At 40.7% G+C, this 576,716-nt stretch overlaps 6 protein-coding genes across 6 annotated transcripts in view; 2 read left to right on the plus strand and 4 right to left on the minus strand.

Annotated features, from left to right (window-relative positions):
• Window positions 1-20,100: 20,100 nt before the first annotated feature.
• On the minus strand, window positions 20,101-21,580 carry LOC128736303 (beta-galactoside alpha-2,6-sialyltransferase 2). Its single transcript, XM_053830779.1, has 5 exons — window positions 21,484-21,580; window positions 20,702-21,437; window positions 20,461-20,633; window positions 20,303-20,400; window positions 20,101-20,244 (listed from the first exon to the last, which is right to left on the minus strand). Exons 1-5 carry the CDS (start codon window positions 21,578-21,580, stop codon window positions 20,101-20,103), a joined length of 1,248 nt encoding a protein of 415 aa, XP_053686754.1.
• A 27,211-nt stretch (window positions 21,581-48,791) lies between these two features.
• On the minus strand, window positions 48,792-172,463 carry LOC128737741 (pneumococcal serine-rich repeat protein). Its single transcript, XM_053832440.1, has 6 exons — window positions 172,138-172,463; window positions 141,092-141,577; window positions 62,659-62,987; window positions 56,851-56,999; window positions 49,396-49,630; window positions 48,792-49,311 (listed from the first exon to the last, which is right to left on the minus strand). The coding sequence occupies exons 1-6, from the start codon at window positions 172,336-172,338 to the stop codon at window positions 48,792-48,794; spliced, it is 1,920 nt and encodes a 639-aa protein (XP_053688415.1). The 5' UTR covers window positions 172,339-172,463.
• Window positions 172,464-183,107: 10,644 nt separating this feature from the next.
• On the plus strand, window positions 183,108-378,337 carry LOC128738194 (PDZ and LIM domain protein Zasp). The gene is made up of 16 exons (XM_053833137.1): window positions 183,108-183,729; window positions 228,820-228,866; window positions 278,431-278,539; window positions 336,178-336,329; window positions 336,389-336,569; window positions 336,635-336,792; window positions 336,854-336,945; window positions 337,821-338,046; window positions 339,210-339,407; window positions 347,030-347,120; window positions 355,717-356,232; window positions 364,693-364,954; window positions 365,602-369,118; window positions 376,478-376,661; window positions 376,723-376,962; window positions 377,033-378,337. Exons 3-16 carry the CDS (start codon window positions 278,435-278,437, stop codon window positions 377,108-377,110), a joined length of 6,000 nt encoding a protein of 1,999 aa, XP_053689112.1. The 5' UTR covers window positions 183,108-183,729; window positions 228,820-228,866; window positions 278,431-278,434; the 3' UTR covers window positions 377,111-378,337.
• LOC128736304 (adult-specific cuticular protein ACP-20-like) lies at window positions 191,423-192,059 on the plus strand. Its single transcript, XM_053830780.1, has 2 exons — window positions 191,423-191,644; window positions 191,754-192,059. The coding sequence occupies exons 1-2, from the start codon at window positions 191,423-191,425 to the stop codon at window positions 192,057-192,059; spliced, it is 528 nt and encodes a 175-aa protein (XP_053686755.1).
• Window positions 378,338-399,582: 21,245 nt separating the features above from the next.
• The window catches only part of LOC128736305 (uncharacterized), a 337,844-nt gene continuing 160,710 nt past the window's right edge, over window positions 399,583-576,716 (minus strand). The window contains exons 3-6 of the mRNA XM_053830782.1: window positions 444,744-444,928; window positions 417,882-418,104; window positions 403,816-403,911; window positions 399,583-402,930 (exon numbers count right to left, since the gene is read on the minus strand). Coding sequence (XP_053686757.1) covers window positions 402,126-402,930; window positions 403,816-403,911; window positions 417,882-418,104; window positions 444,744-444,928 — 1,309 coding nt within the window. The 3' untranslated portion in view covers window positions 399,583-402,125. The remainder of the gene's footprint in view (window positions 402,931-403,815; window positions 403,912-417,881; window positions 418,105-444,743; window positions 444,929-576,716) is intronic.
• LOC128738981 (cuticle protein 19-like) lies at window positions 471,094-471,727 on the minus strand. Its single transcript, XM_053834506.1, has 2 exons — window positions 471,485-471,727; window positions 471,094-471,360 (listed from the first exon to the last, which is right to left on the minus strand). The coding sequence occupies exons 1-2, from the start codon at window positions 471,725-471,727 to the stop codon at window positions 471,094-471,096; spliced, it is 510 nt and encodes a 169-aa protein (XP_053690481.1).

Here is a 576,716-nt window from a genome sequence, read left to right on the forward strand (position 1 = left end):
CAGCAGAGGACCAGGAAGAGGCCGTAGACTCCGAGGCAGACCCGGCACCCGATGGGTGTGCACTGTCGAGCACGATGCACGTTCAGCTGGTGTTCGTGGGGATTGGAGAGCGGCAATCAGGACCGACAGTACTTCCGGATCGTAATTCTTTCGGCGCAGGATCGGGTACGGTCCGTTGCCACTAAAGTAAAGTAAGTAACGTATTTTAGACCCCATCAGCAGTTGTAAATAATTTGGACACTTAAAGCAAAATCAAACGGAAGTGTCCAAATTATATACAGCCTCTAGTACGGTTCAAAATAGGTTGAGCACCATACTTCTAGAGTTATGTCTGGAAAACTCGATTTTGCAAAATATTAATTTATTTCAAACATTCACATCTCAGTAACTACGACACGCATAGTTAATATTTTTTATGAAAATGTAAGTGAATTTTCTTAGCTATCCAGTATAAAAACTATTTGGAAAGGTTTTTTGCAAAATTCCAAAGAAAAATTTGAAAACCCATGTCCTAATTGTTGGAAATGTTAGTTAATACAGTAAATTTAAATAGAATTTCCTACTAACTGAACGTCAATCATGCTGGAATTTTACCAAGGCACTCGAAAATCATTTATAATTGTTCGTCCATTAGTAGTTAGAATCGCTAAATTAAACATTTTGAACAATCCTACTACATCCACAGATATCCAATATTCAAGAGAATATGCGAGATAAGTTTATCTGGTAAATATTGCTGTACAAAGTTAACATACCAGAGAATGGAAACAAAGAGTTTGACAACAAAGATACTCGCGTGATCAGCTGATGGTTATCGTTTGCCACTCTCTCGCCAGCTCTCACGAATTTGTTGAAAACACTCACGTTGTACGCTCTTACTCTTCTCTGTACGGGCAACCACGTTTGACATTATGGCGCTATAAAAATTTAGCTAACCGCTATTAGGCCTATTGCTTGGATATGCATTGAATTGATTGAAATCATTCATAGGCTGACTAAACCCGAAATCGAACCGTTCGGGTATTTTAGCGGTTTTGGTGAACGTGGGACATTTCCAATGCAATTTCGGCAAATTAATCATGCGTTATTGGCGATGAGACTCACAATGGAACGATCCTGTTTATAAATATCTATCATTATAAACATATAACCATCACGTTGTGCATACGGTTAAAATGGATAGCCGGTAGTCATCGGCTGCAGTCATAATAACTGCGCACGCTTCAAGTGGGGTTAAAATAATACACAGAACTTAATGCGGAAATGTCATCGGTTTCACAGTGCTTCGATGCGACTGTCGCCCACTCGATGCACTAAGAAGAAATCCTTTTAGTATGCAATGGAACGCACACGCAGCGTGCACCATATCAAGTTCTAAGGATCTTGAATTCATGATTCAAGTATCTCTTTCTATTGTAGTGTAAACAAAGGTTCAGTTGTAGGATTTTCCTTACGCCGTAGGTACGCAAGCCAAAGAATAAACAAAGCGCCGCGACCGCAAAAACATCCTTAGAATTCCAGACGATTCAACGAACTTCCAAAAGTCCGCCTATGAATGACTAGCGAGCGCCGAACGAGGCGCTGAATGAGTCATGCTTTCCTATAGTAAGCATATGCTTGGCTGGACTTTCTTTAGCCGCGCAAAATGGAGCGTTCGATTTGTGAACTTCGCAGGTACCTGCGGAATGAGATCGACTCTTTGTCCGCGGTGTAGCGCTTTTGGCAGTGCCATTAAAGTAATGAATCATGCATGAGGAATAATGATGCATCGTTAGTAATATTGGTACAGTTGTTTTATGTCTTGAAATTTGTTTTGAGTCTTTGTAAGGAGGAAAAATGAGAATTCATAGTCTTGAGTAGATAAAAGTTATTTGGTTTCTATACATTCAAAAAAAATATTAATATATATGTATGACCGCATTTCAAGGTCAAGACTAAAAACTTGAGATTAGTCTATTGATATTTTTTACTCAGGCAACATATTGTACTATAATTATAATATTATACTATTATAATACGTATTGATTATGAATTATGCGCACTAAAGTATTTTCGGAAAATACAAGGAAAAAAATCAGAAGCTAATCAATAAAAATTTGGATATCAAAAGGTAAGATAATAGGAAGCAAGAAAACCTAGCATTGAAAGAAGGTTTTTGCAAAAAAGCTGACATAACTCATTGTGAAAAATTGCAATTGGAAGGACCATCTTGGAATTATTTTATATTTTTCTAAAGCAAAAATTGCATTCTTTACCGTAGTAGCCAATCAATCTTACTCCGTTGGAGGCTCTTGTTCACCACTCAATAAAACTGAGCACGTGCTTTGCATATAGGCCTGCATTGGCAGGGCAAATAAAAAAAATTAAGAAATAATGCGATAAAGGTGCATGCCGGCAAAATGCGGCTTTACCCTGCCATAGAAGAAGCACCAAAGCATGTTGATTATTGTTACCCTCTAGCTGTATTTCCCAAGGATATCAGGATTCCTAGAACTTTCGACTCCTTCACTAACAGTCGATCAACTTCATCAGCTTCACGGTGCGTTAAAATTTAACGTCGACTACTATTTCCATTAACTTTCAATTACCACCTTTCACAACCGTCGTCTACATAAAGTATACTAATTGTCATATTTTAAAACTTAATAAATACTTTTACGTTACTAATCTGGATGCGAACTTTCATAAGCTTTTAAAACCGTCGCATCTTACACTACGGTACTGCATGCACCACCGGTCCAGTGCATCCTTGGGATAATTTATGTTCAGCGACATCGCCGGTTGCCCTCTGACCAGAATACCGAGAAGTTCACCGCCGATGATCGGCTCACAGATAGCATACGAAACAACGAAGAAGCCGAAGAAAACAATTGCAACTAGATTTACTACTGCACAGAACGATTCACTCGAATTTTAATGTCCGTCATGCAGTCGCATCATCTTACCGAGTGTTGGTTGCTGGTACCTACCTAGTGATCCGTTCGGCGTGCGTTTAATTGTCGTAAATTCATTTTTATCGTATGTTTAGGGGGGAAAATGTTATAAAATTGCAGGGGCAATTAAAGTAGTACGTGCAGAAAAACAACCGAGCACATATGGGTAACCGGCACAAGCGCATTCGACGGTGCAAACGGTGAACACGTGAGCGGTACCGGTGATACGGTTTTTACGATTAACAAATTATCTGTCGAATATAATGATTCTGGTGGTCACTAGCTGACAGTGGCATTGGTGTTGATGTTCACCCACTGAATTTCGACCCGGATGTCTGCGGCCATTGTCAATGCAACGTTCAGTCGTGAAAAAGACTTTTTTGTTTACTATTACGGCAGTTTAATTATGACTTTTATGTTTTAATTGAAACAAATTCCATTTGTTCACAAACCGCATACCCAAAATATCGCAGTATGGAAGTCATTTCATACATGTTTTGCTGTACGACACATAGAACAAAAAGATTAGCTTGCTGTATATTGACGACCTGAAAATTTTTCTGGTTGTTAGAAACATCTTTTTGTACGGTGATACAAACATAATCGTATCGTAATAAACGTCGAGAAATATTATGTTGTATCATTCACGCATAACAAAAATCCATTACTCCACGTCTATTAAACAGACCCCATTTTCGGTTTTTAGCTCAGTAGATGCTTATTTGACAACAGCGCGTTAGCGATACATAATTGGAAAAAGTAATATAATGGGCAATTCTAGAGTTAACTGTTAGCTACAATATTGTTGAAGAAAGTACAGTTTTATATTTTGTATTTACGGTACCATGGTGCTGCTACCCCGTTGGCAGCAAAAAAAGCGCTCATTATATCGAAGGAAGTCATTTGGCAAAAGGTCACGAAGTAAAAGACCTAGGCGTTATATTGGATAGTAAATTGACTTTTGATATGCATCGATCGATCATCGTATAGAAAGCAACTGGCAGTTTGCTGGCGTTTATCAAAAAGGTTTGTAACGAGTTCAGTAATCCATTGTGCTTTCGGTCGTTGTATTGCGCTTTGATACGAACTCGCCTAGAAACTGCATACATTATCTGGAGTTCGTATCAGTAGTACTGGAATGGCCGTGTAGAACAAATACAAAAGCGATTCGTTCGGTTTGCTCTACAGCGATTACCTTGGAGAGATGCCACCAATTTGCCCTCGTATCCAGATCGGTGTCAACTGATTAATGTAAGCAAGTAAAATTGCCCAAATCACATTTGCAACTAAAACTCTAAAAGGCGAAATAGACAGTCTCGCCTTGTTATCATGTTTTCATTTCAACACGCTCAAACGTCAGTTACGTCAACGTAACTGACTGACCATTTACCAAATCACCAGTAGCCAAAACAAACATTTACCGAGGTCGTCGAACTATTTTATGTTCATAAACATAAACATAAACATAAACATAAACATAAACATAAACATAAACATAAACATAAACATAAACATAAACATAAACATAAACATAAACATAAACATAAACATAAACATAAACATAAACATAAACATAAACATAAACATAAACATAAACATAAACATAAACATAAACATAAACATAAACATAAACATAAACATAAACATAAACATAAACATAAACATAAACATAAACATAAACATAAACATAAACATAAACATAAACATAAACATAAACATAAACATAAACATAAACATAAACATAAACATAAACATAAACATAAACATAAACATAAACATAAACATAAACATAAACATAAACATAAACATAAACATAAACATAAACATAAACATAAACATAAACATAAACATAAACATAAACATAAACATAAACATAAACATAAACATAAACATAAACATAAACATAAACATAAACATAAACATAAACATAAACATAAACATAAACATAAACATAAACATAAACATAAACATAAACATAAACATAAACATAAACATAAACATAAACATAAACATAAACATAAACATAAACATAAACATAAACATAAACATAAACATAAACATAAACATAAACATAAACATAAACATAAACATAAACATAAACATAAACATAAACATAAACATAAACATAAACATAAACATAAACATAAACATAAACATAAACATAAACATAAACATAAACATAAACATAAACATAAACATAAACATAAACATAAACATAAACATAAACATAAACATAAACATAAACATAAACATAAACATAAACATAAACATAAACATAAACATAAACATAAACATAAACATAAACATAAACATAAACATAAACATAAACATAAACATAAACATAAACATAAACATAAACATAAACATAAACATAAACATAAACATAAACATAAACATAAACATAAACATAAACATAAACATAAACATAAACATAAACATAAATATGATTCTGATGACATAGACGTTATCCGAAAAATCAAGAAGCATGCGAGACTTCGTGATGATAGTCCCGTTTATTTCCAAGTTTGTTCTTCGTATTGCTCCTTCCAAGGTAATGTAGAATAACAGGTTAGAGAATGCATCCCCTTGCTTCAGTTCATCTAATCAGTTATTCTAACCATCAGAATCTGATGGGTGATTTTGACCGAGCGTCGCACGAATCAGTTTAACTAGTTTCGTCAAAAACCCATATTCTAGCATTATCTACCACAGCTCATTTCGTTTGACTGAATCATACGCCGCCTTAAAGTCTCTCAAATAGATAATGAGTCTCCAAGTTGTATTTCCAAAACTCCAATAACTGACACTGATCCGTCATGGAGCAACCCTTATGAAAACCAGCTTCGTACTCGCTATCGGTCTCAGTGTACAGAACAGGTTGTGAGAGAGCTCGTTGTAGGCAGAACTCAGTAGTGTAATACCTCAATAGTTTTTACAGTTGAGTTGATGTCCGTTTTAAAAAAGTCAACAGAGGGTTGTGTATATGGCTGTCGGTATTGGGCGCTGTTGGTGAAAACCGGTATTTCGGTATTGGTGTACAAAATACCGGTAGTACCGGTATTGGCAGATTATTCGGAATCAATAAAAAAGTTAATGTAAATGTCTTCATTTTTCGAGTAGATTAAAAATTTTGGACTTTCAAGATTTTTGACGGTTACGAGATTTTTTTTACATTAAATTGTACAGGAAAGACGGAAAATGTACGCCAGCCTCGGTCCACTATGGGGACTGAAACTGAATTTGCAACTAAGCTAAAAATAGAACTGGACATTAGATTAGGACGTTAATTTGAATTCGGACTTCAACTTAACGTTTCATTTGAAATTGAGCTTAAAACTGAACTGGGAATGGCATTTGCAATTGGACGTGAAATAGGATTTGGATTGGAAATTTACAGGAACAATCCTACTGAAACTATCTAGCAGCACTGCCTACCCAAGATTCGAACATACGACGACTGGCTTGTTAGACCAGCATCTTACCTCGAAACCAATTAAGCGGTTGAAACAATGGATTTAAACTGAACCTAAAATTGCCTTTTAAACTAGACTTGAAATTTAAACTGAAGCAGGACTTAAAATTGTGAAATTCACATGAAGTTAGACTCATATTTAGGATGGATCAGTTCGCTTTACTTAGTTTTACTTCAAAATGAATTGGTGGGAATTGGACTTAAAATCGAGCATAAAATTGAAATTGTGGTTGGACATGAAAGCGGACTTGAATTTGGATTGGAAATCTCACATGAAAATGCACTTAAATTTGGCCTAATTACATTTGGATTTGGACTTGTTGCGGCACAAAGCCGAAGTATGACCGCGTTGACCTTCACATCTAGCAGAACAACAATCAGTGTACTCGGTCGAAGATGAGACAAAGCGCTATTGTTGTTCTGGCTAGATGTAGCAACAATAAGCTATTGTCGAAATATGTATAAATAGGACAATAAACGCGAGTTTTGTGGTTCAGTCCGTTCGCAGCCACCGCCGCTGGCGGTGGTCTGCAAAGCGCAACACTTTCGTCACATATTGCATAATAATATCACAGTCCCGTTGGTAACCGGCCCTCCTTACGACGATCACGGAACATTGGTGCCGTGACCAGGATTTGTCCTGGCACTGACAACGTTTTACCAACGGGACTTCAGTTTTATCGATCGTGTTATCGGTTCGCAGCACCAGGTGATATTTTCGGTAGTGGGATAGTGAGTTGTGGGTGCTCAGTTGCGGATAGAAATTTCATCTCGAGGATTCTGACCTAGGGCTACTGGATCAACTCGTTGATGCCCTCCTACTACATTTGCCAGATAAATCTCATAGTATCTCTCTGGTACATCATTGAGCTGCTGAATATCTCCATCACCGCCATCGAAACCATCAGGATCATCATCTCCTCCAGGTCCTCCTCCATGACCCCGTCCAGGTGCTGTGTTACTGCGACGAATAGGCTGGTTGCCATAACACCCTCTATCCCAAGCGGGATATATTAGATGCTTCTCTAACACAGGCGGTGACACATATGTGTCAGGAGGATCAACATGATCATAGCCGAGAGTTGCCATTGCTCTGATAATCTCCGGAGTCAATGGGGAATTAGGGCTTGGAACTGGACCTACACCATCCCAAACTAATAGAGGACGTTGTTCAGAAGCTAAATGAACCGCATTGCACAACGTTAGGAAAGCTGCATCTTTAGCAGATTGAGGAGTTTGTTCCCACAATTGTTCGATTGTGTAACCTGCTTGGCGGGGCACGACAGCTTGCGCATCTCTTCCACCTAATCGAGCAGCCTGGGGATCTACTCTCTCCGGGTTCAGCACCATCAGGGATAGCAACATCACGATGGTAAAACAGCCCGTCCGTTCGCAGTTCCACGTTCAAACCATATTTACCCTTCAGGATATTGTCCAATTTGAGTGATTCCCTTACACGAGCAGCCATGGATGACTTAATGGATTCCGCCAAGAGTTTTCCCAATTCTCTGACAACTAGGTTATTAGCACCTGGTTGCCCCTGGAAATCCTTCATTGTTCCAGCTTGCAACGCATTGCAAAGTTGAAACATAACCCCGAAATCCTTTGAGGGAACTGGTGTGCGCATAAGGCCACAATAGGGGTTCCTCAGCATGTTAGCATAACATTCACACAAGGCAACAAATTCTGAGTCTGTCACACCTACTGCTGCTAAAACTTCATAACGAAGTTTATAAACCCTGCACACATTAGCTATTGTGGTTGCTGCTGTGAAGTGAGCTAATGATGCTTGTTCGATCATCCAAGCTAGCGGCGCTAACTCAGTTAATCTACCTCGTCGATAAGCGGCCACAATGTAATTGTACATTCTGTCAGATGCTAAAACATCCTCACAAACAAATTCAGAGTACATTGTCTTTATTCGATCAGGGGCTAGATGAAGTGTGTTCAGGTGAAGACCATAGTCATTGGATAGAATTCCTAAGCGTCTATCGAGCCAGACTTGAGTAGCTTGTCCACCCTTGATGATAGCCATTACAACAAGCATGTGCGCTGTGTTTAAGTCACGAGATGTATTATCCTGATCAAGTTGTCCAAGCATTTCAAAGTACCTAATCATATCTACTAGAGTGAGTCTTGACCAAGCTAGTTGCCAATCCGCTTCGGGAAGTGCTTCCAGTTGGAATCCATCATTGAAATCAATATCATTATTATTGCGAAAATCACACTTGAATCGCAAAGGCTCATCACATTGTTGTGCAACCAATGAGGGGAGGATGTAATGCAGCTTTCGATGATGATATAAGCTTCGGTTGGGTTGGTTCTCTACTTCCCACTGTTGAGCTGCGAGGGCAACATACTCACGATTCCATTTAGTAACAGCTTGTGTATAAGTCCTATAAGACGGTGACTGTACTTTAAGAAGTCTTTCTAGGCCTTGATATGTAACTTCTGGATAATCTTCGACAGCTGCCTGATCTTGGAGCCAGGTTGCTGCAACAACAGCTTGTGCTGCGATATCTCGATGTGCTGCTTCCTTAACTGGCACACCTTTGAGCTTACAATGAGCGTAATGCACATCCAAATGATAAACACCTAAGTCCGTCATCCGATAATCTATGGAATGGCACCACGTGTCCCACTACGGTAGTGGGATAGTGAGTAACAGTTTACTAACGGGACATCAAATCCATCGACCGTGTTGCTGCATTGCTACAAGAGTGTTACATTTGGCATCCACGTAGTGGGACGATGCCGCTGAACCTTGCTGTGCTCGTCGTACCAGAGGAATTACGGCATATCGATAGTCGAAATAGGATTTCATTCACTACGCTTCAGCTAGGCCGGTGTGGGTGACTTCGCAGCCGCTTAGCAACAAATCCCCGAGCGGAGCTATGCCGGTGTGGGCGAATCACAGCCGCTTAGTAAAATACATTCAGCTTCTGAATCCCCGGTTTTGGATTCATCCAGTAGTAGGAGGGCTGTACAGCACCGAAGCTTGCAGCATCCGAGGGTGTATTCTTATCAGCAAGTGCTCAGTTACGGATAGAAATTTCATCTGGGTCGTTCGCCAGAAGGAAGCTAGCTCGCTGGCATTCTGTCGTTCATCCATTTCGTTTCATCGGTACATCGTAATGAGAATTCATGTGTGATAATCCGGCCACCAAGTGCCAATTTGTGTGGACACCAGATCCAGTTGTAACCTTCGGCCACTCTGCGCCAACTTGTGAGGACGCCAGGTCCAATCGTTATAATCCGGCCAATCAGCGCCAATTTGTGAGGACGCCAGGTCCAGTTGTAATAGTCCGGCCACGCAGCGCCATTTTGTGAGGACGCCAGGTCCATTTGTGATAACCCGGCCACCTAGCGCCAATTCGTTTTTGATGATCCAGCCACTCGGCTCCATGTGAGGACACCAGGTCCAGATTCGTTATTCAGGCCACTCCGCGCCATTGTGTAGGGACACACGGTCCAGTTACGTTATACCAGCCACTCTGCGCCAGTTCAAGTGATAGACTGAGAGACTTCGACTACATCTCACCAGTTAAATTTTTTGCCTTCCTGCTAAGGCCTAGAATCATTTTCGTTTTGTACATCGCAGTGTAAAACCTTCGGTTTTGGTGCGGGAGTATGTTGCGGCACAAAGCCGAAGTATGACCGCGTTGACCTTCACATCTAGCAGAACAACAATCAGTGTACTCGGTCGAAGATGAGACAAAGCGCTATTGTTGTTCTGGCTAGATGTAGCAACAATAAGCTATTGTCGAAATATGTATAAATAGGACAATAAACGCGAGTTTTGTGGTTCAGTCCGTTCGCAGCCACCGCCGCTGGCGGTGGTCTGCAAAGCGCAACACTTTCGTCACATATTGCATAATAATATCACAGTCCCGTTGGTAACCGGCCCTCCTTACGACGATCACGGAACAGGACTTGATACACTTAAATTTGGTCTAATTGCATTTGGATTTGGATTTGGGCTGACTGGATCTACTTTTACGCTATTAATTTACTTATTGCAAAATTAGCGGCTATTGAAATGATATCTCCATACTTTCGGATTACACATTTAGGAATTATTTTATTCTATAATAAATTTTAACGAAGGTCCCAGTGAGCAGATGTAAACGGTTAGCCATTTGTCTTTTTCGCTAGAACTGATTTTGTTTCCAACACTTCCAACAATTACAAAAACTTCCGCTTCCACCGCAGTTTGACGAAAGGTTCCAAGCGCATTAGGATTTTTTTTCATTTCTTCATATTTGTAGTAAGGAAACTTGCTTTCAAATATTTTCAAAAATCCTGGTATTTTAGCTTGCAGCATAATGAATGCCGCGGCATCACTCGAAATATTTGATAAATATTCTTTCTTTCCTAGCAGAGCTTTTAGTGGCAAGAATGCTCAAAATGCGCAAAGATCTCTGATATTATTTCTTAGATTCGTTATTTGAGAGCGTCAAATAATTTGGTGGCTCATACAATGAAACATTTTTACAATAAAGATGTTCTACTGTGACTCAAACGGGTACAAGACCTTTGATTATTTGACCCGCAGTTTCACTCTCTTTATTACTAGTAGTGGAAGAATCTCTTCAGCATTAACACTAAGTTGTTTTACAATCTTCTACCAAACCTAGTTCTGCTTCGATACCGGAGCGGACATATTTTCGAAGCAAAATTTTAAATGAGTTTGAAAATATACGACATTAGAAAATACCGGAAATACCGGTTTTTTTCCTTTCCAAAACCGGTATTTCGGTATTCAAAAATTGGTCGGTAATACCGATTTCGGTACTACCGGTACTACCGGTTAGACAGCCCTAGTTGTGTACAAGACACGACCGCAAATGTAGGTGTCGCAGGACTACGTAAGTCTCTTTGTAGTGATAGTAGCATGTATCCATGCATGTAATTATTCGATTCTTTATGTATACATGCTATATGCAGCATATATACATGCTGCATGCGTTGTATGTAACATTTATCAAAGTAGTAGCATTGTATACTTTCAATCCTCAAAAGATTTCAGAATTATTTATATATGCATTTGGAAACAATTTAACAAAATCAAGAACACAAACTATTACTTTCCTGCTACCTTACAGAAATTAAAGATTGTTTTTATTACCAGTGGTTCCCCCACGCGCCTCCTAGTTGGCTTCGAGGAATGACGCTGGCCTAATAAGCCTAATAAGCCAGTCGTCGGATGTTCGAATCTCGACTGGGAGAGGCTGTTAGAATCAATAGGATTGTAGCAACTGGCCCTGCAATTGTCCTGCACTCTAACAGCTGGCTGCGAAGTCTGTCGTATATAAACAGAAGGTCAAGTTTCGATGTAGAATGTACAGAATATAGCACCTAGGCTTTGCTATGGTTTCCCCACATTGAAGGGATTTTACCAATTAAATCCCATTTTATCAACAGCACATCTTTTCATTACACTTTCAATGGAACAGCAAACATACATATTGATACAGAATCATACTATAACCGAACACTGCAGCTGTAGCGCACTTTTTCAACGCAGATATTAAATTCGCCAAGGTTGAATCGTCTCGCCGAAAAAAATTGAATCTGTTGGGACAATGGACCTTAGTCATTTTTTGGCACACTTCCCTAACACAGATATCAAATTGGTATAGGTTTAGATCATCGTAAAGAATCTTCCAACCAATCTGGAAGCGAGGATTTCCAGTTGGACAATGCATCATTATTTTCAATTTTTCAATAGTACGTACTTTAAAATCAATAGATTTCATTATTGGCGTGGAAAGCGTGTAGGGCGCTATATCTCTGCATATTAGCGTTGATAAGAGGAAATGCTTATCAACTTAGGGACTATATTGGCTCGATTCATTATCCCTGCTTTCCCTGATCGCGGATAAGATCAAGTTGTTACGTGGGTTTTGAGCCGTAAATCTCGCATGTGCATAGTATTTTTCGATATAAATTAAATTATGGTTGTATATGAGCTCCATTAGCATTATATTAAATTTGTTAAAAAGGTATTTTTTATATCTTAATTTTCGTAGTTACTGGCTTTACAAGAAAATTTTCGAATATCCAGGTTAGTCTCATATGACTGATGCTTACATACTTACAATAGCGTGCTGTCCCAAGTATGCTTTTTCCAGCCATCATTTTGCAATTTTCATCGGTCCTGCTCAATAACGGAGTAGCAGCACACGGGCGGTATCCTATGCTTATGCTTATTTTTATGCTTAATAGGTTTTATTATTAGTGTGGATGCCTAGAAGATTATCCGATCGATTGGTGTAAAAATATTTAAAATCGACTTGGAAACCGCTATGCTATTAGCGCTCAAAATCTTCCATTTTTTCGTAACGCTCGAATTTTTTGGTTTTTTGGAATGACACCCTATCCCTATACCGTCGAAATCGAGACCAGTAATGATCCCCGAGCCCCCCAAAAGCGAGGGCGTTGCTCTAGAAAACAACTCCGCCAAATTCTAACACTACTGTTTGATTGCAGGGGCTTGCCGCTAGTGACTTTGCCAAAATGCGGGCGATAGCGTTAGTAAGAAGCAACACAGGTTGCTTCCCATACCGAAGAATAAGTGCTAGCGAAACGTCCAAGTAGCTGGAAAAGGCAAAAAGGCAAAAAGGTCGATGGATGAGTTATAGTCATTCAAGTCTAGTCAAGTCAAGATCTAATGTGTATTTGGATATAAAGATGCTATCGCTGAGCCTCCGCTTCACAATCATAGCTGCTGCTGATGCGGAAAAGCAGGAGCAGCTGAAACGGCGCAAAGTCGCCAAAGCTCTCGGTAACACCGCAAGTAGTAGCGTGGCTACGGTCACGCTAAGTCAGGTGCATACACCGCTTACCGCTAAGTGGAATGCGGTAACACCTAAGCTTGAAGCGAAGAGGTAACGGATCGATCGTAACTAGGTGACGGACAAGAGTCGAATGGCAGCAATGGCTGTCGTTCAAGAGGTCGTATCGACCGACCAAGAAGGGTACGTAATCGCTGTAGTCAATGGCGTCTACATCTGTTGCTGCTACGCTCCGCCCACGAGGATATCGGAGCAGTTTGATCGTATGCTAGATAAGCATACTGACAAACTCACGGACCGCTAACCAGTGGTCATTAGAGTCGACTTCAATGCCTGGGCAGTCGAGTGTAGGTATGCTACCATCGATCTGCTTGGCCCCGGGTTCCGTCGGGGGAGAAGTTTTATGCAGAGCGTCCGAACCGATGAGGATGTTTAAGAGTATTAATGGAAAAATGAAAGAAAACTGGCCATAGAAGCTTACTGTCATTGTGTAGGTTTATTCCCGCAGCACGATCTAATGACATGGTCTCCGACCCCAAACGGTCGAACGAATGACACCCTCACTTCATTCGTGAATGAGGGCTCCCCACGGTTGCCTGGGACCTAAAAACGAAGAAGGCGCCCGGTTTTTACGTGCTACCGAATGGGGCACCGAACGTCGTGAACCTAGCATACCCTGAAATTTTTAGAGAGACATTTCAGAACTGACTAGACGTTTGCGAATTTACAGACAAATAGCAAATACAAAGACTACTACCCAAACCCTCATCGTACAGGTCTATCCGCCTACTAAATTAGGGGAGTTAGGGAAGTTACTAGAGCGGGTAATCCTTTAGCGCTGCATAAGGTGAGGGTACCGGGCCATCTATGTAGATTGCTTGAAAACTACTTTAAGAACCGCACGCTAGTGCACAACACGGATGATGGCGCAAAGAAGGACAAAGTGACAGGGGTGACTAAAGGTGTTTCATAGAGCTTGGTCCTACACTCTGCAACGCTGTAATGATCAGCAGCCGAATTCCGGACGTAAAAGAAAAGAAATTTTTGAAGAGATTTTTAGAATTTTCTTATTTTGGAATTCCGGCAAAAAGCTTTAAGAGAATCTTTGACGTTTAAAAAAGGAAAAGAGATTGTTAATCTCTTCGAAATTTTTCGTGTAAGAGAATTACAATCATTTTTTTACTTGCATTAAGTGTGTTTTAAATCTATTGTAAAACAATAAAAATTTATACTTAGAGTAATGAAGACAGCGATTTTATCACATTTTAATCGAGATTTTAATTCTAAAAGAAGATATTACCGCAGACAAACAGTCGAGACACTCGTGTTAATTTCATCGTCTATTCAAGAACTACTCATTTTTCAAAAAAGCATGTTTCGCGACATGGCCACACCGCGGTACTCGAGTTTTTAGTATGAAACACCACAAATGTAAAAACTTTACGGTATAACACCATACAAGTAAAAGCTACTCCGTAACATGCATAACAGATGCAGTGTGCAGACCAAAAGTGTAGGACGATAGTTTTTAAAGCATTTTCTTCTATGTCATGTCAGTTCGTCAGTGATAGTCAGTGATCTTTGGAGTAGTTTATTAATCAAAAATAGTCTGTCTGTAGACGTGATAGATATCCACTCATTAGGGTGATAATAATCTAATCTTTGTTATGCTGCAAGTAATAAGCAATCGTTTGTAGATAATGCATCAATCACTATTTTTCTGTAACGGGAAATCACGGTAAAAATGGATATCAATAAGTGTCAATTTTTTCGTTTTTTTTAAATAGTAGCAATTTAATATTTAACAACAATAAACTAAGGATATAAGGATATTTATAGTCAATGCTAAAGCGTTGCAGTATTATCGAATCAACATCGGAACGAAAATTGGTCCGGTTAAAAATCGGAACGAGCTTTTTTAGTCCGGCTTTATTCCGGTCCAATTTGGCTCTGTTCCGGTTCCGGACAGGAACCCGGACTTCAATTTACGTTCCGATGTCGAACACTATTATCCATGTAAAGCTATTATCGATAGCGTTGATAAATTGCGGCAATAACCTCGACACAAAGTCTTCACAAAGTTGCAAAACATGCCAAAGTTATCAACTTTGTATACTGTTTAAAAATACGAGCGATTGTTTATTGAAATGTGTGTTTTTTAATATGTTATAATTTGTCTAATATACATTTTAACGATGACAAGCTTTCTTATAAAGTATATATTTCAGCATATTGAGAACATATGAAAGCACCGAAAACGGATATCTAAAATATGTTCTACAACTTTGTGACGCCATACTAAAGTGGGTAACTTTACATGCATTAAAAACAAAAACGAAACTTACATTGCCCTAATAGGTGGATACACTACTAGTTTTCAGAAAGATAGACTATTTTATAAACCTCACCAAGGTGGTGTCTCCGTGAAATCAGGTGTTTACACGCTGTGCACGGCTTAGATCCCCTGTGTGATGATTATATCTCCTTTTTGCATCAAAATGACAATAAAAATATAATAAAATTGCTATCTCCATTACTCGGAGCATACATTTTTATTGTTTTATATAGATTTGATACATTTTCAATGTAAGTAAAAATTTTCTTCGGTTTCTCTGACCCAAAAATCTCGAAGAGATTAAAAATCTCTTTTTCTTTTTTAAATGTCAAAGAGTTTTCTTAAGGCATTTCACCGGAATTCCAAAATAAGAAAATTAAAAAAATCTCTTCGCAAGTTTTTTGTTCGAAATTTGGCGGCAATACAATATGTTATGAAACATGTTGGTTATTATAAATGAATTCAAAAGCTGTAAAAAAGTAAGTTGGATGATTTTTTCAACGCATATTAGGGAGAAGTTAAAGAAAAGCTCTCGAAGCCATCTAGCGGAGAATAGAAAAAACTACATTTTCTCTTTCCGCAGACATCATAATTTTCTATCTCTTTAGTTGCTCGGAATACGGTTAAAAGAAAAGAGAATGATTGGAAGAGAAAGAGATTCTAAGAATTTCTTTTCGTAAAGAGATTTTTCGGAAATTTTCTTGAAGCACCGGAATTCGGCTGCTGGAAGCCAAAACTACCGTAGAAGAACAAATGATTGTTTCCAACCGTAATTTGAAATACTTGTATGTCATGGCAGACAATCGGTTGAACTTCACCGACCACCAGTCGATTATGCTTGTGGTAAGGCGTCAACGGCGGTTAGTGAGATGTACAAAATTATGCCAAATGGCTATGGACCTAGCAGCAATAGACGTCTGCTAGTCATGCTATGTCGGTGCTGAGATATGGAGCACCGGCTTGGCCCCAGCGCTGGGCAGCAAGCGCAATCGGGCATGTCTGAACAAAGTGTTCATACTGATGGCATTGCGGGTTGCGTGTGGGTATCGCACCATATCACTAGATGCAATAGGCGTCATTGCGGGTGCCCCGCCCACCGCGCTCCTTCCCTACAAATGTATGAGTCAGCGGCATTCTAGAGTGTTAAGCCGGGTTCTCTATAAGTAGCTGACAGAGGGCATGGGACAATGCCGAACACGGCAGATGGTCAGATGGACCCATAAGCTGATCCAAAACATCTCGTTTTAGATCGACAGAAGGCAAGGTTTCCTCTCGAACGCGGTAAGGGTGCGTATGTCCTGCATGAGCAGCTCCGCGGTTTCAAGTACATAAAAAGCTACGGGTCTAATAAGGATTGTGTATATTGTTAGCTTCGTACGGCGGCGTATGCTTCTTGATCGTAGCGTTTCGCGAAGAGCAAAGAAGGCCCGATTTCCTGCTTGAGTGCGCCGCTGGATCTTTTTACTTTTAGTGATGTTGTCTGCGATCACCAGCAGCGGTCCCAAATATATGAACTCGTCTACCGCTTCTAGTTCGTCGCCGTCGAGGGTTACCGTACGTGAGAGACACGTGTTTGATTCCTTTAAGACTCTTCCTTTCATGTGCAGCGTCAGTGCCCAGGACGGGTAACATTGACCACCGGTGGCCGCGACGGTTACCATTGACCGAAGCTGCGCGACAGTGAAAGTTTTTACCTTTCTGTACGGCTGTAAGGTTTATTTCTATGCCAGGCTCAGGGGCAAGTGTAAATGTTTGCACATGGAAAATAACAACCATTGTACGTCGAACGTGCGATGGGAGTTAGCTTAGTACATGTGTGAGAGGTTTCGCGCGCCAACTGAAACTCTCATAGAACTTAAGTTCCGCTCTACTCTCTCTTTGTTTTTCTCAGCAGCTGCTCTAGTACTTCTTGCTACGAGCAATTAAAAGCTTTTATAAATACGGGCGGCAACGCCACGAGCAGGGGTCAGATAAGAATGATAATTTAAAACCTCAAGTGGAGAGTGGATCCCCCGGTGGGGGATTCAGATTCAGTTGTTGCTTTTTGGAAGATTTTACCTCAAGTGAAAAGTGCAGAACGTTTATCCCCGGTGGGGCTAGAAAACGTTGTAGGGCTAGGATTGTAGATAGTGATTTTAGGAATAAATTTCTACATACTCATCTTGTGTTTTTTTTTTCATCTCCGTAGCGTTTAAGCTACATAGCTACACATGTATTTGATCATCGACGCATTTATTTTTAGCCGAATCCTCTTAGACTCCGCTTTCAGTCTGGCGTAGATTGCCGTCTGGCGTAGATTACCGTAAAGTGCTTAGCTATTATACCAAATTCTTCTGCAAAGTCTAGAAGTTGGGCAGGGAATGTTGAAAGAATGCCGGACAACTACCCTGCAAAGAAGGTGTTTATCTCAAACCCGGTAGGAACTAAACGACCAGCAGCGCAGCGAGCAAGATGGTTAGACCAGGTGGAGCGAGGCGGAGAGTACTCGGTGCCCTCCCAGTTAGCTCCGGGGTACGATGAAGGCTCAACAAGTCAGTCGTCATATGTTCGAATCTCGACTGGGCGGTGCTGCTATGCCGACTGCGAAGTCTGTCGATAAACCGATGGCTTTGCTTTTCCTCGGAGTCCAAGGAATTTAAAAACGATAGCCCACAGCCGAGTTGACTGAAGAAACCTTGTTTAACAGGCTTTGTCTTAGGACAGCAAGCCACTTAAGTAAGGAAGTAAATAAGCAGAAATTGGCTATTCTTGGTGAAAGTCGAGTCGCTCGTTTCGATGCTCGCTCTTCAGATCATCCCCTCAAGGGCGATGTTAAACTCGCCGCGTCTCGAAGGGACACGAGACTGTTCCTGAGATGCACAAGAAACACATCACTCGATCCAATGTAGTAGTGTCAGTTTATCCGGAGGACCGTTTTCGTGCATTATCTGCCATAGTTGGTTACGATCGACTGTATCATATGCTGCTTTGAAATTCATAACGGCGTGATACGTGGACACGTTGTACTCCGGACATTTCTGCAAGATCTTTCGGATGGTAAAAATTCGGTCCGGAGTTGCGCGAATCCCCTGAAGCCTACTTGGTAATTCCCTACGAAACCTTGTGTTATCGGTGACGGGCGGCCAAAAGCCTGGTACCTTGTAGAGTACCTTTCCTCTACCCTCGCCGTGTTCGAGTAGAAGGTGCTGCAGACCGGAAGGCTAGTCGACGGGTCCGGCACACTGTAGATTACTGATGTTCGTCGGCTGTGCGATGGAAATCTTTCCAAGCAGGGCCTCATAAGTTTGCACAAGATTGAATTAGTGAGCAACAGCAGTGAAGAAATCAAGAGAACGTGTTTGTTGAACGAAAATTAATGAAATGGCCTATACAAAGCTAGTAAAATACAATAAACGCCCCAATAGTTTATGATAAAACCCAGCCTCTGTCACTAATTTGCTTCTCAAGGCAAGGATTTGCTTCTCACTGATTTGCTTCTCAAGTCAAGGAAATTATCAGTTCTGTAAATAAAAGGAAATGCAGGGGTTTCATTCTCCGTAATTCTAATTTTAAATTAGTTTTTGTCATATGAAGTCCGTTAATTATGAATTATTATAGAAGATCTGAAATTATTTCAGTGTGGAATATTGTCTAGATGAGTTCTAAACTTTTTTGGGTCGCAAATTCTCTGGGGGAATTTCGTACACTATTTTTCTGTAAGCTAAATTTTTGGCTAACTCCATTCCGGAAACGTTGCCCTAGATATATAATGGAAAATAACCAGAAGCGTACAAAGCAGAAACTTAGGGCAAGCTGACGGCTGTTAACCACATGATTGCTCAGTATGTGTGAAGTTTTGGTGAGTAAACATAGAAAATCAAGTTCCGAACTCATTTGGCACTAAAGTTTGTGTCAACTTCATTACGTTCTTGTGGAATACGTTTACGTTTTAATGAAATTTGACTTATAATGCAATAAATAAATAATAAATAATTGCAATTAAATTTTTAAAATCAAACGGCATTCAAATAAACTGCATTCCATTTTATTTAATTAAGTTATATTACGTTAAGTTTATTCAATATAATGTAATAAAAATAACATGGTGCCCATGAAAAAAATAAATCTAGTGTATTGTGATCGACTGCAGAAGTTAAAATCTGAAACACCATGAAATCCTTTGTATCCGATCCCTAGTATATACTAACAATGATTTACAATCGCGAATGGAAAAATAAAGCTTAAACTGCCATGATAATACCATGATATAGAAAACTAAGATCTTTACATTAAACCTATGTTTGATTTGTTTAGACAATTACCGTTGCTTCTAAAATAATATTGAACATGTACATCAGCCATTAGGATCTTCAACATTTACGACTAGGCAGTTGCTCGTCGAGCTTCGACCGACTGTGTAGCAAACTATCGCATTCGCACCGAGACACTCACTCGCACTTGCTTCGAAAGCTGCATTAATAGGGAAATCACGCCTACCCTTGGCATTCTCGCGTATCAATTACTCGATCATGTATCCTCTGCGGCCAAGGCTCCAGACAGCCTTTGTACACTATATATTAGAATTTAACACCCATTGTCATCCGTCAGTTTGATCCGAACAATTCCCCGCTGGAAAGTGCTAAAGTCACTGGCTGAGTTCATCCGAAGAACGTACAATTTCTCTGCCGCCAATGGATGCCACGAGCCGAAAGTGCACACAGAATTAATCTAACAGAATGGAATTAAAATAGCAGTGTTTCTGACAGTTAATTTTATGACTACTAACCTCTGTATCGTAATAGTGGCAAAGGCCATTCATTCGACTGCTTGGGATGTACTCAATCATGTCTACGAAACGGCAGGCAGGCATCAGGAGACCAAGTCCTAAAGAAGAATTATGATAAACTGTTCAACGTTTCCAAATATTAAAATGAAAGTGATTACCAATAAAACCAGAAGTCGGAGGATTTCGCATAATTTTGACATCCATTTTGTCTTGCAGTGCAGTCCATGCCCGCCAAATGCTCCGCGGGTCAACAAGGTGAAAGTTTGCTCCTGGATATTTGTCATGATATTTTTTGAAGTTGTCGAACAAATTAAAGTCGGGTTCTTTTATCCTTAAATGTTTCAAATTTGAATCACGTTTAGTATTATTTTAGATATTTTTTTTTTCACATTTTCGTACCAATCCTTAAGACTTTGATCGAATTTTCCCGGATCCCACGCTGCTATCGAAATATTTCGAAACAATTTGGCAGTCAGCAATTTAAACTCCGGCTTAGTCACTACCTGAGAGTTCACGACCCGAACAGTAGTCTTCGTTCCGACATCGGTCTCGAACTTTTTCGTGGGTGCATGATTGAAGCGCATCACGATATCGTGTTGATCGATGAAGTTGCCAAGCCTGGAACCTTTCAGTGAGCCCGCACTGGCGATCACGGCACAAGAAGCATTTTTCTGACTAAACAACGGCTGCACCGGGATGTAACTTCCCAGTTCGTTCCAATCGAATGGCGGATCTCGCCAGGAAATGGTTCTAACCGAGGCTCGTCTCAAACGGCAAACCTCAGTTTCATCGCCTTTTATTCGCTCATAACGCACATTATAATAATGATTCTCTTCAAACGATTCCTTCAGTACCCGTCGAAATTCGGAAATAACTTTCGCCTTGAAAATTTGCGTTTTGTTGACGCAATCGGTAGTGTTAGACTCAGTGCAAATAAACTTTGTCGGATCGAAGGCGACATTCGCCTTCTTGGAGGTACTAAAGTGGGGCCGGGTCCGGGGTGCATCCTGTTCGTTGGTTGTAATCGAAGGTTTTTCCACACCCGCCTTCAGCTGTCGCTCGCTCGAGTTGTATTTGACGTAGAAAACACTTCGCTTATCGTACCGATGGGTGTCTGTTTCGGTATGATAAATGCCTGCATTAACGAATGTTAAGCTAACGTAAAGCTTTCTGGAGCTTACCTACTACATGCCAGACCGATGCGGCAAGTGCGAACAGAAATGTCAGAAGCAACAGAAAATTGTTCCAATAGTTGCGCGACATCAACGAATGCAACATCGTGGTTTGCGTCCCAACTGAGTACGCTATAATCGAAATGGCGATATAATCGTAGCTGCGCGCATGCTGAAATGAAATTGTATTGAATCGACCTATTCATATTTTAAGTTAAATAAAAATATAATTATGCGATATTAATGCTTGTATCACATGTGAACTATTAAATCATTTTTAAAAACATTTAGTGTACTCAATGTTGAACAACATATTGATTAATTAAAATGAGTGCGAGGTAGATCACAATTAGGAAAAATATACATTAAAAAAATGACTACTAAATATGGGGCAGGAATTATCTGAATTCCAAAAACTGGCAAAAGAGATAATATGCATACAAAGTCTTACAAACGTATCAGACCATTTACAGGAGTAATGGACCGTGCTTAGGAGCAATGGAAAGGTGTTGAAAGATAAAAGAATTTATCAATTCGATTACATTTTCGAATTATTTGCAAGCATAAACCCTCTACCGTAAATTCGTAAGTTCTCAAATTTACCAGCTATTTGTAAATGCTGGTAAAGGTAATTCAGTGAATTTACATTTTTTTATTTCATTTTCTAATTTTTTGTATACTACACTCAAGTCTTTTTTACGAAAATGTTGTAAGAAAACCGCGTTAGTTCAAATATCGTCTAAAATAAACCGTGTTAATTCAAAAATCGACGTAAAAAACCACGCAATAGCAATATGTGTAGTGCTAATTGAAAACATTCCAACAACTATATTCTGTCATGAAATGTTCACACAAACTATATTAAACGTAAATTTATAACGCGTCGTTGGTAAATGTACGTAGGTAACGTGTGAGGTTTTTATAGGGAAAGTTGCCTGGAAGAAGCCCCAAATGTAGCTCTGGCTCTCTCAAGCACCTACCTAGCAGATCTAAGTTAAAGGATGGCGATCGACAGCCATGTCTGAAGAAGCTTCAAGTACTGAAGCAGCTAAGCTAAGGGGTTTGAACTCGAGCGCCTGATCTTCAGGTGAGGGGCGGCTCAAACAGTGTCTGTCTCGGAGCAAAAAAGTGAAAATGAAATGTTTTGTCCAGTAAGCCATAGCTGAAATGGCAGACCCGTCAGCAAGATGGTTATTTACCGATATACTCAAATACAACGAACAACGAAAATGGAAATATGGAACGGATAAATCGGTATAGGATACAAAAGAAACGATTAATGAATAACGATTGGAAACTTAATACCCGGAATGTCTTAGGTCTTTATGAACCGGCACGTTTTGGCTTGCTTGCTCGAGAGCTACCCAGCAAACCAGATATCGTATATTCATGTCGAGATTTAATCTTATATAAATGGATATCACATCGGACTCGTATAAATGTACACATGTTGTAAGCACATTGTGTAAATTTCATCGTATGTAATGCACACGATGATTGATATACGAATTAATAGTAAAAATCGTAAATAGGTCGAAAGATAATCGGGTTATGCTTAGCGAATATCGCACATGACGATTTCTTAGATTTAGTTACCAACAATGGCTATCATGAAGATGTAATCGTATTTAATTACAGTTTTCATCGGATTATGTTTTGCAAAATGTCTTATATGACATCGTTTTAGATTTATATACAAGCAGTGATAATCATGAGATTTTAGGTGCTTTAAACTTGTGTGTAAGGGTGCATTGAACTTATTTTTATTGTGGCGGAATATTCAAAAAACTATTACCTGGTTTGAAAAACTTCAAATTCAAATAAGCCCGCCTAAATATTAAGCAGCAAGCATATAATGATTAAGTCATACTGACAAGACAATAAAAGATCTTTTTGAAAAAGCACTCTTTGAGGAGTTTGATTGTTTTTTGGCGTATTAAAATCACTTAACGTAACGTTTTAAAAATTAAAAATGTTAAAAATAGAAACTCATAATTTTTTAGATATTTCTCTGATAGGTAAGTGAACGAACGGAAATCTTAAAATTTACTAAAGAGAGTATTTCTCAGAACTGGGCAAGTCTAGATTATGATCCATTCCGCTAATCTAAATGCCTTAATATCAGTGCATCTTATGGCTTTTCAGAAGAAATGCAAATGTTAAGTGGAATTGGAAAAAGACATTCAGCATTAAACTGGTACAGTAAAAAATAATGTTTGATGCTTATTGTTGTAAGAAATTTTGAGCTGTCCTATAGCATCTAAATGTTCAGCATTCTATTTTAAATAACTTTTAATTTCTTTTTAAGAGCTTCTGAAATAACAGACAACATACAAAAATGTTTGAGCTTTAATAATATTATTTCTATGTAATCAAATATGAATATGCATATAACGTATTCTAATGTATATTTAGAACAATCTGTACCACGGAATGCTAACAAAGGTAGTGCATATCATTCCATGAAGTCAGCATTATCATTAAAATTTTACGACACTTTAATTCAGTCACAATTGACACAAACTCGTATGTCGGATGAGAATAAATCAAATCCGTACTTACATGTTCAATGCATCAGATAGGATCTCATTGCTTACATGTACGATGACTTCGGTTTAAGATGTGCAAAAATATCATTGAGGTACTGATGTACCAGTAGCTTAAAGGTAATGAACAAATACTGCGGTACGGGTGGTTCTTGGTTCTAAACCCAGGTGAGTACAGCTTTGTTTTAAATGATATAAACAAAAAAGTTAAATGTTGTGACAGGTCGATAATATCTGGAAGCTTATGAAAAAAAGCTTTCAGCAAAGCTTTTACTTTTTGTCTCATTGACTTTCAGGGCGAATATTTAGCTATAAATAGCCTGCTCTGTATGCAATTTTTGACACTTGCCATTTACCACATGGGGGAAGGCGAAGGGTAGAGTAGAAATATTATCGTAACTGTGTCGAAATGCAATCCAGTCAATCGGCTCAGTCGTATAAACTGTTTTGTTTTGTCGGCATTTCAATTATTCTGAAGAACTAAATCATGTATATCGCCTCCACTTTTGCATGTATATGCCGTTTCTGCGCATGATATATGATTTGATAAACCTTATATGCTGACGTTTATCTCATTTAGAATTAAGTTATACAGACCAAAATGTTTGCTGGGTACCTCGACTCGGAGTGGAGATCGCTGCTATTCAGGAAAATCGGTGGCCAAATTCCGAGGGAAGTACGTTCTTCTTCTCCTCTGTTGGGTACTCTTACTACTGCGTCCATTATTTTGAACTATTGTAGTATGCCCCGTTTTATTGTTTTACTATACGCTTCAAGCTTACCTATCACTTATTGAGGAAGTGACAGGCTGGTAGCCGGAGCGAGACATGTCCCAATCACGGATGACTAGGTTTATGAACCTGGTACTCTGATCAGCGACGCCAACCAGATCTCCCCTCTTTGAGATACTGCAGTCTGCGTACTATTTGTGCTCCACGATTGCAGAGCAAGGGTTCCAGGTTAAATATCATCTTGTACGAGACTGATATTTACTCGGACAATATCCTGTTACAGCCCAGTAACCTTGCTGAGATCTCTCTTATTGAGACTCAGCAACTTTTGAGTAACCTAGGAGTGGATACTCGACGTTATATATTTTTTAGATTGTTTGAGCGATTGTACAGCCATCCTACCGGCCATAACTGTCGGCTCTCCTTTTGTTTCAGCCCCCCTCCAGCACACAGTCAGAGATCAGGCAGAGTGAATCTCGACCCGTGAATAAAAAGTTTTGGAGCCACATCTTCGTTTGTCGACTCACAACGAGTCGGCGTGTTGAGGATAGACGAGGATCAGGACTGAACCCCTGCTAGTGCATCGTGCAAGTTTTGCTCCTCCCCTACTCTCCTCTCCACCTCATTCGTTTCTTTGTTTTTCGGCAGAGAGAGCTTGCACGGTAAGAAATCGTCCACTGCATCAGTGACCGGCTTGTTGCAGCAAGGGCAAATTGATGTGGAGGCCGCCCTGTTACTCCACAGGCTCCATTGCGGCGAGAGAATTTATAGAACCCCCTCCACCATTCATCCCTCGGCACGGGTCGCGTCACACTTTGGATTAGGGGTTTATCCATTCAAGTTTTTACATAATAGTCATGGATAACAGCTATTACAACCATCTCCTTTAGGGGCTTTGGACCCTCTGCTTTGGTTCCTGGGAGTCAAGAGAACCGTCCTGCAGGCGGAGAGTTTACACTTCAGTCTTCGCATGAGTGCCCCCTTCTCTGTCCGTATACGACTCTAGTTTCCACCGGTTATCCGATTTCCACTAAGGAACGTACCACGAGGAAATCGGATAGGAGTTGCTGAATAAGAGGCTGTGGAACCTCATGGTGGTTCTGGAGCGCATTATACGGAAAGGACGTTCCGTGCAGTAGACCCAGTTGTAGGTACATCTTTCAAGTGTCACAACTTCAGCTACTGCCTAATTCAACGTTTTCGCACCGACAAATCCGATGATGCACGAACAAAAGGAAGAAGATATAAGTGGGTAGTAGAGGAACATCAACGTGATGTGATTAAAACACCTGCAAGAGAGGTGGTAGGTACGACGCGTGGAAGACTGCGTAACAGCAAATTTGATGCCAAATGACAGAGAGTGATAGAAGAGAAGAATCAGACCGCGAGTCCCATGCTTAATGCGGTTACTCCTCAAAACAGAAAAAGGTATAGAGAGACTTAATAGACTGAATGGTAAAAAGAAACCAACATTCAAGCATATTCGGAGCGGAATATTCGGCATCGACCTAGGCGACGGAATAAGGACGACGAATGGAGACTCGGGACTTGGAACTGCAGATCGCTGAATTTCGCAGGTTGCGAGCGGGTGCTGATTGAACAGCTGGAACTCCGCAAACTCGGCATCGTAGCTCTGCAGGAAATCTGTCGCAAAGGAGAGAAGGTATGGAAGATACGTGGCGGAAAGGCCCAGTTTTACCAGAGCGGTGGCGCTACCAACGAACTGGGAACGGGCTTTGTAGTGCTGGGCGGAATGCAGGATCGCGTGATAGATTGGAAGGCGATCAACGAGAGAATGTGTGTTTTGAGGATATTGGGTATTGGGTATTGGGTATTGGGTATTGAGGGTCGTTTCTTCAATTATAGCATCATTAACGTGCACTGCCCGCACGAAGGTAGACCCGACGATGAGAAAGAAGCGTTCTACGCGAGGCTGGAGGCAACGTACGACAGCTGCTCATCACGGGACATCAAGATCGTCATCGGGGATATGAACGCCCAGGTCGGTAGGGAAGAAATGTATAGACCGGTGGTAGGACCCCATAGCCTGCGCACCGACACAAACGATAACGGCCAACGATGTATAAACTTCGCAGCTTCCCGAGGCCTGGTGATCCGAAGCACCTTTTTCCCGCGCAAGGATATCCACAAAGCCACCTGGAGATCACCTGACCAACGTACAATGAACCAAATTGACCACGTTCTCATAGAGGGCCGGTTCTTCTCTAACATCACGAACGTACGCTCCCGTCGGGGTGCTGATATTGATTCTGACCATTACCTAGTAGCAGTACATGTGCGCTCAAAGCTGTCCACCGTATACCGGACACGTCAAAGCCGCCCTCCTCGGCTGAACATCAGGCAGCTAGATAACCCACAAGCTGCCGAGAACTACGCGCGAGTACTGAATGAGGCACTGCCTTCTTCCGAGGAGTTAGGTGCTTCAAACCTTGAAGACGGTTGGGGTAGAATACGCTCGGCCATCGGAGAGGCCGCTACCGCGGCACTAGGTATTGAGCCTCGGAGTACACAAAATGATTGGTTTGATGGGGAATGCCAATAAGCGGTGAAGGAGAAAAAAAATGCTTGGAAAAATTATCTAAGTTTTGCCACTAGAGAGAACCTGGTCAAGTACCGACGAGCTAGGAACAAGTTGACCACGATCCTGAGGAGAAAAAAGCGCCAAAGGGAGGACAGAGATCGTGAAGAATTAGAGCAACTATTCCGAGCTAATGACACGCGCAAGTTTTATGAGAAGGTGAACCAAACTCGGAAGGGCTACACACCGAAACCTGACATGTGTAGGGACGAGGGAGGGAATCTAATTACAAACGAGCGCGAGGTGGTCGACAGGTGGAAGCAGTTCTTCGATGAACACCTCAATGGCGAAGTCGCAGAAGGAGGCGGAACGGAAATTAACCTAGGAGTGCCTATGGAAGATAGTGATGTCCTAGCACCTGATCTCCAAGAAGTCAAACGAGAAATCAGGTTGCTGAAGACCAATAAAGCCGCTGGGAAGGACCGCTTACCGGCAGAGCTTTATAAACATGGCGGAGAAACGCTAGCAAAGGCTCTACACTGGGTTATTTCGAGGATTTGGGAGGATGAAAAGCTACCGGAGGAATGGATGGAAGGAGTGGTTTGTCCCATCTACAAAAAGGGTGATCGGCTAGACTGCTGCAACTATCGCGGTATTACGCTGGTAATGCCGACTACAAGGTACCCTCCCAGATCCTGTTACGCCGGCTGTCACCGATAGCACAAGGTTTCGTAGGGAATTATCAGGCGGGTTTCATGGGGGCTCGCGCAACTACGGACCAAATTTTTACTATCCGACAGATCTTGCAGAAATGTCGGGAGTACAACGTGCCCACGCATCACATCTTTATTGATTTCAAAGCAGCATACGATACAGTCGATCGAGACAAGCTATGGCTGATAATGCACGAATACGGTTTTCCGGACAAACTGACGCGACTGATCAGAGCTACATTGGATCGAGTGATGTGTTTCGTACGCATCTCTGGGACACTCTCGAGTCCCTTCGAGACGCGACGAGGGTTGAGACAAGGTGACGGTCTATCTTGCATGCTGTTCAACATCGCTCTTGAGGGGGTGATCCGACGAGCGGGCATCGAAACGAGAGGCACGATTTTTACCAAGAGTAGCCAACTTCTAGGCTTTGCAGATGACTTCGATATCATTGCCAGGAACTTTGCGACGGCGGAGGCAATCTACGCCAGACTGAAAGCGGAGTCCAGGAGAATTGGGCTAAAAATAAATGCGTCGAAGACCAAATACATGAAAGGAAGAGGCTCAAAGGAAACAAATGTGCACCTCCCACGGACGGTCACCGTTGACGGCGACGAACTAGAAGTGGTAGAAGAGTTCGTGTATTTGGGATCGCTGGTGACCGCGGACAACAACACTAGTAAGGAGATCCAGCGGCGCATCCAAGCGGGAAATCGGGCCTACTTTGCCCTTCGTAAAACGCTACGATTAGGAAGCATACACCGCCGCACGAAGCTAACACTGTACAAAACCATTATTAGACCGGTAGTTCTTTATGGACTTGAAGCCGTGACGCTGCTTACGGAGGACATACGCGCCCTTGCCGTGTTTGAGCGGAAAGTGCTGCGGACGATATTTGGCGGAGTACAAACTGAAAGCGGAGAGTGGCGGAGGCGTATGAATCACGAGCTACAGGCACTGCTTGGGGAGACTCCCATCGTACATCTAGCGAAAGTTAGCAGGCTACGGTGGGCCGGACACGTCGTAAGGATGCCGGACGACTGTGCGACGAAAATAGTCCTCTTCAACAACCCCACCGGCACCAGGAATAGGGGGGCCCAACGTGCACGATGCCTCGACCAGGTCGAGAGCGATTTGCGACTTCTGAGACGACTAGGAAATTGGCGACGAGTGGCCCAAGACCGAGTTGAATGGAGACGAGTGCTTGAAACAGCACGAGCTACCCCGGCTCTATGCTGCTGAAGAAGAAGAAGGTAAAAAGAAACCACCATCTAAAAGACGACGAGCACGTGCTCGCCGATGCAAAGAAGACATTCGCTGGCACACGGAGTTTCCAGAAAGCGGTGAAGTGCAACAATTTGCCATGATGTGCAATAATAGGGCTGACAACCTGCTTACTGACAAAACGGCAGTAGCAATCAGGTAGAAGATGTACTTCCAGACGCTGAAAATTGACGAAGGAACTGTAAGGCTGCCGGGAAGGTCCGTATCACGGCTGAAGTTCTATAAACGGAGAGCGAACGGCGGTACGAGGCAATCCACTGGATCATTGTCAAGATCTAGGAAGAAGAACAAATGCCGGAAGTGTGGTTGACTACCCAAGTAACAATTTGGGTTTTATTATACTCTTATGGTGGAATTTAGGACCAAAATTGGTCATGAAGACCGCTATAAGAGTACAATAAAACTCACTTTGTTGCCTGGGTAGCCTAGTTTTGGGAAAGGACATCGACTCAAGTGTATTACATTGCTTCATTCTGCCTATAAGGCGCTCTCCCGCGTTCTGGTCTATAGACAGAGATCGCTAGCATAGTCCTTCATCGGCGAGTACCAAGCTGAGGGTCGCTCCACGACGGTTCAGATGTTTACCCTGTTTCAGTTACTAGAGAAGTTCTGGGAAGAAACGGGCGAACGATTCAGTCAAACGAAACGCTTAAGACTACCTGTATAGGTATACACAGTTGGTGTAAGTAAACTAATTCTATTGTAAACTAAATTCTATAGGTGAACTAATTCTATTGCAAGAGTCTGAAATCAAAAAAAAAATATTAAAATAAGGAAAACCTGAAAAGCCTAATGGGATTATGCGAATAATGTGTAATGTATTAGCAACCACAATAAATTTGCTTTATTAAAAGTTTTATTATGGTTTTATAGCTAGCTAAAAGTGTGTTTTTTTGGTCTTGTGTGTGTGTGTTTTGACTCGTATCCCCGTGGTATTGCATAATACCATAATAAAACCCTTATAAAATTCAAGTAAAACAAATTTAGAATTGTTACATGGGTAGACATTCAGACAGACCTCGCACTCGACGGATGTGCACTGTCGAGAACGATACGTGGCCAGTTGCTGTTCTGGGAGGACTGGAGAACGGCAGTCTAGGACCGACAGTATTGGAGGATTATAATTCGTTCGGCGCAGTATCGATAACAAACCATCGCTACTAAAGAAAAGTAAGCAAGCACAGCCTTTAATGATAATTTAGTAAACCCATTTGACAGTAGATAGAGCTGATGATATTAGTTTAACTCATAGAAAAGTGGTGACTAGCGAGAATGTTGACATGAAATTTTGTAGTTTTCAATGGCGGAAGGAAGTGGATCCTGAGTGAACCGAGAGGTCCCCACTGACGATAATATCTCGAGAATTGATGAAGACTAATAGATTCTCCAAAAAGGACCGCCTCCCGGTAGAACCAGAAGGAACCACTAGTAACGGCATTCCATTTGATAATTTTACGATTTCGATGAAGGAATAACTAAAAGGAGTGGTTTGTCCGATCAACGCAAAGGGTGTATCGCTGGATTACTCTAATTACCGTCGCATATTGCTAACCGACATCAAATTTTTCCCCTTAATTAAGTCTATAGCCAATAATAAGAAAACTCGTAGGCAGCACAAGGAAGGTTTTTTAGAAACCTACGCTAGTACCCATCAGATTTTCAGAGTCCTGTAGTTCCTGTGATTGGCTTGACGGTGAATTTCAACAAGCCATAGAGAGGAAAAAAGAGCTTAGGAAAACTATCTAAGCATATCCACGAGGGAGAATTTGGCCAAGTATCGACGAGCGCGGAACGAGTTGACCACGATCCTGAGGAGGAAAAAGCGCCAGAAGGAGGACAGAGATCGTGAGGAGCTGAAACAACTATTCCGGGCTAATGACACGCGCAAGTTTTAGGAGAAGGTGAACCAAACTCGTAAGGGCTACACATCCAAACCTGACATGTGTAGGGACGAGAGAGGGGATCTAATCACAAACGAACGTGAGGTGCTGGACAGGTGGAAGCGGTTTTTCGATGAGTACTTCAACGGCAATACAGCAGAAGGAGACGCAACGGATGTTAACAGTAGAATCAATATATATAGAATGCCAGTGTCGCTGTTTTTCTATAGGACTCATTGTGGTAAACATGATCACGGTGTTCAAAATACCGTTATTAAAAAATAAAATAGGCCATTCAAACAGAAAATGCCAGTTGATTTGTATTGCCATCCTACACCTCTGAGCCAATTTTTAAAAAAATCGATCGACGAATTTTTGGGTTACGCCCTTTTGAAGTTTTAAAGGGCAGATTACTCATATAAAGTAAATAAAAATCTTCAATGACACTTCCAAAACGAACGTAAATTATAACCGGTATTGATTGGTTTGGTAAAGTAGTAAGTAGTAGTAATTTCTACAGAGATGAGAAATACAATGTACCCGCGCATCACATTTCCATTGATTTCAAGTGTATAATGCAGGCGAATTGGAACAGCTATAGCAGATAAATGCGGTTTTCTGGATAAACTTGGCTGATCAAAGCTGCTGTGGTCATGGGGGTTTTCTTGAACTCTCTCATATTCCCTCAAAACGTTCAGAGATCCAATGCCACATTCAAACTCGAAATCGCGCCTAATTTATCCTTTGCAAGAAGTTTTGATTAGTTAACCACTCCATAAAGCTGACGATGTAGAGCGCGGCGGTTATACCGACATTTGAACCCGAGGTAGTTCTTTACGGACTTTATTGATTTGACTGATGTAAGGCTCTGCCCGTCCTCGTTATTTAAAATAATTACTACTACTGTTAGTTGCATGCAAACTGCGAAAAATTGTTGATTGTCGAGGTGGGATTTGAATCCACAACTCTCAATCTTGCCAATCTGACCACTGGTCAGTTTATTAACAGGGAGCCTGATATCCAGTTTTCTTTTCGCACTTCCAATTCGTACGCACTTTATACACATGTTACCCAGCGGAGAGTATTGTTTGAATGAGTTATTGTTACTACACCACGATGCAGTATGCTGGATGCCTACCCAAGTAGCAATTTCGGTTTTATTACACTCTTATGACGGCATTTAACACCAAAATTGGTCTTGAAGACCACCATAAGAGTACAATAAAACTCACATTGTTGCTTGGGTAGTGACCTTATTTAATTGCTTTTAATGATTTATTTAATTTCATATTTCAATTTAGTACCAACTGGAAAGACTCACTTTTGATAATATATCCGTTAAATTATTGAAATTCCCAATATATATTTAATTTTTTCATTAATTTCCATTCGAATTAAAGATTTTCATTGATTTATCACTACAATTTCAATTATAAATTAAGCAACTCGGAGTCAGACGCTTCAATACATTGGTTAAATTTTTCACGACCGAAAGGAAATGCAACAGGTAAATAGCTTTCTATTCATTATGTTCACGTTGGTGCACCAACAACGAGTGAACAACTCATGCTTCAAGAAAAAAGTAAAGAAATTCATCGATCAAGTATTCTGAAGACGGTATGGTATAGGTACTTTGCAAGCACCGATAAAAAAAATTGTGCTGGTTGAACCATAAAAAATAGTATTTGCTTTTCTAATTGTTATTCTTCACATGCTTGAATTCAGTTTAGGCAGTCTTGATACACTGAAATTGCTTACTTCTTCACGTCCTATTGCTATTTTGCGAAAATTAGATTCCCAGTGAGATAAACAAACTATCAATGAACCATTTTACCATTCATTTAAAACTTTTGAGACTCACTTTATCATACCTACTAGCAAATATTTAGATTTGTAAAGTTTGTTTTTCTGCTAAAGCACATTTTTTCGGCCCCTGTAGAGCCATCATGGGAGAAGTAGACTGACATTTCCCAGCACAGCACTTGTTTTAGTTCATAACTTTACTCTCTAGTTACTGTTCAAAACAATTATTCACTTTGGAAACTTTCTTCTAAACAACATCACGGATGGCAGACCGTTAAGGTCCCTAATTTTTCCATCGGATCGGATTGGACGTGAAAAAAAACTTTGTGACAAAGTTAAAAAAGAGGCAGACGTTCTAAACAGTACTTACTTGGCCAGCACAAATAATTAACAGGGATTTCGGTTGCCATGGTACTCGGAAGATGAATGAATTTTCTATCCAAATAGCTTGAACCGTGGGGATGCCGAGATGTTGCCCCGGGTATAGAGAGAAATGTAACAACGCAGCCGAAATTACACGAGGACCTTCGCATGGACCTGCGCAATGGGAGTCAACTGTTGTTTGACTCACTGGGTGGCAGTAGTTCAACCAATGGTTTTTGCGAAAACAATACCTACCGTATCTAAATATTTAACGAGAAAATTAGGAGAAAATTCCTCTGAATTCTACTATACTAATCAACCGATTTTAAACGTTCGCATATTTCGAGAACTGGACTGTGTGGATACATCTATACCTATAAAGAAGGATTTCTGTCTGTCCGTCTGTCTGTCTGTCTGTCTGTCTGTCCTGTGTTCCTTATAGAATCAAAAACTACTGAACCAATCGGCGTGAAAATTTGCATGTAGAGGTTTTTGGGGCCAGGAAAGGTTTTAGTGATGGTTAGAGACCCCTCCCCCCACTAAGAGGGGGGGCTCCCATCCATACAAATGAAACACAAATTTCTGCATAACTCGAGAACTAATCAAGCAAATAGAACCAAATTTGGCATGTGGGTGTTTTCGGTGACAAGAATTTATTCTAGGGTAATTTGAGACCCCTCCCCTCTTTATAAGGGGAATTATAACTCCTCTCCCCTTTAAGAGGGGGGGTTTCCATACAAATTTCCTCATAACTCGAGAACTAATCAAGCAAATGGAACCAAATTTGGCATGTGTGTGTTTTTGGAGACAAAATTTTTTTCTATGATGAATTGGGACCCCTCCCCAATTTAAGTGGGGGGGGGGGGCTTCTATACAAACGAAATACAAATTTCCTTATAACTCGAGAGCTAATCCAGCAAATGGAACCAAATTTGGCATGTAGGTGTTTTTGGAGGCAAGAATTTTTTCTATGATGAATAAGAACCTCTCCCCACTTTAGGAGGGGGGGCTCCTATACAAATGAAATACAAATTTCCTCATAACTCGAGAACTAATCAAGCAAATAGAACCAAATTTGGCATGTGGGTGTTTTCGGTGACAAGAATTTATTCTATGGTAAATTGAGACCCCTCCCTCTTTATAAGGGGAATTGTAACTCCTCTCCCCTTTAAGAGGGGGGGCTTCCATACAAATTTCCTCATAACTCGAGAACTAATCAAGCAAATGGAACCAAATTTGGCATGTGAAGGTTTTCGAGGGCAGGAAAATTTTCTACGGTGAATTAGGACCCCTCCCCACTCTAAGAGGGGGGGGCTCCTGTACAAATGAAATACAAATTTCCTCCTACCTCGAGAACTAATCAAGCAAATAGAACAACATTTGGCATGTGGGTGTTTTTTTTGGTGACAAGAATTTATTCTATGGTGAATTGAGACCCCTCCCCTCTTTATAAGAGGAATTATAACTCCTCTCCCCTTTAAGAGGGGGGGCTTCCATACAAATTTCCTCATAACTCGAGAACTAATCAAGCAAATGCAACCAAATTTGGCATGTGAAGGTTTTCGAGAGCAAGAAAATTTTCTATGGTGAATTAGGACCCCTCCCCACTTTAAGAGGAGGGGCTCCTGTACAAATGAAATACAAATTTCCTCATAACTCGAGAACTAATCAAGCGAATTGAACCAAATTTGGCATATGTGTGTTTTTGGAGACGATATTTTTTTCAATGATGAATTGGGACCCCTCCCCACTTTAGGAGGGGGGGTCCTATACAAACGAAATACAAATTTCCTCATAACTCGAGAACTAATCCAGCAAATGGAACCATATTTGGCATGTGGGTGTTTTTGGAGGCAACCATTTTTCCCATTATGAATTAGGACTTCTTACCTTTTTAGGAGGGAGGGGGGCTCCCATTCAAACGAAATACAAATTTGCTCATAACTTTAGAACTAATCAAGCAAATGGAACCAAATTTGGCATGTGAGAGTTTCAGATGGCAGAATTTTTTTTCTGTGGTGTATTACGACCCCTTTCCCTTTTAAAAGGGTGGGCTCCCATACAAATGAAATACAAATTTCCTTATAATTTGAGTACTAATCAAGCAAATGGAACCAAATTTAGCATGTAGGAGATTTTTGAGTCTTGAATTTATTTTATGATAGTTAGAGACCTCTCACCCCTGTGGTAGGGGGATATGGACTCTCATACAAATAAAACAGAAATTTTTGCGAAACTCAAAAACTAATCCAACTCGAGAAATTCGAGACTCTTCCATAAAACATTAATCAATAACAAGACCACAAAAACTATCTATAGTAACACTAGATCATTCAGGACGAGCCGGTCGCGAGTGTTGCCGGTGACCCGCCGTCGGAAGCGCAGCCCACTGGGGGGCTTGCAAAACTCGAGATAGTGACAAAGATCATCCGAGATTCATGATTTATGTACAACACAGGTTAATTTGTGGCAATACGAAGTTTGTCGGGTTAGCTAGTTGAAAAATAAAAATAAAGTGCAGCTTCATATATCTTTTGGATTTCTTGGATATGCATAACAATACATACTTTTGAAACTGACAAACACTGTCATTCAATTGTTTAGATTTAGAAAATGTGGCAAAATTTTGCGTGTAAAAGCGATTTGTTGTTACCAAGCACTAATTTCCAGAGTAGTAGTAGCTATACAGTAGTTAAATAAGAAAACTTTCATATAAAATGTTTCATGTATATTTGCTTCATATATTTGTTGAGAAAATGATACAGTTTACAAGCACAGACATCAACTTGATTATTTTCAGTGTATCTACGGTTTCCGAACATGCTTTGGAATATCATAAAAGCTTTACAGAGTTTTACGAATCAATGCCAGCTTCTGAAAAGTGTAAAACTGTTCTCCACTAATAATGCTAGCAATAAGCGTGTTACGTTCCCAAATTTGCGGAGTCCTCGTTTGGATTTGTTTCCTCAGCAGATTCCAGTTTAGGTAAATTTAGGTATGAGATTTCACAACGACCTTGTGAATACGATATCGACATTCATGATCCATATAACATAATGCATGTTATCTTTTCCGTCGAAGCAGTTTGTCCAAATGAATTTTGAAACGAATGTAATTAAATTAATTGCTGTTTTTTGTCTGGTGCAGCTGAATTACGTCCTACGTCGTACGGTTAGTCAAAAAAATCTAAACAAGACAAGAGGTCACGGTTTAAACGTTTAGACTTCCTTCACATTTTGATTACAATTTTTTAAGGCGAAAAATATGATTACTCAAAAGCATAATTCAGTCTGTGTAATTTTTAGAGCGAATAGGTTTGTTTCATTGGTTTGTAGAGTATTTTGGATGAAGTTCGAATAAGACGGCGAGTGGTGCTGTACGCCCACGGCGATTTCTTAGTCGCCCGTTAACCAATAAAGTTGATTTTGGTACCTACATTGTTAGTATCTGCTATGATCTAGTCAACTACCAAAAATCAACTTTATTGGTTATTCCACAGCTGAGATATCGCGTTGGGCATAGAGCACCACCCATCGCCTTATTCGGGGGATTCCTGTAATTGAGTTGTGTACGTCAGTTTGCACACGATGCCATGATCGCAAAGGACTTTCAAGAAAAAAAGCCGTAAAAAATAAAAAAAACCGTAAAAGTGTGAAAAGTTTTGGTTGGTTTTCGAAAATGAGCGAGTAGCTATCGAATTATCAAACCTGCGTGGTCAATGAAGATAAGTATGATATAATAAAAGTTCATATACTTAACGTTGCTTTGAACGGTATTCTAATTTGTAAGAGCCGCGACAAAGAAATCCGTTTTCAAACGTTTTTCTTATGTGAAACAAAAGATGAACTTCAAATCAGCTAGACTGTGTTGGTGCAATCAGATAAAAAGTCTTAGAAATTAATTTGCGTCTCGCATATGCCATTGCGGCAAAAGGCAAAGGAATAAAGCCAGCGACTTATTTTAGGAAATCATGAATTTAATCATGACCAACTTCAAAACAGATATTTCTAAAGGATACTTTTCCAATGCTATAGAAGATATTTATAGAGAATGCATGATGGAAGCTGTAGAGGAGGCTATGAAAGTAAATGATATTACTGTTAGCGATCTAATCAAAAACGAGACTACAGTTCTCTAAATGGTATTGTCTCAGCTAGAAGCGTTGACACAGGCAAAATTTTGGACTGTCACTATGTCCAAATTTGGCACATAATAAATCACAAATAAATTACAAAACATTCACGAGGAAATTCGCAAAACCAGTGCTCTAATACTCTAATTACGGTAGAGTGGGGATGGAGGTTCAAAGTGTTACAATACTTTTTCAAAAGTAATAAACAATTTTTTGCTTCATGCATGCAACCTAGTGTTATGTCCTGAAGGAAAAGATTTATAACCCAAGCAACAATGTGAGTCTTATTGTACTTTTATGGTGGTCCTCAAGACCAATTTTGGTCTTAAATGCCATCATAAGAGTGCAATAAAACCCAAATTGTTACTTGGGAGTGCATACATCACCAGACTCAAGCCACCAGAAGTATTGTGTAAGACCATGGAAAACATTTTCATTTGTATTCAAAGCTTTCAGCTGCAATAAACCTTATCTTTCATGACCTTGTTAAACTAGACCTGTTAAAGGAATGTTTACATGAACGTACACAAAATCTCACCCAAAGTCTTAACCCAAAGTCTTTGACAGGAGTGACTGAATATGCATTTGCTACTTTGAGTTGCATCGAAACGAGACGAACGGTCTTCAGCAAGAGTAGACGCAGACGACCTCGAGCGACATAATTACTAAAAACCGTGGGACGGCGGAGGCAATCTACGCCAGACTAAAAACGAAGGCTAGGAGGATAGGGTTACAAATCAATGCGTCGAAAACCAAATATATGGTAAGAAAAGCCTCCAGAGAAAATAACGTTTGTATCCCATGGACGGTGACTATTGACGGCGATGAACTGGAAGTGGTTCATGAGTTCGTATATTTGGGATCTCTGATCACTGCCGACAGTAATACGAGTAAGGAGATCCAACGACGCATTCAAGCTGGAGCCTGCTTTTCCCTCCGCAGGACGTTTCGATCTAGGAGCATACGCCGCCGCACAAAGCTGACGATGTACAAAACGCTAATAAGACCGGTAGTCCTCCACGTACTTGAAACAGTAACTTTGCTTACGGAAGACATACGTGCACTTGCCGTTTTTGAACGAAAGGTGTTACGGACTATTTTTGGCGGAGTGCAAACGGAAAGTGGAGAGTGGCGGAGACGTATGAACCACGAGCTACAGGCACTGCTTGGAACGATTCCCATAGTACTTCTGGCGAAAGTTGGGAGACTACGGTGAGCCGGTCACGTCGCAAGGATGTCGGACGACTGTGTAGTGAAATCCGTTCCCTTTAAGAACCCCACCGGCACCAGGAATATTGGGGGTTAACGTGCACGATGGCTCAACCTCAGGTTGAAGCCGACTTGCGTGTGTTGAAATGCGCAACGAATTGGCGACGAGTAGCCCAGGACCGAGTAAAATAGAGAGGAATTCTTGATACGGCAAGTGCCACCCCGGCTCTCGGCTGAATAAGTAAGTAAGTAACTTTGAATTGCAACGTGTATAAAGCAAAATAGTACAATTCAGTGATGGTAACACTACCCGCTGTAGTCTTGAAGAGAATAGGCATTAAACCGGAGTTTTTCGTTAAAATAATAAAAGAATAAGGGTTGTTCGCGACAAAATCTGGACACATCAGTTTTGCAATAAAACAAATTGGCTAGAAGTTTGATCCATGAAACAATTTTATCATTTAAGTGTGTATCGATAATAATTATCAAACAAATTAACATTACCTATTTGGTCTGCATGAAAAATTGGCGGACTTTGCCCAAGTAACACACAAAACAAGTTAGAAAATAATCTTCATGGAAAGTAGTCGTTTAAGAGTACTATTAGCGTTCTTTGAAAACATGTGTCGTTATTATTAAGGTTTTGAGATGTTTTGTGATAACATGAATTTATTTGACAGCTCATATCAAATGAATAATGTTTGTTTTTGTCAACATGTCAATACGAAGTTTTTATTATGTCTCCATTACTAAATTTAAACTACTGGAAGAACAAGTTGTAGCTTATGCTATAATAACGTTTTTAAATTGTATGAAATAACCTGATACATACTTCTTCCAATTATTGTTTCATTAGACTTCAATTTTTTGCGCTTTTCTGGTAATAAAGAAGTTCTGATGTATGTAATGTTATACTATTCTATAACAAGCTGTGTTGCTTGGGTGGTGTTTACCCTTGCATGAGGGTCAGTGCAGACTTGTTGGCAAACAATTTAACTGCGTTTGTCCAAGATTTTTGAAATGTATCTATAGTTGTTGCTTGTTGTTTGTGCTGGGACAGCTCTCTCTTCACCAAAGCCCAATACCGCTCGATGGGGTGTAACTCTGGACAGTTAGGTGGATTCGCCGCTTTCGGTACAATATGGACTCCATTAGCATCATACCATTCCAAAACATCTTTGGCGTAGTGACTGGATGCCAAATCAGGCCAAAGCAGCGAGGTTATGTAGAAACGGTAACGGTAAGGTAAGGTATATTTCCTTGTTAACCGTTCCCGTAGTGATGTAACTTTTGCTTGCTCGACCACAGCTGCATATGGCCTGCCATACAAAATATTTTTTGGGGAATTTGGCTTTCTTCTTCGTCCTAAAATGCCCTGCAACGTCATTCCGTTTCATGGCAGTGTAAAAAGACATACCAGGAAGCTCTTTAAAGTCTTCTAGGACCTACGTTTCATCGTTCGTTATAACGCATGGAAACTTCGTTAAATATTCGCGATAAAGCTTACGAGCGCGTGTTTTGGCCGTCGTATTTTGCTTATCATTACGGTGTGGCACAGTCCTCACCTTGAAAGACTTTATGCCTTGTCGTTGCTTAGAAATGTGCACGAATACGTACAGAAAGACCTGGTCTCCTCCGTAATATTTGTTTTACCATCGCATCCTTGTGGTGGTTCTTCAGATCCGTTTTTGTTCCACTGCCCTTCTTCCTAGCTGTTGTCAAGCGAGTATCGAACGATCTTAAAACACTGTGAATAGTGCTTGGAGGAAATCCAAGCTTTTTGGCAAGTTTTCTTAACGAGAGATCCGGATTTTCATTGCGACCGCACACAATTGCTTTTCGCACCTGCTCTTCTTTCGACGCCATTTTACGCTGAGCGCTTGTAATATAAACAAGTGCTTTGTTTTCAGAAAGAGCAGACATACGTCTACCACTCTGCAAAATATTTCACTCATTGTTAATGCATTTCCGAAGCTGTGTGTGTTTAGGGGTGTCCAAAATTTGTCGTGAACATGCCTTACAGCAAGCAAGCAGCAGATAAGAAAATGGGGATACTGGCCGAAAACGCGAAAAGGCGTCAAAAGAACCAGGAAAAGAATACGCTGGAAGAATTGTGTAGTGTGACCAGTGTACAATAAGCCTGAGCCGGGAAGAGCCCATGGTCAATGCATATTAACGTAAAACTGGGAGCAGTCCAAGGCCAACACTTATGAGAACAGAGCCGGTAGAATATCATGAAAATTGACTGCAGGGAGATTGATAGACATTTAATACTACTGACATGATATGATAAATATGATAGGTACTAGGACGCATAGCCGTGTTCCAACAAAGACTTTTGGATATTTACTCTTTCCTATTTAGGATGTCACATAACAGAAAGGAGAACTGCTATGCTTAAATAATCTATAATTAACCAGAAACAATATCATCTATTGAATTGTTTATTGTACGCGGGGGGAGGATGTGGTATCCCGAGGTTTGCAGCAAACTACAGTGTCTACCCAAAGTGCGTAATATGTAAATAATCGTTTACACGGAGTAGCCGGAGTAGCGCATCGAACAAGGGAGCCAGTTGACAGCTTCTCACGTAGATGGAGTAGAAGGGAGTTAGTACTGGATGGCTAAAGAAGCCAGATCATCACATAGTCCTATGTCAACAATCGTTTCAATTCCCAGCGTGCGTTTCTCTTACGAAAAAATAACAAGTCGCATTGTTTTGGTTTATTTTCTCTCATGTTATTCTCTTTATTCATAGTTTTTCCACCTCATTTCCCACACGGTTTCTTCTTCTTCTTCTTTTTTAGCGATTTTTTCTGTTTTTTTCTTGGTTTTCATTTCGGTTGGCATTGTTGTTGATTACCGTCCTAAGAATGATCTGTTTTGTTTTAAAAGTATACAGAAGCGGTGAAATTATATACAAATTAGCTTCAATTCGACGAAAAACGAAAGGATTCTGTAGTTTTCTTCTGCTTCTGCTTTTTGTTTGGTTTTCGTTTGTTTTATTTTCTCTAATTTGCTTTTGCTTAGTTGTTTGATCTTTCCAACTGCTCAGCTTGCTCAGCTTGCCTCTTTCGGTTGACTTTTTTCCCCTCACTAGTAGTAGTTCGTGCTTTTATTTACTTGCCACCTGTCACTTGTTTAATTTCCTAGTTTTTTTTCTCCAGATTAATGCTTAGATATAGATTCTTCTTCCTTTCCTTATGTATGTGTGGGTGAGTTTTGTCTCATTTATTTTGTTTCCTATTTGTTTAATATTAATCTACTCTTCCGTGTATCCGATTTGCAACAATTTCAATCAGAGTAAATTCCTACTAATACATCGTATATATACTTTTTTTCTTATTTTCTGCCTCTTATTCACTGAACATAGGTAACAAACAGTTCTACAAACTAAAAAGTTCATGACATACTGTGATTTTTAAATCTCATGTTTGTTTTGCTCTTGAACTCGATTACTTATTTTTTAAATTTTTGTTCTTTTTTTCATTTTTTTTTCTTCTGCTGATAAACGGTAATTCGTCTCGCCTTAATATTCTACAGTGTTATTAAATGTGTAGTACTTGTTACCAGTTTTCTTTATTTTTTTTTTCTTCTTTCAATGATTCGGCCCACATGTGAAAGGCATGTGCACCTTTCACCTTCCGTGTCTGCATGTGTGTGTGTATGTGCCTGTGTGTCCGTGTTTGTGTAAGTGTTTGTGTGTACGTTAATGTCTGTATTACAGTTTTTTACCATTAGTTATGTGCGTGCCTGTCGTTAGGCTTCGAGATTTCAACCCCCTCCGACGGTATGTTCCGATTCGTGTGTGTTTTCTTTCAACACCCGCCACGGTCGAAACGTACCATGCTGGCTGGGATTTAGCTTGAACTAGTTTTTTTTCACTATTTTACTCTGTTATTCGTTATAATTATGTGTTTTTTTTGGCTCTTATTCGATTCTGTGGCGGGGGCGATTGCTATTAAATGTTCATCCACTTTGTTTTATTTGTTTATTCATTTGTATCCTACGAAGATTATGTCGCTCTCATACTCTGTTTTGGATTTCTTTTTTTATTCCCGTTTTGCGTGTAGTAAGTGTATTCGGCAGACCGTTTAGTGGTTTAACGTTTACTGGAACCCATTAAACAGAACTGAACGTAAAGTCAACTGAATACATCCATACTTGAGTGTCTGTGATTTGGTGAACTCTGTTCATACCCAACCTTGCATTTATTACGTTCTCCTTTAATTTTTTCTAATACTTTCCTGTATAATTAGATAACTGTACTTAACAATTTTTTATTATTTTTTTCCTTTTTATAACTTTTCTCATCTACTACGGTACGATTTCATTTTTTTGGGGTTGGTTTTTGACTTTGTTTTCATTTGTTTTTGTTATGTAAATTTTTTATCATTTTTTTTTATTTTCTTCTATAAAACACATTAACGCTTGGATGTCCTCTTCCTTCATCTAATCTGCGTGTTCTGGTTGAATGCGGTTTTGCTCTAATTTTTACGGTTCCGTGTGAGTTTTCTATCAACTGGCAGATTGCATTTTCTACACGAATGGTTCTCGGCAATATTTTAAAAATTTAACTGGGAGAGATCTTTGTTCGACGATACTTATTTAGGATCGTCGGTTTGTTAAAATGTGTGAATGACTTTGGCATACGATTCCGTTCATTGGTTCGTGTTTGACTAGTGTTTTTTTGTTTAACATATTCAACCGATACGTGAAGACTGTTGAAAACCAAACTAAGCTGCAGTTAAAAGCTACTTTATAATCATCATTTACTGTGTAATAAGGCAATTAATTTATTGTTTCAAATCTACCATGAACCGACGGAAGGGGGAATTTGAACAGTTTGAATGTTCTTTCTAACGTAAATAAATCAGGTGGAAGGCAATCAACGCAAAAGTTTTATAGTTATCTTCAGCATCCCCAACAATTTTAGCTGCTTCAAAAAGCTAGGAAAAGTTAAGCTAAAGCTAAAAGCAGAAAATACAATATAACGATATCTCACGATAGATAGAATGTAAAAGCTGCAGGTAAATTGACATTTAGCGGTTTGATTTTTGAAGCTAGCTTGTTTTTTGTTAAAGACAAAATTCGAGTTTGAGAGGCCATTGACAATGTCCATTTTCGGTTTTTATTTTAGCTAATGAATATACGGTCAAACTCACGCGGAACTAATTTACTATTCGGGCATTTGGTTTTGTCACTCGAGCCCTCCTAGGAATAGGAACGGTAGAAATGGTCTTTCAAACACTCATCATTCAAAGAAACCCAAACCATTCAACAACAACAACAACAACAACCAATCAAACTGTAATCGATAGGACCGGATGAGGAATTGTTCGAAAACTAGGATTATGCAAATCGTTAGAGGTTTTATTTTCACGAGTGAAGAGTTGAAAGCAAAAACAAACTAGGATTGAAGCAGCAAATCAAGCTCGAATGTTGCTTGAAAATCGTTTTATTTTTAACCACCAAAACTGATTTTCTGCCCATTGTGCAATCTGCCTATAAATTCTAAAGAGTTAATTTTTTTTATTGATTTATTTTAGTCAATTATCCGTTCCTTGTTTATTGTTTGTTTCATAAATCCCCTGTAGAGCTTGTTTCGCAAATTTGTTCTACTGTTGTGATGATTTTGGGCTTCTTTTATGTCAGTATGCTAAATAAACTGCTCCTCCGTGAGTGAGTGAGTGAGTATGGTTGTGAGTGTGCGATAGTGTCTATTGGTTGTTGGTTCAAAAGCCATATTGCCTCCATCGTTCGTTCACTTGGTTCCCAATTGTTGTTTATGCTCCGCAAAAACGAAACAGTAAACTGACAGAACTGACAGTTAAAACAAGATCCTTTCTACAGTGATTACGTGAATGAGTAACTTCGTGGACTTCCGCGGGCGGTATATCTTCTTCATTTTTTTATTGGTGTGAGTGTGTGCCTATTTTTTATCGAATATTGTAATTCTCTAGTACAAGAAGCGAAAAGATTTGTGCTGGTTTTCGAGTTTTTCATTGTTTTGTTTGATTCGGACTATTTTGCAAAAAGCCAACTCCGGCGACCACTAGTTGATCGCTCGTTTTCTCGTTCATCGTTATTCACATTCGAGTTAGTGATAAGTTATAGTGTGTTCTTAGATACAGATATACTTGTCTATACGTAGTAGATTTGATTTCTTTTCGTTTTTTTTCTTTATGTGTACATAGCTTCTCCTCTGGGAGAGATGGTTTTATTTTTCATCGTATTTTTTAAATAGATAATTGGAATCAATTATTTTTTTTGTTTGTAATCTTCACACTGGAAGAATGTTTTTTCGTAGGTTTCTTCCAAATTAGTTTTTTTTCTGTGAGTGATGTAGTTCTAAATAGCGTGTAGAGTAGTTTCGAGGGAAAGTATGCTAGTGGTTGGTTGTGAGTGTATGATTTTGGTTTCACATTGTTCGAAAACAAGCAATTCCTCCAGCAGGGAAAGTCCATCAAACTAAACCGTCCTGCGAAGGCTGCTCTCTGCTTTCCGTACTGCGGCTCAAGATCTGAAATTTTTTGAAGCAATGTCGTGATTTCGATATCGTCTACTGTACAAACTAAGCGCTCCTGTGAACATGCCCTTCTTCTGCTGCTTCTGTTGCTGTGTGCGAGAGAGAGTGCTGTTTTCAATGTCATTATTGTTTACTCCTAAGTAATTTAGTACAAATTTTCAATCTATACACTCTAGGTTTGGTTTGTTTTTATTTTGTTTTTTCCTCCAAATCGTTTCTTTGTTTCACTAATAATTCTTAGCTTAACGTGTGTGTGTGTGTGTGTTTTTTTTTGTTATATTAACCGTTCTTTCACCGTCCATGGCATGGTTTGCATAAAATGTCGGCAATTTATTTTTGTCTAAATTTACCACTTGCTCTCACTATATAAAAATAAATTCTCGAAAATATATCTGTTAATAATCCAGTAAAAATAAATCAACAACACCGTACAGCTTTCCACTTTCTCAATAGTCTTGAACGAAATGTCGAAAAAACTTCGGGTGGGTTTCTGCTCTGCACGCGCGACTTCGCTGGCAACAGTTTTGCGTACATTTTTTTTGTTTCACTTACTATGTTTGGTTTACCACTCTATACGATTAACATTACAGCTTGATGACGTCACTAGTTTTTTTTTTGGTTTATTTTAATAATTTTTACGTTCTGTTCGATCGTACTTGCATCTCCGGTGTTCGTTAGATGTTCTAGTGTTTTTTTTATTTTTGTTTTATTGTGTTTCTAGGCTATTAAAATTTTTCCCTTCTTCCATTAGTGTAATATTTTGTTTTGTCTGTGTTTCCTTCATTAAATCTCACATTTATGTAACAAATACTGATTATAATTTCATTTGTTTAATGACTATTTAAATGCTAAAAATATGGCTTTCGAACGTTAACAATTTTGTTTTATTATTATTTTTAGGTTGACTTATACTTGTGGTTTGGCCACCGCGCGCTGTTGGCCTCGAGTTGTCTGTTGTTTTGCTACTGTTGGTGGATACTTTCGGGCCATTTGCATGCAGTTTACCCCACTAACATGCTGGTCCTGTACATTTATTCGTGCAGGTGGCCATCCTGTCTGCTTTTGCCGTGAGTGAAAGGCCATTCGACGGTCTTCCAGAGTCCACGACCAGGACGTTGACAGATAGTTGGAGAGAAATACATTGTTCAAATATGGTGGCCGTGTGGTGGTCGTTTTAGTTTCACTCGTCTGATCTAAGGTTACAATTTATGATAGGTTCCGGCTGTATATTCTCAGCGCACCGACGTGTGCTGACCTATGCGGGTGTGTATGTGTGTGTTGGTGTACTTCTAGCCGAGAAAATCATTTGCTCTTCGGTCTTTTTTTGTATTCAACAATCAGTATAAAAAGGTCAGAAACTGCTGGCTGCTAATTCCCACTAGTGCATTTAGCTTTCACAGTGAACTGAAAAGAGTGTCCTGGCAAACATCTATGCTAGCTTCTTCATCCAATTCGCCCAAATTACGTTCACCGACGGAGCTGGTGCGGGTCCTTCAGGGCTGCTAACGTGTGCAGGCCGTGGGTTCTCTTAATGCCACCTTCTCAAGGCGGCTTAAGCGTGTACAACTACAACGACAGTGTTAAAAATTGACGGATATAATAGTAGCGCCGCACAGTGGAAAATACTGGGACAAAACACCCAAAATGGAGTTGAAGTTTTTCATGAATTATTATTTTTCTATGAAAGTAGACAGACTAAATAACTATATTCCAAAATTTCAGAGCACTGGGAATGATACAGCTTTTTGGAGAATTTTTTGAATCTGAGGTTTGTGTGACAATTTCCCATATTTTTCAATTAACGCAAGTTTCGAAAAACTGTTTTTAATCGTATCCTGTTAGGTATTTGGATACAAAGAAAACGCGACTTGGTATTGAAATGGTTATAGATTAGCACCTTATTTTGCAGATTGACGAAAATCAAGTACACTCTAAAATATGTTTGTAACAAATCTCAAAATAGTAACACACATGTGACTTCGAATTTTCAAAGTTGAGCATCTTTTTTTGGGAACGGAAGGTAACCGTGATTTTTTCATATTTTATGTAGAATTTAGTTTACTTTCCAAAAATCATATCTGCATTTTGCGCAGATTTGCGCAGAGACTAAAAATATTGAATTTTATAGAACCATGTGTTTTTAGGCAATCCCGCTTTGTAATTACTTCTAACAATACTATTACAGATATTTTTAAAATAAATCTTTGAGCATTTAGCAGCTAAAGGTTAGTACCAGGTCAGCAGAGCAGAAATGACACTTTGATACTCAAATTTTAATGAATAAACATGGTTATTGGCTGGAGAAAGAGCTATTTTTAAAATTCGAAATTTATTCTTAAATGTGGCTCAACGTTATGGATTGCTGAGTGTTACAAGGTCATTACTACTTCTCCTAATTATCCCAATGCAAAAAAACACAAAATAAATATAATAGTTCAAGTAGTTATAAAACTTTTCTTAGAAAATAATTTTAGAGACACCCTAATTATTGATTTTTTAAATATTTGAAAACTTTAAGTTTTAGTAGTCAATTTGGTTCACAGTTATATACAAAATATGTATGTTCCATGCTACTTTACCAATTTTATTAGTTTTGTCTCAGTTTTGTTCTGACTGGCGCCACTGTGCGCCGCAAGACGTGTCCTCATTGCAATTTTGATCCGGTTCTCCGCGGCATTACCCGGCTTGTACTAGCTTATATCCAACTCCTATCCAACCGCAAGGACAGTCCAACGGTGGAAAAAACGCACCGCGTAAGTTCGAATAAAACAATCACATCCTTCACGATTCTCCGCTCTGTCCTTCGCAACCGGTGTTGTTTCCGTTCCTTCCCTGTTCCACTAAAACGCGCTCGAAAAAAGTCGAAACTTAACAACGGAAAAAATCGAACTCGAAAAATACTTGCTTGCTTGCTTACACGTGTGTTGTTTTATATTGTAAAAACAGTATTTTTGTTGAACCTTTTCATATCTTATCCTCGTCTACTGTTAGCTTTCGTTTACGTCTATTAGTTTTCTCACTTGACTTAACAATTAGTATATTTTTATATTTCACCTAAAACTGTCCACATTATTATTTTTCAATTGTGTTTTTATTTTTCCTTTTGTTTTCTCCTGTGAACTAATGTCCCCACGCACAGTTAATTCTGTGAAAAACCATCACGTCGTCCCCCCGCCGTTCAGACGAGAAAAATATGGCTCCTCAGTGCACGCACTTCCCATCGCGGAAATGCACCGCACCTTTTACGAATTATTCACCTTTCTAAATGTCCAACTCTTATCCTAACGCATCGTTCGTGACAGCTAAGCCCTCCTAAACTCAACGCAAAACCATTTCCGTTGGGTGGGGGGGTTGGCGGGTAATTTTGTGCTTTGTTCTGTTAAGCATTGGTTGTTAATGTTTTCACTATTCGTATTCAAAAATTGTTTCTGTTTTTTTTTATTTTCGTCTTCATATTTGCTTTTTTTTGCGTTGGCCTCATCATTATTTTGTTTCCTTTCGACACACACAAACTTTCGGGTCGGTGTTTGTGTGGCAATTCACGACACACGACTTAGCGGCTTAAGTGCCCCCGGTTTTTTACTTTAACTATAACCCCGCTAACTGGAGCAGGATTTTCGTCCATGCAACGAATTCGTCCAGACACCGCAGCCTCATCGTCCACGAGTTGTTGAAGAATACACCATAAACCGACTTTATGCTAGTTAGTCTAAGAAATGATGACGACGATGCGGTGGATGAGGCTGACGAAGACGCGGGTGTCAATGGGTTCGTCGACGGACTTGTAATGGCTGCTGGCGTCGCCGGCGACGCCATCGAGAGGGCAGCAGCAGCAGCAGCACCTTTACTGATAGTGCTGGAAGTGGGAGTAGAGACGGCGTTGGATGCTTGCTGTTGCTGTTGTAATTGTTGCTGTAGTAGCAGCTGCTGCGCTGATTTGCAATGCTCCGATTGTGTTGACGGGATTGTTGCGCTTGTTATACTCGGACACGTGGCTAATCGGGGCGGCAGCTCGCTGTGGAACCTTAGCTCGGCTAAGAGGTTACTTCTTCTACTGGTATCACTACTGCTACTGCTAAAACTACTACTACTGCTACTATCTAGAGAACTACCACTACCACTACCGCCGCTGCTGCTTCTGATGATGATGGCATTTGTGTTATTAGAGCTCGTGATGTTCGCGGCTGCCAGCTTCTCTTTGTTGGCCTTAGACATTTTGCCCAGGGCATTTTCGTCACGGACGACGGCGTTCTCGCTCTTGGTGTGGTTGCCGCCGTCGTCGTCGTCGTCTTCTTCCTCGTACAGCCAAGGATCGCATTGTGTGCAGACACCGGAACGCGGACTCAGCCCACAGTAGTCGTAGCAGCAGTCGATCGGGCCGCTGTTGGACTTTTGCCGCTGCTCTCCGGTTTCCTCGATGTTTAGATCTGCAATGAAATCAAACAAAATGGGTTTATTTGTGTTTTCAAGAATTGAAGCATTAATAGTAATATGTACTGTGTCAGGTAAATGTGGCCTATCGCAAATTATCCCACAAATTATTGAAGATACACTGCGCACAATTATTTTCGATTTTAGACTCAACAGTAAAGCATTGAGCATCGGCCACTTTGCTACATTACCTAAAATGTATTTTATATTTTTTTTTAATTTAATATAAATTAAAATGGCAAAGGCAAATTTCAGCCAGCAGTCCAGTTTGTATTCTGCCTTCTTCAAAATCTAGTATGAACTTGGTCTAGTATGGACACCCAATTTGATGAATGTTTCTTATAGCATTTTTTCTCAGCTTTCCAATGGTGGTCTTTTTGTATTGAGGGATTTGACTGCTTTGTTCTTTAATTTGAACTTTTGTAGTATAATGGTGGTCTTAAAATACAAATCGGTCGGGGGCTCATGGCGAAAATGGCGATTTTTTGATAAAATCCATGCAAAGCAAAGCCATGAGTATAAACGTCCTTCAGAACTTGACCCTTCTTTATCGAAAGACTTCGCAACCGGTTATTAGAGTACAGGAAAACTACGGGGCTAGTGCAAGATCCTATTGACTCTGTAGCGGCACCGCCTAGTCGAGGTTTGAATATATGACGACTGGCTTGTTAGACCAGCATCGTACCCCGGAGCTAACTGGGCGGTCCGGATTGATAGAATCCAATATGGCCGACAGAATTTGAAGCAGATGCGCAATTTTGTCTTGATACGCAACATACGAAAAAGAATCTTGTACGAATTTATGCTTTAAGATGTTCTTATTGTAAGCTACACTATTGCTTCAATGATACGCTAAAACATTGCGGTAGAAAGGTGTTGTAAAATGTGAGCTTCCTAGTACAAATTGTGGTGACAGCAGCGTAACGTAAACTCCGATTTATTACAAATACAATAGCGTATTGCGTAATATATTAAAAAAACCAATTGGTTTCCCCTTGTTTAGCATAACAATTTCATTTGTAGTTTCAATTCAGAACACGTGTACCGCAATTAACGAGAAGAAAAGTTTAATAACACTAAAATTAATAACATTTAAAGGATTTGAGAAGCGCTTGTTGTATGATCTAAACATCCTTTTTCAAACAATATCATTTTCTTTTTGATTTTTAACTCAAGTGTTCTGAATATTCACAATGTAATATGCACCTCCATTGAGTCACCTTTCCATACAAATTTCAAGTTAAGTTTTATCAAGAAAGTTCCATAGGCTACGCCTGTACGAACAGTGCAATGAAGTTCTTTTGACGTAGGACTACGTCTTACGGCAAGTTTTGAGATAGGGTGTCATTCCGAAAAATCGAAAAATGCGAGCGTCACGAAAAATGAAAGGTTTTGAACGCTAATAGCTCAACGGTTTTCCTATCGATTTTCAATATTCTTACACCAATCGATCGGAAAATCTTCTAAGAATTAACCCAAATGAAGAAAAGTGTGAATTCTTGATGTTGAACTATTGAAAAATTGAAAATAATGAACCTATGTAGTTTTACCAGAATTCTCGCTTCGTGGTTGGTTGGAAGATTCTTTGCGATGATCTAAACCTATACCAATTTGATATCTGTGCTTGGGAAGTAAGCCAAAACAAGTGACCAAGTTTCCTCATTTCAACAAGATTTCTTAACACCGCGGTTAAACCTAGACCATTTTGATGTCCTTGCTTGGGAAGTACGCCAGAAAGAGTGATAAAGCCCCCCCGCGTGCCAACAGATTTCTTACGAACGCGAATAAACCTAGTCCAATTTGATGTCTGTGTTAGGGAAGTGTGCCAGAAAAAATAACACGAGCTCGTTGTACCAACAGATCGCAAATTCTTTATTGCGAGACGATTAAACCTCGGCGAATTTGATATCTGTGTTGGAAATATGTGCTACAACTGTAGTGTTCCGTTATAATACGACTCTGTATGAATATGCATGCTTACCGTTTCATTAGAAGTGTAATGAAAAGATGTGCTGTTGATAAAATAGGATTGAATTCGTAAAATCCCTTCAACATGGGGAACCATGGGTAATAAAAACAATCTTTAATTTCAGTAAGGTGGCAGGAAAGCAATAGTTTGTGTTCTAGATTTTGTTAAATTGTTTTCAAATGCACAATCTTTTGAGAATTGAACGTATGCAATGTTACTACTTTGATAAATGTTACATACAACCCATGTAGCATGTATATATGTTGCATATAGCATGTATACATGAAGAATCGAATGATTACAAGCATGAATACATGCTACTATCACTACAAAGAGACTTACGTAGTCCTGCGTCACCTATATATGCGGTCGTGTCTTGTACACAACCCCTCTGATTTTTTTTATATTGTTTATGCCGAATAGGATTAGGTAGGTGCCAACATGCGCCTACCTACTAAAAACTCTACTGCTCCCCGTTTCCTGAACTCCTCCCGGATCTACCGTAAGGTTTTACTTCAGGAGGGAGGACGTGCATAAGCACTCCATCGTATCCGTTGCTGGTGTGGTTCAAATAACACCCTTGTCACTTCATACCGCCACTACCCTTCACCAGGGCATGGGCTGCCCACTTAGTCCTTTACTGACCCTAGCTAAGCTATGTCAGGCCCTGTCGTTGCAAACGTTCAAGCCGTTGCAACTCCGTTATCACGTCGGTTACCGCCCTATCGACGGCGCCCCATGCGCACTGTTTCGCGCACATTCTCTGCACGATGTTGTCGGCGTTGGTGTCTTCTCCAGCGACCGCAAGCATCTCCCGCCGAGTGGCCACGAAACACGGGCAGTGAAACATCACATGCTCCGCCGTTTCCTCGGCTACGGTGCAAACATGTCAAAAGGGTAAGCTTACCCGCCCACGCGTATGTAGATACTTGTTAAAGCATCCATGTCCCGACAGGAACTGGGTAAGAAAAAAGTTAACCGCCCCAAGTCTTCTACCGATCCAGGACGAGATGTAGAGTCCAGCCTAACTCTATCTCTAGTGCTTCTGACGTTCCTCTGCCTATGGCACTCGATGTCCTCACCTAGAAGTATACATATGCGAATCATGGCTGCAATGACCCCGATCGCACCAACGATATGGTACGGTAGCAGCACGCAACGCGTAATACCAACAGCCTGAACACCTTGTTCAGACATGCCTGTTTGCGCTTACTATCCAAATCCGGGGCCCATGGCGGTGCACCATATCTTAGCACCGACGTGGCAACGCTGGCCATCAGGCGTCTCTTACTGCGTCTAGGTCCATAGCCGTTCGGCATAATCTTGGACAGCGCAGTAACCGCTGTTGACGCTTTACCACAATAATCCATATGGCTGGTGAAGCTCAACCTGTTGTCAGCCATAACACCCAGGTACTTTACACTTCGTTTGGAGACAATCACTTGTCCTCCAACGATGATTTTAGCCTCTAAGGCCGACTTGCGGTTACTGGTCATCACCGCTTCCGTCTTATGATGGGTCAATCGTAGATTGACGCCCGCCATTCAACCGTCTATTATGGTTATGGCGTCCGATGCCAGCATTTCCACCTCCTCTAGAAACTCGCCTACCACTGTAAGGACGATATCATCGCCGAAGCCAGTGGTCTTGACCCCAGTTCGAGTCTCACCACCTCATCGTACATGGCATTCTAGAGCGTGGGGTCGAGAATCGAGCCCTGTGGAACACCCGCTGTCACTTTGTACTTCTTCGGCCCATCCACCGTGTCGTACACTAGCGTACGGTTCTCGAAGTAACTTTTAAACAACATGCACAGATGATCCCCAGATTGCACCCCAGCTAGCGCTGTTAAAGGCATTTTTGATATCGATTGTGGCTCTGGCACAATACCTGTCGCCTCGTCTTTTCCGTCTTATAGGCTTCTAGGTCCTGTCACTCACATCACTCTCCACCACAGGCGTCAGCCTGTTTAGGATTACCCGCAATAGCAATTTGCCTAATGTGTCCAATAGTCAAATTGGCCTGTGCGACGAGGGATCACCAGGTGGTTTCCCCGGCTTCGGCAGCAGTACCAATCTTTGGACTTTCCATTTGTCTGAAATTCGCATACCTCTAGGCAGTTCTGAAGCGTCTCTCTAAACATATCGGGATATGCTTGGATCGCCGCTTTGAGTGCCTCGTTCGGAATCCCGCCAGGACTTTCTTCGTTTTTAAATGTTGGTCAGCTCACGGGTACTCAGGTTCGAGCGATTGCTCTCTGCGCTGAGTGCTTCAACGAACAGGTCTTTGTCGAAGGCCTTCACTTTCTACCTCCTCCCAATCGACTTCAACCCGCGTGACCGTGGCATCCGCCAATCGTAAACCGTATAGCTTGATGGTCGCTATGCGTGTACTCATCGGACACCCTCCAACCCATATTGGCTAGTAACGTTGGCTACAGAAGGTGATATCGATGATCGATTGTAATACCCTCCTAAAAAGGTACTGACGGATCCTACGTTTGCCAGAGCTTCCAGTAAGCTTTGTCCCCTAGGTATAGTGCACCTGCTACCCCATTCGACAGCCCAAGCATTGAAGTCTCCTCCAATGACAACCGGCGTGCGGCCCTTGAGCTCGTCGGTAAGCACGTCTAGCACCCGGTCGAACTGCTCCGGCGACCATCTAGGAGGAGTGGACAGATGCAGACGTCAACGACCACAGCAATCGCGAACCCTTCTTGGTCGGACGAAACCACCTCCTGGATGGGGTATCTACCCATGACAGCAATCGCTGCCATCCGACCCTTATCGATTACCCAATTAGCGCGGCCCCGGGGGACCCGGTAGGGATCCACGATAATGGCAATATCGCACCCCGTTTCGGCTGTCGTTTGCTAAAGCAACTACTGAGCTAGCACCTGGGGGGTTTACTACACCCCTTGGAAAAGTGGCCATCTTCACCGCAACGCCTGCACAACTTGGATCGATCGAGTCAGCTGCCGTCGTAATCTCGTCGAGGTTTTTACACTCGACAAGAATACGCTGCGGCAGCGCCTTGACCTGGCCCGCTTCCCCCAGGGACTGCTCAACCAGTTCCCTGTAGTTCGAGCTTTGGACCGTTGGGTCCTTTTTGAGCTCGAAGAGCATATCCCCGGTCTGGGTTCGGCGGATCTTCACCACGTTGGCCCTAACCTTGCGAAGTAGGTCAGAAGAAGAAATGCAATAGTAGAAACGCAGAATTAGTCATACAATTGTCTTGCAAATTAACAGTCGGTGGACGGTCTGCTCAATAAAATTTAGATCAAATTTCGAAAAACGGAAAGTAGTGCCAGAATTTAACTATAACCCTCTAACGGACAACATCGTTAAAACGTTGTGATCAAGCAAATGACTACTTTATCATGAAAGTAGATACACTCAAAAGAAGCTCGAGTGTTGATTTTCATGGAAAAATATTTATCTGGAGGACCGCCAGGTAAATAGTCCAATTTCTCTTTTTCGTTTTTCATGCCTAACGATTTACCCAAAAAATTTTTTCAGTTCAAATCTACACCTATAAAAAAGGATTTCTGTCTGTCTGTCTGTCTGTCCGCGTGTACCTTATAGAATCGAAAACAACTGAACCAATCGGCGTGATAATTTGCATGTAGAGGTTTTTGGGGCCAGGAAAGGTTTTAGTGATGGTTAGAGACCCCTCGCCCCACTAAGAGGTGGGGCTCCCCTACAAATGAAACACAAATTTCTGCATAACTCGAGAACTAATCAAGCCAATGGAACCAAATTTAGCATGTAGGAGATTTTTGAGTCTTGAATTTATTTTATGATAGTTAGAGACCTCTTACCCCTGTGGTAGGGGGATATGGACTCTCATATAAATAAAACAGAAATTTTAGCGAAACTCAGAAACTAATCGAACTCGAGAAATTCGAGACTCTTCCATAAAACATTAGTCAATAACAAGACCACAAAAACTATCTATAATAACACTAGATCATTCAGGACGAGACGGCCGCGAGTGTTGCCGGCGACCCGCCGTCGGAAGCGCCGCCCACTGGCAACTCCCCGCAGAAATCACTACTGTCTAGGTTTATTTATTTTCCTAGGTCTACCTGGGTTTCCTGGAACGAGCGACAGCGAGTAAGGAGAGGATCGCGAAATGGTACTTTCCACAAAAAAGTTTTCCGTGAAATGGTACATTCCGCTTAAGGTTTTTTGCAAAATGATATTCGACGTAATGTTGTACAGTCATGGCGAATATTATTATCCGCTTTCTGGCTATGCAATGAGGGGACAGGGGAGTTGTTTTCTACTTTACTGTGGGGAAAAATTGCAAATTTGTATATTAAACTACCCATTCCAGGTAACTAATAAGCCTTAACGGAAGCAGCAAATCAGCGTATCGGGCATTTTATACTGCACGTTATTGTATGTTAGCTTTTTGACTGCATAGGTGTTGTAAATTGGCATCCAAAATTGTATTCAAATTCTTATGTGTCGGTAATTAGCTGTAAATTAGCATTGTCAGCACTATAAAAAGGTTATTAGTAAAGTAGCTGTATATTTTGCCAAAATAGCATTTAAGTAGCATTTAAGGCGACGTAAATGCTTATTGGCCTACATTTGAATAGCATTGGAGATGCTTATTGGTTACCTGGGATGCGTTCATAGTTGCGTAACTGCCAAAATGAATCATCTTAGGTTGAACTCCTCAGAAACTTGCAAAACTCGAGATTGTGACAAAGATCATCGGAGATTCATGATTTATGTACAACACAGGTTAATTTGTGGCAATACGAAATTTGTCGGGTCAGCTAGTATATTATAAAGTTGAAATAAAGCATGTCAGTTACTCACAGAAAAATTTTGAGGTCGAATATTTTGTTCTAGATGTCCTGTTTCTTAAAAAGTAAAAAAGGGAATATTCACACCATACTTTGCAACTATGCAATTTACAAAACGGGCCTACTGTATGCAGCCAAAATATTGTTCTTCAACTTTTGTCGAAGTCTGGACTGAGCACGCCGTCGGCTTGAGAAAAATAGTCTCTGAATCACCGGCGGCATCGTATGAGAAAATGCCGTCGGTTGAAGAGAACAGGTTCTAGGGAAATATACATCAGCTTGTACTTATGAAATGCATCAATATGTTTTTAAGCGTAATTAGATGGCATCAAAAATGTCCACAAGTAGAACACGAACATTTCGTTGGGGTCACAAACAAATACAGATGTTGTTTTAAATCCATCGAATAGAAAAACAGCTTGACTTACCTCGACATAGAAACGTGGGCTCGCCGGCATACTGGGTTGGATACGCCGGAGCTCGGTCTCCCGGCAGCATGTACGGACATTTTTGCTCTACGGTTTGACATACATCTAGACATGGTCGTATTCGTACTCGTTGCGTTTTTCGACGTGAACTGCAATGAAATTTATTATGAAAAGCAAACAATTAGCATAACGTTGAAATGATCTAAAACGTAAATAAGACATGAATTCAGTTATAGTAAATATTTTATAGCAATCCTAGTTCTAATTAGAGTACACACTACACACAGCTTCGAACTCCAGAGACGAACATGACAAACATATCAAAAATTGCGCCTCCAATCCCAATCATGGCGATTTATATCTTCCTTTGCGAGATGTTTACGGCTCACACCGAGTGCCGTCCCAACTCTATACGTTATCGCAGGACACCGCCAGAGAGCGGTTAGGCCAGCTTGTTATCGCTGGACGGCAACAAAGAACGCAAACAGACGGACAGCGCTCTAATTTATTCATTGATGTGAAATTGTCGGGAAAAACGATCCTGCTGCCAAGCGAACGACATATTCGTACCGGTAGCTCCTGGCACAAATAATCGTCCGTTGCCAGGGTAACTGGTCCGCTGTTGGGCTCGAAATGCCGAACAAATCCAACCGTAACCGACGCCCCCGGGGGAGGGCCGTACAGTCGGTCAACTTTGAAGGGTTGGTCGGTATCAGCTTGTCGAGGCTTAACAGTTTGAGTGCTTATTAATTTGCACTGATCCATTATTTATCAGCAAAACAGAAACCAGCACAAACACATCGCCCCTATGCATTTATCTAATCAATTAGGCTTCCACTTTCTTGGGTAATTTCGCAAGTTTCGGGAAGTGATAACAATGCTCTAGTTGGAAGCATGGGACATACATTATGCATTATGTCAGAAACGGCTGCTAGCTAGGATAAGGTCGGTCGGCTGCACGGAAGGATTGTGAGTGATATGAAGCGCATAACATAAATTTATGTCTCCGTGTGCCTTGGCCTGATCCAGTAGGAAGTGGGGAGCTATTAAAGCAGATCGGGCAGAGAAGACAGTTCCTGATGGTTTGGCCTCGAGGGATGTGGAAAGGACGAAGTCAAAAGATGACAAGCTACACATTGTAATTGCCAGTGAACCAGTCAGCTGCCTCCAGCTTTGTTTTCGAACAGAAGGAAGGTTCGTTCATTAGACGACTGGGCAAATTTAAGCTTTTACTAAGTGAATAATGCTAGAATAGCTCATCAACGGCAGAGATATTGATACGAATCTTATAAACAATTTTCTTGTAATGTAAATTAAAAGGCAACCCATCGTTTTGGAGTATCAAACCGACTGCCAGACTGGAATATCCGATTCCATTATGTAATCATTAGAAATCTTAATCCTGACAGTGAAATTTGCAAATTTGCTTGCAGTCGAGAGAAATTATATCATTATCGTACCGATTTCAACAATTGAAGAAGGCTTGAAGTAGTAAAGCAAATAAGAATTGACTCCAGCTCTTCGAGCGGCTGAGATTGTCATAACAAGAAATCCTACGATTCTGGTAGCTCTTCTTTCCACCCTGAGTGACTGCCTGCAGCCGTCATTGTCTCAGCACTTCTGGTGTATCGTCTCATCACCGTCGTCGTCGGTAGCCAATTCGTTTCGGCATGATGAATAGATAAAGAAACCCCCACTTTCCAGGCTCCTTCCGAGGCAACCGCCATAGGATTGCAGCTCACAGGCATCTCTACCCTTCATCAAATGAAGTGATGATGAATTATTTATTCATGTGCTGAATGGATGGATGGATAGATGGGTGGCTAGATGGAGCCTGCAAGATTTCCACTCGAAACAATATATCCGGTCGCATAGACACAAGTATGGGTATGGATTCCTTCGACCGACGTTCTTTCTCGTTGGGGAAGTGTAAAAGACCAACGATGTTCAATTGAATCCGGTACGATCTGGTGGGATTCAGCACAGTAGTGCTCGAATGGGAGGTCTCTTAAGATTGGATTCAAATGGGTTTAATTTTTGAAACGTCAACTAAAACAAATAACAATCTTGAATCCAGTTAGCACAACTTAAGAAACTGCACTAATAAAAATTGCAAATTTTTTATGACTCATACCCTATTATTATGTTTAGAACGTGAAATGGTTCTTACAATGTTTACTGTTGTATGATTATAAGAATTCAGTTAAGAAATCGGTTAGATCAAAGCCAATTTTGTTTTAAACTGTCCGACGTTTTATCTGTAACTAGCCTACCCGACAAACTTCGTATTGCCACAAATTAACCTGTGTTGTACATAAATCATGAATCTCGGATGATCTTTGTCACAATCTCGAGTTTTGCAAGCCCCCCAGTGGGCGGCGCTTCCGACGGCGGGTCACCGGCAACACTCGCGACCGTCTCGTCCTGAATGATCTAGTGTTACTATAGATAGTTTTTGTGGTCTTGTATTGACTAATGTTTTATGGAAGAGACTCGAATTTCTCGAGTTCGATTAGTTTTTGAGTTTCGCAAAAATTTCTGTTTTATTTGTATGAGAGTCCATATCCCCCTACCACAGGGGTGAGAGGTCTCTAACTATCGTAAAATAAATTCAAGACTCCAAAATCTCCCACATGCCAAATTTGGTTTCATTTGCTTGATTAGTTCTCAAGTTATAAGGAAATTTGAATTTCATTTGTATGGGAGCTCCCCTCTTAAAAGGGGAAGGGGTCGTAATTCACCATAGAAAGAAGAGAGGGGTCTAAATTCACCATAGAAAAAAATCTTGCGTCCAAAACCACTTACATGTCAAATTTGGTTCCATTTGCTTGATTAGTTCTCGAGTTATGAGGAAATTTGAATTTCATTTGTATAGGAGCCCCCCCTCCTAAAGTGGGTAGGGGTCCCAATTCATCATAGAAAAAATTTTTGTCTCTAAAAACACCCACGTGTCAAATTTGGTTCCATTTGCTTGATTGGTTCTCGAGTTATGAGGAAATTTGTATTTCGTTTGTATAGGAGCCCCCCCTCTTAAAGTGGGGAGGGGTTCTAATTCACCATAGAAAATATTCATACCCTAGAAAACTTTCACATGCCAAATTTGGTTCCATTTGCTTGATTCATTCTCGAGTTATGAGGAAATTTGCATTTCATTTGTATAGGAGCCCCCCTTCCTAAAGTGGGGAGGGCTCCCAATTCATCATAGAAAAAAATTTTGTCTCCAAAAACACCCACGTGCCAAATTTTGTTCCATTTGCTTGATTAGTTCTCGAGTTATGAGGAAATTTGTATTTCATTTGTATAGGAGCCCCCCCTCCTAAAGTGGGTAGGGGTCCCAATTCATCATAGAAAAAATTTTTGTCTCTAAAAACACCCACGTGTCAAATTTGGTTCCATTTGCTTGATTGGTTCTCGAGTTATGAGGAAATTTGTATTTCGTTTGTATAGGAGCCCCCCCTCTTAAAGTGGGGAGGGGTTCTAATTCACCATAGAAAATATTCATACCCTAGAAAACTTTCACATGCCAAATTTGGTTCCATTTGCTTGATTCATTCTCGAGTTATGAGGAAATTTGCATTTCATTTGTATAGGAGCCCCCCTTCCTAAAGTGGGGAGGGCTCCCAATTCATCATAGAAAAAAATTTTGTCTCCAAAAACACCCACGTGCCAAATTTTGTTCCATTTGCTTGATTAGTTCTCGAGTTATGAGGAAATTTGTATTTCGTTTGTATAGGAGCCCCCCCCCTCTTAAAGTGGAGAGGGGTTCTTATTCACCATAGAAAATATTCTTGCCCTCGAAAACTCACATGCCAAATTTTGTTCCATTTGCTTGATTAGTTCTTCAGTTATGAGGAAATTTGTATTTCATGTGTATAGGATCCCCCCCTCCTAAAACGGGGAGAGGTCCCAATTCATCATAGAAAAAATTTTTGTCTCGAAAAATACCCACATGCCAAATTTGGTTCCATTTGCTTAATTACTTCTCGAGTTATGAGGAAAATTGTGTTTCTTTGGTACAGGAGCCCCCCCTCTTAAAGTGGGGAGGGGTCCTAATTTACTATAGAAAATATTCTTGCCCTCGAAAACCTTCACATGCCAAATTTGGTTCCATTTGCTGGATTAGTTCTCGAGTTATGAGGAAATTTGTATGGAAGCCCCCCCTTTTAAAGAGGAGAGGAATTATAATTCCCCTTATAAAGAGGGGAGGGGTCTCAATTTACCATAGAATAAATTCTTGTCACCGAAAACACCCACATGCCAAATTTTGTTCTATTTGCTTGATTAGTTGTCGAGTTATGCAGAAATTTGTGTTTCATTTGTATGGGACCCCCCCCCCCCCCTTTTAGTGGGGCGAGGGGTTTCTAACCATCACTAAAACCTTTCCTGGCCCCAAAAAACCTCTACATGCATACTTTCATGCCGATTGGTTCAGTAGTTTTCGATTCTATAAGGAACATACGGACAGACAGACAGACAGACAGACAGACAGAAATCCTTCTTTATAGGTATAGATATAAAGGGGTTAGAAAAAGGATCACCCGCTTATGTTAAGGTTATAGAGTTTCTGCTTTAACAGTTCTCTGTGTTTAAAGGGTTACGCAATATCGGTGAATCACCGGCTGGGAAAATCTGAGTTCCAATCCGGTAATAATTGGCTCACTTTACAGCTTGGTTGAACCCGCGGATCATTCAGTTTGGTAAAAAGTAACGAGTGTTGGAAACAACGTTTCAACGCACTGTTGAAAACCACGGAGTCGTCAACAGGAACAGGATAGATATTGAGGATAATGGACAAACTGTGGCTCTGCTAAACTGCTAATAAACTTCAAATTGGTCTAGGTTGAGTTCGAAGACATTTTCTAAGAACGAGAGAGCTTTATCACTTTTTCTGGCGTACTTCCCAAGCACAGATATCAAATTGGTATAAGTCTAAACGTCCAAAAGTATCTTCGACCTGTTGGGACAACGGCTTTTTCACTTTTTTTCCAAAAAATACTTATATAATACAAATAAAGAAATAATTGACTATTTGAATTCAAAATTTTTCATATTGTCGTGACGGTAACTAGAATCCAAATTATTACGGAATGACACCCTGCGGTAAGCCGTAAATCCTACGTCAAAAATCTGTACGTGATGAAGTGGCATGGAAATCAGTTTTGGTTTCAGCAACTTAAAAAAACATAGAATTCATCTAAAATATCTCAAGCGTCTGGAAAAATTTTTTTGTTTGTGCAAACCTGTGTCAACTGTAATAATTTCTGGAACACCCCACACTGCACACCCAAACCAAAACTCAAATTGTATGCAAAGACTTTGTCCAACGTGCAAGTATGTACATGAGCTTCAATTGCACTTACAAATGCACGTATACAAAGTATAGGAAGCGGGAAATCGGGCATGAAAATTGATCAAAAACATTTATGCTAAATGCTGACTTTTTCTATGTTTCCAAAGAGAATAATTGAGCAGCTGTTGTTCAGATAGTGCCGATCCTAGGTACCAGCGTCAGCGGCTCTGACCTGAAGTCCTGTTGAATGAAGTGCAGAGTTGTTGCACGATTACGAAGAGCAGAGACTGTGCACTGTGTGTGCTCATCGAATATTCATTTGTGGTGGTAGGACCTACCGTACCTGGTAAGCCTGCTCAGTGTAAATTTATGAATCATTAATGCGGATGATCCAAGGGATCTTCTGCTCTATGCCCGGGCTGGCAAACTATTCGTTTGTACTACACCCACTGAGTGTACCGGTACTGTGGCACCTAATGGCTAGTGACATCTGTATTAGAAAACAGTCAAAGTCTTACCTTTTCACAGTGATTGATATATTTTCTACTAGTTGCTGCTTATTCGCATCGTTCAAGTTCGGTTCAGTCTGCTTGTTCGGGACGGCGCCACGGTAGTTGGAGTTCGATTTACCGCGACTCGTCCGGTTGCCGTTGATTCCGGTTTTATTGTTAACACTTGTGTGGCCGCTTTCACTGCCACTACCGCTCGACGTCGCACTTCCGGAGCTGCTTCCGCCGCTATTGCTACTGCCGTCGACACTTCCTATCATGGCGTCCACGCTTGCCACTTCCTCTCTTGTCGTAAAAAATGGCAATAGCATGCTGCAGCCCCACCGTCGATATGCCTCCTGGAAAAAGTAGAGCAAACAAACGAAATTGAGTTAGCTAATTGAAATTTCGTACATGTTTTCATTTGTGTAATTTAAGTTACTAGTAGAGTAAGGTTAAATGTATCAACATGAGTGTTCGTCTTGTGTCAATGCACAACAAACCTAGACTGCCACATTAAAGTGATATCCTAATCTGTTTCGGTCGAATCGGGAAGTTAATGAAAGTAATGACAGGGTGAGGCAAGGGACTGCCCGATGAATTAATTCCTCGTTATCGGGAAAGATCCCGGCGCATTGAAAATGCTGATAGTGAATGGATAGCTTGCCTGGGAGAGCGCGTGGTAAACGAAACAGAGGGTGGGCTCGTAGCAAAATATATGAAACGGTTCTTATCAGGTTGATCGACCAACTATGCTAGCCAAGAAGTGAGAAGGCACCGCGAGTGGAGTGCTTTATCACGATGACTGGATGCGATGAGACGCGATTTTCCGCATTCTTACGCCTAATTATGCTGTGGATCACAGCGGCAGTCGGTTTTCTCGGTTTCATTAGAGCTATAATGAACTAAATTTATTAAATTTTTGAAATATATGCTCTGACGTAGGATTCCATTCAGAGAATAAACACAAAAATTACACTAAAATGAAAGTTTACAAACCATTCTAACGGTTTTGCTATTACCATCTGGCAGCCACGTAGCCAGAAGGGGGGGCCCGGGGGCCCAATTTTGATTTTAACTGTTTTATGTGCATATTTTTTCGTTTAGAACCACAATACATTAAATGTATTATAATATATTATAGTTATAACCAATAAGTTATGCATATAATGTATTAGGAGCCAAGATAGGACTCCTGGCCCCCACCTCTGGCTACGTGGCTGCCATCTGGTGAATTACGAATTAGTATCTCGACGAAACAGGGCACTCAATTTTTGGTTCTTATGTTCAAAATGTAAAAACGAAAAGTGCAGTGTCTTATCTCGTTAAGATATTTACCAGTGCCTAGCTTTTTATAACCTCTTTAAAAGTAGGGTTATTAACACAAGTAGCCATGCTCTACTGAAAGAAGCAATTAAATTGATTTTTGTTGAATAAAAGAAAAGTCTAAGCTGTTTTCACAATTAAACTCCAAAATCCATACATGCAAAAGGCGTCTGTGACTGTGAAGCAAAACGATCAATCGGAAGATGTATGGTAATATTTAGCTATTCGGACAGTCGAGAAGAGGTCCAAACAGAAACGAAGATGAAATCCTTTTTGTGCCGTTATAACGATCGACGTTATAACAAAAAACGCGACGTTAAAAAAGACCACACAAAACGCTTTTAACGGTGCCAATCGCCAAGTCACACCGAGTGCATGTCCCGGAATATCTATACAGAATTCTGAGGAGTTGTTTCAAAAATCAAACGCTTGTTTATGAGACCGCTAATGGGCGTAAGACGTTGTGCATAACGTCGAGAGTTCCACAAGGCACCAGTCTTGGTCCAATAATTTGGAACAAGCGTTGGACGGTGTACTGTCTTTGAAGCTGCCTAGAGGTGTGATGATTGTCGGCTTTGCCGATGACATCGTGCTATCGGTGACAGGCGAGACACTGGAGGAGGTAGAAATGCTGGTGACAGAGGCGATTGGAACTATCGAGAAAACTGCAAATTGCCCACCATAAAACCGAGGTTCTGCTGGTTAGCAACATTATTACTTCAACGCGTGCTGTCAAGAATCTAGGAGTAATGATAGACGACCGGTTGAATTTCAGCTACCACGTCGACTACGCTTGCAAGAAGGCGGCGAAGGCTATCAATACGGTAGCCAGAATCATGCTGAATAGTTACGGGCCTAGTCGATACTGCGGTATGGAGGTCCAGCCTGGACCGTAACGGAATCGTGCGAAACTGAATAGTACCTTTCGATTCATGACTGTAAGAGTCGCCAGTACGTATAGAATAATATCGTCGGCAGTATGAGTTATTGCTGGAATGGTCCCCATCAGCACCATGTTTATGGAAGATAACGACTGTTACATATTTCAGCCGAAATTCGCAAAGCTGACCCATCTTTGTCAGCCCAGATGATGCATCAGCTTTTCAGCAATATATGGGAAACCGCAACTTTTCCGGTGGACTGGATGCAGGGCATATTGGTCAAGGTCCCTAAGATAGGAGACCCAACTGAATGCGGTAACTGGCGTGGCATCACGTTGCTCTATATTACTCTCAAAGTACTCTGTAAGGTAATCCTCAACCGGATCCAGGAGAAGATCGACGCTACTCTCCGGCGGCAGCAAGTTGGGTTCCGTACTGGCCGATCATGTGTAGAACATATCACAACGCTCCGCATTATATTGGAGCAGATCAACGAATTCCAAGACTCTCTTCTGTTGGTATTCGTTGACTTCAAAAAGGCGTTCGACCGACTCAACCACGAAAACATCTGAGGCGCACTTAGGCGTAGAGGAGTTCCAGATAATCTATGCCATCTCATCGAAGCTCAGTACGAAGCGTTCTCGTGCAAGGTTTTGCACGACGGCGTCTTGTCCGACCCCATAAGTGCTACTGCTGGTATGAGACAGGACTGCATTTTATCACCGCTTCTGTTTCTCATCGTTATGGATGAGATATTAGTTAGAGTAATTGATAGTAGACCAAATCGAGGATTGCCTTGGAATCCTCTAACGATGGAGCAGCTAAATGACCTCGACCTAGCCGAAGACATTGGCTTGGTCGCACAACGCCGAAACGATATGCAGAGCAAGTTAGACGACCTCTCCGAGAGCTCCCAGGCAGCAGGTCTCACAGTCAATGTAGCGAAAACTAAGTCTATGGTAGTGAACACTGACAATTCCACTGATTCTACTGAAGACTGATATAACCACACGGATCAGGAAGGTCAAGGGTGCCTTTGCAGGTCTGCGAAACATTTGGCGCTCAAACCAGATCACTCTACGTACGAAAATCCGAATCTTTAATTCAAACGTTAAATCCGTATTGCTGTATGCCTGCGAAACTTGGTGCGTCTCAGCGGAGACAACGCAAAAACTGCAGGTATTTATTAACCGGTGCCTGCAATACATCATTCCTGCCTGGTGACCTGATAACTGGATATCCAATGAGGAACTCCATCGTCGGTGTCATCAACGGCCGATAACCACAGAAATTCGTGAACGTAGGTGGAAGTGGATCGGACACACCTTGAAGAAAGGAGCGAAAGAGGTTTACAGAGAAGCACTCGACGGAATCCGCAAAGACAGCGTAGAAGAGGCAAACCCAGAGGCTCATGGCGATGCAGCCTAGCCAACGACATCCGGGCTGTAGACGGAGAACCTGTCCTGGCGATAGGTAAAAACCATGGCGGGTAACCGTCAGCAGTGGAGATCTCTGTTTTTATCCCTTTGTTCTGGCGGACCGGCGGACATGGACACATAAGTAAGTAAGTAAGTAAGTACGGATGAAGAAATACCCGAGGAGCCCGGAAGCTAGTGAGGGAAGAGTCGCTGATCAAATGACAGCAGGATTGGGATACGGCAGAGGACGGTAAATGGACGCACCGACCCATACCCATTCTGTCAACCTGGTTGAATAGGAAACATGGAGAAAACGGGTTCCACTTGACTTAGTGTCTCTCGGGTCACGGTTGTTTCGGACAATATCTGCACCGGTTTGGGCACGCCGCGACGCCAGTCTGTCCGGAATACAGAGAGATAGTAGAAGCACCACAGCACGTCGTTTTTGAATGTCTTCGATTTACCGCGATGCAAAAGGAGATGCCACCTCTGGAGAACATAGTTGCGAAATGTGTCTAAAGCAGAGCGTGAGGAATGCCGTGGAACTGCAACGAAAGTTGGGAAATGACTAGCAAAGTAGAAATCCTGAGTAGCATCATCACTACAGAGGTGGAATAACAAGCACGCGGAGCAAACCAAGCTTATACAGAAACACTGCGAGGATGGATGTTATATTAGCACGTCTCGATAGGTGCAGGGAAAGTGGACGGTCAAGGAACATAGAGTTACATCAAAGTTGACAGAACCCTGGGAACCCTAGGTGGCTGTGAAGAAATGGACGTTATGACGGTCGCCATCCCCGGATCGGTGTACATCTCGACAGGTACAAATACAGATACAGATACAGTGCACAGATACAGCCCCTCCCGAAGTCATACTTAACGATAGTTTCGGGGGGTTAAGGTCAGACGCCCGTAAGGTATTTAGTGGGTTAGAGTCCCACACTGCGCCACGTGATGAAGCATACATCATTAGTGTACCTGGCATTGAACGTTTCCTCACGAAAACACACACACACTCCTCAGTTCGTCGAACCCTATCTATGTCTATGTGACTCCCAAAATAGGAATTTTAAGGTGAAACGGTACTGAATCCAACATGGTCGGACATCCTATATCCTATATCCTCACAAAGACGCCATTTTTTCGGCCATGTTGGGATTCAGTACCGTATCACCTTAAAGCAGCTCGGTTTATTTTAGATTTTATAAAGGTTTTATTGCGGTGTGGCCCAACACGTATGATTTTTCATGGTGTGGCCTAATACCCAGATGAGATTATACCACGATAAAACTGATTGGCTGCGATACATCTTATAACTTTGCTATAATGTGGGCGTAGCAATACAATGTGGCGCACCAATCAAAGTTAATCTTACTGCTTGTCAAACCGCACTAAAACTATTAGTTTTATGGTACTATCAATATGTTAACACCCTTACCAAAAAGGTTATTGCTGCTATTATGAAGAATATTAGAAGTCAACAGCGAAATAATTTTTATGCAAGACCATATTTCCATTTTCTAGCATTTTTTGTGTTGGGCGCCAAGCAACAATTTAACAAAGTAAACAGTGAGCTCTGCAGAAATGAAGTTAGGCCATTGCAAATTATTTTTAAAGTTTTTGTCAACCCCCAATTTCACATCCAATTTCAACTCCGATTTCAAGTTCACTTTCAAACCTAATTTCAAGTTCAGGTTAATTCCAGTTTCCAGTTGTGGTCTATTTAACTTCTTAATTTTATATGTAGAATTATACTTTTGATTTGTGTTGGATATGATATTTTGTTTGTTTTTTTTTTAGTTTGCTTTATGAAATTAGATTTTTGAACTTCGACTTTTGCTTATTAACCTTGGACTTTGGACTCTCGCTTTTTGTTTTTTGCAGTTTTTGGCTTTTGAGTGAAACGCTACTTATACTTTTATACTACCGATTTTTGACTTTTGGCTTAAGAATTGACTCTGATTTTGATTTTACTTTTGGTTTTATTTTTGGTTATAAGCTTTTGAGTTTTGCCTTCAATCTTGCCTTCTAACTTTTGAATTTTTAATTTCGACTTTATTTTTGTTGTTTGCCCGTTAACTTCTGAATTTTCATTTTTGACTTTTAAATTTTTACATTTATCTTCTAATGTTTGATTTTTGATTGTGAGTGAAATTTTGATATGATTGTTGACCTTTGATTTACGACTTTTGAATTTTTCCTTTTATTTTTGGTATGTATTTGATTTTTAATTTAGGCTTTTGGTATTAGACGTTCCTTTTTTTCTCAATATTAAGCTCCCCAAATAACAATTCTAAGTTTTAGAATGTTCCTCTAGTGATTTTCATGACCTATTTCAGATAACCGCTAATAAAACATTAAGTTCCACTAGAACTTCCTGATGACCGCTATAAAATTGTCTTCCGACCAAGGGACCCACTCTTCAGCAGGCTTTATGAAACAGATCACAAACTTAAGTAGTCTTATCATACTCTGAGAAAGCAGCAATAAAACCGCAATTATACTTTTGGCTGCTTGCCAACTACCGCCATAATTTAATGAAGTTTTTCGCTGCAAAGCTATTAAGCGTACACCTTGCTCTGGTAAAAGGCTAAATCAGTCCGCCAGCTTTGTTAGCTAAAGTTAAAGTTTTACTGTCAGTTAATTCTGATTGATTTGGTTTATAGCGACCACAATAAAATATCCCATAGAATAATTAATAAATTTTCAGCAGTCTCCGTTGGTTTGCAGCATATGCGCATTAAATGTTATCGTGCATATTGATATGGCAGGTAGATAAAATGAACGCGCCATGAAATTTAGTAATGTTCGAAAACTGGTTGTTTTAACAAATTAAATATATTCAGGTAAATCTCAACTTCTAACAAAATAATTTTAGTTGCTTCCTGTGACATAAAGAACGATTGATAATAACTTTCTTTCTGCAAAACACTTCGTAAAGCTATACAATTTTGTGCTGAAAATCGTATGTATGTCAGTTATTATCATTATATTTTAATGAACTTCTTAGGAAAAAAAGTTAGATTGAAGTTCAAAGTTGCACGATCATTAAAACGCAACAACAATGCAAATATTCTTTTTTTGTGTCTGCATGGTGTGTACCAAATACCAAACAGATCGCCATTTTTTTATGTTTTCTTCGAAGCTGAGAATTTTTACATATCTAAAATTGGCACATGTAGATATCTAAGATTGACATATGTGACATTGAGAATGTAATGGCAGACGCATGCTGTTTTACATCTATCAGCAATCAAACAACGGATGTTTTTGGCAAAGACGAACCATTTTTGTTATAAATTACCGTTTTGTTGCCGGTAAAAATAAAACACCGCGCTTCTACGTTAGATTCCGTCATTATTATTCCATCTTATATATAAAAATGGATTTCTGTGTGTCGGGATGTTCCTTATAGAATCGAAAACTACTGAACCAATCGGTGTGAAAATTTGCATGTAGAGGTTTTTGAGGCCAGAAAAGGTTTTAGTGATGGTTAGAGACCCCTCCCCCCATTAAGAGGGGGGGGGGGCTCCCATACAAATGAAATAAAAATTTCTGCATAACTCGCCCAAGTAACAATTTCAATTTTAAGGTGCACTTGGAGAGGTTTCCAGCATTTGCTGCTTAAAACTGATCTCAAAACTTGTAATTCTACAAAACTGCGATAAAACAGTCATAAAATCCTTATAAGGCGAGAGAGGCCCACACTAAAGAAGGTTCTCAAGAAAATTTCCAAAGATCCTTTTAAAACTTGTAATTCTTATCGATATCTATTTATAATGACTTCCAAGAGTCGCTTGAAACAAAAAGAAAACCGCCACAAGTGTTGATGATTTTATGGTTGTCTCTTCAAAGAACACTTGCAAGCCATCATACACTTTTCACAGCCTTAAATGTTTTAAATTAACCAAGAGCTATAAGCTATAAGCATTCACAGATATTGCTATTTCGAAATGGGTATAAATGAAAATTGAAAATAAAAATGGTGATAAAAGCAGCTGCTTTGTTGCTCATAAATGAGAAATTTTTCATGCCACGCTCGGTTTGCCGATGTTTTGTGACATGAAAGTTAGAAAATTTTAACGCGCCAGTTATTTTTGCTAGATTATTGGAAAATTAAATTAATAAAAATGATTAATGATTTCATGAAGAAGTTGATTGCTACCAAATTTTTAACTAATTGTGGCAAAAAGGCTTTTATATGTCTAAACATTTATTTAAAAAGATAAGATCGTTAATGGTATTGCATAATAACATATTTATAAGCGCCCATATGCAATTGACTACAATTTCAAAAGTAATCAAAATAGCCTTGTTCGCCATTTTTTCAATTGTTTTATCCAAATCAACCCGAAAGCGCTTATTAGACTAACATTTCTTGCACAAGACAAAGAAAATTTTTCCAAGAGCGCGATAAGTTCATCAATACTTATTGTATTCTTGAAGAAGACAAGTTGCGCTTGAATAAGAATTGTTTGAATTACTTGAGGGCACCAAGTTTTTGCAAGATAACCATAGCCAATATCGACGTAACGTGTTGTTTGTGCTGTTTGGACTGCACGACAGTTCCAAGCGTTTAATTTACAATTGGTATCGGTACAACTGTTTTTAAAAATTATGCTTCAACTACTTCAGTGCCTTCAAACATTTTCCATACAAAGACATCTGACTTATGAACTCTATATTTAGTTTAAAAAAAAATACGAAAAGCTCTAGAGAAAACCCGCACCGCCTCTGGCAAATGCATCATTACCGGCACTGTCCTTCCCCAGTTCAGCTAGTCCTGAGATCTTTATTGTTTTGTGACTTCGCTGATTGTTCATATGAAAGAGTTTTCAAAATATTACACAGACTTTCGCTTAATTTTCGTTTAAAAGATCTGTATTCTTCAATTTTCTCCAGGTTCAGACGCCCATTTTGACAGATTAGTTGTTTACGTCAGAATGTTCTTATTCAAGATTATAATTGCTCTTTCAAGAATATACGATTTTAAGAGAGTTTTATGGCAGTATTGTTAAGATAAACCAATCTTGCAGAAGAGTGTCATAAGTTTTTGTCAAAACTATTGTTAAGTTTTAAGAAGCGTCGTTTTTAAACAAAAATGAAGTATCCTTTAAAACCCCTTATAAGGTGAATTACACTTACTGATAATTTAGTTTTATGGGTGATTCTTCAAGTCTCCTTCAGTCATACTTCAGAAATGTTAGTCAAATAAGATAAAATTCACTTGAGGAGAAACATTATAAAACCTAACAGACTTCGAAATGCTCTGATAAAACTACTATAAGAAATGAATAAGACCAATTTGCTATTAGATTGTTACTTAGGTCGAGAATTAATCAAGCAAATAGAACAAAATTTGGCATGTGGGTGTTTTTGGTGACAAAAATTTATTCTATGGTAAATTGGGACCCCTCCCCTCTTTAGCAGGGGAATTATGACTACGCTCCCCTTTAAGAGGGAGGGCTTCCATACAAATGAAATACAAATTTCCTCATAACTCGAGAACTAATCAAGCAAATGGAACCAAATTTGGCATCTGAAGGTTTTCGAGGGCAAGAATATTTTCTATAGTGGATTAGAATTGAAGAGGGGGGGCTCCTGTACCGAATAAATTCAAATTTTCTTATAACTCGAGAACTAATCAAGCAAATGGAACCAAATTTGGCATGTGGGTGTTTTTGGAGACAAAATTTTTTTCTATGATGAATTGGGACCCCTCCACACTTTAAAAGGGGGGGCTCCCTTACAAACGAAATACAAATTTCCTCATAACTCGAGAACTAATCAAGCAAATGGAACCAAATTTGACATGTAGGGGGATTAGGGGCATAATGAGCACACGGGGCGAAATGGGCACCCTCTTTTCTACGAAAGTACGCATTTTGTAATATCGTATGGCATGCCAAACACTGCTGTAGGTACTACAGTATCTATTGATCATAAAATGAGTGATCTCTCCTTTTAAAACACGGAGTTATATTAAAAAACTCAACTTGGTTCTCAGACGCTGAAAAAGTTATAATTTTGGTGCACTACCAAATAAGCTTTTACGTCCATTTAGATATTTTAAACTATCAAGTGCACACTGCAACATGATGTATATATTGTATCTCAAATTTCACCTTCATTGAAGTTTTGATTTTATACTATAATTAGTGTAAAAACCCATTTTTACTTTAACTACTTGACTGGGGGCGAAATGGGCATCCTCAGGCGGGGTGAAACGAGCACTATGTCGCATTAACTAACCTGTCAGTTTCTTTGTTTATCGCGTCAATGCATGTTTACAGTGATGGTATGAATATGCCAAAGGAATCCGGAAGATATAGTTGGTCAAAAAAGGTCTTGTAAGCGGCCTTGACCACTGTAAAGCGAGACGAAATATCCACAAAACAAGTCGCCAAGTACTACGGCATTCTGCGGCAGACGTTAGCTCGGTATGTGACGCGATACGAACGGCAATCTCGGGACAGGAGGTGGGCCCAATTGATTCCTTCAAAACTGTGTTCGCTCCCGCTGCAGAACAAGAGCTGGTGGACCATATTTTGCATATGGAGGTTCGATGCTACGGTATTACTACCCGTGAAATCAGAAGCCTCGCATACCAGCTGGCAGAGAGAAACGGAAAAGCTTATGTCTTCAACACCAAAACACAGCTAACCTAAGCGGCACCCGAAATATTCTTTGTGTGCTCCAGAGGCAACCTTCGCGACTGAATTGGCTTTAAGCGACTAGCGGTCGATAGTTTTTTCGACGTTTTGACATGTTCTGTATTTGTGTATGTATGGGTGTGTATGTGTATGAGTATATGTGTATGTATGTGTGTATGTATGTGTATATGTATGTGTGTGAGTGTGTGTATGTGTGTGTGTGTGTGGTTGTTGTAGTTGTATACACCTTCCAATCATGTGTTTATAAGGGTGCTCATTATGCCCCAGGGGGTGCTCATTGTGCTCCACACACTGAATAATTTTTAGTTTTTGAAGCATGAATTCAAATTGCAATTTTCGTTATCATGTGAATTATTTTTCAATTTGTTAACAGTATGCCTTTAATTATCGATAGTGAATGTATGTTTTGCAATGACGACACTTTAAAAATTCAGTCATTTTGGATGCTTAAATCAGCCAACAAGTTAGGGTGCTCATTATGCCCCTAATACCCCTAAGTGGTTTTGGAGGCAAGATTTTTTTCTATGGTGAATTGAGACCCCTCTCCTCTTTAGAAAGCGAGTTAGGGGCCATCTCCCTTTTGAGAGGGTGGGCTTCCATACAAATGAAATGCAAATTTCCTCTAATCTCGAGAACTAATCAATCAAATGGAACCAAATTTGGCATGTGTGAGTTTTAAATGGCAGAAATTTTATCTATGGTAAATTACGACCCCTTCTCCTTTTAAGAGGGGGGCTCCCATACAAATGAAATTCAAATTTCCTTTAACTTGAGATCTAATCAAGCAAATGGAACCAAATTTGGCATGTGGGAGATTTTGGAGTCTTGAATTTATTTTATGATAGTTAGAGACCTCTCACACCTGTGGTAGGGGGATATGGACTCTCATACAAATAAAACAGAAATTTTTGTGAAACTCAAAAACTAATCGAACTCGAGAAATTCAAGACTCTTCCATAAAACATTAGTCAATAACAAGACCACAAAAACTATTTATAGTAACACTAGATCATTCATGACGAGACGGTCACGAGTGTTGCCGGTGACCCGCCGTCGGAAGCGCCGCTCACTGGGGGGCTTGCAAAACTAGCGATTGTGACAAAGATCATCCGAGATTCATGATTTATGTACAACATAGGTTAATTTGTCGCAATACGAAGTTTGTCGGGTCAGCTAGTAAAAAATAAATATCCAAAAAGCCAAAAATTCACGACTTTTCATTGTTTGGAGCGTCAAATCAAAAACACAACAAATTTTGAATTACTCTTAGACGTTTCGCTTTTAAGTTAAAAGTTGAATGATTAAATCGATAAAAATCCTCCGCAAAACTCGATAAAGATGGCGTATTATATTTTGCTACCACTTGATATTATCGATGAAAGGGCACATCGCTTACCGTTTTCCTGATTTTATTCAGTTCATCTTCAATCTTGTGGTACCCTCAGAATCACTAACATTGCTAGTAAAGTATGTACGAATATACCATACTTTCTATTGATCAGATAAATTTCAAAGCCAAACATGCAAAGCATTTTTTTCTTTACTAAAATTAAAAACACTATCTGATCCACAAAAGTCGTCAGGTATATAGTTTTTCGGCAAAAAATATCTGTACGGTGCTTACGCCACATTTGCATTCTAGTATTTACGGTGCACGTGTCCTTCCAGCAAGCCGCTCTGCTGTTCTGCTGCAGCCTGAATCTGAGCGGCGGGCGCTAAAGGCTGAACTTCTGTTGTGCCGTATATCTTCCCGGCTCGACACATAATCAACTGAAACTTAGTAAAGTCAATGAAAGGAGAATTTCCACTTTTTTGCTCGTTCATTGGTATCCGGATGAATGTGGATACACCGAGATGGAAATTGGTCCTCGAAGGAATGCTCGGCGTTCTGCCATTCCACACTCTGTGCCGTCTCCTGGTACGGTGTCATCGCTGTCGTCGTCGTCGTCGTCGTTGTCGGTCTCATACAGAATTACTGCACATAGCGACTATCATGGAGGAGGCCGTGTCCGGGAGAGTATGTCTTTTAAGTAGCGACCCCCACTCGTTCAGATTCCTCTAAAGGAAAACTTTGTATCGCTTGAATAATAATGCACGCAAAAGAGAAACAGCTTTCACGTGATTAGGCACGTTTATGGCTCCTTTCTGTTCTGTTCTTCGCGCAGTTCCTTGTTTTTCATCAGTTCTCAGCATATTGCTTGCCGGGTGTGTCTTACGGCACTCTAGAATCGGAGCATTGGTTGATTGCTTGCTACTTTGTACCACTGCACTGCACTGGATTCCAGGTTTATTCCAGTTGCCTTAATTTGAAAAAAAAAATCAAGACACGTTGTTATAGATGACGCGTGATTTTGCTTATTTCGCAAGTTTTTTCATCGTTACGTAGATATAGTTGAGGCATTATGTCAAGCACTTACATCACCTTATCGTGCTAACTCTCACCGAGTAACTACTCTGCTTTCGCTTGCGAAGAATGGAGGATTTTTTCTGCTTTCTTACAATCGCTTGCCATCGTTTCCATTCCATAGAATTTGTCGAGAGAATCCTTACGTAGCGCCAAAGTGTGTTATTTTTTTCTGCAGGCCAACCATTGTCTCATATCCGGTATAGTACTGTGCTCGACCCATCACAGAGTCAAACTTAGGTACATTTTTGGCATGTTAACTTAATACTAATTTGCCATCCATTGGGTGTTATTCCTTACCCTATCGGTGGTTCATCTCCTGCATCTAAAATTTGGTTAACGAATAGATGACCACCCTAACCCAGCAACATATGTACAAGTGTATAAAATCACTCCCACGCCCATCCATTTCTGCTTCTTTCAGACTATACACTAGTAGCATTTTCGTATCCATCTCACTTAGTTTTCATTTCTAGACAGCCCACTAGCATTTCGAAAGGATATGGCTACCGTGGATAAGACAGGCACCCTGCTCGAAACATGCCGGGATATCGAACGCGTTGACTTACGGAGTGGCACTGACCGCCGAATGAAGAGCACCTTCCAAGATTTGGTGGAGCAAAAAGTGATTATGAGGTTGTTCTTTTCCGTCATGTAGGGATGTTTTTTTTTCTATGTGAGCTGTCGTTCGTCGTTCAGAGATTTGCGGCCACCGGCTCATGAATCATTTGTAATACGATGATTATGTAACTGACCGTGGTAAATACGGTCGGTCGGTTGGTGCAGAACCGGCCGCAGACAGGTTGAGATTCAGCAGATTAAGTTGGTGGTAATGTTTGATGCCTACGTTCCAAATTGTTTTCTCTTGCGGTCGAAATCATATCGGCTGAGTCTGGTTGAAAATTTTGTGTTTTATTATAAAGGGTGTTACGATTAAAATTTGGTCGACATATCTGAACAACCCTCATTTTATAGCCTATTTTATGTCTCATTTTAAAGCCTCTATTTTGAAGAGCAAAAGCAGCAACGCAACCAAATTTTACTTGCGCATCAAGAAAATCTGCCCTGCTCGCACATCAAGTTAGCGAAATCGTTGAAAGTGACCAATGTAGTAAAAGTGATCGAGAAACGCCTGTGGACAACCCCTTGTCGACATAAGCTCGCATCGGGAAGAAACCAAAAGTCCGTCGACCACAAAAAGCGGGGCCAGCCTTTTCGTCCGAGATGTCGCAAACATACTGAGAGATTCTTCTACAACCGTGCATCGAGCTATGAAACAAACCGGACGCGACGATAAACAAAACAAGATGGCCAAAACATGATCCTAGAAGCTGTATATGACTGATGGTGACGAAGCTCGATTCGTTCAGGCGAACTTCCTTGACAGAAGTTTTATACCGTATTCGGAAGGGGCAAAGTAGCAAACATTTTCAAGCATATGAAACTGTCGAGAAGTGCTAGTGGCTTGGAAAGCGATATTTTCATTGAAACCAGGATCATGAACTAAAAAGTTCGTGAACGATTGTCTATAAAAAATATCTGCTGCATTTCCTGAAGCAATACAATTGTTCCGTGCTGATTTGGCCAGGTTTGGCATCCTATCATTACAGAACAAAGGCTTTAATGTGGTATGCCTCCAACAGAAGCAGTTTAAAGCATTCTGTGATGAAGAAACTGGACGAAGTAACTGTATGAAGAGAATCTAATGGCATGAGTTGTCGATACAATTATTGCGTTACCATGAACAAGTAACAATTCATTCGCATTTGGTTGGAGGTTGGCCAATCGACTAGTATGAAGATGTTACACTCCAAGCTGTTGATTGGTCATGAACATATGAGGCTCTCGGTTTCAATGAAAATTCGGAAGCACGTTGGAGGCAGCCAATGGCTACCAAATGTAGACTCGGCTGGAACATTTACGGATAAGCTCAGCTCATTTCAGAACCCTTCACCATGGGTTCCGACGCGACCGCTCTGTTAGCTTCGATTACCTTTTATTTGTTACAATTTGTTAGATAAACAGGTTAAATGTCGAAATAAAAGCCTTGCACCAATTCTAACAGTCGCTGGTCATTTAATCCATTTGTGGCTCCCCATATGAGCGGAATATGGGAGCGGATGGTGCGTTCTGCAAAAACAGCAATCAGGACTACTGTCAAGATAGCACAAAACACAAACGATGAGCCGCTGGAGACAATGATCACCGAAGCCGAAGCCAGCGTCCAGCGTCCAGCGTCCAGCGTCCAGCGTCCAGCGTCCAGCGTCCAGCGTCCAGCGTCCAGCGTCCAGCGTCCAGCGTCCAGCGTCCAGCGTCCAGCGTCTAGCGTCCAGCGTCCAGCGTCCAGCGTCCAGCGTCCAGCGTCCAGCGTCCAGCGTCCAGCGTCCAGCGTCAAGCGTCCAGCGTCCAGCGTCCAGCGTCAAGCGTTCAGCGTCCAGGGTCCAGGGTCCAGCGTCCAGCGTCCAGCGTCCAGCGTCCAGTGTCCAGTGTCCAGTGTCCAGCGTCCAGCGTCCAGCGTCCAGCGTCCAGCGTTTAGCATCCAGCGTTTAGCATCCAGCGTCCAGCGTCCAGCGTCCAGCGTCCAGCGTGCAGCGTCCAGCGTCCAGCGTTCAGCGTCCAGCGTCCAGCGTTCAGCGTCCAGCGTTCAGCGTCCAGCGCTCAGTGTCCAGTGTACAGTGTTCATTGGTCAGTGCCCTGTGCCCATTGTCTAATAACCAGTGGCCAGTGTCCGGTAACCGGTGTCTAGTGTCCAGTGTTCAGTATCCAATGTCCAGCATCCAGTGTCCAGTGTCCAATATCCAGCATCTAGTGTCCAGTGGCCAGTGGCCAGTGTCCAGTGTCCAGTGTACAGCGTCCCGTGTCCACTGTCCAATATCCAGTGTACAGCATCCCGTGTCCACTGTCCGATATCCAGTGTCCACTGTCTGGTGGCCAGTGTCCAGTGCCAAGCGTTCAGTATCCAGCATGCGGCATCCAGCATCTAGCGTTCGGTGTCCAGCGTCAGTACCTAGTGTCCAGTGGCTAGTGTCCGGTGTCCAGTGTCCAGTATCCAGTGTTCACCGTCCAGCATCCAGCGTCCAACATACAGCATAAACGTTTAGTGTCCAGCGTCCAGTGTTCTTAGTGCCAGAGTCTAGTGTCCAGTGTCTAGTGTCCAGCGTCCACCGTGCTGTGGCCCAGAATGCGGACATTAGCAATTGAAAGTGCGTAATTTTTCAAGGGTGATGTCTTTGGAGAATTTAATTAAATATAGCGCATCTTTCTCCACTATCAGGGTGACCGTGAATTCACCTGTTAGGGTGATACAAAATTTGTTTTTTTTTAAATAATTTAAAAAAAATCCGCCAAAAAGTTGTGGCACATACTACAATAAGCAACATACTGCAATAAGCAACATACTGCAACTTTGCTGAATATTGTAACTATCTATCTTTTACTAGTAGCGAAATATAATGATGTGTTGAATGAAAAGAATACTTAAAAATCAATTATACTCAATAACAACACTAAATAAATATTTTCTCTAAAGACTGTTTGTCGCTGCGTGGATGCATATGAGTTATGATTTTTCTCAAAACCTTGCTTAGTGTAAAAGTGCAAAAGTGTTTAAAAAGTTCAAAATAGGGGAATATGAGCTACATGGAATACTTCCCGATGACAAAGTTCAGTTCGTACCACTCGATTCTCCAGAAAATTTTACATAAGATGAATCTTAAATGCGTCTGTTTTTTGGTTCGTTTTTGCCGGTTTGAAATAAGTTTTCTATTGAGTCATCATTTTTTTGAATATTTTCTCTCCATAGTGAAAGTAAAGACCAAATCAATTTAAGTGTTTTTTCGTCTCTATAAACGAATCAAAACTTGCACTTAACGGTAACGGTAAAACTTGTAGAAGAGTATGAAAAAAATTACTAGGGGATTGTCCCCTGTTGTGAAACGGCCCCGGTTGTGAAACACCCGTAATTTTTAACGTTTTTATTATCCTAGTGCAGTCAAGTTACTACCAGCGTCTAATCTCATAGTAATATAACTTTTAAGCAAACAACGGTCAAACTTCAACATTTACAATGCTTTGTAGGAAAAGTGTTTGAAAAAACACCCAAAAAAGTTTTTTCGCATATTTTGCAATTGATTATTTTGTGTACCAAATGGAATGAACAAACTCAGGTAAAGGTATGTAAGCTAAGTTTTGGACTTCTATTTCATCACACAGACAAATTTTAGGTGAAATAATTGACTCAAAAATTATAATATATTTTTTTGCAATATGGCCACCGACCCGGTTATGAAACAGTCGAGTTCCCGGTTGTGAAACATCTAGAAAATCAATTATTTTATACTTCAATGATCGTACATTACTTCAATTGGGGCATAATGAGTTTTTATGGCAGCAGGATTCATTTAGGTTTAGCAAAAATCAATTCCTTGTAACACATGTAACAGAGCAGTACATTTGAAATGCGCCAATAAGATTGCTTGCTTTTTTACATGCATTCATTGCGATTCAGATTCAGATGATGAAACGAAGAAATTGATTAATGATTTTGTATTTTTAGTATTTTCCATGAATAAATGATTTTAATTTTTGATTTTTCTTCGATATTTCTATATTTTCTTTGTTTTGGCCAAAAACCAAAACCTGTTTCATAACCGGGGACATTCCCCTAACTTGCAATCACACCATTTCTTTATACTATTTGTGCTGAGCATAGCCGTATAGCAGATTTATTGCTTCGTAATATAAAATAATGTTAGATTTTTCGCAATTGCTGCCTTCATAACTCCGGAAAATAATTTTCTTCATGCTGAAACAATTACAGAGGATTTCAGTTTTTCAATTTGGAACTGCGAAGAAGTTCGATGATAGAAACAACCATAAAGAACTCCCGGTAACTAATGTAACAAAACTAGTGAAATCTTTCGTTACACTTCTACTAATAGCCGTCGAAGCTTGCACAGAAACGACATTAAACCCAGACCGAAGCAAAACCTGATTTTAAATTCGAAGTTTAATTGTACTTCTTTCGTTCGAATTATTATTCGCACTGCTCTTCGGCAGCAGGAAACTTTCTCCTTTCCCATTAAGAGAACAGCACCGATGCAGCACCGTAAAACGAGAACACCATTACCTGCAGTCTCATGGCCTGTAACATTAAATGAACCGCAAACACACGGCAAACTTCAATAATTAACAACCGCAAACTAGTGCAGCGCAACCACCGCACCGCACCGCCATCGCCAACGCCATAGCCACTGCCGCCGGTGTCTGTTATGCGGCCAGATGCGGGGCAAAAGTTCCGAATTTCCACCCGGAAGGTCAGATGATGATTCTGCTCTAGCAGTTGGAAAACACCACAACTGCTGTCAGTTGTGCAATACTGACACTACACTGGCACTGGCACGGCTGGCCTGTTGTACAATCGTTTCGGAACACGCTAAATATTTAAATGAGTGCATTATCATTTTCACTTCCCTGGTTCCGGAAGTAGGTCAACCCAAGGGTTAAACACAACGATTGTGCGGTAGCACCCGTTTTTCTTCTTTCAGTTTCTTCTAGTTGGTCAAAGTTTTCCTCTCTTGTCTCTACGCGGAGAGTAACCGTGCCAATAGTGGCCAAAATGGACAGATACAACAACCATTTTGCTTATATGTAAGTATGTTTCAAGCAATCTTGGTCTCACACTAACAACGGTAGGGATTTGCTTTTGAATGTGGATAAATAAGCAACCACTTCCTGGAGGAGGGTGCGGAAAGTGTGTCAAACAGTAACGTGCCGCCACGAGAATTGGTGTACCACTTGGGTGCCACACGTCCGACGACGGTACACGGTCGGCGGTCGTAGCCGTCCGTGTTTGTCATCGCAACCGTACTTCCAGGAATCCGTTGCCGCTGCGACAATGGTAGGTATCACTGTTCTTCCGTTTCTCGTTTAAACACTGTGCGGATCAAGGTGCGCAGCAAGAAGTTTACATGTTTATTCGGCCAACGAAAATACCAGTGGGTGTTTAGTGGAGATGGATTAGAATTATGCTTTTTTGTGTAATTTTGAACTACGAGGCGAAATACCTTCTCCAATAAAGGTTCAGAAGGGCCAACCCCAACACGACAATACATCTAATATGTTTAAAACTGAATCGTTTGTTTGAGAAACCCCACAAGTCCACTCGACACTTTTGTGGGAAAACAACAAAAAACTGATTTTCTCAAAATTTTGAACCAATCCCTATATTTTTTGGTATGAGGTTCTATGCTAATATCTAAAATACATTATGTAGACTTATCTTTTGATCAAAATAATGATTCTAACTAAAATTAGAAGGCTTTAAAGTTAATGGATATTTGGGGTTTCTCAAACAAACGAGAAATTGATGGTGCACTTAAGTAGTTTTAGGCCGTTTCTAGTCAGACTTGTGATCTTTTCATGATCATAGTATGTAATTTGTTACCATATATCACTGAGGATGTTAAAAAAGTACGTACCGCTAAGAAGAAGAAGAGGGGAGGGGCGCGAAATATTATTTATAAAAAAATTTGAAGTAGAATAATACAAGTTTTAGAAAAAGTTTTGTACTTTTTTAATAGAAATTTTTATCATGGTTTTCATTTACCTATTAAAAAATAAAAGGTAAATGGGATAACAACTGTTTTTGAATTGCATAAATGGACCAGAGTAACACGAATTCACATCGAATAGAATACCTAGATACTTTGCTAGTAGTAATTAAAGATATAACCAGAAAATAAAATAATCTTGGAGAACAACCGTACTATGCTTATGGAACAAAATCTGAGAACAAGGGTCTGTTCTCAAATTACGTTATACCAAAAGGAAATGGAGATACGTGAACAGCACCTTAAATACTTCGTACGGATAAACTATTGATTTTACAGTTACTTAGGAGTGCTCGACGGATTACTCACATTAGGAAAAGCAACGAGTTAACAAAAAAGATTAACTATTATTAACATTGTATAGTAAATGGAGGGTTACTGCTTTTGTGAGAAACGCATGGATAGTTTAGTCTGTCGATTTCTGGAACGCGATTGCTACAGTTTTTACTGTATCTAGATTACAAGAACGGTTTATTTGCGTTTATCTTGTCGACCAACTAATCCTTGCTTATCTGCATTTGCAATCAGCTCTAACTTTTTCAGTTAAAACATCCTTTTCTTTTCGATTTTATACGCCGTTCTTATACGAAAGGCGAAAGTTATTGCCTTGTATTCTGTAGTCCGCCGAACACTATCTTTCTTCTTTTTGACTATGTCCAACTCGTAATTTTTCGATTCCGAAGACATTTTTATACTATTGAATTATGTTGCGAATACTACTTACAACATTGCACGTAAATATTGAATGATAATTTTATATCTATCGCAGCGCCGCTCTAGGTGATTATCGGAAACATGGATATTTGGGGTTTCTCAAACAAACGGATATTTGCAACCCCAATTAAAGGGGGTTCGTGGAACTAACTTTGTCTAGAATTTTGAGGGAAGGTGTAGATATCCTCAAGGATTCGAAAACTGTTAAAAAGTCAATTTTCATAAAAATGGCGTTTGTGGGGTTTCTCAAACAAACGATTCAACTATTCTGAGAACATAGTATTTGGTTTATCATTACGCGGAAATACGCCTCTCAGTTGGCCTCTAGATACCAAACTGGTCTAACAAACCAGTCGTCGTAGTTTCGAATCTCGATAGGGACAAGCTGTACGAGTCAATGGGATCGTACCGCTAGCCCCGCAATTGTCCCGTACCCTAGACGCTGGCTGCGAAGTCTGTAGAATAAAACAGAAGGTCAAGTTTCAATAGTGGTATATGAGCATCAAGGCTTTGCATTACTATCGCAGAACACAGAACATTATAATTAATATTTGAACAATCAAATTATACGTCTCTTCGCTTCCAATGCGTCTGTCGAGGCAGCATCATTACCTGCGCTACTACGCTGCTGAAGGCATTATAGTTGGCCAGCGCCTGAGCTGTCACGTCAGCACCCAAGTTCCTCTAGTGTTTCGATTCGCTTGCTACCATATTCCATGGAGCTATTGAAGCTCATCGAATCATTGATTATCAATCTCAGACGCTTGAGTAAGAGCGTTGAGGCAATGACGCGCCCTCCGACGGTGATATATGCCCTCTCCCCTGGCAGTGTATTTTCACCGCATTAGGGCTTATCCGGATTGGACGCCTTCTTAACTTAATTTCTTCATTCGGGCTATCTAGTTATTCCCGCTAGTTCGTCGTTAAATTCTAATTCAATACATGCTTCCTACTCACGGGCGCGAGTACGCATCTGGTAGTCAACCGACCTCTTCTCTCCATCCGCGTCGAAACAAATCGTGCTGAATTGGCCTCAACGCCACGTAGCGTTATTCAGTAACAGTTATGGTTAGCAGTTCTTCTGTTCACATGAATCTTTCCAAACGCAGTTCCTCGTCACGTCACGATGCAATTCGGCAAACCAAACCTGTAGAAACGTCCCTAAGAACCCAAAAAGGTTATATGTGCAAAAGTACAGCTGATCGGAGCTTATCCTTTCGGCCGTTTCCTGAGTATTTTTTTGTCGCTGTAGTTACGGTTTGCACACTCTGGCTTCTCCAGATGATGAGAAGTTGGCTTCTGTAGTAAAGGTAGTGAGGATTTACGTTGTAGTTTTCCAAGCTTCTCAAGCTGATATTTGTGTAGTTTTGGATCACCAAAATAATGAAGCTTATGGTAATCTGGGTCTCACGACTGCTGAATAGATCCTGTGAATTATCGTCGGCCTAAATTCCCGCTTTCTACCAAAAGTATTGCTGCAGACAATCACGAAAAACGTTAGAACTAATATTCAATTTAAACAAATAGTGAAATACCTTGGGCTTAAACAATTTTCCAAAACTCGATCCTTCTTTATCGACAAACTTCGCAACCGGCTGTTAGAGTACAGGACAATTACGGAGCCAGTGCAACGATCCTGCTTGACTCTATCTAGCAAGTACCGCTCAGCCAAGATTCGAACAAATAACAACTGGCCTTAATAGCAAACACATGTAGACTACGGTCAGATGGATTAAATAAATAAATAAAGAAATAAACATCTAAAGATTGGGCTCATTGTGTACGTTTTGTAGTCTTTTTTGTATGACTGAATTGTATTGTATTGTTTTATTAAAGGGATTATGGTACAGCATTCATATTTATTTTGGTGAGAATCCACGGCACGTCGATTTTCCGCAACACAACCTCGATTAGACTTTTTCAATTCTGTGGATCCAAATGCAGCGGAATGGATTCCAAACGATAGCTGTTGTTTCCAACACAGATCTCCATCACAGAGACTATAATGCTCCCGGAATGTTAGTTCTGATTGAATTGGGTTCTTTTTGCTCGGCAACATAATTACATAATAACATAAAACATAATTACAGAGATAATGTGATATTCCAGAAGATTTTGAGATCGTCAGCATATAACAGTTTGCAACCTTTCGGTAACACATGGCAAACCCCCACCCTCTCCCAGAAGAAAAACTGTTCTACACTTTCAAGCTTGAAATTTCGCTGAGAGCCTAGAGCAGGGCCCGACAATATCACTTTCAATTGCAAATTGTCACTCGGCAATGAAGCAATGAAGCTTCGGTTTCAACTGAAGCAGCACCGCTTCGCTTCAAAGCTGGTTTCAATCTGCGTCGGTGAAACAGGTTTCACATCAGCATGGCGATCGGTTTTGAAGTTTCATTTTCACTTTCCTATCAAACATTCAGTAGAAGGTCAGTTACTTTTAACGCAAATGAATTGAATTTGAGTACCATTTACTACAATATAACGCATATAATATTTAACCTAGTCAACTTCGACAAATCGTGTTCGTGCCAGATTTTCAGTTGTCGTCACTTGAAATAGTCACCAGCTTCAGCTGGCGCTTGCTTGAAACATTCTGTTCAACGAATGAGACCAGTCTCTTCATGTATTATGCGACTTTTATTTGTTTCGACTATGCCGGGTCTTGATTTAGAACACAAGAAAATTTGCGGGGCTGGTTGTACGTACAATCTTCGTCGTCGTCGCCAGCAGCTTAGAGCCGCGGTAGTTCGTGCTGTTCGAAGCTTCATTCAACTCGATCTTGGGTTATTCGTCGCCCATTTCCCAGGTGTTTTTGAAGTTGTAGTCCACCGTCCACAAGGGCGCATATGTCCTCAGTGCGCATTGTCAGTTTATACATTGTCACCTTTGTACGACGGCTTATGCCTCTTGATCGTGCTGTTTTACGAAGTAGGCTTGGTGTCCTGCTTGACGACGTTGCGGGATCTCCTCATTTGTGTTGCTGTCTGTGGCCACCAGCGATCCCACATACACAAGCTCATCTACCACTTCTGGTTCGTCGCTGCCAACAATTGCCGTCCGCGAAAAGCGCACGTTGCTCTCGTTTGAGCCTCCACCATACATGTATTTGGTCTTCGACGCATTTATTTTAAATCCAATTCTCCTAGCCTCCGCTTTCAGTCTAGCGCAAATGGCCTCCGCCGTGAAAAGTTTCTTCTTCTTCTTCTTCAGCAGCATAGAGCCGGGGTGGCTCGTGCTGTTTCAAGCACTCGTCTCCATTCAACTCGGTCTTGGGCCACTCGTCGCCAATTTCTTAGTCGTCTCAGAAGTCGCAAATCGCTTTCGACCTGGTCGAGCCATCGTGCACGTTGGGCCCCCCTGTTCCTGGTGCCGGTGGGGTTGTTGAAGAGGACCGTTTTCGTCGCACTGTCGTCCGGCATCCTTACGACGTGTCCGGCCCACCGTAGCCTGCTAACTTTCGCTAGATGTACGATGGGAGTCTCCCCAAGCAGTGCCTGTAGCTCGTGATTCATACGCCTCCGCCACTCTCCGCTTTCAGTTTGTACTCCGCCAAATATCGTCCGCAGCACTTTCCGCTCAAACACGGCAAGGGCGCGTATGTTCTCCGTAAGCAGCGTCACGGCTTCAAGTCCATAAAGAACTACCGGTCTAATAATGGTTTTGTACATTGTTAGCTTCGTGCGGCGGCGTATGCTTCCTGATCGTAGCGTTTTACGAAGGGCAAAGTAGGCCCGATTTCCCGCTTGGATGCGCCGCTGGATCTCCTTACTAGTGTTGTTGTCCGCGGTCACCGGCGATCCCAAATACACGAACTCCTCTACCACTTCTAGTTCGTCGCCGTCAACGGTTACCGTCCGTGGGAGGCACGCATTTGTTTCCTTTGAGCCTCTTCCTTTCATGTATTTGGTCTTCGACGCATTTATTTTTAGCCCAATTCTCCTAGACTCCGCTTTCAGTCTGGCGTAGATTGCCTCCGCCGTCGCAAAGTTCCTGGCAATGATATCGAAGTCATCTGCAAAGCCTAGCAGTTGGCTACTCTTGGTAAAAATCGTGCCTCTCGTTTCGATGCCCGCTCGTCGGATCACCCCCTCAAGAGCGATGTTGAACAGCATGCAGGATAGACCGTCACCTTGTCTCAACCCTCGTCGCGTCTCGAAGGGACTCGAGAGTGTTTGTCCGGAAAACCGTATTCGTGCATTAGCTGCCATAGCTTGTCTCGATCGACTGTTTCGTATGCTGCTTTGAAATCAATAAAGATGTGATGCGTGGGCACGTTGTATTCCCGACATTTCTGCAAGATCTGTCGGATAGTAAAAATTTGGTCCGTAGTTGCGCGAGCCCCCATGAAACCCGCCTGATAATTCCCTACGAAACCTTGTGCTATCGGTGACAGACGGCGTAACAGGATCTGGGAGAGTACCTTGTAGGCGGCGTTTACCAGCGTTATACCACGATAGTTGCAGCAGTCTAGCCGATCACCCTTTTTGTAGATGGGACAAACCACTCCCGGTAGCTTTTCCTCCTCCCAAATCCTAGAATTAACCCAGTGTAGAGCCTTTGCTAGCGTTTCTCCGCCATGTTTATAAAGCTCTACCGTTAGGCGGTTCTTCCTAGCGGCTTTATTGGTCTTCAGCAGCCTGATTTCTCGTTTGACTTCTTGGAGATCAGGTGCTAGGACACCACTATCTTCCATGGGCGCTCCTAGGTTAATTTCCGTTCCGCCTCCTTCTGCGACTTCGCCATTGAGGTGTTCATCGAAGAACTGCTTCCACCTGTCGACCACCTCGGGCTCGTTTGTAATTAGATTCCCTCCCTCGTCCCTACACATGTCAGGTTTCGGTATGTAGCCCTTTCGAGTTTGGTTCACCTTCTCATAAAACTTGCGCGTGTCATTAGCTCGGAATAGTTGCTCTAATTCTTCACGATCTCTATCCTCCTTTTGGCGCTTTTTTCTCCTCAGGATCGTGGTCAAGTGGTTCCTAGCTCGTCGGTACTTGGCCAGGTTCTCTCTAGTGGCAATACTTAGATAATTTCTCCAAGCATTTTTTTTCTCTTCCACCGCTTGTTGGTTTCTGGGTTTAATATTAAAACGCGTAGCCTGCGTAGTTTGCTACATTTACTGATAATCACTACTTTTTTCGATATCCGCTGGTCGAATTACCCCCTCAAGAGCGATCTTGAAAAGCATGCAGGATAAATTGTTAGCTTGTTTCGACCCTGACCGCGTCTCGAAGAGGCTCGATCCTATGGACTTTTACAGCCTCTCTCAGCCGAGATTCGGACACACAACATGCCTCGATGCCAACTGACAGGCAAAATTTTAACATTTGTCTGATTTTATTTCAAATCGATTTTTTTTTGTCAAATGAAGAACACTCAATTTCAACCTAAATAACTTTTAACTGAAAATAATTTCCCATTTCTTGAATAAACTGCTTAAGGTTAGGCTATGTCTGATTTTTTTGTAAAGCCAACCAACCTTCCTCCCAAGAAACTTTTCTGGCTACGCCCCTGACTAGAGAGAAGGCATCTTATCGAAACAATTAATTATCTGTTACAATTGAGGGGGTTAGAAGGAAAGGGGTGTAAGTGACAAATCGTAGATAATCGTAGGAAACGATACTTTGAGCATGGTTTTATGCATGCTAGAAAATTCACGTCAAAATTTTACCGTTTAATGTGGTTTTTAGAAACATGAAAAAATCAGCAAAATAAAATTTGGTTTTCGCTTGGAAGAAAAGGGGTGTAAGTGCATATATGCATATCACTATATGAGCTATTCCAGCTCAACTAACAAAACGGTTGATCTCGAATATTTTTTATTGGAGTGAAATTTTGTCACGCAACCATTCATTTTCCATGAAAAATAATTCTTTTCGTCAAGAGTAACTTTTGTGAATGTATTCAAATTGATCACGATCGGTGAAATATCAAAACTCATTTGATTACGTTTCGGCCTACTGTCTTTTATTCAGCCATCATCAGATAAAGGAAATAATCTTATCGCTAACTAAAACAAAACTTTTGTCGTCCACTGTAGTTTCATCTACGACGCTAAGTCCGTCCGCGTCGTTCCCTTTTGCTCTGTTCAAACCGAAGGTAGATGAAACTACAGTGGACGACAAAAGTTTTGTTTTAGTTAGCGATAAGATTATTTCCTTTATCTGGTGATGGCTGAATAAAAGACAGTAGGCCGAAACGTAATCAAATGAGTTTTGATATTTCACCGATCGTGATCAATTTGAATAAATTCACATAAGTGCACGGTGATTAAAACCAAATCATAGAGTAACTTTTCAAAAGGGCGTATTTATAAATGATTTTTACCTTTGTTATACTATAACAAAGGTTTAAAAATTGGTCGAAAAACACGAAATTGATCCGAGGCCCGGAGGGCCAAGTCACATATACCAATCGATAGGGTTCGTCGATTTGAGCAATGTCTGTGTGTGTGTGTGTGTGTGTATGTATGTAATGATTTTTTCTATCGCCTGTTTCTCAGAGATGGCTGAACCGAATCGTTCGCTATTACTTTTGTTTGAAAGGTATTATTGTCTAGTAGATCACTATTGAGTTGCTTCGTGACACGACGTTGCGTTTAAAAGTTATAAGCAAAAATGTGAAAAATACGTGACACGGGTTTCTCTAGAACTACATGACCGATTTCAGCGATCTTAGTATCAAATGAAAGCTCTTATTAAAGCTAAGTTATTCAGGAATTTTTAATTGAAAACAAACAAGTAGTTTAAAAGTTATGCTTAAAAAACCTGTTTTGACAAGGTAATAATTATCGCCTGTTTCTTAGAGATGGCCAAACCAATTTATGCGTTATTAGTCTCATTTGAAAGATAATATATCCTAATAGATCACTATTGAATGATTTTTTGATTGGACGTTTAATTTGAAAGTTATGAGCAACCGTATACACCACACCAAAATTAACAAAAATTTACAATGATTTTAACCAAGATAATTTACCTAATTTTAATTATTTTAATATCAAACGAGAGGTTTTGACACTACGAATATAGGGTAGATGATCCATTAGTTGCGCCACTAAGCACAATATACCTTCAGTTTGCTTGTTTATTGAGGTATATGCTTCAATTAATGCTTGTGGGATATAAATTTATCAAATACAAGGTATTTGTCACAAGGCAAGACAATTGCTTTCGTTGTACGAGAAGCTTTATAAAGAAAAAATGAATTTTCCTATTCAGTTATATTGTACCAACAGTTGCGCTAATGTTTCCTTAATTAAGTTTGATGTTCCTTTAATTGTGTTATTCCATATACATTGCTAGGTTGCTAAGTGAAAAACCCGATTTAATCCACCTAGTGGTGAAAGGAACCTTGTTATACGGTCTTACTTGCTATTTGAGATAGAAATCGACACGTCTTCGAAACATAATTCATCTATTGGTTAACGTTGCGTGGTGCGTTGGTTTTCATTAAATTTTTGGAAATTTAATAAGTTTACAAAATTTGAACAAAATAGCAGCACCTATAAATTTTGATAGATCCTTTTTTCATGAAATTACTGAGTAAGGGTAAGCTGGTTGTTTCTAATTTGAGTAAGTGCAAGTAAAAGCAAGTTATAAGAGGAAATATTATTCTTTAACATATACATTGCGTAGTAAAAGTCTAGTTCATAGGTTTTTGAACTACGCATAAATTTCTGTAACGCCATTATTTTTGATTGACATCAATGAAGTTTTCTTGAATAAATTTCATCAATTTCTATTAACCTTCGATTACTCACGCTGTTGCATTTTGTACAACACATGTAGGTTTTTGAATGCCATATTGTTATAAAGTTACAGATCTCTGCTTAACTAACGTTCTTGTTCTTCAATTACCTAAACGTAATGTTCTTCAATTACCTTGTTATGAGCAAAATGTCAGAATTATGCATTAATACTTTAAATTGTTGGGCAAATAGATCAGCATAAACTGACATCACAGAAACGAAGCAATCAGCATGTGAGTTGTACCGCGATTGGCCCTGGAAGTTTCTCTCGTTTCTTCATATGTAAAAATGGTGTCTGTATGCAGCAACACAATTAGCAAATATAAAATGTTTAAAATGTATCTGTTGGTAGTCGAGTCATTCGGGGTCAAAATTAAGGCTTTTTTTAATCAAAGTTCTACAGTACCTAAACAAACAAACATAGAGGTATACTATATTAATCAAAGTTGTGTATTTTTACTATTTATACAATTTTGTAATACATGAAAAAGGAATGCAACAATTACAAAAAGAGCTAAAATAGAAAAAACTGATCTTACAAATTCATATACAATGAATAAGATTTTTCTCTCTTCGCTTAATAGATAGAAGGTTACTGTATTCAACAAAATTTCTTGTAATATGTTCTAAAACTTTGCAGAACACATCAATGTGTTATATTGAAACTGAAGAAAAATAATTTTTTTATTTCACTTATAGGGGGATTAATCAAAATTTAAATTGCACCAGACGATAGAACTTTCAATTTCAAGAAATTCTTCCGAAGGTTCCATAAACCTAAAACCAAGTTTTCCCAGTCAAAATTCTAATGCGCATGTCTTTTTGGCTTTGGACCATTGTGCGCACGAGTAACCGTATTACAAAAGTCGGCGCGAGTGTTGGAGGGTTAATATCTTTTGATCGGCAAAACCGATACTTCTGAAATTTTGCAGATATATTTGTAGCATTAAAATCTCTAATTTGATGCCAAAATAATTCAAACTAGATAAATCATCTTAGATGAAATCGTTATTAATTATTGTAAATTTTAATGTGTTGTATTCAATTGATCATAACTCTCAAATTAAACGTCCAATCAAAAAACAAATCAATAGTGCTCTATTAGGTTATGTTACCTGTCAAATGAGACTAATAGCGTCTAAATCGCTTTAGTCATTTCTAAGAAACAGGCGATAATTATTACCTTGTCAAAACAGGTTTTTTAAGCATAACTTTTAAACTGATTGTTTGTTTTCAATAAAATTTATCCGAAAAATTTAGTGTTAACAAGAGCTTTCATTCGATACCAAGATCGTTGAAATCGGTCATTTGGGTACGGAGAAAATCGTGTCACGTAATTTTTACTTTTTTACTTATAACTTTTAAACGAAATGTCGGACCTCGAAACAATTCAATAGTGATATACTAGGCAATAATACCTTTCAAACAAAAGTAATAGCGAACAAATCGGTTCAGCCATCTCCGAGAAACAGGCGATAGAAAAGTTGCGCTCCGCACATACATACACACATACACACACACACACACACACAGACATTGCTCAGTTCGTCGAACCCTGTCGATTGGTATATGTGGCTCGGCCCTCCGGGCCTCGGATCAATTTCATGTTTTTCGACCAATTCCTAAACCTTTGTTATAGTATAACAAAGGTAAAAACATCGTAGCAAAACTATAGATGAGCGCCTATAGTTGTGCGCTCCAACTGCGCGTTAGATTTTGGAAAATTGGCATTTTAGCAAATAATGCTTTAATTTTAAATGGTGTAGTCTAACTACAAATACTTCTAAAAACCTGTTTTATATAATGAATGTAATTGTTTTATCTAAAATGCTACAGTGACGAAAATATGCATTAATAATGAATAGTAGCGCAACTATTGGTACTACCACAACTACTGGATCAACTACCCTATATGCAAAATTTCATAAGAATTGGTTGTAGCGGTCAAAAGATATTAACTCTCGAACACTCGCGCCAACTTTTGTAACACAGTTACTCGCGCGCACAATAGCCTCAAACCAAAGAAAACGTGCGTACTAGAGTTTTGACTGGGAAAACTTGGTTTTAGGTTTATCGAACCTCTAGAATAGTTTCTTAAAATTAAAAGCTCTATCGTCTGGTGGAATCTAAATTTTGATTAATCCCCCTAAAAGTGAATAAAAAAAAATATTTTTCTTCAGTGTCAATATAATACGTTGATGTGTTCTGCAAAGTTATAGAGCATATAATTACAAGAAATTTTGCTAAAGACAGTAACCTTCCATCTCTGCAGCTAAGATAGAAAAATCTTATTTATTGTATATGAATTTGTAAAATCAGGTTTTATATTTTTGCTCTTTTTGTAATTGTAGTATGACTTTTTCATGTATTACAAAGTTGTACAAATGATAAAAATACACAACTTTGCTGAATATAGTATACCTCTATATTTGCTTGTTTAGGAACTGTAAAACTTTGATTTTAAAAAATACCTTAATTTTGACTACGACTTACTTGACTACCAGCAGACGGATACATTTTAAACATTTTACATTGGGTAGTTTTGCTGCATACAGACACCATTTTTCCATATGGAGAAACGAGAGAAAATTCCACTTGGGGTCAATTGCGGTACACCTCGCTTGCTGATTGCTTCGTTTCTGTGATGGCGGTTTATGCTGATCTATTTTCCCAACAATTTAAATTATTAATGCATTGAATAATTATGACATTTTGCTCAGAATAAGTTTATTGAAGAATATACGTCAGTAAAACAACGATTTGTAACTTTATAACAATATGGCGTTGAAAAACCTACACGTGTTGTACAAAATACAACAGCGTGAGTAACCGAAGGTTAATAAAAATTGATGAAAATTATTCTAGAAAACTCTATTGATGTGAATCAAATAGAATGGCATTACAGGAAATTATGCATAGTTCAAAAACCTATAAGCTAGACCTTTACTATGCAATGTATATGTTAAAGAATAAGATTTTCTCTTACAACTTACTTTTACTTGCACTTACTCAAATTAATAACAACTTACTTACTCAGCAATTTCATGAAAAAAGGATCTATCAAAATTTAAAAGTGATTTTGTTCAAAATTTGTAAACTTATTCAATTTTCAAAAATTTCATGTAAACCAACGCATTACGCAACGTTGATTAATAGATGAATTATGCTCCGAAAACGTGTCGATTTCTATCTCAAATAGCAAGTAAGACCGTATAGCAAAGGTTCCTTTCACCACTAGGTGGATTAAATCGGGTTTTTTCTATACTATCGACCATACTAGTAATAATATCTGAGGTTACATGGATTATAAGCTACAGTAATTAAAACGAGGTCGCATATACACTAGCGCCGCACATTGAGAACATTCTTAACTATTTTTAGTGCCATCTTCGAGATGACTGTCATTTGAACAAGCTTCCCGAAGACTGCAACTTTCTAAATAGTCAGTAGCGTAAGATACAGACTATACAAGAATTTTACATATGCACTACCCAGTCAGCATTTTCATATGTATAATTTGATTGCAAATCAGAGTTACGTACTGATATGTATCCAACAAAATCGTATTCGATGCGCAAAAGCCGCTTACCCGTACCATTTTGGAGGGGATATACGCACTGAGAAATAATCTTGAGCGATAAACTTGTATAGGTATTTCAATACGATAAGATCCGATTAAGCGCGACAAGCTTCATACATCTATACGACTTAGTGCTGAAAATCGTATGTTTGTCAACTACTAGCATTATAAACGATAGAATATCAACTTGTGCGCACTTTATTAGGCTTTATTTACGTATCCGAGTTTGTTAAAAGATATTTACGATAATTTTCGTACATTGATATACGAGTTGGTGCTGGCTGGGTAGCGCCACGTAGCGAGAAAATCCTGAACTACTACTGCCTGCCCGCTAACCTACCTTTCAATAAAGATGATTGTTATATGATTCCAACATATGCACCTTTTTCACTCTAAGTAGTGATTACTTATAATCGCTTGGAATGAAAGGGGTACAAGTGCATAACTTATAAGGAAAAAGATGTAAGTGCAAATAACATTTTCAAAAATGGCTTATAAATCCCGAAAATCAAAGTGCTTTTCCAAGATTTCAGTAGAATTTAATAAAAAAATGTTAACACAACCATAGTGCGTCATTAGTTTTGTAATATATGACCTGACGAATTTTCTAGATGATGTTAACTTTGGATCTGATTTTCTCGAAATTTACTTTTTGTCACTTACACTCCTTTCCTTCTGACCCACTCAATTCTCATGTATAATGGTATATCTCGCTACAGAAAATTGTTTCATTTAGTTAATGCCACTGCACGTCTAATTCGATGAATGTTTCTTGTAGCATTCTTTCTCAGCTTTCCAATGGTCTTAAAATGAAAATCGGTTGGGGGGCTCATGGCGAAAACGGCGATTTATTGATAAAATCCAACAGGGCGACCAAATCCAAGGTGGCCGCCAAAAAAAATTTTACTCCATTTGAAAGCCCTGTTATTCTTCATTACAGAACTGGGCAGTTTGTTAATTGTTTCATTGCAAATTTAGGAAATATCACATAATATAGATCTAAAGCAAACGAGGGGCACGCTATTTCGAGGTACATATTAAAAGTGTGATTCTTATTTTTTAATATGAACCAATTAAGTACAAAAGTTCCAATATTTGAAGGCTCCGTTTCAATGAGAATTACTCATTTCCTTTTTGTTGTAAATGGTTTTATGGCTGGCTTAGAAAGGTTAACTCTTAGTCCCTCCAAGTTACACCACTTGAGTGTTTAGTTTAGAGCGGATTACATTCTATTGGGACTAGTACGCTTATATCTTCCTTTACTAAATTGGATATGTCGTCAGCGAATCCTTTGACTTCATAACTTTTGTCAGTCAATTTATATAGAAGAGTCCCCTTTGAAAGTAACCTCTAGCTGGTTATGTCGTTAAGCATGTATCCAATTGCAAATGCACCTGTCAAAACCCCTTTTTTCAAGTTTATTTATTGAATTGTGGGAGGCGTTGTTAACCGTTATGTGTGCGACAAAAAAAAAACACCTTTAGCAGGGCGACAAGGGTACCCGGGTACCCAAAATTGATATTGTTATAACATCAACAATTTTAAACCGATTTCGACGAAATAGGTGTCATTTCATTCGTTCATTTATCTAGTTTTGAATCATTTGGCCATTTGGCCACTAAAAGATATACGGGGCCCGAAAATCCGGAATTCCGACAGAGTGTCCGCTGTGAGGAAGAGAAATGATTGTATTGCAGGAAAATCAGTCACGCGGATATAAAAACTCTAAAAATTCATACAATGTACTATTTCATATTATGAGATGAATCAGGTTGGCCATTCCGGAGTAGGTTCCTGTGGGGTCATGGGTGGCCAGTCTAGGATTGGAGATAAAACCTAGCAATATGGGTATCAAAGTTCTTGGAATTAGTTCGGTAGGTGATATTTTTTACATTTCGATGTATTTTGATTGGTTATTTCGAAAATGGTTTCTACGGGGTCACAGATGATACCGCAGAATTCAAGATAATGCTTAGCATTATCAAAACCGTTCAAAACGTAGAACCATCCGTTATACATTTGGAACCAGTTCCGAAATTATCAATCAGTACTAAACTGACCATTTCAGCCCAAAACATCTAAAAGATCCGCTAAACCAATTCTAATATTGGATTAGGCACCCAACTCGCCATCTGTATCCCTACAGGAACCAAATTCTGGAGTGGCCAATGCGATCTAAAGTCACCAATTTATATAATTAGATGAAAAAAGGGTCCACAGTGTCAAGTTCAAAGCTAATAGGTTTACTGAAAGCTGATATTCTTTCAAAACATGCGGCTTCCCACGTTTTACCGGATGTTGCTCCGGAATTACCGATTCCCGGGAACTACTTGTCATTTGATGGCCAAATGCTTTATCTAATCAAAACTAGATAAATGTACGAATCAAATGCCACTGGTTCCATCCAAATCGGTTCAACATAACTAAAGTTATGAACATAGCAAATCATGGGTACCCGGGTACCCTTGTCGCCCTCCTACGTAATAAAAAAATTCAAGTGACTCTCATTGCTAAACCCCTTTATGGATATGCACCAAAAAAAACCTCAATTACTTAAGATCAACGAGTTTTACGATGTCGCAAAATTTCAATGACGTATGTTTTAAATTGAATGAGTTATAACTATTTTAAAACTGAAAAGGTACCCGGGTACCCTGTCGCACACATAACGGTTAACTGTCCCTCAATATCAAGAAAAGCTGCAAGTGAGATTTCTTTATTGTCAAAAGACTTCTCTATTTTTGAAATTGACGTATGGTCATCCACATTACGAAAGTCATGACAATTGTTTGGGAAAAGCTAAAATAAGAAGGTTTCTGACAATTAAAAAAGTATCAAGAATTGGATCACGTCAGTCAACAGATTCAAGCACTTATAATTCCTTCGATGTAATATCCGTACTTTGCTAGAGAAAAAAAACGAAAAGTAGCACGCCGGACGACTAACTTGTCTTTGCGTCGAATATATAGGATCACTTGTTTTTGTAACAGGATCCTATCTGGATTGGAGCTGATCGGATTCGACAACTTTAACGTGGATCATTTGCTAGGCAGGTTAAAACCCGCGATGCCAGCCGCATCGGTCAGTACCCTCAGTTTCACGAGCCATTTCGTTCAATGTGTTTTCAGGAAGATAGTCATTGCGCTTCCAGAATTGGTTTCAAGCCGTCAGCTAACGAAGTGTTACTGCAGATAACAAATGGTTTTCTCTGGGAATATTTGCATACTCCTTAGTAGCTCCTCTTCAAGCTTTGCATCAGCTGCTCCCAACTGCCACCCATGCGGGCACCAAAGATGATTCAAAGTTCTAATTTGTTCTTATTTGTCTATAGTTACAAAGTTTCTGACAACTTGGGGGTGCCCAACAGCGTCGTGCATTTTCTTAAAATAGCGGATTTGCGTGAAATCACACACGAATCGGTGCTTAGTGGATTAACCAAATCGGAGTGATTTAGAGCTAGTATGAATTCGACAACGCTCATTTTTCTTCCTTTCCATACTGAGAACGACCTCCACGGGGACCAGAATAGTCTATTCCCATTTGTGAGAAGGGTAATATGTGAGCAGGTGAATGCTTCATTCGAAGCCCGGCCATTTTAGCTACATTCACACTTTCAACCATTGACAACTTAAACCGTCATGACTAATTACAGAGTAACGGCAGTTATAATTATATTAAAGATCAAAGTCGTACATCGCTCGCGGACAGGTGAAACTCTGTACTTGACCTTTATTCAAGATTGTATTGATTGTGCTTCTCTGAAGCTTACCCGAGCAGGAGCGAAGAGCAAAATAATATAAAAACAATATCAAACTGTGTTATAATGCTATATTTTGTTATTGAATAGATATGGAGATACATTGATAATACATTTTGTTATTGAGTAGATATTTAAAACAGTGGTTGTGAGATGAGTTTAATAACTGATTTTGTTATCATGTCATGTTATGACCTTAAAATGACATTCGATATATTTCATAAAATTTTATTTTATTGATCAAAGAGATTTTAGATTATAAATATTATATAAAATGATTTTTTTTAATATCTCATATGCTACTGCATTTGATATTCAATACCTTAATAATACTAAAATATGTTGTTCCAAACTCTGAATACAGTCATGTTATTGCTTTGTTATTCAAATAACACAAGTAGTTATTCTTTTGCTCTTAAAGGAGCAAAATTTTGATATTATTTTTTGTTATTTTACTAACAATGTCAGCCAAAACAAGACCAAATTTAGATATGAGTTATTCGATTTGCATAACACATTTTGATATTATTTTACTCTTCGATCCTGCTCGGGTATTCATCATCGATCATCGAGACACATGCATTGCGTTTCGTCGCCACCCCGCCGCATAGCCCACGAGACCGGATTCTAGCCTTTGTTTATTATTTGAGGCTTCTGTTGGGCTCCCCACTTGCTCGGTAACACTTGTAGCCATTCCGAGACGGATTCGCCGTACAGTACAGCGGTTAGCATTCCGTTTTTTCGCCAAAGCACAACCCGTAATGCTGAGATCAGCCTTGACTTTCCGAGTGACCCTCAACCGCAATTGACGATCAAGAGTTCAACTCCAACGTCTGGTCTGCGCCTTGCGGACAGTCCTAAGAGTTTCCTTACACCCGTCAATTGCTCACATCACAGCTCCTTTAGGATAATCCGTCAATTCCGCCAGCTCCCGAGCCGACGCTAATGAATTCTGCAGGTGACCGCACACAATTACTTTCATTTCTCCTCCTGCATGATGAATACCTCGAAACCACGTTGCACGTTACCTTTAAACTGCGAAAAAAATATACCGAGCAGAACTTTTTCCGAATAACACAACGCTACCAAAAGCTAGCATCCACGGCCACTGCGAGCGCCGCTATCGCCAAAATGAAGTGCCCAATTTCTATATGATCCCATCTTTACTACCGAACCGATTTAGCAAATAAGCCATTCAGTATGCCTCGCATTTATCCAAAAAAATAATCAGGTCGTTTCACCTTAGCGAAGAGTTGCGAATTGCGAAGAGTTGCGAATTGCAAAGAGTTTTTCAATAAGAGCTCTTCTAACAAAGAATTGTCTAATCCAGTACATTCTGCTTAAAAATACAAGAAATTTTGTGTTTAATTCTTTCAAAATAAATTCATCATTGCCATCCAGATCCAACATATCACATTAATCTAGCAATAAACCAATCACTTTAGATTAGTAGCACGTATTAATTTTTGGCAAATTTAGCTTAAAGCATTTCACAGAAATACCGGATTTTTTACTACTAGTTGTTATGACTTATTAGTAATTAGCTCAGTAACTAGTAACATTTACGGAAATATTGTTTTTTTTTTGTTTTGGTTGTCTTAATCTATAAATCAACAATAATTGTTTGCTTCTTTGCATAATCTTCTAATAATTTCTTGAATTGAATTTGAAGAGCAAATTTCATTTAACTTTACTGTTTAGTGCATTAGTCATAAAAATTACTAGCTTTAGTCATAAAAATATTTTGGGAAACTTATTAATCCTAGTCGAAACAAGAATATTTGTCAGTTTGGTCGCCAAAATAATAATGTGCTAAACCAAACGTTATCAAAAGAAACCTTTTTGACACAAAACGGCACAGCAGCGGGAACCGATCAACTCTCTTTCTCGCAGTTTTTTCCCAATAAGATTCCCAATTTGATATCGATTCTTATTTACATTAGGGGAAAATTGAATGGTTTCCCGGTAAGGTGAGAGCGTTTTTTCCCATTCGATATCCCTCGGACCCATCGAAACTTATAGCCCACACAGTTTGACGCTGCTGTGCATCGTATCACTTAGAAACCCATATTTATGACCAATTTCAGCCATCCATGGTTTGTCCACTTCACCTTCTGTCAGAGAATGTGCGTGTGTGGCAGCAAAGTGATCCGGGAGAGCTGCCATAGAGAGAAAACCAGGTCCTGGTGCCACCAGCTAACCACATGTGAATGGCACCCTTTGCTGGCACCCGCCGTCGATGTTCCCACCCATCGACCCACGCCTGACGGGATGTGACATGCTAGGACAATCCAAAGGCATAGATAGGGTCGGTCATAGAGCGAGAGAGAGAAGAAGAGTAGCAGAGAATGAGTGAGCACTCTGAAAGCGAAACATGTGCACACACGGAACCGGACACTCACAGGCCACTCCACTATAACCAAGAGGGTGACCGAGGTGTGAAGCGCTTTTTCGCGAGAGGGAGTAAAGTTTGTTCTGTGTGGGTGGCGTTTTTCCTGTTTGTGATTTCTGAGAATTGAGAGCTCTTTAAGATGGTGTGAAGAGGATATCTGCTGTCAACGTTTTCCGTCCTGATTTGAAGCACCCAACACATACATCAGCAGGCGAATCCAAGCTGACTGACTGCTGGTGTGCTGAAATGTGACTAAATGCCAGCATTTCGCGAGATGGGGACATTCCAATGGACCTACTAACCAGCAGCAGCTGCAGCAGCATCATAGCGGAGAGAACAAGAGCGAAAGAGAAAGAGTATGATATGCGCAGATCTGAATTAAAGCTAATTGATATTTATCCTCACAACGCGACAACAGCATGTTCTCTCGCAGCAGAGTTTGTTGGTGCAGCCGCGGAAAACCACTGGAAAAGGGTGGAAAACATTTTCGCTTTTTCTAGCACGGCACGGATATCGTCAAACGCCAATCGCAACAGGGTTTAATGGTGGATGAAAGCTTTTATCAGTGGGCATCTAGAACATTTTCGGTTTCGTGAAATCGTGATACATCATAGAAAAGCACGAAAAAAAAATTCTAGCCTCCCGAGAGGTATTGATTGTTTTTCTTTTCCTTTTTCCTGAGTATAGCTGATTTCAACTGTAGTTGTTTCATTTATCAGCAGTAGGTTATTTGCTATCTGTATGCATAGATTATGGTTGGAGTAGTATGACAATGCAACAATTGCGATTTCCCTCGATAATTTTTATGTACTGTGCTGTAATCGAAATCATTTTTTCACTACCGATTCACTATTCTTGGTTGGACAGCTTTAGAAAATTTCGTTCGAGATTGCTCAAAATTTTACAAAAGTTAGAAAAAGGCGTCGATAAACTTTTAGCGATTTTGTAAGCGATAGCAAATTATAATATAATTCTGTAACATAATTTATTGGTACTAACAAAAGCAAAGTAGGAATTCCAGCTGCAGCAATTAACTACAAATACTGGTAATAAACCACTTTGAACATACTTTAAACACAACCAAGTAATGATTACAGCAAATCATATTTCATTCGTTTGTTAAATTTTATTGAATTCCTAAAATGAATACAACTGAAGACTCTATATTATATATATATTTTTAATATTTATATATTTTTAATCAACTCTTTCGTTCATAAAAGATAGTTCATTCATTCATAAAAGGTTTGCGGAGTAAAGTGAGAACTTAGTTACGGTTTAAATCAATTTTAAAACGGCATTGAACAGCGCCAATTTTTTTTCGGCTTACCGACCAGCTGACTAGCTGGCCAAGTAAAGGCGGAAAATACCCCGAACATCACATCCGCGATTAACTTGAAATGGTCAGTATGTCACGAACCAATTACGCTCCACGGATCATTTCCCAAGTTATTTCCCTCACACCATTTCACTCACTCACGCGCACAGGTCCGTACGTACTGCTATAGCACTTGCACGCCAAATCTGTCTCACGAAGCAATCAGTCGCATTTATTATTCATTCCAAGCTGCCACTACTCATCAGATCTTCATCAGAACCCGGCAACGGAACTACACTTGGGGGAGAAAGGGGCCAACAACGTAAGTTTTTCTACAAAACTCGTACCCTGTTTATGTGGGAATTAAAAATTTCCACTAATTTATTAACAAAATTTTTCCATTTGTGGCGATACAACTTTTACACTTAATTCAAGTAGTCTAACCCCAGTTTACCCTACCTGCGAAAAATCGCGTCAAAGTGCTAGAGCTATTTTGCTGAAGTAAAATCAAAAAGTCAAACAAACCTCAGCAGGTTCGTAAATCATTTTCGCGGAAATTTGGATTATTTCGCCACCACCAGCGGCAGTGCAGTGCAGCTCAGTACCAAACCGTCCGACGTGTCGCGTCGCGTCGTCGTCGGCGCTTTGGCCTGGCCGATCGGCCACATGGCAGCGTAGGACGATGCACCGCTGCGCTGGCTGCTGAAATCGGTGGTTGGTCAAGGCGTCATCAATCATTGTAACGTTTCGTAGCGCTTTTAGTGACTTGTTACCAAGACAATTACCGGTTGCGGTTTCGTAATTAGGTGGGTGACAATTAGCGAAAGGTGGTAATGGATTATAAGACAAACTTTAATAGGGCCCGAAAATTTGGCCATGAATTGAGAAGCAATAAAATTTATAAAATAATTTATTTCTTCTTTTATCAGATGAATTTTCGAATTCTGAAAGGTGCCGCATGTAACTTTTCGGTTCGAAAATTTTTAACTTTGTTTTTTTAAGTTTTCAATGACATATTTTAACAGCTATCATAAGGATTGATTGACCTTGAAATACTTAGTGATGGTGGTGAAGTTTGAAATTCATGAAGGCTATCCTATATCGTATAAAGCCATTTGGCATAATTTCATTTGGCATAACAGTCTTTTGGAATAATGCTCATTTGGCTTAACGAGGGTACCATTTCACAGAAAACCAGATCGTGGTTGACCACAAAGCGGAATATACTCTTTCACGGAAAACCACTTCGAGAAAGGTACTATTTAGCAAAGTAATATTACGCGGAACCTTCTTTTTTTCGGAACCTGTATATTCGCAGTAAACCAACGAATCAAGCCCGTGGTTTTCGATTTCCTCACAAAGAAAGTGTCATCTGTCCTTACTCGCTATCGCTCATTCGGACTCAACTGAAGGAAAATGATAGATGTCAGTAGACCTAGGAAAACAACTAAAACTAAACAGATGTGATTTCTGCCGAAGGGCTGCCCCCTCCCTGCACCGGCAAACAATCGGCACCTGCAGCCGTCTCGCCCTGAAACATCTTAGCAAAATGACCATTTGGTCACAAAATGATGTTTGAGGAATTATGTCAAATTACCGTTAGGTCAAATGGCGTTAGGCCAAATGGCATTATGTTAAATGCCCCCTTATGATTATACCAAGTGGCGTTATGCCAAATAGCATTATGCCAAATGACTCTATACCAAATAACTTTATGCCGAATGGACGAACCCCAAGTTCATGCGTGAAATGAATTTTTAAACCTAAGCCTAATATGTACTCTTTAAGTTAGGAATTTAAATTCAACACTTTCATGACCAGCTTTAATAGTCAATAGTCAATTCCTAATAGATTTCAAAGCTATTTACACTAATAGATCGGAAAATCGAACTATCGATTTTCAATGCGCGCCATTGAAAAATTGAAAATAACTCTAACTCGGTAGTTGGACAGCAGTTTGTTCAACTCTTCATCGAGGTATAAATTCCCGTTTCGTGATTGGTTAGAATAATTTACAAATATTTTCGAATAAGTTTTGATACAATTCAGGAACCAACGAGAAAGTTGATGGAAAATTCCATTGAATTCTACTATAACAAAGTTATAGGAGAATTAAGTGTAATCCTACCCTTTCTTGTTGATTGCTAATTGGCTTGATAATTCCTTATTGTGATGTACCACCAACGGCAACACGAGCGGGGCCGCAGCAATTTTAATTTCAATAATCATCACATTGAAAACTTATCCGCCATGAGCAAGTGATTGCAATTAAAACCAAGTTAACACCACATTAAACACAGCAACAAATGCGCAGGAGCACGCTTTAAAACTAAACCCAATGTTTTGTTGTAATAATTATTGCTGGCCCAATCAACTTTATTGTGATCAGCGGAGAACAACAATCTTTTATATCTTCATATAAGCAGTATTAGTATTGGCAGTTTTAGTGACATCTTTTTCATCTACATATAGGAATTTGTTCATTCTTAAAAGAACGGTTTTCGGTAATTGATGAAACTTAGGAAACTTGGAACTTAGTGCTTTTCACTAGGTTTTCTTTAGCAACACAAATTTATCCATCACTAATGCTACATTAATACGTAGCGTAATTTTTCTTTGGCAGCAAAAGGTGAACGGCTCACTGGTAACTTTGCTCTTTTGTTCAGACTGAAAATGAAATGCTCCATTTTCTTTAAGGTAGATGATGGAATGACGGACCACGAAAAATAGGCGGAACCGATTCTTGTCGCTTGCTCTGGTACATAACACGAGGTAAGCCAGCGAACAGCATTATTCAAACGCTAGCTGAGCTACTGTCAACATCTTACTGGCATGTCTGGACGCGGCAAAGGAGAAAGCATTAAGGGCAAGCGAAAGTCACGCTGGAGTCGTGCACGTCTGCAGTTCCCGGAGAGTCGCGTATTTATCGGCTGCTAAGAAAAGGAAACTATTGAAGCTGGAGCTGGCTGCCGTGATGCAATAATTAACAGCGGAAGTGCTGCTCATGACAACAAAAAGACCAGAATTATCCCACATCGCTTGCAGCTGGCCACCTGGACTGGTATTTCATCGGACTCATGACTTTACACGAACGGCTTCGTCGATCGCATAGAGCTGCTGTGGCTTTTCGGTTGGTTCGTTACAACAAGCGGTGCCTGGTTTGCGCGGTACGGTTATCGGTACTCCAATTTACCGAAAAGAAAATTACGTAAAGTGCGTTAGTGCAAGTTTATTGCAAGCTGGAATTATGATAATCAAACAATCGGTTCTTTTAAGGACCACGCAACAATTGAAGAGTTCATTATATTTTCTTGTCCAGTTAATACGATAATAACACAGGCAACGAAGGAAAAGTTGAATTTTTTGCCGTTGCGGACGACCAACAAATGGCGGGAATAAGTTTTCTGGTCACGGACGACATTTTTTACCACTTCCAAAACGTCTGCAGCTTGTAAATCAGTGCTCTTCTTTTGTAAGCCGCAGAGAAGCTTTGCGTAAAATTTTCAGCTTTTTGAAAACTATCGCGCACCGTGTACCGATTATCAGAGGCAAGGCACTCTTCAACGTAGAAACAGATCATGAAAATTGATTTACTGTTTGGTTTAGTGCGACTGATTCGTTTTAATAAAATAGATTCAATCAATTCATAGAAATAACTCCTAAATCTGTTGAGGATTGAACGTATACAATGTTCCTACTTTGATAAACGTTACGTACAACGCATGTAGCATGTGTACATGAAGAATCGTATTATTACATATATGGATACATCCTACTATCGCTACAAAGAGACTTACGTAGTCCTACGTCACCTATGCGGTCGTGTCTTGTGCACAACCCCTCTTGTTTTGTTATTTGTACTCTGTCGCTTTTATCATCTTGTCGTGTTCTGCTCTTTTTTTGTTAGTCGTTTTTCATTTTTTATCTGACTTTCTGGCACCTTTACATTGGCGTTTTGTCTCTTTTCGACGGTTTTTAGTTACTTTTTGCCGTCTTGTGTGACGTTGTTGGTTGCTTTTGATGGCGTCTTTTTGTCATTATTTATAGCCCTTTTAGTATTTCTTGTCGCTTATAGTCGCTCCGTCGCCTTTTCTGCTCTTTTCGTTGTTTTTTTATTGGCTTGTTGTGCATTTTCGTCGTTTCTTTGACGTTTTTCAGGGTCTTTTTGTTGTAGTTTGGTTGCCTTTCGTTTGTTATCGTCTTTTTGTCATCTACTTGCTGTCATTTTGTCGTCCTTTTCTAGCCTGTTTGTCATCTTATTGTGGTCACTTCGATGCCGTTTTCCCGTCTCTTTATCATCTATCTTTTGCCTTTTCTGCCTCCCAGTTGGCTCCGAGGTATGACGCTGGCCTAATAAGCCAGTCGTCGGATGTTCGAATCTCGACTGGGAGAGGCTGTTAGAGTCAATAGGATCGTAGCAACTGGCCCTGCAATTGTCCTGCGCTCTCACAGCTGACTGCGAAGTCTGTCGTATAAAAACAGAAGGTCAAGTTTCGATAACGGAATGTAGCATCTAGGCTTTGCTTTGCTTTGCTTTTGCCTTTTCTTAGTATTTGACTTAGTTTTTTAGTTACCTATCTGTTGTAGGTTTGTTGTTTTTTCATAGTGCGTCTTTCTGTCATTTTTTCGTCATATTTTTATAGTCTGTGCAATGATTTCTGACATTTGTTTTTGGTATTGTTCGACACTTTTTGGCGGCATTTCGTCGTTTTGTCATCGTTTTTGTTGCTGTCTTGGTATCTATTTGTCGTTTATCCGTCGCCTTTTCTGCATATTGTTTTAAATCGTCTTTTATCGTCATTTCACCACTTTTCCGTTGACTTTTCCTCACTTTGTTGCCATTTTTCGTCATACTGTTTGTCGTCAAGATAACAAAAATTTTGTCTTTTTATTATCTTTTCGTTGTTTCGTCATCTTTCTGTAGTATACTCAGCTGTTTCGTCGGCTTTTTGACGCTTTGTAACATTTTTTTGTCGCATTTGATGTTCTTTTTGACGCTGTTTTTGTATCTTTCAACTGTATTTTTATGTGGTTTTCGTCGTATTTTTGTCATCTGTCATCTTTTTTTCGCCACCTCTTCATCATTTTTCCGTTATTTTTTTATCGCATTTTCGTCATCATTATGTCAACATCTTTTTACCATACTACTACGATACTACGGGTAAGTCTATACACATAAGAATGAATTTCTGTCTGTCTGTCTGTTCCCTATAGAATCGAAAACTACAGAACCGATCGGCGTGAAACTTTGTATGTAGGGGTTTTTTGGGCCGAGAAAGATTCTTCTGATGATTAGGACCCTTCTACTCCCTAATAAGGGGGGGGGGAGTGGGGGCTCCCGTACAAATGAAACACAAATTTCTGCATAACTCGAGAACTAATCTCGCAAATGGGACCAAATTTGGCATGTGGGGGTTTTTGGAGGCAACATTTTTTTCTATGGCGAATTAGGACCCCTTCCCACTTTAGGAGGGGTGGGATCTCATTAAAAAGAAATACAAATTTCCTCATAACTTGAGAACTAATCCAGCAAATGGAACCAAATTTGGCATTTTAGAGGCAGTATTTTTTTTATGGTGTATTAAGACCCCGCCACTCTAAGAGGGGTGGTTCCCATACAAATGAAATACAAATTTCCTCACAACTCCAGAACTAATCATGCAAATGGAAGCAGATTTGGCACGTGGGGGATTTTGGAGGAATGAATTTATTTTATGATGGTTTGAGACCCTCACCCCTGTGGTAGGGGGATAAGAACCCCTGTAGAAATTACCTCTGTCTATTTATCTGTCTGTCTGTTTATTTGTTTTCCTAGGTCTACTGACCTCTATTACTTTTCTTCAGTTGGGTCTGAACGAGCGATAGCGAGTAAGGAGAGGATCACCCCTGCAAAATGGTATATTCCGAAAAAAGATTTTCCGTGAAATGGTACATTCCGTGTAAAGGTTTTTCGCGAAATGGTAGTCCGCGAAACACTATATTTGGCGTTATGGTAAACCGAGAATTGGTAAATGGTGTTCGACAAAATGTTATACAATCACGGCGAATATATAAATGCCATGCTTTATTTTATTTTGACTTACAAATGGGGGGATTTGTTTTCCACATTACTTTGTATAAAAATTTGTATATTAAACTACCCATGCTTTCATAGTTACGTAAGTGGCAAAATGAATCATCTAAAGTTGAACTCCTCAGAAGCTTGTAAAACTCGAGATTGTGACAAAGGTCAATCGAGATACACGATTTATGTACAGCACAGTTTCATTTGTGGCAATACCAAGTTTATCGGGTCAGCTAGTCTATATATATAAAAGTGAGCGTGAGTATGTTTGTATGTTCCATCATAACTCCAGAACGCCTTGACCGATCTCCAGCAAACTTGGCACACATGTTCCTTGATATAAGAGAATCAGCACTGGGGGTTCAACAAAAAGGGGAGGGGGAGGTTCCCTAGTAGATGGGGGAGGATCCCTAATAAGGGGAGTGGCCATATCTCCGAAACGCCTTGACCGTTTCTCATCAAACTTGACACACATATTCCTTGACATAAGAGAATCAGCACTGAAGGGGGACAACAGGGGAACCGAAATGTTTAGACGGTTCTCCCATAAGTGACTGTAGGACAAAAAGAGAAGCTGATGACCGGAGGTTGCTGACGAGAAGGCGGGAGTAACGCCCATATAACTGTAACAATTTATCCGTACAATAGAAAAAATCAGAATACGAAAAACTAAACTGCAATGCTCGCAGCTGCAGATTTGTAAAGTGTAATTATGCACCGAATCAAAGTGACCTATCTATTCGAGTCACAGGGGTAATCATTCAAACAGCGTGGAGTTCATCTAAGAACACCATGTTTTTCTCATGGTAAACTTTATGTGGCATGCTCCAGAGTGGGCTCAACCAATAATTTGTGCATTCTTGCTCGTGGTGGTGACACTAAAAACACAAACTTGTTTGTGTTTACAAACTGTTTACAAACAAGTTTTGTCTTGAAGTGAGATGAAAGGAATGACAGGTTTGTTGTACCCATGGAAGAAACACTGTTGCATCTTCTACTTTTTTATTAGGATAGCATGTAATACTAAACTAATAAATAAATAAAAAGCTGTGTTTAGAAAAGTACAATAACAAAACTATTCATTTCCTATGGGTGGGGTGGCCATTGTTAAAAGCGGAAGGTGCAGATAGGAAAAATGGCTTTGTTTTTCTTTCTTAATAGGGTTTTATAGGGATTTCCGTAAAGAAAACAGATGTGCAGGTGGCCGGGTAGACAAAAGAGGGGGAGCTGACAATTGGGGAGGTAAGTCCGAAAGACGAACAAGCGTTGTATTTTTGAATTATAAGCATTTCGGTTACAAGAACCGATGTACAAGTGGCTGTGAGACAAAGGCTTCCCGAGTAAGATCGGGCACCCAGCTAGTGATGAATAAAAACTGAAGTTTTGCTTAGAGTTAATTTGCCCAGTTAAGTTGCCCAGTACTGGAAACTCTCCCCCTACTTCAATTCTAATGAATTTCAGAGCCGTTTGTGCCGAAAGTCATTTAACAATTTATTTTTAAATTTTTTAGTTGAAGAAATTATGGCCAGACTTTACGCGAAAATCTGTACCAAATTAAATCACAATGTACGGGGGGAGCTGAGCAGATTTTATCGTCGCTTCCAAATTTCGAAATCAGCGACGTGTATTAGTTAGGAGAAGCGGTTCTTTCAGTGCATTTGAATGTAAATATTCGGTTTTGATCAGCGGTGCAGACATTATGCACCGGCCGGGTTGGAAACGCGCCTTGCCCACATTATCGTCGAGCCGGGGAAAAACACTTTCCAGCGTTAGCGCCGCACCGGCCGGGCCCGTTCGGTTTGTGGATGGATGGACGATCGTTTCATTTGGAAATCGTGCAAATAGTTTCACGAAGAGTGTTGCGAATGGTCGTCCGTCGTCGGTGGGTCGGTCGGTTGGTCGGTGCAAGCGTGCGGCTTTTTCGCCAAATGTTGGCATTCTCCGGTCATTCAATCCGGTCTGGGCCCATCCATGGGTAGCAGATTCATTAGTAATTATTCACGGTCAACTGGAATCACATAGTTCGAGCAGGAAGCACAACGCATTCTACAAATTCACCACGGCTAGCAGTAGTTAGCGGCCTGGTGGTTTGGTGGTGGGGAGTTTCTAAATGGTGTGTAGTTGGCTGCAGTTTTTACGTCCGAATCGTGCCACATGCCACAAGCCTGGACGCGTTCAAACGCACTTAGTGCTGACTCGTCCGAAATAACGGGGCGTAGATATGGGAGTTATTCTTCAGGAGGCGAAAAATTTATTCTTTCCTCGAAACTAATTCGACATTCTCTCGGATGTTTCCGTTGATTTGTTTTCCATGACCGACGAATTTTCCGGCCGAAGGATAAAAATAGAAACCGCATCTCACTGGCAGGCAGGCTACGAGAGCTGGCGGTTCAATGACACGTTTGTGCTGATCCACATCCAAACAGGACCGATAATGACTATGGCGGTACCATTTTATCCACATCTGAAATTCGGCACATCGACAGAACAAGGTTCGGAAGAACCACGCGAACATTGGATTTCCTTATGAATGGTGAGTTGTATCATCATTAATTTCGACGGAATAATTTATTATCGGCCAGCAAGAATGAAAGGAATCAATCTTCTGTTTTGTTTGAACCCGCCTCCTTCTGGCCAACCCGTACCTTTCGTTTTGCGGTGTGATTTGGTTGATATGAACGACAACCTAAAAGAAGCCGAGTTTTGCTATCAATTGATCAGCTGCGGCTTTTCCATTTAGTGATGGATGTTTGCAATACCTTATTATAAACAGGGCCTTTAAATACTGCACCAAATGGGATGGCCGGCAGTAAATATGCACAAATTGCATTTGTTTAATCACCTCTTCCAAATATCAATAAATTGATTTTAATTGTACACACAACGGGAAACTTATTGCAGCGACGTGCTCAACGCTCAGTATTTTACGAGCAATTATTTTCTGACAGATCCTTTCATGAGACGATTTATTACGGAAAAGGCGTTGTTTGAATATTTGTTGTTCAGTTTTGCTTAAATTTATCATCGCAAATTGCCACCCGTTTCGGTTGAATTAATGTTTGGATAAATTGGTGGAAAACAATCGCACGAAAATCAATTTATTTTCGTTGAACAATGCTTTTTATTTAGTTAAAAATTAGCGTCCAAATTGCTGCAAATTATTTCGCTCCTGGTTTTTGCGGCTTGGCTTGGTTCTATCCGATGCAGTTTTATATGGATACGGTTTTATCGGACTTCTATTAGTATCACTTTAGTTTTATCATAATTGTTTTGAAACCAAGAGAGTACAACAGGTCACCTCAGGCCTAATCAATTTAGAGTGCTAATTAGATGAAATAAAACATTACCTTAGTGGTTTTAATCACATATTTAAAGAATTTCGCTTCTCAGCTCGGTAGCAGCCAGAATCTGAATTTAAAATTTAAAATCAATTAATTACTAAAGTTTCCTTTGGCAAATCTAGAAGAAAAAAACGCTTGTAGAGAGTCACACACGTTCGATTCACGGGGACAGAATGGCTAAAGGACACGGCTTTCGGTCAATCAAACAACAGCGAACGGTCGCTGTTTTATTACCATGCACCGTACACACATCCGCGCAGCCTGTTAATTCTAGCTGGAAGTCATTCAAACTCCTTCGTAGTCAGCCAGCAACGAGCCATTGCGTCGTGTCCTTGAGCAAGTGCAAACCCGGTTAAAATGCGACGTTGGCGTTGTTGGCTGCTACGCCACCAGTTTACTGATAGTCATTGTTCCCGACTTGGTGCTTGACGCCGCCGTGCGCCTTCTAGCTGCCAAGAATCGTCGCTTTTCCTGGCCATTGCATTATTGTGTCTTGTGTGTGAGTAGGTGACTGAAGGTGGTCGTAACGGCGTTGATGATGATTATTGTGTTGATCATGATGATGGTGTCGACGAAGGTGGCGGTGGGGTGGTAATGGAGGTGGAGGTGGAGCTGGAGGTAGCCATGGTGGGATGGCAGATTTTATGTCGAGAAACTGCATCCCACGACTTGGTTTGTGGTTTGACCTAGATTTTTAGCCTTGTATGTGAAGCAGCTCCTCAGCAACAACGACGAGAATGATGAAGACGATGACTTGAATGCATAAAGACGGTGGTTGGCAGCGACAGGAATTGTTATCAAAAATATTTATTCAATGCACACCAAGAGGAAATCTCACGAAGGCTGCGGTGGGTGTTAGAATTCAATTGTGCCAGACGGTGCCTGTGTGTGGGTAAGTGAGAGAAATCCGATAGGGCACAAAAAAAGAAAGATGTATTTCACCAGCTAGACAAGAAAGCGTGAAAATCTTCAGCTGACAGAAAGAAAGGAGTTTTCGAATCCAAAACGAAATGCATTCCATTTCGGCAAAGACAACGCATCTGCTGTTTGCTACGTTGCTGGTAGATTTTTGTGTTACAAATTATGCAGCTGCTCACATGCACGTACATACAAATTTTAGTACAAAATTTCCTCGCATAATGGATTTTCTATATTTTCCCAGTACCAAACACAGAACGGTTCGTTTCTTTATTCCAATGCTCACAGTGTGTCATGCAGAGTGACAAAAATCTCAAGTGTTTTTGGATTCTCCCGTTTCCGGGCAGGCTAAAACTGAAAACTGTTGCGAAACTGCTTAAGGGAAACGGAAGTTTTCGGAAAGATTTTCACATCAAAGCACTGCTCTCGTTTCGGTCGTGCCGAAACGATTAACATGGCATCAAATATGCATTTTGATGCACGTGAGCAAGTTTTTCCGCTGTTGCCAGTATAATCCGATTGTAATATGCGCGAAGTTTCTTCAAATGGGCGCTTCTTCCCTGGCTCGATAGTGCTTGAGCGAATGCAGATGGTGGTGGAAAAGTTGGTTGGTTTCGCAGGAGCAAATGAAATTCAACTTATAATACTATTTGTAAAACTAACTCAATGCTACGGCGAGCGACGACGGAAAGTTTCATAAGGTAGGCAAATAAACAAAGCACTGTCCGCCTTTGACGAATTTGCTAATTGTGCTTGTTTTTAGTGGCGAGCTGCGAAACAAAATCTAATCTAGTTAATTAGTAGGAGTAGGAAATTAAATCGGTCGTGTTCAAACTTTTTTGAATGTCTTGAGCGGGGCTTGGTTTCGACACTGAAATCTTCATCTGTAAGAGCATTGTCGCGGATAACTAAACTCCTTAGCAAGCAATTTCTCTGCATTCCTCTGATTCCTCTACAAGACAGACCGTCATTGTTTTAACCTAGTCAGCGTCTTCACTCCATTTTCGGAACAGCTAACGACAGCGTCGGATACGGAGCGGATAGTCGAAAGAAGAAACGTACCTACCTAAATAAAACGACTTTAATTGAGCATCCAAAAAAGCGACTGGGAAGATTCACCTTAACTCCAGGTAACGTAAAAAGAATTGGAAGTTCACCACTGCAATAGATTTATCTGGAAGGCGAAAAGGAAGATCCGTGGTGGTAATGTCCAGTTTCATCAGAGCGGTGGTGCCTTCAATAAACTGGAGACGAGTTCTGTAGTGTTGGGCAGAATTTGGGTTCGCGCAATAGACTAGCAACGGTACTTCCCGAACGTACAAAAAAGATCCACACAGAAGCCCTGGAGTCTCTCGCAAAGGAATTGTGTGGAGGATTTCTGCAGAAGATTCGTACGGAATGCCTTGCTTATTGAATCAGCATTCTTGTATGAGAATCCAACAGTTGGAATTCTCGGGATACCTAAAACTCAAAGGAATCACTGGATAACTGCCAGGATTTGGGAGGAGAAGAAACTACCAGTGCAGTGGAATGGGTGTACTATGTCCCATCTACAAAAAGGGCGATCGGCTCGATTGCTTACGCTGATCAACGCCGCCTGCAAGGTACTAAGAAATGTTCTAGAGCATTACCAGACAGGCTCTGTGTGGACCCATGCTACAATGGACCAAATTTTCACACTCTGATAAATTCTTCAAAACTATCTGAAATACAACAAGGCAACGCAGCATACGATACAGTCGAGCGCGTAAAGCTATGGCAGATAATGTACTAGAACGCTTTTCCAGAAAAACTACCCCAAATCGAGCGACTACGTGCTTGTTTCGGAAACACTTTCGAATACATTCGAATCGTGCAGAAAGTTGTGGCAAGGGGATGGACTACAGTATAGTCACTTGATGTCGCAGGATGCCGGTAATGTCCCCGTTACACAGTTGCACAGATATTACTGAGGAACTAATGCAACATTTGCGTTGACAATACTATTCATTTCAGCTGTTGGGCAGTCAGTTGGTAGATAAATTAGGTAGTCAACATACTTCTCGAATGTCTTTACTTTATGAATGGACCCAACAGTGGCTTCGACCATCATCGACCAAATAAAATGTATTTATCTGGAATCGTATTATTGAGGTACAAAAGCTAGCCAAGGGTTGCCAATACGTTCCTTTGGTATTTTATCCAGCCAACAGATTTTCTCGTGGATTTAAGATAAATTGTGGACCAAAATTCCTTAAATAATCGGTAGATTGTTGTCGCGAAGTTTTACTTAATGTTGTATTTTTGCTAAAACACGTGTTGGACTAAAACAGGTACCAAGCGGTTGCTACTTCCCTGCTAACACTAAATCGTATATCAATGTACGAAAACTATCGAAATATTTTTTTTAAGAAATTCGGATTTGTAACACAAAAGCACACCCAAGCTCATAAATATACGATGTTTCAGCACAGAGTTGGATAGACGTATGAAGACCAGGCTTGGCGTGCACTTTTCGTTTCGATTTTGCTCTCTTGATTACTGCACCTCAGCCAAGCAAAATTTGAACAAGTAGTGTATGGGGCATTTATAGAATTAATTATTATCTGCAATATTGCTGAAGAAAGCACTGTTTTGTCTTTTGTATTTACGGCACTATAGGGCTGCAATGCCGTTAGCAGCAAAAAGAGCGCTCTATTTGCTTGCAACAGGGTAGCAGCCTTATAGTGGCGTAAATACAAAAGATATAACATTACTTTCTTCAGCAATATTGCAGATAATAATTAATTCTATAAATGCCCCATACACTACTTGTTCAAATTTTGCTTGGCTGAGGTGCAGTAAACAAAAGAGTAAAATCGAAGCGAAAAGTGCATACCAAGCCTGATGGAGACGTATGGTGGCTTGGTTTTTACAAGTTTCTAACAATGGTAGGACAAAGTCATTGGATCGCAACATGGGTTAAATTGATTATTTAAGTGCAACTGTGGTTCTTAGCCTCTTATCTATCAACCCCTATCCATAACTCCGCGGTAAGACAAGATTGGAATCCCAACCCAACGGAACCTAGTTCCCAACCCCAGTGGGAACCTGGTGTTATGCTAATACGAATGCTAATGCTAATGCTGTCTATGTTAGGAGCGGCGAAAAAGGCGTCTGACCTCCATATCAGATGACCGCCGATCATCTTCATTTTGTCAGTTTCTACAGTAAAGCGCCTTCTATACGATGGTCTTTCGGCGACAAAGGGAGTCACCATAAAAAAACCAATATACGTAGAATGAAAAACAAGGAAATCGGAATAAACTACCATTAGTGATGTCCGATTACTTCTCGATTAATCGAACTAATCGATTATCCGCTAAAATAATCGATTAATTTTTAATCGATTGCTTTATGTTCCGATTATTAGATAATCGATTAACTGGCCGATCGATTATGCCGGATTATTTAAAATTTTATTGTTTGACAATTTCTAACAAATTTAATTATTACAGTGGCACGCGCTTACCTCTAAATTAACCACACACAATCAACCAGTTCGTTGGTTTCGAGTTATGATGCTGATCTAAGAAACCAGTAGTCGTATGTTCAAATCTCAGCTAGGCGGTGCTCCTAGATAGAGTCAGTAGGATTGTTGCAATAGCCCCGTAACTGTCTTGTACTCTAATAGCGGGCAGTGAAGTCTGTCGATAAAGATTGGTCAAATCTTAGAAAGGATGTTTAACCCCAAGGCTTTGCTTTTAATCATCCAGTTTGCACGCAGTGGGTCGGTTTAAATACTACGCTGAAGCCTAAAAACCAAACTAAACTTGATCTAGATATTAACCGTGTCACCGTCAAAAGATAATTCGAAATTTGTCAGTCTGTCAGACACGGAATTTTGTAAGGAATTTTTAGAAAACTGGGTAATACCCTGCGTCTTTTTCTATACAAAAACCAAAAAATGCGGTCTTCTCGTTTTCTATGTAACTAGCCTAATTCTGACTGCACATTCCAAAACACTCGTGGACAGTACTACGGGACGCAAAGCTATTTTTTGGTGTCGGGGACGTAAAGGTTATAACCAATCGATTATTTCGATTAATCGATTATGCAGCGCCGATTAATCGATGTCGATTATGGGCCGCCTAAAAAGTAATCGATTATTAACTAATCGATTAACTGAAAAAATCGGACATCACTAACTACCATGACGAAAATAGACTATGCGGGGTGGCAACTCAATTTGTGATTTCAAATTCTTGTTGTTTCCCGGTCTTCCTGTTTTATTTAATTCCTGGTTTTTGAATATAGCTCGAACTTCTCTGATGCAAGACTTGCTGAGCGGCTAAGATAGCACGCCGTCAACGGTACACCAAGTTGGAGAGGGTGGTTAAAATACCTTGTAAATGGCACAAGAGAGTCAGGGTTAACTATCTAGCTGAGGAGGGAGAAAGGGCTCCTGCCAATGACCATACCCACTTATTGCAGATACTATATTTTTGTCACCTTAATGGTGTTACGATCAATGCAAAGATGACGCTCAAGGGCAGTAATAAGCGCTGAATATTTGAATAACCCTTCCGAGTCTCAAATATCGTAGATCCACCGAACCAGCAGCGCGTGAGGTATATGATACGTCGCATCAACTGCGTCAACTCCGAGTTGCAAAACAGAGCCTTGGGCTAAGATGTCTTTTTAGTTAAGACTTGACCCTTCTTTATCGACAGACTTCGCAACCGTCTGTTAGCGTACAGAACAATTACAGGGCTAGTGCAACAATCCTACTGACTCTATCTAGCAACACCGCCCAGCCCTGGCCTTTTCCTGGTCGAGTTGATACGCTGATTGTGGATTGCTTGGGATTGTGGCAGCCTGGTATTTATATGACATTAGAGAATTTGCCTGTAGTAATCGTGTAGGACGCTATATCTCTGCATATTAGCGTAGGTAAGAGGACATGCTTGTCAATTTAGGGACTATATTAGCTCACATCATTATGCCTGATTTTTAATTACAGGTATAAATAAATTCAAGTTTGTCACGTGGTTTTCGAGACTGTGCATTCTAGCAAAATAGTGTTTTTGATATAAGTTACTAAATTATGGCGGTTTAAGTACCATTTTCAGTATCAAGTACCATACCATATATTATCTTTATAAAAACATGTAAATTTTTGATCCTACTTTTTCGCCATTTCTGGCTTTTCAAGAAAATTTTCGAATAACCAGGTTAGTCTCATATAACCGGTGCTTACATACTAAATGTCGTTTCGTATCACAATTTGACATCGTTTGCTTTCGTGTCTCGCTCATTGCACTTTTTCGAAAGTTGTTATTTCTGAAGGTCATTTTGAATTTCTTGCGCACACTTAACAAAACCGCGTTTACAAACCAGGACTAATTTTAAAGCATCATAAATGAGGTATTTCGTGCATTCAAGTTGGGAAATCGGTTGCCTAGGAAAATCGTGTGCGTAATTTGCATTGTAGGATTGTCGAAAATCATAAGCTTGATGGCTTTCATACATATCTCTGATAAATTAGAAGGAATTCTGAGTATATTTTATGATCGAAAGAAGGCAAAAAGTATTTCGTGAAGCCATGGTTTTCGAGGTAATTGCCAAATAGACACGTTTGTCTCAGTGCGGCTTTGGCGCATAGCAACACATGTCTATCGGTATCTAAGAACCGCGCGCGACTTCGAATGGATCGAGTTGGATAGCACACAATCTTTGGTGTCAGCAAACTGACTTTTTCAGCTTATATCGATATTTTGGATTTCCATACCAGTTTCGTGATGGCCACGTAAAAAAACACATCTTCAAACCGTACGCCAGCTCGAATGACAGTGATCGCACCACCAGTCTCGATGGATCCAGATCAATATCTTTCCACTAACAACTCCTTCCTGTGATATTTGTGGATGATGCAGAGGATTCCTTGGTCTCTAGTAGCAGCAACATTCCTCGGACTAACATTCCTTTCCCCTCCAAATTGATCTGTTGACCAAATTGACTATGCTATGTTATGATATTGTACGATTTGCCTGTAGACATCATTTGGATAGTTTCCGGTAGTATGTAACCGGCATAGAAACAAAGTGTCGGAGTCAGTTGACAGCTTCCCAGCTTAGTAAATGAGACGAGTGTCCTTCAGTTGTGAGGTAAACAAGCAGGATATCACAAGGATGAGAAAGTGTCAATCTCTCAACCTGAAGGAAAGCATTCGAGTGCTCTCGGACTTATTGAAGAGCTTTGACGTCATAGCACAGGAAGAGTGCTGGAATGGTAAAACGGCATGTACGTTCAGAAAAAATCATACCATATAACAAAGGTGCGAAAACAAACACGAGTTGCGTGCAGCTTACATAGTGATGAGCAGATGCGGAAACGGGCGATTGAATAATGACCAATTAGTCCTCGAATGTGTAGGTTGAGAACCAAGAGCCGGTTTTCCAGGATAAGCTGCATCAACGTATACAGCCCTTATCTCAAAATTTTCGATAAGCTGGTCAATAAAATTGGTCTTCTCGACTTTGTCGCCTCCAACAACATGGCCGTACGTAGTATCTTCTTCCAGCACAAACTCACAAGTATATCTCGAGGTCACCAAATCAAACAGAAACACAGCTCCAAATCGTTTTGGCTGGTAATTCTCAGACATTACTGATGTCAGATTCTATCGACACGTTAACGTTAACTCGAAACACTATATGGTAATGTCCAAAACTCTCCGTTGTGAATAATATTCCGCGTAGTCGAAAGCGCATTAACTCGAAACTGCGCTGTCGGAACAGGATGAGCTGGACCATGTAACAGACAACATCCTCGGCCACAAGGTATGGTGATAAGGCCAAGCGGATGAAAATTCAGTGAATTCGAATCTACTACGTGAAAAAGTGTTACCTGGTGGAGGCGGAGAAAAGCAGTATTGGAACAGCTGGATAGTTCTCGGTAAACACAAAAATCCGCAAACTGACATGCGTTGAAAATAAGAGTAGCAGTATCTTGCCGTCCGTATGTAAGATGACCAAATGGTAAAAGCAGTACTTGGACGAAAGCCTGAATGCAGAACCGGCATGACTGGCCCTGTGCAACAGACCTACTAGACAAGACTGGACTTGTTGGACTAATCACGTCAAACTTTTTTGGTTCGCTTTAGACGATCTTCTGTGCAAGATCGTTCACCTTGGATGCAATGAGCACACCAGCGCCACAACTTGTTTTGAGATTGTGAGGTATGTTTCCTGTGCAGATCGGACAGTGAGGCAGGCCTTTCAAGGCGACTATCCTATCTTACGTTCGATCAGTTTTTCAAAGAATTTTCAAATGTTTTTGCAAAATATTCTATCTTTGAGATGATGATACGAGAATACGGTAAATATTGCAAAAATTGTTAAAGAAGCTACGTGCCCAAGCAGCACATTTTTCGCACTTATGGTTGCAGAAACGTAATTATGACTAAAATCAGTCGCAAATCGGTCGCCACAACTGAATTGTAATAACTGTGCTAGTAGGGTGGGACAGGATTTGAAAAAGCCACCTGACAGCACCAAATTATCAAATTGTGCTGGATATTGCCACAACGAATTTCAAAAAATGCCTTTAAATCTGAGTTCTCTTAGAATCTGTCCTAACGGAACGCACAGCAACCGACATTTGTGACCTTGGTGGCTGATATCAGAAGTATAGTACAGAATAATTGACCAATACTTATCAGTTTTCACAGGAGGTAGTATCTCTTTATATTCTGTTTCCGTGAGCAATTCAACAAATTTATTTTGGATTTATTTTTCTAATAAAATTTCTCATTTATAGTTACCAGCAAGCGCGATGTCCCCAAAGCCTTGGGCTCCATCATTCAGCTGAAGTATAGTAAATCTGCTGAGAAGGACGGCATCAGAGCGGGGTTTATTAGGATGAGTCTGGAAGAGCTGATTGTTTGTCTGTACTGGCTGATAATCCAAAGCTAGGTATATACTGGACTGCGAGAATTATTATCCAGTCGCATTACTGCCTACGAAATTATATCCCATATCAACTTTCGCCGACTTCCACTAGAACTGCAAACAGATTTGTTGGAAGTTATGTAAGTACGGGTTCACTTACGGCTAGACTCGAGCTTTTAGTCTTACCATTTAATCCCAGAGGGCCTGCCTAATCTATTAAAGATTACGCTTTTCCCTGGCGCCCTTCGGTTCCTTGGCCTGAATCGACACTTGACTTGCAGGGTGAGGCCATCGCGCACTTACTGTATCGTTGTCGTACGGGTTCCACTAGAGCCCGTGTACGGAAGGCACTACCAAGTGGTGTATAAATCGCACTGCTCCGGATTTACGCAAGGATATGCTACGGATATGATACAGACGGGGATGATACAGACGGGGATGATACAGACGGGGCTGGATTCCACTCACGACATACCGATTCCGTTGCTGCACTCAATCCGATCGCACCGATTTTGGCCGGAAATTCACTTTAAGACCTCTTCGTAAAAGATATGCACATCCGATAGCCCGGACACGTACACGATAAAACTTTTTTAGAACAACTTTCAATCAGATGACCACATGGGAACCCGGAATAGTACCGAACAGCGGAGACACGTCCGATCGCTTCGACTCTCACACCAAAAAGCCCCGACTCCTTTCCGATAGTCTAGCAACGCCCTCTCGCAGGCCTCGGCAGAACTCCCAAGCGTTACGCAACTTCTCTGCTCCCGGTCGGTCCGTGCGTTGTAGACATTGGTAACAGCGGCGTCTCGATAGGTAATTATATTTTAAAATTTAACAATCTTTTTCCTAACTCCTACCATGAAAACACAAGAAACATTTTTTTTACAATAACTTATTTACATTTACTATGGGACATGGTCACATGTTATAGTTATCAGGCCGGCTACGTTGAAGGAGAGCGGTAAACATTCTATAAACACCATGAATTTCTGCCGTCGAAATGCACCATCGGTTCGTCAACTTTAAAGCCGCATATGATACTATCAAGCGGCGGAGAACTGGTTACGATGGCTGGTATGCAGTGCTGTATGCGGATGTCAGATGGATTCTGGTGTTCATTTGAATCCCACAGAGAGCTTCATCAAGGGATGATCATGCCGGCTATTCAGCATATGAACCGAGCGAATATCAACACCCAGGGCACAACTTTCAACAACCCAAGTAACAATTTGAGTTTTATTCACTCTTTTTTCGGTGTTTATGACAATTTTTGGTCACCAGAACCGTCATAAGTGTGCAATAAACCCAGAATTGTTACTTGGGAAATATAATCAACTCGTATGCTTTGCCACGCTATGACATGGAGATTGTGGGCAGAACATCTGCGGCGGTGAATGAACTGAACAGTACCAGACTAAAGCGCGAGCAGAGAAAATTGGATTACAAGTACCTAAATACATTCAAAACAAATTACACGCTGGCCGGCAGAACTGAGGCCAACCGAAGCTACTTGGGCAGCAGTGTAACGATCGATGGCAATGAGATCGGGAGAGTTATGTAGTGGCTCGGTACAAGGCACTCATCAGGTCGGTTGTTTTTTACATGTATGACGTGGACATTGATCGAGATGGACTTGTGAGTGCGACTTTCCAGTAAGCGCCAAGAACATTCTTCGACAGCGTATAGAAGAACTTAACAAGAAGGCGGAGGATGAACCATGAGCTCGAGCAGCTTTCCGGAAACGCAGGCTAGACGTATACAGTGGGTAGGGTATGTAGCCAGAATGCCGGGCAATTACCCTGTGAAGACGGTCTTATAGCTTTAAATTTGGTAGGAAAAAGACCACCAAAAACAGCGAGCAACACCAGGCTGCAGGCTGCAGCCTACAACCAAGCTAATTAGAGGATTTTTTTTTCGCCAGGCATTGGACTGAAGACGGAAAACCAATCAAGTAAGTTCCTAAGATTCATACACCTATGAAGTATCTGTACAATTTACCAGCAAATCCGCGTAAGAAGCATTAGAACTGCTGCGATCTTGTTGTAAATTATTATTCTAATTTGAAAGTTTGGTCGATATAGTACAATAGAGTTAGGGTGGTTCAAAAAATCATCATTATTATTATTTCCGAAAATGATAACTTTACGACGATACCAAAATGGTTAACATTTCATTAGCAAATAAAGGGATTCGCAAAAAAATGTAGAAGTTTTCCTCAAAATAGGACGATAGGAATAAAGTGCGTTCACGTACAGGATTTTCAAGTTTCCATTATTATAGCCGAAAAATGCGGTGGTTTCAAGAAACAAAAAGAGAGACGCAATTATTGAAAAAGTAAAAACAAGTACAGTACAGCGCAATTGTCTACCAACAATATTCAAGTAAACTACAATAATTCTGGCACTAATACTAGGTACATTGACTATTCTACAAATGCAACTTTATCGCCCTCTGCATTTATTAACAAAAAGCAAGTAAATGGTGGGTTATGGTTTTCCTTTTGTGTATCATTCCCGCATTTGTCTGTGACTTCCATTCTAAACTTTTACAAGCGCTGGAAGTTATTCCAATGTCGTTTTCAGCCAGTTTTTAAACATGAAACCCCGATAACGAGATCCTTGGAAACAACAGCCACTGCCACGCCACCACCATCATGATCGTCGGCATCATCATCGTCATCATCATCATCATCCCAACGAAATTGCCAACTGCGCAGCACAATAGTGAAAGAAGCGCTTACCCGTGCGAATCGCCTTTGTGCGCTCGCCTTCTAATCACCGCCCGTCGCGACGCGTCGTCGTCCCCGGTTCCTCGGGGTCTGCCTGTTCCGCTGCTGCTGGTTGGAACCGGGGCTAGCTGCTGCTATTAATTAAGAGTAAGTGTTAACAACGCTTTGTGTGTTGTTTGCAATCTTTTTTACGACTATTTGCCCTCGGGTCGATTTTTATTGAAACACAGCTCAAATATTACATAGAGGAACGTCACTCTCTACATGTGCGACCACTATCAACACTGCAGCATCGCAGCGTGGTCAGGACATTTTTTTACTCCTATCGCGAGCTTCGTTGCATTTAGCTGGTCAGATCGTTAGGTGAAATCTATTTACCTGCAATTGTCCGCAAGGGGTCTGCTGCAGTGAAAATTGCGTGAAATTAAGCTGCAGTGATATTATTTTGCAGAATTTCATTCCGTTGAATTAGTTGCGGGAAATTGTTTTACACATCCTTGACCAACGGATATCGATTTTTGGTCCGATGGAGTGGATGGTTGAAAACTGCACGTCGTGCAGCAGCTGGACACGTTGGTTTGGCAGCTTGGCGTTCAATAGTTTGACTCATGCTGCCATCGTTCATCGTTCGTGACATACGCCGGTGTGCCGATTCGTGCGATGCACTTGTTGGGTAACCATTATTGCACCCTGGGTCGGGTGGGGCGGCATGCAGATAGGATCGTCAGTTTTCGCGTACGTGTGACAGTTTAATGTCATCAAGGTTTCCGTATTGCCATAAATCAAGCGAACATACCAAAATTGTATCCATCGGTTTGTCAATCAATCCTCATTCACAGGCTCATTAAATTGTCCCGTAAGGTCGGACGGGAAAGAAAGAGAGAGAGCGAGAACGAGAGGAACCTGATGTTGGCGCGTTGGTCCATAATGACAGCAGTTTATTTTTCTCAAATGTGGGTAATTGGTATGGAAACGCCGGATGAGCGAAGTAGGGACATTTCCATCAATCGGGTTGCAAATAACGGACTAACGGATATAGTTGTAGTAGTGCCAGTGCGAATAAATGTCTGTTTGAGTCATCACTGCGTGAGAAAATTTCTAGGAAACTCCTGAGTCACCGAAGCTTACGTGTATGAAATATCACTTCGTTATTATGGCGGATGAGATTTATTCTGCCTGCTTTAATGGATGATTTGTTGCAACGGAAATGTGACCTTCTTTGTGAAGGAAAATTATTGATCGCCTATTACGGTACCTACTCAGTATCCCATCGGTTTTACTCGGTCTTTAGTCAGAACTACATATATGGCATACGGCATACAACTTAATTCGATAATCCAATTTCACCTAACTATGGCGCATTCCGGGACGAAGCTAGGATTCATGAATCTCACCGATGACGACGGGGCATAATCCATTACATGACAATTAAATTGGATTTTTCATTTCACCCGCAATGCGCTAATTTTGCTCAGTGAAGCAGTGAAAACTTATACGAACAGCCTTTTTTGCCAACAAGCGTCCGACATTCTTTTTCCCACATGCATCCATAGAAGAGTGCCGGGCTTTTTTTCCCTTACCCGTTTGGCCCAGGCTAGGCCACAAGTTCCATCATCATCCATATATCCAGACTCTGCACTGGAGCTGGAGCTGGTGAAAATCGCATACCATAGTAGAGTGCCGTCGAAGCTCGAACCAGGCCACACGCATCAGAAAGCATTCACGAGAACTGCATGGTGGTGGTGATGCCAAGAGAGCTCACATGGTACGGCGCATCAAGGAACGTTATAACGGCACGAAGCATACAGGAACGCAAACCCCTTCAGTCGGAAATCGAACTGCATGGCGGCCATGGCACTACCAAGGGGAGGAGTGACACCCGGTGGGCAGCGCTGGTGGGTACTTAGTGCAACGATAACTGGAAAAGGTTTTCGGGATTTGGCCAACGGCAATTGTTCGCAGCTGAGCAAAGCCACCCGACTTCCGTGAACTATTTTAATGTTGGGATAATCAATAAAGCTGGACCAGTTTCGGAGTCTTCCCGATGTGTTTTTACCTTATTTTATTAACGCAAAGTGGATTATGAAAACATTCCCCTAGCGTGCTTTGAAGTAAAATCAGACCAACCAAGACTTGTTTATGAAAAAGCCTTTGTGGGAAATCAGAGCGTAACTAATCGTCTACTAACGCTGCCATGCTCAGGACATCAGGACAGTGGAACACGGATCCAAACTTTGGTTTTAAATTTGCTATTAAATTCTATGAAATCCGGACAATGACCCGAAACGTGAAGTTTTTCGCATGTAGTGTCTTTAGGAACATTTCTTGGTATAACAAGTCCCTTCTTGTGAGAGAAATCTTTGGGTGATTAATTCCCTTAAAAGTGAGATACGAACTTTATTTTCTCGCATATTCGAGATACAGGTTTGATACTTTCAGCGAAGTTGTAGTAAATATCAATACAAACAACTTTGTCAAAGACATCATACTTGTATCTCTTTGTGGAAATCATCTATGAAGCGTTATTCGTGGACAACCCTTTAAAACAGTTTTAAAACCCTGACTTATTCTGGTCAATTTTTACGTGTTCATAGTGTTCTAGAAAGTTGTTTATCTTGCTAAAATCAACGTTTCTGTAGAACATTATAATATGTTGTTTTCTAAAGTTTCGGAGATTTTGAGCTTTTTTGTGAAAAATAGTACTTTTTTTAGCTTAAATATTTCCCAAGGTGGCAAATGCTGGCAAATCAAACAATTCCTACCTAAAAGTATAACAAAAAACCTGTAAAAGCAAGTGTCAATTGACTGTATCTGTTTGTATCATCAAAAGTTATAGTTGTTTTAAAAATCCATCTCAGTCATGTTTACTGTACTCGGATGCAATAAACGCCATTTTGTTTATGTTGACAATCTCTTTCTAACAAGTTAAGTTACCAGCAATTTTTTTGCCTATTGTCGAGTCGAAAACGAATGTAGACTTAAAATTATTTGACGCAATTAATAAGAGAAAAGTTTACAAATAACTAACTTATGCCTATTTTGTTCAATTCCTTCGATTGATGTCTTTTCAAAAGAACACACTCATAATGGGCTGGTACCGAATGGCCGAAACACAAATGGTCGAATCACGAATGGCCGAAATCCAAATGGCCGAATTTCAACAACAGCCACAAAAGGCCGATTCATGAAAGACCGAATTTTCTCGGAATGACTAAGTAAGCAGTACGTCATATATAGTTAATTATGTTAAATAAAGGTGCAGGTAAGATGACTCATCGTCAAACGTTATTTTGGAAAAATGCGGAAGGAGAGAGCAACGCAAAATTGAACAAAATAAACTTAAGTTAGTTATTTGGAAGGTTTTTCTCCTATTATTTGCGTCAAATAATTTTAAGTTTACATTCAATTTTCGAATCGGAAATAGGCGAAAAAATTGTTGTTAACTTAACTTGTTAGAAAGCGATTGTCAACGTAAACAAAATGGCGTTTATTGCATACGAAGTACAGTTTAATTGTTCTGTAAACATGACTGAGATGGATTTTTAAAACAACTATAACTTTTGATGATACAAACAGATACAGTCAATTGACACTTGCTTTTACAGGTTTTTTGTTATACTTTTAGGTAGGAGTTGTTTGACTTGCCACCATTTGCCACCTTGGGAAATATTTAAGCTCAAAAAAGTACTATTTTTCACAAAAAAGCTCAAAATCTCCGAAACTTTAGAAAACAACATATTATAATGTTCTACAGAAACGTTGATTTTAGCAAGATAAACAACTTTCTAGAACACTATGAACACGTAAAAATTGACCAGAATAATTCAGGGTTTTAAAACTGTTTTAAAGGGTTGTCCACGAATAACGCTTCATAGATAATTTCCATAAAGAGATACAAGCATGGTGTCTTTGACAAAGTTGTTTGTATTGATATTTACTACAACTTTGCCCAAAAGTACCAGACCTGTATCTCGAATATACGAGAAAATAAATTTCGTATCTCACTTTTAAGGGAATTAATCACCCAAAGATTTCTCTCATAAGAAGGGGCTTGTTATACCAAGAAATGTTCATGAAGACAGTACATGCAAAAAACATCACGTTTCGGGGCAATATCACACGATCACGTATTTCGCTGTTTGGACCACTGTGTATAGGTAAGATCGCGGTGAAATTGACAGCTATTTTCTACAGAAGTAATTTCTAGTTAGTGGCAAATTAACACATCATATAGGTACTTTCTTATGAGCGAGTAAATGTGTTTTTTTGTGAAGAACGAACATTGGATGTACTGGGAAAATTATATGCAATCTGTAAAAATTAATTGACTGTCTAGGTGGTATTTGAACCCACAACTCACGTCGAGTGCGTTTCCAATTACACCACCGACCGGTCTTTATCCGACGAGGCCTTATTTCCACTACGCACACCTACTGTTGTCCTGCGGAATTCGCTTCAATAGCAACTATTCTTCCACTTTCGCAAATACAATCTCCGCGTACTCTACGGCTCTTGCCGCCTAATGTTACATAAAGGACTGTCCTGGTTTTAGAGCACCGATTTTACTTATTTAACTGCTCACCTCAACCAACTTAAATTTGAAAAAGTTATGTATAGGTCTAACCTGGGTCTAACGGGTAAGGGATCTCGGTTGGGCGGTGCTGCTAGAGTTACAATTGTCCCGTTACTCTAACAATCGGTTGCGAAGTTTGTAAAGAAGGGTCAGGTCTTAAAGACGTTTATTACCCAAGACTTTGCTTTTTTATGTATGGGATTCTTATAGAGTTTAAAATTATCTACAAAATTGTTGAATTAAGCATTGCTGTATCATTTATATTTACGATGTACTACCGGTTTATACTGATAGCTACGCAACAAGCGCTCTTTGTGCTCAACTCGGTGTAAACTGGGATTGCACCGTAAATACTTAAGATAAGGCAGTACTTAGTTTAGCAATTTTATAAATAATAATTAGCTCTATAAATACTCAACATTTTCGAATTTTACTTGGCTGAGGTGATACTGCAAAATCCGTGCACTAAGAGCAGGACAGCTCTAGTTACGTAGAATGGGAACTGTCACAGGAGTCGGATAGCGGTAGCCTGTGCCCCCTGCTGGCTGTGGGTAAGAACTCGACGGGTGATGTGCTGTTTCGCGTGCTGTTGTAGCAGTTTCGCATTAACCAGTAAAAACCGATTTTACTTTTTGAAGCAAAACAAACGAATAAAAAAATTGTAAAACCTTCATTCACATTTCGCTTTGCAATACAATCACTGGCAATATTTTGCCGATAAACTCTCTAATAGGCACAAACTTCACTGACTGTCCGTCTACTTGCATATACACTAGAATCTCTTTTTACGTCCATTCATTTTACGTGATTTCGTTATACGTCCACTTTTTTACGTACGAAATTTGAATTAACGTCCTCTCGTTTTACCTCCAAAATTTGAATTGACGTCCTCTGTTTTTACGACCGATTTTTTTTACGTTGGACAATAAAATACTACTACTGAAAATTTCGCGACTCGGTGCTTCTGGGAATTTTACGGAATGGCTCAGTTCCTATTTATGCGGCAGAGTTCTACATGTGTAGCTTGAATTCTGTTTGTCTTCCCGGTTTACTAACTTGCTGGGCGTTACTCAAGGCAGTAACGTTGGACCTCTTCTGTTTGTGTTCTCATTCAACGATATTACCCTGCTGATTAAAATTGAATGCAGGCTGATATATCCTGATGACTTGAAATTATATTCGCTAGGTCAATGATCTCGAAGTACTGGTCGATGCCGATAACTGCACAGGTACGCGAGAATTTTAAGTGTGCAACATCAAAAGTAGGGTTAAAAGAGAGGTGAATTGCTAAAAGAATGTTCATAAATATTATTTATAGATACGTGAATTAACTCTACTGCTTTCAGCAGGAATTTGTAACTCATATTGATGAAATATAGTTCTCGGATAATTTTTCAGAAAGACCTATGTGACAATGAGAGATTCTCTTCGTGCCTCCTCTCTTTTTTTACGGTCATACTAATGCATTTTAACACATCAGCTTTGCATGAATCTGTTGCCGGAGTCACTAGGTAGCTAAATGTTTTGAAAACTTTTTTTTCCATGCCTTTATATTGCAGGCTTTGCCAGCCGCCACCATGAAAACCACTAGAGCACTGAACGAAGAACAAGGAAATTCGGTCTGGAACAATCGACCCTCACGACCAAAGAGGACTATGGATTGGAAACTCGGGACGCGGGACTGCCGGTCTCTCAACTTCCAAGAGAACACTCGAGTGCTCTCCGACGTATTGAAGAACCGCAAGCTCGCGTCGTATCGCTGCAGGAGGTGTACTGGAAGAGCTCAGCGATACGTACGTTCAGAGATGGACATACCACCTACTAGAGCTGCGGCAACACACACGAACCGGGTTCAGCTTTCATGTTTATGGACGCGGAAACGAGTGATTGGATGGTGGCCAATCCTCGAATGTGCAGGTTGAGAATTAAAGGCCGGTTCTTCAACATAAGCCCTCACCTCAGAAGTACCGATAACGACAAGGATGAATTCTACGCACAGTTGAAGATTGAATGCCCAAAACATGACACCAAGATCAACATCGGGGATTTTAAGAACCTCCAGAAGCCTCCAAAAACATCGTCGTACATAGTACCTTCCTCCAGAATAGAGTCCTACACAAATACACCCGGAGGTCACTAAATCAGACAGAATCACAGATCGACCACGTTTTAATCGACTATCGGCACTTCTCAAATATTATCGATATCAGATCCTATCGAAGCGCTAACATTGACTCGGACCACTACCTAGTAATGGTTAAGGTACGCCCAAAATTCTCCGATGTGAACAACACTCAGTACCGACGCCAGCCTCGGTTAGATCTCGCGCGGCTGAAGCAGTCAGACGTTGTCGCAAATTACGCGCATTCACTCGAAGTTGTGCTGCCGGAAGAGGATGAGCTGGACGAAGCCCCTCTCGAGGACTGTTGGAATACTATCAAAACAGCCATCAGCAGTGTAGCGGAGAGCTCCATCGGGCATGTGGCACGGAATCTAGGAGGGTGATGGATGCCGAGAACGCTGCTCGGGCGGCCAAGATGCGCAGTGCCATACGTCAGAACCTGGAAAGATGCGAAACCAAATCTTCCGGGAGAAAAAGTGATACCTGGAAGAGCAGGAGTAAGCAGAGTTGGAGCGGCTACATCGTTCTCAGGTAACGCAAAAATTTTACCAGAAACTGGACGGATCCCACAAAGGCTTTGTGCCGCGAGCCGAAATGTGTCGGGATAAGAATGGAAGTATTCTGACGGACGATCGTAAGGTGACCGATAGGTGGAAGCAGAACTTCGAAGAACACCTGAATGGCCTCCAGATGTAGAACCATAGCGGCGGGGAAAACGATTTCGATGGTGCAACAAATGGGGAGGAGGTGCCAGCCCAACGATAGGCGAAGTTAAGGAAACCATCATACAGCCAAGGAACATTAAATTAGCTAAGAAAGATGGCATCGGAACAGTGTTTATTAAAATGGAGCCACGATAGCTGACCGTTTGTATGCATCAGCTAACAGTTAGAATTTGGGATACGAAATAGCTACCTGAGGAGTGGAAAGATAGTGTTCATCTCTCCGATTTACAAAAAGAGCGGCAAGTTGGACTGTAGGAACTATCGAGCGATCACCGTTCTCAATGCCGCCTATAAAGTGCTGTTATGCCAAATCATTTTCCGCCATCTATCACCAATTGCGAAGGGATTTGTGGGATCTTATCAAGCCGGCTTCGTCGAAGGTCGGTCTACTACGGATCAAATATTTACACTGCGGCAGATCGTCCAAAATGTCCGTCAGTACAGAGTTCTCACGCAACATTTGTTCGTTGACTTTAAAGCCACATATGATACCATCGACCGGAAAGAGCTATGGAAAATCATGGACGAAAGCTCATCAAACTGATTCAATCTGCGATGGATGGTACACAGTGCTGTGTTCGGATTTGGGGTGGATTGTTAAGTTCATTCGAATCGCACAGAGGGCATCATCAAAGTGATGGTCTCTCATGCCCGCTGTTCAACATAGCGCTACAAGGTGTTATGTACCAAGCCGATATCAACACGCGGGGCACGATCTTCAACAAATCTAGCCAATTCGTCTGCTTTGCCGATGGATATTATCAGCAGAACATCTGTGGCGGTGTTTGAACAGTACACCAGATTAAAGCGCGAAGCAGAAAAGATTGGGTTAAAGGTAAATACGTCTAAAACCAAGTATGTACCGGCTGGTCAGCGGAACCGAGACCGACCGACGCCGCTTGGGTAGTAGTTTAATGATCGACGGTAATGAGTTTGAGGCAGTCGACGAAATTGTCTAGCTTGGCTCATTGGTAACGGCGGACAAATTCGGCTGAGTATTATCGGCGGAAGTCGTACTTATGAGCTTGACAAGAAATTGCGGTCGAGTAGACTAAGCTCCCGTACAAAGTGTACCTTGTATAAGACACGTATTAGACCAGTTGTTCTCTATGGGCATGAAGCATGCTCGAGGAGGGCCTGCGAGTGCTCGGAGTTTTCGAACGACGAGTGCTATAAGAATGATCTTCGGCGGAGTACAGGAGAACGGAGTTTGGAGGCGGAGGATGAACCATGAACTCGCACAGCTCTATGGCGAACCAAGTATCCGAAAGGTGGCTAAAGCTGGACAGATATGATGGGCAGGGTATGTTGCAAGAATGCCGGACAACTACCCTGCAAAGATGGTGTTTGCCTCAAATTCGGCACGAACAAGACAACCATTATTTGCTGCATTCGGTATTGTGTCGCTGTAATGTGAGATTGACTTCCCAAGCAACAATGTGAGTTTTATTGTACTCTTACGGTGATCGTCAAGAGCAATTTTGGTCTTAAATGCCATCATAAGAGTGTAATAAAACCCAAATCGTTACTTGGGTTGTGACAGTATCTGCGTTCGGCATTGTGCTACTAGGGAAAAGGGTTGACACAGCGCTAATGATTGATTTTTTTTATCGAACCATTTTATTAGTATTATTATTATTTTATTAGTATTCGAATTGAAAACTGTATTTGGATTTATTGTGATATTGCTAGGGTTAGGCCGCTATTAGGTAAGTAATACGCACACTAGTTTGATTAGACTGATTAGTTATGCATGGTTATATACATAGAGGATTACCCAACTACCAAAACTTGCCCTAATCTAATTATGTATGCCAATGAATCACGTTTTTTAAATCCGTTTGGACCACCGGTTTCATTTCTTGCCGTTTGCAGTTTTGTATGTTGTTTGTTGTTGTTATTATTGGTTTATTAGGACTTTTTAAAAGCAAGGCGTTCATTCGAGACCTTAAGATTTGTATGTTCTTGTTTATTGTAGGTATATAAAACTATATTTACGTTGAATTAACAAAATAGTCGTCCACTACTGATACATATAAAACTTCAGTTCTTCAAGTCTTCAAATCTTCATAACTTCAAATTGTCAAATCTTTAAATCTTTATATTTTCAAATCTTCAAATCTTTCAATTCTTCGAATCTTGAAATTTTCAAATCTTCACCTCTTCCCTCATCTCGTTCAATTATTCAGGAAAACAATTTCTTTGCAACAATACTTAAACCTATCTCGCCTGTATCTTAAAATCCGAACAAAATTGTTCCGCAAGGAGCAAACTCGAAATCCTTCAATTTGTTCGTTCGTTTAGTCCGCCGCATTCCTCACGGTTTCTCCATGTTGGAGTCGAGTCTGATGGCCCATTTCATGAATAATGTACTTTATGGGCTAATGAAATTAAGTGACCCCATTTCAAGGTCCCATAATCCCTGTGCTCATCACCGATTCCAGCGCTCGTTTGTTTGCTAGGCTAAGAGGGAGGAACCGGATTGCTCATCATTCCACGGTGAAGCCTGAGCTGCAAACCTTCTTCGACTCTTGGCTAGGGCGTGTGTCGATCCATGTTCGCCCAATTGAGTTGGCCTCGTTCGTTTAATGTAGAAATTAACTTCACGCCGATTCCGGGTCTTACAAGTAGTTATCACAAAACGAAACAGATGGAATAACCCCGTGTCATCTGCCTGCTGGCAAAAGGCAATTCTTCTTTCGATTCACCCAGTCATATTATCCTATCCTATCCATCCCATTCGATTCAGTTTCTTCGTTACGTATCCTGCTTAACAAAGGGACGTATAAGATATAAAATCAATAAGTCTGCCTCCAGTTGGTGCTATCCACCAGCTTCGGCAGACGGTTCCCTACCGGAATAAGATGCTATTCCATTTCTGTTTCGCAATCCCTTCTTACGATTAAACTTTTTGCCAGGGAAACGTCACACATGCTCGTGTTGTAATGAGTTTTAAAAAAGTGCTAGCCAAGTGCTAGCAGGGCCAATAGGCCATTTGTATGTGCCATGTGGTCAATAAATTGAACGATAAAATTTTATCTATTCAAAGGAACTCTGTCCTCGTAATTTATAGCCAAATTTGGATGCAACGCCCAGAAGAATTGCAAAGCCCATAGCTAGACTTTATGGCAGCCATCAAGCTCTTCCTCCCGCATCAACTGGGAAAAGCAGGTTTTATTTCACTGGTAGTCAGACGCTATCACTGATTGCATGTGTTGTGTATGTATGCGTGCGTCAGCAAATAGTTTTCCATTTCCGTCTGCCGTTTGTCGGTTGCGCTCTCCGACGACGACGACAGTCGGTCAGATTTTCGTATCCTACATATTGTTCGGCGTCAGCAAAGGAAGGAAACGTTTTGCGGCACCGCGTCACGGATAATTTTTCCATGGTTTTATGCTATCTCCGTTCTCGGTTGCCGTCGCTGTTGTCTTTTGCGCTGAGCTTCCTGTTGGGAGTCTGGTAGAAAACAAGCGCGCGCGTGTGTGTATGTGTGCGTGTGTATGATTGCGAGGGGCGGAAGATGGCGAAAGTGCTGCGTTAGAGACTGTGAACCTCTCGCCTTCTCCGGAAGCGAACAAAAGGATCGGAACGAAAGCTTTATGTAGCATGCTTATAATATATTTATTGGAAGACAATTGAATGTTTCTTTCACAATTATGGGCACGAGATTTGAACGCTCCTCGGGGAATAGGAAAAGATTGCTGTTCTGGGCAGAAGATCAAAATAAATGTTTCGCGGATGAAACTGGTCCGGGCGTGCTGGTTGTGAACGAACGAAACTGCTACTGGCGGTTCAGCAAACGCCAGGCATTTGGCCGTTTGGTATTAATATTATATTATGTATCACGAAAGTGGTTAACGCTTGCTATAATGTGGAAATTACCACACTATTGAAACCTGAATTGGAGCAGTTAGGTAGGTATATCTTTTACTTTCGGAAAAATCTGTTAACTTAAGACTAAAACCAAATTCGAACATACACGAAATATTTTGTAAATCAGTCAGGAAAAAATAATGCTGAAAAAATTATGATATGTTAGTAGTCCTGCTCATGCCACTCGATTTGGTTTCCATGTTCGATGGTATGGTACTTTCGAGATCGTAATAATTCTACCTGATATGTCCAGAAAAACAAGAGAAATTATACACTCCACGTTTCGTAAATTTTAGGATAACCAGTAGCGGGACGGTAGAAGAAAGTAATGAAACAAAAATGTTTATAGGATCCAAACAGAATGGAACTAGGCATGAAGGGCAAAGAGCGGAAAAGGGTCATGGAAGCTTCCGCCAGAGTTTGAAATACGTCCGTAGGGGTTGTGGAGTCTTCCTTGTCTAGTTCGATAGTTGAAAGGTCCATCACTACCTGCGATCCACAAGACTTGAAACGAGAAGTTGATTCGAATCCGGTTATAATCGGCTCCGATTATAGCTTGGTTCGATCCCCTCCCGCTTGAATAAAAAAGAGGGATTCACAACTTCTTAAGCATTGCTTCAATTACCCTCCCTTAACTCATTTTTCCGCTCTTTCCCCTTCACCCATGGTCCCATTCTCTTTGGATCCTATCAACATCTTTGTTTCATAACCGTCCCATTTTTCGCGCAACTCCAATCGGGATAACGGAGTTCCATGATCTCGTTTATTCCCATGAAATTTCCATTAGCGTATGAGTGCAAATCTGTGTATTTTTATTTCTGTCTTTTGCACTCTTTAACAAATTCATATCCTTGCTTCACTTATATCGTAAATTTTTATAGGTGGCAATACCGTAACTCCGTCTACGTGAATTGCTTACGTAGCTGAACCTGCTCGTGACTTGTTGCTTTGGTATAGGCTATGATGCTATTTTTGTTACAGTGTACCGAAATTAAAAGACATCCAACATCCCTTACTAACACATACAGGATTGATCCCTGTGGAAACTAAGGTCGTATACCAACAGTGAAGGAAGTACAGTGTGTCTCGGCACTGCAAGACGGCAGCCCCATCACGAGACTCGGTAGCGTAGGCCTATGTACGGCTACCTACCTAAACCCTAAAAGCTAAAAAGAGTCGAAAATCTTACTCGGAACATTCGGCATAGACTAAGGCAACGAAATAAGGACATGGAATGGAAACTTGGTACCTGGAACTGCAGATTGCTAAATTTCGTTGATGGCGACAGGTTGCTGTTCGATCAGTTAAAACCCGGAAAGTTTGGCATCGTGGCACTGCAGGAGATCTGTGGCAAAGGCGAGAAGGTGTGGAGGGTCCGTGGAGGCAAAGCCCAATTTTTCCAGAGCGGTGGAGCGACCAACGCGCTGGGAATGGGCGTCCTAATGTTGGGCAAAATGCAAGATCGCGTAATGGACTGGAAAGCGATCAATGAAAGGATGTGCGTGTTGAGGATAAAAGGCCGTTTCTTCACACCATCATAAACGTGCATTGTCCACACGAAGGTAGACGCTACGGCAAGAAGGAAGCGTTCTATGCGCAGCCGGAGGCAACGTACGACCGCTGCTCACGACGGGACATCAAGGTCGTCATCGAGGATATGAACGCCCAGGTCGGCATGTATAGACCGGTGAACGGGACTCATAGCCTGCACACCGACACGAACGATAACAGCCAGCGATGCATCAGCTTCGCAGTTTCCCGAGGCTTGGTGATCAGAAGCACTTTCTTTTCCCACAAAGATATCCTCAAAGCCACCTGGAGATCACCTGACCAACGAACTTCGAACCAAAACGACCATATTCTCATCGAAGGCCGGTTTTTCTCGAACATCACCAACGAATGCTCCCTATCAACTCAAACATTACCTAGTAGCAGTACACGTGCGCTCAAAACTATCGACGGTTTATACCTCGCGACTAAGCCGCCCTACTCGGTTAAACATTCGGCAGCTAAACAACCCGCCAGTTGCCGAATACTACGCGCGCGTACTGGATGAAACTCTGTCTACCTCTGTGGAGCTAGATGCTTCAACTCTCGAAAATGGATGCAGTAGAATACGCTTGGCCGTCAACGAGGCCGTAACCGCGGTGCTAGGGGTGGAAACCTTGAGTGTACGAAATGATTGGTTTGACAGGGAATGCCAAGCGATAGAAAGGAAAAACAGAGCTTGGAAAAATTATCTAAGCATGTCGACGAGAGATAATTTGGCCAAGTTATGACGAACGCGGAATGATTTGACCACGATTCTGAGGAGGAAAAAGCGCCAGAAGGAGGACAGAGATCGAGAGGAGCTGGAACAACTATTCCGGGCTAATGACACGCGCAAGTTTTACGAGAAAGAGAACCAAACTCGTAAGGGCTACACACCTAAACCTGACATGTGTAGGAATGAGGCAGGGAATCTAACCACAAACGAGCGATAGATGGTCGACAGGCGGAAGCAGTATTTCGATGAGCACCTCAACGGCGATATAGCACCAGGAGACGCAACTAAAGTTAACCCCGGAGTGCCTACAAACGACAACAGCTTGCTGGCTCCCGATCTCGAAGACATCCGGCGAGAAATCCGTTAGCTGAAGAATAATAGAGCCGCCGGGAAGGACCAACCCCCAGCTGAGCTCTACAAAAATGGCCATGAACCGCTAGCAGCGGCACTTCTTTGGATAATTTCTAGGATTTGGGAGGACGAGAAACTACCGGAAGAGTGGATGGAAGGTGTAGTCTGACCCAACTACAAAAAGGGCGACCGGCTAGATTGTTGTAATTACCGCGGCATCACGTTGGTCAACGCCGCCTACAAGGTGCTCTCCCAGATTTTGTTGCGTCGTCTATCCCCAATATCAAGAGAATTCGTAGGGCAGTATCAGGCGGGCTTTATGGGTGCTCGTGATACTACGAATCAAATTTTTACTCTCCGACAAATCCTCCAGAAATGTCGAGAGTACAACGTGCCCACGCATCATATTTTCGTGGATTTCAGGGCAGCATACGATACAGTTGAACGAGAACAGCTATGGCAGATAATGCACGAGTACGGTTTTCCGGACAAACTGACGCGGCTGCTCAAAGCTACTCTGGAGCGATTGACTACGTGCGCGTTTCGGGGACACTTTTGAATTCTTTCGAAACGCGCAGAGGGTTGCGGCAAGGGAATGGACTATCCTGTATGCTATTCAATATCGCTATTAAAGGTGTGATCCGGCGAGCGGGCATCGAAACGAGAGGAACGATCTTCAGCAGGAGTAGTTAACTCCTAGCCCTCGCAGACTACCTCGACATCATTACTAGAAACCTTATGATGGCGAAGGTAATCTTCGCCAGACTAAATACGGAGGCTAGAAGGATAGGGTCACAAATCAGCGCGTCGAAAACCAAATATATGGTAGGAAGAGGCTCCAGAGAAACGTTTGCATCTCACGGACAGTGACTATTCATGGTGATGAACTGGAAATGGCTGATGAGTTCGTATATTGGAGATCTCTGGTCACCGCCGACAATAATACGAGTAAGGAGATCCAACGACGCATTCAAGCTGGAAATCGAGACTACTTTTCCCTCCGCATGATGCTTGGATCTGGAAGCATACACCACCGCACAAAGCTGACGATGTACAAAACGCTAATCAGACCGGTAGTCTTCTACGGACTTGAGACAGTAACTTTGCTTACGGAGAACATAGGTGCACTAGCCGTATTTGAACGAAAAGTGTTGCGGACTATTTTTGGCGGAGTACAAACGGGAAGCGGAAGGTGGCGGAGGTGTATGAATGGCGAACTACAGGCAGTGCTTGGAGAGATTCCCATCTCTCACCTGGCAAAAGTTGGGAGACTACGGTGGGCCTGCTACGTCGCAAGGATGCTGGACGACTGTGCAGTGAAATCCGTTCTCTTCAAGAACCCCACCAGCACCAGGAATAGAGGGGTCCAGCGTGTTAGATGGCTCGACCAGGTTGAAGTCGACATGCGTGTGTCGAGACGCGCAACAAATTGGTGACGAGTAGCTCAGGTGTACAATGGAGAGGAAGGCAAGAGCCACCCCGGCTCTCAGCTGCTAAAGTAAGTAAGTACAAGTGCACCCGTGGGCTTAGTGATAAAGCATTTGGATGCTGCTGGAGTTTTAAAACTGGCTGGTAATATAACTCGTGATCAAAGACCAGAGTCATCGCAAGTCATTTCTAGTTGTTCATCTGTAACGACGAAGGATTGAACAGACTTCTCTCTGGCTATGCCATTTCTCAAGCTAATGTATTGTCGAACATGCATTCTGTTCTATTCCCAAAGAAAACCGCTAAGGAAGCCTAAATTGCTAACCTTATCGATTAACAACGACCGTCCTTTTTTGGACGAACGAATTTCTAAATTAAGATTCAAAAAATTCAAAAATTGCAGTTTTTGCAATACAAAGTGCAGTGTCACACCACCAGAATCTTACGCTCAAAATAGATAGTTTTTCATTTTTCTCTTAGGGTATAAGTAGGGTATTGTCGTTATCGTCGGGCCACTGTTATGGTCGGGCCATCATGATTTTACAGTTTTAGTAACTCATGATATCTATAATACAACCATTGTAAAACTTCTTACTGTGATAGCTAACTTTTCACAATATTGTGAGTTTCAATCGTGTATTCAAAACACCCGTACTGAATTCAGTGACTAAATCTTACAAAAAAAATTTTCCAGGTGCAATGAACTTTTCTTCAAGAAATGATTCATGAAATGCAATTAACGAGATAATTTTTGAAAATGTATGAAGTGTGTTGTGCTGCACACTATAGACTATAGAAAAATCCCCTCCAGTAAGCTGTTTGGGAAGGCTAAGGTGAAATACTAGAAAAGCGCTATTTGTAAAGGTCGGGCCACTTGAGTAGTCATGGTTGGGCCACCATAATTTTAAACGCAGAAGTGCAATAATCACTAGAAAATGTCAGTCACGTAAAATGCGATGATTTAAGGCAAAATTAATACGATAAAAACCTAGATTTTTTTGTTTTGTCCATTATAGTTGTACACTTCAGAAAAAGCGTTTGTAGCAATAGTGATTTTACAAGATCGCCAAAATTTCGCAAAAATAGGGTATTTGTGCCTATATGAGCCGTTGTTGGGGAATTAATTTTTTTCATGTCTCTATATAGAATTTCAATACGTATGCCTTAGATTTTCTGCGGTGGCCCAACCTGTACAACATGGCCCGACTATGACAACATTTTTTGTCCTCACGTAAATGCCTATAACTTTTTTATTTTTCAAGCAATCAGTTCAAAACTCTCCGGAAATATACCTTATGCTTAGACCTTTGCAACGATGTATTTAGATTTCGAAAATTCCTTTTGACACGAAAGCTATGGGCGAATTCTAAAACGTAGCCCAACTACGACGACACTCCCCTATCAAATATGCTAGAGATATGTTTGAGTTAAGTGAATAACTAATCTTTATTTTCAGTGTACTTTCAAAAAATATTTTAAAATTGACCTGACAAAATGCAAAACAATACCAAAGTCGTAATTTTCCGTATTGAAAGTATTCGCATAACAGTTGCATAATTTGGCATTATGGTAACTTTGCCAATTTGTATCCAATTGACTCATGCTTGCTCAAATGTTGCTAGAGCAACTATTTCGGAATAACACTATGAAACTTCAAGAGGGCCATCTCTGAACCAATTCCACAATCTTTGATATTCATATTGCTAGACATTATTTTATATTAAATTCTGAAGGGCCGTCTTTTACCTCACAGGATGCGGATCCGGATCCACTCCAGAATCACCAAATCGCTTCATCTCTTTATACGAACGAACTCTACTCTTCACTGCATGCATTTCAAGAGTGTAATACCCACATTACTGATAGTTTTGCAATTTGCAATACAGCTAGGTCTCAATCTCATATCAGATATTCCTTCGGAATTTTGATTGTCCGGGCACCGTATGTTGTTTAATGGCCAAAGAGTTTAATGGATTAAAACAAGAAAACATCACGAATCAAATGTCATTGGTCTCGTGATAATTTATTCAGAATGGTAAAAGTTATAAACAATACTATATCATTATCCCGGTTATAGGACTGGTATATGAGTACATTTGAGGGATTCAACGCCAAGTGACGAAAAAATAACGTATTTTTTAATTTATCATTTTTGATTTAGCTGAAACTTTGCATAGCTGTTCTCCTTAAAAAATGGTGTCATTTTATCATAACAGGTATTTTTTGAAGATGTCGACTGCTTTTTCAAAAGGGCCTGACCAAAAATGGTGCTAATTCATTAAATATTTTATGTTGGAAAAATGGTTTATTTGATCGAAATAGTGTCTTCAGCAAAGTTAGGGGGGCTCCGTAGCCGCAAGGTTACCGAGTCTGCTTTGACAAGCGAGTGGTCGTGGGTTCGAATCTTAGTAGAATCAAGCCATTCTCGATGTCAAGTGACTTTAGCATGGGTTTATTCTCAGGCCCTCCATTTACCCTTGCTTCGTGCTGAATTCTATATTTACCCTCTGAAGCCTCTTAACAGTGCAAATGTCCCTCCTATAGTTAAGTGTACTGGTCAGAGGTACGAATGAGTCCTCGCCAGGGACGGCTATAATATGGGATAGTGCTGGCAGCGAGGAATAAGTGGGTAAAGTAGATTAAGCTTTGAAGGAAGGGTAAACCCCAATACACGCAAGCACGCATAAAATTTAATAAGCATATCGCTCACTCAATAGCGATTATAGCAAAAAGAAATGCAGTGCAGGTCATACAGCAAACACCCGGGCGATATTACAATAGATCAACTATGGTCGCAGTAATGAGTCCACACATGGAAAAAAAAGGGCAAATAAGTTATAATATTTTGAAAATTTATTTTTTTTATTTTCACCATAAATAATTTTTTACAGTGTATAACTTTTTCTAAAGTTGAGAATTATAATACTTATTACTTATTGAATCAGTTTATAGGAAAGCTAGTTCTTGCTTTAAAACATAGTTGAGAATTCAGAATAGCATGTTATGCCTGCTAAACCAATCTATTACCATAATTGATGCTACTACTTATTCGGTACATCTATGCTACTCATCATTTTTGATGATTGTTAGTTGAAAAATGAGGAAAATGTTCTTTTTCTAAAAAATGATAACATTCTTCCAGTAGAGATAGAGGGTATATTGTTTCTCGTATTCTCTAAAATAATTTCTGTATTACCAAAGAAAATTTTTAACTGGTTCATATTCAGCTAAAATTATTACGCGTTTCCCAATATTTTATCTCAAATTAATCGCGGTGGTATGAGCAGCACACAGGGACGTTTTTTTTTCGTTTTGTTTGAACTTACCTTGCAGTCCTCGCAATGGTGGATGATCGAGAACGGCTGTCCGCAGTCGTACCGCACTAGCACCTCGGTGAATTCGCAGGTGATCCGCGCGGCTAGTGCATCCGTTTCCAGCAGGTCACTCAGCATCCTAACACATTCTGAACCACCGCGCAGCACCCCGGCGTAGGCCGCGTTGTGCAGCGCGCTGCCAACAGTACGTTCACAACAATGTCTTAAACGTAACGTTTTCAACTTGGTCTCAATACTTTGTGACGATTTTTTACAAATTTGTGCTGGACTTAACTCTTCATTATCGCCCAAATAGTCAAGGCACTGTTGTTTATCATGTAACCGGTTCTCCATGTTATATTTAGTATTATCAATATTGTTTGGCTTATAATTACTATTTTTATTATTAGACTTAGCCTTGCATGGCGGTGGACACCGCGGTGGACCAGGACCTTCGTCTATCCAGGCCACAGGCAGTGTACCGGCTGAACATTGACCCTGAAAATAGAGCACAGAAAAGAAATGTGTAAGTTGAAATATTCAAACATAAAATTGAAAAAGTTGGGGTTTACAATGTGAAACAGTAAATCAAATGAGTCACATAAATAACCACGTCGTAGAGGCGGAGTATCTGCAATATTAATTGCTCCTTTTGAATTCAATTATTTTTATGCCGAAAGCAAAACCCGCAAATATTGAAACAGAAATCTTCACAATTTTACAATTAAAAAGAAATCTTCATCTTCAATTGCTGTTTCACAAATTTTCCTGTCACTGCGGAAAACCCGACCGAGTCATGAATGTAGGCCGGTTACAAGTACATAATGACGTAATTGACTTGTTTTCCTTTGCTCGATAGCTCACTTGTCCGCTCAACGTCGATGCTTGACGAAACCGCTCGCTGGCTGATGCTGTTCGAATGACCGTGGGCGTTTAAAGCAACGATCCCTCTCTTTCTCTTATTCTTCTTCTCGCGCGATGCGATGACGTAGATCCGATTCCGGTTCGTTGCTCAGAACGGGTAGTAGCAGCAGCAACCGTGCATCGGCCGTCCTAGGAAAATTTATACCGAAGATTGACGGTCTCCCCTCAATGGAGGGAGCACTACTGTTTCCATCCAATTGCGGTCGGAGGCTTTTGGTACGATTTGAGAATTTCGAACCGTCCCATCCCTGGGACGGTTTGGTACGAAACGACCGGCGACCATTGGGGAACATGGGAAATTGAAATTAACCATGACTTGACACATTTCGAAAATAGTTTTCGTTTCTTGCCAAACCCTCGGAATTGGATTCACCCATAGTGGATGTTTCTACCGGAAAAATAGACCAAATTGCCGAGATGAATAGAAAACCATTTATTTTCTATATTTATTTTATATATAAATAAGGAACTCAGAATTACAATTGCTTTTGTACATCGGGTGGAAACTGCGGAACGAAATTTACATGTAAACTGCCTCAACTAGAGGTGGAAAAATAAACTAACTGTCGCTAAATCAACCGCTGTCAAAGTTAACTGCCGGTTTGTTGCACTTTGATAGCAAAAAATTTAGCCGTTAAAAAGTGAAGCATTTCTTTAATGTAATGTTTCTTCTTTCCCTTTAAGAATGTTCAAATAAGTCTCCGATTAATTTTCGACAAATAAGGGAAAATGTGAGAATCAACGAATCGCATTAAACGGTAGCAGAATAAGCCCCAAACGATTTTTCAGACTTTTTCACGGGCTTCTACTTTTTTCCGAAATACCAATTTGGTGCAATCCGATATTTAAACATGCCGTATAATTTCAAAAATAGACTGTTTAGGAGAATAATGGGTAGATAAATTGGGAAGAACTTCAAGGGGCAATTTTCCGATTTTTTTTAAATCAAATGACTTTTATCAGCTGGTAGACTGTTTTGAATTGAGTTTGTTTCTCATCTGAATTTCTCAATTAGTTTTCGAATTTTTACCTCGGATATGGATTAGTTTGTAACACGTCATACCTCTTGACACGAACAATGTACACAATGCCCTTCGGCTTATAGGAATTTAGCACATAGACAGAAAACTGTGACCTAAATATAGGTTAGCTGATCCATAGCAGCCGAAAGTTCAGATGTATGGTATCACATCAAAAAGGTGGGACACGTGCCCTAATTAGATCCACGTGAGGCATGCCAAAGCCTACATGCATATAAAGAATAATTCATTTATTATCTTAATCTCAATTTTTCAATCTCTCCCGTTGAAGTTTCTTGACAGTGCAAAAGTCACTCTTTTAGTTAAATATACTAGTTAGAGGAATGCAATAAATCTTCGCCAGCAACGTGTATAATTGAAGATAGTACTGAGCGAGGAACCAGCGGCTGTAGTAAGCAATCCACTGCTTCATTGTCAGGATCTGAAAGGAAGAACGACTGCCGGAGCGGTAGTTGGATGGCCTCACTTGCCCTATTTTCAAAAAAAGGACATCGGCTCGAGTGTAAAAACTATTGAGATATTACATTGCTCAATTATGCCGTTTCCTGTTCTGTAGACTGAGACCGTTAGCGGAGTCCTTCGTCGGTGAGTACCAATCTGGTTTTCCTAGTGGTCGATCAACGATGGATCGGATGTTTATCTTGCGTTAATTACCAGACAATTTCCGGAAGTACAAGTCTGCGAAAGACTCATCATCTGTTTGTAGACTTTAAGGCGGTGTGCGATTCAGTAAAAAGAAATAAACTGTGGTTCATAATGCTAGAACATGTATTTCCAACAAAACTAATTACGCTGATTCGTGCAACGCTGGCTGGGTCATAATCGTGCGTCAAAATAACGGTTGAGATCTCGGTTGGTTTTGTGACTTTGGTTGGACTGAAGCAAGGAGATGAACTCTCTAACCTTGGAAGGTGCAATACGAAGAAAAAACATGGAAAGAAACGAGACTATCATCACGAAATCTCACATGTTTTTGGTTTTACGGATGACGTCGATATCATCGGAATTAACCGAAAAGTAGTGGAAGAGGCCTTTGGGCATTTCAAATGGGAAGCAGCGAGATTGGGACTTACCATTAACATTTATATACCTTGGTACGCTCACGACATGTGACAAGACAACGATGTAAGCCGCATAGTGAAACGATGATTTACAACCGCGAATCGGTCTTCATTGATTTATTTACTTATTTATTTATTTGTTTATTCATATCCACCCAAGCTGAATGGTCTTAATGGTTTGGACTGGATGGGGAAAAGCCCAATTCTCATGTGAGCATAAAAAACTCATCATATTTTTCGCAGAACATTCATAAATAAATTACAATAGTACAAATATCACGTCACAGAAATAATTTTTTGTTATATAAATAATTGTCATGAACTAAAATACATACTATACAACTAAAACTCATGGTCTGGTTATGAAATTCTTGAATTATAATTTTATGGTAAATTTTATGCGACGGTTTACCGAATTCGTACAGGTGCCCAACCGAAGTGAACGCACGAATATAGGCAGCAATTGGTCCGTTGAAGCCGAATGTTCTACGGTACAATTGAGATACGGTGCAATTACCGAATGTTGTACGGTGCAATTGAGAAGTAACTCAACGGAATGAAGCGAACATTGAGGAGCACGAAAGTTCAACAACGAAAGAATACTCGACGAATCGATTTCTCCATTCAGCGTCTTTGCAACAAACATGGCTTGCTGGATTTTCCTCCGACATTCAAGTGTATCGAGGCCCGTAAGCCTACACTGATCAGGATAAGGTGGTAAGTTCCCCAGCAACCACAAATCGTATAATAATGTGTGAAAATCATCTTAAATATCGCTAAACAAACTCGACATCGTACATAAAGCTTAATAAAGCGCACCCTAGATAACATTTATTCGTACAAAATGATAGTAACTGATTCACATACGATTGTCATCACAGAATTGTATAGCATTATGGAACTAATCATGTTGAGTCGGATTTCATCGTATACAAATAGTTATTAATGTGAAATGTGTTCATATAATTTGATGTACGTATATCGCCTCCAAAACAGTACGCATATGCTGGTTTCGTGCATCGAATGCGATTTTTCTAGATATATATCGGTACATAGGGTATGGGACCCTACTAGCACAGTTATTATAAACTAGTTGTGGTAACCGATTAATGACTGATTTCAGTCATAAATAGGTTGCAGCAACCAGAAATGACAAAAGTGTACTACTTGGGGAGGGTATTTACAGCAGGTTTCTAAATTCAGCCTATTTGCCTTTTCTTTCGCCAATAAAAATACTTTGCCGACATACAATTTGAATATGTTATAACTATTTTCAAGACTGTAAGTAATCTACTATTTCTTATTCAAAGAACGTCAAAACCATCTGTGCTTCCACTAGAGCTAGGCCATAGGCCGAAAAAATAGATGCCATCGCTTAATAGGCAGAAAATACCCTCCCGTGCCCTATATCATATTTGTTGCTTTGATGTACGTACGAAAATGTTTGCTGGGTCGCAGGATCACGCCAGGATAGGTCACGGAATACCAGTCGAATAAACCTCTTCTGTACTGTTCGATTCTCAAAGCCTAGACAAGTTGGTGAGGAATCCAAATCAGACATGCATTTTCTAACAGTTGTCTAACCAGAGAGCAGTATAGTGCTTTTAGACAGTATGTATCCTTCAAATCCCGTCTAATTTTGGAGACAAAACCTAGTTGTCAGGTTGCCTTCGAAGTAATAGAAGTGCGATTCATTTTGAAATTAAGCTTTGCATCAGGAACAACACCCAGATTGTTGACATTCTCGACTCTTTTGAGAACCTGGCCCTCAAAGTTGTATTCAAATCTGACATTTTGCAGTACTAGCGATGAGCCAGTTCTTGTAACATCAATTAACAAAGATTATCCAGTAGTTTTTGCAGACTACGACAGTCTTTAATTAATCGTACAGCCAGAAATAATGTCAGATCGTCCGCGTACACCAACTTACATCAATCACCCAGAAATAATACAACGTCGTTAAAGTACATGGAGAACACCAATGGCCTCATATAGCTGCCTTGTGGTACCCCCGATTTATTTGAGAATGGGGCGGAAAGGCAAGAACTGAGCTGTACGCGTTCTATGGATTACGTAGCCAACTAAACTCCTACCCAAGTAGCACACTTTTGTCATTTCTGGTTGCTGCTGCTTATTTATGACTGAAATTAGTCATTAATCGGTTACCACAACTAGTTTATAACAACTGTGCTAGTAGGGTACTTAGGTGCCTTGCCGTCCTGAAACAAAGCCTGTTGAACAAAGTTTCTCCATGTAACTCGGTTGAGGGCTACCGCTCTCCAATTCCTCGGACACCGAGTACTCTCCGCCAGATCTCGCTCCACCTGGTCTAACCATCTTGCTCGCTGCGCTCCTGGTCGTCTGGTTCCTACCGGATTTGAGACGAACACCATCTCTACAGGGTAGTTGTCCTGCATTCTTGCAACATGCCCTGCCCATCGTATCCGTTCAGCCAGTGTTACCAGTGAGCCAAGGTAGACAAATTCGTCGACTACCTCAAACTTATCGCCGTCGATACTACTGCCCAAGTGGCGTCGTTCGGTCTCGGTTCCGCTGGCCAGCATGTACTTTGTTTTAGACGTATTTACCTTTAACCCAATGTTTTCTGCTTCGCGCTTTAGTCTTGTATACTGTTCAGCCACCGCCACAGATAAAAGCAAAGCCTGGGTGCTAATTCCGTTATCGAAATTTCTTCGAAAGACTTCGCAACCAGCTGTTAGAATACAGGACAGTGCGGGGTCAGTGCTACGATCCTATTGACTCTAACAGCCTCTCCCAGCCGAGATTCGAACATACGACGTCTGGCTTATTAGACCAGCGTCTTACCTCGAGGTCAACTAGGGGGCCGCCACAGATGTTCTGCCGATAATATTCATGTCATCGGCAAAGCAGACGAATTGACTAGATTTGTTGAATATCGTACCCCGCGTGTTGATATCCGCTCGGTTCATAACACCTTGTAGCGCTATGTTGAGCAGCAGGCATGAAAGACCATCACCTTGACGAAGCCCTCTGTGCGATTCGAATGAACTTGACAATCCACCCGAAATCCGAATACAGCACTGTGTACCATCCACCGTAGATTTAATGTGTTTGCGCATCTTGGTCGCCCGCGCAGCGTTTTCCTTATCCATCACCCTCCTACATTCATCGTCAAACAAATCGTTCCACTGATTCTGGGCCACATGCCTGCTGGAGCTCTCCGCTACACTACTGATTGTTGTCTTGATTCAACAGTCCTCGAGAGGGGCTTCGTCCAGCTCGTCCTCTTCCGGCAGCGCAGCTTCAAGTAAATGCGCGTAGTTTACGGCGACGTCTGGCTGCTTCAGCCGCGCGATATCTAACCGAGGCTGGCGTCGGTACCGAATGTTGTTCACAACGGAGAGTCTTGAATGCATCTTAACCATCACTAGGCAGTGGTCCGAGTCAACGTTAGCGCTTCTATAGGATCTGACGTCGATAATGTCTGAGAAGTGCCGACTATCGATCAAAACGAGGTCGATCTGTGATTCCGTCTGATTTGGTGACCTCCAAGTGTACTTGTGATGGATTCTGTGCTGGAAAAAGGTACTACGTACGGCCATATTCTTGGAGGCGGCAAAGTCGATAGTCTAAGTCTTAGGCCCATTTCATTGGTTCGCTGGTGTGCACTGAACCTTCCAATCACCGGTTTGTATTCCTCCTCCTGGCCGACCTGAGCATTGATATCATGTTTTGGGCAGCGGTCGTATTCACTCTCCAACTGCGCCTAGAATTCATCCTTGTCGTCATCGGTAATTCTGAGGTGAGGGCTGTGCACGTTTATGATGCTTATATTGTAGAATCGGCTCTTGATTCCTGCACCTGCACAATCGAGGATTGATTGGCCACCACCCAATTACCCGTTTCCGCATCTCGTCCATTACTATAAGAGCTATACCCAGCTCGTGTGTGTTGCCCCAGCTCTGGTAGATAGTATGTCCAGATGAACACTAGTAGAGCCACCATAAAGGACCGACTCCCGGCCAAACTCTATACAAATGGTAAAAACCATTAGAAATTTCACTCAAGGAGGAGAACCATAAACTGCCGGACGATGGAATGTGTGGTTTGTCCTATCTACTAAAAGGGTGATCGACTCGATAACTGTAATAAACGCGGTATAACGCTGATCAACGCCGCACACAAAGTGCCTTGTTTCGCCGTCTAAAGGGTGTCCCACATCAAATTGCACCACCGAAGAAACGCTGTAGAAAATTAGCTAATTGACCGATCCTTTTCAAACTTTCAGGCAATAAAATATAAACCATTAGTAAGCTTTTGGCATATTTATTTCACTCAACTTCAATACCATAACCGTATGCTCGCACCTTACGCTTAACTCCACTCAAAAAGTTTTGTTCGACATCTGGCTGCAGCTTCTTCTGTACGGAAACCCACTTTTTCTTCATGTCATGGGGTGCATGACCTTGGGTACGAAAGTAACCCGTTCTCTTCGTATCAATACAGGACATCCTTTGAAAAGCGGCACGAAGCTTAATCCGCCCAGAAGATCGTAGGACCCTCGTGTTGCTTCAACAGAGGAAGCAGACGCTTCTGAAGACACTCCATGAAGTAGATCGGCCCGCTTAGAGTCCCGGTAGTCACGAACGGCGCACTCCGTTTGTCGCATAAGCAGATCGCTTGCCAAATCATGTGTTTTTTGACAAATTTTGAATATTTCTGCATCCTTACTTCCTCCGGAGTATCAAATTTGTGGTGGGCGATGAAGTACAGTAGCCCCGAAAGCGTCCTGAAGTCCACCTTGATGTAAGTCTCATCATCCATGATAAGAGAGTTGACGATTTCCCATGTGTTCCCGCAAAATAAATTCGCGATGTTGCCTTTCGGGTGACTCCATTTTTTCCAATTTTCGAAAAACTGACCGCGATAAAAATACAGTGTTAACAATACATTCTAAACTACTTCTACCTAAATTTTCAAAAGCAAACCCCCAATGGGTAATTTTCTATAGCGTTTCTTCCGTGGTGCAATTTGATGTGGGAAACACTTTATCATCAATGGATGGAGATCTCGTATGGCAGTATCGGGCGGATTTTAAAGGATCCTGTCCCATTACGGACGTCGCCCAGTTAGCTTCGAGGTACGATGCTGGTTTAATAAACCAGTCGTCATATGTTCGAATCTTGGCTGGGTGGTTTAGGTAGAGTCAGTAGGATCGTTGCACTCCGTAATTGTCCTGCACTCTAATAACCGGCTGCGAAGTCTATCGATAAAGAAGGGTCCAGTATTAAAGACGTTTATTACCCAAGGTTTTGCTTCTTTTCAATTATGGATCAAATTTTCACACTGCGGTAATTCCTTTAGAAATGTCGGGAGCACCACGAATGGGAGTAACGAAAGTAGTTTCGCGAAATTCTAAGCAGCATATGATACAGTCAAGGGCGTATGTCTATGGCAGATCGGGCCTACATTTTCCTCTGCAAGACATTTCGATCAAGAAGCATGGGCCGCCACACAAAGCTGACGATGTGTAAAACACCAAACAGCCTGGACTACCGGACTGACTACGGACTTGAGGCTGCCACTTGGTTACAGAAGATATGGGTGCATTTGCCGAATTTGAACGGAGGATGTAGCGAACTATCGGGAGGTTACGATGGGCACGTCGTAAGGATGCCGGGTGAGCGTGCAGCGAAATCTATTCACTTCATAGACCTCACCGGCACCAGGAATAGAAGGGCCCACCGTTCTAGATGACTTGACCCAAGATTCTAGATTCTTGATGAAGATTCTAGACCGTTCTAGATGAAGATGACCCAAGAGCCAGTACAATCCCAGCTAGCACCAACTCGTATATCAATGTACGAAAACTATCGTAAATATCTCCTAACAAACTCGAAATCATAACTAAAGCTGGATAAAGTGGGATCAAGTGGATTTTCTGTCGTATATAATGATAATGACTGACATACATACGATTTTCAGCACAATAAATCGTAGAGTAGTATGGAGCGACTCGCGCTTGATCGGATATTATCGTATATAAATACTTATATAGTCGTAACGCTCAAAATTATTCGTAATCACGTATATCGCCTCCAAAATAGTACGGATATGCCAATTTTGCGCATGAAATACGATTTATTTAGCATGTATATCTGTACGTAATGCTGATTTTTACCTTTTTTATACATATGAAAATGCCAGCTGGGATGTACCGAGTTCTTAATACAACACGACCCACCCTGGCTCTAAGCTGCTACAGCAGCAGAAGGATGTCCCCGGAAATTCTAACTTTAATTATCGCCGTATTTAATTGACACTCTACGAAGTACTCGTTTGTATTCTGCTATCATTTCAATAGTAAATAATTGTATAGTCGTCAGACAATAACCTATTTCCACGGTGGTCTATTCGCTACATTATCGAACAACTATAAACTGACATTACCCTGCGTTATGAAACAATTTATGTCGATAAGAAGCGAAAACGTTTGCTAAAAGTAATATTGCACAGTGGTTGGGTCACGTGGTCCAGTACGTGTACCGCTCCGTTTACTTGGATTCGTGATAGTGACTTTTTTATGCAGCAAAATATGCATTTGACACAAGAAATATGCTTTTTGCCCTGGTACTGCTTCTTGATTTGAAGTGTTTTTCTCCAAAATTAAAAATCAGGTCGTAAGCGTGAAAGTGTCTTTTTCTCGGGATAACGACCTTCCTTGTTTTATTGATGACATTAACAAATTGTGGTCCGAAATAATATTATAAATTGGACAACTATTGCTACGTTTAGTTATAGAAATGTATTATTCGTGTCATAAAGCAACTAGACAGTGTCTATAGCATACTTTCGTCAAACTAGGACCACCCCACGGTCCACGGTCTTACTGGTTTGAGCTCGCGCGCGGGTGTTCCTCCTTTCTGACTGATCAGCTGACTGATTACCGCAGGAAGTGACTGCGGCAATCTCGATCGAAAACTAGGGCAAAGGCGTCGCTGAATCTGTACGCTAGAGAAGCACAGCGCTGCACCGCGCGCCGCGGCAATACTCGATGATGCGATGGAAAGGTTCAATTTCTTCCGGTTCACCTCACTTGCGCCAACACGCAATCCTACACAGATGGTAAATGTATGTAGGTATAGACACCGATGATGCCGGGATGGCAACGGCAAAATGAGAAAATGCGAGTACGTGAAAAACATTGCATGATGTTTTTGCCGCTCCTGCATTCTCTCCTGCCACAACGCCGCCGCCGTCGCCGGCAGAGGATTCGCCACTGTTGCTGTTGTTATTGCAGGCCATGCATTGATTCCAACGAGCCGAGTATAATTTATTAGGGGGAAAATTGGAAAACCTTTGACGTTCTGACATGCGACATTATCTTTTCCTCTCAATCTTGTAGTGCTCCTCCCAGGCAGTGCAAGGACAGTGACTGAGTGCTGCTGAATGGGACCGTAGAGGAAGCTGTGTTAAACCGTTGAGGGTATGACGAGGCGTTTTTGAATGGGTGAAATTTTTTGGTTGAACGGTCTGGTCCCTGAATTATCTAGAATCTTGCAAAGTTTAACCTATTTTGGAATGGATGTTGCCTAGCGTGCTATTGTACGTTCACTAAAAATAAAACCTTAACAAACTGTAAATCGATGGACAACTGACTACTTACGTTACTAAATTGCTATCAAGTGTAACATCGCATTGTCAACTGCCTGATTTGAGCTAGCTACGTCGAGGATGTCACGGAAGGTTAAATAAGTTGCATCGACCAGCGGGTGGGCTGACCATTGCTTTTCGACCAAGCGATAGTTTAAAAATGTTTCCTCCAGCGCACACTGCCTGTCGATTGCTAAAACAAACAACCGTGTGTCTTCCGAAGGAAGTCTGCTCTGTTTCATTGATTTCCTTGACGGGCAGATAGTGGAACAGGGAAAGACTTCTGCACCCAGGAGATACTGGATGTAATGTAGAGTACAAAGTTTCTTTTCCTTCTTGAACCCAATGTTCCGAGTGTATCTTTGTGTCGTTGTCGTATATTGAATCAGCGCGGACAAAGATGCAATGACCGGAGTACGGTGGTGGGAGGGGCTACAGTGTGTTGTTCACTTTTCCATTTTACCGAGCTTCCTTGAGGTAAAGAAAGGAGTGGGCTGCCTCCCGCCCATTCCCGTACATTTTCTACCTTCTTGCTTGCTAGAAAACCCCAGCGTCCCTCTCTAATTGACCTTCATTTTTACTGGGAAGAAATTTATAGTGCACGTTGCTCTGACACAAAGTGTTAGACGCTTTATTGTTCACTGGCATCCCTGCCCGTGGGTGACAAAATACACACGCGCCTCCGTGGCACGAGGTGGAGCAGGGATAGCTAGGGGTGTGGCACAAGGATATAGTAATAAACTGCTTACCGCATACCATGTACCGCATTGGCCATAACCACTAGCACCAGCTCGATTGTATGTGGCAGCCCACCTACACCGAGCACTCGTTTGCTCGTTGTCTATATGACTGGCTGACTGGCTGGTTGGTTGGCAGGCTGGTTGAGACACGACATGTCCGGGAGTATAACATTTCATCAAATTGATTTTAGAACCTTGTTGGAATTTCGTGCCAACTGCCATTATCATTAACCCCTGCTAGCATGGCGTTGGTAAATATTTGGCAGCTAATAGAACGACTCATTTCCAGGGAGACATATCCGACCAATTTTATGTCTGTTGGCTGTCTCACAATCCCATCGTAATGAAAAGAATGACCCGATAAGCTACGGGTGACAGTCAAATTGTTACCCATTGCTGCAGCAATGCATGATTATTCAAGCCATCGAAAATCCAGCTTCAAATTTGCGTGCTTTCCGAACTCTATCTTTGCCATGCATGGAAAACGGTGCAACGGGTGAGCAATTTATCCCACATGCCAGTTTGTGGGAATAATCTTTCTGACTGACCCAGCGGCTGACCGAGCATTCGCGTGGAACGTGAACGTCCATGATCCGAACAAATTTTCACGTTTCGTGGCAAACAGGCTGCATGAGTTCGATATGGATCTGCAAGCAAGCTTCCGCTGCAGCTTCCCTGTATGCCAACCAGCACAACCATTGCCGAACGAAACATCAGAGTTTCACAGTTGCAACATGTATTTCACGTTTGCTGCTTGCTACTATCAATCACTCGTTCTGGGGATAGATAGGGCATGCAGGAGATCACTCTAGATTCTTTTCACTCTACCTTCGAACCTCTCCATTCCGGCAGACGGTCCACAAAATTGATGAGCGGAAGGAATCAACCCAGCTAGTGAAATTTCCGCGAAACAACGGTCGAACATCTGTACATCTATACATATATGTAACGAACAGAGGGCTTGAAGGGGAGGCAGCAGGCAAACGGATTCAGGAGATCAATCTTGATTTGGTGTGCAGTAGGTCCGACGGTTTCTGTACTGGCATGAAGCAGTAGTGGAATGCTTTTGAGTGCTCTACTTATGCTAAGGTTATTCGACAAAAAGTAATTCAGTGCAGAGAATAAACGTATGCCTAGTATTAGAAGACTGACAAATTCAATAGACATGTATATTTAAATAAAATAAAAATATCATTGAAAACTACAGTTCAAGAAATACAATTGAGATAAAGAAACCAAAATGTCTGAAAGCTGCTAGATAAAACTGAAAAACTACAAGGTATACAGCCCTAAGGGTTGTACGGGTGACGTACGACTATATCAGACCATGATTTGTTTTTCATTTGTATGGGAGCCCCCCTTCTTAGAAGGAGGTCTCAGTACACCATAGAAAGAATTCGTTTCTTCTAAAACCCTCACGTGCCAAATTTAACTCCAGTTGCTTGATTAGTTCTCGAATTTTGAGGAAATTTGTGTCATATGTGTTTCATTGTATAGAAGCCCCCCCCCCCTCTTACGCCCTCCTTAAAATTGCTCTCTAACCCACTCTATAGAATTGCCGGCCATTTTATCTATCCAACGACAAATTTATATGTCGTTAAGTTTCGTTCAGTAGTTTAGTAGTTATTACCATTTGAAATCTTTCTTTCAAACGTTACACTTCTATTTTCGTTTTCACAAAGTGCTACCCAGTCCCAGTATAATAAACAAAGACATAGTCCTACGTCAATATAATAAAAAATTGCATAAAAAACAAAATTGTGTAAATTAAAATATTAAAAGGTTATTAGGTAAGTTTGGGGCGGCGCATTCTTGGGCTACGGCCCTTATATTCTGTTTTTGTATCATACATAAGTCAACTTCCGATGGCTACGGGTCAGATGACCTGAATTCAAATGGCAGTTTTCTGTCTATGTGCTACATTCTTCTAAACTAGGGGATATTGTTTGTACTACTAAGGGGGCTACCCCATATGGTATAAAGTCATTTAGTTTAACACTGTTCGGCATAACACTATTTGGTATAAATCCATTTAGCATGACAGTCTTTTGATAGAACGATCATTTGGCATAACGGCTTTTTAGCATAATCGATAATTTAGCCAGACTTTACTGTTTAGAGCTTGCAAATAAAAATGTAGTAACAGACATATAACGTTTAACGAAATGGCCTCTTATGATTGTGCCAAATGCATAATCGCTCTACGTTATCAATTTGCTCTACGTTATCAATTTGTGAATAAAGTAAATAATCAGAAAATCCGAGTATTTCAGTCATAACTCAAGAGCAACAGCAAATGCTGCCATGCAAAATATTTCAATAAATTTCCATGTGACAGATCATAAAATTTCTGACTAACCAAGAGCATTAGGTATATATGAAAAACGAAAAAGAGAAATTGAACTTTTTCTAAGTTGGCCTCCTCCTTCCTGAGCTTCTTTTGAATGCAGTTTCACGAAAAAATAGTCATTAGCTTGGTCGCATCGTTTCTACGATGTAGCCTGTTAGAGGGTTTACAAAATGGTATGAGATCAAAAAATAGTGCAAAACAAGCGCCATAAACATGCTTGAGAATGGAAAATATGATCGATATGATTACTAGTGCTTGTCATTTTCGATTTATTTATTAAAACATTAGCTGACCCGACAAACTTCGTTTTGCCACAAATACAACTGTGTTGTACATAAATCGTGAATCGCCGATCGGTTCAGTAGTTTTCGATTATATAAGGAACATCCCGCTAGACAGACAGACAGACAGACAGACAGACAGACAGACAGACAGACAGACAGACAGACAGACAGACAGACAGACAGACAGACAGACAGACAGACAGACAGACAGACAGACAGACAGACAGACAGACAGACAGACAGACAGACAGACAGACAGACAGACAGACAGACAGACAGACAGACAGACAGACAGACAGACAGACAGACAGACAGACAGACAGACAGACAGACAGACAGACAGACAGACAGACAGACAGACAGACAGACAGACAGACAGACAGACAGACAGACAGACAGACAGACAGACAGACAGACAGACAGACAGACAGACAGACAGACAGACAGACAGACAGACAGACAGACAGACAGACAGACAGACAGACAGACAGACAGACAGACAGACAGACAGACAGACAGACAGACAGACAGACAGACAGACAGACAGACAGACAGACAGACAGACAGACAGACAGACAGACAGACAGACAGACAGACAGACAGACAGACAGACAGACAGACAGACAGACAGACAGACAGACAGACAGACAGACAGACAGACAGACAGACAGACAGACAGACAGACAGACAGACAGACAGACAGACAGACAGACAGACAGACAGACAGACAGACAGACAGACAGACAGACAGACAGACAGACAGACAGACAGACAGACAGACAGACAGACAGACAGACAGACAGACAGACAGACAGACAGACAGACAGACAGACAGACAGACAGACAGACAGACAGACAGACAGACAGACAGACAGACAGACAGACAGACAGACAGACAGACAGACAGACAGACAGACAGACAGACAGACAGACAGACAGACAGACAGACAGACAGACAGACAGACAGACAGACAGACAGACAGACAGACAGACAGACAGACAGACAGACAGACAGACAGACAGACAGACAGACAGACAGACAGACAGACAGACAGACAGACAGACAGACAGACAGACAGACAGACAGACAGACAGACAGACAGACAGACAGACAGACAGACAGACAGACAGACAGACAGACAGACAGACAGACAGACAGACAGACAGACAGACAGACAGACAGACAGACAGACAGACAGACAGACAGACAGACAGACAGACAGACAGACAGACAGACAGACAGACAGACAGACAGACAGACAGACAGACAGACAGACAGACAGACAGACAGACAGACAGACAGACAGACAGACAGACAGACAGACAGACAGACAGACAGACAGACAGACAGACAGACAGACAGACAGACAGACAGACAGACAGACAGACAGACAGACAGACAGACAGACAGACAGACAGACAGACAGACAGACAGACAGACAGACAGACAGACAGACAGACAGACAGACAGACAGACAGACAGACAGACAGACAGACAGACAGACAGACAGACAGACAGACAGACAGACAGACAGACAGACAGACAGACAGACAGACAGACAGACAGACAGACAGACAGACAGACAGACAGACAGACAGACAGACAGACAGACAGACAGACAGACAGACAGACAGACAGACAGACAGACAGACAGACAGACAGACAGACAGACAGACAGACAGACAGACAGACAGACAGACAGACAGACAGACAGACAGACAGACAGACAGACAGACAGACAGACAGACAGACAGACAGACAGACAGACAGACAGACAGACAGACAGACAGACAGACAGACAGACAGACAGACAGACAGACAGACAGACAGACAGACAGACAGACAGACAGACAGACAGACAGACAGACAGACAGACAGACAGACAGACAGACAGACAGACAGACAGACAGACAGACAGACAGACAGACAGACAGACAGACAGACAGACAGACAGACAGACAGACAGACAGACAGACAGACAGACAGACAGACAGACAGACAGACAGACAGACAGACAGACAGACAGACAGACAGACAGACAGACAGACAGACAGACAGACAGACAGACAGACAGACAGACAGACAGACAGACAGACAGACAGACAGACAGACAGACAGACAGACAGACAGACAGACAGACAGACAGACAGACAGACAGACAGACAGACAGACAGACAGACAGACAGACAGACAGACAGACAGACAGACAGACAGACAGACAGACAGACAGACAGACAGACAGACAGACAGACAGACAGACAGACAGACAGACAGACAGACAGACAGACAGACAGACAGACAGACAGACAGACAGACAGACAGACAGACAGACAGACAGACAGACAGACAGACAGACAGACAGACAGACAGACAGACAGACAGACAGACAGACAGACAGACAGACAGACAGACAGACAGACAGACAGACAGACAGACAGACAGACAGACAGACAGACAGACAGACAGACAGACAGACAGACAGACAGACAGACAGACAGACAGACAGACAGACAGACAGACAGACAGACAGACAGACAGACAGACAGACAGACAGACAGACAGACAGACAGACAGACAGACAGACAGACAGACAGACAGACAGACAGACAGACAGACAGACAGACAGACAGACAGACAGACAGACAGACAGACAGACAGACAGACAGACAGACAGACAGACAGACAGACAGACAGACAGACAGACAGACAGACAGACAGACAGACAGACAGACAGACAGACAGACAGACAGACAGACAGACAGACAGACAGACAGACAGACAGACAGACAGACAGACAGACAGACAGACAGACAGACAGACAGACAGACAGACAGACAGACAGACAGACAGACAGACAGACAGACAGACAGACAGACAGACAGACAGACAGACAGACAGACAGACAGACAGACAGACAGACAGACAGACAGACAGACAGACAGACAGACAGACAGACAGACAGACAGACAGACAGACAGACAGACAGACAGACAGACAGACAGACAGACAGACAGACAGACAGACAGACAGACAGACAGACAGACAGACAGACAGACAGACAGACAGACAGACAGACAGACAGACAGACAGACAGACAGACAGACAGACAGACAGACAGACAGACAGACAGACAGACAGACAGACAGACAGACAGACAGACAGACAGACAGACAGACAGACAGACAGACAGACAGACAGACAGACAGACAGATTTCTCTATATAACTTTTGAAATGAAATTCAATAGTGGCCTATGGGATAACTAGACCTGTCAATTGTCATTAAGACCAACAAAATTGGTCCAACCATCTCTGAGAAAAGTGAGTGAGATAAAAAGCGTTACACACACACACATGGCATATGACATTCGGGCCGCAGGACCTTCTTTCGTGACCGCTCCTAATTCTGCGCATTTTTCTTTATATAAGTATTTTTTGACATTGTGCATAACTATGATCATTGCGTTATTTTTTTAGAAATGTCTGTTGAAAATTACGCCATTATTCACAAATGGGCCATAATATTTGAGAGCGAAATAATTTAACGTGAAACTGAAAGTATTTTATATGACAGAAAACATCGTCGTTAGCACCAACGCTAAGATTGTCCTTCTAGAAAATTAACAAATTTATGATCTAAATTCTTTGCAATGATCAAATTAGCCAGCATAATTAGAAAGAACAGTTAGTTTTAATCATGTTTTAGACAAAAAGAGTGATTGCATGCATTGCTTTCCTTAGAAAAATGCGATGCAATAATGCGCAGATTTAGGCACAGATTTTTTATTCATGTTCCAAATTCTGCGCAGTAATGTATCCAACGAAGAAATCGCGAAAGAATACGCAACCTCACCCAAATGTCTGAGGTATAGAGGCATGAAAATTCAAGTAGAATCTTTAACTTGCATTGATTGGAATCCTGTGCTGTGTCTCGCGGTCCGAATCTACGAGCGCCCATTCATGAAACCATGTCCTCTATGTTTTTTAATGTCCAACCTCATGGAGTTGTCAGAGAGTGGGGAAGTGGTTTCTAAATGGAAACACAATTTTTAGTATTAGTTTACAGTGTAATGTTCAGTATGCAGAAACCCCAAATCAATTCACCCTTCACGTTATCGAGAATAAAATATTTAAAATGAGGCAATCAAAATGATAACAATATTCCTTTACCACCTGGACAGCACAAGGAGGCCGGATCATGGATTTAATTATGGTAATGGTTAATGTCGGATTTTTTGGTGTGCTTTCAGCGTATAAAGACATAAACAGCATGGCAGGAGTATTTATTTTCACTTTTTGAGTGCGCAGAATTAGGAACATGGGTAAGAAAGTGCGCAGAATTAGGCACCGTGGATAAGTTTACAAAACGAAAAATATACTCAATTGTTGGTCGACTTATAATTCCCATATTTTTTACCAGATATGATAGACCGTAGCATTACACGTTGCTGCTATCCACGTTGTTCATTTAAATCTAGAATACTTAGAATAGCGGAAGAATCATAAAAATGTCTTAACTGCGCAGAATATGGTACGTTCACGGTACTTACACCACTAATGACCCATTTTAGAACCGGACTCTAAAATTTCGTTCCCTATCGGACTTTACCCGGTCCGATGTCGATCACTATTCGTACCTAACACACCATAAGCTGAGTGTGAAGATCGACTCCGAGGTTTCTAACTCGTTCTGCAACATCTCTGGTGTACCACAGGGGAGCAACCTTGGACCACTGTTTTTTTTTCTTTTTATAAAAATCTTCAAGGTAATTAAAATCGACTACATTGATGCTCGAGTAACATGCTTGCTGTCAACATCTCAAAGTGCTTGGCCATCTCCTTTCACCGTAAAAATAAGCCTATAGCTTTTAACATGACAGGACATTTGTTACAACCCGTTTACTACTTTCGTTTACCACATAACGCATACATTGCGCATTTCCGCATACATTACAATGACATTATCTCCAGAGCCAATAAGCAGCTCGGATTTTTTTTTAAATCGCGAAGGAGGTCCATAATATACATCAACTGTACCAGAAATACAAAAGATATTTTCAAAACTGTCAGTAACGTTGTACAGAATCCGAATGATCAATTTATTCTTTATTTGAAACAAATGCAATTTATTTTCCTCGTGTACATTCCCTTTTCCGATGAAATTGATCGAACTTTGACCTTTCTATGGCCGAAACCGTACCGACTCCGTTTGACAGCCAATTAAACCAATTATCAAGGTCGGGGCTGAAATATTTAGCGCAATTCGACGCGGGCAGCTAAAAATAGATACTATTTTTACAAGCAATCACTAGCCAGCCAGTAAACGGCCCCTAAAAAAGATGTAAATGCTCAAACCGATGCCAAGCACATTCGTACCAGTCAGTGACTCTTCCTTATGCCTGCAAATTCGATTTCATAATTACGAAAATCGATGAAAAGGAAATACCTACATTTAGAATCGAGGAGCCAAGTGGAAACGTTAAACAGATCTCGGGAGAGGTTCAGTCAGTCTCAACCTGTTTCAAGCTCCGCACTTGAATCCAATTTATCATTGGATAGTACACGCGTCAAAACCGAAATAGCTAGCATGTTCGATTAATGTGAAACCACATCAGCCGGAAGGTAACGTTCTTTTTAATGGAGGCGGACGGTTTGACGTTCAACAAGCGTTTGACCCAGCTTCAGAACTTCTGAACAACTTTCGAATAAGCAAACTTCAAAATTACACGAAACATGCAATTAGAATTTTTCGTTCAAGTTGAGTAAAAATCTAGATTGTGCTGTAACCTAGAGCGGGTTTTTTTGCAATCAGACGTTCTGCGGTTTTTGGCATTTGTGGGTGACGGTTGTGAAACCGCCTGAATTGGCCTGCAATGTTCGCACACTCGAATCACACTAACGAACCGTTTCGGTCACTAGACACAAATCTACAACGCAATGGCAACAAAATGGCAGCAAATAGTTTGCTTTTGTGGTTAAATTCTAAAGAGACCTAGTTTAGGTTAAACGATTTTCGCTTGCAGGGAAAATCTCACGCACACTGAAGTATTGGAAGACCGATTCGAGAAATGGTGTTGCATCCGCAAAAAATAGGAATGTAACCGTTTATTTTTGTAGTCTAGGCTCCTGACGAAAACCCTATTTTGAACCACGTCAGTAACCGCACTGGGCGGACACTGAATTGAAGCAAACCGATACCACATAATTCATCTGTCATGTTTTCCGACACTGTTATTCCTTTCAGACGCCTTTCATTCGCCGCTTCTATCACAAGTTCCCTGGAACGCTTAGCAAACGAAAAAGATACATCGATCGAGCCGAAAACCTCTCGGCAGCGAAAACTGTTCCAATAAACTCTCCACATCTTTTGAATATCTTGAATAAATAAACATCGACACTCGCTGGTCGGCGCTGTACTGACTGCCACCATTTCGTGCTTCACTTCCGCCTCGTTTCGCGTCATGCTTCCCAGCGCACTCCTTTCCGGTTCGTAGGCCATTTTTCCATTGCGGTCATTATTCCCAACCATTGGGGCGAAAATTTTAATAGCCTCTTCGCAAACATTTCAAACAACCACACACTTACCAACAGTTTATGCTAGAGACTATCATTTCCGAACCACTCTACCACCAGCGCACCGCTTCGAATTCTCTACCACGGGCTAAGCAAATAGTTTGAAATGTTGTCCAGTTGAATAAAATAGTAATAATAAGTGATCATCTCAACGATTCAATAATATAAACGATACACGTCGATCATAGTGGGGCGGATTAAGATCGAATTCGTTCGATCCACATCCCATAATGAAGATCATCAGTATGAACTGAGCAAGTTCCGCTATGTATAGGTACAACTTGTAACACTGACTCATTGCTTGTACATTTGGTGGCATTGTCACGCCTAATACCGCTCACGGCTAGCATCAGTTTAGTTTAGATTAGCTTCCTGATGAAAGCCAGCTGAATTTAGTTTACTTTCAATTAGATCGAGGCACGACCGCCGGTCGATGCCGGTGTTGTTGAGCGCTGTGCCCACATTTCACATTCACCTACTCGCAATGCATATAGTGCAATGCAATCCCCGAACAGCACTAATTTTGTGTACACGAGTGCAAGGTTTATTTTGAATTGCAATCTACTTGCAGCATATTGCTGGTAAAGGAACTATTCGACCGAATGAAGATTAAATGATTATTTTTAGCAAAAAGGTAAACTATGATTTTGAACATTTATTTATTATTTTTTGTCGAATAAAATATTACGAATCGAATATAGTATAGTTGACGTTATTGGTACTGTTGTTAAATGTTTTGCAAAACTGAGTATACATCGGACGTTGCTGCCAAACAACAAAAATAACGCTTTTTTTACGACAAAGTTGAGATAAAATTAAAATAACCATGAGATAAGCTTGCTGTAACACTGAAAAAGCTCAGCAGTTAACATCAGCATCAGCAGTAACAGCTAAACAAAACCGTAATTGGCGTCCCATTTGTATGATCTACTTGTTTTTTATTTAGTTAATAGTTATATGCAGTAGCAAATGGAATCCAAGCAGTCAACGTGAGAAATGTTGCTACTTCCAGCATAACTATAAACTTATAACAAAAAGTTTCATGATTACGTAATTCAGACAACACACGCGAATTCTAGAATATTGTGGTTGAACCTTAGAAAAACTAATGGAGTCATTAAGTCATTAAAAAAGCCAATCACACGATTTGTCTTGTACTAAACTGCATTGGCTACTAGTTGTTGTTATTCAAGAGAGAGACGAAAGTAGAGCTTCAGATGGTCATCGTAAAGTATTTTATTACAATTCAAGATGAAGTTTACATCATTCATGTATAACAAGAAAAGAAACAACCCTAGATGGCTGCCTTGTGGAACTTCGGACTTAACTGAGAGCGTAGGTGAAACAAAATCTTCTATCTTAGCGAACATAAATCGTCCGGTCAGAAGGCGGCAGTTCCTAGATATTTGGAACGCTTCCATCACTTCTTGTGAACCGAAAAAACGTAGGAAATTTTCCAGGAGCTTGAGAAAACACTAGTACGCCAATAAGAAGTGTTTGCGCCGAACAACGATGCTTTAATCCAGAATTGTTCGATTGATGAATAACCTGGCGGATGGGCTTAACGCGAATTGTGTACTTGTCACTGTTGGCCAGGTACCGATTCTATCCGTACAAGACATGAGTGTAGGGATTATGGCAAATGATTAGAGATATCCCATTGAGTAAGCGAAATGCAAATAATAAATTTGCTGAAAATCCCACCTTTTGTAATAAACCATTTTAGCGTGCATTAACATATTGCTCACAACGCAGCAAATATTCGCTCAGCTCGTGTGGCGAAAAAGCACACGAAAAGGATGATGAGCAAATGGCACGGAAGAAGTGCAATGCCTTTGGGTTACATAGGAAGAAGAGAGAACGAAAGAAATAGACGCGGAAAAATTCGGTTCTTGCAAATGTATAGAGCGAGAGAGGGATTGATAGTGCATTCAGTTGAATATTGTTGAGAACGACAGACGTTTATTTAAGTTCGAATTAATTAGGGTCACGACAATGAGAATCCAATTTAAAGCTCTAGTATCGTTCTACAATTCGTTTTTTGACATGAAACGCCTACCTCTTTTAGTTTCGTTGCAATTTCATTTAAATCGTTTGGTTTTTCGGTGTTGCATTAGTATTTGAAAACTGCACGAACTCATAAATCACGCATAGCACACTAAATCACTGCGTCCGACGGACTCGATCTGATGCATATGGAATACAACAACGAGACTTCTCGGGACTCTCTGGGATGTTTCTAAAAACGATTGAACACTACGACAAATCCTACAAATATGTCGGGAGAATAATGTTCCCATGCATCATATTTTCATGGATTTCAGGACAGCGTATGGTACAGTCGAGCGCGAACAGCTATGGCAGATAATGCGTGAGAACGGTTTTCCAGACATACTGACGCGGCAGATCAAAGCTACCCCAGAGCGAGTGATGTGCTACATTCGTCTTTCGGGCACATTTTCGAGTCCTTTCGAATCGCGCAGGGGGTTGTACCGTCTTGTATATTGTTTACCATCGTTCGAAAAACAATTTTCGGCAACAGTAGCCAACTGCTAGTCTCACAGATGACCTTGACATCATTATTAGAAACCTAAGAACGGGGGAGGCTATCTTCGCCGGACTTTTTTTTTGTATGCCAGAAGGGCATTGGGTTAAAAGGTCACTGCGACAGTCTTAATGATCGTCTTTTGTGGCAGGCCCCGATTGCTGTACACAGTTTATGGATCGCTCATACCCATTGATGGAGTTGAGCGGAATAGTTGTAATCCTGTGCCCCAATTCGGTACTACATGGTTTATAAAGCCAATGACCGTTTTGGGATTTAGGCTCCATACCTGATATGGAGTAAGAAGGAAACTTCCTAAGAAGTTGTGCCTTGATAATGCAAGAGCTCCGCAATAGCAGAGCAAATGCGCTGAACTTTCAGGTTCAGAGTTACAAAAGCGGCAGGTGTCAGATGATACCTTGCCGATATTCTTTAAATGATAAAGAGCGGGGCTGTGTCCTGTTAGGAGTCCCGTGATCGTGCGTAGTTCACTACGAGTTAAATGGAGTAGTTTTTTAGCTACTGCAGGGTTTGGGTAGATAAACTGTTTAGCTTGTCTACAACCCTGTGTTTGATTCCAACGGGATGCTATTTCTAGCTTTTCCCATGTCATCAGTTCGCCTTTCACGGCGGATGTGGAGGTGCCCAGAAACGGTTCAGGACCAATAAATTGCTGAGCTCATAAGTCTTGCTAGGTTGTCAGCAAATTCATTGCCCTCGATTCCGCAGTGACCGGGCACCCAAAGTAATAAAACTTTGTTTTGGTGGGAGAGTTCCCTCAATGCTGTGCTGCACTCCCAAACTAATTTGGACACGCATTTGGCGGACTTGAGAGCCAGTAGTGCTGCTTGGCTGTCCGTGAAGATACCGATTTTCGCATGCCTGTACTTTCGTTTCAAGCATATTGTCGCACAGATGTATATGGCATATACTTCTGCTTGAAAAACGGTGGGCCACTTTCCTAATGAGATAGTTTCCCTGATGCCGGGTCCGTAGACCCCGGCCGCCGGACTTAAAACGTTTCCTCCTTTGAGTAGGGAGCAATTGACTACACAGGGTGCTCTGATATCATGCAAACTCCGTTCGACCTTGGGAAACTTTATTAGACCCCCCCTCCAAGCATTCATCCCTAGGCACGGGTCGCAATACACCGAGGATTATGGTCCTCTTCCGCATTTTGCTCAGAATGTAGCATGTTCCTAGACTGCTTACTACATTGAGAGCAAAAGATTTTTACAAAATTTGCCGCGGAAAAGACTCGATGTACAGTTCCGGATGGATCCACCACAAATCTGCCATGGAGCCATGCAGAGCTGTACGCTGAGCGATAAATCTTAACACTTCTCCTTTATCCTGGCTTGTGAGAGACACCTCAGGTCCCGATCTAATTTCCCTATTACTCTTTTAAGGGAGCCACACGTAACGGTTCATCAGCAAAGGTCCGTCGCTGGCGGAGTAGAATTATTAATAAATTTTCGGCAATCTTTGTTGGTTTGCAGCATATGCGCATTAAATTTTATCGTGCATATTGATATGATAGGTGGATAGAATCAACACGCCATTGAAATTATGCAATTTTCGAAAACTGGTTGTCTTCACAAAATAAATATATTCATTTGTTCAATCTCAAATACTAGCAAAATCATTTCAGTTTCTTCCTATGAGAGGAAAACTGATTGATAATAACTTTCTTTCTGCAAAATACTTTGTTTTGATGAATTTTTGTATGCGAGCTAAAACATAATACTAGAATATGGCAATACTATCTCGCATAAAAAATTATTTTGCTGTTGAACTGTAATACTCTTCATAATAGCAGCAACAAATCTGTTTGGTTAGGGTGTTACCGTTTTAAAAGTTCTATAAACTAACAGATTTATTACGATTTGACAAGCAACCGTACTAAGATCAATTTTGATTGGTGCGCCATATTGTATTACTACACCACACTTATGGTAAGCCGGACTGCGAGAAGAGGTATGAATTGACAATGACGAAAACTTCCATCAATAGTGTTTTGTCGGCAACTAATACCTAGACAAAAGAAGAGATATACCACAATAGATCAAACCAATGGTCGTAGTGGACAAACCTTCCGACAACAAAATACTTAGCCAGATAAAATAAAGCGGATAGCACTTAAATATTCGCCGTGATAACATATAACATTTCGCCGAATACCATTTCGCGAAAAATCTTACGCGGAATGTACCATCACGGAAAACCTTTTCGTGGAAAGTACCATTTCGATCCTCGGGCTGATCCTCTCCTTACTCGTTGTCACCCGTTCGGACCCAACTGAAGAAAAGTAATAGAGGTCAGTAGACCTAGGAAAACAAATAAACCTAGACAGAGGTGATTTCTGCGGGGGGTTGCAGATAGTTTTTGGTGGTTTTGTTCTTGTCTGTTATGTTTTATGGAAGAGTCTAAAATTTAAAATTTAAATGACCGGGTGCCAGCCAAGTTCGACGGGTGTCTTCTGATGGACGATGAAACCTACGTCAAGGCTGACTTCAGGCAAATGTCAAGTCAAAAATTTTTCTTGGCAACGGCTCGGGGAAATGTTCCAAGCAAATGGAAATTTGTTTTTGCCTATAAATTTGCACGAAAATTAATGATTTGACAGGGCATTTGCAGCTGTGGCAGAAAAACGAAAGTTTTCGTTACAAATAAGACAATGACGTCGGAACTGTACCAAAAGGAGTGTCTCCAAAAACGAAATTTGCCATTCATTCGATCCCACTACCATCCCGCGATGTTTTGGCCAGATTTGGCCATTTGTCATTACAGCAAAGTCGTTCAAGAATGGTATGCAGAGAAAGGGGTCCAGTTTGTTCCGAAAGGCCTTAACCCACCCAATTACCCCCAGTTTTGCCCTATTGAGAAATACTGGGAATCATGAAGACGAGACTTAAGGGGGCATAGTACTTTTTACACCATATTTTTTGCCTAATTTCAAATATTTTATTCTCGATAACGCGAAAAGCGAATCGATTCGGGTTTTTTGTATTCCAAACATTGCACTTTATACTAATATTTACAATTTTGTTTGCATATATGAACCTCTTCCCCTCTCCCCTACGGCTCCTTGAACATAATCATTCGAAAAAAACATGATTATCCGAATTGAAAAATTCCAAAGCGATATTAAAGTATATTAAATTATCTCGTGTTTGATCCATCCTGTTTTTAAAATTCGAACGCATAACAAAATGGCGGACATTCAAACATAAAAGTAAGGTTTTTAGTCGAAAAAGTTGACTTTAAACATTTCTAAAAAATACAAAAATTACAATATCAAGAAAAGGATGGGTCAAACACTAGATAATTTTGTTGGCTTTAAAACAAAAAAAGAATCATGAGAATTGCTTGAGCCGTTTTTGCGATATTTATGGTACCGACTTTCAAAACCTGGTTTCGAGAAAAACAACATTGAACTTTTTATTCGCCGTGTAATCGCTCCAGACATGCGCGGTACAAATAGCTGTAACTTTGTCAATTTTTGGAATTTATTGAAATGACATTGAAACACATATGGTCAAAATGTTAATCTTTCGAAATAAACAATAAAAAAAATTCGATTTTTTTAAGTTGAAAAAGTACTATGCCCCCTTAAGGCGAAGGGAAAAGTTGTCAAAGACATCAATCAGACGAAGACCTGAAGATGAAGATGAAGATAGCCAAAACGATGGACGTAGAAAATGTGCGCCGCCTAATGAGCCATATTACAGGAAAAGTTCGAGAATTCCTTCGAAACCGTAGCGAATAATTTTATCCGTATTTTTTCTTAAAAATATTAGGAAAATGCTACGTGCTGAAATACACGCAATTGTTTTTGTTCCAATACTATCTGAAGCAAGCTTTATTAGCATTGTAGCACTGTAACTATCAAATGATACAGCAAAACTTTATTCGGCAAAATTGCAGATAATAACTAGTTCTGCAAATGTCCCATACATAACTTTGTCGACTAAGACGGTACTGTCAAATGAATCAAAATTGATTTAAAGTGATCAAACCATCCCTTAATGTATATAACCCCTTAACATCCTGTCATTACAAAACAAATCTGCTGAACGTGAACTGAAAACAGAACGTGTTAGAGCTCTTCAACACCAATAATAGGACCAACCCGTACACGCAACGTGAATGTGTACTAGCAAGCATTGCTTATAAAAACTTGAAACATCAGCTATATTTTTCACACGTTTAGCGAATTCAAAATGATTTAAAACATAACCCCGAGCGTTTTTGGGCAGTTGTGAATGGGAAATGAAAAACACAAGGTATAGGGTAGCCTTCGCCCCTCCCCAATCTTTCGAACCCCAGGTAAAAGTAGCTATATCTCAACCTTTAGGCATTGTAAAAATATGTATGTCTCCTTATGTTTTGAAAGGAATGAAGACATACATTTTTTTACAATGCCTAAAGGTTGAGATCTTATATATAAAAATGGATTTCTGTCTGTCTGTCTGTCTGTCTGTCGGGATGTTCCTTATAGAATCGAAAACTACTGAACCAATCGGCGTGAAAATTTGCATGTAGAGATTTTTGGGGCCAGGGAAGGTTCTTATGATGGTTAGAGACCCCTTAGAGATTGTGACGAAGGTCATCCGAGATTCACGATTTATGAGCAACGCAGTTTAATTTATGTCAATACGAAGTTTGTCGGATCAGCTAGTATATAATAAAAGCAACTTTTACCTGGGGGCGAAAGATTAGAGAGGGGGCGAAGGCAAATGCATCTACCCTACCATCGGTAACGTCAAATGGTACTGATTTAGCACAGTTCTCCGAGTGATATTTGCGATAACTGTTTGCCAAACGCTTTGCCAGTGTATTCAAAATCGGAATTATTCCCGCACAGCAAGTCAACGAGGCTCTTCTTAATGTTCAAGAGGGCATTCTAGAAATGCGGAACGTTACGTTTTTCCAAGCAGACTTTGTGATGTTCTTTGTGCACCTCTCACTACTATCTGCAATAAGTCTATATCCCAATCGAAGGAATCCATCTAATACCTGATGATCTTGAAATGTTTGTGTCGGTCAAATGTATTGAAGACTGCTGTGGACTACAAAAGTTAATAAACGTTTTTGCGGACTGGTCGAAAGAATGAGCTCTCCATTGGCGTGCGGCAGTGTTCGGTCATCTCTTCTATTCGCAAGAAAGGACCTATTATGTGGAACTACCGCATCAGCAACGAAGTACTGTAAAGAGTATATGTTATTGAAGACTTGGGAGTGCTTCTTAATACAAACTTCTGTATTCAGGAACACTATCCATATATAATATCCAAAGCCAATCAACATTTGAGCTCATATGAATGAGTCATGGAGATTTCTCAAACGTTTAATATCGGACTTCTCCTAGTTTAACAAGATATTGATATTATTCAAAGTAAAATTTAGAGATTATTTGGACGAAGTGTCTAATCGTGTAACTTTCCAGCCCAATGGGATCAATCCCCAAATTTACGGTAAAAGGCTACAGAAAACCTAGTCTGTTTCCTTGATTCCATTGCGTAGCTCAGGAAAGTTAATACTTTTCCATCATATTCCTTCCCTACGGCTAACTGGTTCCAACCGCTCACATCTGCCCCAATTGCAATAATCATTCTGCCGCTGAATATTCCTTTGGTTTCCATCGGAGAAACAAGGGCGAATATTTCCACCAGTATCCGGCCCGCATCCGGACCAAACCTGTTAGGTTTGGCTGCACACAACCTATCACCACTCCAGCGGATCCCGAAGGCGAATATGGTGGCGAAAATCAAAATCAATACAGTAATTTATATAGATTAATTACACTCGCTCGTATCTCGCTTCCTCGCACACTCATCGGGCGGACCTTTTTCCTGCGTTTTCCTTCTCGGTCCGTGTCCTTCCGCCGCAGGCAGGCAGGCAGCCATCCTGCAGTAACCCCGACCGCGAAAGACTGACAGTCCAGGGTGTCAGTCAAACCAGTCAATTTAAACAGTCTTCCTTGCTTTGCCTTTGGCGGTCGACGTCATCATCGCCGTCCCGCACCTCATAATCGGCAGTCGTGAAAAGCAGCACCAGCAGCAGTTCGTGGTTTATCATATACAACCCCCTTTTCGCGCCACCCCTGTAACACCCTTTCACGACCAACAACGACTGGAAAAGATCTCTTAGTCTCTTAGTCCTCTCTCTCAGTCCGACAGTCTCGCGACATAGATAGAAGTCTGTTATCGCCCGTACTCTCCCGTTTTTTTCTATCTCGGTGTGTGTCACACATTTTTCAACTGCGGGATGCGTGCGTGCTGTGTGTTTTTCTTCGGACCGATTTTTTCCTCGCAACGGTAGGGGCAGGATATGGAAGGAACTTTTTTTTTGCTGTTGCTGGTCAGTCGTTCTGTGGAAGGATTTTTCTAAGACTTTTTGCGGACGTCTTTGAACATGTTTTTCCTGCTACAGGTAGTAAAGTAGATTCTAAGTTCTAAGCTCTTGGGAGGGCCAGGTCTCAACTTTGACAAAACCGATCCAATGGAGACAATCGGGGTGGATACAATGGGTAGAACTTTAGTCGATAGTTTAGGAGCTTGCCGATAAAAGAATCCATTTTAGGGGCTCTCGGATAAAACGCTGCAAGTTGCGGTCAACCGTTCGGTCCTAGAGTCCTAGAGGATGGTGAAGCAAGCGGAAAACTTCGTAAAAGTTTTCGCTCTGTTTGAACCACAGTAATAATCGAGCGCACGTGTGTGCCTTGCGACATGCTTGCAATAAGAATCGCAACGGAAAGGAAAGTTAGAAGAAAACTTACCGAGCAGGAAAATGACCCAGCTCGGTAAAGCGTAAATCAGGCATTGATTTTCCTGAAATCCTTGAATGGATGGTAGCCATGGCGACGTGCCTGCCCGTTGCAACTTCCTCTGCCCTGCTAGCAGTTATCGTGATTAGGATTAGTGTTTTTTAGAACGAAGTAGGGAAAAATGAATCAAATATCATTGAGGATTGTACGAACTCCCGTAGAGAGGTAGTTCGCAAGTGAGTTCGCATTTTGTTGGTTTTTTTCTCGTTTTTTATGTGAACCTTCATGCCACAAAGAATAGAATAACGGAATAATAATCACCAAGGGCAAGAAATATGCGCTCAAGTGTGTCCCACTTGAAAAGATTTATTTATCATCTTTGATTGGGGAAAATTTTCATTCGTTCCACCATAACTGTGCTGCAGCAGACAGCGGTAATTCTCAATCGAGCATTCAAAGTGGAGCTTCCAATTTTTCTTTCGGCGGAACAGCCAACTGCCACCTCGGTGGATTCCCGTCAATGATGTATTAGTGTGTCAAATCAGAATTTATCCTCCCACTCGTTATAGCTGTAATCTCAGATCTCAGCAAATGCGCTTCTTATGGACAGCCGAACAACAGACGGACGTGTGTTGGTCTCGGTTATCTGTCTGTCACGACACTCTCACTCTCGCGGGCAACAGGGGATTGCGCCAGTGACAAGGATATTGCTGGTCCCTGAGTCATTCACTCACTCATTTACTCACCGACCCATACACCAACACAGATATATATCCAAATAAAGTAAGCGGTCAGACAGCCCAAAGGACTCTCCGCTCTCCTACTTTAGAATCTTGAAAGATTTGAATTTTATTATTATATAATTGATGAATGAGATGTGTTTTTTCTCTAATTTTTCCATCCGACGCTTATTAAGACTCGACTAATCCCAGAGTCTGAGGCCAAAATTGGAATGAATATTTCCCACTGAATAGCGAACAAAATTTTGTCACGTTTCGCTTGGTGCGGTTAATCGAAGCAAATGGAAGAATTTAAAAACGGTTTTTCTGACACTCCTGGCATACCGACAAATTTCTGACCATGCCATGGATGGATGTGAAAGGAGGTATCAAGGGGGAAATGTATGTCGTTTAGGTACCTGGAGATCCGGTGCTGAGTTGGGTTGCGCCAGATCGCACGCTGACAACCACGGATTTATCCGTGATAGTGCTTCCGTATTGTCTTCCTCAAATTTGCCCAACTTGCTACCTTGACTGGCACTGCTCTGTTGACTGGTGCCTCGCCGAGCCCCCGAAATAAACGCAAGCGCCATCACGACCAGCCCGGGTCCTGGCCGCATATTGACCTCGGGTTCGGCGGCGCTAGCATGGTGCAGGCCCGCTTGAGACGCACTTGCGACTCTTGATGACCTCGGGGCTCGGGCTCATGGCCCCATCATCTCAATTTTCTAACGTCCTTGCGTATGCTTCTTAGTGGTGTCGCTGCACTGCTGCAACGGGACACGGTATTCTGCTGGCTATAACACTGTCTCTTCTCATCACTACTGGTACTGTACGTCGTCGTGGAACACTTGCGGCCATCTTGATCGCACACTGTTGTACTGCTGGATTTTTCACACACCACTCGCGACCGGAACGGTTCCGTCGACCGTTGGAATTCCTCCGAATAGAACACGAACCGCGATTCTGGGACGGGTATTGCTGGCAACGGTCCGTCAAACTTTTCGCTCATCCGCGGCAGGATGCCGATCCCTGCTTCTCGATGATGGCCCCAAACGGCATTACAACAGTACAGCTAGATGGCGCGGCGAGAGCAAAGGGTTTGCGTGCGCAATCAATCGATATTACAACTCATGCGTACTACGAGGTCACTGATTAAAGCACTACTTCACTGTCTGCTGCTAGTTGCTCTTTCTCTGTGCTTCTCTTGCTCTCTTGCTGTCTCTCTTTTCCTTTCTCTCTTCACATTAAATATGGGCGCTCACTTTATTTCCGTTCAAGGAAAAACAGGTGACTCAATCTCCCTTCTCATACTACACCAGTCGAACTTAACCGGAGATAGGGTTTTGGGGGAAAATCTTTTAGCACTCACTATCACTACCACTGCCAAAATTTCTGTACTTTTCTTCGTTTCGTTCTTCTCTCACAGCCACCCTTTTGCTTCTCGTCGCACTTCTGGCTATAATATTGTTCCACTTAGGCTACTAACAGCCGCCATACGCAGTACTCACCGAGGCTGTGTTGCTCTTCGAGCAGCAATAGGCCATCATCGGAACAAATAACACACAGACAAACTCGTTTCTAATCTGCTCCCACAATCCGAGATTGAAACAGATGTAAAAGTCCTCTTGTGTTGCTCTTTAGAGCTAGATTTGATTGAACACTGAATAGCCTACATTTTGCACACACACTCGCGCTAGGCCATCCAGCTAGCAGTCAGCAGCAGCGCCATCAGACGACAAAATCAGCAAGCGATTTATTATAAACACACCGAGAGTGAGAAGAAGAGCAGCAGCGAGGAACAATATCAAGAACACACGTCTGTCACGGTGGCTACAAAGACGACAACGATGATGACGATGAAGAAGAATCAGCACTAGCAGAATCCCTTGGAAAAAGGAAAACCGATCCCACTGCCCGAGATTTTTCTTCGCAAACTGGAAGCCCCAGCACCTACAGCACCTTCAATCCCTATACTGTCCTGGATCATCGATTTAAGCGTCCTCATTCGGGGTTAATATTCCGGATGGGTCTTTTTCACGGGGGGGCATTAGCAATACACTTCACTACATGGTCCAGCGAGGATTCCCGATAATAGAACTCGAGCGAAGTGACTAATTCGCCTAAACTCTTCCAAGCGGTTTTTTTTTCACAGCTTCAGCACAGTACCAGAACGCACTTGAATTTTCCTTCTTCGCATATCGTGCATCAAACCGAACACACGATGATGTCGACACAGGATATTCCGAAAAGAACAGAACCAACAAATAGCACAAGGAAAAAACGGATCCACTGGCTGAATCTAATGGATGGTGGTCACCTCACTCTCAACTACCGCACCAATTGCTGTGTGGCCTGATGTGGTTGCGCTGATGCTGTCGTCCGCATTCCTTTATCGGTGTACACTCACTGAACGACTGCTCCTGACCAGATGGTGGCTTTTCCCCATTGCTTGTTCGAGTCGTCCCGAAAAGCTCTCCTTCACCGGACGAACCGGAACTCATTCTCTCCTTCTCTGTCTGTCTCTCGCTCTTTGTCACCCCCTCTCTCTCTCTGCCCTTGTTTTTCTCACTAATTTTTCAGCTGGATCGTGTCACCAAAGTTTGGAAAAACTCACCACTTACAACACACATCAACCCTCCCGACCCGACGGAAACCGTCTGCATTCGAATCGACCGTTAAAGGTCGACCATGCACACGTCCGATTGATACCTAAAACAACTCAAGCGGCGATTTACGGTTATCGATTTCCATTAGCCAATCCACACAAAACACCGCCCGGTTTGTTTATATAAAATATTAAATCCACTGCACCAGCAGCACCCATCAACCCAGACCACTCATCGAAAATGTAAGTTAACTTTTCACAAAACCGGCCGTTCCACTTCAAACGGCACAACGGGACTGATCCGTAAGCGGCGGGCGCTAGAACACTCGTGCGCGCGCTATTCGCCGGACTGACAGACTGACGAAATCGCACTTCCAAACTAAACCAACATCAACAGCGCGGACCGACACGTCCACGGAAGGAACGAATCGATTTTCGCTGATATTTTAATATCCCCGTGTGGTAGGTCCGTGGTAGACTGGATAGAAAATTTTCTGCACACACAGCCACTAGCCCTTGCCAGACGCGCTGTTGAAGGTGGTTTTTATTCCGGTGTGGAATTCGGATGCATTCGTTTCGCACCACCACGGGGCAGTGCACACAAACAACCGTGTGACCGCATCTCGGTCAGCTGATGTTACATACCCTGGCGCGACGCAACTCAGTTGATGTCGCATCGCATTCGGGTTGACTGCGAAAGTTTTCGTTTTATGGATTCAAAGATAAACTTTTGTGGATGACATCTCATAACTTGTATGCAAGCTTTAATTTGTTTTACTCGGTGGCTAACGGAGGGCTTTTACAAGCCACAAGAAATTTTTCTCATGACAAGTTATGGCATCTTTTCGTAGCTACTTTTGCTTTTTGTATCGAGAAAAAGTTATCATTTTGCTTAAAAAATAAACAAGTCTCAAATTAAGGCTCGCAAATGCCATGTATACACGGTTTTACTGCTATTTATATTTTTCTAGAGTACCTACTCAGTCATGTTTTACTGAAGATTTTCTGAAGCGCTTCACTGTATGTCGCACATTTTTATTGTTTGTTTATTGTTTTCGTCAAATTCGCTATCATAGGTATTTCGAGAAAGGAAGTGGTAGATGAGTTTATGAATTTGGGAAGACTGGATACCGCGGACGACAACAGTAAGGAGATTCAGCGACGCATTTAAGCGGGAAATCGAGCCTTCGTAAAAAGCTACGATCGAGAAGCATACGCCGCCGGACGAAACTGAAAATGTACAAATCCCTTATTAGACCGGCAGTTCTTTATGGACAAGCTATGACGCTATTGACGGAGAACATACGCGCCCTTGCCGTGTTCGAGCAAAAGGTGCTGCGGACGATATTTGGTGGAGAACAAACAAAAAGCAATGGTTGGTAATGCGTAAAACAGACCCCATAGCTGATTAAGCGCTTGTTTACTGGAAATTAGCTGTATAATGGTTGAATAAACTGCTCTTCAAATAAAATGTTTGTTGGGTTAGCCTCTTATCCAGCAACTCCTATCCCTACCTTCACGTGGTACCAGCCGGAATAAGAGCAACCTTAGCGGAGATTGGGTAACCAACCTTGGTTGTAAACCTGATAGGGATAAATGCCTACAGTTGTAGAGGTAGTCAATCAAACTTTGATAGCTCACTGATACGACATGGCATAAAATAAAAGAGGACACACCACATCAAAATAATGGTCGCGGTGGTAAGTCCCCAACACGGGAAAAAAAACCTTGATTGTAACTTAGGTCGTATACTAACAGGAAAGGATGCATTGTGTTGTGTTGTCTCGACACTATAAGATAACAGCCCGATGACGAGACTATCTCCTATCTAAACCCTAAAAGCTAAAAAGATCGCTTAATTTCGTTTGTGGCGACAGAGTGCTGCTCGATCAGCTAGAACCCCGAAAGTTTGGCATCGTGGGACTGCAGGAGATCTGTCGCAAAGGCGAGAAAGTGTGGAGGATCCGTGGCGGAAAAGTCTATTTCTTCCAGAGCGATGCAGCGACCAACGAGCTAGGAACGAGTGTCGTAGTGTTGGGCAAAATGCAGGATCGCTTAATGGACTGGAAAGCGATCCAATGTTGCGAATCGAGCGAGAAGTCAACCATGCCTACTCACACGCGAAAGAGTATGAGGAAAATAGGATTCAACACTTACGCCGCACACGCAGGTGTAAAAGAAACAGCCGCCGGTGCAGTGCGAGATATTTTATTACCCACACACTCGCGCACGCTCATCCTCACATCGTTTTCATACATGGCGAGGTAATCGGTTTAGGTTTCCTACAATCGCGAGGTAAAAAACTCTCGGCGAATCAAATGCCCGTGAGGCTGTTGGCGCACTGGGATACAAATTTTGCATTACTTTTCCTTCTTCTTCTTCATCTTCGCCCTCGATTCTACTCACAGGCGGGAGCACGAGCTCTCACGAATCGGCATCAACAGATCGGGCTGCAATGACGAAGGACGAGCGACAACTATACCTGTTAGCTAAACACATACGCGCAAAACCTCGTTGCACTGCATGATGAAATAAGAGCCGTAGTTTAAATAGGGATACTCATGCCCACTTTGGAAGCTCCTGGTTCCTCTAGCCCAGTCGTACCGTCCCCTGCCAGTATCCAGCTAAGTCGTCCCGGACCTGTGGCTAGATGTGGATCAGGGGTCTTCCAACTTGCCTCCTCATGCAAGTATTTTCACGATATTGTTCATTCGCTGCCTGATGTTGATCCGATTCACAGTACTGTGGACTACGTTAATTTTCGCGAAAATGGTCCAGTTGCGCCATCTTTTGACAAGAGGATAGCCCAGCCCGCCGACGACGGCGAGAATCCTGTTTGCTTCAGCATCGAAAATGGACAACATCCACCTAACGTATTTGTCAGAGAAACGGATTGCTCCACTCCGAGCCGCAAGGAAGATATCATCGTCTTCTACCAAAACGCCGGTGGAATGAATTCTGATGTTGAAGAGTACCGACTAGTCAGATCGCTGCTATGATGTCATTGCCCTTTGCAAAACATGCCTCGATTCCCGAACAGTCTCCAGTCAAGCGTTCGGATCCGATTACGAGGTCTTTCGTTGCGATCGGAACCCGAATAATAGCCGCAAAGCTATCGGCGGTGGTGTTTTGATAGCTGTCCGTCGCGGGTTAGAAGCCAGGGCTATCGAGAACAATGCATGGAACTGTGTAGAGCAAATTTGGACGGCCATCAAGCTAAGTGATCGCACACTTTTTCTTTGCGCTTTATACATCGCACCTGATCGTGTCCGCGACAACGATCTTAATTTTCGTGGATTTGAAAGCAGCATACGATACAGATGAACGAGAACAGCTATGGCAGATAATGCACGAGTACGGCTTCCCGGACAAACTGACGTGGCTAATCAAAGCTGATCTGGAGCGAATGATGTGCTACGTGCGCGTTTCGGGGACACTCTGGAGTCCTTTCGAATCGCACAGAGGGTTGCGGCAAGGGGATGGACTGGCCTGTATGTTATTTAATATCGCTTTCGTTTCGGTTTCGTATTCTACTAAGACGCTCCAAAAACTAATATCAATATATCATTTTTGTTATTTTTGTATCGTTTTCTATCATTATATGTGCCAATTGCGATAGTTTTTGTAATTTTTTAAAATGTTGTTTTTGAATCATTTTTTATATTTTATTTCATTATTGTATTATTTATATCATACTAGCTGACCCGACAAACTTCGTATTGCCACAAATTAACCTGTGTTGTACATAAATCATGAATCTCGGATGATCTTTGTCACTATCTCGAGTTTTGCAAGCCCCCCAGTGGGCGGCGCTTCCGACGGCGGGTCACCGGCAACACTCGCGACCGGCTCGTCCTGAATGATCTAGTGTTACTATAGATACTTTTTGTGGTCTTGTTATTGGTTAATGTTTTATGGAAGAGTCTCGAATTTCTCGAGTTGGATTAGTTTTTGAGTTTCGCAAAAATTTCTGTTTTATTTGTATGAGAGTCCATATCCCCCTACCACAGGGGTGAGAGGTCTCTAACTATCATAAAATAAATTCAAGACTCAAAAATCTCCTACATGCTAAATTTGGTTCCATTTGCTTGATTAGTACTCATATTATAAGGAAATTTGTATTTCATTTGTATGGGAGCCCACCCTCTTAAAAGGGAAAGGGGTCGTAATACACCACAGAAAAAAAATTCTGCCATCTAAAACTCTCACATGCCAAATTTGGTTCCATTTGCTTGATTAGTTCTAAAGTTATGAGCAAATTTGTATTTCGTTTGAATGGGAGCCCCCCCCCCCCTCCTAAAAAGGTAAGAAGTCCTAATTCATAATGGGAAAAATGGTTGCCTCCAAAAACACCCACATGCCAAATATGGTTCCATTTGCTTGATTAGTTCTCGAATTATGAGGAAATTTGTATTTCATTTGTGTAGAAGCCCCCCCTCTTGAAGTGTGGAAGGATCCTAATTCACCGTCGAAAATATTTTTGCCTCCAAAAACCTCCACATGCCGAATTTGGTTCTATTTGCTTGATTAGTCCTCGAGTTATGGGGAAATTTGTATTTCATTTGTATTGGAGCCCCCCTCCTAATGTGGGAAGAGGTAATAATTCATCACAGAAAAAATTCTTGCCTCCAAAAACACTTACACGCCAAATTTGGTTCCATTTGCTGGATTAGTTCTCGAGTTATGAGGAAATTTGTATTTCGTTTGTATAGGACCCCCCCTCCTAAAGTGGGGAGGGGTCCCAATTCATCATTGAAAAAAAAATTGTCTCCAAAAACACACATATGCCAAATTTGGTTCAATTCGCTTGATTAGTTCTCGAGTTATGAGGAAATTTGTATTTCATTTGTACAGGAGCCCCTCCTCTTACAGTGGGGAGGGGTCCTTATTCACCATAGAAAATTTTCTTGCTCTCTAAAACCTTCACATGCCAAATTTGGTTGCATTTGCTTGATTAGTTCTCGAGTTATGAGGAAATTTGTATGGAAGCCCCCCCTCTTAAAGGGGAGAGGAGTTATAATTCCTCTTATAAAGAGGGGAGGGGTCTCAATTCACCATAGAATAAATTCTTGTCACCAAAAAAAACACCCACATGCCAAATGTTGTTCTATTTGCTTGATTAGTTCTCGAGTTAGGAGGAAATTTGTATTTCATTTGTACAGGAGCCCCCCCTCTTAGAGTGGGGAGGGGCCCTAATTCACCGTAGAAAATTTTCTTGCCCTCGAAAACCTTCACATGCCAAATTTGGTTCCATTTGCTTGATTAGTTCTCGAGTTATGAGGAAATTTGTATGGAAGCCCCCCCTCTTAAAGGGGAGAGGAGTTATAATTCCCCTTATAAAGAGGGAGGGGTCTCAAATTACCCTAGAATAAATTCTTGTCACCGAAAACACCCACATGCCAAATTTGGTTCTATTTGCTTGATTAGTTCTCGAGTTGTGCAGAAATTTGTGTTTCATTTGTATGGGAGCCCCCGCTCTTAGTGGGGGGAGGGGTCTCTAACCATCACTAAAACCTTTCCTGGCCCCAAAAACCTCTACATGCAAATTTTCACGCCGATTGGTTCAGTAGTTTTTGATTCTATAAGGAACACAGGACAGACAGACAGACAGACAGACAGACAGACAGAAATCCTTCTTTATAGGTATAGATTTCTAGTATCATTTTATCATTTTTGAATCAATTTTGTACCATATTTGTACTTATTTTTGTATCCTTTTGAACAATTTTGATATAAATTTTCAGTTAGGTTTTTTGCCATTTTCATGTTTTTTTAATTTATTTTATATTGTGCTAGCTGACCCGACAAACTTCGTATTACCACAAATTAACCTGTGTTGTACATAAATCGTGAATCTCGGATGATCTTTGTCTCAATCTCGAGTTTTGCAAGCCCCCCAGTGGGCGGCGCTTCCGTCGGCGGGTCACCGGCAACACTCGCGACCGTCTCGTCCTGAATGATCTAGTGTTACTATAGATAGTTTTTGTGGTCTTGTATTGACTAATGTTTTATGGAAGAGTCTCGAATTTCTCGAGTTCGATTAGTTTTTGAGTTTCGCAAAAATATCTGTTTTATTTGTATGAGAGTCCATATCTCCCTACCACAGGGGTGAGAGGTCTCTAACTATCGTAAAATAAATTCAAGACTCCAAAATCTCCCACATGCCAAATTTGGTTCCATTTGCTTGATTAGTTCTCAACTTATAAGGAAATTTTTAATTTCATTTGTATGGGAGCTCCCCTCTTAAAAGGGGAAGGGATCGTAATTCACCACAGAAAAAATTTCTGCCATCTAAAACTCCCACATGCCAAATTTGGTTCCATTTGATTGATTAGTTCTCGAGATATGAGGAAATTTACATTTCATTTGTATGGAAGCCCACCTTCTTAAAGGGGAGATGGGCCATAACTCGCTTTCTAAAGAAGAGAGGGGTCTCAATTCACCATAGAAAAAAATCTGGCATCCAAAACCACTTACATGTCAAATTTGGTTCCATTTGCTTGATTAGTTCTCGAATTATGAGGAAATTTGAATTTTATTTGTATAGGAGCCCCCCCTCCTAAAGTGGGTAGGAGTCCCAATTCATCATAGAAAAAATTTTTGTCTCCAAAAACACCCACGTGTCAAATTTGGTTCCATTTGCTTGATTATTTCTCGAGTTATGAGGAAATTTGTATTTCGTTTGTATAGGAGCCCCCCCCCCTCTTAAAGTGGGAAGGGGCTCTAATTCACCATAGAAAATATTCATGCCCTAGAAAACTTTCACATGCCAAATTTGGTTTCATTTGCTTGATTAATTCTTGAGTTATGAGGAAATTTGCATTTCATTTGTATAGAAGCCCCCCTTCCTAAAGTGGGGAGGGGTCTCAAGTCATCATAGAAAAAAAATTTGTCTCCGAAAACACCCACGTGCCAAATTTTGTTCCATTTGCTTAATTAGTTCTCGAGTTATGAGGAAATTTGTATTTCGTTTGTATAGGTGCCCCCCCCCCTCTTAAAGTGGGGAGGGGTCCTTATTCACTATAGAAAATATTCTTGCCCTCGAAAACTTTCACATGCCAAATTTTGTTCCATTTGCTTGATTAGTTCTTCAGTTATGAGGAAATTTGTATTTCATGTGTATAGGATCCCCCCTCCTAAAACGGGGAGGGGTCCCAATTCAGCATAGAAAAAATTTTTGTCTCCAAAAACACCCACATGCCAAATTTGGTTCCATTTGCTTAATTACTTCTCGAGTTTTGAGGAAAATTGTGTTTCTTTGGTACAGGAGCCCCCCTCTTACAGTGGGGAGGGGTCCTAATTTACTATAGAAAATATTCTTGCCCTCGAAAACCTTCACATGCCAAATTTGGTTCCATTTGCTTGATTAGTTCTCGAGTTATGAGGAAATTTGTATGGAAGCCCCCCCTTTTATAGAGGAGAGGAGTTATAATTCCCTTTATAAAGAGGGGAGGGGTCTCAATTTACCATAGAATAAATTCTTGTCACCGAAAACACCCACATGCCAAATTTTGTTCTATTTGCTTGATTAGTTGTCGAGTTATGCAGAAATTTGTGTTTCATTTGTATGGGAGCCCCCGCTCTTAGTGGGGGGAGGGGTTTCTAACCATCACTAAAACCTTTCCTGGCCCCAAAAAACCTCTACATGCACATTTTCATGCCGATTGGTTTAGTAGTTTTCGATTCTATAAGGAACATACGGACAGACAGACAGACAGACAGACAGACAGACAGACATACAGACAGACAGACAGACAGACAGAAATCCTTCTTTATAGGTATAGATATTTTGTTTAACTATTGTTCAATTCTTATTATTTCTTGCAATATTTTGTGTCATTTTTATATCATTTCTGAATTTTTCTGTTGTTTTTGCTTTAAATTTTTTTGCTTTTGAGTGCCAGCAAGAAAAATTACAAATTAATTTGGATTTAAACATACATATAGCTATTCTGAAAATCTCGATAATAAAGAAAAAAAAACATGCATATAGTTCCACGGGGAAAAGTTTTTTATTAGCTCATACTGGTCGGGATTCACTTTATATTTCCATTCACCTAAACCTACCAGTCAGTGTATGCATAGATCTAATACAAAAGAAGCCACAAACAGTATGCTGTTAGAAATATCTATCTTTTGTTTTGATCCTCTCATTCGCCTTCCACCATGATACGCAAGCTTTCCTCACAAATCGTTATCAGCGCAGTTTCAAAACAAATGGACTTAACTTTTCTCATTCCAGCGAGCAGTCTCTCTCAGCTGCGGTAAGAGAGTTATACTGGTTGGATATTTATCAGCACTGCGCTTTCAGCAGCAGCAGCTCAAAGGCAGTGTAACCGAAGGAATGCACACCAAACTACAGAATCATACGGAGAACGAAATGCAGAGAATTGACTAAACAAGAGAATTCTCTTTTTGGCTTAAGCCAATGCTAATTAGTACGGGGAGCTTTTACCAGAGTTGCAAGTTTGGTGCTTCATTCTACATATTAAAAGTGCAGAGTTCTCTTTTGTACGAGGGATAGATTAAAAATTCCGAATAAAAAAATTGAGAAACAAAAACATTAATAAAAGTGAATAATTGAGAAAGAGATTGTATTAAATTGGTTATATGAAAAACTAATCAAGATAATGGTTGTTTTCGGCAACACTGTTTCCACCTCTTTGAGCTGGTTCTTGTAAGAAAGCTCTCCTCTATGTATCGTTTGCGCTTTGGGCTCAACTCAAGGCACAACGGGCTCACCGGTTGCCGACAGATTTTAGTTTAGTTTGTGCACTCGCTTCGTAATCACGTGAAGTCGTTCAGCCGTTATTCGTTGTCTGTCTGTCTATCTGTCTGCGGTTAGATATCGGTTCTTTATTTTGCTACCGGTGCGTAATTTGTTAATGGGCAGGTGGTTCTAAGCTCTAAGATAAGCACAACACAAACTGTGGTGATAGTTCTGTTTCGTTCTACTTTCGACCCGAAATTGGGTGCAATCAATCAATCCGGTGGAAAATAATATCAAAGTGGAGAAACCGTAGGATATTGGTCTGACGCCCAGTAGATAGTGTGGCCGTTAGTTACAAAACAGTGCAGTGTAGAATTGCTTACTTGTTGGCGTAGAGAGTAAAGAAGTTCTTGTTTTGTTGATACAAAATACGAAAAGTGCTTAGTTTGTGTGTTTTTCAACAGTGTCATCTACAGTAACATATACCGGGAAAAGGGTTTATACTACTATGCGGTTTAACGTTTCGTAAAAAGTGCCTTGCGTGGTTTTATAGAGATGTGAAATGCGAATTTAGTGGTTGTTCGTTTAAAAACAACTTTGTGTATTCAAGATCTAGCAGCGGACGTAAACTTTACCTTTTCTAGCTATTCAAGAATTTCAATATTGGAAGGAGAACGATATTAGGCATAACAGGTATTTTCGGTTTCTTTAATTTTATAGTTTTGTGTTACTCAAAAATAATAACAAATACCTAATGGTAACTAGTGATAAAAGACAAAAAAAAAATATTGGACTAAAATATTGCGCTAATTAATGGTTGCAAGCTAATATTAAACACCCACACTTTTCGTGATGTTTTGTCATTTCCCTGGGGCTTTGCTGGATCTGACTGCAGCATAACTACTAACATGAATATAATTCTTGATGCAAGTGTCATCTTATTTTACGCAGTGATTGGTTCCTCAATCAATGGAATTATTACTCTACTGCTGTTACAGTACAATTTTGTATCTGAAATTAAGTTTAAAAATCGAACTAAGAAAAGAAACATAAATTTTGAAAACATAATATCGTAACAAGAAATATTTATACTAAACGATTATATGTATTCATCGGCTCTTGATTGAGGTCATATCCATGAATAATTATCTGTCTCTAACTTGTCTGCAACCTTAACAGAGTGGAGTCTTGTATAATCCGGAACTCTTCGGTAACTTCTCTGTATGATGAAAAAATAATAAAAATAATATAATTATAGTGATATGAAAACCATTGAATCTAATAATATAGGAGCATTATTCGGTCTGTAACTAAAACTATAGCACCCCAGTAGCAACAGACAATACCTTATCCGCTTAATGTTGGACGCGTGACAACACTCGCGGGTACAACCTGCTCTTTGTGCACCGATTTTATTTTGTTTTACTGTATCTGCCTTAGTCAAGCAAAATTTGCAAAAGTTATGTATGGGACATTTATAGAGCCAATTATTATCTACAAAATTGCTCCAGTAAGCATAGCTCTATCTTTTATATTTATGACGCACTCCCGGTCCACACCCGTTGGTATCACAAAGACCGCTCTTTGTGTATTACTCGGCGTAAACCGGGAGTGCGTCGTAAATAAAGTAATACTTAATTAAGCAATTTAGTAGAAAATAAAAAGCTCTAAGAGTACCACTTACATAACTATTTCAAATTTTGCAAAACATAAAGTGGCAGCACAAAGAGCATGGCCGCCCTATTTGGTTCAATATATACTATTATTTTAAGTTATTTCTGCATTGTAATACCAATATCAATTTAAAGAGGTGATCTATAAACTATACTATAAAACGGTACACATCAAAGTTAGTTTAAACACAAATTTCGAAATTTACGCGATTTTGGCTAAGCTTCGAATATAAAACTACATCAAAATATCAAAATGTATTCTATTCTTTATTCATTATATCATCGCTTATTAGCCATTTTTACCTTTGGAACTTGTTTTGAAGTGAAGCATGTAAAACACCAAATTACAACTCAGCAGTTTGACTTTTATAAAGGCCGCTCAACTACCTCAAATCTTTTGGAATTTATAATATTCACTCTGAATGCAATGGAAAACGGCAACCAAGTAGAAGTTCTTTACGCTAACTTCGGTAAGGCGTTTGACAACATTGCCACACTAATAAAAGTCACTTCTGGAGTTCCACAAGGTTCTCACCTGGGCCCTTTTCTCTTCATGCTGTACGTAAATGACATATCCTTTCTTCTTAATTCAATACGTGTTTTTGCATATCCAGACGACATGGCATCCAACACATCAGCAAATTTTCATTTCAATTAAAAATATTCGAAACAAAAATGGCTCTTTTTCCAGCGTTTTAAGCAGGAAGTGCTCAGAAACATTCAAACCATAATTTTCTTCTCTTACTGTTACCCGCAATCGGAAATGTTTGTGGTACTACTTTTGCAGTATTTCTTTCATTCCAGCTCGGTTTTTGAATTATTGATGTATTCATAATGTATTCAGTAGTTGCTCGCAGTAAGTTGAAGTTTAAAAATATGGCTATCTGAATTATAGATACATACTCACATACATGATTACATACATGATTTAGTAGAAAGGCCAGGTCACGCCGCTAGGTGCATTAATTCTGTTTTTTTTTTTAAGATCAACATACATTCTTTTTCTTCTACTAGCATAGAACTAGAGTGACTTTTGCTGTATCAAAAATTCCTCTCCACTGCAGCGCCTTTCTTCCTTAATTTGCCCACCTCTATTTAAAGTATAACCTGTGAGGTAGGGATGCATCATTGAAACAACAAGCTACTTGAAGGATCGGCTTTCTGGCGGGGAAAACCCCCATTCGCAATGTAAGGTTTATATGTGTTTTGCTTTGTTTATGGGCGCTCGCTATTTACACGCCAAATAAACTAAAGGGATATGTTTATCGTCTACTATGTAGGTACTACCTGCCGCATAACACGCTTTGCCCGTCATTCGATAGATACGATGTCCGCCTGTTTTCACACCGTCTGGATAAAGCATCAAAATAGGTGTACCTCACAATCTCGGGACTACGGACAATGTCTACCGACAGCATCTGTCGTTGAAGTCGACGCGTCGGAGATAGTTTTATCACCCAGATTTAAACTTTCTTTTTTGTAAATTTATATTTAGCTGACCCGACAAATTTCGTATTGCCACAAATTAAACTGTGTTGTACATAAATCGTGAATCTCGGATGACCTTTGTCACAATCTCGAGTTTTGCAAGTTTCTGAGGAGTTCAGGGGTGGTGAGAGTCCTCATCCACAGGTACCACAGGGGTGATGGGTCTCAAACCGTCTTAAAAAAAATTCCTGCCTCGAAAACCCTCCACCAGGGATCCTAAGCAACAATGTGAGTTTTATTGTACTCTTATGCGGTTTTCATGACCAATTTTGGTCTTAAATGTATAAAAGTGTAATAAAACCCAAATTGTTACCTGGGATATCACACATAATTCTGTGTTTTGTTGAAAAAATCTTTCCATCTGTGCAGCGAGGAAAAATATCTCTGCAAAAATCTGTCAAATGCAAAACAATGAGAAAGAAAGAGACGGAGAGTCATTTTGCTGATTATTTACGTCTTTTTCACTTTCATGTAAAATTTCAATAATTTGTTTAATTTGTGTAATTGACAAAAATCTGAATTTCATGCATACAGATTCTGTACAGGCGATTTCTTTCAAATATCTACTAAACACGGAATAATCTGCGCATGTGGCGGCAACCCTACCCCTCACATGCCAAATTTGGTTCCATTTGCTTGATTACTTCTCGAGTTATGAGGAAATTTGTATTTCATTTTTATGGGAGCCCTAAGGGGTCCTAATTCATCATACAAAAAATTCTTGCCTCCAAAAACACCCACATGCCAAATTTAGTTTCATTTGCTTGATAGGTTCTCGAGTTATGAGGAAATTTGTATTTCATTTGTATGGGCCCCCCTCCTAAAACGGAGAGGGGTCCTAATTCATCATAGAAAAAATTCTTTGCTCCAAAAACACCCGCATGGCAAATTTGGTTCCATTTACTTGATTGGTTCTCGAGTAATGCAGAAATTTGTGTTTTATTTGAATGGGAGCCCCCTCCCTTAGTGTGGGACAGACAGACAGACAGACAGACAGACAGACAGACAGACAGACAGACAGACAGACAGACAGACAGACAGACAGACAGACAGACAGACAGACAGACAGACAGACAGACAGACAGACAGACAGACAGACAGACAGACAGACAGACAGACAGACAGACAGACAGACAGACAGACAGACAGACAGACAGACAGACAGACAGACAGACAGACAGACAGACAGACAGACAGACAGACAGACAGACAGACAGACAGACAGACAGACAGACAGACAGACAGACAGACAGACAGACAGACAGACAGACAGACAGACAGACAGACAGACAGACAGACAGACAGACAGACAGACAGACAGACAGACAGACAGACAGACAGACAGACAGACAGACAGACAGACAGACAGACAGACAGACAGACAGACAGACAGACAGACAGACAGACAGACAGACAGACAGACAGACAGACAGACAGACAGACAGACAGACAGACAGACAGACAGACAGACAGACAGACAGACAGACAGACAGACAGACAGACAGACAGACAGACAGACAGACAGACAGACAGACAGACAGACAGACAGACAGACAGACAGACAGACAGACAGACAGACAGACAGACAGACAGACAGACAGACAGACAGACAGACAGACAGACAGACAGACAGACAGACAGACAGACAGACAGACAGACAGACAGACAGACAGACAGACAGACAGACAGACAGACAGACAGACAGACAGACAGACAGACAGACAGACAGACAGACAGACAGACAGACAGACAGACAGACAGACAGACAGACAGACAGACAGACAGACAGACAGACAGACAGACAGACAGACAGACAGACAGACAGACAGACAGACAGACAGACAGACAGACAGACAGACAGACAGACAGACAGACAGACAGACAGACAGACAGACAGACAGACAGACAGACAGACAGACAGACAGACAGACAGACAGACAGACAGACAGACAGACAGACAGACAGACAGACAGACAGACAGACAGACAGACAGACAGACAGACAGACAGACAGACAGACAGACAGACAGACAGACAGACAGACAGACAGACAGACAGACAGACAGACAGACAGACAGACAGACAGACAGACAGACAGACAGACAGACAGACAGACAGACAGACAGACAGACAGACAGACAGACAGACAGACAGACAGACAGACAGACAGACAGACAGACAGACAGACAGACAGACAGACAGACAGACAGACAGACAGACAGACAGACAGACAGACAGACAGACAGACAGACAGACAGACAGACAGACAGACAGACAGACAGACAGACAGACAGACAGACAGACAGACAGACAGACAGACAGACAGACAGACAGACAGACAGACAGACAGACAGACAGACAGACAGACAGACAGACAGACAGACAGACAGACAGACAGACAGACAGACAGACAGACAGACAGACAGACAGACAGACAGACAGACAGACAGACAGACAGACAGACAGACAGACAGACAGACAGACAGACAGACAGACAGACAGACAGACAGACAGACAGACAGACAGACAGACAGACAGACAGACAGACAGACAGACAGACAGACAGACAGACAGACAGACAGACAGACAGACAGACAGACAGACAGACAGACAGACAGACAGACAGACAGACAGACAGACAGACAGACAGACAGACAGACAGACAGACAGACAGACAGACAGACAGACAGACAGACAGACAGACAGACAGACAGACAGACAGACAGACAGACAGACAGACAGACAGACAGACAGACAGACAGACAGACAGACAGACAGACAGACAGACAGACAGACAGACAGACAGACAGACAGACAGACAGACAGACAGACAGACAGACAGACAGACAGACAGACAGACAGACAGACAGACAGACAGACAGACAGACAGACAGACAGACAGACAGACAGACAGACAGACAGACAGACAGACAGACAGACAGACAGACAGACAGACAGACAGACAGACAGACAGACAGACAGACAGACAGACAGACAGACAGACAGACAGACAGACAGACAGACAGACAGACAGACAGACAGACAGACAGACAGACAGACAGACAGACAGACAGACAGACAGACAGACAGACAGACAGACAGACAGACAGACAGACAGACAGACAGACAGACAGACAGACAGACAGACAGACAGACAGACAGACAGACAGACAGACAGACAGACAGACAGACAGACAGACAGACAGACAGACAGACAGACAGACAGACAGACAGACAGACAGACAGACAGACAGACAGACAGACAGACAGACAGACAGACAGACAGACAGACAGAAATCCATGTCTATAGCAATAGATAAGTCACTTGTTATCTAAGTTCTAGAATTAGCTTCTCGAATTGCCCTCTTCCAGGTGGATCCGTGGCAGTCCCGTAGTAAGGGGTCATACCACTGTACTCGGTTCTGGGCAACTTGTCGCCAATTCGTTGAGTGTCTCGACACACGCATGTCGGTTTCAACCTGGTCGAGCCAACTAGCACGTTGGGTCCCTTTATTCCTGGTTCCGGTGGGGTTCTTGAAGAGAACGCCATTCGCCGCATTCCGTTTGTACACCGCCCAAAAATAGTCCGCAACATCTTTCGTTCAAATATGGCAAGTGAAAGTGCATGTCTCCGGGAAGCAAAGTTGCTGTCTCAACTCCGTAGAGAACAACCTGTCCGATTAGTGTTTGGTACATCGTCAGTTTTTTGCAGCGGCGTATGCTTCTTGATCGAAGCGTCTTACGAAGGGAAAAGAAGGCCCGAGTTCCTGGTTGAAGGCGTCGTTCAATCTCCATACTCGTATTATTATCGGCGGTGACCATAAATCCTAAATGTATGAACTCATCGACCATTTCCAGTTCAACGTCTGCAATAGTCACTGTCCGTGGGAGCCTCTTCCTACCATACATTTGGTTTTCGATGCATTAATTTGTCACCCAATTCCACTAACTAGCCTCCATTTTTTCAGCCTCTGCGAAGGCTAGTAATTGGCTACTTTAGCTGAAGAACGTACCTCTCTTTTCGCTGCCCGCTCGCCGGCTCACACCTTCAATAGCGATGTTGAATAACATATAGAACAGTCCATTCCCTTGTCGCAACCCGCTGCACAAATCGAAGGGACTCGAATGTGCCTCCGAAACACGCACATAGCATATCATTCGCTCCACCAGGGTATCTTTGATCAGCTGCGTTGTCCGGAAAATAGTTCTGGTGCGTTATCTGCCATACAGATTTGCGCTCGACTATATCATATACTGCCCTGAAATCCACGAGTATATGATGCGTGGCCACGTTGTACTCCCGACGTGTCTGGAGGATTTGTCGGAGAGTAATGATTTGATCCGTAGTAGAACGGGCCCTTATTAAGACCACCACACATGTTTTGTTCAGCTGGTAGTCGTTCGGCACTGGCATTAGCTTTCTGAAATAAAGATTGCATCATACAGAACACGAGTCCCAAAAAACATCACTGTTGTTAAAGTAATTTCACTTTCTCTTGCAGTCGTTGCAGTCTACGAAACAGTACTAGACTAAATCTTGCCCATCTGCTAAAAGTACGCATAAAATATATAAGAGCAGTTCGAAGTTTATTATCAGCAAAAAGTTAAAATTATTAAAAATAGCGGAATTGGAAGTCGCGTACAACCAGTTAGCTGCGTTGCTGAAGCCTTTTTCCTTAGCTGGTCACTGTCTAACAAAAAGTGTTAAAGTTTATAATAACTACCAATTGGTGAAGCGTTTGAATGTGCTAGCCTTTCAATGCAATTGGTAATAAATTGTACGCTAACATCTTCGTGCATTGTAAACGCTTAACATTAAAAAAGTGCATCGCATTTTACGTCAATGTTTAATTACCTCGTTGATTTCGCAAACAAATAGCGATTAGATTTGGTCTGCAAATGAAACAATCTCGCTGCTTGTTTGCCGGACGGGCCGGTACAAGTGATACATAGCTTTGGGTGTAAAATGTGTTGAATTAATCAAAAGAATTATCGGCATTTGAACTATAGCTAAGGGATTGCATAGGCAATCTTTACAAGGGTGATGAAATTTTCAACTCAGTTGAAGTGTTCCGTTCTGAAGACCTTGTCAAATGCAAGGGAAAATTGTTCGAATTTTTACCTTAAATACGAAATTTTGAACAGAACAGACCACAGAAGCATTTTGGTTACGATTCTATCTGGAACTCAGGGTACCACAGTCAATCGGAAGACAAAAGTGCAAAAATGATTAAGTTTTCGGTAGTGACCCTTGCCCTGCTGGGTGTTGCTTTGGCTTCCAATTACAACGGCATCGGTGCTGGTTTGATTGGTGGTTACGGTGGCGGCTTGGTTAGAGGAATTGGTCCTGTTTATGGTGGTCTTGGGCTTGGTGGTCGGTGGATCGGAAACGGACTCGGTGGAGCTGTCATTGGCGGCTACGGCCCCGGAAGCTCGGTATATGGTCCTGCTTTGGGATATGATATTGGCATCTCTGGAGCCTACGATGGCGGCTTGGTAAGTTCAGATGGAATTCGTACTTGGGATCGGTGTGTGAATATTTGTTCCTAATTGGCAGGATTACTACTCATATCCGAGGTACAACTACGAATATGGAGTAAAAGACTACCTTACCGGAGATAACAAAGGTCAGTGGGAGGTACGCGATGGAGATGTTGTCAAGGGAGAATACACTCTCGATGAAGCCGATGGAACCAAACGCATCGTTCAGTATTATGCCGATGATACGAACGGATTTACAGCTAACGTGAAAAATGTCGGGCAAGGGGGAATACTAGGAATGCTTGGTGGTGGAGTACTGGGCGGACTAGGAGGTGGCCATTTAGGTGGCTACAGTTATAGTAATGTGAACAAATACCTCTGAACAGAAACCTTCTGATCTAATACTAGAAACATCTGATGCCAAGTTATGCGACTTAGAATATGCTGTATATAATAAATATTTAAAGATTTTGCAAGACTACAATTATTCACTTGTTACTTAGGGGAAAGAAAAATCACAATCACTAGTCTGAAAAACTTCTCCTATTTTAGAGAAAATTATTTGAACAAACCCAAATGACTAGTCCACCGTGCTCGCAACGGTTGACACCACGGCTTTATCTACACACATTATTAGCCATGAAAACTGAAGCGCGCGCGTGAGCTGGTACTCCCGCTTATTTTTCCGCCACAAACCTCACCGCTGTGCGCTGACTGATCTGGCATAGTTACAATTTCCACCACTAGTTGAATTCACACAGTCAGTGGTGCCGCGTGGTGAAAATGATTCACTAAACATACTCACACACATTCGTACTCGCACACAGTCACACCTCCTCAGAACCCGAGCGGTATCACAGCTCGTGGAAAACTCAGGACACCCACTTGTGGAACGCGCGCAAGGGGAAATCCGGCGGGCGGGAAAACTCGACCGAGAAGCGACCGAATTCTCGCGGTACCCGCGAATCGCGCGCATACCCGAGGCGACATTCGAAGTTTGACAGTCTAGCGAGCTGGTCGTGGAAAATCCAAATTGAACACCGAAATTATTTCGTTCGAGGTTTGTTGAGTCAGTCCTTTCTTCTTGTTCTAGTAGTGTGTGGCTTATTCTGACTCTTCGCCGGTGAACGACGACGACGACTTAGTTGGTTAGTTAGTTAGTTCGACCGTTGGCCGTGAGCGTTCGGGCAAACAGAGCAGCAAAAAGTCACTTTGTAACGTGTTTGTGACCGTGCCGAGTGATCGCAAAGTGAAGCGCGCAAAGTTACGTCACGCAGCCGCGAAACCGAGCGCACAGGAACAAGCGGACAAGCACGGAGCTTAGCTCAGGTTTCGTGGTTTTCGGTTTGCTAAAAATAAAAATTAGCAAATATATTCGACTTTTTTCGCCGTTCCTTTATCGATGTCGGGCAGCGATCAAGTGCGGTGAAAAGCGCGAAAATTCTACAATTTTCTTGAATTATTTGAATATTTTTCGGTCATGGATTACCAGTGATATTATTTCTCTCTATTCCTCCTTTCTTAGCAGCAGTGTCGTTTTTAAATACCGTTTGTGTTAAGTTTTAAGTGTTGATCCTGTAGTCTGGAATTGAAGTGTGTTTTCCTCTGGTCGTTCCGAAAATAAGGGATAAAAATTCCTTAAGTGTAATCTTGTGACTCTTGCAAAGCCAGTGCGAGAAATCCAGTTCTGGACGCAGTTCGAATTAAATGCTCTGTGTGTAGAGGAGCAGCGCGACTGAAACGAATCCGAGACATAAATTAGCACACTCAGCTCCGTTCCGAAGTAACCAACCCAACCGACGTTCGTCGCGGAGCACGAAGCTCTGTTTTCAAGGTGAGAATCAAAGTTATGCATGCAAATTTTGGCCGTCGCCTCTGCACCACCTAAGCCTGGTCTCTTGGTACGGTTTGAACTGAGCTTCAGGGCAACCGGGTCGATGGTGAGAGGAGGCTACTGCTGGTGAACTGCTCGGGGCGGGAGGAATGTTGTTCTTTGTCCACATGCTGCGGATTCAAACTGTACGGAGCATAAAATCGTGAGCCTCGCGATCCAATAACTTCTGCCGGGCTGCGTAGCCTGCGATGCACGGGTGAATAACCTTTTATTCGCGCAAAATCTTCAACCGAAACCCTACGTCGCGCTTGGTTGCATATTCAGGACCCTTTCGATACCCCGTTACTGGACTTTGGAACGATGCTGCTGCATGGTAGCATTCTCCACGTTTTTGTTGCATAATAACGTTTTGAAACCAGATACTGAACAACTAGCGAACTAATTTACTATCATTCTGAGCTTTCATTTGACGCTTTAGCGTTACAAGCCACTAACGTGTAATGATTTACAAATGCATTCAACCCAAAAAACCACAAATGGAAATGTGTGTTAGCACTGCTACATGCAGCGAAAAGAATCTTGTTCCTTTTGCTCGCGAAATTGGATACTGGACGGGCAGCTGCAAAAGGGGTACCTCATTATAAAGGCGCACGTGGTTTGCCGTGCCAAAGGTTGGCAGGCGGCTGTGGTAGGCAGACAGGCGGATTGGGCGGAAACAGAGAATACGAGAAGACGATTTAAGAATTGGGATCCAGAACCAGTTTAATGGTCTGTGGTCGTAAAAAAAATAATCGCCAGGGTTGTCGTCCACTAGTGAAGATGTAACATTTTTTTGTTTGACCTTGGTAATATTTATATGCTAAAATTAATGGGTTTATTCAAAAAGGTGGGGAAATATTCGAAATGGGTTGCAACCTGGAATTAATGTGTTCGATGTTGACTGAAGCTGACGTAATTTCTATTTATTTTTTAGTTTAATTAAGTATCGTTAAAACGCTACTGTAGATTGTCGTTGTTAATAATCATCTCACGTCGTAAATTTGAGATGATTCCTAGAAACGAAAGTCACAATTTATTAGGAATTGTGTACACTTCGATGGGCAAATGAATTACGAACTGCTGTGTAAATGCTTTATGCATCGATTAGATTTATGTCCAAGTAAATTTCTTCTGTTGCTTTAACAAGAGTCAAACTCGTTTTAAAATAGTGAATTTGCTCGAATTTAACACAGTCTTTTTTGAATACTAACAAAAAATGTTCAATTAGTCTTTCAATCAAGAATTTTGTTTGGCTTATTTTTAAAATCAACAAATTACTGATTTGGAGCCATGCTAATATACACGAAACTACGCTAATGAAGTGTCGAAAATAGATGGATCATCCTACCTCGAATAACAGCTGAATAAAAGAGAAAGGAAATTACTGTGTATGCATTTAGTGCTGTTCGTAAGCGTAGGCTGCCTAAGGTGTTGTCTACTCTACGGGAGACGCGATATTGATTTGTTTATTTTTTTAATTTTCGTGACTATTTGAATATGAATTAATACTACTCTCACTATGTGAGAGGATAAACTTGTATCAGCCCTCTTTCAGAGATGAAAATACGCAGGTTACTATTGAATTTACTGAGCAACCAAACAACAAGTGAGAATAAAGAAACAGTTACGTTTATGCATTTGGACCTTGTCATGGTTTCGACATAAACTGATAATTGCATTATACTTTCGCGTCAATATTGCCTACGGTTTTTATTTGTCTACAGGATCTTGCAGCCGGTCATACCGTTTTGAACGATTCCCTATAGATTCTGGTGTACACGGAAAAAAAATCCGATTCTGATACCATGAATAAAATCATGGAAATCATAAAGTCGTGATATCATGATTGTTATTCGTGGCGTATTTTCATAAAACCTAAGCTAGAAACCTGAAATCCCTAGTCAATGTGCAAAATCATTTTGGATATTTTATTTCTCCCCGTGCATGTAGTTTGTATGTAGAATAGTGTTCGACATCGGAACGAAAAATGAAGTCCGGGTTCCGGTCCGGTCCGGTCCAGTAAAAAGAAAATTTAGTCCGATCTAATCCCAGCCCGATTTCGCTCTATTCCGGTTCCGGAACCGTACAAAAAGGGAACAGAGCTAAATCGGACCGGAATGAGATCGGACTAAAAAAGTTAGTGCCGATTTTTAACCGGACCGGATCGGATCGGAACCAGAACTTCAATTTTCGTTCCGATATCGAACACTAATGACACATTCCAGCGTTACGGGACATTATCCCTACGATGTAGATCGGTTCCTGTTTCATCAAATCCCTGGTATTTTAGTAGAAGATAAAGTACTCTTTAAGCAACTACTTAATAAAGTATTTGCCAAAAAATTGGTGAAACAGGATGCGATTCACACAGTAACAATGTGTGCTGATTGTGTCCCGTAACGCTGGAATGTGTCTAATGTAGAATCAGTAGAATGAGATTTGGGCAGTAAAGATGTAGTTGATGCTTGTCTTCGTTGCGGAGACTGTATTATCAAATTGGCCCCTTTTCGGCAACAGCCATGCCAGATCTGTAGATTTTTGTGGTAATATACCCTATTTTTAGTGTTTATTGTTTTAAAATATCAGGTATCCAAGTACTTCGGATTTAAATTCTCGTTTGCCAATAAATACCGTCGTCCGGGGCGAGATTGTGCCAAAAAGCATATGTTTTTGTTCTTTAGCTCAGTATACACACAAATTAGGAACTAAGTTGATTTCAAACCTGTCAATATGCTCTAAATTGTTCAATTAACAACTACCGTAGAGATGATTTAGTTACAATGAAACCTAATTTTACTAGAAGTGCATGAACTTTGGCACAATCTCACCCCTTCTAGGGGGTGACATTGTGCCAAAAACTTAAAGTTAAGCTAAAAACCTAAACAGTGAATGTTAGCATGTTCATCAACAATACACATAAATATCAGTATAAAGTAGTTCATATGGGGCCGTCCATGCACTGAGTGGACTATCGGGGGCAGGGGGTCGACCAAAAACAAGGCATCATACAAAAAGTATGAAGGAAAATAACCCGGGGAGGTCTGAAATAACTAAAAATGAGTTCGTAGTCAATGGACAGCCTTTATATAGCCAGTAGCGTTTTTAGGGTTAACAAGGCGGAGATGTATGAAGGATGGTATCCTAAGGGGGCATACCTATTTGATCATTTAACAAAAGTAACCATTACTTCGTTCGAGAACCCGCGGCCGCAGAACATGTAGCCCATCCCACCCCCCTCCCCCGTCCTTAAAACTGACAGTTTATACACGGTATAATATATTCGTCTTATATTAGAGTGTTTATTCAAAGCATCTGAAATTTCCAGAGCAAAGGTAAAAATTAGTTTAAATTATTTAGCAGACCTATGCTCCAAAATGGATGATGCAATCTAAACTGTCAAAATAGTGTGCTCAATAGTAAAGAATGTGAGTGTACTGGTGTATACTGACGTATTTTTGTTGTGTATGTGAAATCCACAAATTGGATCGATCATTATGACTTGGCACAATCTCACCCCCGTGAAGCTCTAAAAGTACAAAGTTTCGACAAATATTATTTCCGTAATCAAAATTTATCCAACGTATAATAATCTTTCAATACATTGTAAATGATTAGTTTATATACCTTCAAAATAGCAAGTTGATGCGATTTCTTGTTTGGTTTGGTTAATGGGGGACATTTTTTACAAGCCTTATTTCCGAGTATTTTTGATCTCGAACTTTGTAACCCTGTTTAGGCTAAATAGTTTGCTAATATTATATGTGTTCCATTCTAAGTTATGAATAAATATGTTATGTTCATCATCATTTTGAATTTAGGTCACCAGTTTCTATAGATATAATAAATTTTCGCAAATAAACATTTTTGGTTTTTGGCCCAATCTCACCCCCGTGGCACAATCTCACCCCGGATGGCGGTACTTTTATCGCTCTCCCTAGTGTTTCCTCTATCTATAGTACTGCCTCTCTCTCACGTGCTCCCTCTCTCTCCATCTCACTTTCTGCTTCTCTCTCCCGGGCTCTCTCTATCTCCACACCTCCCTATCTGTCTACAATCTGTTTTTTTCTACCTCTCTGTTTCTCTCTCAATCTATCTCTCTGTTTTTCTCTCTATTTTTTCTCTCACTATCTCTCTCTCTCTGTTTCTCTTATCCCTTCTTATCTTACCTTTGTTATCAGTTGCGTGACGAAAAGAAAGAAAAAAGTTTTTCACTCACTTCACTTCACAAAGTCACTAAATGGCTCAGCTACAACTTCTGCAACAACTTAACTCCTGCTTCTCTCTAAGTTTACCAGCATGCTGACGATCTAAAATTAACAACGTTAACGGTACGCTGTTAACGCTGTTAATTTTAGATCGTCAGCATGCTGGTAAGCTGAATCTGAAATCGAGGTAAAAAAAAATTAAATATAATAGTTTTTGACATATACCGTGAATGGTGCATATTTTGCGCAGTTAAGGCATTTTTATGATTCTCCCGCTATAATAAGTATTCTAGATTTGTATTAACAGCATTGATAGCAGCAACGTGTAGAGCTACGGCCTACAGTATTTGAATTGGCACAGTATTTAATTTGGCAACAAATGCGTGTCACCTATATTGCCAAAATCGAAACCGTGCCAAAATCGAGACCCTTTTTTGATATGAACAAATTGAATGCAAATGCGTTAGAAATTAACCAGATATTATTAATCAACGATTTCAACAATTTTACGTTTTAAAAGTCCGCCAAGAACTATCCGTCCGGTGCAAATAAGTTTTTGGTAATCTGTGGTAACACGTAGTCGTACGGCAATAAAAATATTATTGATCGAAACATTCTATAACCGCAAACATTTTTTCATAAACACACTTAAGGCATAATTTTTTCGTCATTTAATGCATGTATGCGGAAACTGACAGATATTTGAGCATATTTTTGGCAATGAAATATTTTGTGTTGCCAAAAACGGATACTTTTGTTGCCAAAATCGAACCGTGCCAAATTCGAAATCCCACTGTATCTGGTAAAAAGTATGGGTATGGAAAGTCAACCAACAACTGAGTTTATTTTTCGCTTTGTACACATATCCAAAGCCTAGATGCAACATTCCGTTATCGAAACTTGACCTTCTGTTTTTATACGACAGACTTCGCAGCCAGCTGTTAGAGTACAGGACAATTGCAGGGCCAGTTGCTATGATCCTATTGACTCTAACATCCTCTCCCAGCCGAGATTCGAACATACGACGACTGGCTTATTAGGCCAGCGTAATACCTCGAAGCCAACTGGGAGGCTAACACATATCCACGGTATCTAATTTTACGCATTTTATTGTGCATGTTCCTAACTTAGCGCAAGTTTGTTCCTATTTCTGCGCTGCTAAAAAGTAACAATAGATACTTACGCCATGTTTTTTATGCCTTTAAACGCTAAAAGGTCACCAAAAATTCGGCGTTAGCTTTAAATACAATTAAATCCATGATCTGGCCTTCTTGTGTTATTCAGGTGACACAGGTGTATTATTATCATTTTGTTTGGCTCATTTTAAATATTTTCTTCTCAATAACGTGATTACTCAATAACGTGTGATTACTCTATAGTTGTTTAAATCTCGGTGTAGTGCTGACAATGCTTATTTATAGCTGACGACTGACTTACTTACTTATTTACTTACTTACTTACTTAGGTGGCTTGCCGTCCTAAGATAAAGCTTGTTGAACAAAGTTTCTCCATGTAACTCGGTTGAGGGCTATCGCTCTCCAATTCCTCGGACACCGAGTACTCTCCGCCAGATCTCGCTCCACCTGGTCTAACCATCTTGCTCGCTGCGCTCCTGGTCGTCTTGTTCCGACCGGATTTGAAGCGAACACCATATTTGCAGAGTAGTTGTCCGGCATTCTTGCAACATGTCCTGCCCATCGTATCCGTCCAGCTTTAGCCACCTTCTGGATACTGGGTTCGCCATAAAGCTGTGCGAGTTCATGGTTCATCCTCCGCCTCCATACTCCGTTCTCTTGTACACCGCCGAAGATCGTTTTTAGCACTCGTCGTTCCAAAACTCCGAGCACTCGCAGGTCCTCCTCGAGCATTGTCCATATTTCATGCCCGTAGAGAACAACCGGTCTAATAAGCGTTTTGTACAGGGTGCACTTTGTACGGGGACTTAGTCTGCTCGACCGTAATTGCTTGTGGAGCCCATAGTAAGCACGACTTCCGCTGATAATACGCCTCCGACTCTCACGACTGGTATCATTGTCCGCCGTTACCAATGAGCCAAGGTAGACAAATTCATCGACTACCTCAAACTCATAACCGTCGATCAATATACTACTGCCAAAGCGATGTCGTTCGGCCTCGGTTCTGCTGGCCAGCATGTACTATGTTTTAGACGTATTTACCTTTAACCCAATCTTTTCTGCTTCGCGCTTTAGTCTGGTGTACTGTTCAGTCACCGCTACAGATGTTCTGCCGATAATATCCATGTCATCGGCAAAGCAGACGAATTGACTAGATTTGTTGAATATCGTGCCCCACGTGTTGATATCCGCTCGGTTCATAACACCTTGTAGCGCTATGTTGAACAGTAGGCATGAAAGACCATCACCTTGACGAAGCCCTCTGTGAATGAACTTGACAATCCACCCGAAATCCGAACACAGCACTGTGTACCATCCATCGTAGATTTAATCAGTTTGATGAGCTTCCTGGGAAAGCTGTTCACGTCCATGATTTTCCATAGCTCTTTCCGGTCGATGGTATCATATGCGGCTTTGAAGTCAACGAATAAATGATGCGAGGGAACTCTGTATTCACGACCCTTTTGAAGGATTTGCCGCAGTGTAAATATTTGATCCGTTGTAGATCGACCTTCGACGAAGCCGGCTTGATAAGTTCTCACAAACCTGTTCGCAATTGGTGATAGTCGGCGGAAAAGGATTTGGGACAGCACTGTATAGGCGGCATCGCTCGATAGTTCTCACAGTCCAACTTGTCGCCCTTTTTATAGATTGGGCAGATAACCCCATCTTTCCACTCCTCCGGTAGCTGTTTCGAATCCCAAATTCTAACAATTAGTCGGTGTAGACAAACGGCCAGCTTTTCTGGTCCCATTTTAATAAGTTCCACTCCGATGCCATCTTTTCCAACTGACTTGTTGTTCTTTAGCTGCACGATGGCCTCCTTAACTTCGCCTTTCGTTGGGGCTGGCACTTCTTCCCCGTTTATTGCACCGTCGAAATCGCTTTCCCCGCCGCCATGGTTCTCCGCCTGGGCTCCATTCACCTGAAGTGCTGTCGAAGTGCTGCTTCCACCTATCGGTCACCTCACGATCGTCCGTCAGAATACTGCCAGTCTTATCCCGACACATTTCGGCTCGCGGCACAAAGCCTTTGCAGGATCCGTTCAGTTTCTGGTAGAACTTTCGCGTTTCCTGAGAACGATGCAGCTGCTCCAACTCTGCATATTCCTGCTCTTCCAGGAAGCGCTTTTTCTCCCGAAAGATTTGGTTTCGCTGCATCTTCTTTTGTTTGTGTCTTTTCACGTTCTGTCGTGTGGCACTGCGCATTTTAGCCGCCCGCGCAGCGTTCTCCTCATCCATCACCCTCCTACATTCATCGTCAAACCAATCGTTCCGCCGATTCCGGGCCACATGCCCGATCGAGCTCTCCGCTACACTGCTGATGACTGTTTTGATAGTGTTGCAATAGTTCTCGAGAGGGGCTTCGTCCTCTTCCGGTAGCGTAACTTCGAGTGAATGCGCGTAGTTTGCGGCGACGTCTAGCTGCTTCAGCCGCGCGAGATCTAACCGAGGCTGGCGTCGGTACCGAATGTTGTTCACAACGGAGAGTCTTGAATGCATCTTAATCATCACTAGGTAGTGGTCCGAGTCAACGTTCGCGATGACGACTGACAAGAAGAATTTGAATAGAATTTTGGATGCCAAGATTCAACAGCTAAGGTAGATGCTCCAGAAGTTATAGTAGTACCAGTAGTGGTGGAAGCTATTGAAATATTTCAATAATTTCAACGAGAATTCAAAGAAAAAACTCTAAAAATTAGTAATCATTTACGGCTCTGGCAAAAACCAATCTTACAACATGGCGACCGTGACAGGCTGCAGGATTCCAATCGACGAATTTCACATTGAATCATTATTTTTTTCAGGTCATCGTGTTGAGTTTTTTCTTCACTTGTCAAGTCCTTTTCTTGTTGTTTCTCATATGGACGAGGGTTACATGCTTCAGGTTTGCTAGAGATCTTGCTACTTTAAGTGCTTCAGCTTTTAGGTGATTTCTTACACAGGTGCAAACGTCACGATTACTATAATGTTTAGATTTATGCTGTTATCAGATAGCATCGACATGTGGGTTTCTTCAGACTGAATTGATTGTACATTGAGATTGTACATTTTCTAAACTCTTTCGGAAAGCGTCAGGTATTCAGACACTACGCACTTTACAGTTTTCCAGTCTACTTCTTATTGTTCTGATTGTTTATTTGGTTTGCCCTGTACTGTTTCTTCGTTGTTCATTTTGTTTTTGGCCACTGTAACTGATGTAGCTCGGTTTGGTGTAGTTATAAGGATTCACACTGCACGGTAATTTTTGACTTTACATTTTATCACTTGCACTCGCGATTAAAGAATGTTTTTTTTCGCACTATACTGTCTTCACATTTCGTATCCGAGCATTGCGCGCTCTTTGATTATGGTCGCCATCTTGTAAGAATGGTTTTTACCAGACCAGTAAATCATTACTAGTTATTATAGTCCCTTTTCGACAAAGAACTTTATCAAATCCCTTTATTCTTCTCAAAACAATTCGTTTTGTTCGATCAGCTTAATTCTTAGTGTTTGTATTTATTTTCGTGTCAAATTTCGAAATCAGCAAAATAAAAAATGAATTAGTATTTATTGAAAGGCAAAGTCACAAGTAAAAAACTACACTACATGGAGTTTCATACAGAAACTAAATTTAGGTTATAAGAAGGAGTTCGTCATTTCAGTTTTACACAAAAAAGAACGTTTAATTTTTATTTCGTTTCAACACTTTGATCTGCTGTGCCCGTCTAAGTGTCAGAAATAATTATTTATTAAACACTATAATTAGCTCAGCTTGGCCTAGGTAGACTGTCCGTAGTTGCACTCTGTGATTGACCAAACCATTAAAATTGCACAAAGGACCAAATTAATGGTGCTTGCGAGTAGCATGGCATTCCCATCGTGCAACTTCTACTACATCAATACTACCATTGAACACTATAATTGCGGTAAAACTAAATTTTTTGAACCAAACAAACAGAGAAAAATGTCAGCAAAAATATTTAACGAAACGCAGATGTCAAGTGTCTTAATCGATGTTATGTGCATTATCTAAAATATATATATTTAAATAGTTTTAAATAGAATCAATGACGGAGTTGACAAAGAAATTATGGTCACGATTGGAAAGATACATTTTAAAATTAATTTGCATCAGTGGAAGACAAGGAAAATGGTACACAAATTTTTACCTGGTTTTCCCAATACCAGTAACACAAAACAGAAGATCTTTCAACTTTGAAAGTCACCCCTGTGCTGGCTATAGCCGTAGCGCGCAAATCAAAATTAAATTCCGTTCTGTGCAAAACAAAACTTCTTCCTTTCGCGGAGGTGTCTGCCGGGGCTATCTTTTGCTTTTGCTCCGACGCAAATACGAGCCAAAGGCAGGGGCAAAAGCAACTGCGAAATGAGCTAAAACTCGTTTTTATTCCCCCAAACGACCAGTTTTTTACTGGACAACAGTGTGGAAAGGACATGATTAGACGAGGGGGAGCCTTGCCGTTGGAGCAACAAACAACAACAGCAGCAACAACAAGAAGAACCGCAACATAGAAATCGAAATCGGGAGGCGCAACTATGAAAGTGAGAACGGTTCTATTCTCGCTATATAGCGATAACGACGCTACGGCGAATGCATCGCCGGCCGTCGACGACGGCGACGGTCACTGCAGTCGAATGCCCCGAGCAATGAGACAGTCAGCCGCTCAGACCAGTGGCTAGAGAATCACCTTTGGGTGTAAATTGACTAAACGAACTTGAAACAACTGTGCAAACAACGACCCCGGCCAGGTACGTATAGGTACTACGCGTTTTGCATTCCCCAAGCGATAACGGCTGTGCGGGGCGAAATGATGAGTGATAAACTGACTAAAGATAAATTCGTTTACGACCACGACCACGACCGTTTGGCCGCAGAAGCCAGTTCCTTTTTCCTCCTTCTCCTCCTCCTGCTGCTTGAGATATGGTATCAGCTTCCTAGAAACTAGCAGATAAGAGCCAAAATGTTCGAATAGATTATATTGAATTAAGCATTTTATTACTGCGATTGGCTTGAAATGTTTTGTAAATTACTTTCGACGGTTTCTAGTCTCTGTTTGCTTCTGTTTAGGATACCCCTAGAATTGTAGGCTTAGGACGTCCACATTCTTACATATGTTGAGGTGTACGATTGGGATGACTATCAATAATAATAAACTCGTAATAGATTTCAATTCTACTTATATTTATTTTACTTATTTATCTCCCAAGTACTTCACATTGCAGTAAATTTTTTGTGACTAAAATTAGTCATATATCAGTTAACACAACTGGTCTGTATCAGCTATACTAGTAGATTTCTGATTTCTGGTTTCTGATTTCTGATTTTTGATTTATTGATACTAGTTATGGCTTCTTCAGTTTCTAAATTCATTTTTTATAGATTAACTTTTACTTTCTTGCATTGTTAGTTGTCTTAATGTTACTGCTCGTTCAGTGGATCTGATTTGAAGTGATTATCAGCAGTTTGATAAACTAAAGTTAGCCTGAAAATGGAAAATGGAAATCTTGTTCAACACTTGTTTACTGATTTTCCGAAAATTTTTAGACGCATATTTTTTTTATTCTGAGAGTGCCCCTTTTAAATCAGGGAGGTACCAACTACCATCATTTTTCTCATGTTTTCTTTAAATCATCTCTTGAAAATTTATAACTTTTGAAGCACTGAAGCGTTTTGAATGACTTTGGTAGCAAATGAAAGGTATTTTAATGGAAATTTCATGAAAAATATTGGGATGAAGTTCATTTACTTACTTCTATCAGCATAGAGCCGGATTGGCTCTTGGCGTTTCAAGAATTCCTCTTCACTGTACTCGGTCCTGGGCTGCTTGTCGCTAATTTGTTGAGCTTCTAGACACACGCATGTCGGTTTCAACATGATCGAGCCACCTATCACGTTAGAGCCCTCTATTCCTGGCATCCGCGAGGTTCTTGAATAGAACAGATTTCGCTGCATAGACGACCGGCATACTTGTGACGTGATTGGCCCACCGTGGTCTACCAACTCTCACTAAGTGTACGGCAAGATACGGCAAGTGCACGTATATGTTCCGTAAGCAAAGTTACCGTCTCTAGACCGTACAGGATTACCGGTTTGATTAGCGTGCACATCCTCAGCTTTGTACGGCGGCATATGCGCTATGATCGAAGCATCTTGCGAAGGGAAAAGTAGGCCCGACTTCTACCTTGAATGTGCCGTTGAATTTCCTTACTCGTATTATTGTCGGCGGTGACCAGAGATTCTAAATATATGAACTCATCAACCACTTCCAATTCAGGGGGAGATGCACGGCGTTGTTTTCTCTGGAGCCTCTCCCTACCATATATTTGGTTTTAGATGAACTGATTTGTAATCCAATCCTCCTAGCCCCCGTTTTCAGTCAAGCGTAGATCGCCTCTGCCGTTCCAAGATTTCTAGTATAATATCAAGGTCGTCTGCGAAGGCTGGGAGTTGGGTACTTTTGCTGAAGATCGTTTATCTTGTTTCGATGCCATCTTGTCGGATCACACCTTCTGTAGCGATGTTGAATAACCTACAGGAGAGTCTAGTTCCTTACCGCTATCCTCTACGCGATTCGAAGGGACTCGAGAGTGCCTCCGAAATACGCGCGTAGCCAATCACTCTCTCCAGCGTAGCTTTGTTCAGCTGCGTCAGTTTGTCAGAAAATCCGTTCTCTTGCATTATCGGTCATAGCTGTTCGCGCTCAAGTGTATCGCATGCTGCCTTGAAATCCACAAAAAATTAAGGCGCGGGCAAGTTGTATTCTGGTCATTTCTGGAGAACTTATCGGAGAGTGAAAATTTGATCCGTAGTAGCATGGGCCCCTATAAAGTCTGCCTGATACTGCCCTACGTATTATCTTGCTGTTAGGTTTAGATGATGTAACAAGAACAGGGAGAGCACCTTGTAGGTGGCATTGATCACTGTGAAGGCGCGGTAATTACAGCAATCGTGTCGATCGCCCTTTTTAGGACAAACCATCCATTTCATCCATTACTCCGGTAGTTTCTCCTCCTTCTTCCAAATCCATGAAATTATCCAGTAAGGTGACGTTGCTAGTGGTCCTTTGCCATTTTGATAGAGTTCTGCCGGGAGTCGATCCTTTTCGGCGACTTTGTTATTCTTCAGCTGCCCGATTTCTCGCCAGATCTTTTCTGGATCTGGAGCCGGTATATACTGTTATCGTATACATATTGAATCGTATACACACTTCTAGGTTAACTTTCGTTCCGTCTCCTTTTCTTATATCGCTATTGAGATGCTGCTCGAAGAACTGCTACCATTTGTCGACCACCTCGCGCTCGTGTGTGACCAAATTCTCCTCCTCGTTCCTATACATATCAAGAGAGAAGCTCTGTAGTTTTTATACTTGCAAAATGAAATCAATTGTTTTTTCGTGCTTTTATGGTGTAACCAGTGGATAAAAACAACAAAAACAAGTGATTTTATTGTTTACATAAATATCTAAAAAATTGTTTGTTCTGAATTAAGCTTAAATATGCGATAACTTTGTGGGGAAAGGTTCTAGAGATTTGCTGTTTTCTACGAAAACATGATTCTTGACTTTTTCAATAATTACTTAGAACGATGCATTCTTGTAAAAGGCAACTAACAAAAGTTAAGTATAAAAACTTCATTTCAAAAAAACATCTAATGAGAATGCTCTGCAACTCTGTACCCGGTGGAGATAGAAATTTTATTTCTTCAACAAAGTTGCTTGCTTTTACATTTTCTATAGAACTTTGCTGAAGAAACTATATGTCTATCGCCAAACACGAAAGAGTTAGATTTTTCGATTTTTATCATAGTAAGCAGTCTTGGCATTCCCCTCAGTGTATGCAAGAGGCGCGCGCAAAAATCACCACACACGTCCATTCCTAGCGACAGCAGAGCGTGCGATGGCGTATACACCACTGTCTAACGTCCCGCATGTGCACTGAAGTTTGGATTGCCTACTTTCAACACACACCCTTGCTTTGAATCACCAGTGTGCGGAATAACGAGAGAGAATAACTCTGCTGTGATCGCACCGCAGTGAGCACTTCTGCGAAATAAGCAAGCAAGCAAAAACTGCAATTTGATAGTCCTCTAAGCGTTGTTGAATGATATACCTTATTGATGCATTTAGTAATTAGTCGTGTTTTGTAGCAACATTTGACAATTTTAAATACGCAGAAAGCCAAATTTGAAACAAACTATGGATTTATAAAATGAATAGCCTACACATCAAATTTAACAATGCATGCATAAAGGTTATACAGTGGACTCTCAGAAAAGTCAATCGATTGGGGAATGGGTCGATTAACTTTTCCGAAATATTAACTTTTCTGAGTAGTCCACAACTAAGAGTCTTTGAAAATGATAAATACAAAAGCGAAAAATATATTCTCGGATACACATTTTTAAGTATCTGAAAGTTGTAATGTAAAGAGAGCAAGATATTATGAAATAATACTTAGTTCCTTTCAGTAAATTTAAAATCGTCGGTTATACTAGTTTACTTTTGATTTTTTGTAGTCTACGACAACGTTTTGCCAATGTTTGCTCTTATTTTTTGTTCCCTGCTGTTCATTTATTTTGCATTTAAAATTCAATTTGAGTTTGCGCTTTTCCAATATGTTATCAAAAATCCCGAAGCAACTATGTGCCCGTAACATTCCTGTATGAATAAACGCTTTAGACAACCAATAAATTCAAACTCTCAGAAAAGTTAAGCCAAAAATTAACTGTTTAGAGTGTTGCATGCGAGCTAATATTCGCTTAACTTTTCTGAACAATTAACTTTTTAGAGAGTTAACTTTTCCGAGAGTCCACTGTACAAGCAAATCATTCCAATGTTTCAGCTGAGAAAAATATACAAACGAATATCTCAGTTATAGTTCTCAAAGTTAGAAATAATTGTTGCATCATTTATTTCATTACTTTAATTTGATTATTACGGGACGGACTCGATTATTCGGATGAATTTTTTTTTATAATGTTAGTCACGTTCTGAACGTAAACACATTTCAAAAAACCCATTTAAATTTTTTTTTCACCCGAATAACCGAGTCCTAACTAACAGTTTATGCAATTTGTAATTTATTTCACTATACACTGTTATAACTGTTAAAAATATCAGTTATGTAAGTATCGGTGCAAGTTATTCCTTAAATGTAATAAAAATACTTTTATGATATTTTGGAAAGAAAGTACTGCCAACTGCAACTGAAAGTACTGCAAAATTAAATCAAATGCATATTAATGCATGGGATTTTATAACAATTCTGTGAATAAAAATGACTCAAGTTTTTATTATTAATAGTTATCTAAAAGTATAGTTTTTTTTAATTAAAAAAAATTGATTATTTTAAGAGTGCCAAATCTTTTTTTACAGATGGCTTAGCTTTCTGGTTATTATAGGTTATTACATGCCTTTCGAACGACAAGTTTCGTTCAGAAGTTAGTACAGAAATTTTTATTCAAACTTGAATCATTTTAGCACCCTACAAACAATAATTCAATTGATCGAGATACCATACCGATTCCATTGGGCTTAGTGTTGAGACTACGAGATCTCAAAGCTCCAAAAATTACTTTGTAACAGTCTCCTCTAGCTATGGTTCGAAAAAACGACGACTGGCTTGTTGTCATTCTTGTACGACTTGTACCTATATATCATCATATCAAGTATGCGTAGAAGATTGAATGATTTGTGAGTTGTTCTTATTTAATTATAAGATTTAAATTGAAACTATTTCTATAACTATTATTTATGAAATTCGTGGCATAATAAAAATTCTTACATTAGATGGATTAAATCAGAGTCTTCGTGTTTCTTTAACTCTCTATCTGGTGTTCCCCACCGCCTTTTGGTGGGCTCCGTACATATTCAATAACTTTGTACGACAATACAGTGGGATTTAGAATTTGACAACAAATGCGTGTCACCTATGCCTATGCCAAAGTTGACATCCATTTTTGATATGAAAAAATTGAATATAAATGCGTTAGAAATTGACTAAATATGAATAATCAACGATTTTTCTACGATTGTAACTATTCGAGAGCTAAGAGTAAGACGTAGTCCTACGGCAATAAAAATATTATTTGAGACACTCTATAACCACAAAATGTTTTCAAGAATATACTTAGGGCATCATTTTTTCGTTATTTCGAACATGTATGCGAAAACTGATAAATATTTCAGCATCTTTTTGGAAGTGCAAACCTATTGAAAAATTTAATAAAAGTGGGTCAAAACTAGTTAATACATAAATGATTTTTTACGATTGCAACCATTTTATACTAAAAAAATCCGACGAAAGCTATCAAGCCGACGCAAGCAAGTTTTTGACACCCTGCGGTAAGACGTAGTCCTACGTCCATAAGAATATTACCTTTCAAAACATTCCACAACTACAATTGTTTTTTCATGCATTTACTGATGTCATCATTGTGGGTCATTTTGAACATGCATGCGGAAATTGATTGATATTTAAGCATATCTTTGGAAGCGAAATACGTCTTGTTGCCAAAAACGAATACTTTTGTTGCCAAAATCGGTCCGTGCCAAAATCGAAATTCCACTGTATTTTATAGGCGCGCGAGAAAACTTTAAACTTACAAAAATCAGCATAACGTCATGCTTCTATCGACGATACAATTTGATTCACGCCCTGAATTAGAATAAAAATCTAGCAAAATATTAACGGGTTGTAAGTTTTTTATCGTCCTTAATTAATTGTTTATAAAGAAATCGTTATCGCGGTCGTGGCTCCTGGGTACAAAAAATATGCAAACAGTCTATTAAAATACCTTTGTAAGTTTTAACTGAGATATGGCAATTTGAATTTTGCGGTCAAATTGACCGCACACCATACAGACAACCTGATTTTTTTCTGCAGAGACAGAATGTGAATGCTCCGCTGCATCGAAAACGAAGCGCCAGTGAAAGCTCTGCAGAGTAGTGCACGCCAGTGCGATTTGTGGTGAGAGAACATACGGGCTCTTGAGTGGCGTATTTGTTGGGTGTGTGATTCTAAATTGCACCGCTGTTGTTTCACGCATACACAGCTATACACTTTGTTTGCTAATCCCTTTAAGCAAGCGTTCGTTTTTTGCGCGCCGGTGCGACTGTATCGATCTCCGCAGTGTAAGAAATACACTTACATATTGGTGTTGCAGCTCAGTGATATGCCAAGACTGATAGTAAGTCACTAACCTTTGATACCTTCAGATTATGGAAGACATTTATACGTTGGGTGAGTATATCGACTTCGGTGGCTAACGCTGCGAGGTTATATCTTACTTTACTTCTTCGGCAACAACCCGCTTATCGAAGTTATGCTGAATTCAGAAACCGTCTCCACATTTCTCGGTTTTGGGCTGCCGCTCTCCAGCCGCCCCTAATACCCGCTACTCTATCATCCACGTCAACAGCGCTCATCTAACGGGTACGGGTCTGCCTCGAAGTCGGCGGCGTCTGTCGGGTTCTCTACTGAATATTGTTTTCGCTGGTCTCTCATCCGGCATCCTTGCTTGTGTTTTAGTCGCATCTTTGTATACCTACTTGGTATATTTCATGATTCATGCGCCTGTGCCACACACCTTCATCTAATATGTTGCCAAGAAGTGATCGCAGGATCTTGCGCTCAAAAGTGCTCTCTTTCAACGTCCATGCTTCGTGGCCGTAGAGTAACATCAGGAGAGTTAGTGTCTTATAGAGCGCGAGTTTTGAACAGAGTTACTGGCTACGGGACCTCAGCTGGCTACGTAATCCGTAGAAGGCCGTGTTGGCAGCCACTATCCGCCTTTTTACTTCACGGCTCACATCCTTATCACATGTCCCTAACGTACCAAGGTAAACTAGTTTGTCGATCACTTCAAAAGTATCACCATTTGTCACCACCGCAGTACCCGAGGAGCTACCATGTTCTCTACCAGCCACCATATACTTTGTTTTGGTAGAATTTATGATAAGCGCAATCCTCGCAGCTTCCTCCTTAAGATGTGTGTACACTTCTTCCACAGACGGTTACCACCGATTATATCAATGTCGTCCGTAAACCCTAGGATCATTTCGTGATGATGGACCCGCTTTTAGCACGCCTGCCTTTCGAATAGCGCCTTCCAACGCATTGTTGAACAGCAAATTCGATAGTACGTCATCTTGCTTCAAACCATCTAACAACGAGTCCAATGCTCACTCGCTTCCTGACGCTTGATTTGGAACCATCAAGGGTAGCACGTATCAGCCTAGTCAGTTTTGTTGGAAAACCATGTTCAAGCATAATCTGCCACAGCTGATTTCACCCAGCTAGCACCAAGCCTGGGGGTGCCAATTCCGTTATCGAAATTTAACCTTCTGTTTTTATACGATTGACTTCGCAACCAGCTGTTAGAAACACAGGACAGTGCGGGGTCAGTGCTACCGATCCTATTGATTCTAACAGCCTCTCTTAGCCGAGATTCGAACATACGACGACTGGCTTGTTAGACCAGCGTCTTACCTCGAGGCCAACTGGGAGGCTAGCAGCAAATCGTATATCTATAACCAAAAATTATCGTAAATAACTCTTAACAAATTCGGAATCGTAACTAAAGCTTAATAAAGTCCTCCCAAGTTGATTTTCAGTCGTATATAACGATAATTGCTGACATTCATACGATATTCAGCACAAAATCGTATAGCAGTACAGAGCGGATCGGGTTTAATCGGATATTGTCGTATATAATTTTTTATATCGGTGAAATGCGTATGTTTATTCCTCATCACGTATATCGCCTCCAAAATATCACGAATATGCCAATTTTGCGCTTCAAATACGATTTATTAGCATGTATATATGTACGTAATGCTGAGTTTTAACTTTTATATACATATAAAAATGCTAGCTGGGCATTTATCTGAACCGTACGGCGCCTTGAAGTCTATAAACAAATGGTGAGTCAGCAAGTTTAATTCCCGGAATTTATCAAGGATTTGTTGCAAGGTGAACTTTTGGTCAGTCATGGAACGTCCTTCTCGAAAACCGCACTGGTATTCGCCAACACAGGTTACCTGTAACGACCTCAGTCGCAGAAACAGGATGCGGGATGACCGTTTTTGTACATAGGGCATATGAAACTTTCCAACTAGTCCGTAGGTAGTTGCTCCTCAGTATATACCTTTAGCACAGACAAACAGACATAACACTCGTTTTCCATTCTTCGTACCGATTAAACCGTCATTTCAAATTGGGCTTCGTTGGGAATGTCTCCGTTTTGGTCAAAGTGGCGCTTTTTGATGAAAGAAGGGAAATTCCCCATAAAAAATACTTGTTATTTCGAGGGATACTCCTGTTGCTATTTGATATTTGGGAATGTCGATCATAGATGGTGCTAGTGTTCAGGCTAAATGTGATAATTTTTGTTGATTTTTCTTCCAAGAGTTATGCCTGTTTGTCTGTGCCTTTAGTATAACCTGATGGACTGCGCTGTATTGCCCTTTCGCGTTCGCTCGTGATTTTCAAAAGTTCGGCGGGGATGCCGTCCTTTCCAGCTACTTTGCTATTTTTCAGCGCTCGCTGTTTTTCTAGCTTCGTCCAAAGTTGGTGGATCCACAGCGTGTCCATCATCCTCAATCGTTATCCTCTTTTTGTTAAATGCTCCATCTTCTTCACCATTCAATAATGCATCGAAATGTAGTTTTCAACGCCTAGCCACCTCTGATCTTTCGGTAATCAGGTTCTCTCCTTGTTGTTGCACATAACAGGAGTTGGCACGGTCCGGTGATTCCGTTAATCGTATTGAAGAAGCTTCTTGTATCGTGCCATTCGAAGCAATTCTCCGCCTTCGCAAGTACGCGATCCCAGTCCTAGCGCTTCCCAAGCAACCAAAAGTTTGAATTTTACTTAACACTAGATATATCAAACCAGTAATTTTGACTGGTCGTGCAATTTTAACTTAAAATTCCTGCAACATATTACATTCGCTTTCAGAAATAATGTTATGGCTTTGGTAGCTTTTAGTAGAGAGAACATTTTATATACCTAATGTTACTTTATATAGATTAAAAACAAATATATTTTTATGTTATTGACATTTGTACCGGTAGCAGTCAGAATGACTAAACAGCTGGTATATGTAGTGTTAAGGAATGAACCTGGAAGTTCATAGTTGGTTCAAAATTAGTTCCGCAGAACTTTCTTGCTGAACAACCAGACACTACATTTGTAAACCGAACTTCGTCCTCAATAAAGTCCCCTAATATCTGTAGCAACATGAAAGTTCAACACGCAGCTTAAAAATTCAACCTGCAACTTAAAAGTAACTAAGAGTTCGGATAATGGTCTCTAAGGAAGGTTAATAAGCTTTATGTCTATGGATCTATAGCTTGCTAAGCAGTTTTACCTGTGATTAATCGAACTTCAAAGTTACCTTGAGTTCGCTGCATAGAGCGCTAAACAGCTTCTAAAGAAACTTTGCAAAAGATTTATAAAATAGCTTAAAGTCTCTATTTTTATTCTTTTCTATTTTCTACTTCCGCCTCCTCATAACTTCTGTAAACTCGGTTCATGCGATTAAGATAGACCATATAATAATTCTAACTAACACCTACCGGTGCTGGATTTGAACCCGTGTGTTCCGCATTGCAAGCCTATCTTGATGCATTGCGCCATCTCTGACGCCGCAAACGAGCTCAGAGAGAAATGAGAGTACGTATGTGTTAGCTCTCAATCTCCTCTTTTTGTTAATATTTTTTGTTTTGTTTACTAAAAACGGCATCGAAACAAGAAGTATTCCGGAAGCGCGTTGTACACTTCAACGAACTGCAACAGAAATCTTGGCAAAAAGTATACGGTACAACATTTAAAAAGCAAATATGTTGCGACTTCGACTGTTTACCATATCCTAAGATGCCCAACAACTATTCGCAAGCAAGTTAGTGGAAGACCAGCCAAAATTATGGACGCAGAAGGACATCGTTCTCTTTCTCGTTTCTTCAACAACAAGCCCTCTGGGTTGGCTATCAATTAATATGCACCAGGCGAATGTTTGGAGAAAATTTTGATCCCGTGTCGTTCTCCGTTCTGGTCGTTTATGTTTCTTTACACGCCTATCCTATCTTCATTCAAAACTCTCTGTAATTTTCGGCTTTCACTATAGCCTTCTTTCTGATTTATTTTGCAGCTCAAATTAATTTTCTTATTTCGCTGCTCTACTGTTTTAAATTCAGTACTGCTATCTTTGTTCTATGTACTGTCTTATTTTCCATCCCTTGTCCAATCACCGTTATGCTTACTCGACGTTGACTTCACTATATAGGATGTTAGGTAGCTTAGTGCAGATATTTCAGGGGGTGATAGAGTATCACAAATGACGAAAAAGAATCCTTCTACACATATGGCCAAATCTCAATGGTTACAGAGTTATTAAACATTTTTAGTTTTCGGTTCGTTTTAACTTAAATTAATTCTGGTACAAAAACTATGCTAGCTCAATTCTGTTGCTTTCATTGGCAAGCTGAAATTTTGTACTAAAAATTGCTTTTAAACCTACTACTTCATGAGATTTAGTAACTTTTTAGAAACAAGAAGCATTGAAAGAAGTGTTTCTCAAGACGTTTTATAGAATTTCTCCTAAAAATGTGTGATTAAACTGATAAAAGCTATTTACGAATTAGAAGCTCTAGTACCGTTCTACAACTCGTTCTTTGACGTAAAACGTCTATCGCTTTTAGTTTCGTTGCAATTTCATTTTGAACGTGAGGTTTTGGATGTTGAATTAGTGTCTGAAAACTGCTCGAAGTCATACATCACGCATAGCGCACTTGATCACCGCGTGCGATGGACATGATTAGACGCATATGGAAAGCCGTTTCGAAACTGACTTCTCGACTGCCTCTGGGATGTTTCCGAAAGTATTAAAATGTATTTTTCGGAAGGACTCACGGACATTCACCTTTCGCTAATTGTGCAGCAATACGACAGCCCAGCAGGAGTAGATGGTTGTAGATTTTCTGATCATCGGCTACCTAATGCGAGTAAGTGAACACAAATCCAGAAGTGTTCGTTTTGTTGCACAATAATTTTAATTCAGGGACAACGCACCATGCGTCGCTTCCGAGAAGGAACGTTGTATTTAACGAGGCCTTAGTCTCATCAGTAAGTGGCGTCAGCGATTGGCCATCAAATTTTGCGGATTGTGGAAAATGATTTCAAGACAAGCAGAAGGCAAATTGCGGTACAATTCCTTGTCACCATGGAGGTGTAGAACGTGCTGAGCCGGGTAAAAATGCATCATTTCCACAATATAGATTCAAGGGCCAACTTTTGTTTCATATTTCATAGAACATATTTTATTTGTTTCTTTTTCGCGGTATTTTGAAAACCATTATGTGAAAGTCAACAATTAGCATGTAAATGTATATTTGACATTTACTTAAACAAAACAATCTGTGAAGTCACGTCATCCAATGTGCACATATTTATGAGTAATCATGTATCGAATGTTTAAGGTTACTATTCAATACACTCCTTATTTATATACGTATTCTACCAAATTTTATCTATTTTGATAACATTATATTTATCGATAAAATGCTGTAATATCTGTTTCTTGGTGTTTCCTGCAGATAAGAATGTCGACTTGATTTGTTGCAGCTACAAGTTTTCTGTAGCCGACTACCAAATATTAAATTTTTTTGGCCAGATTGCCAAAGCAGAATCGTCTATTGACCTTAACCCATTTCTTAATGTTGCTTTGTAGTAAACATTCATGATGCTAAACACTATTTATAGTTTAAAAGTAACTGTGTGTGCGTTCGAAAACTTCACTGCGATTTTACACGACTTGTAGCCCATTTCGTTTTGAAAGCGCCGGAACTGGAACGTTCCGCTCGATTATCCTATTAGTCAGACCTAAGACACAACTATTTACGTTGTCTATCCCATCACTGGAACAGTGTACTGCGGCACAGGTTGATCTTCATTTGTTTGACAGGTGGCGGCCACTGACACTTTTCATGATCATCGTTCCATATTGCCCGCTGCTCGCCCACATGACGCTGAAAACTACTTGTACCGAACGGTTGCGATTTTCCGGCACCGAAACACACTCGCACGTTTGTGTTAGTAAATTTTCCCATTCCTCTGCTCTGCTGGGTCATGCTTACGGACGATGGCGATGGGATAATCTGTTCGAACGTGAGGCGGAACTATTTTTAACCTACCAAACTGACAGCCACCGAGCGTGGTGGACTCGTTTTGTACCGCATCTTCACCGCGGTCGATTTTCATTTTCGTTGGGATGTGCAGACGATGGTGGTCTGCAGGAGGCTTGTATTTATTTCATTTTACACCAGTTACAAATACGACATATAAATTCTCTCGCGCACGGTACCACCGCCGTAGGAATGAAGGGCAAAAACGGTTGTTAGCGCAGAAAAGTTCGGGGTCGTTACGTTTATTAGTATAATGTTTTACTGCCAATCAATAACACTGATTACAATACTGACTCATTGCAATGGCATGAAAAGCACGTGGACTCGTTATTAGACATTGCATTAATTCAATATAATCAAAGTTACTTTTATGCTTAATTGCTGTAATATTTATTTTACCGACAATTTCCAACCGACAAATCAGAACCAAGTTCATTTGTGAGAGTCCAGGGCTTAGCATTGAAAGCACATTAGAATCATTTTATCACACGCTCCAGTCGGTTTTTATCTGCAACGTTTTACATTCGTTACTTTTCTTATCACATTTTTGTCCTAGTTGAGTGAGACCGACATCCACCGAGCCACTGTTTACTCCATCTTAGGAATTTATTAACGCTGAGTTGTTTTTTGCCCGTACAAACATATTTTTGCTAAAAGAATTTATAACCATCCCTTTGAAATTTTATAAGACCAAATATAATTCAAATGAACAATAAAATAACTTTAGCAACGAATTTAATCCAGCAGAAAAAGATACAACACTCCTCGAATGAGATCACCCCGGCCGGCAGTGCAGTGCAGCGAGTGCGATCGGATTTTTTTTTCGCACCCAGCTCATTTCACATTAACCTCGCAAGTCAAGCAGAGCGGGCGTAAGCGCAAAATAATGACACCCATAATCCTTCCATGTGCAAATATACCGCCGCCGCCACCACTCGGTCGTGTGTCACTTTTCGGATCGTTTATCAAACTGCTGCACAGTGATTGCCACTGCCGGCCTGCCGGTGCTGGTCGGTTGGTCGGTCGGTCGACCGAAAGGAAACATGCGGGGAAGACGGGTAGAATCGAATTAACCGATGGCCGCGATCGAATTAACACCATTAGCACTTTCACTGCGCTTGTTATCTTCGACTTGGCACGCTGCTGTTGTCCGAAGCCGACCAAGCAGTCTCAGCCGTGGACCCTGTGTTCGATGGTATTGCTGGAGGAGGGATGCGGGCGTTTAGCGGTGGGTAATGCACTCGCGAAAAATAAAAATCGTTGTGTAAATGAGTGGTACGATGTCACTAGAAAAACAGTTGTCGCTTTCAGGACGCAAGGAAATATTGCTGACGTTCAGAATGCATTGCGAACTGCTACGGCGTAGATGTACCTATCTCCAGCCGGTTGAAATATGATTCATGCCTGTCAATGGAACCTATCTGTTTATGGCGATCTACTATTGCATAGTGATATAGGTTTCTCTGTGCTATATTTTATTATCAGTTCTGGGTGGTATACAAACAAAATATGAGAAATTGGGGACACTGTGAACCACTGTACTAAGTACTGTTATAGTAATTGACTCAATAATTATTTTCGAGAGTCTTAGTAGAATCAATGAATCAACGAGAAATAATAATACAAGTTGTAGTAGAATTAAATGGAATTTTCTCTTAATTTTCTTGTTAACTAAATGGCACTCCTATCAAATATTGCAGTTGTAATGAGTAAAGCAATGTTTTACTTAATGTATTACCTAATTGAATCGTATATATCAGGTATCATCGTTTGTGGCTGGAAACTGGAAGGAAAGTGAAGGAACAGGAAGCGGTGGATATGAGAATTTGACAACACAAACACATACAATTCTGCTTTTCGGCTTCGCGCTTTTGTGTATTGGTGTACTGTTCAGCCACCGCTAGAGATGTTCTGCCGATAATATCCATGTCATCGGTAAAGCAGATGAATTGACTAGATTTGTTGAAGATCGTGCTCGCGTGTTGATATCCGCTAGGTTCATAATACCAGATAGCGCCATGTTGAACAGCAGGCATGAGAGATCATCACCTTGATGAATCTCTCTGTGTGATTCGAATAAACTTTACAATCCACCCACATCCGAACACAGCACTGTGTACCATCCATCGTAGATTGAATCAGTTTCATGGGCTCCCTGGGCAAGCTGTTCTCATCCATGATTTTCCATAGCTCTTTCCGGTCGATGGTATCATATGCCGTTTTGAAGCCAACGAACAACGAACGGTGCGTGAGAATTTTGTATTCACGGCCCATTTGGAGGATCTGCCGCAATGTAAACATTTGACCGATCTTCGACGAAGTCGGCTTGACAAGTTTCCATGAATCTGTTCACAATTGGTGATAGTCAGAGGAAAATGATTCGGGACAGCACTTTGTAGGCGACGTTGAGAACGGTGATCGCTCGATAGTTCTCACGGTCCAACTTGTAGCCCTTTTTGTAGATCGGGCAGATAACCCCATCTTTTCACTCTTCCGGTAGGTGTTTCGTATCCCAAATTCTAACAATTAACAGGTGCATACAAACGGCCAGCTCTTCTTGTTACCTTTTTAACAAGCTCCTCTTCGATGCCTTCTTTTCCAGCTGGTTTATTGTTCTTTAGCTGCAGGATGACCTCCCTAACTTCACCTATGGTTGGGGCTGACACCTCCTCCACGCCTGTAGCACCGACAAAATCGTTTTCCCGCCGCCGTGGTTCTCCGCTTGAGCGGTGTTCATCGAAGTGCTGCTTCCACCTATCGGTCAGCTCACGATTGTCCGTCAGAATAGTGCCATTCTTATTCCGATACATTTCTACTCGCGGCACAAAGTCTTTGCGGGATCTGTTCAGTTTTTGCAGTAGTTTTGCGTTCCCTGAGAACGATGCAGCCGGTCCATGCAGCATATTCCTACTCTTCCAGGTAGCGCTTTTTTCCCGGAAGATATCGTTGCATCTTCTTCTGTTTGTGTCTTTCCACGTTCTGACATATGGCACTGCGCATGTTGGTCGCCCACTCAGCGTTCTTTTCATCCATCACCCTTCTATCTTCATCGTCAAACCAATCGTTCCGCTAATTCCGTGCCATATACCCGAGATAACTCTCCGATACACTGCTGATAGCTGTTTTGCTGGTGTTCCAGTTACAGTTTTCGAGAGGGGCTTTGTCCAGCTCGTCCTCTTCCGGTAGCGCAGCTTCGAATGGATGCGCGTAATTTGCGGCGACGTCTGGTTCTTTCAGCTGCGCGAGACCTAACCAAGGCTGGCGTCGGTACCGTATGTTCTTTACAACGGAGAGTTTTGGGCGCATCATAACCATCACTAGGCAGCGGTCCGAGTCTACGTTAGTGCTGCGATAGGATCTGACGTCGATAATGTCTGAGAAGTACCGATAGTCGATCAAAACGTGACCGATCTGTGATTCTCTCTGATTTGGTGACCTCCTTGTGTACTTGTGTAGGAGTCCGTGCTGGAAGAAGATTTTACGTACCGCCCTGTTCTTGGAGGCGACAAAGTCGATAAGTCTTAGGTCCATTTCGTTGGTCAGCGGGCGTGCACTGAACCCTCCAATCACCAGTTTATGTTACTGCTTCTGGCCGACCTGAACATTGAAATCCCCGATGACGATCTTGATATCATGTTTTAGTCGTAGTCGGGTCGTATTCACGGGTTGTTAAACAAAAGGCGGCTACCAAGTAGTCCATAAAAGCCGTGGCTGTAAATCTGAAGAAGGCCCACAAGAACGGCGACGCGATCGTGATGAATCTGATAGGCAAACTGTCGTACGCTGTCCTACTTTGCAAGGTAAAGACGAACCCCATGCTACTAGAGCGCGGGCCTACGTCATAAAAATCCACACAACCCAAGTGGGAAAAATGCTTCTCAAGCATAAAAAGGACCGAACGCTCCAAAGTTTGAAGTACAAGGGACTTGTAGAAAACAGTGTATAGAACACTGTTTTAAGTGCATGGGCTTCGGCACCCAAGTAACATTTTTGTTGTATAATAGCTTATTAAACTGTTGTACAACTAATTACCGTAGAACAAGTGCTTAATAAGCTATTATACAACAAAAATGTTACTTGGGCAATTGGGTGAGTAAGTGCAAACTTCCCGATCACTCTAAGCTGAGTAGGTGCTGTGGTGAGGAGGGCTTATGTACTCGGCCTTCAAAAGGGCTATAAAGATTGACCTCTAGGGTAATCAACCTATTTTGGACCCCATCAGCAGCTGTACATAATTTGGAAGGGATCCAAAATACGTTGATTACCCTATCACTGTGATATGGCGTAGCAACTGCTTTGGCAACCGTGTCCTTTGGGGCAACGGTAACTGGGTGACGGACTAGGGTCGAATGGCAGCGATCGCTGTCATGGACAGATACTTCATTCAAGATGTGGTATTGACCGAACATAAAGAATACGTGAGCGCTGTAGTCAATAGCGTCTACATCTGCAGTTGCTATGCCCCATTCAGGTGATCACTAGAGCAGTTTGACAGGTTGTTAGATAAGCTTACTGACGAATTAACGGGTTGAAGGCCGAAAGCCGAAAGTTGTTATTGAAGCTGACTTTAATACCTGGACAGTCGAGTGGGATAGAAGCAATACTACCTCTAGGATGCAAAGCTTGCTGGAAGCATTGTCCAAGCTGGACGTAACTCTAGCAAACAAGGATTGCGTTAGTGCCTACTGTAGAGCGGTACAACAATCAAACATCACCTACTGCAGCCCAACGTTGTCGGCTAACACGGGCTGGAGAGTATCCAAGAGCGCATAACGACCATCAAGCTATACGGTACAATAATGATCGACGGAAGCTACTGTCGCGAGGGCCAATCCCGTTTCCAATAGCTACCCCGTGATGCGGATTCAAACCCCTGTAGAAGTACCTACTAGGTGATGATAAAAAAGGTGAAGGGTGCATCGACTCCGCAGAAAACCTGCCCACAAAAGCACAGAGACGTCGAAGAAGGTTTATTTCCGCAGCACGATTCAGTGACGTGGGCTCTGAACCAGTACGATTTAACAAATGACACCCTGAGGTGCCCGATCCGATACTGTAGGGTTTTTACATTTCCATGGTTTTATATTGAATACTTGAAGCAAAACTCAAGCGCCGCGGTGTGGCCGTGTTGCGAAGCAAGCTTTTTTGAAAAGAAAAGCGATTTTTGAAAGGATACTGGATTCAACGCGACTGTCCCATCTGTTTGTCTGTGGGTAAAGCTTCCCACACCTTAGGGTCTTGTGGAGTCCATAGTAAGTACGCCTTCCGGCAAGAATACATCTTCGTATTTCTCTGCTGCAGTTTTTATCTGACGTCATCAACGACCCATGGTATACAAATTCGAGCACTAATCCTCGAACTCGTCCCCGTCGACTACAACGCTATTGCCTATGCGAGCTCGGTCACGCTCGATGCCTTCTACTAACAAATGCTTGGTTTTAGACGTATTCACGTTCTTCCGACAATGCCCACGTCACCAGCGAAACAAATAAATTGGCCAGATCTATTGAAGATCGTGCCCTGCATGTTAAAACCCTTCTTCTTCTTCTTCTGCAGCAGCATAGAGCCGGGGTGGCTCGTGCTGTTTCAAGCACTCGTCTCCATTCAACTCGGTCTTAGGCCACTCGTCGCCAATTTCCTAATCGTCTCAGAAGTCGCAAATCGCCTTCGACCTGGTCGAGCCATCGTGCACGTTGGGCCCCCTGTTCCTGGTGCCGGTGGGGTTGTTGAAGAGGACTATTTTCGTCGCACTGTCGTCCGGCATCCTTACGACGTGTCGCTAGACTTTCGCTAGATGTACGATGGGAGTCTCCCCAAGCAGTGTCTGTAGCTCGTGATTCATACGCCTCCGCCACTCTCCGCTTTCAGTTTGTACTCCGCCAAATATCGTCCGCAGCACTTTCCGCTCAAACACGGCAAGGGCGCGTATGTCCTTCGAAAGCAGCGTCACACCTTCAAGTCCATAAAGAACTACCGGTCTAATAATGGTTTTGTACATTGTTAGCTTCGTGCGGCGGCGTATGCTTCCTGATCGTAGCGTTTTACGAAGGGCAAAGTAGGCCCGATTTCCCGCTTGGATGCGCCGCTGGATCTTCTTACTAGTGTTGTTGTCCGCGGTCACCAGCGATCCCAAATACACGAACTCCTCTACCACTTCTAGTCCGTCGCCGTCAACGGTTACCGTCCGTGGGAGGCGCGCATTTGTCGGCCTTGAAATGTATGAATATAGGAACTTGGTATTCGTGCCAGTTTTCTGGATCTGTCGCAGCACAACGATTTGGTCCTTTGTCGATCGCCACAAAACTAATTTAAGATGCCAAAAGATGATTTGAAAAAGCACTTAATTGGCGGCGTGGAGAATGGTGATCGCTCGATAGTTCTCATATTCCAACTTGTCGTCGTTCTTGATATTGGGCATTTTACTCCCAGACAGGTAGCCAATCGGGATAGGTCCATCTTAATAACCTCCGTTGTGATGCCATCTTTGTCTTCGATCACTTCACCTATTGTGGGGTGGGCATGTCATCATCATTCGCCGTATTGGTATGCCGTCTCCGCGCCATCCAGAAAATTGAGAAACTTGCAGATCCATGTTGCAAGCAGGGTTGCCACATGCACAGATTATTCTGTGTTTAACAGATATTTGAAATAAATCGCTTGTACAGAATCTGCATGCATAGAATACAGATTTTCACCAAATTACACAGATTAAACAGATTTTTGAGCTTTTACACGAGAGTGAAAGAGACGGAAATAGTTAGCAAAATGGTACTCCGTCTTTTTCACTCTCATTGTTTTGCATTGAACAGATTTTTGCACAGATATTTTTTCCTTGCTGTACAGATTGCCAGATTTTTCCAACAAAAAACACAGAATTATATGTGGCATCCCTGACCGTGGGCCATGTGCTGCCGTGTCTTCAATGATACTAGTGAAGTGTACGATTTCGACATTAGCAAAACTATTTATAAGCGTAGGATACAACTATTAGACTAAAACAAATTGTCTGTACAACTCAAAGTTGAAGATAATAATATAAATAAATAAATATCATTCCTTTTTTTCCTTTTTTTCGGGTTATCTAACTGGTCGCTTAATAGCGTATAAAACTCTGCGCTGGGCCCTTTTGTGATATCAACAAAGTATCAGGGAGACCTCAAACATCAGTTCTACCTGACGAGACAGGGAATGTCGCCCATTAAAACACAGGCAGAGCCCCAAGCATAGCCGTCACGCCTATGCCCGCAGGCGGAGGAGTTCCGGCCTTGCGTGGACTCCACGAACTGACTCTAAGATCTCTCTGCCAAAGGCCGGAATGTCATATTTTAAATATAATGATGATGATGAGAAGAAAAATAATAGATCGAATTTGTAAATGTGCTTTGGAGTTTTTGTACTACTTGAGTTGCAAAATGTAATATAGTGAAGAAGTGGAAGATTCGTCAGCCCCGGTCCTCAACCGCGCGCCCGCCATCAATTTTCCAACACTAGCAACCACAAATAAACTAATAGGAAAGACAAATTTCGGAGCAAATATAGACGCACCCGCCTTCCAACCCTCGAGACCGAAGAGCTAGTGCAGTAAAGCTGTGGCTTAAACGTCTCTCTAAGACTCGACCCCTCCCCATCGACAGACCCCGCGGCTATCAGAGCCAGGTCACGGGGCCAGTGCAAAAATCCTACTGACTCTATCTAGCAGCATCGCCCAGCTGAGACTCGAACACACGACACGAATTGACCTAATTTTCTCATCTACTACCTAAGCACTTCTATTATTACCCGTAATCATTATAGTGGTCCTTCGGCATACAATCGGATCTGGTATCCTGCTTACATCCCCTTACTACCCCCCTGACCGACTCAATCAATCCGACTTTTTCGGAAATATTTGTGACAGCTGTGATAAATAGGGATGAATCCCAGAAACATTCATATATTAATTATCAGAGATCTCCGTACTGGCCTTATTCTTAAATGGAATAAACGCACTTTCTGAACAACGCAACAATCACATTTGGTAAATTTTTACCCCGAGTCCCACTTGAAATCACAAAAGTATTTTGACATATACCCACATTCAGAAGTAAACCTGGCCGCTGTTCATTTACTGATTAGTTCACAACACATCACTCGATCTAATGCTGTTCTGATCAATCGCGTCAGTTTATCCGGAAAACCGTGTTCGTGCATTATCTACCCTTAGCTAATCTCGATCGATTGTATGGTATGCTGCTTTGAAATGAATGAAGATGTGATGCGTGGGTGCGCTTTATTTCCGACATTTTTGTTACATCCGTAGTGGTTCGAGCTCTCATAAAGCCCACTTGATAATCCCCTACGAACCCTTGTATACTATCGGTGTCAACCGGCGCAACAGAATCTGGAGAATATTTTATCAGGGCCATTTGAAAGCATTATACCGCAACTATATGCAGCAGTTGAGTTGATATTTCTATTCGTAAATGGGACAAACAACTGCTTCTTAATAACAATAAAATGGCGAACGTAATTCTTCTTCCCAAGTACCGTTTGGGCCTGGTTCATAAAGAATCTCATAGTTTTGTCATAGCACTCAAAATCACATTAATGGTTGTTAAATCTTGGCAGAAGATTTTGATCAAACATCAGCTGATCAGTAGCAGAGCGTGCATATGTACTAAGCGTTTAAGTTTAAGAATGTGTTACATGGTTGATCTGAAAGTGGGATTACCAGCTACATGCCGTTAGTTCTAAGTACCTAGTCTGCTGCAAATGATAAAACCAAACTCAAAAATCCTAGTTTTCGAAAGGACGCGGCTAACTGCGGCTTTCTAGTGAGAAATATTCCAATTAAAAATAAAACACGTAAAATAAACACTTGCTCTAAATTTAGTACCTCACTGGCGACGATGTTCACATTGCATATTTGTGAGAGAACAGTATGGCGATGATCACTTCGACGAGGGCCGTCACCGCGCCGGTGAGGAATTGTGGAAAATCAAGGTTTGGTTTATTGTCCTGAATCGAGCAGACATACAGAGTGCGATCAGCGAACCCTACGCATGAGGAGTTTTCCGTACGATTCTTGCCGAATAATAATAAGCTAAAGGGTTGACATGCCGATGCTCGTCACGCCCCGAAGAAAATATTTCTGAGGGCACGACACACGAAGCACACACATACTGTCGCGGTACGATAAAAATAGCACCTGATCTTGATCTCATTCGATACGGCAGGCGCCCTCTAATGGGGCGTGCGTTTGTCTCGGCATGTGGTCATACGCAACGGTGGCAGCAGATGGCATCGCCGTTGACCTAGAGAATACCTGGGACAGTTTGCGTAATGAGTGCGGAGTTAGTTAAATACATTTGTAGAAAACCGTATCTCTTGTTTCAATTTCCGCTCATCGGATCGCCTCCTCACTAAAAGTGATGTTAAATTTTTAAGTCCGCACTTGATGGGTGCGCTCTTCAAGGCGATATTAATTCTCTCTCACGATGGTGCACTCTGAACGGCATGGAAGTTAACGTCACGAAATGTTGCGTCATATCTTTTAGCCGTCTACGCGACCCCCTGCAAAACGATTACACTATCGGGCAAAACCATTTACGTCGAGTACAGGCTATCAAGGATTTGGGCGTTACTATTGATTGTAAAGCCAGGTTCAATGATCACATCTCTACAATAACAGCTAAGGCTTTCGCAATTCTAGGTTTCGTGAAAAGAAACACTAAAGCATTCCAGGATATATACGCACTTAAATCGTTGTACTGTGCACTTGTCCGCAGCATTCTGGAATACGCTGTTGTTGTATGGGCTCCATACCATGCTGTGCATATCAATAGATTAGAGGCTATCCAAAAAAATTTCCTGAGATACGCTCTGCGTTTTCTGCCCTGGGATGATCCTATAAATCTACCAGCCTATGGGGAACGCTGTAAACTGATCGACCTGCATTCGTTAGCTGCGAGACGGAAATTATTGCAAAGACTTTTTGTTTTCGGACTACTAAACGGAGATGTTGATTGCAGCTCTCTTTTAAACCAAGTGAACATCCGTGTCCCCCGAAGGCAACTCCGGAATCATTCCCTTCTGTGGCAGCCTTCTCATCGTACAAACTACGGGTACAACGAACCGTGGGCCATGTGCTGCCGTGTCTTCAATGATACTAGTGAAGTGTACGATTTCGACATTAGCAAAACTATTTATAAGCGTAGGATACAACTATTAGACTAAAACAAATTGTCTGTACAACTCAAAGTTGAAGATAATAATATAAATAAATAAATATCATTCCTTTTTTTCCTTTTTTTCGGGTTATCTAACTGGTCGCTTAATAGCGTATAAAACTCTGCGCTGGGCCCTTTTGTGATATCAACAAAGTATCAGGGAGACCTCAAACATCAGTTCTACCTGACGAGACAGGGAATGTCGCCCATTAAAACACAGGCAGAGCCCCAAGCATAGCCGTCACGCCTATGCCCGCAGGCGGAGGAGTTCCGGCCTTGCGTGGACTCCACGAACTGACTCTAAGATCTCTCTGCCAAAGGCCGGAATGTCATATTTTAAATATAATGATGATGATGAGAAGAAAAATAATAGATCGAATTTGTAAATGTGCTTTGGAGTTTTTGTACTACTTGAGTTGCAAAATGTAATATAGTGAAGAAGTGGAAGATTCGTCAGCCCCGGTCCTCAACCGCGCGCCCGCCATCAATTTTCCAACACTAGCAACCACAAATAAACTAATAGGAAAGACAAATTTCGGAGCAAATATAGACGCACCCGCCTTCCAACCCTCGAGACCGAAGAGCTAGTGCAGTAAAGCTGTGGCTTAAACGTCTCTCTAAGACTCGACCCCTCCCCATCGACAGACCCCGCGGCTATCAGAGCCAGGTCACGGGGCCAGTGCAAAAATCCTACTGACTCTATCTAGCAGCATCGCCCAGCTGAGACTCGAACACACGACACGAATTGACCTAATTTTCTCATCTACTACCTAAGCACTTCTATTATTACCCGTAATCATTATAGTGGTCCTTCGGCATACAATCGGATCTGGTATCCTGCTTACATCCCCTTACTACCCCCCTGACCGACTCAATCAATCCGACTTTTTCGGAAATATTTGTGACAGCTGTGATAAATAGGGATGAATCCCAGAAACATTCATATATTAATTATCAGAGATCTCCGTACTGGCCTTATTCTTAAATGGAATAAACGCACTTTCTGAACAACGCAACAATCACATTTGGTAAATTTTTACCCCGAGTCCCACTTGAAATCACAAAAGTATTTTGACATATACCCACATTCAGAAGTAAACCTGGCCGCTGTTCATTTACTGATTAGTTCACAACACATCACTCGATCTAATGCTGTTCTGATCAATCGCGTCAGTTTATCCGGAAAACCGTGTTCGTGCATTATCTACCCTTAGCTAATCTCGATCGATTGTATGGTATGCTGCTTTGAAATGAATGAAGATGTGATGCGTGGGTGCGCTTTATTTCCGACATTTTTGTTACATCCGTAGTGGTTCGAGCTCTCATAAAGCCCACTTGATAATCCCCTACGAACCCTTGTATACTATCGGTGTCAACCGGCGCAACAGAATCTGGAGAATATTTTATCAGGGCCATTTGAAAGCATTATACCGCAACTATATGCAGCAGTTGAGTTGATATTTCTATTCGTAAATGGGACAAACAACTGCTTCTTAATAACAATAAAATGGCGAACGTAATTCTTCTTCCCAAGTACCGTTTGGGCCTGGTTCATAAAGAATCTCATAGTTTTGTCATAGCACTCAAAATCACATTAATGGTTGTTAAATCTTGGCAGAAGATTTTGATCAAACATCAGCTGATCAGTAGCAGAGCGTGCATATGTACTAAGCGTTTAAGTTTAAGAATGTGTTACATGGTTGATCTGAAAGTGGGATTACCAGCTACATGCCGTTAGTTCTAAGTACCTAGTCTGCTGCAAATGATAAAACCAAACTCAAAAATCCTAGTTTTCGAAAGGACGCGGCTAACTGCGGCTTTCTAGTGAGAAATATTCCAATTAAAAATAAAACACGTAAAATAAACACTTGCTCTAAATTTAGTACCTCACTGGCGACGATGTTCACATTGCATATTTGTGAGAGAACAGTATGGCGATGATCACTTCGACGAGGGCCGTCACCGCGCCGGTGAGGAATTGTGGAAAATCAAGGTTTGGTTTATTGTCCTGAATCGAGCAGACATACAGAGTGCGATCAGCGAACCCTACGCATGAGGAGTTTTCCGTACGATTCTTGCCGAATAATAATAAGCTAAAGGGTTGACATGCCGATGCTCGTCACGCCCCGAAGAAAATATTTCTGAGGGCACGACACACGAAGCACACACATACTGTCGCGGTACGATAAAAATAGCACCTGATCTTGATCTCATTCGATACGGCAGGCGCCCTCTAATGGGGCGTGCGTTTGTCTCGGCATGTGGTCATACGCAACGGTGGCAGCAGATGGCATCGCCGTTGACCTAGAGAATACCTGGGACAGTTTGCGTAATGAGTGACACGACTCGTTGTTTATGTAGTAATCATTTGGGCTGAGAATTTCGTGACTAAAGCCAGAAACGTGCAACAGCAGCGGATGGTTTAAAAATAATTTCTTACATAGCAATGTTCAACTAACACTATTTAAAGTTTTCAACTACTATAAGCTAGCAAGTAACTGATCGGGCTTCTTATTTTTGTTCTCTTTATTGCAGATCTTCCCCATTGTACCATTATTGTAGCAGCATTTAAACAAACACAGGTAAGCTCCCAACCGGTTATCGATTCGAGTAACCTTAAATTACTTCCCCTCTGTAGAAGCCAAATTGATTGGTCATCGACATCACTCGATCGTTCTCGACGATCTGCAAAATTTCAATCGTCATCATTGCTTCAACCTTCATTATCATCATCATCATCGTTAAATTGGCATAAAAATAAAATCCCAATAAAGATTTGGCACTAAATTCGATCTAAAGGAGAAACATTGTTGCTCTGACTGCTGTTGTTGGCTGTCTTGCTCATCAACAGTATTACGTTTGTTTTCACTTTTATCACCCCGCATAATTTGCAGAACATGACGTGCCACTTCATATTCGAGTAGTGTAGTGATCAGGGATGCCACATATAATTCTGTGTTTTTTGTTGGAAAAATCTGGCCATCTGTACAGCGAGGAAAAATATCTGTGCAAAAATCTGCCCAATGCAAAACAATGAGAGTGAAAGAGACGGAGAGTCATTTTGCGGACTATATGCGTCTCTTTCACTCTTATTGTAAAAGCTCAAAAATCTGTTTAATCTGTGTAATTGGCGAAAATCTGTATTCTGTGCATACAGATTCTGTACAGGCGATTTCTTTCAAATATCTGTTAAACACAGAATAATCTGTGCATGTGGCAACCCTGGTAGTGATCTCATGCTGGTCGAGTTCCGTCCCCAGGGGGTGTTCAAAACGGCGGCTCCAAATCTATACCCTTCGTGTGACCATGTATGTGTGTATGTGTGCGGATGGTCCATATTTCCTTGTTCGATCGCGGCCCCGGCGTGATCGAACCTTTTCAATTCATTCATAATTTTCTGCCTAGCAGGCAGGCAGGCAAGCAAGCAGGCAGGAAAGCAAACATTTTGCCGAACAAAATTTATTGCCCTTTCTGTCTGTGTTTGCATTTTGGGCCGAAAAGTGTGGGCCTATACTGCCCATGGATGCATAGTCGACGTAACGACCAGCACCATGATTGTTGAGAAAACGCATTTTTATCGTGAAAAACGTTTAAAGCCATATAATCTTTGCTAAAAACTTTTTCAATCGAACAATCTGTCAATTTAGTAGAGTTTATTATTCAAAACAGGACTCATGGGGTTTTATGATTCATTTATCATTTATTGTGTTTAAAAAAATGCGAACGCCAGTTTATGCAAATAAACAGACTGTTTTTTTGAACGATTATTCACATAACTTGGCGTAAAGCTACAAAAACAAATAGGTTGCTATGCTGATTGATTATGCAGGGAATTACGTCAACCATTAGCATTACGTGAAACCAATAGCAGAGTAGCTCAATTTTCCTAAATTTCTCGAATATTTTCGAACAAACATATGTTGTTTGAGTATTGGGCATATGAACAACATAGTTAAGAGTGCGTAGGACCGAAAAAGTACATTTTGGTCATTTTGGTTTTTACGTCAACTATGCATCCATGGGCAGTATATGGGAAGTAGCTTCATCCTGATGGGTGTTGTGGTGTATTCTTGTTTTTTTTTTCGCTTGCTACTTTTTCCAATCTACTGACTCAATAGGTGTGGACTGTGGAAGTAACAATTGATTGTTATGACTATGGCAAGAGCACAAATTAAACAAATTGCTCCATGTAGATTGGAAGTTTATTTTCAGAATGGCATATGGGGTTTTTGATTTTTTTTTTTGGATTGTGTATTGATCAGGAAAACTCCTACTGAACTCCCACACTGTATGAAATTTTATCAGTAATAGGCAAAGGAAATGTTTACATGAAATCTGCCTTGAACTGCCATTTTATTTAGGAAACGAAAATTACAAAAAGTGTTTGAAACTTTCATTTGAACTGATAAATTGGTGTCTGCCATTTTCTTTTTGGACCGCGCATGGTCTATGCAAATTATTCAGTTTTGCCACACTTTTTCGGGCACTTTGGCTAGAATCTCAACAATAATGACCTGTGTTGCCGGAGATAATATTCCCACGAACGCTATCATTGCTGGCTTAACCGTAGGGGAATGTCGCCGTGGTTGGGCCGCCTTTTTGATATTCGCCCATAACTTCCGTTTTAAAAAGAATTTTTAAAATCTAAATAGATCGTTGGAAAGGTCTACGAATAAGCTACACTTCTGGAAAATTTTGAACTGATTGCTTAAAAAATAATAAAGTTATAGGCATTTACGTGAAGACAAAAAATGTTGTCATATTCGGGCCACGTTGTACAGGTTGGGCCACCACTCTTAATCCAAGAAATACGTATTGAAATTCTATGTAGAGACATCAAAAGAATGAATTTCGTGAGCAACGGCCCATATAAGTATAAATATCCTATTTTTAATAACATCTTTGCGAAATTTTTGGTAATCTTGTAAAATCAATTTTACTACAATCGCGTTTTCCGATGTGTACTACTGCAATGAAAAATCAACAACAATCTAGGTTTTTATTGTACTAATTAGGCTTTATTTCATCACATTTCCCGCGACTGACGTTCTCTAGCGAAAATTGCGCTTCTGTGCTTGAAATTATGGTGGCCCAACCATGGCTACAGAAGTGGCCCGACCTTTACAATAAGCGCTTTTGTAGCATTTACCCCCTTACCCTACCCAAACACCTAACTGGATGGGATTTTTCAATAGCCTTCGAATAGAGCACAACACACTTAATAAATTTTCAATATTTATCCCGATAATTGCATTTCATGAATCATTCCTTGAAGAAAAGTTAACTGCACCTGCAAAATTTTTTTTGTATTGTTTCAATCAGTGAATTCAGTACGGGTATTTTGAATACACGATTGAAACTCACAATATAGTGAAAAGTTAACTGTCACAGTAAGAAGTTTTTCAATGCTTGTACAAAGGTATCACGAGTTACTAAAACTGAAAAAATCGTGCTGGCCCGACCATAACAGTGGCCCGACGATAACGACATTACCCTACATATGAAGATGAGACTTCGTTAGGCATACAAACGCTAGACACAGTAAGCTTGTCAAATGGACACCAGTCCGAATGGACGCTAAGCCAAATGGACGGTAAACAGTTGTCTAGCCTCGACTAGAGTTGGCTGTCTAGATGCGAGGCCGAATTCATGTGACGTGAGGTCGAATTAGCACAATGCCAAATGGTTGCGAGGTCGAATGGACGTCAGGCCGAGTATATCCAAGACCGAATGGACACGAAGCCGAATGTATGCATGTCCAAAGAAACATGAGTGTGAACCAAAAGTAAAGTACGACAACAGAAGGCGGCGGGTCGTCGGTTACACACGTGGCTTGCTGCCGTCTCCCTCTGAATCATCTATGAAGCATTTGGTCTTGCTTGTAAGACGATGAGCCGCTTTTGATCTTCACCATTATTTATATGAGCAATGAACAGTGAATAGTAAGTAATAGTAGTGAGTCATTATGAGTTAGTGGTGAGAAGTGAGTGGTTAAAAATGAGTATTGAGAAGGGAAAACAGTATTTTTTATAACGGAAGTTTGTTACAATCGACGGAGGAAACCGTAGAAAAAAGTAATGAAACAAAAGTGTTTATAGTATATACACAGATTGGGACAAAATGTAAGGGGAAAGGGCGAAAAATTAAGTAAGAGAGCGTCATTGAAGCAATACTTATTATGTTAATTTTTATTTTTTGTCCGGCTTTTCAGTCTTTTCGACGTTCCGGTTTTGAATTTAAGCCTTTTCTGGGGGTATTTCGCTTTCCATCCGTTATGCTTGGCGTTTGTATGTCTTGCATATTATGTCTAGTCTGGTCTGGTCTAGTTCAGTCTAGTTTAGACTAGTCTAGTCTAGTCCAGTCGTGATCTTTAAATTTCATATGCTACATATTCATATGCTACATGATCTGTAAACTGTAACTGTAGAGCCGAAATGAAAGCTTCTGTTGGAGTTTCTCTCCTAAGTAAGTTGGAGTAAGAATAGAACAGAATAACAAAGCCAAAGAGAGTTCACTCTAATGAGTAGTGAATTCAAAAGGGCTTCCATGCTGTCAATTCGTACTTGTATTTTTAACTTTGACGTCAGATAGAATTCTTCACCGTTATATGATAGCATGGTATTCTTCACTTTCAGGCATATGCTTTTTGATTGTAATATCCACATTCATAGCAATACTGATATGTTTGTTGGAAGTATGGAAAAGAGGTGAAATGTTTTGGTTTGAACTATTTTGCACGTTTTGACATTTCCTAATATGATTTCTTTAGTGGGATGACCACGAGTGTGATGGACAATGTGAAAGTGATGGACAGCTGCTGAAAATAGGATGAAAAGTAGACTACGGAAGACGACAAAATATCATGGAAATAACGTAAAAATGTGATGAAAAGTCGACATCAACACAGCGACAAAAAACACAAAAAGACGTTTAAATGTACCAAGAAGGCGGTAAAACATGCAAAAAAGGCGACGAAAAGATGACGACGGAAATATAACGGAATTACGCCGAAAAGCAGTAAAAACAAACATTTTTGTTATTTTGCCAACAAACCGGATGAGACAAAATACGATGAAATAAAAAAATCACGACGAAAAATATTTAAGATAACAATCACGACGTCAAGTGTTCGAGGGTCATATTTTAAAGTTTGTACTTTTTCTCGGTCACTTGACGTGGTATGATCCAGAATAAACAGATTATATAGAAGATTGCCATTTGTCACGGCATAAATTTTTAAGCGTAATACTTTCAAACCTTCTGTAGGACAACAATGAGATCGGAATTTTATTATTTTTCTGTACTGCGCTGGTGAAAAAAAGCTTTTGGAAACAATTTTACAAAATCAAGGTCAAATCTACTAGATATTTACATAAAGAACCATATTCAAATTCAACCAAACAGTACAACTGTAACACACTTGCCCAACAGAGATATTAAATTGACCTAGATTAAATCGTCGTAAAGAATCTTCGACCTGGTGACTTGAGATGACGAGAACATTTTTTTCTGGCGTACTTCCCAAGCACAGATATCAAATCACAGTAAACACATGGTGTATTTACAAGTCGTCCCTGTTTGTGAGTTGAGAATTTTTTATTAATAACCACATTATTGCTATACCGATTATGAAGCGTCTTCGCCGCTAAAGCGATTCGTCGGAAAATTTTACATAAGATCACTTATATTTCATCAGTTGGTAGACCATTTCTGAATGTCGTTCGTTTTTAGACTAGTTTTTCCCATAGTGCAATAAAGTGTTAATAAAGCCATTTTCAAGTTTCGAAATTACTTCGAACTTTCGAATAATTACGGGAGTGAAATACCACATTAGTCGACATAACAATGCATTATATCGCTCAAATAACTAGCACACTTTAATAATAAAACTATAAAAATTTGTACGGATTTGTTACTTTTTTTAAATATATGTAAAAGTATCCAGAACAGCAAATAGTATTATGCTGATTCTATGTTGAAAATGCATTTTTTTCATTAAAATACGTTATTTAGCCTTTAGCCTTGAAAATGTAGGGAAGTTTCAGGTAGACGTGTTTAAACATACTTTCGCTAACAATTCAATTAAAATTACGCATGCACCAGATATTCAAAACGCCATATCTCCCAAACTACCAATATTGTTTTTTTAGTTAAGGTGAAATTATTAGTCATCGATTCTGCCAAATTCGAAAGCAGTTTTTTTGTTTGAAACAAAAATTCTGTTCATGAAAATATATTCGCTGTGTTCATATTTGCAAGAAGAATGCAGTATTTACATTTTTACAAACAGAACCCCGCTTTTGGGCCCAAGAACTGCTTCCGAAATTGAGCTGTCCGACGAAAAGTCAATTGCTGCTAGTTTCCCGTTAAGTGATTTTTATGTAGAATTTTCTGGTGAACATTTTGAGCATATTTATTTGAAAATAAAATTGCGGTATTTTGAGATATTCGAATTTTTCGTTTTAAATTGCACAAAAATGTTTGATTTTTACAAAGTATATTGTATAGAAAAAGTATATTGCCATGCCTTCACATCAAACTGTTTCAGAGATATTTGAACTCGAAAAATGACTTTTTTTTGAAAATCTGAAAAAAAGAAAGTAGCGCCACTGCTAGGGGAATTGATCAATCGGCATTAAACTTTGGGAAATTTGTTGTAGGGTCAGAATGAACAATTATGCCAACTTTGGTTGAAATCGCTGATGGTCGGATCAAATTTTTCCGATTTTTGTGTACGTTTGAGATGAAATGACTCATATATCATAGGGTTTTATGCTTCAGAAAATTTGTTGTATGTAGGATATAGATAGTGAAAGATGTTCGTTTTTTTGTGCTATCGGTCACGTAAGGTGGGAAAAGTTCTGACATTTGATAGTTTTATTTTTTACGAGGGGAACAACACGCTGCATTCGACATACTGCGCAGCATTAAATACATGCGTTGTCCCGTTTAAATTTTGTTTCAAAATTTGTTGTCTTCCTCTATTACCCCCACTATCGGAGGCGGCTTCAGCTGACAGCTGTCGTGACAGGGATTTGCATTTTTGCTGTCTTTACCAGGGTTTTTGTCGATCCTTTGTTTCTACAGTAGTCAGCTCCAACGTTCATCCGATTTCATAGCGTCTGTTTTGTGCTAGAGTTCGTACGCTATGCACAGTACCGCCACACTTCGTTCAGTCATACCTTTGATTGTACAGCATAACGAATGCGTTCTGATCTTTTTTACATTTTAGTTTCGATCAAGTTTTCTTTACCGTTTTGAGCAGCAAATGACTGACAAACAGTCAATTGATTGGCAGTCACCACACTAACGCAAAGCAACAAATCAGGCACAAATCTTCCACATGACTGTGAGAAACGTGCTGCTCGAGCCAAAGATGCTGAACGGAAAGCAACCGCGCTTTCGTATGATTCAATACTACAAAAACAACCACTCATGTGCATGGAAGAAGTCGGTCGGACACCGTCCGACACAAACGAACATTTGGCTTGCGTCGGAGTGACTCCGGATGACAAATTTGGCCGATTTGGAGACAAAAAAAGAAACGAAAAAATACGTCATCAGGAGCATACGATGTTCAGGAGTCAGTTTGCAGCTTACAATCTTCAATATGAATGCAAAGCAGGAGAACGACTGTTGGGCTCCCTTGAGAGACCACATATGGATTGTAGGCTGCAGCCTCGTAAGCGGCAGATTGACTACTTAAAAAAACAGTCAAAAGATCGTTTTGGCAGCTCACGTTGAAAGCAGAAAGCGTTCGCATTCACGAAGTCACAGTCAACTTGCGATCGCTCTTTAAACCCTGGTTTTGACAACAAATAGGATGATTAGGAAATGACAAAAAACGTTAGAAAACGGCGATACGATGATAAAGTACGATGAAAAACAAAAACACGAAGGAAAGACGACAAAATCACGGCAAAAATTGGCTGCTGTAAAAACTACTAAAAAAATAATCGAAAATGTTAAAAACAGAGATCAAAAAACGACAAAAACATAACAGATACGAAAAGGCGTCGGAAACACAACAATGATGAATGAACAAAAATGATGAAAAGTTGTCAAAAGAAAAGTCGAAAAGAAGCGCTTTTAGGTGCTTGAATTTTTGGCAATATCACGAACATAAAACGTAACATTTGATGTTGGAAGGTGAACTGTTATAAGCTTCGTTTTCCGGTCCGCTAATCCCTTCCTGCGTCGGGTTTTCGGTAACTCCTCTAAATACTTCTTTACGATTTTGGACGATTAGCTTCTCGAAGCACCCTTTTTGCAGAATTAATCTCCATGTCAAAATGCTAATTCGTCCCGTGCTCTTGAAATATGCACTTAATTTGGCATTTATCAGTTCGTTTTTAATTTTGAAATGAGATTATAACCCTTTTTTGGGCATTAAAATACAGATGATAAAACTAGCGGATTTTTCTTTAGCAACGTCCGGTAGTGCTGTCAATAATCCAACCAAAAATAGTCCAGAGATGTCAAATTATACGAACTAGGCGGCCAATTTACAAGTCAAAACGGAAGACCAATTTATCGTTAAGCTCCCTTCAAGTGCTCTATTGTTTCGCATGCTGTGTGGCATGTAGCGCCGTCTTGTTGAAACTATTTATTTGCCAAGTCAGGACCCCTTGATTTGGGGCAAATATGTCCGTAATTTTCAACCGATAGCAAGATTCATTGACGATAGCCTGGCGACCATTTTCATCTGTTAAAAAAAATCGACGCTGAGGCAGGTAACTCGGTTTCTTCCTGCGTCGGGTTTTTGGTAACTCCTCCTTAAGGAATTGGAGCACCGCAGACTTCTTAACTTTGAAATGAAATTACACTGAAGTCGCTTTTTACGCGATTTCTTTTACGCAATTTGTTTTTACGCGTCTATTTTCATGTGAATTTAGGAATTCATGCGGGTTTTATGCGATTTTCGGAGTTTACGTGGCTTTTTATGCGGTTTTGATTTACGCGGAACGCATCCTTTGCGTGACTTGAGTGTATAACCCTTGCTTGGTCAAACTTGGTACTTGGTAACTTGGTACAGATGGTCAAACTGGCAGATTTTTCTCCAGCAAAGTCTGGTAGCGCCGTCAGTAACCCAACCAAAAAGATCCAGAGATGTCGAATATTACAATCTAGGCGGCCAACTTACAAGTCGAAAACAAAAGACTAATTTCTCGCCTAGCTCCCTGCAAGTGCTCTATTGTTTCGCATGCTGTTTGGCATGTAGCGCCGTCTTGTTGAAACTATTTATCTGCCAAGTCAAATCCCGTGGTTTGGGGCAATTATGTCCGTAATTTTCAACCGATAGCTGGATTCATTGACAATAACCTGGCAACCATTTTCATCTGTAAAAAAATCGACGCTGAGGTGGTTACAACTCTTGAACGGGCTCTATTTTATATGGTTTTAAGCCAAAATTCTTGCATAAAGCATTCCGGGTGATCGAGTAACAAAATCTCAATCATTAAGAACAGCGGCGAATCGCGAATTCACGGTGCTCATCAATACTGGAGGTACATGGTACACATCAGTATTTGTGGCTAAAGTGGCACGTTCCTTACAATTTTAAGCAACGAATTCCGCGAACACGTGTCAATAGTTTAACATTCAAGTTTGATTCATGCGAAGTTTGTCAACTGTGACTTGAATGGTTCTGAATGACAAACATAAAATTGTCCAAGTTTGCAAAACAGATTTTTCACAGCCCAGGAATTTTGATATTAAAATATGCACTTTGTCATCTGGCATTGTAAAATGGCATATTTGTTTCCATTAACCGAGTAGCCTAGGATCTAGTACAATGCAGAGGAATCCTTGTTACGGCAAGAGCTCCCCCCGACTCTCAGCTGGTAAACATAAACATTGTGTTTCCATTACCTTTTCACATGGGGATATGCACCGTGTGCAAAAACTGCGTTATTTTAAAACTTGTCACGAATGACGATATCAAGATTCATAAAATAGCAGAAACGATGACGAAGACGATTAATTCAAATTTTTTGACGTCATATTAAGTTGGTGAAAACCTCATGAATATATTAAACACTCGTACCAAATTTTCTTGACCTCGAAGACAGAAAAAGAAAACCAATAAAAATTAAAAATAATACAGTTGTTGCAAGAGCTTCGACACTCGTAAAATTTTCTCTTAGCAGCATGATTATATCATCAAATATAAAAAAGACACCACTCTTTTAAGCCGCCGGCGGCTGTGAAAACCATTCGACGATATCATAGATTACTGGCCTATTTGCGTGGTGCGTCAAATTGCGATCGGTAGCAAATATGCTATGATAGCTCTGTGTGAAACAAGAAAATCGTTCACTACACATGACGAGTATTAATTTACGCTGCACCTTCAATTCCAGAAGTGCCAACACGGGCGCTGGATGGATTAGCATCGTTCCGAAGCCGCAAGCCGCAGATAGTAAACTCGATCGTTGCATTGCGTTTTGGATTGCACTGACTGTTACCTACGGAGAATTTTGTTAAAGTTCCGTCGTTCAATTGTAATTACAAATTTCCTAGCAATTGAAACCCTTGGCCCGGTCGGCGACGGCGACGTACGGCGGTTATGACCTTGATCGAGATCACATTGATCTTGGAAAACCGCAACCTGGTGCCAGCTCGAAACGTGATTCAATCTGTTTCATCAAGGTGCACTTGGCACATGGCACACGTTTACAGCTTGGTGGGTGACACTTCAAACTTCACGTGGAAGGTCGCAGCAGGTCCCTCTAGCTAGCTGGTATTTTCTCTCTGGGCCACATTTTTTTGTGATCGCTATCGACTCCCACTCACCCACACTAAATCTCATTCAACGATCGTTTTGTGTGGCGGGGTGATTTGTTTTTCTGAATCCCAGCAGCGAGATTTTATTTCGAAAAACACTGCCTGCCGGGTACTGCCACTGTACCGTACATTGATGCGACGTTGTTGGGTTTGGGTGAGTGAAGTGTGAGTTGAATGAGCCGAAAATAGAACACCTTCGTCTACATCCTTCGCCCCACCATGTATAGCACCATGTGCTGCTGCTGCTGCTGCTGTACCGTGTTTTCCGGAGTGGCAGGGAAAGAGGTGATTCAGAAAGAAAAATATTTGCGTTGCAACATCGGCTTAGACTTGGGCATTTGTTTAGAAATGTTATGTAAGTTTTAATTGTGCAGATGATCGCGTCTGCTGATCAAACGAATAGGGTGGTCAGCCAGCGAAATTAAACTAAACTTTGATCCGGAAACGCAAAATTCTTTTATATTGCACAAATTGATCTAACAAATTTCTTGAACAGGAACGGAGTGTTCTGCATGTTAATTTTAGTTTCTGTCGTTTCTGTCAAAGTGACAGAATTTTCTTTTGGACGAAATCTGAACCTCAAATCCTTTTGGACCAATTCTGTCACTTCTATCAGTAAGACTAATTGATTTGCTGTAAATTCAAATGTTTCTTCACTCCACCCCATCGCAGCACACGGATTGCCACTTTTTTGTCCACATATCTATCTCCAGCAGTTGCGAAATATTAGCCAAGAGACTACCTCAACCCATCGAAACCGGCAGATCAGTGATCAACCGGCCGTCCAAAACGAGCAAAAACTTAAAATTAACGACTCCAACGAATCATCGGTTGCTGCTGCACGTGGACTTAGGAGACGCGATCCGGTCCGACGCGCCGGCACTGGTAAATTATTAACTAGGTCAAGCTGTGCTTATGTTTTAATGCCACCGTGCATGCGGTGAGTCGTTCTACGGCAGGCTGCCCTACGGTTTGGCAAGCAAGTTCGAGAGCTTCACCAGCAGCGTTCCTCGCTGGCTGGATGCTGCCGAGTTGGGTAAACTAATAGCGCACGATTAGAAATTCGACGTCCGTCCTTGGCGCGGTCCGCCAGTTGATGAGATGCGGAAATCGGTGCAGTTTTAATCTCGAATCCAATAAACATCCTACCAATAATCGCACGGGCCAGAGCAGCTCGATGTGCGCTCGGTTGAATCAGAAATGATTTCATCAGTAGCGCTATTAACGGGTAATGTAAACATTTTATCGGTATCGATTCAGGGGCTGAAACAATATCGAATATTTCAGGTTGAATTTTTCTGATCGTTAAACACGTTCACATCACAAGGTTGTTTTAGAGTTGAGAAAAATGCACCTTTTGTTGTTTTGATTCTTTTGTTTGTCTTATTATTTTGGCAAACATTTGTTTTGCTTGCAGCTTGCTGGCTGCATGTCTGTTTCAAATACTATTCACTGTTTTTACTAAGACGTTCAAGAACGAATGATCTTTTAAAATCTATTGGGATAAAAATGTAAAGGTGAATTTATGCAGTCCTACGTGCAAAATCCTATAATTGCCGCCAGTTCTTTCGTGCTTTTATTCGTCTTGCAATCTTCTTTTTCATGACCAGTCTTTGAAATTTTACGGTATAAATTATAGGTGTCTTGAATTTTTAAATTGGCAATTGCATTCGTAAGAGTGAGTTAATTTCAAACATTGTTCATTTAAATTCTTTTTTAAATAGCACGGTGATGCACGTGGTGGTCCTTAGGATCGCCTCATTTTATATATTTTAATATTACCAAATTCTGACCACACTAATTTTTGACTAAGAAGCGAGTTTATTACGCGCCAGTTGTCAAGGAAAAAACCAGAGGCGCTCAGAGGCTAGATTTTGCTCATCTCATTATAAAGAGACAGAGAAATCTGCTTCTTACAGTGACTTAGTGCTTTTCCTTGCTGCACAAACGTTTGCTCTACCCCCGAATGATTTTCTTATCTTGCGCAGAAAAAAGCACAACCAGAGTACAATCAGAGCTAATCTTTTATTTATGCCCTAGACCTAGAGACTACACTCACCCCAGGCTGAAGAGAAAATCGGACAGCTTGACACGATTTGCTCTGTGCTTTTTGTGAGCATACATTCCGTAGTGCTCCGGCAGAAAAAAAAATGAACCAAAATTGATGCTCTTTTGGAGGCAGCGTAAAGCAGCAATAAGCAGTGCAGAAGAAAAACTCCTTTCGCTTTTCGGAGAAGATAACATTCGACACAGAGAAAGCAAGTCAATTCTTCTTCTGTGTTTTGAACTAAAACGCGGAAGATGAATCCCAAACTTCAAAATAATACTAAGATTCTTCACCTGGTCAAAACTTTGGATTACGGTAGCAGGTAGTTTGCTAAAAATGACAGCTTGACGAATAACGGGCGAAGGAATAATGGAGCATTTTTTTAGGATTTACAAGAATGCAGTTGAAGTTGCATCAATCCATAAAGGTATCAAGCTCTTGTTGAAGACAGCGCATTGGGTGCGGGGTCAATCCCGAAGTCTACGACCTCTTTCTGGTTCTCTGCAGAAAATAGTTTTGGCTACTCTTTCGTCAGACAATCTGGCCACGTGCCCAGCCCACCGCTACCTTGTACTACCGTCGCTATGTCAGCATATTTGTATACTTGGTACGTGGTACGTGGTTCATGAATCTGCGTCACACTCAAGTTTCCATTTCACCTCCAACTGCGATCCATACGCAGAATTTTACGCTCAAAACCCCTAAGTATTCAAGTCATGATTCAAGTCTGTAAAGCGCCACAGGAAGGGAAAGTATTCAAGACCCTATGGACTCCCAGCCAGCAATGAAGTATACTTCGTTTCGGCGTCAATAGTAAGTATCTAACCTCCTGCTTCCCATTTAAAAGGTCTAAAGGCCTCTTTCACTGTTCCGAATGGTTGATTCCGATGATACTGACGACATCCGCAAAACCAAGAAGCATGTGAGATTTCGCGATGATAGTCCCGTTTCTTTCCCCGTATGCTCTTCGTATTGCACATTTCAATGTAATGTTGAGTATCAGGTTAGAGAGTGTATACCTTTGTTTCAGTCCAGCTTACGTCGCGAAAGCGGCTGAGGTCTAACACGCTATTCTGACGCATGATTTTGACCCATCCAGCTTCACAAGAATCAGCGTAACTAGTTTCGTCAGAAAACCATGTTCTAGCATTATCTACCACAGCTGATGTGGTTTGACTGAATCGTACGCCGCCTTAAATCCACAAACAGATTATTAGATTACTGCAGGGTAAACATCTGATCCGTCGTAAAGCGACCCTCACGAAAGCCAGCTTGGTACTCGCCGACGAAGCACTTTGCTAACTATGGCATCCTGGTATTTATAGCATAAGATTTGCCTTGAATGCGTAATGTGTGTTAATGACCCATTATTTGGGAAGTTGCCGGTAGCGTGTAACTGGCACAGAGAGTGTCAGTTGACAGTTTCCCACGTAAATGGGATGAGTAAGTCAATTTCTGTTAGATCATGGACTGCAGGACATCACATACTGCCGATTTACTGCCAAATCGAACCTTCTGGGTGAGTCTATAGGAACAATATGAGGTAAGCAAAATGGAATATATTTTGTGCCGCATTCTGGTTGATCCTACTAGTAATATACGCTTGTCTCAAAGGTTAAGGCATGTATGTCTAAGTACAAACAAATTTAATGTGAAACTGCATAAGGCTCAGTATAACAGCTATAATTTACAAGATCATTTAACTAGTTACTTGGATAACTGTGGAAAATCTAGGAACCTCGCGGAACCTGTTCAATTATTAGTCAAACCAACCGTCCTCCGTGATGAGTTGAGTTGAAATCTGGATAATTTTGTTGATCGTATGGTCTCGCACCGATGAAAGATCTTTAAAATATCTACCCTATGAATTATTGATGGTAGTATAGAGGACTACCATGGTTTCAAACGGGTAACGGGGAATCAGGGTTCGATTTCGGAGAGGGAGCCTGAGAAATGGCTCTCAGGCTACAGAATAGGATACGGGAGAGCACCTTTCCCAGCTTTTTACGATCCATGGAGTAGGGTAGAGTAGGGCGGTATAGAATATTTCTTTTCTGCACATTCAATGCAGGAGCGGGCAGCTTGTTCTGGTGGGTCACTATGAAAACACGTATAATTGATTGCTCTTCGAGTGCGAAAAATTTAACATCAGTTAGTGTTCGTAGAGCAAAGGATAAAAAGTTAAGGGGGCATAGTACTTTTATCACCATATTGTTTGCCTAATTTCAAATATTTTTTTCTCGATAACGCGAAAAGCGAATCGATTCGGGTTTTTTACATTCTAAACATTGCATTTTATACTAATATTTACAATTTTGCTTGCATATGTGAACCTTCCCCTCTCCCCCGCGGCTCCTTGAACATGATCATTCGAAAAAAACATGATTTGCGGTACCATGGATTGGCGCTGGTGGGCTTATCCGAATTGAAAAACTCCAAAACGACATGAAAGTAAATTAAATTATCTCGTGTTTGACCCATCCTTTTCTTTAAATTCGAACACATAACAAAATGGCGGACATTCAAACATAAAAGTAAGGTTTTTAGTCGAAAAAATTGACTTTAAACATTTCTAAAAAATACAAAAATTGTAATATCGAAAAAAGGATGGGTCAAACACTAGATAATTTTGTTGGTTTTGAAACAAAAAAAGAATCATGAGAATTGCTTGAGCCGTTCTTGAGATATTTATGGTACCGACTTTCAAAACCTGGTTTCGAGAAAAACGACGTTGAAGTTTTTATTCGCTGTGTAATCGCTCCAGACATGCGCGGTATAGCTGTAACTTTGCCAATTTTTGGAATTCATCGAAATGACTTGAAACACATATGGTCAAAACGTTAATCTTTCGAAATAATCAATAAAAAAATTTCGATTTTTTTAAATTAAAAAAGTACTATGCCCCCTTAATATTTTAAACAGCAACACACATCGTGAAGATTTATAAATGTCAAACATGTTGTTCAAATATTACGAACACAGACTATACTGTCCGCCATTATCGATCGTAAAAAGCTGGATAGGCAGAATTTAGCAATGTAATGCCTCGACAGTTTTTACATTCAAGTCAATGCACTTTTTTAAAAAATAGGACAAATGAGGCCATCCAACAATTCCTCCGGCATTTGCTCCTCCTTTCAGATTCTGACAGTGATCCGGTGGATTGCTTTGACAGCCGCTCGCTTCCGATTTTAGAACTTCAGCTGCGATACCGTCCTTTCTAGCAGTATTGCCAAATTTTTTTTTCTTGCTGTTCTGCGATACGTTGATCGAGTTTTCTAGCGTATTCCACTGCCACGCCATCTACCGCTAACCGCTGGATGTTGCAACGTAGCGTCCTCTCAGGGCGAGGCGTCGTATTCGACTGCTTTGCGCAAATCTTACACACGCCGAGACCCTGGCAGCAATTTTAGTTTACTTTTCAAATTCATAAGACCGTTAATCACACTATGAGCTCCACTAGAGATTTGTGATGACCGTTATAAAACTGCCTTCCCATCATAATAGAACATTCGCTAAAATAAATAATAAATTTTCAGCAGTTGTGCAGTTGTTTCCGCAGTTGTGCAGTATGCGCGCTTTAAATTTTATCGTGCATTATAGTATAAAACTTGAATAATATTAACGCGCCATCGAAAATTTGTAATTTGGGAAAACCAGTTGTTTAACTTTTTACCATGTCGACTGTTGGATTCGTTATTTTTACTATGCTTTTTCAGACCTTTATAGTCTATTATGGAAATTAGAACTGTTTGACCAAACCTCGTGATTTTAGTCATGACCTAGAAATGCGGTCAGGCGTAAGGAGGGGTAAAAGTGCGATTCAATGATTTATCGGTGCACATTCCGAATAAATTTTCTACATTGGCATGGATGGATGGCTACTTTGACAGCTTGAATCTAACGTAAACTTTGGTTGCCTATGAAGCATAGTGGCTGAGTTATGTGCAAATGTTATTTTAGGGTGGTTTTGATGTAATTTACGTAACGTAACGACAAATACGATATCAACAGGAGGATTCTACTTGTTGAATATTTGTAGCAGCGTTTTACATTACTCACACATCTGTTTTGAATATACGGCGAAAATAATTTACAAAATATATTTCGCTTTTCCGTAATTTAATCTAACCCCGTCAAGCGCCTAGCGGGGTAAAAGTTCGATTCATGGACGGGGCAAAAATGTATAGCTAATTATATACAGCTTTAGGCACTATACTACAGATACTAGAAATGAAAGATTTGTTAGCTACTGCCGGGCTAATTTCGTGGATTCTAGCTTCGCACTTTTGCCCCGCTAGTGGGGTGTGGAAAGGAAGGGGGGGGGAGGTAATAGGTAACTACGCTTAACAAGTTGTCGTTGTGACTCCTACCTTTTGTCCAATGCTGGAAGGTGCATGGGTCGAACTAAGCTATAATCTGAGATTATAACCGGATTCGAACCCACAACATCCGCCAGAGCATGTGACTCGCTGGTACCCGTGTACCTATGAAATGGTCAAATTTTCACAGTAACGGGGCCTTCCCCCGAAACCCCGCGCTGAGAACCGCGGCTGACACGTTGGCAGACGAGCAGCGTTCACACGCAGTATCTTGTAAGTCGCAAGGTCTTACATAGTGTCGTCGTCCCGCCAGTAAACATAAAGTTAGATTAAACTTCTCGGTCGGTGGTTTCTACAGTAGGTGTAGGAAGAGGCACAATTTGTGTCTAAAAATAGCCCAACCCATGTCACTACATTAATAATGGGGCTTATGCAGACTCGTTTTGTCCAGCGCCTCTGTGGTTCATAGGTAAGTTTCTTTTTTCGCCAAAAGTTGCATCTTATTGAGCCTCAAAAGTCATCAGAAGAAGTGTTTTGCGAGAAATGCAAAATCAAAAAAGTTATGGAGAAAAAAATCGCAAAATAGCAGTCACCCTAACTTGATTCAGGAAAAACACCCTAATATGGAAACGGTTTGAGATAGAGGGATTTCGTCTTCTGCAATATTACTCAAAATACTTCAAGCTATAAAATTAATGAAGTGAGTCACGTTCTATCTTTCGTTTTGAAGATAATTTCTGGATCTTGGTTAATTTCAGGGTGACCCTAAAATAGCACATGCCAAAGAAAGGGGCATCTTAAATCAAAATTTTGTTGCTAACACGTGAATAGTCTAAAATCTACGACTACTGAGCAAACAATTTATTCCACCTAATTTGACTTTCTGGACCACAGTGCAATGATAGGATGGAAGAACTCCTCCCTCTCGATCTACGCATTTTATTCTCCTATGATGATTTTCATGCCTTGTTTTGGGCACTCTCCAGAGGTTCTCGTCCACAGGAATTCGTCCTAAGCATCATCATATATATCATTTGTCGGTACGTAAACGATGATTAGGCTGTAGTTGAGCAATTTGCCCTTAATTCTCAACACATATACATCCTAGAAATACAGTTGTTATAGAATAGTTCAAGTGATTGCTAGATGACTAATACAAGTCATAAATAAGTTATTTCAATTACAGTTGGTACAAGCGTATTACTTGGGTGGTCATTTACGAGCCTTCAACGGTTAACTCGTTGCTTTTGCTTTCCGAACATATTCATATTCGGCTGCTCGCTCCGAGACAGACGCTGTTTGAGCCGCTCCTCACCCGGAGAACAGGCGCTCAGGTACTGTTATGTTATGTTTTTTATGTAGCTTAGCTGCTCCAGTAGGTATACATGAGACATTTCCAGGTATAGCCGTCAATCGCTATCGTTTGATATAGATTTAAGAGGTGACGTTAGGTGGGGACTTGAGAAAGACAGAGCTATATTAGACGCTACTTCCATGTGATTCTCCTCATTTCATACCCATATTACGTAAAAATCTGGCTTTAGTTTTCAGATGGTGGCATCAGCCATGTAAAAGGGTTGATGCAACCTTCTGAAAACTAAAGTAAGAAATTACCGGTTGTACTTCTTGTATTGTGATATTAAAGGCTATTAAATTTTCATGCATAAATACTAAAATGGCTCAATTATGCTCGTATTAAGGTATTCATACGAGATACTATGCACTCATACGTGTACCATATTTGCATAACTTATTCAATTGTGACGTGGAAAGTCCCAAAATTAGTTTAATATTCTTCTTTACTTTACTCAGTTTTGTAATGTGCTTTTTTAATTGGGTAATCACCAACCAGCCTACATTCAGCGAATGCTGCATTACCATTTAAAGCTTAACGTGCATATTTTGAAACAGTAGACCGACCAACCGATCTTATCACCGGCTTAAAATCGCATTTATTCTGCTAGCATCAGTTACCAACCAGCGATATGTAACGATTCCAACGATTTCGTTCCCACCATGCTGGCCGACCATTTGTGCGTGACGCCAACGTCCGAGCAAATGCTCAACCACACGGAATTCGATCGGCCGTATCGGCACGTACCGAACGCATTGTTCCACATAATTAACAACCGGTGACAGCATGACCCACCCCACGGAGTGATCTCAGAAAAGAACAAAAAAAATCGCACAGCAAACGTGTCTCAAAGTAATTTTAGCACCAGGTTCTTGGCGTGTTCCTTTTCGAACGAGCCTTCGAACGAGTAGGCAGCGGAGACCGACGGTAGTTAACCCGATCTTGATCGGCCCTTATCCTCCTGGTGCGTTTTAGGGTCAACACAGACCTGAAAGCAGGGAATGACACGAAACTAAAAACAGAAGTGAACGTGATATTTAACTTGAACCGGATATCGAAAAAGGTACACAGGCAAGGTCGGGCTTTGCCAAAATGTATGTACCTACATAGTTCCGTTTCGTGGTTGTAATTTTCGTCCGGGACCAGCCAGCAGCAGGCTTCTCTCATGGGTAGAGTTCACTTTTCTTTCGTTTTTCGATTGTGATCATGACCGTTGTAGTACCGTGGAACTTTAATTTGGGTTTGACATGCCACGATGTTGGCTGCCACACTGCGTGTCGAAGATAACGAATTGTACACGTTCACCGCCAGCGGTGAAATTTTCGGGTGAGCAGCAGAGCCGCCAACGAAGAAGATGCAGATTACGATACGATTTCTGAGAAGTCAAGCAACGGTGGCAAATGAAAGTGAAACATACCTCGTAATCAAATGAAGGGTTTACCGCAAGGTTTGAAACCTCATAATCAAATAAAATGACCACATGCCATGGTACCAAGCCTAGTTCTAACTAACTTGGATAATAATGTATTTGAGCTCCGCATAAGCAAGTGAGTTATTCAAGAAAATCCGAGCTGCTGTAACTGCCCAGTAGTGCAGTGCCCAGCACCTGAACGTTTTATGCTTATGAAAGCATGAAAATTAATCTAGTAAATGCGGGTGTCCAATTTGACGCTTTCTTTTGAACCGTGAGAATCGTCGTATTTTGTCATTTATGTTCGAAGAAAGGAAAACATGTCTTACTGGAGCAAAATGAGCATTCGGTTGTTTATGGGACCGATTTTTCTCGCTGAGAATGATTTACAACCCGGATGAAATTGAAGACGTTGATGGCGCGCAGTTCGATGCCTTTCCTTGTCTTGCCTTGTCTTCGGGCGAGGTATTACCGTGATCCACACCGAGAAGGGCGACCTTTGGCCAACGTTCAATTACGTACGGGCCGGGACAGTCAGTGGAGAAAAAGGTGCACTGCAGTTGCTTAATGCTGTACAACACAGCCGGCCGAGGGAGGTCCAAAATTTCTCCTGACTGTTTATGCGTGCAAAAAGTTGATTACCCACCACTGGTATATTTATGGAACCCCAAACGAGCGACACGGTGGTGCTGGTGATTAAAGCTCGGACGTGCTGCTGGCCCGGTTGCTGATGAAAAGAACACGTCCGGACGATTTGTAGGTTGATGGCAAAGTGAAATGGTGGCGCAGCAGGCCCACAGTCGTCGTATGAATGAATAACAACTTGCATAACCGGAGCAATGTCGGCGGCGGTGCGGCACCGTACAGCTGTATGTACTTTGTTTACTTTCTTAGTACAACACTGAGAAAGAAACAACTTTGAGATATGATTCAATTGCGATCTAAATTGCTGTTAATTTTAGTTATTAAAATGAACAGCCGAAATGGTACCTACCAGGTATGTAATATGATTTTTCTTTTTGCAACACCAACTGTTGTGCTGGTGAAATGTCAACTCCCACCATGTTATTAGACTGACTGACTAACTGCGACGAGAGAATCTATTTCGGTAATCCGGCTGCTGGCCGGTACGTTTGTAACATCCGAAGTATAAAGTATAACAGTCACCACCGGATGCAGATGGGAAAATGTTGTTTGTTGAACAGCGAAAATAAAATAAACTCAACCATTTAATTTAAAGTATACTTTTACAACTGACTCCATTCCTTTCCGAGGCTAGACACCCTGTTATTGTTGTTTGTTTTTTCTTGGAGAAATTCCACAAGCGGCTTTAAAAGAATACCCACGGTAGAGCAAGAACTTTTCATTCTAAGTTTAATCTTGCTAAGCGAATTGCATCGTTGGTTGCAATGAATGCAACAATATACTTTCCCACTGCAAGCATAATTTTGCACGCCACTGTCTAGTAGTCTGCACTGGTTTTCAATCTTTCGCGATCTATTTTCTTTTTGTAGCATGTTTAGAGCGTTAACAGAGAGAAAATGATTAATATAAAATAATTTCGTGACGGCACCTGCATTTTAAATCCGGTCGTTGCTCATTTTCATTAGCTTTGAGTGCGATGTTTCAAATTTCGTGATTTGTTGAAACCCTGCTAGGGAAAAAATACAAATAATGTTTCATTGTGATAGTAATTTAATAGTAATAAGGCTTAGATCATTTAATAATGGGGCAGTTTCGAATGCGTACTGTTTGTTAACCGGTCTTTCAATCGAAGCGAACGATGAAACAAAGGTAATCATGTTAATGCTAAAACTGAAACAAACCATTTATCGATATTTCGAAGAAATTCTTTCACTTTACTGTTGTTGATACCACTTATCGGGCGGTACACAACTTTTTCAGTCACGGTCATGACCAACCGGTTCTTCGAATTCTTCATCCGACCAATTTTGCTGGTGACTACTCCCTTCATCCGCAGCTTCCGTTTCGTTATCACACAATACTTCTTTATTGAACAGATCTAGGAATAATTTAGTAGACTCAACTCTTTTGCGATGAACTGAATTGCATTATCGTTGTACCATTGTAGCACACCCTTACTGTAATGGCAATTGGCTAAATCTGCCCGAAACGTAACTGGACCGTCATGAGACTTAATCCTATGGGTTAAATCTGTTTGTTGTGACACTCACTTCTGTATACTTTCAAATGCATAATCTTATCCGTTACAAAATACATTGGTTGTCTTGCCAGCGCAACAGATCCCTTGCCCAATCATAACTTTCTTTCGCGAACTTATCTGCGAAAACAAAGCTTACAACGAGCAGAAGTCTGCAGAATGTGATCCCCGGGATTTGATTGAAATCGGCTTTCTCATCCTAAGTTTCATCGTCAGCAAGACACATCCATCGCGTTTCGTCAGCATCCGTTCGTACAGCTTACGAGACCGAAATCTAACCACTGTATGATGTTAGAGGTTTCGGCTGGGTTCTCTACACTTGTGGCCTTTCCAAAGACGAATTCGTTGCATAGTACAGTGCGCAGTGGTTCAAAAAGGTGAAAAGTGGAACTTTTTTCCCAGCGTTTTTTGCTTTCATTTTAGCATTTCGGGTCTTTAGCACTTTTGTTCGTATAAATACCATCCATAATCTGGAAGAGTTAAAAGTTAGTTACGGCTTACTGTGATAAAAATAAGTAAATAACCTTTTTGTGCTAGTAGTTAGAGACATGTTTTGTTCGGTAAAGTTGTAGTAAATGTAAAAGCAAGCAAAATTGCTGAAGAAACAATGATTCTATCTCTATTCGGTGCAAAATTATTGAGTATTTTCTTAAAAAGTAATTTAAAAATTGGTCTTTCATTCTTAACTTTTGTTGGTTGCATTTTACAAGAACACATTTTCTTCTTGTTGTTGGGCCCCCTGTTCCTGGTGCCGATGGGGTTGTTGAAGAGGACTATTTTCGTCCGGCATCCTTACGACGTGTACGGCCCACCGTAGCCTGCTAACTTTCGCTTGATGTACGACGGGAGTCTTCCCAAGCAGTGCCTGTAGCTGGTGATTCATACGCCTCCGCCACTCTCCGCTTTCAGTTTGTACTCCGCCAAATATCGTCCGCAGCACTTTCCGCTCGAACACGGCTAGGGCGCGTATGTCCTCCGTAAGCAGCGTCACGGCTTCCAGTCCATAAAGAACTACCGGTCTAATAAGGGTTTTGTACATTATTAGTTTTGTGCGGCGGCGTATGCATCCTGGTCGTAGCATTTTACGAAGGGCAAAGTAGGTCCGATTTCCCGCGTGGATGCGCCGCTGGGTCTCCTTACTAGTGTTGTTGTCCGCGGTCACCAACGATCCCAAATACACGAACTCCCCTACCGCTTGAGCCTCTTCCTTTCATGTATTTGGTCTTCGACGCATTTATTTTTAGCCCAATTCTCCTAGACTCCGCTTTCAATCTGTCGTAGATTGCCTCTGCCGTCGCAAAGTTCCTGGCTATGATATCGAAGTCATCTGCAAAGCCTAGAAGTTTCGATGCCCGCTCGTCGGATCCCCGATGTTGAAGCGATGTTGAACAGCATGCAGGATAAACCGTCACCTTGTCTCAACGCTCGTCGCGTCTCGAAGGGGCTTGAGAGTGTCCCAGAGATGCGTACGAAACACATCACTCGATCCAATATAGCTCTGATTAGTCGCGTCGGTTTGTCCAGAAAACCGTGTCTGTGCATTATCTGCCATAGCTTGTCTCGATCGACTGTATCGTATGCTGCTTTGAAATCAATAAAGACGTGATGCGTGGGCACGTTGTACTCTCGACATTTCTGCAAGATCTGTCGGATCAGAGATGCCAGGTGATTTTTTGAAAAGTCTTCACGAGTCAAGGAAAAATGTCTTCATTTGTCTGCTTTCGGCTTTCCGCCCATTTAAATTGCATGGTGAAGACATGTCTTCACATGTCTTCAAGTGAAGACATTTCACTTTTTTGTAACAAAAATGTCTTCAAAATGAAGACATGTCTTCACTTCTGGCATCTCTGTGTCGGATAGTAAAAATTTGGTCCGTAGTTGCGCGAGACCCCATGAAACCCGCCTGATAATTCCCTACGAAACCTTGTGCTATCGGTGACAACCGGCGTAACAGGATCTGGGAGAGTACCTTGAAGGCGGCGTTTACCAGCGTAATACCACGATAGTTGCAGCAGTCTAGCCGATCACCCTCTTTATAGATGGGACAAACCACTCCTTCCATCCATTCCTCCGGTAGCTTTTCCTCCTCCCAAATCTTCGAAATAACCCAGTGTAGAGCCTTTGCTAGCGTTTCTCCGCCATGTTTATAAAGCTCTGTCGGTAGGCGGTCCTTCCCAGCGGCTTTAGTGGTCTTCAGCAGCCCGATTTCTCATTTGACTTCTTGGAGATCACGTGCTATGACATAACTATTTTCCATGGGGGCTCCTAGGTTAATTTACGTTCCTCCTACTTCTGCGACTTCGCCATTGAGGTGTTCATCGAAGAACTGCTTCCACATTGCTCTAGGCAATTATTGAAGCACTCAAAATACACGTTTTTGCAGATACAGTGGTATTTCGAATTTGGCATTCCTTGATTTTGGCAACAAAAGTATACGTTTTTGGCAACACAAAATATTTCACTTCCAAATATATGCTAAAATATCAGTCAGTTTCCGCTTGCAATGATTCAATGACGCTTTAAATAATGAAAAAATCGATTTTGGCAATACAGTGGACCCCCGTTTGTTTGAACGATTCCTCATGCAAACTAACGGGGTTAGTTTTGAAATTGAACAACTGACAACTCTACATATGCTGGAACTTGTGTGATCTGGTCGCCCTACTCTTTGTTATTGTTTTGGTGGTTTGATTCAGTTGGAAGTTGGAAGCAGCGAATATTTCATTCTCCGATCGAATTTCTATCATAATCATTGGGAAAACGCAATGTGAAACAGATTAAACATGCTAGATCAGGACAAACAAATTGCGTTTATGAGCATTGTCTGCATAAGCAAATGATGTCATGTTGAGAATGACATTTGAACCATTTTTAATTTGCACATTGTGCAAACCAACGGGGTGCAAATTAAAAAGTGTTCAGATTAAAAGCGGTCAAACGAACGGGGATCCACGGTATAGGTGACACGCATTTGTTGTCAAATTCAAAACCCTACTGTAATTGCAAATCTGTAGGACATTTAATTGCTAGATTATCGCAGAATTAAGCTTTATTTTTTCTTAGCTTCACAAACCTATCAAATAAAATTGGGCAAGTGTATATACAAGATCAGTGCTTCACATTGAAGCTTATGTCACGTAGGGTGTCTAACATCAAATTGCACCACGGAAAAAACGCTGTAGAAAATTACCCATTGGGTAGTAGTTTAGAGTGTATTGTTTACACTCTATTTTTATCACGGTCAATTTTTCGACTCTTAAATACCTTTGGACACTTTACTTTTTGTTCTAACAACAAGTATAAAATTATCTTCGTGCCCACCGGTTTCGGGTAAGTACGTTAGCACGATTACGTAATTGAAGTCAATTTTTCGAAAATTGGAAAAAATGGCGTCACCCGAAAAGCACCTTCGCGAATTTATTTTGCGCAAGCACCTGAAAAATCCTCAACTCTCAATTAATGAAGAGACTTATGTCAAGGCGGACTTCCGGCAGCTTCCAGGGCTACTGTACTTCACCGCCCAACACAAGTTGGTGTTTCGGAGGAAGTAAGGATACAAGAAATGCATCATGTGGCAAACGATTATGTAGGCGATTATGAAGCAGGCACTACAGAAGCATCCCAAGGAGGTCAAGTCTGAGGAAGACATTTTTGTATTAGTAGATAGAGACATGGTTTCTTCGGTAAAGTTGTAGAAAATATTAAGCCAAACAGCTTTGCTGATAAAATGACATTTCTATCTCTATCCGATGCAGAGTTATAGAGCATTTTCTTAGAAAGTTCTTTAAAAATTACTTTTTCATACTTGATTTTTGTTGGGTGCACACATTGCTCTAGACAATTAACGGAGCACTTAAAACACATGTTTTTATAGACGATTTAATCTAATTTAATTTACAGAAAATCAAATCTCTACGACCTTTTCTTACAAAGTTATTGCTTATTTAAGTTCTATTTTTCGTAAACTGCATGAGTCAATAGGGTATAATGAAATCAGTTCTAAACTTTAAAGTAAGATCAAGTACTATAAACTTGTATAGAAGTTCCTTGTCCCCATCCATTCTTATTAAGGTACGGAAAGCATATGTTTTAATAGATTTTTAATTGCTTCAATGTTTATCCAGCTTTCTGTAAACGTATGGTGTTCCTTTCGTTTCAAAAGCTTACAGTTACAAAGTTTATGGAAGCTGTAAATTCACTTGCGTTTTGTGTTTTATAAAACGGTTTAACAGTGCATGCACGGAAAGAAATCTGATTCCGATGCCAAAAATAAAATCATGAAATCATAAAGTTTGAATTACTGTGAAATCATGACTGAACTACCATATCAGGCAGCTCAAAATTATGAATAATAATTCGTGATCTTATGTATTGTTGAACCACAAGAAGTTGGTGGTATCATGATTATTATTCATGGCGTATTTTCATAAAGCATAGGTTAGAATCCGGAAATCATGAATCATTTTACGCATTTTACTTCTGCAAAAACGTGTGTTTTGAGTGCTTCGATAATTGCTTAGAGCAATACCGCAATAAATTAAAACCCAATTGTTAAATAATTTCCAAAGAAAAGGCTTAACAGCTTTACACCTGATAGAGATAGAAAACTCATAACTTCAGCAAATTTGTTTGCCTTTACAGTTTTTAGAACTTTGCCGAAGAAACTATGTCTGTGTTTTCCAACACAAAAAAGTTATTTTTAGTAAGCCATGAGTAGCTTTTAACAGTCTCAGATTATGGGTGATATTCCAACGAACAAAAGTTCCAAAGTTACTGTATTAAGTTTAAGTTTTTCCACCAAATCGTAGTCCGTTGTATTGGGATCAACCTCGACGTCCCGAATAACACCCGACCGCAGTTTACGATCAAGAACTCAAGGGCTTTTAATATTTTTTGCGATCATTAACAATCTGTGAATATTCATTTTCAGTTCCAAATAACTTGAATTTATTGCCGAAAAAGTCAAAATAATTTCACTAATTTAACTTTATTGGCGATGATCCGTTATCGATCTTACTTCGAATTATTTATGGTCCTCCAATACTGTCGATCCCGGGCTGCCGTTCTCCTGGAATTTACCTGGAACACCAGCTGAACGTACATCATCTGCGGCCGCGCACATTCGGCCGTCGGGTTTCATATTTTCCAAACCCGAACCCGACCCGGGCCCGCAAGTTTTTTTTCTGTCACACCCGGACCCGTCCCGAATCCGAATTTTCATAAAACTCACACCTCGATCAAAATATTGCCAGTTTGTTTTCGTATTATCAACGTTCAAACTCTGAAGTTAACCTGAAATTTTAGGTTTTTATCACCCTTCTATTTCTATTTGACTTGCGAATATGTCTCAAGTTTTCTATGAAACCGTGTAAAAAGCGAAACTTGGATCTTGTTTCATAAAGTTATAACGATATCAAATAACTAAAAGACAGTTTTTAAAAATCTCTATAGTGACATCGAAAATTATGAGCTTTTCAATAATTCGACACAAAAGATAAAATTTGTTAGGTATATAACTTGTAGGTTAGGTTGTTAGGTTAAGTAACTTGACCATTTTCTCACTACACAAACCGACCAAACCCGAGCCCGATCCAAAACCGATACGCCCGAGCCCTAACCCAACTAGTTCGGATTTTTTCGGGTTTCGGGTCTGAAAACCCGAGACCCCACCAACTCTAGCGCACTCTACGGCACGTCAGCTGGTTACGTAATCCGTAAAAAGGATGTGTTTTACTTCGTAGCTTACATCGTTGACACATATTACGACCGTACCATAGTATACGAATTCCTCCACTACTTCATATCGTTCCCCATCCAGCTTCACCTCGGCAGCAATACCATTGGGATTTCCACGGCCCGTTTCAGTAACTGTGTGCTTTGTTTTGGCGGTGTTAATGATAAGCCCCAATCTCGCTGCTTCCAACTTAAAAGACTTAAAAGCCTGTTCCAATGTTCTACAGTTGAATCCGATGATATCGACGCCACTCGGAAAACCAAGACAATTTTCTGCCACAGCTCATTTCGTTTGACTGAATCGTACGCCGCCTTAAAGTCCACAAACAGTTGACGACTCTGCATGTTGTACTCCCGTAACTTGTCTACTAACTGACACATGGTGAACATCTGATCCATCGTGAAGCGGCCCTCATGAAAACCAGCTTGATACTCGCCGACGAAGTAAAGTCACACTTAGCGTCTTAGTCTACAGAATAGGATACGGGAGAGCATCTTATAGGCAGAATTGAGTAATGTCTCAATAGTTTCTATACTCGAGTTAGTGTCCTATTTTAAAAATGAGGTAATGAGGCCATCCAGCCAGACCAGTGCCAGATTTTGCCGAAGAAAAACCCGTAGTTTTACCATGTTATAATCACCGAAGCAAAGCAAAAAGCAAAGCCTAGAGACTACATTCCGTTATCGCAACTTGACCTTCTGTTTTTATACGACATACTTCGCAGCCAGCTGTTAGAGTACAGGACAATTGCAGGGCCAATTGCTACGATCCTATTGACTCTAGCAGCCTCTCCCAGTCGAGGTTTGGACATACGACGACTGGCTTATTAGGCCAGCATCATACCTCGAGGCCAACTTGGAGGCCGAAGCAAGACTTATAATTTTGTTACAAAACCAAAAAAGTTGTTTTTCTACCGTGTTTTGTGGCATTTTGCTTGCTCGTGAAAGGCTATTTTCTATAGCCATTTGCAGTCTATTTTGATTGCTGTTTTGCTGTGTTTTATCTTATCACCTTTTTTGACATTTGTGTTGCTTCTTTTGGCATTTTTTCAACGTACTTTTGTTGTCTTGCGTGTTTTCACCTACTTGTCATCTCTTTTCCGTCATCTGTCCATCGTTTTTTCGTTGTTTTTTGATCACATTTTCGTCATTATTTTTGTTCTCTTTTTGTCTTTGTATTCGTCGTCTTTCGTCGTATTTCTGTAACCATATCCTGGTCTGGTTACCATAGTTTCATAGTTTTTCGACCACTGTTTTTGACTGTTATTTTCTGTCGCTTTTTTCGGCGGCATCTTGTTCCTTTTGTCGTAGTTTTTATTGCAGTTTTTGCGTCTTTTAGCCAACGTCTTTTATCGTCATCTTTTCAACGTCTTTTACCATAGTTTCCCCTTCTTTTGTTTTTCTGTCACTTTCTTTTTCATCGAAATTATATGTGAGACTATTCAATATAGGGTGTCGTGTACTAGTAGTTTAACTGTCTAAACACTTGGGCGCAAACCGAGAGAGTGTGAGTTAGAGGCTCACTCAGCAATTGAACTACGCAACATATTTTTGGCCTTATATCGAGGTTCTGCAGTTTCATCCAGTCTACCATTCTTTCCACCAAGCGCTCCTCCAGCTTTAATAAAAATAGTTTATGTTGGACAGAGTCAAAGATACCTAAAAAAGACGAAAATATTTCACCGTTTTGTCGTACTCCGTGTTTACCTCTCCATTCAACCGTTTGGAAGTGCTTTGTCAGTAAGCAGATTGCCATCACTATCGTTACAGGTACGGTAAAATTCCTGCACCTCACCGCTTTCTAGCAACTCTGTATATCCGTATAACTACCGTATATTGCTCTTCTGCGCCGGTGAATACTTGCTCCTTGTACACGCGTTTCTCAAACAGTGGGTTCTTTTTTCCGCAGCTCTAGTCTCTCTGTGCCTATTTCTGTTCTGACGCGTAGCCGCGGTGAGTATGCAATTACTAGCTACTGGTGAGCATGCACTAGCTACACTCAAAAAAATCGGCACGTCAAGTTTACGTGAAAACACAGGTAATTCTCATCCATCACACTTTTCATGTAACATTCACGTGAATTGTTGGCAACTCGCACTCATACTAACTAGTTTACGTGCGGTCCCGGTAAATTTTATCAGCTTTTCCATTAACTAGTACATGAAGTTCATGTAAGTTGCTGTACAGAAGTTTACATGATTTTTCACGTGGATGTCACGACGTGTCATTTTTTTTTGAGTGTACTTCTACTGGTTCTTCTCATCTGTCACTCTCTGGCATTCGGCATCAAACGCTGTTGCATTATTTTCCACTCGCTGTGCTTATCACCTCTCTCGCAGTTGTTTCAATAACACCACCCATGCAACAATGTGAGTTTTATTGTACTCTTATGGTGGTCTTCAAGACCAATTTTGGTCTTAAATGCCATCATAAGAGTATAATAAAACCCATATTGTTGCTTGGGCATGGAGGTTTCTCAACAGCTCAGTTATATTTTCCTGCACGGAAGAGTCTTCCTGCTATTCTACAATTTGTTTATCAAGTTATCTGACGTATTCCGCTACTACGTCATCCGCCGTCAACCGCTGGATGTTGAATCGTAAAGTCATCTCAGGGCGAGCCTGCGCCGAGTTCGACAACCTTGTACGAATCTCACACATGACGAAATAGCGGTAAGAGTCGATATTTGGTTCTCGAAAAGACTGTACATCGATGACATCTGAAAAATGACGACCGTCAATCAGGATATGATCGATCAGGGAACTAGAGTCACCCTTATAGGGGGATTCACGGTCACCTTAATAGTGCAGAAAAATGCGCTATATTTTATTAATAAACTTCTCCAGAACACCACCCTTGAAAAATTACTTGTTTTTTACTCAGTTGCCAATGTCCGCTCTTTTGCGGTTTTGGACCACTGTGCCCTGGCAAGGCTCTCTAAATATTTACACCAAGCTGAAACTGATACATGTGCTTGTAAACTACAGCTGTTGCGAGCACCACACAAGCGCTCTTGTGGAGCCGGAAAAAGTGGCCAAAATCGGTGTTAAATATAGTATAACAAAGGTAAAACATAACAATATTCGTGATACAATTATGTACAGATGTCAGCATCCTAGCTAAAACTCCAGCGCAGCGCCACAGTAAACAGTAGCAAATTAGTACTAGTATTAGACTGCATTGAAGACAAGCATCAGTTATGATAGTTGCATCCCATAGAGTTACATAGCGTTAGAGGTACATTTAGGCGGTTAAGTCATAAATTCCGATTAGCTCTGTTATCCCTTTAAGCATGGAGGGGTTTACTTACGATATTTTTGGTTTTTGGATCAATATAAATTTTTTTTATCTCTCGAGATACCAAAACCAGTGCATTCTACACACTGCGATAAATGTTCGCTAAATTTAGCAACCTACACAATTGTGTGGGTTCAGCCTTATCTAATACCATTGCACTATGGGCAAAAACGAGTCGAAAAAACGGACGCAATTAAGATATGGCCTGCAGGCTGATAAAATGTAGGTGATCTTATGTAAAATTTTCCGGAGAATCGCATGGTGTCCACCGCTTTCCTGTTTGTCATCGGGAAGTGCCCTATTTTGCTCATTTTCCCCTATTTATAACATTTTTTACCCTTTTTGGACTATACCAAGCCAGGCTTTGAAAAAACAAAACATGAAAGCCTAATTATTTTGTGTAAAGAAGTCCACAGAATTCAACAGGGTTGGCCCCGTTTAGTTTAGAGCGAGATCATCGCTTCGAGGCTCATAGACTTCAGCTTCTGAAGCAGCGGAACGGTCGTTACGTAGCTATGGAAATACACGCAACTTTTTGTAAGTTAAGTTTTTACTAACCTTAATACAACAGATATACCAGAACGTCCAGATTGGCTTAAAAACATTCAAATGTTGTTCCAAAAATTTGTCTTAGAAAATCCCGTAGTTGAATACATCATTTGTCACACTTGTTTATTACTTTACAATTTATAAATGACCAGTTTTAGGTTCCGGTAGTACTCTAAACGGAAGTTCCGTAGTGTGGAGCATGAACGAGTGCTCTACAGTATAAGGTATTCATTCTTACTGACTCAAAATGAGATGGCAGCAGTAGATTTCGTTTTATTTCATCTGTTACTTATGACATGAAAAAATAATCCCACTGCGATCTGTAATATCTCCGGGAAAATGGATCCAAAATTTGCTTATATATTTTTTCATTGAAGGTCAATCTAAGGTGGTTCTTTGAAGACAAGTTGTATAAAAATCGGTCAAAAAATAGTAAAGATAGAGCAAAAAGTGTAACGGCACGTACACTAATTTTTGAAGTCCCGGCGGGAACGTAAAGGTAAAAGTAGGTATACAATAAGGCCGAACCTACACAATTGTGTAGGTATGAAAAGCAATGTGCATAAGTCAGTGGTAAAATTATTTTCCGTAAATTTTTAATTACATCAATTAGAAATACTTATTACCAATATTTTTTTATCTAAGCAATTTCGAAATACGGATCTAATAAGAAAATACGACAGATAAAACTTTTTGCTGTTTTCACAAGATTTTGAAGACTAGACAATAATTAATCCAAGCACAAAAGAAAACTTCTTTTCAGCTATTTTCTATTTTTTCTACGAATTACGATGTTTACACAAGAGATTGGTGCCATATATGTAAAAGTACGACGTTTAGAACGGACAGGAAAACTTTTTAAAAGTAGTCATGTCTCACCTACACAATTGTGTGGGCTCGGGCTTAAAGGGTTATAGTGAATCCAGATTATCACATCAAAAAAGTGTTTTTTCGCACAAAGAATTAAGAAACAATAGGTTTGGTAACCTTCGATTTACTCTCAATTAGACGCATGGTGACGCACGCGGACTACAGCTAGTTAAATAATAATTTAAGTTTTAGTTCTATGATTTTTCGTTAAATTCCTGTCATTGATAAAAAATGTTATTATTCTTCTGATTGGTTCCAGTAACGGAAGACGGCGAAGGACTTTGAAGTTTTCAATTTAAAAATTGGAAAAACTATCAACATTTCAGTTGAGCAACGCTGCTGTTTTCATCCATCACAGTCGTAAACCATTCTCACACAAGCAGAAGTTCACACAAAACACGTTCAAAAGAAAGGAAATATCTGCCATCGAATCGTGCCGAGCTGTGTCTGTATCTGCAGGAGCGCCTCTTTAATCGGTTTAATTTGCCGCAAAGTGGATTTGAAAAAGTGCATCCAAACAGGCGAGTGCGCATGGGTAGTAAAAAGAAAGACATCAAATGTTGCTTTTAACTGTTGGTAGTGGGGGGAGGGGGAGAAAGGAAGTTCCGAACCGGGAGATCATCGAAAGCACAATAGGACTCATTTAGAAAACATTTGCATAAGTTAATTCAAGTTTTGCAATTTCCACCATCCACACTCTAATGTGTTTTAAAAAGAGCTATATATTCGCGTCCAACTTCACTATCTTAAGTACTTTTCCCTTGCCAACATTATCCACGTACGTTCGGTTGAGTACACATCTTGAGTAATTATTTAAGCAGTTCACAGTTTGTTAGTTATATCCGAATGAGGCCACCAGCAATGGCTTAACTGAAGACATCCACTCCAGCTTGGTGCAACCACGAAAACGATTTTATTCAAGAAAAAAAAACAATCGATTACATAAGTTCGTTGTCCTCTCAAAAAGATTCAAATGCAAAACAGAAACGACTTACAGCCTTTTGTGCGCAAATTTAAATAAGTAATTTTCACCTAAATGCCATTCAACTATGACCACAGAAGGGTCCCCGTATTGGCACATTCCATACAGCACTTTCCGGCTGCGCAATTACCTAGCCAAATGAACATCAATATCGTTTGGCCCCATCGGTTTGGCCAGTCCCGAAGCTGTAAAAGGTTTCGTGCTAAGAAGCTCTTTCAGCGAGCGTATCAATTTGAATATTCGAAATAAACTCCCGGTGACCGGTGACCGGATTCGAAGGGTCGGCGGCACTTTCCATTTCCACCCGCGGCATTTGATTCTGTTCCTCGGCTCGGCTCGACGGCTCTCCCCCGCAAGGCACAGTCGATCACGGCTCACACCGCTCATACCGGGCGCAAGTTCCTTCGGCCAACCTGTGACCGAGACTTTGCGGGCTTTTCTCTCAAATGAACTTGCTTCTCCGGCCGCTGCCGGTTGTGGGATGTGAGGGTGCGCAGAATGCAAATTTTGCCTCGTTAAGCCGTGATTTTGCACCTCCTCGGATGAAACGAAAACGGCAAGATACCGGGTTCGAAGAATGTATGCAGAATTGTGCAGCAGCGTGCCTGAATGGCATCAATCTGCGGTGGCTATCCTGCGGTTATTAGGACGGGAAACATGCGGTGGATCGTTACGAGTGGCACAAAACCGTATAGTTTTGTTATGCCTATGTTTGCCGTGGTTGTGAAAGTTGAGGAGCTCGCGAAATACACTACCGGACGAGTGAAGTTCAAACTGTTCAACAAACATTAGAGACCGTAAATATACTGATCAGCAGTCCGGACAGCATCATCAATATAATATATTCGTTCATTGAAAAAAGACGAGTCTTTAATTAGGGCAAAACCAAATTAAAAGTCAGGCCTGTGCCAATAAGCTATGAAAAATAACAACAAATGTTAAAAAAAAGTGTCAGAAAAATTGGACTGTAAAAAATTATTATGTGTGGTAGCAAACAGTCCGTAAAATTTGGAGCACGTGCTAATTTGAAATTTCAGTTCATTTTATTGAATCATTTAAATCGACATCCGTTGTACAGAACAGCTGTGCTTTAGTAGGTATATTTTTCCACTAATATAAGCGATGATGAGCAGTGCGCGAAAAATGTACCGATCCTTCATAGCACCGAGCATATTTTCGCGTACGTGTGGTCTGCTTTCCCACATGTAGGAAAAATGCGAAGATGCACACAAATACCTAGCGTAGTGGAGCTTACCTTTCTCAACAAATGGCCTACTGATGAAGAGGAAACACGGCAGCAGGTGGACGGACGAGGACGTGTGAAGTGCTTTCCACATTAATAACTAACGAGACTCAGCTAGGAGAGCTTGCTTCGCTCCTTGTTCAATGTCCCCCCGTTCCCCCCGCCTCTCGTGCTTGATCCACGACTTCGAGGGTTTCGTGTGCCTAGATAGTTCATTATAACGCTAAATGAGATAAATATATGTGATCATCTTGTGCAACTTCACCGCTCGCCGTGACGATCAACATCATCATCGCATCGTCCACATTAGCATCCGAGCAGCCAGTCCATTGAAGGTGGAAGCGAAGTGAAAATACCTAATGTACTCGAAGAAGCATAAAGCTCTCCGAGAACACGCGAAAATAAACGTATACGGGAGCCTAAAAATAGCACTTCGCAGAAAGGAATACGAGGTGTGATGTTTTGGGAGCGGATGAAGCAGCAGGCAGCAAGTGGGTGGATTCGGATTACCGCCGACTCGGGCAGCGATGCAGGTTGAGCTGTCGCGTGGGGAATCGAGAGGGATAGTTTGAAAGTGAAAAAGAAGCAAATAGGTAAAATGTGACAAACGAATGCCAGAACGATGTATTGCTCGATGTGGGTGCCAGACTCAATGTCAATGCTAGGTGGGAGCGTACCAGAGCTATATAACAGCAACCCAGAGTATGATCCAACAGGTCTCAACGGTGCGCCCGTTTTCGTTCAATGTTTTTATATTTAAATATTCAGATCGCGGCTGGGTGCTGTTGATCGACAATTCTATAAATGACTATTTTTATTTTCTTGATAACATACCTGTTGCATGGAATCACAGCAAAATTCTAGAAAAGGTTCAACAACCTGGCGAGTCAGTCGGCGGCGTGGCCGGACAATTTAAATTGCTGAAATACCTTTCATCTGATTATCGCCCGTAATCTGTTTTCCCATGATGTAGGCATCTATTCCCACCTGGCGCTTCTAGCCGCATACACAAGAGTGCACAACGGCGGTATACACCACGGCAATCTGCGCACAATTGTCCGAGGATGGAGCAAAGTGACGCTAATTTCATCTTGGTAACATCAATTTAATTTGCACCAAACCGTGAAAATAGACACCATCCGGTGGAAAGAGTCCGAGTCCGTTTGCTTGCAAGACCGCGAACACAAAATCAACACAACAGAAATCGGTGTGCTCGCAGTGCCTACCTACCTGCCCGCGCGCCGCCCGAGGCCACCGGGGCTACAGACGAAGACTAAAAGGGTTGAACAATTGTTTCACATCCTGTCCGAGGAGCTGGCGAGAGTACCAGGGTACAGGAAGGGCACCGGGCAGAAATTACATTCACTCGTTTTTATTTTTGTTAGTTGCTATGCCCGGCGGCGGATTGCAGGCAGAACATTTTAATCGCTCCATTCAATCTTGCGCGTCGCTCTCCGGCGCTTTTTACCGTGTCCCGGAGAGATCGCCCATTAGATCGCGACTGGAAATTTTGCTGTTCGCCGGCCGGCCGGCAGTGATATTGCATTGTTTTAGTTGAAGGTAATTTTTACCAATCCTGTTCCATGGATTAGGAAAGTAGTTCTGGATGTTAGACATTGAAAATCCTGACTAGTTTCTGCAAATTGCAAACGTTCGTCAAGCGGTTTTTGTTTTGCCTTTCTACTATATAAATATATAGTATAAAGGTATAGAAATCACTTGGAAAACCGGAAATGGAAAGAAGGTCCTGCGGGCCGAATGTTATATACCATTCGACTCAGTTTCGAAAACTGAGCATTTTCTGTGTGTGTGTATGTATGTGTGTGTGTGTGTGTGTGTGTGTGTGTATGTGTGTGTGTGTGTGTATGTGTGTGTGTATGTGACGCTTTTAATCTCACTCACTTTTCTCGGAGATGGCTGGACCGATTTTAATGTTCTTAGTGTCAAATGAAAGGTCTAGGTGTCCCATTGGTCGCTATTGAATTTCATACTGATCGGACTTTTAGTTCAAAAGTTATGTATAAAAATACGAAAAATATGGGACTTCATTATCTCACAGGTCTCTTAACCGATTTGAACAAAATTGATTGCATATGAAAGAGGAGCCTTGCAAACCCTTAACTTCCAAATTTCATGACGATTGGACTTGTAGTTTGAAAGTTACATAAAGAAATGTGAAAAAATAGTATTTAAAACATATTTATGTAACATATAAGCATTAATTTAATGAAAAACATCACACATTTTATGATTATTTGAAAATTACTGCTGAGATCTATCAAACGAAACCAAGTTATTTAAAATCGGACGCTTCATTCAAAAGTTATTCAAACTTTAACACTTAAGCACCGTATATTAAACCGTTAAAACGTTTGAAATCAAAACATATCAATCAAATGTTGATTGTATTCAATGTATGAGATGTGTGTGATGCATGTATGTATATATGTATGTATGTATGTATGTATGTATGTATGCATGTATGTATGTATGTATGTGTGTATGTATGTATGTATGTATGTGATGACAATTTGCAATGAAATTCAAGAAAAGTGAGAAACATGTCAATTGTCTGAAGTTTTTGAAGCCTCTTAGTGGAATACGAACTCTGAAATTAAAGAAAAGAAAAAACTTTCACCGACTAAATTCCACTATTTAATATTTATTCGCGACAGATACGTATACGCTTTGAAATAAGACACTGATGAAGCCTGCACGTCGTAGGTGAACTACGTATCTGTTGCAAATAAATATTAAATAGTGGGATTCAATCGAAAAGTTTTTTCTTTTCTTTGATTTCAGATTTCAATTGTCATTTTCTTCACTTGCTGTTACTCACAATTGTACAAGAAAAGCAAAAAGCGAAGAAAAGCAGTTTATTTAAGCATGTAGGTATAGGGGTGTATAGAATCAAAAATACTAGTGAGTTGATTTTTCCAAATAAACTTGTACAAATTTCAAACAAATTCTGCGCATCAATAGATGCTCTTTTCAATCAATAGATACTAGAGCTTAGAAATGTTATATGAAAAATAGGAAGTAAACGTTGCACGGTAGACATTTGGTAAGATTTGTTTTCGTTAGTGATATTTTAAAGGACAGATGTCATGTTTTAATAAATAAATCAAAAAAAGACAAGCACTGGAAATCATATCGATCGTATTTCCCATTCTCAAGCATGTTTATGGCGCAGCTTTGGCACTATTTTTCGACCTCATTTTGTTTTCCTAACCCTCTAACATTGTAAAAACGATGCGATCAAGCTAATGACTATCTTTTCATGAAAGTACATTCAAAAGAAGGTTAAGTTTTGATTTTCAGGCAAAAATAATTATCTGAAGGAGCGCTAGCTAAGAAATAGTTCCATTTCTCGTTTTCATATCTAATGCTCTATTCAGTAATTTTTTTTAATTCAGATATATTGCAAAATTGAAGCCAAGCAAACCAATAGTAAAATTTTGAGATCAATCATTTTGTTGTAGATATCCTTTTTCTTCAAAAGCGAAATATAATAATAATTTTTCTGAACTCTTGTTTTTCAAAGATGCTAACATTTGAATGCATGGTATTAATATCAAAATATCAAAAAATCTGCTATGAACAAATACTTCATATTGTCAATTCAAAACAAGTTTCGTATGTGGCTCTGAAGCCCGAAAGTTAAGGCCGTCTGTAGACCCGTTAGAGGGTTAATTTCTAATTTTCTATATATATTCATTCAAGTCTGTAAAAAATATCTTTTGTGTTTACATTATTTTTCTATAAATATTATAAAACTAAATAAGGTGTTCATCAAGTAACATAAATGACGCTTACATGTATTTACGCACCCAAGGAAAGAAAATATAATTATTCTACACAATGCGTTGTGAATTTTACTGGCAAATAAGGATTTTGAGGAATACGGAACGGATATTTAAAAATATAGTCTAATATAACATCTATACATCTACAATTAAGTTCCTGAGAAATTAAATAATGATTATTGTGGCAGTAGAAAGGCTAGGTCACGCCGCTAGGTGGATTAATTCGGGTTTTTATTGACAAATTTTAAATTCAAATGATTCAGTGTCTGAAAAGTACAGAGTACAAAGTGGTCGCCGTGGACGTTCAAACGAACTATCAATTCGTCAACTTCATCAACTAGAGTCAATGTTTACCTTAACTCTATATATTTAGCATTGATTTGTTAGTTGATTTTTCCGTTGAATACTTTATATCAGGTTTTTCTAGGTGTTTTGACGTAGGATTACGTCTCTCAGGAAGATAGCTGGTACAGTAATTAAAAAAAAAAACAAAAAAATGCGATCGTCACAAAAAAATTAAAGATTTTGAACGCTAATAGCTCTGCCAATTATGAATAGATTATGGTGATTTAAATACCAATTGATTCATAATAGACGTAGCAACTGTGGGACATTTTTAATAAAATTTTCATTTTCAATCACTACGGAAGATGCTCCAGTAGTTGTGGAAACTCGAAAAATTAACGTTATTGTTGCAGATTTTGGTACAAGTTTGATACTTACCAAATGATACTGATACTGTTAGTTCAATGCTGATCAAAGTTGTACATAAATATGCAAAAATAATGGAATATTTCGAGTTTACTCCACTACAGGTACTACCACAACTACTAGAGCAGCGTTTCCCAAATGGGGGTTCGCGAACCCTCAGGGGTTCGCCAAATCTTTAGTTCGCTGCACAATAGTATAGGGAAATCCGTCAGGGGGTACGCGAACCGAAAAAGGTTGGGAACCGCTGTACTAGAGCATCTACCCTACATAGTGAAAATTGACGAAAAATTTCAATGTCAAATTTTCCCATACATTTTTTTCGTGATTACCTTGTTTCACAGGCAGGGATGACAGTTAAACACACCATCTACTTAGTGTGGGGGCTGTAGCCGTAATGTTACCGAGTTTGCCTTGACAAGCGAGCGGTCGTGGGTTCGAATTTCAGTAGAATCAGGCCATTCGATGTTAAGTGACTTTAGCATGGGTTTATGCTCAGGCCTCTCCACATCCTTTCTACTGAATAAATTCTGAATTTACTGTCAATGAAGCCTTTTGTCAGAGCAAGTTATAGGGGTGGTACTTGCTTGAGGTGCGAAAGAAGCCGCGCTCATTCTATAGCGATACTGCAAAAATAACGAACCGATTTTATCATTTGAACATTTAACCTAGTTCAATTTAAAATCCTAAAAGTAAAGAATTTTGTATAAAAAGTAAAACTGCTCCTCTCCTTCAACTGATTTTATCTTTAAACAAACATTGAATCTAGTCCAATTTTATGTTCTGAAAGCAATGTTGCAAATCGAGCGAGAAGCCACTCTCACGCGAGTGAGTATGAGAAGCATAGCATTCAACGCCTACGCCGAACACGCAAGCATGAAACAAAGAGCCACCGTTGCTGTGTGCAGACATTCTGCTACCTACACACTCGCGCACGCACATCCTCACATCGTCTTTCTGCATAGCTAATTTGCGAGTTAAATAACTCCTGAGCAATCAGCTGCCCGTGAGGCATGGTGGCCCACTGGGATACAGGTGTTGCATTTTCTTTGCTTCTTCATCTGCGATCTAGATTCTATTCACGGGTGGGAGTACGAGCCCTCGTGAGTAATCGGTATCAGCAGCTCGAACTGCAACGACGAACGAGAACGACGACCGTAGCTGTTAGCTAAATAGACACTCGCAAAAACTCGTCGCAGTGCATGAATAAATATGAGCGAGAGGCCAAAAAAGATCCTTATGCCGGCATGTTCGTTAGAATCAGTGCGCGTGTGTGAGAAAACTGTGTCACTTAGGTGGCTCCGCTCATCTGGTTGACTGTACAAATCAAATGGGGCCTGTAATGTGAGGTGAGGGTGACTGTAACAATAGGGTGAGAGAAGTGTGGCGAGTGAGGTGACTGTGACTAAAAGTACTACACATAGCACACATTTTAGTTTATGAAATTTTGACGGCATTTTATTATTAATGCTTTAAAATCCACAATTTCAACAAGTGAGGGTTCATTATATGGTTATCAATGCAAAAAATGTTGCTATTAGTGAACCCTCTCCATGCAAATTACACTAGAATTCGTAGATGGACCCGGTAGTTATCCTTTTGTGAACCACAAGAGTCCATAAAAGGAAAACGGACATTCCAACTAGTTTTGGAAAATATGTAAAATATACAGACTTGCAACACAAATTGATATTTTTTAGGTTTAATCGAAAGTTACTATTACTGCAAGTATCAACAGTTGAGTGTTTAGCATTACCAGTTCAAAATAATTATTATAAGAAAACAACTCAAGCTCTACAGGGTCCACTAATGATTAATTTACGCTACTTGCGAAAATGCTCGCGGCAACTCGATTTTCTCGATTCGTTGGTAGGTTGGCATCCAGAAATTTTACTATAGTTTTTCTGCCTTTTACATTGCTTATCTAATTTTATTTCAAATCTAGGAATCAAATATAAAGAAATTCTAGACTTAGTTGTTATATTTGGCTGTTTATTTTACTTTCCGAATATTTTTATCAATCTTTGTTTTCGACAAATCTTTAGTGTCCGGACTTGGATGCCGGAGACATAGACGACTTCTTCTTACGGCCCTGGAGTGTATTCCAGCTATATCTACGAATTCTATGAATCGATTTCAATGAAATTAGAAAGAGTTCGAAGTGGGATCGCAATACCTGGAATACAAATTACAGCAGTCCTCCAAATAAGGCGGTGGGTGCTGCTGTATGCCCACGGCGATTTGTTAATTGTCTAATAATCGATACAGTTGATTTTTGGTACATTGTTAGTATCCCAAGCAGCAGTGTGAGTTTTATTGTACTCTTCTGATAGTCTTTATGACCAATTTTGGTCTTAAATGCCATCATAAGAGTATAATAAAACCCAAATTGTTACTTGGGATTTTATATTACCTAGTAAACTACTGGAACTGGAACGCTGAGAGGTCGCGGTGGACGTGCAGCACTAGCCTTATTCGGGGGAATCCTGTATTTCTCATCGCACACATACATACACATTTACATACACATTTACATACACATTTACATACTCATTTACATACACATTTACATACACATAAACATTGTCTGATCTCGTCGAGCTAGATGAAACGATCTTCAGATGAGTCAACGGAATTAGCATTAGCAAATGAGGTTGCATACATCGTGGATGGTTATATAATCGAATTATATACCTGGCTACGTCCGCACAACCGCAGGGGAATTGGGTAGAAATATTTGTGTAGCATCTACTTTTGAAAGTTCAGGGAACCCATACTACCTTCATAGTTGTTACATGAAAACAGAGGATATTGTGTTAGTAGGGCAAAGTAAACAATAATGAGAAAGCTTTATTCAATACCCAGCCAGCACCAACTCGTATATCAATGTACGAAAATTGTCATAAACATCTCTTAACAAATTCGGACTAGTAAATAAAGCTTAATAAAGCGCGCATAAGTTGATATTCTATCGTTTATAATGCGAGTAGCTGACCAACATACGATTTTCAGCACAAAGTTGTATAGTTGTATGAAGCTGGTCGCGCTTAATCGGATCTTATCGTATTGCAATAAGTGTATCGCTCAAAATTATTCCTTAGTGCGTATATCGCCTTCAAAATGGGACGGATAAGCGGCTTTTGCACGTCGAATACGATTTTGTTGGATACAAATCAGTACGTAACTCTGATTTGCAATCTAATTATACATATGAAAATGCTGATTTCGTAATAAAGTATATATGGGTCATTCCACGGGAAATTTACAGTCAAAATTTTTTTTCTCTTCGGAATATTTTTTTACGTTCTTTGTGCAAAAAAAATCGACACGTATTTTTGTATTTCGATGTTGCTGTTGGAATTCGCAAGATATGATTTTTTAAAGTATTGTAATCCGAAAAAATCACTATTTTTTAAATACTGATTGTAAACATAGTTTGTAATATCAAAAAATGACTTTCTACCAGATGTGTTCACTATTCCACAAGCTTTCAAAATTGGTATACCATACCTCCTCTCGATTGTTTTTCAATAGTTAAATAGTGCATTTTTATAAACAATTGCAATTTTTTCAAAGTTGGAACTTTTTTTTCTCGATTTTTTTTACTTTAAAATATTTGTTAATCTTTCTCGAAGAAGCATACAAAATTTGGAAATGGAGAAATGAAAACTCTGGAAATTATGAGTTTTTATGTCTCATCGCGTGTGTTAATGTGAAGCGAGCGGTGATGCTCAATCGATGTTCTAACCCACGGGCAGCTTCATAACGAGGCCGCCTTTGATGCTATTAAGTGTAACGTGTCGTTGAAGCACACGCGTTCGTCAACTCGTTTGCATTAACGTGCGCGCTTCGATATAAAAAATCATAGCATCTAGAGTTTTCATTTCTCCATTTCCAAATTTTGCATGCTTCTTCGAGAAAGATTAACAAATATTTTAAGGTAAAAAAAATCGAGAAAAAAAAGTTCCAACTTTGAAAAAATTGCAATTGTTTATAAAAATGCACTATTTAACTATTGAAAAACAATCGAGAGGAGGTATGGTATACCAATTTTGAATGCTTGTGGAATAGTGAACACATCTGGTAGAAAGTCATTTTTTGATATTACAAACTTGTAAACATAGTTTTTCAGTATTTAAAAAATAGTGATTTTTTCGGATTACAATACTTTAAAAAATCATATCTTGCGAATTCCAACAGTAACATCGAAATACAAAAATACGTGTCGATTTTTTTTGCACAAAGAACGTAAAAAAATGTCCCGAAGAGAAAAAAAATTTTGACTGTAAATTTCCCGTGGAATGACCCATATAGTATATATGGAGTAAATATGGGCAAAAGTAGAACAATCTCACCAGTTTTCATTGTACAGTAGGAGGTGTTTGATGAGCTAAAACGAAACAAATCATTAGAATAACATATTAGGCTTACCTGCTACCAAGGCTGTGTGGCTCAGCCGTTTCAGTTTCGAGATCAGGGGAACCACGCAGAATCGCACCTCCTAGCTTAGCTACTCAATAGAGTATTACCGGGTATGGCCGTGTGAAGGCGCTAGGTAGAAGCTTGGGCTGGCAAAAGTTATGTTGGACGCTTTCTCGTTTGCCTTCTTCATTTCATACCCATCTTCAAATGAGTCTAGCTAGTCTAGGCTAGCGATATTTTGTTTAAATATTTTGTAATTTATCTATCGGGTTTCAGTTTTTTTGCTGATATCTGGTTTGTCAACCCTGATATTGACAATCACCAACAAATTCTCGATGGAGTTAAAGTCTGGACCGTATGGAGGTCACTTAGGCGGTTTGAAGCGACAAGACGAAAAGAAACGCTTGGTCTTCTTGGCAGCATGTTTTGGGTCGTTGTTCTGCTAAAATAAGAGCTGTTCTTCACCCAAGTAACAATTCTAAAGCCGCTGCTTATAGCTAGCTATAAAACCACAATAAAACTGTTAATAAAGCAAATTTATTGTGGTTGCTCATACTACTACTTACTGCTTTACCAGCCGAGAGTGGGGTTAACTCTTGCCGTATCAAGAATTGTTTTTCATTGCACTCGGTCCTGGGTTACTCGTCGCCAATTCGTTGGGTGTAACGACATACGCAAGTCGACTTCAACCTGGTCGAGCCATCTAGTACGTTGGGCCCTTCTATTTCTGGTTCTGGTTCCGGTGGGGTTTTTGAAGAGAACGGATTTCACTGCACAGTCGTCCGGCATCCTTGCGACGTGGCCGGCCCACCGTAGTCTCCCAACTTTCGCTAGGAGTACGAAGAGAAATTCTCCAAGTATAACCTGCAACTCGTGGTTCATACGCCTACGCCACTCTTCGCTTTCCGTTTGTACTTCGCCAAAAATAGTCCGTAACACCTTTCGTTCAAATACGGCAAGTGCATGTATGTTTTCCGTAAGCAAAGTTGCTGTCTCAAGGCTGTAGAGAGCTACCGATCTGATTAACGTTTTGTACAGCGTCAGCTTTGTACGGCGGTGTACGTTCCTTGATCGAAGCGTCTTGCAGAGAGAAAAGTAGGCTTGATTTTCAGCTTGAATGCGTCGTTGCATCTCCTTACTCGTATTATTGTCGGCTGTGACCAGGGATCTCAAATATACGAAATCATCAACCACTTCCAGTTCATCACCGTCAATAGTCACTGTCCGTGGGAGGCAAATGTTGCTTTCTCTGGAGCCTTTTCCCACCTTTTATTTGGTTGTCGATGCATTGATTTGTAACCCTATCCACCTAACCTCCGTTTTTAGTCTAATTTGAGTTGAGTCTTTGAGTTGGCTACACTTGACGAATATCGTAGCTCTCGTTTCAATGCCCGCTCGCCGGATCACACCCTCAACAACGATATTGAATAACAGACAGGACAGTCCATCCCCTTGCCGTAGCCCTCTGCGCGATTGGGAAGGTCTCGAGACTATCCCCGAAACGCGCACGTAGCACATCACTCACTCCAGAGTAACTTTGATCAGCCGCGTCAGTTTGTCTGGAAAACTGTACTCTTGCATTATCTGCCATAGCTGTTCACGTTGAACTGTATCGTATGCTGCTCTGAAATCCACGAAAATTTGACCATACACCGGGCCAAGCAATACAATATGGCGCACCAAACAAAATCGATCTTATTGCGGTTGCTTATAAAACCGCGATAAAGCTCTTAATTTTATAGAACTATTAAAACGGTAACACCATAGCCAATAAGTTTTATTGCTGCTATTATGAAAGAAATTAAAGTTCAACACCGAAATCACTTTTTATGCGAGGCCATATTGCCGCATGCTAGTATTTTTTAGCTCGCAAACGAAAATTTGTCAAAGCGAAGTATGTTGGAGAATGAAAGTTATCATCAATCGGTTTTCTTGTAGCTTGAAGCAACTGAAATGAGTTTCCTAGAAATTGAGATTTATTAATTGAAAACAAATATTGAATTGAATACAAAATAATTATTGTAATAACAACTAGTTTTCGAAAATTGCACAATTTTAATGGCGCATTGATTACATCCACGTATTATACCAATACGCACAATATAATCTAAACCGCATATGCCGCACAACTTCGGAGACTCTATGAGATATTTTATTATGGTTGCTATAAACCAAAGCGATTAGGATGATCTGATCGTAAAACTCCAACTTTTCTACTCACGTCTGTATTTTATTTAAAATTATTACTTGGGCAACGCCCGTTAGGATCAGCGAATCCGCAGATTTTCCTGCAGGATGTTAATGTAGAAATCTGGTGTCATTATTCAAACTCCACTCTACCAAAAGCACTACCAGACCAACACATTTTCCCCTCCATGCTTCATCATGTCTTGAATGTAGCGCTTCTGTAATTCTTAACCTATTCTGCGCCACACACCAATCCGCTGGCTTCGGTTAAACAACTTGAATTTTGATTTGTCCACCCAGAGAACCGTTCTCCAGAACTCTGGGGGCCTATGTAGGAACGGAGACGCCAGTTCGTCCGGTAACTGAAGTGTGTTTGCTGGATCTCGTGGACAGCTATATTCGTGTTTCATAGGCACATAATCTGGATGTCCGTTCTCGCATTCATTCTGCGCTACCCGCCTCCGCCAGGGTGATCTACCACTGAAATGAACGTTTTTAGTTTCAGAAGAATTATCCCAACCGCTGTACATAGAAGTATTTGTGCCGAAAAGTTGACCACAAGTAGGGTAAGGAACCGATTTTAGGCAGCCTGGTCGTTTCGCTGATTGTTTCACCTTATACCAATATTCTTGTTAACTTTAATTCTTTAAACTATTACCACTGAGAGTCACTATTATAAAGTTGAACTACGTTACATTGAAAATTGATGTGCTGGCACTGCGGGAATTGCTTTCAAAATCACTGCGTTCTCCATTTCATTTTTCAACCGAATCAAGGGCGATCACTTGTAATGTCGAGCTGTTTACTTCAAAACATGTCAATATATCGAAACCTCAACAATCGCTGGGTCCTTCGATGCAAACCTATCGCAAATTGTTCAATGTAAACGTCTTTAAGACTTGACCCTTCTTTATCGATAGAATTAGCAGTCGGCTGTTAGAGACTAACTTAGAGTAGGGGAAGGGCGGTAAAGACGGACACCTTAAGGTACTGACTCAATATCTACTCAAATATAACTGTATTGATCGCAATTTTCGCACAAACTGAACCTTTAAGTCTCTGTCTAATAAAGTTACAACGTGCGCTGGAAAATTTCTTACAAAATTTATGCTCTTTTTAATATTATAAACCTCATGTATAAATCAGAGTTTCTGCGTAAGGGCGGGAAAGACGGACACTTGATATGGGAAAGACGGACACTCGCAAAAAGGTGTCACGCGTCGTCGAATTATCAGTATTAAGAAAGATTAACATATTTCATCATGTATTTAGGAAAGAATTGGTTTGGGAAAACCCCCTTCCTGATCCCCCCTTTGAGCGAGAAAATAAAATGGTTCCCTTCAATATTTTAATTGATGACGAATTAATCGTTTCTAAAAGTTGGCCTATTCCAACTGCTATATGACTTCTAGTTACTTTTACATATAAAATATGTAAGTATTTGCAATGTTAAATAGTTGTTGGGCAAAATGGGTTCAAAATCTGTGTATCCGCCTTTCCCTACCTTTGGGTGTCCGTCTTTCCCGACTTGGTTACCATTTTTTCAAACTTCAATAACTTTTTACTGAATATTCAAAAATTTACTAGGTTTCCAATGGATATTCAGTGAAGGATCAAACTAACGGAATGTCGTCTGTTTAGCATGATTATGTTATTTTTTAACGATTTACTAGCTATTTTCTTCACACACAAAATTACATTGATTAGCGTATATGCGTATTTTTTCTTTGTTTTGCTTATAAATTTGACAGCTGCGCTGCTAAAAATCAGCAGTTTAATTCAAAAGTGTTAATTCAGTCTATAGAAATATTGCCCATCAATTATTTGCTTTAAACTTTAAACTTTAAACTTTAAACAATCACTAATGTTTCGTCCGCAAAGAAAAATATTGAACCTTTTTTCACCTTTCATCACCTTTATCCGGAAGTTTTGGCCAATGTGTCCAACAACCATTCTTCTCCGGTGATGTTATCTGAACTTTTCAATCATCAATAATCATCAGACCAATCTCTTCAACACTAACACCGATTGCTGGTTGACCACACTTCTTCGGAACCATGCATCATTGAATTTTTCGCCATTAATCATACAATCGAACCGCTTTCAGCGCTGCCCCGTGGCAGCATAATTTGCATAGAGCCCCCCATCAAGTTGTGGCACACCACCATCCATCGGTAAACTGCGGGCTATTATTCCCTGTCAGTGCTGGTCCTTCTTGGCGCTGCGCTGGACTTCTTTCAACGGCTTTCATCGCTGGGACCTCGAGACACTTCGAAAGGTGTTGAAAGTAAGTGCGTCCCAGTGACTCACGAACGACTCAAGAGGCTGTGTCTGCGGCTGACGTTGCGCGTGCTCATTAGTCCAATGAACATGCAAAATATTTAGATACACATCGCGATTAAATTGAATTAATAGTTGCGTTCAGCGGAGGCACACTCTTTCGCATCATCTTTCTCTCTCCTACTTTATCTAATACGACTGACGACACTGGCGATTGCTGGCGTTGAAAGGGATGAATATGACAAAGTGTTTTTTCCAAGCGTTGACACTTCCTTGTCACCTCGTCCAGCTTCAGCTGGAGTTGCTGGTGAACTATGATGATGCCAGGCTGGTGAGTTTGTGGTGAAGATCAGGAGGGAGTACCACCCTCCACAAGGAAGCAGCACCTTTTGGCGTTGCAACCTACGGTGTTTGATAAAACGGCTCGCTTGATTGGCACAGCTGGAAAGCCGGAACACTCCAATAGGGGCAGTAAAATGCGATCGTAATGAGCAAGTTTAGAATAGGATGCTTCGACGGGTAAGCACCAAGGAGCCAATACAGTTGATTAATGATCCAGAAAGAAACGCATCCCGTAATGTTACCGAATCGAATGCAATGGAATGTTCATTGTTCAATGGTGTGCAGTGGAGAGAAATTCCTGTCATTTGTACTGTCAGTGACTTCGCTGGGTCGTCATTCGTGTAACAAACCTATAATATTTCTAATTTGCAGAAAAAAGGAACACAAAAAGTAGTTCTAGCTCAGAGAAAAACAAAGAGACTCAACTTCAACTTCAACTTAGAGAATATTGAAAAAATGTCTATACAATTTAGCAAATTACAGATGAAATGCGTACCTGTCAGAATAAAACTAGTAGAATTTAATCGAAAAAAGTTTCATCTTTTTTTTTCTTTATTAAAAATTGTGAAATACTCTGCGCACAATTAAACGACTCCTCCTCGTTTAACCTGCAAGACAAAAAAACTGTCATCTCGTCAGCCGGCCATTGAACGCATCGATTTTCCAAAGCAGCCGGCAAGCCAGCCATTCCGGTATTGATTGCAGCTCAGTTCAAAACTGATAAAGTGATCAATTGCCGTGGCTAAACTTTGCCGCGATATGCTGCGCGATTGTGCCGCAGGACCGCCCTGCTGGGCAGAGCTGCGGCCACTTCAAAGTACTGGACATAGGACGCTTCCTTCATTTACTGCCCCGATGGTTAACCCCTAATCAGATTTATTGTAATAGTAGCGGCTTGAGTAAGCATGATTGAGTAAATTGAAAAGTAAATATAAATATATAAATAATAATCGGTACAAGGGACCGAACGATGCGGTTGCAAATAATAAAACACCTCTCATTACCGGACTTTAGACTGCACCGCGTGCCGAACACAATGCAATGCAGTTGGTGTCGAAGAGACTGAGACTGCAGCTGTAGCCGTGGAAGGAAGAGAAATGGAACTGATGGGCGTAGGAACAAAACGTGCGACTCGTTGCGGTTGTTGTTCAAGGGCCATCCTCCGGCGCCTGTCCCGCTGCGGAGATGAATTTGCATATTCCCTCATGGCAATGTAATGTGTGTTGTGTTGCATCGACGACGTCGTCCACCGACTGGCGAGCACGAGAAAGCAATAATTGCGGAAAGTTTTCAACGCCACCCGTTCAAGGTTAGGTTCGTCCGTCTACGACAACATGTCTGCGAAGTTTGTAAGGAGAACTCGGGGTTAAGGTGTCTGGATGGGCGCAAGAGTCTCACTTTTTACCGAGCCGTCATAGGGTTTACCTTTCAATTCTACGGTGTGTTTTTGTTTCGAATGATCTTCGAAGCTCAAGACCATCGACAGTCGACACTTAAGAAAAAATATTTCCCATGGAAGCCACCTCTATTGAATCATTCATCTAAGAACCCTCCCGTTTAATGGTTTCTCCAGTGTACATTTATCATTAATTTTCTCATGTTTTCCTCGTTCCTCTATTTCGCAGAGATATGGCAAATTTGATCACAGTTCGTCTGCAGCGCGGAGAGGGACAAGCGTGGGGATTCCGTCTCCAGGGTGGCAAGGATTTCTCGTCTCCACTGGTGCTGCAACGGGTAAGTACGGCAAACTTTGTCTTTCTGTCTGGTGTGTTTACGAGAAGCGGAATCGGTGAACTTTGAAGGCTAAAACTCTTCGGCTTGAAAAGAAAGGTTCCAACTGGACAATTTGGCTGCCTCGATTGAACCAAAAGTGAGTGGGATCGTGATTCAGAACATTCGTAATCATGGCAGAACCTTGAACGGTTTAAAGTCGTCAATTTTTTATTACAGTATTTAGTGTTACTTTCAACCGAAAATGACAATTTATGGAGGGAAGGTCTTGAAACCTTTAGCTTACCTATCAGCAGCGTGACACCGTAAATACAAAAGATGCAGCAAAATTGCAGATAATAACTAGTTCTACAAATGTCCCATATATAACTTACATATAAATTACAATAAATCGAAATCGAATCAAGAGGATCGAACCATCCCTAGTAATAAACGACTGCGACCTTTGATAAAAAAGGGACAAGTGTTAGAAAGACATTTAAGGCCTAGGAGAAACGAAACAAAATTTAACTAATAGCTTTATTAGTAGAATGAAACTAACTCAATAACCTTCATCAGAGGTTGCCTTCCAGCCGGGAAAAGGCAATTTACTTTGCAGAGTTTAGGGCTTTACCTTGAATGGTTATCTTGAGTTGCGCGCATGTGGAGCATTTTCATCTACAATGTGCACATTTTATTAAAAAAATTAGTCGCAAACACAATAAAATATTATTACACGTTTCGAAGGGTTATTTGTTTGGTCATAGGAAACTTATTTTATCCATGCATGGATTTCATATGGATGGAATACTCCATACTTGAACTTGAATGACTGAACTTGTAGCGTATGGTTTTTTAATGCTTGTTTATTACTTGGCCAACGGCCACATGGCCAACAAAATTGATAAATTGAAAGTCAGGTGTTCCGAACTCCGAATATAAGTGGAACGGTTTAATGCGACCATAGCTAAATTAAAAGAAATGGTTCAGTACGACCGTTAGTAATCAAAATATTTCTGTATGGTCATAAACTGAAATAATTCGGTATGATCATTGATTAGTAAAATGATTCGGTACGACTATTGTCCAATGAAGTATATGGTTCGGTACGACCATAGATGCATGAAATGATTCGGTACGATCATTGGTAAATAAAATTGTTCTGTATAGCACAGAATTGAATGGTCCGGATCGACCATAGACACATGCAATGTTCCGGTACGTTTATTGTTGAATAAAGTATATGGTTCAGTACAACCATTGATAGGAAACTGATTCAGTACGATCATTGTTCAATTAAGTTTGCATCGGTCCTCATAGACTGGTAGATTTAGAAGATCGCTCCAAAGCAGAAAACACAGAGCGTATCTCACAATTTTTTTTTGATAGCCTCCATTCTATTGATACACACAGCTTGACATGGTATCCATACCACAACAGCGTATTCCAGAATGCTACAAACACGCGCACAGTACAGCGCTTTAAGCGCGTGTATATCCTGAAATGCTTTGGTGTTTCTTTTCAAGAAGCCTAGAATTTCGAAAGCCTTAGCTATTACTGTAGAGATGTGTTCGTTAAACCAGGCTTTAAAATCAACAGCAACGCCCACAGCGCGGCTGTATAGCTCGTTACCAAAAAGAACAAATATCAAGGGTCCTCGATGACTGCCTTGTCTCGAAACAAACCGAAACAAGGTTATTGGAAAGTTCAGCGCGCCTGCTTATGAACGAAAACGGCCATTCACTCATTGGCTTCGCCGCCTCGAAAAATATGCCCATACGAAGTACCTTCTTCCGGCACAGCCTCCCAAATCGGTACAACTGGAGTTCACCACAACAGACGGACTCACAAATCGACCACGATTGATGCAAGGAACTTTTCGGATATCTTCGACGTTGAAACCTATCATGGCACAGGCATCCATTCTGACCACTACCTTTTGATGGTTAAAATGCGCCAAAGGCTTTCCGCTGTTACCAAAAGTCGGTACCGTCGCCCGCCACGGTACGATCTGGAACGACTAATATTACCTGAGGTCGCTACTGAGTACGCGCAACGCCTTAAGACTACGTTGCCGGGTGAGGGTGACCTAACCGAAGCCCCTCTCGAGTACTGCTAGGATAGCGTTTAACCAGCCATCCACGGCGCAGCGAATGGTGCCGTTGGGTTCGCTGAGAGGAGTCGACGTAGCGACTGACTGGTTCGACGAGGAATGCCAAAAGATGTTAGACGAGAAGAATGCAGCACGTGCGTCGCTGAAGGAGTGGAAGGAGGGAGTAATATGCCAAACATATAAGAAGGGCGATAAGTTGGAATGTGAGAACTATCGAGTGATTACCATTCTCAATGCTGCCTATAAAGTACTTTCTCAGACCATCTTTAGCCGTCTATCGCTGCTAGCATGTAGATTCGTGGGAAGTTGTCAAGCCGGTTTTATATCCAGGCGATCGACAACAGACCAAATCTTTATCCTGCGACAAATCCTCCAAAAGGGTCGCGAATAACAGGTCCCTATATGTCACCTATTCATAGATTTCAAGGCCGCCTACGATACTATCAACCGTGACGAGCTATGGAAAACTATGGACTAATTGAGGTGTTCGGTGCTGTGTGAGGACTTCGGGCGCGTTATCAAACCCGTTTGAAATATGTAGGGGACTTCGACAAGGCGATGGTATTTCATGTTCCCTGTTCAACATCGCGTTAGAAGGTGTTATGAAACGTGCGGGTTTTAACATGCGGGGCACGATCTTCAACAAATCTAGCCAATTTATCTGTTTCGTTGACAACGTGGATATTGTCTGAAAGACGTTCCAGATGGTTGCCGAGCAGTATACCAAACTGAAACGTGAAGCAGTACAGGTTGGGTTAGTAGTGGATACGTTCAAAACCAAATATCTGTTAGCAGGAGGAACCGTGCGCGATCGAGCTCGCATTGGCAATAGTGTGGTAGTCGACGGGGACGAGTTCGGAATGGTGGACGAATTTGTATACCTCGGGTCGTTGATGACGTCGGATAACAGTTGCAGCAGAGAAATACGCAGACGTATTCTTACCGGAAGTCGTACTTACTACGGACTCCACAGGACCCTAGGGTCTGGTAAGCTTCTCCTCCGTACCAAATGTACCATGTAATAAGAACAGTAGTCCTCTACGAGCACGAAACGTGTACAACGCTCGACGGTGACTTTAAAGTACTTGCTGTTTTTGAACGCCTTGTGCTTAGGACCATCTTTGGCGGTATATGTGAGAACGATGTATGGAGGAGAAGGAAGAGCCACGAACTAGCGCAGCTCTTCGGCGAACGCAGTATTCAGAAAGTACCTAAGGCTGAAAGGGTATAATGGGCGGGACATGTTGTGAGAATGCCGCACAACAACCCCTCAAAAATGGTTTTCGCATCGAATCCGGTTGGTACCAGATGCAAAGGTGCGCAGCGTGCTTGATGGTTAGACCAAGTGGAGCATGGCCTTGAAAGTGAGGGACAGTAGAGAAATTGTAGACGCACTACCATGGACCGAGTTAACTTGTGGAACATTTTATTGCAGGTCACACAGCTAGCCAGGATAAGTAAGTAAGTAGGTAAGTAAGCATGCGGAACATTGTCGAATGCATTGCTGAAGTTGATACATATCGCATCAATCTGTCTTCTCTTTTCAATGCTTTTGATCGACGATCAGGTTCTGTATGGCAGATAATTAAAATGGTTCAGTCCACCCATATGTGAATTAAATGGTTCGGCACGATCATTGATAAGTGAAATTATTTCGTACGATCATTGTACAATGAAGTATATTGTTCAGTATGACCATAGATGGATGAAATGGTTCGGTACGACCATTGGCGAATAAAATGATTCTGTATGGCATAGAATGGAATGGTCCGTTTCAACCTTAGGCAAATTGAATTTTTCAGTACGTTTATTATTGCATAAAGTAAAGTAAGTTTTATAATTTTGTTTTTGAAAATATGTAAAATGGAAATCGTTTTATTCCTGTTAAGGGGACATAAACGACCAAAAATTTTGAAAAAATCATTATCGGGTTATAGGGCTTTTGCTACACACACATGCAAGACATCTGTTGGGCACACATTGCATATTTTCCTATTCGATGCAGCAAAAACGTGCTGGATAAAATTATCATTTTTTCTAAAATTGTTCATCATTTTGAAGCAACTAATAGTCAAAATAACCGACAAATGTTCCCTGAAATATATGCTGACTTTTGGTAACTAGGGTTTCGGTGAATTCGCGTTAAATCGGTGTCCCAAATATACTGATTTTTGAAGCAGTATACGGCATAGGCCAAGTTGAAAGTAACGGAATATAAAATTGATTTTAGCATAATAAATTGCTTTCTTAGCCGAAAGCAACTACTGGCTATTGATATTTGTTTAGTTTTATCCCGCTAACATAGGTCATAGTTACATTTTTGATCATTGCTACCGCGTCTTACCTGATTTGTTGAAAATAATTTTTTTATTTAGTAAACAGATATATTACCTTGCCATATGTATGAAGCAATTTGTAATTTCTGTTTTAAATAAAGAAAATAAATCATTTAAAAAATTTTACTCTTCCCAGCCCGTGTGTTTTATATGGAGCTGTCACTTTTGCCTGCCCAACAGATCTACAATACATATGCACTCTGCAAACACCCTATTCGTGACTTCTGCGTGACGATTGGTGAACATTAATCGAAACCAATTTGAACGCATGCACATAAATATGGGGTCAGTCCCGTTGTAGTGTTTAGCATTTACGCCTCTCACGTCGAAGGTTCAAATCAAAACCCCGCAGAAGTCACGAATAACCCAAGCTGTTAAGGTGAGATTAGTCGTCATCGATTCTGCCGATTTCAAAAGCAGTTTTTTCGTTTGAAACCAAAATTCTGTTCATGAAAATGTATTCGCTGTGTTCAGATTGGCAAGAAGAAGGCAGTATTTACATTTTAACAAACAGAACCCCGCTTTTGGACCCAAAAATCTGCTTCCAACGGCTCTCCGACGAAAAGTTAATGATTGCTAATTTCCCGTTAAAGTGACTATAATCTATCAAAAAAAAAAACATTCACATAAAAGCGCGCTGACTAAAACCAAATCACTGTTGAATAAAGCATATGGTTCGGTACGACCATAGATGGATTAAATAGTTCGGCGCTACCATTGATAAGTGAAGTGACTCAGTGCGATAATTGTTAAATAAGGAATATGGTTTAGTATGACAATAGTTCATATGAATCGGTAAAATCATTGCTAAATGAAATGGTTTTATAAATGAAGTGGTGAGAGTAAAAACGAATCTCGCAGTTGCTAAGAATTGAAACAATGCATGTGCAGGTAATTACCCTAAACTGCTGTACCATCTGGGCGATTGGTTACAGGGATTAGCCTCCGCCAGAAACTCTGTCCCAGTTTCGTCAGGAAGAGCCATCTTCATAATTTCATTCGTTCGGGAGGTATCAATTGTATGCGATTACCTACGAATGGCCGAAACACAAATGGCCGAATCACGAATGGCCGAAACACACATAACCGAAATAACAAATGGCATAATATATCTAATGACCGAAACACGAAAGGCCGAATCACAAATGGCTGAATTACAAAAGACCGAATCACAAAAGGCTGAAACACGAATGGCCGAACATCATATTCGGCTGAAAATAATCACGGCCTTCAGCCTGCACAAATGTTGGGTAGATGCTGTCCTTACTCGTTATCGCTCGTTCGGACTTAACTAAGGGTAATCCCTACTAGTCAGTAAACCTAAGAAAATGCATGCACCTCAATAGTAGTGGTTTCTGCGCGGGGGCTGCCCCCTCCCCCGCAGTGACCGGCGCTTTCGACGGTGGGTCACCGGCGCACAGTCGCGGCCTGGGGCCGTCTCGCTCTGAATCATCTAGGAAACATTTACTACTAACACGATCAATAGGCTTCACACCCTTTAATAAACGTAAATCATTCGCGCTTAGGCAGAGGAAAAACTATCAATCATCTATACTCTATCTACCAAAATAAAAAATAAGACGCAGAGTATGTCTTGTTTTTCTGAAACTAAGGTACAGAATTTTACCAAATTTTTTTTTTCTCCACCTATCAATGACGCGGATCATCACAGAGCTGCGAGTGGAACAAAAAGCAATAGAGGGACAAATTTTAAAGGTTTTTCAGGGGGATGTTTCGCGGAGAGAAATAGATAAAAAAAAATTATTCAAAATATGTAAGGTCTTCCAAAATGAGCAATAAAATTTTTTGTTGATTTAGACATTCCGGGAAAATTCAGCCGTTCGTGGTTCGGTCTTTCGTGATTCGACCATTCGTGATTAGGCCTTCTGTGACTGTTGTTGGAACTCAGCCATTCGTGATTCGGCCATTTGTGTTTCGGCCATTCGGTACCAGCCCGTTATATGTAAGACAAGGCCAGCTTTTATCCCCAAATTAATATAACAAATGGCAATCGTTGGCAAATTGTTTCGAAGCGTGAAAGTTAGACATCTTTTTTAAGCTTTATCGAGAGGCGAACCAGCCGCAGGCTGAAAACTTCTTAAATAAAGAATAATAATAATTTTTTTTTTTTTTTTTTGAGTGGTTTTAACCCAAAGGGTCATTCACCAATTATAATAATAATTTTATGCTTTAATATTAAGTAGTTATTTTTAATCAAACTGAATCTTGTAAGAAAAGATGTGGGGGTTGAATGCCCCTCACGTAGCATATTGCTTATCCCAGCACAAGAACATGTCTCGCGCCATGCACCTTCTCGGCAGTGTTACGTTGCCCTACTGTCGCGATAAACGATATGTACAGTTTGGTGCATCATCGTATCCGCAATCATCGGTATTGTATAGCTTCCGACCACGTTCAACGACCGAACTGCTGATCTCAGCCAGTCGTCTGCAGTTGGTTAACAAGTAAGACATGGGCGAAACGGGAAAAACGCAGGTTACTTACATTCTTGAGAAAATAGTTAAAAGCAATGCCTAGGTGCTACATTCCGTTATCGAAACTTGAAATTGAGAAAATGATTTTTTTTTTGTATCTGCGCAGGGAACCCCTAATGCTTAAATATTTTACTTTTACAAGAAAGTGATTTTGAAATGGAGAAACCTTTCTGTATCATGACATCTCTTAAGGTTTAGATTCAATTGCTTATGTATTATTTTTACTTAGTGCGTCCCACTGTACGCCAGTACTTAAAATAGTGCATTCAAAGCTTGGTTACGTTATTTTAATTCTAAGTCATGTTGATGTACGTGACGTAATTTGATTAGGTCACTGCCTTTTACTGACAAACGATATTCCAACCAATCAAATATCTTATTAATAGTTTAAGTGAATTCGATATTTCTTTCATTGCATTTTTCTAATTACGGGATGAACGTAACAACATGTTTTCATTACTGCTAGTTGTCATACATCGATTACCACAAATCCCGATCGATCTAAGTGACGAGCCATAAAAAACGTTTTAATAAGACTTTACCTATTAACCGGCGAAATGTATCACGCTCTTTCTCTAGTTCTGAAAACATTTTTCGATTAATTTGTACTCACTTTATTACGGCTACATTATGAAACAGACAGTTGTTTCGTCAGTTTCATCCATTTGCATGTCTCAGCTCGTAAAAAAGGTACAATCAATGTTTTGCCACACTTTCACGCTTACCGAGCAGCACTAAAATCTGCAATTATGGCCGATTGCCATGCAAAATGGTTAGTGATCTTTATTAACCAATAAATAGAATTAGCAACTCGGTCTATACTATATTCCGTGTCTACGAGCGCCAATTGCTGTCCACGGGCGAGACCCGTGGACCCACTAACCTGAGTGCTGGTGAATATATAATACTGAGCACTGACGTAGTTGCTGCTGCTGCTGCTGCTGCTGCTACTGCAGCTAAGTCTCGCTGGACTGCACCGCATGGAACGATCCGAGGGAGTCCTAGATTGGACGCGCTTTCGATTTTTCGCCAAACGCCGAACGGCTGACTAAGCTGCCTGCCTGCTGCCCAGGCAGTAGTCTAACGCTTGGAGGTCCTCGCCGTCAAAGATCACCTGGTGGAAAGCAGGAAAACGGGCGAGGTTAAAGAATATTAATTATCACCGGTGATAAATACAAGTATCAACCCGCTCGGCGGTTTGTGGAATTTTACATACCCGTAGAGAGGCCGTAACGGGGCACTTGATTGGTTCTGGCGGTACGACTAATGCAGGATACTTTTATTAGTAATTAAAATTTATTGCCCTTAATTTACTTCTTATATTGTCACGTTAAATTATTCCTGAGCATTCGGAGATGTTGGACACTATTTTATTCAGCAAAACTATTTTAAATCAATTCAAATATTGATACGCAATATGCAAACGTTTCAGGTTTCGCCATAAGCCCTCCAAATCTACCGCCGTCTTAACTAGCGATAGATATCGAGGGCTTGCAGTCTTGATTAAAACACTGATTTGCGGGCGTGCGTGTGGTATACCGATTTGTCTCCACACGTTAATATCCAAGGGGCAAAATTTCCCAACCCACACGCACACAGACTGGCACAGACACAGTGACATTCAGGCGGGCGAAACAGGTAAATGACCAACGCCGGTGATCCGTGACGGCTCGATGAATAAATAATCCTTTGCCATCAAATAGTGTTGACAAATATTTGAGAGTATTTAACTGATTACTTAATTTATTGCAACGGATCCTCAACCGGTTCGGTGATTCTGGACAGCCGTGGAATTTGAAATTTATGAGGATCAGTGTGCTCCGGTGCGGTGGTGTTGCAGCACGACGACGACGGCGACGACGACGACGACGTCGCTCGCATGTGCAGATCGAAAATAGTTCAAATCGCAGCAATTAGGAGGTAACCGGCTTTGCACGAAATTGCATCATTGCTAACACCGAGCGTATTTTAATATTACTCGGTGCCGGGCAGCACCGCTCGGGTTTCCTTAAGAGCGCCTCCTAGGAGATGTGAAGTGGACGAGAATTAGATCCGACAGCAGATTAACTTGCCGCTCTGTCGCCATTCGCTACCTGGCAGGCGCAGCGCGGCGCGGCGTAATGCTCGCTTGCTCGCTCGCGTGGTGACTGAATCTGAATCAACTAACTTCGTAACCGATCCGGGCTGGCTTGCTGACTGGCAGGCTGGCTGGCTGGCGGTAATTATGATTGATGAATGCCGGCAAGCGGTGATCTTTGCCGCTCTGTTTAATGGTGTTGTTGTCCGCTAATGCAAGGTGATTTGTTGTACCGGGAGCATAAGGCGCCAGGTTAGCGAGAAAAGCAACATTTTAGCACCTGTTGGTATAGAAGCTATGATGTTAAACTTTTTAGATGTGTCTAAATGCTCATTTAACGCTTGAGATATATCTCTTTAGATGTATATCTATTCTTTTGCATCTACAACTAGGACTTCATAGTTTATATATTGAGATGAAGCTATCCAACTATATTTAGGCCATACAAACAATACATGTATTATTATTTTATTTTGCCTGACTGACTTCCTTATTTCAGACAGAACTGAGATTTTCGACTTGGACAGTAAATCAACACTAATTGTTTGTACTAAACTGCTAGGAGTTAAGATGACTTAGAAGTGGTTATTTACTGCTATTACCGTCAGCCGAAATTTTAGAATTTCATTCCCCTGTTATCTACATAATTCCTGTCAAAGTTAATCATTTTGAATTACGTTTCGTGCTTAAAAATGCTTCTCTCAAACTATGCTTTGCTCAAATTGCTTTGCTAGTGCATAGACCATCGATTCGAGCGCCGTCATCCCCTATCGGATACATGTTGACTATTCTTGTGACTATTTCACAGAAGCAAGGCATCCGTCGACGATTACTACCATTCTACTCGGTTGAAAAGCTCAAGAGATTAGCGCAATATACTCGTTGTCTTTTTGCTAAAACTACTGAAAATATTTAATCTTCTACTAATGGCAAATTTCTTCGACTCCTTTTCAACTGAACTTGACTGATTGAACAAGTGTTGAAGTTAGGACGGAAAAACGGAGCGTGATTCTCTTATCTGAAGATGTGCTGAAGTTAGGACCGAGCGATCACTGGAGTATTCCTTAAATACCGTTGAAAACCAGGAGTTCATTAGCACGGTTGTAGTATCTTCAAAGGACAGTATTGCATGTTCAAGTTGTCATACTGTAGGTACCTTTTTACAATCGTTAAACTCCAGTCTCCCATAGCTCACCGAAAGGGGAAGCTTTTGGAGGGCTCATATGCCAAGTCCTTTGTATACACAAATTTCGTTGACTAGCTGGACCAAATACTCAACGTGCAGTTGTTGAGTGTGAAGCTCGTTGTTAGCGCCTTCAAGGTTTATACCGTTATCCTTCGGCCAACAATGAATCTTCGTAATGGAGCTTAAAATATTGTGTATGGCTTTCGTCACAAAACATATAAAACTTTAGAGATATGCTTTCGATGCTGCTGCGCATGTGTTTGCCGTCTTCAAGTAGGCTGCCCAAGTAGCACACCTAGTGTCCATTTAGTTGAAGCAACCGAATTACAACTAAAATTAGTCATATTTCAGTTACCACAACAAATTTTGTAACAGCCGTGCTAGTAGGGTGGTCCTCGAAAATCCACTCCAGTGGTAGTAAACTGGAGAGTAGGAGGAATCCATTATAAACATTAGCAACCGTCCGGTCTTCTGCTTAGCGACAACGGGAAAAGCTTTGAGCTCTGAAGCATTTTCTAGTGACTCTAGCTGACTGTTTGGTAATGTATACATGTGTATTGTATATTGTATTAGAAAATAACGGGTGGCAACTAAAATTTTGGAATTTTTTTAACAAGCTGCCTAAAAAAGACAAAGATACATGAAGAAGATCTGATTTACCGAAATTAAAGAAAAATTATCCATTGTTGGAAAAATATTAGTGTTCATTTGAAAACGGTCCGTATTCGGCTGTTCAGTGAAGCTTTCGTTTGACGTCGAAACAGGAGCGTTGTACGGCCGTCAGGTCAACTTTGCAAATGCATCTCTTGATTCTACCAATTAACTGTTTGCAATCCGTGGCTCTCCAGTTATTTTTGTACGACAAGGAACTCAAAATCCCGAAGAAATCTTCGATTGGGCGCACTGAGACAGATTTTTCGGGTCGTGGTTTCCGGGTAAAAATGGGATTGAATGGGTATTTAGGAACGGTTGTGTATTTTTGGCGTAATGCGATGATGCTCTATTCGACCAAAACACGTATTGTCCATCTGCATAATATTTTTGTAAAAACAGGATCAAAATTTTCTTCAAACATTCGTCTGGTGCATCTTAATTGATAGCTAAACTAAAGGGCTTGTTGTTAAAGAAACGAGAAAGAGAGCGATGTCCTTCTGCGTCCATAATTTTGGAAGTGGAAGACCACTACCTTGCTTGCGAATAGTTGTTCGGCATCTTAGGATATGGTAAACAGTCGAAGGCGCAACATATTTGCTTTTTAAATGTTGTACCGTAAACTTTTTGCCGAGATTTCTGTTGCAATTCGTAGAAGTGTACAACGCGCTCCCGAAATGCTTCTTGTTTCGACGCCATTTTTAGCAAAACTGAGCAAACATAAACAAAACAAAAAATATTAACAAAAAGAGAAGAGAGAGAGCTAACACATACATACTCTCATTTTTCTCTGAGCTCATTTCTCGGGAACTTTTTCATTTCGACGTATCTGCAAATGAGAGATTCTCTTCGTGTCTGCTCTCTTCCGCTGTTTACGGCGATACTAATGCATTTTGGCACATCAGCTTTGCATGAATCGGTTGCCGGAGTCACCAGCTAGCCAAATGTTTTGAAAATTTTCGTTTCAATGCATTAGTATCGCCGTAAAAAGCGGAAGAGAGGAGACACGAAGAGAATCTCTCATTTGCAGATACGTCGTAATGAAAAAGTACCCGAGATTTGTTGTTTAGCATAAGGGCCGCAAAAAAATTCCAAAATTTTAGTTGCCACCCGTTATTTGATAATGTGTTTCTCTTCATAAGAAATACTAAAACAAGGGTGCATATACCAGATTAGAATTGCATGTCTTCAATCAGCCGCTCACACTCTTAATTGACTTCCGTATTGATTTCCGAAATCGAACGCTGACTCCACCGTAGAGAATTCACAAACCATTTCTGTCACTGGATTATAGTACCCGGTTCGATAAACTTTTTGCTGCAGTAGAACTGATTGCTGCCGAGTCTTTTGAGCAACACGGAAGTAAAGTTGTGCAAGTAACTGGGAGTAGTCCTCTTCGAGTAATCGAGGATCGCTAAGAATACGAGCCGGTGTATTTTGCTTCTGCCTTCCACCGTGCTAATCTCTGTCTGTTCTTGACACACTAAATCCGATATTTCCAAATTAACGCCTTTGAAGGCCAAACGATAACACATTTTCGAGGATAGGACGGTATACGAGCAATATAGCACTTTAGACAGTGTAGTACAGGTCTTTGAAATCAAGAACGATTTTAAAAATGAAACTCAGTAGTCAATTTGCTTTGAAGATGATCGAAGAGTTATAAGGATTTGAAGTTCACCTTGGGGTCTAGAACACCAAGATCTGGCACACGATCTTTTCTACGAACATTGTCAATGTTTGGTGGAATGTCTTCACCGCACAGTTTGAAACACTTATAATGAGTATATTGCGATATCCATCGAAGCTTGAAGACGATGGTAGGTCAAGGAAAATGCAACATACAGTTTAAGGTCATCTGCTAACCGAGCCTCCATCCACCACCCATTCACCAGCAAAGCTACCACACGGTTGAAAAACAACATGAACAGACGTGGGCCCAGATAGCTTCCCTTTGGCACTCAGGAAGTACCGCTAAACGTGAAATAAACACTCAGAAAGCGCACTTCCAATCGATATGAAGCTACTTCGAAGTCGTTGGCTCTATCGGGTGCTCTGTTGAATATTGCTTTTGCTGTTTGCTTATTCGGCATTCTCGTTACGTGGGCAGCCTACTATAGTTTGCCGTATTTTAGTCGCTTAATAAAATCCGCATCTTTAGGCACCTTGCACATTTCGAGAATCCTGAGCGTGCGTCAGATTCCTTTTGATTTGCCACCAAGAATTGATCCCAGGATCTTACGCTCAACTACATCTAGAGCCCGTCGGTCGATCTCCTTCAACATCCACGCTTCATAACCGTGGACTGCAACTGGAGAATTTGCGTCTTATAAAGGGCGTAACGTGACCTCCGCTGGCTACGCCATCCATAGCATCCTATTTACTTCTCGGCTCATATCGTTGTCACATATCACTTACGTACCAAGGTAAATGAATTTATCGACAACTTACAAGTATGTCCATCTATCACCATTACAGTTTCAATACTCGAAAGATTACCACGCTCTTTACTGGCTACAATATACGTCGTTTTGGCAGAGTTTATGATAATCCCCATCTTCGCCCCTTCCTTCATAAGATGTGTATAGGCCTCTCTAACAGCTCTGCGATTAACAGCTCTGCGATTAACACCGACCGATCATATCGATGTTATTCGTGAATCCTAGGAGTATGTGAGTATTTGTAACGCTTCTTTTCTTCGAAGGGTAGCTTCGAATGCAATGTTGAACAGCAAATTCAATTGGAAAACTTGATATTAGACTACCCAATATAAGAGTGTGGCAGAAGTTTGAGTAGTTTAGTCGGTAAAACATTCGACCGGAAACCGAAACAGCGTGGGTGCGCTCCCAATATATTTTTAGTCTTACACTTACTTTAGTGGCAACGGTCCGTTACCGATCCTGCGCAGAACGAATTATGGTCCTCCAGTACCATCGGTCCTGAGCTGCCGTTCTCCAATCCCCACGAACACCAGCTGAACATGCATCGTCTTCGACAGCACACACCCACCGGGTGCGGTGTCTTCCTGGTTCCCTGCTGAAAATAGTTTTGGCTACTCTTTCATCGGGCATTCTGGCCACGTGTCCAGACCACCGCAGCCTGCCACATTGCACTACCTTCACTATATCAGCATATTTGTATACTTGGTACAGCTCGTGATTCATGCGTCTGCACCACACTCCATTTTCCATTTTGCCTCCAAGTATAGATCGCAGAATTTTACGCTCAAAAACCCCAAGCACTCGCCGATCAGCTTCCATTAGCGTCCATGATTCGTGTCCGTAAAGGGCCACCGGGAGGATTAGTGTTCTGTAGAGCGCCAGTTATGTGCGAATTTGCAAACTACGGGACTTCAGCTGGCTACGTAATCCGTAGAAAGCCCGATTCGCGGCTGCAACTCGTCGTTTTACTTCGCGGCTTACATCGTTGTCACATGTCACGAGTGTACCACGGTATATAAATTCTTCCAGTACTTCATATCGTTCCCCATCTAACTCCACCTCGGCACCAACACCACTTGGTCTCCCACGTTCCCTACCAGCAACCATATACTTCGTTTTGGCGGTATTAATGGTAAGTCCCAATCTAGCAGCTTCCCTTTTAAAGGGTCTGAAGGCCTCTTCCACTGCTCTACCGTTGATTCCGATGATATCGACGTCATCCGCAAAACTAAGAAGCATGTGGGATTTCGTGATGATAGCTCAATTCCGCAAACGTGGAAAGCCCTTCGTAATGCACCTTCAAAGGCAATGTTGAATAGCAGGTTAGAGAGTGCATCCCCTTGCTTCAGTCCATCCAACGTCACGAAAGCAGCTGAGGTCTCACCCGCTATTCTAACGCATGATTTGGATCCGTCCAACGTCGCACGAATCAGCGTAACTAGTTTCGTCGGAAAACCATGTTCTAGCATTATCTGCCAGAGCTCATTTCGTTTGACTGAATCGTACGCCGCTTTAAAGTCCACAAACAGCTGGTGCGTCTGCAAGTTGTACTCCCGGAACTTGTCTAGCAACTGACGCAGGGTAAACATCTGATCCGTCGTGGAGCGACCCTCACGAAAACCAGCTTGGTACTCGCCGCCGAAGGACTCCGCTAACGGTCTCGGTCTGCAGAACAGGATACGGGAAAGCACATTGTAGGCAGATTTGAGCAATGTAATCCCTCGATAGTTTTTACACTCTATTCAATGTCCCTTTTTGAAAATTGGGCAAATGAGGCCAACCAACCACTCCTCCGGCATTTGTTCTTCCTCCCAGATCCTGACAATTAACCGGTGGATTGCTTCGTACAGCCGCTCACTCCCCGCTTTTAGAAGTTCAGCCGGGATACCGTCCTTCCTAGCAGCCTTACCGTATTTCAGCTCACTGATTGCCTTCTTAACCTCCTCCTGTGTTGGTGACTCCACAGCTTGACCATCGCTTACAATTTCTATCCTGTCCCTGCTGATCTCCGCATTTACCTCTCCATTCAATAGTGTCTGAAAGTGCTCCTTCCACCTGGCTGCTACCGCCGTTCTGTCGGTAAGCAGGTTGCCAGCACTATCATTGCACATCACAGACATGGCAAAATTCCTGCATCTCACCGTTTTTTATAAACACCGTGTGTCGTTGCTGGCGTATCGCTCCTCTGCGCCGGTGAGCACGTGCTCCTCGTACTCGCGTTTCTTTAGACGATGGATTCTTTTTTCCGCAGCTCTAGTCTCTCTGTATCTCTCTCTGTTTTGACGCGTTGCCGCAGTGAGCATGCGACTTTTGGCCTGGTTCTTTTCATCTGTCACTCTCTGGCATTCGGCGTCAAACCAGCTGTTACGCTGTCTTCCACGCGTCGTGCCTACCAGCTCTCTCGCTGCTGTTTGAATCACACCATGGATGTTCCTCCACAGCCCATTTATATCTTCTTCTTCTACCTGCTGTTCGGTTCGATTCGCTGGTCAAGCTTCCTGGCGTACTCCACTGCTACGCCGTCTGCCGTTAACCGATGGATATTGAAACGCAGCGTCCTCGTCCACGAAAAGATTGTACATCGATAACATCCGAAAAGTGTCGACCGTCAAGACATGATCGATCTGAGAGCTAGAGTCTTCATTTGGATGCCTCCAGGTGTATTTCCGAATATTCAAACGTGGAAAGTAGGTGCTACAGATGGCCATCCCTCTGGCCGCGGCAAAATTTATGAGCCTCAGACCGTTATCATTGGTCGACAGATGCAGGCTATGGCTTCCAATAACTGGAAGGAAGAATTCCTCCCTCCTGATCTGCGCGTTTGCATCTCCGATGATGATTTTCACGTCGTGTTTTGGGCACTCTCCATGGGTCCTCTCAAACCTGTCGTAAAACTCGTCTTTAGCATCATCGGATTTATCATTTGTCGGTGCATATAAGTTGAAGAATTTGCTTTTAATCCTCAACACGCATATACGGTCATCCACCGGATAACTCGTTCCTTTTGTTTTCCCAACACTACGAAACCGACTCCATGTTCTGCTTTCTTACCGCCACTGTAGTAGATGTGGTACTTGAAAGAAGTGCCTGCAATAGGGTCTACTGCACGGAACTCCCTTTCTCCGGAATTTGGCCACCGAACTTCCTGAATAGCAGCGATCTCCACTCCGAGTTGATGCTGCTCTCGAGCAAGCAAGCCAGCCCGTGCTGGTTCATGGAGAGTTCGGACATTCCAGGTACCAAGTTTCCAATCGTTATCCCTAAATCGTTCCCTTATTATCCCTTGCCGTGTCCTATACCGATTGTGCCGTCCTGAATTTCTTTGTTCGTTGTTCGTGCTAATTGAGTTTTCGGTATACTACCTCACCGGGGTTGCGATACCTACATCCCGCTGATGGGTCTGCCATCTTACGTATAGCTTGCGGGATACAGCATTTCATATTCAGCCGCCTGTTACGAGACAGACACTGTGTGAGCCACCCCTCACCTGGAGAACAGACGCTCTTGTTCGCATCCCCAAGCTTAGCTGCTTCAGTAAGTACATGAAGCATTTCCGGGTAAGGCCATCGACCGTCATCATTTGACTTTGATCTGCGTGGAGGCGCCAGGTGGGAGCTTGAGAGAGCCAGAGTTTGACGCTCCTTCCAGGTAACTTTCTCCATTTCATACCCAAATGCCATCATAACAGTGTAATAAAACTCAAATTGTTACTTCTTTATCGATAGACTTCGCAGCCGGCTGTTAGAGTACAGGAAAATTACGGGTCCAGTGTAACGATCCTACTGACCCTATCTAGACCCAATCTGTTGAGAACTTGTCCCTTCTTTATCGTCAGACTTCGCAGCTGGTTATTATAGTACAGGATAATTATGAAACTAGTGCAACGATCCTACTGACCTATTGAGCAGCATTTCCCATTTCTAGTCTATGTTTCGAACCGCCACTGGTACTTTAAGGTGAAATTAGTCGCCATTGATTCTGTAAATTTAAAAAGCAGTTTTGTTGTTTGAAACAAAAGTTCTGTTCATGAAAATTTATTCTTTGTGTTCTGATTGGTGAGAAGAATGCGGTGAATACACCTTTAAAAACAGAACCCCTGTTCTGAGCCCAAAAACTGCTTCCGAAATTGGACTTTCCAACGAAAAATCTATGACTGCTCATCACTTTCCCTTAATACAGCATGACATAATACACGAATGAATAATAAAATACTTATCTCAGGCTCCTAGAGAATCCTGAATCAATCATTTTTCTTGTCAACGGCCAGGCCATCTGCGCAGCATGCACCGCAGAGAGAATTCCAAGAAATCAAGCGGAACCAGAAATAAAACCTAATTCCATTAAACTCCTTGAAATCAATGGGAAGGAAGAAAGCGTGGACCTCCCGTACCAAACGCTTTCCATATAAATAATGATTTATTTGCAGACGTTGGATGTATCTTTGCTAATAAAGGTTAAGTGAAACTCCGAACTCTCGGGGATGAACTAATGGCATTTAGACCAGAAGTTTGGCTGCAATTGGACAATGATATTGCACCTTATTTCGCTTTCTGAAAATAGATTAGTCTACCAAAAATATTATTTTAAAATGATGTAGCACCTGGAAATAAAGTTGTGTGGTTCAATGGTTGCCTAAAACTACAATTACAAGATTAGGAACAGAAAACCACACGACCCCACACCTCTTAGCTTGGCTACTCAATTCCCTACAATTTGATTTATTTCCAGGCTTGGGATGGCTAAAGCAATTTTGGGTGCTTTTTCCTAGTTGCCTTCCCCATTTCATAACCCCCTTAAGCAAAGCCTTGTATTTCTAGTGAATGAAAACTGAAAACAAATTGATGTTCTCATCATTTAGGTAGTTTTATTTTTTTTTTTTTGAAGGCAAATGGATTCAGTTTGACGAAAAATATTGTACAAACTAAATGATAAAACTCTCATCAATGTAGAATCCAGAAGTATTGCGAACTATTCGTAGAAATTTTGACATTCTCTTCTCCAAAAGCTTCATCGAAAACATAAGTAATTTAAGGAGATGACCTTAGCTTACAATTTCACTGCAATTTAAGCTATTTATTACCTTTAAAAAAGGCCACTTCCGACCGGAAAACGGGACCACCACCGATTTAAAATTTCCATTTCGTCTGGCTGGCGCGTCTTGCGTTGCGCCGTTCGTGGTGCTGCCGTTGTTGAGCGACAAACGATAATGGTGCAATAAAAGACCCTAACCGCACCATAAAATGGTTTTGTGTTGTTTATTTTCCATTTCGTGTCTATGGGTATGTTTTGTGTTTTTTTCCTTTATCACCACCACCGCAGACCTTTCCCACTGTTGTGGCAACTCATTCGACCGACCGCCACGGGAGGTATACCTGGTCCGCTAAAAAATAGCATTCCTTCCATCTCAGCAGGTCCACTTGCCCGGTGCGCAAGGCGTCGTCTCCGTTGTCGTTGTCGTTGTCGTCGTCGGCGGTGGCGTCGGTGGCGGTGGTAGCAGCGAAACGAGCTCTACTGATGAGCTGCGAGTTACGGTGCCGTTCTGCCGAGTCGAGGCCAGCCAGGGTAGCCAAGGAAAAGAAATATCGTGTTTGGATAGGTGAACTTCGGACGGACCTACACGTGTTAACTTGCACAATTATTTTTCTTTGTTTGACTGACTCTGGTTAAGCGGCGCGGTCACCGGGTCAGGTGTAAGCGTAATGAAACATAAATATTCGACTAATTTATGGTAAACATCAGCCATGTGCGAAGTGCAAACAATGCTGCTGTTTTGACAGCACATTCACTAATATAAGATAAGTGGTTGAAATGATATAAAGACGTACCTTTTCCTGTTGAACATCATTAAAGTTTGTTGCATTTCATCGTTGCATTGGAGTCCCACTTGAATCACGTCACCAATTGGCAAATCTCATAACAAGTTACATGTCCAAGCGACAGCATTTCCCTGCAACCAACCGTTTGAGTAAGATGTATAACATTGTATAACAACGGAAAGTAAAAAAAAGTTTGCAGTTTTTCGATGACCAAGCAAAGTGCGTGACGAAACCGAAAACAAATTGAGCTATGCAATCCGGTTGAGTCATTTGGCGAAACAGGAATCGGTTTCAGTCATATCCGCTGCACATAAAAACCTATACAGTCTTTCTGAGTAGCACAATTTCGCTGTCGATCACTCCAGTATTCCGGTGTGCGCAAGCCAAGTTCCTTGAGCCCCTCGTCGCACCCACAACATGCACCGGTATGCAACCGAAGAATGCAACATGATTCATTGATCGAATTCTTTTCCCTTTCTTTTATAGCCTCATTTTTATCAATCATTATGTCTTCATGCTTCCATTCTCGCTCACATTCCAGCGTCATCGATGCCAAAGCCTTGCTACGAAGGAATGTCGGTGTGTTACAAATTACTATCGACGCGTCAACAATCGCGTATAGGAGAATCTCCTTGCAGTCGAGGCTTATGCGCGAAAGATTTCGAGAGTTTTCCGGATGATATTCACCGCAGGCACTCGACTGCCATTCATATCGGCTCGATCGTATGCAAACACAAAAGATGAACGCAGGGTCGGTCGATGCCGACGATAATTGGCTTAAGGCAATCAAACATTCACTTAATAGGCTTGATGGCAATAAACGGCTGACACCTCAGCCGCGGAGCCGACCTGACCTCGCGTTTTTTTTTCGCGCGCCTATTTTTCCACCTCAACTCTTTTATAGTCAGTCAGTCAGTCAGTCATTACCCTACACAGCACTGCGACGTGAAATGCAAAATTACATCATCCTGACCGCACAGCACAGTGGAAGGATATTCGTGGGATCGTAACTGACCATGCCGCACCACACCAACTTACTTCTACGATTGACTGCGGTGAATCAATACAGCAGATAAAGCAGATCTGAATCATTGGAAATTCGAAAAAGGTGAACCCGAATTGTGTGGTAATATATGGAAAGTTTTAGTCATCGTTTGTGCTTTGTCCAAACCGATACGTCAATATTTGCCTATAATTTGCATTCATCCACTCGTAATTTTGGCGTGATGAGTCGTACTGATCTTATTAGCGAACTGAGGACGAATGTTCGAGTTTTATTTAATTTAAGACGGAATTCATATCAAAATAACCATATTTCGAGCATGAGGCCGAAGGGAATTTCTTAGTAGCGTTAAAAAGTCTTTTGAGAAAATACATATTTTTATATACATAGGGTTCACGTGGGTATTTTCGTCCCATTAAGCGGTAGCCTTAACAATATTCAGGAATTACGTTGAAACTATATTTATTTGAGACAAGATTTTTATACCAATTGATAGAATAACATTTACGGAATATCGGAGTGCATTTTGGTGCATGAAACGGTGCTGAATTCAAATTATAGCCGCAAGAAATGATGAAGTTGCTACGGTGGCCCGTTTTTATAGTGGTGTCTGTGTTGTTTAAATATCCGGCAGGACGAAAAAGCCTCTATGGTACAAACCATAACAGTTATACAGCAATCCACCGAACAACTCAATAGGTGGAGGCACTGCGAGTGCGCCCACCATAATTTCTTAGTTGCGCAATTAACACTCAAGGCTTATCGTCTGCCACAAACCAGCTATATCTATTTAAAGAAGCCTGAGAAATTACAATGAGCAAATAGCACTACGCAGGGGCCTATTCGGTGGATTACTGTCCTTCAAAAGCAGAGCAAAAGAGAGTCAGATGGAAAACATGTCGGTTTTGCCTACATACCGGCTCATTGAAGATAACTGAAGTTTTGCAGTGACAACAGCTTGCTTCTGGCGCTAGTGTACATTAAATCGTTCATATACACTAGCACCAGAAACAAGAATATCCTGATCCGATGATTATCAATTGACCAGTATCATGTTACACTCGGTCTATTGATTACTACCAACTTTTGAAGAAATTGCTTTGTTTTCCACATCGTTTACATTTTAGCGTGGGTTTCAAAGGTAGATTTGCGGTTGTATGGAGGTAGAAAGTGCGGTTGTAGTCGCGAGTGCTCTGAATTAAATCACGTTCTAATCAGTCAAATTCAGTGCAGTGCTGTGTAGATACAGATGTAACCACGAATAGAGTGTCATTGTTGTCCATTGATGGTCAAATATCGTGATTTCCAACTCAAATGGTGTCAGATTGTAGTGTTTTAGGTTGAACAATACAGTACGGTTTACCAAGAAAAGTGCGTTAGTTTGTATATGTGTAAGTGCAGTCGATTGAAGCGCTGTTTCACACTGGCTGTGTTTCATTCTTGTTGGAACGAAGAATTGAAAAAAAAACAAGTTCGCAAAATACACTAGAATCTCTTTTTATGTCCATTTATTCTACGTGATTTCGTTTTACGTCCACTTTTTTTTTGAAAATTTGAATCAACGTCCTCTCGTTTTATGTTCAAAATTTGAATTAACGTCCTCTTTTTTTACGGCCGATTTTTTTACGTCCCCTCAATAATGGACGTAAAACGAGATTTGACCTACTGACCCGACATCAGTATTAAAATCTGTTAGGAGCCGAAGGCCACGACCTTAAAAGGCAAAACTATTATCTTTGCGAAAACGTGTACTAAAAATTATACGCATTTACTGTAGTTTTGTCAGTGCAAAAGTCGGGACGCGCCAAAATAGAAATCACTGCTCCCACTGTATTTACTGTTTTTAATTGCTTTAAAAATAGGTATAAGAAGAATAAATTTGAATACTAAAATAAATTAGTGGCAATAATAAAAGCCAAATTAAGCTTTACAAAAGTTATAATAAATTTGCATCAACCCAGAATTGCCCCGTATAATCAGTTCAATTTTCAATTTGGAGATGCTATTGCATCAATATGCGAAGCTCAAACATTTAATGTGATATTTTCCGTCAACTGAATTCATTTATCTTCAAAAAAAGGGTATATATTTTTTAGCTAGAGGTATAAAATGTGTACAACGAGTAAGCTCGGTGTTTTGATGTTATCCAATCTTCTTCTGTTCCGTCCAAACGTGTTCTGTGCTACATACTTCCTTATTTCTGAACTGTCCAATGTCAAGAAATGAAAATTGACTGGCACTGTTGTTACAAACCAGTTGAGGTAACCGATTAATAACTAATTTCGATCATAAATAAGTTGCTGCAAGCAGAAATGCCAAACAAATTGAAATAAACCATTCAACCAGACACCAGAGTACCTTATATGATATAAACGCATGAGTTTCTGATTGTCAATGGTTGTAGTAAGAGAATGTGCACGGTGTAAGCTCTTACTGTGGCATTTCGCGATACTAAAGGGGAACCCATTTAACACTACCTTATGAATTTTACCAGTAACTCTGACAAGCAACGCCAATCAACAATGGTTTTATGATTAGATATTGCCAATTGACAAGGTTTAAAAACGAATCTAAATAGCAAAGGTCCCAAATTACACCTTGAGGAACACCTGGATTTTGTTGTAAAATGTAAAAAAGAAGGAGTTTAGCTTCACAGGCAGAATTTCACTACATCGCTGCTAACTCTACCATAAAGTAAGACGCAAATCTTCCGATTAAGAGGAACTAGCCGCAAATAAGTGCTCATTCATAATGCGACCATTTAAAATTCGATTCGATTGCGCCAAAAATTTGCCGCTTTGAAAATGTGCCGTAATAGGTGAAATCTTGTGACGAAGAACGCTTTTCCCCAAATAAGTAACGAATATAGGGCTTATAACCGATATCTGTATCCATGCTACGTACAATATCCAAACCACATGCGTTTGCTAGTCAACCTTAGCCTTATGCTCTCAAATTGATGCAGCGATGCGCAACATCCTCGATAACATTTTTGACCTTGGCTCTCTTCTGTTTGCTGTAGCTGGTATTGAAACTGGCTTTTCGAAATTGAAAACGTATTTTTCCGTGGGTCCTGATGGAATCGCGTCACCGGTACTTAAGAGATGTGCTGGAGCTTTACGTAAACTGTTGCAAAAGATTTGTAATATATCACTAGAAGAGAACCGGTTTCCGAAGTGTTGAAAAAGGTCCCATGTTTTTCCAATCTATAAGAAATGAGATGAACGTGATATAACAACCTACCGAGATATCACCTCTTTATGTCCCGGGTCGAAACTGTTGGAGATTCTGTTGGAAAGCTTCCATTTAGCAAAATGAAATCGAAGACGCCATTATTAACAAGACTGGCATCTCTATTATTTTTCCATATAAACGTCATGCGTCACCTTCAGCGACGCTTCTTTTAACGAAGGTAGTAAATTTTGCATGAACGTTAGTAACCTTTCCAAAATTCTGTTTTGGTGTTTGTTCGACTATATTGACATTGCGGTATGAATATTAACACTCATCTAGGGACGCGTCTAGGGACCACCTTGGCCAACAGAGTGAGCTACCATCAGCGTCTCCCGAATGTTGGCAGAGCTGCCAGTCTTTTTGTTACGGTCTTCGGTGAAATCTTATATCTTTATAGAACAACATGGCTTTTTCCCCAAACGCTCAATCAACACCATTGTTTCTTCGTCAGATTGAAGACGCTGCTCCAGTTGCTGCCAATGTTGCGAAACGAGCGAGAAGTCAACCATGCCTACTCACACGCGAAAGAGTATGAGAAACATAGCATTCAATGCATACGCCGCATACGCTGGCGTAAAAGAAACAGCCGCCAGTGCTGTGTGCAGACATTCTGCTACCCACACACTCGCGCACGCACGTCCTCACATCGTCTTCCTGCATAGCTTATTCCCGAGTCACAAAATTCGTGGGAAATCAGCTGCCCGTTAGGCTGGTGGTGCGCTGGGATACAAATTTTGCATTACATTTTCTTCTTCTTCTTCTTTTTTATCTTCACTCTCGATTCTTCTCACGGGCGGGAGTACGAGCCGTCGTGAGTAATCGGTATCAGCAGATCGCGACAAGCGACAAACGACGACTGTAGCTGTCAGCTAAACACACACTCGCAAAAACCCGTTGCAGTACATGAAGAAATAAGAGCAGGAGTTTTAAAGGGATGCTTATGCCGGCGTGTTCGTTAGAATGAGTACGCGTGTGTGAAAAAATTAGACCACACGAGTGCCGGCTTCGCAACAATGGTTGATGCCATTTACGCGGATCTTAAAGCTGTTTTTAACCGTATTGCTTACTGATTAAATTTTGCTTCGAAAACTAAATCGCCTAGCAGCTTCTGATGGCTTTGTCTGCTGGCTTAAGAGTTACCTAACAATTCTAAAACTTTCAGTAAAGTTATACTCTACTGAATCGTACAGTCTTTGTAATCGATCAGGAGTACCACACGGAAGTAACTTAGGACCGTTACTAATCTTTACTTATAATCTTTAACGATGTTTGCTTTGTGACACCTCGTGGCTTTTTTACGAGTAGGGAAATCTACTAAGCACCTGAGAAGATACGGTACTATCAGACACCTGAGAAGACAACTCAGGGTGTGGGGTTGGGTATCCCGACCCCCCTAATGGGGCGTGAGGATCCCGACCCACTAAACCCTACTCGAGTCTCCAGCCTCAATCCTCCCTGGCATCACCTTATCGGTATTACTTTAGAGAGAATATACCTCGTAGCTGCACGCAGTTGTATGCCGATAATTTAAAAATGTTCCTTACAGCAGAGCAGAAATCCACTCATTTTACAGAGTGGTAAAGCAAAGCCTGGGTGCTACATTTCGTTATCGAAACTTGACCTTTTGTTTTCATACGACAGACTTCACAGCCAGCTGTTATAGTACAGGACAATTACAGGGCCAGTTGCTACGATCCTATTGACTCTAAAACAGCCTCTCCCAGCAGAGATTCGAACATACGAGGACTGGCTTATTAGGCCAGCATCATACCTAGAGGCCAACTGCGAGGTCCAGTGTGGTACAGGGTACTGAGTGGTGCCGCTTGAATAATCTTACCATCAGTGTGTCGAAATGCTCAACCATCAACGGTAGTCGAAGGAAGATTCCAATCGTGTACGCTTACGAGATCGAAGGGTACCACCTTGAACGTGTCTGTGTTGTTAAAGCTCTAGGGGTTGAAATGGACTCTAGAATGATCTTTCAAAACCACCACTCAACATCATTTGTGAAGAGAATCGCAATTTAGGTTTTATAATGCACATAGCCAACAATTTTCGTGATCCATATTGCTTGAGAGCCTTATACTTTTCGCTCGTGCGATCGATTCGTAAAATGCTTTCTGTGGTCTGGTGTCCGTTGACAAATATTTGGGCAGCCAGAGTCGAAGCTGTGCAACGCAGATTCGTCACATACACGCTGAAATATCTTCCGTGGTCGGACCCTCGAAATCTCGCAGCTATGGCCCCGCAATCGTCCTGTGCACTTACAGTGGAGACTGCCAAACAAAAAAGTAGAAGCTCAAATTCCATTCAAATTTTTCTGAAGTTTTATGCGCTTTACGCGTTATTTGTAGTTTTCTTTAAGGAGTTATTTTCAATGTTTCGATTGATAAGAAAACAAAACAGGAAAGCTATCGTTATTACCGTCTCGACACGATATCATGACGTTTGTAACTGAGGGTACGGACAGAACGGAACTGAATTGAACAGTATCAGAATGACGAAATTGCTGTTTGATCGTTGGCGGCATAGGCGATCGGACGGAATATGATTCATTAATATCAAAACGATTAGCTTGCTTTTTGATCATTGTCGATGCAGATAAACGCACGCTTGATGATGAGCTGTTTGGATTTTTTGTTTTGATCATTTATTTGAAATTCTTTTGTCCTACGTAGTCCTGACCAGTGCTGGAAACCCCCAACCATTGATAAACCAAACCGCTGAGTTTCGATATTGTTGTGTATTCGTTTCGAAAAATTCATAATGCATTACACAGAAGCCAGAGCTGAATATCATTTTCAGTTCCGTGGCAGTGAATATGAATATCAGTTTCAGAGCCTTGCACTGATTATTTATATTCTTGTGGATTGGAACGCAACAGATTGCAGAGGGCTTTGTGATGACAATTTATTTTAAAATTGAAATAATTGGTAAAAACAACGTATAGTAAAAATATCAGCACCTTGAGATGTAACTGACATTTTTGGTTTTGAGTATCATTTTTCTTTTCGAACTCGTTGATACTGATAGCTGATATTCAGTTTTAGAGATGATATAATGATTATCTGTTCCATTAATATCATTTGTCATTTATTTAAAAATTCATTGGACACAGTGAGGTTTTAATGAATACTAATAGCAATACTAATAATAACTCAATGACAATGACTCAATATTGAAATTGATTTTCATGTTGATAAATATCAGCTACATTGGAAGCGAGTTGATATTCTATTTTGTGAGTCTCAACTGATAATTTTAAGCACTGGTCGTGACATCATAAATCTGAATACCACATTTAAAAGTAATTGGTAGGACCTAGAGATCATAGTTTAAGATAAAATGATAGAAACAATCTATCAGTAGCTCAATACAGTCAGTCCATGTTGTAATATTGATAATTTGAGAAACAAATAAACAATCTACGAGGTTACTGAAAAGCAAAGTAAATATTAACGACCCGATATTGATACCTTGGAGAACGTATGAGGCGCTTCAAAAGTTGGGTTCTTGAATAGACTGATCCCCGCTAGCATCCTAAGCTCAATTGGATGCATATAAAGATTACACTTTGGTCAAACTTTGCCAAAGAAACTGTTTTTGAAATGTAATATTTCTTGTTTGGTGCATGAGATTTATTTTACAAAGTTCTGTTTTTTTCCAATTTTCACAGTAATTTTTTCCGTTATACCCTTTGGACCCCACTTAAAGGAAAAAAAGTAAAACTAGTTTTAACATTAGTGCGTTAACAAAGCTGTTACACTTGTTTTCCTATTTTTGTATTGTTTTAATCTATATAGTACATCACTGACATCATTTTTTTTATTTCACTGCCTTTTTTATTTCACTTAATAATGCAAAACTGCACAGTTTCTGCAAACATAAACAAAGCCACACAACGGCACACTCGCCGTTTATACCCTCTGTGTCATCGCAAATGTTTAGAAAGATGTGTAATTTCCAAGAAACGACCTTCCAGTCTGGTCTCGGCCGAGCTGACCGTGAACCTGAGCTTAGACCAAACAGTGCAAATAGAGCCTTGATTGAATCGGCAAAGTACCCGACGAATGCACGCGGCACTGACTGTTGTGGTTGCCCGGGTGTATGATTTACAGGGCGGCACCGCCACGATCTAACAAGTGATTGCTGCCGCAACAGTCCTCCTGCCGCTGCGCGCCGCGACCAAGAAGTGTGCGGCACGATTCCTATCAAATCGTTCAGTTATGCAGAAGTGCCGAGTCGATTTTAAACAATGAAACCATAATCCACCGGTGGGTCGAGACAATCAACTGGAAAGGCATTCATCCGATAACAATCTAGCCGATCGGTGAGGCGCACCATTCAAAACATCCTTTTGCAATCGGCCGGCACGGTTGGAAGGTTAAAGTCGTCGACACACGAGGCTATTGGGCTCTGTTACGAGGAAATAATTTCAGCAACTATTTTTTACATATTTTATCAAGGGCATGAAATAGAGCAATAGAGCATGGTTTTTACATAAAAACAATTACAACCTTCATTGAAAATAGTTTTGTGCGTTAACGTCTGAAAGGTGCTTAAACAAAGTCACTATCTGTTTTGATCACTGTCACCGACCGTGCACTCTACCGATCGAAAGCCTTACATGCACGACATTGGTAAAGGCTTAACCTCATCCGGGTGAGAAATCTTACATTGATCAATTATCATTGATTTGCACAGTAAATGCAGAACCTTGCTGACTTCCTTATTTTCAAGGATAAAAGAATCTGAATTCGATTTCATGAATCATTATTGTTCTGACGTCTAATGCTCAGTTGCAGTTTTAGCCTGTTTTTCACTTGAAAATCAGCACTACTCAACGGAATGTGCCCTAGCAGGTTTACCCTTCTATTTCTACATACGCACGCGCGGTGATAGATTAGATGTGAATCAAATACGCACTCCTCCGAAAGGACTTCTCCCATTTCAAAGCCTATTTACCACCTGGGGCGAGGGGTTCTGCACAAACGTGATCAGCAGCCAGGCCAGTACACAGCAAGCCGCCAGCCAGCAGCGACACAAGTCTCAAATGACTCTCCGTCCGTTCGTCCGTATCAAACAGATTCCGACCAGTCATAAATAATCTACCGGTTGCTCCGGCAGGAACATCCCCTGCAATGCAACCCAAAGCGATGTCATTTTTAATAGCGATATGGTTCGCCTGTACCTCCTCCTTTCCACCGCCTGCTCCTCTCCTGGATCCTGGTCGATCGGTTCGCTCGCTTAGTCCTTGTCACATGCACCGAAGAAAGTGACTTTATCTTATCTGCTGGATATTTTTTGCCGCTCGATCTAATGCTCAAGCGCACCGCGCTGTGGTCAAGCCTTTGTGGTTTAGCCGCTGCCGTAGCCCTCAGCCGTCGCTACCACGGCCAGGATCCGCGAGTTTTACTGTCCATTTGACGGCTTATCCTTGTTGCATAAAGAGAGGAGGATGTTACGCTCACTGCGCAAAAAAAAAGAAACAGTTTCTAGAATACTGTCGTTTTACGATCCGGACATGCGTTTGGGTGCCACGGGAAGAGTTAATGGACAACCCCAGTGGCGACAGCTATTTAAGTGGCGAGATTCTTCGTCGTTGTAAAATATTGCAAGAATGCTCGTTCCTATGATTGCACGTTTCCCATTTATGATTGGCTTTTTACTGGTTCGATTAGTTTCAGGTTTGTGTTCCTTTTTGCGACTGAGGGAGCCCAGTGACCAAGCGAGTGAATAATAAATTCTTGCTTTTAGAGGGTTGATTTCATTGCATGCTAATCATAAATGATTTGTTCTTTGCATGATAATATAATAGGACATAAAGGTGGCAGTAAATGACTAAAAATGAATGCGGTTTCATATTCGATGTTCGATGAATGCGAAGTTGCAAAATGTGGCGAGAATGCAGTTAACCTAGGAATGCTCAAGAAAGCTGGCAATGGCTCTACACTAGGTTATTTACAAGGAGGAGTTGGAAGGAGGTGAAGGTACTGGAGGCATGGATGGTATGTGTTGTTTGTCTCATCTACCAAAAGGCTGATCAACTTGACTGCTCAAAGTATTGCGTTGATAAACGCCGCCAATCCCTGATTCTGTTACGTCGACTGTCGCCGATAGCACATGGTTTCGCAGAGAATTATCAAGCGGATTTCATGACGGCTCGCACCACTACGGAACAAATTTTCACTATCCGACAAATCTTGCAGTCGAAAATATAATGTATCCACGCATCATATATTTATTGATTTAAATGCAGCGTACGATACTGTCGATCGAGACTAATTCTGGCATATAATGCACGAACACGAGCTTCCGGACAAATAGACGCAACTAATCAATACAACTTTGGGTAATCGGGCATACGACCTAGCGAACGCCGTTAGGTTACTGTATGCCGAATGCGTAGCAAGGATACCGGACGATAGTGAGGCGAAAATGGTTCTTTTTAACAGCCCCACCGCCACCAGGAACGGAAGGTCCGAACGTCCGAGATTGCTTGACCAGGTCTAAAGCAAGAAACGACTTCCGACCCAACTAAAAAACTGGCGATGAGTGGCCCAAATTAAATGGAGATGACTGCTTGAAACAGCACTAGCCACCTATGCCTATGCTAACAGCGACGTTTTATTTTTCAGTTTTGTTCAAAAAGTTGTTTTCTTAACTCAAATCTCAACTAAAGACAAGACTAAAGACTAAAGAATAAAGACTAAAGACTAAAGACTAAAGACTAAAGACTAAAGACTAAAGACTAAAGACTAAAGACTAAAGACTAAAGACTAAAGACTAAAGACTAAAGACTAAAGACTAAAGACTAAAGACTAAAGACTAAAGACTAAAGACTAAAGACTAAAGACTAAAGACTAAAGACTAAAGACTAAAGACTAAAGACTAAAGACTAAAGACTAAAGACTAAAGACTAAAGACTAAAGACTAAAGACTAAAGACTAAAGACTAAAGACTAAAGACTAAAGACTAAAGACTAAAGACTAAAGACTAAAGACTAAAGACTAAAGACTAAAGACTAAAGACTAAAGACTAAAGACTAAAGACTAAAGACTAAAGACTAAAGACTAAAGACTAAAGACTAAAGACTAAAGACTAAAGACTAAAGACTAAAGACTAAAGACTAAAGACTAAAGACTAAAGACTAAAGACTAAAGACTAAAGACTAAAGACTAAAGACTAAAGACTAAAGACTAAAGACTAAAGACTAAAGACTAAAGACTAAAGACTAAAGACTAAAGACTAAAGACTAAAGACTAAAGACTAAAGACTAAAGACTAAAGACTAAAGACTAAAGACTAAAGACTAAAGACTAAAGACTAAAGACTAAAGACTAAAGACTAAAGACTAAAGACTAAAGACTAAAGACTAAAGACTAAAGACTAAAGACTAAAGACTAAAGACTAAAGTCTAAAGACTAAAGACTAAAGACTAAAGACTAAAGACTAAAGACTAAAGACTAAAGACTAAAGACTAAAGACTAAAGACTAAAGACTAAAGACTAAAGACTAAAGACTAAAGTAAAGACTAAAGACTAAAGACTAAAGACTAAAGACTAAAGACTAAAGACTAAAGACTAAAGACTAAAGACTAAAGACTAAAGACTAAAGACTAAAGACTAAAGACTAAAGACTAAAGACTAAAGACTAAAGACTAAAGACTAAAGACTAAAGACTAAAGACTAAAGACTAAAGACTAAAGACTAAAGACTAAAGACTAAAGACTAAAGACTAAAGACTAAAGTCTAAAGACTAAAGACTAAAGACTAAAGACTAAAGACTAAAGACTAAAGACTAAAGACTAAAGACTAAAGACTAAAGACTAAAGACTAAAGACTAAAGACTAAAGACTAAAGACTAAAGACTAAAGACTAAAGACTAAAGACTAAAGACTAAAGACTAAAGACTAAAGACTAAAGACTAAAGACTAAAGACTAAAGACTAAAGACTAAAGACTAAAGACTAAAGACTAAAGACTAAAGACTAAAGACTAAAGACTAAAGACTAAAGACTGTAGGCAAAAGTTCCTTTGACACTGAAGTTTTTGTAAAAAGTTCCTTTGTTGCGTTTCTCAGTAGAATTTAAAAATAGAGAAAATTAGGAACCTTTTCTGATTTGAATGCTTATTATTTATTTTATTTTTATTATAAATAGTTAGAGGAGAAAATTTCTAGCTTTTCGTTTTATAGAAAAGCAAAAGCAAAAGCAAAAAGCAAAAGATGCAAAACAAAATGCAAAAATCTGGAAGCAAAAGTAAAAACAAAACTAAAGGCAAAAAGCAAGGGTGAAAGGCAGGGGACAAAAAGTAAAATGCGAAAGCGAGAGATAAAAGGCAACGTATTTGGACAAAAAGCAGCAAAAGGAAAAAGCTAGAAGGCATAAATCAAACGTCAAGGGCGAAAGGAAAAATACAAAAAATACTAAACAAGCTAAAAATCAAAATTCAAAATGCAAATAGCAAGAGCAAATGGCGAATGGCAAAAGGTAAGAACCAAAAGGGAAAGTTTAAGATGCACAGGACAAATGGCAAATTGCAGAAGTCAAGACGTAATTGATAACAACAAAATACAAATGATAAATGCAAAAACCAAAAGTTGAAAAGGAAAGGTTAAAAACGGATTATAGCTAAATGGAAAAACGCACATGGCAAGACCGAAAGGCAAAAGTCAATAAGCTAGAAGCAAAAAGGACAGGCTAGAGGTAAAAGACAAAAGCCAAAAAACAAGGACGAAAGGCAAAGGGCAATAGGTGAAAAACAAGACGTGAAAGACATAAGGCAAATGGCAAAAATCAAAACGCGTGTGGTATTTGCGATAAGCGACCGGCAAAGGTAAAAGCCAAAGGGCAAATGCCACAAGCAAACGGGAAAAGCTAAAAAGTACAAGATAAATGGCAAATGGCAAAAGCCAAAACGCAAATGGCAAAAGCCAAAACGCAATTGGCAAAAGCAAAAGGGGACAGACAATGGCAAATAGTAAAAGATAAAAAACTAAAGGCAAAAGGAAAAAGTTGAAATGCGCAAAATGTAAATGGCAAGAGTGATAGGTACATGACAAATGCTAAAGCTAAACGACGAAAATGTTAAAAAGCATAGGACTATAGGCAAAAGGCAAAATACAAAAGGGAAAAAAAGGTACAGGATAAAAGGTACAAGCTAAAAGACAAAAGACAAAAAGCAAGGATGAAAGGGCCGAAGTTATATAGCAAAACGTAAATGATGACAGGCAAATAATAAACTAAGTCACAAAAAAAAACAAATGTCAAAAGTGAAAACGCAAATGGTAACAGCGAAAACAAACGGGCAAAAGTCAAAACGCAAATGACAAGAGCGAAAGGCGAAAAGCAAATGGTAAACGGTAAAAACCAAAAGGCAAAAGGGATAGACTGAAAAGCATACAACAAAAAACTAACGGTAAAAGTCAAAGCGCAAATGGTATGAGTGAAAAGCGAAAAGCAAGGACAAAAGGCAAAAGCCAAAGGCAAACGGAAAAGACTAAGAAGTACATGATGGTTGATAAATAGTAAAAGCCAAAACGCAGTTGGCAAAAGCGAAAGGCAAATGACAAATGCGAAAGCCCAAATGTGAAAAGAAAAAGTTCAAAAGCATAGGATTATAGGCAAATGGCAAAAGTCAAAACGTCAAACGCTAAAACCAAAAACCAAGGCGATAAGTAAAGGACAAAAGTCAAAAAGTAAAAAGCAAAAGGGGCAGGATAAAGGTACTCGACAAAAGGCAAAGAGCAAAGACGACAGGTAAAGGGCAAAAGGTAAAAAATAAGATGTAAATATCAGCAGGCTAAAAGGCACAAAACAAAAAGTTAATGTCATAGGTCAAAACGCAAATAGCAAAAGCAAAATGCCAAAAGGGAAAGACTAAATAGCACAAAACAAAAGTAGATGGTAAAAGTCTAATTGCAAATGGTATGAGCGTTAAACAAAAAGTAAGAGTAAAAGGCAAAAGGCAGAAGCAAACGGGAAAGACTTAAAAGTACCTGGCAAAAGTCAAAACACATACGGCAAGACCGAAAGGCAAAGTTGAAAAGCATAGGGCAAGGGGCAAAGAACAAAGTCAAAGAAAGTCAAAAAGTTAGAAGCAAAAAGGACAGGTTGAAGTTACAAGACAAAAAGCAAAGACAAAAGGCAAAGGGCAAAAGGTAAAAAACAAAACGCAAAAAACAAAAGGCGAATGGCAAAAGTCAAAACGAAAGTGGTGATTGCGATAAGTAAAAGGCAAGAGTGAAAGGCAAAGAGTAAAAGCCAAAAGTAAGTGGAAAAAGCTGAAAAGTACAAGACAAAAGGCAAATGGCAAAAGTCAAAATGCGAAAGGCGGCGAAAGGCGAAAGTTACAAAGTAAAACGTCAATTTCAACAGGCAAAAGAAAAGGATAAAACGCACAAAACAAAAAGCAAATGCCAACAATCAAATGTCCAATGACAAGAGTTGCATTTCAATGACAAAAGAAAAAAAACAATAAGCTAAAAGGAAAGACTAAGAAGCACAAAACAAACAGTAAATGGTAAAAGTCAAAACGAAAATGGTAAAAGCGAAAAACAACGGTAAAAGAAAAAGGCAAAAGCAAACACTAAGCGGAAAAAACTAAAAAGTACATGACAAAAGAAAAAAGGCGAAAGCCAAAACGCAATAGAGTTAAAGGCGAAAAGCAAAAGGCAAGAGACGAAAGGTAAAAAAGAAAAGTTAAAATGCACAGGACAAAAGGCAAATGGCTAATGTCAAATGGCGTAAATGGTCAGAGTGAAAGGCAAACGGCAAATGCAAAAGCTAAAAAGTGAAAGAGAAAGATTAAAAAGTAAAAATAAAATGCACATGGCAAGATCGACAGGCAAGGCCAAAAGCGAAGGGACAGGCAAAAGATAAAAAATAAAAGATAAAAAACAAGGACAAAAGATAAAAAACAAAACGTAAATGTCAGTAGGCAAAAAGAAAAGCACAAATCAAAAGGCAAATTGCAAAAGTCAAAACACAAATGACAAGAACTAAAAACATTGACGAAAGGCAAACGGTAAAGACTAAAATGCACAGACATAACGCAAATGGAATAAGTGAAAACGCGCATCGCAAGACCAAAAGGTAAGGGTTTACAGCAAAGGGCAAAATGATGAAGCAAAAGAGACAGGCTAAAAGGTACAAGACAAAAAGCAAAAAGTAAGGACAAAAGGCAAAGAGTAGAAGGCAAACGGTAGAAAGCTAAATACAAATGTCAGCAGGCAAAAGAAAAGCCCAATAGGCACAAAACAAAAGGCAAATGTCCAAACTCAAAACTCAAATGGCAAGAGCGGAAGACGAAAGGCGAGTGGCAAAAGGTAAATCCCAAAAGGGAAAGACTAAGCAGCACAAGACAAAAGGCAAATGGCAAAAATCAAATCGCAAGTTGTAAGAGTGATGCGAACGGCAAGAGTAAAAGACAAAAGACTAAAGCAAACGCGAAAGGCTAAAAAGTACAAGGCAAAAGTCGACTGGCAAAATCAAAATGCAATTGGTAAGAGTGGAAAACAAAAAGCAATGGCAACAGGCAAAAAGCAGATGACAAGAGCGAAAGACAAGGGCCTTTTCGCCTTTGCCTAAAAAGTAAAAAGTAGAAATGAAAAGGCTAAAAGATAAAAGGAAAAAAGCAAACGGAGAAAGTCTGTAGGAACAAGACAACGCAAAAATTAAGGGCAAAAGAAAAGGCTAAAAGACACAAAACATAAGGCAAATGGGACAAGTCCAAAAGCAAATGGCGGATACCAAATACCAGAGGTGACATAAACCGCAGCGCAGACCAAAAGACACACATTCTTAAACAACACAACACTCGCCATGCGGTGTGTGTTCGCCCACAAATTCCCTTCAGTGTCTCTTTTGCTAAACACGCTCTTTCGTGTTTTACGCGCACCAAGAAAAGGCAGCCGCAAACGCAGAGTGATAAATTTGCTGCGTGCTTTACCACACCAAGAGCCGCACTCTGCGCGACTGGATTGTACACCCTGCGCTGGGTCAGTTGAAGTGGTGTGATTAAAAAAAGCATTTTTACTGTTGCGGTGCCTGATCCGTACTAACTTAACATAGACCATATTAGTTGTTCAGTGCAGCGTGTATTTTCACTTTTAAAAGGGCAGAAAATTTGTAAATACAAAACAATTTTTTTGCGCAATTCCTCACGGAGTGTGGCAAAGGGCAGCACCAAGTGCTGTTTGTCACTCACTGGGCGATTTTCACCGAGTGCTGTTGTTCGCTCCCACTCCGCTTTCGCTCGTACACTGTGTGCATATTAGCTGTAGAGGTGTGTTGCCGAATCGCTCTGTGCGACAAGGCATAATATTGGAACATTGGGCGCATAGTGTGAGCGAATGACAGCCCTGCCAAATACCAAATGTGAGAGCCAAAAAAACGCTTAAAACTATAAGACAAATGGTAAAAGTAATAATGCAGGATAAAAGGATATTGCGGAATGTCACTTCGCAAATAACAAAAGCGACAGACAAAATACAATGGCGAAAAGTAAAGGGCAAAAGACAACAGGCAAAAGGAAAAAGCACAGGACAAAACGTAAATGACAGAAGGAAAAAAGTAAAAGGTATTAAGCAAAACACAAAGATCAGCAGACAAAAGGAAAAACTAAAATATACGAAATTAAAAGCAAGTGGCAAGAGCAAGAAGCAAAAGGCAAGGGAAACGGAAGTCAAATGGCGAAAAGCAAAAACACAAAAGCACAAGACAAAATTCAAGACACCAATGGCATAACGTAATAGACAAAGGTAAAATACAGCGACAAAACCTAGAACGCAGAAATTGAAAGGCACACAGGTAAAAGTAAATCAACAAGCGCAAGACAAAAAGTGAAACGCAAAAGGCAAAAAACAGGCAAAAGCGAAACGGAAAAACGCCAAGAGATTTCAGATTTCTAGCTTTCGACCTTTGATTTTCGACATCAGGCTAAGGATCGTAATCTAAGAGGTTCGACTAGGACTCAAAGTGAACGACGAGAGATGTGAAAAATGGAAGGAGAAATACGAAAGGAGACATACGAAAGAAGAACTATCAAAGAAGAAGTAATAAAGCAGAAATACGAAAACAGAAATATGAAAGATGAAAGATGAAAGATGAAAGATGAAAGATGAAAGATGAAAGATGAAAGATGAAAGATGAAAGATGAAAGATGAAAGATGAAAGATGAAAGATGAAAGATGAAAGATGAAAGATGAAAGATGAAAGATGAAAGATGAATGATTGAAAAATTTCAGAATTTTCCCTTTGAATAAATATTCGCTAGTAAAATATACAACGGAATCTGTATAGCATTTCGTGTATTACATGTTTGGCTTGTTCAGGATTATTACATTTGAAGAAGTTCAAAGACGTCGATTCAACCGATTTTTGTACTCTGTTGAATCTCGGAAAAAACTAGTATTAGACTTCATTGTATGAAACAGATCTGGGATTTCAATAATTGTACAACAACTTTATAACACTTTATTAATAATAATTTATGCTGAGATAGTTAAATTGTATACATGCAATCAACATTCGGAACATTTCCGCTAGACAAAGCAATAAACATGTACAATTCATTTTAGTGGCACTGTGGTAGGAGCTTAGTTCTCCTTTTGCCCATACAAACTTACACGATCCCCTCGTCGGTAATCGAAATGGACATCGCAGGAAAAGAAGTCAATTTACTGGCGGTTTTTTTCCACCTTCACATTCTACACAGGTTGATTGCTGATTGCACACCTCAAGGTTGTAAATGCTGACGCCTTTCGACGCGCTAGGTAGCGATTGGCATTCCTTCCACAATCGAAGCGAAAAAAAACGATCTTCCCAGCAAAAAGGGGTTTTGCTTGTCGCTGACTTAATGTTACGATTCCGGTCGTAACATTTTATGTTGAACATAAAAATTTATCCTCAAACCCCGATCCCGAGCGGTTAATTGATAAGCAGATTTTGGACTAAAATTTTTTTCCGAAAGATGATTGACGAGCGACTCACCGAAAGTAACATTTGATGTCCGGTATCGTTTTAAGTCCCAACTCCATTTTCGGTGAACGAGGTGAAGCTTGAACGATGAATGATAATCTTCACTTAAGAGCAAAACATCTTACAGATAAACCGCTTTCCAGAAACAAACTGATAATTTACCACTAATTTGACCAATCATCACCTCTAATACTAAACCGTAGATGGAGCCGAGACAAAAACAAAATCCCGCCCGAGTGACGCGAGCTGGAATATTGGTTGGAAAAGGCCAAATGCTCTCCGCTCCAGTTGGCATGCTCGTAGTCCGATGACGTATGGTATGGCATGATAGTGGGTCCCACCGTCGTTTACATATGTATGTCTGCCGGCTTTGCCTGTATCAGAAGCGTGAATTCCATTTGTACAATGTCTGACAGACTGACGAAATATGGGTATAAGAAAATCTGGCGAACAGTCGGATCGGATTTGGTTGAATGGGCCACGCGTGTTTACGCGGTGATTCATATCATGTTGATGCTCTTTGGTCAGCAACAGCAGCAGCAGCAGCAGCAGATGGGGGAAGCCTCAGGAATGTGTGGCACCATAAAAAACTGAAGCAGATGTGGGATGGTCTCAAGCGGAGCTTGAATCGAAAAAGGTTGGTAATTATCATAAAAATTATTTGGACTTCATTTTATAAAATGTGTAAATTTATCGGGACCTTGAAATACATTAAACCTGGCATATGGCTGATAATTATGCAATAGAGGGTTACTTTCTCATTAAAACTTGCTATTAAAATACGCTTGATAAAAGGATACATAGGCACGGTAGAACCACACAATTATTTATACTTCCAATAACCACTATCTGTGACACCCAAAGAAAAAAAAATAATTCAAAACTTGTTCAGTCACACATTTTCATGAAATACAGCGAATTACTGTTCTTTATACTAAATCGCACTAAAATACCGCGATGGTGCAAACAAATGTGTATCCCACAGATTTAATTATCATTGCTATTAGTGTATATTCCGACTCAACTAAGCGAATCGACCGCAGGAAGACATAAAAACTTATATCGAATGCAAAAGTTTGCAAAGAAGCAGCACGCAGTAATTTATGACCTAGAATAAAATAGCGCGATAAAACACGCATTCAGCAGTTTCAAGTCCCGTCCCCCGTGTACTTACCGTACTTACTGTGGAATAACAATAGACGATTGAGATGGAGGATATAGGCAGGCACTTGTAGCAACCAGAAACGATTCAACCAGCCTACCTGCAATTGTGTATTATTTGTTACCTGTAGTACTGTCAGACCGTAGCAGGAATAGTTGGTTCGCCGACGGCCATAACTCGGCCACAAGTTGTTGCGTTCTGCTGGTTCTGGACACCGTCCGTTGGTCGCCGGTACAGTCGGGCGGTTCGACTCATAAAAACATGATCGGAAGGTAGTGCAGCGAAACAAAACGAACGTGAAGGAAGAAAAAAAATCATAAGCAAGATAAATGAAATTTCAGACAATCAGCTGCAACGAAACGGAACATAAATCAAACTTGCAAATAGACGCATTCCGGGGAAGGGCTGTCATTATCGGGATGTCTCCAGTCTCAGGAACCGGAACATATCAATGCTTTTTTTTGTCTGTGCTGGCGCATCGCCGTTTTGCGATGATCATATTTAACTTTTTTTTTTTTCAAAGTTATTTTTAGCCTATGCTGTCACGTTTCTCGTAATGATTTGAATCGATCGCACTGCTCACCTTGACCCAACACACTCCCTGCGAATTTTGTTCAACTATGAGTACAAGCAATCTTGTAGGTATCTTAAAATAACTCAAAATAAAATAAAATTGAGTGGGTGGAACATTCGCAGATTTTTAGAAGAGGTGACTTTTCTTCACGTAGACTTCCACACTGTCGTGTCACGGCTGGTTCACATTAGAATAGGTGCCCAACTTCTTCTGTAAAATTAATTGTAAAACAAAATGATTTCTGTAACCAAGGAGTCCGCAGTTTTAATTTAATCGGCCACTATTTTTGCGATACTTATCTTGATTTAGTACGGATCTGAATCGTCAAATGAAACATCAGTTCGTGTGGAAATTGACATTTGCTGTACCTGGCCTTTGACCAACTAGAACTAGAACAATTTCAAGTTCAATTTCAATTCTAATTTTGTGCCTAATTTTAACACCGCTTTTAAGTTCATTTCAAAGATTTCAAGTTTCAAGTACAATTGCAAACACAGTTTCAACAATGTTGCAAATTTTCATCACGATGAAGGCTCTTCACCTGCTCATCAGCGATTTAAATCTTATCAACTGGAAACTCTATCGTATCCTGATTGCTCGCGATGAATCGCCGACGCAAAAACTGGTGAGCAAAATATGAATTGATTACGCTCGAAAATACTCGCTCGGTATCTCTGTCTCACACTCATCGCTAATCATCGTTAATCGCTGTCATCCAACCGAGAATGTATTTTGCGATGAAACGTAAACAAGCATAGTTTTTGGCAAATTATAAAAAAAATATTGCTCGTTCAAATGTAAAACGTTATCACATATAATATTTATGAACTTGTCAAACGTCAACATATACTTGCGACGCCATACACAACCAGTAACTTCAAGTGGCACACGGACAAACAAAATGGTTTCAATGAAATGCAAACCTGGTGCATTATTATTATTATTGATTGCTGTCTCGAAGGTTCGAAGCTATGAAAAATAATACGTCTTCTTCTTGTGTGACTAACGATGAAGGCTGACAATAAAAATATCGTCGGCTACTGTTCAAAATTTGATCCTGGTACTTGTCATTGTCACGATGTTATGTATTATGTCGCAAAAATGTATATTCCAAGTTTCTCCGGTGCTAATAGTCGAATTTAAAAACCAACATAAGTGTTAGGTACAAGTTTTTTTGACGGTATAATTCAATATCCGATAGCGCTTTTGCCTGTTTTCCAAAATTGATAAATCATCGCTACTCATCGCGATGAGTCAAAATGCGAGGTATTCGTTTTTGATTGGCATCACTAGCGATCAAATCATTGCATGAAAAAGAGTGAGTGGTAATTCGCTTTTCTCTCACTCTCATTAAATAATTTTCAGCTAGAAAAGCATTGCCAGAGAATTTGACGTTATGGAATCATCTTTGAGTGTGTTTCGAACCGAATCAGTACTTTTATCGATGAATAGCAACATTGTTTCAAGTACAAATTAAGTCCAGTTTATATTAAACTTAAATTCCTACTTTAAGTTTAATTTCATGTCCATTTTCAAGTGTAATTTCAACTTCGACTTGAAGTCAGTATAAGTTCAACTCTGATTTAAAACCTATTTAATTCGGGTTTCAAACCCAATTTTAATTTAAATGATGGAGAGAAAAGTTAAAAAATTATGTTTTCACACATGAATGTCACCTTCTTTAAAATATTTTTGACGTAGAACTACGTCTTACCGCAGGCAGTCAAACCAAAGTTTAGTTTCAGGCTAGTGTCACGAATGAATAAAAGATTTTGAACGTTATTATCCGTTCCGATTCAGAACGGATTTTAATGATTCGCATTAAACCGTTCGATTCATAAGAAATGCATCAATTGCGTTGTTTCATAGAAAAGATTAGGGATGGGAAAACTATCATTAACTACTGATAGTTATCAGTAAGCAATAATATCACTAAGTATCAGTAAGGTTTCACTGTTATTGATATTTACTGATACATTTACGTCGTCTCGTTAGAAAAATCTTTTAGGTTAAACTCGCTAGTTGCGTACGATAGAAGAGCATGACACAATATATCGTCGTCATCATCAGCAGCCTAGAGCCCCAGGGAGGTTCGTGCTGTTTTAAGCAGCCGTCTCCATTTAACTCGAACTTCGGTCACTTGATGCCAGATTTCCCAGTTGTCTCAGAAGTCATGGTCGAGCCATCTTTCACGTTGAGCCTCCCTGTTTCTGGTACCGGTGGGTTTATCGAAGAGAACTGTTTTCGAACGCACTGTCGTCCGGCATCTTTACGTCCGGCCCACCGTAGCCTACCGGCATTCGCTAGATATACCATGGGAATCTCTCCAAGCAATGCCTGTAGCTCGTGACTCATACACCTCCGCCACTCTTCACTTTCGGGTTGCACTCCGCCGAATATCGTCCGCAGTACCTTCCACTCAAAGACGGCAAGAACGCGTATTTCCTCCGTGGGCAGCCTCGCGGCTTCAAATCTGTAAAGAACTACTGACCTAATAAGAGTTTTGTTACATTATCAGCTTCGTACGATGGCGTATGCTTCTTGATCCTTGCATTTTCCAAAGGGCAAATTAAACCTAATTTCCCACTTGAATACGCTGCTAGATCTCCTTTCTAGTGTTGTTCCCGCGATCCTAGCGATCCCAAATACACGAACTCGTCCACCACTTCTAGTTCATCGCTGTCAATAGTTACCATCCGTGAGAGGGACGCATTTGCTTCCTTTGAGCCTCTCTCTTTCATGTATTTGGTTTTCAACGCATTTATTTTTAACGTGATCGTCCTAGACTCCACTTTCAATCTGGTGTAGATTGTCTTCGCCGTTGCAAGGTTCCTGGCTATGATAGTCACCTCATCTCGACCCTCGCCGTGTCTCGAAGGGACTCAAATGTGTTCCCGAGTTGCGCACGAAATACATCACTCGATCCAATGTAGCTCTGATCAGTCGTGTCAGATAATCTGGGAAACCGTGTTCCTGCGTTATGTGCCATAGGTGGTCTAGATCAACTGTATCGTATGCTGCTTTGAATTCAATAAAGATGTGATGTGTGTGTGTACGTTGTACTCTCAACACTTCTGCCGGGTGGTGGGGATGGTGAAGCCCGCTTGGTAAAGTATAAAGTAAACTTACAATGAATAATGCAGTTTCAATATTACAATTTCCTATGTTTTTGCTTCAATGCCATGATAGGTAAAATTACTGATATTTACTGATTGCTGTCAGTAATGTACTGGCAACTACTGATAGTTATCAGTAACGATTTTTAATGATAGTTCCCATCCTAAGAAAAGATTGTTTTTTAATCGCTAACTAATGAAAATTAACTTCCAAGGTCAAATTTCCCATTCCAGTCGGACAATGCTCCGTTATTTTCAATATTTCAAGAGTACATACTTCGAAATCAACAGGATTCATTATTGGTGTGCACGCGCAGAAGATTTTCCGATCGATTGGCGTAAAAATATTTAAAATCGGTCTGGAAACCGCTAAGCTATTAGCGGTCAAAATCTTTCATTTATCGATTTTTTGGAATGACATCCTATCCCAAACCTTGCCGTAAGACGTAGTCCTACGTCAAAAGAAACAGAGCCCGTAGAAAAATGGGTCAAATATGATTCATAAAAAGAGGAAAAATATGCAAGACACAAATATAAAGAAAAAAACGGCAAAAAAAGAAAAAACGTGACAGAATGGGAGGGAAAACGAAACATGAAAACAAAAAAAAAAGAAAAGAAGAAAACGAAAGAGGGAAATCAAGGCAAAAAACGAGTTGATTGGACATAAACATTAATAACGGGAGGGAAAAAACGAGAGAAAAGAACAAGAAAATAAGAGAGAAAAATCCTAAGGAAAAGAGGAAGAAAATGAGCATGCACTGGGCAGAAAAAGTCAAAAAACGAGACAAAAAAGGAAAAAGATGAGAGAGAAAAGGAAGAAAATAAAGCGAGAAAATGGGGGGCTGAAGAATGGAGAAAGAAGAACAAAACAAAGAGAACAAACGAGGCGGAAAGAAAATAAAATGGAGAGAAAAAAATTGAGAACAGAAAATAAAAGGGATAAACCAGAAAGGCAGAACAGAACGTGACAGAAAAGGAGGAAAACGGAACAGACGAACAATAAAACGAATGACGAACCAACGAAAAACGGGGTACAATCCTTTCACATGACAGGCTGCTAGAACCACAAATGCTGCAGAACAAAAAACGAAGCGAACAAAGACGAAAACCTGGACCTGGAAAATAAAAAAAGCAAGGAACAAGACAGGAAAAGAGGAAATTTGGGACTGACAGTGAAGAGTGAAAAATGGGACAGGAAAAGAAGAGAAAAATAACAGAGAAAGACGAAACAGCTGGTAAAAAATAAAAAAAAGGAAAAAAAAGAGAAAACGCGATAAAAATGAGAAAACCGAACAGAAAACAAAAAAATCAGAAGGGAAAAGAAAAATAGCGGGAGAGAAAAACAGAAAACCGGTAGAGGAAACAAGGAAAACGGGAAAAAGATATCAAACGGAATATAAAACAAGAGAGGTGCAACCAAAAACGAGATAATGAGACACTAACAGAAGAAAAGAAAAATAGGAATGATGTACTAAAGAAAAAGGTAAAACGATAGAGAAAAAGATGAAACACGGGAGATAAAAAAGAGAACCGTAGAGAAAAGAGACAAAATGGCGCGAAAAACAGAATGAAACGACAGGAAAAAAAACGAAAAAAAAACAGACATCAAAGAGATTTTCTTTTTTTTTTAATGTTGTTTTAACCATTTGGTCATTCACCACACACATCAAAAAGAGGAAAATGTCACAGACGAAGACTAAACACGAGAAGGAGATGAGATAAAAAATTGGAAAACTACGAAATCTGTAAACGAAAAACAAGAGAGAAGAGAAAAAAACTAAAACTAAGAATGAAAATGACGAAAAACCATTAGACTAATCTCAAGTTTTTAGTCTTGACCTTGAAATGCGGTCATACATATATATTAATAATTTTTGAAACGATGGTTCTACAATTGATGAAGGAACGGTAGGGGAAAGAAATGAAAATTTTTGGTGAAGGAGGGGAAGAGCGAAAAGGAGGGGGGGGGATATTGGTAGCTACGCTTGACAAGTAGTCATTTTGACTCCTACCTTTTGTCCAATGCTGGAAGGTGCATGAGTCGATATAATCTCAGATTATAGCTTGGTTCGACTCATGCACTCATAACCGAAAATTTTCATTTCTTTCCCCTACCGTCCCTTCATCAATTGTAGAACCATCGTTTCAAAAAATATTGAAAAACCATTGATGAAAACGAGGACTGCAAATAAGAAAAACAGGAACAGCAAACGAAAAAAACGGAAACGAGAATTAAACAGAAAACACGGGACAGAAAGAAAGGAAAACGTGGAAAAAGAGGAAAAAGAGGAATTAACGGATGGAAAGTGAGTGCATAAGCCAAGAAAACGGTATAAGAATGGAAATAAATGGAACAAAAAGTGGAAAAATGGGACTAGAAAACAGAAAAGACAAAACAAAACACTTCTTCTACCAGGATAGACCCGGGGTGGCTCTTGACGTATCAAGAATTCCTCTCCACTGTACTCGGTCCTGGACAAAAAAAGCAAAGCAAAGCCTAGGTGTTACATTCCGTTAACGAAACTTGTCCTTCTGTTTTTATACGACAGACAGGACCAGATCCTACGATCCTATTGACTCTAACAGCTTCTTCGAGCCGAGATTCGAACACACGACGACTGGCTTATTAGGCCAGCATCATACCCTGAGGCAGACTGGGAGCGAACTCGGTCCTGGGTCACTCGTCGTCAATTCATTGAGCGTCTCGACACACGGAAGTCAGCTTCAACCTGGGCGAACCTTCAAGCACGTTGTTCCCCTCTATTGCTTGTGTCGATGGGGTTCTTGAACAGGACGGGTTTCACCGCAAAGTCGTTCACCATCGTTGCGAGGTAGCCGGCCCACCGTAGTCGCCCAACTTTCGTCAGGTGTACGATGAGAATCTCTCCAAGTAGTGCCTGCAACTTGTGGTTCATACGCCTACGCCACTCTCCGCTATCCGTTTCTACCAAAAATAATCCGCTACACCTTTCATTCAGATACGGCTAGAGCACGTATGTCTTCCGCAAGCAAGGCTACTGTCTCAAATCCGTAGAGAACTACCGGTCAAATTTACATTTTGTACAATGTCAGCTTTGTTCGGCGGTGTTTGCTCCTTGAACTAAGCGTCTTGCGGTAGCAAAAATAGGATCGACTTCCAGCTTGATAGCGTATAGGTTGCGTATAGATTCATTGTTGTCGGCGGTGACCAGAGACCCCAAATATATGAACTCATTAACCACTTCCAGTTCATCACCTTCAATAGTCACTGTTTGTGGGAGGCAAATGTTGTTTTCTCTAGAGCCTCTTCCTACCATGTAGAGTAAGGAGGGGTAAAAGTGCGATGCAGGTAAAAGTGCGATTCAATGATTTATCGGTGTAGATTTCGAGTAAATTTTCTACGTTGGCATGGATGGGTGACTACTTTGACAACTTGAATCTAACGTAAACTTTGGTTGCTTACGAAGCATAGTTGCTGAGTTATATGCAAATGTTATTTTAGGACGGTTTTGATGTAATTTTTCGTTATTCGGCAAATACGATATCAACAGGAGGATATTAATTGTTGAAATTTTGTAGCAGCGTTTTACATCACTCACATATCTGTTTTGAAAATACGGCGAAAACAATTTACAAAATATATTTCGCTTTTCCGTAATTTAATCTAACCCCGTCAAGCGCCTAGCGGGGTAAAAGTTCGATTCACGGACGGGGCAAAAGTGCGATTTATGGACGAGGCAAAAATGTATAGCTAATTATTTACAGCTTTAGGCAATATGTCACAGATACTAGAAATGAAAGATCTGCAGAAAACTGTGTGCTCTTCAGATATTGGCCGAAGAAAAACAATATGCTTCCGCTGATGAAACAAAAAACAAACGTTTGGAAAAGTTTCGATCTAACGGAGGCTGCAATACATCAGCGCAAAATAGAAAAGGTGCGAATTGAGAATATTCCTTACCGAAACATAACGCAGATTGAAGATAATATGGTTTTGATAGCTACTGCTGGGCTAATTTCATGGATTCTAGCTTCGAACTTTTGCCCCGCGGTATTCGCACTTTTGCCCCGCTAGTGGGGTAAAAGTGCGAATCTGCACTTGATCAGAAGAAAAAAGAATTTATTTTGCAAAACACTATTACCGCAGATGATTTATAGTTGAATGTGAAGACATTGAGTTACTGCATCACTATATAATATATTATGTTGTTGTCCTTCTTTATATCTCACGAAAATTGATGACAACTTCAAACATCGCACTTATGCCCCGCCCTACTCTATTTGATTTTCTATGCACTGATTTGTAACCCAATCCTTCTAGCCTTCGTTTTTAGCCTGGCGTAGATTGACTCTGCTGTCTCTAGGTTTTTAGTAATGATATCGAGCTAGTCTGCGGCGGCTAGGAGTTAGGTACTCTTGCTAAAGATCGTTCCTCTCGTTTCGATGCCCGCTTGCCAGATTGCACCTTCAATAGCGATGTTGAACAACATACAGGACAGTCCACCACATTGTCGCAACCCTCTGTGCGTTTCTTAGCGATCTGTAGTTCCAGGTGCCAAGCATCCATTCCATATCCTTATTGCGTCACCTTTGCCCATGCCCAGTGTTCCTAGTCGAATTCTCTTTAACCACCAATCAGTTGCGCCCCAAAGTCCAGGAGTTTTGAACTCCGCTGGTATTTGTATGCTATACAGTAACAACTCCAGTAACAACAACTGCCTCTCAGTTGCCCTCGAGGTATGATTCTGGCCCAATAAGCCAGTCGTTGTATGTTCGATTCTCGGCTTGGAGAGGCTGTTGGAATCAATAGGATCGTAGCAACTAGCCCTGCAATTGTCATGTATTCTAACAGCTGGCTGCGAAGTCTGTCGTATAATAACGAAAGGTCAAGTTTCGATAATGGAATGTAGCATCTAGGCTTAGCGTTGCTTTACAGTAACAACTCATACGCCATCCTAAGATTATTCCGTTTTTTCAGGCCAAAACATTCTTATGAAAGGTTGGTTGCACCACCTTTTGTTTATGGCTGGGTACGCTAGTGTCTAGTTAGTATTGATCAATTTCTATTCCGTCTGTAATACGATTCAGTGTTAAATAGAAAATTAAAATGGCCACTCTATTATAATAAACCTGCCTTATAAATAGAATGATCGCTTTTTTTCTAATTATTCCGCTTGATCTAATTCAAGCCTTGTTCTTACCAAGTGTTTTTTTTTCTAAAACTCACTAAAAATAAATTAAATTTATAATGGCATTGCAAAAGCATTCGTACAATACAATATTCAAAACGAGCAGCTTTACAGAAAGGAAAGTTGCTCACACAGAGATGTTTCATCCACTCTTCATCCAGGAAACAAATTACGATAAACTATTTTCCTGTCATCGAATAACTACTGCAATACCTGTTTCGAATAACAAACCAGATTCCTTCCCCAAATCACATTCAGCTCAGATTCAGACACACCTCAGATTTTTTCTCTCTCGTTGACCGAGCAGACAGAGGAAAAACAATACCGCTCAATTGAAAGCACCAATAAATCTATCAAACTTCACTCAATGTGGTCGTCAATTATTCCAACAGATCATTTCTACGGGGTTTCCTTCACCTATCGGGACCCTGCCTGGAAAACGCAGTGCCATGCTCGTGCCCAGAATCGAGGCATGCATGGGTGAAACACTTTCAACAAATCACACCACCGGCTTCGCATGCAAGTGCCACACTAACCCAGAACCGCCCGCGTACCGCGCGTGCACTGCTGCAGTATATATGTCTCCAAGCAATGCAACTTGTAATGAAATTATTGTTCAACCAATAGCCTGCCGTGCGTTCATACGGACAAAAGTGGTAAGGTGTGTTAGACAGCGGATTTATAGTTTGCATTCTGTCATTTGATGTGTTGATTGTTTTCTAAGAAGCAAGCAAAGGGCCTTTACCCCGTCGTCCCCGTCGCTGCGCTGTTGGTCAATCCGGATCAATGAGTGACAATCACTGCATCGAAAGTGAAAAAGCAATCGAAATCCAATAGGACTTGTTATTATGTCACATTGCTCGTCTATATGAATCGCGCACTCCCGTCGACCGACTGACGTCGACAAACTGTCCAAAACAACTTTTCAGCTGCAACAACACTTCGAGAGCTAGTGTACTTAGGATCAACAACCGGTCACGTTGCACATTTATTTTCTCAGAACATTCTAGTTTGAGAGTTTTTTCTGGGTTAAGATGGATTGTTGGGTCGAAAGTGCACTTCTTATTGCAGAGCCGTGGTTTTCAGCTGAAGAATGACTCACGGCTTGTAGCGATCTAGCGATAGCTCCACATTTGGGAGGGATTCTGTCGATTGAAGAATTTTTCCGAACCAGTTAGGGGGCTGCTAGGTTTTCATCAACTCCCCCCTCGTGGAGTGCACCCTATAGCAGCCGCGATAGACTCCGAAAAAAGTCATAAATTTAGCAAGCGGTTCGCAAATTAGTTGCAGCAGCTACCGTGGCCTGCGGTTCTACGGCGCGGCGGCGGGGACTGTTTGACAGGCCAATTTGTTGGGACAGGACAAATGTATTGGACCTACCCGGTAACGAGGCTCGGTGTGTTTTTGGGATATTAGCACAGCACGGAAGGGTTGCAATCGAGAGTCGAGCTGTGCGATGCTAGAGTAAGGTTCGAATGAATATGTAGATTAATTTGCTTGAGAGCTCCTGTGAGTATTGTTTCACCAGAAATGGAAATGTTGCATATGCAGCTTTTGAAAAGCGAGCAAAAAGTAGTGACTCGGTTCGATGGTCAGCTGGGTGGCTATAATGTTGTTACTTTTGTGCACTAGAAAATAACAAATGTTGAGGTTGCTAGTAAAACAGCGAGAGACTCTTGTGCCTTTTTTTTAATTTAACAAGGAAAGCTAAATAGCAATTCATCATTGAGACTATACAAAGCATGAAGAACAAACTCGGTTATTTAAAACATCATGCATGAAGACATGATTATGTTGATTTCTTGGCCACAAAAGAAATGTATTGTTTGTAATTTGTTTTTTTTTTCATGTTTAAATGTCTACTGTGTACACGCGTGCAGATATAATATTTTAAAGACCCATGATCAGTATCGCATCTATCTCAAGCAACACGACTTAGTATAGAATAGTTTAAAATGCTTCCATAATGCATCTCCTGGGACTTGGCTTTAGTTAGCGTTACATATATCACGACCATTGGCGTAGCTAGAGGGGGTGCCTGGGGTACCAGGCCCCCTCCAGAATTCTGCAGGCCCCCTCCAGAAATTTTCCTCATTGGAATTGGAAACCGGGAAAAAACTCAGTGTATATGTTCCCGCTGTGTAGACATTTTCTTTTTCACTGGGCATCGCAAAAGCGTAGTTGTCGTCGTCGTCAGTAGCTTAGTAGCCACCCCGGTTCATGCTGTTTAAGCGTTCGTCTCCATTCAACTACATCTTGGGCCACTCGTTGCAAATTTCCCACTCGCAGAAGTCGCAAATCACTTTCGACCTGGTCGAGTCATCACGTTAAGCCTTCCTGTTCCTGGTTCTGGTGCAGTTGTTAAAGAGAACTATTTTCGTTGCATTGTAACCTATTGACTTTCGCCAGATGACGATGGCAATCTCTCCAAACAGTGCTTGTAGCTCATGATTCATACGTCTCCGTCACTCTTCGCTTTCAGTTTATACTCCGCCAAATATCGTCCGCAGTATCTTCCGCTCGAAAATCACGTATGGCTAGCGTTTTGCGGAGGGCTAAGGAAGCCTAATTTCCCGCTTGAATGCGCAACTAGATCATCTTACTAGTGTTGTTGTCCGTGTGCACCAGCAATACCAAATACACGAACCCGTCTGCCACTTCTACTTCGTCGCCATCAAAAGTTACCGTCCGCGAGAGGCACGCATTTGTTTCCTTTGAGTATTTCGTCTTGGCCACATTTACGTTTAGAACACTTGTCCTAGATTCCGATTTCGTCGAATCACCCCTTCAAGTGCAATGTTGAATAGCATGCAAAATAAGCCGTCACCTTGTCCCAACTTTCGTCGCGTCTCAAAGTAACTCGAAAGTATCCCCGAGATGCACACGAAACACAACATTCTCTCCAATGTAGCTCTGCTCAGTTGCGTCAGTTTATTCAGAAAACCATTTTCGTGCATTATCTGCCATAGCTGGTCTCAACCGACTGTATCGTATCTTGCTTTGAAATCAATAAAGATGTGATGCGCGGACAGGTTGTTCTCACGACATATCTGGTAATTGCGCGGATCCTCATCAAGTCCGCCTGGTATTTTCCTACAAAACCTGGTGCTATCGGTGACAGCCAGAGTAACAAGATCATAATAAAAATTCAAATTTTTGGAAGGCACCCCCTAGGCCCCCTCCAGGGAAAGTTCCTAGCTACGCCAATGATCACGACTTCTTTACTACTACAAAGTGCAAAAATTGAAAGATAATGAGACAAGTCACGAATTTCTAAGAAACATATTAAAAATAATAGTCCAATCTAAACATCATTAATGTGTAACTTCGACAAGAAAATGCAACCACACTGAATTTCATTTCATGGCACAAAATTGTATTTTACATCCAAAATATCAACTAAATGCAGTATCTGAACTCCAGTCCAGAGAAGGATGGTATCGGTAGCAGCGCTATCTTGACCACCAGACGAATGGTCCCTTTGAGTCCTGCAATTACCGGTGATAAGACACGTATAATGCCGTCTGGGCTAGGATGAAGTTTCGTGATACAGTCCAACATCGGGCTGGATGAAGATAATCAGCCTTTATGATGACTAATCTGCCTATCTGGATATCTGCGGAGGGTTTAAGTCCTCTTGAAGACCAAGTGAGTAACTGCTGCCAGTATTCGGTATACCAGCGCAAGCAAATGACTTGGAACCTTTCCTACATCAACTAGCAACGGGTGAGCCTGTTGTCTGGAAGCGGATCAAAATTGGTTTAAAAATCACTTGCAGATTTGACCCAGTTGAAAAAATGACCGGGAGTAGGGGCCCCTAATTCGATAAGCGGCAGGAAATCCAAACCTATTTCGACCTGGTTGACGAGTTTTTACATTTCTACTTGGGTGGCAACAGTGTTTTCCATTCATATGAGAAGCTAAGTGTTCGCCGATTTTACTGCCGACTCCCACAGCCCACCAAAGTGAGGAGCACCCAGTGGAATAGATTTCCATATGATTTTCTCGTTAGTACACCAATGGAATAACAGTTTGCGACCTTTGTTGTGGGATTTTAACAATATGTTAATGGATGTAAAATATTAACTGCGCCCTTGCAACTTAAATCAGGCCGTCATCGAATAATCTCCAACTAGTTCGAAATGGATATTTCACATAGTACTAGAAAAGATAGTAAAATTGTCCGACGCAGTTAAATTGCCAAATCTTGAAGGTCAATCAACTAGTCTATTACTTACTTACTTACTTAATTGGCTTACTTACTTACTTACTTAATGGAAACAGCCTGATGACCAACATTTCTCCAATTCACTCGGTAGTGAGCTATCGGTCTCCAATTTCTTGGACACCGTTTACTCTCCACCAAATTACGCTCCATTTGGTCTAACTATCTTACTCGCTGCGCCTCTGGTCGTCTTGGGCCTACCGTTATTAAAGTAAATATCATTTTTGCAGGGAAGTTGTCCGGCATTCTAGCTACATGCACTGCCCAACGTATCCGTCCCTTTTGAATGCTGGATTCGACATAGAGTTGTGCGAATTCATGGCTCAACCTCCGCCTCCATACTTCGTTCTCATGAACGCTCCCCCACATCGTTTTAAGCACACGTCTTTCGAAAACTCCGAGCACTCGAGGGTCCTTCGGGGCCATTGTACTCGTTTCATTCCCGTATAGAGCAAACGGTCTAATAAACATCTTGCACAGGGTACACCTTGTACGGAGGTTTAGTATGTACAACCGCAATTGCTTGTGAAACCCATAGTAAGCTCGACTTCCTCGAGTTGACATTCACTGGGTTCATAACAATGTGTATCGTTATGTTGAACAGTAGGCATGAGAGACAATCAACTTGAACTCTATGTGAATCGAATGAACTCAATCCACCCTAAATCCGAGCACAGCACTGTGCACTATCCATCGTACATTGAATCAGTGTGATCAGCTTCTTGGGGAAGCCGTTCTCGTCCATGATTTTCCAGCGCCCTTTCCGGTCGGTGGTATCATATGCGACTTTTGAGTCAACGACTAAATGGTGCGTGGGAATTCTGTATTCATAGACTTTTTGGTGGATCTTCGCAGTATAAATATTTGGTAAGTTGTTGACCGGCCTTGACGAAGCCGGTTTGACAAATTCTTACAAATATGTTCATGGTTGGTGATAGTCGGTGAAAAATGATTTAGGATGGCACTTTATAGGCGGCATTAACGGTGATTTCACGATAGTTCTCATAGTCCAACTTATCGCCCTCCTTATAGATCAGATGCATAGCTCCATCACGTCTTAGGTTGTTGTTCTGTATCCCAAATTCTAACAATCAGCCGATGCAGACAAGTGGCCAGCTTGTCGGGTCCCATTTTCATAAAATCCACGCCAATGCCATCTTTCGCAGTCGATTTATTGTTTTTTTACCTGCATGATGGCCTCCTTGGCTTTGTCTATCGTTGGGGCTGGCACCTCTTCTCTGTTTATCGCACCAACAAAATTACTTTCCCCGTCGCCATGGTTTTCCGCCTGGATGCCATTTAGGTGTTCATCGAAGTGCTACTTCCAGCTTACGATCACCTCACGATCGTCCGTCAAAATACTGCCATTTTTATTTTGGAAAGAGAGGAAGTGTCTCATGCGAAGAGAGATCAATAGGATGAATTAAAAAATTTCGATATAGACCAAAAATATATATTGCAATGGCAGGTAGGCCTCACACCCACGCTCTTTTGGTTGGTAGCTAAATGATTTACTCACTAAACTACTGCCGCCCATCATATTAGGCAGTCTAATCTCTAGTTTTGCTTCATTCTTCCAACTCTATCGTTCCGTCTATGCGACGATGTTATTGTTCTATCACTGCTCTTTGTTTCTACCGCCGAGAAGACAGACTGTTATCTACTCGGTCAGTGCGATAGAAACAAGCAATGCGTTGCCGACAGCCACTCTGGCAAGTCTCGTTACTTTTTCTTTTTAGTTACTTTTTAGTTACTTGCGCGGTCATGACGTAAACTATTTCAGAACCATTTTTATCTCGACATATTTCGGTTCGCGGTTCAAAGCCTTTGCGGCATCTGTTCAGTTTCTGGTGGAATTTCGTGTTTCCTGAGCAGACAGCGCTTTTCTCCCGAAAGAGTTGTGTTTGTTGCATTTTCTTATGTCTGTGCCTTTCCATATTCTGACGTGTGGCACTGCGCGTCTTGGCCACCAGCAAAGCATTCTTCTCATCCATCACCGTTTTACATTCATTGGCGAAGCTAGAAAATTTCCCTGGGTGGGCATAGGGGGTACCTTCCATAAAATTATCACTATGTATGAAAATACCGATCAACAACATTTTATTTATTTTATATTGCCGAGTCATCGCGTCGATGAAAAAGAAATGAGATTGTTCCAGCTTCTGTTCAAATGCACACCTTTTATTAGTGAATTCGTCGTCGTTGTCGTCAGAAGCATAGAGCTAGAGTGGCTCGTGCAGTTCCAAGCAGTCGTCTCCATTCAACTCGATCTTGGGCCACTCGTCGTTTATTTTCCAGTTTCCTCAGAAGTGGGAAATCACTTTCGTCCTGGTGCCAGTGAAATTGTTGAAGAAAACTATGTTCGTCGCATTGTCGGCCGGAATTCTTACGACGTGACCAGCCCTCCGTAGCCTACCGATTTTCGCCAGATCGTACGATGGGAATATCTCCAAGTACAACCCTCTGCCGCTCTTCGCTTTCAGTTTGTACTCCACGAAATATCGTTTGCAGCACTTTCCGCATTAAGGGTGCATATGTCCTCCTTGACCAGCGTCACGGTCTAGTAAGGGATTTGTACATTGTCAGCTTCGTACGGCGGCGTATGCCTCTTGATCGCTTTGAGAAGGGCAAAGTAAGCCCGATTTCCCGCTTGAATGCGCCGCTGAAACTCCTTATTAGTGTTGTTCTCCGCGGTCACCAGCGATCCCAAATTCACGAACTCCTCTACCTATAGGATACCGCCCGTGTGCTGCTAGTCCGTTATTGACCAGGACCGATGAAAATTGCAAAATGATGGCTGGAAAAAGCATACTTGGGACAGCACGCTATTCCTCAATGTGTAACTTTATCAGATCCCTGCATGCTGATCAATACCGACGTCGGACACGTCCGAATGCGGGTCTTGGTGGGATGGGAAGGAATGTTAGTCCAATACTTGTTGCTACTAAAGCCATCGCACAGCCTCTGGTAATGATATCAAAGTCATCTGCAAAGCCTAGAAATTGGTTATCCTTGGTGAAAATCTCGCGTCGATGCCCGCTCGTAGGATGTAATGTAGCTTCGATCAGTCGCATCAGTTTATCCAGAAAATCGTGTTCATGCATTATCTGCCATAGCAGGTATCGATCGACTGTATCGTATGCTGCTTTGAAATCAATAAAGATGTGATGCGTGGGTATCATTGTACTCACGACATTTCTACAAAATCTGTCCGATGGTAAAATTCTGGTCCGCAGTTGCGCGAGCCCCCATGAAACCCGCTTAGTAATTCCCTACGAAAGTCTGTGTTATCGGTGACAGCCGGCGTAACATGATCTGGGGGAGTACCTTGAAGATCGTTTACCAGCGTTATGCCGCGATAGTTGGAGCAGTCGAGCTAATTACTCTTTTAGTAGACGGGACAAACCACTCCTTCCATCCATTCCTCCGGGAGTTTATCCCAAATGTGGAAAATAACTCAGTGTAAAACCGCTTTTGGCGTTTCTTGGTCATGCTTATAAAGCTTTGCCGGTAGGTGTCTTTAGCAACCCAAATTCTCGTTTGATTTCTAGAAGATCAGGTGCGGGGAAACTATCTTCCATGGGCGCTCCTAAGTTAACTACCGTTGCGTCTCCTTTTATTGTAACACCATTTGACATTCTCATCGAAGAATTGCTTCCACCCGTCAACCACCTCGTGTACGGTTGTGATTAGATTCCCTCCCTCGTCCCTACACGTGTTAGTTTTCGGTTTGAGCCCTTACGAATTTGGTCCACCTTCTCAAAAAACTTGCGCGTGCCACTAGCTCAGAATAACTGTTCTAATTCTTCACCGATCTCTGTCCTCCTTTTCAGGCGGTGCGTTGTAATAGTTCTCGTTGGAAAACCCTTGAAACAAACCTTTGAATTGTTCGATTTCACCCTTTGGTCTGTTGATGCCATATGAAATGCATACGATAAAATCAATTTTCTCATGCAATTTTTGTTCAAAATGGATTGAGTTGACAAGGTTATTCCAGTGAAGTAATTTCAAAATGGTAAATCAATAATTCTGTTTAAGAAAACAGCGATAGCTTTATAAACTCAAGTGTTTTTTGTTGTTGTTTTTATCTGTCAAACTGAAACTGAATATTTTTATAAAAGCGCTGTTCCAAATTGAGGCACAAGTAGGCCAAAAGTTATACGGATTGCAGAAAACTTACATCTTTGATGCAGTGTAAAACCAAATTTACAAAATCGGTGTGGAAACATACTCCGGTTTGGTCTAAAAGTTTGGAACAAAACCAGGATTACAGGCTAATCTTTTTTAAACAAACAGCTCACAAAGTAAACAAATAAAAAGGACAGCTTATTTTAGTTAAAAACGTTTTAACCGGTTCATAATCATTTCTGCGAAACCTAAAGTTCTGTTTAATTTCAAAAATATTATGATCGCATTAGTGTGCGGAACTTGCAAACGATGGGAAGTTAACCGTTCCTACCGCCTTGGAACTCATGGGAACTTGCCACGTTTGTTCCTGCGCTCTATGGTAGATATAATTACAAGCTTTGATAATTCGATTCTATTCAAGTATTTACTGAAATTGTACACACTAAATGCATCTACCGCCCACTTAGCTTCGAGGTACGATGCTGGTCTAACAAGCCAGTCGTCGCATGTTCGAATCTCGGCTAGGCGGTGCTTGCTTGATAGAGTCAGTAGGATCGTTACACTGGCCCCGTAATTTTCCTGTACTCTAAACAGCCGGCTGCGAAGTCTGCCGATAAAGAAGGGCAATGTCTAATGACGGTTTGAGCCCACGAAGTTGCTTTTTTAAGTTGCATCTAACGCCAAATAGCTGGAACTGCAGTCCATCTGCTAGTTGCCACCGTGGATCTGCTATTTTCTTTACAGACCGAATAACGCTAGATATATTTCTGCGTATTTTTTACCCTTCCATTGACTGGGTACAACGCAAGATACCTTTGAAGCAAATTACCAAAACAATGAATCATTCAATCGACTATCGGTACCGTGTCGCAGAGTCGCACACAAGCGCCATTATCGGTGAAATATGTGAACGATTTTTCTAGCTAATTAAAAGCACCCGGAAAAACCATCCAATCCGATATAATTGCAGAATATCATCGACACGATTTTCTGCCACTCGACTGTAAAACGGTATCGTACAGAACTGAGGTACAAGAGCTGAAAGTAAAAACGGCACACGAATCAGGTAATGTCACGTCGTCGTCGCTAATAGCTTCATTAGCAATGAAAATCGCCCGGGGTACTAAGCATAGGAAAAGGAAATAAACGACGCGACTCGAAACAACGGGAATTATTCGGATGAAAACGTGCCCCCCGCCCCCCCCCCAAGATTGGTCGATGAGTAGGAAGGTAATTTCGAAACTTACCTGGCTGCTGCTGGAAGATGAAATTGATTTTATAACTATGAATTGTCCTCATCAATTTTTAAGATTGTAATTTATGTTAGTGGTTCTCTTTGAACCCCAAACTTAGAAATTCCATGCGACAGAGAGGAAAGCACTAAATTGCGATTTTTTCCCGTGTAAATTTACTGTTATTATAGCATATCGCTAACCTCCGTAACGAAAGTGAAATTTTCCGACAGCTTCACTTCTCCAGCCGTGCCACTCGGTTCGGCGACGCCGCCACTAGAACCTGTTAGTGATAAATGATTTATTCGAGCACGACCGTCGCGTCGCGTCGCTTCGCGGCGTCCACGGACGACGCGGTGAGGTTTTTTACTCTGGTCTGGTTCTGACATCGTGCACGACATAGTCCTTATGAGCCAGAAACCATATCGCGCGGGCTGATGCGATGGGAGGCCAAAAATGGAAATGTAATAAATTGAAAGTTTGCTCCCGGCAAGCATATCGCTGCTGCTGCTGCTGCGGGCCAATTTCAATTAAATCGAATGATGACAGAATCGATTGTAGAAAGTAGAATAATATGAAAACAAAAATCCTCATTAATGACTGCTGCAACATCGGTAGTCACACTTAATGGAGAATTGCTTTTTACCGGTTCCGCTTTTGTTAATTGATCTACTGTTAATTTGAGAGTACTTCAAGGTTTATTAAAGTTTTACCATTCTTCAACAGGTGAACGTCGGAAGTGTATCAGATCAAGTTGGCTTGATGCCGGGCGATGCACTGGTTAAGGTCAACAACACCGAGGTATTCAATCTCCGACACAAGGAAGCTCAGGACGTTATTGTTGCGGCAGGAAATTCCTTCGAACTCACAGTTTCCAGGTTAGTTTGCTGCGGAACTCCTCTTAAGCATGTTTCAAATATTACGTCTTAAATTTCAGAGGACAAGTCTGGAGACCTTCAGTGACACCAACCGGTTCGATTCCATCGCCGTCGCCGTCGCTTCCCGGAAACATTACTCCGGTCACGAAAACTTCGCTGGCTGCTACCCCGCAACCTGTTCAGCACATTGGCAGCGGACACAATCAAGCTGCTAAACCGTTCCCCGCGGCTGCAGCCCCGGTAAGTCAAGTGATTCATTAGATCTCCAAATGAGTGCTAATTAATGAATGGGTTTTCAATTCCAGCAGCAGCAGCAACAGCAGCCGCAAGTCAACGGCAGTGAAGGTCCCATTAAGAGCATCGTCAACAAGCAATATAACACTCCGGTTGCCATGTACAGTGACGAGACCATTGCTGAAACCCTGTCTTCGCAGGCTGAGGTTCTTGCTGGAGGTGTTCTAGGGTATGTAAAACAGTGCAATTAAAATCAGATCGATTATAATAAAAATTAAATCCTATTTTAGTGTCAACTTCAAGAAAAATGAGCGTGTCTACTCTCCAGCCAATTCCGAAGTCTACAAATTGCTGCACGAGCAAGGCAACGAACCGGAACCAGGTAATGATGAGGATCTAATGTCGCACTACTATGCACTGGCTTGTATGTTAAAGCTACTAAATGGTGGCGGAAATATTTTTATGGCTGATCAAATGATCGATTAGATTAGACTAGTAGACTAGCATTTCGCACATATTATCATCGTTTTATCAAACATGTCACCGTCAGTAGAAGGCGGACCACTGTTTCCCTTTCTCGTCCCACTTTTCGCACACTTTTCGATCGCATTTATAATGTGTGTTTAATAATATCATGACGATCATCTTGTGTCACCTCCTCCATTCGACAAATTCGTTCATCACTATTTAGTTGTCCGATTTCGAAACTCGCAACATGCACTCAATCTTACCAATCTTGCTCGAGTGTGAATGAGAAATTTGCTTGGCTTTTGATCAAGTTACTAATCGGCATCCTCCTCTTCCTCCTTCTCCTTAACACGCCCCGCCGCTAGTGTTTTACCCGAGGGATGGCTGACTGCAAAGTGAATGTTAGCGTCCTTCAAGTTAGCATTCCTCCGCCCCCTTGGTGCGACTCAAGCAAAAATATGTAGATTTTTTGGCTAACATTCAAAAGTAGCGCCCTCATGGACTCTTTCGTGGATTTGGCTCCGGTTAAATTTTTACTTTATTAATTGTTTCTAAATCACGTGTGACCAAAACCATTGAGTAGTCTGATGTTTTAATTTTTATCAATGGTTTATGAAATTAATTTTAAAAATTTTGACTAAAAGTAATAGATGCCTCAGAAAAGTTCCTAAAAGCCCTCTCCGTCCGTAGCATCCCTACTAACCTTAGCCGCAGGCTGTCAATTAGACAAATCGCTTTACTAATCGCGGAACTCCGATTCCCGCCAACACAACATACTAATCTCTCCAGTCGATCAACCCGCCACGCCAACATCGCCCACAGTCCAACAGCAACAAAAGCAGCAACAGAGTCAGCATCACCAGCAGCAGCAGCAGCAGCAACAATTTCAACAGCAAAACAATACCTCGACCGTCACCAGACACGTCATGGCTCCGGTTGATAAACCGCTGGCGCCCGCCGCCAATGGCCTTCCGGCGGGTCAGAACATTTGCAATTCGTGTGATCGTCTCATTGTGTAAGTGTGAATCCGATGGTCCCAGATAGTCATGTTGACCACCAAAATTTTGACGCTATGAATGAGTTAGAATGAGTGAGTTTACTTAGCTACAACACACAGACTCAAACGATCCTCAAACTACAGATTCATCCGGATTGCAGCCTCTGGGAGAATCGTCCGCAAATTTAAGATGAGAATTTCTTCTATTACAGCGCAGTTGTAAATAATTCGGCCCCACATAGAGTCCTAATCGAGTTCATTATTTCTTTCTCTTCTCTGTTGCCGTTGCCGGTCGGTATTGCTGTTCTGTGTAAATATAAACTTTTTTGCCAAAAAACAAAAAAAAAACAAAACTGAACTTTGCTTCGTGACTACCTCTTTTTACGTCAATCAGCCGAGAGTGTCTACTCAAACAAAACTAATTATTCAATTCACAAACTGGAATCAGCATCCTCGCATTTCTACGCGACGCAAAGTCACGCGATCGGTGGCTACGCCACAGCCGGTCGCCTTCCGGTTCATCCGATGGTCGGCAAACCGCGGTCGCCGATTCCACCCCAGATGCAGCAGGGACTTCCGCAGCACCAGGCCCAGCTACCGAAACCGGTGGCCGCTCCGGCACACGCTCCCGTCTCGGCTCCCGCCCCGGCCGTACCACAGGTTCAGCGACCAGCTCCACAGACCATCCCGCGAGCGGGCATTCCACCAAGGATCCATCCAGAGTAAGGTTCCAACCAGCAACCAACGCGTTCACAGGTTTTCTAGGCTCGTTTGTCTTCAAGCCCTCCGACCGCTAAGAGAGTGCAAAGTGCTCCCAACTTTGTAAATTGCCCCCCTCCTTTTCGGTTTTCGTTCCGACGACTGACCGTCAGATTTTTTTTCTGCATGCGAGTGCAAGTGTTAATTGAATGAGTGAGTCAAAATTTGTTCAAATTTTGATGGTTACTTCCAGGCCAGTTACCGCCAAACCGGAACAACTGCATGATGACGTTAATGTTTTGTTTTTTATTTTTCTGGTTCAATTTTCATTTGCTGTGTTGAATTTGAATTTTTATCTGTGTCGAACATAAAACTACCCCTCGCCGGAAACGAACGAACACACACTTCCTCCGACAAAACATCGATCACGCACACCAACACCAACCACCCACATCTACCACCACCTGTTGCGATCACCACAGTGGCGTGTTCGTGCGCATCAAGGACAAGAACCTACACGCTGATTGCTTCAAGTGCGCCACCTGTGGAACGTCGCTCAAAAACCAGGGATATTTCAATCTGAACAATAAACTGTACTGCGACATCCACGCCCGGCTGGCGGCCCTCCAAAGCCCGCCGCCCGGTACCAACGGAATGGTTCCGATCGCTATCATCAAACCGTACGTATTTTGCCATCTACTTCCCTAGGAACGGCACATCACCAAATCAGGCACTCTGCTCCCGTTGTACATCTTACTCTATCTTTGCTCTATATCTTTCTACTGCTTCTATTGTTTCCTGTTTTGTTTTTTTTTGTTTTCTTTTCTTTCGTTTCTTTTCTTCCTTTCCTACTCAGCATACCTAGCGAAACCGTTCTAGAAAGCGGAAATACTGAATCTTCTTAATGAGTGTAGATAGTGCTTACAAAAATATGCTTTAAAATACCCCCAATAGACAGTACCAAACGACGAAACTGATCCGCCAGATGGGAGAAGTTACTATTTAGTGATTTAATTTTTAAGCATCCAGAGAAGACATAATGCGATGAAAACGATTCTAGAACCCCAAAGTAGTGTTAAATTACTCATCCAAAAAGTATTATTGTGAAAGTGATGTTAGAGTTTAGTACTTCCTTGCTGTAAATAATTCTTGAGCTTTCCGGTAGACGAACTAAAAGGATTATAAAGCACCGTAAGTTGACTTCATAAAACTATACTCTCTGTTTAGCTGTATGCACCGATAGCAAATTATCACTACATGTCTCATGGTACATTTTTGCACAATTATTTGTTATCACTAATTACTTTTGAAAGATATAATTTTGGATAAGTTCCAAAGGTTCCATAATGTAAAAAATCTGAGGGAAAATTATTGCCTTTGGGCAGGGGGAGGAAAACTAACTTCCACTCCACTTATTTACACTTTTAAAAACGGGATCCATTCAAAAATTAAGGTGAGATACGTATTTAGTGATACAAATATAATTGATCATGACGGTATCTAAATCTAATTTTTTTCTGGCCTTTGTCCGGTTTTCTGCCAAATATCAATATTGCTAGTCGCTTATCCTCGACAGTCGACATTCTTTCTGCATATACAGTCGACTACGTTTTATCAACATGGCATTACCAGTATACTTGTATAAGTACTAAATCTCAAAATTGGTGTTCCTACGCAATGCTCCACCCGAGTAACCAATAAGCATTAACATAAGCAGTAAATCAACTGTTTATTGGCATTTTTGGCATATTTTACTGCACGTTGCTGTATATTAGCTTTTGTACTGTATATCTATTGTAACTTGGCATCCAAAACTCTATTCAAAATTTTTTGGTCAATAATTACCAGCAAATAAGCATTGTCAGCATTATAAGAAGGTTAGCAGCAACGTAGTCGTATAATTTTCCAAAAGAGTTCTTAAGTAGCATTCAAGGTTACATAAATGCTTATTGGCTTGCAATCGAATAGCATTAGTTATGCTTATTGCAAGTTTTAAGCAAGTTTATAAGCTATGAGAGCTTCGAAGGAGCCTTTTTTCGCGAATATTATTTGCCACGTTGCGTTGGTCACTCCCGAGCAGAAGCGAAGAGCAAAATGTTATCAAAATGTGTTATGGAAATCGAATAACTCGTATCAAAATTTGGTCTTGTTTTGACTGACATAGTTGGTAAAATAACAAAAAATAATATCAAAATTTTGCTCCTTTAAGACCAAAAGAATAACTACTTTTGTTATTTGAATAACAAAGCAAAAACATGACTGTATTCAGAGTTTAGAATAACATATTTTAGTATTATTAAGGTATTGAATAACAAATGCAGTACCATATGAGGTATTCATTAAAAATCATAAAATCATTTTATAAAATATTTGTAATCTAAAATCTTTTTAATCAATAAAATTTTTTTTATGAAATATATCGAATGTCATTTTAAGGTCAAAATAAGATATAATAACAAAATCAGCTATTAAACTCATCTTACAACCACTGTTTAAAATATCTACTCAATAACAAAATGTGTTATCATTGTATCTCCATATCTATTCAATAACAAAATATAGCATTATAACACATTTTATATTATTTTGCTCTTCGCTTCTGCTCGGGCTACCCAGCAAACATTTTCATTTGCATATCAGAGCAACGTATTAGTTATATGCACCCATATATATCCTGAAAAATCGTACCTGATGCACAAAACTAGCATAAGCGTACTTATTTGTAGGCCATATACGTACTAAAAAATATATGTTAACAATTCAACTTTATAAGTCTTCGTATGCGATAAGGTTTGACTCAAAGCGATTAGATTTATAATACTATACAGTTCTGTATGACAGAATATAAACTTATGTGCATTTTATTAAGCCATATATATGATCCTGAATTCATTATTAGTCAGTAACGTTAATTTTCGTACATTAATATACGAGTTGGTGTATGCTATAATGACCCGTTTCGGCTAATTGAATCATACGCCGCCTCGAAATTTATTACATTGCTATTCATCAAGAAATATTTCCTTCAATAGCGCTAGTCTAAAACAGCATGCAGAAGAGGATTTTGTATACGAAATTGAGTGACGTTATACCCCAGGAATTGCTGCACTCGTGTTTATTTACCATATAACATATGTTATGACCAGACCGTAGATACTTTCCTCCAATATTGCAAATCGAGCGAGAAGCAAACAATACGGGTCATTCCATGCCAAGTGATCGAGAAAAAGTTCAAACGTGTAATCGACCTTCGCCGATTTGAACCAAATTTCGCCAGATTGTTCGTTTTCGGTTAGAAAGTAAAAATCCAAAATTTGGTACGCATCGAACATTCCGTCGATTAATGGGAGCGCTCCATTTTTAAGGAAAATACCCGATTTTGTCAAAACCTCTTATTTTCTTTTGCTTATATGTCCGGAAATATTAAGCTTAGAAAGATACTATTTTCACATTTTCAAAGGCAATCATCCAAGGAATTCGAAAGAGATATTATTTTTGAGCACCAGTGCTGCCAAACAAGTCAATTAGAAAACTAAATTTACATTTTTCTCTCAATGAAGACAAATTTATCTCAAAAACTTCAACTTCATCGTGTTCCGCAGACTTTTTTACATAAGAATCACTCATTGCCTCGAGGTATTCTTTGCCGATCTCGAGATACAGCGTTTTAAAACAAGCAATTCCCCATTTTTAATGTAAAACTAGGAGTAAAATAGCTTTTTTTTTGAAGCAGTGATTCTACACAATGTAAAAATACTTTGGCATAGCGGAAAAGCATTTATACAGTATATAAAAAGGGTTTACTTAACAGTGTTGCCAACTTTTCAGTTTCCCGCATGATTAGTTACATTAATTAAGGGAATATTAGTCTCCTAGCAACAATTAACGCAATAAACAAGGAAGGTAAGAGCTCATGTCTATTAGCGAGATGAAAAACAGTTTACAATGCTATGATCAAACAACTAACGTATATTTGACGCCTTTTTAAAGTAACGTTTCCTCATATGGTGTTATAAATCAAACGAAAAACTGAAAAACTGACAACACTGTTAAGAAAAACTTTGCTATATATTGTATAAATGCTTTCCCGATATGATAAAGTTACATTGCGTAGAGAATCACTGCTTAAAAAAATTGTTTTGCTTATAATTTTACATAAAAAATGGGGTTTCGCTTGCTTTGAAACGCTGTATCTCGTGATCGGCAAAGAATACCTCGGGGCAATGAGTGATTTTTATGTAAAAAAATCTGCGGAACACGAAGAAGTTGTAATTTTTGAAAGCAAATTGTCTTCATTGAGACAAAATGAAAATTTGGTTTTCAAATTGAGTTTAAAAATATTTGACAGCACTGGTGCTTAAAAATAATATTTTTTTTCGAATTCCTTGGGTAATTTCCATTAAAAATGTGAAAATAGTGTTTTTCTAAACCCAATACTTCCGGAGATATAACCAAAAGAAAATAAGAGGTTTTGACAAAATCGGGTATTTTCTTTAAAAATGGAGGTGCTCCCATTAATCGACGGAATGTTCGATCGGCACCAAACTTTCGATTTTTGCTTTCTGGCCGAAAACGAACAATCTGGCGAAATTAGGTTAAAATTCGTGAAGGTCGACACAGTGCATGAATAAATAAGAGCGAGAGTCCGAAAGGGATGCTTATGCTGGTTTGTTCGTTAGAACAAGTACGCGTGTGTGAGAAAATTAGACCACACGAGTGCGGACTTTCCAAAATTGCTTCCCTCTTGGACTATATTCTCCATATGGTTCGATGGATTTCACTATACATAATTTTCCGCAAACTTTCAAGAAATAAACTACCGTACCATAATGCTCATAGCATGCCCTTGACTCAACTCATAAGTTTTTTTTAGCAATGGTGTTACAAATCTCGTTTGATACCGTCATCCGGGGCGAGATTGTGCCATAAAAGCATATGTTTTTGTTTTTAGCTCAGTATACACACAATTTAGGAGCTAAGTTGATTTCAAACCTGTCAATATGTACTAAATTGTTCAATTAACAACTACCGTAGAGATGGGTTAGTTACAATGAAACCTAATTTTACTGGAAGTGCATGAACTTTGGCACAATCTCACCCCTTCTAGGGGGTGACATTGTGCCAAAAACTTAAAGTTAGGCTAAAAACCTAAACAGTGAACGTTAGCATGTTTATAAACAATACATTTAAATATCAGTATGAAGTAATTCATATGGGGCCGTCCATGAACTAAGCGGACTATTGGGGGCAGGGGGTCGGCCAAAAACAACGCATCATACAAAAAGTATGAACGGGGTAGGTCATACAAAAAGTAATAACCCGGGGAGGTCTGAAATAACTAAAAATTATATGGTCAGTAGCGTTTCTAGGGTTAACAAGAGGGAGATATATGAAGGGGTGTATCCTAAGGGGGCATACCTATTTGAGCATTTAGCAAAAGTAACCATTACTTCGTTCGAGAATCCGCGGCTGCAGAACATGTGGCCCGTTCCCCCTCTTTAATACTGCCAGTTTATACACGGTATAATATATTCGTCTTATATTAGATTGTTCATTCAAAGCATCTGAAATTTCCAGAGAAAAAGTAAAAATTAGTTTAATTTATTTAGCAGACCTATGCTCCAAAATGGATGATGTAGTCTAATCTGTCAAAATATTGTACTAGTAAATAGTAAAGAATGTGAGTGTACTGGTGTATACTGATGTATTTTTTTTGTGTATGTGAAATCCACAAATTGCATCGATCATTATGGCTTGGCACAATCTCACCCCCGTGAAGCTCGAAAAGTACAAAGTTTCGAAAAATATTATTTTCGTAATCAAAACTTATCCAACGCATAATAACCTTTCAATACATTGTAAATGATTAGTTTATATACCTTCAAAATAGCAAGTTGATGCCATTTCTTGTTTGGGTTGGTTTATGGGGGACATTTTTCACAAGCGTTATTTCCGAGTATTTTTGATCGCGAACTTTGAAACCCTGTTTAGGCTAAATAGTTTACTAATATTATCTGTGTTCCATTCTAAGTTATGAATAAAAATGTTATGTTCACCATCATTTTGAATTTAGGTCACCTGTTTCTATAGATATAATAAATCTTCACAAATAAACATTTTTGGTTTTTGGCCCCCGTGGCACAATTTCACCCCGGATGGCGGTACTTTTACCTATAGTTTCTTCAAAGCCAGCTTGTTCTCCAACAACAAAGTGTGTACTGAAACCTGGTCATCATGAAGGCACAAAACTTGTCAATCGGGCGAAGTTCCAATGACTTCGATGGATTGAGAGCTTTTAGTTAAAATAATATTGATATCTCTGTGCCATTCTAACGCTGGCCACGTGTAATGTAGGATCCTAAATCCAGCCAAAACAGCGTTTCGTCTCCGTGAGATCGCAGCAAAAGCAGCAAGCGTTTCTGGAGGAACTCGTTACGGTAAATTGTCCCGTTGATGGTGGTCGTCGTGATGTACGGCAGACTCATCTTGCCACATCCACGGATGGCCTATCAAACTGAAATTTTTTTGGTGCAATGATTCCCCTTCTTCTTCCATACCTCTTCAGGAACGACCAACCATGATGTGGCAACGTAAAACATTTGCCTCTGGCAACTGATTGGTGTCCGCCTTGCTGTAAGCCTCACCGTTCATTACTACTAGCAGCATAGATGTTGCAAAGCAGTTGCGGTGACTAATATATGACAAATACAAGTCATAAATAAGCTATTTCAACTTAATGTGGTAGAGGCGTGCCACTCAAGATGACGCTCCTTGATCAGAAATCGGTACGATACGGCCTTCTAGCGAGGTTTTTGGCCACCGTGTTTTGTTTGTCGTTCCGGTTTGGTACCTTCCGGTTCTTAAAGACGTGGAGGCCGGTACGTTTTAATATTTTTTTGAAACAATGGTTCTACAATTGATGAAGGGGCGGTAAGGGAAAGTAATGAAAAAGGGTTTTTTTGGGAATGGAGGGGAAAGAATGGAAAGGAAGGTGGGGGGGGGGGGGTGTAATAGGTAGCCACGCTTAACAAAATGCCTTTGTGACTCCTACCTTTTGTCCAATGCTGGAAGGTGGTTGGGGCGAACCAAGCTATAATCTGAGATTATAACCGGATTCGAACCCACAACACCCGCCAGGGCACATGCCAGCAAGCCTCATCTTCGTTGCAACGCAAATCGAAAATTTCTCAGTCTCAACACCTTCCTGGCCTTCACTAAAATTATGTTCTTCAAATTTCATTTACCTTTTTCATGGAAACTAAACATCATTTTAGAGTAAAATTTTTTGGTGAATAGAGATGACTTTTATAACATATGATCTTTAAAAAGGGAACAAAACCCGAGAATTGGAATTTTGCTGATATGCGATCTATGTAACATCCTAATAATTTCTTCTTAAAATGTTAGCTAAGTGTATAAATATTTAGGAGAATATACTTCTGAGTTTGTAAGCATACGAATACTCGTAATTTAACTGTGCAATGTTGTATGTCATAGCAAAAAAATCCTAGCGCGTAGGTTTCCTGCAAGCTGACACGACACAAAGGTATTTGTTTTACAAACAGTACAAGTCACTTTAAGTCAAATGAACCGTAAGTCACTGCATACTCAAGTTGAAGCTATCGCCAATTCTCAAACACTGCACTCAAGTTGTGCAAACAATGATAAACTAACAATATCGTACCGTGCCCACAGACCCTATGTCACCGCAAAAAGTTTTTAATAACGCAATTCTTCACAGTTAAATGACACGTTAACACTACTTCTTGAAAAAAAAATAACTCCAATCTAAAGTCTAGACAAACCAGTAGCTTAACTACGTATCGAACAGCATTACTGAGAAAAAGAAATAAAACATCACACAATCAGTCGATTGATTAGTCACCATCATCATCGTATGGAATACCTTCGCTGCGTCATCCACGGAAGCTACAGCCTGAAACGGCCATATTCATACATACGGAATCGATTCTCAGTATGTCGTGGTCCGTGACGGAATTAGCACCTAAGTACGGACGGGGTGTCGCTCTCTAATAAAAATCAATTACTTGTTCGACTGCAACAGCAACATTGTGTAAGTTAACAGAAAGAATCGTTCTCATCGCATCTTCGACGTCGATAAATCGGTGCAATTTGTTTTCGAGTGTGTGTTTTTTTTTTCTATACTGTCCTATCGCGAACTTTCCGTGTGCTGAGTTTTCATTTCGCTGTGTTTTCTCTTTCTGCTATCTTTTAAATTGTTTCAATTAGTGTTTTAAACATTATGACTAACGGCAGTTTTGTTTTGTTTTTCTTCGAATAGTGGACAGAAGTCTGGAGTCCAAGCCATCTCAGCTGCTCTCAATGCGCACGCCAATCTGAACGGTCGCTCCCAGTCGCCATACGCCAATAACGTAAGTATTGCCAGTCCTGCGACGAAGCGAAGGCAGTCGTTCGGAATTCTGCACTATTTTTTCCCGTGTGTTTTGTTGTGTGACTATTTTTAAACGAAAAATCACAAGATTGACATGAATCCACTGGTTAATGTGGTGTGTAGGTTGCATGCTGGTCTTGTTTTTCGGACGTACGGTTTTTTTTCTATTTGGTCCAGATGTTTCGCGATCAGAACCGCCCCATCCATCCGTGTGCATATCTCTACTGTGGTCGTCTCGTCGATTGCGCGATTTTTAGATAAATGGTTTGTGAATTGTCGAGCGCTCTCGCGCATATGCTTCGCATGTGATAAGAAGCGGTCTTCGAGGTGCTAAGTGCTGGCGTGGCGCCCATGACCACTACTGACCACAGCGCACAGCACAACCCGGCTAAAATTAAGTCGTTTCTGTTGACGCAATCGATTTGCCAATGTTTTGTGGTACTGATTTCCACCACGTAAAGGAAGGGTCTGGTGGATAGGAAGCAAAAAAAAATTGTCTGCACTGAAAGATAAAATATGGAACATACTATATTATCATATAATATTATGCTTTGCTCAATGTAAAATATATAGAGCTCAAGATCAGATGTGAAATTTTTCTTTGAGCTGTCAAGCATTTGTGCGATTTGACATCCTGCTTCCGTGACCCAAAATTACATGAACAACAAATTTTTAAAATACGAAAAATCCAAAAGCCAAATGTTACCTTGCTGTTACCATTACCTTTTCTCAAACAATTAAAGCTTAAATTTTACTAATTACTTTTTCTTTTCAAATTCTGTTTTTTTTTTCTGGTTGCTTTATACTGGTTTACCTATTACCTTTTACCTTTTATCTTTTTCCTTTTACCTTTTACCTTTTACCTTTTACCTTTTACCTTTTACCTTTTACCTTTTACCTTTTACCTTTTACCTTTTACCTTTTACCTTTTACCTTTTACATTTTACCTTTTACCTTTTACCTTTTACCTTTTACCTTTTACCTTTTACCTTTTACCTTTTACCTTTTACCTTTTACCTTTTACCTTTTACCTTTTACCTTTTACCTTTTACCTTTTACCTTTTACCTTTTACCTTTTACCTTTTACCTTTTACCTTTTACCTTTTACCTTTTACCTTTTACCTTTTACCTTTTACCTTTTACTTTTTACCTTTTACCTTTTCCCTTTTACCTTTTACCTTTTACCTTTTACCTTTTACCTTTTACCTTTTACCTTTTACCTTTTACCTTTTACCTTTTACCTTTTACCTTTTACCTTTTACCTTTTACCTTTTACCTTTTACCTTTTACCTTTTACCTTTTACCTTTTACCTTTTACCTTTTACCTTTTACCTTTTACCTTTTACCTTTTACCTTTTACCTTTTACCTTTTACCTTTTACCTTTTACCTTTTACCTTTTACCTTTTACCTTTTACCTTTTACCTTTTACCTTTTACCTTTTACCTTTTACCTTTTACCTTTTACCTTTTACCTTTTACCTTTTACCTTTTACCTTTTACCTTTTACCTTTTACCTTTTACCTTTTACCTTTTACCTTTTACCTTTTACCTTTTACCTTTTACCTTTTACTTTTTACTTTTTACTTTTTACCTTTTACCTTTTACCTTTTACCTTTTACTTTTTACTTTTTACTTTTTACCTTTTACCTTTTACCTTTTACCTTTTACCTTTTACCTTTTACCTTTTACCTTTTACCTTTTACCTTTTACCTTTTACCTTTTACCTTTTACCTTTTACCTTTTACCTTTTACCTTTTACCTTTTACCTTTTACCTTTTACCTTTTACCTTTTACCTTTTACCTTTTACCTTTTACCTTTTACCTTTTACCTTTTACCTTTTACCTTTTACCTTTTACCTTTTACCTTTTACCTTTTACCTTTTACCTTTTACCTTTTACCTTTTACCTTTTACCTTTTACCTTTTACCTTTTACCTTTTACCTTTTACCTTTTACCTTTTACCTTTTACCTTTTACCTTTTACCTTTTACCTTTTACCTTTTACCTTTTACCTTTTACCTTTTACCTTTTACCTTTTACCTTTTACCTTTTACCTTTTACTTTTTACCTTTTACCTTTTCCCTTTTACCTTTTACCTTTTACCTTTTACCTTTTACCTTTTACCTTTTACCTTTTACCTTTTACCTTTTACCTTTTACCTTTTACCTTTTACCTTTTACCTTTTACCTTTTACCTTTTACCTTTTACCTTTTACCTTTTACCTTTTACCTTTTACCTTTTACCTTTTACCTTTTACCTTTTACCTTTTACCTTTTACCTTTTACCTTTTACCTTTTACCTTTTACCTTTTACCTTTTACCTTTTACCTTTTACCTTTTACCTTTTACCTTTTACCTTTTACCTTTTACCTTTTACCTTTTACCTTTTACCTTTTACCTTTTACCTTTTACCTTTTACCTTTTACCTCCTTTTACCTTTTACCTTCTACCTTTTATCTTTTACCTTTTACTTTTTACCTTTTACTTTTTAACCTTTATTTTCTGTTTTGCGAACTTTGCTACTGTCTCACTTTTAGTTCAAATAAATTAGATATTTTTATCTTTTGATCCCTCGACTTTTCGACTTTCTGATCTCTCTGCTCAATTTTTCAATTTTGCAGTTTTTCTGCTAGTCGAATTTTCAACTTTTGGACATTTCGATAGTTCTCGCGTAATTTTTTAAAAGGACTTAAGTAATGGGGAGAGGCTCTCTTCGGGTCTGTTCTCTTTGAACCGTCAACTTTATAAAAATTGGTTGCTGGTGTCAATAGCTATAATGCAATAATCGAAAACAAGGGACGCCAGAAGAGTTTTTCGAAGTTACTTAGGTCATTTTAAAATGTTATGTAAGAGTTCATTTTATCGACTTTTCGATTTTTCCGATTTTTCAGCTTTTTGATGTTTCAAATTTTCTACTCCCTGACTTCTCGGTTATTCAAATTTACATCTCTTTGAACTTTCGATTAAATGACTTGCAGTTTAGAACTTTTCGACTTTTTGATTTTCGATTTATCGACTTTTCATCTTTTTTTTTAGACTCTTCAACTTTTCGAGTTATTAAGCTTTCGAGTCATCAACCTTTCAGTTTTTCGACTTTTCGATTTTTTGATTTTTCAACTTTTTGACTTTTTGACTTTTTAACTTTTCATCTTTTCAACTTTTTAACTTTTCGACTTTCCGACTTTTAGTTTTTTTAGCTTTCCATTGATTTGACTTTACCACTCTTCTACTTTTCGACTCTACGCGTTTTCGACTTTTCAATTTTTCTACTTTTTGACTTTTTGATCTTCCGACTTTTTTATCTTCTGACTTCCTGACTGTTCGACCTTTCGACTTTTCAACTTTTCGACTTTTTAGTTTTCCGTTGCTTCGACGGTTCCACTCTTCGACTTTTCGGCTTCTAGACTTGTCGACTTGATGACTTTAGACTATTTGTCTCTTTTCGACCTTTATAGTTTTCGCCTTTTCAACTTTTCGATTTTTAGTTTTTCGATGCTTCGACTTTTCGGCTTTCGACGTTTTGGCTTTTCGATTTCTCGACTTTACGTCTTTTTGATTTTTCGGTTATTCAACTCTCCGACTTTTCGATTCATCAACTTTTTGAACTTTTGACTTTTTAGCTTTTCGACTTTTCAGCTTTCCAATGCTTTGATTTTTCCACTCTTCGACCTTTCGACTATTCAACTTTTCGACTTTTTAGCTTTCTCATGCTTCGACTTTTCCACTCTTCGACTTTGCGACTACTCGACTTTTCGATTTCTCGACTTTTCAACTTTTCGACATGCGATTTTTCAACTTTACGATTTTTCGCCTCTTCGACTATTTTGACTTTTCGACTTTTGACTATTCGAGTTTACGACTTTTAGACTTTTCGACTTTTTAACTTTCTGACTTTTCGTTTTTCTAGCTTTTCGTTGATTTGACTTCACCACTCTCCTTCTTTTCGACTCTTCGATTTTTTGACTTTTTGATCTTTCAACTTTTTTATCTTCTGACTTTTCGAAAAAGTTTTCAACTTTTCGACTGTTTAGTTTTACGTTGCTTCGGCGGTTCCACTCTTCAACTTTTCGGCTCCTAGAATTTTCGACTTTTCGATTTTCCGACTTGTCGACTTTTCGACTTGATGACTTTAGACTATTTGTCTTTTCAACTTTTCGACTATTTAACTTTTCAACCTACCGACTTTTCGACCTTTGTACTTTTCGCCTTTTCAACTTTTTGACTTTTTGCTTTTCGATGCTTCGACTTTTCCACTCTTCGACTTTTCGACTTTTGCCTTTACGAGTTGTTGATTTTTCGATTTTTCGGCTTTTCAACTATCCCATTTTACGACCTATTAGCTTTACGATTCATCGACTTTTCGAACTTTTGACTTATCAACTTTTCAGCTTTCCGATGCTTCGATTTTTCCACTCTTCGACTATTCGACTTTTAGACTTTTTAGCTTTCAAATCAAAAAGTTGAAGAACCAAGGACTCAAAAAACCGACAAGTTGAAAAGCTGGAAAATCGAAAAACCAATTTATCGAAAAGGCAAAATAAGAAACGTCGAGGAAAGTCGAAAAGTCGAAAAGTTTAAAAACCAAAATGAGTGGAAAAGTAGAAGCATCGGAAAGCTGAAAAATCGAAAGGCGAAAAGTCGAAAGTCGAAAAATCGAAAGTCGAAAAGTCGTAAAATCGAGAAGGCGGATAGTCGAATAGTCGAAAGGTCGAAGAGTGGAAAAGTCGAAGCATCGGACTTTTCCACTCTTCGACCTTTCGACTATTCGACTATCCGCCTTCTCGATTTTACGACTTTTCGACTTTCGATTTTTCGACGTTCGACTTTTCGCCTTTCGATTTTTCAGCTTTCCGATGCTTCTACTTTTCCACTCATTTTGGTTTTTCGACTACTCGATTTTTCGGTTTTTTGACTTCTCGACTCGCGATTTTTCGACTCTTTGACTTTTCGACTTTCGACTATTCGAATTTTCGTGTTTTAGACTTTTTGACTTTTCGACTTTTTGATTTTTCAACTTTTTGATTCGATTATTCGGCTTTTCGACTTTTTACCTTTCGATTTTTCAGCTTTCCGATGCTTCTACTTTTCCACTCTTCGACTTTTCGACTGTTCGACTATTCGACTATTCGATTTTTTGACTTTTCGCCTTTCAGATTTTTCAGATTTCCGACGCTACAACGTTTCGACTTTTTAACTTTCGAATATTCGAATTTTTCGACTGTTCGACTTTTCGACTTTCGACTATTGGACTTTATGGCTTTTCGATTTTGTGACTGTTCGGCTTTTTAACTTTTCGATTCGTCAGCTTTTCGACTTGTCGACTTTTAATCTTTCGATTTTTAAACTTTTCAACTTTCGATTTTTCGCTTTTCGACTTTGCAGCTTCCCGATGCTGCGACTTTTCCACTCTTCCGGCCTTTTGACTATTCAACTTTTCAATTTTTTAACTTTTCGGCTTATCAACTTTTTGGCTTACCGATTTCTCGACTTATCGCTTTGTTGGCTTTTGGACTTTTCAATCGACTCTTAGATTTTTCAACTTTTCGATGTTTCGATTTTTTTTTTTGATTTTTCGACTTCTCTGATAACTTTTCGTCTTTTTGGCTGTTCGATTTTTATCTTTTTGGTTTTTAAACTTTTCGACCTTTCGACTTTCCTCGACGTTTATTATTTTGCCTTTTCGATAAATTGGTTTTACGATTTTCCAGCTTTCCAACTTATCGGTTTTTTGAGTCCTTGGTTCTTCAACTTTTTGATTTTTCGACTACTTATTTTTTGGTTATTTTGACATTCAGCAATTGTATGAAATTTTATCGAAACTTAAAATTGGTCCGCTGTTATTCAAAGCTTGTGTACCTATTACTTTTCGAAGAGTTTTAGACTAGGATGTCTTCTTTTGCATTTGTGGTCTTGGCTATGTTTTCGCCAGACCGCTTTTTAAAAAAAATATAGCTTCTAAACTACGAACTAGTTTTAGTGATTTTGATATCACATAAAAGGTTTAGTCTCCCAGAAAAGTACATGATTGAAGCTTATTTTTCTATGTTTTATGGTGCGAGGACCAAAGAGACCTCAATTTTTTGTATTTTTGGTAGAAACCAAAATTTTACATAACGTATCCAATTTATCAACCTATAACTATACTCTAGGTTTTAAGATACAGTTTTAAAGATACGAGAATGTATTGGAGACGCACGGTGTTTTGTTTCTCATAAGTAAGAAAACGGATATTTCTGGCAAAGAAATGTATATTTCTGGATTCTATTTATCGAAAATATCTACTTCTTTGTTAGTAAAAGCAAGTCAATGTGTGTCGCCATTTGATTATCGCAACATTAATTCTTTACAGAAACAAACATTTTTGTATCTCTAAACATTTGTTATAAAAACAACTTTTGCTAAGAAAAATATAAAAAATGGGGCCTCTTTGCCGCTCAAAGTATGAGAACAACACAGAATCAACATTTTTAATGTTTTAGCAATAAGGTCATTGCAAATTATTTTCAGAGTTTTTATAACTCCAAAATTGGCTGTAGGTCCAAAGAACTCAAAAAATTAATGCATGGAGTGTTAACACTTCTAGTACAGAAGTCCAAGTTCAAACAATGTAATTTCCGTAAATCGACAAAAAATATTATTTCAATTTTTTCTTGTATTTGGTAGGTTTTTGCATAGAAAATAGTAGAGGAATTGCGGTAAAGACGGACACCTTAAGGTTAAAAAATCAATATCTAATCAAATGTAACTATTTTGATCGCTATTTTCATACAAACTGAACGTTTAGATCTCTATCTTATATGAATATATGGTACTACCACCTGCCTTAGCAGAACATCCGTTCATAGCAATGAGCCTATCATGTCAAAAAGAGTTGAACATATTCAACGATCGGTCTGATGGGATGCTTCCCAACTCTTGTATGAAGGGCCAAAAGGGAATTGGTCGATAAGCAACATCACTTACACGTACCAGGGATTTAGAGAATCTCCTTCCAAGGGCTAAGTCACCTGAGTCAATCGTTGAATAAACCGTCTTAATGCAGAATGACTTCAGCAGGTGGGGAGAAGAGCCCGCTCATTATCCACGATGTGTTGTTAATCGGGCCAAGATTAACCCTAGAAAGTTGACTGTTTCACTCTCCCTAGGCCCACCGCTTCAAACAAGTGCTCTGATGGTCCCTCCCTCTTCCCGATTCTAGTTTATTTATGAAATGTGGTATATATGGGTAAAAATAGAACAATCTCACCAGCAGTCCTTGGAATGGAATAGAGTTGCGTCCTTTTAGTTCCCATAAGTGCTTCTAATAATTAATTTAATTTTTCTTCTGGTATCCAATATCCATGTGCAGTATTAACACTCGTATTGGCCAAAGTTTTCACTATAAAGCAGTAAATGCTTCATAAGCTAAAACGAAAAAAAATAATTAAAATAACTTATATTATGCTTACCAGATCGTGTGGCTCCACCGTCTGCCCAAAACCTCGATTATGAGATCAGGCAGCCGGGAACCACACAGTATCGCACCTCCTAGCTTGGCTACTCAATAGAGCATTACCGGGTATGGCCACGTGGAGGCGCTAGGTAGGGGCTTGGGATAGCTAGAGCTATATTGGACGCTCCTCATTTGCCTTCTCCATTTCATACCCCGTTTAGATCTCTATCTTATATAGCCATAACGTGCGCTGGCAAATTCCCTATAAATTAGGGGCTTTGTTCGCATGGTCGGAAGAGACGGACACTTGTTGTGGGAGAGACGGACACTCGCAGAAAGGTACATATATGAAAAGTATGGATAGATTTGGTTTTCACGATTAAACTTTAAATAAAAATGCAAAAACGCCTTTTTTTTTTGTCTGATTAAAAAAATCTCATTGTTCTTTTAAAGAAATAAAGTTACAAGAATGCAATGGAGTTCCATGGTGATTGAAATGGATATTTTTGGCAAAGGCGAAACGAAAAATATGAGCCAGCATTTTCATTTGAAACCTCCAGTACAGTTTATTAACAGATCACTAAAGCCCATGTTTTAATGACTAACGATAGATTACCGTCGGTAATATGACTCGTTTTAAAATTTAGCTCACCGATTAGAAACCGTTTAGAAACCGATTTCAATTAACATGCAAAAAACAACACTTCACTTCAATTCACTTCAACTGAAAATACAAACTCTTACATTATGAATGAAGTTTAAATCACCCAGAACACAAGTCAAGTGTCAGGGATATATTTGCCAGTTAGGAATGGATTTATTTTTGCGCTTCTCCTTTGGTGCAACTTTTCCCGAAATATCGTCATCAGTTTGCTCTCCACCCACGCGGCTGCTCCACCTGATAAACAATGCTGTACCTGCGCGCCACATTCTTACCAGTGCATTTGTTCGTTTTTTTTACTTTTACTATCACTTTTTTTATCAACTATTTTTCACTTGTTTGTGTGTAATCCTTGCATGCCTTCTAACCACCGCTGCGCTCGCTACCTGTGTGTTTGTGTGTGATGTGTGCGTGTAAATGTACTTATCTCCCGAACGGCAAACACCCGACATCAAACACCCGTTACCGACCGATCGATCGATTAGCACGGGCAAACGAACAGCAACGGAAGCAGCAGCGCTCAGTCTCCGTCGCATTCCCGATCGAGCAGTACGACTTCGTCGAGCGGATACTGCAACTCGAACTCCCTCTCGCCGGTCCAGTCGAACAAAGTGTCCCCACTGCACTCGCGTACCAGTAGTGAGAACGAACTGATCCTCGAGCCGTCGACCAACGGGACCGCAAAGTCCACCACCTTCACAACGCAGTGCGAAATCAGTTTTCCACCGCCGCCGCCACCTCCAGCTTTTACGTTATATAGCAGCATGGAAAATCCGGAAACGGTGGAATCGTTTCAACAGCAGCCTCCAGTTGAGACAGTCGATCCGGGCGCGTTCGGTCCCAACGGACTGGCCGTGGCCCCGGAACCGACTGCGGACTCAACGGATGCTGCCGAAAATGGAACGGCGGTTACGCAAAACGAATATGGATTTTTCTACAAAACCATCGGGGGAGCAGTCATTCGGAGTGTGTTCCCACCTGGAAGTAACTCAAAGTATAAGGTAAGTGACCCCTTGCATGACCTGCATGATTTGTTCTATACCGTAGTATTTTAAGTATTGAAAAAAAGAACCTTCGAGCCGGGAGGAAATGGTATTATCTTCCGCGCGTTTACATAATAGCTCTGCCTGGCTGGCGGAGTGCCAGCGGAATTTTGGTCACTCGCGAGACACATCCACAGACATTATTGTTTTTCTTATCGACTACTACTGGCTGTCAGGGTTGAATTTTCGGTTCGATGGGGACACCGCACCGCCGGTGGGTGGTACGGGAAATGCGTACTTCCCATACTACCGGCAATGTCCTTCGGTCGCCGATTACGACGGCGCTCGGTTGAGTCGATTCCGTCTGAACGATGGCGACAGTCGTTGTCGACTAAGTGACAAGTTGACAAGTTGTCGACCGAAACTATTGGGATCGACTCGGAGCCGAATGTGTGTGTTATTTGGGCTATCGAAGTGAAATACTTATGGCAGTGGGTCAATCGAGTGGGTACATAAAAATATAATTGGTTTTATTGTTGAGGATAGAATTTGATTGTTCGCTAAGTGGCAGATTGAGAGTTCTATGTTGGTTGGGTGATGACAACTTTCACCGAAGGTAACCGTTTCATCGCCATGCGGTAGTATTGAACACTAGAGCCACGTGACACCGAGCGGTTCAAATTACTATTTTTGATCAAACGATACACCACGCCAGCTGGCAGCAGGGACACGTGATTTCCTTCGGGAACGTGCCTTGCTTGTGATTAATTTACATTGACAGTTGAGATTGCATTGAGAACATACCGATCGGGTTGCTTCTATAAATAGTCACTCGGTGGTTAAATTATTTGCGGTTGCTTTTTCCGCGAGGTAAAAACAATATATAAGAGATATTATTGTGATCCAAAGTGTAACGTTTCAAAAACCACGTTACATTTCCAGATCATGATCATGATCTAATATAAAGTGTACATTATGAAACCTAGAATGTTTAATGTAATGAACAACATCTGATTAGATCTCTTGTAACTGAACTTTCTAATTTTTATAAACATATTACAATTGGACTCAATTGTACTTCAAACAGTATCTAAATTTTTCATCTACATGTGTGCACTAATTCTTTGATCACGTATAAAACAAAAGAAAAATATATTGATTGGCGTTTTTCGATTGAAAATGTCAGTAAGAACGTTTTCTATTAACCGTACGCAACTAATCTTTCACGGTAGATCCAAAATTTTGAATTAGATCGATTAGATTTTTAATATATCCATATTTTTTAAAACTATGAGAAAAAGCGATGGCACGTTCATACACGAAAAAGTGAAATGGAAGCATTAAATCCGTCCGAATATCTAAAGAGAAATCGGTAACTCCGGTAATAGTTCAAGAAGAAATACTTACTTTGGGTCATTTAAACTGGTCATAAAGAAAACGTTAGAATTTCCAGTCAACGGAATGTTTAGACTATTTTCCGGTCTTGCTGGTTATGATAAAAATTTCAATTAAAAGTACTTGTGACTTGTAATGCATTAAATGACATGCATACAGCAAGTCAATGAGTTTTATTCTGGGTGCTCCAAAAAGCCAAAATGATTAGTTCCGAGTACTCGATCTACAGATCTTCATGAGGAGAAGAATAAAAACTAAGTCAATTTATACGGTACGTAAATGATATTACTGAAAACATCCGTGGTGCTTTTCGGGTAGCTGTTTACCGAATGTGTCGAGAATAGATAGGTAAATAAAGCCGATTGCGATTCCACGAATAAAATTATGGATTCATACAGTTTGAAACGCCTTGAAATCATAACTAAAAACGACATATATGGTAACATAATATCATGAATTGTTAATTAGGAATATCGCAGGAAATTTGTGATACCATGATTATTATTCATGGTGTATTTTTATAAAAAATGTACTAGAGTTCTGAAGTTACTTACTTACTTACTTAGGTGGCTTGCCATCCTAAGACATAGCTTGTTGAACAAAGTTTCTCCATGTAACTCGGTTGAGGGCTACCGCTCTCCAATTCCTCGGACACCGAGTACTCTCCGCCAGATCTCGCTCCACCTGGTCTAACCATCTTGCTCGCTGCGCTCCTGGTAGTCTTGTTCCTACCGGATTTGTGGCGAACACCATCTTTGCAGGGTAGTTGTCCGGCATTCTTGCAACATGCCCTGCCCATCGTTTCCGTCCAGATTTGGCCACCTTCTGGATACTGGGTTCGCCATAGAGCTGTGCGAGTTCATGGTTCATCTTCCGCCTCCATACTCCGTTCTCCTGTACGCCGCCGAAGATCGTTCTTAGCACTCGTCGTTCGAAAACTCCGAGCACTCGCAGGTCCTCCTCGAGCATTGTCCATGTTTCATGCCCGTAGAGAACAACCGGTCTAATAAGCGTCTTGTACAGGGTGCACTTTGTACGGGGAATTAGTCTGCTCGACAGCAATTGCTTGTGGAGCCCATAGTAAACACGACTTCCGCTGATAATACGCCTCCGAATCTCACGGCTGGTATCATTGTCCGCCGTACCAGTGAGCCAAGGTAGACAAATTCATCGACTACCTCAAACTCATCGCCGTCGATCAATATACTACTGCCCAAGCGGTGTCGTACGGCCTCGGTTCCGCTGGCCAGCATGTACTTTGTTTTAGACGTATTTACCTTTAACCCAATCTTTTCTGCTTCGTTTTTGGTCTGGTGTACTGTTCAGTGTACTGTCAATTCGTCTGCTTTGCCGATGACATGGATATTATCGGCAGAACATCTGTGACGGTGGCTGAATAGTTCTGAATTAACTTATCTTGTTTGTCATTGTGGAGAGAACACTTACTCTGACGCTACTGTCAGTCAAATTAATAACATGTCGTTTTGCATAGCGTGAAGACTACACCAGGAGATGCTAGTGCTTTTTTACGGATTTAGCATATCATTAAATTGATGTTTTGTAATAAATTTGTTCGAAGTATAACGTATGTTAGTCTGTGGTTCTATAGTAAGGTTCCTGTTTTAACACGGGGAACCTAAAGGTTAAACATTAGGAGCGAGCTAGATAGTTTGAACCCATATTACGTCGATGGAGAGCAACATTGTTGTACTAACTATAGGATATTAGTCTTCACTTTCACTGTTAACATAACATACCATTGCTAGTAGACGGATAATGTCTCTTTATAAAGAAAAACAATCCGTTTCAAAAAAAAAATGGTAATACTAATGCCTGACCGCATTTCAAGGTCAAAGACTAAAAACACGAGTTTGGTCAAATCCGTAGGACTAGGTAGTATTCAGACGACACCCGTTTTCAAATCACCAAAAAAAAACGAGAGCAGCTCAAACAAGTTATTAACATACATATGTTATAAATATAAAAGAACCAAGTACATTACCTTGCAGTACACAATATTATATGTCAAATGTTGTAGACTGCACGGAATTCAACATGATGACTTGGGATGTCTTGGGTTGGACACTGACTAACTTATGTATTGGTCCATGTCCCCTGGTTCGGCAGAGCAAAGAGATTAAATCTGTTATTAAATGTCCACTGCCGACAATCACCCACCAAGGCATTTAGCGGTCTCCAGGAAAGGTTTTCACCAACAGTCATTAATTAGCTGTCATTAGCTAAGTAGTGCCGCCGTAAGTTTCTGCCACACAAGACGATAATGTGAATAGCTCCAACTACATAATGTCTTATCCGTAATGATGAAAAACAGCAGTGGTGATAAAATAGCCCTGTCTCCGAAGTGATCTTAATAGATTCGGATAAATCGCCGTTGTGAAACATCCCACAAGAATACTTCATACTGAGCATCGATGAGATGGACTAGCTTATCATCTAAGTCAGTGATGGCCAAACTGTGGCCCGCAAGCCACATGTGGCCCTTCGAGATGTTTCATGCGGCCCGCGGACTGATTTGAAAGATGGTGGACTTATGAGATTTTTTTTTTATGAGAACTGAGGAACTCGTACTAAGTTTAGTCGTAATGCCTCGTGCATGTTGTGATTCTGAATGCTTTCCGGTTTAAATCTTATGGTGATTCATAGAAAGAGGTTTTTGTTGTCGCATATTTTACATTTTGTTATGCACAGAAATGGCCAGAGATTATTGCGGCCCGCGGCATTCATGGGCGATCTGGTTTGACCTGCACCATGCCTATGCTTGGGACTAAAGCCTTGAGCCCCACTAATCTAAATTAAAAGTAAAGAATAAGTTGACATAATTTATTACGCGAAATGACCATTTATTAACAACCATTTATACACTGCTTAACCAAATTTTGTGGTTGGAAGCTAGTTAGCGTGTTATCACCTGATATAAATCTTACAAACTAAGCTTGAATCATATTAATCACTTACATTTACAAACAAAACAGGTTACCCCAGGGTAGCATTATTATCCCACTTCATTTTACTGTATTTTTCAACAACGCAGCTCAAGCTATGGACGATAGTAATAGGCTAGGCTAGCCATAGCTTTAGAATCAACCTAGCGATTGGCAGCAAAGAAGTTTGTTATCGTCTGCCAGTGCTCTAACAAAATTGACGGCCTTCCTGAAGGCGAATATCAAATGCATTCATATAAAACGCATTTATAAACACATACAGTTTTACCCCTGCTAGTATTCTTTTATCTGTCAACCCATGGACATGACGACTAAACTGCTGACAGTATTTGTCTTTCTCAGTTTTCTACTCTTCAAAACAATTCATTCATGAATTGCAGTGCTGAATGAAGCTGCTCGACTAACCTGTCAGTCAATTTTCTCGCTCTTGACCGATATTCTAGATCTCAAAGTTTTGTTTTTTTTAAACTGCCTGCTTTTAAAAATCAACCAAAACCTGGCTGAAGGAAATTATTTAAAACTTCGGAGCAATGGCACTGCTTCCACCTGCTTAACCTATAATCCCGTTATAATGAATATAACGGTATCACCAGTATTTACTAGTCGTCGCATAGTCGTAGTGTTTATACTTGGGTGCTTCGCGACGTTTTGTTACGTGGCTGAACTCATCCTTATATGACAAGATTTTACAAGTCTGGATCTGAGTTGTTATCTGCATTCGAAAACAACGCTGCTGCACAGCAGGGTAGAATTCTTGGCCACATTTTTTTCATTTTCTTTTTTAATGACGCAGCTAAAGATGAATGCTATAACGAATGGTTGCAGACTCAGTTAAACCGATGACTCTAAAATCTTCTTAGTGATTCGAGGCATCAAGCATTGGGTTGATTTGTCACGTGGTGTCAACTGAATTCTTTTACTTTTGGTACACTTAAATGCGAAATGATATAATTTTACCGAACCCAAACGCCAATACTCTTCGAGTCGAGTATACATCGAATATACACCATACGTCACACCGAGAAAGCGGTAAACAAGGTCGACCACGTTAACGATTTTGGCGTTATACTCAACCAAAAGCTGCCATTTGACAAGCACCGTATGGCGATCGTGTCTAAAGCAAGTAGATAACTTGGGGCTATCGCTAAAATGGAACGAGAATTCAAGCATCATTATTATTTAAAAAAAACATTGTTCTGCTTTCTTGTATGTCCCTGCATAGTTTCGACTCCGCACCAGCTAGAATAGAACTTGTGGATAGACCACCTGCATAGAATACTGATTCGTCAAGTTTCGAGGGATTTATTTACCAAGATTCTTTTCGGACCCCTCCTCTCCTTTTTCGGATCGTTACCATTTATTTGAACTAAATACGCTCGAAAGACGCTGCAAGCTACAGCAGACATTAGGGTATGTGAGGGGGTTTTCAGCTTATTAAGCGGTAACCTCAACAATATTCATGAATTATGTCGAAACTCTATTTATTCGAAACGAATGCCTTTTTGGTATTAATAAAACGCTTTCAAATTTAAGTTATAGTCGCGAGAAATGATGAGATTACTTACTTTTACTTATTCAGCCGAGAGCCGGGGTGGCAAGTTGGCTGCAACCTGGTCGAGCCATCGTGCACGTTGAGCCCCTCTATTCTTGGTACCGGTGGCGTTCTTGAAGAAAACGGATTTCACTATACAGTCGTCCGGCATCCTTGTGACGAGGCCCACCGTAGTCTCCCAGCTGTCGCCAGATGTACGATGGGAATCTCTCCAAGCAGTGCCTGTAGCTCGTGATTCATATGTCTCCGCCACTCTCTGCTATCCGTTTGTACTCCGTCAAAAATAATCCGCAACACCTTCCGTTCAAAAACGGCAAGTGCACGTATGTCTTCTGTAAGTAAAGTTACTGTTTCAAGTCCTTAGAGGACTACCGGTCTTATTAGCGTTTTGTACATCGTCAGCTTTGTGCTCCTAGATCGAAACGTCTTGCGGAGGGAAAAGTAGGTTCGATTTCCAGCTTGAATGCGTTGTTGGATCTCCTTACTCGTATTATTGTCGGCGGTAAACAGGAGATTTTTCGCATATAGTGCCTTTGGGAATATTTCTTGGTATAAAAAGCCCCTATTTGCGACAGGAACCTTTGGGTGATTAACTCCCCCAGAAGGGAGATACGAAAATTTCTTGCATATTCGAGATGCAGGTTCTATATTTTGTGCAAGGTTATAAATGATGGTAAATATCAATACAAATAACTTTTTTCAAAGACACCATACTTGTATCTTTTCATGGACATTATCTGCAAAGCGTTTTTGGTGGATAATCCCTTTAAAACGGGGTTTTAACGTTTTAACTTATTCTGATCAACTTTTACGTGCTTATAATGTTCTAGAAAGTAGTTTACCTTGCTAAAACCAACGCTTTTTTAGAATATTATTGTACGTTATTTTCTGAATTTTCCGAGAAATTGAGCTTTTTTGGTAAAAAATAGCACTTCTTTGAGCTCAAATATTTCTCAAGGTGGCAAATGGTAGCAGATCAAACAACTACTACATAAAATTACAACAAAAAACCTGTATCGATTGTCTGTATCTGATTATATCCTCAAAAGTTATAGTTGTTTTGATAATCCATCTAAGTCATGCTTACAAAACAATTGGAATGTAGTTCGGAAGCAATTATAAGCACGTACAAGTTGACCAGAATAAATTAGGGTTAAACCCGTTTTAAAGGGTCCTTGGCTCTCTGAACGAAAGACTTGAACAGATTCAACTTTTTGGCCACATCCCTGACCGAAGCAATTGGATTACGCTTAAAAGCTTCCATGATACGCTTGTGGTCGTGAATCACACACGTGACGTTTAATCACACGACTCACCGTTCCCCTGCACGATTCAGAGTTGTTTTCCGATGTCTCGATGGGAGAGTTGGGGATTTTCCAGGTGCTTGCGTAATATCAATTCGCGACATTGCTTTTCGGATGACGCCATTTTGTCCAATTTTCGATAAAATGATAGCGATAAAAATACAGTGTACTGTACACTCTAAACTACTTCTAGCTAATTTTTTAAGAGAAAATACCCAATGAGCAATTTTCTAGAGCGTTTATTACCGGGGTGCAAATGTATGTAAGACACTCTTTATCTGATCAACTGAGTCGTTTAGAAATTCGATTATCGCACTCCATATCCATTCAACATGTCAGAGGCACAAGCAGAATAGCCAAGTTGGATCTGCCCACATAAATGGAGCATCGCAAGTCGTATAAAATTACGTGTTATTTCACCTATTTATTACATTTGGCTTGATGTAAAAATATATCTTCAAAAACGGGTTAGACAATTTACGTTTTATTTGCTGGAAAAATATGTCTGATTTTTAATAACATGTGTCTGATTTTTGTTTACGTCGAATGTAAGATTCATTTTTTCGTTCTGTTTAGATAATATTAAGCGCAGCCGAGCAGTTTTAGCAAACCACCGACGTTCTGATGTTACACAGAAGGAAGGATGCGTTGTGATGTTATGATAATATATTTTGTTGTTGAGTAGTTGTGGAGATACATACATATAAAAATCCATTTACTTTAAATTATGGTAATTTCAACTTGAATCATTTTTTTGGTCAAAGGTCGACACAGTATATTTTTCATATTTGTATACCAAATTTTGAGAAAACCAGTTTTTTGTTGTTATCCAATAATTGTGTCGAATGTACTGGTGGGTTTCCCAAATAAATGATTCATATACAGATCATCAAAAACAATTTCTTTTTTTTTCAATCAGCTTGTTTAGTTTGGGTATTAGACGGGTGACTTTTAATCGAAAGGTAAGTTTGTTGAAGAGCAAAATGCAACCCTGCTGTGAAACAAATTTCTAACGAAGGCGTGAACGCAACTAACTGCCTTGAACTAAAGCCATGAACTGTCAGTTTTATCAGAGCGACCTATTTCGGGCGCAAAATCACAGTACAGTCGAAGATAAAACAGCATGTGTGTGTGACGTCAACCGATGACGGCTGCAAACGATCGATACTCGACAAATTAGTTTTTAAACAGCTCGGCGTTCCGTTGCACAGCATCCACACTAATTGTCTTTTTGTTTCTTCTTCCCTCCGTTTTGTCTCTTTAGAATCAGAACAACATTACACCGAAACCATTCGGTGCCCCGCTGCCGGTAAGTTCGCTGGCTCAGGTCCAGCCACCGGCATCCTACCCGCCGGTAGCCGGAAGTGTACCGACACCGTTCGCTGCCGCCATCACCGGTCAAGCACCAGCACCAGCCCCAGCACCGGTACCGACCTTCGCAGCCCCGCCACCGGCAGCTTCGTATCCACCGGTGGCCGCTCCCGCACCGGCCCCCGTGGCGGCTCCTCCAGCCGGGGCAACTCAAGGTTGTTACTCATTTGCCATCGACTCCTATTAAGCAGTCGAGTCTGATTTTGTTCTGACCTCACTTCAAACCACAACAACACTCAAAAATTTACTTTTTTCGTTCCGTTTGTAGTTAAGCTCATTTTTCATTTTCTCAATGACACTTTGTTTCCACTTTTCTCAAATGGTTCTCGATATATTTTTACCCCATCAACGACAACAACAAAACGCCATTGAATCGATTTAATTTCATCGCAAAACCAAAAAACGGCAACTGTACTATAAAACCAATCAACCACCCATACACAGGAAAAAACTACTTTTTCAATAAAAAGCCAGTCCATCCACCCAAGTTTAATTTTAGAGGTACGATATTTAGCTGTGCTGTACAAACGAGCTAGATGCTAAATGTCACCTAAACGTAGACTAGCTTTCGCCGTCATCACATTGTTTGAGCTCAGCTGCCGCAAGTCACACATCTTATAACAGCACCTGGATTAACGCTTTTATTCATGCTTCTATCGCTTGCTTTCTTTTTCTTTGCCTATTTCTTTTGCTTCTACGCTTTCTTGCTCACTAACAACGACACATTCTCGTGATGGCGCGTATCCTTCCTACCGTGAACCAAACCAAATCAAACTCCTGCGCCGTGCCGACTTGCCAACAGAGCAACCGCCGGATGCAGAACAACCGGATTACGACGACATAGAACAGGTACAAAAACCAGCCGAATCTCCCGCCCCAACCTTTATCTGGCCTCCGAAGCGCATCGAGGATGAAACCATCCCCACAGCCACCCCCATCTATGTTCCGCCACCAGAAACCCAGAAAGCAGTCGCTAAACAACCGATAATGGTGCCTCCACCACCGAAGGCAAAGGAGAAAAGTAAATCTCCACCAGAAAAAGTGGTCGAACAGGATGATAAAACGGCGACGAAGAGTGTACAAAGCAAATCGGCTCCGGAACTGAGCAGAAGAAAAAGTGATACCCATTGCCAGCCGCTGGAGGAAGAAAGCTACGAAACATACACCGCGACCACCACTTCGACTTCGGCTTCCTCCGAAGAGTATCGAATGTATTCGACGCAGACGTCACAACCGATCGTGACGTACTACGACACACCGATTATCGAAATGGAGTATCCTTTTTCGTCCGGCCAACGCAGTGCTCAAGCCAGTACCGGAGTCATGTCGGACGCCTCGTACACTCATTTTGTTTTTCGTGATACTCCTCTGCCGGAATCGGTCGAACCATCCATAGAACCGTCCGTAGCTCCAGAACTGCTCGTAGAACGAGCCAAGTCTCCCGTTAGTCGTGAAACGAAGCAACAAAAACGTGTTGAGTTTCTCGATTACAGCAAAGAACTGGCGCGTTTCCTCAAAGCCGAAGAGGATGCCAAACAGGCGGCTGAGCGGCAAAATCAGGTAGATAATGAAGAAGTCGTCGAAGAGTTCATAATTCCGCATTACGAACTTCCATTAATCAAATCACCTCATCCTGGGGCTAATATGCCTAAAAAAATTGTTCCAAATCCCGTTCCCAAGCAGTGGCAAAGCAAACTGGTGCAGGCCCTGTGCACCGCTCCGAACGAACCGATCCACCTGACGGACGAACAAATCGAGGAAGCCAACTTCATGAAATCTCGCAACGAAGCATATGTACGGGAACAAGAGGAAAATAAAATGCGGCAACTGGAGGCTCTCAAGAGACAAGTAGACGCCCTGGAACGCCGCTTGGCAAAGAAAACCAAAGAACCCGAACCGGAACCTATTCCGTATCCTCTTCTGGAGATCCCGCGGAAAGGTTCGGTAATGGCAAAGATTCTTGCCAATTCAACCACCAAATCGGAGCGATTCCCCAAATATCTTCCCGCACCAGTGGTTCCACTTCCCCCAGATTCCGCTCCGTACTTCCCGCCTCCTCACACGATGGAACCGATTCGAAGCGAAAAAATTTCATCCATGCGCGCCTCACCCTTCTTGGAAGCATTGACTACAGCTCCTTATACTCCGTTTCAGAAATTTGGTCACGAAATACCTTCACAGATGGAAAATATGCCGGTGCCGTCTGGTCGAATATCGATGACCGATGCACTGGCTACGGCCCCACAACGGCCCTATACACCGTTCACTGAGGTCAAATTCGAACGATCCGATATGTATCAGAAGCTACTGAAGGAACAGCCTTCGATCCAAGTCGATCCGGATAGCAACTTTTCTGCGTTTGCCAGTGTAGGCGGTAATCGATCGCCTGTTCCGTTCAAACCGATCATGCCGGAAATACGACGTGAGTCGATTAAAGAACCGGAACCAGAACCAGAACCTGAGCGAACGCAAGAGCCCGAACCAGAACCGGAACCAGTTGTCGAGAAGAAACAGGAAATACCCAGGGGGAAGGCACCACCCTATCCGAGGAAAGATGCCGGTTCGGACCATTACTCTCTCGCTCCACGTCGAGAATCTAAGTCACCACTGAATCATCCGGCTGAAATTCCATCCTATCAACGTAAGTGGTACAACTTGCCGACGCAAAATCCACCGCACACTCCGGAGCCGGAGGAACTTCGCCAAAACGTCCCATTGGCATTTGTAGATACTCATTCTAAATCTCACCTAGCAAAGCCCATCGCGCAGCCTGTAAATATTAAAGATCAAGTAAGGCTAAAGAAAACGCAACCGTTCACAACCATTCAAAACCGTACAATCCCAGTCATACAGACGCCCCTGGAAGACGATGCCGAGTTGGCACAGTACAACAATGCCCATCTGCGGCTTCAAGCCAAGGGAGTAATCGACCGCGGTCAGTCGTTCACTCCGTCTCTGATTCTAACGAAGCATCCGACCGCGATACCTTACTATCAGCATCAGTTAGGCTTCGAAGAATACTTTGCGGAGTCGAAAGAGTTCGACGGTCGACGTACTCCGCAGCCGGTTCGCAGGTCGCCGGCCTTTGGGCCACCTCCTAATCCGTTAAAGGCACATGTTCCGCCGTCACGTGAGGGCATCCCCGTCGAATCGGGACTGTATTTGTCAATGGGTAAGCTGCACGGTGTTCCTTGGTACACCAATAAAGATCATATTCCGGCAGATATCCAACAGAAGATGCAAGTGCAACAACATGGCCTGGGTGGAGGGTACGATGCCACTCGGCAGCATCGGGCCGTCAGCTATCAGGAGAAACCGATGACCGTCCGTACGGAACAGCGTAACGACATGACCGTTCAGACCCGCTCACAGGAAAGTGCATTGAGAGAGCAAACGTCGTCGGAAAGAACCATCGCCAGCGCTAGTCAGGTAGGGAATGCTTTAATCCAAAAGCGCACTAGAATAGTAGAAGAACATGAGCATATGCAGGCAGCCAAAACAATTGAAACCGCTAAATTTTCAACTAAAATTAAGGAGGACGAAGCACCTCCGAAAGGGTTTGTAGCACAGCAGACTAGACGATTCTCCGGCCAAGATGACGCGTTGAATGTTCCACCACAACTGCAGGAACAACCACCACAGATGACAGAACAACCGGTACAGCAATTGGCGCAACAGCAATCCCAACTTCCACCCCAACCACAGCCCGTACAGTCGTTCCCACCTCCTGCCTTTCCATCGGCACCTGCCAGCTTCCCGTCCACATCCCTTTTCTCTGAGCCTATTGTAGACAGATTCCCCAGCAGAAGCGCGCGCAAAGCGAGCATACTATTGCCTAAAATACCATCTCGTTCACCAACACCGACTTCCGGATTCAAAGCTCAATTCAATGAGTTCATCGTTGGCGAAGGTGGGCTGCCTCCGCTACCGTTACAACGAGAGGACAATACTAAAGATCTAATTCAGTCGTGGCCACCGCAACTACCATCCTATCTGTCTAACACTAACCCAACCGTCGGAGCACCGTCCTCTATGAAGCCACCGCTGCCTTCAGCATCCGCACCAACGGCTCCGGCAGCATTAAATGGCCACTGGCCTTCCATTAACAACAGCAGCATTGGCTTCAGTAGTAATAACCGTGGAAACAGTCAAACCAATAATACTGATCGATCTGATGCTAGCGCAGGTTCCGGCGCATTGAACAAGGGACGGGCTGCCTGTTCCACCACTGCTCCCACCCGTGGACGCGGTGTTTTGAACAAAGCTGTCGCCCCTGGTGGCCGAGTTCCACTGTGTGGCTGCTGCAACCAGCAAATCAGGTGTGAGGTCCACCTTACTCTATCATACCTTGTTGTTGTTTCGTTGTTCGAATGGTTTTTGAGTGTTGTCTTTTATCAATTTTTTATCCAAGTGCATGGCTTTAACTTTTGCTAACCCTATTTGTGTGCTAACTAACTTTACCTCTGCAGAAACCACCAGCCGCAAGAAATCTCCGCTTAAACAATCGCACTATGAGCCCGGCACGGCCACAACTCTTCTGGACAATTCGGTAAGCAAACTTGCTTCCATAAACGGCAATAATGACTACCGTAAGCAAGCTTCCAACGTGCTTAAGGAAATGCTGGAAGCCAGACTGAAGAAGCACGAAGCAGTTCAGAAACCTCTCCCGTCCGTTCAGGACAATCGGTTGAAAAATAAAGAAAACCTTCTGAATAACGGAGTAGACACAGCACCCAAACGACTCCTGAATCCCGCGCATCCGATGTCAAAAATCATAGACATTTGTGATTCCGCAACCATCCCTGCTCCACCTCCATTCCCAAAATCGACAACCGCTCCCTTCGTACAATCCCAACCGAAAGATCTCAAACCGCTCACCCCTGGCACGACACCGATAACTGTCAACAGCGTTGTTTTGCGACCGAAAAACAACAACCACAGCAACACGGGCACACCGGACGAGCTCGGGCTCGGTCAGGTCAACCGCAGGAAAGTAAGTTCCGAACTAACCTCGCATGCGCGTGATAGACGTTCCTATGTGGAGAAAAACAATAACAACAACAGCAACAACAATAACAACAATAGCAATAGCAACTACAACTACAACACTGCCGGTATTGGACAGACCATTCTGGCAGCAGGGGACAAGGGGTCCCCGAAGGAGAACTCCACCGGAGCTGCCTTGTCGCTGGCCGACAAGGTACCGGTCTGTAACAAGTGCAACAGTAAAATCGTCACGTAAGTATTGGGTTGTGCTTTGGTTTTTTTTATACAAACAATTCGACTACATATTGATGTGATGGTTTAGAACTCTTTTGCTTAAGTATTCATCTCGGTTAGGTTTGTTGAAAATAATCAGTTAGATTCCACAGTTTCGACTATATTAGAAGCTGGTTAATTCTAATAAATATTCAAACATGGAATTCCCAATCTCCGGTTGAGTGTTTTATCTGTCTACCTGCTCGGCGGTATAAAATGTAGTGTGAATTAATTTTACAAAAATACTATATTTTCTTCAAATATTCGACCAACCGCTTAGCTCACATCTATCCTGATCAGTCGTTGTCAATCAGGACCGGCTAGACGGCTAGAGTGACGTCAGTTTACTAGACAGTCATCGAATTTTGAAGGTTCCTTATGACTATTCTATCAATTCGCAAGGGTATATGCCGAATTGGCAGCGTTCGTTGGCTACTACCCGGAACAGAAGTGAGATGTTGAGACATTTCAAAACTTGCTGAATCTCAGGGTCTATCTTCGACTTCTCAGCTATTTCTTCCCACTTAACCGCAGTTGTTGTTGCAGCTGACATAGCAATATGCTTAATCAGCAGTTCTTCAGAATGATCAAATGGTACCGCCTTTAATGTAGTTAATTGAGAGAAGACATCAGTTAAGTTCTTTTCACCTATACTAACTCATTTAATTGACTTGCCATCCTAAGACATAACCTGATGAACAAAATTTCTCCTATTCACCCGGTTCCTTGGACACCGTGTACTCTCCGCCAGACGTCGATCCAACTGATGTAGATATGTTGCTTGCTACGCTTGCTCATCTGGTTCCTACTGGATTTGAAGCAAACACCACTTTTGCAGAGTAGCTGTCAGACATTCTTGCAACAAACCCTGCGCATTGTGTTCGGCCACTTTTACTTACTTACTTTTACTTATGTGTCCATATCCGCCGGTCCGGCAGAACAAAGGGATGAAATCAGAGATCTCCACTTTTGACGGTTACCCGCCATGGCTTTTACCTGTCGCCAGGACAGGTTCTCGTCTACAGCCCGGATGTCGTTGGCTAAGCTCCGTCGCCATGAGCCTCTGGGTCTGCATCTTCTACGCTGTCCTTGTGGATTCCAGTCGAGTGCTTCTCTGCAAACCTCGTTCGCTCCTTTCCTCAAGGTGTGTCCGATCCACTTCCACCTACACTCACAAATTTCTGTGGCTATCGGCCATTGATGACACCGACGATGGAGTTCCTCATTGGATATCCAATTATCAGGCCACCAAGCACGAATAATGTATCGCAGGCACCGGTTAATGAATACCTGCAGTTTTTGCGTTGTCTCCGCTGAGACGCGCCACGTTTCGCAGGCATATAGCAATACGGATTTACCGTTTGAATTAAAGATTTGGGTTTTCGTACGTAGCGTGATCTGGTTTGAGCGTCAAATGATTCGCAGACCTGCAAAGGCACCCCTGGCCTTCCTGATCCGTGTGGCTATATCTGTCTTGGTACCACCATCGGGCGTTGTTTGGCTACCAAGATATTGAAAGGCGTCTACCTGCTCAACTTGTTGTCCCGCTACTGTGAAGTTGGAGGAATTGTCAGTGTTCACTACCATAGACTTAGTTTCCGATACATTGACTGTGGGACCTGCTGCCTGGGAGCTCTCGGAGAGGTCATCTAACTTGCTCTGCATATCGTTTCGGCGTTGTGCGAGCAAAACAATGTCGTCGGCTAGATCGAGGTCATTGAGCTGCTCCATCGTTAGAGGATTCCAAGGCAATCCTCGATTTGGTCTACTGTCAATTGCTCCAACTAATATCTCATCCATAACGATGAGAAACAGAAGCGGTGATAAAATGCAGCCCTGTCTCGCGCCAGCAGTAACCCTTATGGGGTCGGACAAGAGGCCGTAGTGCAAAACCTTGCACGAGAACGCCTCGTACTGAGCCTCGATGAGATGGACTAGCTTATCTGGAACTCCTCTACGCCTAAGTGCGCCCCAGATGTTTTCGTGATTGAGTCGGTCGAACGCCTTTTCGAAGTCAACGAACACCAGCAGAAAAGAGTCCTGGAGTCCTGATTGCGATATGGTCTACACATGATCGGTCAGCACGGAATCCAGCTTGCTGCCGCCGGAGAGTAGCGTCGATCTTCTCCTGGATCCGGTTGAGGATTACCTTACAGAGTACTTTGAGAGTAATACAGAGCAACGTGATTCCACGCCAGTTACCCCATTCAGTTAGGTCTCCTTTCTTAGGGACTTTGACCAATATGCCCTGCATCCAGTCCACCGGAAAAGTTGCGGTTTCCCAAATATTGCTGAAAAGCTGATGCATCATCTGGGCTGACAAAGATGGGTCAGCTTTGAGCATTTCGGCTGAAATACGATCTATCCCTGGCGCTCTAGTGGATTTCATACTCTTGATGGCTGCTACAATTTCATCCAGCGATGGCGCCTCCGAGTTCGCGCGATCTATTCGACGAACTGTAGGCATCATACACTGCTGGTTTTGTTGGTCTCTGACATTTGAAACTCGGAAGAGTTGTTTAAAATGTGCAGTGCATCGCTTAAGCTGTTCTGTACGGTCAGTCAATAGCTGACTAGCTCTGTCCTTTAGCGGCATCTTTGTATTCATCCTGACACCACTAAGGCGGCGAGAAATATCGTACAACAAACGGATATCATCATTGGCGGCGGCGGTTTCTCCTTGTTCGGCTAGGGAGTTAGTCCAGGCTCTCTTGTCCCGCCTACAAGCACGTTTAACAGCCCTCTCCAGTTCGGCGTATCGTTGACGGGCAGCTGTCTTAGCCGATCTGGTCCGCGCTCGCTCAATGCCGGCTTTCGCCTCTCTCCGCTCGTCGATCTTCCTCCAAGTTTCATCCGAAATCCACTCCCTCCGCCCACTGCGCGCTTTTCCGAGGGTTTCATCACTGGTCGTGATGAAGGCGTTCTTGATGCCGGTCCATTGCTCTTCGACGGTTCCACCAGGTGGCAACTACGAGGCTCGAGATTCAAGTTGTTCAACAAAGGCTCTTTTCACCTCAGGATTCTCCAATCGGCGGACGTCGTAGCGGCACCCAACTTTCTCCTCCCGTTGTTGGACACGTGCGACGTGCAGACGTATCTCAGCGATAACAAGATGATGGTCGGATGCAATATCAGCGCTGCGTTTGTTGCGTACATCAAGATGGCTCCTTCTCCACTGCATGATGCAGATGTGGTCGATTTGGTTTTCTGTTCGGCCGTCGCGGGAAACCCACGTGACTTTATGTACTGGTCTATGGGGGAAGACGATCCACCAATGACCATGTCGTTATTATCACAGAATTCTGTAAACAGCTCCCCGTTTTCGCTCATCTCTCCTAGGCCATGGCGTCCCATGACGCGTTCAAGGTCCGCGTTGTTTGAGCCAATCTTCGCGTTGAAGTCGCCCATGTGAATTTGGATGTTCCCCTTCGGGATTTTCTCAACCACGCTGTTCAGCTGGCTGTAAAAACTCTCTTTCTCCTGCAGGTCGGCAGCATCTGTTGGCGCATAGCACTGGATTGCCGTAAGGTTCCTAACTCGTGTTCTGAATCTGGCAACGATTATTCGCTCATTTATTGGTTCCGACTTCATCAGGGCCGCATATGCCCCTGGGCTCAGTAGGAATCCAACTCCTCTTTCTCGAGTAGCATTTTCACCTCGTATGCCAGAGTAGAGCAAGACTTGCCCGGATGATGTCCTGTGTTCGCCACTAGCTTCCCTTGTAAGTTGAGCCAGCTTGCCCTGCTGGGCAAGGGTCAGTATATTCCATGTTCCGATTCGTGTCCGTGTTTTCCTGCTAAAGGTCGTTGCCAATAATCCAGATAGATTTCTTCTTTTTTATGTTCTGGTACAGTAGGCTGTTAACCTAAGGTCCTTATCCCGCTGATGGGGCTACCATCTTAATGGAAAATTGACCTTACTCCTGAATCCATCTGAATATAAACTTACACATCTTTGATTTTAAAGAAAAGTTTTGGATTAGTTCCGATTAGATGAATGTCCAGTCCAACTTCAAGTACTCCCAAGCTCTTGAATGTTTGGTCTCCCAACGAATATCTTTGGCATTAAAATTCTGCTCGAACCGATTTGCCATTAATCTATACACCCGCGATAAATGTCCCTAGTATTGTTAATGGAATTTTACTTGCCTATCCTCTTGGTATTCTTGGGCTTCGTTTGACGGATTGATGTATTGCTTGGTCTTTCTATTAGAAAAGTTCCCATGCAGCATCTGTTACCAAATTTACATCAAAACTTGAATCAATAAGCACCGATTTCGCATTTTACACCACTGGAGTCATTTCCCGTATGCAAAGCATAATAGGTCTTTCCGATGTCCTCACGTGATTTCTTATCTTTCGGGTTCTTCTTAGGATGGATAGCTGACTTCTCCCGAAGTAACTAATTTCGTCGGAAGACCTTGTTCTAGCATTATCTGCCACAACTCATTTCGTTTGACTGAATCGCACGCCGCTTTAAAGTCCAAAAACAGTCTGCAAGTTGTACACCCGAACTTATCTTATAACTTACGTAAGGTAAACATCTGTTTCGTCGTGGAGCAACAAGCTCATGAAAACCAGCTTGGTACACACTAATGAAGGACTCCTCTAACGGTCTCAGTCTGCAGAACAGGAAACGGGAGAACGCCTCATAGGAAGAATTTAACAGTGTAATGCCTCGATTGTTTTTGCAATCGAGGCGATGTTCTGTTTTTTATTACGATAGACTTCGCAGCCAGCTGTTAGAGTACATGACAATTGCAGGGCTAGTGCTACGATCCTATGGACTCTAACAGCCTCTCCTAACCGAGATTCAATCATACGACTACTGGCTTGTTAGACCAGCTTCGTATCTCGAGGCCAAGTGTGAGATTGGACATCGCCCACAATTCTTATCCTGTTTCTGCTGATTTTCGTGTTTACCTCGCCATTCAACAGCAGCGTCTGAAAGTGCTCCTTTCACCTGGCTGCTAACACTGTTTTATCATTAAGCATTGCACATCACAGACATGCCAAAATTCCTCCACTTCACCGCTTTGTAGAAATTTCGTGTGTCGTTGCTGGTGTATTTCTTCTTTGCGCTGGAGAGCACGTACTCCTTGCACTCGCGTTTTTTAGAAGGTTGGTTCTTTTCCCTCAGCTCTAGCCTCTTTGTTCTGACGTGGAATCAAAGTGAGCTCACGACTCGTGGCCTGGTTCTTCTCATCTGCCACTCTATGGCTTGCCGACATGAAACGCTGTCTTCCACGCGTCGTACCTAACCGACTTATAGGGGGCTCCGTAGCCACAAGGTTATCGAGTCTGCTTTGACAAGCGAGTAGTCGTGGGTTCGAATCTTAGTAGAATCAAACCATTCGATGTCAAGTGACTTTAGCATGGGTTTATTCTCAGGCCCCTCCTATAGTTACCCTTCCTTCATGCTGAATTCTATATTTACCCTCTGAAGCCTCTTGACAGTGCAAATGTCCCTGCTATAGTTAAGTGTACTGGTCAGAGATACGAATGAGTCCTCGCCTGGGACGACTATAATATGGGATAGTACTAGTAGCTAGGAATAAGTGGGTAAAGTAGATCAAGCTTTAAAGGAAGGGTGGACCTCAATACACGCAAGCACGCATGAAATTTAATAAGTAGATTGCTCATTCAATAGCGATTATAGCAAAAAGAAATGCAGTGCGGGTCATACAGCAAACACCCGGGTGGTATTACAATAGATCAACTATAATGGTAGCAGTGATGAGTCCACACAAGGAAAACAACCCACTTATGACTGCGATTCGTTGATCAAGCTTTTTGGTATATTCCGTTACCACGCCATCTGCCGTCAACAATTGGATGTTCAAACGTTGCGTCATCTAAGTGCGAGCTTTCCCCGCGAGCTTTACACACAACGCGAAACACGCGAAATTTACACACAACGATTTCACATACAACGAGGTTGATCCGTTCCGTATTTCCATCTTATATGTTCATGGTAAATGAGAGTTTCGGTATATTACCTTCCCGAAATCGCAATACCTACATCTCGTTGATGGTTCTGCCATCTTAGGTATAGCTTATGGGATACAGCATTTCATTTTCAGTCACTCGCCTCGAGACAGACGCCGTTGTTTAGCTGTTCCTTACCAAATATAATGCAATCCAAATTGTATCATGAATTGGTTTAATTTTCTGATCTTTGGAAGAGAAGCAACTTAAGCAAAAGAGGGTAAAACTCACATATAAGCTAAGACGCTACGCAATTAGATATCAGCATTGCTTTTTCGTTTTGCTTTTTGAATTACTACATGCGTGTTTGTATTAACGCGTGCGATATCCTTCAACTGAAAATGGTAAACGTTGCTGCCCACAGGGCAGCCAACAAATTATCCCACATTTCTAGTAGCCATCATTGAATTGCAATTGTTTCGCCCCATTCAGAGGACCCTTCATCACCGCACTCGGCCGAATCTGGTGCCCCGACCACTTCATCTGTCATAACGCCAACTGCAAGCGTCCGCTCGCCGAGATCGGATTCGTCGAGGAGAAAGGAGACCTGTATTGCGAATACTGTTTCGAAGAGTTCCTGGCTCCGGTGTGCAGCAAGTGTAACAACAGAGTGAAGGTTTGCAACTTAACAAGACTCAACGCCGTGTGCCATTGATTTAATACTCTCATCCTTCCAGGGTGATTGCCTGAACGCAATCGGCAAGCAATTCCACCCGGAATGCTTCAAGTGCACCTACTGCGGTAAACTGTTCGGCAATAGCCCATTCTTCCTGGAGGAAGGCGATCCCTACTGCGAGAACGATTGGAATGAACTTTTCACCACCAAGTGCTTCGCCTGTGGATTCCCCGTCGAAGCCGGCGACAAATGGGTGGAAGCTTTGAACAACAACTATCACAGTCAGTGCTTCAACTGCACCGTAAGTTCATTTGTTACCGTTCGTTGTAACTAACCCAACGCGGAACTAAAACCATCAATTTCTATTCCAGAGCTGCAAAAAGAACCTCGAAGGACAAAGCTTTTTCGCGAAGGGTGGTCGCCCGTTCTGTAAAAATCACGCCCGTTAAAAACAGCACGCAGGGCTTTTGTTGGTGTAGAGGAAGAAAAAGAGTATAGAAAGAATCGTCTGTTTTAAGTTTTTTTTAACTGTTGCACATAACTTCTTCATATTTTAAAAACACTAAACAATCGTAGTTTTTTAACAGAGCCCGATAAGTGGAGAGTACTTATCAGTAACACGTTCGAAACCAAAAATTTATCAATCAAAAAATAAACAGAACACTCATACACAAGCAACATCCATACACATACCTTTGATACAACTGGAGGTCATCCCGAACAAACGAAAATCATTCATTCATCAGTTAAGAACAGCATTAAAAGCAAACATCATCATCCTAAACTAAACCGTTCGTTCGTAACGTATGCGAAAAAGGTGGGATGGGAGACAAAGCTCATCCACAGTTCTATAGAAACTCTTCAAGTTCAGGTTTTCGCATGAAAGCTTTATGTGTTTGTCTGCATTCACCGCGCAAGTGCCTCGGCGCTGCAAGCAGCTGAGAGACGATCCACAGCTTTAAGAAAGTAAACGAGTGAAACATTTCATCCCACATGGGATGAAATGTTTCACCGGTTAATAACGGCTATAGTTTTCTTCAGTCATTGGAAGAGAATTTTTTGCAGTTTGAGAACCTCTGTAAAGGCAACGAAAAATGTTCACATTTCATCATCCTAAAAGTTATGTGGAAATATGAATGTCATATTACTGTTATTTAGGTTAATGCGGTTGCCATTAGACCAGAGCAAAGGCAACACAAAAACAGATCCACTTCAGCACGGAAAGTTAGTAGAGTTAGATGAACCATTAAGAGAGGAAAAATATTTACATTTAGTCGATGAAATTTACTATGAAAAAAAAGTCTACTTCATTAGTCTCGTTTCTACTTCTTGGTAAAACCGATAAGAAGAAAGTTAAAAAATGAACTTATGTCCAAAAGTTTTGTGTGTGATAAATTGTAAAAAAATCGTTTTTATTTTATTTTTATTTAAACATATTACTGCAGTAGTAAAAGAAGAATAGTAATAGAAGATTTTATTATTTGACTGGAGAAAAATCGCAAAAACAAAGAGAGGAGCTATTCTAGGGACCGCATTGCTGACATCGTTGAGAGTAGGACGCTTTATTTTTACAATTCAGATTAATATCTTACGATAAAATTTGGAAGCAAAATCGTAAGAACAGCTGATGTATAATTGAACGCGCGGAAAGGCGAGTTACGATAATAAACTATTACGTTGTATGTACTTGGTTTTATTTCGCATCCCAAAGGTGATCCATGGTAGGGAATTTTTCCACTTAGTCGACTTTCCTATAAAGGGGTTTGATAGCCAGTTAATAAAAATTGATAGAATTTAAAGGATTGAGCTTCTGCATATATTTTCTATATGATTGCCTACCCATTGCTTACCCCACCACAGCAAACATGGACGGAAATTATATAGGCCGCAATATCCTTATGTGTGCATATACGAAACAGCTAATGATCACTTCATTTTGAATTTGTCTAAAATTGCGGCGCACGCAAACATAACAAACAGAAGGCGGGACACCGACCTTTCAAAATTACGTTTTGACCTAATAATTATTAAATAATAATCGGAGAACGGTAATTAATCTATCCACCACACAAAAACCGGCAAATAGGCCAAAACTCCGGACATCCGAATTCCACCATGATGACTTGTTTTACGTTAAATTTCATGGGAAAACCAGCAATTGTGCATAGTCAGAGCTGAGTCGTGAAGTTCAAATTACATTTGAAATTAAATTTGACTTGAATTTACTTCGTATTCGGGCTTAAACTTGGGCTTGGGGACTTGAAATTAGACGTAACCTTGAAATTGAAATTTAATTAGCTTTGAAATTGGACTACAAGTCGGATTTGAATTAAAATTTAATTAGACTAAAAGATAGACTTAAAATCGGACAAGAAATTAGGCATGATATTTTGCTTAAATGGGGATTTACATTAGACTTGAAATCGGATTGAATTTAACTATAATTTAAGCTTGATGACTGATTTCAACTTTCAAATTTGACTTTGGCGTATTAAATTGAACTTGAAATTGAACCTGAATTGGGTTTGAAAATGCACTTGAAATTGGACTTGAAATTAGGAGGTGGAATAGGAATTAAAGTAGACATTATATTAGATCTGAAATCGGTCTCAAAATGACCCAAATTTCCCAAATGGCCAAATTTCGGAGAAAGGGAGTTCCGTGCAGTAAACCCTATTGCAGGCACTTCTTTCAAGTACCACATCTACTACAGTGGCGGTAAGAAAGCAGAACATGGAGTCGGTTTCGTAGTGTTGGGAAAACAAAAGCAACGAGTTATCCGGTGGAGGCCCGTAGATGATCGTATATGCGTATTGAGGATTAAGGGCAAATTCTTCAACTATAGCCTAATCAACTTATACGCACCGACAAATGATAAATCCGATGATGCTAAAGACGAGTTTTACGACAAGCTTGAGAGGACATATGGAGAGTGTCCAAAACACGACGTGAAAATCATCATCGGAGATGCAAACGCGCAGATCGGAAGGGAGGAATTCTTCCGTCCAGTTATTGGAAGACATAGCCTGCATCTGTCGACCAATGATAACGGTCTGAGGCTCATAAATTTTGCCGCGGCCAGAGGGATGGCCATCTGTAGCACCTACTTTCTACGTTTGAATATTCGGAAACACACCTGGAGGCATCCAAATGGAGACTCTAGCTCTCAGATCAATCATGTCTTGATTGACGGTCGACACTTTTCGGATATTATCGATCTACGGTCTTTTCGTGGACCAAATATCGACTCTGACCACTATCGTCGCACTGAAAGGACGCTGCGTTTCAACATCCAGCGCTTAACGGCAGACGGCGTAGCAGTGGAGTACGCCAGGAAGCTTGACCAGCGAATCGCAGAACAGCAGGTAGAAGAAGAAGATATAAATGGGCTGTGGAGGAACATCCATGGTGCCATCCAAACAGCAGCGAAGACAGCAGTGGAAGACAGCGTAACAGCTGGTTTGATGCCGAATGCCAGAGAGTGACAGACGAAAAGAACCAGGGCAGGAGTCGCATGCTCACTGCGGCAACGCGTCAAGACAGAGAGAGATACAGAGAGACTAGAGCTGCGGAAAAAAGAATCCATCGTCTAAAGAAACGCGAGTACGAGGAGCACGTGCTCGCCGGTGCAGAGGAGCCATACCCCAGCAACGACACACGGAGTTTCTATAAAACGGTGAGATGCAGGAATTTTGCCATGCCTGTGATGTGCAATGATAGTGATGGCAACCTGCTTACCGACAAAACGGCGGTAGCAGCCAGGTGAAAAAAGCACTTTCAGACACTATTGAATGGAGAGGTAAATCCGGAGATCAGCAGGGACAGGATAGAAATTGTAAGCGATGGTCAAGCTGTGGAGCCACCAACACAGGAGGAGGTTAAGAAGGCAATCAGTGAGCTGAAAAATGGTAAGGCTGCTGGGAAGGACGGTATCCCGGCTGAACTTCTAAAAGCGGGGAGCGAGCGACTGTACGAAGCAATCCACCGGATCATTGTCAGGATCTGGGAGGAAGAACAAATGCCGGAGGAGTGGTTGGATGACCTCATTTGCCTAATTTTCAAAAAGGGACATCGAATGGAGTGTAAAAACTATCGAGGAATTACATTGCGCAATTCTGCTTACAAGGTGCTTTCCCGTATCCTGTTCTGCAGACTGAGACCGTTAGCGGAGTCCTTCGTCGGCGAGTACCAAGCTGGTTTTCGTGAGGGTCGCTCCACGACGGATCAGATGTTTACCCTGCGCCAGTTGCTAGACAAGTTCCGGGAGTACAACTTGCAGACACACCATCTGTTTGTGGACTTTAAAGCGGCGTACGATTCAGTTAAACGAAATGAGCTGTGGCAGATAATGCTAGAACATGGTTTTCCGACGAAACTAGTTACGCTGATTCGTGCGACGCTGGACGGTTCCAAATCATGCGTTAGAATAGCAGGTTAGACCTCAGCTGCTTTCGTGACGTTGGATGGACTGAAGCAAGGGGATGCACTCTCTAACCTGCTATACAACATTGCCTGGGAAGGTGCATTACGAAGGGCAAACGTGGAAAGGAATGGAACTATCATCACAAAATCTCACTTGCTTCTTTGTTTTACGGCTGTCGATATCATCGGAATCAACCGTAGAGCAGTGGAAGAGGCCTTCAGGCCCTTTAAAAGGGAAGCTGCGAGATTGGGACTTACCATTAATACCGCCAAAACGAAGTACATGGTTGCTGGTAGGGAACGTGGGAGCTCTAGTGGTGTTGGTGCCGAGGTGGAGTTAGATGGGGAACGATATGAAATAGTGGAGGAATTTATATACCTTGGTGCACTCGTGACATGTGACAACTATGTAAGCCGCGAATCGGGCTTTCTACGGATTACGTAGCCAGCTGAAGTCCCGTAGTTTGCAAATTCGCACAAAACTGGCGCTCTATAGAACACTAATCCTCCCGGTGGCCCTTTACGGACACGAATCATGGACGCTAAAGGAAGCTGATCGGCGAGTGCTTGGGGTTTTTGAGCGTAAAATTCTGCGATCTATACTTGGTGGCATAATGAAAAATTGAGTGTGGCGCAGACGCATGAATCACGAGCTGTACCAAGTATACAAATATGCTGATATAGTGAAGGTAGTGCAATGTGGCAGGCTGCGGTGGGCTGGACACGTGGCCAGAATGCCCGATGAAAGAGTAGCCAAAACTATTTTCAGTAGAGAACCAGGAAGAGGCCGTAGACTCCAAGGCAGACCCCGCACCCGGTGGGTGTGTGCTGTCGAAGACGAGGCACGTTCAGTTGGTGTTCGTGGGGATTGGAAAACGGCAGCCCAGGACCGACGGTACTGGAGGACCATAATTCGTTCGGCGCAGGATCGGTAACGGACCGTTCCCACTAAAGTAAAGTAAAGTAAAGTAAAGTAAAGTAAGTAATTGGCAAGTGATAGCGGACTAAAATTATACTTAAAATTGGATATGAAACCAGGCAGAAATACTTGAATTTGGACTTAAATTTAAATTTTACTTAAAATTCGTCAGGTAATTGAACTTCAAATTAAACCTCGGATTGGAGGTGAAGTTGGAATTAAATTAGACATGTAATTGGACTTAAAATGGGGCATTATACTAAATCCGAAATTGGACCTAAATTATATTTGAAATTGGAGGTGAAATGAGAGTTAAATGGGATGTATTTTATTGGGAATTTTCGGCTGTACAGTCAGTTAACTATCGAAAACGGATTTTTAATACTGCCTGATATTTCGACAAAAAAAGGTATATGGACTCAAAATGGGACATTAAATTACATATGAAATTCGACTTGAAATCGTAGCTAAAACAGATTTGAAGTTGGACTTTTAAATTTGATTTTAAATAGAACTTTTATTCAATTGAACCTCAATTGGAGGTTAAATGGGACATTAAATTAGACATGGACCTCAATAGCGCTTGAAAATGCAGTTGAAATTGAAATTCAAAATGGTAGGCACAATAGGAATTAACCCAGTAAACATGCATGCTAAAATGCACGCCAGGGGCGGCATTTATTACAGTACTTAGGCTCCTCTTGTTGAAATTAGATTTCACATGTTATATATAACATTCTCTTCTTAATAGTCTATTAGCAACACTGCAACAACAACAAAAAAGAGAAAATGTGCAAAGTATTGAAAAAAGAAATTTTAAAAATCTAGGAGTTACGGCTTGGTAATATCCTTAGCCTCTTATCCTGCAGCTACCATCCCTACCTCCTTGTGATACAGTCGGAATAAGGGCAATTTTGGGGGAGATCGGATTACCAACTCCGATGGAAACTAAGGTCGTATACCGACAGAGGGAGGAGACATCCTTGCGAACGCTTAGTGTAGTAACGAAGAATAACGAAGAATAAGACTGACAAGCCTCGAGTGTCTGTTCCTATGTTAGGGGCAGCTCCCGATGGCTTAACGATTCCACAACCAAGCACAGGTTAGGAGCGGCTCAAGACAGCGGGTGGCTAAATTAAGAAACGGTATGCCTCGGGACTAAAGTTAAAAAGACAGACTCATCACGAGACACGGTAACGTGGCCTTAGTAAGGCAAGCTTATCATACCAAACTACTACAATCGCCAGAGATGCTGGAGCGGATCATCAAGGGCCTCTTTCCGCGCCACGAGCCAAGGCTCTGGACTCAGGCCGCTGAGTTGTCCCACGGCCGACGTTCCAGTATCTCAGACCATAGCGTAGGATGGTCGGCCCCCCCAGCCGCCCATTCAAAGTAACGTGGGCGACGGCTGTTTAGAGGTCGGGGAGGAAGTGACGGTTACGAACGAGGAACTCATTGAGATCGCTAAATCCCTAAAGGTGAGCAAGGCACCGAGGCCAGACGGAATCCCGAATATGGTCATTAAAGCGGCTATTCTAGAAACTTCCTAATTATTCGGGGCAGTAATGAGTAGATGCCTGGAAGCTGGCCACTTCCCGGACAGATGGAAGCGACAGAACCTGGTCCTATTGCCGAAGCCGGGAAAGCCTCCGGGTGTCCCCTCGTCATATAGGCCGATCTGTTTGCTCGATACTGCCGGCAAGGTGTTGGAGAGGGTTATCCTTAACAGACTCGTACAGTACACTGAGGATACAAACGGTCTGTCAAGGAACCAATTCGGCTTCCGAAAAGGCAAATCTGCGGTGGATGCCATCTTGTCGGTCACTAAGACAGCCGAGGTGGCAATCCAGCGTAAGAGCACAGGTATCCGCTATTGCACAGTTATCACGCTCGACGTGAGAAATGCGTTTAACAGCGCTAGCTGGGACTCCATAGCCAACTTACTTCGGAACGTCTAAGTGCCGGTGTCGCTGTACAGGATTCTGGAAAATTAGAGGAGGGTCAGAAGTGCGTTCCAATCACCGCAGGGGTTTCGCAAGGTTCCATATTGGGCCCGGTGTAGTGGAACGTCATGTATGACGAGGTGTTGAAGTTAAAGTTCCCGGTAGGGTGGTGATTGTCGGCTTTGCGGACGACATCACCTTAGAAGTCTACGGTGAATCTATCAGAGAGGTTGAGTTGACGGCTGCCCACTCTATAAGCATTGTTGAAGATTGGATGCGATCCAGGAAACTGGACCTAGCGCATCATAAAACGGAGGTTATCGTGGTGAACAACCGCAAGTCGGTGCAGCAAGCAAATATCAGCATCGGGGACTGCACTATTTCGTCAACGCGGTCCTTAAAACTCCTGGGAGTCATGGTCGACGACAAGCTCAAGTTCGGGAGCCACGTCGACTATGCCTGCAAGAAGGCTTCCACAGCTATTTCGGCATTGTCTCGTATGATGTCTAATAGCTCTGCGGTATATAGCAGCAAGCGAAAGCTATTTGCCAACGTGCGGTCAGCGGCGTTAGGAACCAAAAGCTACCTAGGCAAGCTGGAAAGTGCCTATCGTCTCATGTGCTTGAGAGTGGTGAGTGCGCAAGTCGGCCCTAGAGGCAAAAATAATCGTTGGGGGACAGGTGATTGTCTCCAAACGAAGTGTGAAGTACCTGGGTGTCATGACAGACAACAGGCTGAACTTCACCAGCCATGTGGATTATGCTTGTGGTAAAGCGTCAACGGCGGTCACTGCGCTGTCTAAGTTGTAGTCTGCGCTGTAGTTCATGCCGAACGGCTACGGTCCTAGCAGCAGTAAGAGACGCCTGATGGCCAGCGTTGCCATGTCGGTGCTACGATACGGTGCACCGGCGTGGGCCCCGGCTTTGGAGAGTAAGCGCAATCAGGCATGTCTGAACAAGGTGTTCAGGCTGTTAGCATTGCGCGTTGCGTGCGGCTACCGTACCATATCGTTGGATGCGATTGGGGTTATTGCAGCCATGATTCCAATATGCATACTCCTAGGTGAGGATATCGAGTGCCATAGGCAGAGGAACGTCAGGGGCGCTAGGGACAGAGTTAGGCTGGACTCTATTAGGCGTTGGCAGGCGGAATGGGATCGCACCGACCATGGTAGGTGGACCCATAGGCTGATCCAGAACATATCGTCCTGGATCGGCAGAGGTCATGGTGAGGTAAACTTTTTCCTTACCCAGTTTCTGTCGGGTCATGGATGCTTCAAGAAGTATCTACATACACGCTGGCGGGTAGATTCACCCTTTTGCCCCGTTTGCACGGTAGCCGAGGAAACGGCGGAGCATGTGATTTTTAACTGCTCGCGGTTTACGTCCACTCGGCGGGTGATGCTTGCGGTCGTTGGGGAAGACACCAACGCCGACAACATTGTGCAGAGAATGTGCGCTGAGCAGCGCGCATGGGGTGCCGTCGATAGGGCGGCAACGGCGGTGATAACGGAGTTGCAACGGCTAGAACGGTTGCAACGACAGGGCCTGACATAGCTTGCTAGGGTCAGTAATGGGCTGATTGGGCAGCCCAGGCCCTATGTGAAGGGTAGTGGCGGTATGCAAGGGCAAGGGTGTTGTGTGAACCCACACACGCAACGGACAAGTCGGAGTGCTTCGGCACGTCCTCCCTCCTGAAGTAAAACCTAACGGTAGTTCCGGGAGGGGTTCAGGAATGGGCAGCAGGATAGTTTTTAGTTGGTAGGCGCATGTTGGCACCATGTGAATCCTATTCGGCACCGTGAAGGTGCTGTCTATGAAGATTTTCTCCCTGCATAAACAATACAAAAAAAAGAGTGGTGAGTGCGTACCGCACAGTTTCGCATGAAGCAATCTGCGTCTTAGCGGGTATGATGCCTATTGGTATCATCATCAGCGAGGACGTAGAGTGCTTCAACCAACGTGGAACTAGAGGCATACGGAGTACCATAAGATCGGCCTCCCGGTGGGTCAACAGACGCCATGGAGAAGTCAACTTCTACCTGACACATATTCTGTCAGGGCATGGTTGTTTTAGACAGTATCTGGACAAGTTTGGGCATGCGGAGTCCCCCGTATGAACTGCACTGCATTTCTTTTTGGTATAATCGCTATTGAGTGAGCGATATGCTTATTAAATTTTATGCGTGCTTATGTGTATTGGAGTTTACCCTACCTTCAAAGCTTGATCTACTTTACCCAGTGCTGCCAGCACTATCCCATATTATAGCCGTCCCTGGCGAGGACTCATTCGTACCTCTGACCAGTACACTAACTATAGGAGGGACATTTGCACTGTCAAGAGGCTTCAGAGGGTAAATATAGAATTCAGCGTGAAGGAAGGGTAAAGGCGGCACAATGCTGATTTATTTCTTCGACTTGGTGCAATTCATCCGACAAGGTGCGAGTCGTTTCTACGAAATAGGTACCGTTATCGGAGAAAACTACTAATGGTACTAATGGTATCTCGTCTCATTCCGAATCTTCTAAATGCCATAACGCACGATTTCTTAGACAAGCTGTGAATTAGCTTTTAAATTGCTCTAATTTTGAGGTCCACCAGATTTCCTGCACCAGGATTTTGCGTTTACACTACGAAATGTGCTAGCGGGTCTTAGAGCTTCATTGCCATACATAAAACATAACGTATTATTGTATTATTAGAACCATCTCAATGTTGCCCAGAACTTCCTTGAGGGCTGATCCGTCGAAGGTAAAGTGTTCTTTTGTTAGCACCCAGAACACTCCTAGGACGCGTTCGTACACCCTGTCTTTGTCGAGACTAAGCGATTTATGTTGGTTGTTGTTCCACCTAAAAATCAAAATTCGGTTACCACAACATATCTGTAACAACCGTGCTAGAAGGGCAGATTCTTCAAACCAGTCGAGAATATTCTGCGCGTTAGACAATATCTTCCCAAATACGAAACTCGCTGTTACGTAGATAGTTTTTGGGCCTGTTTCACCAACTCTACAAAAAAATCGAAGTCGAAGTAAGATATCGACGAGCGATACGAATCAGGGGGCTGATATAACGTCATATTTTCATTGCTCACATGAAAAAGGCGGCAAACGCAAAGCGATTTCACAAAACGAATTTAACTTACCATTTTCACAGTTTCAGGTATTTCGCATCAATTGCCTGCCTGGCATTGGCTATGTGACGCTACAACCTCGGCTAAAATCAAACTAAAACTAACAAAATTTAACAATTTACACATCCGACTCAGTTGTCAGTTTGATCCCGCTCTATGAAGTTGTCAACTTGGGCTCGCTCTATGTTGGCTACGTTTTTTTGTACAGGTTGGTATAGGAAGTGTCATTCCCGTGATACGAATTATCTCTTCAAACGAGTTTTACGACGAGATTTACTTACCATTTTTGAAATATTAACAGATAACTTTCGGATTTTAGGGCTGTCATCAACAACTACAGCTGTAGAAAAGCAAACAAACACCTTTCACTTTTCAGAACATTCGATATGATAATACTCTGCTCGTTTTTATTTTTCCTCTCTCATTCTTTGGTTAAATAAAAATAAAACATTTATAATACAGATTCTCTTAACCCATTTGCAAAACATGCTTTATCTATTCTTTCCATATGTCACTTTGCTATAGTTTTTTTTGTATTTATTTTTGTTTTCCTTACACTTCCAATGTACTTACTGAATATTATTCGATAGACCACTGTACTTTAGTTCAACTTATTGTATTCTTCTAATCGCTTCTAAAACTTTTTCGATTTTGTCAATATCCTAGAATATATTTGATAGGAAAGAAAAAAAACATTTTTCGCGCATATTGAACTTGCTACTCTATTTCGTTATTAGTTTCGTTTCTGGTTTTTTGTTTCTCTTTTTTTCTGCCGGACACTACAGCGAAAGAAGCTGACCCACGCACCGCGACGATGATGGGAGGAGGGGAACATGAGCAAGTTTGACTTTTTCGCAGCCGAATCGAACGGCGGCAAAATGAAACATTAATCAAATTAACATTGCCCATTTGCTTTGCTACGGGTGTGAACTCCTCTGGGGGCTCTCTCTCTCTCTCGTGGTGAACGGTGCCGGAGATTGGTGACGAACAGTAGGTACGATACAATACAATACAACTTTAAGCGATGCCGTCGAATAAACTTTTCCCGGTCTTCCCGGTTCCCGGGGGCTCACCGGAGGGGTATATATAGAGGACATTAAAAATGTATAAAAATCCAACAATCCAAACTTTAGCGCTTGCACTGGTTACTGATTCTTCTCATATTCTGCATGCCTGCGAGCTTCTGTTTCGTCGTACCGGTCGCTTTTTATTCGTGATTTATTTTTGTTTTTTTTTTGTCTTCTTCCAATTTTATCATAATTTGAAAATTTCAGGCACATATTAAATTAAAACTTAATTTATTTTCGTTTTCGGCTCTTTCAGTGGACTTTCGATTCTTGCTCTCATTTACACACACACACGCGTAAACACAATCGCACTTATTTTGCACGCATGACTAAAAACTTTCAGCCGATTCGCCGGTAGCGAGGAAACCAAATTTACGCGAAATACGCGGATTTATAGTGCACAATGCAACACTGCAATTTATTGATATTTTTTTTTGTTCATCAGTGTTTGATTACACCGGTCTATACATAATTTCTGTGCATTGAATTGAATTCGCGAAGAATTGCTGCAATTTTGTAAGGATTTCGCCAGTGTTATCGTTCTATCTACGGGAGGATCTTCAGGTTCCTGTTTGCATTCATTCACTTTTTTGTTTTCTTTGAAGTTAGTGGATAGTTAGTGAGGCGAAAGCGCTGACGGTTGGGATGGTAGCGACGGTGGTGGTGGTGGTTGTGGTTGCGGTGTTGGTAGTGCTGGTTCTTACAATCTAAGTCTCTATACAAGTCTACAGAAATCCACATTTACGTTTATCTTACGACTAAAATGCGAACAACTTATATTAGCTTTTTTTCTTTTATTCGGTTTTCTTTCAAGTTTTGTTCGAACGGTTTCTGGGCTTGCCTGTGCAATGATGAAATTTTATTTTGTTTTATTTACACACTCTTGTCGGAAAGTGAACAAAAACTGGTAGGTTGTTGTTTGCCATGTTTGAAACTTATTATTTTACAGAAGGTGTGTCTGCCTCAAACTTAAAAACGTACGAATGGCAATAAAGTTTATTTTCGAGCTACTTGTCAGCGACTAACTTAACTTTCTTCATAGCTTTCTAACAGGTACTGCCCAGCCTGCACAGAAACTGGTACAAAATATCCATCCTTCGTGTTCCCTCCCTTTTAGTCATTTCCCATATGTCGTATTGATAGATAGATAGATAGATAGATGCGTCATGAACCCTCACATATAATTTTAGTAGACCTGAATTACTCGCATCGAGCCTATTTACCACAAATGTAGGTTCCAGTTTCATGAATAAATTGTCATTCCTTTTTGAGAAACAGAGCGAATGCGTTGCAAAATTTGAAACAATCGGCACAAAACACAAGAAAATTCTTGAATAGCGAAAACAAAAATGGTCCCAAGTTACCTCCCTACGCTGCGATACCCTACAGATGTCGACAATGAAAAAAAAAACTCTCGCTCGGTTAGTTTATGTTTGCAGATAGGACCTATTCAAAAATCAGACCGGAATTAATGGTTAGGGGAAGAAATTATATTATTTCGAACAACTTTGCTAAGACATCAATGCTTAAAATCCTTAAGGAATTCATACTTTTTAAGACATGTCGTTTTCCAAAACCTTGTGGTGTATCTGAAAAACTGCTGATTTTTCTAATTTCGTTTTTCGAGTTTGTGAAAACTGTGTGTACAAAACTTGTGCAGATGCATCGTTTTTATATAAACCAGCATCACCAGCCTGTTTTTCAATCAAGTTCGTTTCATTGATGTGGTACCGGCGTCAGTCAATGACACATAGTGTACGCACCGTGCAGAGTCGACAGTTAACCGAAACAAATGAAGCGTTTTGTATGTTTATGGTGCAACAGTGCCCGCAGTAGTTACGCAATGAAATTGATTTGATTGACTTCATAGATTGATTTAAGTTAATTTTAAGTTAATTTTGAAACCATTCCTACGTTTTAGTATGGGTTTTATTACACACTTATGTATAATGGATCGAGCGACCAAAATTGGTCGTAAAACCCGTAATAAGAGGGCGATAAAACTCAAACTGTTACCGGACTGTGCCTTATAATTTGCAACCGAGACCGCGGCTGTCACGCATCATTCCGAGTTGTAAGTATTAACAAAACATCGTTATAGTATTATATTGCAATTTTATGGGAAAGAAGATTTCTACTAAAAAGCTTTTAATTTTGTCCAGGAAAATGTTCCCATGCACTTTCCTTTTTCTTCGAAATAAATGGAGACACGGTTTAGTAGGTAACTGTTTCAGTTTGTAAACTACCAATTCGTTCGCTAAATGTATTGAATGTTAGGACTAAATTATTAGGTCTTCTATTTTAATGTTTGCAGGCGTTTCTAAAAACTTTTTTTAAAAAACTTATACAAGCTTATGATAAATGTCAAAAAAGTTTAATATTTTAATTTCAAAATTAATTGTTTAATTGAACGAATCAATTATTTAATATGACTGAAAAAGTACAAATTGTTGAGCCTAACGGACATCAACATCGCAAATATCTTATTGCTTCAAAATTATATTTCTTTGTTTTTTTTTATCGAGCAATGAAACCAACAAACCGGCCAAATTAGATAGAACGTTTACAAGCAAGTCAATTCAATTTTGCTGTACTTTTATTCTCATTACTCTCCGGTGACAGTCTCCCAAAGTAGCATGGGTACTGTTGAAAACTTTCATCCTTCAATTGAAATTAAAATCCAGACTTTGATAAATTAAAGCCCATGGGATTCAAAGTTTGCCGTTGTCAAGAATTACTTTGCGTTCGGTATAACTGTTTACACGCTTCTGCAGTGCTTAGTATTTTATTCGGAAACAAATTAAACAGCTCCCCAAATTAAGAGCAGACTTTAATTGAAAAGGTATAATGGTTTATACGTTGAGCGATTTACATTTATTCAGATAATTCATCTAATTTACAATTTGTCAACATAGATAAATTCTTATTTAACAAGTTAAATCTTTCCAATTTTTGTGCAAAAATGTGTACCCGAATTCAAACAGAAGTTCCTCGAACTTTAACAGTTCACTTTTGAGAAAGTCCGGATACATCCCGTGTTTGGTTCATTACTTATTTCCAAATGCAGTCCGATGAAATGCAGTTAAGTCATCAATAATCAATTGACACATTCTGCATCTATATTCGAGTGCGCCAAGGTCAAATAAACGACATACATAGGTTTGGGTAAGGTAATAATCCATCGAAATTTATTTATTTATTAACTTTTTTATTGGGGCTTTCAACCAGTGGTTGGTTCGCCATCGAGATGACGCCAAGAAAGATACGGTAAAACCAGTCGAACAAATCCTCTTTGCACATGTTTGATCCGCACGTTTGCATGAAAAACAAAACCAAATTGCAGTTCACCAGCAGCAACTTTAAAACTTGGAAATTCCTGAGAAATAATTATTTTCAGATAAATTAAATCTCAGTTTAGCGTTCTGCAAAACACTCAGGTCACTATTTTTTTTCCTTTTCTGTAGTCAATTATCCTGTCACAATTAAGGTGTGATGGGTAATAGTTGACATAGTACACGGTCCCGGACGCTAAAAAGACCGGTAGTCCTCTACGGACTTGAAACGGTAACTTTGCTTACGGAAGACATACGTGCACTTGCCGTTTTTGAACGAAAGGTGTTGCGGACTATTTTTGGCGGAGTGCAAACGGAAAGCGGAGAGTGGAGGAGACGTATGAATCACGAGCTACAGGCACTACTTGGAGAGATTCCCATCGTACACCTGGCGAAAGTTGGGAGACTATGGTGGGCCGGCCACGTCGCAAGGATGCCGGACGACTGTATTGTGAAATCCGTTCTCTTCAAAAACCCCACCGGCACCAGAAATAGAGGGGCTCAACGTGCACGATGGCTCGACCAGGTTGAAGCCGACTTGCGTGTGTCGAAACGCGCAACGAATTGGCGACGAGTAGCGCAGGACCGAGTACAATGGAGAGGAATTGTGTCGGCTTATTCGTTTCTTGCAATACCATATACTGAAAAAAAAGTCCATTGCATCAAAGTGCAACTGCATGGCTGCTTGGCTAGCTGGAAATGCAAATCTTTGCAAATCTATACGTCCTCTTTAAACCAATATTCGCATATTCAATAATATCGAAAATTTCTGCTTGAAATACCGTTGAAATGTGTCCCATTGTCATAGCTGCAGCGTTAGTTAAAAATCCCAGCACAAGTATTTTCACTCACTATTGGTATAGAACACAATAGAACATGGACGCAAATTTGGCCCACTTTTAAGGGAACGTATTCACATATACGTTGAGTAATATGGTAATACTAGTTGAGCCCGAATCTTACGATCCGGAAAATATAGATGTCTGTTCAGAATTCAGAAAACTGCGGGTACATTCCACTGGCCAGTGTTTGCGAAGAAGTTTAATCTTGGTATTAGTTCGTTGAGTTCTGATATTGCATAATATAGCTCAGAGATGTTGTACATAAAAGAGTCAACCGGAAACTAAAACAAATAGTTTTTATGGTCGTATGGGATTTTATTTAACTGAATAAAAACTTCTGACTGTTTGCAACATTTATGTAGTCTGATTAGAGTAAAATGTTGCTTAGAAAATTCTTGATCATTTGCTATCATTAACCCATTTTTTTAAAATTTTGCGACTTGGTCCGGTCTGATTTAACACCGACCATATGATATCGCGACAAGCAATCGAGTTGAGCAGATGAATCATGCTGTCCAGTCTAGCAGTCCAGTCGAGCAGTCGAATCGAACAATCCAGTCGAGCAGTTCAATCGTGCAGTTAAGTCGAGCAGTCAGGTCGTGTAGTAAGTTAAGCAAATGTGTCAAGCAGTCGAATCGAGTAGTTAAGTCGAGTAGTCCATTCAAGCAGATAAATCGAGCTGTTCAGTCAAGCAGTCAAGTCGATCTGTCCAATCAAACAGTTGAGTCGATCAGACGAATCGAACAGTTCAGTCGAGCAGTTCAGTTAAGCAATCCAGTCGAGCAATCAAATCGAGCAGTCTAATCGACCAGTCCAGTCGAGCAGTCTAGTCAACCAGTTGAGCACTCGAGCAGTCCAGCAGTCGACCAGTGAAGTGACTGAGAATACAACCATTGCTACGAAAGCATGACGTCCTATCAGGGACCTGTTTTAGTTACTGATAAGCCTCTTATGACGTCCTGTCAGAGACCTGGTTTTCGGTACAGACATAAGCCTCTTATATAAATAGATTAGAGAGGTACTATGTTGAGAAGGGCATCCAAAGCAACTAATGAGTTTATTTATAACGGCAGTTACAATTAAAAGAAGGAACGGTAGAAGAAAGTAACAAAACAAAAGCGTTGATAGTATGTTAAGGGAGACAAGGCCTGAAGGGGAAAGATCGGAAAATCAGGTAAGGATGTGTCATTGAAGTAACGCTTATTACAGTTTGTATAACGTTCATCTTTATCCAAGCTGGGGAATCCCTTAGCTAATTTTCCGCCCTTTGTCCTTCACACCTTGTCTCCCTTGTCTGCACCTTTATTTCATTACTTTCTTCTACCATTTCCTCCGTCGATTGTAAAAACCTGCCGTTATAAAAAATTAATTAAATGCTTGACCTCATCTCAAAGGTCAAGACAAGAAACACGAGGTTGGTCCGATTCAGTTTTTCTTAAGTAACACCAAGGTATTTAACTTATTCTGTAAACTGAATTTGGATTAGTTTGCGTTAAATTTAGATTGAACCTTTTAGGAAAATGTACTACAACAGTTTTAGAACCACCATTTTAAAGTTATGTTGAAAGCGGTTTGTAATATAGTTACTATATATATAGTTCGGCGGATAGAAAACCAGGCGAATTGGCATCCCTGATTTATGAAATTAAATTTGATATTATGGTGAAATGTGCAGGTTTTTACGAAAAATAATCACTGGCGGGTGTTGAAAATGACTAGTTCTATGAAAATAAAGTGTATTTTTTTAACATTACTCCTGCATTTTGGATTTTGAAAAGCTTTTGGCTCCGCTTTTGACGTTTAGTTGGTTCCCGATTTTCTATCCGCCGAACTATATATATAGTAACTATAGTTTGTAATCGATTAGACATCGTGTTATCAAACTTCCCACGGATTATAATGCTTAAATCGTCTGCGTAACCAAGAATCAATGTTGTTTTCAGATAATCGCCGCCACCTCAATTTTCGTTCAATTTTATCGACGTTTTACGATGAAATAATTATAAACATTTAAATACCAGTTGGTCCGGACCTTTCGACTGCTACTGCTGATCTTCGCTCATCATCTGCGGACAACTTTTTTCAAAAGTAACAAAAAGACTGGCACCTCTGCCAATATTCGGGAGACACTCATGGCAGCTCGCTCTGCCGGCCAAGGTGGTCCCTGGCATCTGTGTGAGTGAGTGCTAATATTCATACCGTCATGCCAACATAGTCGAACAAACATCAATACAGAATTTTAAAGAGCTTTACTAACACTCATGCAAAATTTTCCACCTTCGCCAAAAGAAGCACCGCTGATGGTGGCGCAGGACGTTTATCTGGAAAAATAACAGAGACTGGCAGTCTTGTTCATAATGGGGTCTACGTCCTTATTGAAGAGTTACCTGATTGGTAAGAACTTTGATGAAACTTTGTCCACCGATTGAAAGATCTTGGTCGGCGGATCAACTTCGCTGAAAACAATACTTTTCCTTAGTGCCAGCGTCCCGAGATATACCGAGTTAAAGTTAACGTGGGTGTTCTATAAAATACAACAGCGCGAGTAACCGTGAGGTACCAAAGTCGTCTACCATTTTTTTCTGTTGTCTGTAATAGAACAGAGGAAAGAATGGTGGGTTTGAAGCCATTAGCAGTCATTTTGTCTCTCTAACCTTTTTCCAAACCTTTGGTATGTAACTCAAAGTAATCCTGGCTATATAAAGTTCAGACAACATGGGAGTAAGAACTTCTTCTCCCTGTTGGAGCAATACCGGAATAATTTCATCGTGCCTTGCAAGTTTGAAAGGTTGAACCTCAGTTCAAACCTAGAACGCGTGAAGAATGTACAAGCTTTAAGATATAGTTTATTTTGCCTCATCTAAATGTCTTGCGCTTCAACAGATACAGGTATTGACCTTGAGAAGTGAGAACTACTATCATTACTTCCAATGTTTCAGAGGAATCGACAGTCAAACTGCCATTCTCTTTTCTTTTAGGTTTGCCAAGATCATTAGAATGGTCTTTTGAAAAAACTTTGTGCAGCTTTGCAGTTGTTGGAGCGTTATTAATCTCTTCACAGACCCGTCTTTAGTCTTTTCGTTTGGTACGTCTCAATTTTCTATTATATTCAGTCACTTTTGCTCGATTTAACTAAGCTTACTAACACGATTCACTCAGTGTCAATGCGATCAATCCAAGGATCCGTGCCGGCAAAGTCCAATTTTACAAGCACGATGGAGTGATCAACGAGCTGGGAACGGCGTTCGTAGTGATGGGCAGAATGAAGGATCGCGTTATGAATTGGAAAACGATCAACGAGGATGTGTATGTTTAGGATAAAATGTCGTTTCTTCAACTACACCATGACTGGCGCACATCATACCACGCCATGTCCTCACGAGGGTAGACCCGAGGTAACGTACGAGAGCTGTGCACCACGGGACGTCGAGATTATTATCGGAGATATAAACGCCCAGATTGGCAGGGAGGCAGGGATGATTCCTCCTCAGAAGAAAAAAAAGAAAAGAGAAAAATTCAAACTGTGCTCAGTCTTCAACGCAATTTATTCTTCTCCGTTTCATTTTAACTTTTCTCTTTCTTACTGAACGCAGTTGTATGAGCAACCGCACATTGTGCTACTCATTGAGGAGAATGTTAATACACTTTGAATACGTTGATGCGATGCGCTGACGTATGACAACTACGGGAAGTTTTAACATGGGTAGTGCGTTGAGAAAAAACGACGATTGTAAATAGCAGTCTATGCCATCAGAAAAATATTAATCCGTTAATGCAGTTGAATCATGATTCTTACATTTAGTATATTCAGTTGAGTTTGGCTGCCTGTGGACGCAACTGCATCCATATGGTCAGGCATGCCACAACGGCAACAGTGCGAAAAATGTTATTTAGGTATGGCAACATCGGAATTCCTATGCATTTGCTTCTTGACGCACACCTACAGGAAAGTCTTATTATGAACAAAGATAATTCTCCGCTAAGATTCAAAATTTAAAGACTTTTGATTGCCTTGACGCCTCTGAGTCTGTAGTTTCTGTAGGCGCACCGGTTGTTTTGTTTTCACGTTTACTGCTGTAGCTACCGAGAGGACCGGGAGCAAAACCGAAAGTTGCTCATTTAAAGAGCGCAATAAGAAGTTTTTCTGCGCGTCAGTTTTTCTCTTTATGCTTAGTCTGTTTCTCCTTGTGTGGATTTATTGCTCATTTCTGACAGCGGTTCTGCTCATTGTGTTGGAAAAAAAGTTGCACTTTTTGCACAATGAGTGAGGAAATAACAAGCCTGCAGGGAGGCAATGTATAGACCGGGCCACGTTGTCTGCAGCTTCCCGAGAAATGGTGAAGATATCCACAAAGTCACCTGGAAAGCACCTGATCAACGGACATTGAACCTAATCAACTAAATTCTCATCGATGGTTAGCTTTTCACTAAAATCACCAACATACACTTCCTAAGCGATGTGCCTATAGACTCAGGTCATTATCTAGGTGCAGTACAGGTGCGCTCAAAGCTATCAACGGTATACACCTCGAGACAAAACCTCTCTCCTTGGTTAAACATTCGGAAATCAGGCAACCCGCGAGTTGCCGAGAATTGGATGAAGCTCTACCTTCCTCTGGCTTTAACTCTCGAAACCGGATGGATCAGGATATGCTCGGCCGTCAATGAGGCCGCACCCACTGTGCTAGGTGGAGAAACCCCGTGTGCACGAAATGATTGGTTTGACGGAGAATGTCAACAAGCGACGGAGAGGAAGAAGTGCTTGGAAAACCTAACTAAGCATTGCCTCGAGGGAGAATTAGGCCCAAGTATTGACGAGTGTGAAATAAGTTTTCCAAGATTCTGACGAGGAAAAAGCATCAGAATGAAAACAGAAATTTTGAATAGCTGGAGCAACTATTTCGGGTCAAGTTTTATGTTTACGAGAAGCTGAGTCAGCTGAAGAATAATTGAGCCGCCGGATAGAACCGACTCCCGGCAGAACTCTACATAAAGGGCACCGAAGCACTGGCACTGGGTGGAGGAGAAACTACTGGAGTAGTGAATGTAAGGTGTAGTCCGTCCCATCTACAAAAAGAGCGATCGGCTAGATTGCTGTAATTACCGCGGAATTAAGTTGGTCAACGCCGCCTACAGGGCGGTCTCCTAGATTTTGTTACGTCGTTTACCGCCAATAGCAAGAGAATTCATAAGGCAGTTTCAGGCAGGCTTTGTGGAGGCCTGTGCTACTACGGATCAAATTTTTACTCTTCGATAAATCCTCCAGAAATGTCGAAAATACAACGTGCCCACGCATCATATTTTCATGAGTTTCAGAGCTGCATACGATACAGTCGAACGCGAACAGCTATGGTAGATAATGCACGAATACGGGTTTCCAGACAAACTGACGCGGCTGATCAAAGCAACCCTGGAGCGAATGATGTGCTACGTGCTGCATGTTTCGGGGGCGCTCTTGGGGCTCTTTAAAACGTGGAGAAGATTGTGGAAAGGGGATGGCCAGTCCTGTATGTTATTCAACATCGCTATTAAAAATATGATTCAGTGAGCGGGCATCGGAATGAGAGAACGATCTTCAGCAAATAAAACCAGCTCCTAGCCTTTTCAGACGACCACGACATCATTACTAGAAACCTTGGTACGGCGGAGACAATCTACGCCAGACTAAAAGGCGGATGCTAGGAGGATTGGGTTACAAAGCAATGCGTCCAAAACCAAATATAGGAAGAGGAAGGAAGAGACTCCAGTGAAAACAACGTTTGCCTTCCACGGACAATGACCATTGACGGCGCAGAACTGGGAGTGGTTTATGAGTTCATATATTTGGGATTTCTGATCACCACTCACTGACAATAATTCGATCAAGGAGTATTACGTTAATCAAACCGGTAGTTCTCAACACCGAAAAAATACACACGCTCGATCAAAATGAAAAACACATAGATTTTCTCCTGGCGATAATCATTACCGTTACATTGGAATAACACATGAATCATGGTTTAATGATAAAATATTTTGAGATGATCTGATATTCATATCAACTCTTCGTGAGAGTCACGTTAGTTTCAAGTGGAACGACATGTGAAACACTTTTCATAAGTAAAACTCTTTGATCAAACGTGTAAAATTCTTGAAATATTAATACAAACTCACACAATTATATGTGGATTGCAATAGGATATGTACTAATGGTAAAACACGTAGATTTGCAGATTGCAGTGCAGAAACATTGATTGCCAAGCTGACTCAAGTTTGCTGGAAAAACATGACCATTTAATATGTTTTGCTTATAAAATATTTCACGTTAAATTGAAGGGAACAACTTTTGATACCCGAATGATTGGCATATGAAACAAAATCTATACCTATAAAGAAGGATTTCTGTCTGTCTGTCTGTCTGTCCGTATGTTCCTTATAGAATCGAAAACTACTGAACCAATCGGCATGGAAATATACATGTAGAGGTTTATTGGGGCCAGGAAAGGTTTTAGTGATGGTTAGAAACCCCTCCCCCCACTAAGAGGGGGGGCTCCCATGCAAATGAAACGCAAATTTCTGCATAACTCGACAACTAATCAAGCAAATAGAACAAAATTTGGCATGTGGGTGTTTTCGGTGACAAGAATTTATTCTATGGTAAATTGAGACCCCTCCCCTCTTTATAAGGGGAATTATAACTCCTCTCCTCTTTAAAAGGGGGGTTTCCATACAAATTTCCTCATAACTCGAGAACTAATCAAGCAAATGGAACAAAATTTGGCATGTGAAAGTTTTCGAGGGCAAAAATATTTTCTATGGTAAATAAAGACCCCTCCCCACTTTAAGAGGGGGGGCTCCTATACAAACGAAATACAAATTTCCTCATAACTCGAGAACTAATCAAGCAAATGGAACAAAATTTGGCACGTGGGTGTTTTTGGAGACAAAATTTTTTTCTATGATGAATTGGGACCCCTCCCCACTTTAGGAAGGGGGGCTCCTATACAAATGAAATGCAAATTTCCTCATAACTCGAGAACTAATCAAGCAAATAGAACCAAATTTGGCATGTGGAGGTTTTTGGAGGCAAAAATATTTTCTATGGTGAATTAGGACCCCTCCCAACTTTAAGAGGGGGTGCTTCTACACAAATGAAATACAAATTTCCTCATAATTCGAGAACTAATCAAGTAAATGGAACCAAATTTGGCATGTGGGTGTTTTTGGAGGCAACCATTTTTTCTATGATGAATTAGGACCCCTTACCTTTTTAAGAGGGGGGGCTCTCATACAAACGAAATACAAATTTCCTCATAACTCTAGAACTAATCAAGCAAATGGAACCAAATTTATCATGTGGGTGTTTTAGATGGCAGAAATTTTTTCTATGGTGAATTACGACCCCTTCCCCTTTTAAGAGGGGAGCTCCCATACAAATGAAATTCAAATTTCCTTATAACTTGAGAACTAATCAAGCAAATGGAACCAAATTTGGCATGTGGGAGATTTTGGAGTCTTGAATTTATTTTACGATAGTTAGAGACCTCTGACCCCTGTGGTAGGGGAATATGGACTCTCATACAAATAAAACAGAAATTTTTGCGAAACTCAAAAACTAATCGAGCTCGAGAAATTCGAGACTCTTCCATAAAACATTAGTCAATACAAGACCACAAAAACTATCTATAGTAACACTAGTTCATTCAGGACGAGACGGTCGCGAGTGTTGCCGGTGACCCGCCGTCGGAAGCGCCGCCCAACTCGAGATTGTGACAAAGATCATCCGAGATTCATGATTTATGTACAACACAGGTTAATTTGTGGCAATACGAAGTTTGTCGGGTCAGCTAGTTAACTATAATTGCACATTAAATCCATGTGTCAGTTCCCTTGGTATCGCCATGTCTATTTTTATCAGTGTACGGACTTGAGAGTGTAACTGTTCTAAAATGGTCAGACTAATAGATATTACTAGGTAACTAGGTTGTTTCTCAACGGATTTCCGGTCTTTTTCCACTAATCGACTGTAAATGAAGCCTAGTTTTCAGATAAAATGTGAATATTATTTAATTCCCATGACAGAAAAAGATACAAGCGATGAAAAATACATCAGTTTTTGACATACCTCCCGACAACCCGGAATGTCTCCGGTGTCCACTGGGTACTGCGAATCTTGAAATTTATTAGAAAAACTAAAAAAAACCCATCAAATACACTTGGTTTCATCTGAAAATGGCTAAAAATAAAAATAAATAAAATTTCGTCAAAATTATTTCGTCTAACCCCTGTGTATGCAATATAGAAACCGTTTAGAAAATTCAATCAAAAACAGTACGTAAAGTACCTAAATAATTGCATTGGAATTATTACATTCTTAGAACGATTTTAGCGACCACAATGGCCTATAAAACCGCACAATAGAAGTGCAGTTAAACTCAAATTGCCATTTCTGGATAGTCGACAAAGACCAAATTTACACAAAATTGATGAACCAATTCGAACAAAGCAATACTTTTTGCGGAGCTGGCATAAAAAGGTACGCAAAAATGAGTTAAATTAGAGCTTCCTTTTTTTTGTTATTTTAGCCTACATACAACAAATCGTACGTTTTACGCCAAATTCAAGCATTCACTTTTATTTCCCTTTTATAGCGACCTTATTGTGGTTTTTATGAGTAATTTTGGGTTTATAGAGTCATTAAAGAGATCGTTTTGAGTGTGTAACAAAGCCAATATTGTTATTTCAAATAGTATATTTCAATACTTTTATTTCCATGTGGATTCATCACTACGATCAGTACCGTTGATCTATTGTGATATTGCTCGAGTGAGCGATATGCTTATTATAAATTTTATGCGTGCTCATGATGTAATGGGGTTTATCCTTCCTTCAATGCTTGCTCTACTTTACCCACTTGTTCCGCACCGCATGTATACTATGTCCAATTATAGTCGTCCGTGATGAGGACTCATTGCTCTGACCCGTAAACTTAGCCATAAGAGTGTCTTTTCCACTGGCAAAAGGCTTCGTCGGGGTAATATTAGAAACTAGCACGAAGGCAAAGGTAATGAAAGACCTGAGAATAAACCTATGCTAAAGCCACTTGAAATAGAATGGAATGATTCTACTAAGATACTAACCAACGGCTTGTCAAAGGAGACATGCAGACATTACTTAATTTAGAACTTTGTGAGATTAAAAATGTATTAAAATCGAATCAGAACCAGCTCTGAATTACATAAAACAAGTCTGGTATTAGATTCGGCGTCGTTTTTAACTGCAAATTCCAGGAAATAGTAAAGATTACGCCGCAAGAGGGGTACTTTTCTTCTACGAAAAACGAAACAATTATTGAATTTATACTCAACCATCAAACTCTATTGCGATCGCTAATTTAGTATCAGCACCAACCATCTAACAGGATATTTCTTAAATTCTTCCTGTTCAATCCCAACCTAACAAACATTTAGTTTTACATCAACCATCCACTGATCATGCTAATTGTGAAAATAACAGGTTACCGAGGGTCCAGCAGCCTCCTAAAGGTTCTTTTGTGCACGAAAACCCGATCACGAGAAATAATGCTTCATCACTGCACAGCCATGTCGAACCGAAACCACCCTCGAACAAAAAAAAAACAACAGAAAACATGCGTAGCAAAACTAGACTTCCATGGCGTTTTATTGGTTTCCTGCACGCATCCCCTCGTCAATGTAGGTTTAGTTGTACGTTCCCATGACTGAACACATACAAAAAAACTAGCATCGATGAGCGATGAGCGCATTGGTGGCACCGGTGCCGTCGCGAACGACCACGGAACGGTCCGGCTACAGATGTGCCACTGTTCCGTTCTCGGGCAATTGGACCGGCTTTGCCAGGGCGGCTGCCTTCCCGACACTGACACCACTGGTGTCGGTCGCATCGACGCCCGGCGCAGATTTATTCAATTTCGGCTGTTCGACCGTGCCGGAAATGGTAACAATCGTAACTAAGTCCTTGTTTGCAACATTTTCGCTCCCCGCGTTACTATCATTCTCAATTATTTCGCGTGTAATTGAGTTTCGTTGTTTATGTGACACCGGGTCTGTACCGTGCGGTACCGACGTGGGTTGCGTTTTCGCCAAACCGGCGGCGGTGGCGGCCGGTACTGATTTACCATTGTCAACTTTAATAATCGAAGGCGTACGGCCGGCAGCCACCGGTTGACCCGTCGTAGAAGCAATATTATCGTCATTTATTAGAGCCGAACCACCACCACTGCCGCCACAGGATTCGCCAGCCGATGTCGTCGTCCCAGCAGATGTCGCCGTGCCTGGCGCCGGTTGCACCGACTTCACCGACGTTGATGAATTCCTGCGGTCAATGGTGCGATAAGTCGGCGGGGGTTGACCGCTCGGATCCGGATCCACTGCGATGTCCGGTGGGTTACCGGCCGACGGTTGCGATGATTGAGTTGCCACGTTAACGCTGTTTGTACTGCTGCCCATGGCACCGCTTATGATGCCACTTATGCCACCGAATATGCTGGTGGCGGTGCTGCTGCTGCTAGCGCCCCCACCTGCGGCTGTTATTCCGGCACCGTTTGCGTTATTGTTCGAGCCACTGCTGTTGTACCGTGAGGTGAGCGGGATTCTGTGGACGGGATGAAACGAAGGATGATGCTTGTTAGTATAGTGCTGCAGTACGGTATGGTTTTGTATATTTATATGAAACTAAACATTGATTTTTTCTGCTTTACAAACTTCCCACAAGATGGACTAGTTCTCTAAGCCTCTACCAAGAAACATTTTAATTGTATAGCAGCTTCTCAAGCACTTGTTCCATTGGTTTTAGCTATACAATGGTTGAATAAGCTACTCTTAAACAAAAATGTTTGTTGGACTGTCTGTTCTTGGAGTGCTATAAAGTCTTTAAGTTTATTTTGCTTGCTTCTGCTAGTTCTCCCTGTGTTGTGAGCTAAAATTTTCACCTATTTCACACATTTTAAATTGAGCTGCTCCGTCACTTAGCGCCACAAATGTCTACCGTTGCCTTTCCCTGTGTCATGAAATGTGGGTCACATACAACTCCATTTCCTAAACAAATAAATAACTACAAACGCAAAGCCAACAGTTTAATATTTGTCCTACATTAACTGTTGTCGAAAATCAATTCGAAGCAACAGAGATTACCATTGTAACCACTCCCGTAATCAGTGCCGTTGAAAAATATTTTACCACATAATTAATCACCGTTCCATTTCATATAAAATATAAAATCAATTATTCAAGCGAATAATCGAATGACAACGTGCAAATTGCATTCATTTATTAATGTTTGTTAATTACAAGTCATCCAATCAAAAGGCACCGCGGTTGCACGTAATTGTCGTCGCATTAATGGTTGATTCGATCCGGTTATTTATCCTGTTACTGAAAGTGGCGAAAAGTGTAACTAGAGTCTAGGCCTGCCGTGAAAACCAAAAATCCTCTTTGCTAGAAAACTACGATGCCGAATGGTCCGGGACTGGTCACTTACCTAAGGAGACTCCCGACGTTAGACCGATATGTTGGCGGAGGTGAAGCCGTACTGCGCATTCTTCCAGATTGGCGGTCTCTATCGAGTAAAAGAAGCCTGAAATTGATCAAAGAAAAATAGTGGTCATTATTCTAATGAAATAGATGTGCATCAGCAGTTGTGGATGCAGCTTTCGGTTCGGAGTTTATGTTGCATTATAAACTGCAGTAATTAAATATTAAACGGGCATTTTCACGGTACCGTGTCGCATTCTATTTTGATTTACTATTTCGAATGATAAATCCCGGTAGCTGGTCGTAACTCTAACGCAATAAATGCGTCTGACATCGCCGGTAGGTAAGAGCAGGTATAAACATTTTCCCCCGAGACAGGGCCACCGTAATAGAGATAAATGGCCAAATTGTTAATCTAAATAATTAGCATACAACATTTAGGCACGGTCACGTCACTAGTGTAGGCGTGGAGAATCACAAAACTCAACATTTCGAACCAGAAGGCTGTTACAACATTCGAAGTAGACCACTCTTCATGGGACCAGTCGGTCCCCATTAATCCCAGCTACGCTTCCGACCGACCAGACCGGATCTTGGCCGTTGTGAAGTGCGACTCCGTTTTCATGGACATCCGCCAGCAACCGGCGGGGGAAACAAATCACACACGTATCACTTCATATCAGCGCAGCAGCGTCGTCGTCGTGAAAGCAAGCCACCCACTGACGGGTGAAGTCGGGTACGGACGTCCGTGGTAAACTTTGTCATACCGCGCTCTATCTGGCTAGCTGCCTTTATGCATTCCGCCACCTCTGCCGCACTACACTTACTGGTCTTGCGGCTCCGGTTTAGGCCAGCAAGAATTGTAAATAATGGCCATGGCTTCGCTGCTGGAAAAGTGACTATCTTCACCAGTAGTGCAGTGTACGGGCGAGTGTGGGTGTGTGTGTACCTTCAAATGCAAATGCGGAAACTGCTCTCCGATGTACCATTTGTCTAAATCTCATTTGCGAAATTGTTTTAATTAGTAATTGAATTATTCAGACTGGTCGTGTTATTATCTGTATAATTAATTTTGAGTAATGGTAGGATAAACTGGTCTGGTGTTGCAATGAAATCACGGTGTTTGTGTTAACTCTGCGGAATTGTTCACTTAAAATAGAGTAGAACGGAAGGAACACGATCGATATTTGTTGTACAAATATGCAGCAGCATTTGTTTGAATTTTCACGCAAGCCTATAAACAATACTGTATAGCTGTTCGCAAATAATGACTCTAGTTGAACCATAAAAGTACAATTAGTTTGTATTTCACACATTCGATGAATTTTCAGGCAGCGACAGCTTAAACACTGTTAGATTTGGGAACATTTTTTCCCGTTCGTTTAAAATGGTATTCAAAAGGGTTAACCTAACTTCAAAATTGAAATATTTTATCCCATTTAAAATTTAAATATGATATTTTTAAAATCGCCGCCACGACTTTATACAGTTTTTGGTTCAATTTTCACTTACTATGTTCAGTTTTTCGGCCGCTAAAGTGGTCCGAATGCTCTGTCCAAGGTCTTGAATTGCAGCTGGTTTATTGATTTACGGTTCTGGTTTTCGATCTAATTTGACTCCAACAGAAAATAGTCTAACGGTGTTAAATCTTATTACATTGGTGGTAAACAGAAAGATCCGTTTCGGGAATTTATCGATTCACCGAATATTCCACGCACAAAACCCATTGTAATGTTATTGTTGGGGTTTGTCACCGTAAAATTCTATATGTTACTCTTGTTGACTTTTTCGGTGAGAAATAAGAACTAAAATGTTTTCAGCGGACGTTTCGACTTACTATGCTTCAGTCATTTACTACGCGTTGAACATCTATTCTCACTGCCTCGTTCTTTATAACTATTATCAATAGTTCAATCAATCAATCAATACTATGACTGAAGCATAGTAAGTCGAAACGTCCGCTGAAAACATTTTAGTTCTTATTTCTCACCGAAAAAGTCAACAAGAGTAACATATATATATATATATATATACCCATTGTAATGGACGCAATGTGGCATGTTGTACCACCTTGCTGCAAAAAAGTCATCGCCATAAATATCATCAAATTTTTGAAACAAAAATTTGGTTAACGCGATGGCGTGCTATTCCCAAGTAACAATTTGGGTTTTATTATACTCGTATGATGGTATTTAAGACAAAGATGGGTCTTGAAGACCACCATGAGAGTACAATAAAATTCAGATTGTTGCTTGGGATTGTCATTATTAATCGTAATCGTACTACTTTCTTCATTTTTAAAGAAGTATGGACCAATGACCACCAAATCGTTAGTTTTCGGGGTGAATCAATCGCCCAGTAAGCTTCAAGGTACGAAGCTGGTCTAACAAGCCAGCCGTCGTATGTTCTAAACATGGCTGGACGGTGCTGCTAAAGTCAGTAAGACCGTTGCACTTACCCCGTAATTGCCATGTACTCTAATAACCGGCTGTGAACTCTGTCGATAAAGATAGGGCAAGTCTTAAAGACGTTTATACCCAAGGCTTTGTTTTGTTATGCAAGTGTTGAACCAATTTTGGGTTTAACTCGCACCAGTACGGCTAATTCCGTTTATTTAAAAACCTGTTCCTCCCAAAATGCACCGCGACTGTAAAAATGATTTTCCGAATAAAGATCCAATAGGAAAAATCGTAAAAAGTGGTCAAATCAACCGTTACGAACATAAGAAAACTGTTCGGAGAAGGTTTGTTAACAGTTAAGAAGCCTAAATTAAGGGAAAATTGAAAGAGTAGCTAAAGTTTTCAAGCGGATCTACAACCTCTCCGACCGAGTCATTGCAAAAACGCCTACATCATGTGACCCCAAATCGTTACGGTAATCGAAACAAGACGACTACCAAAATTTAACGAAATCATACGAAATTTACCTTAGATGTTATGGTAGATCACCATAAAAACAACAGTTAAATCTATGGTCAATTTCGTCCGGATTCGTTTGGAGTAGGGTGGAGTACGGTAAAATCGAATGGAAATATCCAAAATAGCGTACGCGTAACACCTGTCCAAAATATATAAATCACCCTAGGTTCTCGCAAGCACGACGAAGTTGCCAAATTTTCATAGCTTTGACTTCAAATATTGTGCTTCCCGAGAAAATATCTCGTTATTCAGCTTCATATAGTTGTGCGCAAAGGTAAATCATGTATTATTGACAGTGTAAGCACGTGTAAGTTTTCTATGTTTATGCTCTTATTCTTTGCTTAGATAACATTTGTTTTGTTCTATTACGTACAGACTTACAAACAACTGATGGCGTTTGTAAAAATTTTTTCCACACTGAGAAAACTTTTCGTATAGTTTCTATGTGTTTCACACATAGATTTTTTCCATGTGCCCAGTAAATGAACTTTATGTGCCAAACAGTTACCATTTATGTGTTTTTAAAATTTACCTTCAAAATTTGCACATACTATTCATATGCATATAATTTTCATGTGTACTTCTGGGCGGATTGTGTTTATATGAGGCACATAATAATCTTAAGGATTTTCATATGGAAATTTTCCATTAGTTATGTGCGGATTATTTTGAGTGCATGTTTGAACGGGCAAACACGAAGCAAGCTACCCTAGCATTCAACTGATGAGCGAGAGAGAAATATTGTTGCTTTTCTCATCACTCTTGCGTTGACAGTTTCTTACGAGATTTCGTGTGAGTGTAAAAGAGATACTTTGACTGCGAGCAACCAGAACAGAGCTGCGCGCAACTTTTAGGCGCACAACTAAACCTACGAAAGAAAAATTTTAGATAATAATCGCAATAACTTCCTAAGCAGGAGTTTAATTTGACAACAGAAATTAGAAAGGTGGCAGACATTATCAAGCATATGCAACTGTCGAATTTTTCTAGCAAATATCTGCCTTGGTAGACTGTGACCTATGGCTTCTTCAAAAGCAACATTTTCATTGCAGCTGAGACCATTAACCTACCATGTACAAACGCCAATATGTCCGATAATCCTCAACTGGCACTAGATGTGGAAGGAGAACGTCGGTCAAAATGGTGTGTAGCTCGAATCCGGTTGCTACCAGAGGTACGCAGAGAGCTAGATTACGTGACACGTAATTGGTAGCTAACACTCACACTCAAGCAGTTTACGAGCGATCCCGGTAAATTTTATCAACTTTCCCATTAACTAATACATGAAGTGAATGTAAGTTGCTGTGCAGAAGTTTACATGATTTATCATGTGGATGCGACGTGTCGATTTTTTTGAGTGCCGGCTCCACCCAATCATGAATTATTGGGTCACCGTCAATTAAAACCTAAAGAAGAACCAAATACTCGTTGTGTTGAACACTAAACGGAAACTGATGACAGGAATCAAAATAAAGACGCGGTAATTCAGATTCACTCAACCGTTTTTGCCGAATATTTTTTTCTGTATTTTAAAAGTCGGGAAGGAATAAATGCCTAATGCAAAAATGTAGATTCAGATGTATTCTATACTTATACAACTTTGAATATAAAACTCTTTGATTATTTTAATATAAAAAAAATATTTTTTTTATACTCATTCCTGTTTTGTTCAGTCGTTCAGCCAAGTAATATGGTGCTTCATGAAAGTCATATTTTGTAGAAAACGCTCTTTCCGCAGCGACAGTGACTGCTTGAATTTTGATAGCATTTTTGGATAATTTACAAAAGTTGAGTCGCAAATGTCCAGTCAGATGTCAAAGATTTGAAGACCAACATGACCGCGATAACCAACTTGACCGCGATGAGCAATTCTGACCCAGCTCAGACACTGACGCTGACTTTGACCCTGACCCTGGCTCTGACTCTGACCCTGATTCTAGGCCCGACCCTGAATCTAACCCTGAACTTGACTCTGGCTATAGCTCTGGCTGGGACCCTGACCCTGGCTATGACTCTAATCCTGACCCTGACCCTGGTTCTGGCTATGATCCTGACTCTAGCTGTGACTCTGACCTTGACCCTGGCTACAGCTCTGGCTCTGTCCCTGACCTTGGATCTAACCCTGACACTGGCTCTCACTCTGACACAGGCTGTGGCTCTGAGCCTAATCTTGGTGTTGACCCTGACCCTGGCTCTGGATGTGGCTCTAGCTATGGCTCTGACGCTGTCCCTGACCGTAACCCTGGCTCTGACTCTGCACCTGACCATGACCTTGGCTGACTCTAACGCTGACCCTGGCTCTGGTTCTAACCAAGAACCTGACGCTGGCTCTGACCTTGCCACTGAGTCTGACCTTGACCATAACTCTGACTCTGGCTCTGGCTCAAACCCTGACCCTGGCTCTGGCTCTGACCCTGACTCTAGTTGTGACTCTGACCTTAACCCTGGCTAATGCTCTGGTACTGACTCTGAATCTGGCTGTGACCCTGACTCTGGTTCAGACTCTGACGCGTGCTTTGACCCTAACTCTGACTCTGGCTATGGCTCTAGCGCTGGCTCTGACCCTGTCCCAAACCGTAACCATGGCTCTGATCCAGACCCTACCTTTTCTGTTGGGTACTCTCACCGCTGCGTCCATTATTTTGAACTATTGTGGTAGGCCCCATTGGCATTGTTTCTTTTGCTGAACGCTTCAGGCTTACCTATCACTTATTGAGGAAGTGGTAGGCTGGTAGCTGGAGCGAGACAGAGGCCAATCAGGGATAACATGGTTTATAAACCTTATAATCCTGATCGGCGACGCAAACCAGATCTCCCTAGGCTCTAGTAGGGCCTTTTTGAGATACTGCAGTCTGCGTCCTATTAGTGCTCCACAATTGCAGGGTAAGTGTTCCGAGGTTTCGCTCTCGGTATTACACAGGCGACATATATCATCTTGCACGAAACCGAGATTCCGAAGATGATATTTACTCGGGCAATGTCCTGTCACCAGACCAGTAAACGTGCTGAGATCTCTCTTATTGAGACTCCACAGCTTCTGAGTAACCTTAATACTAGGCATTATATATTTCTTTGATTGTTTGAGCGACTGTACAGCCATCCAATTGGCCATAATCATTCGGCTTTCCCATTGTTTCAACCCACTCTTCATCACACAGTCCGAGATACCGCAGAATGGATCCGGACCTGTGAATGGAGAGTTAGAACCACATCTGGCTAGTTCGTCTGCGACTTCATTTCCATCTATTCCGCAATGACCAGGGACCCAGTACGGATTTACCGAGCTTACCTGGCTCAGTTGCCGTAAGAAACAAATGCAATCCCAGACAAGTTTTGAGAAACACTTAAAAGATTTAAGCGCTTTTCGTGCCGCTTGGTTGTCAGAGAAAATGCAGATATTAGCATGCCTGTATTTCGTTTTGAGACAGACGTTTGCACATTCTATTATAGCAGCTAGCTCAGCCTGGAAAACTGTTGGCCAATCTCCCATTGCTATAGATATTCTAGTTCTGGGGTCGTACACTCCAGCACCCGTTTTGATTCCCACCTTTGACCCATCGGTATAGAACTTGATTGAACCACTGCGGACGCAAGGTCCCCCTGACCCTGGCTATGACTCTAACCCTGACCCTGACCATGGTTCTGGCTCTGACCCTTACTCTAGCTGTGACTCTGACCTTGACCCTGGCTATAGCTCTGGCTCTGTCCCTGACCTTGGCTCTAACCCTGACACTGGCGCTAACTTTGACCATGGCTGTGACTCTGACACAAGCTTTGGTTATGACCCTAACCTTGGTGTTGACCCTAACCCTGACCCTGGCTCTGACAGTGGCTGTGGCTCCGGATTTGACGCTGACCATGATTTTGGCGCTAATCCTCACTCTGGCTCTAACCCTGACTATGGCTCTAGCTCTGACGCTAACAATGAACCTTGCTCTAACACTGACCTTGGCTCTGATTCTAACCCTAGCTCTAGCTCTGACTCTGGCCCTGACCCTGATCCTAACTCTGAACCTAATCTTGGCTCTGGTTCTGACCCTGTCCCTGACCGTAACCCTGGCCCTGACTCTGGCCTGGCTGCCTGGCTCTGACTCTTCACCTGATCATGACAAAGGCTGACTCTAACGCTGACCTTGGCTCTGGTTGTAACCCTGGCTCTAGCTCTAGCTCTGACTCTGTCCGTGACCCTGAGTCTGGCTCTGACCTTGTCCATGACCGTAACCCTGGCTTTGACTCTGCCCTGGCTCTGACCCTGCACCTGATCATGACCCTGGCTGACTCTAACGCTGACTCTGGTTCTAATCAAGAACCTGGTGCTGACTCTGACCTTGCCACTGAGTCTGACCCTGAACATGGCTCTGACTCTGGCTCTAACCCTGATCCTGGCTCTAGCCCTGACCCTGACTCTAGCTGTGACTCTGACCTTGACCCTGGCTAAGGCTCTGGCTCTGACACTGAATCTGTCTCGGACTCTGACTCTGGTTCAGACTCTGACGCTTGCTTTGACCCTAACTCTGACTCTGGCCATGGCCCTAGCGTTGGCTCTGACCCTGTCCCAAACCGTAATCTTGCTGACCATGACCCTGGCTCTGACCCCGACCCTGGATTTGGCTCTGATGCTGATCATCACCCTGGCTCTGACCCTGACTCTATCTCCAACTCTGACACTGACCATGATGCTGGCTCTGACTTTAACGCTGGCTCTGACTCTGATACCTAATCTGGCTCTAGCTCTGGCTCTGACCCTAACCCTGGTTCTGATCCTCACTCTGGCTTTGAATCTGATCTTGGCTCTGATTTTAACCCTGGCTCTAACTCTGGCTCTGACTCTGTCTATGACTCTGACTCTAACTCTTAATCTTGGCTCTGGCTCTGACCCTGTCCATGATCGTAATCCTGGCTCTGACTCTGACCCTGACTGACTCTGTCGCTAACCCTGACTCTGGTTCTAACCATGAACCTGGCTCTGACTCTGACCTTGGTTCTGACCCTGGTACTGACTCTGACCCTGGTACTGACTCTGACCCTGGCTCTGACTCTGACCCTGGCTTTGACTCTGATCCTGATTCTGGCTCTGATCCTGGCTCTGATCCTGGTTTTGACTCTGGCTTTGACCCTGACCTTGACCCTAGTTCTGACCCTGACCCTGACTCTGGCTCTGACTCTGAACTGCTCTGGATCTGGCTCTACCCTAACGCTGGTTCTAACCCTGACTTTGACGCTGGCCTTCGGTCTCGCTCTGACTCTTTCCCTGACCCTGACCCCAATTCTGGCTCTGGCTCTAGAAATCTTTATTATCCATTGGTGTACTAACATTCGAAATCCTTCGATAGACTGTTGACCTATAAGCAAGCTATATAAGTTGATCTTTTCCGTTACTCATCACAATTTTCGATTTTGAAACTGCACCCCGATATGTTGTCAAAAGATCTTAGTCTACGTCAAAAAAGAAGGAAACCACTCCAAATGATCAGCGTACAAAAAGGTGAAGGCGGGCCAGTAGTGATGGAGAAAGCCCAGAACAAGCTCAATTATTACACAACAACTATTGTAGCAATGGACAACGGAATCGTTGTGTGTCGTCAGAATTCTTGCAAAGTATTTGGGTAACCAATAGAACATTAGTTCACAGTGGTCCAAAAAGGTAAAAAGTGGAACTTTTTGCCTTTCTACTATATAAATATATAGTATAAAGGTATAGAAATCACTTGGAAAACCGGAAATGGGAAGAAGGTCCTGCGGGCCGAATGTTATATACCATTCGACTCAGTTTCGAAAACTGAGCATTTTCTGTGTGTGTGTGTGTGTATGTGTGTGTGTGTGTGTGTGTGTGTGTGTGTGTGTGTGTGTGTGTGTGTGTGTGTGTGTGTGTGTGTGTGTGTGTGTGTGTGTGTGTGGGTGTGTGTGTGTGTGTGTGTGTGTGTGTGTGTGTGTGTGTATGTAACGCTTTTCAATCTCACTCACTTTTCTCGGAGATGGCTGGACCGATTTTAATGTTCTTAGTGTCAAATGAAAGGTCTAGGTGTCCCATTGGTCGCTATTGAATTTCATACTGATCGGACTTTTAGTTCAAAAGTTATGTATAAAAATACGAAAAATATGGGACTTCATTATCTCATAGAACCCTTAACCGATTTGAACAAATTGATTGCATATGAAAGAGGAGCCTTACAAACCCTTAACTTCCAAATTTCATGATGATTGGACTTGTAGTTTGAAAGTTACATAAAGAAATGTGAAAAAATAGTATTTAAAACATATTTTTGTAACATTTAAGAATTAATTCAATGAAAAACATCACACATTTTATTATTATTTGAAAATTACTGCTGAGATCTATCAAACGAAACCGAGTTATTTGAAATCGGACGGTTCATTCAAAAGTTATTCAAATTTTAACATTTAAGCCCCGTATATTAAACCGTTAAAACGTGTGAAATCAAAACGTATCAATCAAATGTTGCTTGTATTCAATGTGTGCGATGTATGTATGTATGTATGTATGTATGTATGTATGTATGTATGTATGTATGTATGTATGTATGTATGTATGTATGTGTATGTGATGACAATTTGCAATGAAATTCAAGAAAAGTGAGAAACATGTCAATAGTCAGCAGTGTTTGAAGCCTTAGTGGAATACGAACTCTGAAATAAAAGAAAAGAAAAAAACTTTTACCGACTAAATTCCACTATTTAATATTTATTCGCGACAGATACGTATACGCTTTGAAATAAGACACTGATGAAGCCTGCACGTCGTAGGTGAACTACGTATCTGTTGCAAGTAAATATTAAATAGTGGGATTCAATCGAAAAGTTTTATCTTTTCTTTGATTTCAGAATTTAATAGTCATTTTCTTCACTTGCTGTTGCTCACAATTGTACAAGAAAAGCAAAAAGCGGAGGGAGAAAAGCAGTTAATTTAAGTATATAAGTATAGTGGTGTATAGGATCAAAATACTAGTGAGTTGATTTTTCCAAATAAATTTATACAAATTTCCAACAAATTTTGCGCATCAATATATGCTCTTTTCAATCCATAGATACTAGAGCTTAGAAATGTTATATGAAAAATAGGAAGTAAACGTTGCACGGTAGTAACTTGGTAAGATTTGTTTTCGTTAGTGACATTTTAAAGGACAGATGTCTTATGTCATGTATCATGTTTTAAAAAATAAATCAAAAATGACAAGCACTGGAAATCATATCGATCATATTTCTCATTATCAAGCATGTTTATGGCGCAGTTTTTGCACTATTTTTCGACCTCATCTTGTTTTCCTAATCCTCTAACATTGTAAAAACGATGCGATCAAGCTAATGACTATCTTTTCATGAAAGTACATTCAAAAGAAGGTCAAGTTTTGATTTTCATGCAAAAATAATTATCTGAAGGAGCGCCAGCTAAGAAAAAGTTCAATTTCTCTTTTTCATATCTAATGCTCTATTCAGTTATTTTTTCTAATTCAGATATATTGCAAAATTGAAGCCAAGCAAACTAATAGTAAAATTTTGAGATTAATCATTTTGTTGTAGGTATCCTTTTTCTTCAAAAGCGAAGTATAATAATAATTTTTCTGAACTCTTGTTTTTCAAAGATGCTAACTTTTGAACGCATGATATTAATATCAAAATATCAAAAAAAAATCTACCCTATGGACTAAAACCACTCAAAAAAAAAATATCAAAAAATCTGCTATGAAAACATTGTCAGTTCAAAACAAGTTTCGTATGTGGCTCTGAAACCCGAAAGTTAAGGCCGACCGATTATAAAACTAAATAAGGTGTTCATCAAATAACATAAATGACGCTTACAAATATTTACGCACCCAAGGAAAGAAAATATAATTATTCTTCGCAATACGTTGTGAATTTTACTGGCAAATAAGGATTTTGAGGAATACGGAACGGATATTTAAAAATATAGTCAAGTTAATTATAGATGTTCCTGAGAAATTAAATAATTATTATTGTGGCAGTAGAAAGGCTAGGTCACGCCGCTAGGTGGATTAATTCGGGTTTTTTCGTACCATCTTTTGCTTTCATTTTAGCAATATTGTGTCTTCGAAACTTTTGTTCGTAGGAGTACCCCCCTCCCTTTTTTTGAAAATGTCAATAGTTAGTCATGATTTACTATAATAAAAAGAAGAGAATAACATTTTTGTGTTGGCAAACACAGCCATAGTTTCTTCGACAAAGTTGAACAAAACATAAAGACAAACAAACTTTCTGAAGAAACAACATTTCTATCTCTATCAGGTGCGGAGATATAGAGTATTATCTTTCGAAGCTCTTTCAAAACTAGTTCTCCATACTTAGCTCTTGATGGATGCATTTTAAAAGAACGCTTTGACCTAGACAATTATCGGAGCACTCAGAATACACGTTTTTGCAGAAGACCGCAAATCTCTAGGACATTTACTTGCTAAGTTAACGCATATCCAAGCTTTTTTTCTTAGCATCACGAGCCTCAAGGATAAAATAGGGCAAGTGGATATATGAAATCAGTGCTTCACCTTGAAGCTTAGATTAAATATTACAAATATTGGTACAGGTGACGCTCGTCCTCACCCAGGTTCATGATACGCCAAGCATATTTTTTACGTGTTTTGCGTATCACCTTAATCTTAATGCATGCACACTGTTTTTTATAACACACTAACATTTTATAACACACAAAAAATAATTGAATTTATAGTTACCATAAACTTCTAGACCATGCAAGTTTTAAAAACGAAAGGAAAAAAATTCATAGAGTTCATAGAGAGCTTGATAAAAATTTAAGCAGTTATAAAAACTATTAAAACATATGTTTTCCGTACTAGGGTGGGTACGGACAAATAGCACCTGTACAGGTTTATAGTGTTTGATCCAAACTTCAAGGTGAAGTATTGATTTCATGTCTCTATTTGTACCATTCTACAGCATTGGCTCGTGATGCTAAGGAAATAAATAAAGCCTGAAAACGTGATAACTTAGCAAGTAAATGTCCTAGAGATTTGCAGTCTTCTGCTCAAAAGTGTATTTTCCGTCCTTTGATAATTGTCTAATACAGTCTGTTCTTGTTAAATTTAACCATAAAAAGTTAAGTCTGAAAAACTAACTTTTGAAGAACTTTCGAAGAAAATGCTCTATAGTCCTGCACCTGATAAAGATAGAATTGTTATTTCTTCAGAAAATTAACTTGTATTTTTATACAAGCCAGAAGACTGCCAGAAGATGCATAGCAGCTCGAAAAGAGCGTGATGTGGTGGCCAGAGCTGCATTGGTATAGAGAATAAATCATAGCCGCCGCAACTGCTTCAAGGATCTGTACCAAGAAGCTCCTAAGGCATGGTTCTATGAAAGCCGGGTAATTATGCCTGGTAAAGGTAATTGATACATTTCAGCGTTACGGAACACCATCCCTACTACGTATATCAGTTACTATTTCATCAAATCCTTGGCATTCAAGTGGAAGACAATATCCTCGCTTACCAACTATTTTACAACGTATTTGCCAAAAAACTGGTGAAACAGGAAGCAGTTCACACAGCAAAAATGGGTGCTAATTCTGTCCCGTAACGCTGGAATGTGTCAATAGCTTTTTCTGACGCTACGATGCAGCAATCAACACCGCACAGTACAGAAGAGTGGTTCTACACTAACAGCCAGCTGGTCTCTAACGACGAACTAGGGAATCAATAACGTCGTTTTGAGGATGCAAATGAGATGAGATGAGAGGAAGATATTTTAAATTTTCAACTGCCGCCTCCCATAAGCCGCCAAAATGCGGTACCTGGCAAATGGAACCGATCTAAAATTTCTTTTTGTAAACACTCATTTGCGCAATAAGTTGATATAAACTGTGGTTATTACTGCCGTAGCATCTCCCATAACTGGGTAATAAATGTAGCTAGACAACTCAAAAATAAGAAGGTGCTCAGTTCGAATGGAATCCCTAACGTGGCACTGAAAACGGTGATTCAAGTGTTCTTGAACATGTCTGGGACAGCTTTACCATAATTCCTTGAAGATCGTAGTTTTTCGGACAAATCTAATATCCAGAAGCTGGTGTTGTCAGGAAGGACTCCTTCATCAGTCGATGTGTCTTCTGGATTCAAGCGGCAAGCCCATCGAGAGGGTCATTTTTAGCCGGCTGACGATGTATGTGGAGTCCCGAGTGCAGAATCCTGAGCAGTTACTTCCAGAATCGGGTGCTTGTTTACGACACTGTCGTGGAATGGAAAACGGTGGATAATACGGAAGAAGTTTCGCAAAATTTCACCCTGGGCCCGACGCTATGGAGTAATATGTACAACGTGTGCACTTCTTCGATGACAACGGCAGTTATGGACGAAAAAATACTACAGGAATTTTTTCTTTTATTTGTTGATCTCCTGCTTTCTTAACAGCGGCTAATGATAGTCGACGGAAAATAGACTGAAACGTGTTACACCGCAAAAGTAAACCAGTTATCATTTCGCCGAAAATAATCACACCTGTAAATCGGCAGAGCACGTGCCAAGAAATTCAAGATTTGCTGCGATGCGCAGCGAGAGGTACCCCCCGAACATGCAAAACATAATGGACCAAATAGTTTGAGAGGATAGCACCACGAATGTCGTCATCAATATTGTAACACATGTTTTGCAGTGGGCAACAAATTACAATTAAAACAAATTACGTGCGTAGTTTGAAGAAGTCAACAAATTTGTTCATACATAATATTAAGAAATTAATTTTGCGTACCAGATATATTCCAGAACAATGAGAAACATCAATTTGTGCAGCTTTGTGATAGTTTGTAAAAATTAGGTCAAATTTCAACTGACATTCAGCAGTGCAAGTCAAGTTGTTGAAAAACGTTTCGAACAAATTACTTCCCTACAACTGCTAACAGTCAAACTTTCCTCGCCTCGGGGGGTACTTGCACTATATATTCTTTCTTCAATTTCGCAAAATACATTTACAATACGAATATCTTGGCTCGCTCACTGAAAGTAGGTGCAGGTCCAAGGTTTTTAGCTTTAGAAAATAGCAACGACGCCGGTTTTCACCACCGTATAATTGCTTGCGTACGCACATTATTTATAATTATTTATAATGAATATAATGCATGATCTAGCTAGCTTCCCAGCACGCACTGAGACCCCCTCCCATCAGTACCTACCTTAATCTGTACTCCTGCATGCTAGCCTGGTAGGAAGGTGGCGGTGGTCGATGCTGGAACTCCGGATAGAGCAACCCGTGCGGTGTGCTGCCACCACGTCCGCAAGGTCGCCGCGAGCAGCGGCCCAGATCCACGGTAGAACCCAATCCGAGACAGGGCGGTGCCCCGGGAGCCGTCATCCGCCAGGCTGCTCCACTGACCGTCACCAGGATCACTCCAACACCTGCGGAAAAGGAAAAGGTTTACAACAATTAATTCATGTAATTTAGTACGTATACCGACTTATTTTGCTTTGTCCCTGTATAGGTAGCGAAGCGACGAAAGCACACCGGAACCGAACGGATTTCTTCCTAATCTAATCCAGATTAATGAATGCGCGGGTGAAATTAAATAATGAGGCAAATTGAACGAACGGGAGAACTTAAACGAATTATAAAGATAAAACGATTTTATGTACTCGAACGGGACGGGAAGGGAGCAATAAGTTGAAAGTTTTTCGCGGTGTTCTGTTGGAATAACGTGGAAGAATTCCGACCGGCGAAAGCAGAGGTAGCTCTAGCATCTAGCGGAAAAAGTTTTTTAATTAAGATGTTAATTTACGTTTTCTTCCTGGTGCAATTTTTCATGTCTCAACGTGAGAGATTATGTCATCGAACTGGCAGCGACAAAACTCGGACACGGAAAGAGAACCGGCAAAAAAAGTAGGACGAACAAAAAAAAATCAGAACGAGGTCTAATTGTACCGTAATTTTTAATCAATGAATGAAAGGATGGCAGATACGTTCGGTATCACGATTGAATTGGGCTCTCTATTCTGTTTGCGCTGGGTGGCTTTCTGTTTGAACATTTGCAGTGGGATTCGCGCTTTTTTTTGAAGGGTTAGGCACAATACGGGACGGGTTTTACCTTTCGTGTAATTCATGAGTCTATCATTTATTCAGCGCTGGTAAGTGTGATCAAAGTTCGATTCAACTGCTAAAATCAATGAAAGCTTCATTGTGAGTCTCTATGTTATTACCTACGCGGAATTCGACGCTACAAAATGTATGAAATCTGTAGGACGACACTTTTCCAAAATGTAAAGTTTATTTATAAATAAAAAGTGCATCTATTTAGCACAGAGTAGGTTAAGAAATTACTGAAATGTTGGGTGGCAAAATATTAGATCAAACTTGAAGCGGCAATCTCAAATCAATCTAATCGAAACCTAGAACAAGTTTTCCAGATAATCTATAATTAGGCTGTCTAACAACATTTTATAATCTACTCCGGCGTTGCGTTGATTCATCTAGTAGAAGCGTGGGAAAATTCTATTGCAACAAACGATGCCATATATTGACCACTGAGGGGAATAATTTCAAGTTCCCTTCAGACGGGAATCGCACACTATCGAGCGTGTTTTTATATTGTCAATAGATGCATAGATGCATCAAACTAGTAGCAATATTCCAGAGCACACGGTCTACCGCTTATCTTGCCGCTGTCGTCTGTAGAGTACGTAAATCTCATACGATATGATCGATTTATTAGCGACCGCAGCGTGTGAAAAATCACTCAACCGCAGTGCCGTCGTCCTAAAAAAGGAGCGTGGGCTGATGAAATCATTAACTTGATTGTCCATAAAAGCGCCATTCCTGCGAGTGTTTTCTGCCATTACCTTCTTGCCAGCCAGCCAGCCAGCCAGCCAGCGCAACGCAGCGCAGGGCCCGTGGCGATCGAGCAGTGCAGCGCGACATGAATCAGTGCAAATTGTTTATGGCGCGCAGTCAGGAGAAATGCAAATGAGATGAGGTTTATTGGGGGCGAACAAGTATTGGCGAGGGCATTAAATTAGAATTTATAAACCTGGATTAAATCATACCGAGTGGAAACTGGAACTGGCTGTGTTGAATGAATTATTTACTGGTTTACATTTTTATAAATATGTAACAAACAGTATGTTTTGATTCGTATTCATAATTTGATTATATCTATATCACTTAAATCAACAAGCGCTGACAGTTACAAGGCAGAGTATCTAAAATTGATTCGTGACTGGTAATTATTAGTTGATTCTAGTTGACTAGAATATGCTGTCAAGCTTTGAGACGGGAATAATAATTCTTTTTCCTCGTCGTCGTCGTCATCAGCATAGAACTGTGGTAGCTCGTGCTGTGTCAAGTAGTCGATTCAACTCGTTCTTGGGCCACTCATCTTTAATTTTCTAGGGTCCCTGAAGGAACAAGTTGCTTTCGACCTAATCGAGCACGTTGGGTTCCTCTATTCCTGGTATCGGTAAGGTTTTTGAAGTGAACCGTTTTCGTCGCACTGTCGTCCGGCATCCTTACAACGTGTCCGGTCCACCGTAACCCATCGACTTTTGCCAGATGTACGAAGGGTATCTCTTTAAGCATTTGCTGTAGCTTGTGATTCATACGCCTCCGTTTGTACTCTACGAAATATCGTCAAATGTTCTCCGTTAGTAGCATCACCGCTTCAAGTCCAGAAAGAGCTGCCGGTCTAAGAGCGTTTTGTACAAAGTCAGTGTCATACGGCGGCGTATGCTTCTTGATTGTAGCGTTTGCGAAGTGCAAAGTAAGCCCGATTTTCTACTTGAATGAGCCACTGGATCTCCCTACTAGTGTTATTGTCCGCGGTCACCGGCGATCCCAAATACACGAACTCATCTGCCACCCCTAGTTCGTCGCCGTCAACAGTTACCGTTCATGGAAGACGCACGATTGTCTCCTTTGAGTCCCTTCGTTTCATGTGTTGGGTCTTCCGCTTTCCGATTTCCGATTGGCTCATCCGCTCACGAGTGATGCTGAACGGCATGCAAGTTAAGCACCGGTACCTTGTCGCAACCCTCGCCGCGTCTCAAAGGAACTCAAGGGGATCCCCGAAGAGGGCACGAAATACATTGATCCAGCGTAGCTCTGATCAGTTGCGTCAGTTCATCCGGTTCACCGTGCTCGTGCATTATCTGCCATAGCTGGTCTCGATGAACTGTATCGTATGCTGCTTGGAAGTCAAAAAAGATGTGATGTGTAGGTACGTTGTACTCCCGACATTATTGCAATATCTGTCGGATGGTAAAAGTTTGGTCCATAGTGGCGTGAGCTCTCGTGAAGCCTACGTGACAATTCCCTACGACACACTGTCCTATCGGTGACAGCCGGCGTAACAGGATCTGGGAGACTATCATATAGGCCGCGTTTACCATCGTTATGCCGCAATAGCTGCAGCAGTCGAGCCAATCACCCTTTTCGTAGATGGAACAAACCACTCCTTCCATTTTTATTTTATTTTATTAACTTATTTTATTGGGGCTTTCAACCAGTGGTTGGTTCGCCCCAAAACACTCCTTCCATCCATTTCTCCGGTAGCTCTTCTAATCCCAAATCTTGGAAATATCCCAGAGTAGGACCATTGCCAGCGTTCCTCGGCCATGGGTATAAAGATCTGCTGGAAAGCGTTCCTTACCGGTGGCTTTTTAGAGTTCAGGTACTAGGACATTACTATCTTCCGTGGGCACTTGTAGGTTCCGTTCCATCTCCTTCTGCAAATTTTCTTTTACCTTCTTTTATAACTTCACCATTTAGTTATGTCGCCATTTATCTGGCATAATGACAACCGTGATTAGACACTGTCAAACATTTTTCTGTTGTCTTTTTCAAATATCACCAATGTGTAAAAAGACATATTAATGTTAGAGTAAAGCAAAGCGTGGGTGCTACATTCCGTTATCGAAACTTGACCTTCTGTGTTTATACGACAGACTTCGCAGCCAGACAGGACAATCTTAGTGACTCTAACAGCCTCTTCCAGCTGAGATTCGAACGTACGACAACTGGTCTATTTGGCCAGCAACATGCCTCGAGACGATGACCTCCCAGTTGGCCTCGAGGTATGATGCTGGCCTAATAAGCCAGTCGTCGTATGTTCGAATCCCGACTGCGAGAGGCTGAGAGAGAGTCAATAGGATCGTACCAACTGGCTCTGCAATTGTCCTGCACTCTAACTGCTGGCTGCGAAGTCTGTCGTATAAACACAGAATGTATAGTTTCGATAACGGAATGTAGCACTTAGGCTATGCTTTATGCATACCTCGAGGCCAATTGGGCCAATATGTTAATGTTATGTATGGCGAATTTCAAACCACAGGTCCGAGCGTGAGCCCGCGCCCAAGCCCATGCCTAAGTTCAAGCTCAAACCCAAACCCAAACCCAAACCCAACCCAAGGTCCAAGCCCAAGCCGAAGCCCAAGCCCAACCCCAGGCCCACGCCTAAGCCCTAACCCAAACTCAAGCCCAAGTCGAAACTCAAGCCCTAGCCCAAGCCAAAGCACAAGCACAAGCTCAAGTCCGAGCCTAAGCCCAAGTTCGAGCGCAAACCCTAGCGCAAGCCCTAGCTCAAGCCTAAGCCGAAATTTAAACCCGAGCCCTAGCTGAAGCCGATTCTCAAGCCCAGGCCCAAACCCAAACCCAAGTCCAAGCCCAAGCCCAAGACCACCAAACCCAAGGCTAAGCCCAAGCCCAAGCTTAAGCATAAACCCAAGCCCAAACCGAGGCCTAAGCCGACGCGCAGGCCCAAGTCCAAGCCCAAAGTCAAGCCCAAACCGTGGTCCAGGCTCAGGCCAAGGCCCAAGTGTAGGCCCAAGCTCAAGCCCAAGCCCAAGCCCAAGCCCAAGCCCAAGCCCAAGCCCAAGCCCAAGCCCAAGCCCAAGCCCAAGCCCAAGCCCAAGCCCAAGCCCAAGCCCAAGCCCAAGCCCAAGCCCAAGCCCAAGCCCAAGCCCAAGCCCAAGCCCAAGCCCAAGCCCAAGCCCAAGCCCAAGCCCAAGCCCAAGCCCAAGCCCAAGCCCAAGCCCAAGCCCAAGCCCAAGCCCAAGCCCAAGCCCAAGCCCAAGCCCAAGCCCAAGCCCAAGCCCAAGCCCAAGCCCAAGCCAAAGCCAAAGCCCAAGCCCAAGTCGAAATCCAAGCCCCAGCCAAAATCCAAGCTTAGCCCAAGGCCAAGACGATGCTCAATCTCAAGCTCAACCTGAAACCCAAACCCAAGCAGAAGGAAATGCCCAAGCCTAATGTTGAGTAATGCTGGATACTCTGTTCTACTAGTCAGGTTGTCTGACACGAGAATAGCACGGGCAACATTGCGACGACCACTATAGAATCCACATTTATGAGTTAGCAACGATTTTCTTAGTAGTGTAACCGGAATGGATCACTCCATATTGTGGATTCTAAACTTGACAGCGATCCTCGAGATATGGTCGCACCAGTGAGCAGTATTAATACTCTAGGCCAGAGGTTCCCAACCTTTTTCGGTTCGCGAACCCCCTGGCGGATTTCCCTATACTATGCTGCAGCAAACTAAAGTTTTGACGAACCCCCATTTGGGAAACGCTGCTCTAGGCATTAGATCATTGCACAGTGGTTCCAGAGGTATCAAAACATGCGTTTTTTTTTAATTGAAATGGTTGATTATACTGATTGATTATATTCAAAGAAGGGTATGAAATGAACTCTCTCCTCACCTGGAAGGAGCGTCAAACATAGCTCTGGCTCTCTCAAGCTCCCACCTGGCGCCTCCACGCAGATCTAAGTCAAATGATGACGGTCGATGGCCTTACCCGGAAATGCTTCATGTACTTACTGAAGCAGCTAAGCTAGGAGGTGCGAACTAGAGCGCCTGTTCTCCAGGTGAGGGGTGGCTCACACAGCGTCTGTCTCGTAATGGGCGGCTAAATATGAAATGCTGTATCCCGCAAACTATACCTAAGATGGCAGACCCATCAGCGGAATGTAGGCATCGCGACCCCGGTGAGGTAGTATACCGAAAACTCAATTAGCACGAACAACGAACAAAGAAATTCAGGACGGAACAATCGGTATAGGACACGGCAGGGGAAAAGGAAACGATTAAGGGATAACGATTGGAAACTTGGTACCTGGAATGTCCGAACTCTCCATGAACCGGCACGGGCTGGCTTGCTTGCTCGAGAGCTGCATCAACTCGGAGTGGAAATCGCTGCTATTCGGTGGCCCAATTCCGGAGAAAGGGAGTTCCGTGCAGTAGACCCTATTGCAGGCACTTCTTTCAAGTACCACATCTACTACAGTGGCGGTAAAAAAGCAGAGCATGGAGTCGGTTTCGTAGTGTTGGGAAAACAAAAGCAACGAGTTATTCGGTGGAGGCCCGTAGATGACCGTATATGCGTGTTGAGGATTAAGGGTAAGTTCTTCAACTATAGCCTAATCAACTTATACGCACCGACAAATGTTACATCCGATGATGCTAAAGACGTGTTTTACGACAGGCTTGAGAGGACCAATGGAGAGTGCCCAAAACACAACGTGAAAATCATCATTGGAGATGCAAACGCACAGATCGGGAGGAAGGAATTCTTCCGTCCAGTTATTGGAAAACATAGCCCGCATCTGTCGACCAATGATAACGGTCTGAGGCTCGTAAATTTTGCCGCGGCCAGAGGGATGACCATCTGTAGCACTTATTTTCCATGTTTGAATATTCGGAAACACACTTGGAGGCATCCAAATGGAGACTCTAGCTCTCAGATCGATCATGTCTTGATTGACGGTCGACACTTTTCGGATGTTATCGATGTACGGTCTTTTCGTGGACCAAATATCGACTCTGACCAATATCTCGTAGTGAGTAAGATTCGCGCAAGGCTGTCGAACACGGCGAAAGCTCGCACTGAAAGGACACTGCGTTTCGACATCCAGCGGTTAACAGCAGACGGCGTGGCAGTGGAGTACGCCAGGAAGCTTGACCAGCGAATCTCAGCACAACAGGTAGAAGAAGAAGATGTAAACGGGCTGTGGAGAAACATCCATGGTGCCATCCAAACAGCAGCGAGAGAGGTAGTAGGCACCTGCTGGCAACCTGCTTACCGACAAAACGGCAGTAGCAGCCAGGTGGAAGGACCACTTTCAGACGCTATTGAATGGAGAGGTAAATGCGGAAATCAGCAGGGACAGAATAGAAATTGTAGGCGATGGTCAAGCTGTGGAGCCACCAACACAGCAGGAGGTTAAGAAGGCAATCAGTGAGCTGAAAAACGGTAAGGTTGCTGGGAAGGACGGTATCCCGGCTGAACCTCTAAAAGCGGGGAGCGAGCGGCTGTACGAAGCAATCCACCGGATCATTGTCAGGATCTGAGAGGAAGAACGAATGCCGGAGGAGTGGTTGGATGGCCTCATTTGCCCAATTTTCAAAAAGGGACATCGAATGGAGTGTAAAAACTATCGAGGAATTACATTGCTCAATTCTGCCTTCAAGGTGCTTTCCCGTATCCTGTTCTGCAGACTGAGACCGTTAGCGGAGTCCTTCGTCGGCGAGTACCAAGCTGGTTTTCGTGAGGGTCGCTCCACGACGGATCAGGTGTTTACCCTGCGCCAGTTGCTAGACAAGTTCCGGGAGTACAACTTGCAGACACACCATCTGTTTGTGGACTTTAAAGCGCCGTACGATTCAGTTAAACGAAATGAGCTGTGGCAGATAATACTAGAACATGGTTTTCCGACGAAACTAGTTACGCTGATTCTTGCGACGCTGGACGGATCCAAATCATGCGTTAGAATAGCGGGTGAGACATCAGCTGCTTTCGTGACGTTGGATGGACTGAAACAAGGGGATGCACTCTCTAACCTGCTATTCAACATTGCCTTGGAAGGTGCATTACGAAGGGCAAACGTGGAAAGGAATGGAACTATCATCACGAAATCTCACATGCTTCTTGGTTTTGCGGATGACGTCGATATCATCGGAATCAACCGTAGAGCAGTGGAAGAGGCCTTCAGGCCCTTTAAAAGGGAAGCTGCGAGATTGGGACTTACCATTAATACCGCCAAAACGAAGTACATGGTTGCTGGTAGGGAACGTGGGAGCCCAAGTGGTGTTGGTGCCGAGGTGGAGTTAGATGGGGAACGATATGAAGTAGTGGAGGAATTTATATACCTTGGTACACTCGTGACACGTGACAACCATGTAAGCCGTGAAGTGAAACGACGAGTTGCAACCTCGAATCGGGCTTTCTACGGAAAACGTAGCCAGCTGAAGTCCCGTAGTTTGCAAATTCGCACAAAACTGGCGCTCTACATAACATTAATCCTCCCGGTGGCCCTTTACGATCTTTACGATTTACGAAGCTGATCGGCGAGTGCTTGGGGTTTTAAGCTTAAAATTCTGCGATCTATACTTGGTGGTAAAATGGAAAATGGAGTGTGGCGCAGACGCATGAATCACGTGCTGTACCAAGTATACAAATATGCTTATATAGTGAAGGTAGTGCAATGTGGCAGGCTGCAGTGGGCTGGACACGTGGCCAGAATGCCCGATGAAAGAGTATCCAAAACTATTTTCAGCAGAGAACCAGGAAGAGGCCGTAGACTCCGAGGCAGACCCCGCACCTGGTGGGTGTGTGCTGTCGAAGACGATGCACGTTCAGCTGGTGTTCGTGGGGATTGGAGAACGGCAGCCCAGTACCGACGGTACTGGAGGACCATAATTCGTTCGGCGCAGGATCGGTAACGGACCGTTGCCACTAAAGTAAGTAATGAAAGCACATTTGCTTAAATTAACTTTTGTGCAACACCAATCCGCCAACACCAATTAAAACTGTTCTGCATTCTACACACGGCGAGTGTGTGGAATGATCGAAATAGGAGAAACAAAACTAGGTAATAAAGCACTTGATATAAGAGTGCGGCAGTAGTTTAGTGAGTAAAACATTCTGGTTCCAACCGAAAGAGCGACGGTGCAAGCCCGACCTGCCACCATTGAACGAGCCAACACCGTTTTGGTCTATTGTCCCGTCTACTAGAGTTTTTAACAGTACAGTTCGGCGTATTGTTGACGAGCTACTGACTTAGCTACTCATCGATTATCTTCTAAGTTTCATCTGAAATACAGCCCTTACAGCTTCTACACATTATACGAAGGATCTCATTACTCGCTATGATGAAGGCGGTAATTCTGAGGTCCGCGGTACTACATACTCGACAAAGACACTTCTCACCTAAGGATTTATCAACCGGTGGACCTCTTTACTGCATCCAACTATCTTTTTCCGCCGTCGAATACGGGCGACATGCAAATGTGTGACTCACTGATGCCAAGATGATAGTCGGATGCTGGCGATGCTGGCACTGAACTTGCTGCGAACATCAATCAGGCTCCTTCTCCGCTTTCGGTTGATGCTGTAAAATATCTACTTCGTTTTCTGCACGACCATCACGGGAAACTCAAGTGACCACTCAAGTGAGTTCTGAATCTGACAACAACCATTTTATCGATCGACGATCGACTGTCATCAGCAGAGAGGTTGTTAAACGCGGTCGGAAACTAAATAATACCGATGGTTGCCGACACGATGATGCACCGAACTGTTCATACCGTTTGTCCTGACGGTAGTACAATTTTGGTAGCTAATCATCCAGATGGTACAGCAGTTTGGTGCATTTACCAGCACTTGCATTGTTCAAATTTTTAACAATTTCGAAATTCGCTCGAAATCGATGGTCACACCAAGCTATTTCAATCATCTATGGTCTTACCGAATCATATCTTTTCATTTCACTATGGTCGCACCGAACAATATACTTTATTCAAAGATAGTCCCACCGAAACTGTTTACTTAAAAATTATCAAGCCGAACCGTTTTAATAATCTATGTTCATACTGAACAATATATTTTATTCAATAATGATCGTACCGAGCCATGCATTTCATTTAACAATGATAATACCGAGTTATTTAACTTATAAATGATCGTATCGAACCGTTTAAATAATCTATGGTCCTACCGAACCATACACTTCTGCGAGCAATGAATGCTAGAATAGAGCATAGGACCAGAGGTTTAGTGTAATTGTACAAATACAAACGTATACATTTTATAGGCGCAATTGAGCCTATTGATATTTGAATAGCGAAATAAAATGAAATGTGAAATTTGAATATTTGTTTACAATAATAGTTATTACTAAAACAACAGTAAACAAACACCCGATGCCGTAAATTCAAAACCATTTTATTAGTTTACTCACAACATTTTATTAATATGTGTTTGCAGATTAGATATTTCTACAGTATGGCACGAGCAACATTCATCTCGTGATCATATTCCATAAAATTTAGCGACTTGGCAATAATTCATGAAATAAACCATCATAATTCTAATTACTTCACGCCCAACCATCCACCAATCAGACAGCGACGGTTGGGAAAACCGATATCCGATATCCGAATCGCCACCGTTATTTATTGCTCTTCGGATGATAAACTTTCATCCCGGAAGCTGTTTGTTTTCCGTTGCGTGCGATTAGAAATTTATGCGGCAATAACTGACCTCAGATGAAACGATCTGCAGCTACGGCCAACGCAATGCAATCTGTTGCAGTTTGCTGATTCTGCAGCACAATTAAATGTGTGCTAAATCGGATATCCCCTCGTTTCGGTCATCGTCCGCACTATAGAGAGGAGAGTAAAACCAATTACATAAAATCCCCAAATCTGTTTGTTATTCATTGTCGGCACTTAACCTGATTCCTATGAGTGTATACGGTGTGGTACTCTGTGGTACACGCGACAAGATACATACAAACACACATGTGCAGGAAGTTTGCAGCTCTACTACAAACGACCAAAGTCACAGTCCAACACAGAGCAGGGACACCGGGATTCTGTTCCGGTGCTATCACTACTGTGCTGCCGAATCCTCCATGTAGCAGTAGCATACAACTGCAGCTTAGAAGACAGCTTCTTCCGGGATCCAGGGACTTGGCAGTTAGATTTCAGAATCGTTTTAGTTCATAATTGAATAAGCAAGTTAAACAGGGACAAAATCGGTTTGCTATTTGGAAGAGAAAGTCGCCGAACTGTGTACCTACTATTCTACCTACCCACTGGAAATGAAAGGAACGTGGAATGACGCTATTTGGTGCTGCTTAGTTAGTGGTTTTGATGTGAGAAACGTGATGTTCGTGGGTTTGTTTATTTCGTTTAGTGTAATAGAGCAGTACCGATTAGTGAATCGTTGAACGATTTTATCTTATTTGAAACTGCTTTTAGAATTGAGACCAAAAGGTGGGACGCTTCGCTATAAGGTGGGTATGATTTTGGGTTCATCTTAATAATGCCGAAGAGCCGACCTTTTTTAAAACGTAAATATCAAAGATCAGGCGTAATTAGTACAATATGGGTTCCCGCAATCAGCACTTCTTGAATAGCTATATTTTTTAATTTGCAGTCAGGAAATACTATTTACAAACCAACTTCGATTCACCCGATGCCGGCAAGCATCGCAGCATCCTTTCCCACTCACACACTTTTCGATATCACCATTCAAACATGCTCCACAGAATAGCGAGAAAATCCCAGCTTTCACTGACATCTTTATGTGCGACCCTATTTGTAAACTCTCGTTCTTTCTTTTTACTTGTGCATAGCAAACAATTTACCCAGTTCGAGAAACTGCTTCAATGTACGAGTGGTCCCTCCCGCCTGCAACATATATAACATTCTTCCGTGCGCTGGCGCTCGCATCCTTACAATAAGAAAAAGGCATCCGATTTCTCGAAAACGAAAACGCGCTGCATATGCAATTCGTGCCCCGGGTAGTGGAAGAATTTACTACTCGCTTTTAACGCTCTACTTAGAGGACGCTGTTTGTCGAACACTATGCTAACAACGTGCCTCATGCAGAGTGTGCAAATAGGATTCGCGAAACGGCGCTTCCCATAGATTTCACCAACTTGTACGAGTTTTAATTTGTTTTCTTTCAGATGGTTGTTTAACATCGTTAGAGTGTTTAAAGTTAAAAATCTGTGGCACAATTTTCGTAAATTTAAAACTTCAAACCAGTAAATGCCGCACAAATCACGATCAAAACCGAACAGTTCACGAAAAAAATCAACCCCCTTCTGTTGCATCATAAATTCAATGCTTTCAATGAAGATAATCGAGATTAAAATTTCATTCCCCGCCACCAGGCAGGCAGGCGGGACAAGGCTTCGGTTCGGTCGTCGTCGTCGTCGTTCAACACACCAAAAAAGCCATTTTCATTTCTTTCGTTGCAGCAAGCAACAAGCTACTGCGGCAAAAGCTGCTCTTGCGAAACGGGCGGGCGATGTCTTATTTTCTCATCCACTTCCGCCGCCGCGGCTCGTATGTAGGTCGACTCTAAAGGATCCGATATTAAATTCTCGAAAACAGCTACAATAACTTTTCTTTTCTACCGAATGGGGTTTTTTGCCAGCAGCCAACAGCAGCGGGTCGGAGTGCGCGAACGGAAGAGCGGTAAAATCTCAACGATAGCGTTCGAAAAATGCAAGCGGGCGCTGTTTTTGGGGACCCAGAAGTAACAACTTGTTTCCTCTTTCCCGCTTTTCCACGTTCGGAGGATGTGTCGCCACTCGGGCGAATAGACTTTGCACTCTCGGTGCAACCCCATGGAATGTGGCATTGTAACCATGATGCTCGCAGTTTTTCCGCTGTTCCTCGCTCTCGAGGGAAATGGGGCTGCTAGCACAGGATAATGGCGAGGAATTGAAAACTACTTTCAGATAATCGAATAATCATTTATCACGCTGAGCTATAAAATGCACACAAATTCCACACCGGTTTCGCTCTAATTTTGTTAATTTCTCTAGGGAGTGCAGCTCGAATAATCCAAGTCAGCCGAAAACGGGACAAGGAAAAGAGAATTACTAAGGTTTTTTGGTAAGTATTTTCGCTTATGAAAGAAATTCGTTTTTCACTCATTAAATAAATCAGTTCTTTCAGCCGCTATCACTTAAAACCATTAGCGTGACCAGACATAACCGAAAGGTGGGGAACTCGACTTTTCAGAAGAATGTTTTAGCCCGGAAACCAATGTATGTAATCAGGCACTGAGAAGATAATTTCGTATTTTTTAGAAAAATTGTTCGTAAAACTATATTTGTAGCTGATAAAAAACCCGAATTAATCCACCTAGCGGCGTGACCTAGCCTTTCTACTGCCACTATTTAATTTCTCAGGAACATCTATAATTAACTTGACTATATTTTTAAATATGCGTTCCGTATTCCTCAAAATCCTTATTTACCAGTAAAATTCACAACGTATTGCGTAGAATAATTATATTTCTTTCCTTGGGTGCGTAAATACTTGTAAGCGTCATTTATGTTACTTGATGAACACCTTATTTAGTTATATAATATTTACGTGATTTGTCGAGAAATAATGTAAACACAAAAGATAATTTTTACAGACTTGAATGAATATATATAGAAAATTAGAAATTAACCTTCTAACGGGTCTACGGACGGCCTTAACTTTCGGGCTTCAGAGCCATATACGAAACTTGAATTTTTTTGAATTGACAATATGAAACATGTGTTCATAGCAAATTTTTTGATATTTTGATATTAACACCGTGCGTTCAAAAGTTAGCATCTTTGAAAAACAAGTGTTCAGAAAAATTATTATTATACTTCGCTTTTGAAGAAAAAGGATATCGACAACAAAATGATTAATCTCAAAATTTTACTATAAGTTTGCTTGGCCTCAATTTTGCAATATATCTGAATTAGAAAAAATAACTAAATAGAGCATTAGATATAAAAAAGAGAAATTGAACTTTTTCTTAGCTGGCGCTCTTTCACATAATTATTTTTGCATGAAAATCAAAACTTAAGCTTCTTTTGAATGCACCTTCATGAAAAGATAGTCATTAGCATGACCGCATCGTTTTTACAATGTTAGATGGTTAGGAAAACAAAATGAGGTCGAAAAATAGTGCAAAAGCTGCTCCATTAACATGCTTGAGAATGGGAAATATGATCGATATGATTTCCAGTGCTTGTCATTTTTGATTTATTTATTAAAACATGATACATGACATAAGACATCTGTCCTTTAAAATGTCACTAACGAAAATAAATCTTACAAAGTTACTACCGTGCAACGTTTACTTCCTATTTTTCATATAACATTTCTAAGCTCTAGTATCTATTGGTTGAAAAGAGCATCTATTGATGCGCAGAATTTGTTTGGAATTTGTACAAATTTATTTGAAAAATCAACTCACTAGTATTTTTGATTCTATACACCACTATACCTACATGCTTAAATAAACTGCTTTTCTTCGCTTTTTGCTTTTCTTGTACAATTGTGAGTAACAGCAAGTGAAGAAAATGACAATTGAAATCTGAAATCAAAGAGAAGAAAAAACTTTTCGATTGAATATAATATTTATTTACAACAGATACGTAGTTCACCTACGACGTGCAGGCTTCATCAGTGTCTTATTTCAAAGCGTATACGTATCTGTCGCGAATAAATATTAAATAGTGGAATTTAGTCGGTAAAAGTTTTTTCTTTTCTTTAATTTTAGAGTTCGTATTCCACTAAGAGGCTTCAAAAACTTCTGACAATTGACATGATTCTCACTTTTCTTGAATTTCATTGCAAATTTTAAAATTGCAAATTGTCATCACATACATACACACATACATACACATACATACATACATACATACATACATACATACATACATACATACATACATACATACATACATACATACATACATACATACATACATACATACATACATACATACATACATACATACATACATACATACATACATACATACATACATACATACATACATACATACATACATACATACATACATACATACATACATACACACATACATACACATACATCACACATATCTCATACATTGAATACAATCAACATTTGATTGATATGTTTTGATTTCACACGTTTTAACGGTTTAATATACGGTGCTTAAATGTTAAAGTTTGAATAACTTTTGAATGAAGCATCCGATTTTAAATAACTCGGTTTCATTTGATAGATCTCAGCAGTAATTTTCAAATAATCATAAAATGTGTGATGTTTTTCATTAAATTAATGCTTATATGTTACATAAACATGTTTTAAATACTATTTTTTCACATTTCTTTATGTAACTTTCAAACTACAAGTCCGATCGTCATGAAATTTGGAAGTTAAGGGTTTGCAAGGCTCCTCTTGCATATGCAATCAATTTTGTTCAATTCGGTTAAGAGACCTATAAGATAATGAAGTCCCATATTTTTCGTATTTTTATACATAACTTTTGAACTAAAAGTCCGATCAGTATGAAATTCAATAGCGACCAATGGGACACCTAGACCTTTCATTTGACACTAAGAACATTAAAATCGATCCAGCCATCTCCGAGAAAAGTGAGTGAGATTGAAAAGCGTTACATACACACACACACACACACACACATACATACACACACACAGAAAATGCTCAGTTTTCGAAACTGAGTCGAATGGTATATAACATTCGGCCCGCAGGACCTTCTTTCCATTTCCGGTTTTCCAAGTGATTTCTATACCTTTATACTATATACTTATATAGTAGAAAGGCAAAAATTCATACCGTTTTAAAACATTCGTAGGTTTCAGATCTCAGATTATACTATTTTTATTGTGAGCGCAAAGAATTTTTTGTAAAAAACAATAATTCGTACGAATAAACTTTGTTTATATGTACGAAACATAAAAACTAGATTTGAAATCAAAGTTAAAATTGAACAAGAAATTTGAGTTGCAAAACGACTTGAAATTAGAGGTGAATTTAGACTTGAAATCGGACCTGACATAGAGCGTTTAATTGTGCTTGCATTTATATGTATTTGAGCTTGAGGCTTTACTTGAGGCTTAACTAGACATCGGACTTGAAGGTGGATTTGAAATTAGACTTAAATTTGGAGTAATTTGGACTGGAAGTTTTATTTGGTAACAGATATGAAATGGGACTTAAAACAGAATTTGAAGTTGCTATTTGAAATTGAAATTGTTCTTAAAAGCAGAGTTGGGCCATTACAAATATTTTATAAAGTTTTTGTCCTTCCGGTGTTGGGCCACTAAAGGGGGGGGGGCGAAAAAAACAAAAAGATTTTTTTAATCGAGCAAAATAACATAGGTTTTAAGCATGTACTTAAAGTTTAAACTCGAAAACCAAATCTATTGCTTTTAATATATACGTTATTATTTTCCATGTAAAATTCTACACAAAAAAGACAAAAAGAGAAAAATTTTTAGGTCGATTTTCAGAAATTCCATTGTTTGAATTTCCATTTCTGTTTTGCGCTAGAAGCGTTAACTCAACTCGTACATTAATTTTTCGAGTTTTTCAGACAATTGATTTTATAAAAAATAATAACTCGCATCCTACAAATTATTTTATTGCCCCTCGATTGTTCAAGCCAATTTTGAAAAGCGGGGGGACAAAAACTTCGAAAATAATTTGCAATGGCCTTAACATTTGACTTCAAATTAAACCTAAAATTAGAATTTAAAAACCTTGAAATTGAGCTTTAATCGGACATACAATTGAACTTAAAAATTGAACTTGAAATTGGATATTGAGTTAGACTCAGACCTATTTGGTTTTTAAATTTCACTGCAATTCGGACATGGACACGAAATAAAACACAAAATTTCACTTAAAATTAGAATTGACATTTTTCGTGGAATGTTTTCATGTGTTTTACTTTTTTGCCGTTTTACATTTTCGCTTTTCTAGCTCTATTTTTCAACTTTTGTTACTTTTTTCCTCCTTTCTGTACCATTTTGTTGGTTTTCGATTTGTTTTTTTATTTTATTTTCGTTTTCAGACTTTTCTCTTCTCTTTTCCCCATTCCTTGCCTTTCGTTTCCAGTATTCGTATTTTTCTAATTATTTTTTTTTCTTCTTTCCTTCTCATCTTCGTCTGGGCTGTTTCTCTCTTTTTGAAGTCACGTGTTTTCGTCTTTTCTGTCTTTTTGTTCTGTTTTTTGCTCCCTTTTTTCTCTTTCCTGTTCGGCTTTCCTTTTTACCTCTCGTTTTTGTCTTTTTCTCTCCCGTTTTTTTTGGTTCATGTTTCCTGGTTTTCTTTTCTTCTTTTTCTATCCCATTTTCCGTTTCGTTTACTATCTTCCACCTTTTATATGGTCGGTGTTAAGTAAGACCGAAAGTCAGAAACTCTGATTTCGAGAAAAACGCGTTCACAGTTTGCTGCTCTGTATGGTTTATAGCTATCAGTCGTTCGAAATCATCTCATAACTCACTGGCAGTTTGCAGCATTTATGTAGTCTGATTAGGATAAAATGTAGCTTAGAAAATTTTTGAACGTTTGCTGTCTTTAACTCTTTTTTTTTTTTAATTTTACGACTTGGTCCGGTCTGATTTAAGGTGAAATTAGTCGTCATCGATTCTGCCAATTTCAAAAGCAGTTTTTTTTGGTTGGGAACAAAAATTCTGTTCATGAAAATATATTCGCTGTATTCAGATTGGCAAGAAGAATGCAGTATTTACATTTTTATAAACAAAACCCCGCTTTTGGGCCCAAAAGCTGCTTCCGAAATTGGGCTGAACGACGACAAGTTGATGACTGCTAGTTTCCCGTTAACACCGACTATATATCGATTGACCTCATTTACCCGTTTTCCTCATGCCCTCTATTAGGTTTTTTACTACCTCGCTATTCTATTTTTCCTTTTTGGTCACACTTGTTATCTGTTCTGTCTTCCTTTTCTTGACTCATTTTCGCTCTCTACCGTTTTCCCACCCTTTCTGTCACGTTTTTATCACCGTTTTCCTGTCCTGTCTTCCCCTTATCTTCCCCCTTTTTTTACCTCCTCTCATTTCACCTGCATTCTATTGTCTGTTTCTTCTTTATCTGTTCCTTTCTTCCTGTCCCGTTTTTCATCCATTCCAGTCCTGGTTTTCCTCTTGTTTTCTGCTACGGTTTTCGTATTTTTTCTTATGTTTTTCCTCGGTGTCAAGTGCATTTTTGTCTTTATCTTTTTCGTCTTTATTTTTTCAGTCCCGATAATCGTATTTTTTTCTTTCAACTCATTTTCTATCCTTTTTTCGTTTTAGTCTGTTCCGTTTTTATTTATATTATATCCTACTTTTGCTTCCTGTCTGTCACATTCTGTTTTTCTTGTCCGTTTTATTCTTATTGTTTTCCGTTTTAATTTTTTCTCTCCAATTTTCCATTTTCTGTTTCGCTACTGTTATTCCTCTTTTTTTGTTATTCTTTCCCCATTTTTCTGCTCCCGTGTATTTCATTTGCTTTTCATTCTTTTTCTCCTTTTTATCCCGTTTTTTCTACTTTTTTGTTTTGTTTCTCGGGTTCCTTCCTTATTTCTCGCGTTTTCTTTTTTACCACTCTTTTGTCGCTTTTTACGTCCCGTTTCTCTCGAACTGTGTCACTTTTTTGACGTAGGACTACGTTTTTCAGGGAGGTAGCTGGTATAGGGGGTAATTCCAAAAAAAATTTCTCGAAAAGTGGTCAGGTTTTGAACGCTAATAGTTTAGTGGTTTCCCGAACGATTTTCAATATTCTTACTATTGAACTATTGAAAAATTGAAAATGAACCTATGTTTTACCAGAATTCTCGCTTCGTGATTGGTTGGAAGATTTTTTACGATGATCTACCTATACCTATATCAATTTGATATCTGTGCTTGGGAAGTAAGCCAAAACAAATGACAAAGTTTCCTTATTTCAACAAGATTTCTTAACACCGCGATTAAACCTAAACCATTTTGATGTCCTTGCTTGGGAAGTACACCAGAAAGAGTGACAAAGCCCCCTCGTGCCAACAGATTTCTTACGAACGCAATTAAACCTAGTCCAATTTGATGTCTGTGTTAGGCAAGTGTGCCAGAAAAAATGACACAAGTTCGCTATCCCAACAGATCGCAAATTCTGTATTGCGAGACGATTAAACCTAGGCGAATTTGATATCTGTGTTGGAAAAATGTGCTACAGCTGTAATGTTCGGTTATAATATGACTCTGTATGAATACGCATGCTTGCCGTTTCATTAGAAGTGTAGTGAAAATATGTGCTGTTGATAAAATAGGATTGAAGTGGTAAAATCCCTTCAACGTGGGGAACCATGGGTAATAAAAAAAAAAGCAAAGCCATGGGTTTATACCGTCTTTAGACATTACCCTTCTTTATCGACAGACTTCGCAGCCGGCTGTTAGAGTACAGGAAAATTACGGGGCCAGTGCAACAATCCTACTGACTCTAACTAGCAAGCACCGCCTAGCCGAGATTCGAACATACGACGACTGGCTTGTTAGACCAGCATCGTACCTCGAAGCTAGGCTGGGCGGTATGGGTAATAAAAACAATCTTTAATTTCTGTAAGGTAGCAGGAAAGTAATAGTTTGTGTTCTTGATTTTGTTAAATTGTTTCCAAATGCACATAGAAATTACTCTGAAATTTTTTGAGGACTGAACGTATGCAATGTTACTACTTTGATGAATGTTACATACAACGCATGTAGCATGTATATATGTTGAATATAGCATGTATACTTGAAGAATCCAATGATCACAAGCATAGATACATGCTACTATCATTACAAAGAGACTTCCGTAGTCCTGCGTTACAACCCCTCTGATTTTTATTTCTTTTCGGTTTTTTATTCTTTTCTATCATACATTCTATTTTTTAACCAGTTCTCTTTTATCCGTTGGTCCAGTTTTTGTCACGATTTCCTTCGTGCTCTTTCCGGTTTTTTCTTTTTGTCGCATTTTTCCTTTTTTGCTTCTTCTGGAGAGCAGCAGAAAACAGATTAGATCCATCGGAAATTCATCAGTAAATCAACGTATCTTTTCGTTTTCACTACACTCACTTTCTCCTTTTATAACTCGATTATAGGCTCATTATTAGTTGTACTTACTTTTACTGGTTTAATTTTTTTGGTTTTACTTTTCCTTTACGTTACTCCCTCAGTATTCTTCTTTTTTCGTTTGGTTACTTTCGCTATCTGCTCCGTTTTCCCTTGTCTTGTTTTTACATATTTTATATTCCGTTTTTTATCTGTTTCTGTCCGAATTTCCCTCTATTTGTCTAATTTTCTCTCCAATTCGCTCTCGTTTTTCCTGTATACTATCTGCTATTTCCTCTTTCTCTTCTCGTGTTCCTTTTTCTCGTTACGTTTTTCGCCCTTTTAGTCCTGATTTTCTTTCTGCTCCGTTTATTGTATTTTTTCTTCCGTTTCTGCTCGATTTCATACCCATTTTTGCTCTTTATTTGTCTCATTTTTTGTCATTCTCTGCCTCTGTATTATCTTCAATCTATTTTCGGTCCTGGTTTCCGTTTTTCCCCCTTTCAACTCCTTCTATCTTTCTATGCCTTTTTCATTTCTGTCAATTCCGTTTCTCTTCTTGTTATGTCCTACTTTTCCTTCTTCTTTGTCAAATTTAGTTTTTCATTTACCCCTTTTACTCTCCTTTCTCCATTATCCTCCAAATTATCTTCTTTTTTTTTGCTTTTTTTCCTTTCTCGTTCAATTTTTCCTCTTTTTCTCTCCTTTATCTTCTAACCACTTTCTTGTCTCTGTGTATATTCCATTTTCCCTCCCATTCTGTTCCTTTTTAGGGGACATGTGAATAATGCGCCCCAGGTGGGAAATATGCCCCAATTCGTTTATTCCTAGACTAGCGAAAAATAAAATGCAAAACTAATAAGAGACCTTAAAATTCGATGAAAACAACCTACTATGTAAGTTTGACAGTTGTCAGTGGCTGTCAAACCAAAAGAAAAATAAATTTGTTTTCTAACAGTTTCCAATATATTTTTTGCGTCGTTTCCGTAACCTTTTTTGTGGTTGAAATCTTTAAATATCCTGTTGTTGCGATTCGATTGCGTGAAGTGAAGTTCTAAAACATTATCTCAGGCGAAAACCCAGTGAGAAACGCTTAGTTTGCTTAATTATTTAATATTTTTCTCGCCATGTCAAATGTGGCCAATATGCCACACTTGCGATGGTGCAATATGGCCTATTGCAGTGGCTATAAATACAGAGAAATAGATATAAATGACAGTCCATTGCCACTCAATTAGTATTGTAGCCTCAATTAGTATTGTAGAATAGAAGTGCTAGGAATAATTTATCAACCACGTCAAAATTTCAGATTACTTAACTATGCGAGGCAATATGCCCTACCTGCAGTATAATATGCTCCATGCAGAAAAGAAAAGCTATCCCAAGAGACCGACACGAGGTTTAATTTATATGAAAATACAATATTTGGACAATATCCAAGAAAGTTTAACTTTCTACTAAATAGAGTAGGCGTATCAATTGCACAACTACTTGAAACACAACGTGGAGCGTATTATACTGCAGCTGGGGCATATTACCCGCATAGACGAGAAACCCAAATTTTAGTCGCCGTTTTTAAATAATTTCCATCATTGTTATTCTACAATATTAAAGGAAATAAACGGTTGCCATTGATTTTAAACTCAAAAATTAACATATATTCCTAGTTGTAACGTTAATCTTGGGAAGCCCGTTTGAAATATATTCATTTATTCTTAAGGGGGGCACATCATACTACATTCCCTTACCTTCGTTTTTGTTTTTTTCATGCCAGTTTTTAGTATTTTCCATCGTTGCGTTTTTCCTCTTTTTTAACTCGTTTGTCCAGTTTTCAACGCGTTTTCTTTCGTATGTTTTTCCATATTTTCCTTCTGTCTCATTTTTCCTTTTTTGCTTCGTTTTCTGGAGAGCAACAGGAAATGGATTACTTTCTAAATCCATCAGTAATTAATCGGCAAATATGCTAAGAAAATTTACTGACATTTTCATAAGAAACTGATTGCATTGTTTGGTTCATGAGATATGTATTTTTGAATTGGGAAATTCAGGAAGCCCGAGTTTCTCAGCTACAACTCAGGAACAACAAAAATGTTATGAAAATTTCATCATTAGAAAGTAAGAAACTGACAAACAAGAAAAAAATATTTCAGAAAATCAGAGGGGTTGTGTACAAGACACGACCGCATATATAGGTGACGCAGGACTACGTAAATCTCTTTGTAGTGATAGTAGCATGTATTCATGCTTATAATCATTCAATTCTTCATGTATACATACTATATGCAACATATACATGCGTTGTATGTAACATTTATCAAAGTAGTAACATTGCATACGTTCAATTCTCAAAAGATTGTGCATTTGAAAACAATTTAACAAAGTCAAGAACACAAACTATTGCTTTCCTGCTACCTTACTGAAATTAAAGATTGTTTTTATTACCCATGGTTCCCCACGTTAAAGGGATTGTACCAATTCAATCCTATTTTATCAACAGCACGTCTTTTCAATACACTTCTAATGAAACGGTAAGCATGCGTATTCTCGGGAAACTAGCAGTCATTGACTTTTCGTCGGAAAGCCCAATTTCGGAAGAAGTTTTTCGGCCCAAAAGCGGGATTATGTTTATAAAATTGTATATACTGCATTCTTCTTGCCAATCTGAACACAGCGAATATATTTTCATAAACCGAATTTTTGTTTCAAACAAAAAAAACTGCTTTTGAAATTGGCAGAATCGATGATGACTAATTTCACCTTGATACAGAGTCGTATTATAACCGAACACTACAGCTGTAGCACATTTTTCCAACACAGATATCAAATTCGCCGAGGTTTAATCGTCTCGCAGTAAAGAATTTGCGATCTGTTGGTAGTGATGTCCGATTTTTCCAGTTAATCGATTAGTTAATAATCGATTACTTTCTGGGCGGCCAATAATCGACATCGATTAATCGGCGCTATATAATCGATTAGTCGAAATAATCGATTGGTTATAACCTTTACGGCCCGATACCAAAAATAAGGATATTTGCAGTTACACTTTCGGCTCTATCTCCATTGTTGTTCAATTGATTCATCTAACGTTAAAAGAACTCCATCAGATTGGTCGGTAAATAGCAACGGGATGGCAAGGTTGTCATCAGTTTTGGTGAAAGCGGAATGAAAATAGATGTTCGTTATGCTAAAATTCTAGCGTGCCACACCGTTGGTAAATAGCAGGTTTTTTTCTTGAGCTGTTTTCTTTTCAGCTGGATACCAGGCTTAAGACTTGACCCCTATTTATCGACAGACTTCACATCAGTATTATTAAAGGGCTATTAGGACAATTACGTAGCTAGTGCAACAACTCTACTGATTCTATTTAGGAGCATCGCCTAGCCGAGATTTGAACATACGAATACGACGACCAATTTGTTAGATCAGCATCGTACCTCGAAACCAACTAAGCGAAACCAACTAACTGGCTAATCACGTGTGGTTAATTTAGTAGCTAAGCGCCAGCCACTGTAATAAATTAAATTTGTTAGAAATTGTTGAATAGTAAAATTTTAAAAAATCCGGCATAATCGATCGACCAGGTAATCGATTATCTAATAATCGGAACATAAAGCAATCGATTAAAAATTAATCGATTATTTTAACAAATAATCGATTGGTTCGATTAATCGAGAAGTAATCGGACATCACTATCTGTTGGGGCAATGAGCTTGTGTCATTTTTTCTGGCACACTTCCCTAACACAGACATCAAATTGGACTAGGTTTAATCGCGTTCGTAAGAAATCTGTTGGCACGAAGGGGTTTTGTCACTCATTCTGGCGTACTTCCCAAGCAAGGACATCAAAATGGTCTAGGTTTAACCGCGGTGTTAAGAAATCTTGTTGAAATGAGGAAATTTGGTCACTTGTTTTGGCTTACTTCCCAAGCACAGATATCAAATTGGTATAGGTTTAGATCATCGCACATAATCTTCCAACCAATCACGAAGCGAGAATTCTGGTAAAATATAGGTTCATTATTTTCAATTTTTCAATAGTTCAACATCAAGAATCCATACTTTTCTTCATTTGGGTCAATTCTTAGAAGATTTTCCGATCGATTGGTGTAAGAATATTGAAAATCGATAGGAAAACCGCTGAGCTATTAGCGCTCAAAACCTTTCATTTTTCGTGACGCTCGCATTTTTCGATTTTTTGGAATGACACCCTATCTCAAAACTTGCGTAAGACGTAGTCCTACGTCAAAAATGTCATGTGACAGAAGATAATATTGTCGCTTCTTTAGGGTTTTCCACCATCACTTAACTTAAAATTAGATTTGAAATCGGACTTGAAATTATACTTGAAGTTGGACTTAAAACTGAAGTTGTGGTTAGACTTAGCAAATAACATGAACTTATGTTTCGAATTAGACTTGAAAATAGACTTTAAATTGGACTTGAAATCGATGTGGAAATTGGGCATGCAAGTAGAATTGAATTTCAGCTAGAAATTAAGCTTAGCTTATACTTGAAACTAAACTTGAAATTTAATTTATACTGGAACTGAAATTGAGCTGGAAACTGAAACTATTTTTACGCAATTAATTTACGTATCGCAAAAATAGTGGCCAGCTAAATAATAAAATGGGCATGCCAGGGTTACTTGTTAACCCGAACAGGAGCGAAGAGCAAAATAATATAAAAACAGTATCAAACTGTGTTATAATGGTATATTTTGTTATTGAATAGATATTGAGATACATTGATAACACATATTATTATTGAGTAGATATTTAAAACAGTAGTTGTAAGATGAGTTTAATAACTGATTTTGTTATCATATCTTATTTTGGCCTTAAAATGACATTCGATATATTTCATAAAATTTTTTATTGATTAAAGAGATTTTAGATTATAAATATTGTATAAAATGATTTTTTAATATCTCATATACTACTGCATTTGTTATTCAATACTTTAATAATACTAAAATATGTTGTTCTAAACTGAATACAGTCATGTTATTGCTTTGTTATTCAAATAACACAAGTAATTATTCTTTTGGCCTTAAAGGAGTAACATTTTGATATTATTTTTTGTTATTTTACCAACTATGTCAGCCAAAACAAGACCAAATTTTGATATGAGTTATTCGATTTCCAATAACACATTTTGATATTATTTTGCTCTTCGCTCCTGCTCGGGAACGTCTTAATCAAAATTCTAGAAATCGAGATACTTATACTTTCTTTGTAGAAGAAATCCCTAAACTATGCACCACCGTAACGATCTCAAACTGAAACTGAGATATCAATTTGATTTATCCAGCATCCCAGAAGATTCATTTAATCATCCAAAGTTTTTCCAGTCTCGGATAATTCCTCCGGCTCGGCAAACAAATCCACTCTGCATCCGCTCAATTTCGAGCAAAAAAGAAAAAACCTTGGTTGGTTTCTAGGCCAGGTAGACAACTTTCCAGGGATCGCTCGTTCGACAATCTCCTATTCTTCTTAAGCAAAAAGATTGTACTTCCACTGCTGTCGCTCCGGACCATGGCGTCTCCAACTGCAACCGCAAGTATAATCATTTATTCACGACCCAACAGGAAACTGTTTTGAAAAATAAAACTTTCGCTCCCAGCACCGTTCGTTAGTCGGTTAGCTCAGCAGAGAAACAAAACTCGATCCCTGACTGCAAGCAGGCAGCAAAACAACGGAAAGTTTTGTGTAATACCCCAAAAGATGAATCGTGTAGCTTCTCGTTTGTTTAGTCAGACGAAAAACTTTTACTACTAGCTTAAAAATACTTCACAAATCCGATTACTATTTTTTAGGTTGCCCAACTGGTGCACATAACAAAATAATAGAGCTCCGCCAGAATCCGCGAGCCGCGTTCGCGTTCCAGTTCCAGCCATTTCTTCCTATTGGCCGACCTCTCTGCATAGTTGTGCGCCAAACCGTCACATCGTTCCGGCTAAAATAAATTGAATTCGCGAAAATCCATTTCCCCAACCTACCCACTCGCGGGCCCGAAGCCCATCCTACGCGGATTGTGTGCCAGAAAAAAATAATTAAATTCGACCTTTTTTATTACAACCGCGGCATACCGCGGCGGATTTCGAGTACCGACCGTTTCTAGCTAGTTTTCCGCTGCAGCTGTTTATTTTCAAACCCTAGTTCTCTCTGGTTAGCCGAAGCACAACAATCGTGCAAAAAGGACGGCCGCTGCTGCTGGCGATATTCCCGCTTCCATGGTCGCCAGCAAGGGCAGAAATGAAATGTTTGCTGCTTTTCTCATTTCCTGCAGAATGCTTTTTCCGGCGGTTCTGAAATTCGGATATTGCTTCCTGCTGCAATCGTTTCCAGCAACGGCTTCCCGTGCAATAGATTCGAACGAAACACGGTTGCTTTCATGTTACCTTTTGCAACGCAAGGATTTATTTGCCAATTGTTTGGTTACGTGGCACGTAAGGGGCAAGGTCCAGCCATCGCATGGCAACAAAATAAAATACGACTTCATGGTATGGAACATGTTTGTTTCAGGATACAATAATATTTATCGAAAACAAATGCTACGATAGTGACGATTTTTCCGCTGATAGGACTTCTAGGTGAACGGACCTACAGAGCTAGGTCTGTATTCCATCTTGAAAATTTGCGCGTGCTTCACAATAATCGTAAGCCTCAGTTCGGTACTCGGTGCGGTGCCGGCCGGTAGGAATGGCAAGTTCTAGCATTTCCGGTTCATGCCGAGGCCAACCAAGGGACGGCTGTCCGAATGGCAATGGCAGGCGAACAACCCTTTATCTTTGCATCAGGGAAATTGCTTTTCCGTGTTCGTGAATACCTACAGAGGCCTGGTGAGAACATTTTTCCGGCTGAAGTCCGACTTGTAACAGATGCACTTTTTTAGGTGCGGAATAACTTTGGCGAGGATGGAAACTCGTGGTATTTTATATGAGGATTAAAAAACGTGTGTCTCCATTTGGTAAACCTGCCTACATCAGTAGTATTTGCCTAGTTGTAAATTGTTCTAACCGAAGTAAAGTACATGATTTACGTTTTAGTTGAATAATATTTCCGTACCAGAAATTGTCGATAAAAACATTACCACACACATATCAGAGACAAGGCGCTTGTGAACACAGTATCTTTTCTAACACAATATGAAATTTTGCTAGCAATTACTCACCTATCATCAGTAAGGCCGCCGTCAGATGTGAGGTAGGTGAACCAGCCAGTCCGGTTGCACCGAGTGCTGCACCGCCGAGAGCGCACGCCACACCACCGAGGGCCACCACCGCGATGAGCGCCCGCAGTGGTGGCCCGGCGAACCAGTGACCACAGCAGCCTTTTCGTGATCGTTCCGAGGGTGAACTGTAAAGGGAAAGAAGAAACGGAAAATGCATTCTAATTAGAAGACAGTCGCACAATGGTTGCCAAATAGGGCATAACAGTTCGGTATACTTTTGCCAGAAAGTTGTGCCGTTACTGTCGAAAACTTTGACCTAAATCGGACTACTTTTTGTTGCATTAAAATGTGTGTCATGGTATTCGAGTAATACTATCGGTATGTTCTACTTTTAAGCTCTTGTACAATGTATTCATGTTGATATGCACATAAGAATGATTTAACCACTGGCAAACTCAGAATTAAAAACAAGTGTTGGTCCAAATTTTGATTCTTTTTAAATTGAATATTATGGGTAGGGTAAGGGCTCGTCAGAGGACATGGAACTAGACTTGATATTATTTTAAAATTGAGGCTTGAATTTGAACTTAACTGTCAAGTATTATTCGAATTTACTCTTCAAATGGAATGGAACATGAAATTAAACTTGTAGCACAGCAAAACACCTAGTGCTACATTTCGTTTTCAAAACTTGGTCTTCTGTTTTTTTATTCGACAGCATTATACTGTAGCAATTGTACTGAAGTTAGAATTAAAATTGAATTTAAAATCAGTGTTGAAATTCAACTCTTAAGTCAAAAGCCGAAAGCCGAAAACTCAATAATTAGAATTTCAGAGTAGAATCACAAGAAGAAATCATAAGTCAATAGTCAAAAGTCAAAAGTTTAAACACAAAAGTCAAATGTCCGAAATTAAAAGTCAGAAGTCAAAATTAATAAAAAAAATAAACTTCTAAAACTAATTATAGAAGTGGAGCTATGGACTGTTGAGGATTCACAAATTCGCTTTTTCAGCCGAACAGTCAATCAGCAAAGCAAAATGACACTTTAGCTTTTCTATGCCCGACATTTCGATGTCAGGTTGAGGTCGATCGAAACGTTGAACATAGTCAATTTACTTTGCCAAAAAACAAAATGTTTAAAAACTAAAGAAAAATATCAAAAATAAAAAGAGAAATTCGAAAGACAAATACCAAAAGTTAAAAAGCCAAATGTCAAAAGCCAAACTTAAAAGTCAAAAATCATAGGTCATCAGTCTGAGTCAACCAAACCAAACAAATCAAAAGTAAAATGTAAAAAATTAAGACGAAAAGTTAAGAGTGAAGTCAATATTCAAAAATCAAACGCTTAAAGGGTGTCGGATTGCTATCAAACTTTCAGGGCATCAAAATAACCAAATAAACTTAGTTTTAACGTCTTTATTTTATTCAATTTTGCCTCCGAATCTAAAGGTCCGTACTTTGGTCATGGGTGGGGGCATGAGACTTTGCACAACCTCAAAATCGACCTGTTTTGCATATTTACCCATACTTTCTTCATTTCTTCAACTGTTTTGACTACTTTAGGATGTTGCAGAAGATTCTGCTTTATAATAGCCCATTATTTATGGATTGGCTGCAACACTGGTGTATTTGAGAGGTTATAATCTTTCGGCACGAGTACGACATTGTTTGCCTTATGCCACTCTATCACGGCCTTTGCGAAATGGCATTAAGCCAAATCTTACCAGAAGATCATAGGACAGTATTGAGACTTCAGAGGAGGCAGAAATCGGTTTTGGAGACACTCTTTCAAATACACCGGTTCATTCATGGTATCTGTGGTTACGAAATGCGTACTCCGCTGCTCACATGAACAAAATCGCTTGCCAAATCAAGAATTTCTTGCCAAACTTCGACGTCTTCTGTTTTCGGAGATTCACTGGAACATCAAACTAATCCTTGGCTGTGAAATACTCGTTCTCCGGAATCTGGAATCCGGACTATAGTCCGCTTTTACGTAGGTATCGTCGTCCATAAACCATTTTCGTTGTACTTTTGCAGAAGTTTTTCGCAAACAAGCTGTTCTTTCGACGCAAATACCTGCAGAAAAGGCTCGCAAAGTGTAAACAATACACTTTGAACTTTCTCCATGCAAAATTTCAACTGATTTTGCCCAACGGTTCAAAAGTTATAGCAATTTGAGAGATTTGCAATTTTACCTTTGATTTTTGATTTGGACTTTTGACTTTGACTTTTAACTTGTGATTTAAAGGGTGGACACCCTTTAATACTGAAAGTCATAAGTTAGAAGTCAAAGTCAAAAGTCCAAGTCAAAAATCAAAGGTCAAAGGTCAAAGGTCAAAGGTCAAAGGTCAAAGGTCAAAAGTCAAAGGTCAAAGGTCAAAAGTCAAAAGTCAAAAGTCAAAAGTCAAAAGTCAAAAGTCAAAAGTCCAAAGTCCAAAGTCAAAAGTCAAAAGTCAAATTGACTGATCACCATCATCATCATCATCATCATCATCATCATCATCATCATCATCATCATCATCATCATCATCATCATCATCATCATCATCATCATCATCATCATCATCATCATCATCATCATCATCATCATCATCATCATCATCATCATCATCATCATCATCATCATCATCATCATCATCATCATCATCATCATCATCATCATCATCATCATCATCATCATCATCATCATCATCATCATCATCATCATCATCATCATCATCATCATCATCATCATCATCATCATCATCATCATCATCATCATTATCATCATCATCATCATCAAAATTTTGATGAAATTCAAACGGCTACAACTTTTACAAAATTGAATATTTTTAGATGAAACGAATTGCATTCGATGGGGAAATTTTCCTAGTTTTTCAAAAATATTTCAAAATTCGCAATAGTCAGCGGACACCGGAGATATTCCGGGTTGTCTGGGAGCATGTCAAAAAATGATTTTTTTAATCGCCTGTATCTTTTCCTGTCGTGAAAATTTATTAATTTTCATATTTTATCCCAAAACTAGATTTCATTTCCAGTCGATTGGTCGAAAAATAACGGAAATCCAACGAGAAACAACCGAGATATGGCCATTTCAGTGAAATCAGTTCTGGAACTGTTGCCAGTAATGTCTTACCTTTATGGCCATTTTAAAACATGACCAAAACCATTCCAATATGGATGTTAAACTTCAAAAATTTACGAGGGTTGAAAATCCTGATATTTGACACTCATATTGACAATATTTCGAATATTCCCTGAAACGACCACTTCCGCCGGAGTACCTAGAACCTGCTACAGGGTTGCCATGGCACGCTGCAGACCTGGAAATGCTTCCAGTGTCAATGGCTCATAAAACTTTAACGTTTGATGCTCATATTGACATGGTTTGCGTCATGTCCCAAACTGGTCAGAGCAGTAGATGTTACTAGTGGCGATTTTACAAAAATGGCCGTAACTTGGCTGTTTATCGTCGGATTTTCGTTCTTTTTGGACCAATCGACGGGAAATGAAATCTAGTTTTGGGGTAAAATATGAATATGAATAAATTTCCATGACAGAAAAAGATACAAGTGATGAAAAAAATAAGTTTTTGACATACCCCCAGATAATCCGGAATATCTCCGTTGTCCGCTGACTATTGTGAATCTTGAAATATTTTAGGAAAGCTATAAAGATTTCTTCATCGAATGCAGTTAGTTTCATCTAAAAACGTCCAATTTTATGGAAGTTATGGCCGTTTGAATTTCATCAAAATTTTGCCTGTCCCGAACATTTTGTCTAACCCCTATATATGAAGGGGTGTATCCTAAGGGGGCATATCTAAGGCTTGTTTGCGACAAAATTTGGACACCCCTAAACACACACACAGCTTCGGAAGTACATTAACAATGAGTGAAAGATTTTGCCGAGTGGTAGACGTATGTCTGTTCTTTCTGAAAATATACCACTTGTTTATATTACAAGCGCTCAGCGTAAAATGGCGTCGAAAGAAGAGCAGGTGCGAAAAGCAATTGTGTGCGGTCGCAATGAAAATCCAGATCTCTCGTTAAGAAAACTTGCCAAAAAGTTTGGATTTCCTCCAAGCACTGTTCACAGTGTTTTAAAATCGTTCGATACTCGCTTGACAACAGCTAGGAAGAAGGGAAGTGGAACAAAAACGGATCTGAGGAACCACCACAAGGATGCCAAAACACGCACTCGTAAGCTTTATCGCGAATATTTAACGAAGTTTTCATGCGTTATAATGGACGATGAAACGTATATCCTAGAAGACTTTAAACAGCTTCCTGGTATGTCTTCTTACTCTGCCATGGAATGGCGTTGCAGAGCATTTTAGGACAAAGAAGCAAGCCAAGTTCCCCTAAAAATATTTAGTATGGCAGGCTATATGCAGCTGTGATCGAGCAAGCAAAAGTTACATCACTACGGAACGGTTAACAAGGAAATATAGCGTGAAGAATGCCTGCAGAAACGATTGTTACCGTTCCTACACAGCCATGATTTTGGCTTTGGCCTGATTTGGCATCCTGTCACTACGTCATTGATGTTTTGGAATGGTATGATGCTAATGTCCATATTGTACCGAAGGAGGCGAATCCACCTAACTGTCCAGAGTTACGCCCCATCGAGCGGTATTGGACTTTGGTGAAGAGAGAGCTGTCCCAGCACAAACAACAAGCAACAACAATAGATAAATTTCGAAAATCTTGGACAAACGTAGCAAAGTTTGTTCCATGACAACAAGTCTGCACTGACCCAAATGGCAAGGGTAAACTCCAAAGTTCACCAATTTTTCATGCAGAGCAAATAAGTAATGATAATTTGTTTGATAATTATTAACGATACTCACATAAATGATATAAAATTGTTTCATGGATTAAACTTCTAGCGCAAAATTGAGGTGTCCACATTTTGTCGCGAATAAGCCTTATTTGATCATTTTACAAAAGTAACGATTACTTCGTTCGATAACCCGCGGCCGCAGAACAGGTGGTCTATCCCACCCCCTCCCCCTCCTTAAAACTGGCAGTTTATACACGGTGTAATATATTCGTCTTATATTAGAGTGTTTATTCAAAGCATCTGAAATTTCCAGGGAAAAAGTAAAAATTAGTTAAAATTATTTAGCAGACCTATGATGCTGTTTGCTCCAAAATGGATGATGCAATCTAATCTGCCAAAATATTGTGCTCAATAGTAAGGAATGTGAGTGTACTGGTGTATACTGACGTATTTTTGTTGTGTATGTGAAATCCACAAATTGGATCGATCATTATGGCTTGGCACAATCTCACCCCCGTGAAGCTCGAAAAGTACAAAGTCTCGAAAAATATTATTTTCGTAATCAAAACTTATCCAACGCATAATAACTTTTCAATATATTGTAAATGATTAGTTTATATACTTTCACAATAGCAAGCTGATGCGATTTCTTGTTTGGGTTGGTTTATGCGGGACATTTTTTACATGCGTTATTTCCGAGTATTTTTGATCGCGAACTTTGAAACCCTGTGTAGGCTAAATAGTTTGCTAATATTATCGGTGTTCCATTCTAAGTTATCAATAAATATGTTATGTTCATCATCATTTTGAATTTAGGTCACAAGTTTCTATAGATATAATAAATTTTCACAAATAAACATTTTTGGTTTTTTGCAGCCCGGGGCACAATCTCAGCCCGGGGCACAATCTCACCACGGATGGCTGTACTTTATGACTTCAATAGGCAGGCAGAGAAATTGAGAAAAGTTCGCTTGAGAATGTTGTTAAATATTATCAAAATTTGTAGCAGATTTTGATCCTAAATAATCCATGGTTAGCATAGAAAGCATTGAATCGATTGGACGACATACGATCGATTTTAATAACATTGAATTGATATTCCAACAATAACCTTCACTGAAAACCTCCGACGGATAAATATATTTATTGCCGGTAATTAATTCCTCAGGCTGTTGCTCATGTACCGGAGCCACACATGTGTTCGTTTGAAAAATGTTTTCCCCCAGAACTCTACCCAGAACTTCTCTGCCAGATTTGCCGCACAACAAGGGGGTCGTGAAAAGTCACGTAGCCATATCACGGTATGTAACAACTGTTGCAACATCCTCATCGTAGGATATGTGTTGCTATACGTATGAATCCACCCTCTTGCTAACAACTTGTGCTTACGCATTTGTCGAGTGTAGAGATGAAAAATGCACCAGCTAGCAGTTGATGACAAATTGCCACCGAAGGAAAAAGCACTCCTCTCGCCCTGATTATAGAAATGTGTTCTGGAAAAAAGTTGTTGTTTTTAAACAAGGACACGTCCTTGTCAAGTAGGTACGTACCTTTTGTGGGTTTTGCTTCAATGAAAAGAGAAATAAATATGACAATTCTATGATTTCTGATTCACAAATCAGCTGGCTGTGTTCACTCAATGTTCACTGCTCCAAAACAAACAACATCAATAGTTACGTCGAATCAAATGTGAAGTTTTCAGCAAGTGTGTCGATGGTTTTGACGATCGCTCTAGCTACGGAGTTGAAATCTCATCGTTTTGAAATAATTACAGTACCCTTCACCCTATGCCAGTGCCTGTACTCAGCTGCTAAATAATAGTAGGTGGCATGGCAGCAGAAAATGTTGGATCGCTTGGAACCGATTGCCCTAAACGAGTGCACAACCGGTTGAGATACGTTTCTCCCCGCCAGTATTGCAATTAATTTGATTTAATAATCATCTCGTCCGATTCAAATTAAATGCCACTTTGCATAATTCGTATTCGAAAATCATCAACTCCGCTCGAGTGCGTGCGTGTGAGGGCGCAATGGCATCGCCGCTACCGGTGAGCTGACGATCGGAAACCGGCCCGACACGTACCGCCAGAAGGCGAGTGTTGAACTGCGACTAATGGCCGACAGGTTTCGAGTCGAGTTCCCTTGCGCCGCCGCCGCCGCGGCCGGTAACTACTCAATTGATTTCGCTCCGATTGTCTAGTGTGCGTATTATGGTGTACTTTCGATCGCGTTCCAGTGGACGTCCACGCATTGAGCGGCACCGGCAAATTGATTCAAATGGACATCAGATTGCGTAGCTTTAGTTCACTGTTTTGTCTATTTAATGATAGTAGACTGAATATTATTTAACTGGAGGATATAGTTACCTGGAGGCACCGGTAAAATATTAATGCAGTGCGCATACATACCAGGAACAACAATATTATGATACTAGAATAAAATGTTCAAAGTACGGTTGCTTTTAACGCGGTTTGTTTTTTATTTAGGTGCTCAGAAATGATGCAACTGACCAACTTGATTCCAATCACATATTTCGTTTCAGATCAACCATAACTACGTAATGCATCAATTTTTAGAAAATTGTCATTGATAGTGCATAAAATTTAAATAGATACCTAGTCATTAGGTCACCTAGATAGTCATTGGGTATCATAATAGCATAATCAAACGATATCCAAACATTTTAAAACGGCTTCTGTAAAAATCCCAGGTTTTTTTACATAGTTAAGTAGATTAACATAATATGTGATAAATATGACAAGGTAGGCAATTTTATAGCGGTCTGCCTTCCGACCAAAGGGCACGCTCTTCAAAAGGTTTTTATAACCTCTATAAGAAGCAGGTTATAAGCTTAAGTAGTCTTATCACACTCTATAGAAAGCAGCAATAAAACCGATTATGCTTTTTGCTGCTTGACAGCCACCGCCATAATTTAATGAAGCTTTTCACTATAAAGCATACAGGTTGCTCTAGTAAAAAGAAAAATCAGTACGCCAGTTTTGTTAATTTGGAAATACATCCGTGGGTAGAAAAGTTAAAGTTTTACTGTCAGACAATCCTGATCGATTTGGTTTATAGCAGATCATAATAAAATATTGATAAGCTTTCAGCAGTCTCCGTAGTTGTGCAACAAATGCGCATTAAATTTTATCGTGGTTAGTAATATGGTAGGTGGATACAATCAACGCACCATCGAAATTTCGTAATTTTTGAGAACTAGTTGAGAATATATGTATATTCAGTAAGTCAAAGTCAATCTCTAGCTAAATCATTTTAGTTACTTCCTGTGACATGAAAGTTGAGTGATATTAACTTTCCTTCTGCAACACACGTAGCTTTGAAGAGCGAGCTAAAACAAAATACTAGAATATGACTATATGGCCTCGCTTAAAAAAATGATTTCGGAGTTGAACTCTAGTTTTCTTCATAATACCAGCAATAGATCTAGATGGTCAGGGTGTTACCGTTATAACAGTGCTATCAAACTAACAAATTTATTGCAGTTTGACAAGGAACCGTAACAAGATCAATTTTGATTAGAGCGCCATATTGTAATACTACGCCATACATATGGTAAGATTATAAGAGACGTGGTGCAGCCATCTAGTTTTATCATTGTAATATAAGCGACCGCAATAAAATTGCTCTATTACCAATTTTATCATGGTTTTATAGCTCGAATACTCGAGTCCTCTTGGTATTGCGTAATACCATATTAAAACCAAAGGCAATGATTAATACCGCAATAAAACCTTCAAAAAATCCATTAAAACCAAGTGGCTTTAGAATTGCAGTCGTTTTTGAAGGTGGGATCCGGTGAACGGACATCGAGATGAGAGGAACACTACTGTTGCAGAAAAACCAACTCGGAGCCTTCGCAGATGACTTACTTCCCAAGTAGCACACTATAGGTCCATTTTGTTGAAGCAACCGAATTACGACTGAAATTAGTCATTATTTGGTTACCACAACAATTTTATTACAACCGTGCTAGTAGGGTTACTTATGTGTCCATGTCCGCCGGCAGAACAAAGGGATGAATTCAGAGATCTCTACTGCTGACGGTTACCCGCCAAGGTTGGTTCGAATCGGATCAAAACTCACTCACTCCCCATTCATTTGCCGATTCAATACATGCAGATCACGACATGCTTGTATCTTCTTGCGAAAAGAGAACCAAAGACGCAAAAGTATAAGGCGAAAGAACAACACGTGAACCTCTATCGCCGATAAACCTTAGTGTGTGTATCGCTGCTTGCGTGTGTCATATTTGATTCTCTCCGAGTGAACGGATCGGCGATAATTATCGTTTCCCGATACGAGTAAGTGATGAGTCTTGAACTTCCGATCGAATCACTTGGCGATAATGCAGTACAGCGATCGGAAGAAAATTTTATCGCAAGCAGCAAACACAGGAAACCACGAGCGGCGGGTGCCTACGCATAATTTTGAATTGATATTGGCAAATAGAAGCCGTATACCACTAGCACAGCTGTGTAAACACTAAGATGGCCGTTATTACATAAAAATGAGCTTGATAATTTTGACGTAGGACTACGTCTTTTAACATAATAACGTGTACCCCCGTTGGTATGACCTTATTTAATCTGAACATTTTTAATATGTACCCCGGTGGTATGAATGCGTTCACATTAAAAACCGAGCCAATTTCGTCTCATACAAACCGAACCTTTAGAATTTGCGCATGTTTGAAATGTTTTCAAAACGTTTGTTTTCGTCAAATCAAAACAACAAGTTCATAGGGTGCGCGTCTTGCGCGTGTGTGAAAATGAATAGAGTTACCAAATATTCAGATTAAAAATGAACTCGCCCAATCTGAACGAGCTGTTTTTCATATTAGCGGGGGTTGAGTGTAGACTTCATTTTAAAATATTTTACTAGGTTTGAAATTGCTATCTTAACGTGTGATTTGCCTTTGCAGGTGGATTTGTATCGAACCGCGTTGGCGGATGCAAAAGAGGAAGAGATAACAATTGTAAAATTTTGAATATTTCTAGTGTGATTTGAGATCACGGATGATGTGATTCGGTTTAGGTCGTAAAGTAGTCATTCTCTCGACGGCAACTTAATCCGGCTCGAAACTTCTCATATTTCGCAAAACAATTACAATACAGGCTGCGATTTATGTTGATTGCGGAAGTGTAATTGATGATTTTTATTTACTTTATATGAGCAATCTACCCTTTAAAACTTTAAAAGGACGTAACTAAATACAACTTACCTATACATACTCAGCAATTTATTGTAAAAAGGATCTATCAAAACTCAGAAGTGCTTTAATCATGTTCAAATTTAGTAAACCTTTTTGGTTTTTAAAACAATTTTAGATTTGTATTTTTTTCGTTTGGCGTTTAGGTTGGCTTTTTCTGAGGCCCTCTCCTAAAAATCAATTTTCAAATAACTTTGGGACAACCAAATCGATTTTAATGATTTTACTACCAAATAAATGGTTTTGTCATTCTTTATATTTAAATGTCAGTCCAAGTTATATGGAATAAATTGTAAAACGTCAACTAACAGTTGAATTATGTTCCCAAGATGTTTCGAGTTCCATATCAAATAACATGTAAGATCACGGAGCGAAAAAGCGCCAGTTTGTTTCAAACAAAATGATTGTTGTTTCAGCCTCAATAAAATATTTTTATAACAACCTGAAAATATTGTTGTTTTCAAACGAGATTCTGTTTGAATCAAGTAAATAACAGTTTTGAATTAAAAGTAAAGTATTTTCAAATTTGAAGTTGACATTCATGTAACAATAAATATTTTCATTTCAATCATACATTTCAGTTTGAAACAAAACGAAATTTTTGTTTGTGCGTAATACAACCATAAATATGGTTGAAACTACATTTTTATTCTCCGTGATGGTATAGCAAAGGTTCCTTTCACCACCAGCTGGATTAAATCCGGTTTTTACACGAATTTCGGAATTTACGTGGATGTGCTCAAAACATCGTTTTTATACGTACCTAGGTTTGAAAATTATAAGGTTTTTTAACGCGAATTTCGAAATTTACGTGGTTTTTACGCGAATTTACGAGTTTTTCTAATCGAATCCAACAAATCCAAGTCCCCTATGTTGCCAAAATCGAAACCGTGCCAAATCGAGACCCTTTTTGGATATGAAAATATTGAATGTAGATGCGTTAGAAATTGACTAAATATTATTAATCAACGATTGCAAGTCCGCCAAGAGTTATCCGTCCGGTGCAAGTAAGTTTTTGGCAACCTGCGATAAGACGTAGTCCTACGGCAATAAAAATATTACTGTTCGTAACATTCATTTTTCGTCATTTAAGGCTTGTATGCGGAAACTGATTGTTATTTAAGCATATTTTTTGAAGTGAAATATTTTATGTTGCCAAAACGGATTATTTTGTTACTAAAATCGAGGCACGCCAAAATTAAACTATGCCAAATGTGAAATCCCACTATATAATGGCCCTAAATCCACAGAGGTGGTGATATGGATAACCAGAATAACAGTGTATCAACGCAACTGAGTACTCAAAGCGGTTTTATAAACGTGCAGGGCCATTCAAATCTTTGCTTTCCACGCGCTACCTCGTTCTTAAATTTCAAACCTTGCTGAACATCTGTTTAATTCAGCCATAATATTTTTTGCAAACATTTTAATGAACAGCAAGTTGCTGCCTTGTATTTATATTAAAACAATATCAGACATCACCATATCCTCCATTCGCCAACACAATTGCAACAAAAATATCCATAACCGAAAAATCTTACATTTTTTTCCAAGCGAAAAAAGAACGATAATCATCCAATGATCGCAATCCTTTCTCATCTGCGAAAATTATCGCCTGGCGATCCTTTTCCGTGATATTTACACACAGAGCGAATCACGAGAGAGTGAATCGCATTCCCCATGGCGCGTATACGTTTAGGATACAATACAGAGAGAATTAACTCACAGGATTGCCGATTGTGCTCACACACGGAGCAGCATCGTACGATGAATATAGCAATACATTGATAGACGATGTCGTTTCATATACCGAGAAAAAGTTGAATGCCACTCACAGTTTTCTCGCGGATCACCAACCCAATACCCGCCATGGCTTTTACCTGTCTCCAGGACAGGTCTTCGTTTACAGCCTGGATGTCGCTGCCTAGGCTGCGTCGCCATGAGCCTCTGGGTCTGCTTCTTCTACGCTGTCCTTGTGGATTCCAGTCGAGTGCTTCTCTGCAAACCTCGTTCGCTCTTTTCCTCAAGATGTGTCTGATCCACTTTTCCACCTACGTTCACGAATTTCTGTGGCTATCGGCCGTTGATGACATCGACGATGGAGTTCCTCATTGGATATCCAGTTATCAGGCCACCCGGCACGAATGATGTATCGCAGGCACCGGTTAATGAATACCTACAGTTTTTGCGTTGTCTCCGCTGAGATGCACCACATTTCGCAGGCATTCAGCAGTACGGATTTAACGCTTGAATTAACTATAGATTCGGGTTTTCGTACGTAGAGTGATCTGGTTTGAGCGCCAAATGTTTCGCAGACCTGCAAAGGCACCCCTGGCCTTCCTGATCCGTGTGGCTATATCAGTCTTGGTACCACCATCGGGCGTTGTTTGGCTACCAAGATATTGAAAGGCGTCTACCTGCTCAACTTGTTGTCCCGCTACTGTGAAGTTGGTGAAAGTGTCAGTGTTCACTACCATAGACTTAGTTTTCGCTACATTGACTGTGAGACTTGCTGCCTCGGAGCTCTCGGAGGGGTCATCTAACTTGCTCTGGATATCGTTACGGCGTTGTGCGAGCAAGACAATGTCGTCGGCTAGGTCGAAGTCATTTAGCTGCTCCATCTTTAGAGGATTCCAATGCAATCCTCGATTTGGTCTACTGTCAATTCCTCCAACTAATATCTCATCCATAACGATGAGAAACAGAAGCGGTGATAAAATGCAGCCCTGTCTTACGCCAGCAGTAACCCTTATGGGGTCGGACAAGACGCTTTCGTGCAAAACCTAGCACGAGAACGCCTCGTACTGAGCCTCGATGAGATGGACTAGCTTATCTGGAACCCCTCTACGTTTAAGTGCGCCCCAGATGTTTTAGTGGTTTAGACGGTCGAACGCCTTTTTGAAGTCAACGAACACCAGCAGAAGAGAGTCCCGGAATTCTTTGATCTGCTCCAATATAATGCGGAGCGTTGTGATATGGTCTACACATGATCGGCCAACACGGAATCCAGCTTGCTGCCGCCGGAGAGTAGCGTCGATCCTGGATCCGGATGAGGATTACCTTACAGAGTACTTTGAGAGTAGTACAGAGCAACGTGATTCCACGCCAGTTATCGCATTCAGTTAAGTCTCCTTTCTTAGGGACTTTGACAAATATGCCCTGCATCCCCCCGGAAAAGCTGCAGTTTCCCATATATTGCTGAAAACCTGATGCATCATCTGGGCTGACAAAAATAGGTCGACTTTGAGCATTTCGGCTGAAATACAGTCTATCCCTGGCGCTCTATTGGATTTCATACTCTTGATGGCTGCTACAATTTCATTTCGCAGATGACCTTGGCATCATTACTTGAAACTGCGGGAGGCAATCTACGCCCGAAAATGCAGGATTGGTAGATATATGATGGATGATACCCCACGGAGAGCAACGTTCACCGCCCATGGACAGTGACTATTGACGGCGATGAACTGGAAATGGGTGATGAGTTCGTATATTTGGGGTCTATAGTCGTTGCCGATAGTATCATGAGTAAGGAGTTTCCCAAGCAACACAGCTTGTTATAGAATAGTATAACATTACATACATCAGAACTTCTCTATTACCAGAAAAGCGCAAAAAATTGAAGTCTAATGAAACAATAATTGAAAGAGGTTTGTATCAGGTTATTTCATACCATTTTAAAACGTTATTATAGCATAAGCTACAACTTGTTCTTCCAGTAGTTTAAATTTAGTAATGAAGACATAATTAAAACTTTGTATTGACATGTTGACAAAAACAAACATTATTCATTTGATATGAGCTGTCAAATAAATTCATGTTATCACAAAACATCTCAAAACCTTAACAATAACGACACATGTTTTCAAAGTACGTTTATAGTACTCTTAAACGACTACTTTCCATGAAGATTATTTTCTAACTTGTTTTGTGTGTTACTTGGGTTCAATGATGCATGGTAGTCGGACCTATATTTCCCTCCGCAAAACGTTTCGATTAAAGGACATACGCCGTCATACAAAACCGACGATGCACTAAACGCTAATCAGACCAGTAGTTCTTGGAGAGATTTCGTTTGTAAACCTGGCAAAAGTTTGGAGGCTTTGGTAGGCCAGCAACGGCGCAGGAACTCTCCGGGCAACTCTGTAGCAAAATCTGTTCTTTTTAAGAATTCCACCGGCACCAGGAATAAAGGGGCTTAGCGTGCTAGATTGCGCGACCACGTTGAAGCTGACTAGCGAATGTCGAATCGCTTAGCGACTTGGCGACGAGTAGCCCTGAAGCAAATTCTATGAAGACAGGTTCTGGATATAGCACGCTGCTAGAAGAGGAGGACCTTTTGGCAATCATCTTCTTGGCATCTGTACTTATGGTAAACGGTGATGGACGATAGGCTCAAATACAGTAGAAGCCTATCGTCCGTCACCGATTTTTGCAGCAATCATTACACAGTTGCAGCTCAGGAATACGAGATTTGAAGAGGATAGAACACGGGTATGGATTGGGGTCTATGTTCCACGTGAAAATTTGAAAAACAAACGCAAAAATGCCACTGCAAGGGTGATTGATCAATCCGTATAAAACTTTGGGGAACTAAATGTGGAGTAGGAATGATCAATCATGCTAATTTTGGTTCGAATCGGCTATGGTCGTTTGCAATCCACATAGTTTAATTCGAAAAATACGATTTTAGTGGAGTTGCCCAATTAATAATTTTATCATTTGATGCAATGTCTAGTTCTTAAATATTGAATATAAAGAGTGTCCCACATCAAATTGCATCACGGTGAATCAGAAACGCTGTAGTAAATTACCTAATTGACCGATCCGTTTCAAACTTTCAGACAACGAAATATAACCCATTAGTAAGCTTTTGGCATATTTATTTCATTCAACTTCACTACCATAACCGTATGCTTGTACCTTACGCATAACTCCACTTCAAAAGTTGAGTACAACATTTTCTGTACGAAAACTCACTTTTTCTTCATGTCTTCCTCAGATTTGACCTCCTTGGGATGCTTCCGTAGTGCCTGCTTCATAATAGGCCAGTATTTTCATTAGGCCTTAGGTCTTCCGGTGCATTGGGGGGCTTATGTTCTTGGATACTAGAGTAACCCCGTTGGCTTCGTACTACTCCAGGACATCCTTTGAATAGTAGCACGAAGCTAGATCTGGTTAGAAGATCGTAGGGCCCTCGTGTTGCTTTAGCAAAGGAAGCAGACGCTTCTGTAGACACTCCTTGAGGTATATCTGCCCGTTTACAGTCCCGGTAGTCACGAACGGCGCACCCTGTTTGCCACATGAGCAGATTGCTTACCAAATCATGTATTTATTGGCAAACATTTAAGTTTCTGCATCCTTACTTCCTCCAGAACATCAAACTTGTGCTGGGCGGTGAAGTACAGTAGCCCCGGAAGCTGCCGGAAGTCCGCCTTAAGTCGCCTTAAGACGTAAGACTCATCATCCATGGTTTAAGAATTTCCCAGGTGCAAAATCAATTCGCGACGTTCCTTTTCAGGTGACGCCATTTTTTTCAATTTTCTAAAAACTGACCGCCATAAAAATACAGTGTAAACAATACACTTTAAACTGTTTCTACCCAAATTTTCAATGGAAATACCCAATGGGCAATTTTCTACAGCGTTTCTTCCGTGATGAAATTTGAGGTAGGACACCCTTTAGTAAATAATCTTTTACTTCACAAAACCTAAAAATTTAAATCCTCTTGATATCAAATTTAAAATAAGAACGTGTTTCACCATGGGTGAAAGTAGGCGTTAGTAGCACATAATTTCTACTGAAATTGTCAATTTAAGGCTTGTCGCAGGTAAATCACGGTGTGATAGGCCAGTTAAAACACTATAAGCCTCAGATGCATTTTTTAATGTTATTAACTAAAAATATTTTACGTCATATCCAACACTATATACTTTTGAAAAGTAGTTTGCCGCTTGGTACAAAAGCAGTGGACAAGCATTCCGTGTAGCGCCTCGAATACGCCCACACAAAGCACCCGTACCCATACTTTCGAGCCACGAAGCAAGCCAAAGTGGAACATTACAGTGTCGGTATAAGCTTCGATAAGAACGACAAGCATGATAATGATATCAACGAAGGAATTTTACGACAGCATCCTCCGGGCCAGCCGGGCTTGCATATTGTTGCGAATTTTACGACTCTCGAAAAGTATCCGCATGTTTTTTCGCCTTAATAGACATCCGGTGTACATGGCATCGGCCATAAGCTGAAGTTTCGAAATACTTTGCATTATTATTTTTCGCCGCTCTGCGCCCAGCATCGCTGGTTGTTGGTGCTATTTAATGCGAAGCCGCGTTTTGTTCAGTTTGCAGAGTATCTGGTTCGGAACGGTCTTGAACATTGTTAATCGTGCTGTATTTTAAGATACTACCACTGGCGCTATAGGCATTGCTTTGTTCTGTCGCATCGTCTCCTTACTTCCGACAACCCCATCGTATCGGACAAAGGTTTCCCAGAAAGACGCCCGCTGAGATGATCCTGTCTAATCCTAGCCAACAATGACGGCAACAGCCAGGCAGGCCGCAAACAAGACCGGTAAAATGTAATCAATATTCATTAGCATTGAACGGCAGTCGCTGAGCGCGGTGACGATAATAGTGTTGACATTTTCCGTTTGATTGAATTCTCTATTCCGACGACGACAACGACAACGACGACGACGTTCTGACGGCGCGGTGGCAAAATGCGGTGGCCGTTTCCTTACCTAACCTAGTTCGGCAGCCATAATGTGCTGCCTTAGATTTCTAGTTAATTCCGGCGACATCTGTAGCAGCGGCAGCCCACCGCAGTTTGCCATTAGCGCGGGGTGTCCCCACGAGTGGAATATGCGACAGGCGGACAGAGGGTCCCGACCAGCCGAGGTGGTTTTGCGGTGAAATTCTGAATAACGAGTTAATTGAGTAACGATGGGTTGCTTTTGCGTTTACCAACAGTCCTAGAGCGTCAAACTCAATTGAAGCTTGTGCTTCTAGGTGGAATCCGATAGGCTTCCAGCCCGTGCAAATTGTAGAATAATTATACGGTATGCTACTTGCTGATGGAATTAATTGAATGGAATACAAAACATTCTCCCCATCAAAAGTAGAACATAATTAGTTTTTGTTTCAAGGGCACATACTCATATTACAGACTAAAGTGATTGTATTAAAGTAACGCTTAATATGAACCTCTGGTAAGTTCTAATATGACAGAATATAAGGTTAGGGCCATTCTTATTACGCGTATAATCCTTTATTATATTCCTGCTTTAGTAGAGTGACAGATTATGGAGCCGAAAAAACCCATTTCGGTGTCTGCGACAACCATGTCAGATGAAGGGAAAACTCACCAAATCTGATACTATGAGATTCCTATTTGCGGTTCCTTTTTGACACGTAATGGCCAATACGCTCGCAGCATGTAGACGAAAGGTCACCAGAATCTCAGATGTGCTATCAGTTATGACAAAGGTTATTATACATATGAGAAAAGGACAATGAACAAAATCTTTTCCTCAAGCGGATTATGAATTAATGCACAGAAATATTACCCGTGGGAATTCTGGGTCTTGTAAAATATGTCGAGTTTTAAGATTGTTGAGTTAGATAAAAATATTTTTCAATTGGAATTATCCGCCTATGTTAATATTAAAGACAATTTCCACTCTAGCATACTGCATATGTTTTTATGAAATACGATAAAACAAACATAAAAATGAATGTGTGGCGCATGTACGTACACGTCGAAAGTCGTAATCAGCGCATTTACGTGATGGCGTTATTGGGCGACGATCGGATTATTTCGCATTTAATGATTTTCTCTCTTCATATTGGTCGCGCGAGTGGATAAGGGCCAGTTTAAAACAGAGATTAAGCAGAAACAGCAGAGTGGAAATTCCAAAAATTAAATAAAAAAATTTTTCCAACGCACAGGCTAATGAATGACGGCGAAAATGCTACTGTGGTTGGGGAGTTTAATTGCAGCCCTATTGTGGACGGCTGCTGTTGCGTATTGGATGCTACTCGACACGCCATCGAGAAAGTAATAATTAATTCTATCGGCCATGAAACATGCTCGCACTCGTTGAATATTCCATTGTAAATTTGCACGCTGTTTGCATACGCAATGGTTTGCACGAAAGTGAGTGTGAGAGACAGCAATCGAATCGGCGCGATGGGTAAGTACCTTGCCGGGTCTAGAATTACCTGCTCCTGAATTAGCCCCTGCTTCCAGTCAGCCTATTGGGATGTTCGATCCGTGCAACCAACCAACCATACGAACGTACTAATTTAGTTGTTATCGTAATGGTGGCGGGTGGAAACATTAAATGATTTCATGCATCGTGCTATCAATTTTACAGTGGCTGCCCCCTACAAGCAGAATTTAGGTTGTAGTTCAGTGTTATGCTACTGCGTGAGGAGTTGTACCCCGTGCCAGATTGGCATCACAAAAATAGCAAGGTAAACCAACAATAGCTTTCCATTTCGCAAACGGTAGTCCCTAGTTTTAAAGGTTTTTTAGTAGGGACATTATCACTGCGACCAGTATTTCAATATTTTGCGGTACCGTCTATATAATTTTATATTTCGTAACTCATTCATCATTGTAGTATCGCTATTGTATAAACGAATCAGATAAAACGCTTTTTCACTACATCTTTTATTACCCAAATAGCAATTTGAGTATTTTTTTGGATTCTTCTACTGGTATTTATGACCAATTTTGGTCACAAAAACCATCATAAGAGTGTAATAAAACATTCAATGTTACTTGGGTATTTTTTAATCCCAAATCAGTTATTGGCCCCAATCAGTGCTTTTACCGATCCTTTAATTCTACTGCAGTTAGCCCCACCGTTCATTAAATGTCAAAGCGTCTGTTTTGTGCTGGAGTTCGAACGCTATGGACAGTGTACAAGCCAAAATTCGTTCAGTCATACAGCAGAACGAGAAAATACATCACCTTATGCTCCCAGTCAGATTTTCAGTTTACACTCTTCAATATGGACGCAAAGCGGGAGAACGACTGTTGAATTCTCTTGAGAGGCCACATGGATTGTAAGCTGCAGTGTCGCAAACGGAAGATTGACTGGATTTAAAACAACAGTCAAATGATCGTTAAAAAGGCGCAACTTGAATGCAAAAAGCGTACGCATTCACGCAGTCTCATTCTGCTTGTGATCCTTTACTCAAACAACTTTCTCTAAGAAAGTAATACCTTAAGTTACATGGATTATAAGCTATAGCAAATAAAACGAGTTCTCATATACAGTAGCGCTGCACGTTGAGAATATTCTGAACTATTTTCAGTGTCATTTCCGTCATTTGAACAACCTTCCCGAAGACTGCAACTTTCTAAATAGTCAGTAGCGTAAGATACAGCCTATACAAGAATATTACATCTGCACTAGCGCCACGTAGCGAGAAAATCTTGAACTACCTCCTGCCCGCTAACCTAGCTTTCAATGAAGACGATTGTAATATGATTCCAAGATTTGCACTTACACCCTTTTCACTCTAAGTAGTAATTCCCTATAACCGCTTGGAATGAAAGGGGTACAAGTGCATAACTGAGAAGGAAAGGGGTGTAAGTGCAAATAATATTTTTAAAACTATCTTATTAATCCCGAAAATCAAAGTGGTTTTCCAAGATTTCAATAGAACTTAATAAAATAAAACTAACACAACCATAGTGCGTCATTAGTTTTCTATTATATAATCTGACGAATTTTTTAGACAATGTTAACTTTGGATCTGATTTTCTCGAAATTTACTTTTTGTCACTTACACCCCTTTCCTTCCGATCCACTCAATTGTAAAATGATGGCTGGAAAAAGCATACTAGGGACAGCACGCTATTTCTCATTGTGCAACCTTATCAGATCGCTGCATGCTGATCAATACTGACGCCGGCCACGTCCAAATGCAGGTCCTGGTGGGATGGAAAGAAATGTTAGTCCAATACTTGTTGCCACTAAAGACTAGGGAATCCTCTGCATCTTCACAAGTATTTCGGGAAAGCAATTGTTGTTAATAGATGGGAGGAGCTAGATGGATAATGTAAGTATTTAAGCACCAGTTATATGAGACTAACCTGGATATTCGAAAATTTTCTTGTAAAGCCAGTAACTACGAAAATTAAGATATAAAAAATACCTTTTTAACAAATTTAATATAATGCCAATGGTGCTCATATACAACCATAATTTAATTTATATCGAAAAATGCTATGCACATGCGGGATTTACGGCTCAAAAACCACGTGGCAACTTGAACTTATCCGCGATCAGGGAAATCAGGGATAATGAAACGAGCCAGTATAGTCCCTAAGTTGATAAGCATTTCCTCTTACCAACGCTAATATGCAGAAATATAGCGCCCTACGCGCTTGTTGAAGACTTCGCTTTTAATATCTCGAAACAGAGAACCCCTCGTTCGCTAAGGGACCGGATAGTTTTCAAAACATTTGTCAAGTAATATTAGCTTAATTGGCTATGACTTCACCATCGCACTGCTCTATTCAAAGAAACTTAACCATAACTTAAGAAACTGCATAACCAATCGTATCAACCCGGCTGACAGCGTGGCATGGTGAAAACAGTCAAGCAACTACGTTCGATGCTTTGTTCAGACTACCATCTTCACCCCGGAGCAGTGTTGAAAAATTCATAGCAGCAAAAAACTCAATGAGATTTCAAGCACAAGAAATTTCATCTTTGATCAGAAACGCCGAACTCAACTATGAACTTCTCTCGCTATTATATGCGATGTCTTTGTTGCTATGCGATGTGAACCAAATTTAGCTGTGAGCATTTTGCTTACTTCTTCCACAACTGGCATTTCATATAACGAACCAGAGAGCGAAAGAGAATTAACCGCCAGAGAAAACATCAACTGCGAAAAAAGCTAGCACGTATTCATGAATGAAGATGGCAAACAAATTGGCAGAATTTACATTTTTCCTTCGCGAGAATCGACATTTTCTTTACTAGAAAGTAAAAAACCTAATAAAAATTAGATAAACATGTAGTTTAAATGTGTGTTTTAGTTTAACTTTACGATTTATTTAGAGATTCATTCTCTCACGCTCAGTCACAGTTACGTATCGCACGGGAGAATGCCTATGCTGTTCAACAACGAATTTGTATGTATAGGTGTATAGCTCCGGGTAGCAGTTGAAGCAAAGCAGAATATGGTCAAGCGGGAAGAAAAATGTGTGAGTTTTGTGCTTCTTGCTATAAAAACAGAAAAACTCACGCGTGAGTTTTTTCTGCATAGGATCAAGTTGACATGATTCACAGTTGATTTTGATTTTTGATGAGTTATGAGATTTCGAGTTTTTAACATCACTGCCGCGGAGCAGAAATGTTGCACTGCGCGAGGCGCTTTATGTCCACCGGATATAGCCTATCCGGCATTTACAACTTCGTCTGCGTTCTGGAGTTGGGTAAAAGGCCGACGGTGCTACGTGGTGGAATCCAGCTAGTATTTCTATACGTATATCAAAGTAAAAATTAGCATTACGTGCATATCTTTAAGTATACGTTCGTACGAATACTAGTAAATTGTATTTAATGCGACAAAACCGGCATATCCGCATTATTTTGGAACCGATATACGTGATAAAGTATAATTTTACGCGTTACATCTATATAAGTATTTATTTTCGATAATATCCGATTAAGCGTGACTCGCTCTGTACTACTATACAATTTTGTGCTGAAAAACGCAAGTGTGTCAGTTACTATCATTATATACGACTGAAAATCAACTTGGGCGCACTTTATTAAGTTTTAGTAACGATTCTTAATTTGGTAGGAGATATTTACGATAATTTTTGCATATTTGATATACGAGTTGGTGCTGGCTGGGACTGAAGCTGAAGAGGGAAACCTAGAGAGCGAGGTGGTATCATCATGAAGTGCGATGTCGTGGTCGCACGACGAGATCTACCGTCCAATGCGCTGCGACTGTCAGGAGATTGGGTACTTTGTGTCCTCTACCAAGAAGGAAAGCTAAGAAGGTGACGCCAAAAAAATCGCCCACATCAACTTCCTTCTGTAGCAGACGATCAGCGAGAAGAAAATGTCCAAGCCGCGCGCTGTTCTTTTCTTCAAAGCCTGCAGTGAATAGGAAGATAGTACAAAACGCATGACGGAATCTGCTGCCTTCATCAAGAAGTATCACGAAGGAGGATGTAGTCTTTCGACTGGACCTGGCATCGACCGCTTCACTAGAAGAGATTGACCGCCAAAAGGTAAATGTCGTACCGAAGACCGGCAGCTCACCTAACGTCCCCCAGCCGCAAATGGATGACATACTCCAATAATTTCGTGCCGGAAACAAAGAAGCGTTTGATCACCAAGGCCACGAAAGAGCAGAAAGAGCTGAGCAGCTTTTCGTCGGCCGCCGGATGAAACGTCGAGATTAGCGCTTCAAGCGAAGCCGACCTGCTTCTTGCAGAAAGGATACCATCGACTTCTGAAGCTGAAATAACCGTTCCTCCACCGAAGTAATTATTCTGGTTGTACCTGTCCAAAAGTCACCTTAGCGTTAAGACAGAAGCTGTAGCTGATCTAGTGAGCAAAGTTTTTAGTGTGATGAGCTGATCACGGTTCAATTACCTGCATTGAAAAGAACACAAAATTGTCTGCAAACTGTATTGACATTTGAATACACCGTCGACCGATTGTATGCTGGGGCGCAACGCTTCTGACTCCACGAAAGCTTCTGTACTCCCTGCCACACTGAAGCCCTTCCTACGAGCGCACACCGGTCCTCCTAGCCCTGTCTAGACCGCTTGACTTAGACTAATGTTCTAGGCGACAATCTCTTTCGACATCAGGGACTATACCGGCATGCAATGACTTCAGTGGTAACCCCCGACCTTACCACCACCGCAGTCATTCCTATTTTGAATAAAATAGAGGAGCGTTTGGTGCGAAAAATGTGCGAAGACTGAATACTGGGAAAATTTCGATATGAGGCTAAAAATATTAAGCAGTTTGTGGTAGTGGGACTCCAACCCACAATTTCTCAGTTGGTACCCGAGTGCTTTATACAATTAAACTATACCACATCCATGTATTCATTCGTTTCAGATCTAGTTTTGTCCCTCCAGTCTTACTATTCCATTTTTTTCACACACATTACCGTTGACGGGGGAGCGTATGTGTGTCAACCCATCTTATTGTCAACCCATCAATGCTGATTCCCTTATGTCAAGGAACATGCATGCAAAGTTTAATGAAGAATCGTCCAGACATTTAGGAGTTATGGTCTTCCCCTGTTACGACCCCCTCATATAAACCCCCCAGTGCTGAATCCCTTATATCAAGAAATATGTGTGCCAAGTTTGGTAGCGACCGGTCAAGGCGTTCTGGAGTTATAGTGGAACATACATACAATCATACTCACGGTCACTTTTATATATAGATAGAGTTTAGGTTTGACCGCGAAAAAGTCAGAGACAAGTAAAATGAAAAAGGAATCTTTCCTGTTAGTTAACAACGACCCCAAACTTCAAACCAAGCAAGTGCGATAACTCTAAAACAATCCTTCCGGTGTCAGAGTTTCCGTTTCCGTTCCGTGGTTTACTACCAAAACGTGCGTGGACTTGGAACCATCAGTGGCTTTTTTATTGCTGTAATACAGGGTGAGCAGTAATAACTGTCAGTGTTTTTTGGACTTGTTTAATTAAAAATGGGTTAATCACAGATGTGTCTGCATATTTTTCGTTTAGAGTGTACTCAAAGGTCAACGCAGCTTTAAAGTTTGTTTTGAATTTTCATTCGTTTAAATTTGTAGTTAGCATAGACGCAAAAGGAACTTGTGATAAGTCTATTTTTGGAAAACTTTCGACTGTGTAATATTTTACAGAAGCTGAAACCACTGAGAATAAACGAAAGATTCGTCTTTCGTACCATCAAGCAATACAAGGAAACCGGTTTGGAAAAAAATACTCCACAAACCTGACCGTAAACGCACTGTAATAAGTAAGAGAGTAAGAGAACGAATTCGACGGAAACCAGATCAGTCTGGACGTAAGATGGCCAATGAACTGGGAATTTCATAGTCAACCATGAAGAATATTTTGCAAGATGATTGATTCCAAACAAAAAACAACGGATGCATGGTTTGACCGAAAGTGCAAGAGTCGAAAGATGTCGGCAGCTGCTCAAGCAACACGGTGATTGTGAATTTTTGTTTTCAGCCGAAAAAATGTTTCTGCTACAGAATTTCCACAACCAACAAAATGATCGGATATATGCAACATATCTCTGTAGTTATTCCACGGGACAAACTGGCTATTCAAAGTTTCCTGAATGGTACTGAGGGGGATGTTTCTTCAAAAATTTGAAGGTTTAATTACTGTTCATTGAACCTGGTGTTAAAATCAACACTAATTATTGCATCGTAAATGTTTTGAAGAACTATTTGCTGCCCATTGTCAAAAAACATTACAAGAATACACCATACTGCTTCCAACAAGATTCTGCTCCGTCTCACCAGGCGAAAGCTACGCAAGCATGATGTGAGGACAATTCTCCGGATTTTATTTCTTTAAAAGAGTGGCCTGCCTCTTCGCCTGATTTGAATCTTTTCGACTTCTATGCATGGGGTTACATGCCAGGCAAACTAGGAAGCGCCAATGGATTGACTGTGGACAGTTTCAAGCAACGTTTGGAGAATATTTTGGATGAAATGCCTCAGAATATCGTGCATGCCAGGACTAACGCTTTTCCACAACGATTGCGAGTGGTAAATAAAGCAAAGGATGATTTTAATTGGACTAATTTAAAACAAATATTATGGAAATACTTAACACGAAATACACTCAAAATTAAAATTTATGCAAGCGTCTTACTTTTGTGCCAATTTACTTTACTGACAATTAATACTACTCGCCCTGTAGAGTCAAACTTTGATATAATCGTCTTGACGGAAACCTGGTTTAACGAGAAAATTCCCTCGCAACAGCTGTTTGAGAGCACACCCTCCAGCTAAACGGCGGAAAATCCCGAGGCGGAGATGTATTGATCGCTATTTCTAATAAGCTGAGTTGCTCCATTGGTCCATTCCCGTTCTATAAAACTTGCGCAGCTATGGGTAAAAGTCCTAGCCGCCGATCGTTCTATAAGGATTGGTGAAAGAACCTAAGACCGCGGCTTGTACCGCACTCTTAGCCGCATTCTATTTTTACGGCTTGATCCTGCCATACAACTTTGCTCGATCACAAGATGACTGAACCTATCCTGACGCTCGCGATTTTACAATCACTTTATCAGTTTAAAAATGCTATCGATCGCTATGTTTTAGACTGTCACAGAACGAATTTCGATAGTATAAAATATTCGCTAGTGGTCGGAACTGACGCAATAACATCTCGAATCCTAAAAAAAGGGTTCTACTGTTCTAGTTAGAACTCTTTCAGTATTGTTTTATGCTTCAATCGAATCCCTATGGAAAGGTTCAGTTATGTTCCCTGTATACAAGAAGTGTGATAAGTGCAACGTTGATAACAGTCGAAGAATTACATCGTTATACTCAAGCTTCAAAGTGCACGAGGAAACTGAACGAAGCTTTGTTTGTTGGCACTTTTCCCAAAACATTTAATTTCTACGAATCTCGTTTTGTCTCGTTTTGCTTACGTAACTTGAATGATGGAGTGCAAATTACATGGATCTGAAAGCAGCGCTTGATTGCGTTGATCACGCTATGCCTCTTACAAGGCTCGAAAAACTGCGAATTTCCTGTCTATTGTATAAGTGACTACAGTTTTACTAAATATTGAGTTCGAGTTTTTCGATGCATTTGGCAACATTTCTAACGTACCGCAGGGTAGCAACCTTGGACCAATGCTATTTATTCTTTTTTGTAAATAAACTGTTAGTTTTCCTGCCACCTGGCTGTCGGTCTCTTCATACTGACTATGTAAAAATCTTTAAGATGATTAGGACGGACTTCAACTGCAATGAACTGCAACGCCTAGTGGACAGATTTGAAGATTATTTCCGGATCAGTACATCAAAGTGCTTCGCACCATAAAAAGAAACCTATTACCTCTAACTTTGGCAAATTTTAATCATAAATATTTGTTGTTTGTAATATTCTGTTGACTTGAGCCGATTGCGTTCAGCTGACCATAATGCAAAATAGGAGTTTCTTCTTTGAATAACAAGGCAAAAAATGTACTCTTGCTCAATCTTTAATTGTATTTTAGGTTACATGACTTAGCATCAGTTGGTCATCCATTCTCAGATCATCATTTTTCCATCCAATTGAACTTGCTATTACCATAGCTGTAACCACCTCAATGAACAACTCCAAGTCCGCCCAAAACACCACCGCCAAGAACGCCTAGTTTTCCTACGGGTCCCATATTTTTCACGTTAGCCATAAAACCGTTTCTATCATCAGCGTAATATTGAACTATGCGCCTGGTTCCATCGGCTTCATCGAGAGCGTATTCTCCCTTTACGACATCTCCATCGCGTACCTCCCATTGACCTTTATTGTCCCCGGTGAGATGATCTTTTACTCCATATTCGAAATTGTACTTCGGGTACGAGTAGTAATCCTGAGAGAATAGTAATAATTGTACGCCAATTCTAAATTAGTATTCAAAGTAAACTTACCAAACCGCCGCCATATCCGAGACCGATTCCAGCGCCGTATCCAATTGCCGGACCGTAACCGATTGCCGGGCCGTATCCGCCAACGATTCTGCCACCGATTCCGCTTCCGATCCACCGATCGTAAGCGGGACCACCGTAAACGGGGCCAATTCCTCTAACCAAACCAGCAGCAGGGCCATAACCAGCAGCGCCGATGCCACCGTACCACTTGTATGGGACATGTGCGACCTCACTGATGAAACCGTTGGGTGCGAAGGATGCCAAAACAGCACCCAACAGGGCGCAGATCACTACCGAAGACTTCATCATTTTTGCACTGGCTGTCGACTGACTATGGTACGCTGAGCTCTAGTTAGAATGGCTACCGATTGGCTTCTGTGGTTTGTTCCGTGGATAACTTCATATTTATGGTAAAAATGCAGGCATTTTTTCTTCACTTATGACAAGGTCTTCATCAGAATGGAACATTCATTAAAACATTTTTGTAGGACTGAAAATAACTTGTTCTTCCTACTAGACAAAAAACATTGCAGTTAATACCAAATTCTAATAGTTGAAATATTTGAACAAAAGTTGGTGGTAATTTAGTTTCCACTGCATACATACCAAAGGAACCAACGTAGAAAATAATAAACATTATTGGTAAAGCGTTTATGTACATCCAATTGTTTACCTTCCGATGATTAACGGATTGTATGCTTACAACTTTGCACGTTGTAATCATTCATTTCAAAAAGTTGCTGTTACTCATTGTACATCAACAAATAAATGTTTATTGCCCCGATAATTGCACAAACATATCGCGATTAGATTTTGTCTGTAAATGAAAAAATATTGCGGTTCGCCGGACGGGCCGCTACTATTGATGCATAGCGTTGGGTGGAAATTGTTTATGTTGAATTGATAAAAATAGCTATCGGCTTTTGAACTACAACTGCAGGGATTGCATAGACAAAATTGACAAGGGTGGTAAAGTTTTCAACTCAGTTGAAAACATGTTCCGTTCTGAAGACCTTGTCATATGCAAGATAGAATTGTTAGAATTTTTGCCATAAATACTAAGTTATCCACGGAACGAACCACAGAAGTCAATCGGTTGCGAATCTAGGTAGAACTCAGGGTACCACAGTCAGTCGATAGTCAACGCAAGAAGGATGAAGTTTTCGGTTGTGTTCTTTGCCGTGCTCGGTGCTGCTTTGGCCTCCAATTATAACGGCGTCGGTCCTGTTTTGGTAGGTGGTTATAACGGCGCTTTGGTTGGAGGAATTGGCCCTGTTTACGGTGGACCCGCTTACGGTCGGTGGATCGGAAACGGAATCGGCGGCAGAATCCTCGGCGGGTATGGCCCCGGACTCGGATACGGCCTCGGAGTCGGATACGGTCCCGCAATCGCTTACGGCCCTGCAGTCGGATACGGTGTTGGCATCGGTGCTGGATATGGCGGTGCTTTGGTAAGTTTAAATTTAATCTTTACTTAAGCTCGGGATAAAAATATTTGTGCCCAATTATTGTTCTCACAGGATTACTACTCGTACCCGAGGTACAATTACGAATATGGAGTAAACGACTACCTCACTGGGGATCGTAAAGGTCAATGGGAGGTACGCGACGGAGACGTCGTCAAAGGACAGTACGCTCTTGATGAAGCCGATGGTACCAGGCGCATAGTTCAGTACTACGCCGATGGTAGAAACGGCTTTGCAGCTAACGTAAAAAATGTCGGACCTGGACCAGTACTAGGCGGGCTTAGCGCTGGTCTACTGGGAGGCGGTCTCAGAGCCCATTATGGTGGTGTCAGCTATAGTAATGTGGACAAGCTGAACTGAGCAGGAAAACGGATGATCTGAGAATGGAACCAACGGATGCCAAGCCATGTAACCTAGCATATGAATAAAGATTTCGCAAGACTACCATTTTTACCTTGTCATTTGAAAGAAAGAACAATTACAATTCTTGTCTTGCATTGTATCCACCTGGTCGAAATTGTCAACTAGAACAATAATCTGAATCCTGCAATCAGTTATAAACATGAAGAAAGAATAGAAAAAAGAAAGAAAATTCTAGGTTCATAGGCGTTCATAGGCGTCCAAAGTGAATTTGCAAATTGATTCAAATTCATCCTTGACTCGTTCAAAAGTTTACACGGCCAAATATCTAGTTCCAAAGTTTTTAATTTATAACAATTTTTTCATGAAACGTATAATAAAAATTTAAAATTAATATCGCTGAATTTTTAAAAATTATCAACTCTCGAGAATCTACGATACATTGATCTTTAAATCTAAAACGACTGATTCTTTATTTATTTTATTAAATGTTTCTTACTGGAAGTAAACTATGGTTTTAGCAGAAAGGTTTCATGTGAAATTTCATCAACGATTCTTATTTTGGAAATACTTCAGTACCTATAATGTTTTTGCCAAAATATCCTTTAAAGAGACTTTTTTTTAATGTTACACGTGAATACTAACTTTTTAACTATCTTTTCTAAAAAGTTGCATTGATTTCCTATATTTTTTAAACAGTATTTCGATTGTAGTACATTAGGTTAGTTCAAAATAATTAAAAACAATCTTGGCTGGATGTTCATTCTACTTTTATTTATAAGTACCATAAAACTTACTCTAACAATCTGTTTTACATTCGATCTAAAGTATTTTTATTCTACACGGAATAATCATTGACGAACATTAAATATATTTAGATCTTTTTTTGTATCTATAAAGAACAGATTTGCTTCAACTTTGTCATCATTAAGTTCTATAACAATGTTTTTACATTCTTTTGTTTATACTAAACAGCCCTAGTGGCCATACGTTTGATTTTTCAGGTGACACATAATATTTTTCCATGAAATGTTGCAAAAAAACATCAATGCCATATTTAGGTAAAGACTGGAACTGACTTGCTATACATTTTTACTGAACAGCCGCTCTATTGGATATATGGACCCCTGTAGCCGCAAAGTTACCGAGTCTGCCTTAACAAGCGAGTGGTCGTGGGTTCGAATCTTAGTAGAATCAGGCCATTCGATGTTAAGTGATTTTAGCATGGGTTTATTCTCAGGCCCCTCCACATCCTTCCTACTGCATTCTGCATTTACTAACAATGAAAGCCTCTTGCCAGGGTAAGTTATAAGAGTGGTACTTGCGAATGAAACCTCTTGTTCTAGGGCAAATTATAACTTGTTTCACTACTTGGGTTCTAGGAACGAGATTGATAATGCAAAAGAAGTAAGGAACACATATACACACGCCCTCACTTTGTGCTGAACTCTGCTTTACCGACCATTAAACCTGTAGCCGGGGCTGGTTATAAGAATGATATTTGCTCGAGGTGCGAATGAAGCCTCTTGTGTAAGGACAAATTATAACTAGTTTCCGCACTTCCTGGCTCTAGACCTAGATTGGTCGAAAAGTAGGACGAAGCGTAGAAGGAAAAAAAAAGTAGGTGAAAAACAACGACACTTTAAGCACGGATAATTAGCAGTCGCTTACTCTATAGCGATACTGCAAAAGAAACGAAGTGCGGAACAACACCTGGATGATATCACAATAGATCAAAATGCTGTGTGTAGTGATAATATTCATACAAAAAAAATTGGATGTAAAATAATAACGTTTGCAAAAAAGCCTTTTCAGATGCATGAAATATTTTAGGTGATTTCTTCGTGGTGCTATACATAAAACTCATTTCAGTTTCTCTCCGTAACATACAGTTTTTTTGCAAAATATACTTTTTGTGTGGAAAAGATACTTTAATTACATAGTAAGTATAAAACGCAGCTACAATTTGCTGATTTATTGGTGTATACAATACAGTGTTGGCACAACAAAAAATATGGACATGAAATCATGAATTCTCCCCAATGTTGAAGTTCATAAAAACTTGATTGTACTTTTTCGAGTACTACTGATTTGAGTGACGCGAAAAATTCTCATGACCCAGAAAAAAGTACTGTTTTAAGTCCATCTGATTTAACCTTTACGTCCCCGACATCAAAAATGATGGTACTTGCAGTTACGCTTTTGGCTCTATCTCCATTTATTTTCATTCGATTTTTATGCAATTAGTCTTAAGAGAACCACATTAGATTGGCCTTGAATGAAAAAAATAAGTTGGTAAATTATGGTTCCATTTTCCCCGAGATATTCCAGATCGCAGTGGTATTTTTTGACGTCATAAGTAGCATGTGAAATAAAACTGGCAATCTGCTTAACAGAGTGCTCAAAAGTTATCCATTTCATTTGTGGTCAATAAAAATGACTCTTACACTACCCTGTACAGCGCATGTTCATGTCCCATACTCCGGAACATCCGTTGTCGGTTCTAACGGAACTCAAAATTGTATCGTATCATTCAATAATTCTGCGATTTCTCTGCTCGAAAGCGTTGCCGTAATCTCGCTCATTGTAGTGTGGTCGATTCCGTTTTGGAAGAGATCCGTAATAATTGAAACGAAGGACGCGTAATCGAAAGCTCCTTCAATATCAAGGAAAGCACAAAGTGCCATCTCTTGACATTGCAGTGCGGTTTCCGTAGATTTTCAGTCCGTATGTTGATTTCCATGCAATGAAGAGTTCCATCAACTTAACAAGCTTTGATGCTAGGATTGTTCACTAACATTTTTCTAGAAATCATCAAGTGTGAGGCTCCTCAGAAGCGCGAGGTTGCGTGTGACCGCTCAGGTTTGCCGGCCTATACGCCGGCTCTGTACTTGACGTCCATTTAAAAATGACGTTTTAGAGCTCCCTCGAAACTTGAGTGTTGATGAACTTCTTTTGAAAGTCAGGTTTATCTTAACAATGCTATCATAAAACTCTCTCAAAATCGTATATTATTGAAAAAAATCATATTTATAACAAAGAACACTCTAGCATAAACAACTAATCTGCCAAAATGGACGTCTGAACCAGGAGAAAATGGCAAAAATATGGATCTTATAAACGAAAATTAAGTAAAAATTTATTAGCAAATTAAACAAATATTTAGAACACTCCTTCATTTGAATAGTCAACGATGTCACAAACCAACAAAGATATACAGGATAGTGATGCATAATGTTACAAGTATGAATTCAAAATGAGATATCGTCAATGGAAAATTGGTATGTATTTTGATAAATTGTATTTTGCCGGAGGCGTTGCGGGTTTCTTCTAGGGTTGTTCGAATTTTAAACCGGATATAAGGTCATTGCACAGTGGTCCAAAAGGGCGAAAAGCGGAACTTTTTTCCTAGTTTCTTTTGCTTTCATTTTATCATTTATGGTCTTCAGCACTTTTGTTCGTATGAATATCCCCCTTAATCTAAAACTGTCAAAAGTTAGTCATTGTTTACTACAATGAAAATAAAAAAATAACTTTTTTGTGTTAGGAAACATAGACATAGTTTCTTCGGCAATGTTGTAAAAAATGTAAAAACAAGCAACTTTGGTGAAGAAATAAAATTACTATGTTTATAGAGTGCTGAAATATAGGGCATATTATTTAAAACTTCTTTAAAAATTGGTTTTTCATACTTAGCTTTTCTTAGTTGCATTTTACCAGAATATAATGTTCTATGCAATTATCAAAGCACTCAAAATACACGTTTTTCAGAAGACCTCGAATCTCTTGGACCTTTACTTGCTAAGTTATCGCATATTCAAGCTATAAATTTGCATAGTTTCACGAGCCCATAGGGTAAAATGGGGCAAGCGGATTTATTAAATCAGCACTACATCTTAAAGCTTAAGTCGACTACTATAAACTTGTATGGGTTCCGCTTGTCCCCAACCACCCAAATGAGAGTACGGCAAGTATACATTTTATGTGTTTCGCGTTCGCTATAGGCTCGATACACGTCCATTCTTTTGTGTTAGTAGATAGACACATGGTTTCTTCGGCAAAGTTATAGAAAATATAAAAACAAATAACTTTGCTAAAGAAATGACATTTCTATCTCTATCGAGTGCAGAGCTATAGAGCATTTTCTTTAGAAATTCTTTAAAAATTAGTTTTACATACTTAGCTTATGTTGGTTGCATTTTACAAGAGTATATAGTTCTAGGCGATTATTGAAGGACTCAAAACACATGTTTTCGCAGGAGGTTGCCAATCTCTAGGACCTTTCCTTACCTTTCCTTTCTGCTTTTGGTTCGTAAAGTTAAGGAAAAATAAAGCTTATATAAGCGATAACTTTGTAAGGAAAGGTCCTAGAGATCACCCGGCTCCGCGGCTACCGCGGTATAACACTGGTAAACGGCGCCTACAAGGTACGCTCCAAGATCCAGATCCAGTTACACCGGCTGTCAACCATAGCAACTTGGGTCCACTTTTGTTTATCATATTCTTCAGCGACGCTGCCTCTGCTCTAGGAACTGGGTGCAGACTGGTATATGCTGATGATCATAAAATTTACTTGACGATTCGTTGCATCGAGGATTGTCGTCGTCTTCTGACACTTTTGGATACATTTGTGAACTGGTGTAAATCAAACTACTTGACTATCAGCACTGCTAAATGTGAGGTAATGACATTTCATCGTATCAAATCGCCGATAGTATTCGATTATAGAATTGATGATCAAATATTAAAAAGGGTTGAATGCGTTAACGATCTTGGTGTCACATTAGACCCGAAAATGGCGTTTGATCGGCATCGTACGATGATAATTTCAAAAGCTACCCGTCAGCTGGGATTTATCGCCAAAATTGGACGAGATTTCAATGATCCACATTGTTTCAAAGCACTCTATTGCGCGTTAGTCCGTCCGATTCTTGAAAACGCTTGTCTGATTTGGACACCGCACCAGCTCTATTGGAACCTTCGAATTGAACGAGTGCAGAGAAGGTTTATACGATTACGACTAACAGATTTCACCGCACTGAATTTGGCTGCAATGAACCAGTGGCATCGTGTATAAAAACTTTCAACCAAGTAGAGGAGTATTTTGAATTCGGTGAACCGTTGAATAAGTTCAAGCGTTTGGTGACAATGCAATTGTCGTAGATTATTATTAGTGTTAATAGTACTTCATTTAGACTTTAAGTCAGATGGGTTGTAAAACAATAAAACAATAAAACAATAAAACAATAAAACAATAAAACAATAAAACAATAAAACAATAAAACAATAAAACAATAAAACAATAGCTCAGGGTTTCGTAGGGAATTACCAGGTGGGCTTAATGCGGTCTCACGTAACTGCGGACCAGATATTTTCGGGAGTACAGCGTGTCCTCACATCACATCTTTATTGATTTCAAAGTAGCATACGATACAGTCGATCGAAACCAGCTATGGCAGATAATGCACGAATACAGCTTTCCGAATAAACTGACGTTACATTGGATCGAGTGATATGTTTCGCGCGCATCGCGCGGACACTCTCGAGTCCCTTCGAGACGCGGCGAGGGTTGACATGAGGTGACGGGTTATCCTGCATACTGTTCAACATAGTTCTCGAGGTGGTGATCCGACGAGCGGACATCGAAACAAGAGGTACTAATTTCTCCAAGGGTAATCAACTCCTAGGCTATGCAGATGACTTTGATATCATAACCAGGAACTTTGCAACGGCGGAGGCAATCTACGCAAGACTAAATGCGGAATTTATTAGGATGGGGCTTAAAATAAATGCGTTGAAGACCTCCCAGCAAACATTTTCGTACATATATCCAAGTAACAAATATGATATATGTACCGATATGTATCTAGAAAAATCGCATTCGATGCACGAAACCAGCATATGCGTACTGTTTTGGAGGCGATATACGTACTTCAAATTATGTGAAAACATTTCACATTCATAAGTATTTGTATACGATGAAATCCGACTCAACATGATTAGTTCCATAATGCTATACAATTCTGTGACGACAATCGTATGTGAATCAATTGCTATCATTTTGTACGAATAAATGTAAACTAGGGTGCGCTTTATTAAGCTTTATGTACGATTTCGAGTTTGTTTAGCGATGTTTAAGATGATTTTCACACTTTATTATACGATTTGTGGTTTGCTGGGCTACTACATGAAAGGTAGAGGCATAAAGGAAACAAACCGAGACGCATACGCCGCACAGTGGGGCAGATTAAGCCGGCGCTCGGACAAAACCTCATAACTTCTTTCATATGCTTTGTAGAGCTTTATTGTCTTCAGCAACATTGTTTGTTATAAAATTTCGCATCTTTTTGTAAATTTTAAATGGTTTTATTTTCATTCCTATAGATGGCGTTGAAGTCTAACTTTTTAAATAATGACTTTAGAAATATTGTGTCTTCAGAAAAGTTGTTTGTCCTGTAAAGTTACGTAAAGTTACTGAACATACCAAAATTGTAGGACTTACGGGAATCAAGTTATAAATATTTTAAATACCCAAACACCTTTTTTTCAGTGTGCAGTCAAAATTGGTAGTCGCGCGACCTGCTATACAAATTATCACAATCTGTATATCAAGAGTAATTTAGTAATATTATTCTGGTATAGGGTATATCAACTATTTGTGGACCTTTGTATAAATTATTTTGAACTCGTAACGCTAAGCACCCAACCGATGGCACTTACAATATTAGTAACTTTCGAATAAGCCTAAATATAACAATTTATACTGCACATCTTTAAATTTTACATATTTTTTAAAACAGATTAAAATGTCCATTTTCCTTTTATGGACCCTTGTGGTTTACAATAAAATAACGACCGAGTCCATTAAATGAATTTTAGTGTATTTTGCATGGAGAGGGTCCGCTAATGGAATTGTTAACCATATAATGGACCTTCAAACCTTTCTGCAAACACGTATCAACATATTCGACTCAAAATAAACAAAATGGATGCTAGTTCAATCGAGTTGAAAGTCTATCCGAACATATTCTACTGCCAATTTGACTTGAAATACAGCTAACTGGAATAAAGCTGTTAAGCGGTCGCCTTTACAATGTCCTAAATTCCCCTTATCGACTCCAATGTATCTCATAACGATAATAATGTTGTGTCTTACATACACAAGCATGACTATTTAACGTATAGCAGGAATGAACTTCGCATTGGCGCGCGCATTTACTAATTTGTAGCCGAAAATACCGAAAAACATGCATTCGCAAAACTTGAATATCTCCGAACATCGCAACTAGTAGCAGCTAATTTTTTGCTTGTTACTAGTTAACACCTTGAATGTTGATTTGATGGTAGTGTCAGAGCGGAAATCTGTGGAAATCTTTTTCTACACACTATTGAAAATTGACAAAAATAACAAATTTTTTGTTCTAAAGCACTTCGTCAAAACAAAACCTACTAGTAAAAAATCTGTCTTAATATCACCTAAACTATTAGTTTATAATCCCTTTAATGTGAATTGTCTTTTAAAAGTATAGAATTTTAAGCAGCATGGTAGCTAGATGCTAAAAGATTAAACGATATTTATTTTTTCATTTTCCAATTTTTTTTACACTGTGTTTCACCTTCTTTAATGCCTATTGAAAAAACACTTATTGAAACAATTTATGCTTGTTTCTTATAGATTATATGTCTACTATACGTAGAATATTAAGTTTGACAGAATATCTCAAATAAAAATTTTGAGGTTTTGTCCAAGCTTTTTCGGGTTCTGCCCCATAGTGCGCCGCCGAACGAAGCTAACGGTCTGCAAAACAATTATTAGAGTAATAGTTCTTTTTGGACTTGAAGCCGTCACGCTGTTCACGGAGGACATATGCGCTCTTACCGTATTCGAGCGGAAGGTACTGCTGACGAGATTTGGTGGAGTATAAACTGAAAGCGGAGAGTGGTGGAGGCGTATAAATCCTAAACTGCAGGGGGAGCTGCTTGGAGAGATTCCCATCGTACAGGAATAGAGGGACCCAACGTGCAAGATGGCTCGACCAGGTCGGAAGTGTCACAAGTTACTTCAGATTTCAGAGTTAGTTCAGATAAGTATAAATATATGTATAATGTTAATTATAATTATAAGATTTTTATGACCATTTTATCGCAGTTGTGGAATTACATGTTTCATAATTAGTTGTACAAATAATATTCTGCAGAGAACCCGACAGAGACCGCCCACTTCGAGGCAGTCAGTTTACTGTTATTTACAGATTTTGACAAGAAAATAGCTTATGGAAATGACGCCAAAAGTTACATCGGAAGCTGCTCAAAAACAAATTTATTTTTGTTTTTTACAGCATGTGACAACTGTCATACTTGCATAGTAGGCTTGTTCCATCAAATAATATGATTTCTGAGTGGTTTTGCATTTTGATTTCGCTTGTTTAGCGAAAAACGAAGGGGGGGGGGCACATTGGCCAGGGGGGGCACGTTATACACAAATCCCCTATTATACCGTGAAAGCACCTAATTCCGATCACCTAAGGCATGATTCATCTTTAAGTCCTCACTGAAAAATAAAGCTTTGACATTTATTTACATGCTATGTGTCTTTAGCAAGTATTGTCAATTATGTTTCATGAAAAAATATGAAAATGCCTAAATTATTTACTGAAATGCATCAAAATATGATGTATCAGTGCACCTAATTCCGATCATTAATTTTAAGGGGTGGTTCTAATTCCGATCACAGGTGTATCCGGTGATCACAGGTGTAATTCCGATCGCGACATGATGAGCAGTTAAAGTATAAAACTATTGTCAGCTTGTACCAAATGGACCAGAAATGTTTTGCGTTTATATAGTCTGACGACAATTTCCCTACTAGTCATCTTCTGCTTGCGTTAATGATCGTTATTATCATTAGATTAATATTCTTAAAATTTGTGTAGTCGAGAGCGGATTATGAAACATTCCCCTTCTTTTATCTTCGTTCAACTGTTACAATTATAATAAAATGAGGCCGCATTTGACGTTTTCATAAAGTTTTGATCATAAATAATAGCAAAAATCAAACCAGAAAGGTTGTGTTCCTGACATGATCGCGAGGTTGGCGTAGAACTACGTTAGGCTGGTTTTCCACATCCCACTCAAAAGTTGCGTCTACTTCTCTGCAATGTCTACACATTCAAAAAAAAAAGAACCGAAATTGCCGAAATTTCAACAGCGGACTGCTCGACGGAAATTTTTTATGTTACCAAATGTTTCTAAGAATATGTATACGACGATATGCTTTATCGACATTTTTACTGAACGTTCGGCTATTGAGCTTTCGGTAAATTTTACCGAATTTTTTAAGTGTGCAGCACATCGCTAATTTTCTATCGGACTAGACGCAAGTTATATTTTACAAGGTCCGTAAAAAGCCATAGTGATTAATGCGATAATTCGCGAGGGATCGCTATCCGGTGTATTGTTCTTAAAGTACTGTGCTAAGGTTATTCTCAGCCGGAAAAATTATAGAAGATCGATGCAACACTCCGACGACATTGGACAGTCCTTCCGATTGGCAGGGTCGCATACGCAATATTGTCGAATAAACAATGAACTTCATTTTATTTATGAATTCCTTATTATTTAGTTAGTATTAATTGAGAAATACAACAGCTTATGGATTACTGGAAGGAAAGAAGTTCTGAACCAGAACAGTATGGTTTCCTTCGGAATGGAGTCCAATCTAATCCGGGTAGGTGGCTGGTGTGAAGGATGGATGATTTACTTCAATTACTATTGTTCTTTGCCCCAACAAAGAATTGTGCGTCAAACGTTCAGCCGACTCAAGCAAAAGACTCGCTTGACTCTTGAGTCTACTCGACGTCTGACGGATATTTCTTACGGACGGAGTTGTCATAGAAGACGATCGACAGTAAACTAAGTAGTGGTTAGTTACTTTGTTACTTTGAGAGCCCACCATGATAGAGCCAATGGCTGGAATGTGCCTACACATTCCAACTTGTCAACAGCTAGATAATCAATGGAATGTTTCTGAGTGTGTTTAGCAAGAACCGAGTGTTCTACTGCATACCGCATACGTATCCGTTGTAACTACCGTAGAGAAGCAATTTGGGACCAATACTTTTTTCACTGTTTATAGAAGAAATGGCAACTTTCCCAGCACCTAACTGTCAGTCATTTTCTAAACTTTTAAAAAAGATCAGGACAGACTGCGATTGTATAGAACGTCAATGTCCAGTACACATATTTGAAGATTGGTGCTTGAGTAACATGCCTACTGTCAATATCTTGAAGCGCTTGAACATCTTCTACAGGCGAAAAATAAGTAAACGTAAATCTCTATCATATTCGTGATCCCGGTGTTATTCTGGATAGTCGATCGATTAACTTTTTGTTTGCACTACAACGGCCAATAAAAAGATGGGGTTTACTTGTAAAATATCTATGGAGTTTCGTGAATTCTTAAGGCCCCCATACACGTACGCATATGTTGGGTTGGAAATGAACAAAATGTTGGAGGTTCATTCCGACCGAGCGCCGAGCCGAACATTTTCTTCTGCCAGTTTGGTTCGTGGCACTCACACACAAGCGAGCGTGTTGGACGAACATGAATTCACCAACATTTTCGGCCAACATGTATGTACGTGTATGGGGGCCTTTAGATGCAGATCAAACTATGTGTGCACTATGTTTATGGCATGCAGTGCAGCAGTTTTACAAAAAAATTAACTATTCCCGTTTCTTGGATGTCTGGCTAAATAGCAAAACCCACCTTGCCCTATAACAAATAAGCGCAAAACGATATCACCGGGATAATGACATTATTGTGATGAGCCAAGCTGTACTCATGACTTTTTTTTCCAAAAATAGTTAGTAAATAAATAATGACTCGAATCAATAGAAGATCTTTTGAAATAATTAAGGGAAAGGAAACCTGGGGTACCATCGCCTTCTGTTTGCTTCCATTTTTTGGACAATCAGTATCTATCGTCAACGACCAATCCGTCCTTTTTCACTTACTTAGGCAGTCACGTAGCCAGAAGGGGGGCGGTGGCTCAATTTTGATTTTAACTGTTTTATATGCATATTTTTTTGGTTTAGAACTACAATACATTAAATGTATTGTAATTTATTATGTTTATAAGCAGTAAGATATGCATATAATGTATTAGGAGCCAAGATAGGCCTCCTGGCCCCCGCCTCTGGCTACGTGGCGGTGTATAGGCAAGGATTTATTCGATTAAGTGTATATGAGGGTATATGTATTGTAAATTTGGGCTCCATAAATCTTACAATGATAGCTTTATAGACAGCAAATGCAACTTCGATATTGCAAATGCAGCAATTTGAATATATGCATCATATAGTTTTGGCACGTTTGATGATAGAAAACAACACGTCACCATAGGTGGTGGTGTTACTGATTTACTGATCACATTTCACTTTGCAGGTAAAAATAATCACATGCGTATCAACCTGCAGAACTGTTTCGTTTTGTGACAATGGACATCATTAATAATAACTGTAAAGTAAATTAGGTTAGCTATTGAAATGCCTGCAGTAATTAATTTATCATGCATCCAATTAGCAATTTACTACTGATCAATAAAAATTAGCAACATAAAATTTAACCTGCAAATTGATTGTTTACCCTGCGAACACAAGTAGAAACGACAATATAGAAGTCCTAACGCCAAATATCGTATTTCGATGAAATACTAGGCCAAGTGCCAAACAATGTAATCTAATTAATCGAAAGACCATGAATATTTATCAGCAATCATGTCCAATCAAGCTCGGTGGCGACGAGCCCAATGGCAACGAACGGTGCAAATTGGATCAAGCGAAACTTTAACGTGGCCGCAATTTTCATATTGTTGAACTAAAATTAAACTAATCGAATCAGCTGTCGGTAGCTGTCGCTGTCCGCCGCTAAAGGATAGCTCAACTTTAAGCACTTCATCCCAGTTAAACTGTCGGACGTGGATTTAATTTATGGTCGTTTTTCAATTCTCACTCTGCGCAGCACAGGCGAGGAATCCACTGCCGAGGAAGTAAAACTTTCCTTAACAATCGAGCCCAGTAAAATCAATTTATCACGTAACAATACCTCGAGTTTTCGCATTTCCATCATCCGCTGCCGCCGTACCGCTTGGATGCGGGAGGAGCGTGCAATATTCATAAATGTCACAATGACTCCGGTCGGTGTGGGGGTGAAGGACGAAAGCGAAGCGGAAAGAACCATCGTTTTACGCTCCAATAACAGGGCTGCCGCTGCTGCTCTTAATATCGGATAGATGGATGGTGGTGGCTTGAGCCCCAAAACCCGATCTTCCCCATTCGCCTCATAAATGTTGCTTACGAGTGTCCTATTTCCGCTCCAGTTTATCGTGGCAGCATATGAACTGGGGGACAGCGGAGGTTGAGGGAGGTTTGTGGGGATGCCCGACAGGAGGCTCACACAATAGAAGAATAGAATCTATATTAGCATGGTTGTTTCTTCTTGTACACTCGGGGAAAGATCTTGGCAAGTTGTGTTGTTGTGAACGGAGTGCTTCACAGCAGCAGTGCATGTGACATGGAGGCGGATGAAATATTTATCAAACTCGTAAACAGGAGCCGGCCGTGCCGTAGAAGCTTACCGGTTGAGAGCAGATATGAATGGTGCAGGGGCGGACTGGCCCACCGGGCAACCGGGCAAATGCCCGGTGGGCCCCAGTAAAAATTTCGTCGTTACACAAAATGAGATTTTCCAAAATTTTTATTTCAGTTAAATTCTTTCTACGACTCACGAATGTTCAATTGCTGGGGCCCCATGATTTATGAAATCAACCGATTTGATGATTGAAAATTCAGCTTCAAATGGAACTGTTGGGGCCCCGAACTTTAAACCATAATTTCTCTTTCAATTAAACTTTTTCTATGACTCACGAATGTTCGATCGCTGGGGCCCCATGATCAAATGGGACTATTGGAGCCCCGAACTTTAAACCAAAGTTTCTCTTTCAATCAAACTTTTTCTATGACTCACGAATGTTCGATCGCTGGGGCCCCATGATTTATGAAATCAACCGATTTGATGATTGAAAATTCAGCTCCAAATGGGACTATTGGGGCCCCGATTTTTAAACCAAAGTTTCTCTTTCAATCAAACTTTTTCTATGACTCACGAATGTTCGATCGCTGGGGCCCCATGATCAAATGGGACTATTGGGGCCCCGAACTTTAAACCAAAGTTTCTCTTTCAATTAAACTTTTTCTATGACTCACGAATGTTCGATTCTATGACTCACGAATGTTCGAATCAACCGATTTGATGATTGAAAATTCAGCTTCAAATGGAACTGTTGGAGCCCCAAACTTTAAACCAAAGTTTCTCTTTCAATTAAACTTTTTCTATGACTCACGAATGTTCGATCGCTGAGGCCCCATGATTCATGAAATGAACCGATTTGATGATTGAAAATTCAGCTTCAAATGGGACTGTTGGGGACCCGAACTTTAAACCAAAATTTCTCTTTCAATTGAACTTTTTCTACGACTCACGAATGTTCAATTGCTGGGGCCCCGTGATTCATGAAACCATTTAAGTTGAGCTGTTGGGGTCCAAGCTCAGAAAATATTACTAACTTCAATTCTGAGTATTTAAAAGTAGAATTAGTATTTCATCCGCAGTTATTTGACTATTTATAAATATCGAACTGTCGGGTTAAGCTCCATACTTAGTTTACTTCAGTGGCGATGTCTTCTCTGAAGTCTACGGTCTCTTCTTGATTCTATGATTAAAATAATTTTGGTTACTCTTTCGTCGAGCATTCTAGACACGTGACAATCCCAGCGCAGACTGTCACACTGTACTATCTTCATTATAACAGCATATTTACATTCTTAATACAGCTCGTGGTTCATGCATCTGCGCTACACGCCATTTTGGATTTTGCTAAACTTTACGCTAAAACCCCAAGCATTCGTCGATCAGCTTCTTTTAGCGTCCATGATTCATGTCCGTAAAGGGCCACCGAGAGGATTAGTGTTCTCTAGAGCATCAGTTTATGCGAATTTGCAAGCTACAGGACTTCAGCTACAAAATGTAATGCCTCCGTAAAGGCCAATTCGCAGCTGCAATTAGTCGTTTTATTTTGCGACTTACATCGTTGTCACATATCATGAGCATATCAAAATATATTCAGTTCCTCTTCGACACCAACACCATTTGGATTTCCACGCCATGTACTTCGTTTTGGCGGTGTTAATGGTAAGTCCCAATTTCTCAATAAATGACCTAAAGGCTTCTTTCACTGCTGTACTTTTGATTTCGGTAATATCGACGTCATCCGCAAAATCAAGAAGCACGTGAGGTCTCATCTGCTATTCTGACTTATAATTTTTACTCATCCAGCGTCACACGAATCAACGTAACTAGTTCTGTGAGAAAACCATGTCCTAGCGTTAACTGTCACAGCTCATTTCGTTTTACTGAATCGTATGCCGCCTTGAAATCCATAAAAATATGATGAATCTGCAAGTTGTATTCCCGGAACTCGTCAGTTACTAGACGCAGGGTAAATACCTGATCCATCGTGAAGCGACCCTCATGAAAACCAGCTTGAAACTCGCCGACGAAGAACTCAGCTAACGGACTCAGCCACACACGATAGGGAGAGCACCTTATAGGCAAAATTGAGCAACGTAATGTCTCGATAGTTTGTACTCTCAAGTCGATGTCCGTTTTTAAAATTATGGGAAATGAGGCCAATCAACCACTCCTCCGATATTTATTTTCGTCCCATATTCTATTCCTGACAATGAGGTGGCGAATTGTTTCGTACAGCTGCTCGCTCCTCGTTTTTAGAAGTACAGCCAGGATACCATCCTTTACAGCAACCTTACCGTTTTTCAGCTCACTGATTGCTTTTTTGACCTCCTCCTGTGTTAATGGCTCCACAGTTTGGCCGTCGCTCAAAATTCTTATCCTGTACCTGCTGATCTTCCTGTTTACTTCTCTATTCAACAGCCTCTGGAAATACTCTTCCACCTGGCTGCTACCGTCGTTTTGTCAGTAAGCAGGTTGCCAGCACTATCATTGCACATCACAGGCATGGCAAAATTCTTGCACCTGACCGCTTTGTAGAAACTCCGTGTGTTGTTGCTGGCGAACCTCTCCTCTGGACTGACGAGCACGTGCTCTTCGTACTGGCATTTTTAGACGGTGGGTTCTTTTTTCCGCAGCTCTATCAGGACTCACATTGGAATCGTGCGAAGAAATTCTGCAGAGGATTCGCACAGAATACCTTACTTATAGAAGCAGAATTCTTATAGGAGAATCCAAGAGTTTAATCCCAGGGATAGCTATAACTCGGCACGGGAATCGCCTGCACTATGAACTATTTTGTTCTGATGTGAAGACGCAGTAAGCTACTTATCTATATTGAACTGTTGACATCCTATCATTTATAAAATCCGCTTATTTGGTACTTTGATACTTAATTTGATTTGATACGCTTATTTGAAATATGAATGGGTGATAGATGAGGAAAACGTTGCATTGCTGGCAAAAATGCGCAGTGGCACTTATCAGAATGTGGAAAGTTCTCTTCCGGGTTCGCTGAAGCACGGTCAATAAAGAATCAAATATTCACGCTGCGGCAGATCCTCCAAGAAGTTCATGAATACAGAATTCTACGCACAATTATTTCATTGATTTCAAAGTTGCGTATGTTACCATCGACCGTAAAATCATGGCCATTCTAACCTCGCAGTGGACTTTATTAACGTGATGGTCCCTCAGGTGGGCTGTACAACATGTCGTTACAGGATGTTATGAAAGGAGCAACACACAGGCACAATCGTCAGCAAATTTAGTTAGTTCGTCTGCTTTGCCAATGAAATGGATATTGTCGATAGAACAACATCTGTGGTGGTGGCTGCAAAAACTAAAACTCAAAGTAGCGAAGATTGGGTTGAAGAAAAATGCGTCCAAACTAAAGTACCGTGAACCGCTAATATGACGCACACGCTAAAAGCTGATAACTCGGTCCTAATAACGACTGAGTTTGTTTTGTTTCGAGCATTGAGCCGCTATGCTGTCCGTTCTCCCGATACTCGACACTCGACGTGCCTGAGTCGAGTCAAGTTGCACGGGGCCCCTAATCTCAAAGGCCCGGTGGGCCCTTTGGCTCCCAGTCCGCCCCTGGAATGGTGTACTCCATTACTGAGGCTCAGGCGCCATGTTCGATTGGTTGTAAACTGTGGGTTGTTGGCTCTTCTGTTCGTGTTTTCTGTTTTGGAGAATTGGGGAGTAACAGGTAAATATTTGCAATAAAAAATTTGATTTGAAATTTGATTGGATAAATCTTAGCCAATCAGCAGTGTTGTATTTCTTACATTTGAATATTTGATAGAATTTGTAATTCATTTGCATTTCTCAATCATTGGCCATATTTCACATGTTTACTCGTTTTTCATTTAGAACGAACCCATGCATAGAACAGAAAACCGGGATCTAGAGCAAGATTCCTTTCATAGACAATAAGCTCCATCTGTCCAACATTCAGGTCGGGCTCTTCTTCAGACAGAACGAGTAAGACCCATATGAAATACGGAAGCATGATGTAATCCTCATTGGGGTTTCACAGAGACTAGTTCAAATTCAATTAATTATTCCGGTTTTTGAAGATTTATGTATAGAATAGTCTTTTGATAAATATTTCCAGCTGCCAGTTGTTTGCAGACCGAATAGTTTATGTTTCATCCTGCTGCTGGTAAATGTGTTGATTTATATGCAAAACTTTCTTCCCTGCAAAGTATATGAAGGGGGAAAACATCTTGTCAAACGACAAATGACAACAGCTAGCATAAGGTGTTACTGCTGTGGATCCGTGAACAACATCCCTATCTTGTCGTGCTTTCCAGAAAAGATAAGCGGCACGCGGAAGGAAACGACATTTTTCAATTTAGTTTCCTTAGCTGCACACTAGGAAGACGGAGGATATAGAGATTTTGCTTTCATCTTACTTCGTTCTTTGCTGCGACGACGGGACGGCAGAGAATTCTCGATTGGGAAAAAGTGGGGAACGTCGCTTCGTTAGATGTGACTCTTAACGAGAACTCAATTTCCAGGGTTGTTGTTTTCACTTTGGTAGTGTGTAAACAGTGTTATACAAGAGATCCCGGCTGACTGTTGCTGCATAGGGTGCAAAAGAGACAGTGTTGTTAAGTCATGAAGGATTTTTTGCTGAACAAACACCGTTCTGCCGTTCGGGTCATTAAACACGCGAAGAGTGCTTTAAGATTCCTTTTATTTTGTTACATTTATTTCTTTATCGTTTACTTCTATCGACCATTAACTTTACGGATTCAATTATCTCTCAAATGTGTATACGTTTCATCAGATTAAATGAAAAAAAGTATACTGTATTTGAACTAATATAATATGAGCCAACTCAAAGAAGCGTACAAAACCTACATCGAAACATAATTTGACGCAACAAAAGTGTTTTATCCCACCTGATTTGGGTCCATTACTGCCAGTCTTACCAATTACCGTTTGTTCATCAAAGTTTAATTGCTCAACCATCAAAACAGCCTTACCTGTAAGCAAAAAAGACAAAGAAAATAGCTTAATTAATTGATAACAGTTTACTTAAGTCGCAATTAGATGGGTGATTTAATTCTCCCATCGCTCTGCTTGTTCCTAGCGAACAGTATGGCACAAGCAGGTAAACCACGACAGCAGCCCGCAAAAGGACACTGCAGTCACGCACCATCCATTCGCCGATCAACCATGAATGAGGAGGGACATGAAATATGAATGAGTCAGTCGAGGAGAGCATCAGAGAGCCGTACCGTGGCGCAACCTACCGGCGGAGCAGGTTAAGTGGACGGAAGCACGATAAAAGGAAGACACCAACCATCTTCCGAAATCACGTCGCAGGAAATTCCGTAATTAAAGGCACTTTTTTCGCTTACTTCCATTAGCACCAAATTAAACACGCCAAAACCACATCCAGCAGCGGTGACCGAGCGACCTTAAGTTTTAATTGTGGAATATTAAATAGGCACCTGAAGCAATGTGTTTTTTTTCGATTACATTAACTATTCCATTCTCTCGGTACATGACCAGTTACGAAAATCAAGGTCAAAGTTTTTGTTCTGTCATTCCGCGCACGTTATGCTGGTAGTGGCTAGCTTAAATCAATATTTACATGAAGCGGATGCACTTTTTTCGCACACCGCACGGTGCACGGAACACAAACAAAAAAAAAGGCTCTTGCATGGGTGGTTACCATCATCGAGCATAAGCTCCAGCACAGAGACGGCACGAGCTGTGTAATTTTGAATAGTTTTTGAGGGCATTTGGTATTTAGAACAGCCATCGTATAATTGTGGGTCAGAAAAGCATCAATCAATCGAATAAATTTATTTATACACATGCGAAACACCGATAGAGACACATTTATGCAAGTTTTCATGTGTTTAACTCACTCCATTTAATAACATTGAATAGATATTTTTTCTTCATGTATATACTGATTTTTTAGTTTTCTTATGATAGATTGACAGTTACTCAGGCAATAATTCAGAAACTTGTAAATGGTATGTTTTTCGAAGATTTCCACGTTTCCCTATAGTTGATATAGAAGTCGGCCTTCTGAAGAAGGTACTTAAATAATGTGTTAGAGCAATGTGTAAACTATTGCAAAAGCTTTGCAACATGTCGTTTGAACTGCGCAATTTTCTGGTATCTTCAAAAAGATCCTACGTCTGGCCCATCCACAAAAAATGACATAAGCGCGACATAACAAACTACATAACATAACTAGTATGTGTCGGTTCGTTGTGGGTGGTTGTCCTGTTGGAGATCCTCGTGGGAAAACTACTGTTCATTAAAGTCAAGTCTTACATCTTAAAAGAGCAACATAGTTTTTCCACAAATCCTCAAATAATATAAATCTACTGCCGTTCTGTCCATTTTGCCTTCTCCAGATTGAAGATTGAAGCTCTAACAGATACAGTATTCAAAAACTTTCAAGCTGCGTTTGATCACATTGACCATGAAATACTGCTTCGGAAACTGAGCCGTTCAGATACATCTGATGACTTCGTCTGCTGGCTTCAGATGTACCTTACAAATCGTTAGCTTACAGTACAGTTGCTATCTGGAGTTCCACAGGGAAGGAACTTAGGAACGTTACTATTACTTATATTTCTAATTATAATATATATTCTATGAATATGAATATGAATATATGGTACTACCACCTGCCTTAGCAGAACATCCGTTCATAGCAATGAGCCTATCATGTCAAAAAGAGTTGAAGATATTCAACGATTGGTCATGCTTCCCAACTCTTGTATGAAGGGCCAAAAGGGAATTGGTCGATAAGCAACATCACTTACACGTACCAGGGATTTAGAGAATCTCCTTCCAAGGGCTAAGTCACCTGAGTCAATCGTTGAATAAACCGTCTTAATGCAGAATGACTCCAGCAGGTGGGGAGAAGAGCCCGCTCATTATCCACGATGTGTTGTTAATCGGGCCAAGATTAACCCTAGAAAGTTGACTGTTTCACTCTCCCTAGGCCCACCGCTTCAAACAAGTGCTCTGATGGTCCCTCCCTCTTCCCGATTCTAGTTTATTTATGAAATGTGGTAAATATGGGTAAAAATAGAACAATCTCACCAGCAGTCCTTCGAATGGAATAGAGTTGCGTCCTTTTAGTTTCCATAAGTGCTTCTAATAATTAATTTAATTTATCTTCTGGTATCCAATATCCATGTGCAGTATTAACACTCGTATTGGCCAAAGTTTTCACTATAAAGCAGTAAATGCTTCATAAGCTAAAACGAAAAAAATAATTAAAATAACTTATATTATGCTTACCTATTAACCAGATCGTGTGGCTCCACCGTCTGCCCAAAACCCCGATTATGAGATCAGGCAGCCGGGAACCACACAGTATCGCACCTCCTAGCTTGGCTACTCAATAGAGCATTGCCGGGTATGGCCACGTGGAGGCGCTAGGTAGGGGCTTGGGATAGCTAGAGCTATATTGGACGCTCCTCATTTGCCTTCCCCATTTCATACCCTCTAATTATAATATATATTCTACACGATAAACTAGAATGTCACAAAAACGGCATAAAATGAGACGAAAAAGTTACAAAAAATGGTTCAAAAATAAAACAAAACTGGTTTTAATAAAATTCATAACGACCCAAAACTGACACAAAAATGGCAGAAAAATTACATAAAGCACATGACCTTTAAAATGACAACATAATTTCACAAAGATGATATAAAATAGCACGCTATACAATAGCACCAAAAATTATTCAAAAATGACACAAAACGAGACGAAAGTCACATAAAAAAGCCTTAAAAATAATAAAAAAAGCGACATTTAAACACATAATTGACTCAAAAATGGTACAACAATTGCCCCTAAATCATTGGAATGGTTTGCTCAGAAATGACATAAAAATTACACAAAGAAACACCATGATGCAAAAGTGTCTCAAAAATAACTAAAAATAGTTCGAAAATGGCACAAAAATGTTGAAAAGTGACACAAAAATGATTTAAAAATTACACAAAAAAGACCGAAAACGACGACAACAGTCGAAAAATTACATTTTTCTATTATTGTTCCATTGAGTTGATCGCCGCAATTCAAATTGTTTGCTTCTTGTGATCGGCGGTTTTCGGCGAAAATAAATTCAAATTCAAGTGCCAGTCTGTCCGTACGTTTCGAGCTACTTACTGGCTTTCACTCATTGACTCTGTAGCTTTCAAAACCGCCTACAACCCTGTGATACAAAAACTTGGGAGAGAGCAAAACAGAAGATAGTTTATGTATTATATGTTTGTAAAGAGATAGAGTGTGTAGTGTTAAGACGCAAAATGTGTAAGTCTGAATTTAAATTTAATTTATAATATGTGTAATTTGTTAAATACATCGGTTTTAGTGTCCGCAGATGATGAGTGAAAGCCAGTAAGTAGCTCGAAACGTACGGACAGACTGGCACTTGAATTTGAATTTATTTTCGCCGAAAACCGCCGATCACAAGAAGCAAACAATTTTTCTATTATTAAAGTGCTTTCAACCCAGAGGGTCATTCACCCTGAAAAAAAATGACATGAAATAACTCAAAAATTACATAAATATAATGCAGATACAGTAGGATTTCAAATTTGGCATGGTTCGATTTTGGCATGTCTCGATTTTAGCAACAAAAGTATCCGTTTTTGGCAACACAAAATGTTTCCCTTACAAAAATATGCTCAAATATTAATCAGTTTCCGCATACATGCTTTAAACGACGCAAAAATGATGCCCTCAGTGTGTTCATTAAAAAAAGGTTGCTGTTATAGAATGTTTCGAACAATAATATTTTTATTGCCGCAGGACTACGACTTACCGCAGGTTGCGAAAAGCTTAGTTGCACCGGACGGATAGCTTTCGGTGGACTTTTCAAGCATAAAATTACTGCAATCGTTGATTAATAATATTTTCTCAATTTCTAACGCATTTACATTCAATTTTTTCATAACAAAAAAGGGTCTCGATTTTGGCACGGTCTCGATTTTGGCAACATAGGCGACACGCATTTTTTTTTGAGACGATGGTTCTACTTGAAACTTGAGATTAGTCTACCACAAAATGTTACTAACTCACAAATGATGAAAAATGGCTTGAATTTTGTACAACAACTATTCAAAGGTGACAAAAACTCAGAAAGGTTGTGTTTCAGACACAACCGCGTTGCTCGTGTAGAACTACTTTAGGTGGATTTTTGCGAAAAATCCTTGAATATTAAAGAAAAACTTTCACATTGACATGTGTATGGCGTAAAATATCCAAAGACGAATATTTTTACCAGTATATTACGATGGAAATCTCCCTCACTCACCCAATTATTCATAAAACTCTAGGAAAAAAATTAAATCTACAAAATAATATGTTATTGGCATTAACAAGAGCCATTTCTTGATCTGGTTTCACACACTGACAATTATCAAAAGCAAGCTTGTCGTGCAAATGCCATTTAATTCTATTCTTTGCCTTCTGAACATATTCACTTTTGTCTGCTCTCTCATTCCGCTGTAACCGTCAAGGCACGAAAATTGATTTACATTAGCCAGTCCATGACTGCATATGTTGCCTGTTTGCAGCACCATGTAGAAAGCAAAAAGCCTGAGCCTGTTAGTTGGCGTCGAGGTACGACACTGGTCTAACAAGTCAGACGTCGCATGTTCAAGTCTCGACTGGGAGAGGCTGATAGTGTCAATAGAATCGTTGCACTTGCTCTACAATTGTCCTGCATTTTTACAGCTGGCTGCGAAATCTGTCGTATAAAAACAGAAGATCAATTTTCCATAACGGAATGTAGCACTTAGAATTTGCTTTGCTTTGTAGCAAGCAAAGAACACGATCGAAGTAGAAAGTAACTGTAATCCCCAACTAGCACCAACTCGTATACCAATGTACGAAAATTACCGTAAATATCTCTTACCAAAATCGAAATCGTTGCTGCAAGCTTGATAAAGTGAGCCCAAGTTGATTTTCTATCGTATATAATGATAATAACTGACATACATACGATTCTCAGCACAAAATTGTATAGCAGTACGAAGTGAATCGTGCTTCATCGGATATTATCGTATATAAATACTTATACAGTCGTAACGCTTAAAATTATTCCCAGTCACGAATATCGCCTCCAAAATAGTACGTATATAGTACGCCAAATTTGCGCATCAAATACGATTTATTAGCATGTATATCTGTACGTAATGCTAATTTTTATCTTTCTATACATACTAGTTGAGCCCGAATCTTACGATCCGGAAAATATAAATGTCCAGTTTTTGCGAAGATGTTTAATCTTTGTATTAGTTCTTTGAGTTGTTATATTGCATAATATAGCTCTAAGATGTTGTACATAAAAGAGTCATAGCCGAAAACTGAAACAAATAGTTTTTATGGTCGTACTGGATTTTATTTAACTGAATAAAACATTATCTCCACTGTGCTAATTCCATAGGTGGGCAATATGGCTCTTTTGTGTGAGTGGCTCTGAACCGTCTATTGACTGCCGCAAACCGATCCATATGGTCGGTGTTAAGTCAGACAGAACCGAGTGGCAAAATTCTGACTTCGAGAAAAACACATTCAAAGTGCATTCAAAATCATCTTCTAACTGTCTGTTTGTAACATTTATGTAGTTTGATTAGAGTAAAATTTTGCTTGTAAAATTCTTGATCGTTTGCTATCATCATCACATTTTTTAAAATTTTGCGACTTGGTCCGGTCTGATTCAACACCGACCATATGATATCGCGACAAGCAATCGAGTTGAGCAGACGAGTCGAGCAGATGAATCATGCTGTCCAATCAAGCAGTCCAGTCGAACTATCGAATCAATCTGTTAAGTCGAGCAGTTGAGTCGAGCAGTCGGTTTGAGTGACTAAGTCGAGTATTCCAGTCGAACAGTCTAGTCGAGCTGTTGAATCAAGCTGTCAGTTGAGTCGAGCAATGAAATCGAGCAATCGGGTTGAGCAGTTGAGTCGAGCAGCCGATTCAAATAGTTCAATCGAGTAGTTGAGCCAAACAGTTCATTCGAACAGTCGAGTCGAGTAGCCCAGTCGAACAGTGGAATCAAGCAGTTGAATCGAGCAGTTAAGTCGAGCAGTCGGGTCGAGTAGTAAGTCAAGCGAATGTGCCAAGCAGTCTAATCCAGTAGTTAAGTCGAGTAGTCCACTCGAACAGTTAACTCGAGCTGTTCAGTCAAGCAGTTAAGTTTATTTGTCCAATCAAGCCAGTTGAATCGAACAGTCGAATCGAACAGTTCAGTTAAGCAGTCGAGTCGAGCAATCAAATCGAGCAGTCTAATCGACCAGTCCAGTCGAGCAGTCTAGTCAACCAGTTGAGTAATCGAGCAGCCCAGCAGTCGACCAGTGAGGTGACTGAGAATACAACCCATTGCTACGACAGCATGACGTCCTGTCTGGGACCTGGACCTGGTTTTGGGTACAGACATAAGCCTCTTATATAAATAGATGAAAATACTAGCTGGGTCAGCTCGAAAGTCGAGCAGCGATTGAATGACGATAATGGCTTTGCCTTTCTTTTTATGTTTACCCCTATTCTGTATTTCGAACGAATCTTTATTTCGTTCGACTTGTTTCGTCCATTGATTTGTTTTGTCCATTTGATTTTGCTTGCCAAAATTTCGTTCGAAAAAACTTTCGTTCGAAATACCAATCCGTTCGAAATATAGAATAGCGGTGGTTATTTCAATAGTCTTTACATGTCAAGAAGGCAGCGCTACGCAACCGCCACAAGTTTATCCTGCTTCTCTGTCTTGAAGTAGCAGCAGCAGCAGCTACAACCATAAGCTTGCTGAACGTAATCGTTGTCCGTGCCTGGGAAGCAAGGTTATCACATGGATAATGTATTAGTAAATTTTAACTTGAAAGATTCCGTTGATTTTTACTATTTAGCGATTGCAAAACAATCTTTTGAAGAAAGCTATAAAATAACTGCATCTTTTGTGACTCGAATGGCGGGCGAATCATCAAAATCCGTTCTAAATTGGAAGAGCTATTAGCGTTCAAAATCTTTCATTCTTTCGTGACGCTGGCTTCGATCCAAATTTTGGATTTACACTCTGCGGTAAGATGTAGTTCTACGTCAAAAAAGTACCAAAACGACTGAAATAGCTTAAATTTTGGACAAAAATCACCGTGACACGAAAATGATTCAAAAATATTTAGACCAATCTCGTGTTTTTGTTTTGACCTTTAAAGAAGTCAGGCATGTACATTTGTAATTATTTTTTATGACAGTAGTTTTACAATCGACGTAGAGGACGGTAGAAGAAAATAAAGAAACAAAGATGTTGATAGTGTCCAAACTGAATGGTGCAAGGCGCGAAGTGAAAAGAACGGAAAATTAGGTAATGGAGGGGAAAAGAAGCAACGCTTAAGAAGTTGTGTACAGTTCCTCTTGGGGAATGGGGGATTTGCTGATTGAACCAAGATATTGGAACAGGCTTCTGCCGTGCTCTGCAAAAAATCTACATTCTTGGCATTTTATTGGCAAAGCGCAGAAGACGAAACGATTTACTCTCTCTCAGTCGGGTGTTACCTTCTTCGACGTCACGAGTTTTTTGTTGACTTTGCTGTGCTTTGTTTCTTTGCTCTGCCGCCGAGTGACTATCAGTTTGTTTTCATCTTTCTTTTTCTGTCGGAGCGCTACCGAACGCATGCTCTCAAGGTCACGGGGCAAATCGTTCCAGTCCATATTCTCTTTGCGACAAGCAGCAGATAGGCTCGTGTCTTCAGTGTGCGAAGAAAAGATTAGTTTTGCTTATAGTTGTGCTCCTTCTGCGCAAGCTGAGTGGTCGTAAGAGAAAACAGTATTCAGTCATCGTCCGGAGGGAGAGGAAACGGTTGAACAGAAAACGAAAACAACTTGATCGTTGTGAGAAGCAGATTGCTCTGCCTTTGTATGCATAAAATGAGCAAAATGAAACCTGGTTATAATTGGTTCGAACAGCATAAAGAGGAACGATACACAACTTCTTCAGCGTTGCTTCTTTTACCCTCCATTACCTAATTTTCTGCTCTTTTAACTTTGCGCTTTATCCCATTCTGTTTGGACACTATCAACACCTATGTTTCATTACTTTATTCTACCGCCCATTCCGTCAATTCAAAAAATTACCGTTTTCAAAAATATCAAAAGTAACAAGAGAAGGATAGGAAATGGTATAAAAGGAATATAAAGATTGCACAAAAATGTTGAAGAGTGAAAAGCCAGTAGTCAAAAGACATAAAACTGCTACCAAAATAAAACTAACGATATTTTTTGACGTAGAACTACGTCTTACCGAATGTCATTTCATGATTTAGATTTAGGTCGGTTGTCATGAAAATGTTGTTTGAAAATAGACACTGATGAAGCTTGGAAGCCTGCTTAGAGACGGACGTTTTTGGAACGTCTTAACCCTTTATAAGGTAGTGGCAATTATATTGCCACCAACGAAAAATATTTGTTTTGCGTTTATAATGACATCAATATAATTATAGAAGCAAAATAAAAATTTTTTGTTGGTGGCAATATAGTTGCCACTGCCTTATAAAGGGTTTTAATAGAATATGAAACCTGGACCTAAATAAAAAGAAAACTGTGAATAGTATTTGGTTTAGATATACGGCTTTTGCAGTCTACGAAAATGATTTTAAAACGATATTTGTAGTATATCCGACGTTGCGGCCGTTGGTTTCGGCATTTTTCAAAGGAAATCTAGCAAATATTTGTTTTATTGACAACATGTAACATACAAATTTATAATTTTACTCACACAGGTATCGTTTAACGTTAAGCGCACTAGCTCTGCGGTCTATTGTTAAGAAATTTTTAGTCCAAGTTTTAAGCTAATTTAGAAGATATAATAAGTATATGGTTTTGATAGAGCAGTGCTAGTTTTATAAATTGAAATCATACCATTTGTTTTGCAAATTGTAGTAGATTGTGCATTTGAATTTTTTTCACTTTTAGAAAACTTTTTGCTAACTTGGGTACCGTTGCGAGGAAAATCAGCGACTGTCTTATCCGAGAATAGTTTGTAAGCGTTTGATTTACTGCATTGACTAAAAGCAATAGTTAGTTAAAAGTGTTTAAAACAAACATATTTATTTAAAAATACAAAAATGCCCAACACTTATGTTCAGTGTTCATGGCGTTATTTCCGAGTGAGTTACAATGCAAAATCACATTGTTATTGCGGAACAAATTCACGTGGAAAGCCTCATTACGCGATTGGTTTCAATAAAACATTATTACTCAACGGCAAAAGAGTTTATTTATTTTATTTCGATTTTCAACATCAAACGCGGAAACCAAATACATCAGTCACAGACAGCAATTTTAGGGATTTAACGAATCACTTCTGTTTCGGGGCGGTGTATTTATTTTGAATCGAAACCAACACACACTCACTGGCACCATTGCCTACACATTGGGGGGTGTGCTTTACCACATGCCACTAATGCATAGCCGTGTGTAAATGATTTAATTAAAGCAGATAAATCAACAGCATTAGCAATACAAATCGCAGCCTTCCGAATCAACAACCCGCCAGACCGGATCTGCGATTCGCCTGTTGTTGATGAATCGATTAAACATCATTTTCCTGCAAATTAGCATATCACTTGAGCACTTGTGCTCTGGCGTGTGGAACTAGAATGCGGAATATCCTGTTCCGTCGCGAACCGTCGTCACCACCATGGCTGTCGTCGATTGGAATTGATTTGATTCGACAGCAATCGTTGATTGCCAAGCCATTGATCCGCGTTCACACGTGTGCATCGTATCGTGGCGGGGGGATGGCTTCGGGTTACGCCGATTCACAGCAGCAGTGGTTTGAAGAAATTTTCTGGTCATACTGCTGCGAATGAAAGCCGCGGTCACATATGACAAAAATACGGAAGGTCAACAATTATCGTCCGTCACGTGACAGCAATGTTATGCGGTTCTTCGGCACGGAACGCTTTTCGGTACACCTGTGCCGTACCGCACGGTTGTCCGTGGAAAAATGACAACAATGTGCATAAATGATTTGCGTCCGTTGCGCTAATGTGGCTTGGAATCGTTCCTTTTCGACATATCACGATTGAGAGGCCATTGGAAGGACAGGACCTTGTGTTTTGCTGCGGCGTGAATCGGAGACAATGTTGTCATAAACATTTTTAGTATCATTGTTTCGACAAAGATAGGTTGGGATTGCGTGTTGATTTTATGCCGCTGTTGACTGTGTTCTTGCAGATCCTGAATCGGTATTGACACAAAGGGTTATCACCTCTCATCAGCAAAACATGAAACGGCCTGCCATGAACGTGACCTTGGATAAATCATTTTACTGCTTAAAGATATATTATAGTCGAAGGATAAACATTTGCTTCTGATGCCGGACTCACTGTTTATCAACGTATGACAACAACATCAAGAGCAATAACGATATTAATAATAATAATAACAATCGCACACACGTCGCTCACCTCAATGTGTTACCTATTAATTTTTATTAACGTCCTCACATACGGCTTTATTTGAATTTTAATGGAAAACGTGAGTTGTTGTTCCAAGAGCACAGTGCAAATATAGGTCTCCCTCCTCCATGGACTGCGTCGTCGTTGCGACGCGTGAAGCCGTGCCGTGATGTAATGGACCATTGCGCGTGTAAACAACGTGCACGGTTCGGCCCGGACGGGTCTGTCCACTGCGATGTGATGAGGAATTTCAATCAAACTCCGATGGGTAAATACTTTATATGCGTCTGTCTTAGCACCCGCAACGTCCGTGTAAATTATTGTGATTACTGCCTGGGACACACCGAGGTGACGCGCACCTAAATATCGTGCACGATAACTGGATGATTCGTGAATCTCTGCCCAGATGTAATAACAGGTTTTGTCCTAGTGGTAGATTCAAGTTCAAATCGTTCAAGTTTATCTAAACTTATTGGAATGCGACTGTTTTAGCCGGCCAGCCTTACACCGATGTCAACGGGTAGCGATTAAACGCTACGTAAAACCTTCGTTCAATATGTGCCCCGTTTGCTCGTTATTGCATATATGAGTGTGCCTGTCGTGCGTTTCACAGGGCCATTGTGTACTCTACAGGGTGTCCATTTTTGGCGAGGTAGCAGACTGACGAACCATAATGAATGTGCATAACATACTTACGACGAGTGTGTCGATTTTCACGGTCGAACAGCCGATGATGGACAATCGAACAAGGATGTGCGATGACATGCTAATATGGGACTGTTTGCTAATTATGGTCAAGAGATGGGCCCTTCCGTTGGACAGCACGATGTGATAGGTCACGGTTGATCATATGGAGTTCGTCATGGCTAGACGCTCATTGCTTTTTATTACCGACTCTAATTATGAGCCTGAGTTTACCTGTAGACTGAATTTAGGTAGTCAGAATACTCATGCTGACACCTTTTTACATCTTCAAAATATATTCAAGACAAAAAATGGTGTCAACAGGACTGTCTTTTGATAAACCAATGGTTTTGCTAGCTGACTGTTCATAACGAATAAAATTTGGTGATTTTATTTTTACTATTCATTCAAATAAACAGTCATCTATTGTATATTGCGGTGGTACAATAAAACTGACTGACCTTCCCGAGCCTTTTCGAGTTGAGATAATGAGTATCGAATAAAACTTATAAGAGCCTAATCGAGCCAGGAAATTGATTTACTTCACACTATATAGTTGTGTGATTATATGTATTAAAATTCCATAACATAGTATTTTGTTCTTTAGTGACTTAAATGAACAGTAATCCTAAAAATCAAATCTCGTCTATTTCCCTCTTTTAACAAGCCCCAAAATGAAACAAATTAAAACAGTAAAAAATACCTATAAATCCATCCGAGATGCTACAAACAAGCGGGATCAAGGGCCTTGGGCACCACTTGCACGTTGTTGCTAGCGTGCCACTCCATGGTCTTTGATCCGTAATGACAAGATGTTAAATCTGGCCAAAAGGCGTTTTACCAGACATTCGTTCACATAACTTTTGCTGTTGTAACCAATTCAGGAATTTACTCACGTATCACTCTGGTAATTGCCAATATTCTTAGCATTTTTTCTCAGCTTTCCGATGGTTCTTGAAATTAAAATCGGTTGGGGGGATCATGGCGAAAACGGCGATTTTTTTATCAAATCCAACATGGCGGCCAAATCCAAGATGGCCGCCAATTTTTTTCACTTTATTTATAAGCTTTATTTATTTATATTTTTTTCACTTTATTCACCTCTTTACATAACCGTGTCGTTTATAGCTTGTTTTATAGCAAATTTTGGAAATATCACAATAATTATATGAAAATTGTGAACCTTGCTACAAATAACTGGTTGTTTTATTCAGTCTCAAAATAAAAATCGGTTGAAGGGCTCACGGTGAAAACGGAGATTAATTTTGGTCCAATAAGGCGACCAAAATCAAGATGGCCGCCAAAAAATTTTTTACTCCATTTGAAAGCCCTGTTCTTGTTCTTTACAGAACCGGGCCATTTATTAGTTGTTTCATGGCAAAAGTTCCAATGTTTGAAGACCTCAGTAGTGGCCCCGTTTCAGCTAGAATTACTCATATTCAACATCTCTGTTTCATTTCGTGTCGTTTGTATCATTTTTATATTTTTTTTGTAAATTTTAATTCGTGTTATGTCGACTGTAGACTCGTTTTAATAGGCTGTCAGTCTATTGCAAGTAGAACAGATTTTGTAATCTTCCCAACGTTTCATCTGTGAATTTCAGTCTTCTTCAGGGTTTGAATATTGTCTGCTCTTTGTGTAATATTTGTATCTCGTATAAGTAATTTCTACGATGCATCACGGCATGCGAAGATCTTACGATTACAATAATATAACTTTAACCCGAAACAGTCCAATGATGCCATACGGCATCACTTGACAAATTATATACTTCGTACTATAAAATAAAAACAAATCGCTATGCGCATCATTTGTAATACTACAAGTATTTGAGCATTCTGCGTTGACGCAACAGCATCTCAAAGTTGAAAATTCGACTGATTTCGCGGGGTAATTGTGGGCTGATTCCGGTTAAGATTGGCTAAGGTTAAGGGTTGGTTAAGATTGATTAAGGGCTTCAAATGGTGAGTTGACAACCTGGAAGGAGTGTCAAACACAGCTCTGGTCCTCCCAAGCTCCCGCCTCACGCCTCCACGAGTCATATGATACCAAATGCGGCGTAGCCTGGGCAATGTTGTCAATCTGACAATAGCGAAGTGAGGAGGTGCGACGCGAATACTGGCGCGGTAACCATAGCATGCGCATGGCGGTAGAGGAAATGCTTCGTCAAACACGAGCGTCTTTTCACCAAGGAGGTGCGGCTCAAACAGCGTCTGTTCTACATCTTAGGGGCGGCTGATTATTATACTCGTCCTTATGCCAGCAGGGACTCTAAACAGTGCTGTGCACGATGGTCCTCCGGCGAGGGGGTTAGGGGCAGGCCCAACAAGCCGCCCTGGAAAACTAAAAGTTACCAACAACGAAGAAGAAAATAGGGATCGGAACAATCGGCGTCGACCCACGCGACGAAAGAAGGACTACGATTGGAAACTCGGGACATGGAATTGCAAATCGCTCGGCTTCCCGGGTTGCGATAGGATAATATATGATGAACTACATCCCCGAAACTTCGGAGTTGTAGCACTGCAGGAACTTTGCTGGACAGGACAGAAGGTATGGAAAAGCGGGCATCGAGCGGCTACTTTCTACCAGAGCTGTGGCACCACCAACGAGCTGGGAACCGGCTTTATAGTACTGGGAAAGATGCGCCAGCGTGTGATTGGTTGGCAACCGATCAACGCAAGGATGTGCAAGTTGAGGATTAAGGGCCGTTTCTTCAATTACAGTATCATCAATGTGCATTGCCCACACGAAGGGAGACCCGATGACGAGAAGGAGGCGTTCTACGCGCAACTGGAGCAGGTGTATGATGGCTGTCCGCGACGGGACGTGAAAATCGTCATCGGTGACATGAACGCGCAGGTAGGACGGGAAGCTATATATAGACCGGTAATCGGGCCAAACAGCCTGCATGCCGCAACGAACGACAACGGCCAACGATGCGTAAATTTTGCAGCTTCCCGCGGAATGGTAGTCCGAAGTACCTTCTTCCCCCGCAAAGATATCCACAAGGCCACCTGGAGATCACCAGGCCAACGAATAGAAAACCAAATTGACCATATTCTAATCGACGGTAAATTCTTCTCTGATGTTATAAACGTTCGCACCTATCGCAGTGCGAATATAGATTCGGATCATTTCCTAGTTGCAGTCTGCATGCGCTCAAAACTCTCGACGGTGCATAACACGCGTCGAAGTCGTACGCCGCGACCCAACATCGAGCAGCTACGAGTCACCGGAGTTGCCCAGGAATACGCGCGGTAGCTGGAAGCAGCGCTACCAACGGAAGAGCAACTTGGCGCAGCAACTCTTGAAGATGGTTGGAAAGGCATTAAGACCGCTATCGGTAGCACTGCTCTAGCGGCACTAGGTACAATGAATCCGAACCGAAGAAACGATTGGTTCGACGGCGAATGCGAGCAATTAGTGCCGGAGAAGAATGCAGCACGTGCGAGAATGCTGCAACACCGTACAAGGGCGAATGTGGATCGATATAAACAAGCACGGAACAGGCAAAACTCGGTCTTCCGGAGGAAAAAGCGCCAACAGGAAGATCGAGATCGCGAGGCGACGGAAGAACTGTACCGTGCTAACGATGAACGGAGGTTCTACGAGAAGTTAAACCGTTCGCGCAAAGACTATGTGCCGCAGGCCGATATGTGTCGAGACTCAGACGGTAATCTTGTCACGAACGAACGTGAGGTGATCGAGAGGTGGAAGCAGTATTATGACGAGCACCTTAACAGCGATGTAGCTGAACATGGAGGTGACGATATGGCAATAGATCTTGGAGTACGTGCAGAAGACGACAGAATACCAGCCCCTGACCTCCAGGAGGTAGCAGAAGAGATCGGTCGGCTGAAGAACAATAAAGCGGCTGGGGCTGATCAGCTACCCGGCGAGCTGCTGGAATACGGTGGTGACGCACTGGCTAGAGCGCTGCACTGGATCATTGTCACGATTTGGGAGGATGAGCTACTACCGGAAGAGTGGACGGAAGGTATCGTGTGTCCGATCTACAAAAAGGGCGACAAGTTGGATTGTTGCAATTACCGCGCAATCACACTGTTGAACGCCGCCTACAAGGTACTCTCCCAACTTTTATGTCGTCGACTATCACCACTTGCAAAGGAGTTCGTGGGGTAATATCAAGCGGAATTCATGGGTGACCGTGCCACCACGGACCAGATTTTCGCGCTTCGGCAAGTGTTGCAGAAATGTCGCGAATACAACGTGCCCACGCATCATTTATTCATCGACTTCAAATCGGCGTACGACACGATCGATCGAGAACAGCTATGGCAGATTATGCACTACTACGGATTTCCGGATAAACTAACGCGATTGGTCAAGGCGACGATGAATCGAGTAATGTGTGTTGTTCGAGTATCAGGGGCAGTCTCGAGTCCCTTTGGATCTCGAAGAGGGTTACGGCAAGGTGATGGGCTTTCATGTTTGCTGTTTACCATCACTTTGGAGGGTGTGATAAGAAGAGCGGGTATAGACACGAGTGGCACGATATTTTCGAAGTCCATCCAGCTTCTTGGTTTTGCTGACGACGTTGACATCATTACACGTACCTTTGAGAGGATGGCGGAAACGTACATCGGACTGAAAGCTGAAGCCAAACGGATTGGACTTGTCATTAACGTATCGAAAACAAAATACATGAAAGGAAGAGGTTCTAAAGAAGTGAATGCTGACCTCCCTCCCCGGATTCATTTAGACGGTGATGAAATCGAGGTGGTAGAAGAGTTCGTGTATTTGGGCTCACTGGTTACCGCAGACAACGACACCAGCAGAGAAATACAAAGACGCATTATGGCAGGAAATCGTGCCTACTTTGGACACCGTAGGACGCTTCGATCGAACAAAATTCGCTACCGTACGAAGTTAACAATCTACAAGACGCTAATTAGACCGGTAGTCCTTTACGGCCATGAGACATGGACTATGCTCGTGGAGGACCAACGCGCCCTTAGTGTTTTCGAACGGAAGGTATTGCGCACCATCTACGGCGGAGTGCAGATGGAAGACGGAACGTGGAGGAGGCGAATGAACCATGAATTGCATCAGCTGCTTAGGGAAAATCGGTCGCCTGCGATGGGCTGGGCATGTCGTGAGGATGTCGGACGACTGCCCGATTAAAAAAGTTCTCAATAACGATCCGACTGGAACGGGATGGCGGGGCGCGCAGCGAGCAAGATGGATCAATCAAGTGGAAGGCAACGTTCGGACTACGTGGCTGGCGAATTGCGGCCATGGACCGAGTGGAATGGAGACAACTTCTTCGTACAGCAGAGGAAACCACGGCCTGGATCTGATTAAGTAAGTAAGTAAGTAAGTCGGGTTAAGATCTTGTACATAAAAGATTCATAGCGTGAAACTGAAAGAAATAGTTTCTGTAGTTGCATTGGGTTTTATTTAACTGAATAAAAACATTATCTCCATTGTACTGATTCTATAGGTAGGCAAAATCAAACTGTTCAGTCAAGCGGTCCAGTCGAGCTGTCCAGTTGAGCATTTGAGTCGAGCTGTCAAGTTGAGCGAGCAGTTAAATCGAGTAGTCTAGTCGAACAGTCGGGTCGAGTAGTATGTCAAGAAGTTGAGTCGAGTAGTCGATTCGAATAATCGAATCGAACAATTGAGTCGAGCAATCGGGGCCAACTACAAAAGACAATCTTCGTGACTGTCGCAGTGGCATTTTTGAAACCAGTGCCTTTCTGGCATACAAAAAAAAATTGTGTCGAGCAGTTGAGTCAAGTATTCCAGTCGAGCAGTTGAATCGAGCAATTGAGTCGAGTAGACCAGTCGATCAGTTGAATCGAGTAGTCTAGTTGAGCAGTTGAATCGAGTAGTTGAAACGAGCAGTTGAGTAGAGCAGTCGAATCGAACAGGTTAGTCAAGAAGTCCAGTCGAGCAGTCGGGTCGAGCACTCTAGTTGAGCAGTCAAGTCGACTGGTTAAGTCCAGTAGTGAAATCGAGCAGTTGAATTAAGTAGTCCAGTCGAGCAGTTGAGTCGAGCTGTCAAGTCAAGCAGCCGAATCGAACAGTCCAGTCGAGCAGTTCAGTTCAGCGGTCCAGTCGAGCAATCAAATCGAGCAGTCTAGTCGACCAGACCAGTCGAGTGATGATTTCTTTTTTGTAACCTTCCTGTAACCTTCCTGTAAACTTCCTGTATTTTTTTTTAACTTTTGCGTATTTTTTTATGGCATTTTTGAACAATTCTGTATCATTTTCGTTTTGTCGTTCTAATTTCATTTTTATTGTTACTTTTTGAATTTTGATTTTCGTTTAATATCGTGTCAAATGATACGTTCCCAAGCAACCAAAAGTTCGAATTTCACTTAAGGAACAAACGTGAAAGTTCATATTAGGTTCAACTTTAGTTCCCCAGAACTTTCTTGCTGAACAACCAGACGCTACTTTTGTAAACCGCACTTCATTCTCATTAAAGTACTGTTAATATCTGCGGTAACTTGAAAGTTCAACATGCAGCTTGAAAGTTCAACATACAGCTTGAAAGTAACTTAGAGTTCGGATAATGAAGTCTAAGGAAGGTTAACAAGCTTTATGTGTATGGGTCTATAGCTTGCTAAGCAGTTTTACCTGTAACTAACCGAACTTCAAAGTTGCGTCGAGTTCGCTGCATAGAGCGCTAAGCAGCTTCTAAAGAAACTTTGGCAAAAGTTTATAATAAAACAGCACTTTTAGTTCTATTTTTATACTTTTCAATGTTCTACCTCCGCCTCCTCCTAACTTTTGTAAAGTCGGTTCATGCGATTAAGATAGACCATATAAAAAAAAGCCTAACTAACACCGACCGCTGCTGGATTTGAACCCGAGCGTTCCTCGTTGCAAGCCTATTCTGATGCATTGCGCCATCTCTGACGCCGCTACTGACATGAATTTTGCCGATGAGTTGTTCTTAAGTGTAAGTTCCTTTCGGGGCTGTGATAAATGAGAAATTAGCACATCGAGTAAAAACGATGCAAATCACATATTCCAGCAACGGAGCAGTGGTGTGCGTCTAAGTCATCGAAAAGAAGTACTCGAGTTCAAATCCCCGAGGTTTTGGTTGGCTGTGTGTGTGTGATAAGTTACAATAAATTAATATTTATAAAAAAAAAACAGTCGATTATTAACCGAAATTAAATGCCTTAGTTAATGAGAAATGTCATGAATCTATAAAACAGGAAGAAGTGGGAAAATATTCTTCCATTTTTTTTTTATTTTTAAAATTATTGGAGTTTCTTTTTGGGCTGAACAGTGTTCTATATAGCGACTTAAGTGAACTTTTTGCGAACTTTATAGTTCTGTTAGAAGTTACTTTGTATTCCCTCCGAAGTTTAATCACCAAATACGAACTTTAAAGTACGGTTAATTACTTAAAAGTTGAATAGAGTTCTATTCATGATCATTTCGTTGGCTGATTAAGCCAAAAAATCCCCTTTTATCGGAACTTTTGGTTACTTGGCTTTCCATATTTTTTTTCTAAAATCTGAGAGTCATTTTGTTCCTCTCATTTTTTGGAGTTGTTTCGAGTAGTATTTTTTTAGAGTTTTTTTAAGAGTCAGTTTGGTTAGGAGTTGTTTCTGTTGTTTGGGTGTAATGTAGCGGAAGTTTCGGTGTCACTTTTCCTTTCATTTTAGTGCCGTTTTTCTTTTGCCATTGCTGAATAAATTTTGTGTCATTTTCGTGTTTTGTAAATTATTTTGTGTTAAGTGGACCTAAACGACTAAAATTTTAAACCAACCACAGGTTGAAAGCCCCATCAAATCTATACCTATAAAAAAGGATTTCTGTCTGTCTATCTGTCTGTCGGAAGTGCCGGCCGCTGCGGGGGCAGCCCCCTGTAGAGATCACCTATATCTAGGTTTATTTATTTTTCTAGATCTACTGGCCACTATTACTTTCCTTCAGTTGGGTCACCCCTGCGAAATGGTACTTTCTACGAAAAGATTTTCCGTGAAATGGTACATCCCGCGTAAGGTTTTTCGCGAAATGGTAAGCTGCGAAATTCTATATTCCGCGTTATGGTCAACCGAGAATTGGTGTTCCGCAAAATGGTATTCGACGTAATGGTTTGTAATGATGGCGAATATTTAAATGCTATCCGCTTTATTTTATCAGGCTAAGCAATGGGGGGAGTTGTTTTCTACTTTACTGTGAGGAAAATTTGTATATTAAAACACCCATGAGCTCCCCAGAAACTTGCAAAACTCAAGATAGTGACAAAGGTCATCCGAGATTCACGATTTATGTACAACACAGTTTAATTTGTGGCAATACGAAGTTTGTCGGGTCAGCTAGTAGTAAATAAATAAATAAATAAAATTTTAAAGAAAATCACTCTTTTTTGTATTTCTGATGTTGATTTTACAGACTTTTCTGCTTATTATGATACTAGTTTTGTAGTAATTCGACCACAAGAAGTGGATACATATAAACGAAAAACCAGTATTTACGAAAAACCAGGACTTAGCTTCATGTCACTATTCTAAAAGTTTGTTGCAATGATATGAGGCTAACTCGGTGCATGGATGTGATCCAGAAAACTGGAGCTAGCGCATCATAAAACGGAGGTTATCGTGGTGAACAAGTCGGTGCAGCAAGCAAATATCAGCTTCGAGGACTGCACTATTTCGTCAACGCGGTCCTTAAAACTCCTGGGAATCATGGTCAACGACAAGCTCAAGTTCGGGAGCCACGTCGACCATGCTTGCAAGAACTATCCGGGTGGGTCGACAAGCGCCACGGCGAAGTCATCTTCCACTTGACACAGTTTCTGTCAGTGCATGGTTGTTTTAGACAGTACTTGCACAGGTTTGGGCATGCGGAGTCCCCAGCATGTCCCGAATGCGTGGATGTTGAGGAAACTACAGAACTTGCTTTCTTCATATGCCCTCGTTTCGCGGGTGCGAGAAGCAACATGATGGCAGTAAGCGGACAGGACATTACTCCGGATAACTTAATCCAAAGGATGTGTTCCAACTCGGACGTCTGGGGAGTGGTCAATGCGGCTGCTACCCAGATTGTACTTGAGCTACAAAACCGCTGGAAAGCCGATCAACGGCGAATAAACAGCCTAATTACCATAGTCCAGTAGTTATCTAAGAGAGTGCGTTAAGCACATGTCATGGAGGGGTTCATGAAGTAATACCGATAAGGTGGTGCCAGGGAGGATTGAGGCTGGAGACTCGAGTAGGGTTTAGTGGGTCCGGATCTTCTCGCCCCATTAGGGGGGTCGGGATACCAAACCCCACTCCCTGAGTTCTCAGGTGTCTGATAGTACCGGATCTTCGAAGGTGCTCAGCTGTAGGGAATTCTACACGTAAAAAAAACTCGGTGCATTTTGTCCTCAGGACATTAGCCCACTGAACTGCCATGAACTACGTCCGATTGGGACCTATCGGGCCATAATGAAGCAGGAACTCAGAAAGACTAAGGAGAAAGTTAAAAATGCAGAGTGAATGAAATTAAGGAATATTTGATGATATCGAATTTCATTCCGTTCACACTGCACCATTCTACAAGCGTGTTGATGTCCGTTTGAAGTACACAGTGATCAGTCAACGCAGTAAACTCGCGGAGAAATTCGAGATCATCCGTGTGTTATAATATTGACGACTTCAACTTCGCACATGCATTGTTGATAAACAAAATGAACAGCAAAGGCCCTCAGACACCGCTTTGGGGTTCACCAGGATGAATCTGGCATGGAGTAGAACAGGTTACGCCAACTTTCTCTAAGAAGCTACGCCTCGTAAAAGAAGACTGAATCCATTAAGTCAGCTATTCTGGAAGATCCATTTATTTGAGCTTCTCAACCACTGGAGTGTGTCCGGAAATTGCTGAAAATTTCAACTTAAAGTCAACAAAAAACCGTTTATTTTAATTGTAATAATTTAATTTGTAACGGCAACCAAAACGTTATACGTATACTTGTCAACAACAGACCTCTGTAATCATTTGATAAAATCACTAAAATATACATACTGCCATTTACATTTCATAAAAAAATGTTTTCTCTTGAAAAGCAGTCAATTATGTCATTTCCAAACCCACCAACTTTAGATCGAAAAGCGAGTAAACATATACTTATGTATGTAATCAGAAGAATCAACAAACACGTCACTTGTCAGCTTCAAATAGCGGCTTCTGACACAAAGCGCTACATCCGCCGTTCGTACAACAAACAGCAAACGACGGATTAGGTTAAATGAAAAGCACAATTTTGCGTGACAGTGAACTTGAGCTACCACTGAAGGGCATTTTGTTGGATTAGACAGCAGACTAAGCTGTGAGTCCGTGTACAGTTGGAAGTAATAAAGAATATGTATTGACCACTTGAACAGTCAATGGTAGATTTAAGCCGTTAAATGGAATGATTTATACGGACCGATTCATCGGCAGGTAAACCGACTCTGAGCTCTGTCAAATGTACCGGAAAAATAAATCTCACGATCACGAGAGGGGCGTACAGCGAAGAAGTACAGCGCCAAAGAGATCAAGTTCAATAATAACGAAAGATGGAGGGCAATAATGGATGCTGCTTTGTGGGTATTGTTTGCGAGCCGGTTGAAATCGCAATCTGCCATTGACAATGACCAACGATTGATGGTGGACGGTTGTTTTGCGATAACAATTTATGACTCTGTGCTGTGCTGTCTTCAACAGCAAAACGAATTGAGCCGGTAATGTATCGAATTGAAGATGAAGGTCACAGAGTCTGATTGAATAACAGCGAAGCAACCAATAGCGTTGAGCAAAAAAAAAAAAATTACGAAAATTATTTCAACGGTTCCAATTACAATGGACTCAATCGGAGAGGTAACCTAATTCGGGACTAATTTAACAAACCAATCCTACTCTTCCGGAATTTTAGGGAAAGTTCATCCCAGGTCACGCTAGCCGTAACAGCCGGAGTGGAAAGGACAAACCAATCAAGAGAGAATCCGAAGCAGAAAATTAAACAAGGGTAGGAGCCCAACGAGAAAGGATCGATGAATGACCGAGAAGAGACATTAAACAGTTCGTTTCCTGAATGATGATCCGAGCAACGATACGGTTCACTACGGAAATGCCACCAGTGCGAGGAGTTAATTCCGGGCCAAGCGTATAAACAAATGCTCCGATGGGAGCAGATGTTCAATCGTTCGAAACGGGGCGTAGTATTTGGTCCCACATTATTATTATTATTTTTTTTTCTCGATAGTGACCATCTTCGACTGCGAATCGATTCAGTCGAATTTAATATTCGAAAGTTTATTTTGAATGTAAACCCATCACCCATCATCAGTTCAACCGTAACGAGATCGTAACGAATGCCATTAGGGATGTCCTCGGGTTGTTGGGCTCACGGTTCGGAAAGACAAACATACGACGACGACGATGACGACGACCCGGGGCAAATGGGGTCTGTTTTAGATTCATGACATGTGGCACCGGAGATGGAACGGTTTCTAACGACATTTTGATCCTGGCTTATGCTTGATGATGGGAATCGGTTTCAAATCCCTCGTAGGCATCGCAAGCGCCGCATCCTTCTCCTCGGAGGAAATCCATCCGACGATTGAACGGCATGAACAGTCGGCTTCTTTGTGAATGTTTGTAGGCTTCGTGAGCGTGACGAAACTGCGATGGAATGGATTATTTTGGTCAGTTTAGTGCTGGAAAGAGTATGCTAATGTGTTGAAATTGCGTCATGCACTAACAGTAATCCTAGATAATGTTCTACTTGAGCGTCTTGGCGTGGAATTAATTAATCAAATTTTATGTTTGATTATAATTTTTTTCGGGAATAGTACCGCATCGATTTAGATAAAAGTTGTTTTTAACAATTTTCCAAACCACCAGGATGGGAACAAAATTTATTGCATCCGAAGAGTGAAACCGAACACAATCAATGATGACAAAGATGTTCAGTAAAATGATAAAAACCAACGTCAGCATATGCGGCTTTCACTCGTCACGTGCGTCACGGTTGTCTGGCAGAAAACTCATTTCGAGAGATAGATTGCGGTCCTAACTGGCAGATGCGTGCTATTTCATCGTGAGCGCAAGGGTGAGAGCTGACGTTTCGATCACGCGTGACCTTCTGTGATTCCTAACCATTTCTTTTATTTGCAAATTGGAACTCGGGCTCTCACTCGGTGCTGGGCCATATTCAGGGCATATTTTCTTTTGCAAATGGACGTCACGATTAGCATGTTTCAAACTCGAGCACAACAAGGCACTGGGTTTATCGTCCTACTTCCCAACTTTTACTATTATTATATGTCTTCCGCAACTCGGAGGAAGAAAAAAAGAAGCTCTACCACATAAAAGCGGCACATTGTCAAAATGCACACTGAAATATTCATTCCAAGCTTAGAAAATCACAAAACGCCGGTCCGGTGTCGGAAGAACGACAGGAAGTTATAAAACCCCTACAAAAGCTCCTGCTAGCGTCATTGGTTGATAACGAAGATGCTAGCGGAGGTGATGGAGCCACCTGATGTGTGGTACCGTTCCGGTCTTTATCATTCAACTTTAATGCTCTCCCGCTCGAAATCATTTGCACAATTTGCATGCAGGTATACTGATATTTCTTGAGCAACAGCAACATGTAGAGTTTAACTTGTCTGAAAAATCACGTGAAAAAGCTACTAAGCTCATACAAACCGTCATAAAAAAGATATAAGCCCAACAAACTGCAAGAACGAAAGCATTCACTGAATTATTGTCCATCTGTATATTACATACAAATCACATAGGAGAGGTGGTACAGTTTTGTCTACAGCTTTTTGCTTCTAAGTTGCCATCTTTTGCTAGTGGTGACATAATTCGTAGTGGAGAGAAGAAGCTCGAAATTTCAAACGCCCTTAAAAACCACCAGTTTATGTCATAAGTGAAATCCTTGAGCCGCTGATTTAGTTTTCTTGTTTATTTCAAAACAGACATGACATATGCATGACACATTAGCTCAGGAAACAGATTCCCCTTTTCTCTCAGATTTCCTGAACCCCGAAGTGGATAAAGCCATTTTCTTGTATATAAATAAGCTAAACTGATACAATTTGAATTGCTAATACAATCCTCCGCCGAGGAAGAAAAACAGAATCTCAAACGTGTCGAAACGAAAGAGAAAACATGGGACTCCTACGGGTCCGAAAAGAAAGAAAACCTTGAACAAAACGTAATCAAATCAAGTTTAACCAGCTTTCACTTGTTTACCACCCACTCCTCCCGGCATCCAACCTCTCTAGTCCTGCTGCTAAGGTCATCGTTGCCAATCCCACCCTCAACCTTCGTGCACCAGCAGCTCACCAGTCAGAGGTAGTGATGATGATCGCCGGCATCCTAAACCCTCGACAACTCCATAACTCAAAGGTCTCCCTGCCATGAGCCGCAGCGCGGTGCGGCGTGGTTACTCCCAAGCGAAGCAAGTTTTGCGAAGAAAAGTTCATCTTTCCTTCCTCGCTTGCTATATCGCTCTATCGCCTTGGCGGAGCCGGTCGGAAATTGGCTCCGGTGAAAGTGCGAACCAAACCGCCAACCACACCGCCGCCATAAGCTTGGGACAGAACATAAAATAAGCCCGGTCGGCAAGTTGAAGACGACGCGCGCGCACGGTCGGATGGGTTGAGCAGATGCAAATTTATTCATTCAATGTATCGTTCGGAGTGTGAGGCCCACGCGAGCCACATCTTAATAGTTGCTAGCTGCGAGCCTTGGGGATGTTCAGGCGGTCGCCCGTGACGCTTTCGACGGTTGCGTATTTGACAAATTCTGTCAGCCCTAGCCAGAGCAGCAGCGCTCTATCGCAGTACAGACAACTTCCGTACGGTTGCTCACGCCAAAACGACGACGGTGTTGATGGCGTCTATATAAAACAGAAAGTGGGGTCTCTAGTTCGAGCGGACGGGGTACGTCTTTCGTCGTGCCTTGATGGGCTCTCTCGTCTTCCGTAGTTGGGCAGAAAGGTGCAGAAAATTTTAATATTTATCATGAAAAATGATCTAAATAGATTTTGCTCCGACATGCAAGGATCAATGCTGATGACGGCAGCACGCAGATACGAATCAGTACGACGTGACGGCAAATTGATAAGCCATCGTCAGCACCGGCACCTGGGACTTGGAAGAGGGAAATACTTTATGCAGATGAAAAGACTGAACCGCAAAACAATTTATTTTTTACTTATTGCTAGATTTCGTTTAGATGTTCATTTTAACTCTGCAAAATGACCTAACCGTTCTGTGCTCAACGAAAAAAACAGTGTTAATGCTGAAAGCCGTGGTAAAATTCCGCGCGTAAAAGAAGCCATTTAGTGAAGATTTTGACTATAATTTAAAGAACCTTAGGACGGAGCTCAACGGAAGATTTAATTCATCAGCACTACAGCTCCAGGTCATGTATATTTGATAAAACTAGTTTTCAGGATTGTTCCCCACGCCAAATATTAATCTGCTTCTTAACGGCCTCGTTATTTATCGATTCTGATAAGATGCCCATGAAAAGATCGTTAGACAAATGATATGAAAATAGTACAAAAACACAATTATGACACCAAAATAACATAAAACGGACATAAAATTTACAGAAAGGTGACGCAATAATGAAATAAAAATAGTTGTTGTAGACGTAGTGATGAGTGCAAATTCTTTTGTGATGTACGGAAATACAATAGCAATAATACACGGAGAACATATTATCGCAGTTTTGGGAAATAATTAGAAAAATTCATACCATTTAGAACCATTCCTAACCTTATTTTCCTGTTCGCAAACGATAGTATTACGATTAGTTCGTGTTTGGTACGAGAGCACATTCGTAGCATATTTTGCACTGGAACGCATATGAGGCACGATTATTGTCTGGCATCGTTGTCGACTAGATCAAGCAGCGGAGATTTTACTTGTGTAATTATGATATACCTAGTATTGTTTTATTGTTTTAAAACTAGACTGGCTTAAAGTCTAAATTAACTAATATTAATTGTCCACGATTATCTTATTGTCACCAAACGCTTGAAGTTATTCAACGATTCGACAATACAAAATATTCCTCAACAAACTTCGCAGCCAACTGTTAGAGTGCAAGACAATTGCAGGACCAGTTGCTACGATCCTATTGACTCTAACAGCCTCTCCCAGTCGAGATTCGAACATACGACGACTGGCTTATTAGGCCAGCGTCATACTTCGAAGCCAATTGGGAGGCTCATGCAACTGGTTCATTGCTGCCAAATTCAGTGCGGTAAAACCGGTTAGTCAGCAGCGACGGGGATCTCAGAGTCCTTCGAGATGCGCAGAAAAAAAACGACAGCAACTTTGTGCAGTTAATCTCACCGTTTAGTCGTTTTGTCACAAACAACGTCTGTTGCATCTTATGCCAATACTCAAGTGTATCGAGACCAAGGAAACGGCAGCGGTCAAGATACGGAGGTAAGTTATCTGGATCATGTCAAGGCAGATTACGTAAAGCTAATCCTAGAAACCTTCTCTGGACTCGTTCATTTCGAAGGTTCCAATAGAGCTGGTGCGGCTTCCAAAGACAGGTGTTTTCGAGAATCGGATGGACCAATGCACAATGAACTAAATGTCCAATTTTAAGAATAAATCCCAGCTGACGCGTTGCTTTTGAAATAATCTTTGCACGATGCCGATCAAAAGCCATTTTCGGGTCTAATGTGACCAAGATCGTTAATGCAATCGAGCCTTTTTAATATCTGACCATCAATTCTATAGTGAAATACGAACGACGATTTAATACGGTAGAATGTCATTACCTCACATTTAGGAACGCTGATAGTCAAGTTGTGTGATTTATCCAAATCACAAATGTGTGCAAAGGTGTCTGCAGACGACGACAATCCTCAATGCAACGAATCATCAAGTAATTTTTATAATCATCAGCATGTACCAGTCTGCAACCAGTTCATACAGCAGAGGCAGTGTCGTTGAAGAATAAAATAAACAAAAGTGAACCCAAGTTACTGCTTTGAGGTATACCAGATTTATTTGTGAACGGCGACCATAACTTAGACTCCAGATTCACTTGCGGGACTCTATCACACAATCTACCGGCTCTATTTACAAAAAGAGTCATCGACTCAAATTATCCGGGCACTACTACCCTCAATTCTGCATACAAAACTCTTTCCCGCATCCTGTTTCATAGACTTAAGCCTTTCGTTGCAGAAAAACTTTGTTGGAATTGCGGTAGTGATAGATAGAGTTAGATAGAGTGGTCATTGAAAGTGACATGTGACAATGACGTGAGCTGTGAAGTAAAAAGACGGATAGCGGCTGCCATAGCGGTATCAAACCCTTATCAGGCCAGTAGTTCTTTATAAACTAGAAGCTCTGATGCTGCTCACGGAGGACAAACGCGCCCTTACCATGTGTGAGCGGGAGGTGCTGTGGACGATATTTGGCGGTGTACAAACTGAAAGCGGAGAGTGGCGAAGGTGTATGAACCCCGAACTACAGGCTCTGCTTGGAGAGATTCCCATCGTACGTCTGGCGAAAGTCGATAGGCTACGGTTGGCCAGACAAGTCGAAAGGATGCGACGAAAACAGTTGTCTTTAACAACCCCACTGGCACCAAGAACAGAGGAGCCCAACATGTAAGATGATGCAACCAGGTCGAAAACGATTTGCAACTTCTGAAACGACTTGGAAATTGACGACGAGTGGCCCAAGATCGAGTTGAACGGAGACGACTACTTGAAACAGAACGAGCCACCCCAGCTCTATGCTGCTAATGTTGATGTCATTATTGGATGATATAGCTTTTCTGTTCTAGCTTCGGCTGGATATATACTAAAATTGGAACGATACATAGCCTTCCTTGGTCAACCAATGATAATGATCTGAGGCTCATAAACTTTAACGCGGTCAAAGGTATGGTCATTTGTAGTACCTACATTGCACATCTGAATTTTCGAAAACACACCTAAAGGCATCCTAATGGACCCCCAGATAGCACATGTCATCGATCATGTCCTGAGGTGCTCCATATCTTATTTTTTAGACTAAGACAGTTAGCAGAGTTCTTCGTTGGTAAGTACAAAGCTGGTTTTTAAAAGGGTCGCTCCACGACGGATCAGATGCTTACCCTGCGTCAGTTACTAGACAACTCTACATCCACCTGAAGCAAGAGGCACTAATATGTGCTTATCGACTACACGCGATTGGCCTTTGGCAGTCTGTGGACCGTTCCACTGGTCATACTCGATTGTGGTCGCAAATTGTTGCTGAGGACAAGTTTGCCCTTGCTCCTAGCGATGTAACGCTCATGCGTACTTTCCCGTATAGGACTTTCTCGAGTGACTTTCCTCCTAGAGCGGATTGGATGTCAGGCTACATGGAAAGGAAAATTTCCGACTATGTGGTCTGTTATACCGATGGTTCCTTGTACGAAGGTCGCGCGGGTGCTGGTGTTTACTGCCGTGAGCTGGAATTGGAGGAATCCTATTCGTTGGGTAGTTACTGCACCGTTTTTCAAGCTGAAATCTTTGCAATTATGTGCGGAGCTCAGTTTGCACTTCAGAAAGAACTGATAGGCAAGATTATCTACTTCTGTTCTGACAGTCAAGCCGCTATAAAAGCCCTTTGTGCGGCTAATTCTAAATCTAAAACAGTCATCGCCTGCCACCCCCAATTAGAAGAACTAAGCATTCTAAATGCCGTTCATCTGGTTTGGGTTCCTGGCCATTCTGGTATAACCGGAAATGAATGGGCTGATGAACTAGCAAGATCTGGAGCAGAAAAGTCGGTTTTCGGACCGGAACCTACTTTACCAATTACGACGTGTTGGATAAAACAAAAGATTCGATCTTGGTTTTCATCTGAACATGTACGTTATTGGGAAAATCTTGAAACTTGTCGTCAAACGACAAGTTTCATTGTTAAGCCTTGAGAGAAGGTTGCGAAATTTCTTTTGCAACACTCAAAGGTAAATTGCAGTATTCTTGTCAGATCACTGACTGGTCACTGCAGACTAAATTATCATATGGCTACGATTCAGCGAGCTGAATCGTTTCATTGTAATTTATGTGAATCCGACTACGGTACACCATATCACGTAATTTGCAACTGTCCTGCAGTAGCACAATTGCGTCATAGGATCTTTGGATCCTACATCTTAAATGAATCGGATTTTAGGAAACTAAAATTACGAGACATTTTGATGTTTTTTACCGAAAGCGGTATTGAGCTATAAGCTCTTATTTATCATGAGTATACCCCCCAGGGGGTGTACTATTGATAAGTTAACTACCAAGGATTGCAGTATCCCCTCGGGGGTACAAAAATCTCTTGGTATATATATGTTTGTGTTTGTCCAAATTCCTCATCCACCCCTTCCTATTCCTCCTGTTTTCCTTCCCGTCCTCATCAGGGAAATGATGACACGGCAAGATGGGCAAGGCACAAATCTTCCACATGATTGTGAGGAACGTGCTGCTCGAGCCAAAGATGCTGATACCTGATACCTGATACTAGACAAGTTGCTGGAGTACAACTTGCAGACACATCATCTGTTTATAGACTTCAAGGCGGAGTACGATTCAGTCAAACGAAACGAGCTGTGCTGGATAATGCTAGAAGATTGTTTTCCGAAGAAACTAGTTATGCTGATTCGTGCGACGCTGAATAGGTCAAGATCATCCATCAGAATAGCCGCTTTCGTAACCTTAGATGCAACTGAAGCAAGGGAATTCGCTCTCTAACCTGCTATTCAACATTGCCTTGGAAGGTGCAATACGAAGAGCAAATGTGGAAAGAAACGGGACTATCATGACGAAATCTCACATGCTTGTTGGTTTTACGGATGACGTTGATATCATCGGAATACACCGTAGAGCAGTGGAAAAGGCCTTTAGGTCTTTTAAGTGGGAGGCAGTGAGATTGGAACTTACCATTAAAACCACCAAAGCGAAGTACATAGTTGCTGACAGGGAACGTGGGAGACCAAATGGTGTTTATTCCGATGCGAAATTAGAGGGGGCACGATATGAAGTAGTGGAGGAGTTCATATACCTTGGTGAGCTCGTGATATGTGACAACGATGAAAGCCGCGAAGTAAAACGCTGAATTGCAGTCCGGCGAATCGGGCTTTCTTCGGATTACGTAGCCAGCTGTAGTCCCGCAGTTTTCAAATTCGCACAAAATTGACGTTCTACAGAACATTAATCCTCCCGGTGCCCTTTTACAGACTTGAATCGTGGACACTAAAGGAAGCTGATCGACAAGTACTTGGGGTTTTTGAGCGTGTAATTCTACGATCGATACTTGGTGGCAATGTGCAAAATGGAGAGTGGCGTAGATGCATGAATCACAATCTGTATCAAGTATAAAAATAAGCTGATATTCGCGTTGACGATATTAAACGATCTCTTGCACACTTATAGAAATGCCCGTATGTACGAGTGGGTGAAAATCTGCCAAAATGTTTCGCTCTCTTGCGCTCTTTTAGAAATTCCTATTCCGCTTCACCCCTATAATAAACTTTTGGAGGTGGCAGCAGCTTACATTTGTCAACGCGAATAGTGAAAGTAGTACAATGCGGCATGCTACGATGGATTGGGTACGTGGCCAGGAAATTATCCACCGTTTCGCGTGCGTAATGGCGGCAAGTGTGTACAACTTTCGGGAAACGTTAGCATACCTTTGGCAACTTTATTCACGTCAAATTCATATTTCAAGTCTTGATTGTTGTTGTAGAACTTTCAAGCGTACGTGAGCCGAGTTCCCAAAAGCATATAAACATTGTCGAAAAGTGTACCCACTAACCGCCATTAGGCGCGCGAACAGGATTGTTTCCGTTTGCTTTTCTTAGGCAACAGAGCGGGTAGAATATCCGGCAAAACACTACTTTGGCTAAAGGTAACACTTAACAGAAGTTGGTTCAGTTGTTTGTCGTTGCGGATGGATTAACTACGAATGGTGGAAACATAAATGGCCGAATCACGAATGGCCGAAACACAAATGGCCAAAATAACAAATGGCATAAAATATCTAATGGCCGAATCGCGAACGGCCGAATCACAAATGGCCGAATCACACAAAAGACCGAATGTCATTTTCGGCCGAAAATAATCACGGCCTTCAGCCTGCACAAATGTTGGGTATATGCTGTCCTTACTCGCTGCCGCTCGTTCGGACTTAACTAAGGGATAATCCCTACTAGTCAGTAAACCTAGGAAAATGCATGCACCTAAATAGTAATTAAAATCCCAACCCCACAAAAGTCACGAATGACAATGAATGGCTGTTAAAGTGACTATAACCTAACAAAAATCGTGATTCGGTCTTTTGTGATTCGGGCTTGTGTGACTGTTGTTGGAATTCGACCATTTGGATTTCGGCCATTTGTGTTTCGGCCATTCGGTACCAGCCCTTGCGGATAACTAGCTACAAATGACATAGCACTTTCAATTCCAAAACCTCAGCTGCAAAATATTTCATTGCCGATGCTCCAACAGGTTTATTAATTTTCCCTTCCCAGCAAATGGTGAATGCAGCCCACCACAACTTATGCAAGACGTTGCCCAATGAAATGAAATGGTTATGAAATGGCAGAATTTGCAAAAAGGGCGGCCTTCGGAAATGTACTTTGTACGAATAAAACACGGCCTACTACGCTGTAGGGATATCAGTGTCTGTGAAGCAAGCTGACGCAAAGGTGCTTCACAATTATTCAACGATCAGCTCTTGCGAGGGTCAAATTAGAAACTTAATATTTCATAAAGCGCTTCAAATTTTCTCTTGCATTCCATCGTAGCCAGTGTATTATAAATAATAGAAATAATAACCATAGTCAAATAAGTTGAATGGAAGAAGACGAGAAACCTAAAATAGTTTCATTGGAATGTTGGTGGCGCGTGGACTGATCGAACGTTAGCTGCTGTCATTATAATTTATCCACCGAAACTAATGTAATTCTAAATCAACCACGCGGCCATATCTTTTCAAAATCGTCAGAGGTACGAGGAACCAGGAACCAGGTACGTGAAAATAACAGTTTGAAGTACTCCTGGACATCTAAAATCCTCTCAAAACTCTATTATATTTTTACAACTTTCAAAACCGGTTCCTGACACATCCATTTCAATTTTAAAGCAAAACACGTAACTTCGCTTTTGGTTTGTGCTAATATAAGAGCTAACAATATCTAAAACCTGCATATAAATTTTTTTGCAAGGACTCATCACTAAAACTGTTGTGAATCTATTGTAATATCGTCCGGGAGTTTTTTTTTGGAACCTTCACTATCATTTTTTTTTGCTATTGAGTGAGCGATAAGCAAGTCTACGACAGAAAGCCATGTTTTTGTGACCAGAATCGCCGCTCGCTCCCTACACACTTTACACGATGCTGAAACTAATGAAACTAAGCTAATGCATATGCTTCACGAACACTTCCTTCATCCGAGGCAAGATTTCTTGTTGGCTCGAAACGAGAACGGGCTGAAAATTTGTTTTACAAACAAACTCTGAGCATTAGTATCGGAATGTCAGTGGCCTGGCGATCAGCTTATAAATTTTTATGCGTGCTTGTGTGATGAGGTTTATTCTTCCTTCAATGGTTTCTTTGCTTTACCCACCTCGTTCCTCATGATACATAGTACTGTCCTCAATTATAGCTATCCTTAGATAGACTGGTCAGTGTATTAAATTATAAAAGTGTCTTTTTGCACTATCAAGAGCAGGCTTGTTATTTCCTTACCCTTTTTGCATGAAGTGCAACTTTACGCTTCATCACAACAAGCAGAATTTCTGCAATATTTGTGAAATTTTTTCACACAAAGAGCAAAATATCAAAACTCAAAAAGAGTACTCAAGTACTTTTCTCATATTCTTATTTTTCTTATTGTTCCCTTTAAGTGAGAAACTTTCGAGTTTGTTCTTGGCAGCTAGGGTACGGGAGAATATTTCCAGCACTCTACTAAATTCGGCATACATTACCTTTTTTGGCTGCGCTAGCCCTAATAAAAACTTTGCCGCTATATAACAATACTGAAACGAATGTAGCACTCATAAGCTTTAATGTGTTGTAACTTTTTTCATACAAATGTAAGTAATTTGCTAAATTTTATTCAATAAACATCAAAACCACTGTTTTTCCACTGGCACGTAATCAGGCTGAAAAAACCAGCAGCAATCGCTTACGCGTATCCGCTCTTGATGATTGTTTGGAAAACTCACAATTATGAACACATTTACTTATTATAGAAACTAAACAGCTGTGAATATACTATCACAGAACAATTCTACTTCTTTTAACGTAAGAACACAAAAATTCCCCTCTGCATTTGCAGCATTTTGTTTTTAATTTCAGCATATGGTGCTCAATTTTCACTACTACCAATGTATAAGGCCTGAAACGCCTGAAATACTTCTATCGTGTTGACATAGCTAGTATTTGAGAGACAACCACTTGCTTCTGGTGCTAGTGTATATGAATGCCTGTGCAGGCTATTTCGGCCGGTCTGATTTACAAAACACAGACACCACTATAGAAAATGGGCTCAATTTAGCCGCAGCGACTTCATCATTTCCCGCGACTATAACTCAAATTCAGTAGCATTTCATTAAGACCAAAATACACGCCGATATTCAGTAAATATTATTCTATCAACTGGTATAAACCACTTGATAGACCACTATAGAAAATGGGCTCAATTTAGCCGCAGCGACTTCATCATTTCCCGCGACTATAACTCAAATTCAGTAGCATTTCATTAAGACCAAAATACACGCCGATATTCAGTAAATATTATTCTATCAACTGGTATAAAAATCTTGCCTCGAATGAATATAGCTTCAACGTAATTGCTGAATATTGTTTAGACTACCGCTTAATGGGCTGGAAATACCCTACCGTACCCTACTGCAGATTGCAATAAAGATAAAAGCGAAAAGAACAGATCCGTTTCAATAGTCAATAGCACGGAAATCGAATGTTGTCATATCCATCAATCGCTGGTACGAAATGCATTGATGAGTTCAACGAGCTAACATTTTGTTGTTCCTCAATGAGCAAGTTGCACTATTTGCAGGTTGCTCATATAACCGTTTGTGCTAAGAGTACACGGATAAAAGCGCAGCGTATTGAAAATTGAGCAAAGTACAAATATTTCGATTCTCTTTTCTTGCTCTGAGGAGGAAGCATGTTCAAGAGGGTTCTTGGATAATAAGGGGCCTGATAATAAACCTATGTTAAACATGCTTTGACCTCGAATGATATGATTCTACTAAGACTCATGACAATTCGCCTGTCAAAATACACTTGGTAACTTTGCGGCTACAGAGCCCCCTGTCTATAAAGGTTGACAAATCACGTAACTTTTTAAAAATATAAAATTTAGATTTACGTTTGGCCTTGTGACATACTAAAAGCGCATTACATATTCAGTTTTTACAATGTACAGCTTGCGACAATAAAGTTGTTGAAACAGCTGTATCTATATTGTTTATAACACATATTTTGGTAACAGAAAAGAACTGATGGCATTCATTGAAAAATTCCGGTACATAAAGCTACATCAACTAGAAACATTTGTGGTTATTCATAGTTCATGCAATTGATTGTTGAAAATAGAAAAAAAAATATTCGGCAAAGCTTCCCCATCGCTATTATATGAAATTCAGCGTATGTCGTAAAAATTAAATGATATTGTGTCTCATCTCGTTAACTTCTGCCATAGCTATCAATCATCAACATATATGAAAAATGAAAAGAAAACTTCACTACTCAGCCACTTTATGATCCAACAGTGAACAAAATTCTTACTTCTGCAGTACCAATTACGCAAACCCACGTCACGCTGAATGCGCTCCGAAATATTTATGCGTTATAAAATCGTTATGACGATCGCTAACCAGCTCCGTGTATTTCTCGCTTTGTTCGAAACTGTCGGGGGAAGCAAGAAAAAAAAGACAAACCTTAAACCCATATAAATGAACAAGAAACCCGGGCTACCCTTTGAAAAATTTAAGAATTTCACATTTGACTGAATTCGAGACCTCACGGCGGGCGCAGACAAAAGAATGGAGCGAGCGCTGACTCCCGCAAAAGTGCGGATTCTGCCGCAAGCGGTCGATGCCTGCCGAGGAGGAACCGTACATAGCCCATAAGCTACCGCCGCGCCAGCAGAAAGCCAGCCAACGAGCAGCAGCAGCAGTAGGACTGGTGATGATGGTCCTCGGCAACAGCAGGAAATGCAATCAGCCAACCGTGGAAACATGATACTCGGTAAAGTCCAACTGATGGCTGTTTTGGCGGTACTCTGCACGGTGGTTTCGTTTGACATAACGCACACTGTAACTTCTCCAGAAGGTGGGTCTGGCTCATGGCTTACCAGTAAATGCCGCTGTGCAACTTAGTCCAGGTGAACCCAGCCAGTCGTGCAGAGCCACAGCACACCTTTAGAGGTTGGTTGATATGGTTCGAAAATTTTCGACTCTTACCTGCGAACGAGAACAGAAACAAAAAAAACAAGATTAGATACAACGGCAATTGGTTCAGTTTGGTGCGTGTCAAAAGGTGCTGTACTTGTATAAAACGTTCTACACGTGCCCCCCAGCGTGTACCACGCAATGGTCAGTTGGAAAGAAAAACCAGCACACACCTACGAAGGTATGCTAAAATGGGGGCAATAATCAGCCTCGATATTTTCTAAGACTCGTGAGAGTTATGTTCTGTACCGTAGACCACCCACCGACGGTTAAGTTCAAGTTCAGTCATGATACAGCTGCAGGAGTACCGTCAGACAGCAAGAGCTCTTTAGTGCAGCTTAACGGGATTGAACGGCTACGGCTTCGAGAAGCAGTATCGCTTCAGAAGTAGGTACCTAATTGTGTAGTTGCTCATACCGTAAATTAGATCTCAAGCCGCTCTTTATGCCTAGCCCCTCGAGAGCCAGCGGTTTTATATAAATCGTCCGTCAGAAGCTATCTGTGGGCTTTGTTATTAGATTCTCCTTGGCTTACCAATAAACCGATAGACTTTAAACGAGTGCAGAAACCATGTTCAGTGTTCCCAGTTGGAATTTTGCCTAGCTTGTTAAAATACCCTGCCATGAACGAATTCACTATCATACACACAAATGATAAGGTTGATCATTGGTTGTAAGTATTTTCCCCAAGCATGTCTATCGTTGGCAACCACAAGCCCCTCACCGCACGCTGCTTGCATGCGCAACTGGAGCTCAGTCCTGCAATGCTCCCCTATTCGAATTCCATCGTAGTCAAAGGAGTATCAGATTCCTGTTCATTCTTTGCATATCCTGTTTTCAATAGCGAATTCCCTGATCCCGATTGCTGATCTGCAAGAAGCAAGCTAGTTCATTGAATGAAAGTGCACATACTTTCGCTTTATAATCCAGCACGTCCATGTGCCGCCCATACACTCAGTCCCTTCGGTACTCGGGATGGATTGAATCGGTACCGAAGCTTATCTGAATGCCAAAAACACCCACTCCGATGGGTTTTCTTCTACTGGTCCTTTATATTCTATATCTCATCCTCCATTCACCCGGTTGTCAGCCCCCCTCCCCCCACTCTGCTATGGATTCTCCTACTCAATGAAACCGTATTGAAAAGCTACTCGACGAAGTGCATAACTATGCGGCCAGTTCGAAGAAGGCACTTCGCAAACAACAATAATGAAAGCTTGAAATCGTTTCTTCTCTGGATCCAGGCTCTTCCAAGGCAAAGGCAAACAGAGCCAGGAAACCAATAATAATGGAAAAATAGAACACACACACACACAGACACACACTCATACCCACACTCACTTCAATAAAGGCGAACTGCTACATCAGCAGCCGGGAGGCGACCCGAACTGCTGCTGGCTGCTGTGGGAACTTTCACGCAGCTGCAAGCTGTTCTCGTTCTTTTCAAGGGGAGGATATAAGCTTTCCGCTGCCAGATTGCATAGCTTTTATTCCGATTTGATCATCTGTGGCCGCGCGTTGCAGTAAGCAGCAGCCGGCCCGCCGGACGAACCCTTCTCTCTCGCTTACTCTCTTCAACGAACGATAAGTATGTTTACCGGGCAGTTTTCGATTGGGGTTTAAAGCTTTCAACGTTCGGTTGAATAGCAAGCAGGCAGGCAGGCAGGCATTCCTACCTACATACATATTGGAGAACATTTCGCCATTCAGTTGGAGAGCAGCAGCTGAAGAGTTCATTTTTTAAAGAGTCCTCGTTAAACCACAAAAATTTATTGTTAAAATCTATACCTATCTATCAAATCTGGACTTATGGTGCCGAATTGAGTATAAACCGAATATCTCGCTAACAGTTCAATATAAAGACCATATTCTACTTGATATACTTTTTAACCGGTGATCCGCTAGTTGTGTCGTATATACATAAGTTAATAAAGGAGCTACAGGTCTATTATGATTTTTCCGAGAAATTGATAAACGTGCATTGGTGTAAATTATGAGATCACGTGGTTTTAGTAAAGTCTGAATTGTACTTACCAAACCATAAAACCTCATAATAAAAATTTTACGACTTCGTTACCGTGAGAATCAAGAATTACCTTCCACGTGCAGTTTAACCGTAACGTTGTCGAGCATAATAATAAGTTTAAAGCACATGGACGTGCTAGAGTTTTAGGAAAACGGGTCATATTCCCTTTGCTTAAAATTGTCATATCGAAGTTGTCGCGAAGGAACTCCATGCTACGCCATGGGAGTTAAACTTTCCCAGAATCAAATATGGTAAAGGAAAAAGTTCAATTATATCATAGCCACGTTGCTCAACCTGTACTTTGCGCAGAATATGTATTGAAGCAATGCAAAGCTTTTTGTCTCCTATGGCCATTTGACATACAACAATTTTAACGCCCACCAACGATGGACGTTTAATTGGATAGAAATTTTAATTTGGGCTGCACAAAGCAATTCACCGGATCATAGTCAGGATCTGGGAGGAAGAACAAATGTCAGATAAATGATTGGATGGCATCATTTGTCCTAATTTTATAAAACGACATTGATTCGAGTATAAAAACTATCGATGTATTACAATGCTCAATTTTGCCAATAAGGTGCTCTCCCGTATCCTGTTCTGTAGACTGAGACCGGTAGCGGAACCTTTCGTGTGGACTTTAAGGTGGCGTACGATTCAGTCAAACGAAATAAGCTGTGGCAGATGCTAGAACATTATTTGCCGACGAAACTGGTTAGGCTGCTTCGTGCGACGCTGGATGGGTCAAAATCATGCGTCAGAATAGCGGGTGAGACCTCAGCCGCTTTCAAGACGTTGCGTGGACGGAAGCAAGGGAATGCACTCCATAACCTGCTATTCAACATAGCTTTTTAAGCTGTAATAAGAAGAGCAAACGTGGAAAGGAACAGGACTATCATCACAAAAATTTACATGCTTTTTGGTTTTGTGGATAACATCGACATCATCGGAATCAACCGTAGAGCAGTGGAGGAGGCCTTTAAGCTTTAAAAATGGAAAGCAACGAGATTGGGACATGGGACTTACCATTAACACCGCCAGAACGAAGCATATGGTTACTGATAGGGAACATAGGAATCCAAATGGTGTAGATGCCGAGGTAGAGCTGGATGGGGAACGACATGTAGTGAAATAATTTATATATCTTGGTATGCTCGTGACATGAGACAACAATGTAAGCCGGAAAGTAAAACGACGAACTCCAGCTGCGAATTGGGCTTTCTACCGATTACGGAACCAGCTGATAACATACGACGAAAAGCGATGAAAAGATAACGAAAATGAGATGAAAAGATGGTGGAAATACGATGAAAAGTTGAGGAAGAGTCGACAAAATACGACAAAAACTTGTCGGAAACAAAATAAAAAATCGATGAACAGATGCCAAAATAGCGCCAATAATCACAAAATATACAACAAAAAGCTGTTTAAAAATACGTAAAAAAGGCGACAAACAAGCAAAAAGAACGACAATCAGATGAAAAATATACGCCAGGAAGCCAACGGAAGTACCACGAAAAAGGAGTAAAAAGCAACTTTTTTATTACCTACTTACTTACTTATTCAGCCGACAGCCGGGATGGCTCTTGCCGTATCAAGAATTCCTCTCCATTGCAGTCGGTCCTGGGCTACTCGTCGCCAATTCGTTGCGCGTCTCGACACACGCAAGTCGGCTTCAACCTGGTCGAGCCATCTAGCACGCTGGGCCCCTCTCTTCCTGGTTCCGATGGGGTTCTTGAAGAGAACGGATTTCACTACAAAGTCGTCCGGCATCCTTGCGACGTGGCCGGCCCACCGTAGTCTCCCAACTTTCGCCAGGTGTACGATGGGAATCTCCCCATACATATACGTCTCCGTCACTCTCCGCTTTCCGTTTGTACTCCACCAAAAATAGTCCACAACACCTTTCGTTCAAAACGAGCACGCGGGTATAAGCATCCCTTTTAGATCTGTACCGGTAAACGGGACGCAAAGCACGTAACGGGAGGTCCAAGGTGTCCGGCTGGTGTGCCGGCGACTAAGCCACGATCATAGTGTGAGTGACACAACTCAACCTGAACCACTGCAGCATGGCTCAGCAGCTGCTACACAAAGCGGTTTCCGAGTCGGTAACGGACATTGCCATCATCTCAGACCCATATCGCGTCCTTGCCGGAAACTGGGTCTCAGATAGGTCCGGGACGGCGGCTGTATGGACGACAGGCAGGTTCCCGATTCAAAAGGTTGTGTCAACCGCAGACGAGGGACTTGCGGTTGCCAAAGTGTGGAGTGTACTACTGCAGCTGTTATTCTCCGCCGAGATGGTCTATCGAGCAGATTAGTCAGAGACTTGAGGGTAGATAGTGGCTACACTCACAGTGACCATCAGGCGGCCCGCTATGGAATCGGTCAGATCACAGGGCGGGTAGAGCCGACACTCAAACCACCTGTGGATGGAAGACATCATACTTCGATTCCGAAGTGTTTGCGAAGCGATCCGAAGAGAGTGCTGTGATCGCAGTATGCTCGATCCGAACGCTGATCATTTGGTTGAGGTACTGTCGCGACGCCACCATGCCTAGGAAAGGCCGACCTAGGTATGGGAGGTGGACAGGCTTACTGGTGGACAGATGAAATTGCGTAACTCCGTGGAGCGTGCTTTCGTGCGAGGAGAATTATGCAAAGAGCTCGTACGGACGAAGGCAGGGCTGAATGTCGAGTAGCACTTGTTGCTGCATGCACAGCGCTTAAGAGTGGGATAAAAGCTAGTAAACCAGTCTGCTTTGAAAGGTTATGCGCTAGTGCCAATACGAACCCGTGGGGTGATGCCTACAGGGTCGTAATGGAAAAGACCAAGGGCGTGATGGCGCCCGCATAGAGATCACCAGAGATGCTGGAAAGGATCATCGAGGGCCTCTTTCCTCGTCACGAGCCAAGGCCCTGGCCTCGGGTCACTGAGTCGTTCCACGGCCGACGTTCCAGTATCTCAGACCATAGGCCTCCATACCGAACATCCAAAGTAACGTGGGCGACGGCGGTTTAGAGGTCGGGGAGGAAGCGACGGTTACGAACGAGGAACTCATTGAGGTCGCTAAATCCCTAAAGGTGAGCAAAGTACCGGGACCAGACGGAATCCCGAATATGGCTATTAAAGCGGCTATTCTGGAGGCTCCCGAATTATTCGGGGCAGTAATGAATAGATGTCTGGAAGCTGGCCACTTCCCGGACAGATGGAAGCGACAGAACCTGGTCCTATTTCCGAAGCCGGGAAAACCTCCGGGTGTCCCCTTGTCATATAGGCCAATCTGTCTTCTTGATACTGCCGGCAAGGTACTGGAAAGGGTTATCCTTAACAGACTCGTACAGTACACAGAGGGTACAAACGGTCTGTCAAGGAACCAATTCGACTTCCGAAAAGGCAAATCTACGGTGGATGCCATTTTGTCTGTCTCTAAGACAGCCGAGGTGGCATTCCAGCATAAGAGGACGGGTATCCGCTATTGCGCAGTTGTCATGCTTGACGTGAGAAATGCGTTTAATAGCGCTCCCATAGCCAACTCGCTACGGAATGACCAAGTACGGGGTCGCTGTATAGGATTCTGGAAAATTTATTCCAGAATCGTGTGCTATGCTATAGCACAGAGGAGGATCAGAAGTGCGTTCCCTGCGGTGATCCGCGAGGTCTCATACTGGACCCGGTGTTGTGGAACATCATGTCTGACGAGCTGTTGAAGCTAAAGTTCCTGGTAGGGGTGGTGTTAATCGGCTTTGCGGACGACATCACCTTGGAAGTCTACGGTGAATCTATCAGAGAGGTTGAGTTGACGGCTGCCCACTCTATTAGCATTGTTGAAGGTTGGATGCGCTCCAGGAAACTGGAGCTAGCGCATCACACAACGGAGGTTATCGTGGTGAACAACCACAAGTCGGTGCAGCAAGCAAAGATCAGTGTCGGGGACTGCACTATTTCTGCAAAAGGCTTCCATAGCTATTTCGGCATTGTCTTGTATGATGTCTAATAGCTCTGCGGTATATGGCAGCAAGCGAAGGCTATTAGCCAATGCAGTCCAGTCCATACTTAGGTATGGCGGGCCGATGTGGCAATCCGCGTTAGGAACCAAAAGCTACCTAGGTAAGCTGGAAAGTACCTCTCGTTTCATATGCATGAGAGTGACGAGTGCGTATCGCACAGTTTCACATGACGCAGTCTGCGTCTTAGCGGATGTGATGCCTATTGGCATCATCATCAGCGAAGACGTAGAATGCTTCAACCAACGTGGAATTAGATGCATACGGAGTACCACAAGATCGGGCTTCATGGCAGCGGGCATTCCACAAAACAAACTTGACTTATCCCGAAAATATCTGGGTGGGTCGACAGGCGCCACGGCGAAGTCAACTTTCACTTGACACATATTCTGTCAGGGCATAATTGTTTTAGAAAGTATCTGCACAAATTCGGGCATGCGGAGTCCCCTGTGTGTCCCGAATGCTCCCATCCGTGAGCAGCCACGTAGCCAGAGGTGGGGGCCAGGAGCCCTATCCTGGCTCCTAATACGTTATATGCATATCTTACTGCTTATAAATATAATACATTACAATACATCTAATGTATTGTAGTTTTATGCGAAAAAATATGCATATAAAACAGTCAAAATCAAAATTAAGCCCCCGGGCCCCCCCCCCCCCTTCTGGCTACGTGGATGCCCGTGAGTAGAATAGAAGGCGAAGATAAAGAAGTTAAAAAAGTAAGGCAAAATCTGTATCCCAGTGCTCCACGAGCCCACACGGGCAGCTGGCAGGCTACGAGTTATTGACTCGCGAGTGGGCTACGAAGAAAGACATTATGAGGCTGTGCGTACGCGGGTGTGTAGGTAGCAGAATGTCTGTATTTCCTTAAGGCTAATACAACAATTAACTGTTTTCTAGAGTGCATCTACGCACCTATTTTTGCATCTAAAAATATATAACACATCTTCAATAACCAAAGTACCCCAATACTTAATAAAAATTTATTATTTTTCGGCCACAATACGGCCACCCTTAACTGCTTTATTAAACAATTCATTATATTTCATGACCAGTAACAGATAGATAGTTGCGATCAGGCATTCAATTTATCGTTTCAAATGCGCGATATTCAATGAATTTTGCCTACTACGACTTATAACCTTGCAAAAGAGAAACGAAAATGTTTTATACATATGTATTGTCGCTCGTGAGCGCAGGCTATCCATATTTTTCTTTATCCCTAGAAACACGCGATCATGATTTGTTTATTTTTAATTTTTCGTAACACGAGTTTATCCTCTCTTTGTTGTGAGAGGATAAAGCAGTATCAGCCGTTTTTCAGAGACGAAAATACACAGGTTACTATTGAATTTACCAAGCAACCAGCCAACAAGAGAGAGACATATAAAACAACCCAACTTATGTATTTGGGTATTACCATGGGTTTCATTATATACCTAATATTGCATTAGAGTTTCGCGCCAATTCCACCTGCGATTTATATTTTTCATGGTTCACTACGAGCGGATAAATGTTTTTCAGGGAAAAATGCAATGAGATATTATCAACTCTCATTCTGTAGCGGAAAAATGTTTTTCTTTCGCTTTTTATAAACAGATAACCACAGAATCTAGTTGTCATATGAGAATAATGGGTGAGCGAAAAACGTTTATCCTACAAGCGAGTGAAAATTTTAATCACTGGTTGCGATATGCAGCAAAGTTGTTCATTTTACAATGTTCAGCAACTTTTCTGTAGGCATTATATTTTTAAAGTACATAAAAATAAAAAAAATTTGTAACATCCTAATTAGTCGATTCACGGTCACCCCGCGAAGGATATGTCCCGCGTAAATCAAAACCGCGTAAAAACCGCGTAAATTGCGAAAATCGCATAAAAATAAACCGCGTAAATTCCGAAAACCGCGTAAATTGCGAAAATCGTATAAAAATAAACCGCGTAAATTCCGAAAACCGAGTTAAAAAAACCGCGTAAATTTCGAAAATCGCGTTAAAAAATCATGTAAATTATGAAAACCGCGTAAAAAAACCGCGTAAATTCCGAAAACCGCGTAAAAAAACCGCGTAAATTCCGTAATAGCGACACATTATCCTTCGGTCTCTCTTTTGATCTGTTTTTGCAAAGCATCTAATCCCTGTGCAGGCTATTGCATTATATGCAGGCAGGAAACCCGCGTAAATTCCGAAATTCGCGAAAAAATAGTCGCGTAAAAAACCGCGTAAAAAGCGACTTCAGTGTAATGCTATCATTTTTTTCAATAACTGTTGACCGATAAGACCATTTCTAATCAAATTTGGCAGATTTGTTCAGAGCGCTGAGGTCTCTCGTTTGATACTGAAATAATTGAAATCTGATTAATTATCTGGTTAAAATCGTAATAAACAATTGTAAATTTCAATGTGTTGAACACGCATGCTCATAGCTTTCAAATCAAACATCCAATCAAAAACCAAATCAATAGTGATCCATGAGGCTATACCTGCCAAATGAGACTAATACGGCATAAATCGGTTTTTCCACATCTGAGAAACGTTCGACTAATTGACACTTTGAAAAAGTACATTTTAAAACATAACTTTCGAACTGCTTGATTGTTTTCGATAAAACTCTCCCAAAAAAAATTTTCACATTTTACAACAAAAAGGTAAAAGCATTTTCGAGAGAATAGACAAGGTTTTCGGGTTATCAGGTTGTCAATGTATTGCTAATAGCGGGCTTGAAACTGTAAACAAACTCAGTGCGCAACTAAGTTCAACCTGAGTGAAAAAACAAACGTTTTGACAGCCGTTCGATTGGAACTAGGGCGAACCTAGGTAGGACCAAAGCAAAAACCAAAACGCTATAACGTTATATAATCCCTAAATAGAGGTGCGATAATGCAATGGAGACGCATAGTGTTTCGTTTTAGCCTGTAAGAAAACGAATATTTTCGACAATAAGGAATCAGAAATAGTTAATTTTGCCATTTCGAAGATGCTAAACATAATAAAATCTGAAATAATATCGCAATTAAGGAAATCATATTACAAGGAATCCTGTCAGTATCAGAATTTCTCTTGGAATTCAAGATTGAATTGTACATGCGGATTCGAGTAAATAGACTAGATTATTTTTAAATCAATACGGAAACGTTTTCAATGACAATGCAGAAGAATATTGGTCTCTAGTAGTATCAAAGTTCGACTGTCACGAAAAAAAAATTAATCAACACTTTCCGCGATGCTGGGTCATCCGGGACAGGTCATCAAAATCAATATGTTATGGATGGTAATATTTGTTCTTCGAAATCTAATAAATGTTTCTGGATTAACCTACGAATCGTGTCAAAAGTTTCAATTTGTAATTAAAATGTCTACGACAATGAACGACTTTTACTGACAGCGAGTTGGCAACTTTGCATAAAGTGAATTTCCCTCGCATTATAAATGCACTTTGCATCACACCACCATGTATGTTGATAAGCGTTATAGTTTTCAGTTATACAAACTTCTCAAGCACAACATCCGCAGCCGTTGCACCCTCATTTCCATACACAGTGATTACGCTTCTCCGGCGCCCATCATGCGTGCACTCACAAGTTCAATCAAATTTGACAGATTATAAGCTCTCAGCTCATTTCAGCATTTTCCTTCGTCAAACCGAGCGCAAGAGAGAGATTATGTCGATAAGTGCACTTCCTTCGATGCAGCAGGCGTACCAGTCGACTGCAAGCCAGAACACAGCCGGAAAGGAAAACATTTTCCCATCAACTTAAGATACGTAATGATGCATGCATAAGAAAGTGGAAAGCAAATTTGCTCCCGCTTCCCGAACACGCTTCAAACGTTGTCTCTACGGTGCGCGGGGTTGAACATCCAGAATCCATCAAGCCGGGAGTACTTCAACCCAATCCAGGGGCGCATCTATTTTGCCCGTATTTAGTTTTAAAATTTCAAAATAGTCTATCGTAAACAAAGAAAGTACCTTCAACCCAGCACAGATCCGACACTGCTCGAACACAGTCTGTGAAAAGGCGAACACTTACGGCTGAAGACACCCTCCCAGATCCCATTAGCACCGAGCTTAAACTAGCCGAGAATGATCGACTCGAGTTTAACGGAGTTTATGAAGATATGAAGTATTTTACCGCAAGCAGCCAGCCCTGGGTTGCGAGAGCGAAGAAACTGTTTTCCACTTCACTTTTCTTCAATTTGTAAACTGCCTTCCCGGCCTGGCCCGTGTCTGCCTGTCACTGCGTTTCAAGCGAAACGCCTCGCACTCGGGTGAAGGCAGTTTAGTTTTGGGAGGCAAAAAGTTTTCCACTGCCGGTTGATGGTTGAAAACTGTGCCGAGGAATCACTTTTCCAGTGACGCCGCACTTTGAAAAGCCATAAAACTTAATAGGATGACTCGCGACTGCAACGGTTCTGCTTTGTGAAATAATGTTTTAGAAGCGGAAAGAAGCGGGGTTTTCTCATTCTGTAATGATTATTCCAAAGTGCACTCTTGTTGCTACTAAGTACGATCGATTTCAGTGGAAGGAATTTACCCAACTCGTGTAGCTGATGGCAAATGATCATACATTTTTGGGTGTCTTTCCACATGCCCCATGGGGAAAGGAACCGAAGCTAGCGATGAGAACGAGTCAAATTCACATTGTAAGCTATTACTGCATCGCAGAGACTTCGGTTGGCAAGAAGTTGCTAACGAAATTGGCTCCCATCATCAGTGATGAACTAGCTGGTGCTTCAAATTAGCATAAGTATGGATGGAGCAGTAAATCGGTGAAATATAGTAGCAGCACACAGTAATTGCTGTGCCGGCAGGTTTTCGAAACGGTATCCGTTGTGAAATCTCCATTCCAGCATCTCCATTAGTCAGCATGGCACTTGGCATGGCATGGCATGGCATGGCATCGGAAACGTACGATGCGTTGCGATGAGAAAGAGTTTGCCAAAAAACTTGTCGAAAAGCTTTTAAAATTCAGCAAAATTTTATCATCATTTCACGGTTGGATACACTGCCGGAATATAGAACTGATGAGTGCAGGTCCTGGTCCACTTTATTCCGGTTATTTATTTCCTTCCGTTTTCTGCTCGAGTGTACCTACTGCCTATTTCAAGCCGCACTGGGTTTCCAGTTCCAGTTCATGCCAATGCTGGATGGATGGGATCCAGTAATTATTGCAGTTCTATTCAATTTATTATTATTGTAAGGATAGCAAAATCAAACATTAGTACTTTTGGTAGGTGTTGGCATGAATATCCTTTTATTGTTCATCTTGGTGCAGAGGAAGGTGCGGAGATATTATTTTCCGGGTAAATTTATATCACTTAATATCGAGATATTACTGCATATTGCCAAATTAGACTTAATATCGTACTTTTTAAGTTTTTGTAATTTTCTAAGACTCATAAATGCATTTGCCATTGTTCACCAATCGCAACTGTAAAACCATTCCGCAACGAGTATCCACCTCTTTGTTGTATTTTCTTCGTAGGGTACGGGAGGGTATTTCCAGCCCATTAAGCGGTAGCCTGAACAATATTCAGGAATCACGTTGAAACTATGTTTATTTGAGACAAGATTTTTATACCAGTTGTAGAATATTATTTACTGAATATCGGCGTGTATTTTGGTCTTAATGAAACGCTACTAAATTTGAGTTATAGTCGCGAGAAACAATGAAGTCGCTGCGGCTTAATTGGGCCCATTTTCTATAGTGGTGTCTGTGTTTTTTAAATCTGGCCGGCCGAAATAGCCTGCACAGGGATTAGATGCTTTTCAAAACCAGATCAAAAGAGAGACTGATGGATAAAGTGTCGCTATTGCCTACATTCCGGGCTCATTGAAGATAATTAGTTTTGCAGTGACAACAGCTTGCTGCTGGCGCTAGTGTATCATTGAATCGTTCATATACATTAGCACCAGAAGCAAGTGGTTGTCACTCAAATACTAGCTATGTCAACACGATAGAAGTGTTTCAGGCGTTTCAGGCCTCACATATTGGCAGTAGTGTAAATAACGCACCATATGCTGGAATTAAAAACAAAATGCTGCTAATGGCTAGTGAATGGAAATTGATTTATATTTTCAGAGGGGAATTTTTGTTTTCTTCCGTGATAAAAAGAAAGAGAATTGTTCAGTGATAGCATATTCACAGCTGTTTAGTTTCTATTATAAGTAAACGTGATCATAATTGTGTGTTTTCCAAACCATCATCAAGAGCGGATACGTGTAAGCGATTGCTGCAGGATTTTTCAGCCTGGTTACGAGCTAGTGGAAAAACAGTGGTTTTGATATTTATTGAATAAAATTTGGCAAATTACTTACATTTTTATGAAAATAGTTATAATACATTAAAGCCTATGAGTGCTACATTCGTTTCAGTATTGTTATATAGGGTAAAGTTTTTATTTGGGAAAGTGCAGCCAAAAAAGGTAATGTATGCCGAAATTAGTAGTGTGCTGGGAATACCCTCCCGTACCCTACTTTGGTCATTTTTCAAAAAAGCTTAAAGGTTCAATAATTTTTAATTACATTTCAGAGAACTTTACATCGTGATTTCGTCTCTTTTCTGCAATTTAAAGTCATTTCTTATCGTCTTTTTTGGTGTTTTTAACTGCTCTCGATGGCGCCTTTCTGCCGTCACACAGTGGGACCATTCTGGAAAAAGGCGGCCAAAAGTCTTTTCTCGCTTTTCCTGACGTTTTCGAGCTTAGGTATCTTAGGAGAAGTTTCATAAAAAAGTATTCTGCATCTAATGACATTTTTATATAATTATATATTAAGGGGATAACAAATTTGAAAAAATTAATTTTTTATAGAAACTAGATAGCATGGTCATGTGTTCGGCAAAGTTGTAGAACTTTGAATTTCATTAGACTTTGCCGAAGATACTATGTATCTGCATCATATGGTTTGCGAGATATAATTGACTTTCTTTCGTGACCCCCTTAAAATCAGTTTTTTAAACTTGTACACAAAACCTCATCTAACAGGTTCGACATGTTCTACAAACTTTTGGATACTATCAAAATACGTAACTTTCTAGAAGGTGTATATATCATATGTTGCTTTATTTGCTTTGAAAATGGATTTGAAGCATAAATTTTACCGTTTTTACAACTAATTTTTTCCGTAAATAGGCGTAAAACCCTGATAACTTACTAAAACCAGCATATATGTATGTAATTCATAATTGAAATAATCAAAATGCCCGGCCAGACCCGGCCAAAATTTTTTGGCACACTTATACTACATTCTATGGCGGTTCAAGCGATGCTAACTTTAGCTGCCAGTAGCTGCCTACTTACGGAAAAAATTACTTGTAAAAACGGTAAAATTTATGCCTCAAATCCATTTTTAAAGCAAATAAAGCAACATATGATATATACACCTTCTAGAAAGTTACGTATTTTGATAGTATCCAAAAGTTTGTAGAACATGTCGAACCTGTTAGATGAGGTTTTGTGCACAGGAAGTTTAAAAAACTGATTTTAAGAGGGTCACGACAGAAAGTCAATTATATCTCGCAAACCATATGATGCAGATACTTAGTATCTACGGCAAAGTTTAATGAAATTCAAAGTTCTACAACTTTGCCGAACACATGACCATGCTATCTAGTTTCTATAAAAAATAATTTTTTTCAAATTTGTTATCCCTTTAATATCCAATTATATGAAAATGTCATTAGATGCAGAATACTTTTTTATGAAACTTCTCCTAAGACACCTAAGCTCGAAAACGTCAGGAAAAGCGAGAAAAGACTTTTGACCGCCTTTTTCCAGAATGGTCCCACTGTGCGTCATTTGTATTTTTTTACATTTCTAGTTGTTGTTCTACCGGCTTTTTATCGTTTCTTCATCGATTTTTCTGCATCTATTTATAGTCTTTCCGTCTTTTCTCATGTTTTTAACATTAGTTGGTGCTTCTTTAGTGTTTTCTCGGCATCTTTTCATCGTGCTTATGCCATCTTTTGTCTTTATTTCATTGTCTTTTCGCTTAATGATTACCACTTTTTCGTCATCTTTCCATCATCCTCTCGCCGTCTCTCAGTCGTCTTTTTGTAGTCTATTTGTTGTCTTTTCGTCGCTCTTTTGCTGACTTTTCGTCATTTTATGGTTTTCTTTTTGACGCCTTTTCGCCTTTTCCTCTGTCATCTCTTTTTGTTATCTTTTTATTGTATTTGTCGTCTTTTCAACTTCTGGTTGTCATATTTTTGGCGCCTTTTAATATTTTTTGATATCTTTTCATTGTATTTTTGTCGTTTTTGACCTTTGAAAATTTGAAAATTTCCACGTTTTTGTGGTCTTTTTTGTTGCTGTTTTGAAATTTTTCTGTCTTCTTTTGTCGTCTTTTTTACATATTTTCACGCCTTTTTTATTTTAAAACGATTTTTTTGCCGTAGCTTTTTGTTTTGTGTTATTTTTTGTTGTTATGTTGTCATGTTTTGTTTGTGTCGACTTTCATCGTCTTTTTGTTAGCTTTTCATCGTATATTTTAACCCTTTTCACCACATCTTCGTCGTCTTTACGCCGTATTTTTGTCATCTCTTTGTAGTGTTTTCTTCGTATTTGCCGTCTTTTTATCATCTATTCAATGTATTTTTTCGCCTTTTCATAATCTTTTCATCGTATTTTTGTTGCTTTTAACTCCTGTTTTTGGTCGCATTTTCAACGCCCTTTTGCCTTTTCGTGGTCTTTTTTATGCTGTTTTGTCGTCCTTTCTTCGTTTGCTTTGGTCAACTTTTCATAGTATGTTAGAGGCGTTTTGTCACTTTTTTGCCTTTATGACGTCATTCTGCTTGTTGTCCAGACAACAAAATTGTGGTTTTTTCGTTAATTGCCTTCTCGTTGTACTTTTATTGCCTTTCTGTCATATATTCGTCAACTTTTCGTCGTCTTTTTGTATATTTTGGCACCTTTCGGATGCTTTTCAAAGGTCGTTTTCTCCTGGTTTAGAACTTTTAGTTGCTGTTTTTGCGTCTTTTCATCGTATTTTCATGCTTTTTCGTGTTTTTGCTGTCTTTCAATTTTTCATCGAATTTTTACTTTTTATCGTTACATTTTTGCTGTCTGTATTCCGCCTTATGATCGCCTCTTCGTGGTCTTTTCGTCGAGTTTGTCGTTTTGTTATCATCTGATTGTTTATATTTTTGGTCTTTTCATAACCTTTTTGCCATCTTTTCCTCGTATTTTTGTCGTTGTTAAGCTCTGTTTTGAAAATGTTGGTCGCTTTTCCAGCGGTCATCTTTTTTGTTGCTGTTTTGTCGTCTTTTCGTCGTCAATGTGGCGTCTCTTCTCCATGTTTTGTCATCCTTTCGCCGTCTTTTTACGTATTTAGGTGCCTTTTTGATGCTTTTTCGATGTCTTTTGTCGTTGTTCGTGTTATTTTGGATCTTTCGTGGTCTTTTGATCAACTTTTCATCACATCTTTGTCATCTTTTTATCACATTTTCGTCACCGTCGTTTTTTTTTACAAATTACGCCATCATTTTGTCAATCCTCCATTATGTTTAGTTTGTATTTGTATTCTTCTTATAATTTGATTTTTCTGGAAATTTTGGTCGCTTTTTTCGTCGTCTTGCTTGTTATCAAGACAACAAAAATGTGGCCTCTCGTCGTATTTTATTCGCCTTTCTATCATATATTAATCATATTTTCATTATCTTTTTGCATACTTTGGCGCCTTTTTAAACCTTTCCTTAACCTTTTTAAACGTTTTTTTGTCGTGGTATTGTTTTTTGGCATCTTTTCATTGTAATTTAATATTATTTCGTGTTTTGCCATCCTTCGTCGTTTTTTCGTTAGTTTTTCATTGAATTTTTGTCATCTTTTTCATTTTTTGTCATCTTTTCGTCGTTAGTTTGTCGTCTTTTATTCGTTTTTGTATCACCTTTTCATCGTGTTTTATCGTTATTTGTTTGGAGCTGTCTTATTCTCACCTATTTGCCATGTTTTCGTTGTCCTGTTTGTTTTCAAGACAACAAAAAGTTGCTTTTCATTACATTTTCGTGGTACTTTCGTTGTCTTCCTATCGTATATTATTCCTCTGTTCGTCGTTTTTTATACAAGTTTTGACGCCTTTTTAATACTTTTTTAAACGTCTTTTTTCGTGTATTTTATGCTTTTTGGGCCTTATTTTAGCATCTTTTCATCGTATTTTTATTTTATTTCCGACATATTTTTGTCGTCTCTTCGTCAAGTTTTTATCGTATTTCCAACATCTTTTCATCTCATGTTCGTTATCTTTTCATCACTTTTCGTCGTCTTTTCGCCGACTCTTTGTTGTATTTTCTTTGGATTTTATTCATTTTTCATAGCCTTTTTGTTGTGTTTTCTGAAGGCCTAAATCTATCTTCTATCTGTACATATAGAGGCCAGGTCTCTGACAGGACGTCATAAGAGGCTTATCAGTAATTAAAAATAGGCCCCTGGCAGGACGTCATTTCGTAGCGATGGGTTCTATTCTCAGTCACCTCAACTGGTCGACTACCCAAGCAGCACACTTTGCACATTTCTAGTTGCAGTTACTTATTTACGACTGAAATTCGTTATATATCGGTAGGAACAACTAGTTTGCAACAACTGTGTTAGTAGGGTAGACTGTAGTGGTTGACTAGACTACTCGACTGGACTGTTCGACTAAACTGCTCGACTTGACAGTTCATCTCAACTGCTTGATTGGACTGCTTGACTGGACAGCTTGATTCAACTGCTCGATTTGACTGCTCGACCCGACTGCTCTACCCTACTGCTCGACTGAACTGGTCGATTGAACTGCTAATGTGGACTGTTCAGTTCGACTGCTCGACTCAACTGCACAAATGGATTGTTTGATTGAACAGTTTGATTCAACTGCTCGACTAGACTTCTCGATTTGGCTGCTCGACTTGACTGTTCGACTCGACTGCTCGACTCAACTGCTTGACTCGACTTAGCACAGTGAAGATAATGTTTTATTCAGTTAAATAAAACCCAATGCGAACATAAAAAATCAGAGGGGTTGTGTACAAGACACTACTGCATATATAGGTGACGCAGGACTACGTAAGTCTCTTTGTAGTGATAGTAGCATGTATCCATGCTCGTAATCATTCGATTCTTCATGTATACATGCTATATGCAACATATATACATGCTACATGAGTTATTTCTATGTGCATTTGGAAACAATTTTACAAAATCAACAACACAAACTATTGCTTTCCTGCTACCGTACAGAAATTAAAGATTGTTTTTATTACTCATGGATTCCCACGTTGGAGGGATTTTACCAATTCAATCCTATTTTATCAACAGCACATCTTTTCACTACACTTCTAATGAAACGGCAAGCATGCATATTCATACAGATCCGTATTATAACCGAACACTACAGCTGTAGCATATTTTTCCAACACAGATATCAAATTCGCCTAGGTTTAATCGTCTCGCAGTGAAGAATTTGCGATCTGTTAGGACAACGACCTTGTGTCATTTTTTCTGGCACACTTCCCTAACACAGACATCAAATTGGACTAGGTTTAATCGCGTTCGCAAGAAATCTGTTGGCACGAGGGGGCTCTGTCACTGTTTCTGGCGTACTTCCCAAGCAAGGACATCAAAATGGTCTAGGTTTAATCGCGGTGTTAAGAAATCTTGTTGAAATGAGCAAACTTTGTCGCTTGTTTTGGCTTACTTCCCAAGCACAGATATCAAATTGGTATAGGTTTAGATCATCGTAAAGGATCTTCCAACCAATCACGAAGCGAGAATTCTGGTAAAACATAGGTTCATTATTTTCAATTTTTCAATAGTTCAATATCAAGAATCCATACTTTTCTTTATTTGGACCAATTCTTAAAAGATTTTCCAATCGATTGATGTAAGAATATTGAAAATCGTTCGGGAAACCACTAAGCTAGTAGCGTTCAAAACCTGACCACTTTTCGAGAGATTTTTGGAATGACACCCTATACTAGCTGCCTTCCTGAAAGACGTAGTCCTACGTCAAAACTATTTGTTTCAGTTTCAGGCTATGACTCTTTTATGTACAACATCTTAGAGCTATATAATTGTAAACGTATTGTAAATTTCGCATGCTGTGATGCAAATAAATTTAATATTAAGCTCAAAGAACTAGTACAAACATTAAACATATTCGCAATCACTGGTGACTGGAATGTATCCACAGTTTTCTTAATAGGCATTTAAATTTTCCGGATTGTAAGATTCGGGCTCAAATAACTGTTCAATAATTTTTAATTGTTGTTTCAAAGGAGTAAAATCAATTAATGAAAAAAGGGCAAGGATTCAAGCTACTTGGTTATAAAGCACAGCCTTATTCGTTTGACAGTAGTAATGAATTTCGAAGTTCTATCCCTATAGAAAACATGTTAGGAGCTGTCAAAATGTACGAAGTAATAAAAACGAAAATACTTTGCCTTTTCCCCATACTTCATCCAACGTGATTGACGTAAATATATTATCACCAGAGAGAAAGAGAAAAATCATATGCGTTGATGCTGAAGAGTTCTATCTGCCGTCAAAGTAAAAAAGTGCAAGTTTGTATTGACAGTGTGGTAGCGTTAAAGTAAATTTTCCCTATTTTAATTCATTGTTCATTAGAGTAAATCCTCTTTACTGTGTTGTCGTTTTTTTTTCACTCAAAGAAACTTTATTAGAAACTTTCATATTGGCTCTTACAGAATAAACCCAAGTAGTTGCAACAACTTATTTATTACTTAATTTAGTCATACTTAAGTTGTTACAACTGTTTTCTAACAACTGTGCTAGTAGGGAAGTAATACTATTCGAGATATTCATTACATGTAGCGTACTCACGATAACTTTGTAATTGAAAGAAATGTTCAATCCATTTCGTAAAGTTTATGTGAATTTGTAGATACGAGCACACTATCCATATGTCAGTAGAAAATTCTTAAATCCGTAGAGCTACTTATAGATCCTTCGTCAACCAATTTTATAAAAAAAATAATGCAACTAAAAAGGTACCTAACACCGCAGAGCATTTCATTTTCTGTTTCTTACTAGGTATAAGTGACTTACAAAGATTTTCGCAAATGTCGTTTCGAAGAGCAACATGTTTTAATGTGAAAAAGCTATTAAAACAACATGATGGCAACTCTATCGGTTAACATCCCCTGCTAATACCAACACGTAGTTTCCGCAGGCCATTTCCGATGACATTTAACCTGTACTAGCCGTACCCCATAAATGATATCGCCAGGAGATGGGTTTCATAAAACTAAACTGCCCAAAACCGTAAAACCCGGTGAAAGTCACCATCTTCCCTGGAGTTCAAATTAAGGCTGAGTGATAGCATCTCGGTTAGCACCACCTCACCCACCCACCCGACGGCTGCTGAAGTTGCGTCACTCTGTCTGACTGAAGCCAAAAGTCGTCGCTCGGGGACTGCGTGGGTGTGTGAGCGCGTGAGTGAGTGGGGATGGATTCTCGGAGCCGTAGGTATTTACACAACTGGCTTCCGAACCGGCTGGCTGGTCCTTTACTTCTACTTCTACTGGGAGGCTGATTGGTTCCCTTGTTTGACTGCTGGCTTACTTAATGCGTGCAGACTGAATTGCTCTTTGCTGCGGTTCTCGGTTAATGGAACGGCTGTAATTGGATATGAAACTTTAATGGATTGTCAAATACGGTTAGGAACGAAATGGCTTCTGTGAAAGGGAGTAAAAAAAATAATGAGATAGCTCGTTGGTCCTCTCAGTACCACTACGTGTCGATCCGATGTTTTTCGAAACGACCCAACATGGCATATTTCGTTAGCTTAATTAAATGATTGATACTTACTCAGTATACAAAGTTTTTCGTATTAAATAGACTGACATTTTTCCCGTTAATATAAATGTTTCTGTCATAACAAAGTATCAAAATTGAATCATAAATTCAAGGTCGTCCAAATTGAATTACGGCCACCCCCGCTCCGTTAGCAGCTTTCTACCGAAACGAACAAAAGTCATGCCGAAACCGGTGAATAGTGAACCTGTCCTCTCAAGCATACCCCCAACAAGATATTATCTCACTTCCTGAGTGGAAAATTTCTGCCATTAGTTAGTAGATGGTAATTTAATTCCATCATCCGACGCCTACCTACTTCCACGCTTACGCAACACTTTCCGCACACCGGTATTTTCACGGTTTCATTTTTATCTTGCTGTTTTCACCTCACACGTAAACCTCCCTGGGTAAGGCCTTTGCCGAAGACATGTTTTCCTCTCAAGATGGTAAGCTTACCCGAGCAGGGTTTTAGAGCAAATTGAAAACAAAATTTGATATCTTGATGTAACAGATTTTGAATACTCGGTGTGATTTCATTTTGGTCGACTTAGCGGTTAAAATATCAAAATTGATTGCAAAAATTCCACGCCGTGAAATTAAATTGAATACTACTTTTGCTATCAAAAATATCAAACGGAATACTAATCTTGCTGTCACTCAATATTAATAGGAAAACAGAATTAGTTATCATTTTACTATCATATCATCATCATTTTGCTATCATCATATAATTTGAACCAACCATTTTACTAGAAAAAAATTTAAGTGAAAATAGATTAATTTAAATATTGAAGGTTTATTTACATCATATATAGAATCTGCCAACACATTTTTTTTTTCAATAAAAATGAAAGCAAAATGATAGCAAAGTCTGATACATCATAAGTGCCATTTTGAGTTGGTAACAAAACATGTTTTCTAGTTGATATCAACAGCAGAATATGTAATAATTTTGATATACTTTTGTTGTCAATCCTTGCTCGGGTAGGCACGCAAGTTAATGCTACGCCGGGCCACGATCGATTGCATGCTGATTTTGCGATGATGACTGGTGGAAGATACATGAAACACGCAAGAAAATCCTATTAGTTTCACTCTCGCCAGCGCGAAAACAAAAATTCATCCGATCGCACGATGACGGAAGCAATCTTTAGTGTTACAACCTTTGGTCAGGGGTGCAATTTTACCCCACAGTACTCGCAGCCAGCAACGCGTACCAATGCAATTAGCCGGCTTCTCGATGAGATAGAAAACAAACCATGATGATGCCGTCGTAACTACCGTGTGGAGAGTGTTAATCAGTACGCACACTTTTCCACTCTTGTTTTCCGACTTTTCTCCAATTACCTAGCTGACCAACCAAGTTGAACGACGCACCACTGGACCTAGCGGCTTTTATTCAGCCTTCGAAGCTGCTGGATTCGCAGCCGGCAGCAACCGAGAGCGAAAGTGAAAATCAACTATGCTTTTCCTGCTCCACCTGTGATAGCAGCCTATCAAACTTCAAACTTCAATTATGGATTAAGCACAACGAAGGTTGGCTGGTCCAAGATTAGTGCAATCATAACCGGATTGATTTACGGGGTTTCTAAGTGGCAGCCTACGGGGTGTACCTACCTATGAAACGGGCTGCAATAGGTTTCTTCGGTTCACTCTTCACGGTCTGCCCCGGTGGAGTCGAAGCTGTCTGGTTTTACATGACGCTGATTATGAAAGATTGAGTAACGAGCAACTGTGGGAAAGTTTCTTTTAAGGAAGTAACTAGCTACGGCAGCTTGGGTTTCGACATTGCAAAATCATAACTGTCATGTGTTTCACCCATTGAGATAACTACGTATATAAAGTGGCTTTGAGAAGCAAAACTTTACCGATGGAAAACAATTACTAGCTTTTATCTGCAAAAATATTTTCTTAAATATTCTTTGTGTTCGACCAACATCGAAATTGCAATGAAATATATTCCACGTAATCTAATTATAAATACTGTTAAAGCATCAGTAGACACTGGAGTCAGTACGATTCTTCCACATCGCTATGGTTGAAACCGATGTATCAATATCATTTGGCAAGATTTCATGATAATGGTTAAAACATCAAGTGTGACACATATCAGCATAATCATCATCAGCTTAATTGAATCGTACGCCGCCTTGAAACGTATAAATTAATTGTGAGTCTGTAAGTTTATTTCACAGAATTGACCGAACACCTGTAGCAAAGTGAGCAAACATTTGGTCCGTTATGTCCCACTCGTAAACCTTTATATGTTGAATGGATCCTTTCAAGCAAGCTGCAATTAAAGCTGGTGGTTGTCTCAAGTGACGGCTATTGAAAGTCGACCACAATATACCAATGTTAACTATAACATGCGTTTCATTGTAGTAAATGTTACTCCATTTCGGTTCATTTGCATTCAACAGTTGCCAATCTTTCACTAACTGTTTGACAGAAAAGTGTAAATGAAACTATAAAAGCGATCATGCGTGAATGCGAAATCCCTTACAAAAAAGCCAATTTTAAAGCGAAGTGGTACTACTCCAGTTGAAAACAAAGCTTTATTGCTTCAGTTTTAAATAACGATTCGCAATTGAAGATGTCATTGTCTAGCGCTGACTGTTATTGCACATAACAAGTGCTGACACGGTTCAGTTCCTAATCCCATTGATCATAAAGAAGCTTCTCGTATTGTGACTATAGAAGCAATTCTCTACGTCTACGAGACTGGCTTCTTTTTTTTTGGCAGCATTAGCATTTAAATATCTCTTCCAGGCTCAGTACGAGACGTTCTCGTGCAAGCTGTTGCACAGTGACGTCCGACCCTAGAAGGGTTACTACTGGTCCTTCTGGACTTTCTCGCACAACACCAAATCGATATGCAGAGCAACTTTGAACGTCTCTGGAAGTTCCTAGGCAGCATGACTCACAGCCAATGTAGCAAAGACTAAGTCTATGGCAGTGGACACTGACAATCCTAGCAACTTTACAACAGCTGGACAGCAGGTAGAGCACGTGGAAGACAAGATAAAGCTCTAACGATGTAACCAGAGAACCCGTTCACAAATAACAATCCATTAGCAAGTTGGTTTTGTTCATTTCCTTATGTAGTTTTATCAGAACATTGAAGAGTCGATCATGTTTTATAATGCTTTTTCTCAAATTAATTTAGTCTTGTTTGATTAACAGTCCTGAATTATGATTGAAGAAGACTTGAAGAAACACCCATAAAACTGCATTATCAGTAAATGTAATCCACCTTTTCAGCAGCTTAAGGATACTGGACGCATGTTTAAAAATGTTGTTTTACAGCTTCCTTAAAACCTGACAATACTTTAAACGAAGTTTTTTGACATTCCTAATCTATCTATTTATCACCAAACTCTCTTGAAACCATATGTTCTTGAAATACTCTTAAGAAAGAATATTCTGGCATAAAACATCTATCCCTTGAAATGATCGCTAAAATCTGGAGTAAATTGAAAAAAGTAAATCTTTCAAACGAAAATTCTTCGACCGTTTCATTGAAAAAAAAAAAATCATTAACGATTGTTCCTATAGATTTGAAACTTCGCTGATATTTTCCTTGTTTATACTAAAAGGACAAGATTTATGTCTATCTTGCCAAAAATTTCGGTACTTCATAGTAATTCAAATCAGTTTTATTCAGGCGCAAATTGTCTTCATTGAGAATACATTAAGTATAGATAAACTTTCCACGCTCTTGGACTAATCTTCTCAGTCATGTGCAAGAAATATTAGTTATAAAAAATGGCGAATAAGTTTATTTCGACTACTCTAGAAATGGTAGCCAATTACATATAGGCGGTTACAAATATCCCCCGCCCAGTTAGCTTCGAGGTACGATGCTGGTCTTACAAGCCAGTCGTCGTATGTTCGATTCTCGGCTAGGCGGTGCTTGCTAGAAAGAGTCAGTAGGATCGTTGCAATGGCCCCGTAACTTTTCTGTACTCTAATAGCCGGCTGCGAAGTCTGTCGATAAAGAAGGGTAATGTCTAAAGACGGTATAAATCAAAGGCTTTGCTTTGCGGTTTCAAATATCGTGTTTTCCAATATCATAAGTGATCTAACGATTTTAAATAAATGTTTAAACATAGAAAAGGCCTCGGGCAAAAATTTTTTTTGAAGATGTTTATTATTTTTTTCACACAACTACTTCAATCCTACCAGAAGCATAATGAATATACCTTATGTTCGCACTTAAAATCGATCCGATACAATTCGTTATGAGCGACGGTCCCTCGCATAATTTTAAACTGTGAAAGTAACGTACATAAATGTTACATTTAAAGTGACAGTAGTACGCAATGATTTGTTAATGAATCAAAGTGTCAAATTGCGGTGAGCAAAGTTACCATAAGCATGTAAATATTTTCAAACACACATACTTCTACATATTGGAACCAATTAAGTCAGCCCGGCATCACCAATACACTCTCACATATGATTTGACAATAGCCCCATACTGATGGGCTAGATTTCAAAACAGTAAAATCTTTATTATACTGCATCACTTTTCTGCTCCGATTATAATTTTTGAATAATATCTTCTTTAAGTTGTCATTAATCACAACAATCCTCATTAACCAGGTAGAACTGTAAAGCTAACGGTCAGTTCAAAACATAGAAAAATATTATACCACTTTATACCACAGTCAAAGCGACATAAATGTGCACGCTCTGAGAAACTTACTCGAAGTAAGAAATAATCGTTGCTGATTTTTGCATTCCTTTTGTGGTCAGTTTTTAAATTCGCTTTTACTTGAAGTTGATCTTTCGTTCTGTACCTCGGGCCACTATATTTCTTAAAATTTGATAACTATTAGTTTCTCCGTAAAATTGTAGATTTTTTTTATTAATTGTATTATTCAATAATTGCAAAAATACCCAGTTTTCTAACTTTTGTAACAAAACCATGCAGTATGCAGCATACATGAAGTATTTCTCATTTATGTGCTACAAAATGGATGCTTTTATAACAATTTTTTTTATTTATATCCAAGCAATATCTGCGGATATATTTTTCTAGTATAGCTCTTAGTCAATTTAAATTTAATTGTAATACATTGTAGCAATCCCTGAGGAAGACTGAAATACACAGTTGAAACGTTAGAAAGGTTACAAAATCTGTTCTACTTGTAATAGACTGGCAGCCAATTAAAACGATGAAATGAACTCTTTGAACTTTGCAAACCCGAAACCAACGATTTTTGCACTCTTCATTCATTCATTCTCGATAATAGTGAATTGAATCAAATGTGAATTCATTACGACGGCACCGCACGACCTCTTTCTAACGTACAGAACTGCCCTTAACTCGATGCGTGAAAATTATTTTCAACATATGTGTATCTTTTGCACTCTTTAACAAATCCCTATTCTGCTTCACGCAAACTCGAAACTAATGAAGGTGTCTCCACTGCAACGCAGTCATAGCGAAATCATTTATTCATTTTGAATTGCCACCAACGGCAAATGAAATTACAATAAGCGTAACGATTGTTCAGAAGTTTTAATTATTTTAATTTGGTTGATTTTAAAAAGCAGTCAGTTTAAAAAACTAAACTTTGAGATCAGAAATATCAATCACGAGCAAGAAAATTGACTGACAGGTTAGTCGAAAATTGTAAATCCTGAACGAATTGTTTTGAAGGAAAGAAAACTGAGAAAGACAAATACTGTCAGCAGTTCAGTAGTCCTGTCCATGGGCTGACAGATAAAAGAATACTACCAGAGGTAAAACTGCACGCGCTGAATGCGTTTTATATTTGCGTCCGTGCAGGGCTGTAAATTTTTTTCGAGCACTGGGTTGCAACTCCTACCCGTCACGAGGTACCAGCCAGGATACGAGAAATTTTAGTGAAATCCAAGGTTGCAAAGGAAAGAGAGCACCCATGGGATTGCAGTGGGAATTCAATGGGGCTTTTCGCTACACAGCTATAAAGTACAGAGCTTGCTCTGGTAAAAAGCTAAATGAGTCTGCCAGCTTTGTCACTTGGAAAATACATCCGTGAGCAGTAAAGTTGAAGTTTTACTGTCAAATCATCCTGATCGATTTGGTTTATAGCGACCATATTAAAATATTCCATAGAATAATTAATAAATTTTCAGTAGTCTACGTTGGTTTGCAACATATGCGCATTAAATTTTAATGTGAATATTGATATATAGGTTTCGTGTGGAAGCACTCTTATATGTTTCCAGTTTTCAAATCCGGTGAACGTAGAAACGTGAAAAACTATCGTGGTAACAAGTAACAAGTCTCTCCGCTGCATCGAAGCTGTTAGAGATCATTGTATGTGGTGCTCTTTTAGAGCGACTAAAAAATTATATCTGCTTTGACCAGCATGGTTTTATGCCCGGCCGTTCAGTGACAACTAATTTGATGCAATTTATTTCTACGTGTATTACAAACCTGGAAATGAAAGCCCAGATGGATGTGATATATACCGACTTAAAAGCCGCTTTTGACAAAATTGATCATCGAATATTGCTTCGTAAATTCTCTCGACTGGGCGCTTCTGAGGAACTTGTTTTATAGCTAAAATCGTACCTCTCTGATAGAGCATTGCAAGTTAAAATTGATTCCTGTACATCGAGATCATTTTCCAACATATCTGGAATTCCACAAGGAAGCAACCTGGGTCCATTGCTTTTCATTCTGTTCTTCAATGACGCCGCCCTATTGCTCGATCATGACTGCAAGCTCATTTATGTAGATGATCTGAAACTTTACTCCGCTGTGCAGGCCATAGAAGATTGTGAGCGTCTTCAATCATTGCTTGATGTATTCGCCGGTTGGTGTATAAGAAATAAGTAATCGCTTAGCACCGACAAATGTGTAGTGATCACTTTCCATCGCATCTCAACGCCTATCACTTTTGCATACCAAATTGATGGTGTCATACTCTCGAGAGTAAATAAGATAAACGATCTAGGCATCCTGCTAGACACGAAACTTTCATTTGACTCACACCGCTCAGCTGTCATCTCTAAAGCGAGCCGCCAATTGGGTTTTATCTCGAAAATTGCAAAAGATTTTACTGATCCTCATTGCCTAAAGGCGCTATATTGTGCGCTTGTACGCCCTCTTTTGGAAACCGCTGCTGTAAATGCTTTAAAGCATTTACCATGGCACAACCCATCTGACCTTCCTCCGTACCCTGACCGATGTCGACTTCTGGGATTAGATACATTACAACGACGACGAACCATTCAACAAGCAATACTGATTGAAAAGCTTTTAAATAGTGCAATCGACTCCCCTGGCTGCTTTCCGCTTTGAATTTGCGGGCCCCGCAAAGGACGTTACGTAACGATACACTACTTTTGCCTAATTTCCATAGATCATCTATCGGCTATAATGAACCAGTCACGGTATGCATTCACGCCTTCTCGTTGGTGGAAAAATTGTATATTTTTAACGAACTCTGTCACTGTTTTAAAAATAAGATTTCTATATCTGCCATGATATGAGTTACGATTTTATACCAGTATATTCATTAAGACTTTAAGTGTCAGATGAATCATGAAGACAAATAAACAAATGATAAACAAATAAACAAATAAAATGAACGCGCCATCGAGGTTTCGCAATTTTCGAAAAGTGGATATTTTAACAAAATAAATACATTAGTCAATCTCTATTTATGGTAAAATCATTTTAGTTGCTTCCTGTGACAAAAAAAAACGATTGATAATAATTTTTTTTCTACAAAACACTGCTTTGATGAATTTTGTTTTGTGTTGTTTGTGAGCTTAAACAAAATGCCGGAATATGGCAAAATGACCTCGCATAAAAAATGATTTTGGTGTTGAACTTCAGTACAGTGTGGTTGCGATTATGTCAGCTCCCGATTATGTTTACCCCCGAATATATTAGATTTTTTCTGATTGTATCAGCCCCAAAAATAATTCTTTTGGTCATAAAAACAGACAAATGAGTGTTTTAGGTGTTTTAACCCTTTATGGACCAGGCCGCACAGTGGTCTAAACAGTGAAATACGTAATCGCGTGAAATTACGCCGAAACGCGGGACTTTTCTCATATGATATTTTTGGGAATATATCTTAGTATAAAAACCCTTCGTTGGGAAGGATCCATCATGTGATTAATCTCTTTAAAAGTGAAATACGAAATTTATTTTCTCACATATTCGAGATTCAGGTTTGATGCAATATCAATACGAACAACTTTGTCAAAGACATTATTGCTGTACCACTTCATAGAAATTAGCTATGAAGCATTATTTGGGGACACCCCTTAAAACCCGTTTTTTATCTCCAGATTATTCTGGTTAATTTTTTTTTCATAGTGTTCCAGAAAGTTATGTATCTTACTAAAATCCAAGTTTTAGTGGAACATCATTATACGCTATTTTCTAAATTTTAGAGTAGAGTCAAAAAGCAAAGCCTAGATGCTACATACCGTTATCGAAACTTGACCTTCTGTTAGAGGTGTTAGAGTACAGGACAATTGCAGGGCCAGTTGCTACGATCCTATTAACTCTAACAGCCTCTCCCAGCCGGGATTCGAACATACGACGATTGGCTTGTTAGGCCAGCGTCATATCTCGATGCCAACTGGAAGGCAAGACAGTAGAGTAGAGTAGAGTAGAGTAGAGTAGAGTAGAGTAGAGTAGAGTAGAGTAGAGTAGAGTAGAGTAGAGTAGAGTAGAGTAGAGTAGAGTAGAGTAGAGTAGAGTAGAGTAGAGTAGAGTAGAGTAGAGTAGAGTAGAGTAGAGTAGAGTAGAGTAGAGTAGAGTAGAGTAGAGTAGAGTAGAGTAGAGTAGAGTAGAGTAGAGTAGAGTAGAGTAGAGTAGAGTAGAGTAGAGTAGAGTAGAGTAGAGTAGAGTAGAGTAGAGTAGAATGGAGTAGAGTAGAGTAGAGTAGAGTAGAGTAGAGTAGAGTAGAGTAGAGTAGAGTAGAATGGAGTAGAGTAGAGTAGAGTAGAGTAGAGTAGAGTAGAGTAGAGTAGAGTAGAGTAGAGTAGAGTAGAGTAGAGTAGAGTAGAGTAGAGTAGAGTAGAGTAGAGTAGAGTAGAGTAGAGTAGAGTAGAGTAGAGTAGAGTAGAGTAGAGTAGAGTAGAGTAGAGTAGAGTAGAGTAGAGTAGAGTAGAGTAGAGTAGAGTAGAGTAGAGTAGAGTAGAGTAGAGTAGAGTAGAGTAGAGTAGAGTAGAGTAGAGTAGAGTAGAGTAGAGTAGAGTAGAGTAGAGTAGAGTAGAGTAGAGTAGAGTAGAGTAGAGTAGAGTAGAGTAGAGTAGAGTAGAGTAGAGTAGAGTAGAGTAGAGTAGAGTAGAGTAGAGTAGAGTAGAGTAGAGTAGAGTAGAGTAGAGTAGAGTAGAGTAGAGTAGAGTAGAGTAGAGTAGAGTAGAGTAGAGTAGAGTAGAGTAGAGTAGAGTAGAGTAGAGTAGAGTAGAGTAGAGTAGAGTAGAGTAGAGTAGAGTAGAGTAGAGTAGAGTAGAGTAGAGTAGAGTAGAGTAGAGTAGAGTAGAGTAGAGTAGAGTAGAGTAGAGTAGAGTAGAGTAGAGTAGAGTAGAGTAGAGTAGAGTAGAGTAGAGTAGAGTAGAGTAGAGTAGAGTAGAGTAGAGTAGAGTAGAGTAGAGTAGAGTAGAGTAGAGTAGAGTAGAGTAGAGTAGAGTAGAGTAGAGTAGAGTAGAGTAGAGTAGAGTAGAGTAGAGTAGAGTAGAGTAGAGTAGAGTAGAGTAGAGTAGAGTAGAGTAGAGTAGAGTAGAGTAGAGTAGAGTAGAGTAGAGTAGAGTAGAGTAGAGTAGAGTAGAGTAGAGTAGAGTAGAGTAGAGTAGAGTAGAGTAGAGTAGAGTAGAGTAGAGTAGAGTAGAGTAGAGTAGAGTAGAGTAGAGTAGAGTAGAGTAGAGTAGAGTAGAGTAGAGTAGAGTAGAGTAGAGTAGAGTAGAGTAGAGTAGAGTAGAGTAGAGTAGAGTAGAGTAGAGTAGAGTAGAGTAGAGTAGAGTAGAGTAGAGTAGAGTAGAGTAGAGTAGAGTAGAGTAGAGGCAAGGTAAGGTAAAGTTTGAATAATTTTCTAATTTTCATGCAACGATTTGCTATCTCAAGAGTTTATTTTTAGCGAAGCTAACAGTTTCGCTAACGTTCTCTAACGCTAACTCGCTAAACAAAATTTAGCGTTGCTAATTAGTGATTTAGCGAATTAGCGAAATTATGCCCTACACTGAAGGTTATAAAAACTTCTTGCTAACTGACATGTCAGGGGCGGCTCTTGCCAGTGATTTTACTGCAAGGCGAAACATTGCATTCTCAACCTAGTGAGCGTCCGAACTCCATTTTAAGAGCGGTTCACGATATCGTCTGACCCAGAGCAAACCACTCACAGACGTATTGTCTCGACCGCGTAAGATAAGCTGTAGGTCCCATTACGATGCAATGCTTTCATCAAAATGTTACATCAATTTACAGCATAAATAACGCTCATGATCTTATTCTATCTATCTCCAAAGCAGCCAAATAGCCAAATTATATCAAATAAACGATCATGGCATGGTTTCGGGTATCGGGGAAAGATTTCCCAACAACCGGATTACCTCTCACTAGGCCTCATCCAATAACAACTCATTTATTTAAGCTCTAATTACCAAATCATTTCCCAATTAGCCACTAAAATGTACAAACGCGAATATTTTGAAACGATCAAACATGTATCACATTTCAAGCGTCATTCTCGGGCCAAACAAGTTCACTATAAACACACCCAGACCAAGCAATTCAGACTAACTCACGGTGAACTCATTCACCGCACACACTACGGCAGAGAGACGTAGGCGAGATGTTTATTTTTGGTTTCATTAATTATCTTCACTTTGCTAGGAGACAGTCGCTAGAATTTGTTGCTCGTATAAAGCAGCGGAAATTCCAGCAACCGGAGTGGATAGTATTTTCCACTCGGCCTCATCAGCCAAGGGGACTTTGCTCCACTATGTAGACTGCTAGGGAGTGTGCGACGCGGCAGCATCTATCCTGTCAACGCAAGGGCCTGCATGACATCCGGTGCCTGGCACAGCGATCCACGCGCACACGGTTATGAAACATATAAACAACGTCATCCACCGCGCACCGGTGAAAGAAAATTGGATTGGATTGGGTAGGATTTCTTTATGTGCGGAGTGAGATGATTCGATCGAGGAGAAGCAATCCAGCATCGCGCTGTCGGGCAGTCCACTGCCAGTTGGGAAATTTCGAATCGCTGGAACATGTAGGAGCTGATTTTGATGTTAGAATAATTTTCGAATTAGGAAATGCAAAATTTGATTATCTTTTAACATGTTTGTCATTCACGTTTCAACACTCTTGTTTGTTTGGATTATTCAGTTTGCTACGTATGGTTATGATGAAAAGGTTTTTTTTCGCTGTTTTTGTCGACTTTTTTCCAAATGTTTCAAACATAGAAAAGATGGTGCTGCCGGTGCGGTGGCGGCGGTGACGGTGATGAGAGCATCGTTACATTGTAGACGAAACACTCGCGTCTCGTCGGCGTATCTTCGCATTTTAAGCGTGAAAAGCTGGTATAGTGGCGGAACCAAGTCCCGAATTGCTTTTTCCATTTCCATCACTGCGCTGTTTGGCTTCACGCTTTCCGCTGCCCGCCAACTCGTGTTTCGTTGGTGTTTCTCCCCGTTCGGAAATCTGGTAAGTTTATTTTCGGAAGATCGCAGTTCCGTCTGATGAAACCGAATACATGTCGGGAAAAACAAATTATAGACGGAGGCGTTCCGTGTAATGGAAACTGAAAACGAAAAGAGTTCTAGGAATAGGCAGTAAAAATCACGATCGCTTTTTTTTCGAAGGCCGTCATTACAGGCAACCCACACCACGGTTCAAAAACGATTCCCTTGAACCGGCCAGCCCTAGACCAGAAATGACCCCGCTGAAAATTGTGGGTAAATCGCTTTTCAAGCAAACAAAACACGTCGCCGTAATTAGCCTTACATTCATATTAGTTTCGTTGTCTACGCGTTTGTAGCGACACAAGTAATATGCGGGGGCCGGGCTGTACACTTTTGTCTACTAGAGCGTAAATAAATACAGGCAGCTGCGTACCTACAACCCGACAAGCACGTTGATAGTTTGAATTTTCAATGTCAGCTGGAAAATGCACACGACAATGAAAGGCGTAGGTACCTACCGATTGTTTTTCTGGCAGCGGCGGCGGTGGCTTTTTCATACGTTGTTTGCCTTCTACGCCCCAGCGCTGCGCAGCGCCTAAGCTAGGAGTAGTGCCGGCTGTTGTGAAGAAATTTTTCAATATGTAAAACTAACAGACTTGGTGGTATCGTGCGCTACCAGTACTGAGTAATTGTTTTTGCAACTGCTTGTGTGCATAAACTATGATGCAAGTGACCGAGCGTGTCATGTTCCACTAAAGCATGCTGTCAAATTTTACTAGCACGAGTACAATTAGTTATACCACAGTGTAGCAAGCAATCGGTTTGTTTTCGTTTGATGTATGCGGAAAGGAGCCATTTGAAAATTGGTCTGTTATGGAGCCTCTTCGTAACTAGATTTATGGATTATCGAACAAACCATAACTGGAAAAATTGTGCGGTCGAGTTGATGTTTTTCGGAATTGCGATTATTGATGGTTATTACCGTCATACGTAAGATGTCCAGGAAAAATTGAATATTCTTATGCTTAGGAAACGGAACAATAAGAACTTTAATTATCGCTTTAAATTGTGTCCCCAAAAATAAGCTCGCAAGAGAAAGTTCTACAAAACAATCGTGACACTTCCGACACAATGATGGAATTTGCTGGCGTGAAATCAGAAAAACCACCATGACATTGCCAAAGCACGTACCGGATAGGTTTTGCAGTTCCTTTTCTAATTTCAATGACGTCTACCGATCCTCTACTGAATCCATAATTTCGCTCTACATTTATACCCGCTGCTCTGGTATCCTCGCCGACGGAGTTTGTGCAGTTTTCTGTGAGTTTGCTTAACCCTGTCCGGGGTTTTGCTGATTTGCATCAATAAATTCGGTTCAGAAAAATTGTTATAAAAGAAAACACTAATGTAAAACAAAAGAAAGTATACAGAGACATTAAAAACGTTAGAGAGGTTTGCATTTAAAACTCGATCCGATTGTTAAAGTTAGTACATATTTAAGAAGAAAAATATAGGAAAAGTATAATGTCGTTTAAATAGGATCCAAAATGATGTTTGCACATTACCTATACTTTTGCTTTATAGGAAGGAAACGTACATGGCAGTAAATTATTCAATGCTGGTATGAATAACTGACTAACTTATTTTTATCTGGCAACAGGGTTGAAAAAAATCAACTAAAACAAGTCCAGCTTGAAATGGTACCAGTTAAAACACACCCTGCATTTCCTAGGTGGATTCATATCATTCACTAAATGGGTCTGTTTCAACATCCAAAACGGGATACGGTCCTGGTATCTTTCTACTCGTCTTTGCAGTAACGAACCAGCCAGAGATATGTGAGTTTTTTTTATTTAGAATGGAATTTGCCTGTTTTTCTTGCAGTAACTGCAAGAATGCACAAGACTGCACAAAAAAAAACAATTCTTTCTGCGCGTTATCATGGAGAAAAACCCCTGCTTACTTTATACGTTGAATAGAATACAATGCAAGCACTGAAACGATTTGCTAAGTGACCTTGTGAGTAAATATTCAGTACCAGGTGCTCCGAAAAGATAGGTGCAATGAAAAAATTCAGCACAATAGAGGCTAAACACCACATCATAAAAACAAAACGTCCTTCACCCGGAGTAGCCTCCTAGAAACCAGATTAATTTCTATCTTGTACGTCACAACAATCTTAACACTTTTACGAGTAAGGCCATCTGCAGATGACTTTCATGCATGAAATTTATTTTGAATGGATAACATGAGCTAGATAATGTTTTTTTGCATGAAAAACATAACTTAACCGTTTTGAGTATACTTCCATGAAAACTAAAAAGAAGAAAAAGTTAACTGAATAACAGATTTTTTATTATCACTGATGCCGGTGGTGTAATTGGAACACACTTGACCGGAGATTGAGAGCTGTTGGTTGAAGTCCCGGGGACGGCATCCCCGCCGAACTTTTCAAAGCCGAACTTTTCAAAGTCGGGAACAAACGGCTGTGTTGTGCAATCCATCAGCTTATAACGGGTGGTAACAAAAATTTTGGAATTTTTTCCTCAAGCTGTCAAAAAAAGACAAAGATACATGAAGAAGATCTGATTTACCGAAATTAAAGATACATTATCCATTGTTGAAAAAAAATTAGTGTACATTTGAAAACGGTCCGTCATCAGCTGTTCGGCGAAGCTTTCGATTGACGTCGAAACAGGAGCGTTGTACGGCCGTCATGTCAACTTTGCGAATGCATCTCTTGATTCTACTAATCAACTGGTTGCAATTCGCGGCTCTCTTATTTTTGTACACCAAAGAACTCAAAATCCCGAAGAAATCTTCGATTAAGCGCACTGCGCACTGAAACAGATCTTTCGGGTCGTGGTTTTTGGGTAAAAATGGGATCGAATGGGTATTCAGGAACGATCGTGTTTTTTTTGGCGTAATGCGATGATGCTCTCTCCGGCCAAAACACGTGGTGTCCATATGCATGTTGTAGAAAGGGGATCAAAATTTTCTACAAACATTCGTCTGGTGCATTTTAATTGGTAGCCAAACCAGAGGCCTTGTTGTTGAAGAAACGAGAAAGAGAACGATGTCCTTCTGCGTCCATAATTTTGGCTGGTCTTCCACTACCGTGCTTGCGAATAGTTGTTGGGCATCTGAGGATATGGTAAACAGTCGAAGCCGCAACATGTTTGCTTTATAAATGTTGTACCGTATACTTTTTGCCGAGATTTCTGTTGCAGTTCGTAAAAATGTACAACGTGCTTCCGAAATGCTTCTTGTTTCGACGCCGTTTTAAGCAAAACTGGGCAAGCATAAACAAAACAAAAAATATTAACAAAAAGTGGAGAGGAAGAGCTAACACATACATACTCTCATTTCTCTCTGAGCACGTTTGTTATTGAGCATAAGGGCCGCGAAAAAATTCCAAAATTTTAGTTGCCACCCGTTACTAAGGGTATAGACCAAGGAAAAATTACTTACGAACTTGTTCGCAGGTCTCATGTATGCCCAATTTACAAAAAGCGCCATGACCGGTACAAAGTTTCATAGACTGAGGCAGGAAAGCTTTGTTGGCGAATACCAGTGCGGTTTTCGAGAGGGACGCTCCACAACGGATCAAATGTTCACCTTGCAACAAATCCTCGATTGATTCCGAGAACTTAGCTTGCAGACTTAACATTTGTTCACTGTCATTTGACTTCAAGGCAGCGTATGATTCAGCCAAACGAAATGAACTGTGCTACCCTTGATGATTCAAAATTATGCGTCAAATCAGCGGGCGAGACATAGGACTCGTTTGAGGCATTAAATGGTTTGAAGCAAGATGACAGGCTGTCGAATTTGCTATTCAGCATTGCAGGAGCTATGCGCAGCGTTGCCAACCAATTTTTACGAAAATCTGGAAAACGAGAATGAAGTGTCTGGAAAAAGTCTGGCTGTCATTTGGTCAAATGGAAGACAATGTTTGGAAAACGTCTTTTTTGTCTGATTAGGCATCAAAAAGTCTGGAAAATCCAGACAAATCTGGAAGGTTGGCAACGCTGGCTATACGAAGGACAGGCGTGCAGAGAAGCGATACCATCATCGCGAAATCTTCCATTCCTTTCCAAAGGATGCACAATGATGCGGTCAAGGCGGCCGCTACCCAGATTGTACTTGAGCTACAAAACCGCTGGAGAGCCAATCAACGGCGAGTAAACAGCATACAACTACCATAGTCCAGTATTTATCTAAGAGGATGCGTTAAGCACAATAGCCCCTTCCTGAAGTAATACCGATAAGGTGGTGCCAGGAAGGATTGAGGCTGGAGACTCGAGTAGAGTTTTAGTGGGTCGGCATCCTCACGCCTCATTAAGGAGGGTCGGGATAGCCAACCGCACACTACCTGAGTCGTCTTCCCAGGTGTCTGATAGCAGATTTCCCAACTCGTAAAAAAATCGTCACGAAATCTCACATTCTCCTAGAGTTCGCAAATGGATGGTAAATGGTTCAATAATGCGCTCCAGAACCGCCTCGAGGTACCACAGCCTCTAATTCAGCAACTCCTATCTCTACCTCCTCGTGGTACCATCCGGGATACGTTCCTTAGTGGAAATCGGTCAACCGGTGGAAACTAAAGCCGTATGCGGACAGAGAAGGGGGCACTCATGCGAAGGCTGAAGTGTAGACTCTCCGCCTGCAGGACGGTTCTTCTTAACTCCCAAGAACCAAAGCAGAGGGTCCAAAGCCCCTAAAGGAGATGGTTGTAATAGCGGTTGTCCATGGCTATTATGCAAAAACTTGAATAGCTAAACCACCCCTAAGTCAAGGTGTGACGAGACCCGTGCCGAGGGATGAATGGTGGAGGGGGTTTTATAAATTCTTTTACCGCAACGGAGCCTGTGGAGTACCAGGGCGCCCTCCACAGTAATTTGCTATTGCTGCATCAGGCCGGTCACTGATGCAGTGGACGATTTCTTACCGTGCATGCTCTCTCTGCCGAAAAACAAAGAAACGAAAGAGGTGGAGAGGAGAGTAGGACTTGAACGATGCGGTAGCAGAGTTGTGAGTCGACACACGAAGATGTGGCTCCAACTCTCTACTCTCGGGGCGAGATTTGTGCTGGAGGGTGGGCTGAAACAAAAGGAGAGCCGAACAGTTATGACCAGCAGGATGGCTGTACAATCGTTCAAACAATCTAAAAATATATAACGTCGAGTATCCACCCCTGGTTTACTCAAAAGTTGCTGAGTCTCAATAAGAGAGATCTCAGCAAGCTTACCGGTCTTGCGACAGGACATTGTCCGAGTAAATATTATCTTCGGAATCTCAGTTTCGTACAAGATGATATTTAACCTCGGAACACTTGCTCTGCAATCGTGGAGCACAAATAGTACGCAGACTGCAGTATCTCAAAAAGGGGAGATCTGGTTGGCGTCGCCGATCAGGGTACTAGGTTCATAAACCTAGTCTTCCCTGATTGGCACATGTCTCGCTCCAGCTACCAGCCTGTCACTTCCTCAATAAGTGATAGGTAAGCTTGAAACGTATAGTAAAATAATAAAACGGGGAATACCACAAAAAATACTGGACGCAGTGGTAAGAGTACCCAACAGAGGAGAGAGTTCGCAGATGACATCGATATCATTGCATTGGTGTTAATCGTAGAGCTGTAAAAGAGACGTACACACTTCTTAAGGGGGAAGCAGCGAGGATAGGTCTTGCCATAAGCACTGCCTAAATGAAATATATGGTGGCTGGTAAAGAGCGGGATTACCGGGTGATGAAACTGCGGAGGTGATACTTTTGAAGTGATTGACAATTTTGTTTTCCTTGGTACATTTGTGACATGTGACAACGATGTGAGCCGTAAAGTTAAAAGGCGGAAAGCAGCTGCCAAAAAGGTCTTCTACGAATTACGTAGCCAGCTGAGGTCCCGTAGTCTGCAACTCCGTACGAAACTCACGCTCTATAAGAGGCTAATTCTCCCGGTGATACTCTACGGCCACGAAGCGTGGACGTTGAAAGAGAGTGACTGACGAGCTCTTGGTATTCTTGAGCGACGCATTCGTGGCGGCTTATTAGAAGATGGAATCCGGTGCAGGCGCATGAACCACAAAATTTACCAAGTATACAAAGATGCGAATATTGATATTCGTTTTATAAAATACGGCAGGCTACAGTGGTCATGCAGCGAGGATGCCAGATGAAAGACCAGCAAAAACAATATTCAGTAGAGTAAGGTTGTGCGAGATATCGCGAAATTTTGTCTTTACCGAAATCAAACGAAACTGACCGACATAAACCATAAATTAAATTGTAATTGAATGGTGATTCACCATAAAATCATGGGTAAATTTCGTACTGCTTCGTTGAATTTCGGAAACTATGAAATTTCGTGAGATCTCGCACAGCCTTGCAGCAAAAAACTTGACCGGAGGCCGTTGACTTCGATTCAGACTCGTTAAATGAGCGCTGTTGACGAGGAAGCGAGAACAGCGGGTGTTAGGGACGACTGAAGTAAAAATAACTTAACCATCGGTAACGTACCATCGGTATCTCGCGTACCTGCAGGTATAGAGTAGACCCCGTATTGGTCCTTAGCCTCTTATCCAACAACTCCCATCTCTACTTCCTCGAAATACGAGCAACCTCAGCGGAGATCGGATAACCAACCCCGGTGGAAAGTAAGGTCGTATACGAACTAGGAAGGAGGCACTCGAGCGAATGCTGAGTGAACAACGAGGAATAGCCCTGTCAGAGGCGGCTCTTGATGGTTTGATGATTCCTCAACTAAGTGCGCAGTTATACTCCAAGTTAGGAGAGGCTCATGGCAGCGTTTGATCCGGAGCGGGTGATTGAATTAAGAAATGTGTTGTCTTGGCTCTACAGCTAAGATGCCAGCCCCATCACGAAACTCGGTAGTGTGGCCCTAGTAAGGCAACCTAATCAAACTAAACTAACTATGAACGAATTAAGGAAATTCGACTCGAAGCATTCGGCATGGACAGAGGCGACGAAATAAGGACATGGAATGGTTGCTTGGTACCTGGAATTGCAGATCGTTGAATTCGTTAGTGGCGACAGAGTGCTGCTGGGCCAGCTGGAATCCCGAAAGTTTGGCATCTTGGTACTGCAGGATATTGTTACAAAGGCGAGAAGTTGTGGAGGATCTGAGGCGGTAAAGCCCAATTTTATCAGAGCGATGGAACGATTAACGAGCTGGGAACGGGCTTCGTAGTGTTGGGCAAAATGCAGGATCGCGTAACGGACTGGAAAGCGATCAACGAGAGGAAATGCCTGTTGAGGATAAAAGGCCTTTTCTTCAACTGCACCATTATAAACTTGCATTGTCCACACGAAAGTCGACGACAAAAAGGAAGTGTTCTTAGCGCAGCTGGAGGCAACGTACGACAGCTGCTCGCCACGGGACAACCAGACCGTCATCGGGAATATGAACGCCCAGATCGGCAGGGAAGCGATGCATCGACCGGTGATCGAGCCCCATAGCCTGCACACCGACACGAACGATAACGGCCAGTGATGTATCAACTTTTCAGCTTCACCAGGCTTAGTGATCAAAATCAATTTCTTTCCCCAGAGACATCCTCACAGTCAGTTGAAGATCACCTGACCAACGAACCTTCAACCAAATCGACCTTATTCTCATCAATGACCGGTTTTTCTTGAACATAACCAACGTACGCTCCCACGGGGTGCGGATAGCGATTCAGATTATTGCGTAACAGCAGTATATGTGTGTACAAAACTATCGACGTACACCTCGTGATTAAGCTGCCCTAATCGGTTGAACATTAGACGACCCGTGAGTTGCTGAGAACTACGCGCGTCTACTAAATGAAGCTCTACCTTACTCTGTAGAGCTAGGTGCTTTGACACTCGAAGACGGAAGGTACAGGATTCTCTCGATCGTCAATCAGGGCGCAACTGTGATGCTAGATGAAGAAGCACGAATTGACTGGTTTGACGGGAAATGCCAGCAAGCAATGGAGAGCAAAAAAGAGCATGGAAAAACTATCTAACCATTTCCACAAGGTAGAATTTGGCCAAGTATCGACGAGCGCGGAATGAGTTGATCACCCTGAAGATAAAAAAGTGACAGAAATAGGGCAGAGATCGTGAAGAGCTAGAACAACTTTTCCGGCTTAATGACACGCACAAGTTCTATGAGAAGGTGAATCAATCTCGTAAACGATACACAGTGAATCCTGGAATACGGTGGAACAGAAGGAAAATCTGAACACAAACGAGCACGGGATGATCAACAGGAAACAGTTCTTCGATGGGCATCTCAATGGCGATATAACAGAAGGTGACAGAACAAAAGATAGCTTAGGATTGACTACAAATGATAATAGCCTCCAGGTTCGCGATTGCGAAGAGATCCGGCAAGAAATTGGTCAGTTGAAGAATAATAGAGCCGCCGAAAAGGTCCAACTCCGACAGAACTCCACAAAAATGGCAACGCACCACTGGCAATGGCATTTCACTGGATAATTTCAAGGTTTCTAGAAGAGCAGAAACTACCGGAGGAGTGAATGAAAGGTGTGGTTTGTCCCATCTACAAAAAGGGCGTCCGGCTCGATTGCAGTGGTTATTACGGCGGAATTATGCTGATCAACGCCGGTTACGAAGTGCTCTCTCAGATTTTGTTACTCTCCAATAGCAAGAAATTTTGTAAGGCAGTATCATGAGGGCTTTACGGGGGCCCAACCTACGGATCAAATTTTTACTCTTCGACAAATCCTCTAGAAACGTAGGGAGTACAACGTGCTCAAGCATCATATTTTCGTAGATTTCTGGGCAGTAGACTATACAGTCGAGCGCCAACAGCTATGACAGCTCTGATCACTGCCTATTGCCGGCAATGGAGTAAAGAAAATCAGAAAGCTGGAAGTCGGACCTACTTTTCCTTTCGCTCTATGCTAACAGAGAAGAGGGCTCTTACAAGTCTCTATTCGTCTATTTTCCATGTTATGATCGGCTGCAAACGGCGCTATGTCAGAAGATCAGTTTGTTTGTGGGTCAAGGGCTACGCCATGTCGGCAAATCCTGAGAACCAAGGAGCAAAATCGAATTCGAATTAGGTTTCAATAGGACACCATACGAACCGTTGCTTTTCAAGAGATAACGCGTTTCTAGTGGCAGTAAAATCAAACCTAAAAATAAAAAAAAAATAAGAAAACTTATCCAATTTAATTCTACTATGTGTATTTTATTCAATGACAGATACGAACTGTTCGAAAACAGACACTGAGGAAGCCTGCAAGTCGTAGGCGAAATACGTATCTGTCATTGAATAAAATACACATAGTAGAATTAAATTGGATAAGTTTTCTTATTTTTTATTTTTAGGTTTCGTATTCTACTAAGACGCTCCAAAAACTTCAGAGTAAAATCGAAATTTCTCACTTATTTATGTTTACCTACTTGAAAAACAATCACTTATCATATTTTATTTGTGGTACAGTTACTCTGTTATACTTAATTTTCATGATTTCTGCCTAATTTTGATAAAAAACAAACATTTCCTATACCTCTCCATAGCATCTTACTACCAGTCATCCGAGAGCCCTAAAAAGCTAAAGCCCAATAAAGGTACATTTATAGGGATTTATGAAAAGCCCTGTTTGCGACATTTCTATTCGAAAAAAGTAAATTTCGCAACATGAACACGATAAATAAAAACAATGTTTACCAACTATTTATTAGTTCGGTGTCAAACGTTATATTGCGATTTGCGATAAACACAAAGGAAACTGAGATGCATGAGAGAGTAAGGGTGTTGTGTCCAGTAAATTTATTATCGCCCAAAATTCAGCTGTTACGGAAATGCACAATATGCGCTACGAAGTAACATCTGTTGTATTCAACAGGGAAACATTGATAGTTTCAAGCATGCTCTCACGAATGGCGCATGATGAAACAGTTGCACCAACTTCTGTTATTTATTATCAAAAACTAGAGGCGGTGTCCTATTGAATCCATTATAATCTGGTTCTGGGGGTTAAGTATCATAACCTGCTGGTTAAAAAGGCAATTAGTTAGCTGAAACACGGGAAGGCTGCTGGGAAGGACGCAATTTTGGCTAAGCTTCTAACAGTGAGAAGCGAGCAGCTGTACGAAGCAAACCACCGGATCTCTACCCGGTGAGAGTAGAGAACCATGAAGCCGGGGAAAGCATGTTTGACAGTGACAGTGTGCTCCACGATGGATCGAACGTTTACTCTGCGTCAGTTACTGTGCAAGTTCTTACTCAAGCACAAGCAAGCACAAGTTGCCGACTCATCATCTGTTTGTAGACCTTAAGGCGGCGTCCGATGCAATTAAACGAAATAAGCAGATAATGCTAGAACATGGTTTTCCGACGAAACCAGCTTAGGTGATGCGTGCAACGTTGGATGGGTCAAAATCATGCATCAGAATAGCGGATGAGACCTCAACCTCTTTCGTGACGTTGGATGCATTGAAAGTGCAATACGAAAAGCAAACATGGAAACGAATGGGACTGTCATCATGAGATTTTACATGCTTGTAGGGTTGGCGGATAACGTCGATATAATCGAAATCAACCGTAGAGCAGTGGAAGAGGCCTTTAGGCCTCTATTCCTGGACCCGGTGGGGTTCTTGAAAAGAACGGATTTCACTGCATAGTTGTCTGGCATCCTTGCGACGTGGTTGGCCCACTGTAGTCTCCCAACTTCTAGCAGGTGTACGATAGGAATCTCTGCAAGTAATACCTGCAACTCGTGGTTCATACGCATATGCCATTCTTCGCTATCCGTTTGTACTCCGCCAAAAATAGTCCGGAACATCTGTCGTTCAAATACGGCACGCATATTTTCCGTAAAAAAAGTGGCTGTCTCAAGTCCGTAGAGGACTACCGGTCTGATTAGCGTTTTGTACATCGTCAGCTTTGTGCGGCGCACGCACCTAGTAAGTGCTTCTTTAATGACCCTTCCTGTATCTAATTTTTCGCTCTTTCTTTTCAAGTAAGTCATTTTGCCCGTCTATGGGTAAAGTACCTCATTACTTTCTTCTACCATTTCCTTGGTGATGATGTTGATGATGAAGATGATGATCATGATGACGTCTATCGATAAGTAAACTGCAATAAAAAAGCCACCAAATGCACCAAAAACTCACCGTAGTGAAAAACATATAGTATTTGCGCCATCCTTGTTTTAACTCTCGCGAGACTGCGGTAGCTCTCGCGGAGTAAATATCAATAAAACACTTGCAAATAACTAAGATGATGAAAACTGGTGCAGTTACCCTGTTCTGTCGTTTACGTTTTCTCACCAGATATCAAATTTGATTATATTCGAATAGAATATCGATCCAAACTGTCGAAGGTAAAGGATAGTGGTAAACTTTACGAACACATTTTACGTTCAGGACATCAAATTCTAAACGGTTGACAAGAGAGAGTATAATTCGTAACCTGTGGGAACGGGCAGACCTGGTCACTGTTTTTCAGAAATGAAAATGAATGAAATCACAGGTATATATGGTTGTCGTCCCAGACTGTGAATACTCAAAAATGAATTGCTTTCAATTCGCAAAAATATTTCTGATACCGACCGACTGGTATTTACGAAAACATAACATTGTTTCGTGATGCTCGCATTGTTAGATTTTTTGGAATGTCACGCTACCTTCGCTACCTTCCTGAAGACGTAGTTTTAAGTCAAACAGCTTTCACGTCACAGCAGTTCTTCCATTGAACATGTAATTCAACCTATATTGCGCAAACTTGTTCATTTCGAACCAAAGAGCCGAGCCGTTAATATTCCAATAACCTCTGCCTGATGCTGACAGTTCTTCGGGTTCACACTTGACTATCATAGTGATCGCACAGCGACCAGAAAAGACCAAAGGCAATATCGTGAATGAATTGATATTTTTTTTATAAAGACTGCTGTATGAATAGGAAATAGTAAATATTGAGAATAAAAATGAATACAACAGATATAGGATCTCTGTTGTCCTTAAAAACATTACATTTTCTTTTCTAAAGGGTGGACAATACAAGTGGTACTAAAAGTTTATTGCGGTATTATCGACAAACAGTGACTAGAAAATTACGTTTTCACCATCCTGAATCTGCTAGAATAACAAATGGTTATTCATTCGACATAATATGTGAAAGTGCACAACGTTTACATGGGGAGCTGAATTGTCACCATAGAAACGATAATTGTATTTACATCTATATTTATTTTTTTAATTGTCTTCAGATATTACATGCACGAGCATGAAATTAACCTCTTCAATGACTTTTAAGGCACCATAAAAATTTAACGTCTTCAGAGGCCATAAATGAAAAAGGGTCAGTAAAAACAAGCTTGATTGTGCATCTAGCTGAAGCCTCCCAAACCATCAAACTGTATCATCCGCAGTGAGAGAGAAACTCATTTTTCCCAGGCAAAAACTCCCAATTAAAGTATCGTCTATGCCACTTGAGATAATATCTGATCTTCAGTTAAAAGTTGTACAACTTTCGTGCGGCTTTTGTTTTTTTCTGCTTCTCTTTTCCCCGCGGATGTTGTTTCGAATCGCTAATCCCTGGCGCCCAGATACGAAACATCGAACAGCCAACAAAAGCTCTCGACCTTTCTTAAGCCCGCACTGGCGGATGAAGCGACTGTTGATGTCATGCTGTTTTTATAACCCGAAGCGCGAATCCACAAGGTGAGTACAGAAAGAACAGCGAGAGTTTGAGGCAAACGAAGGCAACAAAAAATACAACCCTATCTAGAGAAAGTGAAAGGGTGCAAAAAGAAATCAAACTTTGAATACAAAAAACCAACAGCTGGTAGGTAGATAAAACACAATGAAACAAAGCAATGGCGCGGCATCGTCGAGTGAAATACGAGCCGCGCGATATTCCGTAGAGCTGCCACTAAAGGCCACGTAAGACGCAGAAAAGATCAGATCAAACAGCAGAAAAAGGCATAAAAACTGGAATGAAATTCACCCAGCAGAGTGAAAAATCCATTCAATTTCATACGAAGTGAATTTGTCAGAATGATAACGACCACAAACCTAGTTTCAAATCGAGTTTAAATTGTTTGTTCAGTGGAAGGAAAAAAAACTTTAAAGCACTCAGGGGACTTGCCCTCCTGCAGAACTCCCCAAGGCAACCGGCAACCGGAGAGGAGAAAGGTCTTGAAAATGGCAACTTTCTGTAACCCACTTTTCTGCGAGCCGTGAGCGGCTGGCTGACGTTTGAATGCTGCTCGGTGCGTGTGATCGCAAATAATGCTAATAGCTATCGGGTAGGATCGAACAAGTAGGTAACCAGCGAGCAGCGAACGGAATGGCTCGTGATCAGCACGTTAAAGTCAAATGGTTCAATAAAATATGGGGAAAATGTGCGACCGGCAATCACGCGAAAATGGGCCACGCTTAATTGATGCGTTTGCCCCGCAAATCGTGCCATGCTGCGTCGCGTGCTTTGATTTATTGATGATACCGAATGAAGCATCGACGAGCCGCGGCGATGGAATGACCGGTGGCCGGTCGGATGGTCGGTTGGTGGAGGGGTTGAATGTTTGTGATTCAGTTTCTCCTTTCACGTGGTTTAGCGGCGGCAGAATTAGAAATAACGATTGAAATCGAAATTTCCGCTGGTTTTTGTTGATATTTCGCAGCAGTTTCCAGCAGTAGCTTACCTGGAACGGAAGAAAAAATACGATCATATTTAGTTATGCGGAAAACTTCATTATATGGAGAGCATGGTAGGAAAATATTATACTATTTAGTTTAAATTTTATTCGCATTCAGTTTGCGACAGGTTGTGACAAAAATTAATTATGAAAACCAATATAATTATTGCTTTATGCATTCGACAGTGCATTGAACATAAATTCGCAACCAAAATTAACTACATTACCAATAATTACAGAAAATTAGACATAAGGAATACAACACACCAACTAGTGTACCTAGGATCGGACACGGTATGGTGGGTAGGGTCATTATAATATAAAGCAAAACAAGAATTAATAAAAAATTACATAATAATGAAACAGAATTGACTCAAAAATGATAGATAGATAAAACCAAATAGATCACATAATAATAAAAAATTATTTGAGTTTTTTTTATTACAGTCACTTCAACCAGCTTGGGTCATTCGTGACTTCTGCGGGGTTGGGATTTGAACCCGAGTCCTCAGCGTGAGAGGCGTGAATGCTAACCACTACGCCGGGCCTGACCCCAAATTATTTGAGAATGATACAAAAGTAACACAAAAATGATGAATAAAATGATTTATTTCTCATTTTGTATACCAACTGAGTGGCAAGTCACTGTTGAAAATATATTACTTTTCCCTATGGAAATGTTTTTTCAACCTTAATATATTTACACCGTTCCCACCCTAATATAACCTAAATCCCTACACTCAAAAAAATCAGCACGTCAAGTTTACGTGAAAACATAGGTAATTCTCATCCATCACACTTTTCATGTAACATTCACATGAATTGTTGGTAACTCGCACTCATACTAACCAGTTTACAGTTTTATCAATTTTCCCATTAACTAGTACATGAAGATCACGTAAGTTGCTGTACAGAATTTTACATGATTTTTCACGTGGATGCGACGTGTCGATTTTTTTGAGTGTATAAAGATATACATATACAGTAATGTTCCGATTTTGTCATCCCCATGTTGAATTTTGGGCTGAAAAAATGGGTAAACTGACAAAATCGGGAAAAATTTTTTTCAAATTTTTTTCCAAAAGTCAAGATTTAAGACCTTGTAATATCGAAAACTTCTACTAAAAATTTAATTTTAACCCTCAATTGGTCAACCGAAAGCTCAATGAAGCGGGCACAGCACACTGGTCCAGAACTTTTTTTGGTGCGCATTAGCTTTGAGCGGGAAAACTTGGTGTCAGGTTTATGGAACCTTTGGAAGTGTTTCTTGAAATTAAAAGTTCTATCGTCCAGCGGAATTCAAATTTTGATTAATCCCCCTAAAAATGCAATAAAAAAAATTATTTTCATCACTTTCAATCTAACACATTGATGTGTTCTGCAAAGTTTTACAAACATATTATTATAAGAAATTTTGCTGAAGACAGTAACCTTCTATATCTTCAGCAAAGATAGAAAAATTCTATTTCTCATAAATGAAAAATCGTTAAAATCAGTTTTTCTATTTTAGCTGTTTTTATAGTTGTTGTATGACTTTTTCCCGTTTCACAAAGTTGTACAAATAGTAAAAATACACAACAATGCTGAATACAGTATACCTCTATCTTTGCTTGTTTTGGAACTATAGAACCTTTACTATCAAAATACCTTAATTTTGACTCCAAGTTACTCGCAAGAAGGCATCATTTTAATCAAAAACTCTCTTGAGAGAATCAGAATAGTTTCAAGCAGACTGAAAAGTTTTATTAATCATGTTTAAAAGTACAAAAGTTTATAGGCTGACAAAATCGGGATAAAAAGTTGATAAAATCGGGAGTAGACAAAATCAGGAGCTGACAAAATCGGAACTGTACTGTATAGCGTTTTAATGCAAATATGGGAATGGCAATATAAAATCCCGGGTAATTTTTCAAATGGACCTATGTGACAATGAGAGATTCTCTTCATGTCTCCTCTCTTCCGCTTTTTACGGCGATACCAATACATTTAAACACACCAGCTTTGCATGAATGACTAGTGACTCGTCAGCTAAATGATATGAAAATTTTCTTTTCCATGCATTTATGTAATCGTGAAAAGCGGAAGAGAGGAGACGCGAAGAGAATCTCTCATTGTCATATAGGTCAATTTGAAAAATTGCCCGAGACATATTCTATATATAAGAGGCTTGTCTGTAGCCAAAACCAGGTCTCTGACAGGACATCATAAGAGGCTTATCGGTAACTAAAAACAGGCCCCAGACAGGACATCATGCTTCCGTAGCAATGAGTTTTACTTTCAGTCACCTCACTGGTCGACTGCTGGACTGCTCAATTACTCAACCGGTCGACTAAACTGCTCGACTAGACTGGTCGACTAGATTGCTCGATTTGATTACTCGCCTGGACTGCTGAACTGAACTGAACGACTGGACTGTTCGATTGGACAATCGACTTGATTGAACAGCTCGATTTAACTGCTCGACTGGACTACTCGACTCAACTGCTCGATTCGACTGCTCGACTTACTACTACTACTTACTGCTACCCGCATGCTCGACTAAACTGTTTAATTCAACAGCTCGATTCAACTGCTCTACTCGACTGCTTGACTAAACTGCTCGACTACTCGACTGAACCGCTCGACTCGAATGCACGACTAAACTACTCGATTCAACTGACCGATTTGACTATTCGAATAAGGTGCATGACTCACTACTCGATTTAACTGTTAACTGCACAGTTTGTTCAACTGCTCGACTTAACCACTCGACTCGACTGCTCGACAAGACTGCTTGATTAAACTGTTCGATTTGACTGCTCGTTTGGGCTGTTTGATTCAACTGCTCGACTAGGCTACTCGATTCAACTGTTCGAGTAAACTGCTCGACTTGACAGCTCGACTCGACTAGACTGAACTACTCGACTCAACTGGTCGACTTATTACTCAACCCGACTACTCGATTCAACCGATCGACTAGAATACTCGATTTAACTGCTCGACTTGACAGCTCGATTGGACAACTCGATTGGACCGCTCGATTAGACAGTGCGATTGGACTGCTAGACTGAACAGCTTGATTTAACTGCTCGATTAGACAGCTCGATTTGACTGCTCGACCCGACTGTTCAACTCGACTGCTCGACTCAGCTGCTTGACTCGACTGCTTGATGCGACTGCTCTACATTTATATTTTCCGGATCGTAAGATTCGGGCTCAACTAGTACCAATGATACAAAGACCCATATGGGCACAAAAATTGCAAAAAATTTCATGAAAATCGTACAAAATAATAACGGAATTGATAGAAAAATTAATAAAACGCTGACACAAAATAACACAAAACTTATATATGGTCAGTGTTAAACCAGACCAAACAAAATGACAAAACTCCGATTTTGAGAAAAACGCGTTCAAAGTTTGCAGCTGTGTATGGTTTATAGCTATCAATCGTTTGAAATCATCCATAACTTTGGCTGTTTGCGACATTTAAGTAGTATGATTAGAGTGAAATATAGCTTAGAGAATTCTTAATCATTTTCTGTAATTACCTCATTTTTTTCAAATTTTTCGACTTGATCCGGTCTGATTTAACACCGACTATATAAACTACAGAGAGATAATGCGAATGTTTTGAACGACATAAAAATTATACAAAATGGGAAATGGATACGAGGATACAACAACACAAAAATGACACAAATAACAATTCATTTTCGTCATAGCAATTGAGATTGACACAAAATGGTACAAAAAGTAATGGAAAAGTATCGCTTGAAAAATACAATAATTGCAAAAAGAAATGCAGTGCGGAATACAGTATACAACTGGGCGTTATCACAATAGACCAAAGTTACTGGTCGCGGTGGTGAGTCCACACACACATACACACACACACGCCACGCGCACACACAAACACACACACATACACGCACACACACGTACACACACATACACACACATACACACACATACACATACACATACACACACACACATACACACACACACACACGGCTGGACGGCGTTGCTAGAATCAATAGGATCGTTGCACTAACTCCGTATTTATTACTTATTACCGGCTGCGAGGTCCGTCGATAAAGAAGGGTTAAGTTTAAAGACCCAAGGATTTTTACATCAAACAACCACTGCTGCTACCTACCACTTGTGAAGGCACAGTCTCGAAGCATCTTTCTGCACAGCCCCCGCTCACGAAGCATACAGCTACCGCAAGCGCTAATAGCCAACAGCCCGCAAGCGCAAGTGGTACACTAGGATGTATGGCTACAGATTTGGTTTTACTTCTTCTTTTCTTCATTATCTTACACCTTCACTTACAAATGCAGGTAACAATGCGGAATCGTGAGGTATAAACTGCTCGAGTTGCAATGACGAGCGAGGGCGACGACCGTGGCTGGTAGCTGGAACCATAACACGTTCGTGAAACGGTGAAAAATTAGACAGCACGAGGGCGGGATTCGCAACACTGCTAACGGCACGCATGTATTTGTAGTAGTTTTGACCAAACTAAAAGTAGTTTACCTTGCTTTTCTCAAGCAATAACTCTAGAATCCGCTGGGATTAAGTCGATCTTGTTTCGTCATTAAAAAGCTATTTTGGATTATTCCAAATGAAGGGTATTTGATTACGACTTAAAATAGTCACAAGGCCTCAATTTTCTCAGTTAACGTCGACGAAAAAAAAAACATTTCTGCAAATAGATATAGGTGATTTTGGTAGGCGATAAACTGAAGCTTGAACAATATGCTGAAAGTCAGGTTTATTGTCAATTGAGCAAATAAAAAATTACGGTAGGCTCACGCGCAGCACCACCCATTGAGTTTTTCGAAGAATCTCTTTATAAGTGTTATGGTTTGTACCATACAGTCGCGTTCGGCCTGTTGGGAATACAAACAGCACAGACACCACAATAGTTTCGTAGGCTTAAAATAGATGCAGCATCCCCATCATTTATGCGACTACAACTCAAATTTAAAAGCTTTTTATGCACTTCTATATTTAGTAAAAGTTATCCAACCAATTGGTATGAAAATTTGGTCACAAAAAAAGAGTACCGTGAACGTATCATATTCTGCGCAGTTAAGACATTTTTATGATTCTTCCGCTAGTATAAGTATTCTAGACTTAAATTAATAACGGTGATAGCAGCAACG

The sequence above is a fragment of the Sabethes cyaneus genome, chromosome 2 (assembly GCF_943734655.1).
Source record: "Sabethes cyaneus chromosome 2, idSabCyanKW18_F2, whole genome shotgun sequence".
NCBI lineage: Eukaryota > Metazoa > Arthropoda > Insecta > Diptera > Culicidae > Sabethes > Sabethes cyaneus.

Bases quoted from the DNA above. Each gene is read 5' to 3' on its own strand.
- LOC128736303 (XM_053830779.1), bottom strand. From the start codon at position 21,580: ATGTTGCATTCGTTGATGTCGCGCAACTATTGGAACAATTTTCTGTTG. The intron at 21,438-21,483 runs GTAAGCTCCAGA...TCGTTAATGCAG, and splicing joins ATCGGTCTGGCATGTAGTAG to GCATTTATCATACCGAAACA. The intron at 20,634-20,701 runs GTACGAAAATGT...GAAACATTTAAG, and splicing joins GATCAAAGTCTTAAGGATTG to GATAAAAGAACCCGACTTTA.
- LOC128737741 (XM_053832440.1), bottom strand. From the start codon at position 172,338: ATGCGGCCAGGACCCGGGCTGGTCGTGATGGCGCTTGCGTTTATTTCG. The intron at 57,000-62,658 runs GTAAGACTTTGA...ATTTCATTGCAG, and splicing joins ATATCAATCACTGTGAAAAG to TTCACGTCGAAAAACGCAAC. The intron at 49,312-49,395 runs GCTGGCAGCCGC...TGGTAGTGGTAG, and splicing joins TCTAAGGCCAACAAAGAGAA to TTCTCTAGATAGTAGCAGTA.
- LOC128736304 (XM_053830780.1), top strand. From the start codon at position 191,423: ATGATTAAGTTTTCGGTAGTGACCCTTGCCCTGCTGGGTGTTGCTTTG. The intron at 191,645-191,753 runs GCTTTGGGATAT...CCTAATTGGCAG, and splicing joins GAAGCTCGGTATATGGTCCT to GATTACTACTCATATCCGAG.
- LOC128738194 (XM_053833137.1), top strand. From the start codon at position 278,435: ATGGCAAATTTGATCACAGTTCGTCTGCAGCGCGGAGAGGGACAAGCG. The intron at 339,408-347,029 runs GTACGTATTTTG...TTCTTCGAATAG, and splicing joins CCGATCGCTATCATCAAACC to TGGACAGAAGTCTGGAGTCC. The intron at 347,121-355,716 runs GTAAGTATTGCC...TCGATCGATTAG, and splicing joins AGTCGCCATACGCCAATAAC to CACGGGCAAACGAACAGCAA.
- LOC128738981 (XM_053834506.1), bottom strand. From the start codon at position 471,727: ATGATGAAGTCTTCGGTAGTGATCTGCGCCCTGTTGGGTGCTGTTTTG. The intron at 471,361-471,484 runs GCAATCGGTTAC...CTATTCTCTCAG, and splicing joins TCGTTGGCGGATACGGCCCG to GATTACTACTCGTACCCGAA.